At 35.7% G+C, this 576,716-nt stretch overlaps 1 protein-coding gene across 2 annotated transcripts; it reads left to right on the forward strand.

Annotated features, from left to right (window-relative positions):
- Positions 1 to 3,400: 3,400 nt before the first annotated feature.
- LOC145694232 (uncharacterized) lies at positions 3,401 to 334,855 on the forward strand. 2 transcript variants are annotated; one of them, XM_081770334.1, is made up of 6 exons: positions 3,401 to 3,453; positions 75,788 to 75,889; positions 158,504 to 158,648; positions 317,823 to 317,840; positions 323,560 to 323,628; positions 334,701 to 334,855. In XM_081770334.1, exons 2-6 carry the CDS (start codon positions 75,842 to 75,844, stop codon positions 334,763 to 334,765), a joined length of 345 nt encoding a protein of 114 aa, XP_081626460.1. In that variant the 5' UTR covers positions 3,401 to 3,453; positions 75,788 to 75,841; the 3' UTR covers positions 334,766 to 334,855. The 2 variants fall into 2 exon arrangements, with proteins under 2 accessions (XP_081626460.1, XP_081626462.1); XM_081770336.1 differs by having other exon boundaries at positions 3,405 to 3,453; positions 75,785 to 75,889.
- Positions 334,856 to 576,716: the final 241,861 nt, after the last annotated feature.

Consider the following 576,716-nt stretch of genomic DNA (forward strand, 5'->3'; position numbering starts at 1 on the left):
AGTTAAAATTTTGTACTTAATTCCTTTTAATGTCAAACTACTCAGTTTTTATGATTACGTCAAAAGATCCTATATAAAGGGTATTGTACTTCTGTGGGTATTGCAAATTTCAAGAGGTGAAAAAAACGTTTTGTCAGAAAAGAATTCTTGCTTTCTTTCCAAAACTATTATATAGAGGTTTTTAATTAACTTTAGTACTAACTTTGTAATAACTCCTCAATGTGTTTTATTTTAATAAGTAAAACCTATTTCTGTTTTCCACTGTTTTAATCTTAATTTCTATAATAGATTTCTACTTACATCTAAATTCCACTTTCAATTAATGAATTGCACTACGAACCCCCTAACAATTTAGCCTAAATAATAAAAGTAATGAAGTTAGTCTAGTTTGGGAATTATTAAATAATAATAAACATTTATGCTGAAATTAGTCTCTCGCAAAATATCTATCATTGCAAAATTTCCGTAAGGAATACAACGAAGAATAGCGTCCTAGAAAAATATAAGTTGGTTCTCTTGTATAATTCCGCATGCGTCATGTCCATGAGATCGATTGCAATCTAAAATTATTGACCTATTTTGTAAGAATTATACGTGTAGGTTGGCAAATAAACTTTTAGAATAACTGGTTACGTGAAATGAAATCGTTCTTCACAATACTGATTCGCCTGTATATCTTTTCTCTTCCGTCCAGAACTCTTATGTTAAAAATGAAAGCAATTGACAAACAGTTTTGTTCCCATAGTACAATTACCATCTTTAATTGTTGAACAAACTTTGTTCCTTGATATACAAAACATCCATCATGTGTTCTCATGTCTTGTTAGTGAGAGCCTAGTGTTTATAAAAATGAATTCTTTCAGTTTTATGTCCTACGGTATGCTTGCTAGGCTAAAGGAGACGATGATAGTGAGAAATGAATGAAATGGTGGAATGAAGGAGGTGGGAAGAAACAAGGAGAACCCCGATAAAACCCATGCTCATTGTGTTTGTCCACCACAAGTAGGATGGGATTGAACGAGGGGCCCAAGCACCAGAAGTGAACGGTTTACCACTGAGCCCTACAGAATTCCACTAATGATTATCATTAATTTTTCGAATTCGTTTTTTGCCTAATATTTAATGGAGAACTAAATGTAATCTAATGCTACCATTATAAATTTCAGATATGATATATAGCACAGTTTGCACTGAAACAATTTTTTTAGGTATTAGGAGAGTATTTATTTTACCAACACATATTTTTATGGTGAAATAAATTACAAGTATGGTCTTATTAGACCCCAATATTGAGAAACAAGAATTCGATAATGAAAATATGATAGTAACATCTAATCCATTTACTGGGATGGTAATCATGGTTCATCCTTTTACATATTTTTCACTTTATTTTATCTTCTTGGTTCAGTAGAATAGGCTTAAATTATCTTTCACATTTAGACAGAGATTAATTAACTTACATTGAACCGAATTTATATGTCCCACTTACCTAGGAAATGGCGTGTTTCTGCCACCGGTTCAATTCCATTTGCAGGAGACCTATACAGATTATTCTCCAGCACAGGAGTTTCTATTACAGGAAACTGTGTTGCAAGTGGACCATAGATATTGCATACCCACCTCTTTGCAGATTTTCCACAGGCTGGAGATGGTGTGGAATCGACGATTTGACAGACAACGCTTCAGGAGTCCGAGAGCAGAGTAGTTTGTTGAGCTGGCATCATGAGTCTGAAGGGAATTGCCGTAATTCAAGTTTCCAGTTTCACACCTATAGAATTCCAGCTATGTTTTCTTCATGTGACTGGGTGCCTTGACTTGGTGGAGTTCAAGACGGTTCTCGTCTTCTCCGTACAATGCTGGGATTGTATACTGGTATATATAAGTTAAGACATGACTCTGATAGTATCCAGCATTGAATTTGACGTTTCACTCCACTTTTCGGAGACATAGTGTGTCCCTATATGAGAAATCTGCCGCAATCATGAAATGTTTTGGAAGACATTTTGCGCACTGGCGAAAAGATGTGCTTATGTGCTTGGCGTCATTAGGACTGTATGTAATGGCAGAAAATTTACCACAGCCTCTAAGAAGAGAAAAATCTTCCGCGGATATAGAACTCATCAGGGTATAAAAAACTTCCGCGGATTACCTTCATACAAAGACCAGCAGCTCCATTTTCGCAGAGCCATATAGCGTTCGCACTGTTCTTGCGAACGACCATAAGCGTAAAACACTATAAATGGCCCAGTCAATTATCGCCTGTGATGTGCACAGGCTGAGTGTAAGGATTTTCGGTGGTTACCATATGCCGACCTACAAGCAATGCCGACCTACAAGCAATGCCGACCTTGTAATCCCCTTCACAGAAAGCCGATTTCTAGCTCCTTGAGTCGGTCTGGACCGTATAATACGGTTCACAGTGGTACGATGTACATGAAAATTACACACTTAACGCATTCCTCGATCCGCGACGCCGTTAATTTAACGTCAGAGAGGGTCACAATGAATCCTTCCTAGAATGTCTTCAGTGTCAACATCATCCGACTACCCTCGACCACACTGCTTTACTACGTCACTAACGAGATACTATAATTTGATTCGTGAGAATTTCACGATCATGGGTTGTGCATGCGCGGTATACTTGTGCATTTCTTTGAGCTTAATATAAATGAATCAACCTATGTATTTGGTAAAACTATGGAAGGTGAGGATAATGTAATCTAAAGAATATAAATACCATAAGAACAGTTTAAGTTTAGCCATAGATTAGCATAGACTTATATTTAAATAAAGCTAATATGTCATTCCATTGTAACGACAAAAATGGGCTGATTATAGTTTCAACAAAGAAATTTTATACATGCTGGACCAGAAAATAATAAATTATTGATGTGACTTCTCATATAGCTACTATAACAATTAAATTTAACATCCTGAAGATGCTGTTGGCACCCTTCTCTATTCAGTGTTACAAATAAAAGGCATCACTATCAGAAATAAAATTATAATGCTCATGTTATTTATCAGTCTGGCACGTATACTATCAGTAAATAGTTATCTTCTTGTTTTGATTCACCTTCTTTTACCAAGTATTGTTTACTACATGTTGTGCAACTACATGACTCGAGAAAATTAAAATACGAAACAAGTTTTCATAACAGCAATGTTTAGATTACTTTTTAATATTGCATTTCCATCAAGAACTCTTTTAAGTCCAAAAACTCATTTGCCAACAAGAGTTTCAACCTCACTCATAATGATAATTTCCTTCCTCTTTAGTAATAAAATGAAATTCAATCTAAACGTAGGTGTCGAATGCGTCGTAAAAAATAAAACTTCAATAGAGCATTAAACTGAAAAAGAAAAATATACTGTATAATGGATTGGTATAATAAAGTGAATCTTCTGTGCAAATTCCACAGCATTGCACATTTTCAAGGAGGAAGATTTAAGGTGAGTCTTTACAAGAAGTGGAAGATATTTATCTTATACTTCTTATCTACTTATGCACAGGAATCCAAGAAACAAGAAGTGAATCTTAGGTGTAATTGTGCATTTAAAATATATATTATTTCTTAATAGTTATATTTTCTTATTCTTTCAATCAATATAATATTGCAGGTACGCATACTTGCGAAAGTAGTAAAATTGGGATCTGGTCAATTTTTTTTTCAATGCTAACTACCTATAAAATTCTGGTAGGAGGGTAGATAAATGTGCCCTCGGATTTTAGGTTCAAAATTAATCACAACGTCTTCCTCAGGTACCAAATAGTGTTTCCTGAAAATCTCAGATCGCGGAAACTTCAAAAAGATGCCCAAAATTAGTATAGAGTTTATCAGATATGGGCAGGGAAGATAAACGGGCCCTCGGATTTACGGTTCAAAATTGATCACGTCTTCCTTAGTTCCCAAATGGGGTGACCAATTTTGAACCGAAAAACCGAAGGCCCGTTTATCTTCCCTGCCCATATATGGTAAATTATATAGTAATTTTGGACACATTTTTGAAGTTTCCGCGGTCTGCAATTTTCAGGATACACTATTTGGGACGTAAGGAAGACGCTGTGATAAATTTTGAACCTAAAATCCTAAGGCCCGTTTATCTTCCCTGCCCATATCTGGTAAATTCTATATTAATTTTGGGCACCTTTTTGAAGTTTCCGCAGTCTGAAATTTTTAGGGAACCCCATTTGGGACATAAGGAAGCCGTTGTGACCAATTTTGAACCGTAAATCCGAAGGCCCATTTATCTTCCCTGCCTATATCTGGTAAATTCTATGCTATTTTTGGACACCTTTTTGAAGTTTCCGCGGTCTCAAATTTTCAGGAAACACTATTTGGTACCTAAGGAAGACGTTGTGATCAATTGTGGACCGAAAATCCGAGGGCCCGTTTAGTTTCCCTCCTACCAAAATTCTTTATCAACACTTTTATATTTACGTAAAGGCCCGTAAAATGCATTTCTATTATTTTATCACGCCAGATCAAGGAAACTATTATTTGATATAATTCATATGGTTACTTTTAAAAATTGTAGGTTAAGATAACGTATATTTACTATTTTAAACGGCTTAGAGTTCACACTTGGTAGTTAATAAAATATATGGTTTTTATATTATTTAAGGTTTCCGTGATCTGGCTTCTTTAACAGTGATTTTGGTTGCACAATTTTGATTAACATAGGTATGAATAATTTCATTTCTAACCAAACTTCCCCGTTTAGAAAACTTGTATCCATCATATCATAACTAAGCATCGCACGTTTAATCACAATTTTATCTCTTCTAAAATTTGAAACATACAAATATTTTTTAGATACGAACATAAATCAATGCCACAGATTTAACATTTTAGATACTGGTAATTTTCAGTACTTAATTGATAATGTATAGAATATATGCGGCGCATTTTTTTAGAAATAAAGTAACAAACATAATATGATTTGTTAACCCTCTGATAAACCTTAATATCAGTAATATTTTTCACCTGATGTATATCGTGTTTTCTTTAGTTAAGGAAAATACTCTCCTGTTTATGTGACTTCTGGCTTAGTACAGTAAACTTTAAAAGATCCGGAAGATATATTAACTCAAATTGTTATTCACTGGTAGTAAACCTGAAACAATGTATATAAACATCCTTGTCAGATGTAATGTAACACCGTTTAATTAAATTTCGGAAAATCAGTTTAAAAGATAAATAACTTCTAAAGGTTGCATGTTTAAAGAAACCTAATCATAATCAATACACAGTACTTAGCATGTTAAGAGTCACACGTAATTTAATTTTACGCACACAGATAAGTTTTGTTCTCCAATAAATTTATAATTGGAATGTTTGATTTTCTGTCAATCATAGGTTCAGTTTTCGAAGATAATACCAGAAAAGTAATATCCGTCATTTGATCACAACCTCAAATTTAAACTGCACAAATTTCTAATAGTGTTTCGATAAAATTATATCCTTTTAGGAAATAGTCTATAACCAGTGGTGGTCTATAACCTAACCAACCTCATCCGACTGACACGGTGATCCATTTGAAATCTTGGCGTGTTCATTCTGTCTGTGCAAATTACTTTATACCCGGAAGAGGTTAAATCAGTGCTGGATGTTCTGATAGATAAATCTTCGGAAAAGACTAGAAAATGGTAACCTCTTTGGCTATTTGAAAACTAAATTTTATTTATACTAGTTTGACACAAAATTTGTTTCCATCCTATAATTCAATATATTTTATTCATGTTGAAATTTGAAACATGCTACATCTATGAGGAACATAAACTTTTCCTTTCGAGCGTTTGTAATATTTCATTACGATACAGTTTAGACTTTTAATATAGAGTATCTAACTCTAACTAACTAACTCTATGGCCTATGGAACCCGGAGGTTCAGTGCCGCGTTTACAAAAGCTCTCCACTGACTTCTATCCTTAGCTAATTGCATTCAGTTTCTAAATATAGATTATCTTTGATAGAAATTTAGCAGTAAAATAGAATTCTTCAATTTTCCCTTTCTTTCTTTCTCTTTTCTTTGTTTCGTTTTCGTTTTTATTTTTATTATTTTCTTTAAGTTTGCATTAGTAGTCTGAAATTGAGGATATGACCAACGGTATCTACTGGGGTTTTTAGAATGTATTTTGGATCAGTACGTCAAATGAACATTATCGGATATGCAATCGATCCACATTGAAACCAAGAATGTATGATACACGTTTGACATTATCCTTGACATGTCTCGTAGTTCTACAGTTCTACTTAAAATTTAGTATGTTATCCATTATAAAAGTGACATAACGAATGCTTAAAGCATCCTCTATATATTTGAATAGTTGTGAAAAAATATTTAAAAACATACATTATTTCTATATTATTGTTTTGAAATGGTAACCTTTTTGGTTATTTGAAAACAAAATTTTATTTATACTAGTTTGACACAGAATTTGTTTCCATTCTATTATTCAATTTATTTTCTTCATGTTGAAATTTGAAACATGCTACTTCTATGAGGAACATAAACTTTTCCTTTCGAACATTTGTAACTTTTTACTGCGATACAGCTTGGATTTTTAAGATAGAGTATTTGTAATAGAAATTTAGCAGTAAAGAAAAACTCTTCAATTTTCTCTCTCTTTCTTGCTTTTTCTCTTCTCTTTTCGTTTCGTTTTTTTGTTTTTTTTTAAGTTTGCATTAGTAGTCTGAAATAGAGAATATGACCAACGCTATCTACTTGGTCTATTAGAATGTATTTTGGATCAGTACAACCCAATGGACCAACAAACACTACCGAATTTGCAATCGAACCACGCAGAAACAAACTAAGTGTGTTAAACTTTTGACATTATCCTAGATATAACTCGGAGATCTACAGTTCAACTGGAAATTGAGTATGCTATATATTATGAAAGTTACATAATGAATGTTTAAAGCATATTCTATATATTTGAATAGTTGTGAAAAAATATGTAAAAAAAATTCTATATTACTGTTGGATTTCTGGAAATGGAACTTTATAATGTTAGGTTCTTTTCTTAGGACGTTTGAATTCCACAGCTTTATCTGTTCCCTCTTATCTTTTTCTTCTTCTCTAATCTCTCTCTCTCTCTCACTCTCTCTCTCTCTCATTTCGGAATCTCTGTGTAATAAATATCCATTGCTTTCAATTTTTCATTGTGTGTGTTTCAGTTTCTCCCTACATCAACTTATGAAGCTTGTTTTGTCTCGGTTTTGTTATTTCATTTTATCGTAACTAATACTTGTGTAGTATGAAATTAGAATTGTGCTCATGTTGTTAGCTTATTTTAGTATAGGAGAGAAGGAAGGAGGAGAGATAGGGGATCTGTTTACCTGACACGATTATAATATAAGAAGATGTCTATTGGGTGGCGTAACTGCACGGCGTTGTTTGTCGTAATTTTTTGATGTGGAGTGTACACCTAACGCCGTGCAGCTAGACCACCCAATACACACCTTCTTATCCCATAATCGTGTCTGGTAAAGAGACCCTCTTTCTCTCTTTTCCTTTCTTCTCTCCATTACTAAAATTAGTTAACAACATGAACGCAATTCTAATTTCAAACTACATATGCCCTAGTATCGATAAAATGAAATAACAAAACCGAGACGAAACAAGATTCATAAGTTGATGTAGGGAGAAACTGAAACACACACACAATGAAAAATTGAAACAATGGATGTACATTACATAGAGATTTAGAAATGAGGCAGAGAGAGAAGGCGAGAGAAGAACAAAAACAAAAGGGGGAACAGATAAAAATGTGGAATTTGAACTTAGTAAGAAAACAACCTAACATTATAAAATTCCGCTATCATAAATCCAACACCAATATAGAAATAACGTTTTTTAAATATTTTTTTCACAACTATTCGAATATATAGAGAGAGGATGCTTGAAACATTCATTAAGTCACTTTCAAAAAGGATAGCATACTCTATTTCCAGTAGAACTGTACATCTCACAGACACATCTAAGAAAATTGGGAGGCCCGGGTTCGATTCCAGGCAGGAGCTCATGTGGTTCGGATTCCACGTTAATCAGTAGGTCCACGTCTCATATAGCCTCGCTGCTGAACGGGACGTTAAACTCAAATCAACTCAACTCAACATCTAAGATAATGTCAACAGTTTAACACATGCTTTGTTTTCACGTGGTTCGGTTGTAAATACGGTAGTGTTCATTGGACGTACTGATATAAACCACATTCTAATAAACGCAGTAGGTAACGTAGGTCATATCTTCGATTACAGACTTCTAATGCAAAGTGAACAAAAAAAAATGAAAAGAAAGAGAAAGAAAGAAAGAAAGATAAAATTGAATGAGTGCTATTTTACTGGTAAATTTTTATCAGAAATGTCCTATATTAAAAATCCAAACCGTATATTATGAAAAGTTAAAAATGTTCAAATGGAAAATTGGATGTTCCTTATAGATGTAGCAATCCTTGCATGTTTCAAATTTCAACGTGAATAAATCACATTGAATTATAGGATGGAAACAAATTTGTGTCGTGCTAGTATAAGTAAAATTTTGTTTTCAAATAAGCAAAGAGGTTGCCATTTTCTAGTCTTTTCCGAAGATTTATCTGTTCCGAACATCCAGAATCACTTTCATCTCTTGCGGATATAAGGTTGTAATTTGCACAGATAGAATGAACACGCTAGAGCTCAAATGGATCATAGTGTCAGTCGGATGATGTTGGATAGCTTATGGAACACCACTTGGTGGAGAATTCAAAGCCGTAGTGACAGTATTTCTTCAAAGCCGTAGTAAAGCCAAAGCAGTAGCCGGTAAATCGGTTGAGACTCGGTAACCCAGATGACAAAAAGATATTTTGCTTATTCCTGTGCGTTTAAACAGTATTTCTTTCAAAGATGACCAGGACTGGATATGTTATCCCCAGAGCACAAAAACTCGACGCTGAAGTTGCCAATTGATTACATTTTCCAGACCAGGTCTATCGGTCTCTTGCTCCGTTTTAACTTTGGAACAGGCAGGGCGTTGGTAGGCATTGCTGCATGTCAAAAGTTATATTTTTCATTTCTGGGTAGTGTTTGGATTGGTCCTTGTGTCTAGCTTTAGCTTTGTATACCATTTCAGCTTGTCTATGATGTTCGCCTAGTTGCGATTTTAAAAGCTCTAGCTTTATTATCGGTTGCTTTAATGTACAATAACAACCTGTCGCACCATTGACACGTATCAACATATGGTTTCTTGATTCTCAAATTCATTTTCTGAAATTCTCTTTCGTAAAGGACTCGACTCACAGGAGATGCTTTGCGTGTTTTTTTGTTCTCGTTGTATAGCTCCGAAATGGTGAAATGCGATGGCAAGTATCTTCTGTCTGAATCTTTTCGTGCGTAGTGGCTCTCATATGTTGGAACAGCCTGTAAATATTTTCGAATTTCACCATCTGTTCGTCTGATTTTGCATGAACAGGCTTGTGTACAGCTCTTGCCTCCGGATCAGCTATGCCTGTAATACTGGACCGTTTTTTTTGAATTACGGTTTCAATAAACTCTTTTCTTTCGCTAAACTCTTTTGTTTCGCCAAAATACCTACATCCACATGATATGAAACCGTAATTTGACGGAAGTGTTGCTTCTCCACGTCCAGCTGTCTAATCCTTATTGTTTTTTGTCCCTAATATCCATTGAACTAGCTAGATAAGCAATTCTTCAACTAAAATTTCCCATATTCCAGTAATTTTCAAACATTACTTTACAAAAATCAGGAGAACAAAAAGAACGACATTTTTTCCTACATAAAGACAAAGGCTCAGATTTCCGAGCAGCTTGCCTGTTGATGAAATGTATTCTTGCCCTGTGTTTCTATTAATCTTTCTCTCTTTACGCAGTTTCCTGGTATCATCTTTTATACTTCTTACTTTTTTCTTACCTCTAGTGGTCCGTGATCTGTCAAATATTTCTTCTATTTTATTTACACATCCACTTCCATTCCTCTGGTTTGAGGTGCATGAGGCTTACGTGTCTGAGGGATCTTCGATGTCAGTTTCTTCAAACATGATTACTTCCTTGGCATGAACTGTATTATCAGTTTCAACTTGTATGTCATCAGATGTTCTCGTATAGGTTATTTTGGCCGAAAACACCTGCTTCTCTTCCTTCCCCAGTTTCTTCTTTCCTTTTAGTTCTCGTCACAGGAGTACACTCAGTAGAACTAACAACTGCTGTTACAATAATTTGGATCCTTCGTTGAATTATTCAAGTCAAAAACTGTCTTCCATTCCGCAGGAACTGCCGGGTCATCACAGGAATCTGAAAATATAAAACAGAAATTATTTTTTGAATGTGATGGGCCAGCAAGAAACCAGCATCAAATTTCCAGCAACTCGATACGAAGTTCTTGAAATTTAGTCAAAATACATAATGTATCACTAGAAGCTCAATAGCTCCAGTGATAATTTTTTCCTGTATATTATGCTGGATCAGCAACAGATTGTGGTGACTGTGTCAAACACACACGCATATTATATTCCTGGATTCTTTGTTGGTCCAGCAATATTTTTAAGTCTGTACTTAAAAGTATTACGCCATAGACAAGAGGAATGAGATACAAAATACCATAGAATAGGGCAACTTGAAATGTAAAACTGATTTCGGTGTCCTAATATTGATTTAACTAACTCAATCTTACCTAACCTAACCCGTTCTCACCTCACCGTTTCCCATCTTTTTCTTTTCCGATAGTGTGCTGTGTAAATGATTTCAAGAATCTAATAATATTACCTTAACACAATATACTTTTATAATTTTTTGCTATTTAAAACCATTTCTATTTCAAACCATTTCAGAGATAAGAAACACGTAGCTAGTAACAGTTATATAGCTTAAAATGACGTATTTTTACACATAGAAATTATTCTGTATTAAGTCTGCTAGGAAAACTACAAAAGCTTATTTTTTTGAACACTGTAAAATTTATATATTACAGAATATTAAAATATAATTATTTAAATACCATTATTTATTATAATCAACAACTTTATTATAATTCAAAATTATTCGACATTCAACTAAAATAACAACAGGCATAAATGAGGAATGGAACAATAATTGCTAACAGAATAACAGAAAAATATAATAATTTGAATAAAATTTTAACAATTGCATTAAATAAATTTACGAAACAATTAAGAGAAAATAATTAACTCAACAGGAAACATATTTCGATAGTCGAACCAAAGGAAGGGGTAGAACACCACCTATCAACGGGATCATATTTAGTGTTACTGTCTTATTTTCTACGCCATCCAATGATATTACACCTTATTTGTATAGTATGTCGTCCAGTTGTATAAATGTTCAGTGTTGGCCTTTGTGTTAGAGAAGAAATACCTCATCTAGGTCTTTTCCATGTGGTAAGGTGCCAAGAACCGACGATACGTTGCCATGTTGGATAGCAATAGATATGGTTGAATTAGGAAAGATGTTGAACGAATATCTCCAGTTACGATAGAAATGCGTCTGCCTACTTCTCTAATAAAATCAAGGCTTGCAGATCCCCAAGCACCACTAGTCTCGATGGCAATTGGAGCAAAAATAAATTTATCAAGGAAGTTGTTCTATTTCCTTTTCTTTTCTACTTCTCTATGACTAGCAACAGCTTCCAGCATTCATAACAGCTAACGGGAAACTTGAATGGGCAAATGTATCTGAACGCGTAAAGTCCCATACTACTGATTTGCCTTTCAACGAAGGAACTAATGGCAATCAGGTCGTTTACCATCTGAACGACAACATCCTGAAGGTTCACGTATTGAAGCAATTCCAGCTGTGGTAAGGGCTCGTAAAATGATATCATTCACAGAGGAATGTCTAGCGTGTCTACCCATACTCTTCATGCATGAAAGGCCATGCAGGCCACGTTCGTTAATTGATCCCCGCAAGCTGGACAGCGATGTAGCTCACAAATATCTGCACCTAATCTTAAGGCGACAGAGATTCGAAATGCCTCAGTACTCATATGAAGACCTAATGCTGGGGACGGTATTGCATTCCACCAAGACCCAGCATGTAGGGATGAGGCAGCACGAATCCTGGCTTTATCCTCTGGAGCAATAACTGACTGTAAGAGAAGTTCATGAAAATGCGCTGCAATTGGTGTGTACCAAGATGCTTAAGAACCTATTTGATAATTTCTGGAAGATCAGTATCAGTTAATTTTTTCCATTTGGTAGAGCTTTCTTGAACTGTACCATCTGGGTCTAGGTGATAACCTTGAGGAAGAAAAGCCTCGACTAAACGAAGAGATCCGTGGTAGGACGCTGAAAAGGAAGGAATCGCCATATCTACGGATCGCCGAATATCAAGACCCCCTAATCTCGCAGACAAGGATGCTTGAATCCAAGATTCGTCGCTTAGAGAGCAGTTTAAAATTGACACCAGACCCATTTTAAGGATATGATCATATTTATCCGGTAGTAGAGTCTCATTCCAAGATAAAGAATTTTAAATTATTGTGATAAGTTTTGCAACAGCATTTTCAAACTTTCGCCGAGTTTACAGAAAAAAGATATCCTCCTGTTCCTTACCAGAGGGTAGCGTTCCCAAAACTGATGCAACGTTATCTCTTTGTACTACCATACTGATGCGTTGTAAGAGAAAAGAGGTTGCTCTAGCGTCTCCTGGCGATAAATAAATGCGGTGACCGACTTCTTTTATAAAGCTAAGGCCTTCGGGACCCCATGAACAACCTGATTTATTGGCTATAGCGACAAAATGATATTTGTCAAGTAAATTGCTGTACTTCTTGCGTTTTTCTGTTTCGCGGCAAGCAGCCACGTTGCCAGCTTGTGCTGAGGAAGAATGTAGATTTGAAAGGGCGAAGGTGTCGGAACAAGTAAAATCCTATAGAACTGCTTCACTTTCTTCCACGGTATTCGGGTCATACTATCTGGCCTCTTGCCGTCTGCACTGCTGCATCCCGACTGTCCACATATAGAAGGAACGCCTACTGAAATTAGTACCCTCATGATAATGTCGTTGACGCTGGATTGGCGTGAGTGTCTGTCCGCACTAATGGCACAGGAGAGTCCATGAAGGCCCTTCTTGTTTATGACACTTCTACAAGCAGGACATCTCTTGTTGCTCGCGAACATCTGCTCCCAAACACAGTGCTCTGGCAATTCGAAAACTGTAATCGGGAATATATAATCCTAAAGAAGGTGACTGGATAGCATGGAGCCAAGCGCCTGCTTCTTGAGATGATGTAGGTAGGAATCTAGCCTTATCTTATGAGTTATCGGATGACTGTAGAGCTGAAAAGTGGTGATTTATAAGAGGATCGTCCCAAGAGGATTGTAGTCCTATCTTATCAAGATCAGGGGGATCTGATTCCACTATAGATGACCACTTAGCAATGCTATCGTTGACATCCGAATCCGATACTAGGCTAAGATCTTGTTTGAGAATAGTCTCGATCAATGGCTTAGCGCCATAGAATGAAGACAGAAAGGATGAAATAGCCAGATCCATGGCGCGACCAATGCCGAGACCTCCGTGGTTAACAGAAAGGGACGCCTGCAACCAAGGGTTATTGTTGAGTGAACAATTCAGGATAGATTCTAGACCTGTTTTCAAGGTGTTGTCATAGCATTCCAGTAGATCAGAATCCCGCCAAGAAGGAGCACAGCGAAGAAAGTATAATAGCCTTGGCATGGACAATGAGGCACGTAGTAGGTAAAAGTCAGAGTGAGCTGAAATCAAGGAAAGACGTGTAAAGAAGAATTCTAATTTAGAAATTTTGTCTTTTAACATTGTTCGTCTTGCATCATTAGATAATAAGCTGGCGTCATCTGTCGAAATTCTTTGAATCCCAGGCACTGCTTCGTCAAACAGCATGAAGAGGATATTAGACTGCTCATTGGAGACTCCGAGAAAGCTGGCCTCAGATTTGGAGAAATTCATTTGCAATCCAATCTCCTTAGTGCATCTACAGATCATTTCTGATGTCTCTAGCACTGTTTCCTTGTCTCCAGCTATAGTCCCGTCAACCAAATACCATATATTCAGTTCCGTATTGATACTGTTAACGGTAAATCGTAAAGTTAGTGCGAACAAACCAGGGCCAAGAGGGTCGCCTTGTTGTTTGCGAATAGCATTGATGGACGTATCGATAAATTGATGGAAAACTGTTTTTACTTGTATCAGCATAGAGTCACGATTCAACTCGTTAAATGCGTTTCTGAAGTATATTTTCAGAAACACTTTCTCCTGCTGGTGTGGAAAAGAGTAGTACATACGAGCAGCGTGGACTGCTGCTTCTGCTCCATGTGGGACGCAAATTGCTAGTTGGTGTGGGGATAGAAAATGTGTTAGAGGTTCCCTAATTCTATGGCAAATGATTTTGGCTGATAATCTCCTCCACACATTGCCTATTGCGATAGGACGAATGCCGCCACTTTTCTTCCTCAAAGCTATTAGTGATGCTCCAAAGAAAATAGGTCTAATTTCCATGTGCACATCACTGGAAATAACCAGGTAGAGAAAATCGCAGATGGAGTTAGTCAGATGGTCTTTAGTTTTGGGAGAGTAGGAGTTTCTTTAATATTGAAGGATGGTGACTGTCCATACCTCGTTATGACCCGGAAGGAGATGATTTAAGTGCCTTCGTAAACTCGTCAGCAGATACTCTAGGCGCTACAACGCTGGGCTCAACGAGATCGGGAGGTTCAAAAGGGTGGCTGTGAGCCGGATGTTTCTCTTTTAATGCTTCTAATACAGATACATTTGGAGAAGCTAAAGTATCATCTGAGATGAGAAGCCGTACTGCGTTGCGGACATCACCATCTACTAATTTGTTCTCGACATTCTTAATGTTAAAACTGGAATTTACTGGTCGTCGAGCTTTGAAGGATTTCTTACTGTGATTAGGAAGGGCACCGCAACGAGAATCAGACCAACATCGCACTCTTTGTTTAACCCATGATGTTAAATTATTCACTTTGTCAGCTTTTGATGGCACGCACAATGTAACATAAGGAAAAAAGAAGAGATCCATCCAAGCTTCTGCGTCGTTTGTACGTACAAGCTGTTGCAATACCTCGCACAGAGAGTCTGCTACTCTAGCTATAACCCATCGAGGTACCCTGCGGAACATTGGAGTAGAAGACTTTAATCTTGCTAGAAGCTTATTTCATTTAGAGATCAAAATTTTTCTTGGGTGATCGACATTATTAGTGGATCATTGAGACTTCCGTAAAGCGACCATGATTTCGTTTTATTGATATCATAATGGCACCTGCTATTGTGAATTGCTAGGCCTTTTAAACTAACACACAATTTGTTACAAAGCTTACAGGTAGTCAGGGTATTTCTTATATACTAACTTCAAACACTTATATACGACGCTTCTACTGTAAGAAAAGGAATGTGGCCTTGTGGACAATGTTGACGATGATACCTTGGCAGTCAAACCTGTTAAATTTCTTTCAAGCATTTCAATTTTGTAAGTTTGAAAAATTAGGTATTTTTCTCACGTGCTTACTGTTGTTTGTTCTCAATAACACATTCTTCTCCATTCCAATTAGTTGAGGTGCTAGTGTATAAAAATTGAAAATTGTGATAAGAACATAAGTATTAATAATGTTTAAGGTTACACAACGAAGTTGTCGAGGAGGTATCGTCTAAAAGCAAAAAAAAAAAAAAAAAATCAAGGTGGCGGCCATATTTCAAAATAGCTGCGCGGTTACAGTTTCTCTGTTATACGTCGCCGGAATGTTAGGTTAGGTCGATTTTTAGGTTTGGTGGTCAAAGATTTTAATTTTTGTCTTAAAAACGTGTTAGGAAGTATATATATATATATATATATATATATATATATATATATATATATATATATATATATATATATATTTACATCAGCTAATGCTTATGACAACAAATACAATTCGAAGCTTTCTAGCACCCACTGGAAAACGTGAAGTATATCAATATTTATTTGCATATATTGTTATTGTAGACTGTTCCCATAATTCCCACCGACTTCGATTTTACAAAATTTGAGAAATAAATTTCACTTTTTATTTAGTGGTCAATTTGAAGGCATTTTGTTATACTACCATTAAGAAACCCATATACATCATATTACGAGTCAATCATTGTGGAACAATCTCATGTGTGACACGCAGCAGTGGTACCAATCTTTGAAGGTTTCATTTACAACTTTTTTCCTTTTTCTTTTTTAACTGATTTTGTGAGTAATGATGCATTCAGTATAAAGGTACAACAAGATATTCTTTCTCTCACTCACTCTCTCTCTCTCTCTCTATCTCTCTCTCTGTTGGTGTGTGTTTTTGTTTCTACTTTCCGGCGTAAGCGTGTGGATACTACCAGGTATACTTTCGTGTGTACATATGTTAGTGTGTGTGTGTGTGGCGCCGGTATATGAAATATTAATTGGGATCGCTTAGTGGAACTTATCGATATTAGTATGTACATACGAACGGCTGTTACTTCACACGATAACTTTGGACGAATGCGAGTTTTTAAATTCTGCTTTTTGCAATAAATAAGTGGAGTGATTCCTCTCGAGGGAGTTCCCCTAAATGGTAGCCCCCACCACGTCCAATTGAATCACAAATTGCCGCAATCGTTTCCACATTGTTTGTACAGAAATATGCAGGCCAAATTTTCGTTTGTACACTATTAGGGACGCCGCCAGAACGAAAACAAAGTGGGAGGGCTGTGTACATGGAAGCCCCCTTCCATGCCTAATTCAATCACAAATTGTCGCAATCCTACGTACGTCGTTTGTACAGAAATGTGCAGGTAAAATTTTCGTTTGTAGACAATTAGGGGTACCGCCAGAACGAAAACAAAGTGGGGGCTGTCTAAGTGGTAGCCACCCACCATGTCAAATTTAAACAGAAATTTTCGCAATCGTTTCTACATTGTTTGTACAGAAATGTGCAGGCAAAATTTTCGTTTGCACACAATTAGGGGCGCTGCCAGAACGAAAACAAGGTGGGGGCTGTTTTAATGATAGCCTCCACCATGTCCAATTCAATCACAAATTATATCAATCGTTTGTACACCGTTTGTTCGGAAATTTGCAAGCCAAATTCTCCTTTCTACAAAATTAGGGGCGCCGCCAGAACAGAAAAAAATGGGGGCTGTCTAAGTGGTAGCCCCCCACCATGTCCAATTCAAGCACAAATTTTCGCAATCGTTTGTACGTCGTTTGTGCAGAAGTGTGCAGGCGAAATGTTTGTTTGTACACAGTTAGGGACGCCGCCAGAACGAAAACAAAGTGGGGGCTGTCTAAGTGGTAGCCACCCACCATGTCAAATTTAAACACAAATTTTCGCAATCGTTTCTACATTGTTTGTACAGAAACGGGCAGGCGAAATGTTTGTTTGTACACAATTAAGGGCGCCGCCAGAACGAAAACAAAGTGGGGTGTGTCTAAATGGTAGCCCCCGACCATGTCCAATTCAGTCACAAATAGTCGCATTCGTCTGTACGTCGTTTTTACAGAAATATGCAGGCGAAATTTTCGTTTGTACACTATTAGGGACGCCGCCAGAACGAAAAAAATTGGGGGCTGTCTAAGTGGCAGCCCCCAACCAACATGTCCTATTCAATCACAAATTATCGCAATTGTTTGTATATCGTTTGTACAGAATTGTGCAGGTGAAAATTTTTTTTGTACACAATTAGAGGCGCCGCCAGAACAGAAAAAATGGGGACTGTCTAAGTGGTAGCCACCCAAAATGTCCAATTCAAGCACAAATTTTCACAATCGTTTGTACTTCGTTTGTACAGAAATATGCAGGCGAAATGTTTATTTGTATACAATTAGGGGCGCCGCCAGAACGAAAACAAAGTGGGAGGGCTGTGTACATGGAAGCCCCCTTCCATGCCTAATTCAATCACAAATTGTCGCAATCCTACGTACGTCGTTTGTACAGAAATGTGCAGGTAAAATTTTCGTTTGTAGACAATTAGGGGCACCGCCAGAACGAAAACAAAGTGGGGGCTGTCTAAGTGGTAGCCACCCACCATGTCAAATTAAAACAGAAATTTTCGCAATCGTTTCTACATTGTTTGTACAGAAATGTGCAGGCAAAATTTTCGTTTGCACACAATTAGGGGCGCTGCCAGAACGAAAACAAGGTGGGGGCTGTTTTAATGATAGCCTCCACCATGTCCAATTCAATCACAAATTATATCAATCGTTTGCACACCGTTTGTTCGGAAATTTGCAAGCCAAATTCTCCTTTCTACACAATTAGGGGCGCCGCCAGAACAGAAAAAAATGGGGGCTGTCTAAGTGGTAGCCCCCCACCATGTCCAATTCAAGCACAAATTTTCGCAATCGTTTGTACGTCGTTTGTGCAGAAGTGTGCAGGCGAAATGTTTGTTTGTACACAGTTAGGGACGCCGCCACAACGAAAACAAAGTGGGGGCTGTCTAAGTGGTAGCCACCCACCATGTCAAATTTAAACACAAATTTTCGCAATCGTTTCTACATTGTTTGTACAGAAACGGGCAGGCGAAATGTTTGTTTGTACACAATTAAGGGCGCCGCCAGAACGAAAACAAAGTGGGGTGTGTCTAAATGGTAGCCCCCGACCATGTCCAATTCAGTCACAAATAGTCGCATTCGTCTGTACGTCGTTTTTACAGAAATATGCAGCCGAAATGTTTGTTTGTACACAATTAGGGACGCCGCCAGAACGAAAACAAATTAGGGTGCCTTCTAAGTAATACCCCCACCATGTCCAATTGATTCACAAAGTGTCGCAATCGTTTGTACGTCGTTTGTACAGAAATGTGCAGGCGAAATGTTTGTTTGTACACAATTATGGGCGCCGCCAGAACGAAAACAATGTGCGGGCTCTCTAAGTGGTAGCTTCCCATCAACATGTCCAATTGAATCACAAATTGTCGCAATCGTTTGTACTTCGTTTGTACAGAAATGTGCAGGCAAAATATTTGTTTGTACACAATTAGGGGCGCCACCAGAACAGAAAAAAATGGGGGCTGTATAAGTGGTAGCCCCCACCATGTCCAATTGAATCACAAATTGTCGTAATCGTTTGTACTTCGTTTGTACAGAAATGTGCAGGCTAAATTTTTGTTTGTACATAATTAAGGGCGCCGCCAGAACGAAAATAAAATGTGGGACTGTCTAACTGGTAGCCCCCCACCAACATGTCCAATTCAATCACAAATTGTCGCAATCGTTTGTACTTTGTTTGTACAGAAATGCGCAGGCGAAATGTTTGTTTGTACACAATTAGAGGCGCCGCCAGAACGGAAAAAAATGGGGGCTGTCTAAATGGTAGCCCCCCAGCATGTCCAATTCAAGCACAAATTTTCGCAATCGTTTGTACGTCGTTTGTGCAGAAGTGTGCAGGCGAAATGTTTGATTGTACACAGTTAGGGACGCCGCCAGAACGAAAACAATGTGGGGGCTGTCTAAGTGGTAGCCCCTTTCACCATGTCCAATTCAACCACAAATTGTCGCAGTCGTTTGTACTTCGTTTGTACAGAAACGGGCAGGCGAAATGTTTGTTTGTACACAATTAGGGGCGCCGCCAGAACGGAAACAAAGTGGGGGATCTCTAAATGGTAGCTTCCCATCAACTTGTCCATTTGAATCACAAATTGTCGCAATCGTTTGTACGTCGTTTGTTCAGAAATGTGCAGGCAAAATTTTCGTTTGTACACAATTAGGGGCGTCGCCAGAACGAAAACAAAGTGGGAGCTGTCTAAGTGGTAGCTTTCCACCAATATGTCCAATTGAATCACAAACTGTCGTAATCGTTTGTACTTCCTTTGTACGGAATGTGCAGGAGAAATGTTAATTTGAACACAATTAAAGGGGCCGCCAGAACGAAAACAAAGTGGGGTGTGTAAGTGGTTGCCCTCGAGCATGTCCAATTCAATCACAAATAGTCGCATTCGTCTGTACGTCGTTTTTACAGAGATATGCAGGCGAAATGTTTGTTCTTACACAATTAGGGATGCCGCCAGAACGAAAACCAAGTAGGGTGCTTTCTAAGTAATACCCCCCACCATGTCCAATTGAATCACAAATTGTCGCAATCGTTTGTACGTCGTTTGTACAGAAATGTGCAGGCGAAATGTTTGTTTGTACACAATTAAAGGCGCCGCCAAAACGAAAACAATATGCGGGCTCTCTATGTGGTAGCTTCCCACCAACATGTCCAATTGAATCACAAATTGTCGCAATCGTTTGTACTTCGTTTGTACAGAAATGTGCAGGCAAAATGTTTGTTTGTACACAATTAAAGGCGCCGCCAGAACGAAAACAAAGTGGGGGCTTCTAAATGGTAGCCCTCGACCATGTCCAATTCAATCACAAATTGTCGCAATCGTTTGTACATCTTTTTTACAGAAATGTGCAGGCGAAATTTTCTTTTGTACATAATTAATGGCGCCGCCAGAACAAGAACAAACTGGGTGCTGTCTAAGTGCTAGCCCCCCACCATGTCCAATTGAAGCAAAAATTGTCGCAATTCTTTCTACATCGTTTATACAAAAATGTGCAGGCGAAATGTTTGAACAAAATTAGGGGAGGCCGCCAGAACGAAAACAAAGTTGGGGCTGTCTAAGTGGTACCCCCCCATGTCCAATTGAATCACAAATTGTCGCAATCATTTGTACTTCGTTTGTGCAGAAATGTGCAGGCAAAATTTTCGTTTGTGCACAATTAGGGGCGCCGTTAAAATAGAAAAAATGGGGTCTGTCTAAGTGGTAGCTCCCCACCATGTCCAATTCAATCACAAGTTGTCGCTTTCGTTTGTGCATTGTTTGTACAGAAATGTGCAGGCGAAATGTTTCTTTGAACAAAATTATGGGCGCCGCCAGAACAAAAACCCAGTGGAGGTTGTCTAAGTGGTAGCCCCCCACCATGTCCAATTGAATCACAAATTGTCGTAAACGTTTGTACTTCGTTTGTACAGAAAAGTGCAGGCTAAATTTTTGTTTGTACATAATTAAGGGCGCCGCCAGAACGAAAATCAAATGTGGGACTGTCTAACTGGTAGCCCCCCACCAACATGTCCAATTCAATCACAAATTGTCGCAATCGTTTGTACTTTGTACAGAAATGCACAGGCGAAATTCTCGTTTGTACACAATTAGGGGCGCCGCCAGAACGGAAAAAAATGGGGGCTGTCTAAGTGGTAGCCCCCACCATGTCCAATTCAAGCACAAATTTTCGCAATCGTTTGTACGTCGTTTGTGCAGAAGTGTGCAGGCGAAATGTTTGTTTGTTCACAGTTAGGGACGCCGCCAGAAGGAAAACAATGTGGGGGGCTGTCTAAGTGGTAGCCCCTCACCATGTCCAATTCAACCACAAATTGTCGCAATCGTTTGTACGTCGTTTGTTCAGAAATGTGCAGGCAAAATTTTCGTTTGAACGCAATTAGGGGCGTCGCCTGAACGAAAATAAAGTGGGAGCTGTCTAAGTGGTAGCTTCCCACCAATATGTCCAACTGAATCACAAACTGTTGTAATCGTTTGTACTTCCTTTGTACGGAATGTGCAGGAGAAATGTTTGTTTGTACACAATTAAAGGCGCCGCCAGAACGAAAACAAAGTGGGGTGTGTCTAAGTGGTAGCCCCCGACCATGTCCAATTCAATCACAAATAGTCGCATTCGTCTGTTCGTCGTTTTTACAGAAATATGCAGGCGAAATATTTGTTTGTTTACAATTAGGGACGCCGCCAGAACGAAAACAAAGTACGGTGCTTTCTAAGTAATACCCCCTCCACCATGTCCAATTGAATCACAAATTGTCACAATCGTTTGTACGTCGTTTGTACAGAAATGTGCAGGCGAAATGTTTGTTTGTACACAATTAGTGGCGCCGCCAGAACGAAAACAATGTGTTGGCTCTCTAAGTGGTAGCTTCCCACTAACATGTCCAATTGAATCACAAATTGTCGCAATCGTTTGTACTTCGTTTGTACAGAAATGTGCAGGCAAAATGTTTGTTTGTACACAATTAAAGGCGCCGCCAGAACGAAAACAAAGTGGGGGCTTCTAAATGGTAGCCCTCGACCATGTCCAATTCAATCACAAATTGTCGCAATCGTTTGTACATCGTTTTTACAGAAATGTGCAGGCGAAATTTTCTTTTGTACATAATTAATGGCGCCGCCAGAACGAAAACAAAGTGGGGCTGTCTAAATGGTAGCCCTCACCATATCCAATTCAATCACAAATTATATCAATCGCCTGTACATGATTTGCAGATAAATGTGCAGGCAAAATTTTCGTTTGTACACTATGAGTTGCGCCGCCAGAACGAAAACAATGTGGGGGACTGTATAAATGGTAGAAACATTAAAAAAAGTGTCACATTTATGGAGTATTTTTCTAACAGAACTTTGTTCACACTATTGTGTGGTTTGGTATGTTCACACTATGGTGTGATTCACAATATTGATGTTATTCTAACGATGATGGAATTAAATGTTTTTCTTCTTTGTTTTGTTTATATTTATATTTATACTTACAGTCATTATTGCTGAGTTAGTTTATTAAACTCGGCTCTTATTATTAAACTTATTCATTATTTCTTACGTGAGCTGAATCCTTATGAGAAAAATTTATTTTTTTCTTTCTATCTTGCGCAGAAACCGTTATTCTCATCTCGTACAGGAAATTGATGAGTGAAAGATATAACAAATTCAGAAAGTAGACTGTTAAAGGGAAAATTATAAACCGGTATTTTGTTTTATTTGATCATCTTCATTAAGCTCATTTTGCAGAAACTATAGAATGCATGGTGAAGTATTTTGGTGCATTCAGCATTCTGATTTACGAGTAGAGTTGCTAACTGGCCGGTATTTGCTGTGATTTTGATTAAGGCCGCTGACCGGTACAAACTTCTTATTTGTCCCCTTCTAACCGGTATTTTGCAATCTGCAATCTAGAATATAACATTGAACATCGAAATTTTTCATCACGGCCTTTACAAACACAAATTTCCGTTGCATTATACATTATCGATATTTTTTTTAATGTATGGCAGTTTTTTTATTTATTTAACATAAGAAATTTTATAACACTTATATTTTATTGTAAAAGAATTTTACATTTATTGAGAGTAGAAAATTACTTTTTAAAGCAATTTCCTTTTTTTGCAGTGTAAGTTTATAGAGTAAATTTCATTTTATGAATCAACTATTGTTACATAAAGATAAATATCCAGTATTATTCATCTGTTTCGATAATTTTAAACAAGTGGCAATTGCTGGTAAATACAATAACGATCAATACAGTCTTGAGTTTCTGATTTGTACAGAGAATTTTGAGGGTGTGCCGGTAATTTTGTTTTCCTGAGTTGGCAACCTATTTACGAGGTTTTGTTTCAACTCTGCTACGTAGTGGCTCCGTACTGACGCTCCGCATGTAAATAATTATGTAAGGCTACCATACGCCCCGGTTTCTTAAAATTTGTCCCGGTGTGCAGAAATTTTAATTCTTGTCCTGTTTTTTTCTTTATTATTATTATTATTATTATTATTATTATTATTATTATTAGTTACATATCAAAATTTCTGAAAAGATAATAAAATCGACGTATTCCTTTTGCTTTCAATTCCGACAATACTATAGGAACAATTTCATTCTAATCTTTATTATTATTCCAAACGCTGCTTCCCCGGATATAACATGCAATGTTTAAATCCTCCTAAGTAGCACTCTTATCACTAAAAGTAAGAATGTATACTTCGAGGTGGCAACAAATTCTTGTGACGTTGCAGACCAGCCCCGAAAACACTTTTTTTTTTTTTTGCTTCAGAAAAACAATTATGCGAATTGCTTTCTTTTAGTTCGCATTTTAGGTTAACAAAAACAAATCAGTCTATTGAAATTTGGAGACAACTTCATAAATCTGGATTTTTTTTTTCTTTATAGACATGTAGAGCATGTAAAGGTGGTATGTGTAATAATATTGAAAATATAATTTTTGCCTAAATATTGTATGTTCACTGATTGCGTTTATATTGTACAACAGCTTCTAGCTTCTATAATAATTTTTAGCACTGTTGATTAAGTATGGACTATATTAATACATTATTTTAAGTTGTATAACTAGTGCGATACTGTAGTAGAATTCGAAAGATAAAATTAATACAAAATGCAATATTTACTACTAATTTGTAAGATGTCCCGTTTTTTCTGTATTCAAAAAGTATGGTCGTCTTAAAGTATGCTAAACCATACAAAATAAATTGTACTGTAAATTGTACCCCTCTGATAGTGCTCTCAAACGGGTCGGGTCGGGTTGTCGGGTCTGGTCAGTCGGGTTAGCTCGTGTCGGGACACTCGGGTCGGGTCGTCACATTCTTCACTTATTTTCCATACGGAATACTATAAGGAGCTTTGTTGTAGAATTCAATTCGAAGTTGGTGAATGAATGATAATTGTGACTAATTGAAGGTGAAATAGTAATAAAATTTTAATTTAACCCTATATTAACTAATTGGCATTGTAATTGTAATTAATATTACTACTGACTTTTTTCCTTTCTGCGTTTTTATGTCAAGTTAAATGTCACATTAAGTGAAATTGAAAGGAAATATCTAGTTAACGTCCCACGTTACGCACCAACGCTAAGAGAGACAGTGATGATGAGAAATAATTGAAGTGGTTGAATGAAGAAAGTGGGAGGAAATGGGAGAACAACGAGAAAACCCATGCACACGGTCTTTGTCCACCAGAAAACTTACTTGGTACGAGCTGGAATCAATACCCATGGACCTTCGGGTCAAACATCTGCCTTTGGGCAGGATACATTATTATTATTATTATTATTATTATTATTATTATTATTATTATTATTATTATTATTATTATTATTATTATTATTATTATTATTATAACTTTAAGAGTGCCCAAGAAAGTTCCGCCGCCTTTTCACCAACACCTTCGAACATTGGTATGTAACCTAAGACGTACCTGGAATATCAAAAATAGTCTCCATCAGCCTCGACGACCTTTTGCCGACGTTCTGGAAGGCTATGGATTCCATCGCAGTCGAACTTGGTGGGACGTGAAGTGAAGAAGGTATCAAGTGCATATTGAACCTCTACTAGCGATTTGAATTGGCGTTCTCCAAGGTGATTGTCCAAGGAATGGAACAGGTGATAATCGGACGGTACAATGTCCGTGGAGTATGGCGGATCCAATAGTGTTTTCCATTCAAGGCGTAGAATGGTGTACAGGGTCATTTTAGCCACGTGGGGCTTAGCGTTGCCTTGTAACAGGAGGACCCCTTTGCGATTCAGAACTGCTGGATTCAGACAGTACACAATGACAGTACACAGTTGCATTGATGATCTGACCTGTTGGTAGCAGTTCCCGATGGACGATGCCTCGAGCAGTCCACAAAATGCACAGGGGAACCTTATTCTGGTGTAGTGCTGGCTTGGGCTGTTTTTGAACCGGTTCATGGGATGCTAACTAACAATCACGGCGCCGTGGAGCTTCGTACAGGACCCACTTCCCATCACATGTCAACACCCTGTCCAGAAATTGCTCCTTCCTCAGACGAGACACCAAAGAAACACAGGTGTCTGCTCGCGTTGCTTTCTGGCTCCAAGTCAAATCATGTAGGACCCATCAGCCCAAGTTACACTGCGTCCCAAGTTGATGGTGATGGTGCCGAATGGTTTCTCCACTCACACTGAAATGTCGTACCAGTTCCTACATGTCTGTCTTCGCCTCAATTGCTGCCTGAAGATCTTTATTTTGAACATCTGTTTGTCTTCCGGCACGTGGTGCGTCTTCGAGTGTTTCGTCACCGTCCTTAAACCGTCATACCACTGCACTCTCCGCGTAATCACGACACCCTCACCAAAGGCCTGTCATATCTTCCGCCCCGCGGAGCAGCAATTTGAACTCGTACAGCAAACAAGCCCTTATGACGAAGGTCCCATGTGAAGGCCCCATGTTCAGTCAGTCCTTACGCACGTTCACGGTGTATCTGAACAGCCACAACCATGTAGTATGTTTTATATACTTACTAGTGTTGCTCACGAGACCAGGTTTGGGGCATTCTCGTCTCGAAAATGTGTCGTGAAGGTAGTCTCGTCTCGAAAAGTGCATATGTTTCTATTGAAGAGCTCTGTCTCATCTCGTACCCCTTCATGAAAATTCCGTCTCGTCTCGTCTCGTCCAACAACTGACCTTCGCCTTATATCCATTCGCATTCAACTCACGGTGTGAGGGCCAATTGAACACAGACCTCCACAAAGAGACAGAACTTTCTTGGTCACCTTCAGATTATTATTATTATTATTATTATTATTATTATTATTATTATTATTATTATTATTATTATTATTATTATTATTATTATTATTATTATTATTATTACTGCGGTAGTGATTTGACTTTCTCCGCAATAAAATACTTGTTAATTTTATATAACGTTGCAAATATCTTCTAGATAAATTAATCAAGAAAAAAATAAAAGGTAATTCCCTACAGAATGATATTTCAGTGCAATTAGTTCCTTATGATTCTATCAGACAGCAACACTGTTTTTAAATAGAAAAATCGGAATTTTAACGTGATGAAATTTTTGTTTGTTACACAACAAAAAATATTAAAAGAAGTTCTATATACATTCCTTACTAGAAAATAATGTTGTCTTCAGAATTTTTATTCTTTTAGTCTTCAGAACTTGTCTTCAGAACTCAATCAAATTTTATTTTGACTTTCGAAGTTGATTGCCTAAATTTTAACCTTGGAAATTTGGATGTGGAGTAAAATAAAGAAGGTTAGCAGGGTAGAGAGGAAAACGAATTAGGAAATGCTGAAAAAATGCAAGAGACGAGAGCAATATTAGACGATATAAGGAAGCGAAAAAATGGACCGATCACAAGTTTCGATCTTGCTAAGGGATTGCATTCTGAGAGATGTAGTAAAGGGAGTATAATCAGGAGAGCGAGAGTGTGTAAGAAGGTTGCAATTGATAGATTGTAATAAGGAGGGTGGTACTTTATGTTGGGTTGCGAGGCAGATATTAGCGGGAAATCGCAAAAATGGAAGCTTCTTACCTAGTTCACGGAAACTGGCCTGTCATTAATGGCAGAACACTGAGGAGGAGGAGGAGGATAATTATACTACAAATAAAAAAAGCCGAAACAATGGTTTATGCATAAGAATTGGTCAGCATTTTTTTCTGGTTGGAGTTTTGTAAGGTTCTAGCTCTCTCAAACTGGTTAGATTGTAAGGTCAGGTCACTCGGGTCGGTTGTCGGGTTAGGTCACCTCGGGTCGGTTCACTTTGGTCACTTTTGGTCGGGCCAATCGGGTCAGCTCGGGTCGGGTCAGTCAATTCGTGTCACGGGTGAGGTCGGGTCGGTCTTCAACACATATAATTTCCACGAAAATTACAATATACCACGGTTTATACCTCATTGGACTTCCAATAAAACATTTTCAATGATGTGTACACCATGTCACCATTGGGGGGCGCGGTGGCTCAGTGGTAGAGCGTTCACCTCTGGTGCTTGGGGTCCCGGGTTCGATCCCAGCCCCCGCCAAGTGAACTTTGTGGTGGACAAACACCGTGCTCGTGGGTTTTCTCGGGGTTCTCCCGTTTCCTCCCACTTTCTTCATTCCACCATTTCACTCATCTCTCATTATCACCGTCTCCTTTAGCCTAATCGGCATAACCGTGGGACGTAAAACTCAAAGATTTCATTTCATTTCATTTCATGTCACCATTTTTGTATGAGGGAATTTCTAGAGGGATTTTGTGTGTATTTGATGGAGTGTAGATTCCTGTGTGTGTGTGTGTGTATGTGTGATACCTTACAGGATACAAGATGTCGAGGAAGTGTGTAAATAAACCGGACAATTTCTGTTATGTATGTGGGGAGCTGATATTTAAATCACAACGTTTATGTTTTACTCCACTTATGAGGAAGTGTTATCAGTTATATTTTGGTTGCTGTGTAGGAGACCAGGGTAAGAACTGGGTTCCTCACTACATTTGTTGTACTTGCATGAAACGTCTGACTGGGTGGGCAAATGGTGGACGAAACATGAACTTCGCAGTACCGATGATCTGGAGGGAACCAAAAGATCATTCTTCAGACTGCTACTTTTGTATGACACAGATAAAAGAAACAAGCAGTAAATCTAACCACACAGTACAGTGGCTGGCCAGTACCCTAATTTGCCATCAGCAATTAGGCCAGTTCCAAACAGTGCAGAATTACCTGTACCAGTACCTCCTCCTCATCTTACGGTAAATGAGGATTACGTACTTGAGGCAACTATTGAAGTTCCAAATGAAGAAGATGATCCTACTTATGTAGGAAGCACATCTACATCGGATCCCCATCTGATAACTCCGGGTGAACTAAATGACCTCGTACGGGATTTAAAACTCTCCAAGACACAGACAGAACTTCTTGATTCTAAACTTAAGGCTGGAATCTGCTCCATCGTGACACTAAAGTGTGTATTTTTCGAAACCTTCATACAGAGTTTCAAAACTATTATTCTCAAGAAAATGATTTAGTGTATTGTAATAATGTCTGTGCTGTGATGGATATACTTGGACATGAACATATAAGTACAGAGTGGAGATTGCTTATTGACTCTTCGAAAACTATTTTTAAGGCTGTCCTTTTGCACAATGGCAACAAATTTCCTTCAGTGCCTTTGGCTTATGCAACTAATATGAAGGAAACCTATGAAAACATCGAAATAGTGTTAGAAAAAAATCAGTATGAGAAATACAAGTGGACAGTTTGCTGTGATTTACAAGTCATTTCTTTGTTAATGGGTTTGCAGCTCTGTTATACAAAATATTGTTGCTTCCTCCGAATGAGAAAGCAGGAACAAAGCGGAACATTACATCAAGAAGGAATGGCCAAAGCATGTATTAACTCCTGGACAGAAGAATGCTGTTTATTCCTCACTGGTAATCCCTGATTAGATAATTCTACCTCCTCTTCACATAAAGTTGGGGCTCTTAAAAAAATTTGTTAGGGCAATGGACAAAAGTAATGCAGGATCTTGTTACCTCAAAGAAAAAATTCTTCGGGTTAGTGACGCTAGAGATTTTTGTAGACCCCCAAATAAGATGTTTGATTCGTGACCAAAAATTTGAGGATCTCTTAACTCTGGTTGAGAAAGCAGCTTGGTGTCCATTTAAATGTTTAACAGAGAATTTTTTAGGAAACAAGAAAGCCCCAAATTACCGTGAAATTGTGAGTGATTTCCGGCAATCATTCAATGAAATGGGTTGCAACATGTCCCTTAAAGTTCACTTTCTAGACTCCCACCTGCATTTCTTTCCTTAAAACCTTGGTGCTTTTAGTGATGAGTAGGGGGAACATTTTCATCAGGACATTTCCTCCATGGAAAAGAGATACCAGTGACAGTGGAGTTCAAAAATGCTAGCTGATTACCGTTGGACACTTAAAAGAGATGTTCCAGAAACCAAACACAGAAAAAAATGAAATGAAATCTTTAAGTTTTACGTCCCACGGTTATGCCGGTGAGGCTAAAGGAGACGGTGATAATGAGAGACGAATGAAAATGGTGGAATGAAGAAAGTGGGGGGAAACAGGAGAAACCCAAGAAAACCCACGAGCACGGTGTTTGTCCACCACAAAATTCACTTGGTGGGAGCTGGGATCGAACCCGGGACCCCAAGCACCAGAGGTGAACGCTCTACCACTGAGCCACCGCGCGCCCCGAACCAAACACAGAAGAAAGTCGACAACTAAAACATATTAGTTGAGGTAAGTAAGTGTCCATTTATTAAGGAGATACCACTCACTTCGTTTGTATTATTTATTAAGTAGATATAAAATTGTGACACGGTATGTACATCATTGAAAATATGTTTTATTTCAAATCCAATAAGATAGGTATAAACCGTGCTTATATTGTAATTTTCGTGGAAGTTATATGTGATTTTATCTGCACTAATGAATATTGTAAAATGAACAGTACACATAGCATATTTTTTATATAAATATGTTTATTTCTCTAGATAGAATAATGCTATTCTTATGAAACTTAGAGGGCGTACTAAGTAAGTATTAATCAAGCTAACATACAATATAATTTGTCCGTTTATATACCTAAGGTACCCAAGCTGCAAGTATGAAAATGGTTTAAAAAAAGAAAAAAGAAAAAGAAAATAAATTTGAGGGGAAATTTTCCGAAAACACCTCTGTCACGGGAAAACTGAGGGTGATCGAGAAAAACTGATTGCAGGTTCGAATTCTACGTGAAAACTTCTATTGGAATCAGGCATTTACTTCCGTATGCCAGAGAAAAAGAATTTTTTTTTCGACTAGTGTAATAGGTACCATTTTCAAACTCAGCAACCATTTTTCAAACCGGTTAACGTTGATCGCAGATATTAAAAATACTCACATCCGTATATTATTTATAAGTACAAACGAAAATTTTACCTGCAGATTTCTGCACAAACGATGTATAAACGATCGCGACAATGTGTGGTTCAATCGAACATGTTGGGGCTAGCACTTAGACAACTCCCCCTTTTTTCGTTCTGTCCACGCACCTGATAGCGTAGAAAAAAACTTTCGCCTGCGCATTACTGCTCAAACGATGTACAAACAATTGAGATAATTTTCTTTTGAATCGGACGTAAGGAGGTACTACCAATTAGGCAGCTTATACTTTGTTATCGTTTTGGCGCGTCCGCAATTGTGTACAAACGAAACTTTTGCCTGCAAATTTCTGTACAAAACCGTACAAACAAGTGCGACAGTTTGTGGTTGAATTCGACATGGTGGGAGGGCTATCAATTAGAGAGCCCATAGTTTGTTATCGTTTTTGCGGGGCCACATTTATGTGCAAACCAAAATTTCAGCTGCACAATTATGTACAAAGGCGTAAAAACAAGTGCGACAGTTTGTGGTTGAATTGAACATGGTGTGAAGGCTACCATTTAGACAGCCCCCCCTTTCTTTTCGTTCTGGCGGCGCCCCTAATTGTGTACGAACGAAACTCTCCCCTGCACATTTCTGTATAACTATATTCAAACGATTGCGAAAATTTGTGCTTAAATTGGACATGGTGGGGGGCTACCATTTAGACAGCCCCCACTTTGTTTTCGTTCTGGCGTCGCCCCTAATTGTCTACAAACGAAAATTTCGCCTGCATATTTCTGTACAAACGATGTACAAACGATTGCGACAATTTGTGATTGAATTGAACGTGGTGATTGGGCTATCACTTAGAAAGCCCCCCCACTTTGTTTTCGCCTTTGCGGCGCCCCAAATTATGTACAAACGAAAATTTCGCATGCACATTTCTGTACAAACGATGTAGAAACGATTGTGACAATTTGTGATTGAATTGAAAATGGGGGGGCTACCATTTAGACATCCCTCACATTGTTTTCGTTCTGGCGGCACCCCTAATTGTGTAGAAACGAAAATCTCGCCTGCACATTTCTGTACAAACGAAGTACAAACGATTGCGACAATTTGTGCTTGAATTGGACATGGTGGAGGCTATCACTTAGGCAGCCCCCACTTTGTTTTCGTTCCGGCGGCGCCGATAATTGTGTACAAACGAAAATTTAGCCTTCACATTTCTGTAGAAACGATGTAGAAACGATTGCGACAATTTGTGACTGAATTGGACATGGTACGGGGTATCACTTAGACAGCCCCCACATTGTTTTCGTTCTGGCGGCGCCCTTAATTATGTACAAACAAAAATTTCTCCTGCGCATTACTGTACAAACGATGTAGAAACGATTGCGACAATTTTTGCTTGAATTGGACATGGTGAAGAGCTACCATTTAGACCGTTCCCCCTTTGTTTTCATTCTGGCGGCGCCCCTAATTGTGTACAAACAAAAATTTGGCCTGCACATTTATGTACAAACGATGTAGAAACGAATGCGACAATTTGTGATTGAATTGGACATGGTTGGGGGCTACCACTTAGACAGCCCCCACATTGTTTTCGTTCTGACGGCGCCATTAATTGCGTACAAACGAAAATCTCGCCGGCACAGTTCTGTACAAACGATGTAGGAACGATTGCGACAATTTGTGATTGAATTGGACATGGTAGAGGGGATACCATTTGGACAGGCCCCACGTTGATTTCGCCTGCACATTTGTGTACAAACGATTGAGACCATTTCCGATTGAGTCTGATAAGGGGGGGGCTGTCTAAATGGACGTCTCCTTTTCACCTCAACTGTAATTAAATTCTTCCTCGAAAAAATCTGTAATCAACACTGTCAGTAGCTACGTCCTCGACTAATATACCTTTAGAAGTACAGGTTTATTTTCGTATATTTTTCAACAGTTAACCAATTTAAAACTATCGCAAACAAGAATATGTAGTCAACTTGTTAAATACTTCGCTTCGCAGGAACCCGTTCAGCGCGTGCAACAAGCAAAAACAACATGTTTGGCGTCTCACAAATGACAAAAAAAAAAAAAGAAAGAAAAGCAAAAGCAGCACGGCAGTGCCTTATCGCAGTCAGAGCTGACAACATAGTTTCGGTCGTCACATACGCCAATGGACCTACAAGCGGTGTACAAGAGTTATACAGTTACAATATGCGTTGTGCCACAGTAGCGCTACAGGCGGAATGTGCACGAACTACAAATGAATATGGTTCTTACAAGTATCAGTCACTGCTGAACCCTCTTTACATTCTACACATCCTTTTTTCTCCCACTTCTTGACCTTCACAAGCAGAAGTACCTGGCTTTCCGAGTTCACAACCATAAACTGTTTGTGTACAGAGTACGTTTTCAGTTCTTCGAATGACGCTGCGCGCGAAGAACAGGGGTGATGATCGGGCTACCGAATACGGCAGTCAGAAACACCCGGTTCCAATAATAAATGTAAAATACAAATATAGAGCCTTGACAATGCCGTGAGAGTGAATATATATATATATATATATATATATATATATATATATATATATATATATATATATATATATATATATATATATATATATATATATTTGCTTTGCGCTAAGGAATCGTCTTGATCACAAGTGGAGAATTTTATATTTCTGGTTCCTTTATAAAATAGTAAACTCATTGTAAGAAATGCAACACCCAACTAATCCTTGTTTTTACTTATTTATTTTAAGATTTGAGTACGTGAAGGTGGCAATCGAAAATGGCAAAGCCTCTCCGATTAGTTCCTGCATTTAAAAAAACTAAAAATGTTGATTGGACAAAGTGTATACTGTGTCAAAAGATATCTGATGAATATTTGGTATGTCCTCCTAATAACCCTAATGCATCTTTTGGTAACACTGGATACGCAACGCTTGCGAACAATATAGAAAACTTTCACTCTGTTTGTGCCATATGGATATAACGATTTGATGAAGATAACTGTGGAGTGGAAAAAATTTAAGACTACAAGCTAAATGGCACAGAAATGCGCATTAAATAATAAATGTGCAATGTTCGACAGAGTAAAGAAACGGAAGCTTCATGAAGGTGGCAAAGAGTGTATATCATTATCGCATGAGCGTAAACACCGATCTTCTACTTCGAAAGAGGATGGTGTTGGTTCTGCGACCAGCAAGGATCAATTGTTTAATGTAACCACGTTATAAGTAGATGAAAAGGTGAGGAAATGTGCCATTGAACAGAGAAATAGTGTTCTACTAATGATGCAAAGTGCTCATTGATATGATTGCTCTAGATGCAAAGTGCCTAGCAGGATGGTATTATAAGTCTCGGAGTAGTCAATCGACATAAACTTGCAATGTTCATTTATGTGAAGGAGTAGCTTTTGCAGTTAGTTAATTTCATGGAGGAAAGAATGAAGGCTTCAGATGAAACGCAACCAGTTTTCAAGATGAGTGTCCTGACAAAAATGTACAACTTGAGACTAATGGAACTACTAGGAACGAATGAGAAAATACCAGATGTACACACCTCAAGATAACGACAGAGGATTTTTGCACATTTTCCATATATGACGGCACAAATATTTGGCAGAGAGTATACAGAGATATAAAAATGTTGGTGATAACATGTTGGAATCTTGTAAAAACGATCAAAATTAACACGCCCCTGGTTTGTTGCGAGTTGCTAAAATAGTAAGGAAGAACAGGCTATAACAAAAGAGCGCATTCAATGATGATTTAGATGCCGAATCCCAACGTAAATTTGTTCCTCGCTCCCTACTTGCCTTTGTGAATATGCTTTTGTATGGATCCAACATTGAAGACAATGAAGTTGTTACACAGACATTTTTAAAAATGTCGCCATTGCTTTGTTTTAATACACAATCAAGAAAACAAACTGGAAAGATATTGACGCATGAAACTGATAGAGAAAATCCGCTGCCAGTTTACATGGGTCTTTTAATATTTGGAAAAACACGAAAACAAGAGATAGTGGAAAAGCTACATTCACTTGGACTTTCAATATCCTACACTCGTGTGCTGAAACTCTCAACACCGATGTGTCAACTTGTAAATGTCTGGTACCAAGAAGAAGAGGTATTGTGTCCGTCAAAACTACTTAAAAATATATTCAAAATTGGTGCATACGATAACATAGACCACAATGCTAGTAGTACAACCTCGGAGAGTTCCTTTCATGGGACAAGTATATCAATATTTTGAAATCCGACACCTGAATGTTTAGGAACAGTAAGGCCTACACAAGATATACAGTATAAGTAACTTCAAAAATCGAAGTGTGCCTAGTCTTCCGGACGAGTTTGCTTTGGTGGAACCAGCAATCCTTAAGTTAAAAGAACCCACTATTCCAACTTGTTCTGATGTTGCCATGCTGACACCCACTGCTACGAATTAGAAAAAAAGAACGAATTACATGCTAAAACATGTCATCAGCCAGGATACTGTCATTGGACTTGCATCGTGGGCTGCCTTCCATGCTTGTAGACAAAGAGCTTTAATTGATCTTGTTCCAGGAATATCATCACCTTTACCATTATTCTACGGAGATTTATCAATAGCTATGATCAAGCATGCGAAGAACGTAGTAAAACGAGTTACATAATTTCTTAACGGAAATCAAAATTCTTGTCATGGTATTGGATCAACCATCATTTGCGTTATCAAAAGTAACTCAGTGGAACTATCCAGGCATGTATGGTGAAGAAAAGTTCATGCTGATGTTTCGTACCTTCCACATCGAACAAGCCTTTCTCAGAGTCTTGGGTCAGTAGATGTCAGGAAGTGGATGGAGCGCTTCACTTTCCAGCGCTGATATTGCATCTTCAAGCGCTGCAGAAAGCTATCTCAAAGTAACCCAAATAAAGAAAGCCAGAGGAATTGACTAAGTGACTGCACCACCATTTGTTGCAAGATGCTTACCACCAGTCTGGTTCCGAGCTTGAATTTGACATACGGTGTGAAGAGCGAGCTGCAGACAGTGTCATGTTCAAATAGTGGTTGACTAGTCTTGATATAGAAATCCTATTGCTTCTCTTTGTTCGCTCAATTAGAGAAGGCAACTACTTTTCGTATCGTGACTGCTTAGAAGACATGATCCCTTGTTTTTTGTCCTGGAACATCATAACTATGCCCGTTGGCTACCGGTCCATCTAAAACACCTTTTTGATACAGAGCCTCAACTACCAGACATACATCGCTCGTTTTCTTCTTGACGGTTTCTGATAAGAAAATCAAACAGAATCTTTTCAGCAATCAGCATAGACCAAGCACATGAACAAAATAACGTAATAGTGAAAGGTGATTGTGATGTAGTCAGAGCCGAAGCTAGAGGGGGGCGAGCGGGGCGGTCGCCCCGGGCGCAGATAGCAAGGGGGCGCCGAAGAGCAAGAAGAAAGAAAAGGTGTCGGAAAAGAGTAAACGACGCGGCGCCCCTTAAAAGAATTGGCGCCCTATTAAATCAATATTGTTGTCAGTTTGCAAAGAAATACATTTGTTAAAAATTTTCTTGCTCGCTCCGCTCGCAATCCATCATTTTCAATAAGAGTCACAACAAGTTTTTACTTATTACTTGAACGTAGTTATTATATACGATTTGTTAATGACGATATAAGTACAGGGTGTTGAGTAATGAATAGTGTACGCAGGAGCGTTTTCAAAATCGGAAAAGGACAAAGTCTCAAATATCTGTTCAGCATTGTGATGGTGATGAGTTTGCTTAGTTAATCACGCGTTTCTACCCAATTTGATTAATCACGATGATCAGAATGAAAGTATGAAAATGAGAGGAGTGTAGAGACATACGGAATTTTCTGTTTGCGCAGGAATATTAAAATTAAGGTAAATAAGGGGAATGATAACATACTCGAGATCAGAGTAGGGGCTAAAAGAGTCAGAACTTAAGCCAATGTATTTCGTCTTTTTCAAAGACTAGTTTTTTTATTCCGTTGACATATGAAATGCCTCCAATTTGAAGGAATTTATTGGCATTATCTCTCCATCAACTAGTTGAATCGCCAGGGTATGTTTTAAGTCCATACGTATTCAGTTATGCTATGTTTTATTTATCAACATAGCTACAAAACATAAACCTGAATTTCCGTTATATTTCACAAAATATTTTTTTAAAATAAAAGAACTAACTAACAAACTCAACGGCCTATAGAAACCGGAGATTCAATGCTGTATTCATAAAACCTCTCCAATGACTTTCGTTCTTACCCAACTGAATCTATTTTCTACTCTGTATTCCTATTTCTGCGAAATTCATCTTAATATTGTCTTTTCATTTGCGTCTAGGACTTCCCAATGGACGTTTTCCGATTGAATTTCCAGTTAAAACTTTGAAAACGTTCCTATTTTCATTCATTCTTGCTATAACTACCTGGTGACCCTAACAATGTTTGGTAAAGGGTGTAAATTATGCAGTTTCTCGTTATGAAGTTTTCGCTATGCCCGATTGCCGTTCCTCTTGGGTCCGAATATTCGTCTCAGGATTTTATTCTCAAATACTTTCAGTTTGCGTTCTTCTCTTCAAGTAATTATGTTTCGCAACAATACAGAGCAACAGGCATGATTTTCGTTCTATATACTTTGAGCTTCAAATCCCTCGACAGAATTAGCGACGAGAAAATATTTTGAAATGAATAATAACATGAATTCTATGCTTTCAGTCGACTTTAATTTGTTCGTGGATATGATCTTGGTCTGCTAACATTGATCCTAGGTACTTGAAGGTATCCACTTTATCGAAAATATTATTTGATACTTTGACGCATCCATAATTTGCCGTATTACGATCCCAGTGAACTTCCGTGTATTTAATTCCTTCTGTATTTACCTCTAAAACTGCAAGAATTTAATAATGTCTCTGCATATATTTCAGTTGTTTTCCTGTAGCCTGCTTTAGGCTCTGGTTGCTATCTTTGATTTTCCTTCTAGCGTATTCCAGAAAAAAGTTGAATAATAATGTTGGCAACGCATCTCCTTGTTTGAGACCATTCTCGACGAGGAAACTCATGGACAAGAATTTTCCTACTTATACTTTAGGTCAGGATTCCTTTAAACACATTAATTAATCTAACTAGCATTTTCGGTATTCCAAATTCTGCAAGAATATTGAATAATATTTATCTTTTAATGGAATCGTAAGTCTTTCTAAAATCAATAAAAATTGATGTACCGGGGTATTGTATTCCCATTTCTTTTCGGGTATTTTTCGAATGGTAAATATCTGGTCCATATTGATTGGTTTCGTCTAAATCCACACTGACAATCTTCAATAATTTCATCCGAATATGGGATCAATCTTGCTAATAAAATGTTTGAGAGGATTTTAAAGGATGTTGACGCAAGACAAATGCCTCGATAATTATTACAGTCCGCTATGTTGCATTTTTTGTGAATTGGAACAATGATTTATTCTTTCCACTCTTGTGCCAATTCTCCCTTGTTCCAGATAAGGATAATAAGTTTGTGTATCTTGTTCCACATTTTCCCCCTCTAGTTAAAATTAACTTAGGCGGAATTTTGTCTACACCCGGAGATTTGTGTTTCTTTAATTTCTTTATAGCAATTTCTACTTCTGTTCGGCTAGGCTCTGAAATTCATAGTTCTGCTGTGCATTTCCCTTTCCTCACGAACATTAAGGCACGTTGTCACGTTAGAAGAACTTGTAGCTGTCATAAAAAGAATCTTGAAATCCGATCTTTTTATTTACTCTTTACACATTACAACTCCTTGAAAGCAAGAAAGGGATCACCTCCATGCAGCACTGCACTCTAGTGGGCAAACATCGAACCTCCTCATTAAAAACGTGTATTTTGGCGCACTCCGCCTCCCTGTCCAAAAGAATCCGTTGTTTCGGAAGCGGCGAAACTCTTTTTTCCTTTATGTCAGCGGGAGGGCGATAGTAGGTAGCAAGCAAGACATCCCAGAAAGTTGCACATTGTTCAACTCCGTGCAAGATGGAAAAAAATGTGTGTCCCTTTCAAGACTAGGTTGACATGGTAAAATATGGTAGGGTTTCAAGATCTTTTTAATGACAGCTACAAGTTCTTCTAACGTGTCAACACGGTCTTAGTTTTTGGCTGCGTGTTCAGCAAATCGTCGAAGAAATCTTTGCATCTATTCAAGATGCTAGCTGTATCTGTAAGAATTGTTCCGTCATCTCTCTTTATATACGCGCGAGGTTGATACCCTTTCTTAAATTCGTTAATCTCCTTATACATGTCTCGATTTTTTATTTTACTATTATCTTCAAGTCCATTAATTTAAGCTCTCAAAACATCGCGTTTCTCTCTTCTAAGCATTTGAGATTCCCGTCTAATGTCAGTGAAATTTAGTTTAGTTATATCGTTCGGATTTTGTAGCCAACGCAGTTTCGCCTATTTTCCCATCTCCGTTAGTTTGGTGCAAGGTGCATTCCAGATCGAACCATGATTTCTTCCTACGTATTTCTGCGTGCTCCATTTTTTCTCTTGCCGAAATTTTAATGCTGTCCCAAATTTGAACCCAGTATTCTCAATATTAGTGCTCTCAAAATTTTCTACATAAGAGAATCTATTACACTTCAATCTGGTATTCCTCTCTTGCCTAGTTCTCTTCTAATTTCTTTAAACTAAACCTCTCTTTATTCAAAGATAATCTCTCTCTCTTGTTATCGCTGCTACCAGATAGTGATCAGTGTCACACTTAGGTCCTCTGAACGAGCGCACATCATTTATACTGGAGTGATTTCTTCTATTTAGTGAAACTGTGTTCTTCCGTCTGGCGAGGTCTATTTGTATTTATGAACGTCGCGATGTGATAATTTTGAGCTCTTCTCGATAAGGTTTTTGGATATTCCAAAGTTCACGAAACTAAACGCCGTTGCATTACTTTTCTTATGCAGATTTTCTTTCCTTATAACCGGTTTGAAAATATCCTGTCGCCCTATCTTTGCATTAAAATTCTCTAACAGAATTTTCATATAGTATCGCGGAACTTGGTAGAATACCCATGACACTTCTCAAAAGTGTCTTTTATATCGTCATCCTTATCTTCTGTTGGGACATGTACATTTAAAATAATATCACACCACCGACCCTTAAGAGTAATAAAAGAAAGTCTATCATTAATAAATTCAACTCGTTTAATTACTGATATTAAAATAATCGAAATTAGGTGGTCACATACAGAATAAATTTACAAAAGTTTGTAATTATTACTGGAAATTAATGCTGTCATTCGAACATTTTAAAAGCACATTGTTTCTAATGTATTAAAATTTCATTTCTTATCGATAGTATGAAACGTTACAAATAGTTGTACTATAAATTTCCATAATTGATCTCCAAGTGGATCTGTATACCAACCAGAGATAGTTTTCTCAAGTTTAACAAAAAGTCCAAAATCCACCTCTTGGAAACAGCTCTTATTTGTAAAAAAAAATATATATATATACATAATGGTCTCTTCTGCACTGAGAAAAAAAATGTAGGTGGCATACTTAAAAACGTAGGTTACATTCGTAATTCCTGTAGTTTCTGGACTTAACGTACAAACGTATATAACATCCTGCAGCAAACGTATAACTGAAAAAGTATGTATTATACGTACTGTCTGCATAAGTGCAATGACGTCATTCGTGTGACGTCATCTGCAGTAACAAGTATATACGGAGGTGATATCTAGCTTTGTGACGTCAGGATCGTATGCAGCATGTCGGTTAATAATGACGACACTCACTGACTATCAGGATGGAGCATAATTTCAAGAAGTATGCAATATACGTTCTGTACATATGTTTCTTGCGTTCAATCCCGAGACAGCATCTATATTGTACTTGTGCCCCGTACGTACGACTAGATACAATATACGTATTGTACGTATGTATTATACAGATTTTCCTTATGTCGCACACAGCTTGTCCCGATACAGCATACAGAATATCCGTATGCACCATACAGAGTGCACATATGTAGCTTATAGACTGTCTGCATGCAGCATATAGATTATACGTATGTCGCGTACAGGTTGGCCATATGTAATGTATGGATTGGATGTATGTAGCTTATAAATTGTCCATATGAAATATACGGATTTTACCTGTATCGCATACGTATTGCCTTGTTGTAATATATGGATTGGACATATTCAGGATTCAGATTGTACGTATAGTACACCATTATTGAAGTGCTGAAACATACTGCAAAATGCATGATACATTCTTACTGTAATGTTGTCGCATATTGTTTTTCTCTGTATGGAAACAAAAATAGTTTAAAATATGGTTGATCTCCTTTGTGCCAATAATAATAAAATTAACAATACTACACTTTTCAAATCTTAGTTTGGAGCAGTGAAACTGTCCAAAGAAATGTATTTACCTGCAGGGTGTCCTGTAAGTTTGGGCTTCCTGCTCATTCGTTGGAAAGCTACTGCAAAGCCAAGTGTTGAAAAGTGACACAAGCGTTAATTTTAAAATTATGGGCACAAAGAAGGTTAACCATATGTTAAACTATTTTCGTTTTCATACAGAGTAAATCAATATGTGATATATTACTGTAAGAATTTATCATATGGTTTGCAGTTAGTTAGTTGCAGCACTTCAATAATAATGCAAAATGCACAGCCATATACAATCCTATATTCAAACTCAAACAAGATTTACGTACAATCACTTATTAAGCTGTTATCATCCATTGCTTGTACGATATAAAGATTATTTTACCTCATTCTTTTCCTTAATAGTATCTTCTTCTAAAGTGCAGTTCTTACCACAAGAGGCCTGAATAGAATTTTCCAGAAATAACTTCTCTGTACATTTTAATTTTAACAGATATGTTTTTTTTTAATTTCGCAATAATTAAAAGTATGCTGACAGCCGAAAACGTGTTCGCTCACAAGATGATTCCTACTCAGTACTCGACATTAAAAATGCAACACCAAGAAGGAGGCTGGGTAGCTGCACCAAAGTTCCCAGGCAGATACCTAATAGTAAGTGCAGAATATTCTTAAACGTCCGCTGTATTCGCTGTGACAACGTGGTGACAGCGGAGGCATTGTGCAGCCATCGACTAAACATATTTATCCTTCCCTGCTCTAGACATTCTGCAAATTTGGACTTTCCGGGATGCATCCTTCTTAGTGCAACATTTTAAGCAACGAGCAGTTTAACAGTCTCATACATTGCTTAAAGAAAGAGCAGTGATTCTCAGAATTAATCAGAAGATATATATATATACAATAATTTAAAACGGTTATTTCAATCTTTGCAATTCAGAGCACGAAAAGAAGTATAGCTAAAGGAACACTGATTTTAGCCAGATAGTAACTAGTAAACTCAATCACACTCAGTACCATTAGTTGCTTGGTGTTATCCGTAAGTCAGAGATCATGGTATCTCATTTCGTGTAGATTTTTGCATTTGTTTAATGCTAAAAATGTATTTTATCGCTAATTGAACCCAGTACCATATATATACCGACAGGACGTACCTTAGTCACAAGGTAACATGAGTGAAACACTAAACTATTCGATTGACACCTGCGCCCTTGTCAACCCTAGAGAAAGTTACAAAGTGATTAAGTAAATACGGAACATAGTTCATACAAAGTATAGCGATGTATGAAGTCTCCGTTTCATATGACTTGGATAAAGGATACATCTGAAATATCAACAAAGAAATATATAATGATTTCTCTGGATAATTTGGATTAGTCCAGAATTCGAACACATACGTTGTTAAGTCCAACGTTTTTTTTGTGTTTTTTTTTACTTCTTTCTTCGGATTCCCAATAAAGTTGACTACTAAAAAGCTGAGTTATAGATTCTATATTAAAACAACACCTTCGCTAGACATGTTCAGTATACACATTGTCTTACATACAGAATAATACATTAGTTCTTAATGCATGTATGAAATAATAGTGCTTCGTATAGAATTTTACTTCATCCAATCGTAATAGCACAAAGGTCAAAAATATTGCGAGGGATAATGTTCTTATTACAGAGAAAAAGAGTTTAAATGACTTAACACTAACAAACATTTTCTTTAAACAGAGATAATATTTTATTCTAATTTATGGAAGAAAGAAATAATTTGTAGTACAGTATATTTATTAGGGTTATATATTCGTACAAAAGAATGTAAATACAATTGGGTCTGTCTTCAGAAAGGACGTACTTTTAGCCACAACCTACACTGCTTCTTTTCATTGTCTTCCAAGCAGAATCCTGGTTTTGTTTTGATGCACGAAATACCTGAAACAAAAATCAGAAAATATTTAAAATATTAAATTCAGTGTGCTTAACTTGGTTGTACTTAACAATACAAAGTATCTTAACATTTTTGAGATTAAATGGACAAAATCTGTTCGGTCAGGTATGGACTTTTGGGTTGCACGTAGAAAAACTATGAAGTGTTTATTGATGCTGAACAACAACTCAAAATGTATTACTATTCAAAAGTAAGTGGGTACCCCAATGGTGTTCGAGGTACCATGAGGTACCTAATGTCTGTATTTTTTAGATATGTGGAAATGTATGTCTCTAAAATATAGGGAACTGACATTTGTTTACCGAAAACCTCAACTCGGTAAGCCTTAGGGATATTGAGATATGGGAAAATAAAGAGCGACACCATAGAAGTGTGGGGTTTGCGTACTAGGTGGTGCAGTTTTGGAAACGTAATTACGAGGGCTTACAACAACCTCAAAAGTAGTTTCAATTAAATACACTACACACACGCCCTGATGGGGGTTTTCGGGTACCATGATATTCGCAGAACTCTCATTTCTAAATATTCTAAAATATGTTTTAACGTTTTAAAGAACGTTAGAGGTGTATGTTTACCGAAACCGCAAGTCGGTACGCCTAACAGTTACCGAAATATGGTGAAATAAAAAGCGACACCATAGGTACGTGGAGCTTGCATATTAGACAGTACAATTTAGAAAATTAATTAAAATATGACTATCAAGATATTGTCAAATAAAGGGAGGATCCATACAGTTATGGGGTTTTGGTGTTAGGTGGTAAAATTTCCGAAACCGGTCATGGAAAGTTAATAAGCATCAGTAGCAAGTTCATCTTAAAATAATTAGGTATTTCCATGGAGTTTAAGAACATCATGGGGTCTACCAAGATTAAATTTTAAAAGTTTTGGAAAATATATTTTGACATTTGTAAAGACTATTAGAAATATGTATTTACCTAAAACTTCCAGCTAGTACATCTAGCAGCTAGAGAGACACCATACAATAAAAGCGTATTAGATCTTGAAATTTCAGAAAACAATTATTGATCCTAACAAAAGTTAAATAAGATGGTACTTATATGGGTTAAGTGAGTACCTCAGACTCGTCAGTACAATTTCGATCGAAAGATTAATTCAGCTCTAAATTTTCTTTGGACAACTCAAAGCGGGCTCTGAAATAAAGTGAACATTTTTTGTCAATATCTAATATAGCAAGCGAGATATAAGGAATTATGTATTTTATGACGTCGTAAAAATAGAGACCCACATGGATTTGTACTTTTGAGTATTTGCTGTAAGAAGAAGAAATTTCAGAAAACAACCGTATATAACTTAATAGACAATTAAATGGGCGAGGGCACGGTGGATTAGTGGTAGAGTGCTTACCTCCGGTGTATTGGGTTCTTGGTTCGATCCACGGCCAAGTCAGTTTGTAGTGGACATCGTATTCGTGGGTTTTCTCGGGGTACTCTCTTTCCTCCCACCTTTGCATTCCATCAATTCTGTCAACAACATTCACTTGCTTTAATCATAATCTCCCTGAAACTAAAATGCATAATCGTGGGTAGCTACACTGAAATATTTCCTTTTATTTAATTTTAAAATTAAATAGGGAGTTAAGTATGATCGTATTTCTATGGGTTAAGTGAATACTCCAATAGTTTCTGCAAAAGAAAAGATTAGTTAAATACCCTACCACTAAGCTACTGTGTCCCCGCCCACTGAATTGTCTATTAAGGTATATACAGTAGTTTTCTGATTTTTTCTTATAGGAAAGACCCAAAAGTACAAATCCATAAAGATCTCTATTTTTGCGTCATAAAATAAATAATTCCTTATATCTTAGTTACTATCTTAGACATTGACAGCGAATTTTCATTCTTTTGCACAGCTCGATGAACCCTTGGAATTGCCTGAAGAAAACCTAGGACTGAACTAATCTTTCGATCGAAATTGTACTGAGGTACTGATTTAACCCATAGAAGTACCATCTTATTTAATTTTGTTGCGACCAATAATTGTTTCCGAAATTTCAAGATCTCATAAGGTTTTATCTCACAGTGTTTCTCCAGATGTTAGATGTACTAGCTGGAAGTTTTGGGTAAATACATATTTCAAATACTGTTTACAAATGTCAGATTATATTTTCTAAAGCTTTTAAAATTTAATTTTGGTAGACTCCATGATGTTCTAACACCCTATGAAGATATCTAATTACTTTAAGATGAAATTGCTACTGGTGTTTATTAACTTTCCATGACCGATTTCGGAAATTTTAGCATCTAACACGAAAACCCCTTAACTGTGTTGGTCCTCCCTTTATTTGACAACATCTTGATAGCCGTTAGTCATATTTTAATTCAATTTCCGAATTGTAGCGTCAAGTATGCAAGCCCCACATACCTATAGTTTATTCCCCCCCCAAAAAAAACAGTTCTTTACATTTTAGAGACATGTATTTCCATATATCTAAAATGCAGAAATTAGGTACCGCCTTGGAACCCCATTGGAGTACTCACTTACTTTTGCATAGCAAGGTAAAAACGCCAGTGGTTCTCACTTTAAGTTTGAAAACATACTATTTTGTCTCTTCTCTGAGCATCGTGAATCTGTCGGAGCTGTACCATAGTTGGAAAGACTCACTGATCCTTCCTATAATGACCATGTAGTCAGAATTCAAAAAGGAGTAGCCGTTGAAGGAAAAACAATATTTTAAAATCCTTGCACCAGTAGTCGTCACCTTAAAATCAAAATGTTCCAGTAGTAGTCAGGATTTTCTACCAGTGTTCGTCACTCAAATAACTTGACATAATTTATTCAAAAACGCACTGTGTATCAGTTTAGGGTTAAGAATACAATATAAAGTAGTAAGCTTAATAACTTTGCATTACTTTTAGCACTCAAGAAAGAAAATAAAAACGTTTTTACATACTTTTTGAAGCAATTTCAGAAAGAAAAATGTTAACTAAATTCAAAAGTTAACTGCATATCACTTCCACGTTGAGAGTACAATATTAAATACTATGTTTAATAACTATACGTCACTTTAAACTCTCAAGAATGAACATAAACGTTTGTACATACATTTTAAAAACAATCTGAGAAACAAAATAAGTTAACTGAAATCAATATTTAATTATACATCACCTTAAGCTTAAGAATACACTATAAAATGCTGAGATTAATAAAAAATGAAATCTTTATGTTAAACGTCCCAGGGTTATGCCGGTTAGGATAAAAAGACGGTGATAATGAGAAATGAGTGAAATGGTGGAATGAAGAAAGTGGGAGGAAACGGGAGAACCCCGAGAAAACCCACGAGCAAGGTGTTTGTCCACCACAAAGTCCACACGGCGCGAGTTGGGATCGAACCAGGGACACCAAGCACTGGAGGTGAACGCTCTACCACTGAGCCACCGCGCCCCCTGAGATTAATAACAATGCATTACTGAAGAATGAAAACAAAAATGTTTTAGCTACCTATATTGTATTTACATGTTATTTCTCATTAACATTTTTTTTTGATAACTCATGATCAAGTCTAGGGATGCGCAAGAGAAAAGATTTGAGGTTGTCTCCTCTCGAAAAGGTGCCACGAAAGTTATGTCTCGTCTCGAAAACTGGATCCGTTTCTATTGGAAGAGCCCTATCTTGTCTCGAATTTCGTAACTAAAATTCTGTCTCGTCTTGTCTCGTGCGCATCCCTAATCAGGTCCATAGCCAAAAACTTCATTTCGGAGGGGGTTTGGGATATCCGAATTTAGATATAGATAATCGATATCGACAAACTATTGAAACTTGTTCGAAATATCGAAAAATACAGCAATATCGAAATATAAACAATATCAAAAATCGAAAATATAGAAATATGAAAGAGATAAAAAAAAATATGGATATATCGAACAAAAATGGATATATGATCTTGGAATACGATTTGGTGGAATAATGAGGGAGAAAAATAATCATTGATTAAATATTAAATTAAAGAAATAAGAGCCTGACGCTCAAATACTTATCTATCCGGCACCCATCTTGATCCCCATAAAATATCATGAAGTGCTTTATTGATTCTAAACCCAATAATAGTAATAGTAATTTAACAATAAACACAGAATATATAATTTACGCACCTTGAAATGTAGAAATTAATGATTGTAATCCCCAGCTTTCCAACAGACCTTTGATTTCTCCAAATGAAGATTCGGATATCTTGTTTCTTCTCAAGCAATAATGGGTTACAATAATCAGTTGCAGTCCAAAGCCAAGTCACTAAGTTAAGCATAAATATAAAAGAATTCATTAGTTAGATGCATACAAAATCCTACGCATGTAAATCCGAATCTACTAGTATTAAATTGTAAATTTAAACAAACTAAATTATACTACAGTTATAGTGATATCAAACATACATTAAATAAGGTATACAGGGTGTCTCAAAAGTCCCCTGACATAGGGTAACTCTGTTATTATCAGAGTTACAACAGAATGTAGGAGGGAAAAGCATATCCAATTATGATGTTTTCAATCTAAAGTGAAGGAATTTTTAAAATCGGATGACCCGTTTGCGCTGTACACTCTCTATGCGCCCAATGTGAAGTGAAAATGCAACGTTGCCATTTACCTGGATCCACAACAGAAGTGAGTGAAGTTACTGTCTTTTACGCTAACATGTCGATGGCCAGCCCCCGTTTCAAACAGTAACTTCATTCACTTATGTTGTGGGTCCAGGTAAATGACAACGTTGCATTTTCATTTAAAATTGGGTGCATAAAGTGTATACAGCACAAACATCTTGTCCGATTTTTTTTAAAAAGTGTTCACTTTAGATTGAAAACGTCATATTTCGAGATGTTTTTCCTCTTGCCTTTTGTTGTAACTGATAATAACAGAGTTACCCTATGTCAGGGAACGCTTGAGACATCCTGTATACAGCATAAGAAGTTCCTTTCTAAATTCTACACGGATGTGGTTTCATTGAATGTGAGGTGGATAATACACATTAGGCCTTTTGGGAGTACGTCACACGGACGACCGTAATTTTGTGTTCAAAATTTTTATGAACTGGTGGGATATGTGATACATATCGTCGACAGCGTCACAAAGTGTCGTATCTCAAAAAAATCGAAAATTGAGATATTTTACTATGTAGTTGCATACACTGACTTCTACAATTTCCCAAAGCGACACATCTGTAATGTGCGTTGTTTTGACGGTGGTGATGACGTCACTGTGTCGTATCTTGAGATGAAGCATATAAATCATTTTCACAAACAGTCGTATCTTGAATTACGACAGTTTGTGAGCAACAGATCTTTCGCAACTGGACAGATACGCCTATATTCAAAGCAGTTTGTTTATATATATAAAGTGGCCCAAAAGTAGGTATACAGTCCCGTACTGATAAACTCATTAGTTTTTATACCATTTCTTATTGTTATCCATCAGGTAGACTTAGTTTCTTTATCATTTGTTCCTAATGTACTTTTACTTATATCTTAAGCTCGGAAGAGCCGAAGCAAATAAACTTATAAGCTAGAATGTTATACTTGATCAATGCGGGGCTGTATACATATATATTTACACGGCATGGGGCGTCCTCAGGTTGCGGATCGACATGACATGACATTTTTGAGTTTTACGTCCCACGCTTATGTCGGTTAGGCTAAAGGAGACGGTGATTATGAGAAATAAATGAAATGATGGAATGAAGAAAGTGGGAGGAAACGGAAGAACCCCGAGGAAACCCACGCACACGCTATTTGTCCACCACAAAGTTCAGTTGGCGGGAGCAGATTTGGAACCCGCGACACCATGAACCAGAAGTGAACGCTCTACCACTGAACCACCGCGGCCCCAGGTTGCGGATCGAGGAGAAGGCCTTTAGATATAGAGGTTAGCTGTGAAGATACTGAATAAGCAGTCGCGGGCAAACAAGGAGTGGCCCTCCAGCTTGGGGGTTTGGGTGAGCCTAACAAACTCATCCTGTAATAGAAAAAAAGACACTTTTTCAGAAACAATCACAGAAGCCTCGGACCAAGACTGATAACTTGGCACGACATCAGCAAAAGAAAATGGATATGAGATTTGGAACATGGAATATTAGAATTCTTTATAGGGAGGCGCGTTAAAATCCGTAATGAATGAGTTGGAGAAATACAGGATGGACCTAGTAGGAGTTCAGGTTGGTTGCTATGATGGGGTATGCGGTGCAAACACGTAAGAACATCAGTGAAATTTCTCTCCGATTCTTTGAATCTAGGCATGGACAAAATGAGGGAGATTCAGTCCACGGTGCTATAAGCACATTTATTAAGCACTGTGGCAGTAATTTTGTACCCTTGCAACTTGAACCGATTGTTAAACTGGCAAGGAAAAAGAACCCATATACCGTTCATTGTATTGACAGAAGCGATGTATGAGATTAGATCTCTGTCCCAATATCTTTGTATTCTGTCAGTTAGACGTGACGAAAATGGAGATCCAATCAATCTGATGAAAATGCGCGAAGTGAAAGTGAACAAAGACTATCCAAACTGCATTCAGTTTAAGACAAGTCATTTTGAGGACACTTACATAACTATTTCCCTGAAAAGAACGCAAATTGAATCTACCAGATAGAAGTTCCTACTTTGCATACTTGTCAAAAATTATCGCTCCAGAGAAGTACGAGGACTCGTTTTGATTGATTGATTTTTAACGTCCCTTTCAGCAGCGAGGCTACATGAGACGTGGACCTACTGATTAATGTGGGATCCGAACCACATAAGCTTCCGCCGGGAATCGAACCCGGGTCTCCCACGCCTACGAGGACTCGTTATCATTGTGTCCGGGCCCAACTCCAATCATTCGAAACCCTGAACATGTTCAATTTTACAGAAACTTACCACATTAGCCATCCTTCTCAAGTGCAATATCAAAGCATGCAATTTACAAATTACTTTGCAAGATTTTATATTCTGGCAACGACAACGTGATAGCATTATTTTATGTTATGGTTAGTATGCTCTTAATATTGTGTTTAGTGTGTGTTCTCAGGAATTTCGTTTTACCCTCAAGAATCTCAGAAAGCATTTGTTAAATTATTTTGTGTAATAAACACGAGGTTTTTCAATAAAAGTGCAATATATTCCGATTGTTCATCTATTAATATAGTTCTCAGTATAAAAAATATGCGTCGTATCTTTCATACAAGAGAGGATTACCATCGTCACAAACTGTCGTATCTTTTTCCCGCCAAATTTTCCACAAGCTTTTACAGGCAAATTCCATAAAACTTTATCCACTGATTTCCTATGCTTTAAGTTATAACTTGGTAAATTTTCTCTCCTTTCGGTAAAATAGATTTTGAGTTATGGCTGTTCAAAATTGTGTGAAAACCTAAAAATCGCTCTCCTGAAAAGTTTAGAAAACTGAGATACGACAGTTTGTGACGCTGTCGACGATATGGCCACGGGCTAGAATTTTCTCAGTATGTCAAATATGCAATCAGATTTCATGCAGCTTAATTTGGTGAAAAGCTATTGCCAATTGAACGTTACATTTACCTCTTTCTTGCAGATGTTGAACCATGCCGTTAGCACGTGAGGAATGGATCGAAATAATCAAACTGTGGGGCGGGAGGAGTATATGTGCAGTGGTTGCCGATTGCAGAGTCATCCACAATGTGACTCTGTGTCACATGATTCAGTGTCACAGTAATTAACTAAATTTGAGAAGACGGTCACATTCGTGAACATACATCGTAGCGGTTTAAACTCGCGGGACCTTGTTCCTTCCCCATTTTGAACCGGTACATGAAAATGCCATTTTCTCCATGTTTGCCTGCGCCGATTTTGAAAATTCCTTCACTAATCGATTTCTCTCGTCGAGTACAAGAATCAGTTAAAATCTCACGGGCCCTTTATTTTTCCCCATTTTGAACCGGTACATGAAAGTGCGATTTTTTTCATGCTTGCCTGCGCCGATTTTGAAAATTCCTTCACTAATCGATTTCTCTCGTCGAGTACTAGAAGAATCAGTTAAAATCTCGCGGGCCCTTTATTCTTCCCCATTTTGAACCGGTACATGAAAGTGCAATTTTTTTTCATGCTTGCCTGCGCCGATTTTGAAAATTCCTTTACTAGTCGATTTCTCTCGACGAGTACTACAAGAATCAGTTAAAATCTCGCGGTCCTTTTTTCTTCCCCATTTTGAACCGGTACCTGAAAATGCGATTTTCTTCATGTTTGCCTGTGCCGATTTTGAAAATTCCTTCACTAGTCGATTTCCCTCGTTGAGTACTACAAGAACCAGTTAAAATCTCGCGGTCGTTTTTTCTTCCCCATTTTGAACCGGTACATGAAAATGCGATTTTCTTCATGTTTGCCTGTGCCGATTTTGAAAATTCCTTCACTAGTCGATTTCTCTCGTTGAATACTACAAGAACCAGTTAAAATCTCGCGGTCGTTTCTTCTTCCCCATTTTGAACCGTTACATGAAAATATGATTTTCTGCATGTTTACCTGCGCCGGTTTTGAAAATTCTTTCAGTAATCTATTTCTGTCGTTGAGTACTACAAGGATCAGTTAAAATATCGCGGGCCCTTTTTTCTTCCCCAGCCAATATTTTTGTATATTTTGAATGTATTCAAGTATGGAACAAAAGTATTATATAATTCCCTTAGTAGGCTTCTCAACTTAATATTTTTCAACTTAAATTTTATTTATTTTAATTATTTATTTTCTTGTGACTCAATATTTAATTGCAATCATTCATTGGGGAGAAGGGTGGCCATTCTCAAATTTATAAATATAGTATTCTTAAAATTTATGTGGTCTCGTACTATTAGTTTCTTCCACTAGACCTGGAAATTGCAAAATTAATACATGGAAAACCTGGAAAATTCAGGGAAATTGAGTTCCATATTTATTTATGAATACTGCTATTTACAATTTTTTTCGAATAGGGAGAACTGTACGAAAGGGTGTTTTGAGAATGGTATAACAGTAGGTTTCTGGGAGTGTTGTTCGAAATGAAATCTTTGTTTTACGTCCCACTATTATGCTGGCTAGGCTAAAGATGACGGGGTGTTGTTCGGTGGGGGTCAGTGTTGCCAATTTTGGGTAAAGTCGCTAAATAAGGGGAATTCGACCTCAACGATAGCGTAGGGTGACCATAAAATTTTCAGTTAAAAACGGGACAGGTTCTTGCAACCCTAGACTTTTAGATCTACCTTTATTCTTATCAGTGGCTTGATATCAGAGTTCCCCCTCTCTCTCTTCGTTACAGAGCGGGTACTTATGAAAAAGGAAAGACACGTTGAAGTTTGTTTAACACACAACCAACTGCTAAAACCTCTGCTGCCTTTCGAGCAGTACTGTGAACTATAGAGTATGTTTAATATAGGGAATTTCAGTTCAATTTTTGCCGCTTTGTTATTATTAATTATTAATACTTTAAAAGGAGTAAAGGTACTGGGTTTGTTATTTACTTCTTTCATTTACATAAAACGGGACGAATACTACTTTCTTCCATCTACTGACGGGACGGCCGGGACACGCCACTAAAACGGGACTGTCCCGGTCAAAACGGGACGTATGGTCCCCTACGATAGCGACAAAAAATATTTTTTTCCGATTGGAGACTTTTTTGGGTGATTTTTAAATGACGATTTACCTACTTACACATTTAGCGACTTTTTGCTGCAAACAAAATGTTCATCTGTAGAGAAGCATTATTAGTTCAAAACAGTTTTTACGTTCTTTTTTTCTGTTTGTTTGTGTTAATCAGCGCAAGTGATGAAGAGTTTGGAAATACAGCGTACTCACTACCACACAATCCTGCATTGTTATGTTACCCTTGCCCTCTAACGAAGAACAACGACAAACTTGATGTCCTTTAGTTCGCAGAGTTTCCGTTGAGAGACACACGCAATACATCATTACCGATAGCAACAAGATTAGCTATAGATGCGTGAATAAAGGCGAAGAAGGTGTTTGTTATATTTGTCCTTTGGGGTCTTTTAATTATTCTGCACTTTTTCTTTTACAAAAAATTGCTTAACGTAAGTACTGTAGTGTTAATTATTTCGGAACTATTTTGACCACAACATGAACAAAAATACCCGAAACAACCTGAAATGATCCCTGAATTAAAGGATTGGTTGCGCCCTGTTTACAAAGATGTGAATAGAACCAGCGGCGCAAATCTGTCTTCAACATTGGGGGGTGGGGGGAAGGGTAAGACCGTTACCATACTTTTTTTGGCGATGTCCAAAATACTTATGAAGTGGAAAAACAATGTTGTGGAGGATCAGAGTTGTCTTCAGCGTTAGGAGGCTGCAGATTTGAGGCTTATTCTGGGGGACATCTATTTTATCTCACGTTCCTTTGTAGCAATCGGACAAAAATCATCAAATTTCTCCCAAAAAACACATTTCAAATCGGATTATTTGGGAGAAGTCCCCTTCAGTTCCAAGATTGGAGGGAACATGTATCCGTCATCCCCCCCGGGATTTGCGCCAGTGAGTAGAACATAGTGTTTAGTTTACATCTACAACTTTAACAATGCTTATAGACAATGAATATCTCGATTATTTCTTATAGCGACTTTTCACCCAAAATTGGAGTCGTCACCTCTCGTTTCGCAAACTTATTGCCAACATTTTAGAAACTGGTTGCGGGGAGAGCTACAATGGATGATTCAAGTTATTTCGTCGCTTCCGCTATGAACCTAAGTACAAGATTCCAAAAGTAACATTTTTTTGTTCCAAACAATATGTCTGCTGGGTGAAAGCATGGACTGGAATGTGTTGCCTTTCCTACCTTATGAAATGAAATGAAATCTTTAAGTTTTACGTCCCACGATTATGCCGGTTAGGCTAAAGGAGACGGTGATTATGAGAAATGAATGAAGAAAGTGGGAGGAAACGGGAAAACCGCGAGAAAACCCACGCACACGGTGTTTGTCCACCAGAAAGTTCACTTGGCGGGGGCTGGGATCGAACCCGGGACCCCAAGCACCAGAGGTGAACGCTCTACCACTGAGCCACCGCGGCCCTAAAAGTGAGAGGAGACTGGAGGAGTGAAGAGAGAGAGAGAGAAGAAAACGCTCGCACTTTTACACTTCAAGGTAAATTAAGTCTTATTTATTTTTTCTGTCCCCCTGCTCCCCCTCCCCTAAGTTCTACTGTCAAAGTAAATAGCTAAAAACACTCCCAGGCCAGAACCGCATCTACGTTGGAAATTTGATTGAGATCGGTCGGTCGGTGCAAGAGATTGAGAAGAAATGAAATGAAACCTTTGAGTTTTACGTCCCACACTTATGCCGGTTAGGCTAAGGGAGACGCTGATGATGAGCAATGTATTAAATGGTGGAATGAAGAAAGTGGGAGGAAACGGGAGAACCCCGAGAAAACCCATGCACACGGTGTTTGTCCACCACAAGGTTCACTTGGCGGGGCTGGGATCGAACCCGGGACCCCAAGCACCAGAGGTGAACGCTCTACCACTGAGCCACCGCGGCCCCCGGCCGGGAATCGAACCCGGGTGTCCCACGCTAAAGGCGTGTTCACTAACCACTTAGCCATGAGGGAGCTCATTTGTAAGGCAGTGTAACAAAAAAAACGCACACTGGATGTTTGCGCAACTAAGGATCAAAACATTCTCAATGGAGTATGAGAAATAGTAAACGTCAATCAATGTGTGCTTTTGCTTATTCATTACTTCGTTAATACTTAATTCCTTCTATAAATAGTGAAACAATACTATGAAGAAACACTAATTAAACTAATAACAATTACGTTGTATTTCTTACCACACCACGAAAGTAATATACCGTTTTTACCACCCATAGAATTTGAACCTAGTACTATACTGCATTAGTCACGCCGTAACGAAAGCTGAAATTCAAACACCTGGCATTCGTAACTGTTGAAGCTGTGTTGTAGCTACCTGTATATCACGCGGCCTGCGTTGATACTCCTCAACATAAATACGTCACAGCCAAAAGCCAGGAAACATCACAAACAGAAGACAGGGGCACAAGCAGTGCCTGACACTTCACGAACTCAAACCCACCAAGACTCAACTCAACATGACCTTCAATTACGTTCTAGAAACCAAACCAATGCTAAGGCACAAACTCACCAACTTCCTATATGAAAACACAAGAAAAAAATCTAACTTTTTGGTTCTAAAGTGATGACATAACAATAATACTAAAAAGGTTTTAATTCTCAGTAACCCAAACATTAATTAACTAGGGAACATAACAAAGCAAAAATAAATAAATAAAAATAAAAATTAATTAAATTAAAAAATAAAAACCTGACAAGTAAGCTCTCCCTGACTACTTTTTTTTTAATTTCAGTGAGGCTGTAAAATATGTCAATATCTTCGTAATATATATATATATTTCATTGTAAACAAGTTCTTTAAACAAAAGAAAGCTCTGAGAGCGCTTACCTCTGACGCGTTAGGTCCCTAGTTCGATTCCTGCTCCCGACAAATAGGCTTTTGGTGAACACTGTAGGTGTGGTTATTCTTAAGACTTTCCACCATTATCATGTATCTCATCGTCACCTTCTCTCTTACATTGATGTACAATCATGGGGCGTTAAACTAAAAGCAAAAAAAAAAAAAATCTTGCAAATATCCTAGTAAAAATGAGTTTTCTAAACTACACAAGTGGCCCCGCGTAGCATAGTCGCTAACGCTCTCGCCTTCGGTGCGAACGGTCCCGGGTTCGATCCCGGTGGGGGAAATCGGTCGTAAAAGTATTAAAAGATTTTAAGTCCAGCCATCCTGAATGAGGTTTCCTTGGCTTTTCCTCATTCACAGCAGGCAAATGCCGGAGTGGTACCTAACATATAGGTCCCAGGCCGTTTTCTTCCTTCCCCAATCCATTCTTCCCTTCCTTTCCCCGGATAGTGTGATCACCGAGGGAAGTCATCCCTCATATGTGACGGGCTAACAAGGCCATTGATGCCGAAAGCCCAGAAATCTAAATCTTCACTACACAAGGGAATTTTCGCGCTGAAAACGGTTTATTAGCAATTATGTTAAGCAGCCCTGTAGTAAATCTGCACCAAGTAATAAATCGTCACATATAAAACGGAATGAATAAACACACAACATTCATTTTGCTACCTTGAAACGTAAAATGTTTCAAAACATTAATATTCAAAGATTTCTCAAAATTCAGATTCACCCATTCCATTCTCCTCAATCATTAACGAGTTACAATAGTAAGAATTGTATTCATAAACTACATTACTTACTTAGTACTATATTAAAGCAAGTTACACTAAAAGAATATATAATTAATGGAATATTTAACTAAAGTAATAGTTAACTAGTGTACTTACCCAGGCATTTGTTTCCTTCCTCTCTTCTTTTCCGTTTGTAAACAACCTCGTTTCGCAAGCAAAAGACGGTAGTTCAATGACGTCAGCCATGGCGAAAGAAAGAGTGTCTATAGGCGGCCTGGATCTCGCACACAGATGGACGTATATAACATATAGCTGAAGTATTTAACATACGTATACGTATGTAAAATACGGAAGATTGTTAGATGCCAGACATCCTGCAGCGACATGATGTAATATCTAAGCGGGTAAAAGGCAGTACCTATGTAGTATATGGATAAAGTACGGTCCGTACAGATTTCCTTAGTAAACATAACGAATCCTTGTATTTGTACAATATACCGCTGTCCGGATAATGCATTTTTCTCAGTGTGGATGTTGCAATTCAATTGTCTATCCAAGCAGCTTGATAAAAAATCAACATAGCGTAACAACGAAAGCCGCTTCTGTTTGACCTATATGCAAAAAAAAAAAAATGCTTAGAGGTGCCGGTGGGGGTGCCGAATTCTACTTCGCCCCGGGCGCCGGAATCTCTAGCTACGGCTCTGGATGTAGTAGAGCTGACGCAGAATCCATCGGCAGTAAGACGTTGGATGGTTGCCCTGCCAGAAATCTGTCAGTTAATACAGGAATTTGAGAGTGGCATTCGGCTAAAATATGAAGTAAACAATCAACGGCATCAACAGTCATATCTGAGCACTACCAGTCATATCAAGTAAAATATATCGCTAAGGTTCAAGCAATTAACGAGACATTAACAGAGTTGGGAAATCCATTTTTAGAAGATGAAGATAATATTGTTATTGACAACAGAATTATCGTAGAAAAGCAAGTGAATGCATCAGTTTATTCAGCACAGTCGACTAATACTAAGATATTCCATAGTTTCATCGAGGAAACATTAGTAAAACAGTCTACGATAATATTTCAACCTTTGAAGAAGAACAAGATATCCCTGTTTAGCACTCCTGTGAAGGACGCTAACAAACACAATAGCATACTTAAGACTTTAAAAACGTATGTTAAACTGTTTTCTAGACTATAGTTATACAGAATAGTCAGCTGGATATGAAGAATTTTTTCAGTACGAAAACCAATCATTTCCGCCTGCATTTTCAAGAACTAAATTTACAGGTTTCCTGACTATCGTATTGCAAAATCACACAATCTGTTACACATCTATCCGCTGTAGAACAATGCTGGCACACACTCGTTGAAGTAAGGAGCACATAATGCAATTTTATTTATATGCACCAGCAGCATTTGAATACACTCTTGCTCACACCATGAGACGAGTTGGTTTGGGCTTCATTAACGTTTTGGTATGCATCAGAACCACCCCCAATCTTTGTTGAAAGCGGAACTATGATGCATCTTCTTAGACGTGTTGCACATTTAATTGAAGAATCAATTAAGAATAAATAAAACAAGATTTACTTTTGTGCTCAGAACCTTTTCAACCAAAACTATAATATCCTTTTGAGGGTGCTGCGTCGACCAGATAAGAGTTACCCATCAAAATATTAGGGATAAAATCGATCGCTAATAGGCAGCGAGCTATGGGGAACTATAATCTACAAAAACCTCCTAAGTATGATACACATACAGAAAACATTCACCACTGCATACAACCTCATCCAAGCCATTTTATTGCCACACCTTCATCATCAACTCTATTGACAGAATCTGTACTTTCTCCCCATTTTAATAGTTTACAACACACACACACACACACACACACACATATATATATATATATATATATATATATATATATATATATATATACAGGTTGTAAATTCAAATAAATTCAAATATGTTGGTCGCCATTATCTCTCACGTAGCACGTAGAAATTATGCGAGCCCACCTCCCACGGTGTTTGGTTAGACAAAGAAAGAAATTACATCAGGCCATAAAATTTCAAAACCACACAATCAGATTCAGGATAATCAATTTTGAATGGGACAATTCATATACATGTTAAAAAAAAATATCTTACCTTAAGACCACCTTTGTGTAATGCTCTCTCTCTGCACTGAAGTACCAGTTGATTGCAGTTTTCGAATCAAAGTCTTCATCTAAAGGGCAATTGATTGAAACTGTCAACAAATCATCCAGTGTGTCAGTCTCCAGTGAATTCCTTTAAGCAATCTAAACCTTGTTGAAATTGCTGAAGCCTATCTCACATGAAGCAATATTTACAGATAAAACTGCACAAAATTTGACAATTGTATGCAAATTTGGGAATCTCGTACTGAAGTTTTCGTTTTTGAGTTGGAAAGGAGGGGTGAATTACCACGTTGTGAAGACTTCAATTTCCGTGTTGGCTGTAAAGACCACATTCCGTATTTTCTCTCATTCAGTGACAATTATTTTCGTGCGAAAACAAACTGCGTAGCCCTGTGAATTAGTGGTGAGTTTAGGCAGTAACCATTCCTGCTGAACACTGGTCGCCAGCTCTAAATTTCTATTCGCCAATGGCGATGGGCATTTTGCGCCCTGACGTTTTACGCTTGGGATCCTAATTTGTAATTTTTAATCCTATTTGTATGTTTACATTTCGAAATGAATAAAAATAATTCCAGAAGAAATTTTACAAATTTTCAAAATATGCTCTACACTAAACGGTGCAAAAATCGCTAAAACAAATATGGGAAACACCTTTATGCTTTTTGGTCCTTCAGTTGCATAAAATGTTACGTATCAAGGAATCCAGATTTCTCGTACACTAGAATCAGTATATAATTCGTTGAACTACGTGTGAGCTATTTGTCCCACCGTTCAAAGAGTACCAGTTATCAAGAAAACAGTTTATGACGTTTAACATGTAGTCGTAATAAACATATCATCGTCTCATATCTCGCGTCTAATCATTTTAAGTGTCATATTGTGTGGACGGTTAACTGATTAAAACATTCACACCAATTGTCTTGCAAGGTGTATTTCATTAACGTGACTTCAAAGAAGAGCCTGTTTGAATTGGGACAGAGAACATCGTACATGGACACACAAGCAATGGAACCATGTTCTGATCACAGCTGGAACCTGGCTTAGCATCACTTGATGTTGTCGATATGTACTCGGTTGAATGGAGCTTGTAACAGTGTTCCACGTTTTCTATTGTGTGCCTTTTCTCATATCTTTCTTAGTTGGAGAACAGATTAAAATGAAATCTTTCAGTTTTACGTCCCACGCGTATGCCGGTTAGGCTAAAGAAGACGGTGATAATGAGAAATGAATGAAATGGTTTAATGAAGAAAGTGGGAGAAAACGTAAGAACCCCGAGCAAACCAACGCACACTATGTGTATCCACTACAAAGTTCACTTGGCGCGATCTGGATCGTTCTAGGGACCGCGAGCACCAGATGTGAATATTCTAGCACTGAGTCACCACGGCTCTCTTTCTCAGTTGGTTCCAAACAGTAATTCTACCTCCCATCAACATATGTCTCACCTTCACTTTGTGTAATGAATACATTATTCCTAAGTTTTGCACATAAGCTTTTGTAAATAAAACATTTACAGAACAAATAGTAATTATAAATATTTCCGTTTTTGGACCACGACAAATAAGCCCTTGCCAAATGAGGAGTGTATCGAAATCACTCTATAATTACTGGCATGATATTTGCTGCAACCTAAAAACGGTCCGTCCTTGGCAAACCACTTTGTCTTGTCACAATAATGGCAAAACGAAAATAATGTGAGCACTACCTCCATACAGTGGCGTCTCGTGACATAATTTTTCGGTAGTTCACAGTTCTTCGAAAATTCTATTGTAGAATTCTTTCAGTATTCTAAATGACAAAAACTATTTAAAGAATCAATGAATGGTATATATAAGAAGTACCATTCGTAAACAAATTTCATTCGTAACATTTCGTTCGTATATGAAATCGCTTTTGATGTTCTGGGCAAACAACTTTTCAATCATTCTTCTCAAGTTTAGTTTTATCATTTTTTTTCTGTTGATACTCTAGCTAATGCACTGAAACTATTTTGAGCTACGGTACTCCTTTAAATATTTTTATGTTCTTTAACATGGTAAAGCAACTTTCAGTTTCTGAAGTCAGCGTATGGTTATTTACTATGACATTTCACGAATTTTGTTGTATGCCATTCTCATTCTAAGACTAATCATCATTTTCACAATATACTAAATGAAACCTTCATTAGATTATCTATTTGAATTGCCATGTACGCTCTTTTGCGAACGGTTAACATTGTACACGAAACACGCAATGTATCAAATTATTATCATAGTTGCAAAGTCACGTTTAATTAACGATTTGTCCATGTACTTTTGCAAGACACTTCATACTTTTTATTTTGTATTACGTTCTCTGTTAGAGGTTAATGTATATAAGACGAGATTTACACTTTAAATAGGAGATCATTGTAATGTGTTTGATGCTCTCGCACCTGGAATTGTACTCGGGGCCACTCCGCCAAGATCATAAACTAATCGCTATACAAATGAGAATCACAAAACACTTCATGATTTTAACCAAACCACGGAAAACACCAGAGCTACTAGAAACTGTAGACTCCTAATGCAGATATACAGCATATTCCAACGCCCCAAAATGTGATGCAATCAATCAAAAGTGAGCGTATGTCACTTCCTTTCCTACAAAATTATTATGAAACCTAAGAGAAATGATAATGCGAACGAATCGTGGTAGAATGTTTGACGCATTTGCCAGGCGCACAGACAGAAAATTTTATTAGAGTCCAACGTTTGGGAGGTCCACTACTATAAGACATTACATTTATATACGATTGATCCAATGTAATTGTACAGCCGAGAAATAGTATCTAATTGTTACATTCTGTCATATATATTCTAGAAAACACAGATTTAAAAAAAGACAAGAAAGAGTATATTTGAAATGTAACATCAAATCTTGAGGTTACATCAGTCATTTCTCTAGTAAACAATATGAAAGTGTAGAAGCGAATGTCGAGTAAAGAAGTTTTGAGGGGAGATTCGAACCCGATAATTTCTCTGTGTGGGTGTGACCCTGGTGCTCACACCAGTTAAATTCAGCTTAATTATAATGTGTCTATTATAGTTCTCATACTTCTTTACTTTTCCAATCAGATATCCCAAATATATTACACAATTCAGATCCACTGCTAATTCCCTTCGTATAAGACCTGAGAAAAGTAAAACAATGATTATTTCATTTCTTAATCTATCAGTCAGCGATTATTTTAAATTTACTTCAAAATTTCGACACAATTTAGTTTTCACCTCCAGATGATACTAACTTTGGCCAATTAAGTTCTAACTTCTTTCTAAACTTCCACAATCCGCCAGTGCTCTAGTAGATATACAGTAGTTTGGAATCACTTAACAGATTCCTCTACAAAATAGGGCTATGATAAGACTTTTCTTAGAAGAAATCTTTCGGAAAATGCTTACATATCCAACAGGCCTTGGATTAACTAGTATTAAGAAAGTATTTCTAGAAAACCTAACACTACAAACCTATCAAGAGTGTATCAACATGCACGGCAATGCATGGCAGCCAAGTTCCGCGAAGAAAATGAAAACTGGCCTGCACAGCCGTAAGCATATTATACACGAACAAGAGTTTTGGGTAAAATCACCGATTTCAAGGCGTTGTAAAAACGATTCTATTAAGGGAATAAACATGAAATTTAGAATGTAAGGAGATATCCCACAGGTGTACTCATACGCCAAATCTCACATTCCTACCTTCAACCATATTTGAGTACTGGACCCCCAAAATATGCAGTTTTCAGGCTCACTGACTCACTGACTAACTCATTAAATTGATTAGGTACTTCCCAATGAGAAGGAAACCTGAAACTTTGCATAAAGGTACCCTATAACTACCTCAGTATGGAAAAAGTCCCAAATCTAAGGAATGTCCTATGGAAAATTTTTTACGAGCAAAAAACTGTCCTTAGCAAGGAAAAAACCGTTTCACTCACTCACTCAACAAATTGATTATTTACTTCCCAATGAGATAGAAATCTGAAACTTTGCATAAAGGTACCCTATAACTCCCTGAGTATGCAAAAGGTCCGAAATCTGAAGAGTGTGCTATGGGAAATTTTTATAGGAAAAAACTGTCCTTAGCCAAAAAAAAAATCGTTTCACTCACTCACTCATCAAATTGATTAGGTACTTCCCAATGGGATAGAAACTTCAAACTTTGCATAAAGGTACCCTACAATAACTTGAGTATGGAAAAAGTCCGAAATCTGAGGAATGTCCAATGGGAATTTTTTATGGACAAAAAACTGTCCTTAGCCAAGCAAGAAATCGATTCACTCACTGACTCATCAAATTGATTAGGTATTTCCCAATGAGATAGAAACCTGAAACTTTGCATAAAGGTACCCTACAATAACTTGAGTATGGAAAAAGTCCGAAATCTGAGGAATGTGCTATAGGAAATTTTTATAGGCAAAAAACTGTCCTTAGCCAGGAAAAAAATCGTTTCACTCACTCACTCATCAAATTGTTTCGGTACTTCCCAATGAGATAGAAACTTGAAAATTTGCATAAAGGTACCCTATAACGACGTGAGTATGGAGAAAGTCCGAAATCTGAGGAATGTCCTATGGGAAATTTTTTATGGACAAAAAACTGTCCTTAGCCAAGCAAGAAATCAATTCACTCACTCACTCATCAAATTGATTAGGTACTTCCCAATGAGAAGGAAACCTGAAACTTTGCATAAAGGTACCCTATAACTACCTGAGTACGGAAAAGTCCGAAATTTGAGAAATGTGCCATAGAAAATCTTTTATGGGCAAAAAACTGTCCTTAGCCAGGAAAAAAATCGTTTCATTCACTCACTCATCAAATTGATTAGGTACTTCCCAATGGGATAGAAACTGGAAACTTTGCATAAAGGTACCCTGCAATAACTTGAGTATGGAAAAAGTCCGTAATCTGAGGAATGTTCTATGGGAAATTTTTTATGGACAAAAAACTGTCCTTAGCCAAGCAAGAAATCGATTCACTCACTCACTCATCAAATTGATTAGGTACTTCCCAATGAGATAGAAACCTGAAACTTTGCATAAAGGTACCCTATAACGACCTGAGTATGGAGAAAATCCGAAATCTGAGAAATGTCCTACGGGAAATCTTTTATGGGCAAAAAACTCTCCTTAGCCAGGAAAAAATCGTTTCACTCACTCACTCATCAAATTGATTAGGTACTGCCCAATTAGATAGAAACTTAAAAATTTGCAAAAAGGTACCTTATAATGACCTAAGTATGGAAAAGGTTCAAAATCTGAGGAATGTACTATGATATATTTTTATGGGCAAAAGACTCTCCTTAGCCAGGAAAAAAATCGTTTCACTCACTCACTCATCAAATTGATTAGGTACTTCCCAATGAGATAGAAACTTGAAACTTTGCATAAAAGTACCCTACAATAACTTGAGTATAGAAAAAGTCCGAAATCTGAGGAATGTGCTATGGGAATTTTTTGTGGGCAAAAAACTGTCCTTAGCCAAGCAAGAAATCGATTCACTCACTCACTCACCAAATTGATTAGGTACTTCCCAACTAGATAGAAACCTGAAACTTTGCATAAACGTACTCTGTAACGACTTGAGTATGGAAAAGGTCCGAAATCTGAGGAATGTACTATGGGAATTTTTTTATGAGCAAAAAATATCCTTAGCCAGGAAAATAATCGTTTCACTCACTCACTCATCAAATTGATTAGGAACTTTCTAATGAGACAGAGACGTGAAACTCTGCACAATGGGACATTATAATGACCTGAGTATGGAAAAAGTGCGAAATTTAAGGAATGTACAATGGGAAAGTTTTAATAAGCAAACAACTGTCCTTAGCCAAGCAAGAAATCGTTTCACTCACTCACTTATCAAGTTAATTAGGTACTTCCCAATGGGATAAAGAAGTGAAACTCTGCGTGAAGGTACATTATAATGACTTGAATATGGAAAATTCCGAAATGTGAGGAATGTGCTATGGGAGTTATTTATGCGCGAAAAACTCTCCTTAGTCAAACACAAATCGGTTTATTCCCTCCCTCATCAAATTGATTAGATACTTCCCAATGAGATAGATACGTGAAACTTTGCATAGAGGTACCCTATAATGGCTTGAGCATAGAAAAATTCCGAAATTTGTGGCATGTGTTATAAGAATTTTTTTTATTGGCGAAAAACTGTTCTTACCCAAGTTTAAATCGTTTCATTCTCTCAATCATCAAATTGATTAAATACTTCCCAATGAGGTATAGACGTGAAACTTTGCATAGAAGCACCCTGTAATCACTAGAGTACAGAAAAAGTCCGAAATGTGATTAATGTGCAATGGTAATTTTTTATGGGCGAGAAACTGTGCTTAGCCAAACATAAATATGTTCGTCCTCTCACTCATCAAAGTGATTAGGTACTTCCCAATGAGATATAAACATGAAATTCTTTATAAAGGTACTTCATAGTGGCTTAAGTGTGAAAAAAATCCGAAATGTGAGGAATGTGCTATTGAAAATTTTTCATGGGCGAGAAATTGTCCTTAGCAAAGCACGGTTCATATTGTCACTCATCACATTGATTTGTTAGTTTCCAATGATAATTACGTGAAGCTGTGCATAAAGGTACCTTATAATGACTTGAGTGTGAAAAAAGTCTTAAATGTGATTAATGTGCAATGGAAATTTTTTTATGGGTGAAAAATTATTTTTAGCCAAGCAGATATAGGTTCATTCATTCACTCGTCACATTGATTAAGTACTTGTTTATGAAATATAGACGTAAAAGTCTATATATTGGTACCTTATAATGACTTGAGAATGGAAAAGGTTTGAAATTTAAGTAATGTATTAAAGGAAATTTTTTATGGGTGAAAACCGTCCGTAGCCAGGAAAAAAATCGTTTCACTCACTCACTCATCAAATTGATTAGGTACTTCCCAATGGGATAGAAACTGGAAAGTTTGCATAAAGGTACCCTACAATAACTTGAGTATGGAAAAAGTCCGAAATCTGAGAAATGTGCTATGGGAAATTTTTTATGAACAAAAAACTGTCCTTAGCCAAGCAAGAAATCGATTCACTCACTCACTCATCATATTGATTAGGTACTTCCCAATGAGATAAAAACTTGAAACTTTGCATAAAAGTATCCTACAATAACTTGAGTATGGAAAAGGTCCAAAATCTGAGGAATGTGCTATGGGAAATTTTTAAAGGCAAAAAACTGTCCTTAGCCAGGAAAAAAAATCGTTTCATCACTCACTCATCAAATTGATTAGGTACTTCCCAATGAGATAGAAACCTGAAACTTTGCATAAAGGTGCCCTATAACGACCTGAGTATGGAGAAAATCCGAAATCTGAGGAATGTCCTACGGGAAATCTTTTATGGGCAAAAAAACTCTCCTTAGCCAGGAAAAAAAACGTTTCACACACACATTCATCAAATTGATTAGGTACTTCCCAATGAGATAGAAACTTGAAACTTTGCATAAAGGTACCCTACAATACTTAAGTATGGAAAAGATCCGAAATCTGAGGAATGTCCTATGAGAAATTTTTATGCACAAACATCTGTCCTTAGCCAGGCAAGAAATCGATTCACTCACTCACTCATCAAATAGATTAGGTACTTCCCAATTAGATAGAAACTTGAAAATTTGCATAAAGGTACCTTATAATGACCTAAGTATGGAAAAGGTTCGAAATCTGAGGAATGTACTATGATATATTTTTATGGGCAAAAGACTGTCCTTGGCGAGGAAAAAATCGTTTCACTCACTCACTCATCAAATTGATTAGGTACTTCCCAATGAGATAGAAACTTGAAACTTTGCATAAAAGTACCCTACAATAACTTGAGTATAGAAAAAGTCCGAAATTTGAGGAATGTGCTATGGGAACTTTTTATGGGCAAAAAACTGTCCTTAGCCAAGCAAGAAATCGATTCACTCACTCACTCATCAAATTGATTAGGTACTTCCCAACTAGATAGAAACCTGAAACTTTGCATAAACGTACTCTGTAACGACTTGAGTATGGAAAAGATACGAAATCTGTAGAATGTTCTATGGGAAATCTTTTGTGGGCAAAAAACTGTCCTTAGCCAGGAAAAAAATCGTTTCACCCAGTCACTCATCAAATTGATTAGGTACTTCCTAATGAGATAGAAACCTGAAGCTTTGCATAAAGGTACCCTATAACGACTTGAGTATGGGAAAAGTCCGAAATCTGAGGAATGTACTATGGGAAATTTTTTATGAGCAAAAAATGTCCTTAGCAAGGAAAATAATCGTTTCACTCATCAAATTGATTAGGAACTTCCTAATAAGACAGAGACGTGAAACTCTGCACAATGGTACATTATAATGACCTGAGTATGGAAAAAGTGCGAAATTTAAGGAATGTACAATGGGAAAGTTTTAATAAGCAAACAACTGTCCTTAGCCAAGCAAGAAATCGTTTCACTCACTCACTTATCAAGTTAATTAGGTACTTCCCAATGGGATAAAGACGTGAAACTGCGTAAAGGTACATTATAATGACTTGAATATGGATAAAGTCCGAAATGTGAGGAATGTGCTATGGGAGTTATTTATGCGCGAAAAACTCTCCTTAGTCAAACACAAATCGGTTTATTCCCTCCCTCATCAAATTGATTAGATACTTCCCAATGAGATAGAAACGTGAAACTTTGCATAGAGGTACCCTATAATGGCTTGAGCATAGAAAAATTCCGAAATTTGTGGCATGTGTTATAAGAATTTTTTTTATTGGCGAAAAACTGTTCTTAGCCAAGTAGAAATCGTTTCAGTCTCTCAATCATCAAATTGATTAAGTACTTCCCAATGAGGTATAGACGTGAAACTTTGCATAGAAGCACCCTATAATGGCTAGAGTACAGAAAAAGTCCGAAATGTGATTAATGTGCTATGGTAATTTTTTATGGACGAGAAACTGTGCTTAGCCAAACATAAATATGTTCGTCCTCTCACTCATCAAAGTGATTAGGTACTTCCCAATGAGATATAAACATGAAATTCTTTATAAAGGTACTTTATAATGGCTTAAGTGTGAAAAAAAGTCCGAAATGTGAGGAATGTGCTATTGGAAATTTTTCATGGGCGAGAAATTGTCCTTAGCAAAGCACGGTTCATTCAGTCACTCATCACATTGATTTGTTAGTTTCCAATGATAATTACGTGAAGCTGTGCATAAAGGTACCTTATAATGACTTGAGTGTGAAAAAAGTCTTAAATGTGATTAATGTGCAATGGAAATTTTTTTATGGGTGAAAAATTATTTTTAGCCAAGCAGATATAGGTTCATTCATTCACTCGTCACATTGATTAAGTATTTGTTTATGAAATATAGACGTAAAAGTCTATATATTGGTACCTTATAATGACTTGAGTATGGAAAAGGTTTGAAATTTAAGTAATGTACTAAAGGAAATTTTTTATGGGTGAAAACTGTCCGTAGCCAAGCAGAAATCGGTTCACACACTGATTGACTCATTCATAGCATTAATTAGGTACTTCCCAATGAGATAGAAGGATGAATCTCTGCATAAAGATACCTTATAATGATTTGAGTAAGGAAAATGTCCGAAATTTAAGGAAGTGCTATGGAAAAATTTTAAGGGTGAAAACTGTCCTTAGTCAAGCAGAAATCGGTTCATTCACTCGCTCATCACATTGATTTTGTATTTCCAATGAGATAAGTCGTGAAACTCTGCATAAAGGTATCTTATAATGACATTGAGTATGGAAAAAGTCCGAAACGTGACGAATGTGCTTTGGGAAATTTTTTATAGACAAAAAAATGTACGTAGCCATTAGGTACTTCCCAATGAGATGAAGATGTGAATGTCTACACGAAGGTAGCTTATAATGGCTTAAATATTAAAAATATCTGAAATTTAAGGAATGTGCTATGGAATTTTCTATGGGCGAAATATTGACCTTACTCAAACAGAGATCGGTTCATTTACTTTCTCATCATTGATTAGGTGCTTCCAAATGAGATAGAGGATTGAAACTCTGCATAATGGTACCTACCTTATGTAATGACCTGTGTAAGTAAAGGTTCCAAATTTAAGGAATGTACTATGGGAATTTTTATGGGCGAAAAACTGTCCATAGCCATTAGGTACGTCTTAATGAGATAAAGATGCGAAACTCTCCATAAAGGTACACGATAACGGATTGAAAATGAAATTTGAGGATTTTGTTACGGAATATTTTCATTGGCTAAAAAACTGTCCTTACAATCAGAAATCGGGAACGATTCCGTTATTGAACACATCATGTGCATAGTGATAATGTTGTCAATCGTCTGAGTGGTCGAGTTGGTGAACTCCTCGCTGGTGTATTGGCTACCACGTGCGCCTTTGGTGTATGGGGTCCTGGGTTCGATTCCCGGTGGAAGAGCCTTTGGAATCTTAACTCTCCTCGATGTTTCTGTATTCGTGTCCCTGTCGTTCTAGGTTAATAGAAAAATGAGCTAAGGTCACTGAGAAAAATCCGTTATCCGGATAGCAGTATAGTGTACAAATATACGGGATCCTATGTTTACTACAGAAATCAATACTTAACATACGTTATCCATATGCTACATACGTACTGCCCTCTTTCCCGCTTAGATGTTACACAATGTCGTTGCAGGATGTCTGACATCTAAGAGTCTTCCGTACATTACGTACGTCAGTTATGTGAGATCCTGACCGCCTACATACAGTCTTTTCGTTAATTTGGAAAGTACTTTTATTCGGAACACTTATACGGAAAGTATGTTTAAAATATACTTTTTCAGTTATACGTTAAGTGTACGTTAAGCCAAAAAACTACAGGATTTACACATGTAACAAAAGTCTTTACGTACTCCACATACAGTTTTTCTCAGTGTGCAAGTAAAATAAGTGAAAGCTAGTAATAAGTAGTTAAGCAAGTTAATGAGGCACGTTCTGTGAATCAGTTAACTTTTAAAACCGTGGGCTAAGACACGTACATACTGCCGTAAATTTCGTGGTTGGAAACCCAGACAAGGAAAGCCAATATTTTGTCTTTTTTCGGTGAATATTTTTCCTTTATTGCAGTCATTGGTATTAAATAGATATTGAAATTAATTTGATAAGTAAGATAATGTAGAGGTGAGAATGTTTAAAATTAATGAAGTTTTCGAAGAAATGAGAAATCCAATTGTTCGAATTTATGTCACTAGGAACAAAATGTAACCGATTTCGTAAATATATTGGTACCAGAGTTATATTATAGTTATCACAGTCGTTATGTAAAAATGTTCTTGATACTTCGTGTCTCTATCTGTGAACAGTGTGAGAATCTATTACGTATGAACCTTTTCATCAACAGTGAATTTCGTGCCTTTGCTCTTCATATTTCCTGAATTTGCCCTTCGGGGGTTCGCCCCCACACCCTCGCCTTTGCTCGGCCTACTTCCTCACACCTCTTAAGCTTATAATTCCCGAATTTCAAGTTTCTTTTCCTATTTCAACTATCTAAATGATAAGATTTTGTATTCCAGGAAAACGCCTATTTAAATAACATGGTGATTTCTTCATCTTCCTTTAGACTCCTTAAAAATTAAAAATATTCAATTTTAGCAATTTTCCTGTTGGTTAGTTCCGGGAGGCTACAATCGTGCCAAATTTCATCATTCTAACCCTGCCGGAAGTGCCTAAACATTTTTGGGGTGTAGAAGACGTCCGATATAAATAAAATGGAAAAGGTCTTTCTGTTCCCCATAAAACCACTTTAAATTTTGATATTTTCATTTTTACTGACTTACTTAGGTAGTACTAACGAAAACGTTGAAGCATACCAAATTTCACGTTTGTATTCCAATTTCAAGTACCTAAAATATGAGATTATGAGTAAAAAAAAAAAAAAAAGCCTATTTTAATAGCTTGGGGAATTTCTTCATCTCCCCTTTAGACTCCCTAAAAATTAAAAATATTCACTTTTGGCAATTTTTCTGTCGGTTAGTTCCGAAAAACTACAATCACGTCAAATTTAATCATTGTAGCCCTACAGGAAGTGTCGTATAATTTTGGGGTGTAAAAGGTGTCCCATATAATTACGTACCATGGGAAAGATTTCTCAGTTCCCCATAAAACCACTCTAAAGTTGGAATTGTTTATTTTTACTGATTTACTTAGGTAATACTAATGAAAACGTACAAGCATACCGAATTTCAATTTTTTATTCCAATTCCAAGTTTCTAAAACATGAGATTATATGTCCAAAAAAAAAAAAGACCCATTTAAATAACATGAGAAAATTCTTCATCCCCCTTCATCATTTCAACTTTCCACGTCAACCGGAAGCACCCCTTTAATTTATGCCAGTTCATGTAGCTTTATATACAGTTAGGATATGTTGGTGGCAAATATTATTAAGTTTACAAGCTATTTGAAAGGTGTATGTCATTGGAAGGAAAACCCGAGGCAGTATGAAACTGCGCAACATGCGCGTCATGTATTGAACTCCGTAATTTCGCAATGTGAAAACGTAGAGAACAACTAGGTATATTGAAACACCAGCGATGTCTAGTGATGTAGCAGCGAGGATTCAGCATCAAGGGTTTTGGGGCCTGTTGATACTCTTCGTATTTAGGGAATGAAAAATGAGACGTTAGCGATCGTGATTTTGTAGTTCGGGTAAATGAATTGGAATCTCGTTTGGACATAACGCTCTGACAGATATTTGATAGAATAAATCCTCTCTAGTGGCTAGCATGTGCGCCTTTCTTGTACAGGTCTTGGGTTCGATTCCCGGTGGGAGAGCCCTTGGGAATTAATGTTGTATGTGACACATTATGACTCCTTTAAAATGTACAATTTTAAATTTAAATCCAGCAATATGCCACAATTGAGAATTCCGATATACGACATTGACATGGTGAACTACAAAAAGAAGTGAAATATGAACAAAAACACCAGAGGTGCAAAAAGTGCAGCCAAGTTCGTCAGCCTCAAAAAGTATTGAGATGAGGATGGATGAGCCAAGTTCCTTGACCACTGCATCTGAAAGGAACACTGGAACTTGGCGCGAGGTGTCAAGGAAAATGATGTTAAGGAACCTTAGGGATAGTGGTAGTGGGTGTGGTGAGATTGGGACCACCATCAACCTTAGGAATATCAACTTTGCTAATGCGCTAAGGCACATATACAATATACTGCAGTAAAATTGGTGGTTCGAAACCCAGACAAGGAAAACTTATATTTCTCCACAAAGTGTCAAAGTAAATGATGTTAACGAGCCTTAGGGGTGGTGTTTGTGAGCGTGGTGGATTTGGGGGGTCACCACTAGCCTTAGGACTAAAAATGTTCCGGCCGTGAAACTAGGAACAGACATCTTAATGTATTCGAATATGTTAGACACCTCGCGCCAAGTTCCAGTGTTCCTTTCAGATGCAGTGGTCAAGGGACTTGGCTCATCCATCCTCATCTCAATACTTTTTGAGGCTGACGAACTTGGCTGCATTTTTTGCACCTCTGGTGTTTTTGTTCATATACAAGAGTATATGGAATATATCCTCCTAATTTCTTTATAGGTTAGTATAACTTTAGTTGAGACATGTAATGGAGGTATAAGGACGGAGGGATATAATCTATAGTTTTGAAAACGGTCGAGTGTATATCTACCAAAAATTCTAGCAGTATATAGCTAATGAAAATTGGTTTGGGTACAAAACCTAGCGGCCAGAACCTCGCGGCGACAACCTCGCGGACCAAAACCTCGCCTCCCAAAACCTCGCGGCCCAAAATCTCGCCAGGCCGAAACCTCGCCTGGTCAAAACCTCGCCGCCCAAAACCTCGCGGGACAAAATCTCGCCGGGCCAAAACCCCGCCTGGCCAAAATCTCGCCGCCCAAAACGTCGCGGGGCCAAAATCTCGCCGGGCCGAAACCTCGCGCCCCAAAATATCGCCATACCCAAAATCTCGCCTGACCAAAATGTAAATGTTCCAACAGATGATAAAGATGACGGTATAAAAGACGCTGTTTCAGAAGAAGTATCACGGGTATTTGACCAAGACCCGCGATACCATATGAAAATTCTATTTCTGTATTAGGGGATTTCAATGTGAAGGTAGGGCGACAGGATGTTTTTAAACTGGTTATAGGGAAAGAAAGTCTGCATAAGGAAAGTAATGACAACTAACGAGGTTGGTTTCGTGAACTTTGGAACACCCAAAAACTTAAAAATTTAACAAAAATCTAATAATATTTATGAAAGTATGAAATAATATATGCGTTTTTACGACGTCCCTTGATGTCCTATAGGTTAAAGGAGACGTAGATGACCAGGATGAAGGAAATGATCGAACAAAGAAAGTGGGAGGAAACGGGAATAACCCAAGAAAGCCCACGCACACGATGTTTTGTATCTTCTTCTTCTTCTTCTTCTTCTTCTTATTATTATTATTATTATTATTATTATTATTATTATTATTATTATTATTATTATTATTATTTGTAATGTGGAATTGCATATTAAGAAACACATTGGGTAAATTTTAAAGAAAAGTTTCATTCGCGGCGAGGTTTTGGCCCGGCGAAATTTTGGGTGGCGAGGTTTTGGCCCGGCGAGATTTTGGGCGGCGAGGTTTTGGCCCGGCGAGATTTTGTCCCGCGAAGTTTTGGCTCGGCGAGATTTTGTCCCGCGAGGTTTTGGGCGGCGAGGTTTTGGCCACGCGAGGTTTTGGCCCGGCGAGATTTTGGGGTGCGATGTTTCGGCCGCGAGATTTTGTCCGTATCCCATGGAAATTATGGACAAGAAATAATAAATACTAGCAAACACATTTATAAGTCAATCGGTATACCACCACACAACACAGTTTCAGTTTTGGCACTTCGAAATACATTGAAAGAATAATCTTTCTTTGCATAAAGTGCTATCTCGGAAGTAAGATCCGCCCCCTCCAAAGAAAAGACGTTTCTGCGTTTTATAGAAGCGTTTCGGCTGAACGTAGGTTAGTACAAATACCAATATTTGTTTTTCTTCTCTATTTTACATGTATTAAAGATGGATGTTGAAAAAATCAGTTCCAAAATTTCCTTCAGGTTCCCACACTACAGATTTTACCATTGTAGCAATGTTACGAAGTATAATATGGTTTGAATAGCTATTCCCTTTTCTTACGAACATTTAGTTTATTTAGGTAAAACCGTATCCTAAAGAGAAATCAGGGATTATACTTATTTAAGAAAGTCTTGATAATAAATCGAAATTTAATTTTGTTCAGCGTTAAGTTAAGAATTTCTAGGGAAGGGCTCTAAATCTCTATTCTCTTATCTCTATTCTCTTTGGTACGATCTCGGAAAGAAACGTCTTATTGCGGGAAATGAGTGAACAACAGCTCTGAACGGTGCTCGTTCAAATGTTGATTTGAATGTCAGGATACCGCAGTTCCTCCCCTCAGCTGCCCGCGTTTCACAACACACAGAGAAGTCTATTACGATCGCAGCCTTGTTGGGAACGTGGTGTGATGATGCAATGCAATTACGCAAAGGGTGAAGCAAGTAAAGAGTAGAAACGAAACAAAAATATTGCGTCACGCTTAAATTTTATGAAGTGTGAAGTAAGATTTTTAGGAATTTCGCAACATCAAATGGAAGTGTTATATTCACAATTTAAAAATTCAGCACCGGGAATACAACTTATCACAACCTCGTCAGCCTTTCTACTTGGTGCAGCCCTTTCACCTGAGGCAACACGTAATTTGTTAGTAGATTTAGCGTATCCTTCATTTTTAGCGACGTTCTATGGCTCCCGACATACCATTGAGATACTCTCCAACTGAATGAGCCTCACATAGAATATATAAATGAACTACACAATATTCGAACTATGGCAGCAGACATCGGACTACACTTAAATTTTATGAAGTGTGTAGTAGGATTTTTAGGAATTTCGCAAGATCAAACGGAAGTGTTATATTCACAATTTAAAACTTCAGCACCGGGAATACAACTTATCACAACCTCGTCAGCCTTTCTACTGGGTGCAGCCCTTTCACCTGAAGCAACACGTAATTTCTTAGTCAAGAAAACTAAAAAAATAGATCCTTTCTTGTCACGTCTGGTCCTAGTCTCAGCACATTCAGCTTTTTATCTCCTTCGTGCGTCGTTCTCCATACCAAGAATAATGTTTTTTTTTTTTTTTTACGCTGTTCTACTTCTTAGCGTGAAGTCGATTTACTAGAGAAGTTTGACACCGTTCTGAAATGTGGACTGGAATCGTTACTCAACTGTAACCTAAATAGCAACGCATGGATACAGGCCTCCCTTCCAGTTGATTCTGGAGGTCTTGGTATTCGTCGGGCTATCGATTTGGCGTATCCTTCATTTTTAGCGTCGTTCTATGGATTCCGGCATACCATTGAGATACTCCTCAACCAACTGAATGAGCCTCACATAGAATCTGATGTCCAAGACTGCATATCTGACTGGTCTAACCTAGTTGGTTTAAGCCCTACTGAAATAACGGCCTGAAGCTCGCAATCAATTTGGGACAAGCCAATCATCAAATTATATCAATCATTGTGTTATTACAAGAAGCATACTGTCAAGAGGATAAGGCTAGACTTCTCGCCTTCTCATCATCAATTTCAGGCGCTTGGCTACAGGCATTACCTACACACCCTAGGATTGCACCTTCCGAACGAAAGTTTTCATATTGCAGTTGCACTTCGCCTAGGAGTAGACATCTGTGAATCACACAACTGCTCTAAATGTGCTGCATCAGTCAAGCAGAATGGTCTACACGGTCTGTCTTCTATAAGTAGCTCCGGAAGACATGTGAGTGTGAATGACATTATCTGGAGAGCACTCACATCGGCTGAAGTTCCATCGTTCGTGAGCCTGTCGGGTGTAACAGATCTGATGGCAAAAGACCAGATGGCATGACGCAGGTACCATGGAAGAGGGGAAGGATTCTTCTCTGGGATTTCACCTGCTCTGACACTTTCTCGTCATTTAATCTCAGTATTTCTTTATTTCGAGAAGGAGCTATTGCAGCCCACAGAGAATGCGAGAAAAGAAGAAAATATAAAGATCTGTTCGATAGATACATGTTCGTCCCTGTAGCCATTGAATCGAGCGACATTTGGGGCCTCGAAGAGCTCAGTTTCATCAAAGAAGTAGGCCAACGTATTACACACCTTACTGGTGACAAGCGGACTACTACTTTTCTGATACAACGTATCAGCATAGCAGTACAGCGGGGAATAGTGGCTTCCATTTTAGGTACATTACCTCCTGGAAAATTATTAGAAGTTTTCCTTTTATAACTGACTGTTCAGAATTTACTGTTTATCTTTCTGTAAAAAAGATAGCACATTACTTTTTACATTCTTAATAATACTTTTAATTAAATAAATTAAATTAACAATAATAGAAAAACAACAATTTAGTAATTTGAAATATTACATATTACATATATTGATCATCAAACAGCACACGATATTTGGTGGTTTACGTGGTCTTGCGAACTGCACAAGGTGACGTCACTGCATCTATAGCGCATGTCCTAGCTGTTTGAGAATCGGAGAAATAATTATTGTACTTATTGTATTTTAATATTTGTTTTCCTTAAAACATGTAACTGCATTTTTGAAAAGAGTTTAGACTTAGTTGTACAATAACAAGTAAAAATGTTATGTTCTCAATATGTATATCTTTATATTTCTGATTCACGATTTTATTTTCAGCAGTGCCTTCCCAGAATTAAACATTATCGGCACTTAATTTAATTCTTAAGTATAACGATGAAGTCAGGAATTTTGAAGATCCTCCTATCTCTTTTACTCCTACAGGTAATTGTAATTCATATTGAGTACTATAAATTAAATTAAATTTTAATTCACAAAAAAGTGCACATACACACGTATATGTATTCAGTTGTTAGCCAACGCTTTGAAAAACTGTAAAAAATGATTCCTCACATCAAAATATGTGGAAAAATTGTTGAACTTTGGGAAGAATTACACATGGTCAACAAGCAAAGGTTCTCCAAAACCCGGCACAGGTGGTCTATAGTACACCTATCTTCACACTCGATTGCAGGAATTTACACTTACTGTGTTAAAAATCAATGTATCAATAATGTGCAATAAATGCACTATGGCTTACCTATAGGACACAAGAGATTCCCAAACCTCTTAGGGCGTAAACCTTTGTGCGAAGTAAACAATAAGGAAGCCAAAGTACCTCTGAATACACAATGTATTAGCGAAAAGTCAATAACGTAAACATTTGAAGCGAACTGTGCATGGTTGCACAGCAGCACGTGGGACAACAATTTGATGATTTCACAGTGAATTTCCTTTCTTTCCTTTGGTCGCACCAGACAGATCTACATCTGCAAACACACCTGCTTATTTACGTAATCAACATGAAAATTTCCCTAGTGCACGTGTGACCATGTGAAGTAATAAGAAATTAGACAGGTTATATTGCTGGTTAGGTTTGATCATCAGAGTGTGAATGTCAAATACGGATCAAATTGGATCAATACCGAAATTTACAACACAAAAAGCTTATCATAGAAAAGCACAAAGTCACGTATAGGGACACTAAATTCAATTTACAATGTTAGCATTCTTTCCTACAACTCTCTGAGAAATGAAAAATGTGATTACCAAGCAAAGAGCGAAAAGAAATTCGTAAGTAAATTGAGTACACTCATATTACGGACGTATTCCACAGTGCACAATAGGTAAATGGCATCAGTCTTTACCCTGTAATCAAGGAATCAAGAACTCGACTTCACCATGAAATCTTGTATGTGGGTATGGTACGTTTGTTTGCATGAGTCTTACAAGATGTAACAAAATTGAAAAATATTTCTGCGTCAGTAATAGGGGTTCGATGCTTAGTTTCATTCATTTCTGTGACTCCTATGACAGTCACATTTGGTATAATTATTATAGCAAGAGAAGGAGTTGCTTAATGCCTTCACTTTTAAATCTCTATTAGAGTGTTGGCTAAGTAGTTATTTTACTTTCTTTCTTTGTATAGAGATCCCTATGTATAAGGTAAATTATGCCCTTCATTTCGAATCACGTATCTGCATAAGAATCAAACATCAGACTACCTGATTAAAGGCACGGAATATTATTCATTCTGAACTGTGTGATAGCATCCACGAATAGCGTGAACTTAATTTACATATATTTTCCCTCTGTACTAATGATAATCTTCTTCGTTCATATAACGCAATGCGGAAGTAGATTAATTTGTTCATTGTTTATTTACTATCATTCTTTCTCAGCTCCAAGCCTATCTAGAACGTGAATTTAGAGTAGTGTTTCCCAACCGATATGCCGCGGCACACTGGTGTGCCGCGAATTGGCCACTGGTGTGCCGCAAGGAAATCAAAACAAAATCATTAATTCTATAGCAACCAAATTACAAGACATAGGAAACATGTACATTTGCATTTCACATTACTATGAACCTCTACAAAAGAAACAATTACTGTAAGTTTAATACATTATTATACAGGGTGATTACAATTAAAGTTCCAGTTTCAAAATTCTGTATAAAACGAACCACTGATTAGAATGACTTCAAATTTGAGCTGAATGTGCTACTTGAAGAAGGGGAAACGGTATGGCACAAGAAAAAAGTTCCAATTTTTGTTTCAAGTTGATTGAAGAAGATCGCCCACGCCTTGAGTATGTCGTCTGTGGGGAGCAATTGTCCAATGAAACAATGGTACCAAGGAAGTTAAAACGTAATTTTCATACTAAGCATGTCAATTTAAAAGAGAAACCGTTGGAGTAATTTAAAAGAATCTTGTTCCAGGAAGCCCTCAATGTCAAAATTTTCACAAAACAAGTTAGTAATTCTGATAAAGCACAAGAAGCTAGCTATGCTGTGAGTAAAATGGTTGCTAAAAAGATGAATCCCCATACAACAGCTGAGTTTGTAATGTTACCTGCATGTTCCGAAATTCTAAAACTAATGTTTGGGGAAGACACCGAAAAACACGTAAAGACAATTCCCATGTCAAACAATACTATTAGTGCAATATTATTAGTCAGGGATGCTAATAAGCAACAAAATTTTACCAGCCCAAGAAAAAAAGCTACTAGCCCACATCCCACAATAGATATCATTTACTTACCTTCGGTATGATATTAAATACTCGCCCGCACCAATGAACCCCGGGCGAGTGGTTATTTGCATTCCTGTATTAGTTATTCAATACATAGTTAATAATATTGAATCTCAAACTATAGAATTACTCCACCAGGTTGAGTTTTTTCTATGCAGTTGGACGAGTCAACTGACGACACAAATCAAGGACATTTGTCAGATTCATTCATGACAAAAGCATTATTGAACAGTTTTTATTTTGTAAAGCGCCCTCCCAAACGACTAAGGGATAAGATATATTTGATTTAGTAAGTAATTATTTTGATGCAACAGGTTTGTCATGGAAATCTTGTTTGAGTATTTGCACTGATGACGCTCCCTCTATGACAGGTTCTGTAAAGGGATTTTTGGCTTTAGCAAAGCAAAAGAATATGGAAATAATATTTACACATCATTTTCTCCATAGAGAAACACTTGTTTCATGTTCATTGTTCCTGAACCTGCAGAAGTGTTAAATCAAGTGGTGAAAATTGTTAATTACATAAAAGCAAATTCTCTTAAAGCAGATCTATGTTCTGCAATGGGTTTTGAAAACATTCAGTTGCTTAATTACTCAGAATCAAAGTGGTTGTCTCGTGGTAACATATTGTCAAGATTTTGTGCTCTTAAAGAACAACTCCTACTCTTTCTGTAGAAGAAAGTTAATATGCCGATTTCCTTGATAATGATTCTTGGTGCAATAAAGTCGCTTTTCTTGCCGACACATTCCAAACATTGAATGCGCTAAACAAAGGTATGCAGGGAGGAAACGAAAATATCCTAACCTCAAGTGGCAAAGTTTGCTCATTTAAGGAGAAACTCTCACTTTGTGAGGAGAGAATTAGAAAACAAAACAAATGTGACATGTTTGAATTTACAAGGTGCTGTAAAGTTGACATAATCCTCATTTCAGACACATTGTCTAAACCAGTGATCGAGCTTTCTTCTCTGTGAGATCAGTAATCACAGGAAAAATTACCACGGAATTTTATATTTATATATAATAATAATAATATCTATGGGTCTGCCGCGAGAATTTAAGTTACACCCGTAGTGTGCCGCAAGTTGAAAAAGGTTGGGAAACGCTGATCTAGAGCTTAACGATTGATTTCAATCCCATGAACTACCAGCATTAATCGAAACCAGACGAGCTTCAAAGACGATCTCTCGCTATAATCATACAGCTACAAGAGAGGTCGTAGGGATTAAGAGTGAGAGTATGTGTGTGTTCCCAATGTAGGTTGTATTTGTTATTTCCAGAGACTTCGTGTACTCTTCCTTGCACTGTAAATAACGGTATTAATCCGATCTCTTCCATGTCTGATCATCACACTCTGACCATTCAACCTCATCATCAACACTATTATACTTACATTATCAATATATTTTATTATATCAATATTATATCACTATTATATCAATACAATTAACACTACTTATAATTCGACCATACTTATGATGGGATATGTTGTGTTTGATACGAAAACGAACAGTTGTTTTTCCAAGTTAGACCAGTGTGACTGACCGAAAACAAGGAAATCCTTAGTCAGAATCATTAAGCAATCTTATCTATTATCGTTATGCAACCACACACAGTGGGAACAAACTAATTCCTATTTTGTCTTTCAGTGTGGTATCGTCTTCCTACAAAAGCGTTCCGTTTTTTGATCCCTCAAGTCTTGCGTTATGTTAACTTATGACCTGCCTCTACGTATCAGTTCAATGTGTATTTTGGAGTTCAATGTGCATTTTGTGAATTTTGTAATGACCCTATTGCTCATTGCTTAAAAATCAATTTCTGGACTCCGTAGGCGTATCTTCTACTCGGTCATCGAGCACCAGGTCCATGATTTCTCACGATCGAAACACAAGTACAAATGTATTCCTCGCTAACTTGCACAGCTCTAGCTCCGATACCATACATCTTTTTCGTTTTCCTCCTTCTTATTTTCTTCTCAGGAATTACCTCCTACTGATTGTCGGTGTAGCTCAGGGAAGGGAACTTACGGCCCTTCGAATCATGAAGTGCAGCCCTTTTGGTCTGTCCCGGAAAATACTATATTATAAGCAGTTTTACGTATTTTCATTTATGCTCACGATTACAAATCTAGGAAACTGATCTAGGAAATTAGGAAGTTACTAGTTAGGAAGTTGCTCATTGTGTTTGAACACATTTTTCATTCAAAGTATTGACAAGAATGAGAGTAAATTAATCATATTATCAAATGACTTCTCACGACAAAGTAAAACAACTGTCGAATATTTCATGGTTTTATGAACTCCTGATAGATGGACAGAACAGTAGAGGGGTTTAAGGAAAAGAGGTTGTAATCTGACGGAGTCCACATTAAGATAGAAATTTTCCTTTTCCTACGACCTATGAAATATTCATCGACGCAACAAACCTTGTAGTAAATCGGAAGAAGATGAGGAATTGGGAAAATAGTTTAGAGGAGTGTCCATACAATCTCAAATATTTCTAACTTGAAATTTCAAGTTAGTCGAAGAAAACACACACCGTTGTGGAGAAAACATACACACTATCTACCAAAACAAGAATTCCGCGAAACACACTTAACTACACATACTTCCATTCAAAATATACTTCGGGACCGCGGTGGCTCAGTGGTAGAGCGTTCATCTCCACTGCTTGGGGTCCCTGGTTCGATCCCAGCTCGCGACGTGCGCACTTTGCGATGGACAAACACGTGGTCGTGAGTTTTCTCGGGATCGTCATGTTTCCTCCCACTCTCTTCATATCACCATTTCTCATAATCACCGTCTCCTTTAGCCTAACCTCCTTTAACCGGACGTTAAACTCAAAGATTTCATTTCATTTCATTTTTTAATATACTTCAGTTAAATTTTTAGCTAATACTAATCTTTACGATATTAATGGCTAAAGGCACTCATAGCTATATTCACCATCTGTAGTAAACTGATTTTACTGACAATCTTATATTCAATCTTCTTTATCCACGACATTGAATCTTCTTTGTCTTTATCATTCATCTGTCTGTTATAGACAGATGTAAAGTTACATATATATACACATATATAGATATAGAAGGATATTATGTGTGCTATATATTGATGCAGCAATTAGGAATAATAGACTGAGCTATCATAATCCCTATGGTAATTCCACACAAAGTAACTTATACGAGCTCTCATTTCTAAAACATGTTATTATTTTTGAAATCAGACACATGAAAACTTGAACATCACAACACACCTTCAATAAATTTCAGTACATGGACACTTTTGAAAAGAAAAACCAGTTCACTCACACATATACACTCAGTCATAAAATTTTGTTTTCGATGTGTGTTGTCAGCTATCGCTAGTGTGAATATCTGTCGTGAGGAGATCAAACCACGTACCGCCACCGCCAGTCAGGAACAACAGTCCACAGTTTGTCGCTCGATGCAAAGCAGAAGAAGAATCCGACAAATTTGTCAGAGGAATACGAACCACATGAAATATCATTGTGGGCACACAAGTGAACTAAACGCAACGAAGTCCATGTGTGTGGGGTGTGTCATGAGAGCTAGAGAGGCAGCGATAAGGTAGGATCAGACTGATTTATCTTTCTGTAATAATGCAAGACGTTTACTGTGAAGTGATTACTGGAACCATTCATAGATTGCCCATCGATGAAGTTATATTCTTCATTGATAGCATATTGGCATAAAGTAATTCGTTAAGAAAAATTGAACAGCAAGAACTAGCATCCCTACTTTAAAGATTTATATATATCTATATCTATATCTATTTCTATATCTATATATCCAGGACCGGATTTCCCAATAGGCCCGGTAGGCCCGGGCCTATGGGCGCAAGCTTTCAGGGGCGCAAGGCCGAGAGAAAAGAATAAAAAATATATCTAGAAATAAAAATAAATAGCCATAACTTAACATACTTTTTGAATTGATTTTAAAAAATCAGGCTAATAAAGCATTCTGATTTTGAAGTTCATTGGAACAAATAATTGTTGATAAAGTTAAAGATAAAATTGCATCGTGGAGTGGTGTTTAAGCAATTAACATATAGGCCTGATATAATTTTTTAATACAGGTTTTTAGGAAAGTAACTTTAACCAGACTAGGGGGCGGAAAAAATTATTGGGCCTAGGGGCGCCAAAATGCTAAACCCGGCCCTGTATACATCTATATATATATATATCTATATATATATATCTATATCTATCTATTTATCTATGTATCTCTCTCCCTCACTCTCTCTCTCTCTCTCTCTCTCTCTCTCTCTCTCTCTCTATATATATATATATATATATATATATATATATATATATATATAGTTTTGTTTCAACATAGGCTTTCTTTGTAAATTTGTCGTCCTAGATCTGTTTCCCGACGGCCTGTAGGATTCAACTGAATATGTAAATTAAAGTAATATTGATACGTCTGGTAACCTTAGTTGCATAATCTAATCAGGAGTTCTTCATATAGTCAAATTATGATATACGGTATATGTATACGTATAAAAAAAACAGTCATTTTTTGGTACGCCTTGTATCTCGGTTGAGGAAAATATTCTGTGTATTTATTTCTTATTGCCAAGTTCATATTCTATATTTTATACTATTGTTGAACAAAAAGGAAATACATTGATCCAAGTGTTCGCCAAGTTGAAATTAGGCTAAATTAATATATTTGTACAAGTCAATAGACAACGAACACCAATGTCCATATATTCAAGAATGTAATCATAAGAGTTTAAAAAGAAGCTTGGTAGGAGAACACTGTCTGATAGGTCGTTATTGCTATTTACATAGAACCAAGTGCCAAGATGAATCCGGCATGGTACTATGTTCGGATACATATATAGAGAGATGTACGTGTTGTGATTGTTGAAAAGACTGAGTGTGCATATAATGTTTGCTCCAAAATTTTCGTTTCATCAGGTGATATATCTCGCGTTTGTGAATTGTATATGTGTAGGCTGAAAAAGGGAAGCTCCCGGAGGAGTGCTTTTTTCACAAACTATATCTTTTAGTATTGAGGTGTCTTTGTAATTTAAACTTTGGTTCTGTGATATACCTTCTTTCCAATCCGTTATAAAATCCGTTAAATTGTTATTCTTAAACAGATTTAAAATTTTCTATAGTTTAAGTGATTAAAATTATTTTTTGATCAACAATGGTGGATGGAGTCTGTTTGCGAACATAACAATCCAGTATTGTATTTGTGCAGCGTGGCGGCTGACCAACAGAGGCTTGGTCAAAGTTATGATTACTTAAATCATTTAATATCCAATAATGCTTCCTGCCAGGAGAGACACAATGTGGAGGAAGTTTTTGACATTGGATGCGTGTCAGTTACAAACAAACATGAATTAAATAATTTTTCATACGATGAAAAATATGTTTCCTGCCCTCATTGTGAAAAATATCTGGCCAATTACAGATGACTTGTAATCCACATTATCAAAAATCACCAAACTCTCCATAAGAGAAATAAGCCTTCCATACCAAAACAAAAGTGATCTCTAAATTATAATCCTTCTTCATCAAACGGAATTGAATGTAATAATCACAACGAAAAACATTTGATTTCCGACTTTTGCAATCTAATAGTCGAACTAAAATCAGTTCCTTTGCTAAGAAGAGTGCCAAGAGGTGCTCGGTCATCTGCAGCTAACACTCTCTATGATGTCATCCGTCGTATTGTAAACAGAAACGACCTAGACGCATGCATGGATCTGTTTTTATTTTCGTATGCACTACTCAATGTTCCGTCCCAATCAGACCAAGTTAAAAACTTAACGACCTGGGTCAAGCAACAAGTTTGCGAACGAGATGATTCACACCGAGATGCGTTACCCCCATGATTATTCAAAAAAGAAGTACAAACGCAAATCTTAACAATCTTCTGACTCAACATCCTTTAGCACCAAAAGAGTCGGAAACAAACTCAACGAGATATAAGAGGTTCAGCCAGATTACTAATATCTGAAGATATCATCGCCACACCTAATGCATCTGTTTTAGAAGCACTTAAGGAGAAGCACCCTTAAGATTCAGACACCTTTTCATTAAAAGACCCTCCTAAAGATCACCCTAATATACCAAGAGTTTCACTTTCTGAATTACGATACCCTGTAATATCCTTCCCATCTGGATCAGCTGGAGGTATTGAAGGTCTCCGTCCTTCTATTCTTAAGGATCTACTTTTATATCATGAGCTAAATTCAAAAGATTATAGAATTACTTCATTTAATCCTTTCAGGTAATATACCTCAGGAAACAAGACCTATCTTTTTTGGAGCATCACTTATTGCGCTTAATAAGGAGAGTGGTGAAATTCGACCAATTGCAGTGGGGAGCATTTGAGAAGGATATCAGCAAAAGCTATATGTTCCAGAATTAAAGAATCCGTCGTTTCCTTTACCTTCACCAATTGGGAGTTTCCGTCCCAAAATGGAGCCGAAGCCGCAGCACATGCAACTCGCATTTACTTTTCTGCTCCCCACTCGACAAAAGGCTTTTCTGAAATTAGACTTCCGTGATGCTTTTTATGAACTGAACCGAGACGCAGTGCTACTTACAATTAAAAATAATTCTTCATCGATTTATCACTATGTATTTCAATGTTATGTGCAACCGAGTAACCTATTTCTAGGTGATAAGATTATATTCTCGCAACATGGAGTACAACAAACTGATCCCCCTTTGTTCGCCATGAGAATTCAGTTCATTGTGTCTAGGATTAACACCGAATTAAATATCTGGTACTTAGATGATGGCACTATAGCAGGAGATCCTGACACAGTAATAAGTGTGCTACACAATATTCGAACTATGACAGCAGACATCGGACTACACTTAAATTTTATGAAGTGTGAAGTAGGATTTTTAGAATTTCGCTAGATCAAATGGAAGTGTTATATTCACAATTTAAAAATTCAGCACCAGGATACAATTTATCAAAACCTCTTGAGGCTTTCTATTTGGTGCAGTTCTTTCACCTGAGGCAACACGTAATTTGTTAGTCGAGAAAACTAAAAAATAGATCTTTTCTTGTCACGTCTGTCCCTAGTCTCAGCACATTCAGCTTTTTATCTCCTTCGTGCGTCGTTCTCCATACCGAGAATAATCTATTTTCTACGCTGTTGTACTTCTTGGCGTGAAGTCGATTTACTAGAGAAGTTTGACGCCGTTCTGAAATGTGGTCTCCAATCATTACTCAACTGTAACCTAAAAAGCAACGAATGGATACAAGCCTTCCTTCCAGTTGATTCTGGAGGTCTTGGTATTCGTCGGGCTATCGATTTGGCGTATCCTTCATTTTTAGCGTCGTTCTATGGATTCCGGCATACCATTGAGATACTCCTCAACCAACTGAATGAGCTTCACATAGAATCTGATGTCCAAGACTGCATACCTTACTGGTCTAACCTAGTTGGTTTAAGTCCTCCTGAATTAACAGGCTGAAGTTTGCAATAAGTTTGGGACAATCCAATCATCAAATTATATCAATCATTGTGTTATTACAAGAAGCAGACAGTCAAGAGGATAAGGTTAGATTTCTCGCCTCCTCAGCACCAATATCAGGTGCTTGGCTACAGGCTTTACCTTCACACACACTAGGACTTCACCTTCCAAACGAAAGTTTTCATATTACAGTTGCACTTCGCCTAGGAGTAGACATCTGTGAATCACACAACTGCTCTAAATGTGCTGCATCAATCAAGCAGAATGGTTTACACGGTCTGTCTTGTAGAAGTAGCTCCGGAAGACATGTGAGGCATTCGAGTGTGAATGACATTATCTGGAGAGCACTCACATCGGCTGAAATTGCATCCGTTCGTGAACCTGCAGGATGTAATAGATCTGATGGCAAAAGATCAGATGTAATGACGCTGGTACTATGGAAGAGAGAAAGGATTCTTGTCTAGGATTTCACCTGCTCTGACACTTTCTCGTCATCTAATCTCACTATTTCTTTATTTCGAGAAGGAGCTATTGCAGCCCACAGAGAATGCGAAAAAAGAAGAAAATATAAAGATCTGCTCGATAGATACATGGTCGTGCCTGTAGCCATTGAATCGATCGGCACTGGGGGTTTCGAACGGCTCAATTTCATCGAAGAAGTAGGCCAACGTATTGCACACCTTACTGGTGACAAGCGGGCTACTACTTTTCTGATACAAGTATCAGCATAGCAGTTCAGCGGGGAATAGTGGCTTCCATTTTAGGTGCATTACCTCCTGACAAATTATTAGAACAAGTTTTCCTTTTATAACTAATCGTTCAGAATTTGCTGTTTTTCAGAATTTGAACGTGATTTTTATGCCATTGTTTTTCAAATATTTTAAGATATGTAAAGACAGATTTTCATTCAAACAAATAAATAAATAAATAAATAAAATTGTATATCAATATTTAATATTATGAACATATACACCAATTAACATCTTATGAAGATAACGTTACGTTATTGTATTTGTTACTTGTTTTAATTTTAACCCTAGGAACACCAGGGGGGACCTCGAAGACCAACAAATTATTTTTGTTACATTTTCTAAGATTTCTAATTGCATTAAAAATCTGAAAAAAATTGATATTGGCAAGCTTGACCTCATTAATCAAAAAATGTACTTGCTTAGTTTTTAGTGTTTTGTTTCTTTCTATTTATAAATAAAGAAAGTGTTAAGGCCTCAGAGCCCCCCCCCCGTTGGTAATAGAAAGGGGCTATTCACCGCATACACTAACTGTTATATTCCAGTGTTTTAGCTACTTATTTTACTTTCCTTTGAAACAATTTTGGAGTTACAACATGCTGGGTCACTCTGAGCTATTATTCTGGTGCGGTGTTGCCAACTGCACATTATAAAAATTAGTATATATATATTTTTTCTGATTATTTTTTGGCACCAAAATATTTTATTTTCTATTAGTTTATTCCTTCAAAGCTGCTACACACACACACACACACACACATATATATATATATATATATGTATATATATATATATATATATATATATATATATATATATATATATATATATATATTATATATATATATATATATATATAAAAGAGAGAATCAAGTTTCAATAGTTTCAATAGTGTAGGAAAGGAACTATGCCTTGCAGTGAATCCCTTGTAATATTCATGATGCTTTTAAAAGCCGCGTTTGTACACATTCTACACTGTACTAAGTTGCTATTGATGTGTTTGATGGTTTTTCTACAGAAACAAATAAAATAAATAGGTCATAGTTACTGCCATAAATAAAAAATGGTAACTTAAACAATTACACACATATAGTTACAACACTGTACTTAGAAACCTAGTAGTAATAGGAAATAATAATATATGATGTCTTAGACACCGTAAGTTGATATCAGAGAAGATAAATTATTTTTCGTGAGAAATGATGAGCTTTAAGCTCTGGGCCTCAGAGACACGGTTGGTGTTCCATGTAACCCAAAAATACCTTGGTGTTCCTAGCGCTAATAAATAAGTACCTACTCTGTATACATTTATGTTACAAAAATAACATTTTTGTAATTTAATAGATTTAATACCACATCTCTTATAAGGCAACAGACAATATTATATTGGGCTACATGTATCACCATATGAAATCGGGTATTAAAACATTCTATATATAGAGAGATAATATTGGAATCAGGCTCAGCAAAGCCGCAATTAACTGATCATCCTGATCTTTCTGACCAATAGAGAGATCAGGCTTCATGCGTATGAACGATCACAATTGAAGGCCATACTTCAACACCACAACATGGATCAACATGGAAAACTACCATAATTATATAGTGTTAGCAAAGTTAATCAATTCAGCCGTTATTGCATTATTTATTGTGTCTAAGTAATAATAATATTATGTGTGTGCATGTCTGTTTTTATATTGGTCTATTTTCTGTAGCTGATATAATTTGGAAATGTAAGATGAGATAATGATTTTGCTCATATTTGCGTATATAACGACTTTGTTCGTATTTACGTATATGTATGTGTTTTGTACTTATATTGCTTTATTTTATATGTAATCCTAAAAATGTAGATTCAAGCTAAAAATGTATTTACATTGAGTGATAGTTGGAAGAGACAAGAAGCCAGTAGCTGGTTCAATTTCATTTTTTTTTATTAGCTATCCAGTTTTCTGAACTTCTCAGCAACTTCTCGTTCAAAATCATGACTTATTTCACTTATTTCATTTTATTCATTTATTTTCATTTAATTTGTCCATTCTAATCCTCAATACTTAAATTCAAAATTTTACGTGACCATATATATCTTTTGAGTATCATGAATCATAAAAATTGGTCAATACAAAATTTTTTAATTAATTATTGATCGGTATTTTGGAACATAAAATTGTTGTGTACTTAATAAAGTAAACTAAAAGTCTTTAGAACACGATATGGACATCAATGTCGTTGCTCCTTATATATCAATTACAAAAATTTGTTGTTCTGTAAAGTTATTCAAGCCATAGGTCAAGAAAGAGGAAAAGTGTAAATTAATTTAACTAAATTAATTTTTATTACGCTAAGGTCTCATGCCTTAATCTTAAATATTTGTTTAACAAATTCAAAACTTCTGGTTAATTATCGTTATATTTCATTTGTTTTTAAACCATTTTTAAAAATTTTCTTTCTATTTTTATAATTAAAGCTTCTATTTTTACTGTTAATCCTAATTTGTAAGCATTTTCTTTCACGAACAAATTGTTATCTCCCTGACCTTGGTAATAAGTTGTTCTCAAAAGGGTTTGACAGGCTAATATGTCATGAAATGTAGGCAATTTTCGGAGACTTGGATCGGAGTCTCCAACATTGGTGCGCACAAAATAAATTGTGGCAGCCGGAACCCGGAACACGAATCCAACACCTCACTCGTGTAACTATGGACAATGTATCTATGACCCTTTATGGACAGTCTTGCGGACTCTAATTCTTTTTAAACAAACTCCTTACTCGCTATACGGGAAAATGTGTATATCATTATATTTGACTTATTTCTGTTCGTAAACATGGAATCTTAATTTATACTTCATATGATATTATTGAAACATTGTTAGTTTGTATAGAGACACTCCATATTATTTCAATTCGGATGGCTTCATTACGAATCCATCTATCGTCAGGAAGAAAATATTGCAGGAGAAACATTATTATTTGTTTTTAGCGTTAGTAGTCGCTTCAGATTATCGTACAATCTCATAGGAATAGGTCCAAATCTAGGAATATACAAAATTATAAATAATAGATACTTCGATTCCAAATCTGTTCCATAATATTCCTCATTTCTCATTGAATGAAGTTTGTTAAATGTAATATTCTCAAAATATTTCGAATCAGACGCTTTTAATTAACTTATAAATATTCAGGTTCAAAATTTAAATTTAAGTTTCTTGAATGCAATAAGCTATTTTATATCTTATATTTGAAATTTAAGAATATTTTTATAAAATATTTCTAACTTGACGATACTACTGTAAAAAAAATGAACTTATTATTTCTATAACATTCATAATATAAACATTATAATATTAATACTTTCTAGAATGCTTTCGCCAAAAGCAGCCTACCAAACAAACATGCATATTATACTTACCACTAAATATATATCTTAAAATTATAAAGAAAATGGATACTCGATACAAATTTATAGATCAGCATTTTATTCTAAACATTGTCATTTCATTCTAGAATGTTATAGTTTAGTTTTAAAGACAAGAGACTTCTTACAATAATTTAGGGTACCTCTCTTATACGAAATTAGAACAGTGCTTTGAATCTGGAATTTTCTAACCACAAACGGATCATTTCCGAGATCGCTCAAACATTTCGCGAAGTCTTATTCTACAGATTTCACATGATATCTTGATATAGCCTAATCTAATATTTTAATAGTAAATGGTTTTCTTCATTTTACATTTAAGTTTGCATCTTCTCTCCAAACTCTTCTACATGTTGATAATAGCAAATTTCCAAATTTCAACTGCTGAAATGCCACCATAATCAGAATTGGAAAATTCAGCGTTTCACATTCGCATATAGCCTATTCACAATAGGCTGTTATTCATGGGTTATATTCTTCCATTGTTTTTGTTCGTGTGAATAATATGCTATCATGAAGGACTTTAAAGCTTTTGTAGATCATTGCGAGCCGTTTAATGTCTAATAATAACGGATAAATATTATATAAATTATTTAATCTTGAAACGAAACAAGGTCATAGAGCATTCTGCCGCAAAAATTGATGCATCACCTCCTGAAATTGCTTCTCGATACCCCACTCATAAAGTATTTAATTAATTTTTTTGACTACTGTAATTGAATTATTATTTCTGTTTTTCTAGATCTCGGCTACAGTTATCAACTCCTGCGAGTATATAATGAAATTCTCGGTAGTTCGTAATAGGTGGATCTGGACACAGGTGCAGTGGACATATAATCCCTTTGAAAATTTGGAAAACAAAAAGCCAGCCTTTATCTGCTTGAAGTCTTTAACTTTCTGATCACTATTTACATACTTCTTAATGTTTTCTACTATCTTTTGTTGCATAAATATTTTCATTATTTGCTTAGAATTCTAATCATTTAAGAATATTCCACCAAAATATTATCATGATTATTTTACAACCTTTGCCAAAAATAAGTTCCAGGACAAAGGTCGTAAAAAGTACGAAATTACTCTTATCAAGTGATAATCCTACATTGAATCAAAGCATTCTCCTTAGCTATCTATACATAATTGCCAACGTTTTTGGTGCTCTTGCAAGCAGGCAGGGACATCTTCAACTGCGATGCTTGTAAGCTCATTTGTCTCAGCCCGTTGGATGTCTGCGACATGTTGAAGCTTTCCTGTAAGTCACTTTTCCACTCGCGGAAACAAGAAAAAAATCACAGGGTGAGAAGTCGCGCGATTATGGCGGTTGTGGGATGGCAATAACAGAATGTGTGGCCAGATACTCGTTAACAGATAAAGCAGTATAGTGTCTTGCATTGTCATGCAGTAAGAACCAGTCTTGAGAATGCCACAAATCAGGGCTGCGAAGTTCTTGTCGCAAACGTTTCAAGACTTGTATAATAAAGAACTAGAATAATTTCTATTCTTCGGTGGTATGCATGTGTGAAGAATTGTTAATTTGTATCATTCCTTCCAGGTGCTTAAATTTTTTGTCAGTCAGTTTATTATTATTATTATTATTATTATTATTATTATTATTATTATTATTATTATTATTATTATTATTATTATTATTATTATTATTATTAGATTATAAGTGCAGCATTAAGAATTCAATGCTCTATCTCAAATCGCAGAAGGGTTTAGACAAATGGTAGGTGTGACCAACAAACTCGAATGAAGGGGCGTGAAGTATGCACAGTTTGGGAAGGGGGCGCAAGATAAACTAGATTATTAACTACTATAGTAGATCAATGAGAAAGAGTTAAATTTTAATTAATCCCGAAGTTGTACTTTTTCCAATACAAAAATAATATTTTAAAGGTACTGCACCTTGAATTTACTTTACTCTCTTCAAATGGAGTACGCAAAATCAAATCAAACATACCAGGGAGATACAGTATTAACACACTGCTAACATAACTGCTAAAAGTAAAATTGCGTTAAGAATCATACGGTATATTGACAACTGAGATCATACTCTGCAAACAAATTCCATATTTAGTCTAAATTTTTCAAATAGGTTCATAACGTTAATCTTTTCTATTAATCGTATGTATTTTTGTAACAAAACATTTCCGCAAAATCTGTAGGTAGTTCGTTAATTTTAAGACACATGTTTGAATGGCGATATGGAAAGTTTTCGTGCATTAACCATGGTTCATTAATTTCTCTTATTAAAGTTCTAGGTGTTATAGGGCGCGTTTTTTAATAACCAAAAATACCGATTATTCAGGTAATGCTCAACTTTTAAACATTAAAGTTTAAGACTCCTAATAGCATTATACTTTTTGTTAGCTGCTTGTCGGTACATTTTTGTCACTATCCGTCCTATGCCTTCATTTTCAAACATAATTTTGGTAAAATTTAATTTCATAAGCAAAAGACGAAATGAAAATCATATTTCGTTTCCCTAGTTAATTATCCTACCGTGATGCCTTAAACTGATCATTTATTTTCTCTCTCTAAAACCATGAAGATGATGGCATATGGCTGGATCGAAAAAGTGTTATCGTGAATATCAAAATCACGTAGTTCGAAAAAGTTGTGTAGTAGTAAGAAAATAAAAATTAAAACTACGTCATACTAAATACCTATATATTTTCTTCACTTGGTTCTGAGGTGTCGTTTTTTTTCCTTCTTTAAATGACCAAAAATACCGGTTATTGAATCAACACTTTTTCTGAACACTAAGTGTTCCTGCTTATAATAGCATGAAATTATTATATTTTTAGTTGTTTAAGAGTGGTAAAATATTTTTAAAATTACTGCGTTATATTTAGATTTTGGAAAGATGGGCCAAAGTTAGTGAGATTGAGAAGTTCGATTTTTTGTTTTGTAAACTGAGGCACATTTTAATTGAAATATACACAAGGCCATTTTATCTCTTTTCCTTATATTCAAATTTGAAATTATGACAACTTTAGTTTCCAATACTTCTCAAAATTATTTTTGCTAAAACAACCCAGAATTGATCACGTAGGCTGCAATTCGTGCTATATCCACGAGCTAGCTCCCCATCCATAATACGTTATAATTTCACTATAATCAATCAAGTGTGTCATCTTCGAACTGAATTGTTAATCTAATTTAGGCATCAAAGATTGTAATGTTGACCTAATATATACATCTCTCATATCTTGTCTACTTTCCCAGCAAACTCTGTCTCAGGCTTAACAAATCTTTGCATTTTAGTGTGAAGAGAAGGTTTATAAATTCAAACTCAGAGTTATTTTGAATACCTGATAAAATATTTTCTGTTGTCACGCTTTCCATCATTCACGGGGATGAAAGTTTACATTTTATCCAGTCAAACAGCTCAATCTTGTTTTTCTCTTCAATAGGTAGTAAGGAAGGCATAGTAATGCTAACAGATTTCCGCTTCGTCTGTTGATTCCTACTTTCTAGTATTCAAGTGTAACCCAAATTTGTATATGTTTTCTTTAACCATAACTATCGCTGATTGGTGACGTGATCTCAGGATGACAGCATAATGCATTTGTCTTACTAGACTGATAGGTAGTGGATGTGTGCATGGGTTTTGCAAGTATTTATTTTTCAAACTAGTCCTACGGATAAACTGAAGATACTTTCCACTTACATTGTGAAGAGTATGCTGCAGTCTGGTTTGATGGTTGTTACACAATTCAGCATTGCTCTGCCAAGTATGGCGTTCTATTACCACCAAGGAATGGAAGTAGGGATTTAAATGCTAGGCGGAGAGGTTAAAGGTTACCGCTCAGTGGAAACGATAAAAAGCGAGTCTTTGAGGTTTTCTAAACAAAGACGAATATGTCCCAGAAGTTCAAAGAAATAATTGATTGAAAATTTAGGGAAAACGTTCTCTTACATCATCCTATGATCACGTTATTTGCGATAATTGCGTCTGAGATACAAAGCATACGAAAACTGAGTTATAGGATAATTCTGAAAGCTAGGAACGAACAGGCGAAGGGAAAATATTTTAAAACTTTTATCCTTCCCCCCAATTCATTTTGTTGCTAAGGAATTTATTGAACTAAATGTTAGCTATTATTCCCTTAAATTATAGAAAGCTTGACAACATAAATATTTTATTGTTTACGGTAAATAAAACAATAAGTTTGATTTTATAAATTCGTTTGCACATAAACGTTTGCAAAGAGTTGTACACATTTGTAACATAGTCAACCAAAACAGTATACTGGAAGATAACGGAGTTTATTTACTATATAAGAGCAATATTACATCTTGATGTCTAAAATTGACCGGAAATCAGATTTCATTATGACACTCTTCGGTCATAAGATGAAACAATATAATTTAATAGCTCACTGATTGCTGTGGTTAGCGTACACGGCTTCAGTGTTGGAGACATATGATTGATTCCCGGCAGCAGCTCATGAATTTTGCGTTCCATATTATACTGTAGGTTCCCTCTGTGCTGAAATATAAGCTAAACTTCAAACCTTTAACATAATTTATCATACTCTGAATGAAGTAGCATCCCGTGCCAAGATTTTTCCCTAGTTCACAGTCGTATGTATATAATTTCTATTATCGGTTAGTACTCTATATTTTAAGCTTCTGTGTTCTAAAAGAGCAAAACAAAATGATAAAAATCAATGAATGTTACCATTCTTGTACATAAAAAGGAGTACGATTCATATCATACTCTCTATTTCATGTATATATGAAATCAATTCTGCTCTTCTGGACAGCCAAGGTGTCAATAACTCTTTTGAAGTCTAGTCTTGACTATTATTTTCTATATTGATACTGTGTAAGTAATGCATTGACTAGGGATGTGTTTGACCTCGAAAGGTCAGAGCCGTAAGTAAATGTGCTTACAAGCAACGTACAGAACAAAGCACGATCAGATCCGACTCAAACTTCGCCCAGAGAACATATAATAGAAAAGAAGAAAAAATGCCAAACTAGAGCTGCCCCCATCCAGAAACACCGGAGATATCCTCCGCAACATAACGCACCACGCGACAATATGATATAAGGTAAACGTCGCAAGATACCCGTTTATGTCGGAAACGGAAAGGATGGGCAGCACCAGGATATCAAGATATTTGATATAACACTGACTTGGCGGCCATCTTGAAAGCCGCCATCTTGGATATAGCGTAACGTATTGAAATGAGAAGCGGGGTGTATGATATATCAATGTAAGGTAAAATGCCAAAGGGAAACCAATGATGTAACCGCGAAAAACATATGTGTAATGGTATGGACGGGACGAAGTGTAGAAGACTCATGCAAAACAAACGTGTATTCGAAGGGCAGAATAATAGGGCAAGACTCCACGATAAATGGCACGCGACTAGTAACTGCAGCAGTGTCTGTGCATAGAAGTGCATCCGCCTTGACACATTATGCCTTCCGAGGATATTGGGATTCCGTTTGGAACAGTGAAAACCACAATTGCAACCCGCGATACGATCACTCGTTTGGGGACTACATAATCTACAAAGGACTACCTCTTATGGAACAGCAATTCGGTACCTCACTCCGGACTGTAGGATATATCATCTTGGATTGGTGATCAAAAGCGCGACCTACCTGGGATTGAAGCCTACTCCTGGACACAGTTTTGTACGTTTTTTGTTCAATTTTCTTGTTGTTTCCTGTGAACAAGACACATTTCGGCCCACGTTTGTTTAAACAACACTATCTGAAAAAAAGTGCGTACAGATGGGAAAGGCCAGCCCTGTTCTAGCTTACATTTTTTTACGAATGTATATTTTCCTTTGCACGGTTTGCTACACTGTTTCACGACGGTCCCAAACAGTCACAATATCAGAGAAAGGCACCAATATCCTGAAAGGCATAATCTGTCAAGTCGGATGCACTTCCATGCACAGACACTGTTGCAGTTACTTGTCGCGTACCGTTTATCGTGGGGTCTTGCCCTATTATTCTGCCCTTCGAATACACGTTTGTTTTATCCCGAGTATTCTACACTTCGTCCCGTCCATACCAATACACATATGTTTTTCGCAGTTACATCATTGGTTTTCCTTTCGCATTTTACCTTACATTGATATATCATACACCCCGCTTCTCATTTCAATACCTTACGCTATATCCAAGATGGCGGCTTTCAAGATGGCCGCCAAGTCAGTGTTATATCAAATATCTTGATATCCTGGTGCTGCCCATCCTTTCCGTTTCCAACATAAACTGGTATCTTGCGATGTTTACCTTATATCATTTGTCGCGTGATGCGTTATGTTGCGGAGCATATCTCCGGTGTTTCTGGATGGGGGCAGCTCCAATTTGTCATTTTTCTTCTTTTCTATTATGTGTTCTCTGGGCGAAGTTTGAGTCGGATCTGATCGTGCCTTGTTCTGTACATTGCTTGTTAGAATATAAATAGCTCAACTTTAAAACTGTGATGCGAGCCATTCACATTCAAAATTCTGCGTGTTGTCGCGTTTTAGTGATCATGTATATAGGGTTTAAAAGTGGAAACAAAGAAACAAAATAGCGATATAATGGGACGAAAAGCACATATATATTCATCGTGATCTATAATATATTTATCTCTGCTTAAAATATTTAAGCTACACATACTTGATGGGATTTCATGGAAGTGGTCAGAGGAAAGTAGAATAAAACAATATTAGTATCTGACTAAAGAAACTTTTTCACACTGAACAACACTTCTCTATTCAAGATATCAAATAACACACTTATTACTTTTACAAATAAAGATCATAACCTGCCTTTTGCTAAGCATATCGTAAGAAAGACATAATTCAGTGTAGAAAGCCGATTGTATAGCACAGAATGATGTCTGGTGGCGAAATGGTCATCATTTCTTGTCGTAACTTTACTTGTTTTATAAAATCAAGGATCATTCACAGGTAGAGCTTATGTTGTCTAAGAAAGTACACATCACGGGGTTCACAATATATTGTTCTCTTCGCAAAAGTTTTATCTAACAGATTAAGATATTTATGGTCTTACCAGGAATTAAGCAGCAACAGGATCATCGCATCGTCACGTACTTGCTCATCAAGGACTGTAGTTAAAAAATATTTATATGCTCTTTCTTCCTTTTACCACTTTTGTTTACCTCCATATGAATGTTTCGTGGACATGTTTCTTCAAGTTTCTTTGAAATACTTGGGCCGAAAAGTGCTTGTGGCTATTGAAAACAAATATAGAGCTTGCTAGTTAATTTTCCACTCCTTGATAAAGCCTCATCAACACTATGGTTCTGTGTAAATCTATGTGTAGATTGCAAGACGCCATTTGTAATTTTGTGAGGGGGGGGGGCAGTGTAGAAAAAGAAGACATTTCATAATTAAATTGAATTTGGTCGTTGTTCCAACATCTTTTTTTCTCCACATTCCTATTCGTTACGTATTTCTTTACGTTCTCCACAAACCCTTTTGTCCTTACGGCGAATACCATGAACTTATTTTATGTCCTTACGTAGTATTGTGCCTGGAAGAAATGCCACATTCAGCCTTAAGTTTCTGATAAAAGTAATGAAAGCTGTGAAGTTATATACGTTAACATTCTTAAACGCTTCTAGTGGCATCATTTGCAAATGCCAATAGAATTTAATAGCATAACGAAAAGCTCTTGCACTATTAAATTATGACATTATAAATCTCTGAAGTGAGTTAGAACTCGGCCTTGCTACTCATATAATCTAATATCATGTTTCAATTTGATTTACTATCAATGCACTTATAGTGCCTTCTAAGTTTGCTATAGTAGTTGAATCCCCTATTGTAATAGCGTTCATAATTATTCTACAGTATGTTGTCATCAATGTTTTGTAATGTACTACCTCTCGACATTTTGATTCGGGATGGTTCGCACTCACTTTCAGTTAAAGGTTTCTGTTACTCTGGAGATGAATGTATTGTACTGCTGGACGAGCCAAATCAGGTACAGGCCCTGCCAGTCATTCAAATTCGCTATACCAGGGTGTCTATCGATCACGAAAGTCACGAAATCAGAAAACGGCCATGAAAGTCACGAAATTTAGCTTTTGGGTCACGATTTTTTATCTCCAAAAATGTAAGTAGTGGCTGGGAAATTCTATTCTATAAAACGTCAAAATTCACCCCTTAAAATGTCTGTGGTCCGGTTTAGACGCTACCAAATCGCAAGCAAATCATGCTTCTATCGCACGCATGAACATTCGGCGCAAATTCGACCCAATTTGCTCCTGAGATTTTTCTTCAGCTGGCGTCATCGAGCAGTGGTGATGCAAATCGCATCACATCACCGGAAACACCTACACACCTAACCAGTTTATTCAGCTGCCACGAAAAATTAACCATATAGTAGAAGTCAACAAATAAAACAGGATATTTCAAGCAGATACATTTTAATATTGCAGTGTATGATAGAAGGTAAGTACGTAAAAATTACTAGTTTTTAAGGTGTAGTAGTGATAATAAAGGTGACGGTGTAGTGAAGTGAAATAGTGAAGTTCTTCTATTGTGTAAATGTTAATATTTGTGTTGGGTGTGACATTTCAGTGTATAGCTTTTTGTAAATTATGTGCTAATAAAGAGGAAGAATTACTAAAATCGGGTGAAAGACATGGGATGCTGAATCTAAGAACACGATGAGGGGGCATATTTTTCTATAGAGAAGATATTGTATTTTGCGGCAGTGTGGTGCCTTCTGAAATGTTACAAAGTAAGCATCGTGTAGGTTGGTTATAGGTTGCATAATAATTGTGCTACCTTAAATTAGGACAGTATGTACCAAACCTCGTTTATTCTTACTACTCCTAATCACTAGTACTGCTGCATTTTGGAAGGGGGGGAGAATGAAATTATCTATAGAAATCGTGGCGGGTCTAAACGAAAAAAAGCCTATTTTAATTTTGGTGAGCAAGTACTCAAGTAAGTACTGTGATGTATTTGTTACTATTTGGTATCATCTTTGCGTGTTACGGTCTGCGTACAAGTCTTCTATTTAAAGATTATCGCTCGCATAACTTGATTTTATTACTTGTAACGTAGCCTTAATATAGTTGACCACTTTCTATTATTTCCAGTCGTTTATGTTGGGCAGTACCCGAAGTATATTTAATGGTTACGATAGTGTGACCCTCCACGTGCGTTATATACGAAATGTAATTAGTAGAAAAGTGTTGCGAGCTGCATTTCCGCAACTCGAGACATTGGATTTCGAAATCGATGCTAATGAGATGTACGAACTTACTTTAGCAAATGATACGTTCTTGGTATCTTTGTATATTTTCGCAACAGACCCGGTAATATAGTACAAGGGTGCATATCAGTGGATGATTGTATTTTCATGTTCCTAATAAATTGCGTAAACAAATCCGTGGTTTGGAAGAGTACGGACATATTCTGTAAAGGTAATAAATATAGTGTCGTATAACCGTATAAGAATCATAGTTGATAATGTGTTGTATTACATAAGAAGGGGTTTACGTATTATTATCACATTATATGTAAATATGAATAACGATAAACGGCACTATAGTTTACTGGAAGGGGAGCATTATAGCCTGTTTCGGACAAGAATAGAACTACGAACAAATAGAATTGTAAAGAGAAATATTAAGGTGAGAATGGAGCATATGTTAACAAAGAAGTGAGCCTATAGCGAAGTTTATCAAAATATAAATAAATGGAAATTTTGTGTTTATATTGTATGACAAATGACTAAATTACAAGTATTAGTCTGCATTACAAATTCTTAAACACGTTTAAGAAAGTAGCCCAAGTAATTTAGCATAAGTTTACTTTATTGCGAGGAATTGGGGGTTATACTAACGTGGATGGTTGTAAACATCAATGCGCCATATTGAAATAAATGGCATGCGAAATGCACAATAATTTAGTTTATTTCGGGAAATTGGATGCGAAAAAGTAATGTTAAAATGAAATATAGGTTATTTTAATGAGAGAAGAAGATTTAACTATCAGAAATGATCATAGTTGAGCTTTTAAATTGATTGTTAGTGAAAGTATGCTGTTCAACTCACTAAATGGAGTGAGTGTAGTGTGTACAAGGAAAAGATCGTGAGGTGTGGAACGTAAATTCGGAGGATACAATAAAGTACGATTTTCTGTTAAATAATATTTCTTTGGCCCAAACTGACTAAAAAAATTAAAATTTAATCATTTTCGGCACTGTTAAGAAAATGGATTCTCCGAATTAAACAGGTAATATAAAAGAAGTTTAAATAAATATGGGGTAGACGTTAGAAGCATGTTTTGGCGCCAACTTGTGAAAAGGGTTCGGGATAATTTATTCTGGTTAAATTTGAGACAATTGTTAACCTATTGAACTATATTAGTTGATGATTTGAATTTATTGTTATTGATGGAATTAAATGTTATAATTTTCACGTAAATTTCAACTCCGCTACGTCATACGGATTCCAGAATATCATGGGGAAAAAGCATGTCTTAACTTTCCTGTCCGTGCAATAAGCGTATTGCTATTATTGTCCTGAGTATAATGAACCATTACATTACCAATATAATCTTAAGTAATGCATTGTCAATATGGTCCTAAGAATTGAATCAGAATTAGGTAGTGTGAATGATTGCAAAATCCTTTATGTAAATATTATCAATCACTGATTAGCATTGAACTAACAATTCGAATTGGCTACCTTAAAAAAATAGATCGGTTAATAAAATGGCATAATCATGATCTCATTTGCTATCCATAATTCGTGTTGAAACTTTGATTGGGTACATGTCAGGAACCTGTACTTCATTTGAGTTGAGTTGATTTTAGTTTAGCGTCCCTTTCAGCAGCGAGGCTATATGAGACGTGGACCTACTGATTAACGTGGAATCTGAACCACATGAGCTCCCGCCGGGAATCGAACCCGGGTCTCCCACGCCAAAGGCGCGTACGCTAACCGCTTAGCCACGGAGAAGCTCTGTACTTCATTTGAATGAAATATAATTATTACTATTACTTCCTTAGAGAATGCCTGATTCTAGGTACCAAAGATGGTCCTCGTTGTTGATCAGTGCATATATATATATATATATATATATATATATATATAGGGTGGTTCAGTAATGTTCGATAGCCCTGAATAAAACGGAAACAAGAAGAGATAATAGCAGAAATGTGGTGGATCTAGATACTTGTGGAACGGGGACGTCTTTTGAGATACGACACGATGTTACCAGCTCAACAGTGTTGCCAGCACAGTACAAAGTTGTATTTTTTAAATGGAACATATAGGAGTTTATGCCATCAAAAGAATTAGTACAGAAGGTGAATACAAACAAGCGAAACCCACCTGTCAGTGTTGCAAAATAAGGAAGTTATAAAGCTTCAAAGATCAAGAAATTAAAGTGTCCGTAGAGCAAAACTAGCAAAAAGACAAGAGAAATACACCGTAATACTACGGAATGAAAAGAGGTAACCGAAACAGTAAACCAGAGAACGCAGAGCATCCAGTGAGTGACAGGGTTGCCACAGCAAAGGGGGCAAAAATAGAAAATGTTGCAGTTGCCATAGGAGGAAAAGTGCCCATACGACGTAATGCTGGAAACACCAAAGAAAGTCTATTAAGGTCCAAGAATCCTAATAGCGTTTGTTCGAAAGCCATATCTCTAACCGTTCCCGAGATACACCAAAGGTGTGCGGGGTTTGAAACACTGCATAATAATTCCCTCGCCCTCCAAACTACAGGAACGAGTAATGAAAATGATACACCCAACAAAGTGTAAGAACTACACAGGTCTAATCGTCAAATAGAAGGCAATGATACCTTTATGTTTACAAGAACATATGGTGAAGTGTGGGATTTTCGCCGTAACTCGCATGGGACACGGAGATATCATTGTCACGCAACGTCCGTGACAATATACACATTATGGTACACAAACCAGATCAGCTGTTCTTGTGATGTAATTGTTAACGATTCGGGCTACGACATAAGTCGTTGGTTCGATCCCATTCAGGGCTACTGTGTTGTTTTCCTTGCAAACATAACTGCCACTAAGGCAACTAGATTACGAGAAAAGTACGGTAAATGACTAAATAGAAGGTACTTCATTGTAGCAGATTTCAAAGTGTTGACCATTGGCGTCTAAATACATTCTTAGACGTCGAGTGAGAGATTGGGTTGCTGCAATGGTGTGTTCTCAGGGAATGGCGTCGCAGGCACTTTCAATGCGCTGTCTCATATACTGAGGTGTGGTTGGCGGTTCCCTATATACAATACTTTTGAGATATCCCCACAGATAAAAGTCCATGTGGTCGGATGTGGCGTGCGTGCAGGCCAATGGATAGGACCACCCTGTCGAATCCAACGTCCAGGAAACGTGGCATCTAAGTGTCTCCGATTTACTCTTGCATTATGTGGAGGACAGCCATCGTGTTGAAACCACACCTGGTGGCGTTGAGCAAGAGGAACATCTTCCAACAACACTGGAGGTGCGTTAGAGAGGAAATCATAATATCGGGCGCCGGTGAGATGCCCCTCAAAGAAGTACGGGAAATTATCCTTCCATTGAATATTCCACACCACACATTTACGGACCATGGTCGTTGATAAACTTGCTGGCGCAATTAATGTGGATTGGTAGGCGCCCAGTAGTGCATGTTATGTCTATTTATTACACCGTGATTCGTCACTGAATCCTCATCTGAAAACATAACACGCAAAAAAAAAGTCAGGATTCCTAGCAACCTGCTGAAGTCCCCATTCAGAAAATTCCACGCGTACTATAAAATCAGTAGGCACTAGTTCCTGATGGAGCAACACATGGTATGGGTGGTAAAAACGACGAGATAAAATCCGCAATACACTGGTGTGACTAATACCTCTTTCTCGACCAATGTCTCGCGAACTTGCGTGAGAGTTCACAGTAATTGTTGCTACGACATTGATTTCAACATCCTCACCAATTGCAGGTCGTAGACGTTGATTTGTATGACCAGTATCAACACGTCCTGTTTGCCGCAAACGGTCAGAAAGTGCAGAGAAAACCCGTCTATTGCGATGATGTCAATGCGGACATCTTTCTGCGTACACTCTCGCTGCTTCTGATGTATTTTGTCTGCACCCTCCATACATTAATAGCATATCTACATATTCATGACAACGTTGCACCATACGCACCTACCCCACTTAATGCGTACTTCCACACTTCCTGCGTTGTGTCGTTGTTACAGCAGTACCGAGTGTATGAGATCTTACTCGAATCGAACGATTTTAACAAGAACTTCCTGAGCTCGTTGGGTTACCACAAAGTTGCAAGGGAGACAGGCTGTTTGCCATTACAACAAAGCATGCGAATAACGAAACTGCCTTGTGCCGTTACAATATTTCGCGTATCATTTGTTTACAGCCTACATATTGCTCTTCATATGCTAGTTTCTTATTTCTAATAAATAAAACCACCAGTAACATAATTACTACTACTACTACTATTACTATGAAGAAGAAGACGAAGAAAACGAAAGAGAAAGAAAACGAATACAAATACAATTAATAATAATAATAATAATAATAATAATAATAATAATAATAATAATAATAATAATAATAATAATAATAATAATAATAATAATAATAATAATAATAACACCATGGTCATCACAATCATACAAGACTGTTCCCTAGAGTAGGACTTTGGTTACAGATGGACATCGGAAACAGAAGAATGTTACATTTGGGAATGTGAGTAATGAAAATGAAACCATCCCCTGAACTTCAGTAGCGTATTAAACATGTCAGCATCACCGTTTTCATTGAATACTTCATGTTGTTAACGCGATTTCTCACTGAAACTGTGTTAAATAATAACGGGTGTAACTTTGAACATCGACTGGTACCGGTATGTACAATCACCAGCAAAAGAATAGGGACTATAGTACTATAATTCTGGGGTCCCTATTCTTTTGCTGCCACTGTACGAGGTAGATTTTACGTCATTTCTCTTGCCTTTTTCTAACACTGATTCACAAATTTATTGGTAGTATTAGTATGGTCAGTACACTCTATCCAGACAGTATGACAGCTTGGCAAGGTTGGCAGTCACTTTCTTTCAGCTTGTCAGACTTCATGTTGTGAGAACCATCAACAAGCATGCTACAAGCGTGTTGAAACATCATTATTGATGATTGTTGTAACTGGCCTATTCCAGCGTTCAGCAAAATTTATTATTATTATTATTATTATTATTATTATTATTATTATTATTATTATTATTATTATTATTATTATTATTATTATTTATTCAAAACCATGGTTCACTGCTACAACCATGTAATTATTATTCTTTGTAGACTTTGGAATTCTTATGTGTGCAACCGACCACATCCTAACACGAGGCCAAGAAACGTTACTAAAACGTTTCATAGTAAATCGCCTCTATCTAATGTAATTACAGTGCTTGTTGAAAGAACAAACACAGTAGCCCTGAATGGGATCGAACCAACAACCTATGTCGTAGCCCGAATCTTTAACCACTACATCAAAAGAACAGCTGATCTGGTTTGTGTACCATAATGTGTATATTGTCACGGGCGTTGCGTGACAATGATATCTCCGTGTCCCATGCGAGTTACGGCGAAAATCCCACACTTCATCATATGTTCTTGTAAACATAAAGATATCATTGCCTTCTATTTGACGATTAGACCTGCGTAGTTCTTACATTTTGTTGGGCGTGTCATTTCATTACTAGTTCCTGTAGTTTGGAGGGCGAGGGAATTATTATCCAGTGTTTCAAACTCCGCACACATTTGGTGTATCTCGGGAACGGTTAGAGATATGGCTTTCGAACAAACGCTATTAGGATTCTTGAACCTTATATAGATTTTCTATGGTGTTTGCATCATTACGTCATATGGGCACTTTTCCTCCTATGGCAACTGCAACACTTTCAATTTTTCGCCCGTTGCTGTGGCAACCCTCTTACTCACTGGATGCTGTGTGTTCTCTGGTTACTTCTTTTCATTCCGTAGTATTTTTTTTCTTGCCTTTTTCCTAGTTTTGCTCTACGGACACTTTAATTTCTTGATCTTTGAAGCTTTATAACTTCCTTATTTGGCAACACTGACAGGTGCGGTTTCGCTTGTAGGTATTTGAAAAATACAACTTTGTACTGTGCTGGCAACACTGTTGAGCTGGTAACATTGTGTGGTAACTCAAAAAACGTCCCCCTTCCACAAGTATCTGGATCCACCACATTCTTGCTAATATCTCTTCTTGTTTCCGATTTATTCAGGGGTGTCCAACATTACTGAACCACCCTGTATATATATAGCATCATGTTAGATTTTCATCTTTATCATTAGATAAGATGGCTATGATGTGTAGGCTAGGTTGAATATATAGTTAGTAGGTTAAATTAGTTGTAGTATCATTATTAATATATTGGTCAATGTATTTATAAAAATATTAACTATTGACCCAATGTCAAGACATGGATCTACGAAAGAGAATGTTCAAATTGATTGTTGTGTGAATTATTTACAAGGGAATGAATAGTACAGAGAGTGCCAAAAGTAATGTTTAGTCAGCGAGAGAGTGCGAATCATTGGAGTTTTCGGGTGCTCGGAAATTAGTATGTAGGCTATATATGTGTGGGTGAGTGGTAATTTTTAGTGATGGTATCGAGACGAGACGAGACGAGACTTTATACAGTCTCGGTTTCGTCTCGGTTGATAAGTAGCGGTCTCGATCTCGATCTCGTCTCGAGTCAAAAATCGATGTCTCGGTCTCGTCTTGGTCAACAGATGCCTGTCTCGATCTCGGTCTCGGTCTCGAAGGCCAAGTCTCGGTCTCGTCTCGAAAGTCTCGAAATATATAGTGTGAAATTAAAATTGTGAAACTATTATTATCGTACAGTCCGTCGTTTCCGCTTCTTATTTTTTGCCTTCATTCTTGACTTAGAATTATGGTATGATATACGTACCTATTCGTAGCTAATTTGCTAGCGCTAATGCTTTCCATGTGTGTGTTCCAGGTTCAATCATCAGTGGGTGTAACATACTCGGGATAAAACCCTAATAGTAACTCACTTTTCTAACCCTAATAGTAACACAATTTCACTTTCAGCAATAGACTTTGTCTCAAATAGCTTCAGTACTGCCTATAGAATTAAAGTCTATTAAATTAACTCCAGTACTATACAGTAGTTTATTTCCTTCCTTTGAATCAGAATTGTTCAATACCTCTCAACGGATAACGCAACACATAGCAGCACGAATGTATTTAATCGTACCGAAATTGAAATTTTACAATTTCTCAGTTATTATTCAAAAGACTCTGCTTTGATTGTCATTTTAAAACAGAATATAACGTTCATTATCTTAACAAATAGAGTTAATTATTACTACCATATATTTTGTTTCAAATTGATCAATTGCTTAATTACCGTTTCACATCTCAATGTTTAATTGACACTTTTAACAGGCACTTCCTTAACCTTATGGTGGAGCTACGGCACTCATCTTTGCTATCTGTGGTCTCGGGTTGGATCACCAAACAAGTTAGATTCAAAGTCTTATGTTTCGTATAGTTCGCGTTTCACTTTAAGTACATTCTGTTTCTTACATAAGTTCATAAGGTAGTATTGTATTAAATAAGCATATATCCTGTGCCGTAACATAGATTAAGCTTATTTCTGAGCTCTCAGCGGTGCATGTGGTCTTTATTCGAGAAAACTAATCGTGCGTTCATTATGTTGAAAATTTATATTGATTGAAAATTACTTGAGAAAAACATGGACAAATATATTATATAAGTATATAGGCAATTCGAGCTATCTGTATCTATTTTCTCTCTCTTACCAAAACGAGTGATTCTTAACTTTCTAGTTTTCTTTTCTATTAATTTTCGTTGTCTTGCTGCAATATGAAGAGTCAAAAATATTTTTTTTTCGCTGTACGAATTTCGTTAAATTTTGGATCCGTTTTTACCCTACCTTACCCAGTAAAGTTATATATATATATATATATATATATATATATATATATATATATATATATATATATATATATATAAGGGCGGATCCAAGGGGGGCTACAGGGGCTATAGCCCCCCCCTTGACCCTCAGGTATACACTGGATAAAATGGAACTTCAATCCTGTTTTACACTGGATAAAGCGGCAAACTATGATTTAGCCCCTCCCTTGGTCATATCGTGGATCCGCCACTGTATATAGATAGATAGATAGATAGATAGATAGATAGATATAGATATAGATAGATATGAACTTAAGAGGTAGACTATGCTGTCACTTTTTGTCGAAATTGGTTTAACAATACTTTTCAAATAGACTATGTTCTTTCTAGTGGTGTAATAATATAAGTCTAAGAGCATCCTATTAGTTTGTAACTATTTAGTATAGTTTGAAAAACAGTACTATAGGTCTTACTTAAGGAACCGGTTTTTCGCTTCTCGTGTAAAATTACGAAATTATAACTCGGTTTCGTTTACCTCTGAGGTCCAGATATAATAAAATCATAATCAACCATTATCAACCCAGTGCTGGATGTAGTAAGAATTTTACTATCTTATCCCTCCTTCAAAACTGTTGAATGCATACTTGAATATTAATTAGGAGTGGGTTCTGAGCATGTAATATGTACCAAGAAAAATAATTGTAGGCTTGACAATTTTACAAGAAAATTTTTTGCCTCTGGATTCTTACAGCGTCTATGAATAATACATTTTTATCGTTTACCCAACTAATATGGGAGCCATTTGTGTTTGACAACACACGCTGATTGTTGAATTTGTATGGCTTTAAGTTAACTTGTATTATTGAGATCTGGTAAAACCTAGGTTGATGAAACAAAAACAATTTTATTTAAGAAAGAGAGTCCATCTTACGTCAGTTGAATATTTACTGAAACTTTTATCCAAAACATTCCAAATCCATTCAAGCAGTTGACATCGAAATCGACAAATTGCAATTTTCGAGGGCATGTAACTCAAAGAAGGAATGCTATCCGAGGCTTAATCATTTGGAAGATGTAGCTGATTACATACTTATATGAGTAACAAAAAGTAAACATTGAGAATCAACTCCTTTACAAATTACAATGCTTCAAACACAAAAATAAAAATGTGAAAATTTTGACACCATATATGTGTTGGAACAAAGTTCTAAAATCTAAAAATTTAACAGATAAACACTCTTCATGTAGTATACTAGTGAGCACATATCATGTTTGAAATTTATCTACAAGCAACGTTTTAGCAATTCAAAAATCAGACTAAAACGTATAGTTGCATGAGGACAGCAAGATGAGACATAGTCAAATAAATGCTAGAGTTGGACAGGGTCTATAAGTTAACTATCGATTGTTCTTGTTAAGTATGAAGTGAATTTGATTTTTAAAATAGAATTTGATGTTTAAATAACCACATTAATATCCAATATTTAACAAGGTAGTATTTTGATGTTTATACCGACATAAATATGATACAAAACTAATATCTCCTTTATTTCTACATTGCTACTAAGAGTATAATAAAATTGTTTTATTCGTCTCAATGATTTTTATCATATCCCAAGAATTGTGATGTCGGTAGGGTCATCAATTGTTATTATTTACCTATTCATAATTACAACATTGATTAGATCGCTTTACCAAAATTCAAGTGTAGAAAAGAATATCAAAATTATAGTGATAATCGAATAACTAACTAACTAACTAACCAACTCTATGGCCTATGGAACCCGGAGGTTCAGTGCCGCGTTCACAAAGGCTCTCCACTGACTTCTATCCTTAGCTAATTGCATCCAGTTTCTACTTTGTATTCCTATCTCTGCGAGATCCATCTTAATATTGTCCTCCCATCTGCGCCTAGGTCTTCCTAATGGTCGTTTTCCTATGGGTCTACCAGTCAAGACTTTGAAAGCGTTTCTACTTTCTTCCATTCTAGCTACATGACCTGTCCACCTAAGCCTCCTAGACTTGACGACCCTAACAATGTTGGGTAAACCGTATAAACTATGTAGTTCCTCGTTATGAAGCTTCCGCCATTCCCCATTCTCGTTCCTCTTGGGTCCGAATATTCTTCTCAGGATCCTGTTCTCAAATACTTTCAGTCTATGTTCTTCTCTCAGAGTAAGCGACCATGTTTCACAACCATACAGAACAACAGGCATGATTATCGTTTTATATATTTTAAGCTTCAAATTCCTCGACAGAATTCGCGACTACAAGAGATTTTGAACCGAATAGTAACACGAATTCCCTGCTTTTAGTCGACATTTAATTTCTTCGTGAATATGATTTTCGTATTGAATATGTTAATATTGATCCTAAATATTTGAAAGTATCCACTTTATCAAAAGCATTATTTAATATTTTAACTCCTCCACAATTTGCCGTATTACGGTCCCGACCCACTTCCATGTATTTAGTTTTCTCTGCATTTACTTCTAAACCCATGTCCCTGCAAGCGTTTAATAAGATCTCTGCATTTATTTCTACTGTTCTCCTATCATCCCCTATTAAATTTACATCATCAGCATATGCCATAACCTGGTGAATTCCGTTCAACTCTAGGCCCTGGTTGCTATCTTTGATTTTTCTTATGGCGTATTCCAGCACAAAGTTAAATAATAATGGCGACAACGCATCTCCTTGTTTCAGGCCATTTTCGACGTGGAAGCTCGTGGACAAAAAATTTCCTACCCGGACTTTACTTTGGGATTCACTTAAACATATCTTAATTAATCTAATTAGCTTTCTCGGTATTCCAAGTTCTGTAAGAACGTTGTATAATGTTTCTCTCCTAACCGAGTCGTAAGCCTTTCTAAAATCAATAAATAGTTGATGTACCGGGGTATTGTATTCCCACTTCTTTTCGAGTATTTGGCGAATGGTAAATATTTGGTCGATAGGTGATCGATTTCGTCTAAATCCGCACTGATAATCTCCAATAATTTCATCTGCGTATTTGGTCAATCTTGCTAACAGTGATAATCGAATACCTGTATTTAATTCTTTTAACAGCACAAGATCGGCCACTTGAAAACATTCGAAAACGTCATACATTTTCCTTCGTCTTAAAAATTAAATAATTTTGCGAGAGCAAGTAATGATCAATTTCATACCATTGGTTAGAAAATGTAACGTTCAATTTTGTCACGACTTTCTAAATGGAATTAATTTAACACCTATAAAAGATGAAGAAATCATTAAACGCCAGAGCAGCAAAATCATTTTCATAATAGTAATTTGTGTGACAATTGTTGATACAAAGAGTTTTCGTGATTACGACCCTGTGTCAGAGTGGCAACATAGGTGCTTCGTTTCTTCACAATATGCAGTTTATTAAATTCAGTCCCTTATTAAAGCTGTATGTACAAAATACACTTCACAACAGAAACTCTATCATGTAAGTACATATATTAGCGGTGACTGACAGAAGTGAATGACATTAATGACGGACAAAAAGGATTTACCATACCAGAAGACCAGAGACTGGTTTTATTCGCTATGAGGAAATTGGACTTCACAGGACTAATCTTCCAACAAACTAAATACCTTAGTACACAGCAGTTACTGTTACAACATATAACATTACTTTCAAATTAAGTGAAGAAATATTAAAATTTATTAATAAATAAAAATCACAGTAGAACCACAAATAGGATGCAACAGTGACAAATATTTTAAGCAGTATACCAATAATTTTATATGAAACAAACTAACTAGCTCTCTGGCCTATGGAATCTGAAGTCTAAATAGAGCGTTCACCAAAGCTCTCCGCTGATTTTATCATTCAACTGCATCCAGTTTGTGCTTTGCGTTCCTATTACATCCATCTTAATATTGTCCTCCCGTCTGCGCCTAGGTCTTCTTAATAGTCGTTTCGATTGAATTTTTAGTTATTTTTCAAAACGAAATGAAATTTTTAAGTTTTACGACCCACATTTATGCCGGTTAGGCTAAAGGAGGCAGTGATGATGAGAAATGAATGAAATGGTGGAATGAAGAATGTGGGAATAAACGGGAGAAACCTGAGAAAACGCACACACACGGTGTTTGTCCACCACAGAGCTCACTTGGCGCTAGCTAGGATCGAACCAAGGACCCCATGCAGCAGAGGTAAACGCTCAACCACTGAGCCACCGTAACACCATAAAACCTTTGAAAACGCTATTACTTTCTTTCATTCAAATAACATTACTTGGCTACATGAGTCTTCTAGACTAGACGACCCTGAAATATTAGGTAAACTGTATAAACATGAAATTCCTCATTATGAAATTTTGCCATTCTCCATTGCTGTTCCTCTTGACTGAGAATATTCGTCTTCGAATTTTATTTTCAAATACTTTCAGTCTGCGTTCTTCCCTCACAGTAAGCGATAAGATATCACAATTATACAATACAACAAGCAGGATTATTGTTTTGTATTGGAAGCTTGAAATTTCTCGATATAACTCAAAAAGACAAAACATGTTGAACTAAATAACAAAACGAATTCTATGCTTTCAGCCAATATTAAATTTATTCGCGAATATGGTTTTGATCGGTTAAATCTGATACTAGATAGTTGAAAGCATCCACTTCGCTCAAAGTGTTATTTAAGATTTAGATATACACATAATTTGAAGTATTGTGATCCCGCCGAATGTCTTCTCTGTATTTACTTCTAAACCCATGTCGCTCCAAACGTTTAACAAAAGTTGTGCATAATTTATATTGTTCTCTTATTATCTCCTATCAGAATTACATTATCAACATACGCCATAAACTAGCAAGGTCATTCAGCTCTTCGCCTGGTTGCTTTTTATAGTCTTTCACATAGAGTACTTCAAAAGAAAGGTAAATAATAATGATGTCAACGTATCTCCATATTTCAAGGGCATTCTCCGTGAAAGCTGGTGGACAAGTATTTTACTACTCAGATTTCGGGTTAGTTGTTTTTCAGTTTTCAAAATTGTGAAGTAAGTTTGTATACACTACTCCAAAAGTGCATTACCACCTGCAATTCTTCTTTTCCTGCAATAGCAGACAACCCAAAACGCTCGGCGGTTGGATTAGTTGCAAATTCGAAAGGCGTTGGACTAAACCTCAATTTTGTCATAAATATATCAGTGTGGCAAATTGCAAATAAGAGATTAAAACAAATAGTTAAGAATGACAATTTTATTATTGTAACGGAGTTGGATGCCATCAAAAGTTACAAAATGACTTACTTAAGCAGTTCAAACAAGATGAATGGTAAGAAGCAGATATAAGAAGAAAGCATTTCTCTCTTTCCCCCACCCACACAAAAAAAGAAACTCATAAAAAGAAAAAGTTATATAATATAAAAGTTTCATATAAAAGCCTAACAGCATAAAAACAAATAGCTAAACGAAACCAAAAGGAGACACACACAGAATAAAGGACCCAGTAGCGTAGCAGACTTGCGGCCCTCCCATGCAAAATAAAGAGATGGGACCCTAGTTGTAAACCCCATTGTTATAGTAATAGTAATAGTAATAATAATAATAATAATAATAATAATAATAATAATAATAATTATTATTATTATTATTATTATTATTATTATTATTAAAAAGTAGTTTCCTTTTCAAAATCTCTGACTCTGGCTAATATCGTGAATGCATATAGCGATCATCTGTTCACGTTTTGTCAATGAGTGGTCCCAAAGGCTAAAAGAGGTGGAAATCTCCAAGAGAGAGAAACAAAAAACTTGGTAAATTCTAGTTCAAATTTCGAAGCACTTGCTTTCGCACGTGATTTTTTGTTTCTTTTTTCATGGAACAGAAAAGTTCTGGCGCCTAAGAAATTATATCATATATTACAAATTTGCAAGTGGATGTATTTACAATGCAATTTGTGGTAATAAAGATATTATGATTAGAAAACAAAATTAAAAGCTAAGTTTAATTTCTTCATCCATCGCAAGTCCCTGACACCTCGCCACCCTCCCCCTCCCCCGAATATCGATATCAAAAATTTAGAATGATATATTCATGTCCATGTATTTGCGATATCGAATGTTGATATATGATAATATAGATATCGACGATAGCGATATATCGACATATCACAGGCCCAGTTGCGAGAAGTGATGCTTGAAATATACTGCAATCAACAACCAAATTCTAAATAAGTTCTTCATTTCCGTATCCAATGTTGACGGGGAAGGGTGTGAACCCGAATAGACATTTTAAGAAAAAAATGTTAAGATAAAAGTTGGTTTTCCGTTTCCCCTTGAATACAAAACTATTAACAGAAAACTATTACTGTAATTTACCTGTTACTTCTGTTTCTGATTGTCATCACAAGTCAGCGACAGTAGTACTTTACATAGTATACCAATACACTGTATAACTTTTCACAACAAAGCAAGCCGGAAGATGAATTCCTGTGATATTAAAGTAGAATGTTCTACAAAGTAGTCATAATTCATTGGCCATATTTCTATCAGTGCTTTGGTAAAGACTAAGAGCTACAAGACTAACAGAACTAGAAATTCGAGATTTCATTTCTTTTTTCTCTCAGACTAAAATACTTTTGCATTTTCCTGAGATTTTCATTTTCTTAATATGTCCCCTATCCTGGGCTAACTCTGGCTACCGCGGTTTCGAGATAATCGGTAAACGAAAGAGTAAAGTTTGTCGACTGTCAACCCTCGACAGTTTGTGGAAAGAAATTTCACAGTTCATGTTTTTATTTCTTCGTTACAAAAACACTTCTAGTTGACTCTATTCATGATCAATTACTGATCTTAAACATTTACAATTTTTGAAAAATGAATAATTATTTTTAAGTCGTTACAGTTCAGTAAAATACAGTAGTAGATGGAAGTGAATGAAAATATTGTTTGTTTGTTGAGATGTGCAAACTGAATATGAAAAATAAGTGTTTATTCACCCATACTCTTGTCCAGAGGCGGATCTACGATGGACTTCTGGGAGCTCGGTGGTTTGTAATATTGCTACTTAGAGCAACTTTTACGAGTTCCAAACTCTGGAATGGGTTTTATCTATATATAAAATAAGAAAGATTCCCATTCTGGGGCGCAATTGCCCTGATCGCTCCCTGGATTAGCCCCTCCTCTTATGTAGCAGATTTTGAAGATATTTAGTTCGTATCTGCTCCTGACAATGCTGATCCCGCTTTCTAGCGACGGGCAGATGCAAAGACGAGCCAGTTTTATTTGAAACTTGACTCGACTCGAAAAAGATTCTCCAATTGAAGTACAGTAACTTACTGTACCTTACATTTTACCACAATAACTTTGTTTCTGTTATGTATTTTTTGGGGTGTTCATAAGAGAAGGAATTTACAAGTAACACATTCGAAAGCTAAAAATCCAATTTTGATGAAATTTGGCAGATAGATGCTACACACAAAATAATTGAATAGATGTTTTTGATTTTGTGCGGAAAAACGGTTTTAGGGGCAAAAAGCCAACACAAAATTTTGAATGTTGACACCTTAATAGCAGTAACAAGTTAACCGAAGGGAATGAAATTGTGCACAGATCTTTTGACGTAAAATGAACGTACACGGGTTTCGTATATTCCTGGAATAAGCGGTTGGGTGGAGCACGGACCCCTCTAAACCTTTGATCATGAAATATGAAAAGGGCTAGTAACAGAATGTTAGATGTGTATAAACGCATGAAGAATTGCAACGAAAGATCCGTATCGAAAATTCGGAAAGAAATAAACGGATACGGTATTTTTTTATTTTCTGCGGAAAAAACGCATTTAGGAGACGAAAGTCCTTCACCCAAAATTTCGAAATTTGACGCCCGAAAGCAAAAAGAAGTAAACCGAAGTGAGTGTAATTCTGGATATTGGAGACGTAAAATGAAGGAATACCGGATTCGTATTTCTCTGGAGAAAACGGTTGGGTAGGACACGGACCTTTCCAAAACTTTGATCATGAAATATAAAAAGTGCTAGTAACAGTATGTCAGATAAGTGTAAAGGACATGAGAATTGCTGGGAAACTGTGTATACACATTATGCAAAAAAAAAAAAAACAAGTGAAAACGGGTTTTTATTTTCTGCGGAAAAACATTTTTAGGAAACAAAACCTCCCACCAAAAATTTTGAAATTTGATGCCCGAAAGGCAAGAAGAAGTGAACCGAAGTGAATGGAATTGTTCACAGATATTGCAGACGTAAAAAGAAGGAATACGGGTTGCGTGTTTTCCCGGATGAAACGAGTGGGGCACGGACCCCTCCAAACCTTTGATCACTACCTATCAAAAGTGCTAATAACAGTATGTTAGATGCGTGTAAAGGACATGAAGAATAGCAACCGAACTTTGTGAATGCACAACACGCAAAAAATAAACGAAACGTTTTTTTATTTTCTGCGGAGACACAATTTTAGGGGCAATTGCTCCCACCCAAAATTTGGATTTTGACGCCCCAAAGCCTGTAAGAAGTGACACGAAGTGAATGAATTTGTGCACGGTTATTCCACACGTAGAATGAAGAAATACGGGAATCGTATTTTCCTAAAAAAAAAAAAAAGTTTGAGTGGAGCGCGGACCCCCTCCGAACCTTTGATCACGAAATATCAAAAGTGCTATAGACAACACGCAAAAAATATAGGAATACGGGTTTTTTATTTTCTGCGGAAAAACGGATTTTGGGACTAAAACCCCCACCCAAAGTTTTGAAATTTGACGCCCGAAAGCCAAAGGAATTGATCCGAAGTAAATGAAATTGTGCGCAGTGAAGGAATACAGGTTTCGAATTTTCCTGGAAAAAACGGTTGGGTGGAGCACGGTCCCCTCCAAACCTTTGATCACCAAATATTAAAATTCCTACTAACAGGATGTCAGATGTATGTAAAGGACATGAAGGATTACCACGGAAATTTCTGTATGGCCAATGCGCAAATATAAACGAATACGGTATTTTTTATTTTCTGAGGAAAAAGGCTTTAGGAGACAAAAGCCCTTCACCCAAAAGTTTGAAATTTAACGCCCGAAAGGCAAAAAGTGTACCGAAGTGAACGAAATTGTTCACAGATATTGCAGACGCAAAATGAAATATACAGGTTTCGTATTTTTTTTTTTGAAAAACGGTTGGGTGGAGCACGGACCTCTAAAGCATTTGATCACGAAATATCAAAAGTGATAGTAACAGTATGTCAGATATGCGTAAAGCTCATGAAGAATTGCAACCAACGTTTGTGTATGGAAACTATACAAAAAGATAAACGAATACTGTTTTTTACTTTCAGCGGAAAAACTGTTTTTGGGGCAAAAGCTGCCAACCAAAGTTTTGAAAGTTGACGCCCGAAAAGCAAAAAGAAGTGAGCCGATATGAATGAAATTGTGCACAGTGACAGTAGAAGGGTTTCGTATTTTAGTGGTAAAAAAGATTGGGTGGGACACTGTCGCTTCCAAACCTTCGATCATGAAATATGAAAAGTGCTAGTAACAGTAGGTCAGATGTGTGTAAAGGATATGAAAACTTGCAGCGTAACTTTGTATATGGACAATACGCAAAAAAGCGAAAACGTGTTTTTATTTTCTGAGGAAAAACGGTTTAAGTGGCAAAAGCCCCCACCGAAAATTTTTAAATTGACGCCCGAAAGGCAAAAAGAAGTGAATGAAATTGTGCACACATATTGCGGATGTAAAATGAAGGCATACGGGATTCGTATTTTCTTGAGAAAAAAAACGGTTTGGGGGGGGGGGGCACGGACCCCAAGAAGTCTTTGATCACGAAATATCAAAAATGAGAGTAAGAGTATGCCAGATGTGTGTGAAGGACACGAAGAATTGCTACAAAACTTTTTGTATGAACAATACGCAAAAAATATACGAATATGGGTGTTTTTATTTTCTGCGGAGAAACCGTTTGAGTGGGGCAAAAGCCGCCACCCAAAATTTTGAAAGTTGAAGCCAGAAAGGCAACAAGTGAACCGAAGTGAATGAAATTGTTCACTGATATTGTAGACATAAAATCAGGGAATGCGAAATTCGTATTTTCCTGGAAGTTCATTTACCAAAGTCTGGTTTCCTGTTTTGGATCTATTCCGGAGTTTAAAGGAAGTAATACAAGATAACACATTATAGGAGTGAAAGTGTGACATTGCTCCGTACAATCCGTAATGTACGGGATTCTAAATCCAAAGATTGTTAGTTCAAATCCTGTTATGGGATATTTTTGAAAACGCATTGTGCCGCTACTTTGAGTTTTTTGAGTTATTCTTCGTTACTTTTGCTGAAGTCACATTTAATAAAATAATAATAATAATAATAATAATAATAATAATTATTATTATTATTATACCTGTCATTACTATTATTCGCATAGGACAAAACAATCCTCTTTATTGTTTTTATTATTCACTCACTTAGATTTCATATAAAACACAAATGGTCAAATGGGTTACATTTGTATGGTTTTGTCTCATTCGTTATCTATACGTCTAGCCAATTCTCCAGTTTTACAGTATCGCTGTATCCATCGTTGAGCAGTTCTTGCAAAGCTGTAGCTAGGGGACTTGAGCTGGATGGTTACTCCGGGCGCTAATACGAAAAGCGCGAGTAACGAGAGAAGAAAAGTGTTGGAAATGAGTAAACGACGCGTCCCTCCAGAAAGATATTGGCGCCCTATTAAATCAATATTGTTGTCAATTTGCAAAGAAATAGTTTTATTAAAAATTTTCCTGCTCGTTTTGCTCGAAACCCAAACGTTAAGTCACAATAAGTTTTTGCTTTTTATTTAAAGAAAGTAATTATATATGATCGGTTAATGACGATATGATATACAAGGTGCCGTGTAATTTTTATATTGTACGCAGGAGCATTGTCAAAATCAGAAACGGTCAAAGTTTGAAAGACATGTTTGGCGCCTACATCGTGATGATTTTACTTAGTTAATCATACTTCTCTACCCTATCGGACTAATCACGACGGTGAGAATGGAAATATGGAAATGAGAGGAGTGAAGAGATATACGTAAGCTTCTATTTGCGCGGGAATGTTAGAATTGAATGTGAACAAGGTGAATGATAACATTTCCGAACCTGAAGCAGCTGTAGAAGAGGACCCTGAGGCATCACAATCACGGACGTACCCAGCGGCGAGTCGTGGGGTTCAAACCCTCCGAAATTTTGAATTTTGTGTGCATTTAGCCTAATTTTGACGGTAATTTAAGGAATTTTAAGTTGAGTTTGGACCCTCACATTCAGTTTGGACCCCCGAAAAAAATTTCTGCCTACCTATTGGTCACAACTTATCGAATTTCGTCTTTTCGAAAGACTGGTAACTACTAGTGATTTTTTTATTCCACTGGTATATGAAATGTTTCCAATCTGAATGAATATATTGGGATCATTTTTCCAACAACTACTTGTCTCACCAGGATTTTTTGTGCATATGTATCTAGTTGTGTGATATTTTATCTATCTACATACATACAAAACATACACATAGGTGTGTATATGAGTGTTAGTGTATTTTTATTATGTTAATTAACAGTAACTAAGCTTAAATTCAGAACTTTCATAAAAAGTTTCATTCATTAAGAAGAAATTAGTATAATTTCAATCATATGCAGTAGCCAAATTATATTTTGGATTTTAATTACAAACATTAAACGTATTGTTCATCTTCACTGATCAATATTGAGAAATACCCAAAGAAGGTTCCTCCTGAGTTTCCGTTACCTTTCACAAAATATTTGTTATCGTAAAAGAATCCAAATCAAAATATTTCTCTGGTCACATACAGAAAAAAATTACAGAAGTTTACAATTATTTCTAAAAAATTAATGGTGCACCCATTTCGAACATTTTAAAAGACCATAGTTTTAATATATTGAAATTTCATTTTTTATCGATAGTACGAAATGTTGTAAATAGTTTAAACAGGGTGGAGAAAATTCCATTAAAATTCTCCTGCAGTAGTTAAACCGTGTTAGTCATGGAATTGGTGCACACTGGTAGTGGCGTTGGAAAGTTCCGGGTCTCGTGAGCACACTGGTGATGTAAGAAATCGGGTCCCGGCCATGAGGTCCCACAAACGGGGTTCCAAAATTTTGAGTACGGGTCATTTCTATACGCTTATTAAACATGGAATTGATTCACGAAGGTGCTGGCGTTATGAAGGTTCGGGTCGTTTGAGCACAGCGGTAATGTCTGAAATCGGGCCAATGCCTCGAAACCCCAGAAATGGGCCTCCGAAATTTTGCGCTCAGGTTCATTCTACTTCTCTTTTAATCATGAAGTTGTTGGATGCAGATGGTGGCGTTGGAAAGCTCTGGACCCTTTTCGCACATAGGTGATGTCAAAGATGGAACCCGGGACCTGAGGCCCAGAAATGAGGTCCAAGTATATGGGCTCTATCTTCCTATTAAACACGGAGTTTTATACTACGGTAGAGACGTTTGAAATGTCAGGGTCGATTGAGGACAGTAGTAATGTCAGAAATCAGGCCTTGGATTCGAAGCCCTGGAAATGGGATCCCGAAATTTTGGGTTTGGGTCTCCTATATTCGTCTATGAAACAAGGTGTTTCTGGAAGCAGGTGGTGGTGTTGAAGATGTCTTGGTCCCTTATTCATTGCGGTGATGTCAGAAATCAGATCTGGGTCCCAAACGTTTGGGTTGTGATGTAGAACTTTGCTGTGGTTCAATCTCAGTATTTGATTGCGCGAGATAAAACCATCAATACGGCTATAAATATTGTACTATCTTGCGGAACCAGGTATTGAGATTGAGCCAATTCGGGACCTCATTTCTGGAGCTTTGAGGCCAGGAACGGATTTTGGACATTAACCCTGAGCTCAAATAATAAGGATCTTTCCAATGTTACCATCCGCGTTCAAAAACCCCATGTTAAAAGGGGAAAAGAAAGGACCCGCGTTTAAAACTTCGGGACCCCGTTTCTTGGGGTTAAGACAAGGGATCGATTTCTGATATCACAATTGTGCTCAACAGATCATAACCTTCCAAACGTGACCAACCCCGTCCAACAAGTCATGTTTAATAGAGAAATTGAAGGGTCCCGTGTGCATAACGTCAGGACCCCATTCCTCGAGCTTCGTGTCCTGGGCCTGATTTCTGACATTACTACTCCACTGAGGGGACCCGCACTTTTCCAACGCTATCACTCGCGTCCACCAACTCCATGTGTAACATGGACCCTCTATCGTAGGAGAATCGGCTCCAAGCTTTTTTCATAATTATTTTCCAAATGGATTTTTATACAAGGTAGTTTTGTCAAGTAAACAGAAGATCTAAAATAATCATCTTGAGAGCGGCTCCTATTTGTTAAGGAATGCATAACAATCGCTTTTGGCTGTTGCAATGGTCTGTCAAAGCAGCTTGGTAAAAAAATCAGCGTAGCATAACAATAAAAAGATGTTTCTCTTATATATTAAAAATAAAAGCACAGAAAGGAAACGTAAAAGTTTGGTAATGTGAGTGTTGGGGACGCCAAATTTTACTTCGCTCCGGGCAACGAAATTTCTAGCTAGGGCTCTGAGTTCCAACACTTATCGGTCTTTCAGAGTCTTATTCCTTACCTAAAAAAACGTAGTTTGATTAACCTGTTATATCAAAACGCTTGGAAAGAATCTGTGAGTGTAACTTATTGACAGCTATGCAATATACTGAAAGAATTCCACTCTTCAGTTTAGCAACAAAGTTGCTCTTAGGCGAAATATCACGTGGCTCTCCACTTTAGTGTGTCTTGTAAATCGTAACATTGTGTTTAAAGGCAAACAGAAACAAGGTCAGTTGTTTAGTTCTTCGTAGAACAACTGATAAGACGTTTGTCTTTTATATAAATAATTTTTGCCAGATTCCCGTTTGGAGCCTTTTTACATTATACATGATAAAACAACATATCCAGATGCAAAGAAGCGCACAGAAATTTTAAAGTGAGAAAACATCTTTATTATTCAGGCGCTTTATTATTATTATTATTATTATTATTATTATTATTATTATTATTATTATTATTATTATTATTATTATTATTATTATTTATTATTATTATTATTATTATTATTATTATTTTTATTATTATTATTATTTACCAGAATTAGTAGAAAATTCTCTATGTTGATAAAAATCGTAATTTGGCTCTTATTAAAAGTAATATGACTGGGTCTAGGGACACAAGAGAGGGGATATTATTGCCAGATTTAAAAATGAGAACTTTGTTCAACAATCACTACGTATTAAATAAACAAATGTATTGATTGCACCTTTTTAAAAGAAAAATTAGTATAATTATTAAAAAAGTGCATTCATTGAAAAACCCTGGGGTAGTAAGCGCACCCTCTTAAATTCAATTGAGGGCGTTTGGAACCAAATTCAAGTAAAGCTAACATGTGGGAGAGCCGAGTTCGATTTCCCGTGGGATCTCATGCGATTCGGAACCCACGTTAATCTGTAGGTCCACGTGTCATATAGTCTCGCTCTTGAAAGGGACGTTAAACTCAAAATCAACTCAACTCAAGTAAAGTTAAAAGAATGATAAAGTTTTCAACTGTTTTGGAGTATGGAATTCTACGTTAAATGAAATTACATATCTGATAATGGAAGCATCGTCAGAAATACAGTACCCAATAGAGGAAATATTTCGTGGAGAATTTCTGTCATAATAAATAAACGTATTGCAAGTTGTTGAAAAAGGTGCATAATGCAGAAATGCTATTTTATCGCCTGTGAACTTGCGGCTTACTGAAGCGCAGGTTGTGACCACACATATTCGCCTTTTTGATCATCATAAAATAAAGGACCAGTTCATATTTCTTAACATTCACAGAATGCACGATCAAGCACTAAACATATTAAAAATTACTACGTAATAATTAATGAGTGACTGCATTTTTTTAAAGCTCATGGTATAATATAAATTGTTACCCATGTAGTGTGTGCTAATGTTTACAAAGATGGATTTCTTTAAAAAGAAAAAGATCGAAAGGATTACTGTTGTCTCGAACTGCCGCGTAGAAGACGTGTGATTTATTAACCTGTCTCCCAATCCACTTTTTTCCTAAAGTTAACTGTTGCAACGAACGTGCCTTACTAACTTGTTTATCTAATATTAGTACGTTTCTACTTACTTTTACTCGCTTTTTACTTGTTTAGCTTGATTTTCCAGTAACCTAGAACGACTGGCACACGCGCACAAAACATCGAGTACGGTTAAATTTCGAAAGTTCTCCCTCAAGGAATCGAACCCGGGACTCCGTATACCAAAGGCCCACGTGCCAGCCGCTAGATCAGCGGGGAGGACACCCATTAGGCCACATAGTAAGGTTATGCTCTTTATACTTTTTTATGCTGTCTAAAGTATAGGCTAATCTTCAATTCATATTGCCGATTTGGGTTTTTTAACGAGAATTGTTATATTGCAACTTAAATTGGATGTAGAAGGCCGCTGTGGCTCAGTGGTAGAGCGTTCACTTCTGGTGCATGGGGTCCTTGGTTTGATACTAACTCGCGCCAAGTGTACTTTTTGGTGGATAAACACCGTGTGCGTGGGTTTTCTCGGGGGTACTCCCGTTTCCTTCACATTCTTCATTCCACCATTTTCTTCATTTCTCATTATCACTGTCTCCTTTAGCCTAGCCAGCATGAACATGTGACATAAAACTTAAAGATTTCATTTAATTTAATTTGGATGTAAAATCCTTAGTTAATTAGCGTATAAGGATTTTGCAGTACTATGTTGGTAGGAGATGAAAGTTGCTATTGATTTCTATTTTTCGCTTATTTCATCTTCATTTCATCTAACTTCTTTCTCCCAAGAACGCTTAAAGAAAACATTATACGTAACCAAACAAAGTTCTTGCGGAAAAATATGTTACAGTATAAGAGCGATTTTTCTTTTTAACACAGTTGTACCTCGAAGATCTAAAATAGTCCCCATCAGCGACGAAATTCTGCCAACGTTCTGGAAGGAAATGGATTCTTTCACGGTAGAACTTTGTGGCCCGTGAAACGAAGAAGGTATCAAGTGCATTTTGCACCTCTATTAAAGATTTGAACTGGCGTCCTCTAGGGTGATTGTACAAGGAAAAGTCCTACTAGGTTAATTATAATGTATTTCGGATCAGTACGTTTAATGAACACTACCGAATTTGCAACCGAACCACGCTGAAAGAAAGGGAGGAAACGTTAACCTTTTGGCATGATCCTAGATGTGTCTCGGAACTTACAGTGTCACTGTAAATTATTTAATTTGACCACAAAGGTTACTATTCATTTTGAAAGTGACTTAATGAATCTTTCAAGTATTTTCTATATATTCCAATAGTTCCGAAAAATATTTTAAAAAATAAACGTTACTTCCATAGTACTCATGACTTCTGGAAACGAAACTTTATAATGTTAAGTTCCTTTAATTCGTCAAATATTTTTATCCGTGGTCACTTTTCTTTCTCTTCTTCTGTCTCCTTTTCTCTCTCCGTCTCACTTCTGTACCTCTAACAGATATCTATTCGTTTTAATTTTTCATAGAGAAGTGTTTAAGTTTCTCCCTACCGTAATTATGAATCTCGTCTCGTCTCATTTTTATTCTTTCACTTCATTGATACTACTACATGTATATTTTGAACTTAGAATTGTGCTGACGTTTTTGTTGATTTTAATACGGGAGAAAGGAAACGAGAAGAGAGAGGGGTGATCTTTTTACCAGACATTATTATTGGATAAGAAGGGGTATATTGGATGGTCGAGCTGCACGGCGTTAACTGTCACACAATGTTTTTGGTGTGTATAAGTTCAATAATTCACCATGAATAGAATCAACCACAAGTGTTATTGTAATGAAGAAATAAGAAACATGAAATATGAAATCTCTTTTAACAAACTGTTGAGATCTGAGAGTCGACGAACTTTACACTTTCGGGTACTGACTACCTTGAAACCCCAGTAGCCACAACTATCCCGAGTTAGGGAGCTTATATTTAAAAGAATGACATTCTCAGCAAAATGCAAAGGTCTTTTAGTCTGAGAGAAAAAATGGAATGAAATCTTTCATTTCTAGTTCTGTTACTCTTGTAGACCTGACTCTGTGGCAAAAGCATTGATAGAAATAAGGACAATGAATTACAAATATTTTGTAGAACATTTCACTCTAATATCACAAGAGTTTTATCTTCCGGTTTGCTTAGCTCTGAAAAAATATAGAGTATATTGCTATACTATGTAAAGTACCTGTACTGTCGCTGATTTGTGATGACAGTCAGAAATAGAAGTAAAAGGTAAATTATAGTAACGGTTTTCTATTAATAGCTTTCTATAAATGAGGAAGCATATCTAGTTTTATTTTAACCAACTTTTTGCCTTAAAATGCTTGTCCATGTTCATCCTATTCCACTTCAACCTTGAGAACTTAAATGGAAGAACATAATTAGATTTTGATTCTAGTATATATCAGGCATAATTTCTCGGATCTAGCCCTGTATGATATGTCGATATATCGATATAGTCGATATCGATATTAACACATATCAACGTTCGATATCGTAAAAATATCGACATCAATATATCATCATCCTAAATTCTCGATATCGATCTTCGGAAAGGCGAGGTACACGGAGCCCATAAGAATTGCGATAGATGAAGAAATAAAACTTAATTTTTACGGTAATGTCTTCTAATGACAATTGAAGATTTTGGTGCAGAATATCGTCGTCTAAAAATTGAAAGTGTAAAGAAGATGTTCTCACAAAGGGTTCTCTTCATCCGATTTCTTTCAACTTTGGCACACATATACTAGACCGAAAATAAATAGACAGATATTTTTTGTTTCTTTCGTAAAATAGGTTAAGGGGACAAAGAGTCTCTTTTCAAAACGGGATCACCTTGATTAAAAGGACCACATTGAAGAAACAAAACTCTGCCGGTGATTTCAAAGTAGAAAATATGGGTTTTGTCGTTTTTGCGAGAAAAGGGTTGCAGAGTCAATGTTCCTTCGAAATGCCAAAGACCCCACACAATCCTGACGAAAATTGGATTTCGGTGGAACTACTTGAAACCGTGGTATGTTGTAGATATGGTGTTCCTGAGAAGAAGTCTCAATGGTCACAGCCATAAATCACTGACCGTTTGGCAACTACAGGGCCACATATTTGCAAACAGCAGAAGGTAACGTTATTTTGGATTTCGGTGGAATTGCTTGAAACCTGATATGTTGTAGATATTGTGATAGTGAGAGAGAGACTCATATGCATAACCATTAGGTACTGTCCGTTTGGCCACTACAGGATCACTTTTTTAAAAGAGCTTAAGGTAACTCTATTCTGGATTTCGGTGGAATTACTTGAAACCTGATACGTTATAGATATTGTGATTGTAAGAGAGAGACTCCGTTTGCAGAATCATTAATGACTGACCGTTTGACCACTACAGGATCACTTTTTAAAAGAGCTGAAGGTAACGGTATTCTGGATTTCGGTGGAATTGCTTCAAACACTGATACGTTCTAGATACTTTAGTCCTGAAAAAAGTCTCAACAGGCGCAGCCGCGAATGAATGACTATTTGGCCACTGGAGGGCCACTTTATTAATTAGAACAGAAGGTAACGATACTCTGGATTTCGGTGCAATTGCTTGAAACAGTGACATGTTGTAAATATTGTGATGCTGAGACAAAATCTCAATGGATACAACCACCCATCATCGGTACCTACAAGCCACTTTTTTTAAAAACGGCAGAAAACAAGGATACTCTGTAATTTTGATAGACTTGTATGGAACCTTGAAAAGTTGTATCCCACAACCCGGAAAAGAGATGGGGAGAGTAGCGACCAAACTCATTTAAGAATAGACAACATTCAGATATTTATTTCCCGGGACAAAGGAAAACCCTGGAAAGCCCTAGATAATTTCTCTCAGGATAATGACATCTACAACATATCACAGTTCCATTCGTTTACACCGAAATCAAAATATCGTTATACCAAGATTTTTTTAAAAAAGCAGGAACTGTAGTGGCCAAACGCTCATAATTCGATCATTGTGTCCATTAAGACTTTACTCATGATGAAATCATCAACATATCTTAGTTTTGCTCAACCTTACCGAAATTCAGAAATCGTTATACTCGGTTGTTTTCATGAAAGTATCCCTGTAGTGACCAAACGATTAATGATTTGTGGGTGTCCACTGATATTTATTCTCAGGATGACAATATCTACAACACATCACGGCTTCTGTCATTTTCACCGAAACTAGAATATCGCTATTTTCTACTCGGCTGCTTTCAAAAAGGATGTTTCGTAGTGACCAAACGGTCAGTGATTTGTTGTTGTGTCGATTAAGACAAGACCTTTTCTCACAATCACAATATCTACAACATATAACAATTTCAGTCATTTTACCGAAATCCAGGCGATCAACATTTTCGGTCACTTTTCAAATGTGGCCTCGTAGTGGTCAGACGGTCAGTGATTATTGGTTGTGCTCATTAAGATCTTTTCTCAGAATCACAGTATCTACAACATATCACAGTTTCAGTCATTTTTACCGAAATCCAGAACAATATCATCTTCGATTACTTTCACAACTGTGGCCTCGTAGTGGCCAAACGGTCAGTGATTAGTAGCTTTGCGCATTAAGACCTTTTCTCAGAATCTATATATCTACAACATATCACGGTTTGAAGCAATTGCAATGCAATTCAAAATAATGTTAAGTTCTGCTGTTTGCAAAAATGTGGTTCTGTAGTACCAAACTTTCAGTGGTTGGTGGGTGTGCTTATTGAGACTCTCTCAGGATCACTACATCTACAACATATCACAGTTTGTCATTTTCATTGGAATTCAGGATATCACTATCTTTGGCTGTTTTCAAAAAAGTGGGCTATAGTGCCCAAGAAATCAGTGATTGTTGATTATGCCCATTAAGACTTTTTTCGGAATAACGGTATCTACAACATCACGAGTTTTGCCATTTTGTCCGAAATCTGGAATGTAGTTTTCTTCGGCATTTGTTTCAAAAAGTGGCCTCGTGGTGGCGAAACGGCCAATGATTTGTGTCTGTGCCCATTGAGACTTTTTCTCAGGAACATTATATCTACAACATAACGCGGTCTCAAGCTATTCCACCAAAATCCAATTTCCGTAAAGATTGTGCGGGTTGCTTTGTCATTTCCAAGAGCATTGCCTCTACAAAACTTTTCTCCCAAAAACGACAAACGCCTCATTTTGTAGTTTGAAGTCATCTTTACATCGACAGAGTTTTGTTTCTTTAATGTGGTCCTTTTAAATCAAGAGGGACTTTTTGTTGAAGAGGAACCCTTTAAATCCTCAACCTGTTCTCTCAAAGAAACAAAAAACACTTGTGCATTTATTTTCGGTCTAGTGTATGTGTGCCATGTTTCAAGAAAATCGGATGAAGAGAATCCCTTGTGAAGCTATCTCATTTATACTTTCATTTTGGATTTGACGGTTGTTTGCCCCAAAGTCTTCAATTTCCTTATGATCTCAAATTGAATTGTAAGTAAATGCACTTGCAAATTTGCAATATTATATACTGTAATTTCTGAGCCGATAAAATTTTTTCACCGAAAAACAAGAAAGCACCTGTGAAAAGCAATTCTTCGAACTTTCTCCTAGAATTTATCATAACAAAGCTCTTGTTTCTCTCTCAGAGATTTGCATCCCTTTTGGCTTTAAGGGCCACTCATTGACAAAAGATGCACACATGACCGCTATATGCAGACACGCTCTGATGTAGGGTCAGAGATTTGGAAAGTAAACGATGTTATAATAATAATAATAATAATAATAATAATAATAATAATAATAATAATTATTATTATTATTATTATTATTATTATTATTATTATTAATAATATTCTTAGAACTATTAGGTTTACAACTAGTGTTACATTTCTTTATCTTGCATGAGAGGCCCGCTAGTCAGCAAAGCCACTGGTGTTCCTTATTCTGTGTTTCTCTCTCTTTCTGAATCGTGTGGATGTTTGTTTTTAGGCTGTTAGGCTTCTGTATTAACTCTTTACATTATGTAACCTTTTTCTTTTTTTACGAGATTTTCTTTTGGAAAAAGGAAAGAAACTGCTTTCCTCGTATGTCTGTTTGTTGTTTGCCTTGTTTGAACTGCTTGAGTAAGGTCATTTTGTAATTTTTATGTCATCCATTGCCCTCATAATAATAAAATGGTAAGTCTTAACAATTTATTTTATTTTCTTATTTGCAGTTTGCCATACTGATATATTTGTAACAAAATTGAGGTTTGGTCCAATGCCTTTAGAATTCGAAACCATCCCAACCGCCGAGCATTTTGTGTTGCCTACTATTGCAGGAAAGGGAGAATTGCAGGTGGTAATGCACTTTTGGAATCGTATATACAATGTTTCTTTCGTGACAGAATAGTGAACCTTTCTGAATTTGTAAATAATTGATGCCCCCATGTGTTGTATACTCATTTCTTTCAAGTATTTATCGAATGGTAAATATCTGGTAGGTTGTTGATAGATTTCGCCTAAATTCGACTGATAATCTCCAATAATTACATCTGCGTATGAGAGCAATGTTGCTAATACAATATTTGAGTGCATTTTATGGGATGTTAATAGCGGAAAAATGCGTTGAAAATAATCAGTTTTGTTACCTTTGTTATGAATTGCAAGAATGATTGGTTATTTATCACTCTTGGGACAATTCCTCTCTGTTCCTGATAAGGTGAATAAGCTTGTGTGTCTTGTTGCACAAGTTTTCCTCTCCAGCTAAAATTTGCTTAGCCGGAATTTTGTCTACATCCGGAGATGTGTATTTTCTTTTTATTTCTTTATAGGTATTTTAATTCTATTACATAAAAAAAGAACAATGAAAATTTACAATAACTTCCAAAATTACAATGAGAGATATTGACAAAAAGAAATAGATTCTATGTCAATTGATATTATATAACAAATTATAAGTGGAGAAACTACTTTCAGATATAAAACTCATTGAAAGTGAAATTAGAACTACAACATTATTTTCAACAAACAAATCACAATCTATCTATATAACTACCAGACAAACTAATACACTTTTCTTTAGACTGATGCTACAGATTCTGCTTTCTTCAGGTTGTCTTCAGGTTCTCCTTATGCCAGGTTAAAGTGTTCTATCTAAGGGAAAAGATTTCTTCAAGCTTATGGGAAGAAAAGAAGAAACACAAAATACTGACAGCATTGCCTTTTGGTATGGCTATGCTTATACGTTGCAGTAAAAATTGATAGCTTCTAGGGTCTCCTGTTTTTGCTATCAGACTTGCTCCTAGTTCTTTCAAAAAATCAATTGCTTCTTTGCTGAAGACGCCTGCTTTTTTCGGTAGCAAAGGCTATAAAATGATGGTCTTCTTTAAGTTTAGAGTATTTTGAGTTTTTGCGTGAACAAGTCGCTGTGGATTGTAGATAAGATGGAGCAAACGTATCCACACATGTGACATCCCAGAATAATCTTAGACCCTTTTTCCACGGAATTACTGTTATTCCGTCTGGCCGTTTACCATAGTTCCTGAACATTCCTGGAGGTTCTAATATACTCGGAAAGTCGATGCTTGCAAGATTTTTTTTTTATTATGTTGTTTAATTCGCTATGACGTGCAAATCTTCCTCCACTTTTGTTGCAGCTCAAGGCATGAAGACCTTTCTTGTCCATCTTGTTGTTGCAGGTGCAAATAAATTCATGGCAAATATTCAGGCCTAAGCGCAATCCTATGCAGATTTTGAAAAAGTTGTCATTCAAGAATGTCCCTATGTTCATAGATGGTGTTGACTGTAGCCATGCTTCTGATTCCTTCTCTTAAAGCTTTGATGCGAGCACTTTCAATGTTGTTTTCAGCGACTATTTCGTGTTCGATTACCTCGTTTAGAATATTTTGATCCCATTGTTTCTGTGACTCTTGTAAAACCGAGGTTTTTCCATCGTAAATGCCTTTCCAAATTTCCAAAGCCTCTACCAAATGGCTTATTCCCACTTCGTCAACTAGATAATTTATAATTTTGGAAACGAGTGGCAACGCTCCGTGGCAAGAGGAAATAAAGGCATGAAGGCATAGGTCTGAAGCCTTTCTTATGCCTAAACCACCAACTCTTATGGGAAGGCTTGCTTGAGTCCATTGCGTTTCGTTGATATTGAAGTTTACTGTTAATTGTAACACTTTCTTCAGTATGTGATCCATTTGTAGAAGTCTGGAAGGATTGACCCATGTTGGAACTGTTCGGAGAAAGTAGGTTTGTTTAGGAATGCCGAAGCAATTTTTGAGCAAAAAGAAAGCAATGTGGGCTGGTAAACTTTCTAATCGGAATGATATTCTTTTGAGGTCATTCAGATGTTTCTCGAAATGGTATTCGATTCCTTCTTCGTGTAGTGGTGAACCCAGCAATGAGATCTCATTATTTTTCACCATTCGTATTCCTGATAATATGTTTGAAAATTCAGATGCAATTTTAGGGTCGCTTTTTTCCGAATTGAAGAAAAGTTCACATTGTTGTGGGTTTATTTGTAGACCTATTTTCTCTGAATTTGTAATCAACTTCTTTATATCTTCCAACACGGTTTGTGGTGATCCTCCAAGAGTTCCGTCATCAAGGTAGAAGACATTTAGCTCTGAAGAAACAGAAAGGGCAATTGGATGTATTGCTAGACTAAATAACATCGGGCCTGCTGGATCTCCTTGCTGAACTCCTACACATGAGGATATTTTCCTTTCTTTGTAAAATAACGTTGATGGATATGCATAGCTTTGCCAAAAATATGAATAATATCGAGGAATGATTTGTTTAATTTCCTTTAAAATGATGTCTCGTTCAACTGAGTTAAAGGCATTTTTGTAATCGATTTTTAGAATGACCTTCTTCGAATTTTTATTTGCATGTATAAATGTTCGAGCAGTGCCGGCCGGTGGATTGTGGTTTCGGGTGTTGCAGTACGAGCGATAAGAGACAGAAGATATAAAGTTGACTCATTAACTAATCAGCATAACTTTATATGCAAATGCTGTGTGACATGTTAAATTAAATAAAATTCTGTTTTTAAAAATAAAAGATGCAGAACATTTTATCCGATTAATCACCTTAATTAATTAGTAAGTTCATTCTTCTCTCTTTGATTGGAGCAAATCTGTCTAATACATGCTGGTTGAACTCTGGTATTCTTATTGTCAGGTCTTTTTCGATGGAAAGCATAACCAATGGTGATAACCTTTCTTGAGACATTCAATTCCTTGAAAGTGTCAATTCTTTCTCAAGTGGAAAAAAACTTTTCGTCTTTTGCTGACGCCATAGGTACTGTTCATATTAATTTCAAAGCTTTGCAGATTTACTAAATATTTTTTCTAGATTATTGCGAACGATTCATTCTAGCAAACTCAGTCCTTGACAGTGATCCGAATTCCTCTTCAGCGTTGACTGAAGAGAGTTTGTAGCAGAGATTAGTGTTATAAAAAAATGTACATTGAACACACTTTATTCACAGTTTATCCAGGAAAATTTAAAATAAATTGAGGAAATGTATCTGGTGCAAACAACACTACTGCATAAGATATCCTGTAAATTTAAACTGGATTTTTTTTCGAGCACTCTCCTGAATTGCCCTTTGCTTGTTTTGTCTAAGCCTTAATTGCAAATTTTCCTCAGTTGAAAGCTGGTCAATGTTTTTGTAAGTTATTTACAGAAGTCATGGTATGCAATTCATTCAGAATTTGTAGGTTATTTACAGAATTAAAGCACACACAATAAAATTAAACCTAATAATTAAAAACCTAAACAGCTGATACAAAATAGGTACTCGTATATGAATTCCAAATGTCACATATTCATACATCAACACACACACATGTGCGTAAAAGAAAAATACTACATTCCAAATCATCCGTCTTGCTTGTTACGCAATGCACGATGAACACAATATACTTCCGCATGAGGCGAAACAATGCCTACCAATGTGATATGTTATGGAAAGGAAACCTCGAAACCCGCCAGATGAAGGATCAGCATGTAACAGAAGCCCCCCCCAAAAAAATCAAAGAACATCAAAACAAACAGCACTGCCAGTTCTACACCCAGAAATGTTAACTGGGAGGGGTCCAAAGTATTTGAGGGAGGTCCAATACGTCTACATAATATGGAACCTGTCTTATACTGCACCGGAAAAGACGATAAGTAATTCTTACTTACTGTCACCTATATTTTTAGAAAAAATGATAGAACGATTATTTTTATAAGAAAAGAAGAGTACATGATGAGGCGTAAAATAAAAAAAATAGCCTATATCAATCGTTTCTGTGTTAGAAAAGTATAGTTTATTAAGAAAGTCTACAAATGTTAGTCAAGTTTCAAAATTTTTGGGAGGTCCGGACCCGGTGGACCACCTCGTGGCTACGCCCCTGAGCATTGCTAATTAGTCCCAAATTCAATGTGGCGTTCCCCACCATAAAGTTTTATCAAGAGTATAAAATATATTTATTTTATAAAAGAAATACGTGTATACTAAAATAATATCCACAGAGAAGGGGGGATTCTACATACTGACTTATTAATATTTGATTCACAAATTACTGTAGAAGAAGCCTTCATTATCAATATAAGCTAAGAATTAACTTGTAAATTGGGTCTACTTTCATTTGTTTTCTCCTCTACTAGATATTTTCTTTCTCATTTTGTAATTTTACAATCACTTTTTTTAATTGTCATTATATTGATTTGCTTCAGTATGGTCCCGTAATTTAAAAATATGAATGCATAAAAACAAATTCCTTTTGTTAATTGCTAGTGAAAGAAAATTCAGAAATCTTATTTAGAGTAAAAAACCTTTTCGTTCACTGGAAATCGTGCTGTGTTGCAGAAGCAGTGCAACGACCAGTCCCTTTAACTTCTGAGATAGGGAAAAGGAGACTTAACATTTGCTCCAATTCCCGCGCTGAAGGAATCTGGTCGTTGCATGCTCGCTGCAACACAATGTAAATTAGAGACTCTATGACGGATTATTTTTCGCTTTTTAAAATGGATTGACGGAACGGACAGTTACAGAAGTAAAAAAAATAAGTTATTTAAAGTGTATATATGCAAGTATTAAAAAGTATTTTTTTCTGTTCTTTACTACTATTGATAATAATATTTTTTTCTTGAAATACTTTGTTCGTTGCGCAACGCTGCAACACTTACATTAGCCGCCACTGTGTTCGAGTGGCGTGAATGATAGCTACACTGCCTTTTGGTGTTGCAAATCCCAGTTGATGAGGCTGTAGATACTGAGAACATTGATTGTAGACTGAGGACACTACTAACTTTGATGCCAAACTTGTGAAAACACTGCCGATGGCAATAGGTCTGATTCCTCCGTCCTTCTTCTTTAGGGCACAAAGGTTAGCTCCAAACAGGTATGGACACACCTCTTGATTTACTCTTACATTAAGAATGAGATTCATCAATTTCGTGATCTGACTCAAAAGAAAAAATCCTGCTTCACCGGCAGATCTCGAGATTAAGTCTTTAAGATGTTGAGAGGAAATCCCATCTATCCCAGACACTGAGCCGGACGCAAAATAATTTATGGCTTTCTGAACCATTTCTTCATTTACGTATAGAGATGAATCTTGATTAGATGGGGGGTTCGGCATTTCAAGGGCTCTAGATGAAGTCGGGTGCTTGTTCACCAGGCAGTGAAATGTTTCTTCATTGGAAGGTGCTAACGTATCATCAGAAGTTAATAATCTTAAGGCACCTCTTGTATCAAAGTCTGATATTTTAGATATTACCCTTTTAGCCAAATCAAACTTTGGTTTCGGCCTGTTGGCTGTAACAGGATGTATTACTATTTTTGTCCGGTTAAATTCAAAAATATACGGTTGTGCAGTGTGCGTACACTTTCTCTCTGAACATTAATATTTGGCCACCTTTTAAGAAAATAATTTTAAAAAACCACTCCGTTTATTCAAAATCTGTATTTGTGATAACTTTTTTCTGAGGTTTCTGTAATGTATAACCCTCAGGTTAATACTCTTTGTTGAAATCATTAACTTACATGTCTCTATTAAATTTGCTTTTACTACTATCTTCAAGATAATAATATTACTATTATCTTCAGATTTTAACTTTCAAAAAATCACTTTCCTTTGATCTAAAAGTTTCTAAAATGTCCAATCTGATGTCAACGAAATGCTATGTAGTTTCATCGTTCTGCTTTTGTAGCCAAGGGAATGCGGCGTAGGATCGACACTGCGTACGATCGGAACTGCGTAGGATCAAAAAATTCAGCTCAAAACCTGTTTCGATCCTACGCAGTTTCGATCGTACGCAGTGTCGATCCTACGCAGTTTTGGTCCTACGCAGTTGCCCTGAAATAATTTAAGTTTTAATCATGCGCTCAAAAAATATATTTTTTCTCTCTCTTTAATTTGTTTAACCTGTGCAGCTATAAATTAGGGTTATATTCATGGATTCCACACGACCTAAACTGCGTAGGATCGAAACTGCGTACGATCGAAACTGCGTAGGTCGAAACTGCGTACGATCGAAACTGCGTACGATCGAAACTGCGTAGAATCGAAACTGCGTAGAATCCAAACTGCATAGGATCCACAATGCAGGTAGGATGGACAAGTTACAGGCGTATGGATTGAGAATCAATTATGATTTGTAATGATGACTATGTCAGAAGTGTAATACTAACTTTGAAACAGCTTCGACGGAATATAATGTAAAATAGTTATGTAATATGAAGAATTTAAAGTAATGAAGAATATGATGTATGATGAATATTGAAGGATAAGAATAATAATAATGTTTAACGAATATTTGGATTGTAAAGATATTATTTCGTAAAGGCTGTCAGAAAGTTAGAGAAACAAAAGTCAGATAAAGATTCATATGCTGTTCTGTGTGTACTTGTCTGCGTAATATGAATGAAAATTTATATGATTTTATGTACAGCTTAACGACCTAATCACCAGTTATTCATATGTATGTCAACAACGTTACAATATTGTACTTCGCTTTGGGAATTTCTCATTTGTACGCTGAACCTCAAATCGATTTATAATTGGAACACGTACCCGTGGGAGTAGGAGCATTTCAATTGTTCCATTACATTTCACAAAAATATTTTTAACCGTAAAAGATTCGAAATTAAACTACTATTCAAATAGAGAATAAAATTACGAAAGTTTACGAAAGTTTTGTATCAGATCTCCTGAAGCATGTTCATGCAACCACTAATTTAAACAGAAACCAGTACCAGTTTCTCTCTTCGATCAACCAGAGAAACCAGTACTACCTGCTGAGATAAAAGCATATCTCACACACGACACAAATCATAAAGCAAACTCAGAAGTTTGTTTCTCACTAAAAGCAGCACTCTTCTTTCTCAAGCTCATACATGCATTTTAGTTGCAGCAAAGAAAGAAATTGGTGACAAAGAATCATTCCCGGATACTATCCGGTGGCTACTTCCCGGTTTGCTCAAGAAACACAAGTTAAGAGACATTGAGCAAAATATTCATAGATACAATGATTATATTAGTTACTAATTTTAACATCGTGATCAATATTCCTAACATTCTTATCAATATTCACTGGGCTAAACACAGACACAATTTTCGATGACGACAGTTTTTCTTTATTAGGAACTGAGGGAGCTTCTCTAAACATCGTTGTTTTTCCTTTCCTAAACACTTCGGCACGCTACACATGTATCAATGATGGACATGATAATGCAGGAGAGTGTGGAAGGGCAGGAATTTTAATCTTCACCTAAGACTGTATGCTGTCTATCGAGATAACATGTAGCACGGATGTTCATTTATCTAAGTTACTAGAGTTGTCAGCGGCTTCATTATCTTGTCTCCTTGTAGCTGACACAGCTAATGGTAATGGATCAGTAGCTGTGACAAATTGGGGAAAATTCTTGTCACCTTTTGATATAAGACCTTTTTCTGGTGTGGGTCGCTCCTAAATCAAGGGAATGGGAATAGTTAATGTGAACAGTGACGTATCTTATGAAGCAGGGTGCTAACAAGGTGTAGTTGCGATTCTCCGCGCTAAGAGTTCCATCATCTTAAATTTTTCGATTAATACAGTCGATGTCACCAGAGCCTTAATTTTCCGAGGCCAGCTACTGGTTTCGTGATTTGGAGCCAAATATTAAAAACAGACTGCAGCATACAGTACATATCGCGAGAACCACAGTCATTTACCATAAATTGGGAAGGAACATGTTTCCGTTTGCGATAGAGAATTTATTACTTCATAGGTCAATTTATCATCAGCAGTATTTGCCATATCAGTTTACTATATTCAAGAATAAATTGAAATGAAATCTGGAATTTTCTTGTTACTTGTATTAGCTATGTGAATACCTAGATCATCTGCAGCATTGACTAACTTTGAAGCTACAATTTTGCCATCTAATGAATGTGGTCAGTAGGAGATTAGCCACTTAATTCTATGAGTATACAATGTCAGTTATTGAAGAGAAAGAAAGGATAATCTAACCATAACTACCGAAATAGCCAGTGTCATTTAAACTGCTCAAAATGACATGTGACAACATTCTTTACACCTCACAACGCAGATGCATAGATCGGAAGAGGAGAGTATTTTAAGAGAGTGACAAGTGAAATGCAGGAAAAATTTTTCTCTCTTCCTGGCGTCAGTAGAGTACAACATATATGTCCTCAGGATATCCGGTCTGATAAGACTGATTTATCAATGTATTTCCGGTATTGGTATACACTATGTTATAGAGACCCTATGTTTTGATATCAATGTTTTCCGGATGTTGATAATGATAAACGTTAATTGGATGTAGTGGAAGGGGGTGAGTGGTATGTTGTTGATAAGTAGAAAATGATAAATAAGAACAGGATGTAGTAGAAGAAGGGTCAGTATCATATAAATGATAATAATAAAGATAAGTTCCGGAAAACGCTACGCAACGCGTGGGCGTACGTGGACGTTTATGCGAATGTTTGATGGCACGTACACATGATTACAATTCTAGGAATTTGTATTGTTGATAAGAAGTGATTGATTATTGTGTAGAATATACTTGGGAAAATATTAAAATTTGATAGGAAGCTTGTTTAATCAATGGACACCATTTTGTTTGACGTAAACGCATAAATACTCGGTGTTAGGACCATGTTGTATGTATTTCGGTATGGCTCCTGTACGAAAGCTAGTGTTTGACGACGATGAAGAAACTATGCTTTCTTTGCCATTGCCGCGGAAGAAATCGAAAACTGAATCCCCGTTGAAGTCTAACAGTTTGGACTCTGTAGAAGTTGTATATTTATCATCTTCTGATTACGAGAGCGGAGAATTAATGGAAAAGAAAGAAACGAGTGTAGATGTAGTATACCTGTCATCTTCGGATGAAGAAGAAGATGCATCATCAATGAAACAGATATCGAAGAATTATTTTCACGGACACCACCTTCATCTCCATCGTTATTATCGAGGACATCACGATTTTGGCGATTGAATTGCTGTTGTAGTAATTATAAAGTGGATGTGAAGTGCATTGTGAAATCGATTAAAGGGTGGGAGACAGACAAAATTTTAATTTGCAGTTCTTGTACTGAAGGGTTGGAATCAAATGGCACATGACTGTTTGTTTATGTCAAGAGAAGAATTAGAAGAAAGAGTAGTGACGATTTTAATGGATGTTCATATTGATGAAATTTTTTATACGTATGCGAAATCACACGTAATTGGCATTTGTACACAAGAAATTTTCTATGAGACTTATTTTGACTTACTTCAAGAAAGAGACGAAAAATTTATGAGTGAATTGATTGATATTTTTGAAAATAAAGACAAAAAGAAAGCATATGCAAAGTGATTGTGTAAATGTGCATGTACACTTTAGTGAGTGGATAACAATTTGAAAGACATGATAAAACCAAATGTGAAGTGACTGTGTAAATACTTACAAAATGATTTGTTATATTAGTGGATATTTGTGATATAATATTGCAGTTTTTGTTGTTTTACTCTTTAAGCCAATTGTACGGAATCCTGAGAACATTGACGATTATGTATTGCAGTATTTATCCAATGAAATAACTCTTATTGATTTGTTTGAAGAAAGACATAGTGAAATTTCAAGTATATACGAAACACTGAATTTGTTGGACAAATTATTCCATTTTATTGGAACGTAAACATGTGCTAATGAATACATTATTGACATACAAGATTTTTAAGATTTCAAATTATGAATTTATTATTTGTGAATTTTGTTTAACTGCATTGATTAACAAAATTACCAGTAGAATATAATTTACTACCGTTATTAAATTCGTGTAATATCATTATACTGTATCACATATACGTCACCTTTTATATGAAGTTTGTAAACAAGATGCAACCTTTTATTGCAAAGGGGCATTTTACACATTGCATGCGAACGTATTTAATGATCGTTTTATGAACATAATATTAAACTTGAGAAAAATCAGAATGTGCATTTCGTAATGCACAACAATTATGTTTTTGGTGGACAGCATTAACATTGCTTTTATAACCTTGTAATATTTTGCAGATTAATGTTTGTAAAATACTTTTGTTTTTAAATGATGATGTATATAAAGAAATAAACCTTATATTTTAGAAAATTATGTTGTTATTTTTTCATCAATTATATATATAGAAAAAATAATAATAGGTAAAATGATGATAAGTAATACATGATATATAATCACTTTCTTATGCATTTACATATATTACTTGTTGTGTAGTATTGTTTATATATATATATGCATTATTTTACATTTTAAGAAAACGAGAAAAAAAGACACGTGCAAAATATTTTTAAAAAGAAGAAACACAGACTGTACGTAGTATTTGAACTTGAAATATCCGCTAGAGTGAGAACGTAAAATACATGTTTTTGTAGTAGGGGAAGCAGTTGTAAGGAAAAGAAAGACATTGCGTGTTATTTGTTGAGAATATTTTGTTGTTTGAAGATGAGCATTAGTAAAAGTATGAATTGTGCGTGTGAGAAATTAAGTATTGACATTAATTGTATTAAAAAAGCTTTAATTAGCTGGATACCAAACAAATTATTGCTATGCAAACAATGCTTTGATAATTTAAGAAATGACACTATTCATACGTGTATTTTGAAAAGTAAACATGTGTTGGACTTGGAAGCTTTTAGTATTTTATCAAAAGATGAAACGTGCAAGGAAATCATAAAAATATATAAGGAATCACATAATATTTATAGTAAAAAGGATTATATTCTTTTGCAGTATAATTTTTATATACTTTATGAAGGCATTATATCTTATATGTTAATGTACGATTGTGATTTTGCAAGAGAAATATTATTACATAAAGATTTTTTACACGGAGCGTATACGATTACAAATAATTAATTAATTTTTGCATGTTTTGTAGAACAGTATATGCGTGTTGTTGAACGCATGCGCCTATATTAAAATTATACGCATGCGCAGTCGGTTTTATATTGTAAGAACATTACTTAAGTAGAACAGTATTTTGAAAATGTGTAGTAGACGAGTATTTGCTTGTGAGTGTATTTCCTGGAGAGAACATGAAAAGAAACGTATTTTAATACAATCATCTGATTTAAAGAAACTGAAAATATTACATTCTAATCATGAAGTAATTCAACCGTTTAGAAGATGTTATAGATATGATGATGAAATTTGTTTTGAAAAAGTGTATCCTAATTTACATATTGAAATTTCTGAATTAGACAAAGTGAACTGTAAATGCAATCGTTTTAAAGTAAGTGAACTGTGCATAAAGGAACTGTTTGAGAATTATAAAGTAAAAGAACTAATACTTTGTATTACTTGTTCACTAAGGATTTCAGATGAAGTTGATTTACGCAGATTAACATATGAGAATAGATTGAAACGAACTGTTTGGGAATTTTTAATTAAGAAGACAACTCGTTACATAGTGTTTGAACTTTATTTAGCGAAACATTTATTGAATGAAAGTTATGAAAAGAACAGAACTCTTTTAAATAGATTTAAGTTATCATACGAATCACTTACGTTTTCTGATACTTATATTTCCCAGTTAGTGGAACTGTTTTTAAACAAAAAATAAAAATGCCTACAGGAAACAGACCGTGTGTGTATAATTGTAGTTCTTTTTTTGTGAATGAACAGTGCGTGTTGGAATGTATTTCAAGATGGAAGCCAAACTATAAACTTGTATGTGAAGGTTGTTTCGAAAACTCCCGTATTACAGACTACCATGATTGTATTACTGGGGACTATGAAATGATGTGCTTTAATGCATGGCGTGTTATGGTACGAGGGGATACTTTTGATGAACTGTATGAAATTTTTTCATCATATCACGATATTGAAATAGATGATTGGACTTTTATTTATGTATTATATAATATTTTATTAAACAAAAATTATGTTGATTTAATCACAGAGCTTTTCTTAGAAAAAGATTTTACTTATAATTTTTATAATTTTTAATTTGTTTCATGTGTTAGTGAAATAAGTAAACGAAGTGAAAGTTATAAATTGTAAATACATTTATATTGTATAATATTTATTGGTCATTTTTTTATTTAGTATAATAAACTTATTTACCTTTGTATGAATTTAAATATGTAAAGTTATAGTAGAATATAACCTTTTTATATTTTTTCATATTATATACTTTATTATTATAATTTTATTTATGATATATAATCATTTTTGTATATTATCTGAAAAAAATGGTTTTGCTAATAAAATATTATTTGGTTAAAATTATTTTTTTTGTTATTATTTACCTTTAACATATAATTTTGTACGCTGATGCACATAGTTTGTAACCTAGATGTTTTGAAAATATTTTAAAGTAATAGAACACTCGTAGAATGTGATTATTTATAGGATCGCTTCTTATAGAAGCTCTGAACAATCTTTGATTGTGATTATTTATGGGATCGCTTCTGAAGAAGCTCTGAAGAAGAACTTGTAAATAAATCGCTTCTTATAGAAGCTTTGAACAATCTTTGATTGTGATCGAATAAAATTATATGTTTCGAATTTTAGTTGGTTCGTTTGCATAGGAAACTCTGAAAACGTTTTTAAAGAACACTCCGAGGAACTATGTTCCGAAATTATAAATAAGTCCTTTTCTATGAAAAGTCGTAAGAACACTTACAGTGTGAACCTACAAATAGTTGAATTGCTTCCAATATTTTATATTCTCCTTTTCTATTTTTCACGGATCGTTTGTTATATTTTACATTCTCCTTTCCTATGAAAAGTCGTAAGAACACTTACAGTGAGAACCTACAAATAGTTGGATCGCTTGTTATGCAATTGTTTAGAGTTCGCTTCTTATAGAAGCTCAGCTTATTTATTTAACTTCTTGTAATGATTACTCGAACAATCGTAGATTGTGAACCGACAAATAGTTGGATTCCTTCTATTTTTTATTCTTCTTTTCTATTTTCACGGATCGTTTGTTACACAAACTCTTAAGAACACTTACAGTGTGAATTTTAATTGGATCGTATGCATGGCATACTCTGAACAATCTTTGATTGTGATTATTTATAGGATCGCTTCTATAGAAGCTCATAAAGAGAAACTACGTTTCGAACTTTTAAATAAGTCGCTTCTTATAGAAGCTCTGAACAATCTTTGATTGTGATTATTTATAGGATCGCTTCTGAAGAAGCTCCGTTTATTTATTAGATTGCTTCTTATATTTTATATTCTCTTTTTCTATTTTTCACGGATCGTTTGTTACACAAACTCTTAAGAACACTTACATTGTGAATTTTAATTGAATTGCTTTTTATAGGAATTTTAGTTGGATCGTTTTACTACGTAAACTCCTAAGAATAGCGCTTGCATTAATGTATGCTGTCTATAAGAAAATTGCCTGCTGGTAATGTATGCTATATGTTTAATACCCAGTATTGCATATTGTAAGCAAGATGTTGCAAATTACTGTTAATTTTGCAGAAAAGGAAAAATACCCACGCGTGAGCACTACTGTGCCGTGGCACGCCATGTAAAATTTCCGCGCAGCCGAATGGCTTTCGCGACCGGGGCCCGCTTTGCGCGTACCGTTATTTTGCGCTTTTTACGCGCTGGAACTATAAACGGGTTTATGGGAGAAAATTGCACGCAAAACGGGAATATTTATTTTTTTGTATATACAAAAAGTATATATTTTACATATGCCAACAGTATACTGACATTGAAATATTTTCCGCATTAGTATATGTATGTAATGTGCGAAATATCATATAAGTGAAAGCGTTTATATTATTGATCTATACCATTGATATGACCTTTTTTTAATGTTACTTATACGCGTTATTTATAATTTTGATGACATGTTTTATTTTCGGCGATATTATTTTAAATATACAAATGAACACATATATTTAAATACGTTTATATTTACCAGTTACATTATTATAAAATAAGTATTGTGTGAAGTATTTTACTTCTGTTGGTTTTATACTGAAAAGAAATATTTTTACTTTGGAATTTTTATTCATTTTGCTTTTGCCCGTTTCATATACGTAGACTTTATAATGACTGTATGTTTCATTATTTACTATAGAAATATGATCTTTATATTACAGTTTGACTTTCATTCTTCATATGAGTAAAATAGTTAAGAGGTAACCCTAGAACTTCCAGTAGACCCCAAGGCTATGTTTTACAGCACACAGTCGAAATAAACGTTAAACGGTTACTTTTACTGTTTTTTATTTAAATGGAAATAATCTTTGAAGAAAACAAAGACGAAAGTGAAATTTCGTAATTTTTTAGTGGTTTCATCAGTTTTCTGTATTGACAAGTTGCTCGTATGGATTTTGAAAAGACAGTGAGTACTTCCCTTAGATGATAACAATAAATCAGAATGTTTTTCTTGGAAGACGTATAATCATATTACTAAATTAAAGCAAGTTCCTAAAGTAACTGGTTTTCAACTTTAAAAGGAGGTATTTTATAAAATTATATATAGAATTATCAAAATTATTTTGGGATTGCCATTTACAAAATGATGATGTTAATTGTACTGTTTGAAAATTTTACGTATTTAAGCGAGGCGTCCCTGCTAAAAAGCACGTTAATGCGAGTTATCCGTGCTGGTTTACCTATGATATAATTAAAAAATCAAACGGAAATCTTACCATTGTAAAAAGTGTAAAGAGGGACCTAAATAATATTGCATACCATCGTGAAGAGTTTTGGAACTACGAAAAGAAATTAAATCAGAAATTTCGAGAGCGTACAAGGCATTTATTTCACATTTTGAATTTAATGTAGAAAAAGACCCACGATAGTTATGGTATTTTATTAAAAGTAAAACCAAGCGTCTTTCGTCAGATTTTCTAACATGTAATGGTAACGAGTTAAAACGTAAGAAAGAAATGTTTCAGGCATTCGCGCATTATTTTTTAAGTCAGTATATATTAGTGTACCCGCTAAATACGACACGAATTATTTAATAACAAATAATTCGGAATGTAGTATATTAAACACCTTTCATATAAAGGAAATACAATTAGAAGAAATTGAGCAGACTGTTAAAGCGCTGAAACCCAAAACATCTTGTACCATAAATGACATTCCACCGTATGTGGTGAAGACTGTTTACATATATTGAAACATTCACTTTACATTATCTTTAATATGTGCATTAAAACCAATATATTTTCGAATAAATGGAAAGGTCTCATTTGCCCTATTCCTAAATCTGGAAACAGGAATCAGATAGAGAATTTCAGACCCGTAGGCATCCTATCTTCCTTTGCAAAAGTTCTTGAAAACATCATACAAGAGAATTTTAAACCATGTAAAGCCTGTTATATCTAAACATCAACACTGATTTTTAAGGAATAAATTCACAACAACCATTCTACTAATAATAACATAGTAAGAAAGTTAGATGAAGACGGTCAAGTGGACATCATTTATACGGATTTCAGTAAGGCTTTCGATAGAGTTGAACATAACGCGCTACTACAGAAATTGGTATCTTTTAATTTTTTTTCCTAAACGAGCAATAGAGCACTTTGCTTCCTGCTTGTGCAATCGAGAGCAAACTGTTTTTTACAAGACATATATTATCACAAAATTTGCCACATTATCAGGTGTTTCTTAAGTATTCCATTTAAGTCCGCTATTATTTTTTCTTGTAATTAATGAAAATTTTTCAATCTATGTTAAAAAACTTTTACTTTTTCTTGTTTGCCGATGATTTCAAATTATATTCAAAAATATGCACAATAGATGACTGCACGCAACTCGAGGAGGATTTACAGGGTATGCTAAAAACAAACTTTCATTGAATATGTCTAAATGCAAGTCTTTATTGTTCTCAAGGAAAGAAAATCCCATCAATCATCTGTATATAATTAATGGTATATCTTTGTGTAAACCAAATTCAGTTAAAGATTTAGGAGTAATTGACTTTTTCCCATCACATTGATGCAATCTTTGACGCTGCATTCAGAAACTTTGGTTTTATCTATAGAATGGGTTAAGAGTTTACAAACGAGTCAACATTCATTAAACTTTATAATTTGTATGTAAGGTCCCGATTAGAATATGCGTGCGCTATTTGGACACCGAATGTAAATAAATACTTACAAGCAATAGAAAAACATACAATTTTTAAAAATGCTTACGTAAAAGAAAACAGCTTTCTATCCCAAACAGATTCCCTACGTGGACTTAGTAAGGAGTTTAAATTTCCTAACATTGACGAAAGATGTTTGATTTACTGTTTTATATAAAGTATTAAATAATAAAATTGAATGCTACTCACGAAAATATATTTGAGCGTTCCAACAGGTAAAAAAAGACCAGGGAATACTGGTATATTTTTCTGTGAAAGGACATGAACAAATATTCTCAGTTAATTTCTGCTGTGGAGAATGTGTGACTCCTATAATGAATTAAGTCATAAAACTGATGTATTAGATATATTCACTATGTCAAAATATGTATTTAGAAACAGGATTATGAACGAGAACCTGACAATAGAAGTGATTTGATTAATTGTACGGGTAAAAGTATATATGACACTATAATTAGGCATTAATCCTGTTGTGTTGTTTTCTAAATAAATGAATAAATAAGAAAGTTGTAGTGATAATGGTTGAGATGGCAGCAGGAGACATTTGTCAACGAAGTAAATTAGGTAATAAAGAATGTTTCAGCGAGTAATAAAATTAGACATGTTCAACTACATACAGAGATTCTAAGCAAAATGTCAAGTAAAAACTTTATTCTTTGCAGCTAGAGAATGTGACTCGAAATCATTTGCATTTATATTGCAGGTTTGGCCTCCGTTGCTGAAATTAATATAACAAACACAAAGGAACGGTGGAAGAAAAAGGATTAAACTGAACTAAAGAAAGTTGTAGCTATGTTCTTACTTATTGGTGTCGATAATGGAATTGCTCAAATGAGCGTCCAAGATAATAAGTAGTAATAAATTTTAAATTTCGATGTAATGCAGCCGAAAAAACGTAGAAAAAATACATTGCAAACTGGAAAATAATAGAATTAAAATTTAGGCTATATATGATAGTACAATAAAGCATGCCTCGAAGATGCAAATAAACACGAGGAAAAGGTCAAAAAATTGAGAAAGATAAAAAAAATGGTCAAGGAAGAAATTAAAAAACAGTGACCGTAATATTACGTGCGTCACAAGTGCAAAAGTTGTACAGGATTTGGTTTCAAGGCGCCTGACAGTTGTTACCATATGATGGAGAATTGGCATTAGATTTCACGATTTTTAAGGAAAGAAAGAAATTTACAACCATGTTTGGATTTCAAAACTATGTTATAATAGTATCTTTTTGTCACCTAAAGTTGTAACTCTTCTTAGTAATTTTTTCTCATATCTCAAATCTCAGAAGATTATAATGGAAAGAAAGAAAAAAGTGGATTCCAATAATCAAATGGTTTAACATTTTAGCTTGCAGAGAATGACCCATAGTCATATTCTACGATATTCTAGATGTAAGACCATTGAGTGCTTATATATTATGGACTTTATTTACTTGCTGCCTTTAAGGACCAACTTGGAAAAGATGGCTTTCAATATGAAGACATTTGTGACATTCCATTTACTCGTAGGAATACAGCCAAGGATAATGATCACAAAACAAGTCCAAAGAAAATATGTGATAGAGAAAAAACATAAACTACAAAAGATGCAAAAACTACGTTTCAAATTCAGTTATAGTCCTCGGGTTCAATGGACCCCGGTGGTCAGTATTATTTTCCGGGATTCTAAGGCTTAATACAATTGTTTTAACACTTGTAAAATATTCTAATGTTTTACCTTAACCTTAACAATGGAAAGGCAATCGGAACATAGCATGCAAATTCATTAAAAATACAGGAAACAAAGAATTGTTCTCACTATGTAATGAAATATATAAAATAGGACTTTCTAAAAACGATCATAATACCGATGGATAAGAAATCAAAAGCAAATACATACGAGGACTATTAGTCTCATCTTTTATGCAGCTAAAATTCTTCTTCAAATACTAAACAGAAGGTTATATGAAACAACAAATAAAGAAGTTCAGGAGGGGTTCAGAAGAGGCAAGGGCACAAAACATGCAATTAGATTATTAAGGGAATTGGTGAAAGAGATTTATAGAAAAAGGGAAAGAGGTGTATGTTATATTTATTGATCTAGAAAAGGTTTTTTAACCGCATAAATTGGAAATTGTTGTTGGGAGTTCTAACAAAGATAGGCTTGGAATGGAAGACTCATAACAAACTTAAACATGAACCAACAAGTAAGTGTTAGAATATGGGAAAAACTGATGGTAGAGACTGCAATCGAAGTGGAGTTCAACAATTATGATATTTATTAAGTATCTAGAAGAAATAGTGAAAAAGAGCCTATATGATGATGACGGCATTTCAATAGATTTGCAGACAATATGAGGCTTCTTGTAAAATCTTAATAGAAAAATATCAATAAAATGTTTTAAAAATGAGAAAAGGGTTTTGAAAAATATGGAATGAAAATAAATGTTATAGAGCCATGGTGATTGTAACCAAGGGATCTGTGTCAAATGTAAAATTAGGAAAGGAGAAAATAGAACAAATAAATAGTTTTCGATATCAGGGTAGTATTCTTAGTAATAAGATAAAGTGCAAACATGAATAAAAGCAAGGATAGCAATGCCGAAAAAAGCCTTTAGGAGTAAGAAAAAGACTGTTTTTGTGGGACCTTCAATAAAGAGTTGATAAAGTTTCGTCAAACTGTAGGGGTCAAAAACGTAAACATTACGTAAAGGTGATAAAAATCGCCTGGAATCCTTTCAAATGTGAGTGTAGAAAAGAATGGAAAGAATTAGTTGGGTTAAGCGGAAAAGTGGTGGGCGAGGAAAGTACACTTTTAGATATTATTAGGAAAAGAAACTTGTTGGAACATTGCCTAAGAAGAGATATGAAGATTAGTTTTCTTTACAGTTATAAATAAATCGTCAGCGGTTTCATTAATCACTAACTAAATATAAGAATCTCCTATGTCATTTCGTATTCTGAATATTACTTCTTCATATGGGGGCTAACATAATGGAATCTCTTAAAAGTTGGATTTTCTATAGCCGCATAAAAGTGATTGATCTTCCCTCATTTGGCGCAAAATAGAATCTAACGTTCAATTAGACCATTTTTAGGCACAGGTGCTAGTGCTTTAATTTATTATGATACCTTCATATATGATTTTAGTTTCCATTTTCAGCTAAGGAAAACAATAGGATTTTTACTTAAAATTCAATGTCTACATAGACATTCTATAATAAATTGTCCCTCGAAATATACTTTATGGCTTACTAAAGTTAATAAATGATCACATTCTCTGACTGAATGTATCACATATTATTCCAACAGTAATTTTCTAGATGTAAAATACCTTATGAATGAATGGTTGGAACATGTCTTTACTCGCTCTGGATTTTAGGTAACACTTGTATTCCAATCTCTGCGAGATTCAACCGTTTGCGCCTAGGTCTTCCTAATAGTTGTTTTCATTTAAAATCATTTCATCCTATGTACATGACCTGCTCACCTGAGCCTCCTAGACCCTAAAATTGATTACTAAACCATATATATTATATAGTTCCTTGTTTCTTTCCCTCAAAGTAAGCGTACATATTTTAGGGGAAAAAACGCATAATTTTAAGCCTGAAATTTCTTAACAAGAGATTTTCAATCGGTTAGTAACCAAAATTCTCTGCTTTGTTAGTTAACATTTAAAACCGTGCACTTTTCCTACATTTGTATTACTTATTCTGTTCATTACTATTAAGACTTTAATTTGCTAATCACATATCTTTAAATTATTATTTCATTAATGCAGGGGTGCACTAAATAATTAATAAAGTGGATATTTCTGCTATTTGGGGATCCCTCATTTAATTTCCACGGCAATTACTTAGTGATTTCTTCCAATGTGATTTCAATTTTATAGATAATTTTACCAATAATTAATATGTCCGTTGATTTTCCTCTTTACTTATTTTTCATTACCAATAATTTGTCTTAAATAGTGAATTGCTAATCTAATTAAACTAACTAAGTAACCTTATTTCTTATGGAACCTGAGGTTCACAAGAAAGCTCTCTATTCACATCTATCCTTAGCCAATTGCATCTACTTTGTACTACGACATCCATCTTAATATTGTCCTCCCATTTCCGGCTATATTTTCTCTTTTACTCGTTAAAAATTTGAAAATTATTTCCATCCTACCGCTACATAATTCCGCCATTTTCCATTTTGATCCAAATATATGTTTAACAAGTACTACAGTGGTTCCGCGTAATGTACTTGCTAACGTTGTCGCTATGCTGCAAGCGGTTTCCATTCCCGGTGGTCATAAAAATTAGATCAGCTTTTTCACGCTATCTAACTTAAATACAGTTTTCCGTGCTCAGGCAAATGTCGAGACAATACATAATGTGTACGTCCCTTCCATTTCCCCGGACTCATCAAAAAACGTCATCCCTCAAACGTAACAGTTTAAATAGACATAATCTAAATCCTAACTAGTTCTCACCTCATCCAAACTGTTTATCTGTAATATACATTTGCGCAACCTGTGAAAGCTTCTCAAGTTATTGTTGAGATTTTAAAAATTTTATCATTAACAGATTTTAGTTTGTTTCAGAAATCCTCATTCTTCTTTACACCAAAATTTATTCAAATAAATAGATTCAGCCGTTCTTTCATAAAGAACAAAATAATTTAAAGTAATTTACTCACAAGTTTCACTGATTCTTCAATCACATGATCATCATTCATTCGTTTGCATGAATCTTTAAAATTACAGTGAAACCCCATCAAAAATTACACTGAAACCCTGTCAAAAATTACACTGAAACCCTGTCAAAAATTATATTGAAACCCTGTCAAAAGTTACACTGAAACCCTGTCAAACGTTACGCTGAAATCCTGTCAAAAATTACACTGAAACCCTGTCAAAAGCTACGCTGAAATCCTGTCAAAAATTACACTGAAATACTGTCAAAATTGTAGTGAAATCATGTCAGAAATTTTGCTAAGATATTATTTTAGTAAAAACCTAACAACACAATTCTTGTAACTTATATTTCAAAAGTAATAATAAGATTAGAATACTTTTAATGTAAAACCAATGTCAAATTCGTTTCAATCCCACAACTCTTGGAAAAAATCAGGTAAAAGTATGCAGTCACCTAAAAGAAATATTCAAGTTAAACCAGATGTTTCCTAGAACGCCCAAATTTAGATCATTATTTTACTTTTCATTTTTCTAAACCATTTGAATACAATACCTTAGGTGCTACAAAATCCAATGTCACAGCCTTATAGTTGTCTTTTTAAAAACAACGAGCAAACAATCACAAAGAGGGAAAAATAATCGCTATGGGTCACCCTTCAAATGTGCTTTGAAAATCACAAACACCTTTAAAGTTAAAAAATGAGAAACCATTGTCAAACACAACAAGAAATCTTTACGGTCAGCAACAAATATCCAATACTAATCGAAAGAACAAGGAATAATTATAAAATAAAACACTAAATTATAACTAAAGCCATATTCGAAGATTTTCTTTTTTTTCTTTTTATTATTTTTAATCTCCTTTTGTGGTGTTCTTTCTTTTTTACATGATTTAAGTTTTCTTTTTTAATCTATTCTTTTCCCAATAATAAGTAATTTCATTGCTACTTTATTTTCTAATGGGAAGAGCGCCCACAATTTCTCTTCTTCTTCTTTATCCTTATCTTCTGTTTTTCTTCTTCTGTTGATTTCTTCCTCTTCTTTTTCCCTTCTTTTTATATTTTTTCTTTTTTCATTCGAAACTTGTAATAAAAGACAATCCAATTCTTCAAAGGAAGATATAATGTCCAAAGATGATGTTGGTTTTCCCTCTGCCATCCTATAAAAACAAAACATACAGATATTATAATTAACAAATATTTTCAAATCTATAAAACTAATAAATTAGGTACTCAATGTAACGTATATTCTCATGCCTAACTAATAAAAATAAAAGAGTCAAATTCACTTTCCGCTTAGCAGAAAAAAAAGTTAACTTCTCCTTTTTCTCTTATTGTTACTAATGGTATTCCTCTAATAAATAAGCAATAGTTTTAAGCAAAATACCGTTCCACTAAATATTGCAAGTGTATATAATATTTTCTAACACCCGAGTTCGATTCCCGGTGGTCATTTCAATTTTACGTCTACCCCACTTCATAGTTGGTTTCACGGTCCGTGCTATGTTGCATACATTACTGATTACTGCAAACATCTACCTTCTATACCTTTCTATCAACTTGTCCCTTACATATATAATCTTATTGTTTTCCTTCAGGTGCGCGCAATAAAGCTTTTGTTCACTAATTGCTTTGTATCAACCATGCACAACTCCTCGAGGTCGGTCAAAAGCGCCATAAGCGCATTACGTAAAAGTACTACTGTTTTCTAACCTTGTTCGTTTATTTTTATATGTTGCTACCTTCTCTGTAAATTTACTGATATTTCTAAATGATAAATCAACGTAACACATGAATGGCAACCCACTTTGTGCCGTAAACAACTTGTGGATTTTCTTTTTATAAAAATTAGGACAATTTCAAGATTATTATTATTATTATTATTATTATTATTATTATTATTATTATTATTATTATTATTATTATTACGATTAAAGTATTTTAGCCGGCAGCACCTTCCTTCATTTATGTTCAACTCCGTGTAGCGCTATTGCCTTTAGTGTATGCGGTCTTTCATTCAACTCCCGGTGCGCTTAAAACATTTAACCCTTTCAGACCTGGTGGTCACATTTGTGTACATTAAGTTTTAAGCTTAATATAATTACTCTGGATGATTCTAAATGGCTGGGTTTTTATGTCAGAATTCTTTGAACTTTTCTAAATCACTTTCCACTATTTCTGTGGTGTTTTAGTCTGTTGTCAGGAAGCAATGCACATTTCTTGTAGACTACTTGCAGGAGCTGTCACAATGGACAAAGCTCACCCACGTAGGCTGTTTTATTCTTGGCGAAACCAGCTATTTGCAATAAATTATCCTTTTGTTTTAGTGATGTATTTTGAGTTTCTAAACTATATAGATCACAATGATGTGTTCGATTAATCCCATTTTTATTTTACATACGTATTTCAGCCCTAATGCACGCAAAATGTTTCGTCCATAATTCTCTAAATATGACATCCGCAAACGAATTGGCGGTTGTATTTCATTTGTTAAGTCATAAAGAATAATAATTCAAAATAACAATAACACCGGAGAGTAAACAAAAAATCAGGTCTGAAAGGGTTAAAAAACTTTTTTGCAAACCACCCGCCCTAAATGAGGGTTTTCTCATCAACACTAGGTAAAAGCCAAAATATTCCAAGTCCCGCTCTTCGTTCATTTTAACCTAACTTAGTATCCATAATTGAAAAAACTCTACATACTAATTTATATGGCTTTACCCAATTCCCTTTGCCTACTATCATTCCATTTACCGTCTTGCATTACTAAACTAAATTATATTTTCCAATTTAGCAGTTTTCTCTTAAGTTTCTCCACTTTTATTATTATAAAAATGGCATGCAGTCTCTCTCAACTTCCACATATTTATTTATTTAAACATCTCCATTTAAAACACAACACTTCAAAGTTAGTGCATCTATTTCTCATACCAAAAAATTTCCTAAAATTGGTGCTAAGAATTTTAAGTTCATTTCCCTACGTAAACTTTTCTTCGTTCACATTACGTAAATAAATAGTGGTCCTATCTAAAGCGCGACCAAATATAAATCCTAAATTCCATACTAATTAAGTACTATACAGTAAAAATAATTCACAATAATACATTATTTCTACGTAAAATTACTATTTCTTTTGCTCTAATGCATAAGTCCCTAGTTCATTTTTTAATAGGTATACAAACAGTGTGTGCGTGGGTTTCCTTCCACTTTATTCAAAGGCAAAGCTAAAAAACTATTTGCTTTAGCCTACCCTCAAAATTAACTTGTAAAAAACAAGCCATTCCCCTTCCCACCCACAACGCAGCGCTATTCTCATGTCCGGACGTTATATAACTTAGTGTGAGGCTTACTTATAATTAGTCAAAACAAATTAGGTAAGGTATATTTCCCTTTTTCTGTTATTTCCAAGGGTCCTTTTTAAAAGAAAAGCATTAAACTGCTAATGTATATACAAACATTAGCAAGAAATAATAATAATTATTAATTCAGTATTACCTTCCTCCTATATATTGCCTAAGTAGGTTTTAAATGAACAGATGATATTTTTATTAACTACTAAATCCATAATTAGTTTAAAATATACAATTACTATTAGGATATTACACTAGTGTTACCCCCACACAAGTCATTATATCATATACTCAATAATAAATATAATTTATATGTTCCCCTTCGTAAATCAACTCGCTACATCAAATAAACACATGAAACTTCCAAACAATTTTAATAGGATACTCAAACTTCAAAGTAACAGCGCTATATTAAACGCAATTGTATTAAATCTAATTTTACACAATAGAGTTTTGTGTTTCTTTTCCAATCAATACGTTTCTCCAATAGAATAATAGCGCTTATTATTCTATTCCTGTAATATTTAATTAGTGTTCTATTACATTGCTCATATTTTACAAAAAATATTTACTTTATCTAAGTTACGAAAAATAACAATTAGCATCCCTTTCTTAATTGTATGCAAATATAAGTTCCCCCCAATGGGTGGGTTTCAATGCTGTTTTCTACTTTTCCATACCTTTAAGTTTCTAAACTAATTAACACAATAGCAAACAAGTTTGCTACCAGCTCCCTCCTTTTCTATTATAAATTAATACTTGTACAATGCAGGTCAAAACCCAAACCATTTGTCACTCCCCCTCTGCTTTTTTCTTCCCATTCAAAATACAAAACTTTACCCCTAAGTTAACAATATATATATGTACCTACGTTTTACAAATTTCCAGTTTTGTTCCACTAAGCAAAAAATACTCTTCCTAAAAAAGAAAAAAAATAACATAAAATTAGTATGCCCACAAAACGCGCTCTGCATCTATTTTCTGCATTCATATCATCTAATGTGCCATCTACTGCATATACTACGCGCTCTGCGTCTATTTTCCACATCCATACAATCTAATGTATACTATGTACACGATAGCAGTCGCTAACATCAACAATGTGGAAGCTATTCCATTTAGTACGCGCTTTGCGTCTATTTTCTACAACTTTAGGGGCTTTCAGCTAATGCTGTATCTTTCATACCGCCGCTGTGCGTTCACACGTAATATTATATATGGCAACACTTCATGTCGCTCTCACCCGCTATACAACTAAGTTACATATCCATAAGTATGATTATATAGACCATCCCTTAATGCCATTCTCAACCATCATATTTACTAAATGCCATGCATCTATTTTGCATTTTAGTACGCTATATACGCCATCCGTTCATGCTGTTGTCACCCATTTCATGTACTAATTCCTATCCATCTATTTTTGCCCTTCCGTACGCTATATACATCATCAATTAATACCGCTGTCACCCAACACGTTAACTAATCCATTATACATGTATTTTCCGTTTTCCATACACTATATACATCATCACTTCATGTCGCTATTACTCACTACCAATACTACTCATTATGCTCCTATACGCAGTATAGTATACTTTTCACAATGTCATAATCATTTATTGCCATTAATATTTACTGTACATAAAACTTGGCAATTTGCGGCTTTGCATGCCATAGGCGGCCATTTCCACAAATATCTCTTACGCACGCTTCACCATAATACGCTACCGTGAAAACCATATACGCAATGCCCGCGTTTTTCATCGCACCGCATCGCAAAATAGGCGGGTCGCATATACTTCGTCACAAAAATGGTGGTCACGCAAAACAAATGAAGTTCCGTACACAAAATCGTTCACAAAAGTATATTCCGCATACATATAAAATCAGTCTACTATAAATCAAGTAAATTCCTATGTTCTTTCATTCAAAACATGTACAGTTTCTACTATACATTAGTATCAGTTACCGTAACGTAAAGTGTGTTAAGCCAACAATGTGATCTGCCATATGAACATTAGGTAAGTAAACTGTTTCTTGTTTTATTCCATTCACAATATATAAATGCATTCTTATGTTCTTACTATTCATAAGCTCGGACCAACACAACAATATACTAACTTAAATTTCATCATTCTCTGCAATAATTCAGTGCTAAAGCATTCATCTCTGGTGCTTGGGGTTCCCCAATTATTTCAACATTTTTCATGACAAACATTAAGTTTGGATTTATTTTTTTTATAAATTGTGGCAAACAAACACCGTATGCGTGCAATTTCCTCGGGTTCTTCCGTTTCCTTCCACTTTCTATATACCTTTCTTTACAAGTTTCATAAAACCATTACTGCAAAAATTAGCGTCTCCTTTTACCTCACCGGCATAACCATAAAACGTAAAACTTAAACACAATAAAAACGTTACATAGTTCTCTAAATATTCCCCTTCTCCTCCCACATATTCATTCCGCCCATCATCTTTCAGTTACTTTAATCATACGTCTCCCGTTAAACTCAAAACTCACATTTCGCAAATGTACCATACTTTGTATGCCAAAACAGTCTCTTTTTTCCCTACATATTTAAATAAGGCAATGTCATTTAAAACTTGTGTATTTATACACCATTTATTCATTCAAAAACAAAAAAATCTTTATGTTCGCCATTGCTTGTTATAATTACTCTGCTAAAAGAAAAACAAAATGGTGGAAAACCAACAATGGCCAAGCTATCTTAATCGCCGCTCCACCCATTAAAGTCAACCCTTCTGTCAATGTTTTCAACACCTTCTGTAAGATAGCAATGTCTTCAACTCCGCCTCCTGTCAATTTTCAAGACCTCTGCAAGATACCACTGTTTTCAGTCCCGCCTCCTGTCATTCAACAGCTACTGATAGTTAACAAGACTTCAGCCATTTTAAAATCAAGCAAAGTCTGTTCATTATTTTTGTAATTCTGTTTTAAAACAAATAAGAAAATAAAATTCATTTCTTTTCTTTTTCAAATGAAACATCCTATATAAACTAAGTTTAAAGCGCTTGGCTTCAAACCCCAGCACCAAAATAAACATGCGTTGTGGCTAGCGTACGCATCTTTACCGTGGCAAAGCCGGGTTCCATTCCCCGCAGCGGTTACCGTACGCATCTTTGCCATGGCAAAGCCGGGTTCCATTCCCGGTGGTGGCTAGCATACGCGTCTTTGCCGTGGCAAAGCCGGGTTCCATTCCCGGCGGCATCTTATGTCTTTCAAATTGTTAATATAAACATTACAAGCCAAGTTTTGTAAGCATATACAACAATATAGCTTCGGTACCAATAAGGGACGCTATTCTACAATTATATATATATATCTAATAACAGGGCATTTATCTCATCTTATATTTTTAATATTCAATTCATATAAATAAATAAAATTCCTTACCTTCAATAATAAATCCAACCGTTCCAATCAAATTACACCATCTACAAACAACTTAGCACTTAAAAGCACAACATTAAAAACGTGTAAGACAATAGACTTTATTTATAAATCAGTTTTTGCTTCTTATCCACAAAAGGAGGAGGGATTTTTCTTCCCCCCACATATCTCATCCCACGTCCATGCAAACGAAATCAATATCTCTATGCTTATTATCCAAAACTTCCCTTTTGCCCACGCAAAAGGAGGGAGATCATTCTATTTCTCACTATCAAATCCACATTTTTCAGGAAGTCTGCTCCAATTAAAACAAGATGATACACGTATCATTACTTCCTTTGATATTCTAATCAAACACACAAGTTACGTGACTCAGAGCATATATTGCTTTCCCCTAACTAACAAATTATACGTGACTTTATTCATATCTTAGATTCAGTTTCCGCTACAAAAGGGGAGAAAAGAAATCATATCACAGCCTCTTCCGCTCTAATTAAAATTATCATAAAAGATTTTTCAAAGTATCAAACTTTCTTCCGCTCCAATTAAAAATTATCGACTCACAAAATTAATCATTCTTGATAATTTTTATCACTTCCGGGTCTAATCTCCCCCAGTGCTATTCAAGGGAACACACAGTGATAATTTCCACTGTATACTATAGGTTTTAATATGGGAATTAAAGTCTTATCAAAGAGGAAGTCCTGAGGACATATATGTTGTACTCTACTGGCGTCTGTTTTCTTCCCTACTTGACAAATGTTATATTGCTTTATTTCATGAATATTTTTCCTTCAACCTTCAGAAAAACAAAAACTACTGCTTTTGTAAAAGTTCGTTTTCTTTCAAGCCCTACACGGAAACATAACTGCGGAAATTTTCTGAAAGTGTTGCTATTTTAACTACTAGCTTCTCATTTTAGATAGTGTATATTTACAACGAAGAGGTGTGCATGTGCACCGGCTCACCCCCTACATCCGGACCTATTCCTATATGTGGTAGTTAGAACATCCTGTGAGCAATTTCTTGAATTTAGTTATCTTTACTTCTACAAAATTATTCCACGAACACTAGAAATCTGTGTTCTCTGTCTGTTTTAATACCTTTCATAAGCATAGTACCTTTATCCCTTTTGAAAATCTACCCTATCATAAACATCGAAGTTTTCAGACAACGAAAATTAATAATTTGATACTATGTCATTGATCTTAGAAAATAAACAACAATAAATTAACATCAGGCCAGTCATGCTTTTTGTAATTGATTTTAAATATTGACAGTATTGGGAGAAGTGGTTGTTAAATACTGAAGGTCTTGGATTTTACTTTATCTCTTCTGTCTAAAGCACAAAAGAGGCAAGTGGAGCAACCTTGCTGAACGTTATGTCGTTATCTTTCTGTTGATTCTCCTTGACAGTTCCATGTTGCCATTAGAAATTTGCGTGAAATTACAAATGGTTTAAGTAACTGTCTATTCTCAGAGAACAAAAGCACTTTGCTGGCGCCAACAGAAGCGTTCAGCATCTTCAGGTTTCCTTCAGACACAACATTGCACGATACAATGAAACAGAGTACAATGCATGACTAAAGTAAATTGACCGAAAAGCCGCAAACAGTATTATCTACTATATTGGTTGGGTCGTAGTAAGCTGAATCCTACGCTATTTATTAATTCCAAACACTGTACGCTACTGTAAAGTAAATTACTCTTACAACTATCTCTTTTATCATATTTACAAGAAACCTTATCATTCGAGAAGCATTTCTTTAAGGAACACTTATATAGACACTCATTTTTGAACTGCTATGTCACTTTTATGGGGGAAGGGTGGTTTCCACATATGCGCTAGTGATTTTCCATTGTAACTTAAACACACTGATTTAAATGAGATTAAATATTTTACCACATTCTCTCGGTATACACTTATATCATGACGTCTACGAAGTTCTTCTCATTCTTAGAATACTTTCTTGCGCGCGATAATTTTAAATGATTTTTTGGATAATCCATATATGTTGAACTTTCTTCCCCATAAGTTCTATTATTCATCTCGAGTATTTCCTATTTTCTCGCTTTCGAATGTTGGTAAACTTTGAAAGAAGTTTTTTGAATTACAAACTACCACAAATCTTACATAATCTTTCACTTAATCGAGACACGTAAGCGACAATTCATGACCAATTTGAACCAATTTCCCATTTTAAGTGTTATATGTTAAAGAAAGTAGCTAACGATTATGGTGTTGACAGCAGTTTAAGAAAGTACAAATAGTGGGAAACTCTTGTCTAGAAAATGTGTAATTCATTTCTACTCAATATGAATAACGCAAAAATAATTCACCTATAGTGTGTTCTAAAATATGCTAAAATACTATACATTATTTTTTATCAAAGTGATATTATTTTCAGTCGGATATACGCCGAAAACTTTCTGGTTTCTTTAAACCAACTGACAAAACAAGCGACAAGGTTAAAACTGATCGGTGTTCAAGAACTATCATTGGCAACTATCCTATATTATAACATATTACATCTTTAACTATTTAGTATTATAAAATGTTTTCTCCATTCACATGCTATTCATTTTACATTATGTTAGTCTACTATTAGGTAATAAAGCATTTGCCTATTTTGTAGGTATTTTACTACTATTCATTTCAAGTAGAAGCTGACCGTGGCGTATTGTTATCGCATCCTTCATCACGTGCTTATTACCGCCAATATTACCCTCAAAGATATTATAACGATTTCTTCTATGATGCAGCAAAGAGTACAACTCCAGGTATTTACGTAATTTTACTTATTCTGATATATAGTAAAACCCTAATTAATATTGAAAGAATGTAATAGAGTATTTTATATACACAACTGATATCTTAAATCTGTTATTTGATATTGGTATCTGTTTTAGGTTATGTAGCTTAATTAGAGTCCGTTTAAATTTCTAATACAATCCTGAACACACAGAAACTGTAGTGTCATGTCACTACTAATATTGAAAAATCGAGTATATTGGAAAAGCTGGGGAAGTTGAAAACACTACATTGTCTGGTAGTGTAGCATACTCTTTATGCGAAAGAACACTGAGGTGCGGAAATCTATCAACTATGTATCCCATAACGCTTGAGATCAAATTTATATTCATATGCTAAAAAGATGTTAGAAATCTTCCAGTACGGCAACACATTCCTCCTGTTTGCGTAATGATACAGGAAAAACAGAAATATTTCATTACTTTAAGGAATGCAGTACTATGTTTCATGCTTTGCAAAAGTTACATATTTCATTTACTACTTATTTTTTCACTTCGTGTTAGTTATACAATTTGAAATAAATTGTTGGTATCAGTGTGAGTGTTAATGTATTCTAATTGTAAACAATGAAGCCAACAGCGCATTTAGAGATGGATGGATTTGTGAACATACCAGCAAATTTCAAATTCCGCGTTAATTTATATAAGTTTCTTAAAAGGGATATATTGGAATAGTGAACCGAGGGAAAGTTGATAATGAAATTTCTAACGGTAGCTACTGATTCACTGTTCGAAGCATTTAATTCCAATGTTATTACTGGTAGTTGGTAGTTGGAGAACAAAGTAGTTAGTTGGTCGTTGCAGAAATTTATGTTGTGATTTTTTTTAGAAATAAAGTGTTTTTCGATCAAAACCAAAATAAAAGTAAAAATCTTAAACAACAAAGAGGGTTACTAAGAAGCTTCTTTTATAGACATGACTCACAGATAACTACAGTTCCTGGGAAAGTCATACGTTTAAACTGGTTTTTGGTCTTGGTACTCAATGTCTCATCCCTAGTTTGAATCCCTGTAGCGGATGATTTTGCTTGTTCCAAACTTCCAAGACTTTTGCTTTACTGTTTTTGTGGTTATGTATCTATTTCCTAACCAAAAATGAAAAAAGCCACACATGAATACTATGTTATTATTTCTCAACGTAATTCCTCCTTTTTAGCTGGTAAACAAAAATAAATAGAACGCTTGAAATGCAAGTTTTGAGGAATAAATAGAACCTCAAAACAGAAATTTCCCGGTAGAGAATTTTGAGCTTCAAAATATTAAATAAATCGCCTGAAGAGAATATTACAGGAATTTTATTCACAATTAGCATTGAAAAAGAGATTTCATAATTATGTTTCTGGTTGTAACTACAAAATAAATATGAACTTTTCATGAGATATTGAATTTCAAAGTTTTCTCGAAAAGAAAAAAATATTAGAGTTATACCGCTTCATATCCAAGATCCCTACATTTTTCAAAGCACTAAATCTGGTAAGTGAAAATTTTTCTTCTTTGGAGTTTCATGTTAAGGATGTCTTTTTGGTCTGCCCAACGATCCTCTAATACTGTGTGTCATGATTAGATCTAAACTTATCTTTAGACAAACAGGAAACTCCGTTCGGCTTAATCATTAGAAAAATAAAGGTTTGCAGGGATTTTATTATTGAGTCTTTTATGACAGTCAAAGTTGCGTTTACATCTCCTTGATGTTAGATATTTTGAATGTTCCTAAAATCAAATAAGGAATTATTGATATTCCGTATTTCACTAAGAGTATACCTATGAGACAGTACGTGCCGTTTACAACTTCACCCTGTCTGTTTGTTGTATACAAAGTTTCAGAGATTATGCTATAGTCCTCTATATAAAATATGAATATATATGTGGAAAAATAAATTATAAATAAAAGTAAGACAATGAATATAAAAATGTGTATATAAAGGATCTTAGTTATAATATTTTTTTATATACTTATACGCTAAATGTTACCGGGAATACCTTTTACGTGTTAACATCATTATTTTATTTTACTTGTAGTTAGAAAAAAAAGAAAGAAGAGTTGTACGAAACAGTATGACTATAGACATATGGTTGCTTTATTGAACATAACTGCAGTTGTGTAAGTATCTAGATAAAACATTTATATGAGAATTATGCAGACCAGAAGAAACTTGACTAAAACGAATATAAAGAAACTTCTGGCCTCTCTGTAGTTTGAATTTATCAGAACGATTTCAGACAACTTTGTACGCTAACCTCACTTGCTTTCCATTCAAGCGCCTTGAAACTTCCCAATTACTCCAATCTGGTCACCATAGTTACTCCTGGCAGATAGCCAGCTACAAGAATGTCCCCAGAGTTCCATAGTCCCGTCAATCGGCTCACCCCCATCGGCACCACATAAAATACTCAGGCAGTAAACCGAACAAAGAGTTTCCACTGCTTTGAAGCCTATTTTGTCTCAGGGTTAAGTTGATGGATGTAAATCTCATCCTGACTCGCTTATCTTTAATAAACCTGGTTCTTCCTTCATTATAAAACAATGGTGTATTTACAAGCACCCGTCTCGTAGGCATTCTTCCAGCAAATGTTATTCAACAGAAATAAATAAAATATGATGGGGTGCTTCAGGATACTATGTGTTCAAAGATGTGCAATGCGGAAAAGTGTCATATAATCTCAATTTGACTTAGCTGCCAAGGGTCTTGAGCATTCAGGAATTCGGGAACCAGCCTGACCTATATTTTCCATATGCTCACCACTTCGCCAGAGACAGTTGTAACCTCTCATATAAAATTCCACTAATTATTAAAATACAAAAAGGGGTTGATTTCCGATCCTTCAACAACATATATGGATAGTTTCAATGTTATAAGAGCCAGAATTGTAGAAAATGAACCACTGCGAGAAGTTTATCCTCAGTAAACATCTGATCCTTCTCAAAGATGCAATCAATTTCTTATAATCACATGTTAAGGCGCACGATTCTTAAAAGTTTGGCACGTATCAATATGTAGTCTTTAGGAGCCATTTCTTCTCGTAGTGGCGCTCTTTTTCGTTCGTTGTTCCTCCATTTAATCTAATGACAATGCCATCCTATTGATATGTCGACCATTTGGTGCTACCGAATTGCACAGTCAATAATGTGCATGTGAGTTCCTTATTCAACATGATAACATTATTTTCTGCCTATTTTAACTTCCCATATCAATGATAATGATATTGAACCGAATACCTTGATAAGTTAGAAGGTAGAGTAATATAATAAAATATTTCAGTTTTCTTCCAGAACCTTTTTATTATAAAATTCCTGTTATATACAATATAGCACAAAGTCATTATAAGTGTGGTCGAAGACCAATAGAAAGTTCACTAAGCAGTTTGGGTAAAACAAGTGTATCAAGGTCAGGCAGCCACGGGAGGTATTCCAATAGAGCTCGGAAGTGATGAGTGGAAGTGTGAACGAATTCTTAGTGTTCCATCCAAGCAAAGAGATGTTGGTGTCTGCAGCGATCTAAGCAAGCTAGACTGGCAGGAAAATAACAGAGCCCCAACCATGCTAGGTTGTTGCGGTTACAATTGTCTCAGAGCTTCTAGCATGCTAAAAGAATGGTTGAGTTCTCACAAAAGTCCAGAGAAGCTAGGTAGGCGAGATAGGCTTACATCAGAGTTCCGGGGAAGATAAGAGAATGGGTTGTGTTAGAGCTCTCAGAGCTCCAGAGGGAAATTGAATAGACGAAACTGATGTCGAGTGAGACATTACACACAGTTTAATACTTTCTCCTGGCAGCGATGACGTTAGTGTTCCTCTTCTGCCATCTGACTTGATGATGACGATGATGTCTGTCATCGTAGTAGTCGTAGTTTCTTGTAGTAGTCGTAGAAGAAAAGCGTATGATGTTGTTTACCAAATATAAGCCCGTGTTGGAGTTTACCAACCTAGACCAATTGAAGATTATTAACCTCATGCCAATTTAGAAAATAAGCTAGAGGATCATTTTTGAATATTGGCACTGGTGATGAGGTATCAATCCACTTACGCACTTTAGATGCACACACTGATAAACACTAACACTGTATAAGAAAGGATGTTTATAACAGGAAAATGTGAGTCCCCTGACTAAGGAAGGATCTGTAACTCATTTCAAGGGAGACATTTTCAGCTTTAGCGTATATAATTAACATAAATACACTAATCAAACGGACAGTAACAAAGTGTTTGTCGGTGGTGATCACACATCAGTGTTGTTGTTACTATGAAATGTATGTAATAGAATTGCGTAGAAATATCAACTTTTGGACGAGTGTACACTTTTTGATTCGCAATTCATACTGGAAGAAAGAAATATGTAACACATGGCCTGATTTTCTGAACATTACGTATATATAGAGCATGGCGTCTTGGAAAATCATGTAAGTCATCAAGGAAGTAAATAGGTGATGTTTCTGTACATATTTAGATTGTTGACTTCATGTGGAAAGAAAAAAATGCGAGGATTGTAGTTTTGTTCGTTGGATTGGGCAGTATGAAGCTTGGAAGGAAATTATAATTGGAAATGAAGTATCCGTTTTAGTGCTTTTAATGGTAAGTATGTGTTTGTTAATATCTTATTAGTAGTAGTGAAAAGTGACTACATTTACTTAGTTCTATAAAGAAGCGTGTTGATACTTAGTTCTATAAAGAAGCGTGTTGATAAGTAATGCTAGAGTTGAATTGTATTCACCAGGTCATGACGTATGCTGAGATTGTAAATTAAATAGAATATGACAGGAGAACAATAAAAATAAATCCAGAGGTCTTATTAAACATTTTCAGGAAGATGGGTTTAGAAGTAAATGCAGAGAAAATTAAATACATGGAAATTCGTCGAGATCGTAAAATGGCATATTATGAATGCGTTGAAATATCAAATAACACTTTTCATAAAGCGGATACTTTAAAATTATTTCTGATTGTAACACTGACTGTGGAATGTAGATCAAACGAAAGGACAACAGTCTCTTGCATGAGTTGATAGTTAAAACAAGAATAAAGAGGATTGAATAACATTGATATAGAAACCAGCAAGAGCAATGAGTACTTACGGACTTTTTGTGAAGTGTACATTTTGACTTTTCACGCCTTCTACTGATAGCGACATTCTTCACCAGTGCTGCTGTTGGTGATAAGACAGCGATTCACAACTAGAAAAAAGAAACGAGCTTAAGAGCCATGATTGGACTAACCGTTCATCCTAGTTTATTTTACTTCACAACACCGAATTTGTAATTGAAGATGTGAAGAAAACACCCACTAGAGTATTACATCGTTCCTTTCTACTTTGATCTCCTTCTGCTCAAAAACACAAAACGCGATCCTGTTGTGTGTAATAGTATTTGCTGATCAAGGGTAAGGGACCCCCGTATGTTTTACAGGGCTCGCATCTGGTTCCGGGTTCGGAATTTGTGAGGGGGAGATAGGGCGACCTTGTGCCAAGTTCGCTACCGGTACTTGAACTGGCGTACGACAGTGAGAGGCAAGCAGGGTCAACAACCTACCAGCGGAGGTGAGGCTTCGGCTATCCTCCGAAATGGGCGACTAACTCGTGCCATTGGATCCGGAAGAGTACGTATGACCTCGTCACGTCCTGAGTGAGGTAGGTAGTTTTTGACTGCCGCCTCTACCAGCGGAGGTGAGGCTTCGACTATCCACTGAAATGGGCAACTACGCCGTGACTTTGGGTCCGGGAGAAAGACTACGTGGTACCTCAACACGTATGAAAGAGTGGGTAGTTTGTGCGTCCAAAGTGTGGGAGGATCCAATGCCTTACGGAAGGATAATGTAGGTACTGCCCTGAAAGAGCATGTGGCGGGTGCTCTTGCGTCTGGGATGGGATACCTAGTATCATAACGCACACTCGTACTTCAGGAGCGCTGAGGAAGTGGGTCCTCCTTTGTTCCAGGTCATTTCTGGGTGCAGAAGCCACGACCCTACTAGGGGAGCCGCCGCTCCCAGATGGTCATTGTCTACATGAGCCATTGGGTCTCGTAATGTACGGTATACCTGTGCCGTAATTAGAGGTAGTTATGTATTGTTTGAACGGCCCTACGGAGAAAGGATGTGTCAATTGTAATGGTGTTTTATACGTACCATTGGGCTTGGACAAGTAGCATTGCCACGTGTACGTGGTACTCAAACACGTTAAATGTAGGTAGCCCCGTATTCTTTCGGTGGGCCTACTAGGGGAGACACGCTCCCAAACGACAACGTCTGCCTTGAGCAAGCGATCTACATTGTGCGGCATTGTACCTACCGGGGGGCATTGTCGTATTCCTGCCTGCTGGGGACCGAACGAAGGTGTGGGAGGGCCAATTCCAGGAATCTGTTTAACGGCACTGATCCTAGGGAAGGGAGGAAACTCTGCAGAATATGGGCCGGCACCAAACTCAAGTGGTGACTTAACACGTACTATTGGGTCCGGGATGAAATATAGGAGTATCTCGACGTATGCGTGGTAGCTCTACATGAAAGGCAGTTCCCAGTTGAACGATAGAAGTAGGCAGGACCGGGATTCAGCAAACCCCCTGGGGCATTGCCTGGGACTAATGATTTGGGCTGGACTCTGCCGGGCTGTGGTCGTACCGTGTGATTCGGTAGCTCATGCGGGTCAATCCCAGGAATCTGGGTAACGATGAGCATGGGCGGGAGGTGAGCTCGTCTTATAACGCTCGAGCGCCATGCCTGCAGAACATGGTAGGACTGGCTCGCTAGCAGTCTGCCTCCACCAGTACGTTAACTAATAGGCACTCAGGACTTCGTCTGGCCACGCAGTGGGCGTGTCCCAGTCCCTCAGAGAATTGTGGTTACATCGCTTAGGTGAGTCAGGATTAGGGGACAAATCCTGACAGCGCACTACTTGCACGAGAAATAGTGTCCAGTATCGAGCAACTACGGGCGGGATGGAAAGAACGGAGCCCGTCCATTAAAGAGACCGATCGGTCGCGGGCATGGTCTCCATGCATGCAAATAAGTGTAGAAGTAGTAGACCACTAGCATCAACGTATTCTCAAGTTTCAATTTTTTATCCAGGCCCATTGGAGATATAGAACAGTGAATCATGGCGAATTAGCAGAATTCCCCAAATTTACGATTGTTTTTCAGGCCTTTGGTAGCAGCTAAAGATCTGCGAATTTTTGTATATAAACGTATGACCCAGGACTATGCGCACACATAGTCCTCGACATCGCATTCTTCCTAATTTAGACCTCTACATCGCATTGTTCCTCTTCCCACACATGTCTTCAATGTCTAAAACTGTTGCTACTATAGGCTCTGATTTCATCCCTTTCAAGCGGTTTTAGGCAAAAAAAAAAAAATGTTAAGACTACATAGTCTTAGCACTGTACAAGTTGGAGACGCCCAGTAATTTTCATTTTGGTAGGACCAACTCATGTGGAGATATCGAATAATCAGTAAACGCCTCAAATCGGAAAAAAAGTAAATGGGCGGCAAGTGCAGGGTCGCTACGGTATGTTTTAAAAATCCAATGATCATGGTTTTGAAGTACCCTGCTATAGGATAACCATTCATGAAAAAATTAGATTTTTTGCAGGTGGTCGAATGTCAAATGTTGCATCACTTTAAATGTATTGACGAAAATGAGCCGGAACATATTTTATATTATACCTTCGACAAGAAATTTCTCACTGGATTCTGATGTAATGCCGCCGGTAGTCCTGGTGGCACAGAACCTAGTGAGTATTTCAGCAGAGATGTGTTTTCTCTTGTCATCCATTGCAAAAGATCCTAAGATGTCAAATTGCCAAGTGCAATAATTGAATTGAGTGGTATAGCAGTCCGTACTGGAGCTTTCCAAATATTTTCTTGTTTGGTTGACAGTGAATGCAAGTCTCAGCACTGATTCATAAACCTTGTAAATTCTAAGTGAGGAGGTGTAGTATGTCTATGTATCAATTCAAACTATAGTATTTTTAGTGGAAATTGACCGGTTTGTCAAATTGTATCTTGTGAGTATAGACTCTAAAATAACCAATGTTTTGACTTTAGTAGAAGAATTAAAGTCTATATTTATTTAATAAGTTGTGCACAGTAGAGTTTGTGCTCTGGTATATCCAGGCTAGAGTCAGTAAGTTTAATATGGAATAATGTAGCTTTTGTCTTCAATTTATCAATAACTTTTTCTGCTATAAATGGCATTTGCTGATCGTCGTTTTCCATCATCTGATCTTCCTTGGGCCGGAGACTAATTTTTTGTCAATTGTCCTCTACATAAGCTATTGGAGAATTTTTCGCTGAGGATACATGGCGAGATGATGGATTTGAATCTAATAAAGTAAGATTGTTCATTAGAATTTTTGTCAATTCATCGAATCATCATCCAGTAAGTAGTGCATGTAATTACGAAATAATAGACAATGATTCATCATTTTTTTTCTTCCTTAATATTAAGAGATGGAAAGATATGCGTTTTAGGAGGGATAATAATTTTACCAGTAGTAAATACGTCTGCCGAGATGCGCTGCCGTATGGAATTAAGACTTTCTTTAAAATTCTTCAAGTCTCGTGCCTTCTGCAGGAAAAGGTTTCAATACTTTTCAATATACTCTCAATGTGTTACATTGTATGTCAATTTTAGAGATGCCTCTCCGAATAATGGCATGAAGTTAACGTGTTCCAAAATTCTAAACTTATAAAAAGGTAGTTTTTCCATTCTTAAATTTAATTAGGGCTGTATACTTTAACTTAATGATTGCATTACAAATTCCTCTAATTAGTGGAGAATGATAGTTTAGAATTTCGCGTTAGATCGTTCTTCGGCCATAAAGTTAATACAGAGCCTGTATCTATAGTTACTGGTAAACTACCTGTGTCTACTATCGCGTTAATAAGTAGTTCATTTTCTTCTGTATTTAAGTTTAAGCATTCTTGTCTGTTATTTTATGTGCTATCAATAAAGAATGAGTGATAACTTCCAGTCTGTTTCTATTATTAACTAATGCTGTTGTGTTAATGTCTTGGCATTCCATAATTTGATGCATTGTGGCACCATTTTCCGTTTGGTGACCCGAAGAACAGTTTTTTTTTTTTTGAGCACGACTACAGTTTTGCTTTTTATTACTGAAAGCAGTGGCTAACTTCGTGACTTTTCTTGACACATGTTTCACATACTGACAGTTTCTCGTGTTTAAAGTTTCTGTTGTAGGTATTATTTTTGTTCGAATTATTATTGAATCATTATTACTTCCATTCCTATTTTATTCCGCTATTCCAATTTCTTTGTTGACCATTAGTTCGGCCGTTAGTTTTTATTCTAAATTGTGGCTACCTCATGGCATTTTGTGTTAATAAGAAGAAGAGTTCTGCCATTTGTTGGTAGTCCTGATAATATCTGCGAATTATTTGTAGATAAGTGGGAGGAAATTATGATGATTTTACTTGCTGTGGGAGCAGGTTTGTTTCACTTTGAAGAACACAATGTAGAGAAAGTGCGGAAGGCAACATTTGCGTAATTGGGTAGTTTTTGGAAGTTTGCCAATTTGAAGGATGATTGGTATGGTTGTTGACAATAAATAAAAAGTAACTAGTAAAATGCCCATGTCGTAAACGTCGCTAACACTTTTTTTTCATACTCGGAAAGTGAACTTGCCAGATAAGACAAAATGCACTAAATGCATAAATAATGTAAATTTCCGTAAAGTTTTATGATATGTACTGTCAAAACGGTGAGTACAAAGATATATATTAAATTATATCAAACAAAATTATTAACAGCCCTATTAATACCGACTATTAGAAACATTAAAGGTGAAAAGTATATGACATTCTATAGCAGCGTTTCCCAACCGGTGTGCCGCGGCACAGTGGTGTGCAGCGAATGGGTCGCTGGTGTGCCGCGAGGAAATCGGAACAAAATTATTAATTCTATAGCAATCAAATTGCAAGACATACAGAAAAAGGTATATTTGTATTTCAAATTACTACTATGAATCTAAAATTTAAAGTTTCATACTGTGTTACTTTTCTGTAGAACATTTTTCTGTACATTTCTAATTTTGAAAAAAAAAAAAAGGATTTGTTATCATTGTTATGACCATTATTGCTTCTTTATTGTTGCAGACTATTTCCTAACTTGAAATTTTAAAATATTATTCAATCCTTCCGGCAAAGTAAACATGCATACGAATTACCTATATTTGTGTTTTAAAAGTAAAAGAGATTCGTTTGTTTGTTCGTTATTTAGTGATCCTCCTTCTTAATGAAAGGTTGGATACAGTTTTCGAAAAAAAAGTGTATTTTTAACAACTTGAGCCCTATATCTGATTGTAATTGTTTTCTATTTTTAAATTAAAATGAAAAATAAGCATAATGATTTACCACGGGGAAAAAACAGTGGTCTAGCTTTCTTCTCTGTGAGAAGGATGTCAGTAATCAGAAAAAAATACTACAGTATTTTATATTTTCAAATAATAATAATAATAATAATAATAATAATAATAATAATAATAATAATATGTGTGCCGCGAGAATTCAAGTTACCCTGAAGTGTGCCGCAAGTTGAGAAAGGTTGGGAAACGCTGTTCTATAGTGACAAACAAAATAAAGACGGGATTCGCGTTATAGGATATGGTAGCTATTTCCTACAGGGGAATTTTTAGAACTTTTTCACTGTAAACCTAATAGTTGAACAACCAACATGACAGTGCAAACATGCTCTAAAACATGACATGGCAGGATATCAATGCATTCGGACAGTGGCGGCGCTACAGGGGAAAAGGAGACCGCCACCCTCATACCTTTTTCTTACCCCCTCATCATCTCCCGTATTTTTGTTTACAACCAGTGATAACATTAATAATAATATGTAGTCCAAGTGTGTTTGCCTCGCCTCTCCAATTTTTTCCAGCTCTTGTCCATCTTCTATTACGAGCCTAGCGCCACTACTGCATTTGGAGCAAGAATGTATTAGTAGTTGAGCATCAATCACTGAGAGAGAGAACCACGAGATAAATAGGCAGAAATTCCATTCACATTAAGTTTTAAGAGATACGAACTAAAGCGAAGGAAAACAAAACAACAATATGCATCATACAGAACAGAAAAATCATGCAAAACGAACCCAAAAAGAGAAAAAAAGAAAGAGGGAAAGAGAAAAGCAAATGGCATGAAAGTAACTGAAATTTTAATGCTCCAGGATAAACAGTGTGCGTCTTTCCATTCTGCACGCTCTCTCTGCTGTTGTTTTTTCTTCAATTTATGAAATAAATATCTTTCAGTAGAAATCGGGAACATTATTTACAATGCTTAATTCTTTGAAAACATAACTATAAATCCGGGCTGGAAACCGACACAAAAACCTTTAGAATCTCCTCACACACTGTCTACTTACAACGGAAGGACTAGAAGTGGTACACAGGTAACTGCGTTTTTTATATATCATTGCAAGGGCGACAACGCCACAACAGTGGAAAGAATGAATCATTGTTCCCATTCACAAGAAAGGCGACAAAACTGATTGTAATAATTATCGAGGCATTTCTCTTCTGTCAACATCATATAAAATCTTTCCAATATTCTATTAGCAAGATTGACCCCATACGCAGATGAAATTATTGGAGATTATCAGTGCGGATTTAGACGAAATCGATCAACTGTTGACCAAATATTTACTATTCGCCAAATACTCGAAAGAAAGTGGGAATACAATACCTCGGTACATCAACTATTTATTTATTTTAGAAAGGCGTACGACTCAGTTAGGAGAGAAACATTATACAACGTTCTTACAGAACTTGGAATTTCGAGAAAGCTAATTAAATTAATTAAGATAGGTTTAAATTAATCCCAAAGTAAAGTCCGGGTAGGAACATTTTTGTCCACGAGCTTTCACGTCGAAAATGGCCTGAAACAAGAAGATGCATTGTCGCCATTATTATTTAACTTTGTGCTGGAATACGCTATAAGGAAAATGAAACATAGCAACCAGGTCTTAGAGTTGAACGATATTCACCAGGTTATGGCATATGCTGATGATGTAAATTTAATAGGGGATGCTAGGAGAACAATCGAAAGAAATGCAAAGATATTAAACGCTTCCAGGGGCATGGGTTTAGAAGTAAATGCAGAGAAAACTAAATACGTGGAAGTGCGTCGGTATCGTAATACGGCTAATTATGGATGCAGTAAAATATTAAATAATGGATCTTTAAAATATTTAGGATCAATATTAACAAACGAAAATCACATTCACGAAGAAATTAAATGTCGACGGAAAGCAGGGAATTCATGTTACTATTCGGTTCAAAATCTCTTGTCGTCGCGTATTCTGTCGAGGAATACGAAGCTTAAAATATGTAAAACGATAATCATGCCTGTTGTTCTGTATGGTTGCGAAACATGGTCGCTTACTCTGAAGGAAGAACATAGACTGAAAGTATTTGAGAACAAGATCCTGAGACGAACATTCGGACCCAGAAGAACTGGAATGGGGAATGGCGGAAACTTCATAACGAGGAAGTACATAATTTATACGGTTAACCCAACATTGTGAGGATCGTCAAGTCTAGGAGGCTTAGGTGGGCAGGTCATGTAGCTAGAATGGAAGGAAGTAGAAACGCTTTCAAAGCTTTAACTGGAAATCCAACCGGAAAACGACAATTAGAAAGACCTAGGCGCAGGTGGGAGGACATATAGCCCAGTCAAAATAGGTTTTGTGTCGGAACAAACTCCAGGAGAGCTGAATTTTTTCCTGTTGATAGACTATGATGAGGCATGTAATTTTCCAAAAGTCCCCGGTTCTCCCCCTTGTGATTTCCCCCAGCCCCCCTTAAAGGTAAATTTGCCGTCTCAGAAAATTAGCCATAACTCCGAAACCAGTGGTGCAAATGCTTCACAATTTTTTTTTAATTTTCTTTGTGTAATGATAAGCTACAAAAAAGGTGTCTTTCATTTTCCTCGAGAAATGTATAGTTTCGTGGCAATTGTGTCTTAAAGAGAAAACAACAGTTTTTTGGCGGGAAAAATTCCCTTTCATTTTTTTTCTGCGAGGTAAAGTAAAAAAATGTTTCAAATGAAAGTTTTAGATCGAAGTCTAAGCTTTAAAACGAGGTATGGATTGTCACGGTACGTAAAGCCAGAGTTGAGTCATCTAGCTTTGAACCTCATAAGAATATGCTTCAAGCCTCGTAGGAATAAGATCAGAAAATGCCAGTTTTGTTTCGGGGGGACTATTCCCTACCCTCAAATTGGGCCCACCATTATCCACCACCTATGGATCTGCCGTGTCCCGGACTGGCAACAACCGGCAGCTTTCTTGTATTATAAGTTTGTTTTAACATCTATACTTTTAAATAAATTCATAACAAGAACAGCATCACTGCCCATCCACCCACCACTATAACCTAAGAATACTGTGTGCAATGTTTTCTAATATTGATTTTAAAATGAAGCCAGATTATTTGTGTAATTGATCTTCAAAATCTTCATTGTATTGAGGTACATTGTTGCATGATAACCCATTACAGTGCTACACATAGCTAAATAAGTAAAGTCAGGTATTCCGCAGCGACAATAATCTCCACACGTTGCCTTGGAAGAGCATGAAATTATTGCTAGGAGGTCATCAGGAGCAAAAGGTTTCATACTTAGTATCAGTCTTAAGACTCTTCTTTTTCCAAAACTTTATTTGATATATTCATGTTTCCAACCCCAATCGGTAGGATTAAGTTTGTTCCCTAACCACAATTGCACCTGTAAGTACACTCTGAACAGGTGCTGACGACACGCTTCTGAGGTCGGTGGTAATTTAGCTAAATCAAAATTTGACTTCAAAGAAGCTTTTGCAGTTGGTCTTGTAAATCTGAAATAACGAGCTTCGTTTAAAGTTGAATATTTACTTAGCCCGTACATTGAAAGAACAAACTTTTCTCTATTCTCGATAAGAGTATCTTTTGATGCATCTTGTTGCAGGAAACATTATGCCTCACATTTTGTCTCTGTTTTTTGTTTTTTTAATTAATTCAACTGCTTTTGTTTTCCCAATTCTAAAAAATGACGAAGTTGTATCACAGCCAGAAATAGCATGGACAAAAAGGAGAAGTTTGTCTATATTTTTGTTAGATCTTTTCAATTTATCGATATCAAAACGAGTGCTTGACGGTTTCTTTCCTCCAACATCTTTTCGAAAGAAAATGGGTCTCTTCTCTGGTGCTAATGCAACTAGCAATATTAAAATGTCCGTGTTATTTCCAGCAACAATCACTCTGGAAAAGGTATCAAGTTTGTCAATTCCAGTTCTTACAATTTCAGTATCAGCATCTTCTTCAGCTATAACTGCTGCTAATCCAACCTTTTCCAACTCTTTACATGTGCATTCAATCAATTTCTTTTTGTTCTTTCTGTTAGAAAGGAAAGGCTCTTTTTATACGACACATTTAGTATTTTCGTAGAAATGTATTTCGCGTGAGGAATATTTCAGTGTCCTTCTTTGGTGTTCTTCATCTTTCGTAGTCGCCTCTTCTGGATAACCATCGAACACCACCGTACAATTATTTCCATACTTGGACAGTACAAATGAGCAATAGTTCCTAACAATATCTCCATATGTAGCATCCTTAGGCCATCGATAACTACCCCAACATCTTCTAAGCATGCTTGCTCAACGATTCCTTCTGAAAATGCTTTAACTATAGACGATTTAGTTCCTTTCCGAAGATAAGTATCATCAAAAATCGATGGAGGTATAGAAGACAATTCATATTCCAAATAAGTTTTCAGTTTATTGGGGCTGTCACATACACATAAAATTCTATTAAAAAGCTGTTGTAGGTTTATGTTCACTTTTAATGATCGAACCGATACAGACTTATCACTGGCTTGAGTAATTACCATATCTTTTCTTTTCAATTTTATCTCTCCAAAACATTTACCTTTCATTTTTTCCATAGCTGCCAAACCCACTCCATAAGCTTTGTCACTGTTAACACTATCATTTGACACAAAGCCGGAATGTAAAGACACGAGATCCCCTGAAAGCTTGGTAAAAGGGTTGTGCTGTCTCAGCCAAAATGTAAATTTCTCAATATCCTTGTTATCTCTTTCTTTCCTTGATTCCCGCAGTTCAACACGCTGTTCAGGAAAATTTAAGGCTGTTCCTGCCAATTTATCTAAGGCTTCCTGTATTTTTAAACAGTAGGGTGTTCCATGAATCCATTTTGACAAAGTACTATCTGTTATTCCTCTTCCATGCGTCACACCTCCCACCGCTTTCATTGGACGCATTAGGCATTGTTCTATTATCATGTCTGTCCAAGTTCCTGACCAATATTTCCCATTCCTGCGAACGGTAAAATAACCTTGCTTAGTAAATAAATCGTATTCTTCTTTTGATAGTTTAGATTCGAGTTTCAACATATGCTGAGCATATAAATGCACGGATTTAGTGTAGGACAAGTGGCCTGCAGCATGGAAGTATGGAAGCATGTCTACTACTGTACTCAAGTGCATGTTCCAGTGGCCAGTTCTTTCTGCAAATATACATCTATGCACTTAATTAGATTTAGCCAAAGCTTTGCTGTCCTGCTAGATTATTTTCCCTCTTCAAAATTGGTTTCAATGTTTAAAACAGTTTCTGTAACTTCATCATCCAGGTTAATTTGCTCGAAATCCAGTTCCTTGTCAATAAGCTCCTGACATATGTTTTCTAATTTCTTACAGTTCTCTTCAATCTTTGGATATTCTTCTCTCATTACCGTAATGAGAGACGCTTCAGTTAAATAATAAGCTCTTATTCCTCTAGAATATGCATGCCCACTTAACATGTGATTAACAGTTGCTGAATCATAAACAGTTTCCCATAGATTTTGTAAGCCCCTTCCTTCCATTATGCGGCCCACTGATCTCATATAAGACATTAAAAGGTGAAATCAACCTAACCTAAGAATAACCTTTGATAAGTCACTATTAGGATCTGACCTTTCTACGATTTCTGTTGCTTTCAGATACAATGGTTGGTCAAAAGTAGCAATGCAAGATTGATTTCTTTTTCTACATTGATCTGCAGCAAAAGATAAAGCAGAATAGATGGTAGACATATTATTTGGGTCTAAGTTTGTAAATGGTACTGTCATAACACATGTAGATTCAGAAGAATGCTTGGTGCTTCAAATAATGTTCATAAGCCCATTCCACCCAGGTTGCTTCTTTATACCTCCCATCCAAATTAAGTTTATCGGGTAAAATATTGTACATAACTCTTCTGTGCTCTTACTCAGATTTCTAAGCTCACTGTACTATTTCGTCGGATTACACCAGCACTGAGGCTCGCTGACCCGGTGGAGCACATTTTTGTTATTTTTTCGTTATGTGTCAAATAAATACTATCATAATATATCTCGTTTTAAAGCTTAGACTTCGATCTAAAACTTTCATTTGAAAGATTTTTTTACTTTACCTCGCAGAAAAAAAATTAAAGGGATTTTTTCCCGCCAAAAAACTGTTGTTTTCTCTTTAAGACACAGTTGCCACAAAACTATACATTTCTCGAGAAAAATAAAAGACACCTTTTCTGTAGCTTAACATTAGACAAAGAAATTTAAAAAATTGCGAAACATTTGCTCCACTGATTTTGGAGTTACGGATAATTTTCTGAGAGACGGCAAATTCACCTTTAAGGGGGGCTAGGGGGAAAGCACAAGAGGGAGAACCGGGGACTTTTGGGAAATCACATGTCTCATTATAGTCTATCAACAGGAAAAAAATCAGCTCTTCGGGAATTTTTTCCGACATCTAGCTTATTTTTACCTTCATTGACTGGGCTAATAACTAAGATTGATCGCGCAGAGATAGGAATAGAAAGTAGAAACTGGATCCAATTGGTTAAGGAAAGAAGTCAGTGGAGAGCTTTTGTGAACGCAACATTGAACCTCCGGGTTCCATAGGCCATAAAGCTAGTTACTTAGTTTTGGAAGGATGACACCGAGTACACCACACATATGAAATATCTCGCTTGAATGGCTGTGTAGGGGACGTGGCTACTATTTTAAGATCAGAACAAGTCACATTCCGAAACATGAGAAAACGTGGACAAAATAGGAATCTATGATATGTAATTGCTTTGAGACGTGGTATATATATATATATATATATATATATATATATATATATATATATATATATATATATATATATATATATATATATTAAAAGAAGATGAACACGAGGCTCCAATATGGCGGATAAAAATTATATTAAAAAACAAGCTATGTAATTGTAATTGAGTATATAGAGATATTCGAGTTCGCTATCTGAATCGGATACAAAAGATGTAAAATTCAAAATGGCGGATCCAAGATGGGGGACAAAATGCGAAACACTGCTATGAAAGTCAAAGTGGGTAAATAGATGTTTTCGTGGTCGCGTAGTACGAATCCAATGGTAAAATTTCAAAATTCACATGACGGATCTAATACGGTGGAAAAAGTGCAAAATGGAATAGGACCGATCCAATATGGCAGTACGAGATTATTGCACATGTAGTAACAAAATACGTATATTACGTAACGGGGCAAGTATGGGCAGGACTAGTCTCGATCTAGCTTCGAATTGGAGACCGAGATGTGCTTTTCCAAATCGAGATGAGACAGAAACGGAGCCCAGGCTTGTCTCAATACCATCCCTACTCATGATAGGTTTGCGGAAACTCACTCGCCCCACCCGTATTAATATGAAGCTGAATGATGGTCAAATAAATTCCGTAGAGGGAAATTCATCTCAGAAAATGATGCAATTAGTAGAGAGAAAATAATTTCTATGGTAGGGATGAATTCCGGTACGAAATGATTTATGAAATACCGTGATGCTGTTTTCGATACTGACAACATTCATGTAATTTATGAGAACATGGATGCTTCCGAACAATCGCAGGCGTTTGAAAATGCTTTCATACCTTTCAGCTATGCACATCGTGTCGTGCAGGCGCAGAAGGACTACTCCAGTGGTCATCTTTTACCATCAGAGCACGTTTTCCGAAAATAAAATGGCGCACGTAGATGTCAAAACTTTGTTCACAAACAACGAATAGAGCGTGAAAAGTATTCGTCGCTGATCAAATGCAGATTGCAACAGTTCATTCTAACACGACAGTTGGAGATATTAGTTATCGAACAAACTATTCGACGGTAGGCCTTTTGTCAGACAAAGCTTATTGGTCTGACGGGATTTAAAGCATCACATATTTCGACTCAAACATTTAAGAAACGGTTTCCTATCATCATCCAGACGAATCTGTGTTTTCACATCTACAAAACAACACACCGTCGATCAGGTCATCGAATTTCATCTCGATTTTGTGGATACTATTTAAACAAATTTTGGTCCAAATCAGATTTTGAATATCGACAATCCAGGTTTAATTATACCTTACTATCGAACCACACATTATCGTACACAAGTTAAAAATAACAACAGCATTAGTTCCGCATTTGAATACTCGCACGCACATGTATAGTCTGTCAGGAAAGTAAATGTTCACTCCTTTTTTGAGTATGGCATTCCTGTGCTCCAGCCATGGAGAATATGATAATTAAATCAATCAAATGTTTACTGGGGGGCAAGAAGAAAAGTCCAATCTGAAGAAGACATTGGAGAAGGGAACAAGTTGTGAATAGGAATAGTGCATAGTGTAAATAAAGGACGACACCGAAAGAGAAAGCCAGAAACAGCTGCTAAATGGAAAAAAAGAGTGAAAATTGTCGAAGTTGAAACATAAAATACAAATACCAGCAAATACGCCGACAAATAAATGTCTACCGAGCAATGATCTTCGTCTAGTGGCTACAGTGCTGGCTTTCAAATGCGAAGGACGTCAGTTCGATACCCCTGCAAGGAGATTTTTTAAAAATTTTTGTTAATAATGCATATAGCTCATGAGAGATGGTAAAAAAGGTTGTTATTGGTAATGTTTAATACTGTTAATACTTTTTGTCATTGCGTATTGCTTTTTTCTTGTTTTTATTTTGAAAGAGAAGAATACCCAACAAATGCCACCAAAATTCCTCTTATTTTGAAAGTAAAGAATAAAAATTTGCACTGCAATTAGTAAAGAATAAAAATTAAACGTTAGGACGTAGCTGCAAAAAGTAAAAAAAAAAAAAAATTGGAACAATCTCTACGCGCCTTAAACCTATCGAACACGATTTCTACGTTGAGTACTGGGAGGCTTGTGTTTAGGTTATGCTGGTCAATACGTTTTGAAAAGAGGCCTGGTTTAGCTCAGATGCAACACGGGTGCGAGGCACTTTTGCCGATCATCACCCTCTGAGCGAAAAAACACTTTTAGCTCGAAGGTTTTACTCTCTGTGTGTATCTATCTATCTATCTGTATATATATAACGCTTTTCGTGAACGCCATAACCCATAATTTTCAGAAGATTGAGACCAAACTTGGCACAAACATTAATAGTTAAAATATCTTGAACAAGTTCGTTAGCCAAAATAATCAGCTGAAAATGTTCAAAATGGGTATTCTTAAAAAGTTCCCTTCAAACTCTTAAAAAATTCCAAAGGGAAAAAATCGCCCTAAAATGGGTATTCCAATGTTTGAGTGACTTTTCCTCTTATTTATTTTTATTTATTTATTGAACAATTTCCCAGATACAGCATAACTTTGCCATTTTACACAGGGACATGCTAACAAAAAAAAGAAAAAAATAAGACAACAATAACAACAACATAGAAAAAACAGAGTGTAAAAGTAAAACTATTCCGTCAAAGCTCGTTTAATTGCTCTTTCAAACACTGGGTAGCTCGAAAAAATGTCCACATCAGTTGTTACTTGATTATAACTGTTTGGTATTCTATAAAAAAGAGACCTCTGTATAACAGCCAACCTAGGACGGGCAAGATGGAATAGGTGGGTATTCCGAGTGTTGCGGGAAGGGACACGTAAGGATAGTTCCTGAAGTAATATTTCCGATCTTAAGGTTCCATTAACTATTTTATGTAGATATTTCAGGTCAGAGATAATTCTGCGTACTTCAGGAGTCTGAATATTAAGATGTCGCAAGAGCTCCTTCTTAGATAATATTCGAAGTGCAGGAGCACGAAAACGGACTATAGCAATGAAGAAATTGAGAACAGAATCAAGTCTGGAGAGATGTGTAGGTGCTGCCATGGCCCATATGGGAGAACAGTATTCGATCTTGGGCGCTATTAAAGTCTTATAAAAAGTTGCTAATGAAGAAACAGTGCGTAGTTTGGTGAATCGATAAAGAAGTCCCAACATGCGCATTGAATTCTTTAGTATTGAGGAGATGTGGTCAGAGAAGGTGAGTTTTGAATCAAAGATGACACCAAGATCGTTATGACTAGCAGAATGTGTGATAGTGGAATCGTTGATATGGTATGTGGAGGGAACAGGAGACTTTTTCAAAGTAATAGTAATACTGTCACATTTCTTACTGTTGAGTTTCAAGTGCCACATTTCACACCAGCCTGTAAGGTAATTTATGTCTTCCTGTAGAGCAATTGTGTCATGGAGACACGATATTTCTCTGTATAACTTACAATCGTCAGCAAAAAGCAGAAGGCCACTAGGTTGAGCTGATAAGTGCGTGTAGAGATCATCCATATACAGGACAAACAGTAGAGGCCCAAGTACACTCCCCTGAGGCATCCCTGAGATCACGGGTTGGGGGTTAGAAGTCGCCCCTGAAAGAACAACTCTCTGTTTACGGTCCTTCAAGTAGTTTGTGATTAGAGAGAGAAATTTGCCATGTACATTAAATCTATTGGAGAGTTTATGAAGAAGATGAATGTGACTGACATAATCAAAGGCCTTGGAGAGATCAAAGTAGATAACATCTAATTGAGTATTGTTATTCATACATTTGATTGCACAGGAAAGAAGAGTACTTAAGTTTGAGAGACTTGAGCTTTTCGGTAGAAAGCCGTGCTGAGAACTATGGATGTAAGGTGAGGTGAATTTAAGTAGCCTGTCTTTAATTATTTTTTCGCAGATAATTGATATTACAGAAAGAAGAGATATTGGCCTATAGGAGGATACATGATCTATAAGTCCTGATTTATATATTGGGGTCACGTGAGCTAGTTTCCAACTGGTGGGATAATACCCTTCCTTGAAGCATCTATTGAATAAGATAGATAGAGGAACCGCAATAACTGAAGCAGTTTTGTTGAGAAAGAGAGGACTAATTTTATCAGGTCCAAGTGATCTATGTGGAGATAACGATAGCAAGAGAGCCAGAACTTCGCCCGGGGTGGTAGATAGAATGGATAAAGTGTCCGAACAGATGGGGTGGAGAGGAGGGAGAGGGGTTGTAGAGGAAAGGGAAGTAAATGTTTAGTAGAAGTAGTTATTGAAGAGGTCTGGTCTTTGATCATCACTCGCTTCAGTATTTTCATCTTGAATTGTTGCCGGTATGCCCGGAGATTTTGTTCTAGATTTAATTACAGACCAAAAGACTTTAGGGTTACTAACAGTAAAATCACCAATTGAGTCCATGTATTCAAAATATTTACGCCGCTGTACCTTCTTGGCAAGACTTCTAATTCTAGCAAAGTTTTTGTATGTGTAGTCACTCGGATGTGATTTCCATAGAGTCACTGAAACATTTGTATGCAGGGACTTATCCTCTTTTATTGAAATTTGGAATCGACTAATCACCTAAAGAAGGTTCAGGCCCTTTCGCTACGGACAGGCTCTTTTTTTGTAGGGGGCATCTTCCTATCGGAAGAAGACGATTGTTAGTGATGATGTGAAGTTACACATTGAAAGTGAAATAACTTGTGAAACGTGTTATTTAGAAGAATAATATAATAAATGTGCTTTCCTCTAACACAGAGAACTGTAAATGATGTATTTCGAGTTTTGGGAACGTGTTTGGTGAGGAGTGTTATTTGAATTGCTTTTTAGTAACACATTGCATTGCAATTAGTGGTAGGATACGCTAGTTGTAAGTAAAATTATATATATATATATATATATATATATATATATATATATATATATATATATATATATATATATATATATATATAGGTTGCGGCAGAAATAGTTAGACGATGTAAGATGAACATAGAAAACGTAACCCGATAGATAACGTGCTCATTGCTGTTTTGTTTTGTAAAGTGGTTTAAAGCATTGTGTATGCATGTAGGTTTGTTCAACTGTTCGGTGCGCATGCGCAGTATTGGAAGAATTACGTAAGCCTTCCGTCATAGCCATGGAGCGTTGGTCGGACGAACATCGCGCTTTCGCAGTAGAGAGTTTCTTCAGGAACAAAGACTCTGAAACAATTACGCAGTGTAAGTTTCGGAGTCATTTTAACATTGGCAGAAATGGACAAGTACAGGCAAGACAAACTATTCTTAATTGGGTGAAAAAGTTCGGAGTTTCTTCTGTAAGATCAAAGAAATTTCCAGGTCGTCGACTTTCAGTGAGAATACCTGGCAACACAGAAAGGGTTCAAGAAGCATTAATTAGAAGTCCAAAGCGTTCAGCTCGTCGGCATGCTGTGTCACTTGCCATGTCAGATAGGAGTGTGCGGCAAATATTACACCAGGACCTACACTTCCACCCATTCAAAATTCAGATGACTTACGAGTTGCTTCCTGAGGATTTTAATACTCGCGTACAATTTTGCAATACGCTGTTGAAAATGGTTAATGAGTACCCAAACTTTCTGCAGAGGTTAATCATGTCCGACGAGGCTTATTTTCACATTGATGGGTATGTAAATAAGCAGAATTTCTGTTACTGGGCACCCAGAAATCCAAGGTTGTTGCATGAAGTGCCCCTTCATAGCCCTAAAGTAACAGTATGGTGTGGTGTTAATTTTGATGGGATTATTGGACCATACTTTTTCAACAACGAGGATGGTAACACTGTAACTGTCACGTGTGCTCAGTATGTGGACATGTTCGAAAACTTTCTATTCCCAGAACTGCGACGGCATCGCCTTAGACAGATGTGGTTCCAACAAGACGGGGCCACGTCACACACAGCAATTGCATCGATCACCATTCTTGGAAGGATGTTTCCAGGACGGGTTATGTCTCGTCGCGGCAATATTCCTTGGCCTGCACGCTCGCCAGACCTATCGACATGTGACTTCTTCGTATGGGGTTATTTGAAGCAAGAAATGTATGCAACAGAACCTGCAACATTATAGGATTTGCTTGAATCCATTCAACATGCAATCCACCAAACCCCGTTATACATGATTCAACGAGCTGTAAGTGCTGTGAGGCGACGTGCAGAGATCTGTTTGAATAACTGTGGTGCACACCTCAATGACATAATTTTCAAGACGTAGTTGCGATATGTAATGCTTTTGTATGTACATTCTGTACATGTAAAACTTTTGTTCATAAAAGGTCATTAAAATATTTAATTTGCAAAAAACATCGTCTAACTATTTCTGCCACATGCTGTATATATATTAGCATGACCATTAGGAAGACCTAGGCGCAGATGGGAGGATAATATTAAGATGGATCTCGCAGAGATAGGAATACGAAGTAGAAACTGGATGCAATTAGCTAAGGATAGAAGTCAGTGGAGAGCTTTTGTCAACGCGGCACTGAACCTCCGGGTTCCATAGGCCATAGAGTTTTATATATATATATATATATATATATATATATATATATATATATATATATATATATATATATATATATATATATATATATATATATATATCGGGTGTCAAAAAATTCCACCGACAAACTTCGGTAGATAAATCCTCTCATACGAAGAAACAAAAAAGCTCAGTAAACATGGGTCCGGAAACGCGTTGTTTCGGAGATATAAGGCGCCGAAACCGTGGGAAATGAATCTTCAAAGGCGTGTATTTCAGAAACTATTCAACGTAGAGCGTGCGGTTTGAAAACTCACAAGCGAAGTCATACCTGCTCTGGTTAAACATGCATGTTTCATAATCTTGCAATGCCTGCGGAAGGGAATTCCCCAAAGAAGCATACATAGGGATTCCCGGATAATCTGCCGAGTGAAGATGGCTCGAAAGGGGTATGAATGGACGACTTCCTCACCTGTTAACAGTACTTCCTTGTACCAAGACGATAACTCAAACGGATACAAAATAGTGTACACTTGTATATCTGCTGTGTGTGGTTGCATAACCGCCACATACGGATGGTGCCCAATAACGAAGTTCGGAATATGAAGTACTGTGAATATGCAGTCGAAGGTTCGTAGTTAGGCACGTGCGGTGTTGCTACAGCATAACCCATAAAGCAGAGTGATTGAGAGCTGTTGAAACTAGATTCAAACGCGCTATCAAAATGTACATTAATTATCGTGGACAAATGTATGTTAACATATGCAGCATTATGGAGTATAGTAATAACATACGTAAGAAGCAGCTGACAAATGACCTCCTGGGAACGGCGATAATATGATTCGCATATTAGTGGCATAGTTGGTGGCGTGCAATGCTGTAAAGCATAACCTCCAGTCACAAATAAAATACACAAAGCACAAAGACAGAAGAAGACGAGTCAATCAGGAAATGGTGTTTGTAATTCACTTGTACCTTACAACGTCACGAAATCTACTAAAAATGTGAACCATTGACTTCAATGCACAAGAGATAGCGTCGAAGCACTTCGTCTCGCACACGAGGGAAAACGTCGTGGTTAACACGAATTCTTGCGGAAGCCTCGACAATGCGGCCCACAAGGTCCAATTCATTCTCCACTGGTGTCTGGTAGACCAACTCCTTCATGTGTCCCCATAGGTAAAAGTCCATAGGTGTCATATCCGGTGATCTAGGAGGCCATGCTACAGGACCACCATGCCCGATCCATCGATTTCCAAAGATATCAGAAAGTACATTTTGAACACACCTCGTCGATGGAGTGGAGCTCCGTCATGCTAGAACCACATTTGTCGCCAGACTCCAAGGGGGCATTTTCGAGCAGTTCCGGGAGTACCCCTGAAAGAAACACACTGTAAGTATGCATGTTCAGTCGTGGAGGTAATACATAAGGTCCTACTAAGACATTATCCACTATACCGGCCCACACATTCACTGTGAATCGTTTTTGTTGACCTCGGCGAAACATTGCATGCGAATTGTTTGCTGCCCACACATGCCTATTATGAGCATTGTAACATCCGTCACGAGTAAAACTACTCTCATCCGTGAAGAACACATGCCGCCCGAACTGCGGATTCTCCACACACTGCCGCAGGTATCATCGGACAAATCGCACACGTTTGGGATAGTCTGTAGGACGCAAAACTTGCACTCTTTGAGGATGATATGGATAGAGATGTTTTTCATGTAAGACGTTCCACACTTGCTGGTGCTGAACATGCAACACATGTCCAACGGCCCGCGTGCTTGTTGAGGGATTTTGTTCAAATTGGTCCAACACATTCTCTTCGAATGCTGGTGTTCTCACTGTTCGTGGTCTTCCTGCATCAGGCCGGTGAATATGTAAGGAACCTGATTCTCGCAGCTGCCGATCAATTGAAGTAAATGTAGCGTGATGGGAGCACCGTCATTTTGGAAAACGTTCTCTATATAGTCTTTGTGCCTCCCTTGCATTTCCCAAAGCTACACCATATGCCAGATAAATATCACTTAATTCTGCCCAAGTAAACTCCATTTCATACTACGGTGTTTTATAAAACACAGACAGTAAGCACTGCACTCAAGCACAGTCGCTTCCAGAATACACGTCAGTCTTCGGTAGACTAGTTTCTTTAGGTGCTCGTCTGTCATATGGCTGAGAGTCGAATCCCACTGACATCATGACTCTGTTGCTAATGTTTATTTTATCTCTTCTATCGTATTTTTGTTCCTATAAACAGTTTTGAACGTAAGAAAAATGCTATGTACTGTCATTTCAAGGACAATATCTTTTTGTTGAATATTCTGGACTCAGTTAAAATTATCGTGTGAAACTGAAATACCTCTTACATGTTTTAAGATTTAAAGAAGACCAGAAACCAATTTTCTTACACACAGTAAAATGATAATCAATGTTGCTTTTCAGAGTTCGACTGCGTGTGCATTTGAATGCAGCCTAAATCTGTTTACATTATGAGAGTTAATTACATCCGAAGACTAAAGTTCAGACACAAATGCAGGCGATCTTGCCGCCAGAGCGTTTATAGATGTACCATCTTGGCATTCGACTTGTGAAACTGAAGAAAGCCACTTAGAATTGTTGAACAAAGAGTGTCGGGCGAATCTAGGCTGGCGTCGGGGGGCTTGGTCCCCCAATTTTGCTGCGTTACTAGAAAATCACTAATGTCATAAATACTAAAACGTAGTTGTCACAATTATCGCTATCACACTTTACTACAAGCATAATTCGCAATAAAGCAAAAAGAGAAATTCTTTGGTTGGATTATTTAAAGTGCGAGTGACTTCAGCCGAAGCAGTACCTCTCAGCTGCACCTGTTAACCCCCACAAAAATAAACTATTCCGCCTCTTCCATTTAACATTACCCGTTTCTTTCAAACACTGATTGAATTATTCAGGTAGAAATAAAATTTTATTTTCAATTCAAGACATTTAATAATTATTGAGACTTCTATATACAAAAATTCCAATCAAAACTTTTCGTTGAAAATTAACTAAATATATCTCTTGAATTTAATAAATTAAGGAAATTATCACAGATAAAAAAAATGGAAAATGGTCGTAACTCTGGATTGAAGCAAGCTTAATATCATCAAATCTTTAATTACAATGGCTTCTTGAAAAACAATACAGACTGCTCTAGAAGGAATAAAGTATAATTTTTTGTGAGTCCAATTATAATTCTTCGTAATCTATAATTTTAATCACCCGGAAAATGAGATTGATGATTTGACTCTAATCGGTTTTAGTTTATTTTAATTTACATTTTACTTATTTCAACCAGACAGCAATCTATTACGTTTACTTTTATAATACTATTAACGCAATTGGGTAATGAGTGAGATGAAATTCTACCAAAACTTACTCTACCACTACTCTACTCAACCGTAACCAGTAATATTAACTACTCTGTAATACTCACCAGATTCAAATATCTAATACAAAAACATTCTTACGCCTTTATCCAGAGACTCCACATCACCACCATGGATTGGAATTTGACTTTCTCTACTTAAAAACCAACTGCCATACAAAAACGAATGAGTCCCAATTTTCCCCAACAATATTAATTGCAAAATTTAACGATTTAATTACAAGCTCATTCTAGAATCAGAAAGTTAATTGGATTTAAAAAGAAATATATTTGAAACTTTAAGCTAGGAAGTATAGCTACAGTTCAGAGCTCTCCCTTTATAATTTACTTCAAACTTCCGGATTTTAATTACTTAATTTTACTGCAATAGAATATTATACACTTTAAATTCAGGTATTAATTCAAACCATTTTATAAAGATCAATTAATTCTTGAAATTATAAGTTTTATAACCTGCACTAGATTGAGTATTACTACAATAATTCAACACAATTTTATCAATTCTAAACAAAATTACTACTGTTTAAAGTTAAATTTATGATAGTCAAACAGGTTATCTACTGTAGTTAGTTAAGTGACAAAGCGACATAACTATCTGTTTTAACCGAATTTTACAAGCTTGTTTTAGTTTGGTCAAAGGCTCTGAACTTCCCTCCCGAGTACTCCAATTAGGCACAATTCTCCTACAAAAATTAAATTACCAGCTAATTTTAGTGTATTTAACTCACATATTAAATGGATATTCACTACTAAATTTTTATTCCTATCTTTTTTTTAAACCTACTAATGTAGTAAGAACATTGAATGACAGCCTTTTTTTTACTTTCAGTCACGAATTATTTAAGCTAGGAAACCAACCCATCTGATTTAAGCATATTAAAGACAATTAACCTCCGATTTAGTATCAAAATTAATATTATAGATTCCGTAATAGAAACTTTTTAACTCGTAAAGTCAAATCCCTTTAAACTCAATATCACACAATTCGCACTAGAGGCACAAATCCAGCCGAGAAGACAACTTCACTGCTATGTTTTTCCATGCGTAATGACTCAGCCGTCGCTCGCCCGCATGAACGAAGCCTGGTAGGGAGGGAAGACTCCGCCCACCCACCAAGGCCAGATCAGCGCAACCGACAACTATGTCATCACGCGTACACCTCATTGCCTCCAGAGCAGTTGTTTACAACACACCTTTACTTCGAAGAAACAACTCAGCAAAAGAAGCTATTTTCACAATCTTAAAAAGTAAAAAAATAACATTTTTAAATTTTCATTTAAACGACCATTTCAATGTAACTTGAATCTCCTTAGATTTTTCATTATTTTCCATTTCTGTTTCTTTTATTATTTTAAGTCCATGATTTATTGCATTTCATTTTCTTTCTTTTTTTAAACTTGGAACGTGCACACGTTACAAATCTCGAAGCCTCAGAAAATATAAAAATTCACATAAAAAATTTTTATATTCTATATTCCATTCTTTAAGTCCTTTTCCGTTGAGATTTCAACATCACAGATGTAATTCGCTGCAGCTTTTTTGTCCTGGAAATCTTCGCCAATATTCACCATAACAAACATGGATCATGCCTCAATACCAACTTCTTACATTTTATCGATTTGGACAACTTTACTGTGATAAACCCTCTAGTGAAACCTGAAATATACAAAAGCTATCAGATCTTATATAAAACAGTAATTCTTCCTGAAATGAAGAGTTCAATTTAGATTATCCATTTACATAATTGAATTGCAAGAGTCCTTACATTACAAACTATAATGTTACCATGACAATGAAAATGAAAATGATAATGTAAACTTAATCTAATATTTAACCTAACTTAACCTATCCCTAAACTAATTCTAATACTACCTTACCACTAATTCTTGCCAATTCAACTATCCTTCAATGATATGGTTTTGAAGTGTCCAAATTCAGTTTCATATTACAATTCAAATTAATTTAAGCAACTTATACATTCCCAATATTTTTTAATATCTGCTACATGTGCTCTTTTCACATTTTGCTCATTTCCTACTTCTTCTAATAACACAGAGTTATAAGTCAAAAATTTAACTATAGTGAAAGGTCCAATCCACGTATAACATAAACTTTTAGTTATTTTATCCTTTAGTGATGAATTTTCATGATTTTTTACCAAAACTTTATCTCCTAATTGTAAACTTACTTCCCTTCTTTGATTTTCAAATATTTTTTTCTTTTTTCCCAATAATTTTTCATGTTAAGCATGGCTCTTTTCCATAACTCTTCAGACTTTTCTCCTTGCAAATCAGCATTACAAATTTGCCATTTTATTTCCAACGGACTATTTAAAGATCTACCTAAATACAATTCTGAAGGGACTGATCTCATTCCCTCGTGCTGAGATAGATTCAAATTAAATTGCAACTCTTTTATAGCCGAACGACACTTATTTTGCTGTTCTGCAAAGTAGGATTTAAGCCCGTATTTCAACGTTTTGATATATTTTTCAGCTACGTTTGCTTCAGGGTGATATGGGCTTAATTTAATACGTTTAGCCCCAACACTAAACAAAAATTTCCTAAAGTAATCAGAGGAGAATACAGAAGCGTTATCACTCGACAAACTTTCAATAAATCCAAATTTAGTAAAAAGATCATATAGTTTATCACAAATATTCCTAGAAGATAAACGTCTCAGCTTTTCAAGCATACAAAAACGAGTTGCATTATCTAGAACTATTAGTACATATGAAAAACCATCACTCAACGGCAAGGGCCCTATGATATCCACCATCTAATTAGCATTAGGTCTCTCAACTACCTGCGATCCTAATCTACCCATTTTTCTCTGATTTGAGGGTTTGGCCTTTTGACACTCAGGGCAGCTTTTAACATACTCTTTCACGTAGTCAACTAGCCCTTCCCATGTAAACTTTTTCATTATTTTATGCAAAGTTCTATAAATTCCCGAATGTCCACCTGTTAGATATTCAAGGTGATAATATTCCACTATGTTCTTCCTTAGATCTTTAGGGACAACAATTTTTAATTCATTTACCCTGGCCTTAGTTCTTTTTAACAAAAATCCCTTTTTTATTTCAAAATTCGGAATTTCTCTACCTTCTTCAATTTGATCTATTATATTCTTAAGTTCAGGATCCTTTCTTTGCAATTCTGCCAATGGTTCACTAATAACGGGCAATTTCCATAAATTCACCATAACAAGATGTTCCTTATTTTCCCTATCACTAAGATCGCATTTAATTTCATAATTCATAACATCATAGGTCCTAGAAAGGAAATCAGCTATTTTATTATCAGTAGTTCTAATATGATGAATTTTAAAGCTAAACTGAGATAACTGTTCTATTAATGAGCCATATTTAAGAAGCCTTCTAGAATTATTAATAACCCAAGTAAGCGCTCTGTTATTAGTGTATATGTCAAATTCCTTAAATAAATAATGTTTAAACCTAACAATGGTTTTAACTTAGCTCAAAAACTCTATTTCATAAATAGATCTGTGACGATCTGCTTCACTTAATTTCCGGGAATAAAACCCAACAGGTCTGATCTCTCCTGTTTCATCAACTTGTGACACTACCCCTCCAAGACCGACACTACACCCATCTACATGGACTAAGAACCGCTTATTTAGGTCTGGTGTTTTTAATATCACATGTTCACTAAACATTTTCTTAATTTCCTCAAAGGCCTTATTTTGCTCCTCACCCTATTCAAATTTTTTTGTTGTAGATCTCAGTTCAGAAATCGGAGCAATTAATTCTTGAAAACCTGGTATGAAACGAGCATAAAAATTTAACATTCCGCAAAATTTTTAAACAGCCTTCCTAGTTTTGGGAGGTGGAAGTTTTTTAATAGCTTCAACTCTTTTAGGATTCATACAGACATTATCCTTATCAACTATAAACCCCAGATACTTAATTCTCTTTTTTAAAAAGAAAGACTTATCTGGAGAAATAGTAAGACCATTTTCCCTAAGTCTCTCCAACACCATTCTTATAGCTCTCTCATGCTCCTTACGAGTTTTATTTGCTATCAATATGTCATCAAAATAACAAAATACCCCATACTGTTCAAGATCTCCTAGCACCTCCTTCATGCATTTAGCTAAAATGCTTAAACCTATCTTAATACCAGCTGGTAATTTTTTATATTGATAAATACCTATAGGGGTCACTATAGTGGTTAATTATCTACTTTTTTCGTCCACCTGCAACTGGAAATAAGCTTTCTTTAAATCAAAGGAGCTTATAAAAGGGCATCCAGATAAATTACCTATGCACTCTTCCATATGTGGAGTCGGAAAAACATAGTCAGCCAACAAACTATTTAATTTTACATAATTCGCTACAAGCCTATATGAACCATCCTTGTTCTTAACTATAAAACAAGAACTCCCATAACTAGAATGATAACATTCAACTAAAACATCTTGTTCAACTAAATCCTTAATAACATCTTCAAAAATTTTTCTCTTTTCTCTAGGAATTGGAAACGGCTTATCATTAAAGTATTTCTGTTCTCTAAGATACAAATGACATTTATAATTTTTTAAGCATCCAACCCGATTATTAATCACATCTTTATACTCCTCCTTTATCGATCTAACAAAAGACTCCGAGTCAGGATCCAACCAATAATCATCATTTTCTATAACTTCCAAATTTTCTTCCTTTTTCTTCATTTCCTTGTTTTCAATACCTTCGGATTGAATTTCTTCACCTTGGATGACTATATCACTTGAACTATCCATCCCTAACTGTCTTTTCAAATTCTGAAACCTTCGTACAAACTCTTCTTCAAATGACTCAGTCCAATTATTATCGGCTTCATTACACGGATCTTCACGCTTGATCTCATCTTTTCTATTACGGTCTCCAGTCTTACCACAAACTTCCGAAATATCATTGGAATTTAAATTTGAATTAAGTCCGCCACACTGATCAATAGAATTATTAGTTTGTTCTGTTAAAATATATTCATTAATTCCCGATGAGTATTGCTCTTCCTCTTCCCAAAAAATATCGCACTGCAAACCAACCTCCCTAGTTTCAGCTAACAATTTACACTGTACTGCTGCATCAATCAGTTCAGAACTGCCATGAACATAAACTGCCTGTTTAGATGGTAAGTTTTTAAAGTCTGACTCAAGCGGCGATGTCCCAGATATTCCTTCACACCCAGTACCTTTATTTGATGACGAGGTATCGTGATTATCAATCAAATAAATCCACACCGGATTAACAACCTGTTCATTGCCGGATGACAACTCAACCTTAGATTTATTAATAATTTCTCGAACCACCTCATTACTCCGCAAGGGAACATACCTCTTCAATTCAAGAAATCTCAGCATATGGTTACCAATGTCCAAGACAGCCTTCGAACGTTGTAAAAATGGAGTGCCTAAAATAATGTCACATGGTAGACCACTAACCACCACCAGATAAATTTCGAATTTAAGACCTCCCATTCGTAACGGCATAGTAACTTCCATAGGTTGGGATACACTTTGACCCATCATAGAATTAAATTTGACTGGTTCAATATCTTTCCGCTTAATTATAAAGTTTCCTAATTTATTAACCAAGTCTGAGGACACCAAACACAAACTAGCTCCACTGTCGACACAAACAGCAACTAAATTACGTTCAATATCACCCAATACAAAAGCTGGTGAGGCATTCGAATCACTTGAAGGAATTTTCAAAGTCCGACCACCGATTGAATCACTAACCGGATCTTTCGAAGATCGATAATTATTTCCACCATTACTAACACGCTTTTCATTACCATTATAATGTTTATCCAGTGTATTATTCACATACTTGAAGTCTTTATTTCCCCTTTCAGAAAAATATTTTTTCCCAACTGTATCATGCCTTCCAAAATTCTTACCATCATTACGAAAACACGTATTATTCTTTCCCTCATGCTTAACAGCATTAATATTATTACAATTGCTGGGATTATATTTAGATCTACCATTATATGTAGCCTTAGCATTTCTGGACATAGTGGGTTGAATATTAATAGCAGCAAAAGGTCTAGCATTTTTATTTTTAATAGCACTAAGCTCAGCAAATTCCTTTTTAGATGCCTTATACCGATCGAAATTATCAACTAATTGTCTCATTTCTTCAATTGATCTCGGCATTATGTATCCAAAACACTTGAACCTATACTCCGGGTTCATACCATGACATAAAATTTGAATAATTTCCGTTTCAGAATGTCCTACTTCTAAAACCTTGGCAGCATTAAACACTCTATCAATATAATCCAATATGCCTTCATTTGCTTGCATTATCTTATAAACTCGGGTATTCACCAAATGACTACGTAATATCATAGAAATAAACTTGAAAACCAGACGATGTCTTAATTCAATCCAAGACAGTTGACTACTAATGCCATGCATAATTTCTGTATATAAGCGACCAGTAGTTTAAACTGAAACAGCATATAGCAGCATTCTCAACGGAAAATTATAATGAAAAATGAGATCATTAATCATTAATAAAAGTTCGAAAACTTGAAAACCATTTGAGCCGTCAATGACGCTGAAACGAGCCAGTCTTTTATCAACAATTTTACTTATTTGATTAAAAATGTACTTATCTATATACATATTCATTGATTCAGAAGAGTTTCCAACCCTAACATTATTTTGATAATCATTTACTTGATTACAATTTAAACATCTTAACTGAGATGTTTTCTTAGTTTCACCTAAATTTCCATATTTACCTTTAATATAATATTTTTTCTTCAAATTATTTTCCATCCCAGAATCAATTTCGTTCTGATGACCCAAAAGATTAGAATATGTTAAAGGGCTACCTCCTATATTTCGCACACCTTCTTTATTACATGCCAAACAAGGACAAGTTTCGGCTTTTTCCCCTTTTATTTTCAAAGTTTCAGCTTCATTCAAATTTCCGGACCAAAATTCTAAGTACTTATTAACTGACCCCATATTATTCATATTTGGCATTCGATTCAAAAATTCCCTAGGACTATTACGTTGTTCCAGCTTACTAGCTTCGGTTTTCTCAAGTTTTACCTTATCACACACAAAAGAATCTGGCATCCTATTTCCTGACAGCAACACTTACCACTCTACTAGGCTCATTCAAGTCTATTCTAGATCTTAATTCTGTATCGCTAATTTTGGAATCAGATAAAGCAACCGATATTTCTTGAACATCTCTAGGTTCAATTTTATTTGGTCTTTGCTTAAGTTTTTCTACAAAGTTAGGTTGAACTAAATATTTACGATCTTCAGACGTACCATGACGAATAGTATTTAATTTTCCTAAAATTGCATCATTATTATCCTCATGAATCCTTAACTCCGAAAATTTCATGCTTCTGAATTCACTTATATCAGTTGGTCTATTAGTAGTTACGCCAGAAGTCGAACCGCTCGTTTGACCTCGTACAGTACTCGGATATACCAATTCATACGAAGTTTCCGCCATATTTCGCAAAAACCCTTCGCTTTCATTAAATTCTAAAGGATTCAATGCGCTACTATTAGAACTTGATGATGATTCTACCCTATAAGCATTAATTCGTGCTATCACTTCATCGTCAGGTAATTGCCTTAAACATGGATCATTAATATCTCTTATTTCAACCACCGAATATTCAGGAATATCTTCTAGACTCATATAAGCCGTACCTTCCGATAAATCTGAGTATGACATGTTGATCGCAAAAGGCAAATATAACAAACAAATATAGAAATTATACAAAATAAGGTTCATTGAAATATGACAAATTTAAGAAATCTACACCAAAACCACTACTATATGATCTACTCTCAAAAGTAAACAACCCACTACACATCCAAATTCTTATAATTCATATAAACAATGCATAAATACACATAAATTACAAATCATAAGTTTCCAAAAGGTTTGTGAAATTCTTTATTAAACACAATTTATTCTTTCGATGTTGGATAGCATTAGCTGAATGGTGTCACTCAACAACAACCTTTAAATAATCCAATTGTATCTTAATACGATTACGATATTATAAAATCTGAATTTGGGTGCTGTTTTTTTTTTAAGAATGCACGCACTCACTAAGGATCGTATGCTAATACTCCAAAACCAGTCATTAAAGTTTTCCGCAAATTAAATCTAATTTCTTCACTTTCAGGATTTAAGTCAATTTCACACTGACTACTCAATTTATTACAGCTGTTCTGTGTAACTGAATAGCATTACTATTAACCTATTAAATTACTGAAATAATCAAAGTTGCATTTAAATAGCTTTAATAACACCTCAAACTCAAGTTCGAATAACATTGACCTAAACATGTATTAAATGCAACCTATAAACGATGTCAATCCTCATTTATACTAGTCAAATTCAAACATTATTTTAATTTTTCTCTCTAAGGACATCCAACATTACGGAACTAACAAAACTTAATTATTTTAATTACTTTACTTGAGAAATTTAAATTTACTAAATTCTTGAAAACAAATCTACTAATTTCAACCAGCATTTAATTCTCTAAACTCCCCGTCCAATTAATAATTCCTTCAACAAAAATGTTAAGGGAGTGATTACGCATGGAAAAACTTTTTGTCACAATTATCGCTATCACACTTTACTACAACCATAATTCGCAATAAAGCAAAAAGAGAAATTCTTTGGTTGGATTATTTAAAGTGCGAGTGACTTCAGCCGAAGCAGTACCTCTCAGCTGCACCTGTAAACCCCCACAAAAATAAAATATTCCGCCTCTTAGATTTAACATTACCCGTTTCTTTCAAACACTGATTGAATTATTCAGGTAGAAATAAAATTTTATTTTCAATTCAAGACTTTTAATAATTATTGAGACTTCTATATACAAAAATTCCAATCAAAACTTTTCGTTGAAAATTAACTAAATATATCTCTTGAATTTAATAAATTAAGGAAATTATCACAGATAAAAAAAATGGAAAATGGTCGTAACTCTGGATTGAAGCAAGCTTAATATCATCAAATCTTTAATTACAATAGCTTCTTGAAAAACAATACAGACTGCTCTAGAAGGAATAAAGTATAATTTTTTGTGAGTCCAATTTTAATTCTTCGTAATCTATAATTTTAATCACCCGGAAAATGAGATTGATGATTTGACTCTAATCGGTTTTAGTTTATTTTAATTTATATTTTACTTATTTCAACCAGACAGCAATCTATTATGTTTACTTTTATAATATTATTAACGCAATTGGGTAATGAGTGTGATGAAATTCTACCAAAACTTACTCTACCACTACTCTACTCAACCGTAACCAGTAATATTAAATACTCTGTAATACTCACCAGATTCAAATATCTAATATAAAAACATTCTTACGCCTTTATCCAGAGACTCCACATCACCACCATGGATTGGAATTTGACTTTCTCTACTTAAAAACCAACTGCCATACAAAAATGAATGAGTCCCAATTTTCCCCAACAATATTAATTGCAAAATTTAACGATTTAGTTACAAGCTCATTCTAGAATCAGAAAGTTAATTGGATTTAAAAAAAAATATATTTGAAACTTTAAGCTAGGAAGTATAGCTACAGTTCAGAGCTCTCCCTTTATAATTTACTTCAAACTTCCGGATTTTAATTACTTAATTTTACTGCAATAGAATATTATACACTTTAAATTCAGGTATTAATTCAAACCATTTTATAAAGATCAATTAATTCTTGAAAATTATAAGTTTTATAACCTGCATTAGATTGAGTATTACTACAATAATTCAACACAATTTTATCAATTCTAAACAAAATTACTACTGTTTAAAGTTAAATTTATGATAGTCAAACAGGTTATCTACTGTAGTTAGTTAAGTGACAAAGCGACATAACTATCTGTTTTAACCGAATTTTACAAGCTTGTTTTAGTTTGGTCAAAGGCTCTGAACTCCCCTCCCGAGTACTCCAATTAGGCACAATTCTCCTACAAAAATTAAATTACCAGCTAATTTTAGTGTATTTAACTCACATATTAAATGGATATTCACTACTAAATTTTTATTCCTATCTTTTTTTTTAAACCTACTAATGTAGTAAGAACATTGAATCACAGCCTTTTTTTTTTACTTTCAGTCACGAATTATTTAAGCTAGGAAACTAATCCATCTGATTTAAGCATATTAAAGACAATTAACCTCCGATTTAGTATCAAAATTAATATTATAGATTCCGTAATAGAAACTTTTTAACTCGTAAAGTCAAATCCCTTTAAACTCAATATCACACAATTCGCACTAGAGGCACAAATCCAGCCGAGAAGACAACTTCACTGCTATGTTTTTCCATGCGTAATGACTCAGCCGTCGCTCGCCCGCATGAACGAAGCCTGGTAGAGAGGGAAGACTCCGCCCACCCACCAAGGCCAGATCAGCGCAACCGACAACTATGTCATCACGCGTACACCTCATTGCCTCCAGAGCAGTTGTTTACAACACACCTTTACTTCGAAGAAACAACTCAGCAAAAGAAGCTATTTTCACAATCTTAAAAAGTAAAAAAAAATAACATTTTTAAATTTTCATTTAAACTACCATTTCAATGTAACTTGAATGTCCTTAGATTTTTCATTATTTTCCATTTCTGTTTCTTTTATTATTTTAAGTCCATGAATTATTGCATTTCATTTTCTTTCTTTTTTTTAAAACTTGAACGTGCACACGTTACATAGTCCAAATTACGTATTTTACATAGCAAAATACTGACACCCCCTCCCCCTCCAGTTTTTACTTTCAAGATCGGCTCTTGAACACTAGGATCGTACCCGGTTCTCTTTACACTTAATTTACTCTGGTGTGCTAAATTGGAATAGGCGTATAGATTTGAGGCTCTAGCAGTTGCATTGTAAGCAAAAATAAACATGAGAAGAGTATGACTTATGATTATTATTTTGTAATAACGTCCCCGCCTTATAGACCTAAAAAAATGGACACGAAGACAATCTTGATGTAACTTTAAATGGAGGAATAAAGACAAGGTATAAAATATGAAGATGGTATTGTTCTGTTTACATATTTTGGAATCCGTTAACACGAGCGGCTTGGGTACCCGAAGCGAAAACGAAACCGTAGCAGGACTTACATTTAATTTAACGAGCTAAACCAATTCATTAAGATATCACATTCGCGCACTACAGTATCATTCAATTGTACGTTTATAACAATTGTTTATTGTCTGATTGTTTATTTGTTAAGATGTTCAACGTCCCTTTCCGGCAGCGGCGCTATATGGAGACGGGACCTAAAGTTTCAACCTATTAAACCTATTAAGATAATGCATATGATTTCAAATCACAAATCTCTTATACATTTACTCAGATTATTCATATAATGTACGTAATATTGGGTCGCGTTCATTAGTGACATTCACTCAGTTCACTAGACATAACGATATTTCTAGCCATTGCTAATCATTACTCATATCTGAAAATGTGCTGACTGTATTCGCTATCGTGCTATTTTAGGTTTTCCTTTGCATTAAGTATTTTCACAATTTCAATCACTCTACTTCGTGTGTTATACTGTAGCAACACCGCACGTGCCTAACTACGAACCTTCGACTGCATATTCACAGTACTTCATATTCCGAACGTCGTTATTGGGCACCATCCGTATGTGGCGGTTATGCAACCACACACAGCAGATATACAAGTGTACACCATTTTATATCCGTTTGAGTTATCGTCTTGGTACAAGGAAGTACTGTTAACAGGTAAGTCGTCCATTCATACCCCTTTCGAGCCATCTTCACTCGGCAGATTATCCGGGAATCCCTATGTATGCTCCTTTGGGGAATCCCTTCTGCAGGCATTGCAAGATTATGAAACATGCATGTTTAACCAGAGCAGGTATGACTTCGCTTGTGAGGTTTCAAACCGCACCCTCTACGTTGAATAGTTTCTGAAATATACGCCTTTGAAGATTCATTTCCCACGGTTTCGGCGCCTTATATCTCCAAAACAACGCGTTTCCGGACCCATGTTTACTGAGCTTTTTTGTTTCTTCGTATGAGAGGATTTACCTCCCGAAGTTTGTGGGTGGAATTTTTTGACATCCTATATATATATATATATATATATATATATATATATATATATATATATATATATACATATATATATATATATATATATGTGTGTGTGTGTGTGTATATATATATATATATTGTCATTGAAAAAAAGTTACGTTATTCCTTCCATTTAATATTTTCAATGATTAAATTTCATTGCTATATTTAAGTATCAATTTTAATATTCTATAAAAATAACAACAATGAAACGAAATATATATATTACGAAAATGTATTTTTTGTTGCAACGCAATATCTTCCTCAATTCTTGATCAAACGTAGTGATTGAAATGCCACATCTTACAGGCGAAATATTAACAATTTATATCGAGAGAACGGGAAATGGTAGAGTGATGGGAGCAAAGTTAGACACTATGCACTCATAGTACTCAGAAAAATATGCGATTTCAATGCAAAAGGAATAAAGGGTCATTGTCATGGAGAGTCATGGGTCCACGGCAGAGACCTCTTTGGGGAAAATACCAATAACTTATATCGAAAGAACAGGAGGTGATTGTGGAATGGGACCAACGTTGGACAACGTGGACCCATAACGCGCATCGAAAAAAATATGGAAGTTGCGCCTGCCAGCCTTACTTATTTCCACATGATAATATAAAATTATATTGTGCGAAATATACGCAGGAGTTAACTAGTAATATTTATTATTATTATTGTTGTTATTATCAACAACGTCTTTTCATTACGTGTGCATGTTTAAATAAAACCAAAGAGAAGATCCATCATTCGTACAAAGAATAAGAATACACCGTTACTTTAACTCTGAAGGACGACGAAAAATACGAAGAGTGACTCCCTGTAGCAAATTCTCTCAAATGGATAAAAAATCAAGCGAAGACAGATTCGAACTCGGGTGGCCGGCGCAAAAAGCCAGTGCTTTGTCCACTCACCCACTGTGTCGTTACTGCATTACCAGCTATCACTTCCGTGGGTTGTATACTATGATCACCCGTTCCTTCTTTGCTGGAAGTCGACAATGTTCTTACTTGTAGTAGTTAAACCTTCATGCTATGTAATACATGAGGTATTTACACCTAGTAGAGACCTGCATGGTCCGGGCTTGGGCGGGCCGACACTGTTATTTCTTTGGGCCGGACCGGGCTGGGTCCCATTAATTGCAATTCTTTAATAATTATTGACTTTCGTTAAACGATAATTTGAATAAAGGCAAACATTGAAGAAGTGTGCCCATGAAAAATGTTACAAAATGAAACTTTTAAAATTTATCGGACTCGGGCCGAAAATCTTTAAAAAAATTTCAGGCCCGGGCTCGGCTGGGCCTAGGTACATTCGGGCTGGATTGGGCTCGGGCTGAAATATTCGGCCCATGCAGGTCTCTAACACTTAGATGTTCTCCGATTAATATAATAAAAGAGTCATGCTGGGAATAAGAAACAGAACATTGCTTGGACAAAACGGAAACTATTGGCATCAGAAGAAATATTTATCTGCAAGCATGCGTAGTAACGTAATTCTAAATAGGTACTGTTTAGTTCACTAAACGAAGAAAGTCTTAAAGAAAGCAAATATGTCGCGTGAACGAGATCGACCAGAGTTGACAGGCGGAACCAGATGTGTAGTAATACAACAACTTTGGTTAAAATGATAATTCGTTCAGTATCCTGTAATAGATCGTATCAGAACTTTACAGGAGAGCAGTGAAAGACTTATTAACCCTATCATGTGGAAAGCTTTACTAAACCGATCATATAGACACAAATATACTTAACTGTGAGTGCTAAAACTCAAAAGCCGTTTAAACATTCAGTAGTTTCCAGGGTTGTATATTCACTAAAAGATAAGACACAATAGAATTCTTCATACCTCAGCTTCCAGTAGCTAGATACATGCAATTTCTGGTTAGATAATGAAACTGGTGTCGGATTTTAATACATGACGTATTGCAGTATACAAAAATGCTTTGCATTGCTTATTTGTCTGTAGACGGCTATTAGTTTAATGTTCTAAAAAGTTGTGTGTAAACTAGGGATGGCCAATACCGGAAGTTTTACTTTCCGGACTCCCGAGAATAAAACTGGTCACATTCCGGAATTCGCAAAATTCCGAAAGTCGGAAATATCCGATTTTATAAAAATTCCGGAATTCGGAAAAAATCTGGAATTTAAACATTTCTGAATGAGTAAACATTCCTACATTCGGGAAAATACGGAATTTTTCCGAATTCCGGTATTTTTCTGAATTCCGGAACTTTCTAAATTTCAGATTCTCTTCGATTATCGGAATGTTTCTGAGTACCGGAATTTTACCGAATTCCATAATTTTTGGAAATCCGGAAAGTAAAATTTACGCTAACGGAATTCGAAAAGAATCCGAATCATATCGTGGCGAACATAAGTATTTGACCAGGTATTGCCGACTGCTTTGCAACAAATGCACAATATGAGAATTACATCTGTTATATCTGTAGTTTCGTGTGCAGAAGAAACAAACTTGTGAACCAAAGATTTAAGAACAACACAAGTTATTAATATAAACTTTGCAGAGGAATAATATATCATAAAGAAATCACTTATATCATCATAAAGAAATATGAAAGACGTTTTGAAACGAAGAAATATAACATATAACTTTGCAAGCAGATGCCAAGAATCCTAACGTATACAGACTAAAGACATCGTTTGCCGCGTAGTAGTAGCATGTCAACCTCACTACGAGCCCACTTTTCACCTCTACCCCTAACTGTCTATAATTATGAATCCACCACTGGCCATTACACTTTAACACAGAAGGATAGCACAAAGTGAGATTGGGTAGGCGCATAGGCTTTTATGACATTTAAAATCATAAAAAACTTTCATATAAAAACTTTCAATCTAAAAAAGCTTACATCTAAAACTTCATATCTTCTAACTTATAATGTCCCCATGGCAGAGAAGCTATCCCATTCTTTAAAACACATCTCTTATCATCCACACAACTTAAAGCTAACTTATTTACTTCTATACTGTAGAAATCGTGTTTATAACTTCTAATCAAATTCATCTTTCTATAATATTCTTTTTCGTTGAACAAGCAGTCTTTATAATCGTTAAATGACAGTTCTTTACTTACAACATTTTTCTTAACTCCTTTTGCTTTCTTACAACATTTATCTTTTTCGAACCTGATTGAATACATTTTTGATCTTAAACCAACAAATTCTTCTATGATTGTTCCTTTAAGTTCATCTTTCATCTTACCAAGTATTTTCTTATTGACTTGTGGTATCTTATATCTGTTATCTTTAGAGTAATCACTCGTGTCGAAGTATTCAATATAATTTTTCATGTCCTCGTACACATCTTCTGTTTGAATATGATATATATCACTATCGGTATCTGTATAACATACTTCTATTTTGTCTTGGTATTTTGGCTTCATCACATTTTAATGGAAATCGTACATTAAATATTTCGATAAATCTAAAATTGACATACCTACATAAATTGGTTTGTTAAATTGCACTTTAATCTTGTTGATGTGAACTGCTACTAAATTTTTCGTAAAAACTGTAGTACTTTTATAATTTGGTTTTGCTACAAGCTTCTCGTATTTTTTCTCATCACTTACAAGTTTAATATTAACTCTCTTTCTAATATTCTCCATAGTCTTCCTAAATACTGAATTATTCATGAGCTTATTGAAGTCTTTTTCAAAATCATTTGTCGCTTTTGTTCTCATCTGTGTGTTTAAATCAATATATTTCTTTAACCAATCTGATTCTTCGAACTCTATTACTCGATGTTTTTTCCTAAGTTTCAATCCAAATGAAAGACATTGTTTTAGGTTTCGATAGTGAATTACATATTTCTCTTTGTCATATAGGGTTCTTAATAGATTTGATTGTTTTGAACCAGGCGGACATTTGTTTTTAGGAGCTAGTGGATAGTCTTTATGATAGTTATGTAATTCTTTTGGATATTCAAGATCAACTTCTAATATGTAACCAGTATCAGAATTATCAGTTATACTTGTAAAATCTATTTGTCTTTTCTCATCTTCACTTAACCATCTAAATCCTTTATACAGTAGATATTGACTCATAGCCCACCCATACAAGTTATTGGCATCTAGATACATTATGTAAGAATCTTCTTTATTCTTATCGTAATCTTCCATATACTTATTGTTTGCTTTTACATATCTTTTTGAGCATTGACTAATTCCACCTATTATACCTTTCTCTACCATTAATACCAAATCATAATATGTTAATAATTCTAATTCTATATTTGTCATCTTTAACATTGCATCCCAAGCTAAACCTGGTGCTGTCATATACCAAGCAGGATCAAGGTCATAAGCTTTAAGACATGGATCCTGAAATTTTCGAATATATCTGCTAACAATAATACATCCGTTTTTAAGTATAAGTCATGGTATTGTCTCAGATTCTTAATGTCGAATGTTTCCCATACTTTCTTTGCATGTTCATAATCTTCATCACTTATATGTGTGTTCATAAGCTTGTTGAAGAATGCTTCCTTTAGCGGTAATCTTCTTTCTCTAAACCTATTATAATTGTTAACATAATCATATGGTTAAACACCTTTTCTTATTACAAGTTGAAACTGTTCTTGATTAGGATAAAAGTGTTGGGTATGTATAATTTGTCCAGGTTTCAAGTTCGATGACAATTTTTCTAAACTAGAAGCCATAAATCTAAATGAATCTACAAATTTCAATTTAATAGCTCCAACCTTTTTACTGAATAATATGTATCTTTCTTCATTATTAGGTATTAGATCAATTTCTTCTTTATTACATCCAAGCTCTTTTATAAACAAGTGAGAGTCATATCCTGTCAAGTTATGTATGATCACTGGTACAAACTTTGGTTCTTTAACTTTTAAATTGCAGTTATTACATAGAGGAGCTACAAATTTTCCTGTTGTATGATCATGAAGCTTAACTTTATGATTTTCTTTAGTATACTTCTGCTTACAGTAATAACAACATTTAGATTTATTGAACTCTTTTCTCTGACTTTCTGTTAATGGCAATTCGTTATTTTGTTTTTATATATTTGATATGTGTTTGGCTTCTTTTGTTAACAGTCTTATAAATTTTTTAGCAGCGTTCTTACCTCTATACAAAACAGGATTGGTTTAACTTCCATCGCTCCTTACTACATAATAACAAAATCCAAATGGCTTATGTTGTTGATATTTCTTCGTATATCATTCGTTATCTGGATAACATTCTTCACAACTCATAACTTTATGTAACAAGCATTCAAAATCAGCATAAATCACAAATTGCATTTTTATTGTGTATTGGTACTTTTTAAATTCAACGTATTTACCTTCTTCAGGCATCATTATTTTTACTGGCTCATTTGACGAACAATCTTGCTCATGTTTATTTATAGCGTCTTCGGAGTAAAAGTATAACAAACATCTATCACATAAATATTTTCGAGCTCTCCATTTAGTTATTTGGCTACTTACTAATCTATTTAGGTCTTTAATTCAACAATAATGTGTTTTAACTTGGTCTTCATTTTGTTCTTTTATATATACTAAATTGACATGATTTTCTTTCTTGTTTTTTGTGTGATGTAGTATATAGATTGAATAGTCTTTATCATACGCATAGACATTTATAGAACTCATCCATTCTTGTTCTTAATCTTTGTTTCATCTTAGTTATTTCTTCTTTTAAATTACTTGATTGATACATTTCATGGTTTTTAGTGTTAAATTAGAAGTTTTGAGTTTCTTCGCCTTTCTTATATGTACAACTTATATAAAGATTAGCTTTCAATGAACTATGTTTACTTAATCTGTAATCTGTTTAATATAGCTTTTCATGTTGAAGTGATATATTATTCTAGAGAATCATGTTCTTTGTAATCTGTTTTGAATTTCCATGTTTCTAATCTTGATTTCTTTGTCGTTTCTTTGAGCTTTACATCAATTGGTACTGATTCAGGTTTTACTTTGGTTCTTCAAATACTTCTTGTTTAAATAGGAATATATTTCTAATCTGTCTTCTGTTTCGTTCATCGTCATGTTGTTTAAGAAGGTTTATTAGTTCTGCTTGTCGTAATCGGGAATATCTTTTGATTCCCTTCTCTTTACATTGTCGTCTTAACTCTACTACAGTAAATTTACTATAATTACTCTTCTTTTATTATATAGAAAATCAACGTTCACTCTTTAATTTTTTTCTTTCACCAGATTATTTCTAATCATTTTTGTACTATTTTTATTTTCATGTGTCCTAATACAACACTTAACATTGTACACTCCTTCCATTGTCTACGTATTACGTGTTGTATTGGAACATGGCTTTCATGGGAATAACCCATCAAAATTACATATACGCATTTTAAATCTTAATCATTTTTGTAAACTTACTCATCGTCATTATCATCACTAGCATATTCATACTCATCATCACTATTCAAATCAGATGTTTTTTTGTTGTGTGATTAATAATTCTTTTTCCTTTAACATTATTTGCTTCTCTATTAACATAGCTTGCTTCTCTAGTAGTGTTGCTAAGAGTTTAAGATCTTGATAAATTAGTTTAAGTCTATCATGTAATAAATCAAAATGTTTCTCCATATTTATTATATAGAAAATCTTTAATCACTACAAATTAAGTTTTTACATAGGATTAGATATTAACTGATCATATAAACAATCAATTTCTTTAACCAAATCTTCTTCTGATAAGAATGTCCAAAACTCATTACCCTTATCTTTACGAATATCTAGTTCTTGCTGCATTAGGTTGAATAGCTTAATACTGTTAGGATCTCTAAACTTTTCGTATATTATTACATGATTAGGATATTTTTCTTCTGCTTCATTAAGAGGTTTATATAGGGTTCTCTTTTGACATCTGATTGCGTAATAAGGGAAAGGATCATTAGGTTTGATCTTCTTATATATGATTATACAATTACCTTTGGAATTATCGTCTGTATATGGTGCTGCTATTTCCTTTAAGCTCTCGTTTCGAATTCTCAATCTTTCCATTGTTTGATCTATTTCTTCTACTCTTCTTTGTAACTCTTCTTGGTCTTCTTGAATCTGTTTAAAACTAGAAACGAAATAGTCTTCAATGATTACAGAACATTTTTCGTAAAAGTCACGTGATATCCAAAAAGCAATAGCTAGGAAAATTCTTTTCTATACATATGTGCCAGAAATTAATAAATCTTTCTCGTTTGTCCCTTTTGGTTCTATATAATACGTTAAATTTAGCCTCCTACAATTAGAGGAAGCTAATTTTTCATTGTAGTATTCCAATAATTCTTTAGAATCTTTATTTTTCAGCCAGTTATCAAACCTCTTACCACCACTCTGACATAACTTAGTAGCATTGAAGTAGCCTGTATTCTTTTCTATAATCAGTTTAAAATTACCAAAAATACCATACCAATAATTGTCTTTAATCTGTTCGTAGCAAATATCGTTTAAACTAAGAGAAATATCAATAGTACTCATATTTATTATATAGAAAATCTTTAATCACTACAAATTAAGTTTTTACATAGGATTAGATATTAACTGATCATATAAACAATCTATACTGTTAATCAATTCTTCTTCTGATAGTGATGTCCGTCTAAGCGCCCTGAAACGAGGTTCTTCATAAACAAAATCATCATATTAAACAGTCTAAGCGCCCTGAAACGAGGATCTTCATAAACAAAATCATCATATTAAATCATTATAACTCAAACACACAATCCCTTACTAGATACTTCACGGAATTCTGGGAATCGGTCTTCTCATCATAATACCTTATTAGCTCTTTAGATTGTTTATTTTTTAACCATTTATAAAATTTCTTTCCTCGTTGTTTCTTCATCTCCTTCTGTTATTCGATAAGTACAACGCTGGAGCACTTTTGCTCCGACGCTTTTTTCTGTTGTATTACTATTTTTTTCATTTTAGATAACCATTGTGATATATCTAGAATCAATTCTTTACAAACATACGCTCCTCTTATTTCATTCCATATTTCTCCTTTGCCGCCTGCTACTTTTTTGATAATTTCTACATTCGGAATTCTAGCACTGGAAAAATAAGAAATTAACTCTTTAGATTGTTTATTTTCTAACCATTTATAAAATTTCTTCCCTCGTTGTTTCTTTATCTCCTCCTTTTATTAGATATGTAGAGCAACAGAGCAAAAGTGCTCCAGTGTTCTTTTCCGTTGTGCTGTTATAAGAGAACACATCGACTCAGAAGATAAGAAAAACTTTAAAGAGATTTTATTCATGGTTTTAACGGGTAAAAGAGATTTTACCCGTCGTTTTAACGGGTAAAAATTTAAACATCCATGGTGAAGAGTAACGAATTGTTCTCCTTATCTCATTCAAACTAACCTTTTATGGTTATTATTCCTTTAAAGACAACATTTATATTTACATTACAACATTACCCTTATCTATTCAGCTGTTATCTGAATCATCAAATCCTAGCCATTTATTTATTTATTTATTTAACGGCAGAGCTAAGGCTATGTTTGCCTTTTCTTACATTCAACCAACTCAAATGTATACAAGTTATACGTATTACCATTGACGTCAAATCCATAAAAATACATTACAATTACTACATTAATGCATATGTTCCTAAACACACATATACCCCTGCTCCCTTACATACACCCTCCCCCATACCCTCACACTATTTATCATAAAAACAAGAAAACTATACATACAGCATACACAGAACGATATGTATACCTTACATACCCCGCTCCCCCATACCTCCCCACAAACCTAGTATTATAGATACATACCTCAAGTTTCTGTTTACATTTGGTTGCTACTGCTCAGCTTTATGAAAAAAAACATCATTCCCGAGATTGGTGTACATTGGCTAAGGCTATCAGATATTGCTTCAAATTTCTTTCGAATGTCCCAATTGAGGGTGAATTCCTTACATCTGGTGGAAGTCTCTTCCATTCTCTAATAAAAGAGATTGTGAATGAATTAGCCATTTGATTCGTATTATGACGAGGTATCGACAGCAGTGTTGATCTGCTAGAGCGAGTATCACGATTGTGGCTATCTCTAACATACTGTAGTTTATTATGAAGATATATAGGCACACCAAATGTCAAAACTTTAAATAAAATTGTCATTGATTGGTATATGTAGCGAGCTTGGATATCTAGCCAGCCCAATTCATTAAAAAATGGCGTCAAGTGATCTGAACGTTTAAGATTGAAAACAAACCGAACGCATGCACTCTGAACGCTCTGTAACTTTCTTAGCGCTTCTTTATTTATGTTGCCATAAGCTCCAATGCAATAATCAACATGTCATAGTACGAGGCTTTGTACTATAGATGCGTTAATTGGATACGGCAACGTATTTTTCAAACGGTATATAGAGTGCAATGCACCAAACGCCTTTTTACATACATGATATGCCTGATTTCGTAGTTGTAATGTTCCAAACTGATAAAAGTGGTAAACAAACAGCAGACGCAAGTAAGTTCGATCATTGTAAGGTAAAGAATATCTATCTTAAAAATTGAAGGAATGAGGTATTTCCAAAAAAACATGAAACTTAGATATTGGTAACAAGGATTATTTTAAGATGTACGAAGATTATACTGCATTTAAGAGAATAACATGTGGTAATTCCGAAATGTACTATGATCCTAAATAGTTTATAGAAAATAGACCAATGTATGTGATTGACTGTAGTAAGGGGAAGAATGTATCGGCAAATGAGAGAACAAACATAATTTAGTAGACTTTGCAGAAGCTGTTGCTGATAATACTATATGCTATGCGATTTTAATTGGGCAAAAGAACCTTACATATGATCCTAAGAACGAGAAAGTAGTAGAAGAGTTTTAGATAGTTAAATGTATTTTTTGTAATGTTTATGGAGGTTTTCCATAAACGTTATTCTAAAATTAACCAAAATGATTAAAAAGTTTTTGTTTAAGATTAAAATTGAAGAGTGATCATTGATTTTCTATATAATAAATACGATGGCGAGTCATATTGAGCTTTTAAATAAACTTGAAAGTCTTGAGCAAAAGCAAGTTATTGGATTAAGAGAATTAGAATTAGATACACAATATAAGATTGTGAAAATGGAAAGGATTAAAACTAAGTTTGGAAAGAGAATTTTAGTTGAATGCGAAGAGTTAAGGTATTCCTTCCACCTAGATTCACAAAACGCTTAACAGATAAAATGATTGATGAGGTCATTAAAGACGGATTAAAAATCAAATACACTGGTCTAAAGATAATTATCCAGCTGTTGAGTTCTGTATGTAAATTTCAAACGAGGAGCGGTTTTATGAATTTTTCATAAAACGAACATTTTCCTTATAACAAATAAGAAGCTATGGCTAATTATTTGAATAAGAAAAATGACGTTAAACCACTGAGACTCCTTCGCATAGATGAGCTAGAAAAAGGTAAACCGTACAAGATAACATTATGGAAATTGATTCAAACACAGCGTTATGGTCAAAGAGTTTTAGTACATTTAGATGAGAAATATAAGACGTTATTACCACAGAGATAGAATGACGATACTGAGCAAGTGTTGAAAGACATGAAAAAGTATAAGCTGTTTGTTAAGTATGAGGGTTTGAAAGATTTAGATACTGGTTATAAAATACATCAGTTGTACTTTAGAAATGAATCCAAAAAATAACAAAAATGATTTAAAATATTTTCAGAAGTAAGAAAATGGAGTGGTTGTTATGGATCCCCCCAAAAATTTCATTCTTACTAATAATTTCAATGTAGTTGTGAAAATTGTGCAAACCGAAGTCCAAGTAGTTTTTGATATTAACGGCTGTCTATTCAGCTTGAACTACGATCAGTAGACAGAGTTTAAGAAATCATTTTTTCCCATAGAGAACGAAGTTAGCAGAAGATTCCATTATCAATATCCGAACTTGTAACTTTAAGTATGTTCTAAGTGTATAAGTGTTTTTATAGTTTCAAGACTATAAAAACTAAGACCTTTAGACATACAGAACGCAATGCCATTTGAATTTTAAAGACACATGCATAAATAAGAGATTTATTTGAGTTTTTTGTAACTATATCCTTAGAGTTATGCAACCTACAAGACATTCAGTATATACTAAATTTATTTCTCTATTGATTGCCGTTCGAATTTTGAAAATCGGTTAATAAACAACGGAGATATAACGAATTTAAAAAATAGCACCCCCAATACGCCATTAATCACAGGGTTGGTTATCGTTTCCAAAAAAATTATCACGTTTACCTTATTTGGTGGTAGCTTGTAGGTAATAGTTTCAAAGCTTAATTCGTAATTTTGACAATTCTGGAAAAACATGTTAAAAAGAATTAGTTTCCAACCCTGTTTTGAGAATTTTTTGTCTTACAACTTAGGATTTAGTTCTAATATTCTGATATCACTGAGCGTTGATGGGAAGGAAAGAGAGAAAGAGACCTAAGAGATACTTCTTAGTGGATTCAATGACGTCATGTATTGCGTTGTCTCCTCCAAGGAGACTACGTCAGATACAGCGCCCTCTCGCGGTTGCTAGCTAAAAGTTCTGTTAAGCTATATATATATATATATATATATATATATATATATATATATATATATATATATATATATGTATGTATGTATGTATGTATGTTAGCGTGAGGAGAAGGAAAAGAAAATCGGATTGCATGTCACGCTTCAAAAAAGAATGAAGGAGAATGATCGTAAATCTCGTGTACATGTATGTTATTGCTTCTCTCAACTGAAACTTGCTTGTAAACTGAATGCATGTGTGCGTGTGTAAAATGAGAGCTAAAGTGAACATACATATATACCTGTAACAGCAGTATGCAATATACTAAGCTTTAAGCTTTTATAATTCAGTTATTTCTGAAGCGATTTGTACCAAACAAAAACTATTTTATCAATCAAAGACAGCACTATAGTTTATAAATTTTTGATGTAAGTTTTTTATGATTTTAAATGTCATAAAAGCCTGTACGTCTACTCAATCTCACTTTGCGCTATCCTTCTGTGTTAAAGTGTAATGGCCAGTGGTGGATTCATAATTTTAGGCAGTTAGGGGTAGAGGGGAAAAGTGGGCTCGTAGTGAGGTTGACATGCTACTCGTAGTAATCGCGGTTCAGTGGTCAAAGTGCTTGGCCAGTAATCTTTAGAATCTACGTCGGGCAATTTGTTTTTTACTTTAATATTTTTGATGGCGATTGATCGGCGATGACATACGTTTTATTATATTCAGATATTTGAATACTCGTGTGCTTGAATACTTGAACTATAAAATCTTCAGGAATACTAATAGTAATAATAATTATTGTTATCTCGTAGAAGATCAAAAGCTAGGACCAAATTATCACTCAGGTCATTCCATTAGAAGCAGAAACATGACATTTATAGAGAATATTTCGGTTTTGTTTAATGTTGCTCACGAGAAGACGAATTTCTCATATCGTCTCTAAAACAAAAAAATAACATGAGAATTAACATTTTACATTCGAAACGGGACAAGGCTAACTCAAATTATCGTCTCGCTTTGGAGATGAAAATCGAGACGAGACGGAAAGTATCGTAAACATTTCTCGTCTTGTCTCGATTCTCGAAATTGTGTATGTCCATTCTTCAAGTAACAATTACTCTGTAGACTGAATCTTATAAATTATTTTGTTACTTTGCGTTTCAGAGTTCATTGAATTACGGTCTGCGGAGGTATTTTTGTAACAAACCTTTTATAATTAACTCTGCGTATCCTAAAAATTAGTTTATTATATTTTTTACTGTTTCTTGATATTCAGTTATTCTTATTACAGTTATTTTCCTTGAAACATACAGTAGAATACTTTCTGCATGAAACTTCAGTGGAACGCTTTAGTTTAAAATTTGGGTAGTTGCAGAGGCGTGCCTTGAAGGTACGGAACCACATCCCCGAAATCCCTACTTTTAAGTGTTTTGCCAAATTATAGGATAATCTTAAAACTTTTATTATTATTATTATTATTATTATTATTATTATTATTATTATTATTACTGAAGTGCTTTGAATTGAATGTTTCACCTTTTTCCATCCAGCTCCTGCCTAGTAGGCATTGTGCTGGACAAACAACATGTGTGTAGGTTTTCTGTGTTCTGTTTCCTCCCATTTTCTTTATTCCAAAATTTCTTTCATTCTCATCATCGACGGTTTCTGTAGCTTAACCGGCATAACCATTTCTTAAAAACAAATTTTCTTAGAGCTCTTGTGAGTTCAATAGCCCTACTTTCTACATAAAATTTGCCTGGAAACATTCCGTTTTTACCTTTGGGTAGTTGTAGGGACGTATGCAAAGAGCATGTTCTGATGATTCTGACACTTCTATCCAATCCCGACAATTTTGTAACATTTGCTTAACGCTAGGGACGATTTTATGGATTTTAATACAATCGGTCCTCATACGGAATTTATCTTCTATATGATTATTATTATTATTATTATTATTATTATTATTATTATTATTATTACTGACTATTTGAGACTTCAATATTAGGTGCTATTAAAATGCAAATAAGCATGCTCAAGTTAAAAAATGAAAGGAATTTTTGAACCCTCTTTAAGAATGAATTCCCTTATAAAAGACACTTTGAAAGGAAAAGAAGTGGAGAAAGATTTCAGCCCCGGGGCAATACGACAACCGGATCTTCAAATGCCTTAACAGAAACTGAGTAGAATTTGTCTTCATCGCGGTACATAGTAACGCATTCTCTTTGGGTAAAATACTTTGAATTATGAAGGCGTTATATTCATATTTTAACAAAATATGCATACAAGTATAAAAAAGAATAGTTCCTATTTACAAATTTAGTTCAGCAAATATATGGAACGTGTTAGAAATGGCAAACGAAAATATTATTATTATCCTAGTAAAAATGGAAGAACTTAGCAACAATTCCACAATGAAACAATGATATTTCAGACACATTTATGACTCAAACTTTATATATTCATGAATTGTTTGCTAAACACCTTAGTTTTCAGAGAGTACGAATCAAGATTGTACACTGTGACGTCATGTTATTAATATTTGCCCCGTCAAGGAAGTCGTTTAAATTCTAACTTTTAAGAACGAGAGAAATTGACTATTTTTCATGTTAGTATACGTCAGAAATATCAACATTGTAAATGATATTTATTTCTTAATTTCCTCACAGGGAATCGATTCGCGGACCCCTAAGTTACGAAATGAATGCTCAAGCCACTACCCTAAGACTGCTCTCTTAAGTAAGAAGCAATAAACAGTCGTCTATGTAGCAAATTGTACACATTTAGGATTCCAATAATTTATTAACGGTGAAACACTGATTTCGGCCATGATAAAATACTATAGTCCAGAGAATTCAAATTTAAATTAAAAATGACTTACAAACACGCAAGAACATGAAGGAGAAAGTGGTCTTAAGAGTAATTCGAATCCTAACGTGGAGTCAGCCCACTGTTTTTTTTCTGATTCACCGAAAGTATCTCCGTAACTTATCTCTATTATATTCGGTTATTCTCGATTTACAGTTATTTCCAGTAACCTTGAACGAAAGGGACACGAACACAGATACATCGAGGACATTTAATATTTGAAAGGCTTTCCCACCAGGAATCGAAACTGAGACCCCGACTACTAAACTATCTGATGGGTGGGATAAGTCGTTCGTACCCAAGGCAATTAAGCTTGAGATGGACAAGATCGTGCTCGTGGGTTTTCTCGGGACACTTCCACTTTCTCATTCCACCAATTCGTCCATCATGAGTCAATTGGTTTAATCATAGTCTTCTCAACCTAACAAGCATAATCATCGGACATTAAACGTAAAGATTACATATTCAAGCTGTTAACCGAAATAAATCCGAACCGAAAAATAGTTAAAATTTCTTTTTCTTATTAACGTGTTTTCACCAAAAAAAAAAAAAAAAAAAAAACATGGGGAATCGTAATTCCATTCAAAAGTGAAACAGCATACTCATAATACCTTAACCTAAAACGAAACCATTTCATATCGTTTGGAACTTTTCCAAAAGATATACAGATATTCTGAAAGGTGGCAATATAGTGGCCGTTTTCAAACAAAAATGAAGCAAATTACTGTTCATTTTCTGAATTAAATGGACACATACTCTTTGCAACCCCGAATCAGTTAACCGAGTGGATTACGATGAAACTTGACCCACCACCCATCGTAATCCACTCTGACCCACGACCCACCATGGCCATCCACCCATGGTGACCCACTCTGACCCACCACCCACCATGAACCACTGACTCACACAAACACATTGTCATCAACTCTGACACATAATGCACGGTCTCTTCTCTACCGACTAAAGAGTTTATACTTATAATAAAACCAGGTTGTCAATTCTAACTAATGGGAGTTTGAATTCGCATCGTCCATTGCTCAAGCACCGCTCTGTTACAATAAAGATGGATCGGACCTATGAATTTCAATATTCTTCGTCTAATTATTTCTTTGTTCAATTATCAATACCTTTCATTGGAAAAATGGATGAAATTTTTAAAGTCCCAAATCAAGGTAAGTAAACCAAAGTGCAGAAGCTTATATTACAAATTTTGTGTCTATTTTTCGCATAACTTTATGTGTTAATTGTCCTGTGCTCTAAACGCTCCATATAATAAACAAGCTTGAGCAATTATTATAATAGAAAGCACATGGTAAGCATATAGGTCTATGGATATATGATACGAAGCACTGTATTGTTTGTTTGTCAAATACAAGTAATATCGATCGCTTTCGATTATTTTTTACAAACTAACCCACTAGCAGTTTACCATATGTAGAAAGTGCCACCCATCCCCATAAAGGAGAATTTTAAACATGCTTGAAGACGTTCTGTTCAGTTTCAATAAAGATTTTATATACTGAATTTCAGCTCCGTAAGTTTAACAGCTTGTGAGATACTCATTTTTTAGCAAAAATTCGTATCTCCACTATCCCTTAGGAAATTGTTATAATGAAACCAATATGGTAACATCCCAGTTTGAATTAATGCCTCATTATATACCAAACTTCATTTTATTTGACTGTCATTTAGCCGTAATGTTTAGGCACACATAGTTACATTCATTTTTTTATATAATACTAGCGAAGATCAAAAGAAAACCTTAAAAGTTTATTATAAATTTCAAATGTGTTGCTATTGGCAATATTGTTTCTAACAGTATTCTCTTTCTTCAGTAGGTGGTAGAAGAGTCTAGTCAAAAAAGCACCACTACAGGGGCAGTTTCAAGATGGTCACACCACTTTCCACATGCACCTCATTAGAACAACGTTCGGTGATCCGGTTTTTGAGTAATGAAGGTGCGAAAGTAATTGAAATTCATCGCAGAATGGCAGCAAGGTATGGTGATTCGTGTTTATAATTGCAGCAAGTATACGAGTGGTGTAGGAAGTTTAAAAGTGGCGTAACATCTGTGGAGGATTATCCTTGACCGGGACAGGCTCGCCGCGTAGTGACCGACTACAACATTGGGTTAGTGGAATAGCTTGTAAAGGACAACAGGCGTATTGCCCTGAACGAAATCGCAACAATAATAAAGATTAGCTTTGGTTCAGCTCAACACATTGTGCATAATATTCAGCATTTCAATAACGTATCAGGAAGATGGGACCCAAGTTGTTAAGCATGCTGAATTGAAATATCGTCGCGTCGACGCTTGTGAAGGACTGTTACGTCGTTTCAACGCCGAGAGTGATGCATTTCTGGACAGGATTGTTACAGGCAATGAGACCTGGGTTCACTAACAACAACCAGAAACAAAGAAAGCGAGCAAGGAATGGCGGCAAAGCTTTTCGCCGAAACAAAAAAAATCCACACTCAACCATCACCAGGAAAGACCATGCTCGCTCTCTTCTGGGATTCTAGTGAAATAATTTTTGAATAGTACATGGAAAAAGGAGTAACAGCAACCAGTGCCTCGTATTCAAACATGCTGAAAAATCAACTTCGCCCTGCAATCAGGCGTAAACGGCGAGGACTTTTGTACTCAAAAGTACTCCTACAGCATGGCAACGCCCGACGGCATACTGCCAGTTTGACCGTTGAGACTATCAATGACATCAAATTTGAGTGCGGTCGGGCGTTGCCGCCCTATTCACCCTATTCACCAGACCTTGCCCCCGTGACTTTCATTTGTTCGGACCACTCAAAGAAGCGATGGACGGCAAGCATTTCAATAGTGATGAAAAGGTGAAAAATGAGGTGCACGAGTGGCTACAATCTCTATCAAAAGAATTCTTCCACCGAGGTATCCATATACTTCGGAAACGGTGGAGTATTTGCATTGAACGTCAACGGGATTACGTTGAAAAATAAAAGATAAGATTTCCTTTTCATTGTTACATTCTAACATTTATAACACTTTTAAGGTTTTCATTTGATCCTCCCATGCTGATTCAAAAATGTATTTTTTCCAGTAGTTAGCTGATATAAAAACTGACAGGCTGTGTGTTTCGAAAGCCAAGTAGTAGTATAAGTCCTATTGCTCTTATTACAAATACAAATATAAATATACAAAAATACCTCATGGTTTATTTTTTCATTTGGACATGCTCATCTCAGGTAAGTAAACAGAAGCAAATATAAAACGGAGGCCTTGAAAGCAAAACGTAGACAATTCCACCAGTGTTCAAAAGCATATTTTTAAATCACGTCGACCCTACACATAGGAGCTAAATACGTGGTTCTGGTGAGTTGAAGTTATCAGTTTCTGCCACGTACCATGAATATAACAGAAATTATATGACTGTTACTTGTGGTCTTTGTTGGCTACCTTACTAGCGCAATGAGCAAGTAATTATAATTGCTTTTGGTGTAGGTTCAAACCCGGGCAAGGAATTCTTTATAAAAAATAATACTCAAAAAAGTGATTTACTTACCTTACGTGTTCAGTTTTGCTAGACGATTTTACTGTATAAGTAGTAGTAGTAGTAGTAGTAAGAGTAGGAGTAGTAGTAGGAATGGGTTAGAAGCCCCGCAGGACTCGTTTTGTTCCACCTTGACTGCGTTGAATCATATAAATTTAACCTCAACGGCTTCTTCAATGTTCTTCTTCTTCAACTCTAACAAAGTGACAATTTTCTTCTATTGCTACTATAATATACAGTACGTACACCAGAAGGTTTGGACATTCGCAAACTACAACCAATCAGAAACGTGTTTTAGTTTCTATGGCTACGGTCGAGCTTGAAGAAAAATATGCTGTTCAGAAGATGCTGTCTACAGTGCAGTTAGGAGAGTTGGTCGGTGGGTCAGAGTAGATCATGATTCGTGGTGGGTTGCAGTGAGTCACGGTGGGTGGTGGGTCGAAGTAGGTTACGATGGGTGCTGGGTTGCAGTGGGCCATGCTGTTAACCCACTAACCCACTCAGAGAACTCGATCCACTTGACCCACTTACCCACTCAACTCCTCCAACTATTGTGGAAGCTGTCTAGTATCTAAATTGTAGTTGTTATTATTGTCTCGTGAAATCAACTGACATTATGTAGTTCACATTTGGAAATAAAACCACGATAGTCCGCTCTTTCCGCCCACACACACACACACACAGACACACACACACACACACACATATATATATATATATATATATATATATATATATATATATATATATATATATATATATATGCACTATGGCCCTAAATTCGTTGTACGAAAGCAGAGGAGTGATTCCTGAGAGAAAAATAAACAAAAAAGTTCCAATAAACATCGGGCGAAAACCACGTCATTTACGTGTTATAGGCTGCCGAAAGTGTGGGAAAACAAACTTTAAAGTTAAATATTTCACAAACTATTGAGCATAGACGTGATGCTGCATGATATCGCCAAAGGATCCTAACCTGCTCTATACAAATTTGCAGTTTTCAGATTTGTGCACTGGTGGCGCAAAGGATTTCCCAAAGAACGTTAGGCATTCCCGGAGATTTTATGACGTAAATTGAGTAGACAGGAGCATGTAAATGACGCCTCATTGTCTAGAAATTATACTACGCGGCAGACGAGTAATCACACATGCAGATTTAAAGATGACGGATGAGGTAATAATCACTGTGTGTGGTTGCATACGTCCTCACAAAGTACTAGTAAAAACGGTTTACAAGGACTCACTAGAAACGTCACGTCAGTACAAGGTAAAACATACGTACAACATAAGCCGATAAGTAACATAAAGTAAAGAAATTCCGATTTCTGACCTTGTCATATTAATAGTATAGCAATGCTTTTGAGAACGCTTCCAATTTTACTACTGCAGGAATTGAACAAAAACTACTATTAAAAGACAAATAAAGAACGCGTAATAATAATAATAATAATAATAATAATAATACACCTAACTTTCTGAGCATATTCATTTTGATCAGTATATCACATAAATGCGACTACCATACGTTCTTTTTCTTTCAATCTATCTAAACTGACGGGCGTGAAACAAAACATTAGTTCCACTTGCGATATTTGTTGTAACAGAGGCTGATTTTTCTGGTCCCAAATCGTATAAAGGGACTGCATATCGAAGAGGGTTGTAGGGAGCAAGGTACAGAGAAGAGTCTTTGTTGAAATTAAATGAGGATGGTAGTCAGGACTGTCAGTACAAAAGGTGTTCAAAGTTTCGACCCGCCACTTCAAAGCAAAGATTTCAGCAGCGGCGAAGGAGCCGGCGGACGCGCTCATACACTCCTGGCGTTTCCCTAATGCTCCAGGCAGCACCAAAAATTCGAGCAACCAAATCCTGCTCTGATTGTACACTCGTCATATAGACTAGTTGTTTCATATGGCCCCAGAAAAAGAAATCTAAGGGGTTAAGGTGTGGTGAGCAAAGTGGCCAAGGCACTGGTCCTTCTCCGCCGATCTATTTGTTCGGAAAGAATGCGTTGATAAAATTTTGCATATCCGCAGCGAAATGTGCTTTAGCACCGTCGTGCATAAGCCACATGTTTCGACGAACAGCCAGTGGCAGAATCTCTAATAGTCCAGGCAGAACCTCTTCCAAAAATACGCGATACTCCCACCTTGGTCAAGCCTTGTGGTAATAGGTACGCTTCGATGAATATCAACGATTCCTACCCACACATTCACAGAACACCGTTCCTGATGGGCAAGAGTTGACATTCCGTTTGGGTTTGTCTCCGATCACAAATGTTGATTGTGAGTATTGAATACTTCATCACGGAAAAATATTGCTTCATCTGTGTAGATAACACAAAACATTAAGCGGGGTGTATTAACATGCCGTTCGTGTAGCTACTGGTCAAACTAATCAACGCGGAATCCGAACTACATGAGATCCCACCGAGAATCGAACGCGGGAGCTAAGCAAGCACCCACAGTGATTATTACCTTATCCACCATCTTTCAATCTGCGTGTATGAGTACTGTTCTGCCACGTAGTATCATTTCTAGACAATGAGACGTCATTTACATGCTCTTGTTCACTCAATTTAAGTCATAAAAGGTCCCGGAATCCCTAACGTCGTTTGGGAAATCTTTTGCGCCACCAGTGCACAAATCTGAAAACTGCAAATTTGGATAGAGCAGGTTAGGATCCTTTGACGATATCATGCCGCATCACGTCTACACTCAATAGTTTGTGAAATATTTAACTCTAAAGTTTGTTTTCCCACGCTTTCGGCAGCCTATGACACGTAAAAGACGCGGTTTTCGCCCTATGTTTATTGGAACCTTTTGGTTTGTTTTTCTCTCAGGAATCACTCCTCTGCTTTTCTAAAACGAATTTAGCGCCATACTGTATATATATGGCGGTAATGGACTCGACTGAGAAACTAGAAGAGGTGATTCCTCAGATCAAAATTAGTCAAAAGTTCCTATGGACCTGTGGGAAAATTTGCATAGTTTGAGAACTATGTCTGTCCGAAATCGCGAAAAGAACAAATTTTAAGAGGCCCTATTTTGAATTCGAGAAACAGTGTAGTAGCTGTTTCTATCTGCGTAAAGGAAGTCATGCCTACACAATCCAAAAATGCATATTTCATTAAAATTCAGTGGGTGTGATGAATATTTCCTTCAGAGTGAAATTCCCAGATATGCCGTCAACCAATTTTGAGACATGCTCTGACCTTATGATTGGTTCAAAGTAGGCAAACGATATGCCTTGGCAGCCGTAATACGGAATCATTTGTCGCGCCGTCGGAAGTGATAAGAATCGTCAACACCACGGTCTCTCGTACTCGGAGAAAAGAATGTTGCAATTTTTTCTTTCACGCTTATAAGTGAAGAAAACATGAAATAAACCGTGATAAAATACATTGCTTCACACCGAATTCCAAACGGAAAAAACGTGGAGCTGCAGGTTCCTAACACTTCCGACTTCCCTCCGAAGCACTGGATGTCGACTGTTGTCAAGACTTACCTCCTGTCTACTTTGGACCCTCCTTGAAATCAAGGTATATCGGAAAACTCTATTGAGAGGATATTTGAAAATTATGCCCTGCACGGAATACTCTGTACACTCATTGAAAATTGATGTAATATAATTTCTTTTGATTGTCTACGCTGATAAAGACAATCATCAACAGTTTCTAAAATTCGAAATAGAGCGTGTTGACATTTAGCTTTTTCGCGACTGCAACAGCCCTAGCTCTAAAACTATGCACTCTTCAGACATAGGTCCATATGAATTTTTTCCATATGAATGATGTGAGGAATCAACTTTTACAATTTGTCGATATAGTTCATATCTATATCTATATCTATCTATATATATATATATATATCGGGTGTTGCAAAATAAATGTTACAACTCTTGGGAGATGACTCCTACCTCTGAGACAAGAAAAAAAGGTCTCTTCAACTTTCGGCTATCGGACATAGTTTCGGATCTACAAGGTGCCGAAAGCGTGGGAAAATGACATTCGGACGCCAATAGTTCGGAAACTGTCCAACGTAAAGAGGGCGGATAAAAAATTCACTGAAGAAGTCACACCTGCGTATTGAATTTTGCATGTTTCACCATCCTATCATGCACGCGCAAGGGATTCCCCAATGGAACGTAGGGAGTCCCGGATAATCTGCCAAATGAAATTTGGTCTAAATGGATATGAATTGATAGGGTTTCTACCAGGTAACAATAATTCGTTTGTATTAAGTCGATATCTGGAACAAATATGACATGGCGGACACCTTCATACCCATTGTTTGCGGTTGCATAATCGCCAGGTACGCATGCTTGTCAACAGTGACGAGTATTAAGTATTAAGTGTATTAAATGTATGTTCTGAGTATTAAGTGTAGCGAATTTGTACTTAAATGCTCTAGAAAGACTTTTGGCGTGTCGTTAGAGCACAACAGATGAAGCGGGGTGATTCACTTGTGTGGGAATACTTAACGAAAAATGTCCAGAAATGCCCTCGTTCTCAATAAACGTGAGTTCAAAGCGTCTGAAATGTAAGGATTAGCGTCAAGAACATGAGAGCCATTGCCAATTCACTAATAATATTCTCTCAAACCGATGTAATATGATGTGCAATGTTGCATACCGATAAGGATGAAACAACCGAGGCCAATTTGAAATTGTGCAAGGGGACTCACAAAGAAACTGGGTAAACTAAATGAATGTCACTAGTGGCATCGCATGATTGATATTGAAATGTGTCCAATGTGTGTGTTGATATCGACGTTTAGCTAATGTACAAATGTCAATATACCCCACTATTGCGTGAACACCGTCTCACGTGCGAAAAATAGGAGAATAACTACTCGGGTCTTGAATCTAAGGACGTAGGCTCCCAGTAAGATTGGAAACTGCGAGCAGGAAGCGAAAGCAAGCGCTCTAGCCTTGAGGCTTCGAGGTAGCCTCACTTCCTCACTTTCTCTGTATTCATTTCTTTGAGGAGTGGGGGCGCGGTGGCTCAGTGGTAGAGCGTTCACCTCTGGTGCCTCGGGTCCCGGGTTCGATCCCAGCCCCCGCCAAGTGAACTTTGTGGTGGACAAACACCGTGCTCGTGGGTTTTCTCGGGGTTCTCCCGTTTCCTCCCACTTTCTTCATTCCACCATTTCACTCATCTCTCATTATCACCGTCTCCTTTAGCCTAATCGGCATAACCGTGGGACGTAAAACTCAAAGATTTCATTTCATTTCATTTTCTTTGAGGAGTACCCGCTTTGTTTGGCAAGCGATGTTGTACAGCCACCTGACATGTTTGTGTGTTTCATTTTGTTATTCCTATTGCAGAGTTGTAAACAATCAGAGCTTTAAGACGTTTTTTTCTATTTTTCATGTGGCTTTATTTTCCGTATGTATGGTATTCCAGCAGTAGTGTTACATGTGCCAAATTCGTTCGTTTTCGTCTTTGTCTTCGCGTGTGCACCGTGTGTAAGATACGAATTTCTCTAGGTACTTCCCTATATTTCGAGTACGCCAAATGTCCCAGAAGACGTGGGACATGTTACAAGTTTGTTATTTTCACGCTCTATCAGAATTTTGATAATTGATTTAGAGATTTCTTTCCATATGTGTCGACTGTGGGACAATTTCCCAAACAAAGAGGGACATTGAAACAATCGTGTTCTAGTTACGTTCTACCAAAAAGTGCACCAGATGTAATAGCAGAATGTACAACGTTATTTACCTAGTTTTAGCACTTGGAACGATATCCCAGCGGTAGTGGGACATGTTGACATTTGTCCATTAGCTACATGTTGATATCAACACACACATTGGACACATTTCAATATCGATCATGCGATCCCACTAGTGACATTCATTTAGTTTACCCAGTTTCTTTGTGAGTCCCCTTGCACAATTTCAACTTTGCCTCAGTTGTTGCATCCTTATCGGTATGCAACCGGGCAGACCATATTGCATCGGATTGATGGAATATTATTAGTGAATTGGCAATGGCTCTCATGTCCTTGATGCTATTCCTTATATTTCCGACGCTTTGAACTCACGTTTACTTAATATCAGTGCATTTCTGGACATTTTTCGTTAAGTGTTTTAACACACGTGAATCACCCTGCTTTATTTGTTGTGCTCTACCGACACTCCAGATGTCTTACTAGAGCATTTGAGTACAAATTCACTACACTTAATACTCAGAACGTCATAGTTGCATTTAGACCCTATGCAACCACACACAACGGGCATGAAGGTCAAATCACTGGCTTTTCGCGCCGGCCACCGGTGTTCGAATCTGTCTTGGCTTCACTTTTTATCCATTTCAGATAATGTATTGTTTCTTTTCGCTACAGGTAGTCACTCTTTCCTTACTTTTCGTCGTCCTTTACAGTTAAAATAACTGTCTTTGCTTATTCTTTGTACGAATGACGGATCTTCTCTTTAGTTTCATTTCAAACAAGCACACGTAATGAAAAGACGCTGTTCATAATAACAATAATAACAATATTAAATATTACTAGTTAACTCCTGCTTATATTTCGCATAACATAATTTTGTATTATCATATAGAAATATGTAAGACTGGCAGGTGCCCCTTTCCCATATTTTTTCGATGCGCGTTATGGATCCAAGCTGTCCAACTTTGGTCCCATCCCACTATCACCTGTTCTCTCCATATAAGCTATTGACATTTTCCGTGACTCCCCATGAGAATGCCTCTTCGTTCATTTTGCATTGAAATCGCTTATTTTTCTGAGTACTATGAGTGCATACTGTCTAACGTTTTTTCCATCACTCTACCATTTCCCGTTCTCTCGATATAAATTGTTAATATTTCGCTTGTAAGATATGGCGTTTCAATCATTACGCTTGATCATGAATTGGGGAAGATATTGCGTTGCGATAAACGACATATTTTCATTATATATATATAAAAAAATTTATTACTTTACTTACCACTAATGTTTCCTACCGCTATTTGCAGTGCAATGTGTTACTAAAAAGCAGATCAAATAACACATTTCGCCGTACACGCTCTCAAACTCTAAATACATCATTCACAGTTTTCTGTGTTAAGGGAAAGCACATTTACTATATTATTCTTTCAAATGATACGTCTCACAAGTTACTTCACTTTCAATGTGTAACTTCATATCATGACTAACAATCGTCTTGTTCCGATAGGAAAATATCCCCCCTACAAAGAAAGAAAGAGCCTGACCGTAGCGGAAGTACCTGAATCTTCTTTAGGTGATCAATCAATTCAAATATTTCAATAAAAAGGATAAGTCCCTGCATACAAGTATTTCAGTAAAAGTGGAAATGTCACTCTAACATTGTGTATACACATTTTAGGGCGAGTTTTATTTTCCCTTGGAACTTTTTAAGAGTTTGAAGGGCCGCCATTTACAACATTCTCAGCTGATTATTCTGGCTAACGACCTCGTTCAAGATACTTCAACAATTAATTTTTGTGCCAATTTTGGTCTCAATCCGCTGAAAATTACGATGGTTAGGGCATTCACAAAAGGCGTTATATATATATATATATATATATATATATATATATATATATATATATATATATATATATATACATATAGATAGATAGACACACACAGAGAGTAGAACCTCGAACTGAAAGTATTTTTTGGTTCAGAGGCTGATGATCGTCAAAAGTGCCTCGCACCCGTGTTGTGTCAGAGCTAAACCAGGCCTCTTTCCAAAACGTATTGACCAGCATAACATAAACACAAGCCTCCCAGTACTCAACGTAGAAATCGTAATCGAGAGGTTTAAGGTACGTAGAGACTGTGTTTTTAATTGCCATGAGTATGGGTACAAACCCCTCCACTTCCATTTTTTTTACATTTTGCAGCTACGTCGGAACGTTCAATTTTTATTCTTTACTAATTCTAAATGGCGTTTACATTCAAAATTAGCGGAAGTTTGAAGGAGTTGGTTCGGATATTCTTCTCTTTCGAAATAAAGACAAGAATAAAAGCAATACGCAAAGACAAAAATTATGATCAGTATTGAACATTACCAATAATAATTGCTACGACAGATTAAATACGACTTCTTTTACCATCTCTCATGAGCTGTATGCATTATTGAAAAAAAATAAAAATCTCCTTGCAGGGGATTCGAACTGTCTTCCTTTCCATTTGTAAGCCAGCACGTACACAAAACAATTACTTCCAATTTTATTAATTCCAGTAGGGCCTACCAAGTAAACAGAAATACTGGATATGAAATTCTATATTTTATAATAGTCTTGCAGAAAATATAGAAAAAAATCAATATTTCTATTTGGAACAGGGGGACCATACACGCAAGTTGCGCCCATGAGATTTGTTTTGCGGAGGAGGGGGCAGAAATTTACATTGAAAATGCCAAAATCGCACGTTTAATTATAAGAATTTTATTTTTAAGAATGCCAAATGCGAAGGAGAACGAATGTATTCTCTTTGGATTGAAAGAATAACATTATGGCTGAAGGTAGAAGTGAACAGAGAAATGCATGCAACCAATCAGAGGCGGAGCCAGGAGGTCTGGAACCTCCGGATATTGGCACAAGTTTTTGAAATAAGGCCCAAGGGTAGAAAGATACTGAAGAGACCTCGCGATCGAGGTCGAGGTCTCACACTCGATACTGGCACCAACACATGGATTCAAATGGAAATGTACATGCGCGTACGCTACATTGCGACCTAGAGGTCGACCGCGAGGGTGAATCAGTGGTCGCGATGATAAACAACCCAGTTTGATTATACATCGATATTCAGCGGAAGCACCGCTGTGGCTCATGTTCTCTCTGGTTCTCCATGAAGCATTTCAAGGAATAAAGTCTTCATTTGTTTAAAATTTCGTCTGCAGAGGATTCTGTATGTCTATACTCGACAGGTTTTGCTGCACTGTTAAATGTGATTATGAAAGACATATTAATAGAACTAGTGAGGAATATTCGAGCAATATGGGATAAGAAACACAAAAACATCATAATAGACACGTTTCAAATAGAGAATGGAAGATAACGGCAACTGAAATATGAATGTCGGGTAAGTTATTCATATTTATTTGAGAATTACACTATTGCTTATTACGAAAACAAAGAAGCTACTGTTCATTATATATATGCTTAAAAACTCCACTCCTTTCCCCCAATTCCGAGATTAATAAAAAAGAGTTTCTTGTAAATTCGTTACTGATATAAGGTAAAGAAATACTTCTAAAGATAGGCCCATATCCATAGGGAGAAAATGTCGTATAATGGAATTGCAGTGACGAAACTTCATTTGCTACAGTTAATACCGCCTCCAAACCGAAACCTGAAGACATACCTGTTTTTTTCAAGGACCTGGAGGAATGGCCACCCCTGGCCCAGGAGGGGAACCGCAATTATTAAGTTGCCAAAGCCAGCCATGAGTTTAACTTCTTTCCCCTCCAGAAAATCGGTAAACAAAACATTGGTAACTACTGTGTCAGTTAAGATTTATTTGGAAGAACCGTCTGCTAAAAACTACTACCAAATAATCAGACATAAAACATAGCTAATATTCAAAAATGCCAGAAACATGTAATACTTGTGAAACATAAGACAGAGAGAGAAAGAGAGAGATTTAGTCCTGCACATAATAGTGCCCCTCGGTTATAATTTTAAACAAAGGAACAGTTTTCATCTCATCTTCCTGCTCTTCCTAAAACAGAAAGTGGCACTACGAACTTATCTGTTTCTCTGTGTGTTTGTGACTGTCGATCACTGACATACGTAGTTCATGCTCGATTGTTTCATTCTGAGAAATTCACTTGAAGGAAAGAAACATTTGTTTCCAAACGCAAAAGAAGTAACGCAAACTAGGTACGTTACTTAAAAATTTGTAACGCGTTACCCTTACAGTTACTTTGGAAAAATGTAGCCAGTTACTTGCGTTACGTTACTTCCCAAGACTAGTCACAAGCTTACTTGCCTTGGGAATGAACCAGGCAACCCACCCATCAGATAGTTCAGTAGGCGGGGTCTCAGTTTCGATTCTCGGTGTGAGAGCCTTTGAAATATTAAATCTCCTCGATATATCTGTTTCGTGTCCCTGTCGTTCAAGGTTAGCAGTTATTTTCAGTAACTGTACGCACCTGTTCACAAAAAGCTGGAAACTTCTTCAGAAATTAAGCCTACATCCGTGACAATTTACGCGGATCTATACACAGGGAATTGCATATTCCCGCCGTTCCTTGTATAGACATGAGCTACAAATCGTACTGTCATCCGAACGATGTGAAAATGTACAAAAAAAATCAAACTACCTTTTTTGATTAATATTGATTGCACATCTCATGCACAGTTCCAATATGCAAAATCAACCATTATCGTAGGCAGAAATTGTTGAAAACGACAGAAAATGTATATTTAAACATCCAAGTAAGAACCTGTGCTGGAGCAATTCTATTATCAATATTATAATACAAGCGGGTTTTACTGCTACTGACATTTCTGAAACGAAGAGGGACGGTTCGAGCTTCCCTGCGGAAAGTAAATTTTTCTTCGTTTTTTTTAAATATTTGAGAACTTTTTTATAAATATAGATTTCTACTGTGAAGTGATTGGAAACACATTATCCGACAAACTGTCTCTTTTCAAATCAGTGTCCCATTTATAGCCCAGCATGTCCATAATTCAAATACGAAAACGCTAAAAATGAGAAATGTGAACACAGTTGAATACCTAAAACCACACGGTCCAAAATAAAATTATCCATATATATATATGTCGGCGGCTTTGCTAACTCCATTCTTGGAAATGTGAACATTCCTAGATATTTCATTCACTTTACAATATTTTATTTGAATAAACATAAAATTTGGTGGACTCAAGCCCACAAATCCCCTAAAATACACACACACACACACACACACAAATATATATATATATATATATATATATATATATATATATATATATATATATATATATGCTTGTATTTTTTTGCATCACAAAACCTTAGGGTACCTGATAATCTGGATTCTTATAAAACCAATTTGAACAATTGTTTAGAAAATATGTACTGCTTAAAATCGGATTAAATCGCAATGCCAGTAATCTGTAATATCTTACGTTTTTATTTATTTATAATGAATTTGTACTTGTTTTATACTCTATTGCATGAATATTAGCTGCTACATAAGAAACAATTATCTATAATTCAATTTAAGTAGGAAATCGATATAGTTATTATAAGAAGAAGCTTGTGAAAATGAAGTGTATAGTAATGGTTATATCTGAAAGAGATGTTGCGTAATGGTGTAGTTGGTTACCCCACCAGCTTTGGAATACTGGGCTCTTCAAACTGTCCATCCTTAGGGATGCACAGAGTCGAGTCGAGACAGAATTTTCCTGAGAAAATTCAAGTCGAGACACAGCTTTTCCAATAGAAAAATATACATTTTTCGAGTCGAGACATTAGTTTTACAGCATATTGTCGAGATGAGACGACCTCAAATCTTGCCTCGCGCATCCCTATCCTTCTACCTACATATAATCAATTTTGGATACGAATATTCAATTTCTTTTAACGATAATTGTAATCTACGATACAGATTGAAGTAAGATATTGGCTTGAACTGCTTTATTACCCACTTAACCTTCGTATACTGCAATTATATTTAAGTTTTTTTATAAGTAATTATTATTGTAAGAATGTAAACACTGAAGAATATATATTACCACACAATGAGAAAGAACTCAATGCTCGCAGTAATTAAAAAATTGGTTGCATATTTATTTAATATTCACTGTCTTGAAATCTAAAGAATCTTTATTAGAAAGAAAGCAAGAGAACCGTTTTGTTAATTGGGACAAATTATAAGAGATTGAGGAATGTGTATGTGATCGAACAGAATATATGCAACTAAATGGAATGGCATGTGGAACTGAACTTGAAAGAGGATAATATGTTTAAATGAAAAATTATTGAAAACAGTGGTTAACAGCAGTAGTCATACTTACAGCAGATGAGTGAAATCTCCTTCCCCCCAAAAAGTTCAACAATTCTGAAACATAAAGGGGTCACATTTTCTTCGTTTCCTGACAAAATTAAAAAATGGATCGACGTACGATCGACTGACTAGACATCACGTGAGTGAAATTTATATAGGAAGTTTCGATACAGTGTTCACCGGAGTGACGCAGACGTGGTGTTGAAGCTTCTGGTAGGTCCTATTTAGTAATGAATTTTAGGTCAGTGAGATCTCTTTATACGTATCAGAAAGCTCTTTAACTCCATACTAAAGGCGTGTCGTATGATTTATTGAAACCGTCAGGTATCCGGACAACCATGAGCCCAATACCTTTTGCTTCACTGCTCACAAGTTTAACTTGAAATAAATTCTTACTTTTCCACGGAGAAACAAACTGCTTGAATGCTCATTTTATTATGAGTGAAATGTACAATTCTGCAAGTAATAAAAATTTTCATGCGTCCGACATTCGATCAATGGTCCTTTGCCTCAGCAGTTCGACACATAGACAACTAGACTAATTGTCGTTGTGTAACAGCTTGGAGGAAAATCGGTTTCAATTGCACGAAGGAAATTGAGGGCATAGGTTATAGCTTGATGGAAACAAATACCATGTGCCCCCAAGTTCGTAGTGTCACTTGCTGTTTTTGGAAGATGAAGACAGCCTTAGGGAAATCACCTGTACTGATTGGAAGCACCTGGAAGATTTTGTCGTTGATTTGGCAGATCCAAATCAATACATTCAGTGAGTGAACTAGGAGTGCAATTATACCAATGCTCTATTTTACTTTGATTGGTGCTGTTTTTATAAACATCGATAACGAAAGTATTTTACAGTTCGAACATTTGAAAAAATACTTTTTTCTTAAGAGCTGACGATGATGGTGGACAAAATTTAAAAGTAAACAGTCTGAACTGCCAAGGCGGAAAATATTTATCAACAACTAGGTTGCCACAATTAACGATTTATAGTAAGGGGTTAATATGAATAAACTCTGTTCTCATGTGCAGGCCTACTTTATTACTAGAAAATATTTTGCTGATGGTATGTAATATATGAGTTCTTTCATATCACTTTGCTTATGCTAGAGTCCCGTTGAAACTAGTTTTAGTTAGAGTTTGAAACTAGCTTTAAAAAGCATGTATCGATTTTAGAGTTGCTGGCAGGCTTTGATCATTCCCAGTTCATGTGTTGTCATTTTATTAGTTGTAGTGTAATGTTTCTCTAAATTCTGTATTTTTACGTTTACATAACAACATTGTTATTATTATATAATTAGTTTAGCAGAATAATAATAAGCAACAATTTTTTCTAAGGCATAGGGATGAGCACGAGTCAAGCTAAAACTCTACTCGACTCGAATTCAAATTGAGTTTCGAGTCAAGTCAAAGGTAATAACCTCGAGTCGAGTTCCGAACCGATTCAGTTTTTCGCGTCGAGTTCAGTCGAGTTTGATAAATGGTTCCTTAGTTTCAACTCGTCTTGAAATCATGGCCTGATTACACTGCAAAACGAAAGACATGAGTAATGTAAGCTAAACAGTAATATGGAATACTTTTAGTGTCGCTCACGAGAGGGGACACTGCTCGCATCTCGTCTCGTCTCGAAAGCGAAACCACAACAGATTTTTCATAGGGAGCTCAGCTCGGCTCGGCTCAAGTGATAGAATGGCTCGAGCCGGCTCGAGTGGTAGAGCGTGCTTGGGGTCCCGGGTTCGATCCCAGCCCCCGCCAATTGAACTTTGTGGTGGACAAACACCGTGTGCGTGGGTTTCCTCGGTGTTCTCCTGTTTCCTCCCGCTTTCTTCATTCCACCATTTCATTCATTATTCATCAACACCGTCTCCTTTAGTCTAACCGGCATAACCGTGGGACGTAAAACCAGATTTCATTTTTTATGTTTATTAAAATAAAATATTGTAAAGTGAATGAAATATCTTCCTGTATGTTCACATTTCCAAGAATGAAGTTAGCAAAGCCCCCTGAAATATATCTATGAATAATTTTCATTTTGTACGTGTGGTTTTAGATATTGAACTGTGATCACATTTCTCATTTTTAGCGTTTTCGTATATGAATTATGGACATGGTGGGCTAGTAAATGGGACAGGGATTTGAAAAATGACAGTTTGTCGGATAGTGTGTTTCCAATCACTTCGCAGTTGAAATTAATACTTATAAAAAATTTCTGATATATATAAAAAAGGAAGAAAAGTTTAATTTCCGCAGGGAGGCTGGAACCGTCACTCTTCGTTTCTGAAATGTCAGTAGCAGTACCAAACCCGCTTGACCACAGACGCAACTTACAAGAGCTTGTATTATAATATTGATAATAGAATCGCTCCAGCACAGGTTTCTACTTGGATGTTTAAATATACATTTTCTGTCGTTTTCATCAATTTCTGCTTAAGATAATGGTTGATTTTGCATATTGAAACTGTGCATGAGATGTGCAATCAATATTAATCTAAAAACAGTAGCTTGATTTTGTTTTTACATTTTCACATCGTTCGGATGACAATACGATTGGTAGCTAGTGTCTATATAAAGAACGGCGGGAACATGCAATTCCCTGTGTATAGATGTGCGTAAATTGCGACGGATGTAGGCTTAGTTTCTGAACGAGTTTCCAGCTTTTTGTGAACAGGTGCTTACACTTATTTCCAGTAACCTTCAACGACAGGGACACGAACACAGATACATCGAGGACATTTAATATTTCAAAGGTTCTCCCACCGAGAATCGAAACTGAGACCCCGCCTACCGAACTATCTGATGAGTGGGTTGCCTGATTCGTTCCCATTCAAGTAAGCTTGTGACCAGTCTTGGAAGTAACATAACGCAAGTAACTGGCTACATTTCTTTAAAGTAACTGTAAGGGTAACGCGTTACAAATTTTTAAGTAACGTACCTAGTTTGCGTTACTTTTTTCGCGTTTGGAAACAAATGTTTCTTTCTTTTAAGTGAATTTCTCAGAATGAAACAATCGAGCATGAACTACGTATTCAGTGATCGACAGTCACAAACACACAGAGAAACAGATAAGTTCGTAGTGCCATTTGCTGTTTTTGGAAGAGCAGGGAGATGAGATGGAAAGTGTTCCTTTGTTTAAAATTATAACCGAAGGGCACTATTATGTGCAGGACTAATTCTCTCTCTCTCTCTCTCTCTCTCTCTCTGTCTCTCTCTTTCTCTTATATGTTTCAAATATATTACACGTTTCTGGCATTTTTGAATATTAGCTATGTTTTATGTCTGACTATTTGGTAGTAGTTTTTAGCAGACGGTTCTTCCAAATGAATCTTAAATAACACTGTAGTAACCAATGTTTTGTTTACTGATTTTTCTGGAGGGGAAAGAACTTAAACTCATGGCTAGCTTTTGGCAACTTAAAAGTTGAGGCCCCCCTCCTGAGCCAGGCGTGGCCATTCCTCCAGGTCCTTGAAAAAAACAGGTATGTCTTCAGGTTTCGGTTTGGAGGCGGTATTAACTGTAGCAAATGAAGTTTCGTCACTGCAATTCCATTATACGACATTTTCTCCCTATGGATATGTGCCTGTCTTTACAGGTATTTCTTTACCTTATATCAGTAACGAATTTACAAGAAACCCCTTTTTATTAATCTCGGAATTGGGGGAAAGGGGTGGAGTTTTTAAGCATATATATATATAATTAACAGTAGGTTCTTTTTTTCCTAATAAGCTACAGTGTAATTCTGAAATAAATATGAATAACTTAGCCGAAATTCACATTTCACTGGCGATTTTCTTCCATTCTCTATTTAAAACGTGTCTATTATGATGTTTTTGTGTTTTTTATCCCATATTGCTGGAACATTCTTCACTAGTTTTATTAATATGTCTTTCATAATCACCTTTAACAGTGCAGCAAAACCTGTCGAGTATAGACATACAGAATCCTCTGCAGACGAAATTTTAAACAAATGAAGACTTTATTCCTTGAAGTGCTTCAAGGAGAACCAAAGAGAACATGAGCCATAGCGGTGCTTCTGCTTAACATCAATGTAAAAACAAAGTGGGTTGTTTATCGTCGCGACCACTGATTCACCCTCGCGGTCGACCTCTAGGTCGCAATGTAGCGTACTCGCATGTGCATATCCATTTGAATCCATGTGTTGGTGCCAGTATCGAGAGTGAGACCTCGACCTCGATCGCGAGGTCTCTTCAGTATCTTTCTACCCTTGGGCCTTATTTCAACAACTTGTTCAAATGTCCGGAAGTTCCAGACCTCCTGGTTCCGCCACTGATTTGTAGCTTGCATTTCTCTGTTCACTTCTACCTTCAGCCATAATTTTATTCTTTCAATCCAAAGAGAATACATTCGTTCTCCTTCGCATTTGGCATTCTTAAAAATAAAATTCTTATAATTAAACGTGCGATTTTGGCATTTTCAATGTAAATTTCTGCCCCCTCCTCCGCAAAACAAATCTCATGGGCGCAACTTGTGTGTATGGTCCCCCTGTTCCAAATAGAAATATTGATTTCTTTCTATATTTTCTGCAAGACTATTATAAAATATAGAATTTCATATCCAGTATTTCTGTTTACTTGGTAGGCCCTACTGGAATTAATAAAATTGGAAGTAATTGTTTTGTGTACGTATAATTGTGCAGAACAGCCATAGATAAATATTTTGTGCTGCTATATATAAATGTATGAAAATTGTTAGGAAAGTTTCTAGAGGGTGGAAAATATTCTTCCCAGGCTGGGACAACAGTAATTAAGTTAGTGCCAGGGAAAGGAAAACTAGAGACGGGGAATTTCCTTAGCTTTCCCCCTTACAAAAACGTTTTGTAACTAACAAACGTTCTGTGTCTGATGTATGACTATCTAGCGTTCAGTGTGGCTCCGTGGAAGAGTGAGTAGAGTCGTTGCTCAGTAATGATATGTTCCATGGTTCGAGTCCTGCTCAGAGCAATCCAATCTTTTCATTATTTGTTTCCCATATTTGAAGATGTTTCTCCCCCTCCGTAATCATCTGGCACTCTGAGTTCTTCACTTGAATTCAACGATAGGTAGTGGGATGCTCTCAGGTATGGGTGAGCTTTCACATGTCTACTTACCAAATCAAAATTTTCGACAAAATATGGATGCTATCCGATCATTTTATCTCAAATTCTAAATTTGCGCATGTAACTGTATCTCTCTTTCGTCATATTTGCATCTCTCGTTCTCCAATGTCATCAGCTATGGCATGAGATGGCTTGGGAGCAAAACTTGAGATCATAAAAGTGCCGTCCCAATGGGTTCACTCTCACTGACCATTTAATTAAATGTATGTGTTTTCACAGTGAAGGAGGGGGGTAACCGCTCTTCCTACCCGTCTGAAGTGACAGAATATTTATTCAGACTGAAAAGTCATTTCAGATCAAAGGACAGAAAGAGTGTTCATTCCAACAGCAACAGGATTGGACTTTAAGTTTTTGTTTCAATTTATCTCCACAAATAGGACAAATATCAAGCAATATGTTTTCCATAAGAAGTATACGTCTAAGATTCATTTCATTTGGAAAAATGATGCTGTAGACAGTAGTGGGAATTTCCCCCAAGTGTACGGGAATTTTCAGTGCCTGGCGATTATGCCACCCGTCTCCTTTGAAAGTTAATTCGGTTGCAATACTTCCCGGCAAATGCTTCGGACTCAACTGGTGGAGCACTTTACTCGTAAACCTCCATATGGCTGTACCATCGAGAAGTGTCCCTCGCTGTATAATATAATTCCAAATGGTTGTTTGGCCCCGAAAGTTTAACGAATACAAAAGGAAATGAATGATACATTTAGTAGTTGGAAGAACAACGTATCCTTGTTGTATTGTAGGATTGGTTATTGATGTTTTTTTATTTATATCTGAATAAAATAAGCATATTATGTTTACAGAATATGTTAGAATAGAAAAGGAAAATTTGATCAACTGCGTTAACTTGCATTCATTTATGTTTAAATTTGCATAATTTGAAAACATTTTTTGGTTCTTAGGAGATAGGAAAATATACGATGGTACGAGGTACTTATTTCTGTTGTGGCTTGTTTGAGCATGGTGGCAGGAGGTGGAGTTGGTGAACTTGTATAGAGAGTCTCCAGCAAATGAAAAGCGAGAAGAGGAGAATGATTTGGAACTTTTCATTCCGATCAGAAACTTGTAGGAAGCAATAATAAAAGGAAAAGGGAGTGCTTAGGTAAGAACAAGGAACGAATAAAAATTTGTTACCCATTGCTTCAAAGAGGTTCTTCTTGGATAAGGAAAGGCTTTTTAACTGGCCTGTCCCCTGCTACCTAGCTTCTCTTATGAACCTGGAGTACGGTTTATTGCAGAAGGCAATAAAGTCTTTAACTAATATGAATCTTCCGTCTTCCTTTAACAGACAATCTTTAACAAGAATTCTTTAGCATATTTTGCGTATACAGGTATAATTTTTATATTCAGATTAAGTAATGAATTATTCATGAATATTGATTAATTGGCAATGAAAGGATTACAAAGAATTATTTTTTCGTGTTTATCATTTATGTTAGAGGTATATTATGATATGTATAGTATACGGTAATACATGTTGTACATACCTATATATTTCGAATATTGTAGTAGGAAACAGACGTTACTCTAAGAAAAGTAGTTTTTGCATTTATATAGTGTTTTCACTGCATGATGAGAGATTTTAGCGTACAGTATCATGTTTTCAATGATGTTTGGTTATAATCGTGTACGACACTCACTTGAATCACGAACTAGGTGTGTATACATGTAGTTTCTCTCAATATACGTATGTATGGACGTTCTTTTGATATCTGGAGAGAAATATATGTACTATGTTGCATGCATGTACATATGTACATCTGTATGCATTGTGTGTTGCATAACCTAACCTGGAATGTAATGTTGGGTTGCAAAGCCGTACCTTTTGGTTTGTTTTCTAGGCTAAGATACTGTGACTCTTTATGCATGTAAGTCTTTTATACATTCCCTGAATACAATGTTCGGCTGCGTAACCTAGTTTTTGTTGTACTGTTGCGTTGCAAAAACACACCTTTCGGTTTTATTTTAGGTTTATATATTGTGACTATGCAAGCGAGTGTTTTAACTATGACTCAAATGTAATCTTAGGTTGCATAACTTCTTTGTTGCAATGTTGGGTTACATAACCTTAACTTTTTGTTTGTATTATAAGCTTATATACTGTGACTCTTTATGTAAGTTTTTTATTATCCTTTGAATGTAATGTTGGTTTGCATAACTTCTTTAGTGGAATGTTTGGTTGCATAACTTCTACCCTTTCGTTCGTATTGTAAGGTTGAATATAATTCACTTTACATGTATGTGAATGTTTGAACCTTACTTTGAATATAACGTTCGGTCGTATAACTTCTTCTTTGGGTGTAATGATGGGTCTTACCTTTTTGATTGTAATATTGACTTCTATATTGTGAATTTGTACGTATGTAATTGTTTAACAATGCCTTCTTCTATTGTTGGGATCTATAGTGTGACTTTTGCTTATGTAACTGTTTGTTAGTTATGTCCTAATTGTATTTTAAGCACATAAGATATCAATGTATTATAATTCATTTACTTATTTATATCTTTTTAATTGGAGTCTTCTAATAAAAATAGTCATACTACCACTTCCTTATTAAGACGGTTCATCCTGAAGACATACGACGTTTCAATTTTAACATTGTTTATACCTTGTGTTAATTTATTCTAGGAACAGCGTAACAAAGAATTATAAATACGTATAAATAACCTTATATAAAGCAAACGTATTCTTCCTTAATCTTATATAGAATACACATACTTCTTAATATGATACCAATTGAATATATATAGGTACAGGAAAAACAGTGTAAATTGTAACGATTTCATCGAGTTGTTCTTTGTTTAAACACATTTTTAAATTGTTTCATTTTTGTATTACAATATTTTGTTTTCAATAACGGTATATATACTTCTATAATCATCATATTTACAATATTTTTAATAAAATATTTAATATATTTACAATATTTATAAAATAATTTATTTCCATATTTACATTATATGTACATAGGGGAAATGCGAACTTATGGGTGTTGCAAAATCATTTATGACTGTATCTGAGGATATTATGACTATATTATGACTGTATGAGGATACTATTTTACTATTTACATATTTACTTACACACTTACGTATATATGCAATACTAATCATTCAAGACACTTAATACTTTGGTAACCGTATGTCCTATAGTTAGCGGTACTGTCACAATTTAATTGTCGTCCTTTATTTACAATTTTTAGTGTCAAACCTGGATACGATAACCAATCCTGGCTTTCGTACAATTCTCCGGGGGTTGTTTAACTGTTCTTATGTCAACTTTATCCCGCACTACTTGATAAAAATGATAAAAAATTAATCTCTTGTCGCTTACGATGATTTAAATTTATTCCTTTAATTTTAAATACATAATCTACTTTCTCCGCTTCAACTTCTTTTAAATGATAGGCATAATGTTTTTGGCTCTGATCCTATAAATCCATTAATTTCCCATCCCTCGGGTACTTCGTTAATTAGTTCACCGAGGTAGAAACCCAAGGAAAGTAAAGGTTTTTCATTACGTCGATGAATAAACATGATAATATAGGTGTCGCAGTACAGTACACAAACAAACTGTACAGCGATTAATGCCTCGTAAAGTTTTAGACGTGTCAATCAGGTATTGAACGATAGAAGGACAACATTTGAAAACTTCCATGGTTTGTTTTTGTGAATGTTCTTATACGTTATAATAAGATGTTGCTCTAAAATAGGTAATACATTTTGTACCTGATATTGTGGTGCCCATAGATAACTCAAAAGTGTTTCTGGAGTATATACAATTAAAGATTGCGAAAAATCCGTTCGTTGTTCTCATTTTCCGTACAGCGAATTGAGGAGAACTTGTAACACATGCAGCAATGTACTTTTCCTATACAAAAGGATGCGTATTGTCTTTCCAAAAGTGTTATTCTTGGAATGGGTAGGGTATATAAATAGGTATATAAATAAATAGAAAAACTATCCTGAATGTTTGTTACACCAGGTAAAGGATTTCCGTGTCAATGCTAAAGTTGACATTGAAATCAACATGATATACAATTGATAATGAAAAGAAGTTCCAAAATAAGCTACTGTCTTATTACCAAAATGTCGTCTACGAAAACAATCGTTTACCTCGATACTACAATGTAATTTATTCTGGAATAAATGCCCCAAAGAAAGTTTTCATTTTATGTACTGAAGGACACTATGTATTAATTACAAACATTACTGTTATTGTAAATATTGTTTGGAAGGTTATCATCATACACATTGATTATCATAGACTTTTCATGGGATTAATGCTTTGCCAAACATAAAATGGTATTTGTTCTGGAAGACACGGAGAATCTCTGTCCAATGAGGCGGTATGATTGGTTTGTGTGGAAGTAAGTCTGAACATGAATGTGGTGAATGTTATTGTAAAACGTGCTATACGTATGTAAACGATAACCATATTTGTTTTGTTCAAACTGCTATGGTACAGCATGTAGATACCATTCCGTACATCAGCTTTGGTGTAGAAACGATCATGCTTCCTAAAATGTACAGGGAAAATAAGAACATAACGTGAATTTCGTAGATTGTATTCATGCCGGGTAGAAGTCGAAGGACCCGAAGCTTGACGATACAAACTTTTATCTGAGATAAAAATGGGTCCCATTCATATGATATCCAGTACATTGATAGATTTGTTAATCATGTATTAATAACCCCACCAGTGTTTAAAAAATCATTGTACTTTCCCATAATGGCAGCAATTATGATATGCAGTTCTGTACTTAAACTTTGATAATGAGCTATCATTTTAACACCTGAAGTAGTAATGTCAGGGCAAAAATTTTTGAAATGCGTTTAGGACAAAAGATTTATTTCCATGATACGTATTTTAATATGAGAGTTGTCAAAGCTCCCAACGACATTAGGCCTTTATGTAAATTTGCAAAGGGAGGTTTCCCATATTTGTTTAATATATTAAACCAAAATTCTGTAGGCAAAATTCAAGACCTTATTTATTTTGGACCTATTTCACGGAGCGCCAAATATCGGAACTAGCTTATCGCCTGGGACGAAGAACGTATTTTAAATGGCGAGCTGTAAAACCTGAAAAAGGAAATGATAAAATATTTTACAAATAATGTCAAAATTTTTGCATAGCCTGTCCTTAAATTTTCAAACTTAATAGAGGACAAAACCAATGGTAACCAATGTTTTATTGTAACGCTAACTATTGCTAGTTTAGCAATACTGACGTACCGTACCTTATATTTACCCAAAGAATTTTTTCCAATTATTCCACACTATGGGTACGACCACCGTGATCTCAAAGCCTAAAGGCAATGTACTCGTTACGATACTTCAAACGTACTACGGGTAATGGAAATCTTCATTCCGCGAATGCATTGGAAAAACAATTTGAAAGGTGAAGTCGATGGATTTGAAAGTAAAACAAATACAGTTTACGAATTTCACGGGTGTTACTACAACGTACGTCTGAACTGTTACGCTACACTTCGTCCAGTGTCCTAAATTCCACTTCTAAGCAAGGTACATCGCTACAAGACCGGTAAGAAAAACCACCACAAAAATAGCCTTTTTAAAAAATAAATCTTAATGTCGTTGACATGTGGAATTACCAATGAGACCACCTGGTGTAAAACGAGAACAAACTACATGAATTTACTCAAACACAGTGTAATCATGTCGATCTCCTAGTACCTAAGAATAGTTCTCATGCGGGGGGTACCGTTTTCAATGCATTGTACGAATGAACCAGCACCAAATTTACTTTATCACCAAATAAATAATTTTATTATTATTTAACATATTTTCAAATATTACGAAAAAATTGAATCTCGGAGCTTAGGTCTGGCTTTTTACGCCACGAAATGTTTATTGGCTTATTGATCGTTGAAGCAGAACTTTCTGTTGTTATACCGATATACATATCATCGTCCGCATTATTTAGCACATGCTAATTTACAAATTCAAATACCAAATGAATATGTATTTGAGGATCATCAATTCCATTTGTGAACATACGTTCAAATGTAACTTCGTTTCCTGTAAGTCCAAAATAAGTATAATATTTGGTTGTAGTATTAACAATACGAAAGTATTTTTCCGTTCCAGCACCGTATATGTTAGGTTCTGAAACATAACTAGTGCTAGGACTTGGAAAGTTTATACAATCTCCCATGAACACGCTAAAGTCATCTGTAGTAAAACCGTTAGTTTTTCCTTCAGACACAAGTTTCTTAACTTTTCAAAGGCTAAGTTCATCATATTATCATGATAAAAGAAGCCTACGTGTTATAAACCAATAACGTCTTTCGTATTCTTAATAGTCTTAAAAACAACATTAGGACTGAAACTAGAGTGTATGAATAATTCATACTATACATTTCCATATGTTTCAGTGTTACCATCACACCTATACCATGGCTTCCCACGTAAATAAAACTTCGTTTGGATTTTTGCTTCTTGTGCTGACAGCAGGGTGCAGATCACAAATTGTCCTTCCATTGTATTAGTGTTGCACAAAATACGAAATTGCAGTTTCAATTAATGTTTCTTAAAACTTAGTAGATATTACACAACGGCAAATATTACACTTATAGTAGACAACGGTGTTCTATAAATTAATAATGTTATTTACCGTGGATACATATATAGTTATTCCGTAGTCCTTCAATTGACAAAGTTGCGTAACTAAACTTTTACGATACGATATACTATGTGTTCACCGAAGATACACTTTTGAGGATCATTTTACAGTTGCCGATAACTATAAATCACAATGTCCCGTATCCTTATCAGTTCACCAAATATACACTTAATACTTTACTCTTTCTAAGTAGCACAACTTCATTAATCCACAAGATTTCCCGAAAATTCAGTTACAACCTTATCAGCAGTTTCACCACTACTTGTTGGTAAGTTAACCTTACTTTTTCAGTTTACCGACAATGCACTAAAAAGCTTATTAGCATTTGCACTAATACTTGCCGGTAACTCTAATAATAAAACTTTCCGTACCTTTTTTCATTTCAGCATAAATGCACTACTACTTGCTGACAACTATAAAGTTCAAGCATATTTCAGTTCACCGACGATATATATCTAAGTTTATCGGTAAATCCTTCACTACTTCCCACAAATTCTAATTTATAAACTACCGTAATGATATTTTCTTCAGGCTATTTACAGCAGACAGCGTACAACCAGGAAACGTCTTCACCTTTTCGCTGATTCTTCAATACTAAATTAGAAATAACGTATTGCTTTTTATTAACACAGAAAATTGGAAATTCCAAAAATTCTATACAATTCCAAGAACTACACACGAAGTATCCCGAAGATTGCCGAACCTTACCGAAGATAAAAATAAGAGTTTATCGACATTTCGTGTAAATGTTTTGGTAAATGTAACTTCCAAACACTTGTAACTTTACAGATCAGCAAAGATAAACCTGGTAGTTAATTCTTAGATGTACATTTACTTTGTATTAATTGTAACTTAGGAAACTTCGTAACGACACTGTCTAAAATAATTGCAGTAACATCAACACACAGAGCACAACGAGGAACGTCTTCACTTTAACAATGCTAATTCGATACGGCGCGTCGCGATTTGCTATGCGAAATGTTCACTTGTCAAAATGTAATCTCGTACCCAGATACACTTAGTTTGTAGCCTCGCACTCAGATGCTTTGGAAACTAAGTGAAAGTATTTTTTATAAATTAGTAACAGAAATATTACGAAGTGCGTTAACTATATTACATTGTACCAAACAAACTAATTTCATGAACATTCCAGAACGTTACACAATATGTTGCAGCACTTTAAATGAAACATATATTGTAATCATTTAACAGACAAACTTATCAATATAGTAAGTAAATACATACCAATATTAGTTCCTTTGCTTCATCAGAAGCTCTGCTTATGTATGCTGTCGGTTGTTACACGAACTCCGAGGACCTATGTTCCAAAAATACTAAAAGTTGTGATCCAATGAAATTATACGGATCCATCACATTAAAATTCATATAGAAATTCAAAGTAACATAGTTGCAAACTTTTAAATAATTGGAAATATTGAAATTGACAAAACATAAGTTTGAGACATAAAGAATTATTTTTCTTAACATGACGTTCGATGAGTGTGAACTTCAAATAATTCGTTTCCTATAGAAACTAAAGTAGCATAGTTCCAAACTGTAAATAATGCGAAATACTAATTGACAAAATATAAGTTTCAAATATAAGATTATTTCTTCTAATACAAAACTCGTAGAGTGTGAACTTACTAGAAATTCATAATGAAACTCTTTGATAGTAAAAAGCAGAAGTAAAATTTTAAAACACATGTTGCATCCCGAAATTCAAAAGGAAAATAAAACGTGCTACTTTAAAACTAAAATGTAAATGCAGAAAAAATTGCAAAAACACAGTGTTTCAATCGAAATGCGGAAAAACGAAAAGCACAAGTTACGAAATAAAAAATGTAAAACTGAAGATAGACAGGCAAGAGCAAAATTTTTGAAACACAATTGTGCAAAAAGAGATTAAGAGTGCAAGTTACGAAAGCAAAATGTAAAATTGAAAATATAAAATGCAGAAAAACAATTTTGAAAACACAATGTTCCAATTCAAAATGCAGAAAGTAAAAAATAAACAATGCAGAAAGAAATTCTAAACTACAGGTAAACAAATAAAAAAGCAAAACTGAAAATGAAAAATGTAGAAACCAAATCTAAAAACGCAATGTTGCTATCGAAAATTTAAACTGGAAATTAAAAATATAAGTTGCAAAACTGAAAAAGTAATTTTCAAAATAAACAAATGTAAAACTGAAAACAAAAATGCAGAAACAAAATTTCAAAAGAAACTTGCAATCGAAATTGCAAAAACAAACATTAAAAGTAAAAGTTACGGAAGAAAAATGTAAACCTCAAAATACAGAATGCAGAAAGAAAATTAAAACTACAAGTTTAAAATTAAAATGCATAACTAAAAATAAGAATTGTATTAACAAATTAAAAATAATAAACTGAAAAATGAAAATACAGAAACAAAATTAAAAGCAATGTTGCAATCTAATATGCAGAAAGTAGAAATGAAAATGGAAAAAATGAAAAATGAAAAAAATGAAATGAAATTTTGAGTTTTACGTCCCACGGTTATGCCGGTTAGGCTAAAGGAGACGGTGATAATGAGTAATGAATGAAATGGTGGAATGAAGAAAGTGGGAGGAAACGGGAGAACCCCGAGAAACCCCACGCACACGGTGTTTGTCCACCACAAAGTTCACTTGGCGGGAGCAGGGTTTGAACCCGAGACCCCTAGCACCAGAGGTGAACGCTCTACCACTTTTTTTTAAATTTATTGAACTGTAATAACTAGTACATTGCAAACACTGATGTTACATTACATGAGACCAGTATACTATGGAATCTTACAAGATCACTTTGAGGAAATTAGCAAACACAGATGTTTCATGCAGATTGATCATAGGAAAAGTCTGATGAGCATATTTTAAGTATAAATAATATTCCTCCACTGTACACTTCGGCGTAGAGGACATAGTATAATAGATAGTATGCCCGATAAGCCAATTAACGGCATTGAGTTTTGTATTGGGGTACCACACGTAGTCCGGAAAGGCAAGTATACGGCGGTCAAAATAGTTAGCTGGTTTACGACAGATCACTGCAAGTAAGCCACATAAAGAGGTCCAGATGTGAGTCGTATCAGTGCACTCAGACACACGATGCAAAAGAGTATCCAGTCGACCGCAGTGCACACAATTAGGAGATTCAGAACGATGAATAGTATGAAGTCGTTCATTGGTAGGGTGTAGGTCAGGAATAAAGTACAACCAAACACTACGAATGTCCGAAGATAAAATTTTGTTGTGCACATTTCGCCAGATCACATGCCAGTCATAGGTGGGAAACTTATGACAAATTCGGGGTACAGAAGGACACATAACACTGTTGATTAAAGCACCATACAACATTTTAGTGGACATGGTGCAAGCCTCGGGTAATGGTGGGACATATGCCCATGCGGAAATGAGTTCCCGCACATATGCAGGGCAATGAGGAAAAAAGCGAATGTATGGCGGATTATTTTCAGTTAATGAAACAGTCCAGCACGATATCCATTGCGATGTGTGTGAGTCAGAATCAAGAAATAACTTCAATCCATTACGCATATAAAGAGCTTTGCATTTTTGTCTCACATTAGTAACTTGTAATCCGCCTGTAAAATATGAGCAATAGGTAACATTTCGTGGGAGTCGAAAATAAAATCCACTCCACAGAAACCATCCTATGAGAGAGTCAATCTTCCTTGCGTAACACTCAGGCAGAGGAAAGATCTGAGCTACATACCACACTTTAGAAAGAATGTAAGTATTAACAAACCAGGTGCGTTTGATCAAATTCAAGCTCCGACCTTTATTCTCTGCACTAAGTAGGCGTAAGCTCTGAAGAATAGGGCCCCAAATTATGTCTGTCATCACGTCAGTTCGAACTGTAAAGGTAATACCAAGTATTTTGACGTGGTCATTTATCAGATACTGGTGGTCAATAGAAAAGGGTGACGTGACCATGGAAGCATTATATAACAATAACGTCGATTTATTCACATTGATTTTTTCACCACTCACCTGCACGAAAGTCTGTAGACACTGTTCAATATGCGCAAACTGTTCATTCGTAGTGAAAAGGAGTGTCACATCATCAGCAAAAGCTTGAACATTGATATTTTGAAAATCATGATTCACTGATGAGGTGATCGACATTAGATGGTAGAACAGAGGTTCAAGCGCCAAACTAAATAAATATACAGATAAAGCACATCCTTGTCTTACTCCACGACTTATGGAAAAGGGAGCCGTAAGGTGGCCATTTATTTGCACACGGGAAGTGGCTGAAGAGTACAGTGCACGAAGCAAGTCAATAAATGAATCAGGAAACTTGTAGGCTCGTAGAACAGCGTAGAGATAGTCGTGGGATAAAAAGTCAAAAGCATTTTGGAAGTCCACTGATAATAAACATGCAGGTATGCGCTTAAATTTAAAATATTCAGAGATGTCACGGATCTTGTTAAGAGCAGAAAACACATTCTTGGTGGGATGAATTGCTGCCTGAAAATCACTAATAATCCCGTGACAAACAAGTTTCAAGCGTCGTGCTAAAGCTTTAGAGAAAAGTTTCATGTCAGTATTAAGTAACGTTATAGGACGGTAGTTCTGTATGGTCACCGGACAGTTCGTTTTAGGTATGAGAACAATGACACCTTGATTATCAATGAAATTGCGATGCCTTAAGAGCTCATTAAAAAGGTGGCATAACTCCGCTCCAACAATATCCCAATAGGAGACATAGAATTCATAAATTAGTCCATCTGGACCGGGACTCTTGCGGTCTTTACATGTACTCAACGCTTCTCGGACTTCCATCGGAGTAATGTCCGCCATTAATTGTTGGTGTACGTCGGGAGACAGTTGGGGCATTGTCTCCGGGAAATATGTCTCTAGTGCAGTAGCATTGATTAAACCATTACGATATAAAGAAGAAAAATGTTCATACACATGAGTCCTAAGATCATTAAGATCCTTAACTTCGCCAGCACCATCCACCGTAATAGCTTCAATGTAGTTCTGTTGACGTCGCTTCTGCGATTGAATATAGTGGTAAAAGGAGATGCGTTCAGATTTACAAAATGAGGCAGATGTGGAAGCCGTCTGATATCGTTCAAGAGCCCGAAGTTGTATGCGTGTAATCTGCGCTTTAACCCTATGAATATGACTGAGATTTTGAGGGCTGCTGGGTTGAGACCAGAGATCGTTTAATACAGCGTAGTAATATTCTAATGTCTGATGAGTCTCGCGCTTAATTTCTTTTCCGTACCATTGGAAAAAACGTTTTATATTGGGTTTAACGTAAGAAGTCCACCATTCAGAAATAGTTGAAAAGTAACGTCGTTGACGTACCCAAAATTGCCAACGTTGAAGAAAATCATTCCTAATGGTAGCTGGATGGAGAAGTTGAGCATTTAATTTCCAGTAACTTCTACCATGCGTATGCGAGACACCGGTCGGAATTTTAAGAACACAATAAACCGCTGCATGGTCGCTAAATGATACTGGACATATGTCCGTTTCAATTATATTTGAACAATGAGAAGAGGTTATGTACCACCTATCTAACCTGGACATCATATGACTATTCTTAAAAGTAAATTTAGGCACAGTCCAATGATTCCACCACACATCCCTGAGCCGCAACTGTTGGATAAGGCGGTTAAAAGTGACACTTGGGTGGAAGATGCCAGTGGTATCGATTTTTCGTTCCAGTACATTAAAGTCACCAGCCAGAATAATAGGATCACAATTATCTGGTAAAATCTGCACAATTTCCTCGTTATAAAAATGATCACGAGAACGCCTGTTAACTGTTCCAGAAATACCATAAACGTTCACAATATTAAATCCATCACAAAATAAACTAATACCACGGCCAGAGGGAAGTCGGTTAATGCGTTCTACGACAATACCCTTTTTGATTAAGATAGCAGTACCCCGATTGTTGGGTCCGATATTCACAATTGCATTGTACATTGGCAGAAAGTCAAAACATTCAAAGCGGACCTCTTGCAGAAGAATGATGTCGTAACCACTTTGCATAACAAAAGTTTTTAAACTATTTTGTTTCGCTGGATGGTGAATGCCAGCAATATTAATTGTACATAGACGGCGCACGTTAGGTCTAGTAGGAGACGGAGAACCTGCCATCAAGTTAATAAATACATAAAATAAAAAAAGCAATCTGAAAAAATAACACCAAAAACTGGATAAGTTGTGCAAAAATACACCTCACTACAGAGGGGGGAGAGGAGAAATATTGCATCCAACTGAAACACAATCTCCACCACTCTCCCTGAAGTTTGAAAAGAAAGAAAAATAAAAACATAAATAGAAACAATCCGGTAAACATCACGTGAGAACTGTACTGCAGGGGAAGCAGAAAATAAAATATATGGCATAAGAACCCAAAGGCACGTGAACGGTGTTGACGAGAAGCTATACACAAGAACTTACGAAGCAGTAGGCTCTCTTTCACCACTGTGCTCACGAGACTCGCGTGTAGCAGAGAAGTTGTTGCAAACCATGTCAGAATCAAGGTCACCACAGCCGCTATGTGTTTCCGGGTCACTCACACTATCTTGGATTGCTTGGCTAACACTGTCTGTTTTATTTGAGAGCACTTTTCGTTTTTTACGTAACGATCGCCGTAGTTGATTTCCATGAGCATTAGTAAAGGGCAAAGTAGATTCGGATGCATTTTCAAGAGTTGAGGCTGATTTCTTAGTAAGCTGAACAAGAGAGGGAGACAATGGGACATCATCCTGCGACGTTGCCAGATTGGGCGGGGCAGTTTGTAGCACTGAGTTGGTCGAGGGGCACTGAATTGGGTCAACACAATCTTGTAAGGCCGTAGTACTTGGCTCAGGTTCTGTTATGACATCATGACATAAAGTAGGAAATTCTGTAGTATCATGCACCAAAGGAGGGGGAGCTCGAGACACATCACGAACACTCGTGGAAACACTGGGCCGTAAAGAAGGAGACAGTGAGTTTAACGTGTAATGCGGGGTTTTCGGGAGATTACCAGTGGATAAAGCTGTCATACGAAGGTCACCCTGTTTGGGCTGAGGACGAGGTAACTCACGAGGTGGTACCTTGCATTGGGAAACAAGATGATCCGTACTCAAACATCGGAAACAAGTATGAAGCTGTCCAGGATACACAATTGAAGCCTTATAACCCATGAAGTGGAGTTTAGAGGGTATATGTTACCCCAATTCTATATAAACTGCGCGAACTCCATTCAACACAGGGTATTTTAAGTGAGTGCCCCACTTTTCATGTACTATTTGCTTAATCTCACCATATTCACGCAAGGTATCACGCACTACATCATCACTAAGTTCACAGGGTAATTCAAAAATACGGACTTTAGTATAGTTAGTAGTAGCATCCAATATATTCACCACAGAGGAAACACCAGTCGAATGACGGAAGGGAACAGAGTCTGGCAAAGTACGTAAAGCTTGTTCAAAATTCAGAGCTGTATCCAGTTTAACATATACACAGAAGTCTTCGTTGTGTAATTGAATTGCAATAACTTTGTTCATCAGATCGGAAAAATTTTCACTTAACCATATGTGTATTACAGCCGGTGACGGTCGTAATTGTCTGAAATTCTTGTCAAACTCAAATTTTAACGTATTTTGTCGAATGGTATTCATAGCGTAGTACTACTTGACACAATTTCCAGTAATTAACACCACTATACAGTCCTAAGCACAGGACAAAAAAAACTAAAGAAAAAAACAAAGGAAACGCAGGATATGCTTTCACGGAGCGTTCAAAAACACCTCCACACACCATGAGAATTCACGGTGAACTGCGTCCACTGAGCCACCGCGGCCCCTAAAATGAAAATGGAATCACAGAGTATAAACGAAACATTGTGTAGTAGTACAGACCGTACTTCCACCAGCATTATTTTAATGACATGGTGTTACAACCCATTTTGGGGAGTTATTAAATCGTTATCGAAGTTTGGGAATTCCAAATATCCGGATAGGATTATAATGTTTAAAGAGTATGTGAATTGCTTTCTTCAATTAAAGCATTAGTGTTACCGATTTCCTGATTGGTGTTAGACTAAAGAAGACAACGAAAAATATATTGATGACTATTTTATCCACGAACGAATTCAGTTAACGGAAAGTTACATTCAATCGATTTTGGTCTGAGGTATATTTCCAGAATATTCCTCAATTTGCTACATAGAAAATGGGGACAAGGAACAGATTTACCGCAATCTGTAATTGTAGATACTCCAGAAAAAGTTTTGAGTTATCTACGGGCACCATAATATGAGCTACAAACTGCTCATGTCATTCTACTGCTCAAACTTCCCAACAACACCTCATTGTAACGTATAGAAACTTTGAAAACAAGACAAACCATGCAAGTTTTCAAATGTTTTTCTTGCAGCATTCACAATCTCATGGGCACGTCAAAAATTTTCGAGGTATTAACAGCTGTAAAGCCTCTTCGTATATTGTACTGCGACACCGATATCATGCTTATTCAGCGACGCAATGAGAAACCTCCACTTTCCTTGGGCTCCTACGTGGGTGACCTAATTCACGAAGGTCCCGAGGATGGGAAATTAACGAACTTATAGGATCAGTGCCAAATATCCCTATCGTTTAAAAGAATTTGAAGCGAGGAAAGTTGCTTTGTATTTAAAATTACATTATGTTTTAAACTTTAAATCATTATACGCGACAAGAAATTAATTATGACTTTTTTTTATCAACTAGTTAGGGATAAAGTTGACAAAAATTTTTGAACAACCCAGGGAGGATTGTACGAAAGCCAGAGTTTTTTCATCTTATCCAGGTCTGAAACTAAAACACTGAGTATGGGACACTGCCATGCTATTACCAAGGTATTAAGTGTGTTGAATGATTAGTATTGCATATATAAGGTTATAAGTAAATATGTAATAGTAAAATTTGTAAAAGGTAACATTGTGTCTAACATAATCATAATTTCTTCACATACGTTCATAAATTTTTCACAACACCCGTCAGTTGGCATTTCTCCTACTTATATATAATGTCAATATGGAAATAAGCTATTTAAAGAATATTATAAGTTTAGTAAATATATTATATAAAGGATATTGTAAGTATTATAATTATAGAAATATATATACCGTTATTGAAAATAAAATATTGCAAGCTACATTAATACAAAAATAAATTATTTAAATATTGTATTTGAACAACGAACAACTCGATATAGTCGTTACAATTTACCCTATTACGTTTTATTCCTATACTTATATACATCCAATAGTTATATTAAGAAGTATGTCTATACTATATAAGATAAATGAAGAATACGAATGCTTCATATAAGGTTGTTTATACGTATTTATACTTTATGTTACGCAGTTCCCACAATAAATTAACAAAAGTTGTGAACCATGTTAAAACGTCATAATATCTTGTGTAGAATGAATCCTCTTTATAAGTAAGTCTTCTTATCAACGTTTTTATTAGAAGACCAACTAAATAGATAAGTAAATGAATTAAACTACATTGGCATATCTGCTTAAAATGCAACTAGGACATGACTAACAAGCACATACGTAGAAGTCAAAACATATATCCCAACAATACAAACAAGGCATGGTAAAACACTTACATACTTACAAAGTCACAATATAGAAGCCAACATTACAAAAGAAGGTAAGGTTATGTAACCCATCATTACATCAATGAAGAGGTTATGCAATCCAACATTCATCCAAGACATGGTCAAAACATGTACATGCATAGTCAAAATATATCAGCCCAGAATGCTAACCAAGAGGTACTGTTATGCAACCCAACATTACAAACATCAAAATATGTTATGCAACCCAACATTACTTTCAAAGTAAGGTTATGCAGCACACAGAGCACGATATGCTTGCAACATGGTACATATAATTCTGTCCACATATCAAAAGAGCATGCATACACACGTCCATTGACAAAAACTACTCGTATAGACATCTAATTTGTGATTCAGCTGATTAACGTACACGATTATAACCAAACAATTGAAAAGCTGTATGCTAAAATCCCGAATCGTCCACTGAGAACAGAAAACAAATGCAGAAGATACATTTCTTAGGGTTGCGTCTGTTTCCGCCCACAATATCCGATATATGTATATACAATATGTACTAATGTATATTATACATATCACAATATACCTCCAACATAAACGTTAAACACGAAAAAATCATTCCTTGTAACCCTTTCATTACCAATTATTCAATGTTGATGAATAATTAAATATTAATCTAATTATTAAAATTAAACTAACATTCAAATTATGTTAAAAGAATCTTGATAAAGATTGTCTCCAAAAGGATAAAGACTCAAGTTAGGTAAAGACTGTATTGCCCTCTGCAATAAATCGTATCTCAGGTAAAAAAAAAAAAAAACAAAAAAAAGGTTATATCTTCCCTAGCTTCAGGTAGCAGGGTCATGAAACAAGCTGGTTGACAGGCGACAGGCCAGTTAGGAAAGGTTCCTGTACCCAAGAAGGACCTCCTTCAAGCAATGGGAAACAAATTATCATTCGTTCGTCGTTCTTACCTAAGCACTCCCCTTTCCTTTTATTATTGCTTCCTACAAGTTTCTGGGCGAAATAAAATGTTATAAAACAATTTTCCGCCTGTCGTTTTCTATTACCTGGAGTCTTTCTATACAAGTTAAAAAACTCCATCTTCTGCCTCCAAGCTCAAACAAGGTACAACAGAAATAAATACCTCTTACAATGGTATATTTTCCTATTTCCTAAGAATTAAAAATGATTATAATTCATGCAAATTCAAACTTAAATGAATAGAAATTAATATAATTGATCAGATTTTCTTCTATTTTATCAATATGTTCTCTGGATATAATATGCATATTTCATTCAGCTATCAATAAAAACATCAATAAGCATTACTACAATATTACAAGGATACATTGTTCTTCCAAGTACTACATGTCTCCCTCCCTTCTTTCGTGATCCTTAAACTTTCGGGGCCAAACAAGCATGCCAAATTATATTCTACATATCATTTTCTATTTCCTATTCCCTACAAAGAGTAGTGTCCTCCACATTCCATTCGTATCCATTAAAACCGTCGGCGCCAAGCAATCATGTAATCTCATTCTTTCTTTTTCTACCCAACAAAGGACTGTATACATGTTTTCACAACCCCAACTACCTGGAGTGCTTCGAATTAGGCTTTCCGGTTTAATCATTTATGGAAATAGAACGAAATTATAACGGTTACCAAGAAGCGGTCTTAAGTAAATCATTCTACCTCTAAAGATTACATATCGCTACTGCCTACAATATTCTACCGAAATCGTAAATATATATTTACTAATACATCCCGTTCCAATACTGATTTACGTAGAGCAAAAACGCTAAATATATCAAGAAGTGTTTTTCTGTTATCGATTCGACGTCCCAAAACTAGGTTCCTTCTACTCCGTTGAAGCTTTGTTCAAACCAGAAGTGGTTACAATTAGCCATTTTCGGTTTAAAGATTCATCGCCACACACACTGGAAAGAACAACACATAGCGAAAACGTGTTTTTATCAAACAATTCAGCATCTCAATGCTACACAGCATAGTTATTGTCGAAACTGTACCAAAACAAAAAGTGGTTCCATTTAACTATTACTTCCGATTTCAATATTTTTTCTATGGACCAAAAAATTGGAAATACATAGATACCGAATTTCTCAATGAAATGAAGGTACGAAGGCAATTTTCCTTACTTTCAGCAGAACTCCAATTTCAATTTAAATATATATAACTCCCGTTTTTATTTAAACATACATAACCATAAAATGAAGACCTTAATCGTTAGCTACAAACTGCTTTCCGCAATCGATTGACAGTTTCAAGACAATTGATATACAATATACCGAAACAACCCTAAACTCTCTACCAAAACCAGAAGTGATTTAAATTTACTATTACGGCAAGTTTCCATACAGGTTTCTATAAAATTATAAGAAATAGGAAGATATGTTTTTTACAAGCAGTTCTGTTGCACAAGAATATATTCATGTATTCCGCCAATCATCTATTCAAATTGTAAATGATTTAAATTACCCATGTCTGGTTTCAGTTAATCGCTATAGAATGAAAACGGCAAGAGAGCGGGTAATATTTTTCTACAAAGAATTCAACTTATAAAAATAACACTTAGTGATGTGAGGTAGAAAATTTGTACGCTTCTTTTCAAATTATTGAGCCATTAAAATGCCAACTTCGTTAAATAAAAATCCATTTATTTATTTTTTTGTTGTCCTGACACCGACATTCCAAAACCCTATTATTTAAAACATATATAACATATGAATATGTTTTCATGTCAATATTATAATTAATATATTTCTTTTTTTCTTCTTCGATTTACATAGTCAGCCTAGTACATATTTTAAAATATCTTACGCCCTAATAAAATAAGAATTTACAAGTAGTAAAATTATACAAATATACAACGTACTGTTGTATATTATGGTGCTCGAAGGACCTTTCTTTTTATTTATTTACTCAATAAAAAGAAAAAGAATTCTGGACCGTTTACCTTTACATGTTAGTCATTCGAATTTTCAAATGTACCTCGTATACTTAAAAATTACAATTCATATAAATATACATATATATCATATTTAATTTTATAAGAATATTATTATCATATTTATTTTAAATTTTATCATCGTCTTCATTTATTTATACGTTTCAACGACGATAAGGCACATTTTAAATTTGATTTGCGAGTTATTTGATGAGTCCATTAAATGCTTGTCACAATTTAATAATTATTTACTGAGGCGTCATGAAGAATGTTTTGAAAAAGATGTATGTGATATCGTATAGTTGTTCTTTGAACGTAAAATAATCGGATATAAGATATAGTTAAACAAATTATAGATGAAGATATAAATATGATAATAATCAGAACATAACATAATAATTAACGTCTCCTTCACATAAAAAATACGAATAACAAACGAAATCATAATGATATTTCAAGTGAAATAAAGCAAAAATCCATTGAGTACGGTTTTCTCAGACGCCGTAACTTTAATTTAAGTTACATGACGAACGAATTCATTTAAGTTGCATTGAAAGTCATGAACAGAAATACGGTATTGTGCATTATTTACTTCTACAATTCTTCGTTTCTTACTTTGAGAATTTTTCCCATCTATGAGATTTCTACGAAGTCCCCATCGAACGAAATTAGATCTAACGCTTACATGCTTCTTAGGTGTACGTAATCGTACTATGCTAGGATTAGGTTGATTTACACAATCGCTATTACTGTTACTACTAAGGTTCGGTTCGGTTATCTTACCGGTAAAATTAGGCTCGGTTGTCATTCGTTTTACTGGTGGCGAGATGTCGTGTCTGTACCTATTCTTTCTACAATATTCACGGTAATCTGTCCTACCACAGTTTATATTCCTATTGTAATTAGGCTCGGTTACATTACCGTAACTCGCAATTTGGTTTCGATTAAGGTTCGTTTGGTTCAGGTTATTACTGTATTGCACGATCTATGGATTTTCAAAATTTTGCAATATTACACTTGCATGATGGAAACAAACGCACTGCACCACGTTCTGTGAAAACATCATCGGAGTGTCTACTAACATCATTTTGATCTTTTCGTTGAATGTACAATTTGACAGACTCAACTCAATCGGTTAATCACTACAAACATTGGTGGGAACACACGTTTTCTTTCTGAATTTCATGAATACTGAAATCAACTTTCTTCCTGCTACATGAACCAAAGTCGTGTACATATCATTAAATGATTCTATTACCATTACTTCATCTTCAGGATTAGTATCATGACATGATATATACTCAACATGATACTGTGAGTTCAAGTAATCAATAGCATTCACTAGACGAAAATGATCATAACTCTTCGCGCATTGATACATGCCAAAATCATCATTACACGCAGCATCCATAAGACAATCAAAAATATTCGACTTAAAACTAAAAGTTAGGATAGTCTGTTCCAACCAATACGGCAGTATGCTTTTGTGAAAACTCAATAAATTTCACTAGTGTAAATTGAAAATTTCCTTTCTCCATTGTTTCTATAATGTCTACAGAGTCTTGAACTTCGCTGAATCTCTGTACTATGTTGCCCATTTCTTTATCATAACGCTCGAACCTAACTGTAATTTGCTGATTCATTTGAGTTAATTGTTGTTGTATTTGGTCCCATTTGCCATCGTTACATTGCTACAATTGCTCGAACTTTTCGTCAAAATTTGAGCTTGATCCCGAGTTTGATCCTTAATCTGTTGATTCATTTTTTGGTATAATTTTTCAAACTGTTCACCACTTCGTCGAGCTTGTCCCTTAATTTGTTCCGATATTCACTTTAAAACATCCATTATGTTTTCTGGAAAATCATATCTGTATGTATATTTTGGCTATCCGTAGCACTCATGACAACTCGAGATATTATCTTGCCACTTCTTAAGATGGTACAGCGGTGGACACTTCTAAATGGTACAGCCATATGGAGATTTACGGCTAAGGTGTACCATTTAGAAGTGTCCACCGCTGTACAATTAATGTTGGTACCTAGGCTGAATGTTGTTCGTTTTTACTTTACTTCTCACGATACAACCTATTCTCGGTGTTTCGGCACCAATTTTTATAACAATTCACTTATAAATTATTAAGCAATTAAAATGCCAACTTCGTTGAATAAAAATCCATTTATTTATTTTTTTGTTGTCCTGACAACGACATTCCAAAATCCTATAATCCTATTATTTAAAACATATATAACATATGAATATCTTTTTATATCAATATTATGATCAATATATTTCTTTTCTTCATCTTCGAATTACATAATCAGCCTAGTACATATTTTAAAATATCTTACGCCCTAATAAAATAAGGATTTACAAGTAGTAAAATTATACAAATATACAACGTACTTTGTAAAATTTTCCGCTATGTTTTTCCGGAAAATTTTCCGTTCTAAACAAAATCAGTATTCAAGTAACAATTCTTCAGCACTCATAAAAATGGTTGGATTCATGTATAGAAATGTTAAAAAGTGAAAGATCGTTTAAAGAATCTGAAAATTTTCATGGCTCAAACAATTTTCCGTACTATGTAGGAACAGTTATACAATTTTTCATGAATCGAAATATTTTCTGTCTTATATGGAAAAATTGAAGACCTGTTTATGATTCCAAAAATTTTCATCATTTTGAAGCAAAAAGTAGAACAACTTTTTGTGATTCGAAAAGTTTCATTGATCTGTAGCAACAAGTGAAAGGAATTTTCATAGTCGGAAAATTTTCATCACGACGTAGAAACAAGTGGAGAAAACTTTTCATAATCCGGACAATTTTGGATATTGTGTATAGTGATGTTAGGTGGAAAATTTTCCACTATATTTAACTGCACATAGAGCTAAAAAAAATTCAATTTCTGTAGAGGAAAGTTAGTCACCAACAAATTATAATTTTCCAATTAGCTTTCAGGAACCGGACTCTCTTATTTGAAATTTCAATTTATTAAAAGTCATGAATATTTTCCGATTCATAAAACAATACTCCACTTATTCCTACACCGTAGTTTAGCCGTAGAATTTATTGGTAATAAACATTATCTTAAAATGTTTCATGAAGTGAAATCTAACGATTCTTCATTTCAAGAATGTTTCAAAACTTCAATGCGTTCTTTCCTCAGAATTCACCTTTGATCTTACAGTATTAGATTTCGTCAGTTTAATACTCATAAGACGGTTTTCTCATAGCTTTACTACTTTTATTGATTTACATACTGCAACTTTTATAAGTAAGTAGATATAATATAAAGTGCCTACTGTAAATTTTTGACTACCAAAAATTCGAATGTAAGTAACTCATAAAAGCAAATACTGATCATTTTCTGGAAATAAACATCCATTTATTCATATATTCATTCAGAACAGAAATTGAAATATAACTAATAACGAAGGTGATTTGTGTAGTTGTTCTTCCAATAGAATAATAAAAGAAACAAAAATCTGCACTATTAGCGCTGCGTTCTACAAGCAACAAGTAATTTCATTTTGATTTGCAAAATAAAAAACATAATTCTTATATATATATATATATATATATATATATATATATATATATATATATATATATATATATAGATAGATAGATAGATAGATAGATAGATAGATAGATAGATAGATAGATATAGATATAGATATAGATATATATAGATATAGATATATAGATATATAAATATATATACACTTGCTATATCGAATCGTCATAATTTCAAAACATTTCCATACACAATAATGGTAGTTTTACAATAGAAATATCGGCTGTAAGATATTCAAATATTGAAATTATGATTTACGAGTGTTAAACACAATAAAATATTTTTTCCTATTTTCTGTTACAAAAATAATCTTCATAGGGAACTTTTATGTAGTTATTTCATTATATAGGCAGGCCTACATGTGAAGAAATAGTGGAATTTTTTGTTTCTGAAATTGGTAAATTCACAAAGGTTTCTCTTCAATTTCTTGTTACATTTTAAATATTTGAATGGGATATTTGTTCTCTAATAATTCGATGTATGTTCCCTGCACTTTACATACATACATACACACACACACACAGAGAGAGAGAGAGAGAGAGAGAGAGAGAGAGAGCGACAGACAGAGAGAGAGAGAGAGACAGAGACAGAGAGAGAGAGAGAGAGAGAGAGAGAGCGACAGACAGAGAGAGAGAGAGAGACAGAGACAGAGAGAGAGAGAGAGAGAGAGAGAAACACTGTATATTTTTACTTTCCAAGTTAAAATATTCGAAAATTTTCGGGTTTCCCAAAACTAATTGCAAAATGATAGTTTGTTGCTGTCTAACTGTCCTCTACAGGAATTGAATTTTGTAGCTGAATGTGCAGTTTAATATAGTGGAAAAATTTCCACCAAACATCGCTATGCATAATATCCAAAATTCTCCGGTTTGTGAAAAGTTTTCTCCACTTGTTTCTACGTCGTGATGAAAATTTTCCGATCTATGAAAATTCTTTCACTTGTTTCTACACATCAATAAAACTTTCCGATTCACAAAAAGTTGTTTTACTTTTAGCTCCAAAATGATGAAAATTTTTGGAATCATAAAAAGGTCTTCAATTTTTCCATACAAGACAGAAAATATTTCGATTCATGAAAAATTGTTTAAGTTGTTCCTACATAAAACTGAAAATTGTGAGCCATGAAAATTTTCAGATTCTTTAAACAATCTTTCACTTTTTAATATTTCTATACATGATTTCAATTAATTCTACAAATACTGAGGAACTGTTACTTGATCACTGATATTTATTAAGAACGGAAAGTTTTCCGGAAAATATAGAAGAAAATTTTTCACCTCACATCACGGCTAAACAAAGATGTAGAAATAAGTGGAGTATGTTTTTATGAACCGGAAAGGAAAATTTTCATCACTGTACAAGACAGACGATTTTTCGATTCATGAAAAATTGTTTCACTTGTTCCTACATATTACTGAAAATTGTTTGAGCTATGAAAATTTTCAGATTCTTTCAGCAATTTTTCACTTTTTAACATTTCTATACATGAATTCAATCAATTTTATGAATACTAAGAAATTGTTACTTGATCACTGATATTTGTTAAGAACAGAAAATTTTCGGAAAAAATATAGAAGAAAATTTTCCACCTCACATCATGGCTAAACAACGTTGTAGGAATAAGTGGTGTATGTTTTTATGAATCGGAAAATTTTCATCACTGAACATACTATAATTAATTACAACAGTTACCAAAACCGGAAATGTTTCAATTTGCTATCAATTAGGGTTTCAATTGATTTTTACAGCTTATCTAGATACAATAATAACAAGACAGATGGCGAGAGACAATTTTATGGAAACAATTCAGCGTCTCAAGGCAATGTATAATGACTTTCCACAACATTGTATTAAATGCAGAGACGGCTCAAATTTACTATTACTTCCGTTTTCCGTATTGATTTTCATAGAATAAAATCGGTACAAACTATCAGTATGTGCCCTTTTGGATTAATTCAGAGTCCTTCCACTGAAACTCTAATCAAAGCGGACGTGATTAAAATGCTGTGGGTTCATGCAAGAACCTGATATCTTACAACTAAAACATTGTGAAATAAAGAGCTTCAAAAGTGCATTACCACCTGCAATTCTTCTTTTCCTGCAACAGCAGGCAACTCAAAAAGCTCGGCGGTTGGGTTGGTTGCAAATTCGAAAGGCGTTGGACTAAACCTCAATTTTGTCACAAATATATCAGTGTGGCAAACTGCAAATAAGAGAATAAAACACATTGTTAAGAATGACAATTTTATTATTGTGACGGAGTTGGATGACGTCAAAAGTTACAAAATGACCTATTAAAGCAGTTCAAACAAGATGAATGGTAAGAAACAGATATAAGAAGAAAGCATTTCTCCCTTTTCCTCACCCCACCCGAAAAAGAAACTCATAAAAAGAAAAAGTTTTATAATATAAAGGTTTCATATAAAAGCCTAACAGCACAAAAACAAATAGCTAAACGAAACAAAAAAAAGACAAACACAGAATAGGGGACACCAGTGGCGTACCAGACTTGCGGCCCTCCCATGCAAGATAAAGAGATGGGACCCTAGTTGCAAACCCCATTGTTATAATAATAATAATAATATTAATAATATTATTATTATTAAAAAGTAGTTTCCTTTTCAAAATCTCTGACTTTGCCTAAGAGCATGAATGCATATAGTGATCATGTGTGCACGTTTTGTCAATGAGCAGTCCGAAAGGCCAAAACGGGTGGAAATCTCCAACAGAGAGAAATAAAAAAACATTCTTATGGTAAATTCTAGTTCAAAGTTCGAATCACTTGCTTTTGCACGTGATTCTTTGTTTCTTTTTTCAGGGAACAGAAAAGTTCTGACACCTAAGAAATTATACCATACAATATTGCAAATTTGCAAGTGGATGTATTTACATTGCAATTTGTGGTAATAAAGATATTATGATTAGAAAACAATATTGTAAGAGGTAAGTTTAATTTCTTCATTCATCGCAAGTTTTAGGGTCCCCTTATACCGTGCCTCTACCCCCGCATATCGTTAAGGAAAATTCAGAATGATATATTCATGTCCATATATTCGCGATATCGAATGTTGATATATGATAATATAGATATCGTCGATAGTGATATATCGACATATCACAGGCCCAGGTCCGAGAAGTGATGCTTGAAATATACTGGAATCAACAATCAAATTCTAAATAAGTTCTCCATTTCCGTATTTAATGTTGAGAGGGAAGGGTGTGAACCCGATTAGAAATTTTAGGAAAAAAAAATGTTAAGATAAAAGAAGGTTTTCCGTTTACCCTTGAATACAAAACTATTAACAGAAAACTATTACTGTAATTTACCTGTTACTTCTGTTTCTGATTGTTTCTGGCGAAAAGCATAGAAGTGGATCCCTGGGGTTTTCCATATAAATTAATTATGCAAAAGATTAATCCTACAACATTATGTACAATTAAAAACGCAGATGGAACGTATACATAAACAAGAGAAGAAACATTAGACAAATTAATGCAGACATTTTTTCCTAAGGATACGATAGAAGATGATACATTGGGACAGACGCATCTAAGAAGAAATCATGGAAAAGAAGCAACAGTAGTAGATGTGGACGACTCCGAATTGGTAATAAATGATGAAGTAGAAAAAATATAAACAAACTAAAAACAGGTAAGGCCCCAAGTCTTGATGAAATAACTAATGAAATATATAAAAGGAATAAAGATATATGGGTCCCTTACTTAACAAGACTAGAATAAAGTCTAGGGTGGTGATGAAGTTCTACTTATTGCTCAGTGCCGTGCCGTGGAAAATTAGTACCCGGGACGAGAGTATACGACGGCGCCCCTGTACATGTGAGTGACGTCGACAGACCAGCCGTGAAGCGCCACGATGTTTGGCGGGAAGCGTAAGAATTTTTTCAAAAATAAACCCTGCTTTTCATTGGTTTTGAGCACTTTTTATTATTTTTTCTTCCATTTTATATATGTGCACGCGATGTGGACTTGTAGTTCACAGTCTCTATCCTTTGTTAGCTGCCAGTCTTGATGGGCTTATAAACGACGATGGATTGTTGGAGGTGAAGTGTTCAAGTTCAGCTCGTGATTATACTCCAACAGAAGCGGCTACAAAATTGAAGAAGTTTTACTTACACATAGACTATCTCACCAAGGAGCTGAAACTAGAAAGTAACCATAATTATTACTATCCAATTCAGGGACAGTTACGAGTGACAGGTTGACAGTGGTGTGACTTCGCTGTTTGGACACCAAAGGGTCTATCCATTGAACGTATTCGAAGAGATGATCATTTTTTGAATCAAGTGTTTCCAAAATTACAACCATTTTATATGTGTTTTATTTTACCAGAGTTGGTGGATCCTCGAGTAAGATGAAGTCAGAAGATACAATTTCGTGATAGGAGGGATAATCTCAAATCTTAGAAGGAAACGTCGTAGTAGACTAAAATACACCCATGTAACTATGGGAAACTCATGCATTCTGCTGTGCATTTCTTCATATTTCTTTTCTCTTTTTTCTTTCTTTCTTTTTTCTTTCTTTCTTTCTTTCTTTCTTTCTTTTTTTTAACAAATTACAGTATACTCGTCTGCCTCAAATAAGATTTTAAAAGGTGAAAAATAAACAAAATAAAATTTTACAATTCTTTAAAAAGTTATATCTAAATTTTCCACCACGGAATAGTTTACATTAAAAAAAGAAGCTGGTAGGCAATATTTAATTTAATAATATTTGAATATCACATGTAGAAACGTAAGAAGTACTGTAAAATGGTAAGACTTTTGAACAATATTTTCATTTGAGAAACAAGTGAGTTTCCTTTCAAAGTGAAAAACTACAATAAGTAGCTTCCAAACTATGGGAATTCAATAATAAAACTGGAAGTGGTACAACTTTTGTTTTCAATAGAATGATCCTGGTGTTCTCGTTTGACAGAATCCTGTTTCGCAGATAGGGATTCCAACTGGTTTTCCACGTACAGTTTTGCCATGTTTCGAAGAACAGAAAATACGCAAGGAGTGTACATTCCCGCTGCGCAGAATGAGAGAGGTAGGTTTTTGAAAAATATGTACTGCACCTGAAGCACTCCGATATTTTTATTATACGCTGAGAAATGCCGATACTTGTAATACATGTTGAGAAATTGATCCCTCGTTTGGAAATTGATTCCATGGAAGCAAACATCATGAGTGAAAGATTTTTGCTCATTAATGACAGACAAAGGAAAACTCTATTCCGAGTCGCACCTCTTTCTTAGATTTACATTCGATTTGTTTTTCTTTCACGCGAAAGACGAGGAAATTGAGGTGAATTACTCGTCGATATTTAGCTGCTAGGACACTTCTTCAGAACGGGAATGGGTAAACTCTACAACGCTGTACACTGATTCTGCAAAACACCAAGTAACCAGAGTGATAAGATAAAAGATAGAACCTGTTCCTCCGACTCTGTATCCATATCAAATTACAATTACTTACCCGCTATCTTGCACTTCCGGTTTGAGTAAAAGAATATGCGTGAAAGTCGAATAAACTATTGGGACGTGGAATCGGTTTTAGCTATTTTACCGTTTCTGTTCTATAGCGATGAAATGGGAAACTGTAAACGGCAATTTCTAAAACTTCTGGTTGAATAGAGTTTAACTTCGGAGAACCTATTCTTGCGACAATGAGTATATTCGAAAAAAAAAAACTGCTTCTTTCCGTTTTTTTATTATGACGACCAATATTGAAGCCGGAAGAGGTTATTTATTTATTTATTTATTTGTTTGTTTTTACCTTTACAATTTGAGCCGAGGGTTAATGGAGAAGTTGATACCTACTGCTGCGATACTGAATCAAAAGCAAAAATAAACTGCTTGACGTTGTCTCGTAACAAGTTTTGCTATTTAGTCAATAGAAAACGGAAGAAATTGATAATATTTTACTATTTCTGGTTGTAGTAGGGAGCAGTAGTTCTTTCAGAAAAAATGTTCCGGTGGGCACTTCTGGTACTATTTTTATTTATTATTATATTATAGACGTATTATTTTGGTCTCGTCCGAAGGGCAATCTCAAAGTTCCGGGAGGGCAGTGTCCCCCATAAAACATGTCTGGAAGAAATACTGGTAGGGAGATGCGAGTGAAATTTTATGTTTTCTTGAGACGAAGAATCAATTCCACAAAACCGCTTCTTGCTATGTATCACCTTTTCTATTCTATTGCAATCAAATTTGAAATCGGAAATTGTTAATTTCTATCACTTCCGGTTTGAATAGAGAATGAACAAAGAAGTTGAAACCTGTTCCTGAGACACTGACTCAATTCCAAGAAACCGCTTATTGATATTTCTTACGGTTCTTGCTCTGATACCTGTTGACAGATGGACGGATATTCATTTTATAATACCCATGCTTACACATAGCATAATTCGGAAGTGTAAAACGTATTTTCGGTTCGGAGGTGGGTGTGGCTTCGAAGACATTTGAGCGAGGGGACATGAATAATTCAAACAAGGCCTCCGAAACGTTATTATTTTAAAGGTGAGCAGATTTTTAAAATAATAATAATACATTTTTGTATGTTCTCTACTCTTCACTATTTACCTGTTGAATGAAGAAATGATAAAAGAAAAAGGGATTTTCAGATTGTCATAGACGTGAAAAATGAGTAAATGTACTAAACTTCATCAGAACAAACACATGGCAGACAGTGTCTTGACCAGCTTCTCCTAAAAACAGCCCAATAGCTGTGACATCCCTCGACAAAGAAGGACGTTTCATTCACATACAGGCCCATGCAACTTCTGTGAACTCCCACTGTTTGCAAGCTATGAACAGAACATCTCAATAACAGTAAAATACAATTTGTTCAAAACATGTCAAACAACGGTTTGCACACACTAGCATCATATCATATTTTACTTGATGGTAAGAGCGAAGAACGACTCCTATATAACCTGTGTCCATTTTCATACTGTTTTCATATTATTGAATGTGTCCATGTCCCATAATGAGGTAATCGAAATTCCATGTGGATCCTGCACCCAGCAGTATCCAGGATTTTGTGTGTGTGGGTCCTTAGTACCGGAAATACACAAAAATAACCAAAATAAATACATAGAAACAATTACAAATATCAAAGTACATAATGGGAGCTAAATATGTCTGTGTAATTTGACATCTATTGGTAAATTACTGACTGAGCTACCGTGTCCAGCGTTTTCAACAATGATGTTCTCACGACCAAGGGCGCCCATTTTGTGGTTTCCAAGGGGGGCAAGAAAAAGCGACATTTTAAATATAGTTTCAAATTTTCCTTAACTATTCTAAAAATTCTATCGGGTTTTCGATATTTCGGGGTACAATATCCTCTAGAGGGTGCAAGCGTCACACCTTGCTCCCCCTGATGGGCGCCTCTCCTCGCAACAATCGAAACAATTAAGAAATCAAAATATAGCACGGATAATGTACTAGATGTTGTATTAGTACACATGTCTGCGTGATTTGAGACCTGTTGGTGAATTACAGACCGATATATCGTGTCCAGCGTTTTCAACAATGGAGTGCTAACAACAATGGAAATAATTACTAAAATCAAAATTTGAAAAAATAATGCACTAAATATCTTATTAGTAAATACGTCAGCGTGATTTGACATCCATCGGTGAACTACTAACCCACATATAGTGTCCAGCGTTTTCAACAATGGAGTGCTCACAACAATAAAAATAATTAGGAAATCAAAATTTTCCGCGGATAATGCACTAGATGATGTATTAGTGCATATGTCTGCGTGACTTGAGATCTTTTGGTGAATTACTGTCTGATATAACTTGTCCAGCGTTTTCAACAATAAAGTTCTCACAACAATGGAAACAATTAGCAAATCAAAATTCTGCACGGGTAATGCACTAGGTGTTGTATTAGAACATATGTCTGCGTGATTTGACATCCATTGGTGAATAACTGACTTGAGATGTCGTGTACCGCGTTTTCAACAATGAATGGTTGTAAGAATGGAAATAATGACTAACTCAAAATTTTGCACGGATAATGCACTAAATGACGTATTCGTGCATACGTCTGCGTGATTTGAGATCCAATGGTGAATTACTGAAGGAGATATCGTGCCCAGCGTTTTCTACAATGGAGTGCTCACAACAATGGAAATAACTAGAAAATAAAAGTTTTGTACGGAAAATGCACTAGATGATGTATTCGTGCACACGTCTGCGTGATTTGAGATCCATTGCTGAATTACAGACCGAGATATCGTGCCCAGCGTTTTCAACAATGAAGTGCTCACAACAATGGAAATAATTAGGAAATCAAAATTTTGCACGGAAAATGCACTAGATGATATATTCGTACATACGTCTGCGTGATTTGAGATCCATTGGTGAATTACTGGTCGAGATATCGTGACCAGCGTTTTCAACAATAGAGTCCTCACAACAATGGAAATAATTACAAAAATCAAAATTCTGCACGGATAATGTACTAAATATTGTATTCGAACAGATGTCTGCGTGATTTGAGATCCATTGGTGAATTACTGACTGAGATATCGTGACCAGTGTTTTCAACAACGGAGTGCTTACAACAATGGAAATAATTAAGAAATCAAAATTTCACGGAAAATGCACTAGATGATGTATTCGTGTCTACGTCCGCGTGATTTGAGATCCACCGGTGAATTACTGACCGAGATGACGTGCCCAGCGTTTTCAACAATGGAGAGCTCACAAGAATGGAAATAATAAGGAAATCAAGATTTTTGCACGGAAAATGCACTAGATGATGTATTCGAGCATACGTCTGCGTGATTTGAGATCCATTGGTGAATTACTGACCGAGATATCGTGCCCAGCGTTTTCAAAAATGGAGTGCTGACAACAAAAAAAAAAAGTTAGGAAATCAAAATTTTGCACGGAGAATGCACTAGATGATGTATTCGTGCATACGACTGAGTGATTTGAGATCCATTTGTGAATTACAGACCGAGATATCGTGCGCAGCGATTTCAACAATGGAGTGCTGTTCACAATCGAAATACCTAGGAAATCAAAGTTTTGCACGGAAAATGCACTAGACGATGTATTCGTGCATACGTATGCGTGACTTGAGAACATTGGTGAATTACTGACCGAGATATCGTGCCCAGCGTTTTCAACAATGGAGTGCTCACAACAATGGAAATAATAAGGAAATCAAAATTTTGCACTAGATAATGCACTAGACGATGTATTAATGCATACGTCTGCGTGATTTGGGATATATTGGTGAATTAGTGACCAAGTTATCGTGTATAGCGTTTTCAAAAATGGAGTGCTGACAACAATAAAAAAAATTAGGAAATCAAAATTTTGCACGGAAAATGCACTAGATGATGTATTCGTGCATACGACTGAGTGATTTGAGATCCATTTGTGAATTACAGACCGAGATATCGTGCGCAGCGTTTTCAACAATGGAGTGCTCATCACAATCGAAATACCTAGGAAATCAAAATTTTGCACGGATTATGCACTAGATATTGTACCAGTATATACGTCTGCGTGATTTGAGATCAATTGGAGAATTACTCACTGAGATATCGTGTTTAGCATTTTCAACAGTGAATGGTCGTAACAATGGAAATAATGACTAAAACAAAAATTTGCATGGATAATGCACTAAATGCTGTGTTAGTGCATACATCTGCGTAATTTGAAATCTGTTTGTGAATTTCTGACTAATATATCGTGCCCAGCGTTTTAAACAATGGAGTTCTCACAACAATAGAAATAATTACAAAAATCAAAATTCTGCACGGATGATGCACTAAATATTCTATTAGTACAGAAGTCTGCGTGATTTCACAACCATTGGTAAATTACTGACCTAGATATCGTGCCCAGCGTTTTCAGCAATAAAGTGCTCACAACAATGGAAATAATTAGGAAATCAAAATTTTGCACTAGATAATGCACTAGACGATGTATTAATGCATACGTCTGCGTGATTTGGGATATATTGGTGAATTAGTGACCAAGTTATCGTGTATAGCGTTTTCAACAATGGAGTGCTCACAACAATCGAAATACCTAAGAAATCAAAGTTTTGCACGGAAAATGCACCAGACGATGTATTCGTGCATACGTATGCGTGACTTGAGACCCATTGGTGAATTACAGACCCAGATATCGTCCCCATCGTTTTCAACAATGGAGTGCTCACAACAATGGAAATAATTCGGAAATAAAAGATTGCACAGAAAATGCACTAGATGATGTATTCGTGCATACGTCCGCGTGATTTGAGATCCATTGCTCAATTACTGACCGAGATATCGTGCCAAGCGTTCTCAACAATGGAGTGCTCACAAGAATGGAAATAATTAGGAAATCAAATTTTGCACTGAAAATGCAGTAAATGATGTATTCGTGCAAACATCTGCGTGATTTGAGATCCATTGGTGAATTACTGACCGAGATATCGTGCCCAGCGTTTTCAACAACGGAGTGCTTACAACAATGGAAATAATTAGGAAATCAAAATTTAGCACTGATAATGCAGTAGACGATACATAACTGCATACGTCTGCGTGATTTGAGATCCATTGGTGAATTACTATCCGAGATATCGTGACAAGAGTTTTCAACAATGGAGTGCTCACAACAATGGAAATAATTAAGAAAATAAAAATTTTGCACGGATAATGCACTACATATTGTACTAGTATACACGTCTGCGTGGTTTCAGATCCATTGGAGAATTACTGACCGAGATATCGTGTTCCGCGTTTTCAATAATGAATGGTCGTAACAATGGAAATAATTAAAAAATCTAAAATCTGCACATATAATGTACTAAATATTCTATTGGTACAGAAGTCTGCGTGATTTCAGATCAATTGGTGAATTACTGACAGAGATATCGTGCAAACAGCGTTTTAAGCAATGCAGCGCTCACAACAATGGAAATAATAAGGAAATCAAAATTTAGCACTCATAATGCACTAGATAATGTATTAGTGCATACGTCTGCCTGATTTGAAATCCATAGGTGAATTAGTGACCGAGATATCGTGCCCAGCGTTATGAAATATGGAGTACCCACAACATTGGAAATAATTAAGAAATCAAAATTTTGCACGGAAAATGCACTAGATGATGTATTCGTGCATACGTCTGCGTGATTTGGGATCCATTGGTGAAAAACTGCCCGAGATATCGTGACCAGCGTTTTCAACAATGGAGTGCTAACAACAATGGAAATAATAACAAAAATCAAAATTCTGCACTAATAACGCGCTAAATATTCTGTTAGTACAGAAGTCTGCGTGATATCACAACCATTGGTGAATTACTGACCGAGATATCGTGCCCTGCGCTTTCAGCAATAGAGTGCTCACTACAATGGAAATAATTAGGAAATCAAAATTTAGCACTGATAATGCAGTAGATGATATATTAGTGCATACGTCTGCGTGGTTTAAGATCCATTTGTGAATTAGTGACCGAGATATCGTGAACAGCGTTTTCAACAATTGAGTGCTCACAACAATGGAAATAATTAGGAAATCAAAATTTTGCGCGGAAAAATGCACTAGGTGATGTATTCGTGCATACTTCTGCGTGATTTGAAATCCATTGGTGAACTATTGAAAGAGATATCGTGACCAGCGTTCTCATCAATGGAGTGCTCACAATGGAAATAATTAAAAAAATCAAAATTCTGCACGGATAATGCACTAAATATTGTATTCCAACAGACGTCTGAGTGATTTCACATCCATTGGTGAATTACTCACCGAGATATCGTGCCAAGGGTTTTCAGCAACGGAGTGCTTACAACAATGGAAATAATTACGAAATCAAACTATCAAGAAAAATGCAGTAGATGATGTATTCGTGCATACGTCGGCGTGATTTGAGATCCATTGGTGAATTACTGACCGAGATATCGTGCCCAGCGTTTTAAACAATAGAGTGTTCACAACAATGGAAATAATTCGGAAATCAAAATTTTGCACGGAAGTTGCACCTGACGATGTATTCGTGCATACGTCTGCGTGATTTGAGATCCATTGGTGAATTACTGACAAAGATATCGCGCCCAGCGATTTCAAGAATGGAGTACTCACAACAATGGAAATAATTACAAAAATGAAAATTCTGCACATATAATGAACTAAATATTCTATTAGTACAATAGTCTCCGTGATTTCACATCCATTGGTGAATTAGTGACCGAGATATCGTGCCCAACGTTTTTAATAATGGACTTCTCACAACAATGGTAATAATTAGGAAATCAAAATTTTCCACGGAAAATGCACTACATGATGTATTCGTGCATACGTCTGCGTGATTTGAGATCCATTGGTGAATTACTGACCAAGATATCGCGCCAGGCGTTTTCAACAATGGAGTGCTAACAATAAAAATAATTAGGAAATCAAAATTTTGCACGGAAAATGCACTTGATGATGCATTCGTGCATACGACAGCGTGATCTGAGATCCACTGGTGAATTACTGACCAAAATATCGTGCCCAGAGTTTTCAACATTGGAGTGCTCACAACAATCGAAATAATTGGGAAATCAAAGTTTTGCACGGATAATGCACTAGATATTGTACTAGTATACACGACTGCGTGATTTGAGATCCATTGGTGAATTACTGACTGATATATCGTGTACAGCGTTTTCAACAATGGAATTCACACAACAATGGAAATAATTACAAAAATCGAAATTCTGCACATATAATGCACCAAATATTCTATTAGTACAGTAGTCTGCGTGATTTCACATCCATTGGTGAATTAGTGACCGAGATATCGTGCCCAGCGTTTTCTAAAATGGAGTGATCACAACAATGGAAATAATTACGAAATCAAAATTTTGCACGGATAATGCACTAAATATTTTGCTCCAAGAGATGTCTGCGTGATTTGAGATCCATTTGTGAATTACTGACCGAGATATCGTGCCCAGCGTTTCAAAGAATGGAGTGCTCACTACAATCGAAATAATTCGGAAATCAAAATTTTGCACGGAAAATGGACTAGGTGATGTATTCGTGCATACGTCTGCGTGATTTGAGATCCATTGTTGAATTACTGACCGAGATATCGTGCCCAGCGTTTTCAACAATGGAGTGCTCACAACAAAGGAAATAATTGAAAAAAATCAAAATTCTGCACGGATAATGCACTAAATATAGTATTCGAACAGATGTCTGCGTGATTTGAGATCCATTGGTGAATTACTGACCGAGATATCGTGACCAGTGTTTTCAACAATGGAGTGCTTACAACAATTTAAATAATTAGGAAATCAAAATTTCACGGAAAATGCACTAGATGATGTATTCGTGCCTACGTCCGCGTGATTTGAGATCCATTGGTGAATTACTGACCGAGATATCGTGCCCAGCGTTTTCAACAATGGAGTGCTCACAAGAATGGAAATAATTCGGAAGTCAAAATTTTGCTCGGAAAATGCACCAGATGATATATTCGTGCATACGTCTGCGTGATCTGAAACCCATTGGTGAATTACTGATCGAGATATCGTGCCCAGCGTTTTCAATAATGGACTGCTCACAACAATGGAAATAATAAGGAAATCAAGATTTTTGCACGGAAAATGCACTAATGGTGTATTCGTGCATACGTCTGCGTGATTTGAGATCCATTGGTGAATTACTGACCAAGATATCGTGCCCAGCGTTTTCAACAATGGAGTGCTGACAACAATAAAAAAAGTTAGGAAATCAAAATTTTGCACAGAGAATACACTAGATGATGTATTCGTGCATACGACTGCGTGATTTGAGATCGATTTGTGAATTACAGACCAAGATATTGTGCCCAGCGTTTTCAACAATGGAGTGCTCATAACAATCGAAATACCTAGGAAATCAAAGTTTTGCAGGGAAAATGCACTAGACGATGTATTCGTGCATACGTATGCGTGACTTGAGAACATTGGTGAATTACTGACCGAGATATCGTGCCCAGCGTCTTCAACAATGGTGCTGACAACAATAAAAATAATTAGGAAATCAAAACTTTGCACGGAAAATGCACTAGATGATGCATTCGTGCATACGACTGCGTGATATGAGATACACTGGTTAATTACTGACCGAGATATTGTGCCCAGAGTTTTCAACAATGGAGTGCTCACAACAATCGAAATAATTAGGAAATCAAAATTTTGCACGGAAATTGCACTAGATGCTGTATTAGTGCATACGTCTGCGTGTTTTGAGATCCATTGGTGAATTACTGCCCGAGATATCGTGACCAGCGTTTTCAACAATGGAGTGCTCACAACAATGGAAATAATTACAAAAATCAAAATTCTGCACGGATAATGCACTAAATATTGTATTCCAACAGACATCTGCGTGATTTCACATCCATTGGTGAATTACTGACCGAGATATCGTGGCCAGTGATTTCAACAACGGAGTGCTTATAACAATGGAAATAATTAGGAAATCAAAATTTTGCACGGAAAATGCACAAGATGATGTATTCGTGCATACGTCTGCGTGATTTGAGATACATTGGTGAAATACTGACCAAGATATCGTGCCCAGCGGTTTCAACAATGATGCTGACAACGATAAAGGTAATTAGGAAATCAAAACTTTGCACGGAAAATGCATTAGATGATGGATTCGTGCATAGACTGCGTGATTTGAGATCCACTGGTGAATTACTGACCAAGATATTGTGCCCAGAGTTTTCAACAATGGAGTGCTCACAACAATCGAAATAATTAGGAAATCAAAATTTTGCACGGAAAATGCACTAGATGCTGTAGTAGTGCATACGTCTGCGTGATTTGAGATCCATTGGTGAATTACTGCCCCAGATATCGTGACCAGCGTTTTCAACAATGGAGTGCAAACAACAATGGAAATAATTACAAAAATCGAAATTCTGCACTAATAACGCACTAAATATTCTATTAGTACCGAAGTCTGCGTGGCTTCGCATCCATTGGTGAATTACTGACCGAGATATCGTGCCCTGCGAATTCAGCAATAGAGTGCTCACAACAATGGAAATAATTAGGAAATCAAAATTTAGCACTGATAATGCAGTAGATAATGTATTACTGCATACGTCTGCGTGATTTGAGATCCCTTTGTGAATTAGTGACCGAGATATCGTGCCCAGCCTTTTCAACAATTGAGTGCTCACAACAATGGAAATAATTAGGAAATCAAAATTTTGCGCGGAAAAGGGCACTAGGTGATGTATTCGTGCATACGTCTGCGTGATTTGAGATACATTGGTGAACTATTGACCGAGATATTGTGACCAGCGTTCACAACAATGGAGTGCGCATAACAATGGAAATAATTACAAAAATCAAAATTCTGCACGGATAATGCACTAAATACTGTATTCAAACAGACGTCTGCGTTACTTCACATCCATTCGTGAATTACTAACCGAGATATCGTGCCCAGCGTTTTCAGCAACGGAGTGCTTACAACAATGGAAATAATTAAGAAATCGAAATATCAAGGAAAATGCAGTAGAGGATGTTTTCGTGCATACGTCGGGGTGATTTGAGATCGATTGGTGAATTACTGACCGAGATATCGTGCCCAGCGTTTTCAACAACGGAGTGCTCACAACAATGGAAATAATTAATAAAAAATTCAAAATTCTGCACGGATAATGCACTAAATATTGTATTCGAACAAATGTCTGCGTGATTTGAGATCCATTGGTGAATTACTGATCGAGATATCGTGACCAGTGTTTTCAACAACGGAGTGCTTAGAACAGTGGAAATAATTAGGAAATCAAAATTTGGCACGGAAAATGCACTAGATGATGTATTCGTGCATACGTCTGCGTGATTTGAGATCCATTGGTGAATTACTGACCAAGATATCGTGCCCAGCGTTTTCAACAATGGAGTGCTGACAACAATAAAAAAAGTTAGGAAATCAAAATTTTGCACGGAGAATACACTAGATGATGTTTTCGTGCATACGACTGCGTGATTTGAGACCCATTTGTGAATTACTGACCGAGATATCGTGCCTAGCGTTTTCAACAATGGAGTGCTCACAACAATGGAAATAATTAGGAAATCAAAATTTTGCACGGAAAATGCACTAGATCATGCATTCGTGCATACGACTGCGTTATTTCACATCCATTCGTGAATTACTAACCGAGATATCGTGCCCAGCGTTTTCAGCAACGGAGTGCTTACAACAATGGAAATAATTAAGAAATAAAAATTCAGCACTGATAATGCAGTAGATAATGTATTACTGCATACGTCTGCGTGATTTGAGATCCATTTGTTAATTAGTGACCGAGATATCGTGCGCAGCGCTTTCAATAATGGACTGCTCACAACAATAGAAATAATAAGGAAATCAAGATTTTTGCACGCAAAATGCACTAGATGATGTATTCGTGCAAACGAATGCGTGACTTGAGAACATTGGTGAATTACTGACCGAGATATCATGCCCAGCGTTTTCAACAATGGTGCTGACAGCAATAAAAATAATTAGGAAATCAAAACTTTGCACGGAAAATGCACTAGATCATGCATTCGTGCATACGACTGCGTGATTTGAGATCCACTGGTGAATTACTGACCGAGATATTGTCCCCAGAGTTTTCTACAATGGAGTGCTCACAACAATCGAAATAATTAGGAAATCAAATTTTTGCACGGAAAATGCACTAGATTCTCTATTAGTGCATACGTTTGCGTGATTTGAGATCCATTGGTGAATTACTGCCCGAGATATCGTGCCCTGCGAATTCAGCAATAGAGTGCTCACAACAATGGAAATAATTAGGAAATAAAAATTCAGCACTGATAATGCAGTAGATAATGTATTACTGCATACGTCTGCGTGATTTGAGATCCATTTGTTAATTAGTGACCGAGATATCGTGCGCAGCGTTTTTAACAATTGAGTGCTCACAACAATGGAAATAATTAGGAAATCAAAATTTTGCGCGGAAAAAGGCACTAGGTGATATATTCGTGAATACGTCTGCGTGATTTGAGATCCATTGGTGAATTACTGACTGAGATATCGTGCCCAGCGTTTTCAATAATGGACTGCTCACAACAATGGAAATAATTAGGAAATCAAAATTTTCACGGAAAATGCACTAGATGATGCATTCGTGCATACGTCTACGTGATTTGAGATTCATTGTTGAATTACTGACCAAGATATCGCGCCCAGCGTTTTCAAATATGGAGTGCTGACAACAATAAAAATAATTAGGAAATCAAAATATGAAGGAAAATGCAGTGGATGATGTATTCGTCCATACGTCTACTTTATTTGAGATCCATTGGTGAATTACTGACCGAGATATCGTGCCCAGAGTTTTCAACAATGGAGTTCTCACAAAAATGGAAATAATTAAGAAATCAAAAATTTGCACGGATAATGCACTAGATATTGTACTAGTATACACGTCTGCATGATTTGTGATCCATTGGAGATTTACTCACTGAGATATCGTGTTCCGCGTTTTCAAAAATGAATGGTCGTAACAATGGAAATAATTACTAATTCAAAAATTTGCATGGATAATGCACTAGATGCCGTATTAGTGCATACGTCTGCGTAATTTGAGATCTGTTGGTGAATTACTGACTGATATATAGTGTCCAGCGTTTTCAACAATGGAGTTCTCACAACAATGGAAATAATTACAAAAATCAAAATTCTGCACCTATAATGCACTAAATATCTATCAGTACATAAGTTTGCGTGTTTTCACATCCATTGGTGAATTACTGACCGACATATCGTGCACAGCGTTTTCAGCAATGGAGTGCCCACCACAATGGAAATAATTAGAAAATCAAAATTTTGCACGGAAAATGCACTAGATGATGTATTCATGCATACGTCTGCGTTATTTGAGATCCATAGGTGTATTACTGCTCGAGATATCGTGACCAGCGTTTTCGTCAATGGAGTGTTCACAACAATGGAAATAATTACAAAAATCAAAATTCTGCACTGAAAGTGCACTAAATATTCTATTAGTACAGATGTCTGCGTGATTTCACATCCATTGGTGAATTACTGACCGAGATATCGTGCCCTGCCCTTTCAGCAATAGAGCGCTCACAACAATGGAAATAATTAGGAAATCAAAATTTAGCACTGATACTGCAGTAGACGATTTATTAGTACATACGTCTGCGTGATTTGAGAGCCATTTGTGAATTAGTGACCGAGATATCGTGCCCAGCGTTTTCGACAGTGGAGTGCTCATAACAATCGAAATAATAAGGAAATCAAAATTTTGCGCGGAGAAAGGCACTAAGTGATGTATTCGTGCATACGTCTGCGTGATTTAAGATCCATTGGTGAACTACTGACTGAGATATCGTGACCAGCGTTTTCAACAATGGAGTGCTCACAACAATGGAAATAATTACAAAAATCAAAATTCTGCACGATTAATGCACTAAATATTGTATTCCAACAGACGTCTGCGTTATTTGAGATCCATTGGTGAATTACTGACCGAGATATCGTGAACAGCGTTTTCAACAACGGAGTGCTTACAACAATGGAAATAACCACGAAATCAAAATATGAAAAAAAAATGCAGTAGTCGATGTATTCGTCCATACGTCTGCTTTATTTGAGATCCATTGGTGAATTACTGACCTTGATATCGTCCCCAGCGTTTTCAACAATGGAGTGTTCACAACAATGGAAATAATTCGGAAATCAAAAATTTGCACGGAATATGCACTTGATGATGTATTCGTTCATACGTCTGCGTGATTTGAGATCCATTGGTGAATTATTGACCGAGGTATCGTTCCCAGCGTTTTTAACAATGGAGTGCTCACAACAATCGATATAAATAGAAAATCAAAATTTGGCACGGAAAATGCACTAGATGATGTATTCGTGCATACGTCTGCGTGATTTGAGATCCATTGGTGAATTACTAACCAAGATATCGTGCCCAGCGTTTTCAACAATGGAGTGCTGACAACAATAAAAATAAATAGGAAATCAAAACTTTGCACGCAAAATCCACTAGATGATGCATTCGTGCATACAACAGCGTGATTTGAGATCCACTGGTGAATTACTGACCGAGATATCGTGCCCAGAGTTTTCAACAATGGAGTGCTCAGAACAATCGATATAAATAGAAAATCAAAATTTGGCACGGAAAATGCACTATATGATGTATTCCGGAATACGTCGGCGTGATTTGAGATCCATTGGTGAATTACTGACGGAGATATCGTGCCCAGCGTTTTCAACATAGGAGTTCTCACAACAATGGAAATAATTACAAAAATCAAAATTCTGCACGGATAATGCACTAAATATTGTACTCCAACAGACGTCTGCGTGATTTCCCATACATTGGTGAATTACTGACCGAGATATCGTGCACAGCGTTTTCAGCAATGGAGTGCTCGCAACAATGGAAATAATTAGGAAATCAAAATTTACACTGATAATGCACTAGATGATGTATTAGAGCAACGTCTGCCTGATTTGAGATTCATTGGTGAATTAGTGACCGAGCTATCGAGTCCAGCGTTCTCAACAATGGAGTGCCCACAACAATGGAAATAATTAGGAAATCAAAATTTTGCACGGATAATGCACTAAATATTGTATTCCAACGGACGTCTGCGTGATTTCACATCCATTGGTGAATTACTGATCGAAATATCGTGCCCAGCGTTTTCAACAACGGAGAGCTTACAACAATGAAATTAATTACGAAATCAAAATATCAACGAAAATCCAGTAGATGATGTACTCGTGCATACGTCTGCGCGATTTGATATCCATTGGTGAATTACTGACCGAGATATCGTGCCCAGCGTTTTCAACAACGGAAAGCTCACAACAATCGAAATAATTAGGAAATCAAAATTTTGCACGGAAAATGGACTAGGTGATGTATTCGTGCATACGTCTGCGTGATCTGAGATCCATTGGTGAGTCACTGACCGAGATATCGTGCCCAGCGTTTTCAACAATGGAGTGCTCACAACAATGGAAATAATTACAAAAATCAAAATTCTGCACGGATAATGCACTAAATATTGTATTCCAACAGACGTCTGCGTGATTTCACATCCATTGGTGAATTACTGACCGAGATATCGTGCCCAGTGTTTTCAACAACGGAGTGCTTACAACAATGGAAATAATTACGAAATGGAAATATGAAGGAAAATGCACTAGATGATGTATTCGTGCATACGTCTGCGTGATTTGAGATCCATTCGTGAATTACTGACCAAGATATCGTGCCCAGCGTTTTCAACAATGGAGTGCTGAGAACAATAAAGATAATTAGGAAATCAAAATTCTGCACGGAAAATGCACTAGATGATGTATTCGTGCATACTACTGCGTGATTTGAGATCAATTGGTGAATTACTGACCGAGATATCGTGCCCAGCGTTTTCAACAATGGAGTGCTCATAACAATCGAAATAAATGGGAAATCAAAATTTTGCACGGAAAATGCACTAGATGATGTATTCGTGCTTACGTCTGCGTGATTTGAGATCCATTGGTGAATTACTTACCGAGATATCTTCCCAGAGTTTTCAGCAATGGAGAGCTCACAACAATGGAAATAATTAGGAAATCAAAATTTTGCACGGATTATGCACTAGATATTGTACTAGTATATATGTCTGCGTGATTTGAGATCAATTGGAGAATTACTCACTGAGATATTGTGTTAGCATTTTCAACAGTGAATGGTCGTAACAATGGAAATAATGAGTAAGTCAAAAATTTGCATGGATAATGCACTAAATGCTGTATTAGTGCATACGTCTGCGTAATTTGAAATCTGTTGGTGAATTACTGACTAATATATCGTGCCCAGCGTTTTCAACAATGGAGTTCTCACAACAATGGAAATAATTACAAAAATCAAAATTCTGCACGGATGATGCACTAAATATTCTATTAGTACAGAAGTACTAATAGACCATTCACAACCATTGGTGAATTACTGACCGAGATAACGTGCCCACAGTTTTCAGCAATGGAGTTCTCACAACAATGGAAATAATTAGGAAATCAAAATTTAGCACTGATAATGCACTAGACGATGTATTAGTGCATACGTCTGCGTGACTTGGGATCAATTTGTGAATTAGTGACCGAGTTATGTTGCCTAGCGTTTTGAACAATGAAGTGCTCACAACAATCGAAATAATTAGTAAATCAAAATTTTGCACGGAAAATGCACTAGATGATGTAGTCGTGGATATGACTGCGTGATTTGAGATCCATTGGTCAATTACTGACCGAGATATTGTGCCCAGCGCTTTCAACAATGGAGTGCTCACAACAATGGAAATAATTAGGAAATAAAAATTTTGCTTGGAAAATGCACTAGATGATGTATTCGTACATACGTCAGCGTGATTTGATATCCATTGGTGAATTACTGATCGAGATATCGTGCCCAGCGTTTTGAACAATGGAGTTCTCACAACAATGAAAATAATTACAAAAATCAAAATTCTGCACCTATAATGCACTAAATATCTATCAGTACATAAGTTTGCGTGTTTTCACATCCATTGGTGAATTACTGACCGACATATCGTGCACAGCGTTTTCAGCAATGGAGTGCCCACCACAATGGAAATAATTAGGAAATCAAAATTTTGCACGGAAAATGCACTAGATGATGTATTCATGCATACGTCTGCGTCATTTGAGATCCATAGGTGTATTACTGCTCGAGATATCGTGACCAGCGTTTTCATCAATGGAGTGTTCACAACAATGGAAATAATTACAAAAATCAAAATTCTGCACTGAAGGTGCACTAAATATTCTATTAGTACAGATGTCTGCGTGATTTCACATCCATTGGTGAATTACTGACCGAGATATCGTGCCCTGCCCTTTCAGCAATAGAGCGCTCACAACAATGGAAATAATTAGGAAATCAAAATTTAGCACTGATACTGCAGTAGACGATTTATTAGTACATACGTCTGCGTGATTTGAGAGCCATTTGTGAATTAGTGACCGAGATATCGTGCCCAGCGTTTTCGACAGTGGAGTGCTCATAACAATCGAAATAATAAGGAAATCAAAATTTTGCGCGGAGAAAGGCACTAAGTGATGTATTCGTGCATACGTCTGCGTGATTTAAGATCCATTGGTGAACTACTGACTGAGATATCGTGACCAGCGTTTTCAACAATGGAGTGCTCACAACAATGGAAATAATTACAAAAATCAAAATTCTGCACGATTAATGCACTAAATATTGTATTCCAACAGACGTCTGCGTTATTTGAGATCCATTGGTGAATTACTGACCGAGATATCGTGAACAGCGTTTTCAACAACGGAGTGCTTACAACAATGGAAATAACCACGAAATCAAAATATGAAAAAAAATGCAGTAGACGATGTATTCGTCCATACGTCTGCTTTATTTGAGATCCATTGGTGAATTACTGACCGAGATATCGTCCCCAGCGTTTTCAACAATGGAGTGTTCACAACAATGGAAATAATTCGGAAATCAAAATTTTGCACGGAATATGCACTTGATGATGTATTCGTTCATACGTCTGCGTGATTTGAGATCCATTGGTGAATTATTGACCGAGGTATCGTGCCCAGCGTTTTTAACAATGGAGTGCTCACAACAATCGATATAAATAGAAAATCAAAATTTGGCACGGAAAATGCACTAGATGATGTATTCGTGCATACGTCTGCGTGATTTGAGATCCATTGGTGAATTACTAACCAAGATATCGTGCCCAGCGTTTTCAACAATGGAGTGCTGACAACAATAAAAATAAATAGGAAATCGAAACTTTGCACGCAAAATCCACTAGATGATGCATTCGTGCATACAACAGCGTGATTTGAGATCCACTGGTGAATTACTGACCGAGATATCGTGCCCAGAGTTTTCAACAATGGAGTGCTCAGAACAATCGATATAAATAGAAAATCAAAATTTGGCACGGAAAATGCACTATATGATGTATTCCGGAATACCTCGGCGTGATTTGAGATCCATTGGTGAATTACTGACCGAGATATCGTGCCCAGCGTTTTCAACAACGGAATGCTCACAACAATCGAAATAATTAGGAAATCAAAATTTTGCACGGAAAATGGACTAGGTGATGTATTCGTGCATACGTCTGCGTGATCTGAGATCCATTGGTGAGTCACTGACCGAGATATCGTGCCCAGCGTTTTCAACAATGGAGTGCTCACAACAATGGAAATAATTACAAAAATCAAAATTCTGCACGGATAATGCACTAAATATTGTATTCCAACAGACGTCTGCGTGATTTCACATCCATTGGTGAATTACTGACCGAGATATCGTGCCCAGTGTTTTCAACAACGGAGTGCTTACAACAATGGAAATAATTACGAAATGGAAATATGAAGGAAAATGCACTAGATGATGTATTCGTGCATACGTCTGCGTGATTTGAGATCCATTCGTGAATTACTGACCAAGATATCGTGCCCAGCGTTTTCAACAATGGAGTGCTGAGAACAATAAAGATAATTAGGAAATCAAAATTTTCTGCACGGAAAATGCACTAGATGATGTATTCGTGCATACTACTGCGTGATTTGAGATCAATTGGTGAATTACTGACCGAGATATCGTGCCCAGCGTTTTCAACAATGGAGTGCTCATAACAATCGAAATAAATGGGAAATCAAAATTTTGCACGGAAAATGCACTAGATGATGTATTCGTGCTTACGTCTGCGTGATTTGAGATCCATTGGTGAATTACTTACCGAAATATCTTCCCAGCGTTTTCAGCAATGGAGAGCTCACAACAATGGAAATAATTAGGAAATCAAAATTTTGCACGGATTATGCACTAGATATTGTACTAGTATATATGTCTGCGTGATTTGAGATCAATTGGAGAATTACTCACTGAGATATTGCGTTTAGCATTTTCAACAGTGAATGGTCGTAACAATGGAAATAATGAGTAAGTCAAAAATTTGCATGGATAATGCACTAAATGCTGTATTAGTGCATACGTCTGCGTAATTTGAAATCTGTTGGTGAATTACTGACTAATATATCGTGCCCAGCGTTTTCAACAATGGAGTTCTCACAACAATGGAAATAATTACAAAAATCAAAATTCTGCACGGATGATGCACTAAATATTCTATTAGTACAGAAGTACTAATAGACCATTCACAACCATTGGTGAATTACTGACCGAGATAACGTGCCCAAAGTTTTCAGCAATGGAGTTCTCACAACAATGGAAATAATTAGGAAATCAAAATTTAGCACTGATAATGCACTAGACGATGTATTAGTGCATACGTCTGCGTGACTTGGGATCAATTTGTGAATTAGTGTCCGAGTTATGTTGCCTAGCGTTTTGAACAATGAAGTGCTCACAACAATCGAAATAATTAGTAAATCAAAATTTTGCACGGAAAATGCACTAGATGATGTAGTCGTGGATATGTCTGCGTGATTTGAGATCCATTGGTCAATTACTGACCGAGATATTGTGCCCAGCGCTTTCAACAATGGAGTGCTCACAACAATGGAAATAATTAGGAAATAAAAATTTTGCTCGGAAAATGCACTAGATGATGTATTCGTACATACGTCAGCGTGATTTGATATCCATTGGTGAATTACTGATCGAGATATCGTGCCCAGCGTTTTGAACAATGGAGTTCTCACAACAATTTAAATAATTACAAAAATCAAAATTCTGCACTTATAATGCACTAAATATTCTATTAGTACAGTAGTCTGCGTGATTTCACAACCATTGATGAATTGCTGACCGAGATATCGTGCCCAGCGTTTTCAACAATGGAGTGCTCACAATAATGGAAATAATTAGGAAATCAAAATTTAGCACTGATAATGCACTAGATGATGTAATAGTACAGAAGTCTGCGAGATTTCACAACCATTGGTGAATTACTGACCGAGATATCGTGCCCAAAGTTTTCAGAAATGGAGTTCTCACAACAATGGAAATAATTAGGAAATCAAAATTTAGCACTGATAATGCACTAGATGATGTATTAATGCATACGTCTGCGTGACTTGCGATCCGTTGGTGAATTAGTGACCGAGTTATCGTGCCTAGCGTTTTGAACAATGGAGTGCTCACAACAATCGAAATAATTAGTAAATCAAAATTTTGCACGGAAAATGCACTAGATGATGTAGTCGTGGATATGTCTGCGCGATTTGAGATCCATTGGTCAATTACTGACCGAGATATTGTGCCCAGCGCTTTCAAAAATTGAGTGCTCACAACAATGGAAATAATTAGGAAATAAAAATTTTGCTCGGAAAATGCACTGGATGATGCATTCGTGCATACGTCTGCGTGATTTGATATCCATTGGTGAATTACTGACCGAGATATCGTGCCCAGCGTTTTCAACAATGGAGTTCTCACAACAATGGAAATAATTACAAAAATCAAAATTCTGCACTTATAATGCACTAAATGTTCTATTAGTACAGTAGTCTGCGTGATTTCACATCCATTGATGAATTACTGACCGAGATATCGTGCCCAGCGTTTTCAACAATGAAGTGCTCACAACAATGGAAATAATTAGGAAATCAAAATTTAGCACTGATAATGCACTAGATGATGTAATAGTGCATATGTCTGCGTGATTTGAGATCCATTGGTGAATTACTGACCGAGATATCGTGCCCGGCGTTTTCAACAATGGATTGCTCACAACAATTGAAATAGTTACGAAATCAAAGATTGCACGGAAAATGCACTAGATGATATATTTGTGCATACATCTGTGTGATTTGAGATCCATTGGTGAATTACTGACCCAGATATCGCGCCCAGCGTTTTCAAATATGGAGTGCTGACAACAATAAAAATAATTATGAAATCAAAATATGAAGGAAAATGCAGTAGATGATGTATTCGTCCATACGTCTGGTTTATTTGAGATCCATTGGTGAATTACTGACCGAGATATCGTGCCCAGCGTTTTCAATAATGGAGTGTTCACAACAATGGAAAAAATTCGGAAATCAAAATTTTGCACGGAAAATGCACCTGACGATGTATTCGTGCATACGTCTGCGTGATTTGAGATCCATTGGTGAATTACTGACCGAGATATTGTGCCCAGCGTTTTCAATAATGGACTGCTCACAACAATGGAAATAATTAGGAAATCAAAATTCTGCACGGAAAATGCACTGGATGATGCATTCGTGCATACGTCTGCGTGATTTGAGATCCATATGTGAATTACTGACCAAGATATCGCGCCCAGCGTTTTCAGCAACGGAGTGCTTACAACAATGGAAATAATTACGAAATTAAAATATCAAGGAAAATGCAGTAGATGATGTATTCGTGCATACGTCGAGGTGATTTGAGATCGATTGGTGAATTACTGACCGAGATATCGTGCCCAGCGTTTTCAATAATGGACTGCTCACAAAAATGAAAATAATTAGGAAATCAAAATTTTGCACGGAAAATGACCTAGTTGATGCATTCGTGCATACGTCTGCGTGATTTGAGATCCATTGGTGAATTACTGACCAAGATATCGCGCCCAGCGTTTTCAACAATAGAGTGCTGACAACAATAAAAATAATTAAGAAATCAAAACTTTGCACGGAAAATGCACTAGATGATGCATTCGTGCATACGAATGCGTGATTTGAGATCCAGTGGTGAATTACTGACCGAGATATCGTGCCCAGAGTTTTCAACAATGGAGTTCTCACAAAAATGGAAATAATTAGGAAATCAAAAATTTCCACGGATAATGCACTAGATATTGTACTAGTATACACGTCTGCATGATTTGTGATCCATTGGAGAATTACTCACTGAGATATTGTGTTCCGCGTTTTCAAAAATGAATGGTCGTAACAATGGAAATAATTACTAATTCAAAAATTTGCATGTATAATGCACTAGGTGCCGTATTATTGCATACGTCTGCGTAATTTGAGATCTGTTGGTGAATTACTGACTGATATATCGTGTCCAGCGTTTTCAACAATGGAGTTCTCACAACAATGGAAATAATTACAAAAATCAAAATTCTGCACCTATAATGGACTAAATATCTATCAGTACATAAGTTTGCGTGTTTTCACATCCATTGGTGAATTACTGACCGACATATCGTGCACAGCGTTTTCAGCAATGGAGTGCCCACAACAATGGAAATAATTAGGAACTCAAAATTTTGCACGGAAAATGCACTAGATGATGTATTCATGCATACGTCTGCGTCATTTGAGAACCATAGGTGTATTACTGCTCGAGATATCGTGACCAGCGTTTTCAACAATGGAGTGTTCACAACAATGGAAATAATTACAAAAATCAAAATTCTGCACTGATAGTGCACTTAATATTCTATTAGTACAGATGTCTGCGTGATTTCACATCCATTGGTGAATTACTGACCGAGATATCGTGCCCTGCCCTTTCAGCAATAGAGCGCTCACAACAATGGAAATAATTAGGAAATCAAAATTTTGCACGGAATATGCAACTGATGATGTATTCGTTCATACGTCCGCGTGATTTGAGATCCATTTGTGAATTATTGACCGAGGTATCGTGCCCAGCGTTTTTAACAATGGAGTGCTCACAACAATCGATATAAATAGAAAATCAAAATTTGGCACGGAAAATGCAGTAGATGATGTATTCGTGCATACGTCTGCGTGATTTGAGATCCATTGGTGAATTACTGACCAAGATATCGTGCCCAGCGTTTTCAACAATTGAGTGCTGACAACAATAAAAATAAATAAGAAATCAAAACTTTGCACGGAAAATCCACTAGATGATGCATTCGTGCATACAACAGCGTGATTTGAAATCCACTGGTGAATTACTGACCGAGATATCGTGCCCAGAGTTTTCAACAATGGAGTGCTCAGAACAATCGATATAAATAGAAAATCAAAATTTGGCACGGAAAATGCACTATATGATGTATTCCGGCATACGTCGGCGTGATTTGAGATCTATTGGTGAATTACTGACGGAGATATCGTGCCCAGCGTTTTCAACAATGGAGTGCTCCCAACAAGGAAATAATTAGGAAAACAAAATTTTGCACAAATAATGCACTACATATTGTACTAGTTTACACGTCTACGTGATTTGAGACCCATTGGAGAATTACTGACTGACATATCGTGTTCCGCGTTTTCAACAATGAATGGTCGTAACAATGGAAATAATGACTAAATCAAAAATTTGCATGGATAATGCACTAGATGCTGTATTGGTGCATACGTCTGCGTAATTTGAGATCTCTTGGTGAATTACTGACAGATATTTCGTGTCCTGCGTTTTCAACATTGGAGTTCTCACAACAATGGAAATAATTACAAAAATCAAAATTCTGCACGGATAATGCACTAAATATTGTACTCCAACAGACGTCTGCGTGATTTCCCATACATTGGTGAATTACTGACCGAGATATCGTGCACAGCGTTTTCAGCAATGGAGTGCTCGCAACAATGGAAATAATTAGGAAATCAAAATTTACACTGATAATGCACTACATGATGTATTAGAGCAACGTCTGCGTGATTTGAGATTCATTGGTGAATTAGTGACCGAGCTATCGAGTGCAGCGTTTTCAACAATGGAGTGCCCACAACAATGGAAATAATTAGGAAATCAAAATTTTGCACGGATAATGCACTAAATATTGTATTCCAACGGACGTTGCGTGATTTCACATCCATTGGTGAATTACTGACCGAGATATCGTGCACAGCGTTTTCAGCAATGGAGTGCTCGCAACAATGGAAATAATTAGGAAATCAAAATTTACACTGATAATGCACTAGATGATGTATTAGAGCAACGTCTGCGTGATTTGAGATTCATTGGTGAATTAGTGACCGAGCTATCGAGTCCAGCGTTTTCAACAATGGAGTGCCCACAACAATGAAAATAATTAGGAAATCAAAATTTTGCACGGATAATGCACTAAATATTGTATTCCAACGGACGTCTGCGTGATTTCACATACATTGGTGAATTACTGATCGAAATATCGTGCCCAGCGTTTTCAACAACGGAGAGCTTACAACAATGAAATTAATTACGAAATCAAAATATCAACGGAAATCCAGTAGATGATGTACTCGTGCATACGTCTGCGTGATTTGAGATCCATTGGTGAATTACTGACCGAGATATCGTGCCCAGCGTTTTCAACAGCGGAATGCTCACAACAATCGAAATAATTAGGAAATCAAAATTTTGCACGGAAAATGGACTAGGTGATGTATTCGTGCATACGTCTGCGTGATCTGAGATCCATTGGTGAGTCACTGACCGAGATATCGTGCCCAGCGTTTTCAACAGTGGAGTGCTCGCAACAATGGAAATAATTACAAAAATCAAAATTCTGCACGGATAATGCACTAAATATTGTATTCCAAAAGACGTCTGCGTGATTTCACATCCATTGGTAAATTACTGACCGAGATATCGTGCCCAGCGTTTTCAAAAATGGAGTGCTGACAACAATAAAGATAATTAGGAAATCTAAATTCTGCACGGAAAATGCACTAGATGATGTATTCGTGCATACTACTGCGTGATTTGAGATCAATTGGTGAATTACTGACCGAGATATCGTGCCCAGCGTTTTCAACAATGGAGTGCTCATAACAATCGAAATAAATGGGAAATCAAAATTTTGCACGGAAAATGCACTAGATGATGTATTCGTGCATACGTCTGCGTGATTTGAGATCAATTGGAGAATTACTCACTGAGATATTGTGTTTAGCATTTTCAACAGTGAATGGTCGTAACAATTTAAATAATGAGTAAATCAAAAATTTGCATGGATAATGCACTAAATGCTGTATTAGTGCATACGTCTGCGTAATTTGAAATCTGTTGGTGAATTACTGACTAATATATCGTGCCCAGCGTTTTCAACAATGGAGTTCTCACAACAATGGAAATAATTACAAAAATCAAAATTCTGCACGGATGATGCACTAAATATTCTATTAGTACAGAAGTACTAATAGACCATTCACAACCATTGGTGAATTACTGACCGAGATAACGTGCCCAACGTTTTCAGCAATGGAGTTCTCACAACAATGGAAATAATTAGGAAATCAAAATTTAGCACTGATAATGCACTAGACGATGTATTAGTGCATACGTCTGCGTGACTTGGGATCCATTTGTGAATTAGTGACGGAGTTATGTTGCCTAGCGTTTTGAACAATGAAGTGCTCACAACAATCGAAATAATTAGTAAATCAAAATTTTGCACGGAAAATGCACTAGATGATGTAGTCGTGGATATGTCTGCGTGATTTGAGATCCATTGGTCAATTACTGACCGAGATATTGTGCCCAGCGCTTTCAACAATGGAGTGCTCACAACAATGGAAATAATTAGGAAATAAAAATTTTGCTCGGAAAATGCACTAGATGATGTATTCGTACATACGTCAGCGTGATTTGATATCCATTGGTGAAATACTGATCGAGATATCGTGCCCAAAGTTTTCAGAAGTGGAGTTCTCACAACAATGGAAATAATTAGGAAATCAAAATTTAGCACTGATAATGCACTAGATGATGTATTAATGCATACGTCTGCGTGACTTGCGATCCGTTGGTGAATTAGTGACCGAGTTATCGTGCCTAGCGTTTTGAACAATGGAGTGCTCACAACAATCGAAATAATTACTAAATCAAAATTTTGCACGGAAAATGCACTAGATGATGTAGTCGTGGATATGTCTGCGCGATTTGAGATCCATTGGTCAATTACTGACCGAGATATTGTGCCCAGCGCTTTCAAAAATGGAGTGCTCACAACAATGGAAATAATTAGGAAATAAAAATTTTGCTCGGAAAATGCACTGTATGATGCATTCGTGCATACGTCTGCGTGATTTGATATCCATTGGTCAATTACTGACCGAGATATTGTGCCCAGCGCTTTCAAAAATGGAGTGCTCACAACAATGGAAATAATTAGGAAATAAAAATTTTGCTCGGAAAATGCACTGGATGATGCATTCGTGCATACGTCTGCGTGATCTGAGATCCATTGGTGAGTCACTGACCGAGATATCGTGCCCAGCGTTTTCAACAGTGGAGTGCTCACAAGAATGGAAATAATTACAAAAATCAAAATTCTGCACGGATAATGCACTAAATATTGTATTCCAACAGACGTCTGCGTGATTTCACATCCATTGGTAAATTACTGACCGAGATATCGTGCCCAGTTTTTTCAACAACGGAGTGCTTACAACAATGGAAATAATTACGAAATGGAAATATGAAGGAAAATGCACTAGATGATGTATTCGTTCATACGTCTGCGTGATTTGAGATCCATTCGTGAATTACTGACCAAGATATCGTGCCCAGCGTTTTCAAGAATGGAGTGCTGACAACAATAAAGATAATTAGGAAATCAAAATTCTGCACGGAAAATGCACTAGATGATGTATTCGTGCATACTACTGCTAGATTTGAGATCAATTGGTGAATTACTGACCGAGATATCGTGCCCAGCGATTTCAACAATGGAGTGCTCATAACAATCGAAATAAATGGGAAATCAAAATTTTGCACGGAAAATGCACTAGATGATGTATTCGTGCATACGTCTGCGTGATTTGAGATCCATTGGTGAATTACTTACCGAGATATCTTCCCAGCGTTTTCAGCAATGGAGAGCTCACAACAATGGAAATAATTAGGAAATCAAAATTTTGCACGGATTATGCACTAGATATTGTACTAGTATATACGTCTGCGTGATTTGAGATAAATTGGAGAATTACTCACTGAGATATTGTGTTTAGCATTTTCAACAGTGAATGGTCGTAACAATTTAAATAATGAGTAAATCAAAAATTTGCATGGATAATGCACTAAATGCTGTATTAGTGCATACGTCTGCGTAATTTGAAATCTGTTGGTGAATTACTGACTAATATATCGTGCCCAGCGTTTTCAACAATGGAGTTCTCACAACAATGGAAATAATTACAAAAATCAAAATTCTGCACGGATGATGCACTAAATATTCTTTAGTACAGAAGTACTAATAGACCATTCACAACCATTGGTGAATTACTGACCGAGATAACGTGCCCAAAGTTTTCAGCAATGGAGTTCTCACAACAATGGAAATAATTAGGAAATCAAAATTTAGCACTGAAAATACACTAGACGATGTATTAGTGCATACGTCTGCGTGACTTGGGATCCATTTGTGAATTAGTGACCGAGTTATGTTGCCTAGCGTTTTGAACAATGAAGTGCTCACAACAATCGAAATAATTAGTAAATCAAAATTTTGCACGGAAAATCCACTAGATATTGTAGTCGTGGATATGTCTGCGTGATTTGAGATCCATTGGTCAATTACTGACCGAGATATTGTGCCCAGCGCTTTCAACAATGGAGTGCTCACAACAATGGAAATAATTAGGAAATAAAAATTTTGCTCGGAAAATGCACTAGATGATGTATTCGTACATACGTCAGCGTGATTTGATATCCATTGGTGAATTACTGATCGAGATATCGTGCCCAAAGTTTTCAGAAATGGAGTTCTCACAACAATGGAAATAATTAGGAAATCAAAATTTAGCACTGAAAATACACTAGACGATGTATTAATGCATACGTCTGCGTGACTTGCGATCCGTTGGTGAATTAGTGACCGAGTTATCGTGCCTAGCGTTTTGAACAATGGAGTGCTCACAACAATCGAAATAATTAGGAAATAAAAATTTTGCTCGGAAAATGCACTAGATGATGTAGTCGTGGATATGTCTGCGCGATTTGAGATCCATTGGTCAATTACTGACCGAGATATTGTGCCCAGCGCTTTCAAAAATGGAGTGCTCACAACAATGGAAATAATTAAGAAATAAAAATTTTGCTCGGAAAATGCACTGGATGATGCATTCGTGCATACGTCTGCGTGATTTGATATCCATTGGTGAATTACTGACCGAGATATCGTGCCCAGCGTTTTGAACAATGGAGTTCTCACAACAATGGAAATAATTACAAAAATCAAAATTCTGCACTTATAATGCACTAAATGTTCTATTAGTACAGTAGTCTGCGTGATTTCACATCCATTGATGAATTGCTGACCGAGATATCGTGCCCAGCGTTTTCAACAATGGAGTGCTCACAACAATGGAAATAATTAGGAAATCAAAATTTAGCACTGATAATGCACTAGATGATGTAATAGTGCATATGTCTGCGTGATTTGAGATCCATTGGTGAATTACTGACCGAGATATCGTGCCCAGCGTTTTCAACAATGGATTGCTCACAACAATTGAAATAATTACGAAATCAAAGATTGCACGGAAAATGTACTAGATGATGTATTTGTGCATACGTCTGTTTGATTTGAGATCCATTGGTGAATTACTGACCGAGATATCATTCCCAGCGTTTTCAACAATGGAGTGCTCACAACAATGAAAATAATTAGGAAATCAAAATTTTACACGGAAAATGCACTAGGTGATGTATTCGTGCATACGTCTGCATGATTTGAGATCCATTGGTGAATTACTGGCCGAGATATCGTGCCCAGCCTTTTCAATAATAGAGTTCTCACAACAATTGAAATAATTAGGAAATCAAAATTCTGCACGGATAATGCACTAGACATTGTAGTAGTATATACGTTTGCGTTATATGAGATCCGTAGGTGAATTACTGACTGAGATATCGTGTTCCGCGTTTTCAACACTGAATGGCTGTAACAATGGAAATAATGAATAAATTAAAATTTTGCACTAGATAATGTTGAGCTACGATAATGTTCTAAGTTTGGTTTTATTTTTGCTCTAAATAATGTAGTTATTGTGTTTCAATCTTTTTTTATTTTGTAATATACTTGTATTGGCCGAGAGTTGCGCCATCTGATGGCTCAGCTTCAAACTACTTAGAAGTATTGAGGAACGTTAATTATTTACTAAAAGATCTAAATTCATACATCTGAAATGAAAACAAGAAAAATTAATATCATTAAACTAATAGTGTCATTAATAAGATTTGCAACATTGATAAATAGTTGGATGTATGATGTACGGCAGTGAGCAAAGACTGAAAAAAGAAAAAAATTCAATCATTTGTGTGTCGTTCGTTGCTCGTCTACATAAACAGGTGGTCGAAAATGCAGCGATTATCTTATCAAAATTAATAAAGAAAAACGTGTTATCTGCTGTTTGCTGAACAGTTAAAAGCTAGAAGTTAAAATGAGTTTAAAAACAATGCGTAATTCTCTTTTCATTTTTTTCCGGGAGTCATCGAAGCTGAAAGCAAAAGGGAAGAAAAATGAATACATCTTTATTACCTAACAGTTGAAGAAAAGATTAAAGGAAATACGTCGCTTCCCTGTAAGAAAAATTTGTATCAACTTACAATATTTTGGTTACCCTTTTTTTCTTTTCCTATGCTTACTATTTCTGCTTTGATAATTACGGTTTGTTCGTCTATTCCTACAGCGGTTACCTCTATGTACAAATCTATGCTTATTGTTGTCACACAAGTTGCGGTTCCTGTCTCGTTTGTGGTAACTCAAATTACGTGGCCGTGATTAACGACTCCTTTTGTGTCTGTTATTCTTTCGTGTGCGATATTGGTTCTGATTCCCTTTAAATTTTATATTCTTTAACATATGGTCTTGGTGTCTTTGCTTACTGCAATAACTATAACTTCGTTTACGTTTTTTCTCTCTGTGGTTTGTGGTAGTTGTGTTTGTGCGCTTACGACCTCTGTCGTCTACAATCATATGTTCGTAATTTTGACTATTACTACTATTAGGTATGTTATTAGATTGTGAATAAATAAAATCATTGTCAGATTTGTTACGAGGTTGGTTTAGAATACCTGTCTCTGGTTGGAATTCAGATTTCTGCGTTTCCTTTTTATTAGGAGTGTTAGTCTCTAGCTCAGGTACCAATTCCGATGTTTTGCTTACACTAGGAATATCAGTCACTAACTGAGGCTCAAATTCCGGTGTTTCGTATCCAGTAGGAACATCTGACTGCAACTGGGGTTCACATTCCGGTGTTTTGTTTTCAGCATTTTCCGTTTGCAGACTATTTTCACGAAACACGTCCCGTAAAGCGTCTATCTTCTGACCTAATTCACTTTTTACCTCAGCAAAAGTCTCTTTAAAATCGGCTTTTTGTTCGAATCTAGCAAAACTCTCATCATACACCTTTTCTAATCTATCAATAAGCTTTTTAAGCTCAGCACGACTCTCTTTCATTTCTTTCTCTAATCTGTCAAAATTCTTTTTAAAAAGTAAACTTATCTACTAAGATATCTACTCCCTGTGCCATCTTGGACAAAAATAAACTTAAAATGCACGATTAGAATAAAATGAACTATCACAAAAACCTATGATTAAAATCACCTGAAAGAGAAGTTTTTTTTTTAACCCTGATACCGAGCTGAAAGAGAAATGGTATATTAAAATATTAATCTTATATGTATATTCGAGCACCAACGGTCTCGATTCGGGTCGGTAGTTCGGGCGTCATTTATTTGTAACCATTTCAATTCGAGGTCTCTTTTCGGGCGGACGTTTATCTCTAACCAATCCCTGTAATCTGGTTGCTGTTCCTGGTTCGTGGTCCTACTAATAAGTATTCTCCTGAGACTGGAACTTACCTGGACAGGACGATGAAGGACCTCTCCAAGAAGAGATACAAATTGTTCCCAAAAGCTCGTCGGTCTCAATGATGAGATGAGCATTAGGCGCCGAGAGGTTCGGGTGTGTCCTCTCGAAAACCTCACGGACAATCACACGGTCATCCAGACCATAACGCACACAAACATCACTCACACAAACAACGAAAACACACTAGATTAAATAACACTATACTTATTTATTAGAACACCATTATATAAAAAACAACGAAGAGGAAGTAACAACACTGAACACAGAATATGTATAATAATTTTCGTCACTAAAATCACACTTTGCCGTTCTAATGCGATGTAGCCCTTTATATATATATATATGATTATAATTCAGATTTCACTGCGGATGCTTCTCTTACACCATCGACGCACTTGGGGGATTAGCACTGGAGAAAAGTTGCCTGGACAATCCCACGAGGAATCCAGTTGCTGCGCCAAACAATCCTGAAGCGTCAAGATGAGTTTTCAGCAAACTAAAAAGAGAAAGTAGAATGCTGATGTTGGAGGGCGCGTGTATAAATGTTTAAACGCAAAAGGTTTGTGAACCTGGGACATCACTGGTTGGGGCTAGCCGTAAGAAAACGTCCTTCACCGGCTAATAGCTTGTGCCCCTTAACACAAAATAATACTTGATTTCCAACGCAACGTGCGTGGTGGCTGCATACAGCACCGGAGTCAAACTCCCTGAGCACCAAAGCTCAATGTACGGGCTGCAATGGTTGATTGAAGAGTGTTGGCAATTCAAACCAAAAATCACTCAGTTAACTCACCTGTGTGCACATGCAAACAGAATACGGAAAATAATTTATATTAATTTTAGTCAACTGCCCACAATGGACGAGACACTGCGATAACTCGGGCGTGAGAAAGTACAGATAAGGGACTGGAAAGCAACGCAATTGGTGCCACTATGGTCACTTGAATACCTGTTCTGGTCTAGTCTGCTCTAATCTATTGCAATGTTTCATAAGCGATTAAAGAAAATATTTAATTCTGTTCCCAATAACTATAGAATATAAACTGTGCATATAATAAGTCAGGGAGAAACACTGAAATGGTTCGTCACTAACTGAAATGTTCTCAACAAAAGCAATGTTTTAAATATATATATGAAAAAATAATGAAAGACTGTGTGGGAAAGAAGCAATTCCCACCGAAGAAAGAACTTATATGCGTCGCAGAATAAAGTACTAATCGAAAATAAATAATCTCTGTCTTTGCGAAATATACAGAGTTTCCACAAAAAATCCTTCTATAACCTGGTAGCGGTTATAGGGTCCTGACGTTATGGGCTCGGGTCCGTTTTATTCACCTATTAAACATGAAGTTCTTGGACGGAGTTGGAGGCGTTTCAAAGGTTTTGACCTGTTGAGCACAATTGTGATGTCAGAAATCGATCCCTAGCCTTGAACCCAAAGAAACATGGTCCCGAAGTTTTAAACGCGGGTCCTTTCTATTCCCCTTTTAAACATGAGGTTGATGGACGCGGATGGTAACATTGGAAGATCCTAGTCGTTTGAGCACATGGTAATGTCCGAAATCGGTTACTGGCTTCAAAGCTCCAAAAATCAGGTTCCGAATTGGCTTAATCTCAATACCTGGCTGCGCAAGATAGACCAATATTTATAGCTATATGGATGGTTTTATGTCGGGTAATAAAATACTGAGATTGAACCACAGGAACTTTTACATCACAACCCAAATGTCTGGGACCGGATCCGATTTTTGACATCACCGGAATGCTCAACGGACCAAGACCTCTCCAATGATTAAAGCAAGTATATGATAATAGAAGAATTGGTTGAAAGAAATGTGGGGGGAAACGGGAGTACCCTGAGAAAACCCACGGATACGACCTTGTTAACCACAAACTTACAAGGCCGAGAATCGAATCAATAAAGACCCCATGCACCAGAAGAAGAACTCTACAACTGAGGTACCGCGCCCAATGATTAAGGCGTCAATGATAATAGGTGGATTAGTGGAATCGAAAATTGGGAAGAAGCGGGAGTACCCTCAGAAAACCCACGGACACGATCTTGTCCACACAAAAATTACTTGGCCCACCAAGCGAACAGCTATACCACTGAGCCATCGCGCCCAATGGTTAAAGCAAGACTGGTAATGATAATAGAGAAATTGCTGGAATGAAAAGTGGGAAGAAGCGGGAGTACCCTGGGGAAACCCACGGATACAATCTTGTCTACCACAAACTTACTCGGCCCACCAAAGGAACCGCTCTACCACTGAACCACTGCGCCCAATGCTTGAAGCAAGAAAATTATAATAGAAGAATTGCTGGAATGAAATGTGGGAGGAAGCAGGAGCACCCTGACAAACCTCACGGATACGATCTTGTCCACCACAAACTCACTCGGCCGTGCATCGAAACAATCAGGACCCCACGCAGCAGAGAAAGCAGTCTATCATTGACCCACCGCGCCCAATGATTAAAGCAAGCCAATGATAATAGACGAATTGGTAAAATGAAGAGTGGGATGAAGCATGAGTACCCTCAGAAAACTCACTGATGCAATCTTGTCAACCATACTACTTACTCGACCAGGGATCGAAGCTATAAGGAACCCGCGCACCAGAGGAAGCGCTCTAACACTGAGCCACCGCGCCCAATGATTACAGAAAGTCAATAATAATAGAGGAATTGGTGGAATGAAAAGCGGGAAGAAGCTGGAGAACCCTGAGAAAACCCACGGTAACCATCCTGCCCACCACAAATTTACTTGGCCCAGCAGAGGAAGCGCTCTGCCACTGAGCCACCGGCCCCAATGAATGAAGCAAGACAATGATAATGGAGGAATTGGTGGAATGAAATGTGGGAGGAAGCGGGAGTACCCTGAGGAAACCCACGATCTTGTCGACCACAAATTTATTATGCCGGGGAACCAAACAGTAAGGACCCGATGCACCAGCAGAAGGGCTCTACTATTAAGGTACTGCGCCCAATCATTAAAACGTCAACGATAACAAAGGAATTGATGGAATGAAAGTGGGAACCAGCGAGAGTACTTTGAGGAATACGCAGATACGATCTTGTCCACCACAAATTTAGTTGGCCGGGGATAAACAATAACCACCCCACGCACCAGAAGAAGCGCTCTACCGCTGAGCAACCTTTCCGAATGAATAAGTCAGGTGGGTGGTAATAGAGGAATTGCTGGAATGGAAAGTGGAAAGAGGCGGGAGCACGCTCAAAAAACCCACGCATACGACCTTGTCCACCACAAACTTACTCGGGGCATCCAAACAGTAAGGACCCCGCGCACCAAAGCAAGCGCTCTACCACGGAGCCACCGTGCCCAGTGATTAAGCAAGTCAACGATAACAGAATAATCGGTGGAATGAAGACTGGAAAGAAGCGCTTGTACCCTGGGAAAACCTACGGACACGATCTTGTCCACCACGAACTTACTTGGTCCACCAGAGGAAGCGCTGTATAACTGAGCCAGCGCGCCCAATGGTTAAAGCAAGTCAATAAGAATAGAGGAATTGGTGGAATGAAAAGTGGGCAGAAGCGGGAGCACCTTGTGAAAACCCAGGGATACAATCATGTCCAAGACACAACTTACTTGTCTGGGCTCGAAACAATAAGGACCCCACGAACGAGAGGAAGTGCTCTATATTGAGACACCGCGCCCAGTGATTAATGCTAGTCAACGATAATAGGGGAATTGGTGGAATAAAAAGTTGGAAGAAGCGGGAGTGCCCTCAGAAAACCCACGGGTACGATCTTGTCCACCGCAAATTTACTTGGCCGCAGATCGAAAGAAAAAGGAACCCACGCACCAGATTAAACGCTCTACTACTGAGCATGCGCGAGCAATGATTAAGGCAAGTCAATGACAATAGAATCGGTGCAGTGAAAAGTGCGAAGAAGCGGAAGTACCCTGAAAAAATCCACGGAAACAATCTTGTTTACCACAGAACTAACTGGCTTGGGTTGAAACAATAAGGACCCCACGCTCAAGAGGAAACGCTCTATCACTGATCAACCGCGCTCAATGGTTAAAGCAAGTCACTGATAAAGGGGAATTTCAGGAATGAAAAGTGGGAAGAAGCGGAGAATCCTGAGAAAACCCACGGATACAATCTTGTCCACCACAAACTTTCTTGGACCACCAGAGGAAGCGTTCTACTACTGACCCATCGCTCCCAATGATTGAAGGAAGACAATCATAATAGAAGAATTGGTGGAATGAAATGTGGGAGAAGCGGGTGTACCCTGAGAAAACCCACGGATACGATCTTGTCAATACAAACTTACTTGGCCCGGGATCGAAATAATATGGACCCCACCCACCAGCAGAAGAGGTCTACCATTGAGCCACCGCGCCCCACAACAAGAACAAGAAAATTGGAAGTAACTAGGAAACATTTTTAAAAGAAATATTTTTCAAAGGTAAAGACCAGTGCCCGATGATCGTGTTTTAATAACTCCATGAGCAGAGAAGACTGATATGTCCCTCTTCTATATGGTGTTTGTAAAACCATATACGTTTTCCGGATATTATCTTTTATAAGGCATCCGGATGTAATCAGTTATCCGAATGTTCTATTATCCGGATATTATCCGTTATGTTAATTTTATAAATTATCCGGATAAATCCATTATCCGGATATTATCCGGCATCCGGATATAATTATATCAGGATATTATAAGTTACCCGACATCCGGATATCATCCGTTATCCGGATCTTATCCGTCATCCGTTTTGTTAAACGTCATCCAGATATTGCAAATCCGGATATGTTTCTGTCCGATATCAGAATAAAAAATTATCCAGATGTGACCATCCCTAATCAACATCGTCAGGAGCAGACACGAACTAAATACCTTCAAAGTCGGCTATACAAGAACAGGGGCGGGTCCAGGGGGCAATCAAGGCGATTGCCCCCCGAAATGGGAATCTTTCTCATTTTATATATAAATGAAATCCATTCCAGAGTTTGGAGCTGTTACAAATAGCTCTAAGTAGGAGTATATTACAAACAACCGAGCCCCCAGAAGTCCATCGTAGATCCGCCTCTGGACAAGAGTATGGGAAACACTTATTATTTACATTCAGTTTACACTTCTCAACAAATAAACAATAATTTCATTCACTCTACTATTGCATTCTACTGAACTGCAACGACTTTTTATGTTTAAAAATAATTATTCATTTTTCAATGATTGTAAATGTTAATAAGTTCAGTAATTCACCATGAATAGAGTCAACTAGAAGTGTTTTTTTCTTACGAAGAAATAACAAAATGAACTGTGAAATATCTTTTCACAAACTGTCGAGGGTTGAGAGTCGACAAACGTGACTCTTTTGTTTAGGGATTACCTCTAAACCGCGGTAGCCAGAATTAGCTCAGGATAGGGGACTTATTAAGAAAATGAAAATCTCAGGAAAATGCAGTAGTCTTTTAGTCTGAGAAAAAAGGAAGAAAGCTCTAATTTCTAGTTCTGTTTGTCTTCTAGCTCTTAGTCCGTACCAAAGTACTGATAGAAACATGGCCAATGAATTATGACTATTTTGTAGAATATTCCACTTTAATATCACAGAAAATTCATCTTCCGGCTTGCTTGGTTGTGAAAAGTTATAGAGTGTATTTTTATGCAATGTAGAGTATGTGTACTGTTGCTGATTTGTGATAACAATCAGAAACAGAAGTAAAAGGTAAATTACAATAATAGTTTTCTGTTAATAGTTTTGTATTCAATTGTAAACGGAAAACCTACTTTTATCTTAACACTTTTTTTTCCTAAAATTTCTATTCGGGTTCACACCCTTCCCCCTCAACATTAAATACGGAAATGGAGAACTTATTTAGAATTTGATTGTTGATTCCAGTATATTTCAAGCATCACTTTTCGGACCTGGGCCTGTGATATGTCGATATATCGCTATTGTCAATATCTATATTATCATATATCAACATTCGATATCGCGAATATATGGACATAAATATATCATTCTAAATTTTCAATATCGATATACGCCATAACCTGCAGTATTATATCAAAACCAGAAGTGGTTGGATTTACTAATGCATGTGGATTCAGATTTTCGTAGAGCAGAAACTGTAAAAGTGTGGAGAAACGTCTTCTTGCGATCGATTTAGTATCCTAAGAATAGGTTCTATCTTTTTCCATAACCCTCTATTCAAATCGTAAGTGGTTCAAATTAAGAATATTTGACTTCAACACTCATCTCCCTAGAAGAAAAAGAGTAAGAGATGACAAGTGTTTAGTCCTAACTTGTTTATTTAAATTGTTTAGTTTTGTTTAAAGATGTTTGTTCAATGTAACTTGTTAGCTGTAGAAGAAGAAGAAGAAAGGGTAGTTGCTTGTTGAATTTGTGTATAGCAGCAGTGTGTGTGTGAGTGAACGCGTAGTCTATAGCTGAATCATCGTAGTGTTCAATGTGCATTTTATTTAACTAGGGAATTGTAAGAAATATTAACAATATTATTAAACCGAATTATTAAAGAACGAACCAGCGTTTGTGTGATACAGTCCATCATAAAGATTTGGTCCTCCGGGTCGGTTGTTAATACGTGTTTATGTGTTTATGTGACCTACGTGCTAAGACTTGTGTGTTAACAAAAAAAAAACTGTGTGGGCGACAATGGAAGCGTACAATTCCCGAAAGCGTGTTTTAAAAGGAAAGGTCACTCGTGCTGAAAACTGCATAAACAATATCACAGAACAGGAAGATATTAGTGTAGTTCAAGTCTACAAAAACAAAGTGAGTGAACTATCACGTGAAACAAATGAGCTTTTGTTGCTAGCCAGTAACTTGTGTGCCGAAGAAGAAATTTATTTGGTGCAAGAAGAAGAGCTTGCTGCTATTGAAGATAGACTTACAAAGCTTAACGTGAAATTAGTGGAAGTGCAGGGTAAAATATCTCACGCCTCTTCTAGTGATGTGAATAATCAAAAAAACACAACAGAAATTCGACTTCCAAAATTGCAGTTGCCATGCTTTAGCGGGAACTTAAATGATTGGCTTTCGTTTCGTGATTTGTTTATCGCAGCAGTGCATAATAATGAAGAATTGACGGGTGCACAAAAACTTCAGTACTTAAAAACTAGTCTGCAAGGTGAAGCAGCAACACTTGTTCAATCAATACAAATAACTGACGATATCTATAAAGAAGCTTGGGACCTGTTAAATTTAAGGTATCAAAATAAACGAGAATTACTCACGTCTATCTTGCGGCGGTTTGTAAGTCAAGGTCAAGTGCAGCAAGAATCAGCTGGCGCGTTGCGTCGGTTGTTGGATACAAGTGTTGAGTGTGTGCGATCGTTATCAGTGTTGGACATAAAAATAAACGAATGGGATCCTTTGCTTATATTTCATATAACAGAGAAGCTAGACAGTGGAACAAAAAGATAGTGGGAACTTTCATTATCAGACAGTGAACTACCAACATTTGACCAATTGGTGAAATTCATAGATCATAGGTGTCGTGCATTAGCAAGTAGCACTTCCAATGCAAAATCAACCCCACCTAGTGAGTCAAACAAGAGTAATAAAAAAGCAACAATAGCGCACCATGCTTCAGCTCAATTTTCGTGTTGCCAGTGCAAAAGCAAAAATCATCCTTTGCATAAATGTGATGACTTTCTTTCGCTGTCAGTTGACGAACGTCATTCTTTAGTGAAAAACAAAGCATTGTGCTTTAATTGCTTAAATCTAATCATAAACTGTCGAGTTGCAAATCAGCATCGTGTCGTGAGTGTGGCAAACGTCATCATACTTTACTTCATTTTTCAAATAAACAGAACTCAGGCGTTTCAGTGGGGACTCATTTTTCAAGTGAAACTAATGTGCAACATGCAGTGTTATTACAAACTGCAGTAGTGATGGTGAAGGATTCATATGGTAATTTACAACCTGTGAGGGCCTTGTTAGATTCAGCCAGTGAAAAAAGCTTTGTGTCAGAAAACTGCTCACAACGGCTTGGTTTACAAAAACAGCCTGTGTATGTACATGTTTCGGGGCTAAGTTCCAGTAATGTTGCTCGGGCAAAAGGTGTTGTTAATATTGTGTTTACATCAAGTTATGGTGTTAAATCAGAATTTTCTATAGAAGCGTTAGTATTGCCAAAGGTAACAGGTATGTTACCAAAACGGTATATTCATAAAAACAAGCAGTGGTCGCATGTTAACAAGTTAACATTAGCAGATCCGAATTTTAATGTTCCTGACAGAATTGATCTGTTATTGGGTGCAGATATTTGCCCTCAATTGCTATTGGTGGGTGTGTGTAGTGGTGTTAATGGTTCTCCCGTAGCAGTGAATACCAAATTAGGATGGGTGTTGTTTGGTTCTATTGGCGACGATGAAGTGCGACGTAAAGAATTCACAGCGTCAACATATCATATCCAGTGCAACAGTGAAAGAATTTTGCAACAGTTTTGGGAATTGGAAGATATTCCTACACAAAATATAATGTCGTCAGAAGAAAAACAGTGTGAAATTTATTTCAAGAAGACCCATCAAAGAGATGAGACAGGTAGGTTTCATGTGCAGTTACCGTTTCGAGACAACAGTGCAAGACTTGGTGAGTCACGTGAAGTGGCAATTAAACGCCTTAAGCAAGTAGAAAGTCGTTTGAAGAAGAGGCCTAAGATGCGTCAATTATATGTAGATTTTATGCATGAGTATGAGGTACTTGGGCATATGGAGATTATTCCAGAGAGTGAAATACTGAAACCAAACAGTGAAGTGTGTTATTTACCTCATCACGCAGTGTTGAAAGATTCCAGTCCTACAACAAAACTGAGAGTAGTTTCTGATGGTAGTTGTAAAACTTCATCTAATGTGTCATTGAATGATAAGTTACTTGTCGGACCTAGGTTGCAGTGTGACATAATTCCATTACTTGTGGGTTTTAGACAACATAATGTGGCACTGACTGCTGATATTGAGAAAATGTATAGACATGTGAGAATCCAACCAGAACATAGAGACTTCCAGCGAATTGTGTGGCGTGAGAAACCTAATCTTCCGATCAAAGATTACAGGCTTGTGACGGTAACTTATGGTACAGCTTCAGCACCGTATTTAGCGGTGAAAAGTTTGCAGCAATTAGCGAAATATGAAGAAGGATCATTTCCTATTGCAGCGGCTGTAGTGATGAAAGACTTTTTTGTTGATGACTTAATCAGTGGTGCCAACTCAGTTAGTGAAGCAATTCAGTTACAAGAACAACTTAGTGCATTATTGCAGAAAAGAGGTTTTGAACTGAGAAAATGTGCATCCAACAGTCCCAACGTTTTAGACTCCGTACCCTCTCATTTGAAACAAGCGACAAGTAGTTTAGACTTTGATAGTAGTAATTCAGTGAAAACGTTAGGAATTCAGTGGTATCCATCAAATGATGTATTTTCGTATAATGTCAATCTTGTGTCAGTTAAGTCAGTTATAACTAAGCGTAACATTTTATCAGAAAGTGCAAAGGTGTTCGATCCATTAGGTTTGATTTCTCCAACTACTATTATTGAGAAAATATTATTGCAAGATATTTGGAAACTAAATTTAGAATGGGACAGTCCAGTTCCTGAATGGATTTTGAGAAAATGGAAGAATTACTACTCAGAGCTTTCTTTATTGAAAAACATCAAAATCAACAGGTGTATCAGTATCACTCAAGCTACGAGAAGAGAGTTAATAGGATTCTGTGATTCTTCCGAAAAGGCCTATTGTGGAGTGGTGTATATGAGGTCTGTATCTCAAGACGGCCAAGTGAGTGTGAACATTGTTACGGGAAAAACGAAGGTTGCTCCAATCAAACAAGTGTCCTTGCCCCGATTAGAGCTCTGTGGTGCCTTGCTATTAGCTAAAATGATGAATCTCATATTAAATTCATTATGTTTGGAAGTGCATGATGTAATTGCCTATTCTGACTCTACTGTTGTGTTATCGTGGCTGAATTCGGATTCAAGCAGATGGAAAGTGTTTGTCGCGAATCGTGTAGCAAAGATTCAAACTCTTTTGCCACCAGTGAATTGGCTCAAAGTGGATTCAAAGAATAATTCAGCAGACTGTGGTTCTCGAGGTTTATTAACTTCTGCCTTACTTGCACACCACTTATGGTTCTCAGGCCCAGAGTGGCTCAAAAACCCCATTCTCCCAGAGTGTAATGAATATACAGTGGATTCAAAGTTAGTCAACCAAGAGGAAAGAAAACATATAGTTTGTATGCATGTTCATGTTGATACCTCCATTATTGACAATTGTTCATCGTTGGTGAAACTTGAGCGAACTGTTGCATATTATAAGCGCTTTAGTAATAATTGTCGTTTGTCGCAAGGAAACAAGCACACAGGTCCACTTACAGTAACAGAACTTTTCCATTTACATATTGTTTCAATTTTTACAGTTCTTTCAAATATTACCAATTCATCTTTGTGTGTATCTTGAACTAGATCGTTCATGGGTGGGGGCTATGTTTAGTCCTAACTTGTTTATTTAAATTGTTTAGTTTTGTTTAAAGATGTTTGTTCAATGTAACTTGTTAGCTGTAGAAGAAGAAGAAGAAGAAAGGGTAGTTGCTTGTTGAAACTGTATAGCAGCAGTGTGTGTGTGAGTGAGCGCGTAGTCTATAGCTGCATCATCGTAGTGTTCAATGTGCATTTTATTTAACTAGGGAATTGTAAGAAATATTAACAATATTATTAAACCGAATTATTAAAGAACGAACCAGCGTTTGTGTGATACAGTCCATCAACAAGCAATGTCTTTTTGATATGAATTCAGCGTCCGAGGAACAGGTTCTATATTTAATGTTGTTACTTTATTACACTTAGTATCTATGTATGTATTACTTCGAATCTGAGTACTGAATTCTCATCATTTGAAATCCTGGTTTCATAGTGTGAAACTATAGTCAGTTGTTTAACTATAAGACTTAAGACCTACAAGATGATCGAAAATTACCACGCAGTGACTGAACTATTTGGGGCTTACGTGGAAATTATTCCATGTATGGTTTCTAGATTAATTGATATTTTTCACATCTTTATCTCTAAAACTTATGAGCTGCAAGACTGATAAGTTTGTTCATTGGAAGTTTGGCATCCCTTACAGCAAGGGGAGTGTATGAGACATAAATCTACACCTTAACTTCGGTATCCTGAACCAAATGGGTCCCACTAGTAATCAATCTTTCTAGGATTGATTCCGTAAAAGTTACACTTCTTTGCAATCTCGCGCGAGTATTCCCAAATAGAATATGAAGTTCCAGAATGCATACTGTCTTTACACTCTGTAAGAACACTAGGTTTTCATCATATTCTAGTTAAATAGTGAATACAGTTCAACATGCTGAAAGATCTAATAATAAATATGGAATTATTATTTCTTCTTTAGAGATGAAACTCATTTCAAGAACGCTTTGGTAGCATTGCCTTCCTCCCGCGCGCGGCGCACCGATCAGTCCTAATTCACTAAACAAGTATTGTTGTCTTCTACACCTGAAAAGGCATCCACGCTTGTCGTATTTTGTTTCAAAAAAGAAAACATATAATTATATTTCTACACGTAAACAGTAACTTATTTCTGAACAAAAGTAAAAGTAATCATGAAACATAAACATAATCCCAATAAAGAAATCAATAGGAAATCTAATTCTGACCTTTAATACGCGCTTCTCATTCACTCATTCAGTGTGTTATTTTTTCTATGGTTTAATAAGTGTCAGCAAAAATGCCCAAAACTAGAAACCCTTTTAAAGTTACCAGAATAATTACTTGCCAAACCAGGATATATGAATCAGGAAGAATGGAGAATTTGTGAATCCCTTATTCTCAGATTGCATTGGGACCCAGCAATGCTTTAAATTTCAAGATATACTAGTAAGACATTAAAATGGTTCAAACATTCAAGAGAATTTAAAAGTTCCTACACGGCCTAAAATGAAACGCAGTTTAACTTTTTATTTTAATGTCCCATGTTTACGCCATTTAGGCCAGATAAGACGATTGACCAGTGATTGTAAAATTAACTATTTGTATTGTCCCGCGGGGAATTAATCGCATGCACCAGACTCAAATGTGCTAGTCACGAGGATAAAAAGGAGAGGTGCGTGGCCTAAATATTTAAAGTAAATATTAATATTAAAAATAGCTGTATTCACAATCATTTTAATAAGAGCGTGGTCTAGTTGAAATGGTTGCTTAACATTTACATCTTAAATAACGGTTACGGGAAAATATGTTCATTTTTTACTTAAAACGGGACATTTATGCCCTTGTTTGAGAATGAACGAAAAAGGACAATAATTAGAATGAGGCACCTAGTCAGTTCTGGTTCTTCAGATTTGACTACCGATTGAAACGGTGATATTATTGGTCGTGCTGATATTGGTGGGTAGTAGCCTTACATTGCTAGAAAGTTTGGTCCTGATCGTAGAAGTGTGATTAAGTGGGTGAATCGGTAAAGTCGTTGCTTAATTTTTACTCACGTTAACTGTATTCTGGGGATCACTGAAAATATATATGTGCTATTTACTACAAAGCTATATATATATATATATATATATATATATATATATATATATATATATATATATATATATATATATATATATATATGTTGCAAAATGAGTGTTACATCTCTTGGGAGGTGACTCCCGCCACTGACACAAGAAAAAACTTATCTTGAACTTTCGGCTATCGGACATAGTTTCGGATCGACAAGGTCAAGAAAGCGTGGGAAAATGATTTTCGGACACCAATAGTTTGGAAACTATTCAACGTACAGAGGGCGGGTAAAAAAATCACTGAAGAAGTCATACCTGCTGTATTGAATTTTGCATGTTTCACAATCATATCATGCACGCGCAAGGGATTCCCCAAAGGAACGTAGGGAGTCCCGGATAATCTGTCAAATGAAAATTGGTCTAAATGGATATAAATTGATAGAGTTTCTACCAGGTAACAATAATTCGTTTGTATTTAGTCGATATCTTGAACAAATACAAAATGGCGGACACCTTCATGCCCGTTGTGTGTGGTTCCATAATCGCCAGTACGGATGCTGGCGAGTATTAAGTGTAGCGAATTTGTACTCAAATGCTCTAGAAAGACATTTGGAGTGTCGGCAGAGCACAACAGATGGATCAGGGTGATTCACGTGTGAAAAAGGCCCAGAAATGCACTCACTCTCAGTAAATAGGAGTTCAAACCGTCGGAAATGTAAAGAATGCATCAAAAACATGAAAGCCATTGACAATTCACCAATAATATTCCCTCAAAAAGATGCAATATGTTGTGCAATTTTACATATGAATAAGGATACAGCAACTGAGACCACGCTGAAATTGTGCAAGAGGACTCACAAAGAAACTGGGTAAACTAAATGAATGTCACTAGTGGGATCGCATGATCGATATTGAAATGTGGCCAATGTGTGTATTGATATCGACATGTAGCTACTGGACAAATGTCAACATGTCCCACTACTGCTCGGACTACTAAAAGACGCACAGAGGAATATTTGTACCAAAAGCCTGGCCAAAATTATTTACTGTCTCTTTAAAAGTTTCTGAAAAAGTATGTATATTAACGTGTGATGTAGATTTTTTCCGTGTTGAAGGGTGTATTACATTGTTAATACGTGTTAATTGATTATATATATATATATATATATATATATATATATATATATATATATATATATATATATATATGGGGGGGGGGTATTTCATTGGTGAATCACCCTTAACTTCTTGACAAACTTTAACTCGATGGATCAAAATCGTATCATTGATTTTCAGTTATCAAATAAAATTATTGCCTTAATATTATTTCAATAATGAAACTTCGAAGTTTTCAGGTTATTGGAAAGCCTAAAAGACAGTATTTTCAATATTTCATCAAAATCCTATTATTCTTGTCACTATTGTATCAAAGAACTTGGATAGGATTTTATTCCATTTTATTCTCTTTTTTTCGATATATTCTTGCAACACTAAACTATAGTTATTTGAAAAGCCTGGGAGAAGTTTCATTAAAATCAAGCAAGTTTTACGAGCGTTGGTGAAAGAGATGGAAGCAAAAAGACACATTTGTTGGTACAGTCAGTTGGCAAACACTTTCTACTTTTGTTCAAATTGCGTGTATATTTAGTTTCGAATGTCAGCTTATTTGTGTATTTTTAATGAAAAAATCTAGAACACCCTTACTTTCGATTAGAATCATAAAAGTACTAGTAGCCTTAAATAACTGTCTTAGGAAATATAAAAATCTACCAGAATGAAACCGGTTTTGGCAAAATGTTGTATATTGTAATGATATATTGTCTTTGGAAGCTGTATTGTTTGCGAAAAGCTGTCTAGCGATAAACGCTGAAACCGGTCATGGCTAATTTGAGTCCCTTCTAGTTGGAACAGGGGATAGCACAAAATACAGGAGATTTTCCTGGGACGCTGAATTGATCTTAAAAACATCATCTCCATATCTCCTACTTTTTGGTCTGTGAAAATAAGTATTGGAGGTATTCTAAGTATTTGAGTCACTTTCTGTTTTTAATGGAATGTTTCCAATAATTATGTTATGATGTCTAGAATCACCGAATCGTTTGAAAAAATACCTTCTGCTCTATGTTACTGTTTCTCGTTCTATGAGGATAAACGTTCAAACAGAATATGACTAATTTTAGTAACTACTGCTTTGAACAAAGCCTCACTCTAGAAGAGAGAACCTACGTCTCAGACGCTGAACTGATTGCAGAAAGCTATTCCTTGATATCTCTTATTGTATTTACTCTACGGAAGTCAGTATTGGAACCGGAATTACCAGCAAATTTGAACAGTTTCCGGTTTCCGCAGAATTAAGTGGATAGTAGCAATATGTTGTGTTGAGAGGATGACTCGTTTGCCGAAACCCGTTTCTCGCTATTTGGTATGGTTTTCGTTACATAGCGATGAAAATTCAAACAGATATTTAAAACAAAAATAGTAGTTAATCTTAATCACAGCCGGTTTCAGTAAATTTTTGAAATTGTCATTATATGTTGTTCTTAGACAATGAAGTATTAGCAGAAACCACTTTCAGCTAACTGTTACGGTTATCTGTCCTATTCATAAACGTTGAAACTAGAAATGGGGAATTCGATCCAATTCCAATTTGAGTAGATCGTTAACAGAGGAAATGAAAATTTATTCTTTCAACACAAAATTAATTGCAAAAAACCGAATCGCGAAACGATTTACTGTTTCTATTTTATGGAAATAAGTATTGAAACCGGAAGTAACAGTTAATATGAACTCTTTTTAGTGATTTTGCGGATGACGTTGATATGTCGCCCTTGTATGCTGAAGTATTTGCATAAAACAGTTTATTCCAGCATGTTGCGGTTTCCAGCCACGCGCTAAACATTTGAGGTCGGAAATGGCTGATATGAACCATTTCCGACTTGAATATACAGCTAATGAAAGAAACGGATAACATTCTTTGGACGCTGAATCACTTCCAGAACACCACCTTTTGATATCACGTACTGTCTTTTCTCTGATATTTGTAGACAGACAGACGGAAAAGGCCGTTCAATAAAATTTCCTACACCTAGACACATCATAGTTTGGAAGCACATGTTACATCTTTTGTTACATAAACAGTAATAAAATTGAGATATCAAAGCGACTTCTCTGTATACTTCAAAAAGTTAGCTGTGATATTATACTAGACTCAGAAACAGTTGTTTCATGGCACCTGTGGTTTAACAGATTTGTGTGGATTTAGGTAAAATCAATATAAATTTTCCTATTTTACTTAGGGATATCAAAGCATAGGTCATTTATTTATCAACGTCAGGGAGTTATGGGAACTTCTAACTCCATGGAAAGGCATTTATTAGTCTTTAAAGACCAATACAGAAAATTAATTACACCCTTGCTGACACACTGAGTATCTGAACACCAAACTTGACTACTACGATACAACAGAACATTATCTTCACTTGACTGTTTATGTCCAGAAAACTCATGTCTGTAACACTTAGTGAAAGGCTTATCTGGATGGAAGACACACGTAGTAACTTTCTGTGCCAAACGAAAAACAACGTATTGCTGTGTAAAGAACGTGCTATGGGGTTGTTCCATCTGTTCTGCGTACATGACCTTACCTAACAACGCTAATCCATGGTCACTAAAAATGCATGAAATAAATTATCAATAATGATTATGAACAGAGAGAAATATAATGTGAAAGAAGAAAATGAAAGTGTAAGCAAACAGAACCGAATCTGACTTTACCTAACCTATCGTAAAACATGGTCAGTAATCTAAGGCAGGAAAAATAGAAAAAGCAATTGATAATAATAAATATGATCATATAGAGATATACTTTTTAACAAGAATTCCCCTCTTAGCACTTGTTCCCCTGACGTTTTACTCCGGACGCTGAATCATTAAGTACCAGGCCACCAAGGTAACATTATAAGTGTCGGTTCGTCTGCTGTTTTTAAAGTGCGAACAAGGAAAATTGGAGCAATATAGCATGGGAGTCTGTCAATTGGTTCCAAAACATCTGCGTATTATGCACAGCCAAATGAATTCAAGAACATTTCCAAATCCGGAACAGTAATCCACATGGTTGAAAGAAAGAGACAAATGTGTGAACATATACCACTGCGCGTGACCTTACCTTACCTCCTCTAATCCGTGGTCAGGAACTTATGACAATCTACGAAAAATGCAGGAAAACAATTATTAGTTACAAATATGAACATATTGGAAAAACTCATACTACCTGAGATTTGAACCCGCTTTCTTCCATTCAACAAACCGACACTTTACCGAATAATCTAGGAGAGAGCTCGAAAATCGCATTTTCTGTGCTTTACTTAGGGTGCGCCTGTGTATGTAACAACACTACCAGATGTCATTCAAAAACTATTACTCGTTTCCTAGATTATCGAAATAAATCTCTTAATTCTCGTGTAATCAGAGATGTATGTTGATGCAGCAAAAAGTTCTAAACATTGAAAATTAATTGTTGGTTGATCTACAGATGAACTGCTTTTTATAAACAAGGACAGGGTGAGTCATTGACTCCTAAAGTCTGTAAATGAAATTCAAACTTCAAATAGTACCGGGGTTTTCACTGACACCTTTTATTTTAATGGCTGATTTAACATTATATGTGTCATGGTCTGCGTAGCTAAGAGACTATCAATGTGAGAGACTATCGATGTGAAGTTCTTTTTATTCAATTCCCAGCCTAGATTTATAGTTATTTTTAAGGAATCAACCATTGTAAACGATGTTCACGATTTCTACTGAAAGTGCCCTATGAAGAGAGAAAATCTCATGGCAGAGACAGGGCAACAGGATAAGATGCATAAAGTTTATATCTAAGTGTTAAAATTTTATTTATATCCACCTTTCTTGTTTCCCTTTTTATGAAGTTCTTTCCTCCTTTTGATTCGCTTTCAATTCTAGATATTTCCGCATGATGCATATTATTTTCCTTTCCTTTGCCTTAATTCTTATATCTTTGTAGTTAGTGTGAAAAGAATTTAAACCTATCTATCTCTTGGTCTTATCTCTGTGTGATTATCAACTATTAATTCTTTCTTGCTCCAAATGTCCTTTCTTGACATATTTTGGGTATGTCTCTAGTATCATGTTGGTTGTTCAATTATCAGATGTACAGTGAAGCAATTCTGAAATAATTCTCCTCGAGAAAAGAGCTATCATTTGTGGTAATTCTAACCTCTGCTTAATTTCGTATCACATTGTAGGTGCTAAAATCAATGAGTTGCGCATATTACAGTTTAAAGTAGGAGTGAATAACATTCATTTCAACAAGCATGATTGTTGCATTTGTCAACTTTTCTCTGGTAAAATATTTTTATTCTGTTTCGGAAATTTGGGCAAAAACTATATTGGTTAAACTTTGAAATAGAACATCAGGTTTAATGTATGTATCATCGTGGCTTCATAAGACAGTTACTGCAAGTCATTACAAACTTATGGGACTGAAAGGAGGGAGAGAGATACAAAGTAGAAAAGTTCGAGATAATTGCCAAAATGTTTTCAATATTTACAAAAAGTTTAATGTGAAAATTCTTTCTTATAGCACAAGTAGTTTTTATGTTGAACGAACACCGTGTGCTCGTATTTTCCAGAAGTTTTTCAATTTTATTCCACTTTCATCATTTCACCATTTCTTCCATTAATTATTATTACCGTCTCTTTAGCCTACACATCATTTTCGTCGGACGTAAAGATTTTCTTTGTTATAGCTGACATTACAAATTTTTATAATACTATTTCTTTATCAACGCAACAGTCACATGGCCAATTAAAGTGTTGAAATATTTTAAATCATTTTATAACACTAGTCTTTTAGTGTTTACAAGACATTGTACACTACGCACCCAAAAAATAGCGACATATCTCCGTGCAGCTAGGCCATCAACTATACACGTCCTCATTCTATAATCGTGTCTGGTAAAGAGATCCCGCTCTCTCTCCTCCTTTCTTCTCTCCTATACTAAAAGAAGTTAACAACATGAGCGCAATTCTAATTTCAAACTACACTCATTACTATCGATAAAATAAAAAACTAAACCCAAGACAAAACAAGATGCATAAGCTGATGTAGGGAGAAACTGAAACACATACAATAAAAAAGTAAAACCAATGCATATCTATTACACATACAGATTCAGAAATGAGCAAGATAGGGAGAAGGGGAGAGAAGAAGAAAAGGAACAGGGAGAACAGGTCAAAATATGGAATTTAAACGTTGTAAGAAAATAACCTAACATTATAAAGTTCCGTTTCCAGAAATCTCACAGTAATATAGAAATAACATTCGTTTTTACATATTCTTCATGACTATTCGAATATATAAAGGATGCTAGAAACATTTATTGTCACTTTGAAAAAGGATTGCATACTCAATTTCCAGTAGAACTGTAGATCTCCGAGACACATCTAGGGTATATTCGGTTCACGAATATAACAATCAAGAATTGTGTTTGCGCGGCGTAGCGGCTGACCAGCAGAGGCTTGATCAAAGTTATGATGACGTAAATCATCTAATCATCAGTGATTGCTGCCAAGAGAGTCACAATATAGAGGAAGTTTCTGACATTGGAAACGTGTCAGTTACAAACAATGATGAATTAGATAATTTTTCATACGATGAAAAATATATATCCTGCCCTCATTGTGAAAAGAAACTGACCAATCAAAGAGGACTTGTTATCCACATTAGGAAAAGTCACCAAACTCTCCGTAAAAAAAAAAGTAAGCCTTCCATATCGAAACATAAGTCATCTCTAAATTATAATCCTTCATGAAATCGAATTGAATGCGATAATCACAACGAAAAACATCTGATCTCCGACTTTTGCAACCTAATAGCCGAACTAAAATCCTCCGTTCCTTTACTAAGAAGAGTCTCAAGAGGTGCTCGGTCATCTGTAGCTACCTCTCTCTATGACGTAATCCGTCGTATTGTAAACAGAAACGACCTAGACGCATGGATGGATCTGTTATTATTCCCGTATTCAGTACTCAATGTTCCGTCACAATCCGATCAAATTAACAACTTAACGACTTGGGACAAGCAACGAGTTTGCGAATGGGATGATTCTCACTAAGATGCATTACCCCATGGTTATTCCAAAAAATACAAACGAAAATCTCAACATTCTTCTGACTCAACATCCTTTAACACCAAAACAGTCGAACACAAACACAACGATGGAGACATACGAGGTGCAGTCAGATTACTAATTTCTGAAGATATCATCGCCACACCTAATGCATCTGTTTTAGAAGCACTTAAGGAGAAGCACCCTTCACATTCAGACACCTTTTCATTCCCAGACCCTCCTAAAGATCACCCTAATATACCAAGAGTTTCAGTTTCTGAATTACGATACGCTGTAAAATCCTTCCCATCTGAATCAGCTGGAGGTATTGATGGTCTCCGTCCCTCGATTCTTAAGAATCTACCTTTACATCATGAGTCAGATTCAAAAGAAAGATTAACTACGATGATTCTAGAATTACTTCATTTAATCCTTTCAGGTAATATAATTCAGGAAGTAAGACCAATCTTTTTTGGAGCATCAGTTATTGCGCTTAATAAGAAGAGCGGTTGAATTCGACCAATTGCAGTGGGGAACATTTGGAGAAGAATATCAGCAAAAGTTATATGTTCCAGAATTAAAGAATCCGTCGTAAGTTTCCTTTACCCTCACCAATTGGGTGTACGCGTTCCCAATGGAGCCGAAGCCGCAGCACATGCAGTTCGCGTTTACTTTTCTACTCCGCATTCACGACAAAAGGCTTTTCTGAAATTAGACTTTCGTAACGCTTTTAATGAACTGAACCGAGACGCTATGCTACTCACAGTTAAAACTAATTTTCCATCGATTTATCATTATGTATATCAATATTATGCGCAACCAAGTAACCTATTTCTAGGTAATAAGGTTATACTCTCGCAACGTGGAGTACAACAAGGCGATCCTCTAGGTCCGCTTTGTTCGCCATGACAATTCAGTCCATAGTGTCTAAGATTAACACTGAATTAAATATCTGGTACTTAGATGATGGCACTATAGCAGGAGATCCTCACACTGTTGTAACTGAACTACACAATATTCGAACAATGGCAGCAGGCATCGGACTACACTTAAATTGTATGAAGTGTGAAGTAGGATTTTTAGAATTTTGCAAAATCAAATAGAAGTGTTATATTCATAATTTACAAATTCAGCACCGGCAATACAACTTATCACAACCTCGTCAGCGTTTCTACTTGGTGCAGCCCTTTCACTTGAGGCAACACGTAATTTGTTAGTCGAGAAAACTAAAAATTTAGATTTTTTCTTGTCACGTCTGGCCCTAGTCTCCGCACATTCAGCTTTTTATCTCCTTCGTGTGTCGTTCTCCATACCAAGAATAATCTATTTTTTACGCTGATCTACTTCTTGGCGTGAAGTAAATTTACTAAAGAAGTTTGACACCGTTCTGAGATGTGGTCTGGAATCGTTACTCAACTGTAACCTAAATAGCAACGCATGGATACAGGCCTCCCTTCTAGTTGATTCTGCAGGTCTTGGTATTTGTCGGGCTGTCGATTTGGCGTATCCTTCATTTCTAGCGCCGTTGTATAGCTCCCGGCACACCATTGAGATACTCCTCAACGCAACTGAATGAGCCTCACATAGAATCTGATGTCCAAGACTGCATATCTGACTGGTCTAACCTAGTTGGTTTAAGCCCTCCTGAAATAACGGGCAGAAGTTCGCAATCAATTTGGGACAAGCCAATCATCAAATTACATCAATCACTGTTATTACAAGAAGCAGACAGTCAAGAGGATAAGGCTAGACTTCTCGCTTTCTCATCAGCATTTTCAGGTGCTTGGCTACAGGCATTACCTTCACACACCCTAGGACTGCACCTTCCAAACGAAAGTTTTCGAATTGCAGTTGCACTTCGCCTAGGAGTAGCCATCTGTGAATCACACAATTGCTCTAAATGTGCTGCATCAGTCAAGCAGAATGGTTTACATGGTCTGTCTTGTATAAGTAGCTCCGGAAGACATGTGAGGCATTCGAACGTGAATGACATTATCTGGAGAGCACTCACATCGGCGGAAGTTCCATCTGTTCGTGAACCTGTGGGGTGTAACAGATCTGATGGCAAAAGACGAGATGGCATGACGCTGGTACCATGGAAGAGGGGAAGGATTCTTCTCTGGGATTTCACCTGCTCTGACACTTTCTCGTCATCTAATCTCACTCTTTCTTCATCTCGAGAAGGAGCTATTGCAGCCCGCAGAGAATGCGAGAAAAGAAGAAAATATAAAGATCTGCTCAATAGATACATGTTCGTGCCCGTAGCCATTGAATCGAGCGGCATTTGGGCCTCGAAGGGCTCAATTCCATCAAAGAAGTAGGCCAACGTATAGCACACTTTACTGGTGACAAGCCGGCTACTACTTTTCTGATACAACGTATCAACATAGCAGTTAAGCGAAGAAATGTGGCTTCCATTTTAGGTACATTACCTCCTGAAAAATTATTAGAAGAATTTTTTCTTTTATAACTAGCTGTTCAGAATTTGCTGTTTATCAGTCTGTATAAAAAATGTCAAATATGTTCCAATTTATAGATAAAAAACATTATATTTGAATTGTAATTTATATGAATGCAGTGTAATTATGTAATTTCGGTTAATAAATTCCAATCTAGGGTAATGTCAAGAGGGTAATGCTTTGTTTCCGCGTGGTTTGGCTGCAAATTCGGTAGTGTTCATTGGACGTACTGATCCAAAATATATTCTAATAAACTCAGTAGGGTGCGGAGGTCATATCGTTCATTCCAGACTACTAATGTAAACTGAACTAAAAAGAAACAAAGAGAAAAAGAAGAAAGAAAGAAGAAAAATAGAATTTGTGATATTTTACTGCTAAATTTCTGTGAGAAGTAACCTACATTAAAAGTCCAAACTATATCACAATGAAAAGTTCATGAATGAAATGTTCACGAGGAAAATTGGATGTCCCTTATTGATGTGGAATGGGGGACACCTGTGTCATAATAGAGACATTTTACGAATGTTGGTTGGGAAAGGGCAAGGGAATTACCAGGACATTCAAAAAATTTGATGATCTGTGTTATAACTTTTCGTGTTATCGTTCTCAGAAAGAAAAACTACATTATTTGTTAAACAAAGTTTGGGTACGGAATCGGTGTTGTAGTGGTAAAGTGCTGGACTTCCAAAGTAAAATCTCGGTTCGATTCCCCTTCAGGTACTGAGGTATTCGATTCCGTATCATTTTCTCGCGTAAAATAATAGCTACAAACAGAGATTCATCTTCTGTTGGAGAACTTACAAGGCAGTAATCGCGAGAATTCGAATAAACAGTGTGTGCGTTCTTCATCACACACTGTAATGATAAAAAGTTTCATTTTTATATTCGCCTCTCTCTCTTCCTTGACGTTCCTTATCCTGTCATTTCATCTTTCACTTATCCTCTCCTCTCAGCAACATGGACTTCATGTCCATATGCGTGTTTCGAAGTTGAAACGGAGCAAGAGCCCGATCGACCTGCTCTGGTAAATTCAATTAACTGGGACTTTCTGCGTCGGGTATTTCCTGCTCTCGGGATAACATCTCCAGTGCTGGTCATTTTTGAAAGATATATTGTTTAAACGCAAAGGTATAAGTAAAATCTCTTCCTTATTCTCTGGGTTACCGGGTCTCACTGTCAGTCGAATTACCACGTTACTTTGGGTTTGAATCCTCGACCCAGTGGTGGTCCATAGGCTAAGCAATATCATCCGACTCACACGATGATCCGTTGGAGCTCAAGCGTGTTTTTTCTATCTATGCAAATTATAACCTTAAATCCGGAATAGACGAAATCGAAACTGGATGTTCAGAACAGATAAACCTTCGGAAAAGACTAGAAAATGCCCCCCTTCCTCCTCTTTGGAAATTTAAAAACAAAATTTGATTTATATTAGTTCGACACAAAATATGTTTCCATCCTATAACTCTATGTGTTTTATTCACGTTGAAATTTGAAACATGCAAGGTCTGCTACATCTATAAGTGAAAATGAATTTACCTTTTGAATATTTGTAACTTTTCATTATGATACAGTTTGGACTTTTAATATAGGGTATTTCTGATAGAAAATTAGCATTAAAATAGCACTCATTCTATTTTTCTTCCTTTCTTTCTTTCTTTTATTTCGTTTTTTGTTTGTTTGTTATGTTTTCTTTAATTTGTATTACTGGTCTGGAATCGACGATGTGACGTACGTTACCTACTGGATTTTAGAGTGTATTTTGGATGAATACGTTCAATGAACACCACTGGATTTGCAACCGAATCACGCGGAGGGAAGTATGAGTGTTGAACTTTCAACATTATCCTAGATACATATGTCTCGGAGATCTACAGTTCTACTAGATACTGAGTATGCTATCCTTTCTCAAAGTGACAATAAATGTTTCAAGCATCTTCTATATATTCGAATAGTCCTGAAAAATATATAAAAATAAAGGTCATTTCTATATTACTGTTGGATTTCTGGAAACGGAACTTTATAATGTTAGGTTCTTTTCTTACTACATTTAAATTAAATATATTATTATATATTATCTATTCTCCCTTTTCGTTCTCTTCTTCTCTCCTCTTCTCTCTCTCTCTCTCTCTCTCTCTCTCTCTCTCTCTATCTGCCTCATTTCTGAACCTGTGAAATAGATATGCTTTGGTTTAACTTCTTTATTGTGTGTGTTTCAGTTTCTCCCTACATCAACTTATGAATCTTGTTTCGTCTCGGTTTTATTATTTTGTTTCATCGATACTAATTCAAGTGTAGTTTCAAATTAGAATTGCACTCATGTTGTTAGCTTATTTTAGTATGGGAGAGAAGAAACGAGGAGACAGAGGGAATATCTTTAACAGAAACGATTATGGGATAAGGAGATGTATATTTGTTACCCTAGCTGCACAGCGTTATCTATCGCAAGCTTTTAGATGCGGAGTGTACATATATCAATTTTATCATGTTATAGAAACAACATATTGTTCAGATTGGTGACTTCTGAATTATGATGGTACGAAAGCTTTTTGGAATAAAAGAGACCTGTATTATTCGTTCTAGTTCTAACTGAAGGAAATTGGAAGTATAATGAAGATATAAAGTTTGAACGGCCGAATTCATTTTCAACTATTTCTTGGAGGAATAGCAGATCGGCAATATTACACCTTTATGTTAATGAGTAACTATTAAAAATGTCTACCTGTTTTTATGTGAGGGATAAATTCTAGTTATTTTGTACATAAAATAACGTAAATTTTGATTCGGCTTTTCCAATTTGTGAAAGACTTTTGTTATCAGGGGTTCCAAATTAGGATAGCATATTCCAACTTCTTGCGTACATATTAATAATATATTTTCAAGAGTGTTGCAATAATTCTGTGTGATTTTGTGTTAATATTCCAAAATTATTTTTACATTCTGATTCTCTATCTGAGATTTTGCATATACACAGATGCTACCGAACTACTAGAAGTTTAAGTTAAATTGATTAAACTGATTCAGATATAAGCTACGAAAAGGTATCAACTAATCAATGTCGTTCTTCTGTAGGCTTTCCGTTGATTATTTTACGTTTTATTTTTATCTCGTAGAATATATTTATTTCCTTACTATTATTTTACTAATTAAATGGCCAGATTTCTCAGTTTCCAATGCTGGGTGACAAAGGTAGTCTAAATGTGTTAATTTGGGAATTATATATTTTATATAGGTATAATTCAATACGTGTTCCTCTTTGAAAATTTGAAGTTGGCCCCTGGGCCCCCTTGAAGGAGGGCCCTGGGGGTCACCAGAACAACACCATGTGATGTGCCCAATGACATTTTCCTTTCTCAGTCTTTGTTTCATCTTTTTATTCTCAGCCGTTTCGGATTTATAAGCACTGGACGTTTTATCTGAAACACGCTGTATATATATATATATATATATATATATATATATATATATATATATATATATATATATATATATATATATATTTGAGCCTAAATATTTCTTTTTTTTCTACTCTGTGACTAATACTTGTATGATGAGCAATATTATGCAATGGCTGTAAAATCCATTCTTGCGAGCTGCATGTCAAAGTGAATCGTAAATACTATATAGCCAGTAACTAGCGCAATAAAAATGAGCACTGAACTCTATGGAAGTCACTATTTAAAGTGCCTAGTTAACTATTCCAAATGATTAAAGGGGTATTTAATAAGATGTTCTTAAATTTTGTTTTAATCAATAAATGGACCATAGTATAGTTCACAATGTAGTATTAAATACATACTTGCACCAAACCTAACCTAACCTTTAAAATGGTAGGCCTATAGGTATTTATCACCGTTTCAGATAATAGCCTCTTCATACGCCTTTCTTAACCCATGACGACTTGACTTAATCATATTTACTTGTATTAAAAATATTGAATTTTATTCCACAGTTGAAACACTTTGTATAAGGGTCTCTTAACGTCACTAAAACGCCCTGAACAAAACCCAAACAGATGGATTAAGAAATATACGCTTCACTGACGGATAAGAAACCGCAATATTCCTTGTATTTGCAAGGTAATTCTTAAAGTACTAATTTGTGGGCTCTGTTCTTATTAAGACTTTTGATCATCAAGACATTATCTATAGAATACCAAACCGAATAAATTTGACCGGAATCCATTTTTATAAGATATCTGCGGGATCGCTTCTAGTTTTACTAATGAATACTACAGAAATAATGCAAAACTGTATAAGAAAAATACAAAAATATCAAATAATTTTAATTATTTGGAATATTTTCTTTCTTTCCAGGAGCAAGAGCAGGAGAATGTAAGAATATTTCTATTCTCTCTAGCACACTTGAACTCACACTTTACTAACTTTATCAATTTTATTGCTTTGTGTACTACGACATATTCACTTAATGAGCTTTGTCTTAACTTTCGCTCTCTTATTAAAAAACAGGACTGTTGGCAAGGAATACTTTATTTATTTCACTATTACATGTTAAATTTTCATATGGCCACAGTCAATTTGAACAACTGCATACTAACAGGAACCAGCGTATTCCGTTCAGTAATTAATTTTTACTTTTGTAATATCGTCGCCATTATTTTTCAAATAAATTCCAACTGTAATTTCCAAAACATATACGGACTAACAAAAATTTAAAAGAACTTACCTTAAATTATGTGGCCAATTCTAAGCAGTGGTTTGTGTTAAAATGGGATACACGGAATAAATATGCAAGACATAAGATGTAGAGACAGTAGTTATATATCTGCAGTTTCAGATAGAGTGCATGCATTTGATAATTACATCAGTTAGCATTTTCTACATTCCATTTGAATGAATAGAAACTTATGTCTTACAAGAGAAGTATGAATGAGCTCATATCGAAACCTACCGTAACATTTCACTCAGACGAAGGAAGTCCCACAGAAAGAACACATACAAAAAAGCAGCTGTGTTTTAGAAGTGGAATTAACCAAAATGGCAGATTGAAATGTCGGGTATCCATGTCGACAATTGCACAATACGTTCAGTACTATCCCTTGTAAACGGCCTGTTAATAATAAAAAATCAATAATAACAATGTGGGTACATACTATACCTATGGGGAAGTCGTATGGTAAGGTGAACCTTGAAAGCAGCCATCTTGAAATCCACCATCTTGAATTCAGGTCAAGTTTTGTAAATAGGAATAGGACAATAAGATACATGATTTTGGGCTAGAATTTAAGCAGAAAAACAATGATACCAATAGTTTTAAGATACGTGCAATTGGTAAAAAGTTACAGGCGAATTTATTGTGTATGTCTCCATGTGCACAACTCCCGAATGAAGCAGCTGTCCAAAAATAAGTTGTCGCTGTTGAAATGTAACTCCTACTTGATAGTTCCACTATACATTTCAATGAGAGACGAAAGAAAAGCAGAAATGAGACAGATTACAGGAAAACTGCACATACAGCATTTAATATAACGATTTTGTTATAAGCGATTTTGGCTAAATTTTCGTATTATCTGGTCTATCTCCGCTCCTATTCAACCAATTTGGGCCAAATTTGCAGATTAATCTCCTACAAGTGTGTAGCTTTGCTCAACAACATTTGGAACAAATTGGGAAAATATAGAGTGTGTTTCCTATATTTTTGTATTTTACAAATTGTTGGGCAGTTGCTTCATTCGGGAGTTGTTCACATGGAAACATACACAATAAATATGACTGTAACTTTTTACCAAATGCACGTATCTTAAAACTATTGGTACCATTGTTTTCTTGCTTAAATTCTAGCCCAAAATCATATATCATATTGCCCTATTCCTATTTACAAAACTTGACCTGAATTCAAGATGGCGTATTTCCAGATGGCTGCTGTCAAGGTTCACCCTACCATATGACTTTCCCTTAGGTATAGTAAGTACCCACATTGTTATTATTGACTTTTTATTATTAACAGGAAGTTTACAAGAGTGGTACTGAACGTATTGTGCAATTGTCGACATGGATACGCGACATTTCTATCTGCCATTTTGGTTAATTCCACTTCGAAAACGCAGGTGTTTTTTTGTGTGTGTGGTCTTTCTGTGGGACTTCCTTCCTCTGAGTGAAATGTTACGGTAAATTTCGATATGAGCTCATTCATACTTCCCTCGTTAGTAGGGAAGTACATGAAGTGGAACGCGGGGATCTGCATGTGTTATATATCGTTGGAAAGGTCACACCGAGTATGCTGCACATGTGAAATATCTCGCTTGAATGGGGCCTGTAGGGGGCGTGGCGGCCATTTAAAGATCAGAACAAGGCCAGCCCCGTAACACCAGAAAACTTGGATAAAACAAGAAGCTATGACGTAATTGTTTCGAGACGTGTATATATAGGTTTGAAAGGTAGCTGAATACGAATCTGACATCAAATGTTTACAAATCAAAGTGCCGAATCCAACATGGCGGACACAAATTACAAAGAAACATGCTATGAATCTGAAATCGGGCATATGGAGCTATTCAACGTCGCTGTGTACGAATCGGATGCTAAAAGTGTAAAATTCAATATGGCGGACAAAATGTAAAACACTGCTGGAACTGAAAGCAGGTAGGTAGAGGTTTTCGTGCTCGCGGTACACGAATTCAGTGTTAAAAGTGCAAAATGCAGTATGACTCATCTAATATGGTGGACAAAAGGTGCAAAAGTACAGAATGGACGTATGAGTATAGAGACGAGCCGGGGCTCCGCCTCAATCTCATCTCGATTTGAAAAAACACACAATATCGAAATTACTCTCGGTATCAGTACCATCGCTACTACGGAGAGTGGACATTTATCATATATATTGTTCACAAGTGTACACGACATAATGTGAAACCGGAAAGAGAGTTATTGAAGTATAACGATATTTTAATTGCTTACTTTTCACTGTCACTCGAAAACTCAGGTTCAGAAACAATTTTAACACCTTTCTTATCTGGTCAAACTGTAAAATTTATGTTGGTGTTTTCTGCTACTTATCTATCTGAATGATTTTTTTTTCATATTATGTAGCTACAGGTAAAAAGGTTCCTAAATTAATTAAATGTTGAAAATTTAACACGCAAAGTAAGTAAATAGAAACAAAACATTAAAAATCTATAATTAGTTAAATAATCAGTATTTAATCTGAAATGTAAACGTAAATTCTTTGATATTTCTTCTTTACATTAATTGCTGACTGAAGTACAAAAAGAAAAAGAAATTTAGTCTTAAAATTATGTTGATTTTTAATAATTGATATATGTTAATAAGAAGTCCATTAAGTAGATTCAAATAATGGTTGGGTTTTAAACTCAAATAGTCAAATGAATGTTATCCATTGGTTGATAATTTGGTAGAATCACCATTTTTCAACGGTTACTAATACGTCTCTGATGTCCGCTTTGCAGCAGTAATTTAAACCATTCAATGCTTTAGCGATAAGCAACCAAACGGCCGACCTTCTTTCAAGTAAACCATTCAAACTAACTCTTGGACATACGCTGAATATTGGTTGGGTGAATCCAATAGCGGAATTTTGTATGTAAACTAACAGAAAACATTTGTGTTTTGAAATCAATGTTTCTTATTACCATAAACTTCTTGTGCCCTAAAGTTGCTTTAGCCACGAGAAGTCAAATCAACCAGAAGGAAACGTTTGATTGAATATTTTGGTTACCTAAGAATATACAGTTCGCGGGGAAAGTATTGACGCGACGGAAGTGAAAGCTAGAACCACAAATAAAAAGACACCGAACACATAACAAAATAAAAGTTAGAATACATATGGGATAGTCAGTATTTTGTTGGACTTCCTTTCGTCTCCTTGCATGCTTTCACTAGCTCTGCAACAGTCAAGACAGTTTGGAGGGTAACAAGTGGCTAATTGTCCTAAACCTCCCTGATGGCAGCTTCCAGCGGAGACAATGTAGAGATGTCCATACTCTGTAAACGTCTCTTCAGGACCGACCATAGGTTCTCTATGATGTTTAAACCTGGACTATACCCTGGCCAATCTTCAAAATATAAGACACAAGCATATTTAAGCCAAAATACCACACTTGTGGCTGTATGACAATTAGCTCATATTGCATAAAAAAGACGCTCCATTTTTTTGCAAAGGACGATTCCAATACATCGTTTAATAGATCAAAGTAGAAAAACTGATTTATAGTCTAGTTTCTAGAGAGAGTAACTAACTCTCGTACACCACCATAACTAAAGGAACCCAAGACCACGATAGAGGCAGGGTGTTTTACAGATGGACATGTGTGCTGAGGAAGGGTGGAATCGTCAACAGGAAGACAGTACATTCGCTGGCAGTCACTGCCACTATCGAGAAACGTGGCTTCATTAGTCCACAACACTTTTTTTCAGTCATTAACAGTCCAAACATCATTTTTGTTTGTTACAGAAAGCCAGTCTTTTCTTACGATGATCCTCTGTAAGAAGACGTTTCCGGAAGCTCTGTAACTTCGTAGCCCTAAGTTGTCATGAATTTTCTCCTCCACCATCCGTAGGGACACATTACCAAGCAATACAGGATTGTTTTCTTTCAATTCCCTAGCTGTTAAGGAAGCTTGCTTATGCAGCTACCTTTTCATGATCTTTAGCGTTCTTTGAGACACTTTCCTAGACCTACCAGACCCCGTAGTTTTGGACGGGGCATTGTGACTTCTCCTTCCTCTTTAAAACGTTTCACCAAATGCTCTACTGTTCTCAGCTTCAGACCCGTTTGCCTCAATACATCTTTGATTTTTTACCAGCTTTAAACAGGGCAATCACCGCCTCAGTTTCACCAGGCATCAGAACGCAGTAAGGCATCTTGTCAGAAAGAAATGAGATCGCAACACACATAGAGCAGCATCAAAATTACATGAAATACCAAGAGCACGTGCACACTCCAAGTAATCCTGTCGACCCACCAGAGCAAATTGAAACTTGTTACTCTACAGCAAGTAACACAACAAGCGGGTGTTTCCTGCCATCGAACGACAATACTTTACGCGGTGTCATTAAGGAAGTACGTGGATGGTGTGTAAAAACGCGAACAATATTGACACTAAGCTTTAGGCGTCAATACTTTCCGCACGCACTGTACATATGCATAATAAAATAAAAACAAATAATGTGCTCATTTAATGCTCATTTATTAGTTGATCTCGGTATATTTTAATAACCAATCGATTGAATACATTCAAAGAACAGCCTAAGTTTTAGTATTCATGTATTTGTTTAGTATAAAGATTAAAATTGTGTTACTTAGTTACACAATAGGTCAATACGGGTATAATTTTGCCCCTGACATTAATGAGTATTTTTTCTGCAACAACTTTGACCAATGGTAATTTCAACATTTTCTATATTAAGTGCAATGTTACGTCTGCGGAAAAAGTTGAGAAACTCTGCTATAGATGAAAGTGTCGCATTATGACTTATGACATGCATCGAAGAGTGATATCAGTGTGCTACGAAGAGTGGTAAAATTCTCTGAGACGGTGTTGTGATAGTAAGCCCAGATCACTGATGGCCGCAAATTTGCCTATTCTTTTCCTGATGTTATAATAGCTGTACCAATTTCAAAGCTCTAAGCAACACAAATATTTATAACGTCAACCATCTTTTTTACGAATTTTAGTACAAGTTGTAAACATCTATCATGTCTATTTAAGATGCAGGAATTCCCACTAACCATACAACCAATATTCAGAGGATTGATTTAGTGTCTTATTAATTTTCAATTAGAATACTATTATTATTTGAAAACTAACCTAACTCATTACTTTCTGCTCAGCTTTTATGTATATATATCTTACATCCACAATACTGTTTTTGCAATTTATACCTATGTCTGTATGAAGTATTTACTGCATCACAATGCTGCTAATATTAATACATGCTAATAGCATAATGCTTTGATTGTTTTCAGCTTCATCCATGTTACACATAAGATAAAAAGTAGTTTTAAAGTAGTTTTGTTTTCGAATATTTCTAGGTGAAATGAATATTAAATTGGTGAATTTAATTTTTATTTAAGCTGCAGCGACCACTTCATCTGCACCGGCTGCTAGAGCAGGAGCAACAACACCGGCAGCAACAACTCCAAGTAAGTACAGTATTTTGAATATAATTAAAATGTAACTAACATTAAAACTACAAAGAAATAGAAGAATATTTAAATTAGCTTACATGTATACTTTTCATTTAGATTAAAATATCTGGTACTTTTCATTTATCATCGAGTCAAGAAGAAACCAGTGCACACGAAAGTGAGTAACAGGTAAGGCACTTTTGTCGGTAAGTGAAGAACTTATTTAAAATGTAAGAATACCTATTCATAATCCAAATAAAATTTGTATAGTGATTTTCTAAAACAAAATATTTACCTTAAGAAATAGTAACCCATAAAAGGTATACAGCAAATAAAAACAGTTAAAACCCTACACATTTCGAAATCTTGAAAGTAATTTGTAAACAAGCTAACTTCAAAGACTATTTCTTAACCAAAAGAATATTGATGCAAATGTCTGTCCCTATTCTTTCTTCTTGGGCTATTTTTCGTAGATCTAGGATGTTTATTTTGTAATTGATTAATGACTGTAATGTCGTAATCTGTACATAGAGATGAATATCTCAAATTATTTATTTTTTAAAGGTCTTCGAATGGTCGGAAATGGCGTATCATTAAAATAAAGAAAATAGTTATCCAATTTATGCACTTGTTAAAAAGGGAATCATTGAAAGCCGAATAGGAAACTATATATGTCTTTTCTTATATTATAAAAATGTAATACGGAATTAGCGGCGAAGTGAATAATTTTGTCAAATAGTAGAAAAGGAGAAATAATCTTCAAAATTCATGATTGTAATAATAAATAATTGAGTTACAATCAGAAATAAAGAAGACAATACAGTTCCTCAGATCACGGTTTACATATTATTAAAATAAGTAGCCTACATGTGAGGAAAGTAAATAAAATATCATTACCTTCATTTGCTAATTTCTACACAAAAGCAACCTCCAAGGGACATAATTTTCAGGTAGGTCATACACCAGATACAGGCATATATATATGACGATGGCAGAATAAAATGTCACCACTGTTACCCTTTAGCAAAATCTCAACATAAGAAATAAAATCATCATGGTTTCTCAACATCTAGAATATTAATGATTATGCTGTTCGAAGCCTATATAAGGCGTCCGAATTTTGAGATGCATAATGTGGGATCTTTGTGTGTTATTTTAAGAGAGAATACAAAACATAACATCTTTAAGAGCTCACACGGGACGGTCCCACAAGTTCTCACTCAAATCTGATTGAAACATAGCACATCTAATAGAGCATCATGAGAAATGAAAGTGAACAAAATTCAAGGTGCTATGGACCAGAAGGATAGGAGCTATGAGGTTTCAAAATTTGAATATCTAAAAATTATATCATGGAATTAAGTAAGTTTAAAGTATCTTGAAAACCGTTAAAGCAACCAAAACAAAAGTTGCACAATATAATAAGAACAAAATTACATATCGCAAACCAAAAACAATGTTGCCATAGGTGAAGCAGCGTTGCCATCTGAATATAAAATATTTTGTTTCAAATAGCACCATATACTAGTGTACACAGATTTAAAATGCACTATTATCACTAACCATAACAATGAAGTATAGTGGTACAGTGTTGCACACTGTTGGAACTACGTGTGCCTTAAACGTTCAATGCAGAAGTCTGATACGTGGCGACGGATGGTAATAAAGGAATGCATTAGAAAAAGTGAGGGTTTTCTAATACGTCTGTAGCAACGGTGAATAGGAACATAATTCGCGTAAACTAAATGATACTTGCGAGGAAAGAAAGAAGTGTTTTCTACTTCTGTAAATTGGTTCTCCAGGCTGTATTATCAATATTTGGAAGAGAGCTTTCTTGGTTTATGTCTTTTGTATTAAGTGGCATGTTCTTTTACTTCCTCTCCTACGAATAATATGATTATGTCACCGTACAATGTAATATTTTCATTATTTACATTGGAAATTGTTTATTTTATTATTACCTCATTCCCTTTTTAGTCGGTCCGAATAGCCGTGTGGCCTAGAAGGCTAGGCAACCGACATATTACGAATCGCGGGTTCCAATTCCACCTCTCACATGTTTTTGTTATACGTTTCACTTTACATTTCATTATTATCTTTCTCTTTAATACTGATTAAGATTTTACTTTACGCTGCAGGTGCTGTCCTATACAGGTTCCCAGGTGACACAGGATGTAAAACGGGCATCAGTAAATTTCGTTCTTCAATTGCATGTATATTTTGTGACACTGCTGACTTTTTGCCATGTTATACTATCGGTGAACTAAATTCATAGTATGAGACCCAGATTCCTTCATTACCATCTGTTGCCATACATTGTATATTTTCAGCACACGTAGCTCCAACAATGTGCAACACTTTACCACTACATTTCATTGTTATGTTTAATAATAATAGAGCATTTTAAATCTGTGCACACATGTATATGGTGGTATTTGAAATAAAATATTTTTATATTGAGATGGCAACACTGCTTCACCTATGGTAACACTGTTTCCGATTTTCAATACAGCGTTTTGTTCTCATTATATTGAGCAACTTTTGTTTTGAATGATTTAAAGGTTTCCAAGATATTTACTTCAAACGAACATAATTCCATGATATAATTTTTTGGATATTCAAATTTTGAAACCACATTTGTTCATTTCATTTCTTATGATGCCGTATCAGTTGTGCTATAAGGCAATGAGATTTTACCGACAACTTGTGGGAATTTCTCGTCTCAGAAATATAAAAGATAAAGCTGCAACCGAGAAAAAAATAGATAGAATGTGCTAATTATATTTTCCTATTCTCTGATCTTATTTCGGTGTGATAAATAAACCCTAATTTCAGTTGTATGATTATCTTACAAAGGTACTCTTAGGTTGAGCTACTCGTCTTCCACAAAACGTTAAATGTTCAAATACTGCTGAAGGAAATGAATCAATCTTCAAGAGAATTATTTTGAAAAAAGTAGTAAAACTTTCAAATTTCATAAATATAAAAATTATAAACGTATAAGTGTGCTATTATATAAAACTGAAGTATATTTTTTGCTCCTTTTTAAATCACAGATTTTAGTAATCCACCAAAACAATTCCTTCGTGTTGCATCCAATAGGAACAGTTCTTGACGCTTGCAGTTCTGGCCCAGTAGACAAGGCTTCTGATCTTACGCTTCTGAACTTCATAACGTGAATCCACTTAAAGGTTTTCCTATGCACTGCAAATACTTTATCTTAGAAAATTATATATTAATGCTAGCAAGTCATTGTTCCTTTTAATATTAGCCACTCATTTTGCATAATTGTCTTTTCCTGTTAATTATGGAGTTGAGTTGTTTACAATCAGCAAATTTAAGAAGTAATAATTACTATTTACCAAACTGGCGGAATACTATTGAAATATTTCTTTCTATTTATCTTTGAAACATTTCGCCTGCAGACCATGCTAAGGCGGAAAAGTAAGGAAAATTGCATAATAACCTGTGATGTAGCGACCTAAACATTAGGTCTGCGGTATTGAAACTCATATTTGCAAGTCACAGAAATATATATCAGTAAAATTAGCACATAATAGATTTTTAAAAATTGATTCTACACTTCATTTCAGCATTGATCTTTATAAATGATGTAGAGGGAAATATAAAAAAGTAGATAACAGATATTTTTTCTTCATATGATAGACAACTCTGGTACAAATATATATATATATATATATATAAAGTCTCTTTAGTTCAAAGATAAATGAACTTGAACTTTAAAATATTAAAACCTTTACAACACTTTTAGGGCTGGCGCAAATAGTTATCCTACTATTACACCTTTAATTTAAGAAAGTGAACATATATTACAAAATATTGATAAACAAGTGAAATTTTTTCAAAGAATGGTGTACGAAACCTAGCAGTGATAAGCACATGGCATTGCCAACCTATATATCGAGCTGTGAAAGAGAAATCAAGTAATAAGATTGCTCTTAGTAGTAAGGAAATAAGTAAAATCTGTTTATATATTTAGTGGCAGAACGAACGAATAAGGTGATATCTTTTGTTTACAAATTCGCACAGTTCTTTTCAACGTTTTTCTTGAGTAATACAAAGTTTAAATTGAAAGACTCAAAAAAAGTCGTTGGTATATATTACATGATATTTGTATGAATATTCTTAACTGTAACTACTGGCATTTTGTTTCATAAGTAATACTGGGGATAACATCCAAGAGCACTTTCCCTGTACAATCCAGAAAGTACACTTATATTAACGCACACTGAAGATCAGTTCAGGAATGGCTACGTTATATTCCATTTGGTACAACGGAGTTTTGGGTCTGTATCTATAATCAATGTAAGTTTTCGACAGACATGCATTCTATCGCATACCTTTCGTATAATACGTAGGGCATATGCGAAACAATGTCGTGTGAATTAGGAACATCTGACTATCTACTGACCTAACTGTCTACTTGGCTTTATCACATAGTGTCTGATGAAGCCAGGTGGATAGTTGGCGAAACTGTTACACGTTAATAACTTTTACAATAAACATGTTATATTACACAGCAGGCAGTTTAAATCGGATTTACGTCTACCAAAGCCAATTTTGCACAATGGAAAATATTAGCGAAATGAAAATGAGTCGACTTACGACACAAGTATTCATGCTCAATTCTATGAAATGCTTTAGGATAACCCTTTGACAAATAAACACTGTATGATGATTACATTTGGACTCTAATACTCTATAAAATCTCGAATGAAAAAAATATTCAAGAATGTAACAGGTTTGACTATTAACATCTTGGAATTAATTTATTGTATTTTCCAATATAAATTTTCATAAAGACAACGTGACAAAGTATTAATAAAAAAACTTGAAGACAAAGAAGATGATGCATCGGAAATCAACAATCTTCGCTGGAATGTACGTATTTCGATAATAACAGTCATACCTAAATTTTCAGGTCCTATTACGCAGCGTTGAAATATATACGCCTTTCTAGTATCATTAAACTCAAAAGTCGTGTATTTTTTACCTTTGGGGTGCAATCATAGTTGAAAATAACTAGAGTTTATGTCAATAGTCGAAATACAAGATTTGTCTCTAAGTACATGTAAAATGTCTTCTGTGGACTGGAACGGAATGCTCAAATATTGCGTAAATTTATTACAAGCCCGTAAATTCAGAACTAGGCGGAACTCCGAAGTATTTTACTTCTTCACTATGAGAAGTGGCGAGGAATAGAAACTGTCACTAGTCTCTTTAACAATATTTGCGTCTAAAAGTTTTTTAATTTGTAAATCAATTTGCGGTCTTACTGCCAATGTAATGGGAGGTGATCTCTGATCAAAAGAGGCTCCTTTATCTATCCTTATCTTATGTACATAACCAAGAAAGTAGCCTATGTCTGTTGGTGTATAAGAAAATACATCCCTGTATCTAAAAAGTACATCATCTAGAGCTTTTCTCTGTTGACTCGTCAAATTTGGATTCATGTCAAATAACTTAACATCAAAAAGTGACTTGGTCTCTTCTAGCCTACTCTGAATTTCTTCTTCAGTTCTATAAAATGTTTCGTCATTTTGTTCACCTTTTTGGTAATCATCCTGTAAATCTACTTCTTGAACCTTCTCTTCAACATATGCAATTTGAGTGTTCCTTACTAACGTTACCATCCTAATAGTAGGATTTGATATTAATAAAGTGAAATTATTCTTTGGTACTTTAGTAGGCAACGTTTGTAGTCAATATTTGTGCAGCAAATTTTTTAATGGAGAGATAAAAAAATTCATTATTCTTTTGTCGATTGTTGACATTAATTGGTAAAAAGAAATGTGGCCTGGCTTGTATGGTAACCTTTTGAGTTGTAAAAACATCAGCCGACTTGTACTGTTTTATTGTATGCATAGCGCTAGCAGATAATTTTCCCGAGTATCAACTACAATTGGATACTGCAGAGGCCGTGGCTTCTTGTATACCGACAACATGTTTTTGCCTAAGTCAATTTTGGTCTGTAATCCGATTTAGAATGTCTTCATCGAATAAAGGCAAAAAATCTTCATACTCTAATATTCTAAAATAATGAGAAAATGTTGAGTCAATCCTGAACCTAATTAAAGCTATATAGCGTGAATTTACGACGGAATACTCCATTCCTCTTAGATTAGTGCTAAAAGGAATGAATTTTGTGTTTGAAGGAAGCCAATTTTCAGGCCATAGACTCAATGAACTGCCAGTGTCAATGATTACAGGATATTATTCTTTATTAATTGTTACATTAATTAATAATTTATTTTCCTAATTTAACATTTTAATGTTCTACCTTCTATCTGATAACGGAGCCACTGCATAAAGAGATGTATTTACCAATTTTTGTTGTTCACTCCTTTCCTGATTTTCGGCCCTCAGAACATGTTCTTGAGAGGGTTTGTCCTGGGATCCCCCTAGGCGTTTCCCTGCTGATGTTCTTATAGCATGTACTGGAAGAATGAACTTTTTTATAGCATGTGCCGCATACTGTAACTGTTTCGGACCTAGGATTACTATTATTAGTTTTGTTATTATTAGAATTGCTTTTCTTCCCATTTCTATTCTGATTGTTGCGGTGACCTCTCCTAAACTTTGAATTCTTTATAGCATTTTGAGCTACCAGAAGACATAATTCAGCTATTTGATTTGCAAATTTAGTGAAGTCTAATGAATTATTTGTGCTAGAATTACTAGATGTGCTAGGCGCTGGGGGTTCGGGAGGGGGATTCGGATTAGAATTTGGGGGAGGGATTTGGAGGTAACTGACTTTGTGATGCACCCTGTAGCTGTGGTGCTAAAGGTGTAGGAAAGACTGGGGTCGGTTGTTGGTAGTGATTCCAATTAGGTGTTGGGTTACATAATGGATAAGTCAGTTGTTGATGTACAGGGAAGGAAGCGCCAGTGATTGCTGATGAGTGTCAATGGCTGACTGGTGAATTATGATTATAGAATGAATATTGCCTGTTGTAATTCCACGTAATCACGTTTCTTCATTAAGTCATTTGCTTTCTCCAGATTATGTAAATGTGTTTGTAAGGCGTGAACAGTTGTAAATGTTTCTAAATCTATCGTTTGCAAAACGTTTTTCTTTAAACCTTTATTTTATTTTAAACTTTTATTTTATAAATCCGAAATGGCTGAGAATAAAAAGATGAAACAAAAACTGAGATTGGAAAATGTCATAGGGCACATCACATGGTGTTGTTGTGGAGACCCCCAGGGCCCTCTTTCAAGGGGGCCCAGGGGCCAACTCCAAATTTTCAAATCGGAACACGTATTGAATCATACCTCATTCAATAGTACTTGAAAAACGAAACATCTTTTGTAGGAAACAATTTTCGATTTGGGCCACCGTTTTCAAAATGGCCGCAAAAAGTGGGTCCTGTATCAGATAAAACGTCCAGTGCTTATAGGCCTAAATCAGAAACGGCTGAGAATAGAGAGATGAAACAAAAACTGAGATAGAAACGATGATAAAGCATATCAAGTGGTGTTGTTGTGGTGACCCTCAGGAAACTCCTTGAAGGGGGCCCAGGTGCCAACTTCAAATTGATACAGGACTTTTTGCGGCCATTTTGAAAACGGTGCCCCAAATCGAAAATTGTTTCATACAAAAGTTGTTTCGTATTTCAAGGACTATTGAATGAGGTATGATTCAATACATGTTCCTATTTGAAAATTTGAAGTTGGCCCATGGGCCCCCTTGAAGGAGGGCCCTGGGGGTCACCACAACAACACCATGTGATGCACCCTATGACATTTTCCTATCTCAGTTTTTGTTTCATCGTTTTATTCTCAGCCGTTTCGGATTTATAAGCACTGGACATTTTATGTGAAACACCCTATATATATATATATATATATATATATATATATATAAACTGTGGTGAACTATACCGACAAACTGTAAGAGGTGATTCCTTACATCAAAATAACACAAGAAGTTCATATGGACCTGTGGGGAAAAGTGCATAGTTTCAGAGCTAGGGCTGTCCAAAGCGCATAAAAGTCAAATTTTAACAGGCTCTATTTCGAGTTCCAAAACTCTGGATGATGTTTCTTATCAGCGTAAAGCAAGTCACGCATACATAATCCAATAATGCCTATTTCATGCATATTTAGTTAATTTTCAGTGAGTGTACAGAGCATTTCATACAAGGTGAAATTCCCAGACATGCCATCAACCGAATTTTGAGATATGCTTTGGCTTTATGATTGGTCCAAAGTAGGCAGGCGATAAGCCTTGATGGCAGTAAATACAAAATCCTTTGGAGCGACGTCAGAAGTGCTAAGGATCGTCAGCAGCAGGGTTTTTCGTACTCGGGAAAACGCATGCTGCAATGTTTTCTTTCACGATTATGAGTGAAGAGAACGTGAAATTTACCGTGACAAAATACCTCGCATCACACATTTTTCCGAACACAGAAAAACATGGAGCTGTCAGTTCCTAACACATCCGATTTCGCTCCGAAGAATTGGATGTCCATCGTTGTTAAGGCTTACCTTCTGCCTACTTTGAACCCTCTTGAACTCAGGGTATATCTGAAAACTCTATTGAGAGCATATATGAGAATTACACACTGTAGGGAATACCCTTTATACCTATAGAAAATTAACGAAATATGCACATTTTGATTGTGTATGCCTGGCTTCCTTTACATTGATAAGGACCACCATTCACAGTTTCTGGAATTTGAAATAAGGCCTTTTAAAATTTGGCTTTTTCGCGATTTTGGCCAGCCCTAGCTCTGATATTGTGCTCTTTTCCCCAAACGTCCATATGAAGTTTTTCTCTTATTTTGATGTGAGGAATCACATCTTACAGTTTGTCGGTATAGTTCATTACATTTACATATGAAATTTGTTATCTTCGTATAAATATAATCCTAATTTCTAACCTTTGAGTATTAAAATTAGAACAACACGAAGATGAAAGGAATACAACATTAAGTAGAATCACTTCCTGTGTAAACAATAAGCTTATCTCTGTCATATGATGGAAACATTCATGGTATGCTGCTTTATCAGCGAAATGAAGTAATTAAAATTTACCGATGCTATATGAGAACTATACACATGTAATCGTACGCGGAAACAAAATAGAAGAAAGTAAGATAGATAGATAGATAGATAGATTGATTGATTGATATATTGATTGATTGATGTAGAACACAGATAGGAGGGATCTGTTGGAATGTAACTTCCTTTCCTTGGTTGAGACTTCAAGGGGAAAGTTCATCGCTAATGTTTATGATTTCAGCTAAATTCACATTGTTGTAAGTAGAATCAGTAGTATCAAAGATTAGTGAATAAGGATGCGTTAAGGAAGCATTATTAGATTGTGAGTGAATATTAGTTGATTTGATGACAAAGATGTAATGAGATTCACTCAATAGTGTTCAAATATTGTAATTAAGGGATGTGAAAGCAGGTTGAGAGACGAAAGATTAATTGGAAGAGGGCATGGCAGAGTCTAAGGTCTTACGTTTAAACCATACATCGTCTTGATTCGTCTAGGTTTAATCGTCTTGATCTTTTTGGATAGTTTCGTCGATATTTAAAAAAATGAGTAGATTTTCATTTGTCTCTGTAAATGGAATGAAAAACATAAAACAAATATATATACTTGAATATAAGAATTAGCAGCTAAGGTAAACATAACGTTATGTCACATTTTGTAACTTTCAAAAAAATTGGACAAGAAGGTTCACCATCATTCCTGTGCAATTCAATGGCACACAGCAAACAAGCATGTTTTGCCATTTGCAGATAAATGTCCAGAATTAACTTACCTAAAAGTTTTTCTATGATTTCATAACAACTCGTTCTAGCTAATAACTTAATTTACCACAAGCGGAGCTTACCGTTATATTCCCCTGAATATCTCAAATATTGATCTACTATAGGTAATATGTTCAATATCTTAATAAGAGGAATTCAACTTAAAAGTCTAGCTAATGAAGTACTCGTAAAACTGTTCTAGTAAAATATCGTAAATAGGTGCTTTTTCAGCTATTTGTATACGTAGTTTATTCGTTAAAACCCTTTTCTAGAAAATCATGGGTAATTAGAAACCTGTAATACTAAATTACCAACTAAAATTTGTGTGAAACCCATACCTTTCTCATAAATATACACAAGAATTGTAGATAACCATAACTAGTTGCAGTAAATTTTCTTCTCCCGTAATTATTAGAATCATGAAACATTTAAAAAGAATATGCGTACCAATTTTTACCCTTAGGGTACGTATTTAAATCAGAATGAAATTACAGAGACCAAAATAAATCCAAACTATACATGTTTAAATAAATATATACTTAAATAACTTCTCTCACACACACAACACACAGATACACACATAATTTTTAAAACTTCCTTGTTTCCGCAACATTATGAACAACAATTATGGAAGTAAATTATTACGTAGATTACCTCCTCGGAAAACGAATTTTCACTGTCACATTTACTATCACATTTCTATTGTAACATTTGACATGATATAATTTTCAAATTGATGTTAATGAAAAGTTTAAATAGCTACCTAACCTAACATGTGGTACTCCATTTTCTGTGTATATACGAGTGAAAATGGCATATGGATATTCATTAAGTGTGTGTTAGGAGAATAACAACCAAACTTTAATCACCAGAAGCACAAACAAGCAAATTATTTTCATTTAATATGTACGTAAAATGTGAGCTTCTTCTTAACCGTAGACTTGTTTGTTAAATACTTTGAATGGAACATTAGTATACAACAATTTATTTAATCTTTTAAGAATGCTTGGGAACTATATATAAAAGAAAGAAATATAAACTAACTTCATATATACATTCTAAACATAGCTATTTTACACTCGTGGCTCTAATCGACTAACATTTTTCTTAATAAATGCATCACTAGCATATTTCTATTATAACATTTCTTTAAACAGAAAAGTTTATTATAGTGCTTTAAACAAAACAAATAACTGATGTTTCTAAATATGACTCAAAAATGTAGAGCCATAATGTATGATACTAATTCATATAACTGTTAAGTATGAAATTCAATAATTAGTATTTAAAATTTTCAGCACCTGGCCAAAGGAGTGGATATGGATACCCATACCAAATGTCTTTCAGTGAGTACATTAAATAAATTAAAATAACGGATGGTGTATGAAAAAAGTCATAAAAGCGATATGGAGCTTCAAGTAAAAGTTTTATAAACCTAAACCCTTTGTAAAAATTTTGTACTGGATACTTTAAATGGTTGGATGAAATGTTAAATAAAAATTAAATTTGTGCAAGTTTAAACATTGAGTTTTTAATTCTAGATCATTATTGAAGTTATGCTTACTAACCTAATTATATTACTAAAAAATATACTAAATCATAATTAAAATCCCATACTTAATCATATCTTTCGATATATTATAAATCACAATGTTAATATATTTTAATTATATAAGGTAAAATAATATATTTTGCTTAATAAATTTTCTTCTCGAAAGTTCCATTTTCTAGTCCAAATATTGGATGTGTGTAAAAGTTCTACCCTTTTTAGTGTCCACATTAAAGTGCAAGCAACAGAAACTGTTAGTTACCCACAATTGTACATCACCGTACATTTGTGAATGACCTCTTGTCATCTTGCTGATAGGAGATGAATCCACGAATCCAAATGCCCTAAAGGTTGGCGTCGAATAACTGTTTACATAGTAGCTACTGATGAATTCTTTTACATGGTGAATATAAGGTTTCACAGTATTCTTCAATTAGTTAACCGTATACTATCAAAACTTTCAGTCATCTAAGATTTTCCGCTCGAGTTCTGTAAATTACTCACCTGCTACATTCCACTTCATACTCCACTTCTTTATGCCAGTCACAATATATAGCCAAAAGGGATCATATATGTACCGAAATACATATATATCGCACTTAGCAATTTCAAATTATGCTGAAGTCAATAATAGAATCTTGTAAAATTCTGTTCTTTGTTATGTTTTTCATGCATTGTCCTGTGTACTTGTAAGATGGCTACTAATTTCATAATTTTTGTTACTGCCTATTCCTTATTCTTTGCCATGCCTTGTGCGGTAAACACAGCCGAATACATACATTTGTTAGCATTGACAGCAGTGTCGAACTGGACAGGGTGGTGGGGCGGGGATCTCCGCCTCCACTCACCCACTTATGGCGCCCTTTTGTTACAATAAAATAGGCTTAGTTGTATTGAATTCTAGAAACTTTTAGTTAATATTTCCATTACTGTCTTTATAATAAAAATTATATTACAGAGTTATTGCAGGTTTGCGTACATTGTTTAAAGGCTATATATAAGCTATCAAGTCAATGTGCTCTTTTCGCTCAGCACTGCCAGACATCCTAGGTGTTATGCTGCGATTTGGTCTGATCTATGTTTGTCACAAGTGTCCTTTTGACTGTTGTATGGCTCATTCTCTCGTTGCATTGTTTGACTGCAGGGCCGTGCTGGGGGAAGAGCGGGGCGACGGGCCCGGGCGCCGAAGTAAGGGGGCGAAAAAATCGAAAGAAAAAGGGGCAAAAGAATGGGGAAAATACTTGGAATATATGTATGGGAGCGCCGTCGTATACTCTCGCTCCGGGCGCTGATTTTGCACGGCACGGCATTATTTGACTGTGATAGTGACGTAGTGACTCAACATAGGCGGTTCCTGTGCGTTCCGTAAAAACTTGCTGTATTCTGTAAGAACGAAGATTCTGGTTATGATATCAAGAAGAACAGTTTAATAATCAGTGAACTTCAGGAAATAACTACATCCAGAGACTTTGATGGAAATACTAAGACCACAGTAAGAAGTTTACGAGACAAATGGTTAAAATTCGAAACTCTTAATGACAGCAGCTCCTTACACAGAGCTTTTTGAGCTTACCGTACCAACTTCGAACTACTTCGTTCCTAAACGTGAACTACTTAGCGGCATGGGAAATAGTCCAAACCTTTGCAACAAGTTTTAAGTCACTCAAAGATAAATTTTCTCAGTTGTATGGAAACGTTAAAATGTTTTCGGAAAATTTTAACAGGAATTTGAAGAAAACCAACTTCATCTTGGTGTAGATGCCAATTTTGCAACGACAAGAATTCGGCGAAAAACGCACTGCTTTGATGCAAACTGCTCTGATGAAGACTCGTCTTTGCAAGAAGGCCATTGTAAGGAGTTCTAAGAGGAAACTTTCTACAGAATTTGTGAACTGCTTTTACAAGGGTTGAGGAGAGAACTGCTCCAAATAAACATTTAAAGAAAGATTGTGTCTGTTTGGATCCAAGGAGATTTGAAGAAATAAAGATAAGTGGATTATCAGATGTACAATGATGGATCTATACGGTAAAAACTGGGGGCAGCCAGAACCCAGAATATGGTAGGTATATCCTAAGTTTATAATTTTTCATAGTCCCTGCAGAAGTTTCCATCTGAACTTTCTCTTGATGAATATTGGCTAGATTGGGCATTGACATTGTGGACCGTAAGTATTGTTTTACACATTGCATAACAGACAAACTGCAACTAAAACTATATTTAATGTTTCAAAAATTTTCCAAGAAAGAATACAAGGCAACGCTTAGGGCCTACTGTAAATTTTCAAAAATATATAAGTAATAGTTTCAATTATTTTTGTCACTCAAAAAACTAGGGGCCTAGGCATAACCAGAATAAGTGCTAAATCCTCCACTGCAGATGGAGCCCTGAAGACGTTAGTAGTAAATATAGGCATATGTAAAGAAACCCTGTCACACAAACGCAAACAATTTGGCACCCATTACAAAGATTACTTTAAGAATCTGAAGGCTACAAGTGACTTCAGTCGTTCAGTACCCAGCTTATTCTGGAAATGAAAACGAATGGAATGAAAACAAACCGGAAGATCTGAGTCCTCTCCGTTGTAAACAGGGTTACATACTCTGTATATTTATACTCTTGTAATAACTGACTTAAATCTGCACTTATATGCCATTTATATTGTGTGTACAAATATGTTATGACTCTTCAAACTACCCAGGTAATGTGCGAACGCTTGCTTATTCTCTAAGTTGAAGATCACTAAATCAAAATAAGGTCAATTTGGTGCAAAGCCTACTGGAAAACTTAATGCTCCTTAATACTAAATATGACAAGAATTTTCCTGAGAATTACGATGTCACTAAAGCGAGATAGTAGGAAGCTCAAGAGATCTTAACGATTACTAAAGCTGTGAAATTTAATATATTCAGAATTGTACATAATGGTACGTTTTCCCCTCTATTTGTGCTGGAATAGGCGCGGTACTTCTAATTTATTCATCTTACATTTACATTTTTTGTTGGTTGTTATTCTAATTTTATTCTGTGCTGTACAACATTTAGAGTAATTCGTCCTAGTCGTTTAGTGTGTAACTGTATATGCTTAATGCTGTGAATAAATTAAAAACAGGAGCGGCTTTAGGATTTTAATTTTGGGTAGGCCCATTCTCTCGCTTGTGGATACATATACACATTTGATTGTTTAATGACAGTACGAAATTACTTTTACAGTAGTGATTGATGTTATTTGTTAAATAATTATCTATAATTAATATAAATAGTGGAAACTATGTTTACTCTTTATCGTATCTTTTACCGTTTATATATTTTTCCAAATTTTTGGGTGGGCTCGTGCCTACCCGGCCTACCCGCTAAGGCCGTCACTGATTAGAAAGGCATTTTAGAAGCAAAAATGTTTACATTAATTTGTCTCTGAGGCGCCCCTGTAAGATTCCATCTCCGTCTAGCTCTGACAGCTCCTGTCCGACACTGATTGACAGTTATGCTCTGTCCATGAATTTACGAATCAATGATGGCAAGTACTCTAAATGCTTCCTACACTTTGGGAATGAGTTGAGTTGGTTTTGAGCTTAACGCCCCTTTCAGCAGCGAGGTTATATGAGATGGGAAGTGAAATCCGAACCACATAAGCTCCCACCAGGAGTGGAACTCGGGTAACTCACACCCACTTACTGAATGCTACGGTACAGTATTGCTTTAAGGGAATTTTTAAAAAATAAACAACAACGATATATTCCTAATCAATCTTGATTACTTGTACAAGCTATTCTGTCTTCCAAGTTTGGTTCTTTACTCACAAGATCAGAATGCTAACACTTTGTCCAAATACGTAATCAAGGATAGGGTATACAATTTAGAGTATCATATATGAGGTCAGTACATCAATCAGTTAAGGACAGTTTTTTCAAAACTCGATAGAGAAATTTTTGCAAAACGGATGTAAGCGTTCTTCTTGTATGTTTTTGTGCTATCAAAGGAGCTGTCAAATCAGAATTGACAAATATCAAATGTGCCATGTGTATAGCACATGCTGAACGTTTTGACAGAACTCAAAAGAAGTTATGTATCGTGGCGGACATAATTCTTTGGCCAGCTAATGGCGACTGCATTTAAACAAATGCAGAGTGCGAGAATTAAATCAGTCATATCTGTAGTTTCGTGTGGAGAAGAAACAAACTTATGAACCAAAGGTTTAAGAACAACTCATGTTATTAATATAAACTTTGATGAAGATTATTAACTTATATCATCATGAAAGAAATACGAAAGACTTTTTGAAACGAAGAAAAAATACATATAGCTTTGCAAGCGGAGGCAAAGAAACCTAACGTAACCAGACTAAAGACGAATCATTTACAGCGTAGTGATCGTGGTGCACTGGGCAAGGCGCGTGGCCAGTAATATGGAGGTTCTTGGATCGAATCCAAGTAGGGCAATTTTTTTACTTTAGGAATTTTGATGGTGATTGATCGGCGATGACACACGTTTTATTATATTCAAATATTTGAATACTCGGATGTTTCAATACTTGAACTATCAAATCTTCAGGAGTAATAATAGTGATAACAATAATTATCTCGTAGAAGATTAAAAAAATTAGAAATTTATTATTGCTCAGGTCACACCATTACAAGTAGAAATGTGATATTAGGCAAAAAATACTTCGGTTTTGTTTAAAGTTGCCCATGAGGAATTTCTCATCTCGAATCTAAGACAAACCAAACAAAATCGTGATGAGATTTAACATTTTACATTCGAGACGGGACAAGGCTAACTCAAATTATCGTCTCGCTTTGGAGATGAGAATCGAGACGAGATGAAAAATAATCGATTCTCGAAATAGTGTATGCCATCTCTAAGTAACGATTGCTCTGTAGACTGAATCTTATACGTTGTTTTGTTACTTAGTATTTCAGAGCTTACTGAATTATGGTCTGTGTATATATTTTTATAGCAAAGCTTTTGAAATTACTCTATTCTACAAGTTAGTTTATTATATGCCTTACAGTTCAATGATATTCAGTTATTGTTATTACAGTTATTTTCCTTAAAACGTTCAGTAGAATATTTTCTACATGAAACTTTCGTGGGAAGCTTTCGTTTAAATTTGGGTAGTTGCAGAGATATCCCTTGAACTCCTTCCCCGAAATCCCTACGTTTAAATAAGTTTTACCAAATTTTAAGGCAACTTTAAAACTTTTGATACCATTATTATTATTATTATTATTATTATTATTATTATTATTATTATTATTATTATTATTATTATTATTATTATTATTACTGAAACGTTGTTAATTTAATGGTTCACCTTGTACCACCCAGCTCCCGCCAGGTGCGTGAAGTTGGCCCACCACTTGTCATCAAAACTAATCAAATTTCGTTCATAGTTAGTGCTGCTTTCTGCCGCAAAAGTTTTCGTTACTGCCGCTAAATTTCACAAATAGTGCAGCTTCAAAATGGGTCGAGCCAACTTCAAGCAGCCCGCCACTTATCGCCAAACTTCACCAAGTTTCGTCCGTCGTTAGTGCTACGTTAGTGCTGTTTCCAGCCGTAAAAATTTTCGTTAGTGCTGCTAAACTTCGCGAACTAGAGCAACTTCAAAATGGTTCCGGCCAACTCACACAGCCCGCCACTTGTCACCAAACTTCACCAAATTTTGACCAACGTTAGTGCTGTTTTCTGTCGTAAAGATGTACTCTCATGTCCAAAATGATTGTCGCATATCTATAACTGTCTTCTTGTAAGAATATAATTTGATAATGATTTTGCAGGATACTTTTAATACTGATACTATGTGTATAATCGGGAAATGTATATTTGTAGTAAATTTCATGGGAAAAGAATTATAAATACGAAAATTAGAATGAGTAAAACAAAACGTTGCTAAATGGACAAGAAAGTTTACGGTTGTTTTATTGTTTTTACTTACTGCTCTTTTAACATGAAATTTCCCACATACATGTCTTTGCTGATTATGCACATGCTTCTGTTATAAGAAATACCGGGCGAATTCGTTATCAAATTATATTCCTAAAACAACATATTTATAGATATGCGAAAATAATTTTGGACATGAGTGTACGTTATTTCTGCTAAACTTCAAGGATAACAGCAACTTCAAAATGGCGTCAGCGTGTAATTGGCCCGCCACTTGTAACAGAAATCCAACAAATTTTGACCATCGTTAGTGCTACGTTAGTGCTGTTTCTGCAATAATAATTTTCGTTAGTGCTGCTTAACTTCACCAAATATAACAAGATCAAAATGGATGCGGCCAACTTCACGCAGCCCGCTACTTCTCACCAGACTTTACCAAATCTCATCCATGGTTAGTGTTACGTTAGTGCTGTTTTCTGCGTATAGATTTTCGTTTGTGCTGCTAAACGTCACGACTTATAACAAGATCGAAATTTATCCGGTCAACTTCACCCAGCCCGCCACTTCTCGCCAAACTTCACGAAGTTTCGTCCATCGTTAATGCTATGTTAGTGCTGTGTTCTGCCGTAAAGATTTTCGTTAGTACTGCTAAACATAAAAAATTGCAGCATCTTTAAAATGGCGTCAACGTGAAGTAGGTCTGCCGCTTGTCAAAGAAATTCACCAGATTTTGACGATTTTTAGTGCTACATTAGTGCTGTTTTCTGCCTAAGAATTTTCATTATAGCTGCTAAACTTCACGAAATATATCAAGATCAAAATGGATCAGGCCAACTTCATCCAGCTCGCCACTTTTTGTCAAACTTCACCAAATTTTAACAATCGTTACTGCTACGTTATTGCTGTTTTCTGTCGTAAAGATTTTCGTTACTGCTGCTAAACAACAAGAATTAGAACAACTTCAAAATCGGTTCGGCCAACTTCAAGCAGCCCGCCACTTGTCGCCAAACTTCACCAAATTTCGTTCATCGGTAGTGCTACGGTACTGCTGTTTTCTGCCGTAAAAATTTTCGTTAGTTCTACTAAACTTCAAGAATTACAGGAACTTCAGAATGGCGTCAACATGAACTTGGCTCGATACTTGTCAGGGAAATTCACCAAATTCTGACCATCGTTAGTGCTGTTTTCTCCCATAAGAATTTTCGTTAGTGCTGCTAAACTTCACGAAATATAGCAAGGTCAAAATAGGTCAGGCCAACTTCACGCAGCAAGCCATTTGTCTCCAACTTCACCAAATTTCGTCCAACGTTAGTGCTGACGTAAATATTTTCCTTAGTGCTGTTAAACTTCATGAAATAGAGCAATTTCTCAATAGCGCCAGCGTGAAGTTGGCCCACCACTTGTCATGGAAATTCACCGAATTTTGATCATCGTTAGTGCTGTTTCCTGCCGTAAAAATTTCGTTAGTGCGCCTAAACTTCACGAATTAGAGCAACTTGAAAATGGCGTTAGCGTCAATGTGGCCCACCGCATGTCAGAAAAATTCACCACATTTTGACCATTGTTAATGCTACGTTAGTGCTGTCTTCTGCCAAAAGAATTCTCGTTAGTGCTGCAAAACTTCACGAACTCTAACAAGATCAAAATGGGTCCGACCAACTTCACGCAGGAAGCCACTTGTCTCCAAACTTCACCAAATTTCGTCCAACTTTACTGTTACGTCAGTGGTGTTTCCTGACCTAAAAATTTTCATAATGGTGCTAAACTTAAAGAATAAGAGCATTTTTAAAATGGCGCCTGCGTGAAGTTGGCCCGCGGCTTGTCAAAGAAATTCACCAGATTTTGACCATCGTTAGTGCTGTTTCCTGTTGCAAAAAATTTTTGTTAATGCTGCTGAACTTCACAAACTAAAGCAAAATTAAAATAGATCCGGCCAACTTCACGCAACTCGTCACTTGTCACCAAACTTTCCCAAATTTCATCCATCGTTAGTTGTACGTTAGTGCTGTTTTCTGCCGTGAGAAATTTCATTAGTGCTGCTAAACTTCACGAACTAGAGCAAATTCAAAATGGGTCCTGCCAACTTCACACAGTGCGTCACTTGTCACCAAACTTCATTAAATTTCGTCCAATGTTAGTGCTACGTTAGTGCTTTTTTCTGCCGTAAAAATTTTCATTAGTTCTGCTTCAAAATGACCTCAGCGTGAAGTTGGGCCGCCACTTGTCAGAAAAATTCACCAAATTTTGACCATCGTTAGTGCTACGTTAGTGCTGCTTTCTGCCATAAATACTTTCGTTATTGCTGCTAAACTTAAGTACAGGAAATTAAACTTTTAAAAGAGTTGTATTTTGGGATGGCATAAAGTGGGGAGTTCATAAGTTTTGTACTGAATACTATTGAATGTAGAGTCTGCAGAAATATCCAGAGCTTTCATGCTACTGGCACAATAGATTTATAGGGTTCCGAAAGTTGAAGTTTTTGATTTTGATGCTATTTTTTGGGCGTAATATCTCAGAAGGGCAAAGTGGTAAAAGTTACTGCTTAGGCCACAAAGTAATTCTGTAGTTAAATTAACTATTTTAATAAAATCATGACTAATAATACATGCAGAAAAATTGAAGACGTTTTAAAAATGTGAAGAAAATACCTACGTGATTATGGTCATAGCTCGGGAAAGTCAAATGATTGGACATGTTTCATGCTAGACTTCAAAAACTACGCATGATTCAGATGTTAGGCCAGTGTTTGTTTGTATTCAGTTGTGCAAAAGCTTGCGAGTGTCGTTTGATCCATCTTTCTTGTTCCATGATCATTGTCACGTCTATATGGTTATGGGGTTAGCTCCCCCTTGCACCCACGACATCCATTGTCGAACTGGACTGCAGTATTAAGGCACTTAATGTATCAGGAAAGTACGATTGAAATCCAATTTCAGTTACGGAAGTCGTGTTCACAAGATTGCGTTATATAGGATAGGTAGACGTAAAGCAACTTTGTTAACATTTTAACTTCCGTAACTGGGATTGGATTTCAATGACACTTTGCTGATACATTGAGTGCCTTAATACCGCGGTTCAGTTAGACGATGACTGTCGTGGGTGCAAGGGGGCTAACCGTCTCTATATATAGACGTGGCAATGATCATGGAACTAGAAAGACGGATCAAACGCCACTCGCAAGCTTTTGCACAACTGAACGCAGACGAAGACGGCCTAATTGCTGAATCATGCGTAGTTCTTGAGGTCTAACATGAAACATACCCAAACAAATTTTTCCGGGCTACGACCATCGTCACGTACGTACTTTCTTCGCGTTTTTACCATGTCCTCACTTTTTCTCCAGGTAATATCAGTACTGATTTTTTTACAATAGTTTATTCACATAAAAAGTTACTTAGTGGCCTAAGCAGCAATTTTTAACACTTTGCCCTCCTGAGATATTACCCCAAAAATGGCATCAAAAGGACGAACTTCAACTTTCGGACCCCGGACTTTGGTGCCAGTACTATCATAGCTGTGAATATTTCTGCACACTCTTTACATGCAATAGTATTTAGCACAAAACTTCCCCACTTTATGCCATTCCAAAATACAGCCTCTTTAAAAGTTTAATTTTCTATACTTTTCCTGGTGATTTCATATATTAGTTTGGAACCCACTCTAAAAATGGTATTGTGATATTCAACCATAATTATGGTTGAATGTAACTATACGGTTTTGTTAATATAGCGCCAGCAAGAATTATGACTCGGAGTACAATATTATATTGTTAAAAAAACTAGCTGGGTCAACAATAATTATGGTTGTCCTAGACATATTTATGATATCAAATATCAACAACTATGCCAATTATTGTACTTGCAACTATACAGCTGCCATATAGTTGGAAATACTATATGGTATGGTCATCGGAACTATCCAAAAATGTATTGTGCTTGTCCCTACAACACAATATATGTTGTGACACCAACTTGTATAGTTGTTGTAACCATACTCGAAGTGCTAAAATAGTTGGTGTGACGTGTCCTGATGCTTTCACGACTATACTTTATGGTCAATATAAGTATCTGTGTTGTTAGTAAGACTATATTGTTGTGCTGCGCTTACCATAAATATTGTTGCCCAAGATATGTGGTATTGTTATCACAGCCATAATTTTATGCTGTCTGTACTATGTATATCATGTTAATAACTATACCAGTATTGCTAAGGCAACAATACTGGTATGGTTAGGGCCATACTTTTATTGTTGCCCTAACAATACTGGTATAGTTGCCCTAACGATACTGTTATGTTGTCTTAGCAATACGGGTATAGTGAGTGCTGCCATACTGTGAGTGTTACACCCGTCGAAAAAAACTACGAACTTCATGCAATTTTGGCTAAGAAAATTATCTAACTTGGTAGACAGTGTTGTTTAATTTTGAAGACGGAAATATTTACGCGTGGGCATATGTGGGTTCTGATATTTACTGTTGAATCGCTTCCCAACAGTAAAGACAAAACCAGACAACGCTGTCTACCAAGCCGGATAGTTTTCTCAGCCAAAATTGCATGACGTCCTGAGGTTTTTTTTTTTTTTTTTCGACGGGGTTATATTGCATGGAATTCTCATTATGTAACGTGTTTTACGGAATGATGTTGACACACACAAAACTATGCACAAGTATTAGTCTAGTTTAATGATAGTTAGCATTTTAGATGCAATCTTGTGCAGCAGCTCTCAGACTACAACGGCACCAATATTGCATATAGGCAGATTGTATCTAAAATGGTAACGATCCACGGTGGTATGTGTCGTCATCCTGTTCCTTAAATGTAGTCCACAGTACGGCAACAGTCACTATAACAGCACTGGAATTGGTACAACGAACAGCAGAAGTAAAACTATACAGCAGCACCTGTAAGAATAATGTGCAGACTAAATGAGTTGATAGAATGCATATTTAATAATCTTATGAACCTTCCAACGTCACATAAGCAATCGTTTTATTAATTTATTCCTATAGGTTTTGATGATTTCTTTATTATCATCCGTAACTCACTGGTAGAGAGCTCACTTCTAGAGCGACGGGTTCCTGGTTTGATCCCAACTCACATGAAGTGGGATTTTATTGGATAAACACTATGTACGTGTCCTTCCACGTGATTTCACCATTTTCTCACACCTGATTCATTCCACCATGTCGTTCATTATCATAGTTTCCATTTGCCTTGAAGCATAATCGTGTGACGTTAAACAAAGAAGTGACTTTTAATGAATATTTACATTCACGAATTCACATAATGGTAAATTTTTCAGTCGTTAGAAAGAAGAAACGCTATTATATTTCATTATCAGAAACCACAACTAAGGATTTATAACTTGAATGAACCGCTTGAAGTGTATAACTTCGACGTCACACAATACGTGACTTTCTGTTTACGTCCTTGTATATAGTATATAGCCCTACATTCCTAAACTATATGTAAAATTACATGGCTTACCAGCAAATATTAAAGTTGAAAGTGCAACAGCGATTTTTAAACAAGAAAATCATTGTACAATAATATAATCGAACAACAGACTGAAAATTTAAAAATTTAAAAGTGGGAGCAACTGCTATTATAGCAATTCGAACTCAAAAAGCGTTTAGAATATGGACTCAGCATTTAAAAGAATTGATTCTTCACCTACGTATTATTTTGCTGTAAATGTGAACAGAGGGCCACGAACGCGGAAGTTCATCAATCATTCAAATTCTTTACTGAACTTTTAAAATCAGTGTTTTTTTCTTACCAAAAAAGTGAAAAAATACCATTGTGAGACGAAACTTGCTGATGATAAGAACTTGTCAAAATGTATATGATTAAATTAATACAAAACGTGCTTAATTGAAATTCAAAGAAAGCATTTCCTTATAAGCTATATAGTCAAATTACACTTACCTTCTTTTCTTCATTTTTTTATTTTTGTTTTGGTTTTGCACTCATGCGTTTTATTTTTGGTTAATAGCCCATTAAAAGATCCATACTACCTATAGTCCGCGTCATCCGAACTGGCGTGTGGCATCAGCCAATAAGCTCGCAGTGTGCTGTTACCAAGCCTTCAGGGAGGAATCTAATCAGTCATAATTGTCCACAAATATGAACAAAAGTAATTATGAATGATTGGATTCCTCCTTGAAGGTTGGTAACAGCACACTGCGAGCTTATTGGCTGATGCCACACGCCAATTCCGGTGACGCGGACTATAGTATTATAGACTTCGTTTAGTGAAATACCAATACTAATAATATTGGGCGTTACAAAGTGGATGGATGTTAAAGATCTTTTGTGATTATTATAGCGATTGTAGATAAGTATAATAGAGTTTTTACATGATAATGAAAAAATAACTTATTTTAGAAGATACCAATCCCTCTATAGGTACGAATTCAAGTACATTCAAGGGATAAGAAAAGTAGACGACTAGACCGGGAGACTTGGTTGTTATCGGAGACCTGGGTTCGAGTCTCGAACCAGTTATTTAATATTTTTCACACTTTGAATATGATGGAATTTACACTCTGCATGGTAAGTCAGAGACCCTGGTTGGATTCCTGTCATAATATGTTGTAAGATAACTTAGATTAAGCAAACTGGGACCCCCAGAGGAAGTTAACAGAAATCTCGTAGTAACGATTTTTTTTTAAAAAGTCGTCTCGTGTATACTATATATATATATATATATATATATAAGAGTAGGCAAATATGAAGTTTTTAAGATACTTTGAATGAAAATTACTACAATCCATCAGAGGTCATTAAATAAAATATCATGAGGAAAGTTTGTCTTTAGTATACATCAACTTTACAAACAATGATTTTTTATATATCGTAATTCCTAGTTCTTTTCCAATAGTAAGTAATGGCTAATGAGCGCACAAACCAGACTATCAGAATTCATTTAATTGTAGTTATTCCTTCATAACAAACACAATATACTTTATATTAAATTATAACTTAATATAAGTAATATATACATTGTATATCCAAAATATCTTTGTCTTGACACAAAGTAATTTTTGTAATAAGGATTTATATACAATTATCTTTGTACAGGGTGCAATTAATTCAGGGATAAAAATTTGTGAGAAAATTCATCTCTTTAAAATAAAAGTCCATATCGACCTGTGGTCTAGTAGGTTGCCGAAAACGTTAAAAAAGGAACTTTAAAGGTCAATACCTCCATTACTATGGGACCGACCGTAGTTGTGTCAAGACATCATTTGGGAACTAGTATGTGCCCTATCCAAACATCCATTTTTGAGAGTCTTGCGGAACTTGGACATCAATTTTTATAGAAGCAGTTTGGAAATACTCAGAAAATTTGAAGTATACACCAACTGTCTCTATAAAAATTGATACGCAAGTGCAGCAGGAATCTGAAATATGGATATGTGAATAAGGTGCATATCAGTTCTTAAGTGATGTCTTGAACGACTACCATCGTTCCCATAGTAGTGGAGCGATGAACCTTCAAATTTAATTGTTTCGTGTTTTTGGAGCCTATATCTCCGAAACTGTGCACTCTTGACCAAAGGTTCACATGAACTTTGTTTTTAATTCTGATATGGGGAATCACTTCCCCACATTTGTACCTGTTAATACATTTACATCCTGTATAAGTTATTATTCCCTTGTTTCATTTAAAATAATCTTTATTCCATAATTTTAATAAACACAAGCTGCTAAACTAAATCTTCATGATACATTATTTCTAAATTAGATATGAAGGTTGATCTTAAGAATACGTCTAAACACAGACTTATTGAAGTACAAAAATAAATAACTTAGAACTTTGCTTACATTTTACGTTCACAGATAGGATAGTTACAGCAAGTACCACAAAATGTAATTAAATACAATGTTCAGAGCCAAATTAACATTTGAAGCAACCTATTGAACAGAACGTTGAAATCACTTCAACTATCATTTATAAACAGAACTGGTATTCATATATTATACGCGTTTGAAGGCTGTTCACGTTTTCAATGCAATGTACTCAAAGGAAAGCGAACAGGCCTGGATGTTTTTGCAGAAATTCGTGTACGAAATTGAAACTGTATGGGACATACATTTCACTGCCATTAATGCATTCATATCCGAAATGATGTCCTAAATGACCAGTATTTATGATAGATGTAGTTTTCTTTAACAATTTATACTAGTAATAACACCATCCCTATATTAATAATATCACTTTTCTTGTGCAAGTTAGCTTTCAAATCACCTAAATCTCTTTTTCTCCACTTTCGTTTTTTCACAAGTTGTTGATCTATGGCAAATATCGACTGAGAAAAATACTGCTTTCGTGATTTTCTAAATATTAAGTCGTAAAATGTTTCTCACCATAACCTCGTTGGAAATGTTCCAAAACCCGTTGCTTCAGCTCTGACTTATGAATTGGTGTACACGTTGTTCCAAATTTTAATGAAGAAACTTATGAAGGATCAACCTTTCATAGATTTTGATGTAGAAGTTTATGAAAGAACAGTTTGAAATGACGTCATGCAGTTTTTTTTTTTAATCAAACTTCAATAGCAGGCCAGATGTACAAGAGTGCATTTTCAGAAAATTGTTAATTACATAAGGAACTTTTTGGTTGTGCATAGATGGATACTCTGGAGGAAAGTGTATTAGAAAAACTGTAGCCTTTACATTTACCCTTTGCAAATATTCTCATCTTCTCTCTATGTCTTTCCAACTAAGGCAGCAACTCATCTATAGCGTGAAACCAAATATACTAAATAAGAAATTATCGATAAATTGTAAACGAAGTCAAAACCAATCTTAAAGCTGTAAACTCATAGACACATACGCAAACACACACAAACATATATATATATATATATATATATATATATATATATATATATATATATATATATATATATATATATATATTTAAAGTGTTAATAAACAGGCGATTTCTCACATTAAAGTAAGTAAAATGTTCATATGGACTTGTGGTCGAAAGAGCATAGTTCCGGAGTTATAAGCTACCGAAAACGCGAAAAAAATAACTTCAAAGTTCCACACCTCCACTCCTATGGAGCATATTTCAATCGAATCCAGACATTACATAGTGACTAGTACGTACCTTATCCGAATATCTGTTTCAGAATCCTCCGATACTTGTGCGACAATTTTTAGAGAAGCAGTTTCGGACTAGTTAAAATTTTATGAGTACTCCCAAACTGCCTGTCTAAAAGTCGTTATGCAACAACTGGAGAATCCTGAAACATGGATATTTGGATAGAGCAATTACTAGTCGAGCTATGGTCCTTTAAAGTCAATTTTGTCACTTCTTCGGCAGCCTATAACTCCGAAACTATGCACTTTTAACCGCAGATTCATTTTTTTTTTTTAAATTTTAATGTGAGGAATCACTTGTTACAGTTCGTGGTCTAGTTCTTCACAATTTGTACAATATATATATATATATATATATATATATATATGTTGCGTCATTTATAAACTCCAATGATTACAACGGGAAAACGAAAAGAGAGAGGGAGAGAAGCGAAACTTCGCACGATGCAACTAGAGGGAGGAGGACACATTCATCTGAATTAGTCATCAACATCCAGTGAACAATGGGGTCAAGCCCATATAAAATTAGTCTCTTTTTTCAAAGAGCGCTACATTAGGTTGTTACAAATTTAAAATCTGAATTTAAAGAGAAAATAAACAATGTCAAACTTATTGTTCAGTGTTGCAAACCAACAATTCTACAGTATAGCAAACATGTAAAAGTAACCAAATTTGAAAGCTTTTACAAAAGTAATACCGCAAGTAAGACAGACGGGGCAAGGCATATCGAATGTACCTTTTGGTCAAATACTACCATCAAGAATTGACGTATTTGAAAAAAATAGGAACAAAATATAACAAACAGAAAATTTGACTTTTCAAAAGCTTTATTTTGGAAAGTTTAATATACAACTATCACATTTAATTACGTAGATCGTTTCCGAAGAACATTAAAATCATAATGCCTTTACTGTTCCTTGATATCTCAAACCGTTTGGGAGATAATTTTCGAGAAAAGCATTTTGAAATAGTTCAATTTTCATTGTTACAATTTTGTACGTATCTAGGTGCAATATGTCAAGTATTGATGGTACTATTTGACACGAAGGTACATTCGATAAGCTTGCCCCGTGTTATTTCTATTGTAGAAGCTTTCCAAATTTTTTCTTCTTTTCATGAAAATGAAATCTTTAAATTTTACGTCCCACGTTTATGCCGGTTAGGCTAAAGAAGACGGTGATGATGACAAATGAATGAAATGGTGGAATGAATAAAGTGGGAGGAAACGGAAGAACCCCGAGAAAACCCACGAGCATGATGTTTGTTCACCACAAAGTCCAAACGGTTCGAGGTGGGAGCGAACCAGGGACCCCAAACACCGGAGGTGAATGCTCTACCACTCAGCCACCGCGCCCCCTTTTTCTTTTCATGTTTGGGAAACTAAGATCGTTAGTTTCCACCACTGAACATCAATTGTGGTATTGTTTGTTTTCTCTTTAAACGTAGATTTGCAATTTGTAATAAGATGGTATGCAATTTGCTTTTTGAAAAACCTAACTTTATATTACAGTAGCAAGACTGTTCTCCGAGTGTTGATGAATAATATGTGTGTACCCTTATCTTCTAGTTGCTTCGTGCACGGTAACGCTTATCTCACTCTTTTGGTTTTCCGTTTCAAGGTTGAATATTATAAATGACTCACCTTATATATATGTACTAGCAATTAAAAAAGTAACCGTGCAATTGTAATTAGTCATATTAGATTTGTTCTTGCTGTTATTTATAATTCGTGACAAACTGTAAACAATTTTTGAATAGTGTCTTATAATTTCTTAAGTTACCTATTGGTGGGATCTGTTGTATGTACAAACAAGTAGTAGTGCCACGTGTACACCACGTGAAAGAGTTTGGTTTGTATGCCGTAATACTTTTTTCAATATTACAATCGGAAGTTATTGTAGATTTCTACCTCTCCTAGTTTTCGTATAGATTAGAAATATAAAATACTAATGACACCTTGAATTGATTGCAGAAAGCCGCTTCCTGCCATCTATTACCGTCTCAATTCTATAGCGATCAACGTTAAAACCGGAAGTGGTTGCTCTTTGCAACTTTCGGTTTGAATACGGTTTCAAGATAAAAGATGGGTTTTTATTCTTGCAATACTAAATCGATTGTGTAAACCTGCTCCTCGACATACCTAAGTGTTTGCTCTACGTAGATCAATATTTAAACCGAAAGTAGCAAATTTCTCCCACCTCCGGTTATAGTAAGGAAGTGCAGTTAAGGATGTTGTATTTTAGTTATTAAAATACTCACCTCCTAGTGTTCCTAACTTCACCGATATTTCGGAATCACTCTCAGGATTCCTTCAACGGGGCTCTGTGGCTCGTTATTATGAATATAAGACCACATGGTCCATTTTTTTAGAACAGTAAAATAAAAGTTTTTCTCAAGTTTTATGTCAAATAAGGAGTAACTAATTGGTCGTACACGCCAGTAATATTACTATGTACATTTATTGAAATAAAAATATTAACTCATTACTTACACTATTTCATAGTGATAAAATTAGATGATACCATCCTCTATCGCTGGGGTTCCTGTATTGGAAGCCAAGTTTTGTAACGATAATGTTATTGTCTCGGGCGCTGAGTTTTGCAACGATTGAAAATTACTAACAATGAAAGAAAAGTTTCTGCTCGGGCTGCCAAATAGAATTACTGCGTCATATTACGAATAAGAAGATCTTACGTATTCGGGCGACGAGGAATATGAAACGTATTGTTTTCGGAATTCGATTCCTTATCTCTAATTTGCATATTTAATCTGAACGAGAATGAATAATTAAGGCACTCACGAATGAGCCTAATGTGCATCAGAAAAATGAATATCTGACTTTGTACTTGAAAAGTGAATGGTATTGATGAGCGGCAACTCATCTGCTTATTATACAAATAAAATAAAAAAAATGAATGAGAGTTTGGAAAATTGAAGTTGACTCCACGGGGCTCGAACTTCAGTTCTCCAAGGAAAAAATACAGTTTTGCAAAGATGGTTTTGAATCAAAAAAATTGATATCTACAACGAAAGATGACCTAAGTCTAATCGATCCTGTTTTCCCCCATACCGATGTCTCCAAGACGTTAGGAAAACAGGTGCGTAGTTAATAGTAAAGTGATTTAAACATGCGGAGCAAAAATCTCACAAGCTGCAAAGTTGAAAGAAAGATTTTTCGCTGAAGAAGAAATTTTTTTAAATTAACCAAAAATCCGAGCCCTAATGTTAAAATTGTTTTAATTTTAAGAAGTACATTAAAATCCTGGCTCTAATGTAGACTCCCAAGTGTTTCCGTTTTCAAAATCTTGGCTCTAATTATTCATCTGGTGATCATTTTCCATATAATGTTCTGGTGGACAGTGTGGTCCCTGGTTTCAAGTATGTGGTCATTTTGAGCTTTCTTATTTACCACGTGAGGCATGGTTTATAATAATATCGTGTTATTTAATTTGACCATCAGCTGCAAGAATCCATTTTCCCAAAGTACTGGCTTCCTTAGGTGACACGCCAATATCTTTTAATACACTCCTCAGCGTTCTGGACTACAGGGAAGGCTGACATCAGAGTTCAGAGGATTTTCTAAAGGTAGAGCTCCTCCTTATGCGAGGGCAAGACCATGGCTCGCACTTGAGATTTCATTATCCGGCTGTACTTTCACATCTTCTATATAACATCGTAATATTCTGTGCACCATATTCTGAGGGCAAAGTTTCATATCAACTTGGTGGCTGCTCGCAGCTCAGAGCTTATCTACTCTCTGCTCGGCGCGTTCTTCGCAGATATCATCACCAAGGTGAAGGGGTGCGTTGAGTCTCCTGGTTCAAACGAAAAACTCCCTTCAGAGCTCAATTCGGGAATTTCTCTCAACCAATGGCTCGCTATCTATACATATATACGTATACATCTCTAGGCGCTTTCACATGTATTTCAAAATTGTGTCTCTTAGGCCGGTTTCAATATAGAATGTCGCACTTTCGCGGATATCTTTGTCCATCTGTCCTTTTCATTCATATTTACCTCACTTCGCAATATAGTCATCGGATTCAGGAATACGCTGGTAAATAACAATTTTTCTTTAGTATTATGGTGTCTATACTTCATCTTCTATTAAGATGCCAGATTTATTCCAAAGGGGTGTGCCATTCTACAAGTTTCTCGTCTGCTGTTCCTGCGGTACGTTCTCTATGCAGTTATTGGATTTTTTCTTCTTCGAATTCAAGTTCTTCCGATGTACAATCATTGTGGTACTTTGTTTAAATTTATTCCATGCCGTCATAATTCAAGATAGGTTGCTTTCTAGATGCTCTCTCTCTCTCTGACCATCATCTCGAACCCTGCGCCACTTACTAAGTTCTAATATGCCAACATCATGGTGAACTGAATGGTAGCGAAGCTAATACCATTCAGGTAGTCTTCAGTGCTTTTAGGTCTGTCTAGTGAGCTGTAACATAGCAAACTTTTTTCCTTCTGGCCAGTTGTCATCGGACATGTCTTGACATTTAACTCTCTTGACCGTACCCATCCTTATACAATATGGTCTATTTTGACCTTTCAGATATGTATAGTCTTTGGTATTCTTGCCTTTATCATGTGGGTTTAACCAGGTTAGACTGAAGTCGTCTTCCAAGTTTTCATCACTTTCTTTCCTGCTGAATACGGACTTTACCTGACGACCGTAGTAATTATTTGAGTTACCTGGATCCCAGGGATAACTTTGATGCTGGATTGACCCTTCCTTCGTGTATTCGAATCTTCCCTTAGCATCAGCACTGGAAATGTCTTGCTCTCAGTATAAGGACGCTTCCTTGTGAAGTCTGTACTGGTATTTTCCTCTTCTGTATAAATAATTGCGTTCTCGTTCTTGACGTCCTTCATAGGAGTTCTGCACCTTGACGTACTTCTCGAGTCTTGGTTTGACTCTTATTTTCCCTGGAATTGTCCTTCCGCGCAGTTTATGCTTGACCTTGTGAGTCTTCAAGTTATTCGAACTAGTTGCAGGGTTGTCCATTGGAGAATGGGACTCCTCAATCTCCTGACTCGAATCCTGACGGGTTTGGTGATTTAATGCTTGCAGCTGTTGTAGCTTACTGTTGGCTTCTGGCACTGTCTGTGCAGATGGAGAATCGATTTCGATAATTTTTTTCACCCGCTGCAGGCTTTCTCTAATCTCTTTCGTTTGTTCTTCTATCTTTATTGTCAAATTTTCCTCTAGCTTCTTAGTTTGCTCCTGTATTTCCTTTCTGAACTTTCCTGGTTCTTCTGAATTCTTTTGCATCTGTTCCGTTTGGCCAGCTTGTGCCGTGAAACGTTCTTCTGTCTCCTGCAACTGCCTGTGCTGCAGCTCTCTCTGCTCCTCCAGACTTTGGGAGATGGTGCGCTTGAAGTCTTCCAGCGCTTCCGTGTTTGACTCCTCGTGTTCGTCCAGCCTCCTGGCTTGCTTCTGTAGTTTCCTCGAGAGGTGTACTGCCAAATGGTCTTCTTTTTCCATGAGCTTGTCAAGTTATCTATCTTGTTCTTCTCGCTCTTCTGCCAAATGGTCTTGTTTTTCCATGAGCTTGTCAAGTTTTCTATCTTGTTCTTCTCTATTCTTCCTCTGTTCTTCTCTAAATTCTTCGTTTTTCTTGTTTTCTTCTTTTTGTTGTTTCATGAACTCATCAAGTCGTTGGTTTCGCTCCTCCTCTTTCCGGCCCCATTCTGCAAACCACTTTTGTATCGTTGATAGAAGAGATTCCTGAAAATCGCCATTAGTGCTGTTCGGTCCGTGATACTGTTGAATGTTGTCTCTACTTCCTTGAGTGACATCAATTTCCGTAACTGGACTTGCATCCCTCTGGTCACCACATTCGGGACAATTTCGTGCCTCATCCGTGGAATCCAAATCCTGTTTCCATAGGTCACGTCCACACGTGCGACAACGTTGTGCTTCTTCCATTGCAGACATCCTGTTTCTGGGTCGTTGCCTCAAGGTAGATGGCCTCAACTGTGGCATCTGCATGTAGACTTAAATAACTGGATTGTCAGAATGATTCTTATAAAAATAAAATTTGTCTAAAATTAATTCTAATTATCTGACCTATGCTGACAATCACTCTAAATTTCGTACTCTAAGTTCATCTTAATACGCAAAAATATTACTATCTCATTAATGTAGCATGCCAAACTACTTTAGCACCACACATTTTCCACAACAACTTAGTTCATTCTATTTTTTAAATATATTTACATGTATATTTATGTGTATATACAAATAGTGTATTAATTAAAATATCTAAAACACAATAATATGTAAGTAATAAAATGCATGTGTAAATATAAGTATTAAATCTGACCTATTCTAAACATATATCTATATATGAATATACAATTATATTAATACTAATGTTATTCACTAGAAACAAACTTAGCTAAATTTGTGAATCAAAATGCCAAAAATTTGCATGTTAACTTATATTAGTCGCTTACCTGATGCATTACCTTTTTGTTTTCTTCTTTCCTTCTTTCCTTGTCTTTTTATAAACAAACAAAATGGTGTATCTCCTTTCTCTTCCAATCAAACAAACCAACAAACATTTGTTGTTGTACAATTATTATTATTATTATTATTATTATTATTATTATTATTATTATTATTATTATTATTATTATTATTATTATTATTATTACGCATGTGCTGAAATGAAATAAAATTGGATGCGAGGGGGAGTAGAACGCTTAATTGTTACGTACGGGTAATCTCGAAATAATGATTCTTTGAATACAAAGTTACCTAATTTCGTATCACGCTTCCCATTTTTAAGTTTAGTATTATGGAATAGACTCGATTACTGTTTTCGTTCGCTGTTCGAAATTTACTATGTATGCCTCTCCAAACTAAATTTCCTACTTTTTTTAAAACGCTTATTACGCATTTCGGTCCTGAAATAAAATTAACTACGCATATTGGTCCTTCAAGTAAGATTAACTACGCATTCGAGTCCCTGTCCGGGCGCCATTTCTTGTATCGCTGGGGTTCCTTTATTGGAATGCTATCCTTATTGGTAATGCTAATGTTATTGTCTCGGGCGCTGAGTTTTGCAACGATTTAAAATTACTAACAATGAAAGGAAAGTTTCTGCTCGGGCTGCCAAATAGAATTACTGCGTCATATTACGAATAAGCAGATCTTACGTATTCGGGCGACGTGGAATATGAAACGTATTATTTTCGGAATTCGATTCCTTATCTCTAATTTGCATATTTAATCTGAACGAGAATGAATAATTAAGGCACTCACGGATGAGCTTAATATGCATCAGAAAAATGAATACCTGACCTTGTACTTGAAAAGTGAATGGTATTGATGAGCGGCAACTCATCTGCCTATTATACAAATAAAATAAAGAAAATGAATGAGAGTTTGGAGAATTGAAGTTGACTCCACGGGGCTCGAACTTCGGTTCTCCAAGGTAAAAATACAGTTTTGCAAAGATGGTTTTGAATTTAAAAAAATTGATATCTACAACGAAAGATGACCTAAGTCTAATCGATCCTGTTTTCCCCCATAACGGTGTCTCCAAGGCGCTAGGAAAACAGGTGCGTAGTTAATAGTTAAGTGATTTAAACATGCGGAACAAAAATCTCACAAGCTGCAAAGCTGAAAGGAAGATTTTTTCGCTAATGGCTTGTTCAGTTGGCTACACTGACTATCACCTTGTCACCGAAGTGTGTGGAGATAGCAAAAATAGTTTAAAAGCATCAAACAAGGATACTTTTATTTAAAGTTAAAAAATGAGTTAATTTAAATAAAAATTTCTGATGGTCAATATAACCGTGTCTCAAATTTTTCTGTTCAGGGTAATTTGAAATAACTTCTAGGTATGCTAATACCAGTTAAAGAAATAGACATATCTTTGAAATGACAACCACACAAATCCTTTGGTTCTAACGTCAAATAGACTTTTAATAAATTTAACGAGAAATAAGGTTATATCTACAAAAATCAACAAGAAAGTAAATTTGGATTTACAAAAAGTGAACTAATTGACTTTACTGAAAATGAATCAGACTTTTGACTGTTTTGATCAAATAATATGAGTTTTCTTAACACTTTCTTCACTGTACAACGTAATATTCAAGTTATTCAATCTTGACTGTAAAATTTAGCAACAATCTATTTCTACTCAACTAAACTGACAATATTCTAAACTTTATAATTACCATGACGTAGTTATACAAACAAAATTTTTTATTAAACTGAAGATTAATTAACAAAATGACTCATTGTTTTCCCCCTAGACATAAACGACTATTAAATAATTCACCCAGTAAGTATTAGTTATTACCTCTTTTTAGCAAGAAAAGAAATGGAAATAAGTTTAATAATCGGATTGCGGAATGAAAGAATTAATGGCTTAGGTTGCTTGCAAGACTTACTGGAGAAATAGTTTAGAAGCGATAGTATGCTTTTGAGAAAATTTAGTGCACTGTTTCTAATGAACTCTAACGAATTTTCAATATAAAAAGATTTGCATAAACAAGACATAACTTTGTATACATACTATATCAGTTGGAAACTAATGCAATTCAAAATAAAAATCGTTACACCACACTAACTACACAAATATTTTATATTCAAATACACTACACAAATATATATAGTACTACGACTATTATAGCTTGGCCAATTGATCAAAATAATTATATTGTCGACACTTTTTGATTTTCTCACTGATTCCTTCTTTTGCGAATAAACATTTCTCCATAGCTATGGACCCCATCTACGTTCGTTGCTCAGATAGGTACCTCCGAAGGGATTTGCTCGAGTATCTTAAGTTGTTTACCTTATTTCTGAGACTCTAACGATATTACGGGATAAGAATATTTACACTTATTTGTCTGAAACTTACTCTACATAGCACGTCTTTCGAAGTTCTATATTCATTGTTTCTTTTAAGAATGACTATAATAAAAATTGACAAGTTATAATAAAATGGTATTAAGTCTGTTTACCGCTCTGACACATATTTCCCTAACACAACCTATACAAATGTTAAAATTTGAACAACTAGACTTTGACGCTAAATCATGGTTTACTCAAGACAGAAATTACATTACATGCACACATTTTAAACGCGATTTATGTTTAAAAGAGAAATAATCCATACTTGATATAAGTAAATATTGGATTGCATATAAATGATTATAATGACGGCTTCAAGGATCTAAATATTGACACATGACGATTACAAATAAATGCATGATTGAAGGTCAAATCAAGGTATACAAATTTCACTTGTAAAATAATCAAAACTTTATGGTACTTATTCAAGAATGAAATTAATAATTCCTATATCAGTGAATTAATTTTGGAAATGCAACCAAGGCATTAGGCTATTTGTTTACTTCTTTTTAAAAAAATAAAGAAATGCTCTTAATGTTTACGGATAGTTTCGTATGAATAAACAATGTCCCGAAGTTTCTAGGAAAATGTGAGTATGGAGATCAGGAATCACGGAAATATTGGCCTCTGTCCTTCCTCAATAAAGAAAATAACAGAATACTTTGTCCTACCTTAATAAGTCTCTCCGCTTATATTTCAACACTTCAGAAGAAAACTGCACTGTACTTAACTGACCGTCACAATGTTTCCTAATGTCCCTTCTCAGACCCCGCGGTAGCGTCCCCCGCTGTCTTCTGGATTCAACTCCCGGAGAAGAGGTCCTCGTTTGTCTGAAGCGTCTGGGTCTTCCTGTGGCAGAGCATCTGTCTCGACTACCGGGCCTCGAACTCGTGTCTCTGTCCCTCTCCATCTCCATGTTGTTGGGAAGCAACGATGCGTTACTTATCAACTGTTTATCCATCTGCACGTAAATTTCAACAAACTCGCACAGTTTATATATCCGCCACCATCGCACTACTTTTCCTCTCTTTTCACTGAATACAGGAAGTCAACGTATATAGATCGATCACAGACTCACTTACTTCATATCACTATATACGTAGCGTCACCGTAAGATGATAAGAATAATATCACTATGTTAACGTTTTAAATATTTACATAAATAATCTTGTAATGACTATGTTGCTGTGGATAACGCGTGGTTTGGGTAGCTGGCTGCTTAAAGGTTCTTTAGCTTGTCATGTCGCGTGTTAGTGATGTTTGCGCGATGAAGTGTCGATTTAGAGTACCTCTCTTCCGTGTAGGCGTTCTCCCAGCTTTCTTTTTGTTTTTTTAAAAATAAATACACGCTTCATTCTTCTCTTTATGAATTTTGAATTTCGAATTCTGATTCGGCGCTTGAAGTTCGTGACACCATTTCCCAAAAATCGGTTGATAGCTTGGCCTGGGTTCCTAGCGTCTCTTTTGGGTTAGTACGTGATGTTAAAGAGTTTCATAAGCACTTGCGAAGATTATAGATAAAACATTTTGGTTCCTGTGTGTCTGTGACGTGATATTTGCGATATCGAGGTAATTAGGTAGTGCGACAGTGTGGCTGGAGTAACAATAGCAATTCCATTACCGTTGACTGGCGAGGTAGAAAGGTGGGTGGTCTCTTAGTGCTTTTGCCGTGTTATGTTTTTTTTTTTTCTGAAAAGCAGAGAAACTTTTTTGCCTAGGACAAATGAAAGAGGTTCCCTTGGCTGCGAAATGAAACAAAATAAAATTTTCCTTGACTTTTTTAAAATAAATTGAATTTATATATAAATATGTTTTAATTTGAATATATGAACAATTAATTGAGTGTGTGAGCGTAATTGTCACAATCCCAGTCCTTATCCAAATCCCATCTATCCGTAGTAAACCTAGAATTTTTTGTTCAGATGAAACAGGGTTGAAATACAATTGTTTCCACGTTCGTGATTTTTCGGTGCAATACTTTCACGTCTTGTACGTGGTGATGTGTTTTTTGCTGGTGTCTTGAGAAATCCGAAATAGCCTCTTTGCCCTCACGTAATTTCCTAAGAGGTTCCTTCAACCTAGTTCTAACGTTTTTTTAGTCTTACATATATACGTTGCTGCACACTAGCACAATAGACCAGATATGCCGCGAATAGTGAATTTACCCACGAAATCATGACATGACAAGAATATATTGGAGCAATTTCACAATTCTAAGGATGTCTAGCTCCCTCTTCTTACGTTTCAAGGCCTGGAAACTCACTTACTGTACAAATTTGTAAATTCACATATGAAAATAAATGATCTTATTTTTACCTTTACGTGGAGTCTTTGTTTGCTTTCGTATTTTGTAGGTCTTTACGTTCCAGCCGTCTTTCTTCTTCGCAGCTGACGTCACTGCAGGAAAATGATTTCCCAATAAAGTAAAAAGTACTGTGTTTCTTGTATCTGGAAGAAAAGAGTAAGCATTCAGCATCCCTTTGCAACTTAAGAAAATAACATTCATTATCGTTCTCAATATTAGAACGATATCATTATCATTATTAGAGTTTTTAGATAATAATGGAAAAAGTAACTTATATTAGAACAGACCAATCCCCCTATAGGCACGAATTCAAGTACATTCATGGGTTAAGAAAAGTAGACCACTAGGCCGAGAGACTTGGTTGTTCTCGGAGACCTGGGTTCGAGTCTCGAACCAGTTATTTAATATTTATCACACTTTGCATGGTGATATGATATGATGGAATTCGCACTTTGCATGGTAAGTCAGAGACCCTGGTTGGATTCCTGTCATAATATGTTGTAAGATAACTCAGATTAAGCAAACTGGAACCCCCAGAGGAAGTTAACAAAATCTCGTAGTAATGAAAATTAAAAAAGAAACAACGGCTTGCTAATCCACGCTATTAGATACATTCTAAATAAAAATTATATACTGCTGCTGGAATAATAAACATTTCTGATCAGTGTATATACACTTATTTATTAAAAACTAAATTGACTTAACGTTGTCTTCATCAAACACTAACTGAAAGAGATCTTCAGAGCATAGACATTTATATTATAGAAACCGTTACAGTGTATTTTAGTTTTAATAAATAAGTGTATATACTCTGGTCAGAAATGTTAATTGTTCCTTCAGTGAGTTCCAGAATCATGAAGGATGGAGATACTGCTCTTGATGGCGCAAAGTGTAGTTTTATTTTAAAATATTTTGATATTTCAAAAGAAATGGAATCTGAGTTTTACGTTTCATGGATATGCGTACAGACTAAAGCAGACATCGATTACGAAAACGAATGAAGGGGAGGAATAAAGAAAGTGGAGGGAAAGAGAATAACCATGAGAAAACCTCCACACACAGTGTTAGTCCACCACAAAGTTCAATAGGCGCGTACTGGTATCGCAAAAAGGGCCCCACGTACCACAGATGAACGCTCTAATACTGATCAACCGTAGTCCCTTTTTGAAATTTTAAGAATGTCCTTTAACAAGAAAGAAAAGAAAAACAAGAAGAGTAGAAGCGACAGAAAGTTATTTACGAAGATACCACAGAGGGTAGAAATAATTTCAAATACAACTAAACTGATGTGTCCTTGGCATAAAGAGAAACAAACTTTTTCCTAGGCTTCTGAGTAGGAGGTGAAGAAATCGAACTATGTATCGATAAATAACATTAAATTCAAATAAGCTACAATAAAAGAAAAAACTGAGCATTGGTGGTTCTCGAGGGAAGTCAACATGTTAAAAATAAACGATTTATTGGTATAAGCTAAGGAAGTTGATTGACATTTCATTGTTAGCGTATTATAGAAAGATTAGTAAGATACAGTGAATTTTCTTCTTTAGACGGTAGTGATAAAATGGTAATTCTTTCCGATGTGACTTCCCTCAAGAGCCGCTACTGGAGCCGCCGACTTACCCAAATGACGCAGCAAATGGTAATTAACACTATTGTACCATGCACACTGAAATAAATCAGTTTGTATTCCTGCAATTCTGCTATTACAACAATATAATACATTTATTTGCTGTAAACGAAGCAAAGGCAAACACATTCTCCGTATAGGGAAAAAATATCAACACTAACCTGAATTAAGATTTTCTCTTTTCAGTACTGTTGTTAAATATAGTGTCTCTGGCAGACTTCTTGGTTTCTTTACCAAAATCTCCTCCAGTTTTGTGCTCAGGTTTGGCCACTTCTCTAAGAGACGTAATACTTTGTATTTATGTGTGAAATCAATCTCAATCAGAAAAATGAAGGAGTAAATAAATATACTTCTTTCATGAACCATCGTTTTTCATAGCAAAACATATAAATTTCAGTGGGCTAGGTAACAAATAGACTTCGAATAGTGGTGCATTTTCCATGTTTGTTATGCAAATGCATATTTATCGTATTTTATGAGACACTGCATAAGGAGCGTCATTTCATATTTTGCTTGGGGGGGGGCAAGACACCTTGATGTTAGTAAAATTTCTCGTTTCTCACTGATTTACTACTATTCTATTGATAAAATCTATATACATCTCAAACTCAGGGGAGGGACCGCGGTGGCTCAGTGGTAGAGCGATCGATCCCAGCCCCTGGGTTCGATCCCAGCCCCCGCCAAGTGAACTTTGTGGTGGACAAACACCGTGAGCGTGGGTTTTCTCGGGGTTCTCCCGTTTCCTCCCACTTTCTTCATTCCACCATTTCATTCATTACTCATCTTCACCGTCCCCTTTAGCCTAACCGGCATAACCGTGGGACGTAAAACTCAAAGATTTCATTTTTCATTTTTTCAAACTCAGGGGAGGCAAATGCCCCTCCCTGTCCCCCCCTAAATGACGCCCCTGCACTGAATATTTTACAGCATCTGTTTTTGGGTAGTGGGTAGTGTCCCCGCACCTTGGTCTCCAAAACTGACCACAAAGGCTCAATGATATTGAGGTCTCGCGATTGCCGAGGGCATGGTAGATGTGAAACTTCACCTTCGTGCTCAGCAAACCAGTCCTGGACGATGTGAACTGTACGAACAGGGGCTTTGCCGTCTTCAAATAATGTATTACTATTTGGGAACAAAAGTTTGCACCGTGGCATGTAGCTAATCACTGAACATGGTTACGTAGGCACAGAGTCCAAAATCATGAAATCGAAGTTGGAAGGGGGAGCCTGGAGAAAGAAAAAAGCTCTTCGCACTTTTGCAGTGCAAGGTTTCGAAACTAAAACTACACGTACTTGGGCATTCAAAAATGTAAAACTATGCAATATTAGGTGTTATACCGCTGAACACTAGTTTACCGATTAATTACGTATGAAATGAAATCATTACGTTTTACATTCCATGGTTACGCCAGTTAGGCTAAAGGAGACTATGCAGTGGCGGATCTAGGCTAGGGCCGGGGGTTCTAGGCTCCCCAGTTTTGTAAATGACAAAAATAATCGAGGCTATTATTTATATATATTTCAAAGTTTATAGTACTCATGATATACCTATCATAGTCTGGTGTCTGGTTGCCTCCCCCAGTTTTTATCTTCTAGATTCGCCACTGAGACTGTGATGATGAGAAATGAGTGGAATAGTGGAAGGAAACGGGATGTCGGGGCCGTGGTGGGAGGCGATCAAAACTTTTACGGCCACTTGTGAGGGAGTCCCACCACAGGTCACGAACATAAAAAGAGATTATTAGCGACGCTCCTCTACCGAAGGTGCCGGAATCAAACTAAAAGAATAATTAATAAATGACCACGGAGAGGTCTTGAGAATATCACTTACTTGAAGAGTTGCCTGACCTTTAAAATGAAATGGAGGTGAGCAGTCTCTTGGCTCAACAATTAAATATTAAGTTAAGGAGGAGGTCCGTCCTGTTCGAACAAGGGCCGACCAACAAGGCTGTCGGCAGGGAGGTTCCATCAAGAGAGAGGGACAGAATAATTTGAGTGCCTACGTATTGTAACTATACGGTTTGGCTCAGTCAATTTTTAAGAAGAAATTTTTAACTTTTCAAATGAACCTCGCTTAATAGTGCTTCCAAGAATTTTTCTCTCAGCCAACAAACGAATGTGCATATATGTTTGTGCGTCTCAATTGCCACGGAGATCGCAGACTTCCCCTCTCCTTCCCATAAAAGGAACTAAAATTCAGCACAATGGACAAACGTCGTCTCAAAACATTCCTGTCTATGGGCTGTCATAGCTATTTTTAGCTCTTGACATCACCAAACTGCGTAGCGAACCGATTCTTTTGCCTAGCAACCAGACGAGACGGAAAGAAAAGGTGCTTTAGTCTGACTTACGTACACGGGGAAGCAACCACGAACGAATTAGCTGGTACAAACATACAACAAAAATGAAGTATTTGTTACATACGTTAAGTAAACTTCTACTTAGAAACTAGAACGAACTATCAAAATGAACAAGCGACGTTGAATAATATTGTAAACAAGTACAAATAAAGTGATTTTGGTAGTATGGAATTGGAGAACGGCATGCAGTTCAATTCGCCTTAAAGAAGATGAGAAGAAACCAACCCGCAACCTTCTGGACATACCCTCAGGAGCCGCCAATGGCAATTCCTTTTCAATTGTCACAGTGAGTAAACAGTGCTAGTGAATAACAAAATCAACCATGTGACGAAATATAACGAGTAATTCGTGTCTACCGCGACATCCGCGTTTTTCGTATTAAATGGGCCTACATTATTGGTTATTAAAAGTGAAGTGCCACTGTTTATGTATTATATGTTCATAAAGTTTTAGTGTTGTGAATTAAAAGTAAAGATAGAAATTCGAGTATCCTTTCAACATAATAATCATGGTTTAAATTTACATATGTTTATTTTAAGAAATAATCTAATTAATTTTCTTTGCAGCACGAGTGATTAGCGCCTATGCAACTTAGTAATACATACATTAATAAATTGCATTAGCGCTATAGAATACAATTAGAGTTAACTTTGTGCCGGTTTCCCGTAACGTTCTGACCGAACTCTGAACCTGTTGTCCGACGGCTATATGGTCAGTTGCAATGGTCGATCAAACCCACTAGATAATGCTAAAGAAGACATTCGAGCGGTGGAGAATCGAACCCCAGACCATAGTAAATGCGTAAGCCCATTTTGGGACCGTAGGACACGAACCACGTACAGTAACAAAAGGGTTTATCCCGATAGGGAGTGAGACGTACCTGGATCGAACCCAGTACTGTTATATATGAAAACAGACAGGGATAGACGAGAATCGAACCCAGGACTGTAATGTATGGCTTTCCTTTGTGGGAACGTACCAGGACTCGAACCCTGATACTGTCAAATATGGCTTTCCCGAACAGGGACCAATAAGGTTCGAACCCAGTACTGTCAAATATGGCGCCCGATATCACAGGAACGTTCGGTAAAACCGCATAAAAGCAGCGTTAATTGTATTTTATTGATTAGGTAAATTGTAGTGCCTTATTAGTGCTATTTAATTTTGTTGTTCTGGCATTAGTAAATTAATCATCATGTCCGTAAATAGAGAAATAATTCCTGTCTTGCATGAAATGCGAAAAATATGGAAAGAAACAGAGTACTTGATAGTAGAAAGTCAGTTCAGATATAGAAAAGAACCTTTTACATTGTTAGAAGTCGAAAATGTTTTAAAAGTAGATCAGGAAGTTTGCAAAATTCGTAAAAGAGCTAAACAAGAAATTGCAAAATCTCTTTTGAAAAGGAACATAGAATATAGGGCTGAAATTGAAGATAAAATTGTTGCTAAAATGCATGAAATACGCAAATCTGATTTCTATCGAAAGGTCAAAGATGAATGTATTTTTGAATCAGAATTTATTTCCTTGTCAGACATTAAAGGTAAATTGAAAGTTCACTATGAAAATTCAGACATTGTACGTACTGCTAAAGAAAGGTTAGCTGAAAAAATATATAAAAGATATTCAAAGCAATACAATGTTAGTTGTAACAGGGATTCCAGCGATAATCAGAAAATAAATTGTCAAGTTGTACCACCAAAACGGGTTAGGTTTGCTGATCCTCTCGAAACTGCAACTTTTGCGCATCCTTCTGTGAAAATTAATGAGTTAAAAAATTTTCAAGATCATGAGAATAGTAAAAGTAAAACAATACCATTAAAAATAGAACTTGCTGAAAGTAATTTAGAATTTGTTGAACGTGAGTTTGAAGGTATTTTGTGGGACTTTGCCCCCGTAGCTCAGAAAGCATACGCACGAACAGTGAAAAATGAGTGTGTTGAAACTTGTACTATTTTGCCATGTGTTAGGTCTCAGTCACCACCTATTGTAGTAAATCAAGCCAATATTGAATTTTTTGACAATGAATTTGAACAGGTTGAAGAAATGTCTGAGAGTGAATTAAAGGTAGAAAATGAAAGCATTTCTGTTGTCAGTCACGTTAACATTGAGTTAGGCCAAGCCAAAGAGTTTGTTTTGTCTCTGTCAAATAGTTTTGTAGGAAGAAAAAAGAAGAACAACCCAGCTGTCTTGCAAACCCTACCAACCAAGTCGATCACGTTTAGCGTAGCTCTGTGTGTGAGCGAGCGATCAGCTGTTCCAGCTGTCATTTGTTTGTTTTGTAAAGGAACAAAAAAATGCATTCATGGATGCAATGCGTGCTTCACTACAGAAAGGTTTATTAGAGTTGTAATAAATTGTGTTGAGGATGAAGGCAAAAGCGGCCTGCCCACGCAGTCTTGTAGTGTATGTTTATTAGAGGAAAATCGCCTCTATGGCACCTTGCTAACCAGTAAATTAGAATGCGTTCCGTTTCTCAAAACTTGTTTATTTTTTGTGTCTGTTAGGGTTGTAGAGATTTGTCAAGAGAATAGTAGTTCTTTAAGCTGTGAGTTGAAAGTTAAAAGTATACAGATAGGACAAATGAATTATGTCACCTTTTGCATAGTTACTTGCACTTTAATTGTGTATTTAGAATATAGTAGAAACGGCTTTACGCCAGGTAGGCCTAATGGTAATGAACATAACTCAATAACGTGGGAAAAGAAACTAAAAACCTGTCAAGAATATTTTAGTAAATTACGAAATGTTGTTTGTCAAAGGGCAAGAAAATATAGTTTACAGGTTCAATGTGGCAAAAGGCACCGGCAACATAAAAAGAAAGTACGTAAAGTCATACGGAAATTAAAAAGAGTTAAATGTATGCTGTATTGTTTTTCAAAATTTTCCAAGTATGTTCGTAAATGTTCTTCCAGAAATAAATGTAACAGTCGCGTTAATGTTCAGACAAGTAATCGTAAATGTCAAGTTGTGTTGTCGCAGCACGGGGATCCAAATTTTGAATCAAATCACACTAGTAATTTAGCGATCCATGGCGTAGTAAATAGGTCAGGTGCTGACCATTCATCACCTACAAACAAACATCACGAACCTTTTCAGGAAGAATGTGGTAATCGGGTGAATAAATTTTTTACGTCTAAGCGATCTGAAAGTGAACGTAACAGTAAAATTAAATGTCAATCACCAACTATTGTCAGTGATGTGCCATCAGCTGATCGCAACGTCATAACAATAGCTAAGCATACAGGTAAATGGAAAAACCTAGTGAATCAAAAAATGCAATTTAGGATATACTTTGAATACCGTAAAACTGGTGCACAGCGAAAATTATCACAAAAGAAAAGTAATTGCAACTCAAAAAGTGATAAATTAGTCAATTTCTTGTGCTATGCAACAGTCATACATATTGAGAAACCATTCATGCTATTTGTTTATTGGCAAATGAAACCTTTGAAAATTGTTTTTGTGTTGAAAAAGCCTCGAGTAGGTGTAGGATAAACGAAACTTTGTTAAGCCGGACTGCTTGTACTGTATGAAACCGACACTTGCAATGGTTTTAATATTTCAACAAAAAAAAATAAATCTTGATATTTGAAATATATGTGGTACGAAATTACTTGTAATAGCATATTTTTTCGTTAAGGCGTTCACAACAAAATCTTAGTTTTCGAATTATAGAAATATAGTGTTTCTTTCGAAGTGCAAGAGTAAATTTGCGTAGTGAAAATTCTCAAATACAGTGAAAGGAAATAAGTTTAAATGGTGAAGACGTAGAAAATCTATACAAAATATTTTATTACAGTGTTGCAATTTTACAAAATTAAAATGTTTTGAACCACGAATTTAAATATTTTGGTAAGAAATCTTTTGGTAATAAAACCTGAATAAGCATACTTTAAATTAACGAATTAAAGATTTCAATTTTAAACAACAACCATGCGTCAATTAATAGTAATGTATACTTACGATGTGTTGTATCAATTTATTTGTTTTAACCAATCAGTATGCCTCTGGGATTAGTAATCAGCTGAGGATACTTGAATTTTGGTGTGGTGAGTTATTGTAGTAGTATGGTTTTACACTTGTACCCACCTTCAGGCGCGTTGTTAAGTTAAAAAGAATATATAATGAGACATCTTACTATAAATCAGTACCAAGTAAGTTGTGTACATGTTAATTGTTAGCAACTATTGTTGCATTCACTTTGTAGTAATTTTTTCGTTGAATACGAAAACATTTCAAGTAGTACTTGAAGACATTGAAGCAAAGGTTCCTCCAATATTATGGGTTACTCATATTATGTAATGCCCGGAGTAGGCAATTTTCTTATTAGTCCCTTCTATATTATTTTTGAACTTTACCCAAATATCCTATCTTTTCACTTTGCTTCGGGGATGGAAATAAATGATATTTTGTTGTGGGTAGGTATCTTCGAAATTTCGGAGGGCAGACACTTTGAAAAGTGTAATGGTTTGACAAACCATCCACTGCTCAGTCCATTCTTGGTTAATATTTAACCGGAATGTAATAAATGTAAATATTATGATATTGAGTGCTGTTGTAGATTTAAGTAAAAATTTTCATACTGTAACCAATATTTTAAAAATATTTACGTGTGCTGATACTTGAATTTAATTTGTGTGCTATATATTTGATTTATAGTAGCAATGAGAATTGAAATAAGAATACTACTAATAATAATATTGATAAATGAAAGCAGATATACAGTCATTGTATTAGTTTTCAAGAATATTAGAAGTTGTTTTCAATGAAAGTAAATATTGAAAATGAATGGTTTTCGATAATAGTTAGATAATTAATTCAAGGTACATTTAAGAGTATAAGGCACTACATTAGTAAATATTTTAGGTTACAATGATTATTTAATATACTTGTAACGTTTTGTGTTTAATGGTAAACAATGCCAGTGATTAATTACTCCAATTATTAAACATGTTATTTTAAAGGAAAATAACAATAATTTTGTTCATGTTTTGATGTGTTTGAAATTGTGGCACTTAAATATTTTGAACTAACAGATAATAAGATAATGAAAGACATTGATAAACTTTATTGAAATTATGGCCCAACCGTAATCCGAATTTCGTTTCGTATGGCCCACGTGTTCGTTACCGTATTTCCGAAAGGACTTTGAAAATTTTTCGTTATATCGTCACGAGAAGAGTTAAGTGATGTTAACCCTTTGAAGACCAATGGATGAAATTTGGTGACACTAGTGAAGTGATCAGTGTTGCAGGGTTCTATTTGTTTTTTCTCTCTCCCTCAAAACAAATGTCCTGCCGAGCGTCAATGTAACTATACGGTTTGGCTCAGTCAATTTTTAAGAAGAAATTTTTAACTTTTCAAATGAACCTCGCTTAATAGTGCTTCCAAGAATTTTTCTCTCAGCCAACAAACGAATGTGCATATATGTTTGTGCGTCTCAATTGCCACGGAGATCGCAGACTTCCCCTCTCCTTCCCATAAAAGGAACTAAAATTCAGCACAATGGACAAACGTCGTCTCAAAACATTCCTGTCTATGGGCTGTCATAGCTATTTTTAGCTCTTGACATCACCAAACTGCGTAGCGAACCGATTCTTTTGCCTAGCAACCAGACGAGACGGAAAGAAAAGGTGCTTTAGTCTGACTTACGTACACGGGGAAGCAACCACGAACGAATTAGCTGGTACAAACATACAACAAAAATGAAGTATTTGTTACATACGTTAAGTAAACTTCTACTTAGAAACTAGAACGAACTATCAAAATGAACAAGCGACGTTGAATAATATTGTAAACAAGTACAAATAAAGTGATTTTGGTAGTATGGAATTGGAGAACGGCATGCAGTTCAATTCGCCTTAAAGAAGATGAGAAGAAACCAACCCGCAACCTTCTGGACATACCCTCAGGAGCCGCCAATGGCAATTTCTTTTCAATTGTCACAGTGAGTAAACAGTGCTAGTGAATAACAAAATCAACCATGTGACGAAATATAACGAGTAATTCGTGTCTACCGCGACATCCGCGTTTTTCGTATTAAATGGGCCTACATTATTGGTTATTAAAAGTGAAGTGCCACTGTTTATGTATTATATGTTCATAAAGTTTTAGTGTTGTGAATTAAAAGTAAAGATAGAAATTCGAGTATCCTTTCAACATAATAATCATGGTTTAAATTTACATATGTTTATTTTAAGAAATAATCTAATTAATTTTCTTTGCAGCACGAGTGATTAGCGCCTATGCAACTTAGTAATACATACATTAATAAATTGCATTAGCGCTATAGAATACAATTAGAGTTAACTTTGTGCCGGTTTCCCGTAACGTTCTGACCGAACTCTGAACCTGTTGTCCGACGGCTATATGGTCAGTTGCAATGGTCGATCAAACCCACTAGATAATGCTAAAGAAGACATTCGAGCGGTGGAGAATCGAACCCCAGACCATAGTAAATGCGTAAGCCCATTTTGGGACCGTAGGACACGAACCACGTACAGTAACAAAAGGGTTTATCCCGATAGGGAGTGAGACGTACCTGGATCGAACCCAGTACTGTTATATATGAAAACAGACAGGGATAGACGAGAATCGAACCCAGGACTGTAATGTATGGCTTTCCTTTGTGGGAACGTACCAGGACTCGAACCCTGATACTGTCAAATATGGCTTTCCCGAACAGGGACCAATAAGGTTCGAACCCAGTACTGTCAAAGTATGACAAAGACAAAACCAACTAATCACAAAGTTCAAAGCCCGAGTATAACGAGATTATAATGGAGCCTGATTTACGAGTGTCCCGCAGGTAAGTGATAGCGCATTGGGGAAGTGGCGGTTCCAAAGGGATTCACTAGTTAACGTGAAGTCCACAATAAAAAAGAGATTAATTAGCACACCAAAATAATAGACAACTAGTACTCCTGCAAAGAGATAAATACTTGTAGCGGAACCGCAACTTAAGAATGAGGCAACTTTTACACAACAATGAATTAAGTTAAAGGTAATACAATGTAAACAAGATTATTAACAATTAATGGGCCTCAAATATGTAAATTTACAAGACAGGGCGATTCTTGGCTATACTTAATTAATCAAAAGATATTTTCGTTTCATTAGAGACTTAGATACTTTAGCCTAGTAACAATTTAATCGATAAAACAATAACATGAGGGAGATAGTTATCGCTAACAACCTTAGTAGTAGAATCACTTTGTAAAAACACAAACATCGACATCAGATATTGGGTGCACGGAAGTAGACGTGATTCTGAGGTGATGCAGGGAATCAAGATGCACAGTTAGGATCACCAAAAACAATTTAATTCACTCACCTCGCAATTAACACCTACGGAGATTGAAGAGTTCCAAGTGGCCTCTGGAGATGTCGTCGAGTCGGGTATAAGTCCAGTTGAGCTTAGCGTGGTAAGATGTTCACTGCGACCAAGAATTCCCAGAAGGCGTCTGTATTGGTTCGAGCGGTAAAACCAACAGGAGCTATCACTTCCTACGGATTGCGAAGTCCTATCTCCAATCGGAATTCCACGTGCGAATGCAGAGATGGTACTGGAATCGCAGAGCACACAGGATGGTGACGTACACTCAACTTCTCAAATAACAGAAGGTGAAGTACTCAGTCCTCGAAAGGCGTGACTGGCGTAGGTAGTTCACGTAAGAACAAGATAACAAGAGATGTTCATAAAAATAGACTTCGACGAACGGCTTCTTCGGAGGTACTTTCTGAGAGAATATTAGAGTAGGTGAGGTAGTACTTTGAGAACTTTAGATAGGCGTGTATGACTGGAACGCCGAATTAGAAATAGTATGAGTTTTATTGAATGTTGCTTTTGTACAGCACAGAATAGTTGATTACCAATAAGTTGTTATACAGCAGAGGTAACGTTAGATAACGCCTAAGTCCAGTGGCGTATGCGTGAAATTTGAGGGTCAGAATATGAGCAGGGTTAAAAGAGAAATAAGGGCAGTTCAATGAGGAAATAGAAATGTGACTGCCTGCATGTATGTAGTAGTAGCAAACTTGCTATAATCAGAGTTTAGCACAATATCAAAGTTCTTGCTTATAGCACACACACGAAATGAATGCAGAGATGGTCCTTGGTAGGAGAACGTAGATGACGGAGTTCTACAAAACACAGTGTAATAACACTAGTTCCTACAATCACTAAGTTCTCTCTGTGACTAACAAAGTCAGAGAAGAAACACAAAGTCCGGCGGGCGAAGGGTAGAAGCCTGAGCCCGAGAAGTGGGCCGGATCCCCCGGTGACGAGCGCGAGGCTCGTGCCTCCGTGTTAACGCAGCAATTCTTCCCCGTCGAAGACGATGGATTTTCCCCCAGAGAACAGGTTGTAGAGCTATTTTGTATTCAGGGAGTTTTCCCACACGTTACATACGTCAGTGTATAACAGGATGGTGTCTTTCTAAAAGGGAGGACACTCGTGCGCAATAAAATTAGTCATTGCGTTTAGATTAATTGCTGATTATGTAAACGACTATTTAGGGTGTTAGCTAGAATAGTCACGCATGCGCGTTATTATAACCAGTATAAGGCTTTAGCGTCATCTAGTACATAATATCCAAATTAAAAGTTAAAGGTTAATTTGATAATACAAAGAAAATCAGGCGTTATCAGGTTTTTACAGGTTTCTTAATAATATCACAGTGATACCAAAAATACAAGTGTTCACTAGACACTTATTTTACAGTGTCAAAATAGACATATTTAGTATTCTTGAATTGTCAACTTCAGCGCGAAAAAGTTAGTTATATGTCTAGCACGTTTTTGAAAACATCTGGGCTTAAACAGAGAACAATGAAAATATTCAGAAAATAACATCAGACTCTCAGATAAGACACAAGGGTTGGAAATCCCCTTGCACGTGCAGCGGTTCGAAGGTAATAGGTTACCAATTCAAATCTGTTTCTCAAGATGCAAAGAGGGTAAAAAAAGATATGAGGTTCCTTTTACGAGACAAACAGCTAACTTTAAATATTTGTCTGGCTTAGTTATTCCACAGAAAGAAGAGAAATTTAAAGAAAGAAATTTAGCACTGAATAATACCTGCATTAATTGGATGATAATAAAGTAATTAAACGGTTTTTAAATAAGAATGATGAATTAATAACAATAAGAAAAGCAAAACTTAGTTCCGCTCAAAGGCGCGGCCATGTCGGCCGCTACAGGGAGAACCCCGAAAAAACTCACGCACAGAGCTTTGTCCACCAAAAAGTGAACATGGCGCGAGTTGAGATCGAAGCAGGTACTCAATGCACCAGAAGTGAACGATCTACCATGCCACTGCTCCCTCCTTAATTACATATGAAATACACGTTAGTTAAGTATGAATTACTGTAATTATTCGTTTAATACATATTGCAAAGTAGAGAACATTTTATTTGTGCAATAAAAAGTAATATAAAATTGGCACTACTAAAACTGACACAGGATTACACAGGAAGCCACAACAAAAGAATATGGACAACCACCAACGAACTTATCTCAAAACTCACACCAACACAACGAACTATTAAAAAACAAGTAACGCGCACCGAAATTTAGATTTTAATGGCTGAATTAATACCCGGATTTAATAAATTTAATGTAATTTCAGATTATTGTTTAGGACAGAACTTCCTTACCCACTGGAGACAATTTTCGTTCACTGAAAACACACTGACTTTTATAACATCACAGAAGTACGCAAAAAGAAAGTTCAGTAAAATGCGTAAACTTAAATCGAAATTATGAAACAATAGCAAACAACGTTCATTTTGATTTGAAACCGATTTTAGTTAGCAATTGTCCATGTAACATGAAGTTACATTCACCCATATCGAACATCATAATCTTACGAAAAAAAAAAAAAAAACTCTCATCATTTTTCATCATTCCGAAAAACTTCTGTATGGTTATTTTAGCAAGCTACATGTATGACATATTATAACTACATGTCATTCATGCATTCAACAGAGTTAGGTGCTAAAATTTAATTTAATAACACCTCGTTGGCTCATGAATTTACATGCTCATAGTACTAAGTCCACATATTCAAATACATACAAAAATATTGCAAAGCAAACGTCAACCTAAATACATTCTGTGGTTGGAGACTTCCAACCACTAACTACTTATAAAACAATAAATATAATCATTCATTAGGGTTACACTAATTGCTAGTAGTCAGCTCTTAGATATTCCTACTCTTAATGACCTATTCTCAACTGGATGTGAATATTATTGGACTCAACTGGATATTTAAAAAAAAAAAATGAAATCTAAGTCTTTTTCGTTCCACGGTTATGCGTATATAGACCACGTTTATGAGAATGAATGAAGTAGTAGAATGAAGAAAGTGGAAGGAAACGGGAGAACCCCGAGGAAACCCACACACACAGTGTTAGTCCACCACAAAGTTTAATGGGCGTAAGTTGGTATCGGAACAAGGGCCCCGCGTACCAGAAGTGAACGCTCTACTACTGATCAACGGTAGATCCTTTTTAATAATTTAAGTATGACCTTTAACAAGAAAGAGAAAAAAACAAGAAGAGTAGCAGGTACAGAAAGTTACGTACGAAGATACCACAGAGAGTAGAAATAATTTCAAATACAACTAAACCGATGTGTCCTTAGTATAAAGAGAAACAAATTTTTCCTAGGCTTCTGAGTAGGAGGTAAAGAAATCGAACTTTCTATCGATAAATAACATTAAGTTCAAATAAGCTACAATAAAAGAACCAACTGAGCACTGGTGGTTCTCGAAGAAAGTCACAATATTAAAAATAAACGTTTTATTGGTATAAGCTAAGGAAGTTGATAGACATTTCATTTTTAATGTATTAGGCAAAGATTAGCATGGTACATTAAGTGTTCTTCTATTAGACGGTAGTGATAAAATGGTAATTCTTTCCGATGTGACTTCCCTCAAGAGCCGCCACTGGAGTTTTAAATTCTTCTTGTATGTGTAAGTCCACTATCCTCGTTTACGCGTTATCCCCATCGCTGACGCGCCTGCTCCCTACGGATGCATCCCTCGCTACTGCTCAGGCTATACTGCTACCCTCCTGTCCTGAAACGGTTAAATAACATTCCTGCCTTTTAGTAGCCACCTAGCATAAATTGGTTCATCTTTTATTCGCTGTAGTTTTTATGTCATATGTGCCACTATATTTATACTGAGCCCTCCTGAAGTCATCTGCGTTCAGGGGTATAGCCTGAAGAAACAGGCAAATTTTGTTTTCCGTCCAGAAAACTAAAACACTGTTTATTTAGCCTTTTCTGTTTTTTTTTTCTTTTTCTTCATATACATTATGTACCATATATTTTTAATTATGCGTAACCAAGAAATATTGCCAGGAACAAACGTTATACTTTTGTACATAACTATTTCAATTTAGGCTCTTGTACACAGAATATATCTACACAATGTTCTAGAACGCATGTCCACCTATATGGATTAGTACAGTGAAACCTGTCAACTTGGCCACCTGCTTATCTTGGCCTAGTTCGTCTTGAACCTGCATTTTCCCATAAGACATTCGTTACTTACTACTCTATAAGTTGGCCACCTGTGTATCTTGGAAGTTGGCCACACTGAAGCAATGTTTACCCTATGATGATAATGATAAATTTACCTGCGTATCTTGGCCACGAAAAATACAATTTTGTTATTTTTCTTAACTCTTTCGAATTCCCATATGAGAGGCAGATGTTCTGTACTTGTGACTAAAGAAGCATAGATTCGCACGATTTGTTCTTGGAGGTCAATGGCCACAACACTACCCTCATAAAAGGGTGGTGAAGAAAGACGTGAATAAGAAAAACCACGTACAGGAATTGACCATTGACCCACCAAACCACATCGTCATCAACTCTGACACATGTTTCATGACCTTTACTGACTAAAGAGTTTACACTTGTAATACAACCAGGTTGTGAAATTTTAACTAATCGGAATTTGAATTTTTACCGTCAATCTCTCAAGCACCGTTCTGTTATATAAAGATGGATCTGACATTTACGATATAAAATGGTAAATTGTTTGTCATGGGTAAAATTACGATGAATGTCAATTAAATTATCATCCTCTATTTATTTTCTTGTTGAATTATCGATACTTTTCAGCGGAAAAACGGATGACAATTTTAAAGTCTCAAATCAGGGTAAGTAGACCAACGTACCGAAGCTTACATTACAAATTTTATGTATGTGTTTTCTCACAAGTTTATGGGTTGATTGCCCTATGCTCTAAACGCTCCGTATAATAAACAAGCTTCAGCAATTATTATAGTATAAAGCGCATAGTAAGCAGGGGAGGATCCAGGGTGCAATGGCCTCTCGGAATATAAAACTTTCTCATTTTATATACAAATAAACCCAGAGGTCGGAGCTCGTTAAAGTAGCTCTAAGTATCAGTATTACAATTCACCGCTCCCGCATAAGTGCGTCCTGGATTCCCCCCTGATCGTAAGCAATACATTGTTTGTGTCTTAACTAATATCGATCGTTCTCGATTATTTTTACAAACTAACCCACTATCAATTTATCATATATAGAAAGTGCAGCTCCTCCCCATAAACGATAAGTTTAAAAAATTCTAGGAGACGTTCTGTTCATTTTCAATAAAGAGTTAATATACTGAATTTCAGCTCCGTAAGTTGAACGACTTTTAAGACACTCAATTTTTTTCGCAAAAATTCGGATCCCACTATACCTTGTGATATTATTATAATGAAAGCAAGTTATTATATAATAACATCCAAATTTGAATTAAGGCCTAACTTTATACCAAAAGTCATTTCATTTTACTGCAATTTGGCCGTAATGATTAGCCACACACATTTTGTTCATTTTTTTAAATATAATAAATTGTATATTACTGTGATTCAAAAATGTATTTTTTTGCAGTTAGCTCCTCTAAAAACTCATAGTCTCGAAAGCCAAGTAGTAGTATAAGTCCTATTGATATTATTACAATTACAAGTATCAATATCCAAAAATGCCTCAAGTTCTTTTTTCACCTAAGAGATACTCATCTCAGGTAAGTAAACAGAAACAAATTAAAGAGAAATGGAGGCCTTGGAAGTAAAACGTAGACAAATTCTATAATATATTTTAGGAATATATTATATAACGTTCAGGAATATATTTTTAAATCACGCTAAACCCTACTCATAGGAGGTAAATACGCGGATCTGCTTATTTGCAGTTATCAGTTTCTCCCCACGTAGCATATATGAATACAGCAGAAGTCAAATGTCTGTCACTGGCGGTCTTCGTGGCCGTGCATACTAGCGCAATGTTTTAGTAATTATAATTGGTTTTGGCGTGGGTTCAAATCGGGCCAAGGATATTTTTCGATTTTTATATAAAAAAAATAATACCCAAAAAGTGATTTACTTATGTTACGTGTGCAGTTTTGCTATACGATTCCACTGTATACGAAGAATAATAACAAAAAGTAGTAGTAGTAGTAGGAACGGATTGGAAGCCTCGCAGGGCTCGTTTCCTTCCACCTTGACTGCCATGATATAAATTTAACCTCAACTGCTTCTTCAATCTACAACAAAGTGACAAGTGAGAATTTTCTTCTATTAAAACTATAATACATACATCAGAAGGTTTGGACGAGGTCCGCAACCAGCCACAGAGGTTTACAGGGGCCATGAATATGTTAAACAAGTTATTAAAGTTAGGGTTAAACAAGTAATTAAAAATTCTTTTAGACATATCTAAATTGTGATTTCTGTGTTGAAGTTATGAACTTCCACGACAAATTTAGGGGTCCAGGCCCCATAGCCCCCTCAGGTTGCGGGCCTGCTTTGGACAATCGCAAACTGCAACCAATCACAAACGTGTTTTTAGTTTCTATGGCTAGGGTCGTGTGTTAAAAGAAACATCCTGTTCAGAAGCTGCTGTCTACAATGCAGTGAGCAGAGTGTGTCGGTGCGTCGTGGGTCGCAGTGGGACATAGTGAGTGGTGGATGGCAGTGGGTCATGGTGGGTGGTGGGTTGCAGTGGGTCATGGTGGGTGGTGAGTCGCAGTCGGTCACATGCCGTTGACAAACGAGCCACTGACACTGAGAAAACATGACCCACTTGACTCACAGACCCACCAGCTCACTGACCCACTCCAAGTTGATTGGCACTTTTAAGAATATCCGTACATATTTTGGAAAAGTTCCAAACGATATATCATGGTTTCGTTTTAAGTTAAGGTATTATGACTGCTGTTTCACTTTTGAATGGAATTACGATTCCCAATTTTTTTCTCTTATATTTTTTGTGAAAACACGTTAATGAGCAATAGAAAACACAACTGTTTGTCGATTCGGATTGGAACAGCTTGAAAATGAAGTTTTTACGTTTAATATCGAGCGATTAGGCCTGTTAGGCTAAGGAATACTATGATTGAAGCAAGTGAACTATGATGGATGAATTGGTGAAATGAGAAAGTGGGAATGTTCCGAGAAATCCTAGGAGCACCATGTTGTAGTATCAAGCTTACTTGCCTTGGGAACGAACTAGGCACTCCACTCATCAGACAGTACAGTAGGCGGGGTCTCAGTTTCAATTCCCGGTGGGTGAGACTTTGAAATATTAAATGTTCTCGATATATGTGTTCGTGTCCCTGTCATTCAAGGTTACCGGAAAAAACTGAACAACGAGAACAACCGAATATAATAGATAAGATACGGAGATACTTTCGGTCTTTTTAAAAATTTAAACCTGAATTCTCTGGACTAGAGTATTTTATAATGACCGAAATCAGTGTTGCATCGTTAATAAAATATTGGAATCGTAAACGTTTGCAATTTGCTATAGACGAGCGTCTCTTGAATTTTACTTAAAAGAGCAGTCTTAGGGTAGTGGCTTCCGCATTCGTTTCCTGGGTTAGGGGTCCGTTGTTCGATTCCCTCCGAGGATATTCAGAAAACTTCATAAATTAGAATGTTGATATTTCTGTTGTATAATAACATGAAAAATAGTCAATTTCTCCCGTTCTTACAAGTAAGAGCAGAAACGACTTCCTTCACACGGGAAAAACTAACAACATGACGTCCCAATCTACAATCTCGATTCCTATTGTCTGAAAACTTCGCGTGTTTTGCAAACAATTCATCCATACAAACGGGTCATCCTTCAAGTCTAGTATGAGTCATAAATCTGTTTGAAACGTCATTGTGGAATTGTTACTAAGTTCTTCCACTCTTACTAGAAATAATAATAATAACATTTTCGTTCGGAATTTTCAAGACGTTCCATATATTCGTTCAACCAAAACTGGGAAATAGGAACTATTTTTTTATTTGTTTGTATATTTTGTTAAAATATCAATATAGGCATATATAATCCAATGTCTTTTACCCAAAGAAACATTGTTACTATGTATCGTGTAGAGGACAAATCCTACTTAGTTTCTTTTTAGGCATCCGAAGGTTCGATTTTCATATTGTCCAGTTGCTGACACCTTCTTTTTCTCCCTCTTTTCCTTCCAACGTATCTCTTGTAATGCAATTCATCCTTATAGAGGGTCCTAAAATTTCCTTTTCATTTTTTTAATTTCAGTATACTTATTTACATTGGAATGAAACGTGATATTGAGGTCTCAAACATTCAGTAATAATAATAATAATAATAATAATAATAATAATAATAATAACAGTAATAATAATATAGAAGACACATTCCATATGAGGACACATTGTAATAAAATGCGTAAAACCGTACCTACCCTTAGGCAAAAGTATCAAAATTGTCTGGATTGGAGAGAAGTGTCAGGACCATCAGGACATTCCCTACAACTAGCTAAATGTTAAACGGAAAGTTTCTAGGAAAATTTCATGTAGAATGTAGGGATACTGAACTCTCAAGAGCCGTAAGAAAATTTGTTTTTAAGTAATGGTTATGGCGGTTAAGCTACAGAAGACATCGATGATGAGAATGAAAGAAATTTTGGAATAATGTCGGGGCCGGTCGTCGGGACCGCTGCTAGGAGGCGATGAAAACTTTTACGGCCACTTGTGAGCGAGTTCCACCACAGGTCACGAACATAAGAAGAGATTATTAGCGACCCTATCTCTACCGAAGGTTGCCGGAATCAAACTAAAAGAATAATTAATAAATGACCACGAAAGCTCTCGAGAATATCACTGACTTAGAGAGTTGCCTGACATTTAAAATGTAATGGAGCTTAGCAGTCTCTGGGCTCAACAGTTAATTATTCAGGTAACGAAGAGGTCCGTCCTGTTCAAACAAGGTCCGACCAACAAGGCTGTCGGCAGGATGATTTGATAGAGAGAGGAACAGGATAATTTGAGTGCCTACGTATGACAACAACAACATCAACTAATCACAAAGTTCAAAGCACGAGTTTAACGAGATTATAAGTGAGCCTGGATTCACGAATGTAGGGCTGGTAATTGAAAGCACTTTGGGGGAGTGGCGGCTCCAAACGGGATCAATAGTTAACGTGAGGACCACACAACCACGAGATTAATTAGCACACCAAAAAATTAGACAATTAGGACTCGTGCAAACAATAAATATTTGTAGTGGGACGACATCTTAATAATGATTCACTTATTATACAACAATTAATTAAGTTAAAGCTAATATAATGTAAACAAGATTATCAAAACAATTAATGGACTTCAGATATGTAAACTTCACAAGACAAGGTCAGGCTTGGCTATACTTATTTAATCAAAAGAAATATCTTTTCATTAGAGACTTAGATAATTTAGCCTTCTACAATTTCATCGATAAAACAATAAAATGGAAAAGATAGTTATTGCTAACAACCTTAGTTGTAGAATCACTTTAGAAAAACACAAACAGTGGAATCGGATATTGGGTGCACAGAAGTAGACGTGATTCTGAGTCGATACGTGAATCAAGATGCACTATGAAGATCACCGAAACAATTTAAATCACTCACCTCGCAATTAAAAACCTACGGAGATGGAAGAGTTCCAAGTGGCCTCTGGAGATGTCGTCGAGTCGTGTATATGTCCCGTTGAGCTTAGCGTGGCAAGAACATGTTCACTGCGACCAAGACTTCCTAGAAGGCGTCTATATTGGTTCGAGCGGTAAAACAAACAAGATGCTATCACTTCCTACGGAGAACGAAGTCCTTTCTCCAATCGGAATTCCCACGGGCGAATGCAGAGATGGTACTGGAGTCGCAGAGCACACAGGAGGGTGATGGTTCACCCAACTTCCCAATCAACAGAAGGTGAAGCACTCCTTGATGGGCGTGACTGGCGTAGTGGTTCACGTAAGATCAAGATAACAAGAGATATGTTCGTAATAATAGACTTGGACGAACGGCTTCTTCGGAGGTAATTTCTGAGAGAATATTAGAGTAGGTGAGGTAGTACTTTGAGAATTTTAGATAGGCGTTGTAAATGACTAGAACGCTGAGTTAGAAGTAGTATGAGTTTTATTGAATGTTGCTTTTGTACAGCACAGAAGAGTTGATAAGCTATAAGTTGTTATACAACAGAGGTTACGTTAGATGACGTCTAAGTCCAGTGGCTTATGCGTGAAATTTGAGGGGGTCAGAATATGACCAAGCTTAAAAGAGAGATAAGGGCAGTTCCATCAAGACATCGAAATGTGACTGCCGACATGTAGTAGTATCAACCTTATTAGAAACGAAGTTTAGCACAATAACAAAGTACTTGCAGTCCTGCACACACGAAATAAATACAGAGATGGTCCGTGGTAGGAGAACGGAGATAACGGAGTTCTCAACTAACACAGTGTAATAACACACTCTGATAATGAACTAAGTTCTACTTTCTATGACTCCAACAAAGTCAGAGATGAAACGCAAGTCCGGCGGGCGAAAGGGTAGAACCCTGAACCCGAGGAAAAGTGTGCCGCAGCCCTCCGCGACGAACACGAGGCTCGTGCCTCGAAGACGGCACAGTAACTTCCTCGTCGAAGACGATACATTTCCCCCAGAGAACAGGTTGTAGAGCTATTTTGTATTCAGTGAGTTTTTTCACACGTTACGTACGTAGGAGTATAATAGGGTGGTGTCTTTCCAAAACAGAAGACACTCGTGTGTAACAAAATTAGTCTTTGCTTTTAGATTGCATACTGATTATCTAAACGACTATTTAGGGTGTTAACTAGAATAGTCACGCATGCGTATTATTATAAACAGTATAAGGCTTTAGCGTCGTCTAGTACATAATATCCAAATTAAAAGTCAAAGGTTAATTTGATAATACAAAGAAAATAAGGCTTTATCAGTTTTTACAAGTTTCTTAATAGTTTCACAGTGATCCCAAAAATACAAATGTTCACTAGACACTTATTTTATATAGTGTCAAAATAGACATATTTAGCATTTTTGAATTGTCAACTTCAGCGCCAAAGTGTTAGTTATATGTCTAGCATGTTTTTGAAAACATCTGGCCTTAAACAGAGAACAATGAAAGTATTCAGATAATAACATCAGACTCTCAGATAAGACGTAAGGGTTGGATATTCTCTTGCACGTGCTGCGAATCGAAGGTTATAATTTACCAACTCAGGTCTGTTTCTCAAGATGCAAAGAGATGAGAAAAAGATATGAGTTTCCTCTTACGAGACAACAGCTAACTTTAAGTATTCGTCTTGCTTAGTTACACCACAGAAAGAACAAAAATATAAAGAAAGAAATTTAACATTGAAAGTACCTGCAGCAATTAGATGACAATAAAGCAACTAAACGGTTTTTAAATGCTAATTATGAATTAATAACAATAATAATAGCAAAAACTAGATCGGCCAGAAGGCGCCACAGGTCGTCCGCTACATTCTTCCCGCGTAAAATAAAAAATAGACGAGGGAATTGAGGAATATTTCTTTAAGTAGCAGTATTGTTTTTTAAACTTTAGAGTTGGCAACATTGTTTTTAAACTTTAGAGTTGGCAACACTGCTTAATGCTCATACATATATATGTGCAATTAAAATTTCTTAGTACTAGTTTGCAACACTTACTAATATAATTTTTTAAGTAAAGTTCATAAAGATAAAACATTTTTGTTGCTTATAAAAGCAAGTATTATTTTATTCACAATTATAGCTAAATAATGGAAGTATTTAAACCCATAAAAGTAAAACCCATTGAAATAATTATGTAGTATTAGGTAACACTATAATTAAAATAATATGACAAAGTAGTTACATCAATAGTACAGAAGTACTGGTTAAAGCAAAGTTCAAAACAAGTATCAGGTTTCAGTGTTAACGATCGGAAGGTCTGATTAACTAAGAAATTTATAACAGTAACCTAGTTTTTTTACTGTATGCTATTAAACAATTACTCGTTTAAGAGGCACACTTATGATTATAGGTATAGAAATGCAAACTTTATATACAAATGGAAGCCTAAGATTATTACTTTTGGTTAGTTCGTCTGGTAAATATTATCTTAGTTTTACGCATGCATATAATCGCGGTGGGTAACTGAACTTCCACACGCTCCAATTAGATTTTTGTTAAATCAAAAGTTTAACTAATTTATTTTATTGGTTACAAAGAAGTTATATATTGAATTAGAACTGAGTGAGTGCCTTAATGATATAGGATGACTCGAAAAGTTTCTTGTGTAGAATAGAATAACACAAAAGTTTAAAGAACATTTTTACGAGCATAGAGAGTAATCTTTGAACAGAAAGATTAACTATGCGTCGGTGGAAAATATAAGTGGTTGTTATTATTTTCCAATTATCCAATTATCAATTAGTCAATACTAGTAAAAATATACTTCATGTTACGGATTGCTACTACGTCTTAATTAAGTACTAAATTTTTGAACAAAGATAAGGTTTAAACCTGGTATCACACACGAGGTTGTCAATTCCTATAATCAACTTGCGGGTAATTACGCTTTACTGATTAGTGCCATATGAGTTTTTAATCAAACATTTATCAAACAATAATCAATTAGCAGAATGGACCATGTTGTGGTAGTCCAAATGTCAAGGTGTTTAAAGGTCATCATGGACACCATAGTCAATAATAAACATTCATTAAGGATTTTAAACTTGATCTCAATTACAATAGCGCCTCAAATATAATAACTCAACTTGATAGATGGCTGAATCACAAAATTTATCATAATACGATAGTCACGAGACTTGCTAAATATATAGAATTAAATTCAATAACGTTTGTCTTAAACAAGAACGATAATCGTAATTTATCATATGAATGAGCTAGTTTTACCACCAAACATAAGCGTATATCAGATTGTAATTTCTTTTTCCAATACATTCAAATGTCAAGTTCAGCCTTCAAATAGGACTAATAGTAACTTTTTAGAGTATGAACACAACTGAGGCTGATTCACAATTATCAGTTAATAATTTACTGAATATATTTAGAAATAACACATTTAGCATTTATCTACTCAATTAAGATATTTAAATGGACACAGCATTGTAAAATTTAAGTACACATGAACTTTAATTTTTATTATTTACCTTGTTTAATATACGACTCTTGTCGTCAGAGTATTAGGAGTATTAGGAGATTCCTTAGAGATTTTCTAGGATGAAAGTAATTAACCACGAGTGTAGGCAATAGGCGTAATTCGTCAAAATCTCACAATTAATATTGGTATTATTAATTATTATTAACATTATCAACATTCTTACATTATTAGCAGGAATAAATGAAATACAGAGCTAATTTCCAAACTCACATTTATCCTTAGGAATGACTTGTGTTTTCTAATGCCCGAATTTACTAACACTTTTAACACATTTACTTAAAAATGATTGCGCTCTCATCTTCAGGGGTAGTGCAAATTCTCAGTTAACATTTCTCATAATATCCGAAATGATTAAGCAACACTAATTCATTTTAAGTTTTTAAGCATTAATTAATTAATCAAAAAAATATCGTTCCATTAGAGACTTAGATAATTTAGCCTTGTAACAGTTTAATCGATAAAACAATAAAATGGAAGAGATAGGTATTGCAAACAACCTTAGTTGTAGAATCACTCTAGAAAAACACAAGCAGTAAAATCGGATATTGGGTGCACAGAAGTAGACATGATTCTGAGTCGATACGTGGATTCAAGATGCAATATGAAGATCACCGAAACAATTTAAATCACTCATCTCGCAATTAAACACCTACGGAGATGGAAGAGTTCCAAGTGGCCTCTGGAGATGTCGTCGAGTCGTGTATATGTCCCGTTGAGCTTAGCGTGGCAAGAACATGTTCACTGCGATCACGACTTCCTAGAAGACGTCTATATTGGTTTGAGGGGTAAAACCAACAAGATGCTATCACTTCCTACGGAGAGCGAAGTCCCTTCTCCAATCGGAATTCCCACGGGCGAATGCAGAGATGGTACTGGAGTCGCAGAGCACACAGGAGGGTGATGGTTCACCCAACTTCCCAATCAACAGAAGGTGAAGCACTCCTTGATGGGCGTGACTGGCGTAGTGGTTCACGTAAGAACAACATAACAAGAGAGATGTTCGTAATAATAGACTTGGACGAACGGCTTCTTCGGAGGTAATTTCTGAGAGAATATTAGAGTAGGTAAGGTAGTACTTTGAGAACTTTAGATAGGCGTTGTAAATGACTGGAACGCTGAGTTAGAAGTAGTATGAGTTTTATTGAATGTTGCTTTTGTACAGCACAGAAGAGTTGATAAGCTATAAGTTGTTATACAACAGAGGTTACGTTAGATAACGCCTAAGTCCAGTGGCTTATGCGTGAAATTTGAGGGGGTCAGAATATGACCAAGGTTACAAGAGAGATAAGGGCAGTTCCATGAAGACATCGAAATGTGACTGCCGACATGTAGTAGTAGCAAACTTATTAGAAACAAAGTTCAGCACAGTTCAGCACTTATTGGAAACAAAGTTCTTACAGTCTTGCACACACGAAATAAAACCAGAGATGGTCCGTGGTAGGAGAACGGAGATAACGGAGTTCTCAACTAACACAGTGTAATAACACACTCTGCTAAAGCACTAACTTCTCTCTATGACTCTAACAAAGTCAGAGAAGAAACGCAAGTGCGGCGGGCCAAAGGGCAGAACCCTGATCCCGAGAAAAAGTGAGCCGCAGCCCTCCGCGACGAACACGAGGCTCGTGCCTTGAAGACGGCACAGTTACTTCCCTGTGGAAGACGATAGATTTCCCCCAGAGAACAGGTTGTAGAGCTATTTTGTATTCAGTGAGTTTTTTCACACGTTACGTACGTAGGAGTATAATAGGGTGGTGTCCTTCCAAAACAGAAGACACTCGTGTGTAACAAAATTAGTCTTTGCGTTTAGATTGCATACTGATTATCTAAACGACTATTTAGGGTGTTAACTAGAATAGTCACGCATGCGTGTTATTATAAACAGTATAAGGCTTTAGCGTCGTCTAGTACATAATATCCAAATTAAAAGTCAAAGGTTAATTTGATAATACAAAGAAAATAAGGCTTTATCAGGTTTTTACAAGTTTCTTAATAGTTTCACAGTGATACCAAAAATACAAATATTCACTAGACACTTATTTTATATAGTGTCAAAATAGACATGTTTAGCATTTTTGAATTGTCAACTTCAGCGCCAAAGTGTTAGTTATATGTCTAGCATGTTTTTGAAAACATCTGGCCTTAAACAGAGAACAATGAAAGTATTCAGATAATAACATCAGACTCTCAGATAAGACGTAAGGGTTGGATATTCCCTTGCACGTGCTGCGAATCGAAGGTTATAATTTACCAACTCAGGTCTGTTTCTCAAGATGCAAAGAGATGAGAAAAAGATATGAGTTTCCTCTTACGAGACAACAGCTAACTTTAAGTATTCGTCTTGCTTAGTTACACCACAGAAAGAACAAAAATATAAAGAAAGAAATTTAACATTGAAAGTACCTGCAGCAATTAGATGATAATAAAGCTACTAAACGGTTTTTACATGCTAATTATGAATTAATAACATTAATAAAAGCAAAAACTAGATCGGCCAGAAGGCGCCACAGGTCGTCCGCTACATTCTTCCCGCGTAAAATAAAAAATAGACGAGGGAATTGAGGAATATTTCTTTAAGTAGCAGTATTGTTTTTTAAACTTTAGAGTTGGCAACATTGTTTTTAAACTTTAGAGTTGGCAACACTGCTTAATACTCATACATAGATATATGCAATTAAAATTTCTTAGTACTAGTTTGCAACACTTACTAATATAATTTTTTAAGTAAAGTTCATAGAGATAAAACATTTTTGTTGCTTATAAAAGCTAGTATTATTTTATTCACAATTATAGCTAAATAATGGAAGTACTTAAACCCATAAAAGTAAAACCCATTGAAATAATTATGTAGTATTAGGTAACACTACAATTAAAATAATATGACAAAGTAGTTACATCAATAGTACAGAAGTACTGGTTAAAGCAAAGTTCAAAACAAGTATCGGGTTTCAGCGTTAACGATCGGAAGGTCTGATTAACTAAGGAATTTATAACAGTAACCTAGTTTTCTTACTGCATGCTATTAAACAATTACTCGTTTAAGAGGCACACTTATGATTATAGGTATAGAAATGCAAACTTTATATACAAATGGAAGCCTAAGATTATTACTTTTGGTTAGTTCGTCTGGTAAATATTATCTTAGTTTTACGCATGCATATAATCGCGGTGGGTAACTGAACTTCCACACGCTCCAATTAGATTTTTGTTAAATCAAAAGTTTAACTAATTTATTTTATTGGTTACAAAGAAGTTATATATGGAATTAGAACTGAGTGAGTTCCTTAACGATATAGGATGACTCGAAAAGTTTCTTGTGTAGAATAGGATAACACAAAAGTTTAAAGATCATTTTTACGAGCATAGAGAGTAATCTTTGAACAGAAAGATTAACTATGCGTCGGTGGAAAATATAAGTGGTTGTTATTACTTTGGAATTATCCAATTATCAATTAGTCATAGTAGTAAAAATATACTTCATGTTACGGATTGCTACTACGTCTTAATTAAGTACTAAATTTTTGAACAAAGATAAGGTTTAAACCTGGTATCACACATGAGGTTCTCAATTCCTGTAATCAACTTGCGGGTAATTACGCTTTACTGATTAGTGCCATATGAGTTTTTAATCAAACATTTATCAAACAATAATCAATTAGCAGAATGGACCATCTTGTGGTAGTCCAAATGTCAAGGTGTCTAAAGGTCATCATGGACACCATAGTCAATAATAAACATTCATTAAGGATTTTAAACTTGATCTCAATTACAAAAGCGCCTCAAATATAATAACTCAACTTGATAGATGGCTGAATCACAAAATTTATCATAATACGATAGTCACGAGACTTGCTAAATATATAGAATGAAATTCAATAACGTTTGTCTTAAACAAGAACGATAATCGTAATTTATCATATGAATGAGCTAGTTTTACCACCAAACATAAGAGTATATCAGATTGTAATTTCTTTTTCCAATACATTCAAATGTCAAGTTCAGCCTTCAAATAGGACTAATAGTAACCTTTTAGAGTATGAACACAACTTAGGCAGATTCACAATTATCAGTTAATAATTTACTGAATATATTTAGAAATAACACATTTAGCATTTATCTACTCAATTAAGATATTTAAATGGACACAGCATTGTAACATTTAAGTACACATGAACTTTAATTTTTATTATTTACCTTGTTTAATATACGACTCTTGTCGTCAGAGTATTAGGAGTATAGGAGGTTCCTTAGAGATTTTCTAGGATGAAAGTAATTAACCACGAGTGTAGGCAATAGGCGTAATTCGTCAAAATCTCACAATTAATATTGGTATTATTAATTATTATTAACATTATCAACATTCTTACATCATTAGCAGGAATAAATGAAATACAGAGCTAATTTCCAAACTGACATTTATCCTTAGGAATGACTTGTGTTTTCTAATGCCCGAATTTACTAACACTTTTAACACATTTACTTAAAAATAATTGCGCTCTCATCTTCAGGGGTAGTGCAAATTTACAGTTAACATTTCTCATAATATCCGAAATGATTAAGCAACACTAATTCATTTTAAGTTTTTAAGCATTAATTAATTAATCAAATAATATCGTTCCATTAGAGACTTAGATAATTTAGCCTTGTAACAGTTTAATCGATAAAACAATAAAATGGAAGAGATAGTTATTGCTAACAACCTTAGTTGTAGAATCACTCTAGAAAAACACAAGCAGTAAAATCGGATATTGGGTGCACAGAAGTAGACATGATTCTGAGTCGATACGTGGATTCAAGATGCAATATGAAGATCACCGAAACAATTTAAATCACTCACCTCGCAATTAAACACCTACGGAGATGGAAGAGTTCCAAGTGGACTCTGGAGATGTCGTCGAGTCGTGTATATGTCCCGTTGAGCTTAGCGTGGCAAGAACATGTTCACTGCTATCAAGACTTCCTAGAAGGTGGTCTATATTGGTTTGAGCGGTAAAACCAACAAGATGAGCGAAGTCCTTTCTCCAATCGGAATTCCCACGGGCGAATGCAGAGATGGTACTGGAGTCGCCGAGCACACAGGAGGGTGATGGTTCACCCAACTTCCCAATCAACAGAAGGTGAAGCACTCCTTGATGGGCGTGACTGGCGTAGTGGTTCACGTAAGAACAACATAACAAGAGAGATGTTCGTAATAATAGACTTGGACGAACGGTTTCTTCGGAGGTAATTTCTGAGTGAATATTAGAGTAGGTAAGGTAGTACTTTGAGAACTTTAGATAGGCGTTGTAAATGACTGGAACGCTGAGTTAGAAGTAGTATGAGTTTTATTGAATGTTGCTTTTGTACAGCACAGAAGAGTTGATAAGCTATAAGTTGTTATACAACAGAGGTTACGTTAGATAACGCCTAAGTCCAGTGGCTTATGCGTGAAATTTGAGGGGGTCAGAATATGACCAAGATTACAAGAGAGATAAGGGCAGTTCCATGAAGACATCGAAATGTGACTGCCGACATGTAGTAGTAGCAAACTTATTAGAAACAAAGTTCAGCACAGTTCAGCACATATTAGAAACAAAGTTCTTACAGTCTTGCACACACGAAATAAAACCAGAGATGGTCCGTGGTAGGAGAACGGAGATAACGGAGTTCTCAACTAACACAGTGTAATAACACACTCTGCTAAAGCACTAACTTCTTCTCTCTATGACTCTAACAAAGTCAGAGAAGAAACGCAAGTGCTGCGGGCGAAAGGGCAGAACCCTGAACCCGAGGAAAAGTGTGCCGCAGCCCTCCGCGACGAACACGAGGCTCGTGCCTCGAAGACGGCACAGTAACTTCCTCGTCGAAGACGATACATTTCCCCCAGAGAACAGGTTGTAGAGCTATTTTGTATTCAGTGAGTTTTTTCACACGTTACGTACGTAGAAGTATAATAGGGTGGTGTCTTTCCAAAACAGAAGACACTCGTGTGTAACAAAATTAGTCTTTGCGTTTAGATTGCATACTGATTATCTAAACGACTATTTAGGGTGATAACTAGAATAGTCACGCATGCGTATTATTATAAACAGTATAAGGCTTTAGCGTCGTCTAGTACATAATATCCAAATTAAAAGTCAGAGGTTAATTTGATAATACAAAGAAAATCAGGCTTTTTCAGGTTTTTACAAGTTGCTTAATAGTTTCACAGTGATACCAAAAATACAAATGTTCACTAGACACTTATTTTATATAGTGTCAAAATAGACATATTTAGCATTATTGAATTGTCAACTTCAGCGCCAAAGTGTTAGTTATATGTCTAGCATGTTTTTGAAAACATCTGGCCTTAAACAGAGAACAATGAAAGTATTCAGATAATAACATCAGACTCTCAGATAAGACGTAAGGTTGGATATTCCCTTGCACGTGCTGCGAATCGAAGGTTATAATTTGCCAACTCAGGTCTGTTTCTCAAGATGCAAAGAGATGAGAAAAAGATATGAGTTTCCTCTTACGAGACAACAGCTAACTTTAAGTATTCGTCTTGCTTAGTTACACCACAGAAAGAACAAAAATATAAAGAAAGAAATTTAACATTGAAAGTACCTGCAGCAATTAGATGACAATAAAGCAACTAAACGGTTTTTACATGCTAATTATGAATTAATAACATTAATAAAAGCAAAAACTAGATCGGCCAGAAGGCGCCACAGGTCGTCCGCTACATTCTTCCCGCGTAAAATAAAAAATAGACGAGGGAATTGAAGAATATTTCTTTAAGTAGCAGTATTGTTTTTTAAACTTTAGAGTTGGCAACATTGTTTTTAAACTTTAGAGTTGGCAACACTGCTTAATACTCATACATAGATATATGCAATTAAAATTTCTTAGTACTAGTTTGCAACACTTACTAATATAATTTTTTAAGTAAAGTTCATAAAGATAAAACATTTTTGTTGCTTATAAAAGCAAGTATTATTTTATTCACAATTATAGCTAAATAATGGAAGTATTTAAACCCATAAAAGTAAAACCCATTGAAATAATTATGTAGTATTAGGTAACACTATAATTAAAATAATATGACAAAGTAGTTACATCAATAGTACAGAAGTACTGGTTAAAGCAAAGTTCAAAACAAGTATCAGGTTTCAGTGTTAACGATCGGAAGGTCTGATTAACTAAGGAATTTATAAGAGTAACCTAAGTTTTTTACTGCATGCTATTAAACAATTACTCGTTTAAGAGGCACAATTATGATTATAGGTATAGAAATGCAAACTTTATATACAAATGGAAGTTTAAGATTATTACTTTTGGTTAGTTCGTCTGGTAAATATTATCTTAGTTTTACGCATGCATATAATCGCGGTGGGTAACTGAACTTCCACACGCTCCAATTAGATTTTTGTTAAATCAAATGTTTAACTAATTTATTTTATTGGTTACAAAGAAGTTATATATTGAATTAGAACTGAGTGAGTGCCTTAACGATATAGGATGACTCGAAAAGTTTCTTGTGTAGAATAGAATAACACAAAAGTTTAAAGAACATTTTTACGAGCATAGAGAGTAATCTTTGAACAGAAAGATTAACTATGCGTCGGTGGAAAATATAAGTGGTTGTTATTATTTTCCAATTATCCAATTATCAATTAGTCATACTAGTAAAAATATACTTCATGTTACGGATTGCTACTACGTCTTAATGAAGTACTAAATTTTTGAACAAAGGTAAGGCTTAAACCAGGTATCACACATGAGGTTGTCAATTCCTATAATCAACCTGCGGGTAATTACGCTTTACTGCTTAGTGCCATATGAGTTTTTAATCAAACATTTATCAAACAATAATCAATTAGCAGAATGGACCATCTTGTGGTAGTCCAAATGTCAAGGTGTCTAAAGGTCATCATGGACACCATAGTCAATAATAAACATTCATTAAGGATTTTAAACTTGATCTCAATTACAATAGCGCCTCAAATATAATAACTCAACTTGATAGATGGCTGAATCACAAAATTTATCATAATACGATAGTCACGAAACTTGCTAAATATATAGAATTAAATTCAATAACGTTTGTCTTAAACAAGAACGATAATCTAATTTATCATATGAATGAGCTAGTTTTGCCACCAAACATAAGAGTATATCAGATTGTAATTTCTTTTTCCAATACATTCAAATGTCAAGTTCAGCCTTCAAATAGCACTAATAGTAACCTTTTAGAGTATGAACACAACTGAGGCAGATTCACAATTATCAGTTAATAATTTACTGAATATATTTAGAAATAACACATTTAGCATTTACCTACTCAATTAAGATATTTAAATGGACACAGCATTGTAAAATTTAAGTACACATGAACTTTAATTTTTATTATTTACCTTGTTTAATATACGACTCTTGTCGTCAGAGTATTAGGAGTATAGGAGGTTCCTTAGAGATTTTCTAGGATGAAGGTAATTAACCACGAGTGTAGGCAATAGGCGTAATTCGTCAACATCTCAAATTAATATTGGTATTATTAATTATTATTAACATTATCAACATTCTTACATTATTAGCAGGAATAAATGAAATACAGAGCTAATTTCCAAACTGACATTTATCCTTAGGAATGACTTGTGTTTTCTAATGCCCGAATTTACTAACACTTTTAACACATTTACTTAAAAATAATTGCGCTCTCATCTTCAGGGGTAGTGCAAATTTACAGTTAACATTTCTCATAATATCCGAAATGATTAAGCAACACTAATTCATTTTAAGTTTTTAAGCATTAATTAATTAATCAAAAAAATATCGTTCCATTAGAGACTTAGATAATTTAGCCTTGTAACAGTTTAATCGATAAAACAATAAAATGGAAGAAATAGTTATTGCTAACAACCTTAGTTGTAGAATCACTCTATAAAAACACAAGCAGTAAAATCGGATATTGGGTGCACAGAAGTAGACATGATTCTGAGTCGATACGTGGATTCAAGATGCAATATGAAGATCACCGAAACAATTTAAATCACTCACCTCGCAATTAAACACCTACGGAGATGGAAGAGTTCCAAGTGGCCTCTGGAGATGTCGTCGAGTCGTGTATATGTCCCGTTGAGCTTAGCGTGGCAAGAAAATGTTCACTGCGATCAAGACTTCCTAGAAGGCGTCTATATTGGTTTGAGCGGTAAAACCAACAAGATGCTATCACTTCCTACGGAGAGCGAAGTCCTTTCTCCAATCGGAATTCCCACGGGCGAATGCAGAGATGGTACTGGAGTCGCAGAGCACACAGGAGGGTGATGGTTCACCCAACTTCCCAATCAACAGAAGGTGAAGCACTCCTTGATGGGCGTGACTGGCGTAGTGGTTCACGTAAGAACAAGATAACAAGAGAGATGTTCGTAATAATAGACTTGGACGAACGGTTTCTTCGGAGGTAATTTCTGAGAGAATATTAGAATAGGTAAGGTAGTACTTTGAGAACTTTAGATAGGCGTTGTTAATGACTGGAACGCTGAGTTAGAAGTAGTATGAGTTTTATTGAATGTTGCTTTTGTACAGCACAGAAGAGTTGATAAGCTATAAATTGTTATACAACAGAGGTTACGTTAGATAACGCCTAAGTCCAGTGGCTTGTGCGTGAAACTTGAGGTGGTCAGAATATGACCAAGGTTACAAGAGAGATAAGGGCAGTTCCATGAAGACATCGAAATGTGACTGCCGACATGTAGTAGTAGCAAACTTATTAGAAACAAAGTTCAGCACAGTTCAGCACTTATTGGAAACAAAGTTCTTACAGTCTTGCACACACGAAATAAAACCAGAGATGGTCCGTAGTAGGAGAACGGAGATAACGGAGTTCTCAACTAACACAGTGTAATAACACACTCTGCTAAAGCACTAACTTCTTCTCTCTATGACTCTAACAAAGTCAGAGAAGAAACGCAAGTGCGGCGGGCGAAGAGGCAGAAGCCTGAGCCCGAGGAAAAGTGTGCCGGAGCCCTCAGCAACGAGCATTAGGCTCGTGCCTTGAAGACGGCACAGTTACTTCCCTGTGGAAGACGATAGATTTCCCCCAGAGAACAGGTTGTAGAGCTATTTTGTATTCAAGGAGTTTTTTCGCACGTTACGTACGTGGGAGTATAATAGGGTGGTGTCCTTCCAAAACAGAAGACACTCGTGTGTAACAAAATTAGTCTTTGCGTTTAGATTGGATACTGATTATCTAAACGACTATTTAGGGTGTTAACTAGAATAGTCACGCATGCATATTATTATAAACAGTATAAGGCTTTAGCGTCATCTAGTAAATAATATTCAAATTAAAAGTCAAAGGTTAATTTGATAATACAAAGAAAATCAGGCTTTGTCAGGTTTTTACAGGTTTCTTAATAGTTTCACAGTGATACCAAAAATACAAGTGTTCACTAGACACTTATTTTATACAGTGTCAAAATAGACATATTTAGTATTTTTGAATTGTCAACTTCAGCGCCGAAACGTTAGTTATATGTCTAGCGTGTTTTTGAAGACATCTGGGCTTAAACAGAGAACAATGAAGGTATTCAGAAAATAACATCAGACTCTCAGATAAGACGTAAGGGTTGGATATTCCCTTGCACGTGCTGCGAATCGAAGGTTATAATTTACTAACTCAGATCTGTTTCTCAAGATGCAAAGAGATGAGAAAAAGATATGAATTTCCTCTTACGAGACGACAGCTAACTTCTAGTATTGTCTGGCTTAGTTACTTCACAGAAAGAACAAAAATATAAATAAAAGAAATTTAACATTGAATAATACCTGCAGTAATTAAATGACAATTAAGCAATTAAACGGTTTTTAAATACTAATTATGAATTAATAACAATAATAAAAGCTAAAAATTAGATCGGGCAGAATGCGCCACAGGTCGGCCGCTGCATGGTTATGCCGGCTAAGCTACAGAAGACGTCGATGATGAGAGTGAAAGAAATATTGCAATAAAGAAAGTGGGAGGAAGCGGAATCCGGCGAAAACCTACACACACGGTATTTATTCGACACAATGTCCGCTAGGCGGGAGCTGAGTGGAACACGGTAAAACATTAAATAATAATAATAATAATAATAATAATAATAATAATAATAATAATAATAATAATAATAATAATAATAATACGTTTACGATACTTTTTCTCTCGTCTCGATTCTCATTTCCAAAGCGAGACGATAATTTGAGTTAGCCTTGTACCTTCTCGAGTGAAATACTTTAAGTCTCATCCCTGCTTTGTTTGGTTTGTTTTAGAATCGAGATGAGAAATTCCTCATGGGCAACATTAAACAAAACCGAAATATTTTTTGCCTAATATCACGTTTCTGCTTGTAATGGTATGACTTGATCGATAATAAGTTTCTAATTTTTAATCTTCTACGAGATAATTATTACACTATGTGACAGCCATTTTGTAACTGCGGTGCCAATATGTGTTCTTTACTAATTCCGATGCGCTGAATCCAAATTCGTAACGCAAAATTTTCCAGCACGTACCATTTTCGAGTCACGCATGACGTCACTTTCGGTGCTATGTTGCGGCCGAAAAAACATTTTATATATATTGCTGGCAACACTACTGAACTAAAGAAAAAGAAAAACATGTGGGGTATGTCAGTCGGCTAAATCTTTACCCGTGATAAATAAACCGGTAGGAGTTTTTCGTGATTGTTCTCTTATTTGCCTTTTTTCGCGGTGAAAGTATAGTTGCTGCAGTTCATCCACTTTACGTAGTTGTATTGAACAGCGTGTTGTGAATAGAATATTTAATGAGTACATTTGTGAAGGCTCTGGATAAAAAAAGCATTACTTTCAAGTAATTAAGGGAAAAAGCCCCCAACTTAAGTGAAGCAAATGTTGCAGCAGGGATTTTTACCGGCCCTCAGATAGGGAAATTACTTCATGACCCATGTTTTGAAAATGAAATGAACCATTTTGAAGTCACTGCGTGGAGTGTATTTGCTGCGTTATGTGACGCTTTCCTAGGGAAATACAGCAGTCCTAAGTACAGTTGGTCGATGATTTAATAGCAACCTATCAAGTTCTAGGCTGTCGCATGTCACTGAAGCTACATTTCCTTGATTCTCACTTCTAATTTTCCCTTCAAACTTGTGTGAAGTGAGTGATGAACACGTAGAGCGATTCCACCAAGAAATTTCCCAAATGGAACGCCGGTACCAAGGCACATGAAATGCTTCATTGATGGGCGACTACTGTTGGTTTTTCTGTAAGGAGTCCGACCCTAAATCACTTAAAAGATCTTCAGGGGTTTATTTCCAGCTGTAACAAGTAAGTGCCTTGTTAAACTAATTTCTCTAGTGTGTCCTCGCAGTTTCGGTGCAGGAAAGAATGATTTACTTCTTTACTATCCCAATACATGTTGCGCTGTATATAGTGACCCTATATGGGATAAGGAAGCTGGCCATATTCTGTAACTCAGAAATGTTTCTTGGTAGAAAATTTCTAAATACACCATTGAATTCAGCAACCCCAAATTAGTAAAAAACATATACTTTTATTCCAGTTACAAAAAAAAGTTTCAATTTGTTGCATAGTGTTATGATTATTACTATTATTATTCCTGAAGATTTGATAGTTCAAGTATTGAAACATCGGAGTATTCAAATATTTGAATATAATAAAATGTGTGCTATCCCCGATCAATTACCATCAAAATTCCTAAAGTAAAAAAAAAATGCTTCGACGTGGATTTAATCGAAGCTCCTCCACTGGCCACATGCCTTGACCACTGCACCACGGTCACTACGCTGTGAATAATTCGTCTTTAGTCTGGCTACGTTAGGTTTCTTTGCCTCCGCTTGCAAAGTTGTATGTTATTTTTCTTCGCTTCAAAAAGTCTTTCGTATTTCTTTTATGATGATATAAGTTAGTAGTCTCCGGCAAAGTTTATGTTAATAAAATGAGTTGTTCTTAAACCTTTGGTTCAAAGTCTGTTTCTTCTCCTGATGAAACTACAGATATGACAGATTTCATTCTCATACTCTGCGTTTATTTCAAAGCAAAATGAAATGAAATGAAATCATTAAGTTTTACGTCCCACGGTTATGCCGGTTAGGCTAATGAGTAATGAATGATAATGAGTAATGAATGAAATGGTGGAATGAAGAGTGGGAGGAAACGGGAGAACCCCGTGGAAACCAAGGCACACGGTGTTTGTCCACCACAAAGTTCACTTGGCGGGGGCTGGGATCGAACCCGGGACCCCAAGCACCAGAGGTGAACGCTCTACCACTGAGCCACCGCGGCCCTATTTCAAAGCAGTCGCCATTACCTGGTGAAAGACTTAGGTCCGCCGCGATAGAATAAGAAAAATGCATTAAAAAAAAGATATTTTCTGCTCTATCGAGTTTTGGAAAAACGCTCGTCAAATGTGCCCTGCAAATCAGGTAGGACTTTTTCTCACATTCAGCAAATATTAATAATATAAAGCAGCAATAAGTTTTCTTAAGACTTTATTCATTTGTATTACGTTAAAGTCACAAAAATTTATATATATATATATATATATATATATATATATATATATATATATATATATATATATATATATATATATATATATATATATATATATATACAGTGAAACCTGTGTTCAGCGGAATCGAACGGGACTCGCAAAAATTTCCGTTAAAGACAAGTTTCCGCTTAATGGAGATAGACCTTTCCGTTAAAAAAAATATATGCTTATAACGGACATAATGAGAAAATATATTGATGTACGCAACTTGTTCAATTACGGTACTTTTTCCTTCTACGGATTAATACCCAAAAAACTTTAAATAAACACAAAATATACTGTGCACACTTTCCTTTATTTTTCCCAATAGTCAAGCAGGATTTTTTGCATACATTGCTACTACTTGGCTGCGGTATACTTCAGGACACAAAAAAGCTTTCTTTGGAATTTTGAAAGTCCTCTGAACTCTTTCCTCCTTGTTTTCACGACACGTGATGGAGATATATAACTTCTGCTTTACCTCAATTCCTTTTTTCCAGAACTTTGTTTTGTCAGTTTTCTTTTCATTTTTGTTGGCTGTCGCTAGTTGCTACACAAGCGGAACAGAAGTACGCCTACAAAGAAGACTGACAGCTGACATGCTACGTAGGAGTAGCGAAAAACTGTGGGAGCTGAATATGAGTAGTGATTGACGAAGGTCAACACGGCCCATAAAGATTTAACAAAAGAACGAAGTATTTATCGCAGACAGTATATGTTTACCCTCTCACAGGATGTTTAAAAATTTTCTAAGCGATGTAGTCTGACACTCAGAATTTTCCGTTGAAGTTTTATTTTGCTTTCCGTTGTCCGCATAACAGAGTTTCCGCTTGATGAAGGGACTTTTACATGTCTTTTACTCCAAAATCCATGGGACCATGAAATATTTCCCTTTAAGACAGTTTTCCGTTTAATAAAGGGTCCGTTGAAGGCAGGTTTTACTGTATATATATATATATATATATATATTTAATTCAGGATAAAATACAATTCTATTGTATATGAAATATTATTGTTATTTAGTTGAAGTTGCGAAAGAGAAAAGAAAACATAACAGTAATGCAGATGCAATGCAAAGGAAGAAATAGTACCTAAAATAATAAGGGAAAATCAATTTGCAAAACAGCTGATGCGTTACATTGTTTATTTTTGTCTACACGGTAATTTAGTAGGATATTTCAAATATGCAGTGTAAATTGTAAATAAGTTCACATTTTATACATATTTCACGTTTTTTAAAATAATTTCATATAATTATTAAATTCTACCTATTCCAGTTTGAATATTACACAGAATAAAATTTTCAAATCTGTAGTTCTTTGTTGATAATATACATAAAATATTTTACATAGTAGTACAGATGAAAAATCTAATGCGTCGAATGTAGCCATTTTAGGAGAATTTACTAATAATAAGAAACCGGTACTTTAAACCGGTACTCACATAACATACGAAATAAGAAAAAGAATAATAAGCATTAAATAATATATCATACTAAGGGATATGTCTATATTGACCCCGTGAAACAGATCGTCCATCGAACAGCCAATATAATTGGGAAACTTCGAAAACTTGTCGGGGTTCGTAACAGGTATTTGAAACAATAATACAAAGTTTATGTTTATACGATAACAACACTACATGAAGAAATAACAATACATATATATCACACTAAACACACGTACATAATCGAAATGAATTGCCATTCATATCTATGTCTTCCTTCTTTCTCTAGCTATGGCCGTATTCATTTTACCACTCAATGAATTCTTTGTCTTGCGTCCGACGATTATGTCGGCTAGGCTGAAAGAGAAGGTGGTGATGATGAAAAGTGAATGAAATGGTAGATTGAAGAAAATATAACGAAACGAAAGAACCCTTTAAAACACACACACTGTGTTTATTCAGCAGGGAGTTCACTTGTCTTGAGCGGGGATCGAACCAGGGGTTCGACTCTCCATTGGTGAACGCTTTACCACTGAGCAACCGAGCACCCATATTGCCACTCACTTGCTCGTACTGTGCATATGAGATAGTTACAACTTCAGGTATAAAACTGAGTGGAAAATCAATTTTTCTTGGATTACTTTCTTTATATGGGATGTCGTGTTATATTGCACTCAACCTAAGATATGTGAAAGCTGTCTTCCATGACAAGTATCGTATATGATAAAAATATGAAACATTTATTCTCTATACTTTTACCAAAAACAACAATGCCACTTTTTGATACAAGATATCTATGTGTATGAGACAGGAGGAGAAAAATATTGATTACATTTCTGCCGTGATCATGGTATGTACTAAAGATAGAGTGACATAGCCAAGCGCTAATTTAAAACTTCGTTTTTATATTATGAGTTATTAGCACTAAAAGAAAGCAATACTCAAAGATTCATTATCAAAAATTGGAATTGGACAAAAGTTAATAAAAAGGCTAATGATTTATTATCTTTAGTTAGAATTGATAATCAAAATTTTGTCACTGTATAGAAGACCACTTTGAACCGTGTGTTCATAAACCTAGAGAGAACCTTCTCACATTATCTACATTCCGCAAAAGTTAAAATTTCAAGTCATCTCAGGTAGTTGAACTCTTTCAAGTTTCTTTCAGGTATAACTATCCAATCGAAATAATCATCTTTAATCCAAGCATAGAAATACACGAGGGTTGTTTGAAAGGATAAAAATAGTGTTTGTATAACGTTTGTCGAATACCAAATTTCATCATATTTCTGGATAAGTACATTTCTCATTAAATTCAGATTCCCTCCTTACAGTTTTGATGTAGAAACGCCAATGCAATCGTCCATCAGAAGCACCTCAAACAACGTCAATATAGTGAACTTCAATATTGACCTACAGTAAACGATGTGCTAACGTAAGACTCAAAATTTGCAGTTTGATGAGCTCCAAGTACTTACAGAAGTTATTACACATCAAGTTAATTTGTCACACAGTTCAATTCGTACAATTTTCATCGAGAGTATCCATTTTAAAACCACTTGAATCCTAAATCTCACGAGACCAATAGTTGCGATCTCGTTTCATAAGTTCCGAGTTTACTATATCACCTAAAATGGAAAATTCAACGCGGTAAAAGTTTTCTCTATCATTGGGACTGACTAGGTTTACACATTTATGATATGTACTTGTTTCTACAACTGTACACTTACAACCGTGTAACTTCTCACCTTTTAAAGGCCAATGGTCCAATATTGGAACATGTTTTTAATTTTGTAGAACGTAAGTAATATCAACTAGAGACTATAAAAAATGAATGTGTAGGTAAGAAGAGATAAAAAATAAATAAAATCAATTGAAATGTAATACAATTTTTAATTAGTAAATGACTTATGCATTTCAGATTTAGGTAAAATTTTAAATTTTCGTACAACCTTGTATTATGTATTTTTTATTAAAAGCCTATTAGTACAAAATGTTTAATTTCTAGTAATTAGTGCTTCCAAGTCCTTTTAAAAGGCTGACAATATATGATTGCCCAATCGTTTATATATTAGTAATTACATGCTATTTTACAATGTTCCAATTTTGGAACATTGGCATTTAACGTATAATGTCTTATTTATTCTGGAACTTCAAACATTATTTCTATTATTGTTCATATTCTGTTATTTACGCTTGGTACGAACATTTTAGTTGTACAAATCACACTAGGATAACATATAAATCTGTAGAATACAAATATTACCGATATTCCATTTGTCAAAATAAGGTATTTATCCGTATTACGTTTTCTCGTTATATATGTCATATCAAAGATTCTATAATTTTCTTGCTTTTCTTTTACTGGAAAACCTTTTAATTTTGGTTATCTGCAAGTACTCACTGCTACGAATACTTACTATTTCGAGGAATTCGAAGGGCAAAAATAGAAAAGATGCTCTATCCTCGGTACTTATAAAACTACAAAGAGAGAATGGTAAGTGTATTTCTTAGGTAGACTTCTTGCTGGATACAGACCGCGTGTGAGAAGTGGGTGGTGGTAGAATTTATTCGAAAATGTTCTACATATCGCTGTGGTTGGAAGTTGGTTGCTTCATAAAGATGTTTGTATCAACGATATCAGTAGTATGACACACCTGGCGCTTGAAAGAGAGGGAACATTATATCTTCATCAGAAACAAAAAAATACCCTCAAGACCAAAACCAAGAAAGTACTTCTCCAGAGAACTATAGATTTCTAGCAACCATTATTTGATGACGGGTAATCAAAGACAGTGTGCTTTCTGCAAGAAAAAACACCTCTAAATTTTGCAAAGAATGTGCTAACATACCACATGAGGAAGTCTTTCCTCTATATCATGATGAACTGGAATAAAGTTTGTAGAGGATGTTTACGGATCACAGCAACAGAAATACCTGACTTTTATACTATCTTACCGTGCGTATTATCACAAATATTTTACGTGCATTTTGTATTCATCTTTGACATTAATCCTGTCTAATCCATTATTGTAATCCTGCATAATGAAATTTATATTATTACATTGCAACCATATGTATAGGTCTAATAAATATAAATTATATTATTTGAAAAATGCTATAATAACTGATAGAATTACTTAAGTTGGAGGCTTGATATTAATTATGACAATATTTGTAATGTTTATTAGGAATTAGTAGATAAAAAATATATTCCAAATAAATAAACTAGAAGTTTTCAAAGTACCAGGGAATATATACTGTAACAGGCCAATGTTCCAATTTTGGAACCTACTCAAAAACTATCTTCCAATCATCGGCCGCTTTTTTCCTTTATGGAGGGTTAATAATACATCCAAAACAGTAACACATGCAAGAATGAGCTGAAAATAACAACTGGAACATAATTTGGCCTGTAAAAGGTTAACAAAATTTATTTCTAAAGCATAGACCTTCCGGCACCCGCCAAGCATAAATATTTCGAGATTCTCGTAATCATTTTACAGTAAATTATTTTCATACACAACCATATCATTTGACACAATATACCGCCTCTATGGGGCAGGTAGTAACACACATGTGGTTTGGTAGTGACAAGATTTATGAAACATTGACATTAGTATATACCACTGTAATACACTATTTATTGCAAGAAAATCTGCTTGATCCAAATAAGAATGTAAACCAGTGAATACTTTCAAAAGAACACCCCAACAAAGTAGGTTGAATGTTGACTTTTAACCCTTTTAAATTATGGCTTTTTTGAGGTATTTTGTAGACTCTCACTCAATCATCTATTGCGTCAAGGCTGTTTATCGTAGGATCATGGCTCGTACCCCGCTTTGTTTCTAGTAAACCAGTGTTTCCAACTGTGTACGTAAAATTTCCCTAAAGTGCACCAAATACGGGAAATTTTTGCTCAAAGTGGGAAAAGGTATTTTCTTTTTTTAAAAAATCCCACTTTTATCCCGAATATCTCCCTTTTGGTATAGGATACGATCATGCGAATGCTACAAAAAAACATTTCTTTATGGTGAAGATAATAAGATACAAAGATTGGCCCTGCAACGAACAGTTTTGATGCTACAGCCGATTTACATATTTTACCTTGATAATACATTTTAGTAAATTTCTATACTATCATCATCATCATCAAGACTGTTCATTGTGGGAACATGAATTGTACCTCGTTTTCTTTACCACGAACCAGTCTTTCAAACGGTACCACTCGCATGTCTCTGGCGTGTACCATAGTGAAGAAAATTTGCGTAAAAGGTAATTTTTCTCAAAAATCCTTTTTCCTTGATTTGGAGCACCTCTGGCCGGCCCTTATATCAACCCACAGAGCCACAAAAAATCTCAAACAAACTAAATACTATGTGTAATAACTGTACGAAGTTTTAATGTTATATCTTGAAAAATATTGGAAAAAATATTGCCCTATGAGCAAACAGTATCAGCTTTCCCCTATGTGAGCAATGGATAACCCATTTTTAAATTAAAATTTGCTGACTCATCCCTAATTATCGTAGAGATATGGTTGATATATCGTTTTGTTTGGCCAAAACCAGTCTTTTAAACGGTACCACTCGCATTTCTCAAGCATGTACCACTCTGGAGAAAATTCGCGAAAAACAGAAATCTTTGTCAAAAAAACTCATTTTTCCCCATTTTCGGCCCCGCTGGCCGGCTCCATGTTAGAGACATGCGAGCGGTACCGTTTGAAAGACTGGCTCATGTCAGATAAAGCGAGGTACGTATCATGACTTTAGAATAAATAGTGATAATACTGTAGATACTTTACTAAAGTAATTGACTAAAAATGTGTAAAAAATAAAAAATAAAGAAAACGAAATTTTTGACACACGTCAGTAGTATAGGTAGGTTACTTCTAGCCCACTTTCCCCTTCCCAGTACTTTGACCAATATTATTTAACACAGACGGGTAGTGCAAATACAATTCTAAAGTGAGATTGGGCAGGGTGCTTTGCGCACAGGCTTTTATAACATTTAAAATCATAAAAAAAACTCTCGAATTACCTACAATAGAATCCTATGCAAAATATATTTACTGGTTTTTAATCCCCAGTTGATAAGCTTTCATTTGACACTTGAGTCATTAAAATCGGTTAAAAATTAACTTTAAAATTCAATGAGAAGGAATGTATAATAAATATAGCATTTACTGAAAGAGATGATCTGTCACTGATTCATTTGAACGATTCCAGTACGAGTGCTGGAACACCCTAACACGAGATCATAAGAAATTGGTTAAATAAATATGTTTTTAAAAAATCAGAGTTTATTTCAGGAAATTGCCATGACAGGAATCCAGGATCCATCTGAGAGGTCGGCGCTGATGTTTCTTGTTGTTGTTTACCCCCAGATGGATCCTAGGATTTTTTGTTCAATTTTTATGTGCCTTCCTTCCTTCCTTTGAGATCTGTAAGTGCACTTGTGGCTTTCCATTCAGCCAACGTTGTCCCTATCTGAATACGAGTCACAACATTCACCCACAATGCTCACAATGTTATTGTTCCCATCCTACCCCTGGCGCCTGATTTTCCCTTTCCCTTTTATTCTTGCTGTTTCCAAAGTAACAGAGACGCCCAGCCACATCCCCACTTATGTCAGAGGTGAGGACACTGTAGCCATCTGTGATGGAAGACAGCAGTATAGCTCAATTCAATATACATTGAGAAATTACAAATTTATACCCCGGCCGCAGATATAAATTCGCAAGCCCTCGGCAAGGATTTAAACCTACGATGTCAGTTACAAACCACAAGCTTTACGGAACCGCGCGCTAACGAATTGAGCTACTGGCTAGCGCTCTATAATGGAGAGAAAATTCACTCTCTTATTCACAAAAGAAGAAACTGATGCATAAAGACAGAGCCATCTGTTAGATAAGCGTTTAACTATTTGAAGAGTTTGGCAACAGCAAGAGCCATCTATCAGCAAACTCTTAAACTAAATGATATATAACGCCATCGAAACTGATGCATAAAGACAGCCATCTCTTAGAGAAGCGTATAACTATTTGAAGTTTGGTAACAGCAAGAGCCAAATATTAGCAAAGTGATAAACTAAGATCATACGTAACCCCATCTATTGAGTAAGTGAGCAACTGATTAAATATGTTCACCTAGCCGGCAAATTGAAAAAAAATATGAAAATTGTGGATATCTTGGTTCCTATAAGAGATAAAGGGCTGATATTTAATTTTTGGCAATTAGTATTTGGCCGGGTTATAAATGCTGTCAACACATAAAATTAAAAAATCACTAAATCTAGTAACAAATTTTATCCTAAGTTTGCAACACTGCAAAATCATAAAATTGGGATATTTGAAAAATAAAAAATACTAACATAATCTACATAAAATTCTAAACTTTTTTAAAGAATAACATTTTCCCGAAAACTCAAAGATAAACTAAGTAAAAATTCCCGAAATTTTGAACTTGTTATAACCGCCAAACATTCATCGGTTTTAAAAACTCAAACGAAGATCAATAGAGAAATAAATTTACTATCTTTTGAAGGTCTTGTAGGTTGCATAACTCTAGCGATATTATTACAAAACCTCAAAAACCTCTCTTATTTATATGTGGGTCTTTAAAATTCAAATGACATTCAAAAGTATTACTGCTTTTCCTTATGCATTTCGATTGTCTAATTCTCAGCTTTTATGAGTTTATAACCATAAAAGCGCTTAAAGTATATTTAAATTTGCAAGTTTGGATACTGGTAATGGAATCTTCTGCTAACTTCGTTCTCTATGGGAGACAATGATTTCATAAACTCAGTCTATTGGTCATAGTTCAAGCTGAATAAACAACCATTTAGTTCGAAAACTATTTGCGTTTTCTCTCGCACATTTTTCACAATTACATTGACATTATTAGCAAGAATGAATTTCTTTGTGGTTCCATACTAACTACTCAATTTATTACTTATAAAAATTTTTAAATCATTTTTGTTACTTTTTAGATTATTCTTGAAGAACAGTTGGAGCATTTCATAACCATTAGAAAGATCGTTCATTCCATCATACCTCATAAACAGTTTCTTAGTTTTCATCTCTTTTAAAACTTGATCAGTATCTTCATTATACCTCTGGGGTAATATGGTTTTGTATTTTTCATTTAAATGTACTAATACTCTTTCACCAGTGTATTTTGTTGGTATCAATTTCCATAAGGTTATTTCGTATGATTTTCCTTCCTCCGGATCTTGCAAATTCCTTCCTCCGGTCTCATTTCTAGAATTACGAAAGTGGATATTCTGGACTTTATAATGACCAAAATAGCTTGAATCTCTTTCTTGATTATCATTGCTATCAGTTTGGAAAAATGCAGTCAGGAAATTAGGCATATCAAATTCACTTGAGTTAAATTGTGGGGTTAGATCGAATTCCAAATATTTGACTGGAACTGATTTCTGTAAACATTGATATGTGTTTAAGGAAATATTAATTTTACCCTCTTTTAACATGTTAGTTCTTAGCAAGGCAGCATATTTAGGTTCATAATTAACAACAGGCATTCTCAACTCCATATTTGTAATCTTAACTTTACCTGGATGTGGTTTATCATTCTTATATGTTCCATCCTCCTTGTTTTCCTAATAACAAATGCATTATCACCTGAACCACTTCTTTTAAGTGTATTTAAGTATATTTCCATCCTCCTTTCCGCATAATATCTTTATAATCAGAACAAAATTGTGGTAAAAGTCTTAGTAAAAATAGTATTTCTTCATCTGTTCTTCGCCATGTAATTTCTTTGCATCCACATTCATCATAATGATTTGCTTCTGGTTTTGAAATCGTACATGTGTTTACAGCTGTCGAAGTTAAACCAGGATAATCTATAATATCCAATATCTGTCCATGCTTACTAACTTGTATTTGAGAAAACAGATGTGGGAAGAAGTTTTTAATAGTCTAATAGTTTGATCAGTAGTATATTCTCAATCAGCATCTCTACCTCTAATTTCAAAAGCTACATAAATATCAGCAGAATAAGGATGAACAAACCCATCCACAACATCTATATCAAACTCAATAGATCTGTTAGCTTTATTCAAATTTTCGATTGTCTTTTGACTAGATTTAAATTATTGTGATTCATATTACTCTATTTTATCCATATTTATTATAAAGAAAAAATATTTTTATCATTTTGTGGATCACTTCCAGCAACAGAACCAAGAGCACCTATTAAATGGAGAATGGTTGGAATTGTAAATATAAAACCTCCATAATGAACTTTATTATCATTTACCTTTATTTCTTAGTTTAATTTCTTAACTTGAGGTATAGAAAGAGTTAAACGCATTTTCTACCTTCTTTCATCTTTTTGACTTTATCATTTAACTGTTTCTTGGTTAAAATGTGATCAATATTTAATTGTTTATGTTCCTCGTTAGGAATTGTAAATGTAAAACTACACTACTTCATACTTATATATTTATTATAAAGTTAAAAAGAAACTTTTATGGCAAAATCCATAAAATTAAACGCAATACTTATAAACCTAAACCAAACCTTAGTTTTGCATTCATAGTCAAAGCAGTTTCTAAAGCTGGTAATCGTTCTGTTATCAAGTTTGCATCTTTAGCAAAAGCTCTTTCCCATGCTTTATTTTCTAATTCTTTGTCTGCAATATCTCTAGAAGCTGTATCTTTATTATCTCTGTAGTAAATATCATGTTTTCTAGAAGCTTCATCTAGTGGGTTAATACCTTTATCACCTCTTTCTAACCTTTCCTGTAGCTTCGTAAAGGTCCATAAAATTCGTAGCTTGGAATATGTAATTCTGGCATTCCCTTTATGTTTAAAATCTTATTCATTAATCCCTTTGCATACTTCTCATTATTCTAAAACTTTGGTGGCAACGTATACAATATCTTTATCAAATAGCTTATACCCTTCGGATCATTAGGAATAAATTCTGAGAGTTTAGAATTAATCATATCCATTATGCGCACTTTCTCATTACAAAAGTTATCATTTCCAGCTTTTTCTTCTCCATCTATAACCATTAACCTATCTATCAATTTTCTCACATCACCCATCCATATATATTCTTTAGGTAATTCGATGTATATTTTTATTCCTTCTTCAGACTTTGGTGTTTTCTTTCTTGGCGGTGTTGTTTCTAGTGTTGGGTTTATATATTCGTCCCAAGTGGGTTTAATAAGTTCAAGATAGTTTTACCTGCTAGACCTTTGTTTTCTTCTACTTGGACTGCTATCTTGAAATGCGACATTAGAGTCAATAACTATTTGTGTATATTTTTGTAAATCATCTTCAACATAATTTGTTGGATTGCTTCTTGTTAACAGTTCCCATAAGCCTTCTGTTCCTGTATAATGTCGATTGTTTATTATTAAATCATCGCCATTTATTTTAACTTCTGCGTCTCCCATCATATTTATTATCTTCCCATCCTTATTATATTCTTGTATTCCAAAAAACTTATCGTCTCTTGTTGTATAATATCATGTAGCAAATTTACCAAATTGTGTTCCTTTTTCAATTGGTTCTATACCTTCTACTTATCTTTAATTTGCTTTCTCACATGTTTAGTCACAGGTGAATCATCATCACCTACTGAACTATCGTAACTTGTTCTTGGAGCTGTTTCAAATAAATCAGAATCTATTCTTGCACTTTTATTTACAACTGGAACTAACTCTTGAATTAGATTTTTATTTTGTTCTGCTACTTTTGTTATATTTTGTCCTAAGCCTTCATTGCATCTCAGGCTGTTCTTGTTCTTTATATTTCTCATATTTACCTCAATTAGCCCGTTTAATTTCCTTAAATCTTTTCAAAAGTTCTTCTTTTAACTTTATATATTTCTTAGCTTCAGCAGCATCTAACTGACTCATTTATTATATAAAGAAAAAATAAAAACTTAACACAACACATCGTAACGTAACCTATCGTAACACAACATACACGTTTATCTACGTTCACTTACGTTCATCTACGTTTAGGTACGTTTCATCCACGTTCAAGGACGTTCGTTTGAGTTGGTTCAAGTTTAGGATTCAATCGGTTTTGAATTGATTTGACTTTACAATGAGATAGTATATTCGAGGTTCGTTAATAAAAACTGTGTGAGGATGTATGTTTAACAAGGGAGGCGCTTCATTTCCCTTTGATTCACTATACTATAAAAAAGTTTTTAATTTTATTTCTATATTTACTATTATTCGTTTTCCTAGTCATATCTATTGTTAAGAAACCATCCTCTTCTTCCCAACACTTATTGCAGAGTGATTGTAACTTTTCAAACAACATATCAGATCCAACAAATTCATCATATATGTGTTTTAAATTTGTGTTATCCTTCCTAAAGATGCAAGGAAAATTTAAGTTGTCTCTTATTAGCTGTTTTGGTACTTTAGCATATGTTTGTCGAAGATAGAAACAGTTCAAACCTTTATGACGACCTCGAGTAACCTATTCTCTAACATGGTTTTGTTGTTCTAAAATGAAATCATCAAACACTACCACAGAATTGTTCTTATAGTCATCTAAGGGAATAATCTCTTCGTTCTTTCCTTTTACTATTGCAATTGTGTTACTAATATCTCGTTCTATGTCTTGGAATAGGTGTATTAACTGTTGATATTTAGGCTGATGTAGACTTTTAGAATAGATATAAACATTTGTATATTTAAGCCAATCTGGTGCTAGTAGAAAGTTATCAATTATTAGTGTTGTTTTACCACAATCACTAGGTCCTAGAATTAAATATCTTATATCAACAGATAACAACTTATCATTCTCCTTCTTTTTTACAGTTTGGTCTGATAACCTTACTTGTATATCCCATTTATTCATTTCAATTTTTATTATATAATAAATGGAAGTATTTAATTTAAATGGTTATTCATCTCTATTAAACATGTTTTTGCATTACCCATTTGAAAACAACTTAGAAATAGCTCTAGCAGAATTTTACACAATATACTTAACTCCAAATATTACAGAAAGAAATAGTAAATCAATATTTTGTACTAGCTTTCCTGACTATCCTGAACTTTAAAACCAACTCATAATTCAACCTGGTCAATATAATTAAAAAGAATTAGAAGAATATATTAAATCAAATATTCCATACTCCACCGATTCTTTTAAAAATATTAAATTTACTGAGCACAGAGAGAAAAAAAGAGTTAAAATATTTAATGGGAAATATAACATTATCTTAGATACCATTAATAACGTATTAGTTTTTAGTAAGAAGAACTTGGCCGAAAACATAGAACATGTCGGAGATAAGATTCCAAAGTTTCATCCATTCGATACTATAAATATTCACTGTGATTTAGCAGAAGGTATGATTTTAAAACATAATGATACAATTCATAAAGAAACAGATTTAATTGCTACGTTTAGAACAAATGCAGAATTTGGAGAACCAATTATATACGAGCCTAGAGAAAAGATATTTTCCCCATACACTACAACAAATTTAATAATTTCAAAGTTTCAATTCGAGATGAGAATGGTGATTCGATTGATTTTGGTCGAGCTCGTACAACTGTTCTTCTCGCTGTTAAATAGATATAAATTTTGTATATAATAAATATGTATATCTTTGGTAATGTTAAAAGTGGAGTAAGTGGTATTAATATTAGTGAAGATAAATTAAAACTATTAGAGAATTTAAATAATGTTGTTAACGTAAAACAACTTCGATCATTAGACGCCGGTATCAATAGTCATAAAAAACGATAGAAAACGATTTGAAAATGTGTTAAAAACGTTACAAGAGACATATCACGAAAGATGCGATTGATGCTAAAATGTATCCTACACAAGAAGACTTTCAATGTTAAAGAAAGACACCAAAAAATTAATAATGCAGAATGAAACTATACCTCTATTATGTCGATTGAGAGCTAAAAACATTAAGCAGCCAATCTTTAGAATATTTAGTCTCTCTAATGGCCACAAATTTCTCTGTAGTTATAAAATAATGCATATGGAGTTAAGCTTTGATAAATATTTCCTAGGTATATATTTGGGCGATACTTTAATTCGAGAGTTACTTTTTAGCTTTAACAAAAACGATATAATTACTATGAAAGCACATATATATTCTGCTATGGAGAAGGACAATATTGTTTGTTGTAATGTACATAGAAAGAGACATTTCGTAAAAAACATTTCTTATAGAATAAATATGGATATTTTGGTAACATTAAAAGTAAGGAAAGGAGTAAGACGCTATTACAAACGTTTGTTAGGAAAGAAGAGCTTAGGGAATATAAAAGAAAAATAGAAGAAATTTTTACATCTAATTATACATCCTGGGTTGATTTTAAGAATTAAAGATTGGTTAATGTATCTCATGCTATCGATAAACAAGATGCTGTAACATTAGAACAGCTTGAATCAGCAAAAGAAGAGTTTAATATACTTACGCAAAAAGAAACTGTAGAATTACCATGTTGATTGGCAGAAGATGATGTTGGGAAACCAGTCTTTTTTGTATATAATTTAGCTGCTCGTCGAGAAAACTAAAAATTTAGATTTTTTCTTGTCACGTCTGGCCCTAGTCTCCGCACATTCAGCTTTTTATCTCCTTCGTGTGTCGTTCTCCATACCAAGAATAATCTATTTTTTACGCTGATCTACTTCTTGGCGTGAAGTAAATTTACTAAAGAAGTTTGACACCGTTCTGAGATGTGGTCTGGAATCGTTACTCAACTGTAACCTAAATAGCAACGCATGGATACAGGCCTCCCTTCCAGTTGATTCTGCAGGTCTTGGTATTTGTCGGGCTGTCGATTTGGCGTATCCTTCATTTCTAGCGTCGTTGTATAGCTCCCGGCACACCATTGAGATACTCCTCAACGCAACTGAATGAGCCTCACATAGAATCTGATGTCCAAGACTGCATATCTGACTGGTCTAACCTAGTTGGTTTAAGCCCTCCTGAAATAACGGGCAGAAGTTCGCAATCAATTTGGGACAAGCCAATCATCAAATTACATCAATCACTGTTATTACAAGAAGCAGACAGTCAAGAGGATAAGGCTAGACTTCTCGCCTTCTGATCAGCAATTTCAGGTGCTTGGCTACAGGCATTACCTTCACACACCCTAGGACTGCACCTTCCAAACGAAAGTTTTCGAATTGCAGTTGCACTTCGAATAGGAGTAGATATCTGTGAATCATACAACTGCTCTAAATGTGGTGCGTCAGTTAGGCAGAATGGTCTACACAGTCTGTCTTGTATAAGTAGCTCCGGAAGACATGTGAGGCATTCGAACGTGAATGACATTATCTGGAGAGCACTCACATCAGCGGAAGTTCCGTCTGTTCGTGAACCTGTGGAGTGTAACAGATCTGATGGCAAAAGATCAGATGGCATGATGCTGGTACCATGGAAGAGGGGAAGGATTCTTCTCTGGGATTTCATCTGCTCTGACACTTTCGCGTCATCTAATCTCACTCTTTCTTCATCTCGAGAAGGAGCTATTGCAGCCCGCAGAGAATGCGAGAAAAGAAGAAAATATAAAGATCTGCTCAATAGATACATGTTCGTGCCCGTAGCCATTGAATCGAGCGGCCTTTTGGGCCTCGAAGGGCTCAATTTCATCAAAGAAGTAGGCCAACGAATTGCACACCTTATTGGTGACAAGCGGGCTACTACTTTTCTGATACAACGTATCAGCGTGGCGGTTCAGCGAGGAAATGTGGCTTCCATTTTAGTTACATTACCTCCTGGAAAATTATTAAAAGAAGTTTTTCTTTTATAACTAACTGTTCAGAATTTGCTGTTTACCAGTCTTTTAAAAAATGTCAAATATGTTCCAATTTATAGATAAAAAATATTCTATTTAAATTGTAATTTATATGAATGCAGTGTAATTATATCATTTCGGATAATAAATTATTTCTTCTATATATTTATAAAATTAAAAAAAAAAATTAAAACAAAAAATTTAGCTGCCGCCTACAACTTTCTAATAAGATTTGCAGACGATATGGCGCTTCTTGCAGAATCTGAAAAGAAAATCAATAAAGTGTTAGAAAAAATGAGAAAGGGCTTTGAAGAATATGGGATGAAAATAAGTGTTAGAAAGACAAAAGCCATGGCGATTGGAACGAAGGGGTCTGTGTCAAATATAAAAGTAGGAGGGGAGAATAGAACAAGAATAGAGGGGAGAATAGAGAATAGACAAATAGAACAAGTGAATAGTTTTCGATACCTGGGTAGTATTCTTAGTAATGACATGAACTGCGAACGTGAAATAAAAGCAAGGATAGGAATGGCGAAATAAGCCTTTAGGAGGAAGAAAGGTCTGTTTTGTGGGACCTTGAATACAGAGTTGAGAGAAAGACTCATAAAGTGCTTCGTGTGGAGTGTTGTACTGTATGGGACGGAAACGTGGACATTACGTAAAGGTGACGAAAATCGACCGGAAGCCTTCAAAATGTGGGTGTGGAGAAGAATGGAAAGAATTACTTGGGTCGAGCGGAAGACGAATGAGAGAGTGTTAGAAATGGTGGGTGAGAAAAGAACACTTTTAGATAGTATTAGGAAGAGGAAGAGAAACCGGTTGGGACATTGAATAAGAAGAGATTGTATCATGAGGGATGTCCTGGAGGGTATGGTGGCGAGAAAGAGAGGGAGGGGGCGAAGGAGACTACAATTAATGGATGATATTAAAACAGAAAGATCATACGCGAAGACGAAGAGGTTAGCGGAGGACCGTGGAGCATGGAAGCTTCTCAGCTGCGGCAAGTGACCTGCCAATAAAGGCGGAATACCTATGATGATGACGATGATGATGATGATACAAAGTTCTTCATAGAGGTAGGTGAATGCATATAGAATAGAGTCTCTATTTATATCTCATAGACATATTTTTAAATGACGCTCTAGTTGAAAGTTTTCCATTACACTTTAATGTAAATGATCAGTTAACAATTAGGCCATCCAAAGATTCGAATCTAAAGCATGGCAAATTATTATTGCTTATTATGTATATAGAACGAGAAGATGAAGATGAAAACGAAGCAAGTGATGATGATAATATTAGGAGTGTAGTATTAGGTAATGGTGAATTTTAAATTTCTATATAATAAACAGGATGTATTGTGTTAACTGTAAGAAATCAACAGATACCAATAAAAATATCATTAGAATAGAACAAACAAAGAGTGGAAGATATATTAGGAATGGTATTTGTTCTGTATGTGGTGTTACTAAATCTCAATTCTTTAAAAAGAAAGATTGACTAGAAGAAGGTAAAGGTATTAGAGAAGACATTATAGAACAAATTCACAAACCTTCCAGAAAGAATTATCGTAGGTGAAGTGTTATTGTTAAGATGATATATGGCAAGCAGGTCTTGTAGAAATGAATAGTGGAGTATTAAAAGGTGTTTCTAACAAGGGACATCACCCAATTGTCCGGCTCCGATTTCAATGAAATTTTTCTAGCTGATAGAGCAGCGTTTCCCAACCTTTTTTAACTTGCGGCACACTACAGGTGTAACTTGAATTCTCGCGGCACACCCATATATATATATATATATATATATATATATATATATATATATATATATATATATATATATATATATACATATATATATATAATTACCGTGGTATTTTAATGTGATTACTAATTTCCTTCTTACAGAGAAGAAAACTCGATCACTGATTTTCCCCCGTGCGAAATCATTATACTTATTTTTCATTCTAATTTTAAAATAGAAAACAATAGCAATGAAATATAGGACTCGGGTTTTTAAAAATCCACTTTCTCTTTCAAAAACTGTATCTAAGCTCTAACTAAAAGGGAAGATCACTAAATAACGAACAAATAAACAAATCTCCTATACTTTTAAAACACAAATGTAGGTAATTTGTATGCATGCTTGCTTTGTTGAATTTATTGAATGATATGTTAAAATTTCAAGTCTGCAACAATAAAGAAGTAATAATGGTCATGACAATGATAAATACGTTTTTCAACATTAAAAATGTACAAAAAAGTAACACAATATGAAATTTAAAATTGTAGATTTATAGTAGAGGTTCATAGTAATGTGAAAAATAAATATACATTTTCCCCTGTCTTGCAATTTGGTTCGTATAGAATTAATAATTTGTTTCGATTTTTTCGCGGCACACCAGCGGCCCATTCGCGGCACACCAGTGTGCCGCGGCACACCGGTTGGGAAACGCTGTGATAGAGGATATATATGTATTATTTGTGATGACAGAAATTTTTGCCATGGTGCATGTTTTCCATTTTTTATAATTTTTAAGAGGTGTGATGTTATTATTAGAAATTACTGTAGAAGTTCCTTACTGCCCTTTGTAAACGGTGTGTTAATGAAAAAACAACCATGTAGATATATATGAAGCCTAGGGAGAAGTCGTATGGTAGGTATGACCTTGACGACAGCCATCTTAAAATCCGCCATTTTGAACTTAGGTCAAGTTTTTTTTTTTAAATAGGAATAGTGTAATATGATACATAATTTCGGGCTAGAATTTAACCAGGAAGACAATGAGATGCACCCATTTGAGGAAAAGTTACAGGCATTTAATTGTTCACTTACTACTTGCGTAAGTCCCTTACCTCCGCGTCTAACCTGCGTATTAATGGTAATAAGTGGATAAAAGCTTCGGTAATACATATTATGTCCAGAGGGAAGTGATACGGTAAGGGTATCCTTGACGGCAGCCATCTTGAAATCCGTCATTTTGAATTAAAGTGAAGTTTGAGAAATGAAAACCATAGCATGTGACACCTCATTTTAAAATCAAATTTTCCCAAAAAGCCAATGGTATGCTTATTTTTGTTTTATGGTTAACCCTTATGAATTTAGGACTGCTTCTAAGGTGCACCAAACGTCCATTATTCGATCTTTCAAATTGGCAACACTCCTGATTTTCACCACATTTTTAAGTTTCCAACTGGCACTTTGCAATTGTTGCCATAACTCATGTTTTCTAAATTTATTACATTTTTAAGAGTTGCGATTTGTCAGTTCGTGAATAGTGTTGGGATAAGCATCCAGCAATCTTTCTGAATTTTGAAGCTTTGCAATGTAATTATTTATTTTAAACGAGAATACATGAATAACCTATGGACCTATGTGACGTAAAAAAAATACAAAAGAAATTATAAGAAATTGGTGTTATACGAACACAAAATTATCAGGAAATGTAGCCTACATGTTGCGCAAACGACAAACAATAAAATATTTTTAATAAATACAACTTTAAAAGAACAGTAGCAATGATAGAAAATATCCCAGAGGCATAATATGACTGTTCTAAAAATATTGTTTGCACCATGAACACAATATGAAAACGGGTAACTTGTTTATAAAGAGGTGTAACTTAATAGAGTTCCCGATTGAAACTGATTATAAATCTCACAAACATGAACCATCGACAACAATCGCTAGAAAACGATTGACTTTTTTGTATGACTAGCTAAAAAATGCCATAGAAAATAAATAAATATACAATATAGAAATACAGTAGAGCGTGGGTGTTCGGAAAACTGGTTTGTTGGGATAATCGAACTGTACATGTTTATTTGCCATGCGCGGAGCGGCACGCCTCAACTCTAAGCTGGCGCAGCTGTTGCTGTGAACAGCTTTGATACTGCCGCTACTTCTACAGCCAATGCCAAACCGACAGAAGTGTGCTGATTGTTGAAACACAGCGACTGGCGGCTTGGCCTGTCAACAGCGCCTTATGAAGTCCCCATTAGAAGCAATGTTCCGCCAGCAGTGGCTCAGTGCAGCGACTACTGTGGGAAACTTGGTTTGGGAGTGAGGAGGATGGTGGACGGTAGGGTGCGAGAGTAACAGGTGCGAGCGAGTTCACAGTTCGGTTAAGCGGTCGTTCGGTTGACCGACGTTCGGATAATCGACGCTCTACTGTAAATATAAAATAAAACAAAAGACCATTGATATACACAACAATCATATTTCGTTTTCTTCTTTGAAGTGAATTTTCAATTGATTTCTCGTCTCATCTACTATCCATTACAAGCTACGTTTTCAGTATTACCTGCAAGGTTGGAGTTGTTTCGTTTCGTTGTGCGATGATTCATGTGAGTAAACGAGGTTTTGAAGGACAGGTATAGGAAACAAATAATTACATGGCAAGTCTTCAAAATTCAGAAAGATTGTTGGATGCTTATCCCAACACTATTCACGAACTGACAAATCGCAACCCTTAAAACATGTAATAAATTTAGAAAACTTGAGCCATGGCAACAATTGCAAAGTGCCAGTTGGAATCTTAAAACATGCGGTGAAAATTAGGAGTGTTGCCAATTTGAAAGATCGAATAATGAACGTTTAGTGCACATTAGAAGCAGTCCTAAATTCATACTAGTTAACTATAGAACAAAAATATGCATATCTTTGGCTTTTCGGGAAAATTTGCTATTAAAATGAGGTGTTACATACCATAGTTTCCATTTTTCAAACCTCACTTTAATTCAAAATGGCGGATTTCAAGACGGCTGCCGTCAAGGTCATACCTACCATACGACTTCTCCCTAGGCCTTATATGTATCTACATGGTTGTTTTTTCTTTAACACACCGTTTACAAATGCTAGTAAGGGACTTCTGCAGTAATATCTAATAACGACATCACAACTCTTAAAAATTTTATAAAAAAATAGCAAACATGCACCATGGCAAAAATTTCTGTCATCACAAATAATGAATACACGTCCTCTAACCGAAGGGATCTTAGCAGATGTCTGCAAACTTTTCTAACCAATAAAGTCAGGGTTGACAGTAAACAAAAACAAATCGTACATAAAAACGAATTCAATCATGGACGGTGTCTTTCCGCTTTCACATAAAATCATTAAGCGGCTCATTTCATTGACAGATCATACGTCTATCAGATACATGATAATAGCGTAGGCTCTAATGAACTAAGAGTTCAAAAGTATTAAGAAATTATATATAACAAAAACGATTCTCTTAACGGAACTATTGACTCACTTAGGGTACATAGCTGTAAACCCTAGTAAATAGACAAAATCAAAATTCTTACCCCTATCTGGGTATCAATGTGCGTTCAAAAGCATAACACGTAGAATAGATCATACTTCTAGACAATAGAAAAGCAGATATATATATATTAATATCTTTCGTCAGTCTATTTTTATATCTCCGTAGCGCAGTCTCAGAATTAAAAGACTTACTTCAAACTAAGACCACTTATCTGTCGCATATACGAGTATCATGTGAGCTCGATAATGCATGAACTAGAAAGGTTCATACAATTGGAGCCATAACTTATATATACTTATTAATATTTCTTCGTGAATCTCATTCCATATCTCCGGTGGTTCCCCTTCGAAATAAAAACTAATCAACTTATTTCAAGGACAGAGCGCATATCTACCATATATGAGTAGCAAAGTGCGCTCGATAGTGCATCAAGTAGAAAGGGTCATAGAATAGTAGCCATAATTTACATATATTTATTAACATTTCTTCCTGAATCAAATTCTATATCTCCGGTGACCCCCTTTAATTAAAAAGTAAACGGCGTATTTCACAGACAGAGAACATATCTACCAATGATGTGAGTATCAAAGTGCTCTCGATAGTGCATCAGGTAGAAAGAGTCATAGAATCTTAGCCATAATTTACATATATTTATTAACATTTCTTCGTGAATTTCATTCTATATCTCCCGTGACACCCCTTCGAATTAAGCACTAATACACTTACTTCAAGGACAGTGCCTCTATCTACCAATGATATGAGTATCAAAGTGCGCTCGATAGTGCATCAGGTAGAAAGAGTCATAGTATCGTAGCCATAATTTACATATATTTATTAACACTTCCTCGTTAATCTCAATCTATATCTTCGATAACCCTCCTTTTACTTAAAAAGTAAACAGCGTATTTCGAGGAGAGAGCGCATATCGAGCATATATATGAGTATCAAAGTGCGCTCGATAATGCATCATGTAGAAAAGGTCATAGAATCGCAGCCATAAATTACATATATTTATTAACATTTTTTCGTGAATCTCATACTATATCTCCTGTGACCCCCTTTGAATTAAAATTTAAACTGCGTATTGCAAGGACAGAGCGCATATCTACCGTATATATGAGTATCAAAGTGTGCTTGATAGTGCATGAGGTAGAAATGGTCACAGAATAGTAGCCAATCAATTCAAGTATGTTTATTAACATTTCTTCGTGAATCTCATTCTATATCTGCGGTGACCCCGCTTTCAATTAAAAAGTAAACGGCGCATTTCAAGGACAGGGCGATTGTCTACCGTATATATGAGTATCAAAGTGTGTTTGATAACGCATCAAGTAGAAATGGTCATAGAATAGTAGCCAATCAATTCAATTATATTTATTAACATTAATTCGTGAATCTCGTTCTATACCTCCTTTGACCTTACTTGAATTTAAAAGTAAACGGCGTATTTGAAGGACAGAGCGAATATCTACCACATATATGAGTATCAAACTGCGCTCGATAGAGCATGAGGTAGAAAGGGTCATAGAATCTTAGCCATAATTTTCATATATTTATTAACATTTCTTCGTTAATCTCATTCTATATCTCCGGTGACTCCCCTCAAATTAAGAGCTAATAGACTTACTTCAAGGACAGAAGGCATATCTACCATATATGTAAGTATCAAAGTGCGCTCGATAAAGCATTAGGTAGAAAGGGTCATAGAATCCTAGCCATAATTTACATATATTTATTAAGACTTCTTCGTGAATCTCATTCTATATCTCCGGTGACCCCTTTTTAATTAAAAAGCAAACGGCGTGTTTCACAGACAGAGCGCATATCTAACACATATATGAGTATCAAAGTGCGTTCGCTAGTGCATCAGGTAGAAAGAGCCATAGAATCGTAGCCATAATTTACATATATTTATAAACATTTCTTCGTGAATCTCATTCTATATCACCGGTGACCCCGCTTTCAACTAAAAAGTAAACGGCGCATTTCAAGGACAGGGCGATTGTCTACCGTATATATCAGTATCAAAGTGTGCTTCATAATGCATCAGGTAGAAATGGTCATAGAATAGTAGCCAATCAATTCAATTATATTTATTAACATTAATTCGTGAATCTCATTCTATATCTCCTGTGACCCCCTTTTGAATTAAAATTTAAACTGCGTATTGCAAGGACAGAGCGCATATCTACCGTATATATGAGTATCAAAGTGTGCTTGATAGTGCATGAGGTAGAAATGGTCACAGACTAGTAGCCAATCAATTCAAGTATGTTTATTAACATTTCTTCGTTAATTTCATTCTATATCTCCGGTGACCCTCCTTCAAATTCAGAACTAATAGACTTACTTCATGGACAGAGAGCATATCTACCATATATGTAAGTATCAAAGTGCGCTCGATAGTGCATCCGGTAGAAAGGGTCATAGAATTCTAGCCATAATTTACATATATTCATTTACATTTCTTCCTGAATCTCATTCTATATCTCCAGTGACCCCGTTTAATTAAAAAGCAGACGCCGTGTTTCATAGACAGAGCGCTTATCTAACACATATATGAGCATCAAAGTGCGTTCGATAGTGCATCAGCTAGAAAGAGTCATGGAATCGTAGCCATAATTTACATATATTTATTTACATTTCTTCGTGAATCTCATTCTATATCTCCGGTGACCCCCTTCGAAATAAGAACTAATAAACTTTTTTGAAACACAGAGAGCAAATCTACCAATGATGTGAGTATCAAAGTGCGCTCGATAGTGCATCAGGTAGAAAGAGTCATAAAATCTTAGCCATAATTTACATATATTTATTATCATTTCTTCGTGAATCTCATTCTATATATCCGGTGAAATTCCTCTGAATTAAGAAGTAATAGACTTACTTCAACGACAGAGCGCAAATCTGCCAATGATATGAGTGTCAAAGTGTGCTCGATAGTGCATCAAGTAGAAAGGGTGATAGAATCGTAGCCATACTACATATATTTATTAACATTTCTTCGTTAATATCATTCTATATCTCCGTTGACCTCCCTTCAAATTAAGAACTAATAAACTTACTTCAAGGACAGAGCACATATCTGCCAATGATATGAGTATCAAAGTGCTCCCGATAGTGCATCAAGTAGAAAGGGTGATCGAATCGTAGCCATAATTTACATATATTTATTAAGATTTCTTCGTGAATCTCGTTCTATATCTCCCGTGGCACCCCTTCGAATTAAGCACTAATACACTTACTTCAAGGACAGTGCCCCTATCTACCAACGAAATTAGTATCAAAGTGCGCTCGATAGTGCATCAGGTAGAAAAAGTCATAGAATCGTAGCCATAATTTACATATATTTATTAACATTTCTTCGTTAATCTCATTGTATATCTTCGGTGACCCCCCTTTTACTTAAAAAGTACATAGCATATTTCGAGGAGAGAGCGCATATCGAGCATATATATGAGTATCAAAGTGCGCTCAATAGTGCATCATGTAGAAAAGGTCATAGAATCGCAGCCATAAATTACATATATTTATTAACATTTCTTCGTGAATCTCATTCTATATCTCCTGTGACCGCCCTTTGAATTAAAATTTAAACTGCGTATTGCAAGGACAGAGCGCATATGTACCGTATATATGAGTATCAAAGTGTGCTTGATAGTGCATTAGTTAGAAATGGTCACAGAATAGTAGCCAATCAATTCAAGTATGTTTATACCATTTCTTCATGAATCTCATTCTATATCTCCTGTGACCGCCCTTTGAATTAAAATTTAAACTGCGTATTGCAAGGACAGAGCGCATATCTACCGTATATATGAGTATCAAAGTGCGCTCAATAGTGCGTCATGTAGAAAAGGTCATAGAATCGCAGCCATAAATTACATATATTTATTATCATTTCTTCGTGAATCTCATTCTATATATCCGGTGAAATTCCTCTGAATTAAGAAGTAATAGACTTACTTCAACGACAGAGCGCAAATCTGCCAATGATATGAGTGTCAAAGTGTGCTCGATAGTGCATCAAGTAGAAAGGGTGATAGAATCGTAGCCATACTACATATATTTATTAACATTTCTTCGTTAATATCATTCTATATCTCCGTTGACCTCCCTTCAAATTAAGAACTAATAAACTTACTTCAAGGACAGAGCACATATCTGCCAATGATATGAGTATCAAAGTGCTCCCGATAGTGCATCAAGTAGAAAGGGTGATCGAATCGTAGCCATAATTTACATATATTTATTAAGATTTCTTCGTGAATCTCGTTCTATATCTCCCGTGGCACCCCTTCGAATTAAGCACTAATACACTTACTTCAAGGACAGTGCCCCTATCTACCAACGAAATTAGTATCAAAGTGCGCTCGATAGTGCATCAGGTAGAAAAAGTCATAGAATCGTAGCCATAATTTACATATATTTATTAACATTTCTTCGTTAATCTCATTGTATATCTTCGGTGACCCCCCTTTTACTTAAAAAGTACATAGCATATTTCGAGGAGAGAGCGCATATCGAGCATATATATGAGTATCAAAGTGCGCTCAATAGTGCATCATGTAGTAAAGGTCATAGAATCGCAGCCATAAATTACATATATTTATTAACATTTCTTCGTGAATCTCATTCTATATCTCCTGTGACCGCCCTTTGAATTAAAATTTAAACTGCGTATTGCAAGGACAGAGCGCATATCTACCATATATGTAAGTATCAAAGTGCGCTCGATAGTGCATCAGGTAGAAAGGGTCATAGGACCCTAGCCATAATTTACATATATTTATTAACATTTCTTCCTGAATCTCATTCTATATCTCCGGTGACCCGCTTTAATTAAAAAGTAAACGGCGTATTTCACAGACAGAGCGCATATTTAACACATATATGAGTATCAAAGTGCGTTCGATAGTGCATCACGTAGAAAGAGTCATAGAATCGTAGCCATAATTTACATATATTTATTTACATTTCTTCGTGAATCTTATTCTATATCTCCGGTGACCCCCTTCGAAATAAGAACTAATAAACTTATTTGAAATACAGAGAGCAAATCTACCAATGATGTGAGTATCAAAGTGCGCTCGATAGTGCATCAGGTAGAAAGAGTCAAAGAATCTTAGCCATAATTTACATATATTTATTAACATTTCTTCGTAAATCTCATTCTATATCTTCCGTGACATCACATCGAATTAAGCGCTAATACACTTACTTCAAGGACAGTGCCCCTATCTACCAATGATATCAGTACCAAAGTGCGCTCGATAGTGCATCAAGTAGAAACGGCGATAGAATCGTAGCCATAATTTACATATATTTATTAAGATTTCTTCGTGGCTCTCATTCTATATCTCCGGTCACTCCCTTTTGAATTAAAAATTAATAGACTTATTTGAAGGACAGAGCGAAAATCTACCAATGATGTGAGTATCAAAGTGCGCTCGATGGTGCATCAGGTAGAAAGAGTCATAGAATCTTAGCCATTATTTACATATATTTATTATCATATCTTCGTGAATCTCATTCTATATATCCGGCGACCTTCCTCTGAATTAAGAGGTAATAGACTTACTTCAACGACAGAGCGCAAATCTGCCAATGATATGAGTGTCAAAGTGTGCTCGATAGTGCATCAAGTAGAAAGGGTGATAGAATCGTAGCCATATTACATATATTTATTAACATTTCTTCGTGAATCTCATTCTATATCTCCGGTGACCCCGCTTTCAATTAAAAAGTATACTGCGCATTTCAAGGACAGGGCGATTGTCTACCGCATATATGAGTATCAAAGTGTGTTTGATAATGCATCAGGTATAAATGGTCATAGAATAGTAGCCTATCAATTCAATTATATTTATTAACATTAATTCGTGAATCTCATTCTATATCTCCTTTGACCTTACCTTGAATTTAAAAGTAAACGGCGTATTTGAAGGACAGAGTGCATATCTACCACATATATGAGTATCAAACTGCGCTCGATAGAGCATCAGGTAGAAAGGGTCATAGAATCGTAGCCATAATTTCCATATATTTATTGACATTTCTTCGTTAATATCATTCTATATCTCCGGTGACCTCCCTTCAAATTAAGAACTAATAAACTTACTTCAAGGACAGAGCGCATATCTGCCAATGATATGAGTATCAAAGTGCTCCCGATAGTGCATCAAGTAGAAAGGGTGATCGAATCGTAGCCATAATTTACATATATGTATTAACATTTCTTCGTTAATCTCATTCTATATCTTCGGTGACCCCCCTTTTACTTAAAAAGTAAAAGCATATTTCGAGGAGAGAGCGCATATCGAGCATATATGTATCATATGAGTATCAAAGTGTATATGAGTATCAATGATCATATGAGTATCAATGGTCATAGAATAGTAGCCTATCAATTCAATTATATTTATTAACATTAATTCGTGAATCTCATTCTATATCTCCTTTGACCTTACCTTGAATTTAAAAGTAGACGGCGTATTTGAAGGACAGAGTGCATATCTACCACATATATGAGTATCAAACTGCGCTCGATAGAGCATTAGGTAGAAAGGGTCATAGAATCGTAGCCATAATTTCCATATATTTATTAACATTTCTTCGTTAATATCATTCTATATCTCCTGTGACCCCCCTTTGAATTAAAATTTAAACTGCGTATTGCAAGGACAGAGCACATATCTACCGTATATATGAGTATCAAAGTGTGCTTGATAGTGCATTAGGTAGAAATGGTCACAGAATAGTAGCCAATCAATTCAAATATGTTTATACCATTTCTTCGTGAATCTCATTTTATATATCCGGTGACCCCCCTTCGAATTAAGAACTAATAAACTTATTTGAAGGACAGAGGGCATATTTACCATATATGTAAGTATCAAAGTGCGCTCGATAGTGCATCACGTAGAAAGGGTCATAGAATCCTAGCCATAATTTACATATATTTATTAACATTTCTTCGTGAATCTCATTCTATATCTCCGTCGACCCCGCTTTCAATTAAAAAGTAAACGGCGCATTTCAAGGACAGGGCGATTGTCTACCGTATATACGAGTATCAAAGTGTGCTTGATAATGCATCAGGTAGAAATGGTCATAGAATAGTAGCCAATCAATTCAATTATATTTATTAACATTAATTCGTGAATCTCATTCTATATCCCGTGTAACGTGGGTTCCTGTCACCGCGGCATGGCGCGTCCTCAGGTTGCGGATCGAGGAGAAGGCCTCTAGATATAGAGGTTAGCTGCGAATATACTGAATAAGCAGTCGCGGACAGACGAGTAGGAGTGGTCCTCCAGCTTGGGGGTTTGGGTAAGGCTAACACCCTCATCCTATAAAAAAAGGTACTTGTTCAGAAACATTCACAAAAGCCTCGGACAGGGACTGATAACTTGGCACGACATCAGCAAAAGAAAATGGACATGAGATTTGGAACATGGAATATTAGAAGTCTTTATAAGACAGGCGCGTTAAAATCTGTAACGAGTGAGTTAGAGAAATACTTGATGGACTTAGTAGGAGTTCAGGAAGTTAGGTGGGAAGGAAATGGATATGAGAATTCCGGATATTTTACGTTCTTTTACGGGGAAGGAAATAAAAATCACCAGTTAGGAACAGGGTTTTTCGTTCACAAACGAATATTACCAGCAATTAAACGGATTGAATTGGTTACTGACAGACTTTCTTTTATTACTCTTAAGGGACGGTGGTGTGATATTATTGTTTTAAATGTACATGCTCCAACTGAAGATAAGGGTGACGATATAAAAGATAGTTTTTACGAAGAAGTGGAACGGATATTTGACCAACTCCCGCGATACCATATGAAGATTCTATTAGGGGATTTCAATGCGAAGGTAGGACGAGAGGATATTTTCAAACCGATTATAGGGAACGAAAGTTTGCATAAGGAAAGTAATGACAACGGTGTTAGACTCGTGAACTTTGCAACATCCAAAAACCTAATCGTGAAGAGTACAAAATTTCCACATCGCGACGTTCATAAATACACCTGGACATCACCAGACGAAAAAACACATAATCAAATTGATCACGTTTTAGTAGATAGAAGAAGACAATCTAGCATAATTGACGTCCGGTCGTTTAGTGGGGATGATTGTGACACTGATCACTGCCTGGTACTAGCGATAATACGGGAGAGATTATCGTTGAATAAAGGTAATATTCAATGTCCGAAAACGGAGAGATTTAATTTAAAGAAATTAGAGGAGAGCCAGGTAAGTGAGGAATACCAGATTGAAGTTTCGAATAGATTCGCGGTTTTAGAAGACTCGGAGTGCACTAGTGTTGAGGATACTTGGATTGAAATTAGAGATAGCATTAAAAGTTCAGCAATAGAAAAATTGGGACACGCGGAAATACGTAGGAACAAACCATGGTTCGACCAAGAATGCATTAAACTAGCAGAGAAGAGAAAACAGGCAAAATTACGGTGGCTACAAAATCCGAATGAAACAACTACACAAAATTTCGCAGATATCAAGCGGGAAACTTCCAAAACTTTTAGAACAAAGAAACGGGATTTTTTGAAAGCTAAAATTAAGGAACTTGAAGATAATAGTAAAAATAAAAATATTCGGGACATGTATAAGGGGATCAGCGAATTTAAGAAAGGCTATCAACCTCGTGCTTATATATTAAAGAAATCTGACAGAACAGTTCTCACCGATACGGATAGCCTCTTAAATAGATGGAAAGATTTCTTTGACGATTTGCTGAACACGCAGCCAAAAACTAATGTGCGTGGAGAAAAGGAGATACACACCGCAGAACCGTATATTCCAGAACCCAACCGAATAGAAGTGGAAGCCGCTATAAAGAAATTGAAGAAACACAAATCTCCGGGTGTAGATGAAATTCCGGCTGAGTTAATTTTAGCTGGAGGCGAAAAATTGTGGAACAAGATACACAAACTCATTCTCCTTATCTGGAACAAGGAAGAATTGCCACAAGAGTGGAAAGAATCAATCATTGTTCCAATTTACAAGAAAGGCGACAAAACTGGCTGTAATAATTATCGAGGCACTTCTCTTCTGTCAACATCCTATAAAATCCTCTCAAATATTCTGTTAGCAAGATTGACCCCATACGCAGATGAAATTATTGGAGATTATCAGTGCGGATTTAGACGAAATCGATCAACTATCGACGAAATATTTACCATTCGCCAAATACTCAAAAAGAAGTGGGAATACAATACCCCGGTACATCAACTATTTATTGATTTTAGAAAGGCTTACGACTTGGTTAGGAGAGAAACATTATACAACGTTCTTACAGAACTTGGAATACCGAGAAAGCTAATTAGATTAATTAAGATATGTTTAAGTGAATCCCAAAGTAAAGTCCGGGTAGGAAAATTTTTTTTCACGAGCTTCCACGTCGAAAATGGCCTGAAACAAGGAGATGCGTTGTCGCCATTATTATTTAACTTTGTGCTGGAATACGCCATAAGGAAAATCACAGATAGCAACCAGGGCCTAGAGTTGAACGGCATTCACCAGGTTATGGCATATGCTGATGATGTAAATTTAATAGGGGATGATAGGAGAACAGTAGAAATAAATGCAGAGATCTTATTAAACGCTTGCAGGGACATGGGTTTAGAAGTAAATGCAGAGAAAACTAAATATATGGAAGTGCGTCGGGACCGTAATACGGCAAATTGTGGAGGCGTTAAAATATTAAATAATGCTTTTGATAAAGTGGATACTTTCAAATATTTAGGATCAATATTAACAAACGAAAATCATATTCACGAAGAAATTAAATGTCGACTAAAAGCAGGGAATTCGTGTTACTATTCGGTTCAAAATCTCTTGTCGTCGCGAATTCTGTCGAGGAATTTGGAGCTTAAAATATATAAAACGATAATCATGCCTGTTGTTCTATATGGTTGTGAAACATGGTCGCTTACTCTGAGGGAAGAACATAGACTGAAAGTATTTGAGAACAGGATCCTGAGAAGAATATTCGAACCCAAGAGGAACGAGAATGGGGAATGGCGGAAGCTTCTTAACGAGGAACTACATAGTTTATACGGTTTACCCAACATTGTTAGGGTCGTCAAGTATAGGAGGCTTAGGTGGGCAGGTCATGTAGCTAGAATGGAAGAAAATAGAAACGCTTTCAAAGTCTTGACTGGTAGACCCATAGGAAAACGACCATTAGGAAGACCTAGGCGCAGATGGGAGGACAATATTAAGATGGATCTCGCAGAGATAAGAATACAAAGTAGAAACTGGATGCAATTAGCTAAGGATAGAAGTCAGTGGAGAGCTTTTGTGACCGCGGCACTGAACCTCCGGGTTCCATAGGCCATAGAGTTTTTTTAGTTTTTTTCATTCTATATCTCCTGTGACCCCCCTTTGAATTAAAATTTAAACTGCGTATTGCAAGGACAGAGCGCATATCTACCGTATATATGAGTATCAAGGCAAGCTTGATACTGCATGAGGTAGAAATGGTCACAGAATAGTAGCCAATCAATTCAAGTATGTTTATTAACATTTCTTCCTGAATCTCATTTTATATCTCCGGTGACCCCCCTTCGAATTAAAAACTAATAAACTTATTTGAAGGACAGAGGGCATATCTACCATATACGTAAGTATCAAAGTGCGCTCGATAGTGCATCACGTAGAAAGGGTCATAGAATCCTAGCCATAATTTACATATATTTATTAACATTTCTTCCTGAATCTCATTCTATATCTCCGGTGACCCCTTTAATTAAAAAGTAAACGGCGTATTTCACAGACAGAGAGCATATCTACCAATGTTGTGAGTATCAAAGTGTGCTCGATAGTGCATCAGGTAGAAAGAGTCATAGAATCTTAGCCATAATTTACATATATTTATTAACATTTCTTCGTTAATCTCATTCTATATCTCCCGTGACACCCCTTCGAATTAAGAACTAATACACTTACTTCAAGGACAGTGCCCCTATCTACCAATGATATCAGTATCAAAGTGCACTCGATAATGCATCAAGTAGAAAGGGTGATAGAATCGTAGCCATAATTTACATATATTTATTAAGATTTCTTCGTGACTCTCATTCTATATCTCCCGTCACCCCCTTTTGAATTAAAAATTAATAGACTTATTTCAAGGACAGAGCGAATATCTACCACATAGATGAGTATCAAAGTGCGCTCAATAGTGCATATGGTAGAAAGGGTCATAGAATCTTAGCCATAATTTACATATATTTATTATCATTTCTTCGTGAATCTCATTCTATATATCCTGTGACCTTTCTCTGAATTAAGAAGTAATAGACTTACTTCAACGACAGAGCGCATATCTGCCTATGATATGAGTGTCAGAGTGTGCTCGATAGTGCATCAAGTAGAAAGGGTGATAGAATCGTAGCCATATTACATATATTTATTAACATTTCTTCGTGAATCTCATTCTATATCTCCGGTGACCCCGCTTTCAATTAAAAAGTAAACGGCGCATTTTAAGGACAGGGCGATTGTCTACCATATATATGAGTATCAAAGTGTGTTTGACAATGCATCAGGTAGAAATGGTCATAGAATATTAGCCAATCAATTCAATTATATTCATTAACATTAATTCGTGAATGTCATTCTATATCTCCTTTGACCTTACTTTGAATTTAAAAGTAAACGGCGTATTTGAAGGACAGAGCGTATATCTGCCACATATATGAGTATCAAACTGCGCTCGATAGAGCATCAGGTAGAAAGGGTCATAGAATCGTAGCCATAATTTCCATATATTTATTGACATTTCTTCGTTAATCTCATTCCATATCTCCGGTGACCTCCCTTCAAAGTAAGAACTAATAGACTTACTTCAAGGACAGAGCGCATATCTGCCAATGATATGAGTATCAAAGTGCTCCCGATAGTGCACCAAGTAGAAAGGGTGATCGAATCGTAGCCATAATTTACATATATTTATTAAGATTTCTTCGTGAATCTCATTCTATATCTCCCGTGACACCCCTTCGAATTAAGCACTAATACACTTACTACAAGGACAGTGCCCTATCTACAAATGATATCAGTATCAAAGTGCGCTCGATAGTGCATCAGATAGAAAAAGTAATAGAATCGTAGCCATAATTTACATATATTTATTAACATTTCTTCGTTAATCTCATTCTACATCTTCGGTGACCCCCCTTTTACTTAAAAAGTAAATAGCATATTTCGGGAAGAGAGCGCATATCGAGCATATATATGAGTATCAAAGTGCGCTCAATAGTGCATCATGTAGAAAAGGTCATAGAACTGCAGCCATAAATTACATATATTTATTAACATTTCCTCGTGAATCTCATTCTATATCTCCTGTGACCCCCCTTTGAATTAAAATTTAAACTGCGTATTGCAAGCACAGAGCGCATATCTACCGTATATATGAGTATCAAAGTGTGCTTGATAGTGCATTGGTAGGAATGGTCACAGAATAGTAGCCAATCAATTCAAGTATGTTTATTACCATTTCTTCGTGAATCTCATTTTATATCTCCGGTGACCTCCCTTCAAATTAAGAACTAATAAACTTACTTCAAGGACAGAGCGCATATCTGCCAATGATATGAGTATCAAAGTGCTCCCGATAGTGCATCAAGTAGAAAGGGTGATCGAATCGTAGCCATAATTTACATATATGTATTAACATTTCTTCGTTAATCTCATTCTATATCTTCGGTGACCCCCCTTTTACTTAAAAAGTAAAAGCATATTTCGAGGAGAGAGCGCATATCGAGCATATATGTATCATATGAGTATCAAAGTGTATATGAGTATCAATGATCATATGAGTATCAATGGTCATAGAATAGTAGCCTATCAATTCAATTATATTTATTAACATTAATTCGTGAATCTCATTCTATATCTCCTTTGACCTTACCTTGAATTTAAAAGTAGACGGCGTATTTGAAGGACAGAGTGCATATCTACCACATATATGAGTATCAAACTGCGCTCGATAGAGCATCAGGTAGAAAGGGTCATAGAATCGTAGCCATAATTTCCATATATTTATTAACATTTCTTCGTTAATATCATTCTATATCTCCTGTGACCCCCCTTTGAATTAAAATTTAAACTGCGTATTGCAAGGACAGAGCACATATCTACCGTATATATGAGTATCAAAGTGTGCTTGATAGTGCATTAGGTAGAAATGGTCACAGAATAGTAGCCAATCAATTCAAATATGTTTATACCATTTCTTCGTGAATCTCATTTTATATATCCGGTGACCCCCCTTCGAATTAAGAACTAATAAACTTATTTGAAGGACAGAGGGCATATTTACCATATATGTAAGTATCAAAGTGCGCTCGATAGTGCATCAGGTAGAAAAAGTCATAGAATCGTAGCCATAATTTACATATATTTATTAACATTTCTTCGTTAATCTCATTGTATATCTTCGGTGACCCCCCTTTTACTTAAAAAGTACATAGCATATTTCGAGGAGAGAGCGCATATCGAGCATATATATGAGTATCAAAGTGCGCTCAATAGTGCATCATGTAGTAAAGGTCATAGAATCGCAGCCATAAATTACATATATTTATTAACATTTCTTCGTGAATCTCATTCTATATCTCCTGTGACCGCCCTTTGAATTAAAATTTAAACTGCGTATTGCAAGGACAGAGCGCATATCTACCATATATGTAAGTATCAAAGTGCGCTCGATAGTGCATCAGGTAGAAAGGGTCATAGGACCCTAGCCATAATTTACATATATTTATTAACATTTCTTCCTGAATCTCATTCTATATCTCCGGTGACCCCCTTTAATTAAAAAGTAAACGGCGTATTTCACAGACAGAGCGCATATTTAACACATATATGAGTATCAAAGTGCGTTCGATAGTGCATCACGTAGAAAGAGTCATAGAATCGTAGCCATAATTTACATATATTTATTTACATTTCTTCGTGAATCTTATTCTATATCTCCGGTGACCCCCTTCGAAATAAGAACTAATAAACTTATTTGAAATACAGAGAGCAAATCTACCAATGATGTGAGTATCAAAGTGCGCTCGATAGTGCATCAGGTAGAAAGAGTCAAAGAATCTTAGCCATAATTTACATATATTTATTAACATTTCTTCGTAAATCTCATTCTATATCTTCCGTGACATCACATCGAATTAAGCGCTAATACACTTACTTCAAGGACAGTGCCCCTATCTACCAATGATATCAGTACCAAAGTGCGCTCGATAGTGCATCAAGTAGAAACGGCGATAGAATCGTAGCCATAATTTACATATATTTATTAAGATTTCTTCGTGGCTCTCATTCTATATCTCCGGTCACTCCCTTTTGAATTAAAAATTAATAGACTTATTTGAAGGACAGAGCGAAAATCTACCAATGATGTGAGTATCAAAGTGCGCTCGATGGTGCATCAGGTAGAAAGAGTCATAGAATCTTAGCCATTATTTACATATATTTATTATCATATCTTCGTGAATCTCATTCTATATATCCGGCGACCTTCCTCTGAATTAAGAGGTAATAGACTTACTTCAACGACAGAGCGCAAATCTGCCAATGATATGAGTGTCAAAGTGTGCTCGATAGTGCATCAAGTAGAAAGGGTGATAGAATCGTAGCCATATTACATATATTTATTAACATTTCTTCGTGAATCTCATTCTATATCTCCGGTGACCCCGCTTTCAATTAAAAAGTATACTGCGCATTTCAAGGACAGGGCGATTGTCTACCGCATATATGAGTATCAAAGTGTGTTTGATAATGCATCAGGTATAAATGGTCATAGAATAGTAGCCTATCAATTCAATTATATTTATTAACATTAATTCGTGAATCTCATTCTATATCTCCTTTGACCTTACCTTGAATTTAAAAGTAAACGGCGTATTTGAAGGACAGAGTGCATATCTACCACATATATGAGTATCAAACTGCGCTCGATAGAGCATCAGGTAGAAAGGGTCATAGAATCGTAGCCATAATTTCCATATATTTATTGACATTTCTTCGTTAATATCATTCTATATCTCCGGTGACCTCCCTTCAAATTAAGAACTAATAAACTTACTTCAAGGACAGAGCGCATATCTGCCAATGATATGAGTATCAAAGTGCTCCCGATAGTGCATCAAGTAGAAAGGGTGATCGAATCGTAGCCATAATTTACATATATGTATTAACATTTCTTCGTTAATCTCATTCTATATCTTCGGTGACCCCCCTTTTACTTAAAAAGTAAAAGCATATTTCGAGGAGAGAGCGCATATCGAGCATATATGTATCATATGAGTATCAAAGTGTATATGAGTATCAATGATCATATGAGTATCAATGGTCATAGAATAGTAGCCTATCAATTCAATTATATTTATTAACATTAATTCGTGAATCTCATTCTATATCTCCTTTGACCTTACCTTGAATTTAAAAGTAGACGGCGTATTTGAAGGACAGAGTGCATATCTACCACATATATGAGTATCAAACTGCGCTCGATAGAGCATTAGGTAGAAAGGGTCATAGAATCGTAGCCATAATTTCCATATATTTATTAACATTTCTTCGTTAATATCATTCTATATCTCCTGTGACCCCCCTTTGAATTAAAATTTAAACTGCGTATTGCAAGGACAGAGCACATATCTACCGTATATATGAGTATCAAAGTGTGCTTGATAGTGCATTAGGTAGAAATGGTCACAGAATAGTAGCCAATCAATTCAAATATGTTTATACCATTTCTTCGTGAATCTCATTTTATATATCCGGTGACCCCCCTTCGAATTAAGAACTAATAAACTTATTTGAAGGACAGAGGGCATATTTACCATATATGTAAGTATCAAAGTGCGCTCGATAGTGCATCACGTAGAAAGGGTCATAGAATCCTAGCCATAATTTACATATATTTATTAACATTTCTTCGTGAATCTCATTCTATATCTCCGTCGACCCCGCTTTCAATTAAAAAGTAAACGGCGCATTTCAAGGACAGGGCGATTGTCTACCGTATATACGAGTATCAAAGTGTGCTTGATAATGCATCAGGTAGAAATGGTCATAGAATAGTAGCCAATCAATTCAATTATATTTATTAACATTAATTCGTGAATCTCATTCTATATCCCGTGTAACGTGGGTTCCTGTCACCGCGGCATGGCGCGTCCTCAGGTTGCGGATCGAGGAGAAGGCCTCTAGATATAGAGGTTAGCTGCGAATATACTGAATAAGCAGTCGCGGACAGACGAGTAGGAGTGGTCCTCCAGCTTGGGGGTTTGGGTAAGGCTAACACCCTCATCCTATAAAAAAAGGTACTTGTTCAGAAACATTCACAAAAGCCTCGGACAGGGACTGATAACTTGGCACGACATCAGCAAAAGAAAATGGACATGAGATTTGGAACATGGAATATTAGAAGTCTTTATAAGACAGGCGCGTTAAAATCTGTAACGAGTGAGTTAGAGAAATACTTGATGGACTTAGTAGGAGTTCAGGAAGTTAGGTGGGAAGGAAATGGATATGAGAATTCCGGATATTTTACGTTCTTTTACGGGGAAGGAAATAAAAATCACCAGTTAGGAACAGGGTTTTTCGTTCACAAACGAATATTACCAGCAATTAAACGGATTGAATTGGTTACTGACAGACTTTCTTTTATTACTCTTAAGGGACGGTGGTGTGATATTATTGTTTTAAATGTACATGCTCCAACTGAAGATAAGGGTGACGATATAAAAGATAGTTTTTACGAAGAAGTGGAACGGATATTTGACCAACTCCCGCGATACCATATGAAGATTCTATTAGGGGATTTCAATGCGAAGGTAGGACGAGAGGATATTTTCAAACCGATTATAGGGAACGAAAGTTTGCATAAGGAAAGTAATGACAACGGTGTTAGACTCGTGAACTTTGCAACATCCAAAAACCTAATCGTGAAGAGTACAAAATTTCCACATCGCGACGTTCATAAATACACCTGGACATCACCAGACGAAAAAACACATAATCAAATTGATCACGTTTTAGTAGATAGAAGAAGACAATCTAGCATAATTGACGTCCGGTCGTTTAGTGGGGATGATTGTGACACTGATCACTGCCTGGTACTAGCGATAATACGGGAGAGATTATCGTTGAATAAAGGTAATATTCAATGTCCGAAAACGGAGAGATTTAATTTAAAGAAATTAGAGGAGAGCCAGGTAAGTGAGGAATACCAGATTGAAGTTTCGAATAGATTCGCGGTTTTAGAAGACTCGGAGTGCACTAGTGTTGAGGATACTTGGATTGAAATTAGAGATAGCATTAAAAGTTCAGCAATAGAAAAATTGGGACACGCGGAAATACGTAGGAACAAACCATGGTTCGACCAAGAATGCATTAAACTAGCAGAGAAGAGAAAACAGGCAAAATTACGGTGGCTACAAAATCCGAATGAAACAACTACACAAAATTTCGCAGATATCAAGCGGGAAACTTCCAAAACTTTTAGAACAAAGAAACGGGATTTTTTGAAAGCTAAAATTAAGGAACTTGAAGATAATAGTAAAAATAAAAATATTCGGGACATGTATAAGGGGATCAGCGAATTTAAGAAAGGCTATCAACCTCGTGCTTATATATTAAAGAAATCTGACAGAACAGTTCTCACCGATACGGATAGCCTCTTAAATAGATGGAAAGATTTCTTTGACGATTTGCTGAACACGCAGCCAAAAACTAATGTGCGTGGAGAAAAGGAGATACACACCGCAGAACCGTATATTCCAGAACCCAACCGAATAGAAGTGGAAGCCGCTATAAAGAAATTGAAGAAACACAAATCTCCGGGTGTAGATGAAATTCCGGCTGAGTTAATTTTAGCTGGAGGCGAAAAATTGTGGAACAAGATACACAAACTCATTCTCCTTATCTGGAACAAGGAAGAATTGCCACAAGAGTGGAAAGAATCAATCATTGTTCCAATTTACAAGAAAGGCGACAAAACTGGCTGTAATAATTATCGAGGCACTTCTCTTCTGTCAACATCCTATAAAATCCTCTCAAATATTCTGTTAGCAAGATTGACCCCATACGCAGATGAAATTATTGGAGATTATCAGTGCGGATTTAGACGAAATCGATCAACTATCGACGAAATATTTACCATTCGCCAAATACTCAAAAAGAAGTGGGAATACAATACCCCGGTACATCAACTATTTATTGATTTTAGAAAGGCTTACGACTTGGTTAGGAGAGAAACATTATACAACGTTCTTACAGAACTTGGAATACCGAGAAAGCTAATTAGATTAATTAAGATATGTTTAAGTGAATCCCAAAGTAAAGTCCGGGTAGGAAAATTTTTTTTCACGAGCTTCCACGTCGAAAATGGCCTGAAACAAGGAGATGCGTTGTCGCCATTATTATTTAACTTTGTGCTGGAATACGCCATAAGGAAAATCACAGATAGCAACCAGGGCCTAGAGTTGAACGGCATTCACCAGGTTATGGCATATGCTGATGATGTAAATTTAATAGGGGATGATAGGAGAACAGTAGAAATAAATGCAGAGATCTTATTAAACGCTTGCAGGGACATGGGTTTAGAAGTAAATGCAGAGAAAACTAAATATATGGAAGTGCGTCGGGACCGTAATACGGCAAATTGTGGAGGCGTTAAAATATTAAATAATGCTTTTGATAAAGTGGATACTTTCAAATATTTAGGATCAATATTAACAAACGAAAATCATATTCACGAAGAAATTAAATGTCGACTAAAAGCAGGGAATTCGTGTTACTATTCGGTTCAAAATCTCTTGTCGTCGCGAATTCTGTCGAGGAATTTGGAGCTTAAAATATATAAAACGATAATCATGCCTGTTGTTCTATATGGTTGTGAAACATGGTCGCTTACTCTGAGGGAAGAACATAGACTGAAAGTATTTGAGAACAGGATCCTGAGAAGAATATTCGAACCCAAGAGGAACGAGAATGGGGAATGGCGGAAGCTTCTTAACGAGGAACTACATAGTTTATACGGTTTACCCAACATTGTTAGGGTCGTCAAGTATAGGAGGCTTAGGTGGGCAGGTCATGTAGCTAGAATGGAAGAAAATAGAAACGCTTTCAAAGTCTTGACTGGTAGACCCATAGGAAAACGACCATTAGGAAGACCTAGGCGCAGATGGGAGGACAATATTAAGATGGATCTCGCAGAGATAAGAATACAAAGTAGAAACTGGATGCAATTAGCTAAGGATAGAAGTCAGTGGAGAGCTTTTGTGACCGCGGCACTGAACCTCCGGGTTCCATAGGCCATAGAGTTTTTTTAGTTTTTTTCATTCTATATCTCCTGTGACCCCCCTTTGAATTAAAATTTAAACTGCGTATTGCAAGGACAGAGCGCATATCTACCGTATATATGAGTATCAAGGCAAGCTTGATACTGCATGAGGTAGAAATGGTCACAGAATAGTAGCCAATCAATTCAAGTATGTTTATTAACATTTCTTCCTGAATCTCATTTTATATCTCCGGTGACCCCCCTTCGAATTAAAAACTAATAAACTTATTTGAAGGACAGAGGGCATATCTACCATATACGTAAGTATCAAAGTGCGCTCCATAGTGCATCAGGTAGAAAGGGTCATAGAATCCTAGCCATAATTTACATATATTTATTAACATTTCTTCCTGAATCTCATTCTATATCTCCGGTGACCCCTTTAATTAAAAAGTAAACGGCGTATTTCACAGACAGAGAGCATATCTACCAATGTTGTGAGTATCAAAGTGTGCTCGATAGTGCATCAGGTAGAAAGAGTCATAGAATCTTAGCCATAATTTACATATATTTATTAACATTTCTTCGTTAATCTCATTCTATATCTCCCGTGACACCCCTTCGAATTAAGAACTAATACACTTACTTCAAGGACAGTGCCCCTATCTACCAATGATATCAGTATCAAAGTGCACTCGATAATGCATCAAGTAGAAAGGGTGATAGAATCGTAGCCATAATTTACATATATTTATTAAGATTTCTTCGTGACTCTCATTCTATATCTCCCGTCACCCCCTTTTGAATTAAAAATTAATAGACTTATTTCAAGGACAGAGCGAATATCTACCACATAGATGAGTATCAAAGTGCGCTCAATAGTGCATATGGTAGAAAGGGTCATAGAATCTTAGCCATAATTTACATATATTTATTATCATTTCTTCGTGAATCTCATTCTATATATCCTGTGACCTTTCTCTGAATTAAGAAGTAATAGACTTATTTCAACGACAGAGCGCATATCTGCCTATGATATGAGTGTCAGAGTGTGCTCGATAGTGCATCAAGTAGAAAGGGTGATAGAATCGTAGCCATATTACATATATTTATTAACATTTCTTCGTGAATCTCATTCTATATCTCCGGTGACCCCGCTTTCAATTAAAAAGTAAACGGCGCATTTTAAGGACAGGGCGATTGTCTACCATATATATGAGTATCAAAGTGTGTTTGACAATGCATCAGGTAGAAATGGTCATAGAATAGTAGCCAATCAATTCAATTATATTCACTAACATTAATTCGTGAATGTCATTCTATATCTCCTTTGACCTTACTTTGAATTTAAAAGTAAACGGCGTATTTGAAGGACAGAGCGTATATCTGCCACATATATGAGTATCAAACTGCGCTCGATAGAGCATCAGGTAGAAAGGGTCATAGAATCGTAGCCATAATTTCCATATATTTATTGACATTTCTTCGTTAATCTCATTCCATATCTCCGGTGACCTCCCTTCAAAGTAAGAACTAATAGACTTACTTCAAGGACAGAGCGCATATCTGCCAATGATATGAGTATCAAAGTGCTCCCGATAGTGCACCAAGTAGAAAGGGTGATCGAATCGTAGCCATAATTTACATATATTTATTAAGATTTCTTCGTGAATCTCATTCTATATCTCCCGTGACACCCCTTCGAATTAAGCACTAATACACTTACTACAAGGACAGTGCCCTATCTACAAATGATATCAGTATCAAAGTGCGCTCGATAGTGCATCAGGTAGAAAAAGTAATAGAATCGTAGCCATAATTTACATATATTTATTAACATTTCTTCGTTAATCTCATTCTACATCTTCGGTGACCCCCCTTTTACTTAAAAAGTAAATAGCATATTTCGGGAAGAGAGGGCATATCGAGCATATATATGAGTATGAAAGTGCGCTCAATAGTGCATCATGTAGAAAAGGTCATAGAACTGCAGCCATAAATTACATATATTTATTAACATTTCCTCGTGAATCTCATTCTATATCTCCTGTGACCCCCCTTTGAATTAAAATTTAAACTGCGTATTGCAAGCACAGAGCGCATATCTACCGTATATATGAGTATCAAAGTGTGCTTGATAGTGCATTGGTAGGAATGGTCACAGAATAGTAGCCAATCAATTCAAGTATGTTTATTACCATTTCTTCGTGAATCTCATTTTATATCTCCGGTGACCCCCCTTCGAATTAAGAACTAATAAACTTATTTGAAGGACACAGGGCATATCTACCATATATGTAAGTATCAAACTGCGCTCGATAGTGCATCACGTAGAAAGGGTCATAGAATCCTAGCCATAATTTACATATATTTATTAACATTTCTTCCTGAATCTGATATTATATCTCCTGTGATTCTCTTTAATTAAAAAGTAAACGGCGTTTTTCACAGACAGAGCGCATATCTAGTACATATATGAGTATCAAACTGCGCTCGATAGAGCATCAGGTAGAAAGGGTCATAGAAACCTAGCCATAATTTACATATATTTATTAACATTTCTTCGTTAATCTCATTATATATCTCCGGTGACCCCCATTCAAATTAAGAACTAATAGACCTACTTCAAGGACAGACGGCATATGTACCATATATGTAAGTATCAAAATGCTCTCGATAGTGCATCAGGTAGAAAGAGTCATAGAATCCTAGCCATAGTTTACATATATTTATTAATATTTCTTCCTAAATCTCATTCTATATCACCGGTGACCCCCCTTTAATTAAAAGGGAAACGGCGTATTTCACAGACAGAACGCATATCTAACACATATATGAGTATCAAAGTGCGTCCCATAGTGCATCACGTAGAAAGAGTCATAGAATCGTAGCCATAATTTACATATATTTATTTACATTTCTTCGTGAATCTCCTTCTATATCTCCGGTGACCCCCTTCGAAATAAGAACTAATAAACTTATTTGAAAGACAGAGAGCACATCTACCAATGATGTGAGTATCAAAGTGCGCTCGTTAGTGCATCAGGTAGAAAGAGTCATAGAATCTTAGCCATAATTTACATATATTTATAAACATTTCTTCGTGAATCTCATTCTATATCTCCCGTGACACCCCTTCGAATTAAGAACTAATTCACTTACTTCAAGGACAGTGCCCCTATGTACCAATGATATGAGTATCATAGTGCGCTCGATAGTGCATCAAGTAGAAAGGGTGATAGATAGAATCGTAGCCATAATTTACATATATTTATTAAGATTTCTTCGTGACTCTCATTCTATATCTCCGGTGACCCCCTTTTGAATTTAAAATTAATAGACTTATTTGAAGGACAGAGCGAATATCTACCACATAGATGAGTATCAAAGTGCGCTCAATAGTGCATGAGGTATAAAGGGTCATAGAATCTTAGCCATAATTTACATATATTTATTATCATTTCTTCGTGAATCTCATTCTATATATCCGGTGACCCCGCTTTCAATTAAAAAGTAAACGGCGCAACCGTATATATGAGTATCAAAGTGTGCTTGATAATGCATCAGGTAGAAATGGTCACAGAATACAGTAGTAGCCAATCAATTCGATTATATTTATTAACATTAATTCGTGAATCTCATTCTTTATCTCCTTTGACCTTACTTTGAATTTAAAAGTAAACGGCGTATTTGAAGGACAGAGCGCATACCTACCACATATATGAGTATCAAACTGCGCTCGATAGAGCATCAGGTAGAAAGGGCCATAGAATCCTTGCCATAATTTACATATATTTATTAACATTTCTTCGTTAATCTCATTCTATATCTCCGGTGACCTCCCTTCAAATTAAGAACTAATAGACTTACTTCAAGGACAGAGCGCATATCTGCCAATGATATGAGTATCAAAGTGCTCCCGATAGTGCATCAAGTAGAAAGGGTGATCGAATCGTAGCCATAATTTACATATATTTATTAACATTTCTTCGTGAATATCATTCTATATCCCCGGTGACACCCCTTCGAATTAAGCATTAATACACTTACTTCAGGGACAGTGCCCCTATCTACCAACGAAATCAGTATCAAAGTGCGCTCGATAGTGCATCAGGTAGAAAAGGTCATAGAATCTTAGCCATAATTTACATATATTTATTAACATTTCTTCGTTAATCTCATTCTATATCTTCGGTGACCCCCTTTTACTTAAAAAGTAAATAGCATATTTCGAGGAGAGAGCGCATATCGAGCATATATATGAGTATCAAAGTGCGCTCAATAGTGCATCATGTAGAAAAGGCCATAGAATCGCAGCCATAAATTACATATATTTATTAACATTTCTTCGTGAATCTCATTCTAGGTGTATATCTCCTGTGACCCCCCTTTGAATTAAAATTTAAACTGCGTATTGCAAGGAGAGAGCGCATATCAACCGTATATATGAGTATCAAAGTGTGCTTGATAGTGCATGAGGTAGAAATGGTCACAGAATAGTAGCCAATCAATTCAAGTATGTTTATTAACATTTCTTCGTGAATCTCATTTTATATCTGCGGTAACCCCCCTTCGAATTAAGAACTGATAAACTTATTTCAAGGACAGAGCGTATATCTACCATATATATGAGTATCAAAGTGCTTTCAATAGTGCATTAGGTAGAAAGAGTCATAGAAGCGTAGCCATAATTTACATATATTTATTAACATTTTTTCGTGATTCTCATTCTATATCTCCGGTGACCCCCCCCCCTTTTAATTAAAAAGCAATCGGCGTATTTGAAGGACAGGGCGAATATCTACCGTATATATGAGTATCAAAGTGCGCTCGATAGTGCATCAAGTAGAAAGGGTGATAGAATCGTAGCCATAATTTACATGTATTTATTAAGATTTCTTCGTGACTCTCATTCTATATCTCCGGTGACCCTCTTTTGAATTAAAAATTAATAAACTTATTTGAAGGACAGAGCGAATATCTACCAATGATATGAGTATCAAAGTGCGCTGAATAGTGCATGAGGTAGAAAGGGTCATAGAATCTTAGCCATAATTTACATATATTTATTATCATTTCTTCGTGAATCTCATTCTATATATCCGGTGACCCCGCTTTCAATTAAAAAGTAAATGGCGCATTTCAAGGACACGGCGATTGTCTACCGTATATATGAGTATCAAAGTGTGCTTGATAATGCATCAGGTAGAAATGGTCACAGAATAGTAGCCAACAGAGTTGGAGTGGGTAAGTGGGTCTGTGGGTCAGTGGGTCAAATTTTCTGAGTGGGTCAGTGGGTCGTGGGTCAACAGCATGTGACCCACTGTGACCCACCACCCACCATGACCCACTGTGACCCACCACACACAGTGACCCACTGCGACCCACCACCCACCATGACCCACTCTGACCCACCACCCACCATGACCCACTGCGACCCACCACCCACCATGACCCACTGCGACCCAACGACTCAGTATGGTCTACCGACCCTCTCTGCTCACTGCATTGTAGACAGTATTTTCTGAAGACTGGTAAATTTGTCTCTGTTTTACTTTCAAGACCTTCATTTCCCTTCCTTTTCCACTTGTTTCTGGCTACCTACCTGAGGTGAGTATATCTAACCAAGTGAAAAAAGAACTTTATTTTTAATTGTAATAATAGCAATAGGACTTACACTACAACTTGGCTTTCGAGACCTGTGAGTTTTTAGAGCTAACTACTGGAAAAAAATACATTTTTTATTCACTGTAATATATAAAAAAATGCATGTAACTATGTGTGCCTGATCATCACGGTCAAATTGCCAAGTCAAATGAAATTACTTTTGGTATATAGTTCGGCCTTAATCCAAATTGGGATGTTATATTGCTTTTATTATAATGCATAATATCCTAAGAAGGTAGTGAGGAAACTAATTTTTGCGAAAAAAAAAATGAGTATCTCGCAACCCGTTAAACTTACGGAGCTGAAATTCAGTGTATTAACTCTTTATTGAAAATAAACAGAATGTGTCTTAGCATTTTTAAAATTCTCCTTTATGTGCGGGAGGGGCACTTTTCTAAATATGGAAAATTGGTAGTGAGTTGGTTTGTAAAAATTAGGGATGGGCATGAGCCAGTTCGAGCGAGTTTTCTTTGAAACTCGACTCGACTGGAAACACACATGTTTGAACTCGACTCGAGAACTCGGCTCGAAAAATTTCCTCCAACTCGACTCGAATTTGGTTCGAGTTTCGAGTTGAGCCACATCGAGCCTAATCGTGTGTGTAGTTCAAGTACTCTCTTTAAGTATTATACATACACAATACAATTATTATCAATGACACTACTACTACTACTACTACTACTACTACTTCTTCTTCTTCTTCTTCTTCTTCTTCTTATTATTATTATTATTATTATTATTATTATTATTGTTATTATTATTATTATTATTATTATTATTATTATTATTATTATTATTATTATTATTATTATTATTATTATTATTATTATTATTATTATTATTATTAATTTCAGCACGCAAAGTGTCACACATGTAAATATTTTCGTGAAAGCAGAGAAATGAACTTGTTTTTCCGATTGCCTTTGTAAATAGCTGTGCGATTCTTCCTGTTATTTGAGGAGTGTCTGTAAATTTTGACTACCATAGCTTTGCCCAAATAAATGACACACTGCCGCAGAAAAGTAATATTGTTCTTCTCCTATTTTTATTGCCTCCTATAAAAAAGGAAAGAGCTTAAAACTATTCAGTAAAGAAAAGTCTGAACCTCTGTAGGGAGGGACCTCTGATTACAGATTCCGTTTGGTGGTAACTTGTTTACTTGCAGAGCTGCAGGGCTGTAGAACAATAAACCACACGTGTTCAGTTGCAGTCCAGTCTAAATCTGTAAGAACGTTTGCCTCCAATGAATAAGATAAAAGAGAATTTCCGGCCATACAAAATATGAAGAAGCGAAGTCATCACTTTATTTACCATGATGTGTGTGGGGGGGGCGCGGTGGCTCAGTAGTAGAGCGTTCACCTCCGGTGCTTGGGGTCCCTAGTTCGATCACAGCTCGCGCCGTGTGGACTTTGTGGTGGACAAACACCGTGCTCGTGGGTTTTCTCTGGATTCTCCCGTTTCCTCACACTTTCTTCATTCCACCATTTCACTCATCTCTCATCATCACCGTCTCCTTTAGCCTAACCGGCAGAACCGTTGGACATAAAACTTAAAGATTTCATTTCGTTTTTACCATGATACGAGAGGATTTAGCGAACATCATGTTAATTGTCACTTCTGGTAAAATTAAGTTATTACGTGGACCGGATTGGTATTAAACCACAAGGGAAACTTGTTTGGTATGTGTCATTGTATCGAATTGCATAGGAATGATGAACTTTCTTTTCATACTTACTCAAAAGTCAGAAAATGTGGCATACAATTATGTTTCCACGAGCTGCCCATATTATACAAATAACAACATTGTTATCCGGAATAGGCTTTTTATAATATTGTTAATAATAATAATAATAATAATAATAATAATAATAATAATAATAATAATAATAATAATAATAATAATAATAATAATATGTAGAAACTAGATGACGATTGTTCTTCTCGCAAGAAATTCTAAATATGAGGAATTTAAAAATACCATAGGAAAATTATAAAGCTAAAGACAATATAGGAATATTATGTCTATATTAAAGAGTATTATGAAGATAATTTAAAGTTAAGTATGATTTCTTTTGTCACTAGAATTCTTTATAATGATTGATACTAACAGAAAAACAGACTAATAAACCAATATGTTAATACTGAAAAATTAGTAATTTCTCCACATAGCCTATGATAAGATATTCAGAAAAGTGATCAATTTTGAATTATCCCTTTTATTAATCATTCATAATGGGAGCCATTTCAACACAGCTATACACAGTCACATATATAAAGACAAGGAGATTTAATGTTGATAATTATGGTTGGAGGGGTTATTCGAGATATATATGATAAAATATTGGAAAATATGGTAAATTTCAATGGTAAACACCTCACCTAACCGAGACGGCAAAAACCGATGGCTCACCAGGGCCGAACCCATTCCGAACGAGTCGGCTCAGGCCATCGGCTCAATTGAGCCGAGCCGATGGCTCATTCCAACCGAGCCGGCTCGAGCTGTTTGCTCAGTTGAACCGAGCCGAGCCCGTTGACTTCACTACCCGGGTTGGGTTTCTGGTTAGGTTCAGAAATACGACCGTGCAGGTCTCATCCTTGATGGTAAAAACTACAGTATATACATATATTGGTGCTCACGACATTTGAGGCTGTCCTTTTATTTAAAAAAAAAATCTATTGTGCTCTCGTTATCGAGACGAGATGAGATACAAGCAGTGTCCCCTCTCGTGAGCAACACTAAAAGCAGTATTCCACAGTATTCCACAGTATTCCACAGTGAGCAGTATTCCACAGTACGGCTTACATTTCTCATGGCTTTCGCTTTACAGTGTAATCAGGCCATGATTTCAAATCGAGCTAAAACGAGCTAAACGAGCGAGCCATGTACCAAACTTGACTCGACTCGAAACTCGATCTCAAAAACAGTAACTCAGCTCGAAACTCGACTCGAGAAAACAACCTTTCACACGGCTCGAAACTCGACTCGAATTCGAGTCGAGTCGAGTTTCAGCTCGACTCGTGCCCACCTTTAGTAAAAATCATCGAAAATGATCGATGTTATTTAAGAAAAAAAATCAGAAACAAAAAATACAGTGCTTGGCTTCATATATCCATTGCTTTCTGTTATAATAATTGCTGAAGCTTATGTTTATTATATGGAGCGCTTACAGCACAGGGCAATCAACCCATAAAGTTGTGAGAAAAATAGGCATAAAATTTGTACTGTAAGCTTAATTACACGGAACTTTTAAGTTTGGATTGCACGCATAATTGTATGGAAAATTTTACACTGTTTTTCCTTTATGTTGGTCTACTTACTTTGATTTGGAACTTTGAAATTTCATCCTTTTTTCCACTGAAAAGTATTGATAATTCAACAAGGAAATAATTATATTATGATAATTTAATTGAAATTCATCGTAATTTGGCACATGGCAAACAGCAGTGTGGTAATTGAAGGGGAAGGAGGGAAATTCCCATTCACCTCTGAACACTTTCCAGGAACCTCGTTTCCTTTCGCTTTCTAGACGGGGGAGGAAACTTGGTAATGGTATCAAACTTTCATGTGTAACTACAAAAATTAAATTTATAAACAAATAAGAAATCATCAGTTTATCAGGCTTTAATTGATAATTTATTCATAAGATTCCCTATCAAAGGTGTGGTAGATGAAGTTTCTGTTCTACATGGGTCGACATTGCCAACTGACATGGTCGATATGGAAAAGATGTATGGTGATGGAGAGATGATACTTCTTGCTGAGTATTTCAAACCTGACCAAGAAAAATCGTTATCAGATTTGATTCTAACAAGTAGATTGTCAATGAGAAGTTGCAGAAATCGGGTAGAAGTATTATCAATTTCCACGACAGAGTGCAAATGGGGATTTCTCCTTATGAATTTACAGATGACATATTAGAAATAGACTAAGTGCTCAAACATTGTCTAACTTGTTGCTCATCAATGTTAATGACCCACCGCTAGACAAGCTCGAAATAGACGAGCTAGTTATTTCTTGGCTGAAGGATGGACATCATTCCGCTGCGGATGATTTACCACGAAAAAGTTACCAACAGGAAATAAATCCGATTTCAGATTTGTTTTAAGGTGGAAAATTACGAGTTACGGAAAATGTATACTTGTATTACTAATGGCTAATTACTTATGTTATTCAACTTTGTACCTAATTTTTAGTAAGTCTCTTGTTTGCTTTAGGTAAACTACTTTGAATAAATATTCATAATAATTGCAATTATGCATACTTGTAACTTATATTTAACGTGGTGTTTTAGTGATTACACAAATTACAATTATGAGCATGCTTTATGGAAATGCTCTCACATAGGGTACCAGACCACCTTTATACACTATGAAAAACTGATTTTTCAAGTTTTTTGTGAGAAAAATACTGTGAACTGAGAAACCATAACCTTTTCCATATAATACAGGGATATTTTCCTGCGAATAGAAGTTTCTTGGGGAATGCGTTCAGAAATTAACACTTGCAAGAATACTCTCTTAGTACAAGTATATTTTAGGCACACACTAATTTCCCCCCACCTCGAACTGCTTCAATTTCCTCACTGACAAACACTTTACCATTTTATACGGTAGAAAGGGTCATAGAATCCTTGCCATAATTTACATATATTTATTAACATTTCTTCGTTAATTTCATTCTATATCTCCGGTGACCTCCCTTCAAATTAAGAACTAATAGACTTACTTCAAGGACAGAGCCCATATCTGCCAATGATATGAGTATCAAAGTGCTCCCGATAGTGCATCAAGTAGAAAGGGTGATCGAATCGTAGCCATAATTTACATATATTTATTAACATTTCTTCGTGAATCTCATTCATATCTCCGGCGACCCTCCTTTCAATTAAAAAGTAAACGGCGTATTTTGAAGGACAGAGCTCATATCGACCATATATATGAGTATCGGAGTGCGCTCGATAGTGCATCAGGTAGAAAGGGTCATAGAATCGTAGCCATAATTTACATATATTTATTAAGATTTTCCCGTGCACCTCATCCTATATCTCCGGTGATCCCTCTTTGAATTAAAAAAGTAATGGGCGTATTTCAAGGAGAGAGTGCATATCTATCGTATATATGAATATCAAAGTGCGTTCGATAGTGCATCAGGTAGAAAGTGTCATAGAATAATAGCCGTAATTTACATATATTTATTAACATTTTTTCGTGAATCCAATTCTATATCTTCAGTGACCCCCTCAGAATTAAGAACTACATGACTTATTTTAGAGACAGAGCACATATCTATCACATATATGAGTATCAAGGTGCATCCGAAAGTGCAACACATAGAAAAAGTATAGAATCGTAGTCATAATTTGCGTATATGTATTAAGATTTCTTTGTCAATCTAGTTCTATTAGTTTAGTTCTTTTCGCAGTCGATTCTCCTCTCACTTTCTTCATTCCACCATTTGATTCATTTCTCATCATCTTCGTTTCCTTTAGTGTAACCCGCATAAGCGTGAAGATTTCCTTTCATTTTTACGTTTCGACCTACTCCAGAAGTAATGATTCATTCATTCAAATCGAGGCCTATTGTTTCACAATGTTGAATTATTTCAAATTCCTTGGTTTTCCAACTTGATTCATTTGTACACCCAATGATTTGATCTCCTCTGCACAGAACCCATTGATGTCAATAAATTGAATAAATCTGAGTTTTCGTATGGTTCTCCAGTGTGAGTCTTCCTTTTATTTAAAGTAGTGAAACTACAATCAGTAAAGAAGTTATTGCAAAGTTTTTTCCGGTTGGAAGGGAGATGGAAATAATTAGAAACGAACAGAAGGAAGCGTACAAGGAGAGATTGTCATATTTGGGGACATGTGTAGAAGATTCGTTTTTTCCTGACGTGTCGTGTCGTGAAAAATCAGCGCTTGGGGCGAGACTATACGACGGCACCCCCGTACATATGAGTGAGGTCGACAGACCAGCTGCGAAAGGTGAGAAAATTTTAAAAAATAAACCCTGCTTTTCCTTGATTTTGAGCACTTTTTAGTACTTTTCTCCTTTCACTTTATATATGTGCACATGTGTTTCATTCCTCTCTTTTTACTTTCCTTCTTTTCTTTTCTTTTTTTCTCCCGAATCGTGCGCCCCTTACTTCGGTGCCCGGATCCGTCGCCCCGCTTGCCCCTCCTTCGTCACCTTCAATAGTAATCTTTCACTTATATACTACTATTATATTGATAAATTCTATATAAATCTCTAACTCAGTAGGGATAAGTATTCTTCCCCGATCCCTCTAAATGACACCCTCTGAATCTCAGAAAGGTGTGTTTACTTTAACAATCGTAAAACACATTTACGTCTGTTACTTTCGATGTGAGAAATGGGATGTAGGCGCTCTATTTCAAATGATGCAAGAGCTGTACATTTTCAAGAAATGAAGTCTGCTGACATCAAAGATCATATAGAATGATCGAAAGATCTTCCCTATTTTTCCTTTCCTATCTCAATCTGTGCTAGTGCTACCTACTAATATATAATATAGTGCGAGAGTACAGTACCTACTAAAATACACACATTTTTTCAACAGTAGACAATTTCATGCTCTGCCAAACTCGGTCATAGCGTTAAGAAATACAGGTTTTATTGACTATTTGGTATTCTACCTTAGATGTTGCATGTTTAATATTTATATAGAATGAGTCTGCGTCATTTATATGTATATTGAGAGATCGGATTTCGTCTGCACGTGCACGGAAAGAAAAACAAATGATTGGGTGAAGTAATTTCTACATTTTGTGACTGAAATTTTGAGTTTCTCCGGGGGGAATGAATTTTCTTCGGGGGTATATTCCCCCGGGCCACCCCTGAATTCATCCCTGGTGAGGAGTGCGTGACGTGTGCTTTTTGTACATATAGGTCTGCATCTACTTAGGATGCAGGCGTAGGCCCACTAAAGAAATTCACTGTCCAGTCCCACCGGGAAATTTTTCCGGTTTCCCGCCTGGCCAGTACGGCCCTGGCTGAAACCGAAACAATTGCAACAGATTGATCTAAGGGGTGATTCTTACGAAACAGTAACCTTCTGCTTGGTAACAGCACAAGACTCTTAGAATAGTATTAAAAACAAATATTACGATAACTCTAAACCAGTATTTTCTCTTCTATCTAAAATCGTTTGATGCATTTTAATCCTTCCTCGCTCAAGTCCAGTGGTGGAACGTTTTTTACAGGAGCTACTGTTTTTTACAGGCAGCTTAATGAAAACTAAAATGTGGAAAAATAATAACTACATATCAAGATATTGTTTTCGCGTCTACCTACAAGTTGAATGAGAAAAAGGGTAAAATTTGACATGTACGGTAGTCGGGAAAAGGAGAAGAATTAAATAAATAGCAACAATAATAAAAAGAATGAGTACTTTTAAATAATATTTGTATTTACTTTGTCATAAACAGAAAGTTTTTAATATTACATTATCTGTTTATTACAAAATAATACAAATACTATTTAAAAAGTAGTAAATAAGGAATCAAGACAACATGATTAGTCATCAACTACCGTTGAGTTCATTTTTCTAATCCCTGCTTTAACTTAGATTTTTGGGTAATTCATATTCTGGTCACATTGTAATTCCTATGGATGGCAACGCTAAATATTCTTTTGTTGTCGTTGTGGTTGATTTCGGGCTTAACGTCCCGTTCAGCAGCGAGGCTATATGAGACGTGGGCCCTACTGATTAATGTGGAATCCGAACCAAATGATAAAAATTCTTTTGATTCGTATTTTCGGGTGTACCTACGTAAAATATCATTATCTATTATCGTGCTAAGTTACATTTCATAAGTTACATTTCTCTGTTTTTACTTATGAAAAACGGGCAAAATAAACATAGCGTGTGTATCATTTTTAGTAGTCTGACTACTTAAGTTAAAAACAGTAATTCACTCACTAAATTTCTGTTCTGAAATGATTGATTCCATGAAAAAAATCAAAGAAGGAAACTTTTTTGTGTAAAGTTTTATAAATATTTATTCCTAAAACTATTTCCTTTTAAAAAAATACACTGTAGGTAACTTTTGAGATAATTACAAAAACCTAGTATTCCTCTCTCCCTCTCAAAACCAGAAAACCCAAAGCTCAAATTAGGGATACTTTCCAAGATATGCTCAAGAAATCAAAGAAATACAGGTTAGTAGGATTTCTTTCGACATAAAAGTTTAATTTCACTGGGCTAACAGTAGTCACATTGTCGACATACGGTTGTATTCTAACCAATAGACCAGCAAAAGATACTTACGAAACAAATTACGGGAAGTAAATAATTATAGAAGATTATTACAATTTTAATACGAGAATAAGTCAACAGTACCAATCTGCTTGTTTTGCATTTCTGAAAAAATAGAACTTCAATATCTCTGTTTAAATTTAAAACTAAGCAACTATGAGAGTAATAAATAGTTATTTGACATAGAAACTGGGATGTAAGTCTTGTTTCTATGAACTTCCCAACTTGATGCATTATTAAGCGCATATTGATACTCATATACATAAAAGTATTTGCAAAAACTCAGTTGTGTTTCCTGACAGAGGTCACCGAAGATACAAGAAACAATTCGTCAAGAAATGTTCTTAAATTCCTGTAAAATATAAGGTTCTTACAACTTATTTCATAACTTAAGTTATTGACCAAGCCTGATATTCATGTACGCCATGCACTGGCATGTTGTACATGGAATAAGACACTCATTTTGTTGCTTGAGGGACTGTCAATTATACCTAGGTACAACATTAGCGTCATTATACAACACTAGTTCATAATGAAATAGATTCGAAACAGAATCTCAAATATCTGTATATTCTCATTAGAATTCCATGACATTTCTCACCTGAAGAAATTTCGAGCGCAATTAGATACTCATATATGTGGTAGACATGTGCTCTGTACTTAAAATAAGTATTTTCGTTCTTAATTTGGAGGGGGTCACCGGAGATATAGAATGAGAATCACGAAGAAATGTTAATAAATATATGTAAATTATGGCAACGATTCCATGACCATTTCTACCTGATGCACTATCGAGCGCACTTTGATACTCATATATATGGTTGATATGCGCTCTGTCCTTGTAATAAATCAATTAGATCTTAATTCGAAGGGCGGTCACCGGAGATATAGAATGAGTTTTACGAAGAGATGTTAAGAAATATAATTTAATTATGACTAGAAATTTATGACTCTTTCTACCTCATACACTGTCAAACGCACGTTGATACTCATATATATGGTAGATATGCGCTCAGTCCTTGAAATACGCCGTTTACTTTTTAATTCAAAAGGGCTCACCTCAGATATAAAATGAGATTCAGGAAGAAATGTTAATAAATATATGTAAATTATTGGAACGATTCTATGACCATTTCTAACTGATGCACTATCGAGCGCACTTTGATACTCATATATATAGTAGATATAGACTCTGTCCCTGAAATAAGTCTATTAGATCGTAATTCAAGAGTGTCACCGGAGTTATAGGATGAGATTCACCAAGAAATATTAATAAATACGTGTAAATTATGACTACCATTCTATGACTCTTTCTACCTGATGAACTATCGGCTGCACTTTGATACTCATATGTGTGGTAGATATGACCTCTGTCCTTGAAACAAGTCTATTAGTTCTTAAATCGATGGGGGGTCACCGGAGCTATAGAATGAGATTGAGGAAGAAATGTTAATAACTTAGTCTAAATTAGGGCTACGATTCTATGATTCGTTCTACCTGATGCAGCATCGAGCGCACTTTGGTACTCATATCATTAGTAGATATACGCTTTATCCTTCAAATAAGTCTATTAGTTGTTAATTCGAAGGGGGGTCACCGAAGATAAGGAAAGAGATTCACGAAGAAACTTTAATAACTGTATGTAAATTATAGCAACATTTCTATGACTCTTTCAACCTGATGCACTATCGAGCGCACTTTGATACTCATATATTTGGTAGATATGCGCTCTGTCCTTGATATACGCATTTTACTTTTTAATTCAAAGGGGGTCACCGGAGATATATAATGAGATTCACGAAGAAATGTTAACAAATATATGTAAATTATTGATAAGATTCTATGATTTTTTCTACCTGATACACTTTCGAGCGCACTTTGATACTCATATATATGGTAGATATAACTCTTGTCCTTGAAACACGCTGTTTATTTTTTAATTCAAAGGGGGTCACCGGAGACATAGAATGAGATTTACGAAGAGATGTTAACAAATATATTTAATAGTTGACTAGGAATCTATCACTCTTTCTACCTCATACACTGTCGAGCGCACTTTGATACTCATATATATGGTAGATATGTGCCCTGTTCTTGATGTAAGTCTATTAGTTCTTAATTCGAAGGGGGGTCTCCGGAGATATAGATTGAGATTGACAAAGAAATGTAATAAATATATGTAAATTATGGCTACGATTCTATGACTCTTTCTACTTGATGCATTATCGAGCGCACATTGATACTCATATATATGGTAGATATCGACTGTGTCCTTGAAACACGCCGTTTACTTTTTAATTAAAAGGGGGTCACGGGAGATATAGAATGAGATTCACGAAGAAATGTAAATAAATATACGTAAATTATGGCTGCGATTCCATGACCATTTCTACCTGATGCACTATAGAGCGCACTTTGATACTCATATATATGGTAGATATGGGCTCTGTCCTTGAAATACGCCGTTTTCTTTTTTAATTAGAGGGGGTCACCGGAGATATGGAATGAGATTTACGAAGAAATGTTAACAAAGATATTTAAATCATGACTAGTAATCTAAGACTCTTTCTACCAGATACACTGTCGAGGGAACTTTGATACTCCCATATATGATATATATGCGCTCTGTCCTTGAAATAAGTCTTTTAATTCTTAATTCGAAGGGGGTCACCGGAGATATAGAATGAGATTCACGAAGAAATGTTGATAACTATATATAAATTATTTCTACAATACTGTGACTGCTTCTACCTGATGCACTATCGAGCGGACTTTGATACTCATATATATGGTAAATATGAGATCCGTCCTTGAAATAAGTCTATTAGTTATTAATTCGAAAGCGGGTCACCGGAGATATACAACGAGATTCACGAAGAAATATTAATAACTATATGTATATTATAGCAACGATTCTATGTATCTTCCTACCTGATGCGCTATCGAGCGCAATTTGATACTCATATATATGGTAGATGTGCGCTCTGTTCTCGAAATACGCCGTTTATTTTTTGATTGAAAGTGGGCACCGGAGATATACAATGAGATTTACGAAGAGAAATTAACAAATATATTATATTATGACTAGGAATCTATGACTTTATCTACCTGATACACTTTTGAGCGCACTTTGATACTCATATATATCTTAGATATGTGCCCTGTCCTTGATGTAACTCTATTAGTTCTTAATTCGAAGGGGGTCACCGGCGATATAGATTCAGATTCACGAAGCAATGTAATAACTATATGTAAATTATAGCTTCGATTCTATGACTCTTTCTACCTGATGCATTATCGAGCGCACTTTCATATCGTATATATGGTAGACATACGCTCTGTCCTTGAAATACGCCGTTTACTTTTTAAGTCAAGAAGGGTCACGGGAGATATAGAATGAGATTCACAAAAAAATGTTAATAAATATATGTAAATTATGGCCACGATTCTATGACCATTTCTACCTGATGCACTATCGAGCGCACTTTGATACTCATATCATTAGCAAATATGCGCCTGTCCTTGAAATAAGTATATTAGTTCCTAATTCGAAAGAGAGTCACCGGAGTTATAGAATGAGATTCACGAAGAAATCTTAACAAATATATGTAAATTATGGTTACGATTCTATAACTTTTTCTACCTGATACACTATCGAGCGCACTTTGATGCTCTATATATTGTAGATATACGCCCTGTCTTTCAAATAAGCTTGTTACTTTTTAATTCGAAGATTGGTCATCGGAAATATACGATGAGATTGATGAAAAAATGTTAATAATTATATGTAAATTATGGTTACAATTCAATGACCCTTTCTAACTGATGCACTATCGAGCGCACTTTGATACTCATATATATGGTAGATTTGCGCCCTGTCCTTGTGATAAATCTATTAGATCTTAATTCGAAGGAGGGTCACCGGAGATATAGAATGAGATTCACGAAGAAATGTTAACAGATATATGTAAATTATCGTTACGATTCTATGACTCTTTCTACCTGATGCACTATCGAGCGCACTTTTATACTCATATATATGGTAGATATTTGGTTTCTCCTTGAAATATGCCGTTTACTTTTGAATGCAAATGGGGGTCAGCGGAGATATTGAATGGGATTTTCGAAGAGGTGTTAATAAATATATGTAAATTATTGCAACGATTCTATGACTTTTTCTACCTGATGCACTATCGAGCGCATTTTTATACATACATACATATATATATATATATGGTAGATATGGGCCCTGTCCTTCAAATACGCCCTTTAATTTTTAATTAAAACGGGGTTACCTTAGATATAGAATGAGAATAACGAAGAAAGGTTAATAAATATATGTAAATTATCCCTACGATTCTATGACTCTTTCTACTTGACGTACTATCCACCGCATTTTGATACTCATGTGTATGGTTCATATGTCTTCTGTCCTTGTAATAAATCAATTAGATCTTAATTCGAAGATGGATCACAGGATTTATAGGATGAGATTGACGAAGAAATGTAATAAATAGATGTAAATTATGGCTATGATTTTATGACTCTTTCTACCTGATGCACTATCGGGCGCACTTTGATACTCACATATGTGGTAGATATGCGCTTTGTCCTTGAAATACGCCGTTTAATTTTGAATTCAATGTTGGGTCACCGGAGATATGAAATGTGATATACGAAGAATTGTTAATTAATATATGTAAATTATGGCAACGATTCTTTAACTCTTTCTACCTGATGCTCTATCGGGAGCACTTTGGTACTCATATATGTGGTAGATATGCGCCCTATCCTTGAAACAAGTTTATTAGTTCTTAAATAGAATGGGGGTTACCGGAGTTATAGGAAGAGATTCACGAAGGAGTGTTAATAACAATATGTAACTTATGGCAAAGATTGTATGACTCTTTCTACCTGATGCACTATCGAGCGCATCTTGATACCGATATATATGGTAGATATGCGCTCTGTCCTTGAAATACGCAATCTACTAGTGAATTCAAAGGAGGGTCACCGGAGATGTGGAATGTGATTTACGAGGAAATGTTAATGAATATTTTAAATTATGGCAATTATTGTATGACTCTTTCTACCTGATGCACTACCGAGCGCACTTTGATACTCATATATGTGGTTGATATGCGCTCTGTCCTTGAAACAAGTCTATTAGTTCTTAAATTGAAGGGGGTCACCGGAGGAATAGAATGAGATTCACGAAGAAATGTTAATAAATATATGTAAAATATGGCTACGATTCTATGACCATTTCTACCTGATGCACTATCGAGCGCACTTTGATACTCATATATATGGTAGATATGTGTTTTTTCCTTGAGGTAAGTCTATTAGTTCTTAATTCAAAGAGGGTCACCGGAGATATAAGGTGAGATTCACGAAGACTAAATACGTCAATAAATATATATAAATTATGAACATGTCAATAAATGTATGTAAATTATGACTAGGATTTATGACTCTTTCTCCTCTGACGCACTATCCAGCGCACTTTGATACTTATATATATGTATGGTTGATGCTGATATTGATATTAAGATTTGTGAAGGAGTTTTTTCTGTCTATATGTAAGGTTATTCGGCTAAGTATTGTAAGGGAGTCAACAGTGATGTTTAGAATTGTTATTTTTGTTTTTTTAAATTATATTTCTAAATTTTCTGAACTGTCAGTCAATGACCCTACATTATTGTCATGTATCTGATAGACTAGTGATTAACTATGAAATAAGTCGCTTTATGATTTTATGTGAAAGCAGGAAGGCACTGCCCATGATTGAGTTCATTTGTTTTGGTGTTCTGTCAACACTGAATTTTTTGGTTAGAAATGTTTGCAGATATCTGCTAAGATTCCTTCGGTTGTCCTCTATCAGCTAGAAAAATTTCATTGAAATCTTTGCCGGACAATTGGGTGATGTCCTTTGTAAGTTAAAGTATTTGTTAACGATTATAGGTGTATTCTCGAATTATGCGTTTGCTGTTCCTGTTAAAGATAAGAGCGGCAAGAATGTTACAGAAGCATTTGAATCCATATTAAGAACGAGAAAACCTAGTAACTTAGAAACTGATCAAGGCAAAGAGTTTTACAATAAAGAATTTAAGAAGTTGATGGAGGAAAATAAGATTAATCATTACTCCACCTATAGTGGTAACAGAGCTTCTGTTGTTGAGAGATTCAATAGAACACTTAAACAAAACATGTGGAAGAAATGTACAAGACGAGGAAATTATAAATGGATAGAGATATTACCAACACTATTTAGCGAGTATAATAATCATATGCATAGAACAATTGGTTTAAAACCTAAAGAAGTTAATAAAAAGAATGAGCAAACAATATCAGATAAAGTGTATAAGAAAGAATATAAGCATGTTAAACCGAAGTATAAGATTGGTGATTATGTTCTTATAAGTAAATCGAAAGGGTTATTTGAGAAAGGATATACACCTAATTGTTCAACCGAAATATTTGTTATTAGCGAAGTTATTCCATCTAATCCACCTACGCATAGAATTAAAGATTTACAAGAAGATGTGCAAGGTACATTTTACAAACCAGAACTATTAAAGACGAAACATAAAGATGAATACTTGGTGGAAAAGGTGTTGAGAAAGAAAGGTGACAAAGTTTACGATAAATGGTTAGGATTTGATTATTCACATAATAGCTGGATAAGTAAAAGTAATGTTGTAGTGTAAATTTAAATATTGTCTTTTATGGAATAATAACCATAAAAGGTTAGTATGGATCAAAGTTTGGAGGAAATATGTTACGAACAGTTTGGTATGGAAAGTTACTACGATCTAGAAATGAGCGCTTCCTGTAATCATAGAAGCCGCTTTAAAAGGATTGATCGGTGGTTAGAAAATAAACAGTCAAAAAACTAATAAGGTACAGTGATGAGAAATCCGACTCCCGGAATTCTAGGAGTCGCTATTCCACATATCTATTAAAAGGACGAGACAAAGAAGCGACCTCAATCAAACATTAGACCGCTGATTTTTATCGGTCTGACTTAAATGAAAAACTAGCAAATTTCAGGTGTAGGGATTATCAAAAAATAACAAGTGGCACAGGAGAGCGAAATTTAAAAAATATTTTTTGTACAACAAAATGAGTGCCTTGGATAATTCTCTTAGTTTAAATGATATTTGTTACGAACAGATCAAAGATGACTATTGCTATGGCAAGTTTCGCGATTTCAGGTTCATTATAGACAAATCAACAGGATATTTCAATGCCACTAAGTTTTGTAAAGATGATGGAAAGAGGTTTGATAATTGGTTTCAAAATAAAAATCAAAAGAACTCATAGCGTACATTTCCAGAACCGGAATTCCAGGAGTAGAAATTATCAAGAAAGCAACTTACGAAACAAAACTTGCAGATAGCAACGAAAATAAAGTAAAAAAATTATTTTCTATACAATAAATATGGGTACTATGGATAGTTCTCTTAGTTTAAACGCTATTTGTTACGAACAGATTAAGGACAATTATTGGTATGATATTTTTGGAGATTTTAAACTGATTGTGGATAAGAGTACAGGATACTTCAATGCTACTAAGTTGTGTCAAAGAGGTGGTAAAAGGATTGATCACTGGTTAGAATATAAACATTAAAAAGAGTTATTAGATTACTACAACAAACTTCGAAGTTCCCAGGATTCCGGCCACTTCAGAAACTCATCTTGCACAGTAAAACTAGGTGTTAACGAAATAAACAATCTAATTTCAGGAACATATATGTATAAAAAGATGTTTCTCTCTATTGTTTTTTGCATATCACAAGACTTCTATGACAAGTGCTATGATCTTACAGAAAACTACTTCACACAAGACTATAGAAAATACCGAGAAGACATTGAAGAATTACAATCAAGAGTAGAAGAAATTGAAGAGTCAATGGGAAGAATAAGGATTCGAAACGAGGGATGAAAAGAAATACCAGCACCATATACAGACGATGATTCAAAAGATAATTATCGAATCATATACAAGAAGAACAAACTTAATGATCCTTTCTTTTATTATGCCATCAGATGTCAAAAGAAAAGTCTATACAAACCTCTTAATGAAGCTGAAGAAAAATATCCAGATCATGAGATAATATACGAAAAGTTTAGAGATCCTAACAGTATTAAATTATTCAACTTAGTACAACAAGAACTAGATATTTGTAAAGGTAAGGGTAATGAGTTTTTGACATAGCTATCAGAAGATATGGGTAAAGAAATTGATTGTTTATATGATCGGTTAATATCTAATCCCATGTAAAAACTTTTATGAATATTATTTCATAAAAGTTTAACATCAATCTTCTCTGTTGTTGGTTCCATTCTTCCTCAGAAAAAAACGGATTATCAAAATCAGGATTTTCTTCTGGATATTCATTGTTGTTACTATTGTTGTTATTGTTATTGTTGTTAAGTATAATAATTCTTCTACACAAAGGACAAGTGTTATTATTTCTTAACCAGGTAAGCATACACTGGAGACATGCTTACACGTCGTTTTACACAATTCAGTTTTGGTTTTTTTACATATTGGGCATTCTTCTGAGGTCTCTGTTAAACGCAAACCTGTTAAGAGTAATATTAGTTTGTATCTGAGGGAATCGTGAACATACTTATTTACTCTTAAGAATTTAAACATATCGATCTTGCCTCTGATTTTCATTAGAAAGTTTTCAGAGAACTTCCTATTCCAACAAGCACATTTTATCTTGTCTAATTCCAAACGTTTGCTTTCAAATTCGAGAATGAATTTTTCGCTTTTATCGTCTAAACTAACATGTGGCCAATAAACTTTATTTCGATATTTTCTTACGTGTGTTTCACCTAGCTGTGGTGTAATAGCTTGCTAATCAATAAGAAAATTAAATTCTCTCAAGAAGGCTGTTAGTTCTTTTCCTGTGATGCAGTAACTATTAGAAACTATATTCAAACTGAGTTTGTCTTTAAAGGTTTTTAGGAACTTAAGATTGAGCAAATCTCTTTTGCAACAGAGTATACCCCAATGTAAATATTCTCTAAATTATGTACAAACTTCAATAGTTCGTTTTAGCGAATACTCTCCCCAGTTATTTTTTTCACTGAACACAAAAGAATCAGCCTCTTCTTTAAACTCATTTAGAGAATCTTCAGTCATTTGCCGAGCATATTCATACGTGTAGTAATTCCAATTAGTAAGTTGTCTTGCATGTTCTTTTTGGTTTAATACGAATTCTGGTTTTAAATGGTGATAACATCTTGAACCCTACTTTGGTTCACACAATCTGTACCAGGGAAGTTTATCACTGTACTTATTAATAATGTCTTCGCGTTTAAGTAAGTCTTTCCTGTTTGATAATCTGATCCAATCAATGTGTTCTTCATAACGTTCAATAAAAGAAAGTGATAGTTTATGGGTAGATGTAACTGAACACCAATTTATCTTGTTTTTGAAGGTATGTAGAAAGTCATCAGGTAAATTCTTTATTTCTGAAATTTGTTTCCATTCTTCTAATTTTCGAGAATTAAGCACATCTATAACTATTGTTTTGGTTATTGGTGGTTGTTTTATCTTGTTCACTTGGTTGTTGTAAATTTGTGGTAGTTGTTGCTAAAGACTTATTTCTGTGCTCGTTGATTAAGGGTATTATTACTGCCTTCCTAAGCTTTGAATAACCACGTATTCCGTTCTCTTTGCAGCATTGTTTAAGTTGGGGGATAGTTTTCCTTTCCATAACCTCGTTTTTTATAATATTTTTAAAAACTATTATTTGATACTATATAATAATAATCAAGATTCTAAAGATCGCCTAACTAAGAACATTTGTGAGTTTCTTTCAAAGATTATATCAGGTAATGTTCCTAAAGAAGTAAGATTCATTTTCTTTGGGGCATCCTTAATAGCCATGACAAAGAAAAATGGCGGTATCAGACCCATTGCCATTGGGAATGTTTGGAGAAGACTTGCATCCAAGATTATCTGTGGGAGGATTAAACAACCACTACTCCAATTCCTTGCTCCACACCAACTTGGAGTAGGCCTTCAAAATGGTGTTGAAGCGGCAGCACATACAGCACGTATCTATTACTCATACCATCACCAGAAGCCCAAAGCTTTCTTAAAAATAGATTTTAGGAACGCATTCAATGAAATAGACAGATATGCAATGCTATCTATCGTCAAACAAAATTTTCCTTTCATATATCCCTATGTACACCAAAGCTATGCTGAAGCCAGTAATTTATATTATGGCACAGATATAATCTTATCAGAAAGAAGAGTCTAACAAGGTGATCCTTTAGGTCCAGCATTATTTGCCGTAACATTGCAGCCTATAGTCAATAATATCAAAACAGACTTAAATATCTGGTACCTCGATGATGGTGCAATGGCTGGAGATCCGGATACTGTATTAAATACATTGAAAATGATCAACACACAGGCAGCTACAATTGGTCTGCAACTAAATTTCTCGAAATGCGAAATCGGCTTTCTTGAAACTACAAATGAACAAAAGCACACACTGTTTTCGTCATACAACCAAGTAGCTCCAGGTATCCAATTAATGTCGCCACCAAACGCTTTCCTCCTTGGAGCTGTTCTATCAGCTAAATCAAGAAGAACTCTATTAACTGAGAAGATTAACCAGTTACACATGTATTTCTCACGTCTATCATCAATATCTGCTCATTCTGCCTTTTACTTACTAAGAACATCATTTTCCATCCCAAGATTATTATATTTCCTGCGATGTTCACCTTCATGGAAAGAAGAGGATTTATTAGAAAGATATGACAACAGTATAAAACCTGGTTTGGAGTCTATCCTAAATTGTGTCCTTGAGGATAGCACATGGCTTCAGGCATCTCTCTCAGTTAATCTTGGTGGATTAGGCATTCGAAGAGCCTTAGATTTGGCTATTCCCGCCTTCTTGGCATCATTCTACGGGTCTCAATGTCTAATAAAATCACTTCTCCAACAGAACAACAATCTCCACTGGGATTCTGACGTTCAAGATGATGAAAGGGTGATGAAAGGGCAACCAGCTTCCTAATTCAAAGAATAAGCATGGCGGTGCAGAGAGGTAATGTAGCTTCAATACTAGGAACCATACCTCCTGGTAAAGCACTGGAGGAGATTTTCTTACTTTAAAAACAAGAGTAATGTGTCCATATTGTCGTATACTAATTATTTTTCATTGTTATTCATTATTGTTTCAACTGCAAGAATGTAATTTTAATTTACAGCTGATGTATTTGGATGAAAGAAGTGTTTATAAAATTATCTTCCAAAAAATATTCATTTTTGCTCAATTTTCTATAACAAATATGGAAACACATTGTAATTTGATACAGAATAAACTTAACTTTATTCATCAAGATCTTAAACTCATAACAGCACTACTAGAAAAACAAATATTATTAAAAGAACAAGAAATGTTATTAAAAGAAAAAGAGAATGGAGTACTAGAAGGATATACACCAGAATCAAATTGGCATAGTGACAAAGAACTTGATCCTACAAATGATAGTGATAAAGATGATGAGGTAGATTTGAAAAAAGAGTAATAAAATGAATTAGTTTTCATCAGATCATTAGTAACTTTGATGGGTTATTTCCATGAAAGCCATGTCCTAATACAATATGCTAATAGACATTGAGATTTCCTACGTCACATGAATATTAGCTGTTGTATTAGATAACGAAAATGATTAAAATTGTTTTTTATAATTAAAACGAGAAAGTAATTATGAATGTAATTAAGCACACTGTAGTTAAATTGAAAAACTTATGTAAAGGAAAGGGGATAAAAGGTTATTCCCGATTAACAAAAACCAGAACTGATGGACCGTATGAAAAATAATGAAGATGAACAAAACAAATTAAACGTTAGGCAAACATCCGTCTCAAGAAGACATCTTTGAAAAACCAAAACGTAAGAGATTAGGTAGAAAGAGGGGTTTAAAACTGGTTCCATTTAAAGAAGAGGTATTTGAAGAATCAAGAGTAGAACCTGAATCAGTACCAATTGATGTAAAGCTCCGAGAAACGTCATTTAAATCAATATTAGAAACATGGAGATTCAAAACAGATTACAAAGAACAATATATCACTTCTTCTCACTGATCCTCTAGAACAATATATCACTTCAACATCAAAGGCCTTAATAAATGTACTAAACATCAGCTTACAAAAACATGGTTCGTTAAAGGTTAATCTTTTGACAGACTGTCAATATAACAAAGCTAAATAAATTCAAAACTTTTACCTCAACACTAGCAACAAAGAGGTATTCCAATCAACCAATCTAGAAGAGTTCATAAATGATGCTAAAGAAATATTATAATCAAGAATGGATGAGTTCCAGTCTAGAGGTTCTGGATGGGCTCTTACAAATATAAACTACTTAGAGTTAGCTGTTAGTAAATATGCACCGTATAGAGGATTATCATACATAGAACTACCAAAAGAAATTAAAAAGAAAAAGGCTGTTATTAACGTAAAGAACGAAGATGAGAAGTGTTTCTTGTATTCAATTGCTTCTGCATTACAACCTGTTGAAAGACATCCACAACGACCATCAAAGTACAAGTGTGTTCTGAAAGACTTGAAAGAAAAATTAAAAGGTATCGATTATCCTGTAAAACTAAATGACATCCCAAAACTTGATAGACGACTTGATATATCGTTTAACGTTTATACATATGATGAAGAAAAATATATGGTGTACGTTTTACGTCATACGGAAAACAAAAAAGACACCCATGTGAATTTATTAAATGTAAAAGAAAAATAAATAAAACACACCGTTGTTGGATTAAAGACCTAAGTAGATTAGTTAGCACCCAAATAACAAAAAAAGAGAGCTCGAAAATATTTTTGTAATCGATCTTTATTATACTTTTACTTGCAAAGTGTATTAGATAAACACGAAAAAGATTGTTCTACTCACGAAGCTGTTAAGATAGAAATGCCACCCGAAGATACATACGTTGAATTTCAAAACTATCAATATACGATGAAGATGCCATTTGTGATTTATGCTGATTTGGAATGTCTAGTGCATAAGGTTATGAGTTGCGAAGAATGTTATCCAGAAGATGAATCATACACACCAAAAAATATCAGCAGCATATGCCATCTGGATTCTGTTACTATATTGTAAAAAGTGATGGAAGTAAAATAGATCCTGTTGTGTATAGAGGTAAAGATGCAGCTGAGAAGTTCTTAAGAATGTTAAAGAAAGAAGCCAAACAAGTATCGAACATATATAGAAAAAATAATGGATTACCTTTAACACAAAAACAGTTAAAAGACTTCAACAAATCCAAACGTTGCCCTTACTGTAAAGTAAAATATACTCCAAAAAAACATCATGATCATATAACAGGTAAATTAGTAACAGCATTATGTAACAAAAGTTTGTACCAGTGATTATAAATCACTTATCAGGATATGACTCCCAATTGTTTATAAAAGAACTAGGATGTAATAAAGAGCAATTAGAATTAATACCTAATAACGAGCAACGTTACATATCATTCAATGAAAAGTTGGAACTATCAAATTAAAATTCGTAGATGCATTTAGATTTATGGCAATGTAGTTTAGAGAAATTATCATAAAACCTAACAAGAGAACCAATGACTCACACACAACAATTCTATCCTATCGAAAGGAAATTTAAACTTGTAATAATGAAAGGTAGTTACCGGTACGATTATGTTCGTGAGTGGAATAAGTTTATACAGAGACGATTACCACCAAAGGAAGCATTCTACAACAAGCTTACCAGCACACGTATAAGTGATGAGGATTATGGGCATGCGAAGAAAGTATAGAACATTTAAAGTTAATAATCTCGCAGAGTACCATGACCTATATCTAAAAACTGATGTGTTGTTATTAGCAGATGTGTTTGAGAACTTTAGAGAAATATGCCTTAAAGCTTATGGTCTTGATCCAGCTTGGTATATGACAGCACCAGGTTTAGCTTAGGATGCAATGTTAAAGACAACAACTATAAAACTAGAGTTACTAACAGATTACCATATGGTCTTGATGATAAAGAAAGAAAGAAGAGGTGGAATTTCACAATGTAGTAAAACATATGTAAAAGCAAACAACAAATATATGGAAGGTTACGATGGTAAAGAAGATTCTTACTTAATGTACTTGGATGCTACCAACTTGTATGGATAGGCAATGAATCAATATCTACCATATAAGGGAATTAGATGGTTAAGTGAAGACGAAATAAGAGAAACAGATTTTGAAAATTTTCTTGATATTTGTGAGAAAAGTTACATTTTAGAAGTTGATCTTGAAGACTCCTATCCTAAAGAATTACATGACTATCATAAAGACTACCCATTAGCACCTCAAAACATGTGCCCACCTGGTTCAAAACAATCAGAACTATTAACAACATTATACGAAAAAGAAAAATATGTAATTCACTATCGGAATCTAAAACAATGTCTATCACTGGGATTGAAACTTAAGAAAATTCATCGTGTAATAGAATTTGGACCATCAGATTGGTTAAAGAATTACATAGATTTAAACACAGAAATGAGAACTGGAGCAACAAAGGACTTTCAGTTTTTGGAAAGACTATGGAAATATTAGAAAGAAATGTAAACCTATAACAATAGAATGTGATCCAGCAAAAGTAGAAAAACTAATTGCTAAACCAAATTTTAAAGATAGAGTTATTTATTCTGAGAATCTATGCGCAATCATAATCAATAAAACAAAATTAACTTTCAATAAACCAATATATGTTGCAATGAGTACCTTAGATCTTTCAAAATATTTAATGTACAACTTCCATTATAATGTGATGAAAACAAAATACCAAGACAAATTAGAAGTATGTTATACACATACCGATAGGTATATATACCATATTCAAACAGAAGATGTGTACGAGGACATGAAAAATTATATTGATTACTTCGACACGAGTGATTACCCTAAAGATAACAGGTATAAGATACCACAAGTCAGTAAGAAAATACTTGGTAAGATGAAAGATAAACTTAAAGGAACAATCATAGAAGAATTTGTTGGTTTAAGAACAACAATGTATTCAATTAAGTTCGTAAAAGATGGATGTTGTAAAAAACCAAAAGGAGTTAAGAAAAATGTTATAAGTAAAGAACTTTCATTTAACGATTATAAAGAGTGTTTGTTCAACCAAAAAGAATATTATAAAAATATGAATTTACTCGGAAGTTATAAGCACCATTTGTACAGCATAGAAGGAAGTAAGTTAGCTTTAAGTTGTGTAGATGATAAGAGATGTGTTTTAAAGGATGTGATACATACCTTTCCATGGGAACATTATAAGTTAGAAGAGTTGTAGTTTTAAATGTAACTATTTTATGATTTTAAACATCATAAAAGTCTATGCGCAAAATATCCTGCCCAATCTCACTTTGGAGTTGTATTTGCACTAACCTTCTGTGTTGAATAATATTTGTCAAAGTACTGGGAGGCGGAAAGTGGGCTAGAAGTAACCTAGCTATATTACTTACGCCTGTTGACTCAAGAAACATGAGTCATACTTCATTTTATTCAGAGTAAGGCAGCCTTTCAAATGGTATCACTCAAATATCGCTATCGTGTACATGTAAAGAGAAAAATAGGGAAAAAAGAATTTTTCTTAAGAAAACCCTGTTTTCCATTTTGCACAAATTTCCCGTTTCTGGTACACGATAAAGAAATTTGAGTGGTACGTTTCGAAAGCCTTTTTCATAACAAAACTAACGAAGTGCAAACTATGATACTAGGGTAAATAGTAATGTGTCAGGGATTTTTTAAAAAAAAATCTCAAATATATCCTTTTTTAAAACCCATCGTCCATGTTTGTGACGTCACAGTCCCCAGACAGAGCACGCGAGGCTGCAAAATGCCCATAAAATATATTCTATCATGCTTCCATATTTGAATGAATGAAAAAAAAAACCCTAGTCTAAAAGGCTTTATTAGAGACTTATAAAGCAAATTCTGAAGGTCGACGCCATGGGACAGGTGTTGTGCCATCATAATTTAAAATGTTAAAAGAAAAACCAAATTCAACCACAATTTAGTGTAGAAGTTAAAATGTAGAATTTATAACGATTGTGTGAATAACATAGGTTTTAAAAAAACAATTACTCAAGGACATACTATTATAGAACCTTATGATCCAAAAATTCCGAATATACAGGCTGACTTTAGGCAAAATGACCGAGGCAAATGAGAATCTTAATTAAAGCAACAGACTGGCAATTAAGGTAAACATAATAGGGATCGTTACTTGCGCAGATATCATTAGCCTATTTTTTACAATCCAAGCATTGAACCCATTCATCTTTATATGCTAATTTGCTAAAAGATTTAAAAGACACTAAGTAGAAACAATAACCATCTCAGAAGATTCGGAGTCATCTAATATAGGATCTCTACTGCCTTGTTCTTTTCAACTGTCCGCAGTTCCAAACAGTCTTATAAACCCTTTAGTTTTAATTCTTTTCCTTTATTTAATTGCTCTTTTCTAAGCATCTCTTTCACTGAAGTTTTAGTTAGAATAGCTATCGGGTTTTACGGCCTTTATTATTATTTATTATTATTATTGCAAAGTCGAGACTTGGCTACATATTTTAATTTTATAAATTTTCTGATTGGATTCAAGTCTTATTGTTGAATAATTAACACACTCCACTCTAGGGGGTTTGGAGGAGGGAAATATTATCCTGTTGCTTTTCATTGGTTTACTTGAAGGCTACACCAAGCCTGGATACTACATTTAATCTTTCTATATCCACGGAAAGTATCCTAAAAGTTGTAATGATCATAAGAGAATAAGTGAAGAAGTAATGAGATTAATGAACTTTGCGTATTAACAACAATTCAAATATCAGGTTGTTAGAAAAGTCATGACATAATTCGCTAAAATAAGACAAATGATGGTTTGTAGATATACTAGAGTTATTCGGATCGTGCAATAGGTGGTCAGGAATATACAATATGTTAAGCGTTTTGTCTAATAGTAATGGTCTTTGTTTGGTTTGGTTTCACAGATTTGATCAGAGATGGCGTGGGACAAGGAAAACTTAACCCACCACTAACCGCGGCCCACTCTTACCCATGATCCACCATCCACTTTGGCTCACTCTGACCTACTACCTACCATGACCCACTCCGACCTACCACCCACCATGAACCACTGACCCACCAAAACACTGACACATGATCCACGTCCTCTTTTCTACCGACTAGTTTATACTTGTAATAAAACCAGGTTGTCAAATTCTAACAAATCGGAGTTTGAAGGTCTATGGTCAATCCCTCAAGCACCGCTCTGTTACGATAATGATGAATCTGACCTTTACGATACAAAATGATAAAGTGTTTGTTATGGGCATACTTACGATGAATTTCAATTAAATTATCATGGTCTAATTACTTCCTTCTTGAATTATCGATACTTATCAGTGGAAAAAGCGAATGAAATTTGAAACTCCCAAACCAAGGTACGTAGACCAACATACAGAAGCTTACATTACAAATTTTGTCTAATTTTCTCACAACTTGATGGGTTGATTGCCCTGTGCTCTAAGCGCTCCATATAATAAACAAGCTTTTAGCAATTATTATAAAGCGCATGGTAAGCATATATGGATATATGATGCAAAGAACTGAATTTTTGTTGAGTTTAGTTGAGTTGATTTTGAGTTTAACGTCCCTTTCACAGCGAGACTATATGAGAATGGACCTACCACATGCCGTAAATGTCGCCAACACCTAGTGGCCCACTTGCGGCTAAACGTCGATCGTTAATATAGTTACGAGTCGAAGGATTGCCGCTAGTGTCATACTGCCGGCAGGGGTTTGTCGAGTTGAAACAGATATCTGGCGTCGGGGTGTTGAAGTTACCACCGCATCGCAGCGAGGAATTCGTTTTGGTCCGCGCTCCTTCGATTCGTGGCGGAGAATCGCGAAGGGACCAACACGAACTATCGCCAGTCATGTGCATGCGGTTATTATTACATATTATTTTTTCCTGACGAATTGTTCCTAAAGTGAACTCAAGGGGTCAAGAATAACCTCTGCCTCCAGATCATGAAGTGAAAAATCGCGAGTGCGAGAATTGTATGAATTCCGATGGCAACTATCGTCGATCATTAGAAAGTGAGTATGGGAGAACTATGAAATAAAGTAAATACACAAGCGTCTTTTTGTTATAAAATTATATGTCGAACGAATTTTATCTTATCCCAAACAGTTATCGTCTCACATATACGGTTAAAAGAGCACGCTGATTGACCAAATTAGAACTCAGCAATTTATCTCAGCAATTTATCCCTTTACAAGCGCCGTTTCTTTCATCGCCTCCGTGACGAAGTCGGATGGACACCGGCCCAGTAACCATAAGATTGGTGGTTCGAGCCTCCTCCGGGGTACCTTTCTCGTACTTTTTTAAAATTGTTTTTTAGACTCACCTTAATGTAATCAAATCACACATATAAGCGATTTAATATATTTTCGGGGAGCAATTTTGTGGTTCGTTGGCGTTTTGTCGCCTCAGATGATGCTGTCTACAATTCAGTGAATAGACAGTGACGGTGGGTCAGAGTGCATCATAGTGAGTGGTGGGTCACGGCGGGTGGTGCGTTGCAGTGGTTGACGGTGAATGATGGGTCGCAGTGGGTCATATGCTGTTGACCCACGACTAACTAACCCACTCCAGCTATGGATTTGACACCACATAGAAAACGGAAGACCAAAAATTGCACGTTCACCATATTTTATTGTTGTACTTCAGGCAAGGGAAGAACGCGCGAATAGTGTTTCTGACTTTTACTGCCCCATGTTTCTGCGTTTTTGTTCCTCTTCTTAAAGAGTTAGAGGAATAACTGTGAAAGTGAGTAAAACGCGTAAAAATAGGAAACAAACTACTGAAAAAGGTTCGTTAAATTAATTAACTTAAAAACAATAATCCAGTGCCCGGAACCATCAGATTTCAATCAACATATGTATCTGTCCAATGCCGTGCCGTGAAAAATTAGGGCCCGAGGCGAGAGCTTGTGGCAGCGCCTACGTACATATAGTTGTCAATTTAAAGGTAACTTCTCTGGACTATTCTTTCTGCATAATATTTTACTATTTTATCATGGTTGAAATCAGGAAATTTCAGTATTATTACACTGGAATCGTAAAAGTATGTAATTACTGAATTCACTACAGCTCCATTATTTCCTTGTCTTAGAACAGTGATGTCTTAGAGTAGTGGCTTCAGCGTTAGTTTCGTAATGTTAGGGACGCGAGTTCGATTCCGCGTGTGGCAACTCAGTAAATTTTTACAATCTACAAAACTGTACTTTTGATGTATAGTAACATGAAAAATATTCAATTTCTCTGGGTCTAAGAGTAGAGACAACTTCCTTTACTGGTGAAACGCCAATAACACAAAATTACGTCATCTGTATCAATCTTCGTTACTCTCTGCCAAGTAACGTGTTTGGACAAGAATTGATGAACACATAAGGGCTAAAGACGTCCTTACTGCTGTAGCATGGACCAAAAACGAGTACCAAGGTATTATTCGTAGCTGTGCACAAATTGCTAATAGTGACAGAACTTATAATAGGAATCGCTAGTCACGGGAATGATCATACTTAAGATGTTACGTCTCCTTTCTACTTAACCCTCGAGAAGTCGCGCTGAAAAAGTAACGCGAGTAGTCGCGCGCGGTCAAAAGGACCGCACGAACATAATGTGTTGCAAATATCGTTTTAAACATTTTTCTTGTATTAGAAACGTAATTTTGTATATTTTCTGATTAAGAGGGATTAAATATGTATTATTATAAGTTTTACAGTAGTAACTATTAGTGGAACCTAATATTAGACATGTACTGTTCTCTTTTTTATTTCTTATTTGGAATAAAATGTTTTTTCGTTACATATTTCTTTAGATAGATAACTACGCACTGATTTTATTGAAAATTCTAATTGTGATGACGATCTTTTGTTTTTGTCAACTCTTTGGTTCGTCTAAAATTAGAAATGCAATAGTAAATTAGTAAAATAAATACTATATACGCATAACGATAAAACAAAGCTTAAAAGCGCATTTTACATTTAATTACAGCTTACTCGTAGCTAAGCGGTTAGCATACGCCCCTTTGGAACTTTCGGGTTCCATTCCCGGTGGAAGCTCATGTGGTTGGGATCCCACGTTAAGCAGTAGGTCTACGTCTTACATAGCCTTGATGCTGAAAGGGGCGCTAAATTGAAATCAAATCAAATTTACATTGAATTATTTTACGGTCCTATTATTTTGAAACTTCACCTATACAACACTACATTGAATTATTCTAGGTTGTATTCAAATTTACATTGTTTTACACTTCGTCGTGGCTTATTTCGGCCTCTGCTGCGCTGACTATATTCGGGGAATCGCTGGTCATTTCTGGGTTTAAGATCTTCAGACTGGCTAGCTGATTCCTCACTTCCACTTTCGTGTTCACTCACTTCTACATTATCTTTTTTGTTATGATCTTTTTCAGACAAAGCTTCCACGAGATCATCATGGCTGATTTATCTGAATAGTCCATTCCTAACATTTCGCTCCGTTCGTTTAAGCTGTTCATTTCTGATTTCCTCTTTTTACACACTTGAAATCAGTTTGTTAACTTTGTCAATCTCTCTTCCATCCATTACAATAATATTTATGTTTATAAAGCTTAAAACATCTCCAAATCAAAGGTCACGTGCAGAGCGAAACACTGAGAAAAAACATTACACGGTTAGTCGCGCGCAGTGGAAAGCACCGCAGAGTCACTAAACAATCACTAGTAGTTAAACTAAACAACGGATAAGGGAGTGATTGAGCAGGAATGTTCGGGAAGATGAGGGGTAAGATTAGGTAGAAGGTGGAGTCTGTCGGACAAACAGAGTGGGACACGATAAAAAATAATTTCCTTGTGGTGCTTTTGACCGCGGTGCGACTACTCGAGGGTTGAAAGAAGGGGGAAACAAAATGCATTACTGTTATGAGCTAACAAATCTTTATATTCCCTTTCTAGTCACGAAATGATAATTCTATCTGTAAATCCGTAAACGTAATAATATTATTGCGTTCATGTGTAAACCTAGGAAACATCTGACATACTCTATATCTTTTCTCTTCCTATAAATACCTTAGACTATGTTACTTTTTCTTTCCATTGTGGTAATAATAATAATAATAATAATAATAATAATAATAATAATATTAATAATAATAATAATAATAATAATAATAATAATAATAATAATAATAATAATAATAATAAAGGAATAACATATTTATAACACCAATTACATAAACATTATCTTCCCATTCAGAAAAATTACTAATTACCACGACGGGATTTGAACCCAGGTAGGTGCAATAAGAATTTCCTGCTTTCACAAATTTTTTTTCAAGAAACACCCCAACCGGGGTATTGTTCGCCACTGGCACTTCATGTGCTTTCGACGTATTCCAAACACTACAGGAACACGAACACAGAAATATTGACGACATTTAAAATTCCGACCTTGCTCTTCAGAGGAATTCGAACCCCCACTGGATTGCGCCTCAAGATCAGCATCATCACACGGGAGGGTCCCACAAGTTGCCGCTAAAATCTGATTGCCACATAGCACATCTGATAGAGCATCATGGGGAATGAACATGAGCAAAATCTAAGGTGCTATGGACCAGCAGGATAGGAGCTACGGGGATTCAAAATTTGAATATACAAAGAATTATATCATGGAATTGTGTACATTTAAAATTCATATCTTAAAAGCCGTTAAAGCAATCAAAACAAAAGTTGCACAATGTAATTAGAACAAAATGTCCTATCGAAAACCATTAACATTGTTGCCATAGGTGAAACAGTCTTGCCAACTCATCATAAAAATATTTTATTATAAATAGTAATATATACAATTGTGCACATATTTAAAATGCACTATTATCACTAAACCTAACAGTGAAGTGTAGTGTTGCACGCTATTGGAGCTACGTGTGCTGAAAATGCACAATGGAGAAGTCTGATATGTTGGAATAAAGGGTATTAAAAGAAAGCATTAGAAAAAATAAGGATTTTGCAATATACTTCTGTAGCCCCGATAAATAAGCAGACAACTCGCAAAACAAAACGATACATGGAAGGAAAGAAACACGAGTTTCATTAATTCTGTAAACTGGTTCTCCAGGTTATCTTATCAGTATTTAGAACAGTACTTTCTTGGTTTGTGTCTTTCGTGTTAAGTAACATATTCTTTTACTTCCTCCCCTACGTACCATATGATTATGTTTGTACACTGTAATATTACCATATTCACATTGGAAATATAATTATCTTGTTACTACTTCATTTCACTTTTAGTCGGACGGGATAGCGGTGTGGCGTAGAAAGCTAGAAAACCGACATATTAAGTATCGCGGGCTCAAATCCCGCCTCGAAAATGTTATTGTTGTACTTTTCACCTTAAATTTCATTGTAATATTTCTCTTTCATAGTGATTCGGATAGGACTTTACACTCCTATATAGCTTCGAAGCTAACACAGGACGTAAAAACGCATCACTCAATTTTGTTTTTAAAATGCATAAATATTTTGTGATACTGTTGACATTTTCCTATGTTGGACTATCTGTGTTATGCCTTTGAACAAAAATTTCCAGACTTCTCCATTGTTCAATTTTAGCACACGTAACTCCAATAGTGTGCAACAGTGTACAACTACATTTCACTGTTAGGTTTAGTGATAATAGTGCATTTTAAATTTGTGCACACTTGTATATGATGCTATTTATAATAAAATATTTTATGCTGAGTTGGCAAACACTGCTTCACATATGGTAACAATGTTAATGGTCTTCGATAGGGCATTTTGTTCTCATTATATTCTGCAAGTTTTGTTTTGATTACCTTAACGGTTTTGAAGATATTTACTTTAAATGTACATAATTCCATGATACAATTCTTTGTATATTCAAATTTTGAATCCCCATAGCTCCTATCCTGTTGGTCCATAGCACCTTAAATTTTGCTCATTTTCATTTCTCATGATGCTCTGTCAGATGTTCTATGTGGCAATGAGATTTTAGCGTCAACTTGTGGGACCCTCCCGTGTCAGGATCATGTGGCATCAATTTGCCACAAACTCCTCTTATGAATATAAGAAAATAAACTAGTAGTTATGAAACATAAACATAGAACTGTCTATTTCTACACGTGTTGATACAACTTAAAGAATGTGAAAATAATTTCTGACGTCTTTTCTTTGGAAATTAGAAGTTATGTAAGCGACGAAATGTAATGTAAATCGGAACCATCCCTGCAACTGATGACCAGCACCATAACTTCGATTCTATTCTGGGGGGCCTTTGGCGTGGGAGCCCTGGGTTCAATTCCCGGCGGGAGCTCATGTGGTTAGGATTCGACGTTAATCAGTAGATGCACGTCTCATATAACCTCGCTGCTGAACGGGAAGATAACTTCAAAATCAACTCAACTCTCTTCTGGGGGGCGGCAAGCATTAATAAGCTTATTTGGGCCCTAGAAAAAGGTGACTTCTAAGTATTGGGTCCCCTCTCTCCAACTTTCTCTTAATATTTATGGTCCCACCGGAGCATGTGGGCCCTCCTGCATGGCAAGGTGTGCGGTTCCGTTAGTTATTCACTGGGCCGATTCCATACATGGCAAAATTATTAAGGGACAATATTGATAAATTTCAAAATCATATGAATAAATATTACTCAAATAGGTCCACGACTCATTTTTGTTCTATTTACCTTTTGTGTCCTGTTTTGTTTATGTAATGTAGTGACCCTATTCCATGCTTCATTTCTAATTTCATGTTCGTATCGTATATTGAGTAAGAAAATTTTGTCTGAAAATGGGCAACCTCGAACGGCGGGGAGCTTCTCTGGGGGGGTGATTGCTCATCCTTACAAGTTATGGCTCTGCCGATGACGTAGGCTCAAGTTGAAGGACATTTGGTGATACTTTCTTCATTGAGCAACGTCTATGAACTTGTTTTTGAGTTAAACTAGGAAATCTCGAGTAAGTCATTAGCAAACTCACACAAGTTCCTTTCATTTTCTTATTTATATTTTTATTTATATTTTGTTTATGTTCGTTTTTTTTTTGTTATATTTGAGTATCTTGTTTATATTTTTCCATGAAACGATTCTAACAAGTTATTAGTTTTGAAGGAAGGTTAAGTGGCTCGGTAGGTGAGTGGTTAGCATATTGAACTTCTGTTCGGTACACCCGGGTTCGAATCCCGGCGAGGCTCAAACTTTTTCAAGTTTTCCTGTTTCAATTTCAATCTCAATGCATACTCAGTGTGATAAGCAAGATCTTCTCTTCCCTAGAAAGAAAAAGATGTTGAAATGACGAGAATTTGGGAACATCTCTCAGTGGAGGCAATCATTTACAAAGTTATTTCCAGTAGTTGTTCTAGATTTGATATTTAAGCTACTTTCTTTGAATATACAGTATATAATGAAAAAATACATTACATACACAGCAATATTGAGATTAACATATGACGTTCATTGGACAACACGCTCTGAACCAGAGAGATTGATCTCAGAATGGAGATATGTTTCGTGCGTCATCTATTCACAATTTTACTTGCATAAAGACTTAGCAGAGTGCTACCAACTAATGTCAGTGCCGAGAAAAGTTACGTGTAAGTTGCGTTGCATCTTTCTAGGCGTTCTCACAACTGCAAACGTACTGGGCCCCAAGTAATGGAACTAGACCACTTAGGGGGAATTACTTTTGTGGCTTGCTGTACATTTGCAATAGGAGTATTAAATAGCGAACGGTAGTTTGGGTTATTTGCTAGTTATAGAAGCAGAAAGAGAAAAGAAAAGATAATGAAATATTCTACTTAGGTTAGGCCGGTTAGGGTACAGGAGACTGTGATGATGAGAAATGAATGAAATTGTGGTATGAGGAAAGTTGAAAACCAATGAGCTCGGTGTTTGTCCACCACAAAGCCCACACTGCGCGAACAGGAATCCAACCAAGGACCCCAATCACCGGATGTGAACGCTCTAACACTTAACCACCGTGCCCCCCAGAAGAACAAAGTGACTACATAGCAAAGAAAACAACTAAAAGAAATGAACTGAGAGATTACCTGTGCCAGTTGGTCCTTTAATGTATTGTGTTACATATATTAACGACCGCTCCTACGCCCATGTGGTACAACCCAATGATGATACTCAGCTTCATTTTCACTTTATTAATAAAAAATATACAGTGTTGGGCAAATTTCAATTGAATTAACAATTAACAATTAATCTGTAAATGTAATTGTTAATTGCAATTAAAAATATTGAAGTAAGTAATGGTTAATTGTGAATTGCCGTTCAACATTAATAATGGAGAATCAATCGCAATTTTATCAATCGATTGAAAGTAATTGAAATAGAAAGCAACTGCAATTAAATTCAGTCGTTCAATTGCAATTGAAATAAATTGGCAATTAATTCAATTGCAATTGATTTCCACCACAATTACTTTCAATTGATTGATCAATTGCAATTGATTTTCACTGATTAATTTTCCACAATTTTAGATCAGAGAGGGCGTGGGGCAATCAAAACTATAGCCATGACCAATTCACTCACCACCCATTGTGACTCACGACCCACCGTGACCCACTCTGTCCCACTACACACCATGAACAACTCTCACCCACTGACACCCACAGACCCACCAAAACCCGTTGTCATTAACTCAGACCCATGATTCACGCCTTCTTCCCTACTTACTAAAGCGTTTAAACTTGTAATAAAACAAACCTATGAAATTATCACTCATCGGAATTTGAATTTCTACGATCAATCGATCAAGCACCGCTCTATTACAATAACGGTAGATCTTACTTCTAAAATAAATAAAATAAAGAGTTTGTTTGTGTCTGTCTGCCTATCTTTGTGCGGCCTGTGGACCAGACGAGTGGACCGAAAGTTTTAAAAATTTGGTCACGGGTAGCTTGGTCTAGGCTCCAGACCAAGAAGGAGAGATTTGTTTCTAATTTCGAACTAGGGGTTCTCAGAGGGACGTTTACCGGGGCCGGCCTGGGGACCAGACAATTTGACCGAGAGTTATCAAATTTTGTTCACGGATACCTTGGTCCAGGTCCCATACCCAGTCGAAGCGTTTTTGACAAAATTTCAACCAGGGCGACCCAGGTAGGCGTTTACCGGGACATGTAAAAGTAGTAGAAAGAAACCGATATTAGTGTCGATTTCATAGTTTTCGCGGTCGCTGAGATCAATGGTGAAACTCCGATCGCATTAACTTCCAAATTCACAATATTCGGCTGCGGGCCGGGGGTCGACCTGGGGGAGGGATACCGAAACTCAAAAGGAATCCAAAATAATCGATATTAATGTCAAATCCATAATTTTCGCGGTCGCTTAGATCAATGGTTGCATTACCATTAGAGATGACTTTCAAATTCATTCATCGTTGTATGCGGACCTTGGAATTCGAGACGTAAAAATAATCGAAAAGAACCGATATTAATGTCAAATTCCTAGTTTTCTGGGTCCCTGTGCTCAATGGTGAAATTCAACACTGCGTTTACTTTCACATTTAGCTCCCATCAAGTAAGGAACGGGGGCGTTACAAAGGGGATCACGAGACATGTAAAAATAATCTACAGTGACTGATATTAGTGTCAAAACCGTAGTTTTCGCGGTCACTGAGATTAATGGTGATACTTTCATTAGCGGTGATTTTCAAATTTAGCCACCACTGCATGCGGGCCGGGAGTCACCGGGGGTGGAGAATTGCGAGACATGTAAAAATAATGGAAATTGATCAATATTAGTGTCAAATGCATAGTTGTCGCTGTCGCTGAGATGATTGGTGATACTTCCACAGGCGTTCACTTCCAAATACAACCTCCATTGGCTGCGGGCCAGAGGCGTTGTCTTTTCAAAATTGAAAAAAATGTAATGAAATCTTTGAATTTTACATCCCATTGTTTTGCCGGTTAGGCTAAAGAAGACGGTGCTGATGAGAGATCAGTGAAATGGTGAAATGAAGAAAGTGGGAGCAAAAGGGATAACCCACGAGCACGGCGTTTGTCCACCACAAAGTCCACACGGCGCGAGCTGGGATCTAACCAGGGACCCCAAACACCGTAGTTGTTTTCAAAATTGGAACCAGAGAATCATAGGGGCTTTTACCGGGATATGTAAAAAGTAGTAGAAAAAGGCAGATGTTTGTGTCACATTCATAGTTACTGTCACAATAAACATGCCCCTTTGAGAAGGAAAAGAGTACGTAGCCCCTCCAATCCTTGGATTAACGATGATATACTCACGCTCATGGCTCTTCGAGACTCTGTCCACACACGTTACAGAGCGGCTTTAAAACAAAAATCAAAGTTCTCATTAATGCTGGAGGAATTTAGTAAATTAAGAAACCGTTGTAATCAAGAAGTTCCTAAGGCGAAAATCGAATTTGCTAGAAGTCTCCTGAGCCATACGACTCAACCACGAGAGCTTTGGCAAAACTGAAATTGCTTGATATTGGTGTCAAAGTCAAAATCGATAAACTTCCAGAACTTCATATAGACACCATAAATGAACAGCTATGCTATACACCAAATATCACACCAGATAAAATCAGTACTTTGAAGAATATTAAAAAAATAAGCGCTGTAAAAACTATATTTAACCTTCATCTCATCACTGCTCCGGAAGTCATGAAGGCAATAAACAAAATCAAATTACCTGCTTCAGGAGCTGACGACTTGGCAATCATTCTTATTAAAAAGTATTACCGTTCATTGTAGATGTCATTGTGCATATTTTTAATAGTTCCATCACAACCGGAGAATTTCCATTAATTTGGAAACTCTCTCACGCTCGCCCATTCCCTAAAACTACAAATCCACCAAAAGCAGAAGATCTCAGCCCTATTAGTATACTCCCTGCACTCTCCAAAGCGTTAGAGCATATAATACATGACCAATTAACTAAGTTCCTCGAAAAAAATAACATCTTAAATCCGTTTCAGTCAGGTTTCAGATCTCAGCACAGCACTTGCACTGCTCTAGTAAATATCACTGATGGTATTCGTGCCGCTATGGATGAACGCCAAATTACACTGTTATCCCTGCTAGACTTTTCTAAAGCTTTCCAAACTATAGTCCATGACATACTGATTGCCAAACCGTCTTCCTTCTACAACTTTTCCCAGTCAACTTTATCTTGGTTTAGCTTCTATTTATCAAATAGAAAACAAAAAGTTGTCACTAATAACACATGTTCCAATACGAAACCTGTCCCATGTGGAGTCCCGCAGGGTAGCGTCCTACGACCTCTTCTGTTTTCCTTATACATCAATGATTTACCTGAACACATCACCCACTGTAAATATCACTTATATGCAGATGATATACAATGCTATTTAACCACTAACCCCCTAAATTTAACCACCACGATTGATCACTTACACAGTGACATTGAAAGTATCTGCACATAGGCACGTAACAATGGACTGCAAGCAAATCCAACCAAATCAAAATTTATTACGCTTCGTTCTCGTAAACTACTCCCCACAATCAATATTACAAGCCTACCGAATGTTCTTGTAAACAACGTAGCCATTCCTGTAAGCGACAGCGTCAATAGCCTAGGACTCCAGATCGATAAATTCTTAAATTGGTCAGACCATAATAATAGAGTATGCAAGAAAGCTTACGGCTCCCTTCATTCTCTTCAGCGTTTAAAAAACCTTCTTCCGGAACCCATTAGAGTCCCTGCTTCAATCATTGGTAATCTCTCATTTAGATTATTGTGATGCAGCATATGTTGATTTAACCGAAGATCTGGCAAAACGTTTACAGCGCATTCAGAATGCCTGTGTTCGCTTCATATTTAATAAAAAGCGCTTCGACCACATCTCCCATTGTTATCAACAACTAAGATGGTGCAATCTAAGCACCCGCCGCCTCATTCATTCTCTAATTCTTTTATATAGAATAATTAATTGTAAAAAACCTACTTATCTATCCTCTAAATTTAAATTTCTCGCCGATACTCACCCATTAAATACCCGTTCTAAAGGAAACACAACACTCGTCGTTCAAACGCACAATTTCTTTTCCAAATCTTTCCCATTATTTGCCACCAAAGCTTGGAATGACACCCCTGAAAGCATCAGAAACTCTGGTTCAGTGTTGACTTTTAAACGTCGGCTTAAAGAATATCTTTCTAATAAAGGTCTTCAGTAATAATAATAATAATAAAAAAGTTACACACGAAACTATTCCTTGCGTTACCATGCAGTTGTTCGTTTTTCTTTCTTTTTCTCTCTTTGTATTTCTTCTTATTTTCTTTCTAATCCCTTCTGATACATGTGTATGAACGTATACATTATACACAATCACTTAAGTACGTGCATCATTCTATCTATATAGTCAATCATAGGAATGTATTTTATATGCTATATATAATCAAGATTGATTTCTTTGTTTCTCTTTATATAGTGTAAGATGTCTTCAGCATTGTCGCTTGTTTATTTTAGCGTTTTTTATATGTAATAGGTTTCATTTTCACTTTGCATGTGTTATTTTCTGTATTGTTTTGTATGTCAGTAACTCTTTAACGTACCTAAGTGTATATCCTTCTTATTCTCGTCGTAGAAAAAAGAAAAACCTCTACTATGAGATCCGACTGTACAAGAAAATGTAAATGGTTGAGTGAAAAAAGGTTAGGCCTTAACTCCGCCATTTTAAATAAGAAATAAATAAATAATAGTTTCCGCGGTATCGGCTGGGGTCCAAAGGAGATTTTTTCACAATTTGAACCAAGGGGTTCTCAGGGGGCGTTACCGGGACATGCAAAAGTAGTAAAAATTACCAATACTTGTGTCGAATCCATATTTATCTGAGTTACTCAGATGTATAGTGACACTCAAGATAGTGTTTACGTTAAAAATTCAACCCCATCGGTCTTTCCAATGAAAACATATGTACGCTGTTGGCTATATATTAACACAAAAAATATCCAAATTTAGAAATGTCTCTTAATTTTTTTCCGTTGTTCAGTTTGTTTACATTGATATTTTATCTGATCCGTGCGAAGAACGGGCATAACAGCTAGTACGAAATGGTAAAGTGTTTTCATGGACCAAATTACAAAGAACTCAATTATATAGATAATTATTATAATTATAATTTATAATTATTTCCTTTTTGAATCATAGATACTTTATAGTGGAAAAAGATTAGAATTTGAAAGTCCCAAATCAAGTTAAAGTAGACCAACGTATAGTAAAATAAGCATAAAATTTTCCATCTAATAAGCGTACCTTGCAAATTAAATTTTCCATGTAATTAAGCTTACAGTACAAATTTTATGTTTCTTTTTATGACAACTTGATTTCCTTGAGCTTTGAAAGCTAAAGACACGCTTCAACAATTATTATAATAGAAAGCAGTGGATATGTAATGCGAAGCGCTGTATTTTTGGTTTCTCAATTTGTTTCTCAACCAATATCGATCGTTTCAATTATTTTTTTTTTTTTTTTACAAAACAACCCACTACCAATTTCCCATACGTAGAAAGTGCCCGGTCGATAAAAATACAAAGGAGATTTTTAAAAAAATGCAAAAACACGTTCTGTTTATTTTTACTTCCATAAATAGATGTCGAGTTTCGTGTCGAACCGAGTTTGACAAAGCTTCCTCGTTCAGCTCGTTTTAACTCGTTTTGAAATCATGATCTGATTATAGTGGAAAGCGAAAGCCATTAGAATTGTAAGCAGTAAAGCGGTATACTTTAAATGGTACTCACGACAGGGTTGCATTTACGTAAGTACTTTTAGTGCATTTCGAGGGGTACTTTTAGTGCATCTCGTCGCGTCTCGATAGGGAAACGACTATAGAATTTTATATCGAGAAATGGTCAAATGTCGTGAGCACCGGCGTCATTAACTAGTTCCGCTACCAACAAATTTCGAGATGGTTCCTTTGCATCCTTTTGTGCCGTTTTGTGAATCTATTTCCTCGTTTTGTGTGTCAGGGGAAGTGGGCGAAAACGCACTAAACGTACAAAACGTACAAAACATGCACTAAACAATGCGAAAGAAAGGACTTCGAAATTAGATAGTGGAGGAACAGTGAGCCATTTAACTCCCACTTTAAAGGCCCGTTTAACTCACCTCGGGTAATGCATAACATGAGTAATAGGTTCAGAAAGCTCCTTTTTAAAATAAGAAGGCACTAAACGATGCGAAAGAAACGACCTACAAGTTTGATAGTGTCCGAACAGTGGGCCATTTTTGTAACACCTTGAAGGCCCATCTTGAGACACATCTGGTGACGCACAGAACGTGGAAATAGGAGCACTAAACGGCACAAAACAGGTACTAGTCAATACGAAAGGAAGGGCCTCGAAATTCGGTAGTGGCGGAGCAGTGAGTCATTTAATTCCCACTTTCAAAGCCCGTTTAACTTACTTCTGGTGACGCACAAGACCAGAAAGTAGGAGCAGAATACTTTTTAAAATATAGGCAATAAACGGTGTGAAAGAATCGACCTAGAAATTCGATAGTGGCGGAATAGTGGGTCATTTTCCTCATACTTTGAAGGCCCATTTTGACACACTTCTGGTGACGCAAAAATGTGGGAATAGGCTCACAAAGCGACAGAAAACAGGCACAAAAGATGCAAAACAAATTATCTCGAAATTCGTTGGTGGCAGAACAAGTTAATCTCGCCGTGAGCACCAATATAAATATATACTGTAGTTGTTACCATCAAGGTTGAAAACTGCACGGTCCAGTTTTTTAGCCCAAGCAGAAACCCAACCGGGATAGTGATGTTAACCGGCTCGGCTCGGTTTAACTGAACGAACAGCATAAGCTGGCTTGGTTGGTATGACCCATCGACTAGGCTCAATTGAGCCGATGTCTTGAGCCGGCTCGATTGGAACCAATGGCTCGACCCAGCTCCGTTGAAACGAGTCCATAGGCTGGGTTCGAGTCAGCTCATCTGAGCCGATGGCTCGAACCGGCTCGGTTGTTGTAAAAAATAAGCTCGCTTCGGTTCGGCTTCCTCACGTTTCTTTTAGTTTCTTTCAATTCGTGTTCAAGGTCTTTGAGTCCAACCTCGGAGTTCAATCAATTCTATTATTTTTAGAGCTGCGTTCGTGTATACCTGATTCAGTGTTGCATTCGCCATACTTCCAGGACATTGCACCATCCGATTGTCTCCTGTTAAATTTCTTGAATATTGAACTTAGAGGACGCCAGTACAAATCCATAGTAGTGTTCCAAAATGCACTTGATACCTTCGTCGCTTCACGGCCCACCATTTTCTACTACGACGGAATCCGTAGCCTTCCAGAACGTTGGCAGAATGTTGTCGAAGTTGATCGGCACTATGTTTGATCTTCAAGTACGTATTAGGTAACATTTCGATGTCTGAGAGTGGTGGTATAAAGCGATAGAACTTTCTTGGTTACCGTTATGTAAGAGTGACATAACATATTGGGAACTAATTCTAGAAATCAAATAATTTGTTCTGTTGTGCAAAGATTTCTTAAGGATATAGTTGGGGGGAAACTTTTAGAGAAAACGTTTTTCCGAATTCGATCTTGTAAGGAATCTATAACTAACAACACGTGACGCGCAACCAACTCTGAATGAAAATGAAAATAACAGGAAAACCATTAGATTTAGCTCAAAAAAAGAGAATCAAATTGTATAAGATAATTAGACAAATAAAATGAATAATTTTGATTACTCTAGCTATAGCGGCTACGGAGTTATAGTGAATAATACAAACGGCTGAAATCTTTGTTCTCCCCTTCCACTCTTATCTCGTGAGATGTTCCTTCAGGCATCCTACATTTTTGTGATCAGAGATGGATATATATTCAAAAAATATTGGATGCAAAATTGTTATATGATTTGCCTGAAATTTTAAGCCCCGATGTCTAACTATAAGCTAGCTCAACATAAACTAACTAGCAAGAAATCCTTAACCTCTTGACAGATATGGCATCAATTGATGCCATATATTTATCGGATAAATAGTCCGAATTTTTTCACGAAGAAGATTGTGAACTGAAGGTGAGTAAATAATATTCTGACGCACTTGTTTTTACTTACCTAGAGTTCGCACTCTTCTTCATGGAAGAAAATTCTGATTATTTTGCCGATAAATATCTGGCATCATTTGATGCTACATCCCTGAAGAGGTTAACCGAATAATCAACGTCATATATAACACTTCACAAGACCAATGAAAGCAACCTACAATACAGGACAAAATCATCAATAATATTTTGAGTGATAGCAATTCTAAACACCGCCACATTCAGGGCTTCTGGAGAGACACAAGCCGGAAGTGGTCTGTGTTCAGGAAACTAAGTAGATTCAGTCAAGTCGTCGGCTCCACATCAGCGGTCAGAATCACCAGCCGGGAACAGAGGACTTGGACTTCAGTTTTGAGTCGTGAGAGAGATAGTCTTACTCTCCTTATGTTGGAGAGTGAACCGACCATCATGTAGGCTACCTTGTGGTGCGGACGGCACTGTAGTGGTGGGATATGTATTGCAGGCTCGTGCCTTGTCGAGAGAAAGCGGCACTATCAGAACTCGCGGCGCTGATCAAATACTATGTTGACACAGAACGAGGTGCCCTAGTTGCGGACTGTAACACGTCTCTAGTCGTAACACTTAAGAAATTCTGGAGATTCGGAGTGTCGGTCTGTGGCACAGGAGAACCGCGGAGATGCACACAAGTAAGTGGCAGATAGGTAAGAACATACCACCCGATAAAATATGGTGTGCCGTCAGAGGACGGGGTGATTGAGAGCCAACTGCTGAGGCACGATCTCCTGCTGTTTCATCTCTATCCTATTGGAGCCCACATGGAAAACGTTTGTTTTGTTTGACCGCGAGAGGCGGAGAGACCCTAATATAGGAGAGACCCGCGGGAGGTTGTGGAGATCCATGCGCAACTCACTAGACACCTGCGAAAGCTGGATGTGTCGAAAGGATTGAAACAGCGAGGCTACCTTGTTGAGGAAGGCGATTAAAGGAAAACGCCTTGTTGAGAGACTCTTGAGACAGGGTGTGCTGCGGGCAGAAACACTCAAGGCAGAGCGACGGATACAACGCCAGGCGCGCCTCAGTATAAAAGAATCCTGCATGCGGAACAGAACGTGAACATGAAATTGGCGTTTACACGGATCAGGGAATGGAGTGGAATGAGACAGCTTCTGTTCTCAAGAAGCTCCGTCGTCGTAAAGCAGCTGGGGTCGATGGTATTCCCTGCGAGGTTTACATGATTGTATAAGAGGAACCTGAGCCCGTCTCAGATCTGAAGGAAAGCATACATTGCATACTTAACAAAGCTTTCATAGGACGCGAATTCCCTGGAGCGTGGAGGGACTGTGTAGTAGTCCCTATCTTCAAGAAGGACGATAAGCTCAACCCAAACAACTACAACACCATTGCACTTATCTATACCCCTGCTGAAAATTCTTGCCAAGGTACTGGCTGGGAGACTGTCAACAGTCTGTAGCCAGTATGTTCTGATGAGGTGACAACAGGCAGAATTCCTAGCTGGAGAAGATTACCCGGCGCTGGAGGCGTATCTTCTTGATAGTTGCGAAAGGAGGAAGGCGATGGGACGAGACACAGTCCACTGCTTCCTCGATTTTAGTAGGGCACACGATCTTGTGCCGAGGATGGTGGACCTTTTTTCACGAATGAACGGTAACACGTAGATGAGAGCACTTGTGGAGAATTCGGTGAGCAGGGATTTTAATGAGCATTGTATGAACAAAGTCCCCGCTGTTGTTTAACCTGTACATCAACGAAGTACTGGATGAGATCGAGCTGGTATTTGAACCGGGTTAGAGAACGGACGATGTGGCTTGATGTTGTCGGATGATATGGTTATTATCGCGGAGTCACGGGAGGATCTCGTCAGGAAATTTGTGTCCATCCAACGATGGATTAGTCAGAATGCCATGTACGTGAATCTTAGCATGTGTAGAATACTGGTGGTCTCAGGAAATGAAACTCTCGTAAGGCTGTTCAGTACCACGGGAGTTGATCCCAGTCGTAGAGAAGTATGTCTACGTGGGACTGGAGTTCCATAAAGAGTTTGAAGTTTATGAGATGGCTAGATATCCGGAGGTCGCTGAAACTCATGAAGATTGTGCGGAACATGCTGTATGATAAGGGAGCTGTTGATCTCCAACAGGATGCAGATTCTTCATGCTTGTCCCCAAATTACCTGAGTTAACTCTCATAACTTCGTTATGTATGAATTCATTCTTCTTCGTGCTTGTTTTCGAATTGTGCAACACAATCTGTCGCAAACTATGTACGTGAAGAATAGTGCATACTTATAATAACGTCTATCTTGACATTTTTTTCTCATTCCCCAGTTTTGTTTAATTATAGCACGTACAGCATTTCCCTACCAACATAGTTTGTTCAGGGAGATTTCTTCATTATTTATTGTAGTATTTTACGTAGTTACAACTATTGCTATTTTAATACAAATGTACAGTTAAATATCTGATTAGTTTATCCTTCCGTTGAATCTTTAGTTGTGTTCATTTGAATTAACATTTTTTTTGTCTTGATATTTCAAACTTATAGCTCATACTCTGTTCATATCCACAGCAACATTTACATGTTTTTTCAACTCTATAAAATATTAAATTACCACAATAATTTTACTAGTTCTATCCAATTATAGCTTAACAATTGTGTTAATAACTAAATACGGAAGAGTAAATGCTGTTTAAAGTTTAGAAACGCGTACACTTATTTTCAGAAACAATATATATTATATAAGAATATTCATTTCTTTGGAATCTGCAAAGCAAAGAGATTATATAAACTATATGCAAGTTAATACGCATCTCAAAATATTTCTAGCAATCATCGCTAAAGAGTATTAAGTAGTACTGCAACTTTTTCATTACATATAAACAGAGCATCAAATGTATTGTTCAACTTGGAGCAACCAAATCTATATTCTTAAAGAATGGTTACCACTAACTCGTAGACATCTGTTCTATGTAAAATGTGACTACTATTATAGTTGAGAATCAAACTAATCTCTTTAAGTGTCCCTCATCCTTCTAGAGCATTCTTGATGCTGCAACACATGTTACATATTTAACGCTGTAGCCGACACGGTTGTTCAGTGGTAAAGCCTTCACCTCAGGTGCCTGGGGTCTCGGGTTCAAACCCTGCTCCCGCCATGTGAACTTTGTGGTGGAGAAGAACCGTGTGCGAGTGTTTTCTAAGGTTCTCCCGTTTCCTCCCACTTCCTTCATTCCAGCATTTCATTCATTTCTCGCAATTACGGTCTCCTTTAGCCTAAGCGGTGTAATCGTTGGACGTAATACTCAAAGATTTTATCTCATTTCTATTGTAGAAAAAATAGCACACCATACTAATCTACGAAACGAAACGGAAATGTCGGATAAGAATATCAAGATAAATCTTACAAAATCAAGTGGCAACTGTTTGCTTATCAATATTTATAATACATATGCTAAGCATATACTCTTCCCTTTATGTACTACATTGCATTGTTGTCAATCTACTAGCAATACGGCAATGAATTCCTCTTCACTAATCCGAAATTACACTACAGCATGCAATTAACACTGGCATCACAGCAAGGTAATAGAACGTATAAACTTACAGACATTTTCATCTTATCTATAGCATACAATTTTGACTATTCCTTGAAAGTAAACTTTAATCATATCCCCTAAAACATTCCTTTTGCATCCAGAGTAGGGACTCCTCCCAATGGGGGGTGCCACTCGCTAAACTTCCAGTAACATCCCCGAGACTTCTGCTGTGATCCGAGTCTGAATAGGGAATTTTTTTTACAATTATTTTATGTTTTGTGCGAAGAAGTCCTATTTGAATATAGAACTCTCTAACGATTAAAAGAAGAACCTTATTCAAAGGATTTCTAATTGACCCCTTGCTCTGAAGAATATAAGTACATTATATTCCCTAATTTGACAGCACTAGCAACAAAACGTGTGCTCTTCCACTCGGTACTGCTTCAGTGCCGAATAGGATTATAACTTCAGATCGTTGTCGGCTCAATACGGAAAACGTTAATAATTTGATTAAGGTGTCGTTGGATGGACCTTGTTTACTTGATGTTTGGAGTGAAAATAAAAGTGTTGAGGCTGATTTTGAAAATTTTATGTTATTGCATACGAGGGCTGATTGAGAGGTCCTATACGAGTGGCATCTGTTCAGTTGCGCCAGGGGTGAATGAAAATAAATGAATTTGCGTTTCCAAGAACATTGAAGAACTTGGAGCAGTGATTTTTAATCTTTGTAAGACTGCGCCGCGGTTGAAAAGTATGCTTCTAACTATATTTCCAATACTTTTTTCATCATTAGGAACCCAGGAAGCATTTAACTCGACTATTAAACGAGCCCACATAAGGCTTTTGATACAATGTGTGAAAATGTGAAGAAACCTAATGACGGTTCAGAGGAGGGTTTGTCAAAATGACTTTCGTGAATATATGTCACTTTGGTTAAAAAAAAAAAAGTACAAAATTACATAGGTTATATATTTAAACGAATTAAATTACCTACAATATTTTAATAGATGTACAATATCTCATTTACCAATAAATGTTGTAATATATCGTGTTCAACTGACTGCTCACTCGTGAAAAGTTCTCATTTTAGGCAGAGCAAATAGAAATCTAAGAACGTCAAGAGAAGTGACAAATTTAGGACATCCGACGTTTCTGTCCATGCATACATTAATCAAGAAATCTACGACGAATTTTAGTTAAACATCAGTCAAGTGAATTAATATTATGATTTACTTTGATTGTAATGGGTATTCACACATAATAGAAAATAAAAGACAATTCAACATTTTGTATTCGTTAAATATGAAATGCAGTGGAAAGGTGTCGTCTTTTGGGTTACTGCAGAATTTTAGGATAACAGGAGAAAAGTAAAGATAATATGTTTTCTTAATGTCAAGCACCCACCAGTCCAAACATGTTCAACGTCCCCTGATTTTGAAATCCTAGCGGAATCCAGAGTAAATTTTGTAAAACTTTTCTTCAAAGAAAATAGGGTTAGTAACAAACAAGAATTGTTGTATTAAACTCCTGGCTAAATTACGCAATAAACTAAACAGTTGTCGGAAATTACTTCTCAAGGATACTTTTTTTTAATGTGCTTTGGTATTAGTGACCCTCATATAGGTGTTAAGCGTACGTTCCTATAAAAACACTTTCAAGTAAGTTTGTACTTCTCATATTCTTTTCGATGTAAATTGATGCATATAGTCGGCGATCTAAGATTTTCAATTCTCATTAAGAATCTTTTTCCGGCAATGTCGGTAGTAACTTTACTAGGTAGATACCTAGTACATTTTAATGTGAAAGAATACAGGCTTTACAACAAAATCAAGTGACAATGTAAATCACATATAGACGTGAAGCAAAGGTATCATTAAATTTCAGTGTGCATTCCATAAACAACATGAAATCGCTACACAAAAACAACTTTTTGTACTACTTATGATCAGAGCAAGGAATCTTAGCTCCCCTCGTTAAACATAGTAAACATACATACACAGTAAAGAACGCAAGATAATAATACTCAAACCCCTTGTGTTAAGAATACACTGAGAAATTCAAAGATGTCAGTAGTTGTAGAACGGTATACTCTACTATGCATGTATATCCAGAAAGCCAATTACAGTTGAGAAGTATTGTTCGAAGAGCACAACACTCTAAGGCTTGACTTGCTAACTTTTTGACCTGTTGACTGGTTATTGATCTCATGATATCAATATGCATTATTCCGACATTCACTATATGGTACAAATTCACTAAGTAATCTATAGATTTTAGGGAGGCCCTGGACATAGTATTTCGATTTAGTGCTGGACTAGAAACTGTAGAGACAATGATAAAGCTGGAATCAAGAAAAATGTGTAAAGTGTAGGAGATGTAAAATAACCAAAATACTTGTAAAGTACAAGAATGAGAAAGTGACAGAAAATCTGGATACTGAATTAGACATTTTCCATTATGAGATGTGCTGGTGTACATTATTTGATTTGAATATTTTAATATTCTTAAAGGGTACAAAGGCAGACAAAGTATAGTACATGCTAATGGTGGAATAAATACACAAAATCAAAATACGAAAGATACTTGATTACTTGGCAGAAACTGGTGAGTGAGATAACCATTCAAATTTCAACCAGCACACTTGAGAAGAGCAACGACCTGAGTCTTGACAATGTATTAAATCTACTAAAATTGGAACACTATTCTGAAAATTTGAATAAGGAATTAAAGTCAACAGTAGAAAAGAAAAATATTGACGTAAGAACAGTACAGGTTCATGGAGAAGTAGAACAAGAAAAAGAGTAGGTGCTGAACAACTACAAAGTGAGGCATATATTAGGAAGAGATTAACTAAAGTTGCGTTCAGAAGAGGGTGAAGACACATACAGTCACAACAAAATAACAGTAAAAGAAATATTGCAACAACATTCGAATCTAGTTTATATGAGGCTAAGATTTGTCGTATATTTAGCTGTTCGCATAATAACCAGGAGTATTATTTGTTCATTTACTGTGCGAGGAAAGACTTATTCCAGATGCAGTCCTTAGAAAACACTTTATTTACATCGAACTTATGATAGACGTGAAAGTCATTTGTTAAAATTTTCTCACACATATACCAAACAAAAAGTTTATAATGTACGTCTTCCTACACTAAAGAAAGCAACAAAGTTTAAACTATAATTTCAGGATAATTTCTTATCAACAGAACATTTGAAGGATCGGTTGTGAACACGAGGATAAAATAAATTTCCTTCATAATTCCAATTCTTCCTCTGACAGCATACACCGTGATACGTCTCTTACTGCTACATCTATTAAAACTAGAAGTTCTGGGAATTACCATTCTTAGTGACAATTGCTGATATATTCCAAGAACATAAGGAAAATGTAATTTACAGGTAGAAGTATGTTTAAGATCCGGTGAAGAACTACTCAAGTAAGAATATGATTCTCTTGGAGATGGACTTTTATTGTTTGGTGCAGTAATTATGATAATGTGAATACAACAAACGTCTAAAAAGAGCTAAAGCCTAGGAACGACCAGGAGCTTCCGAAGGAAAACGTACTTGATTTTGTAGAAAAAGGAAGAAAAGAACTTGTCAAGAAAAAAGTTGAATATACAACTGTAGTAAAACAGATGTGTCAAATATCCATTCATAATGCATACATGTAAGCGTGTAAGGTTGAAGTTCTATTCAGAGGAATCATGGGCAATGCTGATGTTTATCACGTGAGTTTTGGAAAGATTTATACTTGGGTTTTAGCACAAACACTAACAATATATAAGTGGTGAAAGTAATGAAACTACTGTACTATTAAATTAAGATGAGCAATTTGTAGATTTTAGTTAAAGATACTCTAGTTGAATATCAATACTTTTTCAGTATATATAACTTTTATAAGGTTGCTTTTTGTGACTAGATCCTATTTGACATTTAATTTACGAAAGTGTGCAATCTGGAAATCTGTAACAGTTAGTGACTACAAAGATAAAAACATACTCTGTGTTATTAATGTAGTTTTCTAGTATTGAAATCTGAATGAAATTCTTTTATAGATCACAAAAGTCCTGCAAACAAAACTTAATTTGCTTCTCTAACTTCAAACATATTGCTCGCAGATACCCAAACACTTTACTAGTAGAACGTTGCAACGTAATTCTCGCCCCCTCCAAAGCTCATGTGAGCCCCTCTAGTGTATTTATGAATATACAATATTTGGCATAATTTGAATGCAATTTGTGTTGACATCCTCATATATATACATCACCTACGCCTGAGTGCACCCCCCCCCCAAAAAAAAAATTACAGCGAAATCGCTGCCCGTGCTTTTGCTACACCAAAAACTATGTTTCGGTGTAACTACATCAAAACACTTTTGTGTTGAGACAGAAAACAATATAAAATTATTTTCAAACACTAACATTCTGCTTACACTACTACTTCATGGTAGCATATGTTTGGCAACAATTTCCCCTCTGTATTCTCAAAGTGTACAGCGTCTGACAACTTTTCATGGATGCTTTTGTGTACCTCTAGAAAGACCATCCCAAGAGTATTTCTAGGTACTCGTGCCTGGATGAAAATTCCACATTGTGTAGGATCGGAGCTGCATAGTGTAGTCTTGTAGCAAAGTGTTATGTCCCTTCTACCCTAAGTAGACACATACAGAATAATCCACGTTCATTCTACAATTATTATCCTTGGAAAGCGTTTATTAAATGAATTTTGTCTGCCAGGCAAAAGACTTATTGGGTTATGAATAACACAATAATATAGCAATGTTACTAGGTGCCTTCACGTAACATAACTTACTACTCTATTTCGGATAAATAACTAAATTTGCGATCCCGTATAATACTCTACAGTTCCATGTGCATCTTTTATAGTTAACATGCAAGGTTGTTAGTAAATTATTCTTGGTCTTCTGACTATTTAATTTTTCGTCCTAAAATGTATCTCTTACAAATTTCTTGACTATTTCCTTGTAATCTTTCATCTCTTCATCACTATAAACATGTAGCATTTTTGAGTCTGATATCAGAAGTTCCATCTTTTAACACTGAATATTGTAATGTAGCATTGAATTTCATGAGTTCAACTAACAATTGTTTGGTACAACTTCTGTAATGAGCAATAACTATAGTCTAACTACGTGGCGTATAAATTAATGCAATTTTTACAGTGGGCCACACTTGTACAGTGGGCCACAGAAATTCTTGATGTACGAAGTCCTTGAGTTAGGCAACCTAACTAACGCTCGCTCCAAGATTAATTACGCCTGGTAGAATACCTAGAACAGCAGCATGAAGTTGCCCTATCTGTTAAAAGAACAAATCGTAAAGAGTGTTTTTGTGCAGGAGTGAGGAGAAACGCTGACTGATGAACTGACTGAAAGAAGGGAGTCTTTGGATACTTGTACTCACAGTAAACAACACAATATCTGAAAAAAATATACGGACACCAGAGGCGCCGATGAGAAGATAACAGTCAGGGGACTGAAATAAAGTTATAATTACCTCAAATAAGGGATTATAAACCAGATCACTTACTTCAAATGAATATGCATATATGCCTATCAAATAATATACGGATAGATTATGCGGTATATAGATAGTAGGTTATTTTCTTAAGCAAGCACAAAGCCTTGCACTGAGTTTTGAAACGATTAACAATAGACCAATCTGCAAATCAATTAAAATATGGGTCGACCATTCTCTAATGAAAGTTTTGGGTGTCTAACAGGGCCTGAGCTCCTAGGTTCCGGCGCCACTAATTGATACGTAATATTACTTCGAAACAAGAAAGTTGTCCGATTTCATTATTTGTTAAATGACTTTTGAAATTGCTAAATATTGGAATGCAGTAATTTATTTGTAAATATTAAAAATGCAAAATTCGATGACAATGAAACGAGTTGGAGAGCCTATCCGTACTAAGCGTATTTACCCTTAGGTTGTAAACATAACTGAAGGTTCTTGATTTGAATAATATTTGTGAAAATTTACACATTGAGACACAAGGAAAAAAGGAGATTATAGTGCCAATAAACAACAATTTAACAATGCACGAAATTAACGGTTAATATAAAATTTAGAACCATTAACAGAATTAACTCTGTAACTCGTTTTCTCCATTCATTTTTATTCCTTTATTTTCAGGATTACATCATCACTGAATTTCTCCACGGGAGATTATCTTTCATTCAGTAACATCCAAGTGAAGCTCAACCTCGTAAAAGAAACAATTTAGAAAGCCGTAAATGGCGAAGGGGAGACTCGAACTCGGATCACCGGTTTAGAAAAACATAATGCTAACCAGTCACCTAAATCGTTACTTATTTGGGCGCGACTAAATAAAGAGCCTTTTCTGTTCGCTCAAAACAGTGGCTTGTTAATAGTCAAATTCAAAACATAGGAATATGTAATTGAGAACTCGGAGTGTATTGTATATCTGTATACACTAAATTATTAACATTTCAGATTTTTTAAAAACAAAATACAAAGCTCCTTGATTTTGAATGAAATACGGCGCGTATAATATACCTGTAAACAAACTAAAGACGAATCAATTACTGTTAAGTAATTGTGGTTCAGTGGTCAAGGCGCATGACGAGTAATCCGAAGGCAATCGACTCGGATCCACGAACGACTAGTACATTTTTCTTTTACTTTTAGGTGGCGATTGATCACCGATGGCACATGTCCTATTATCTTCAGATATTTGAATACTCAGATGTTTCAATACTTGAACTATCTAATCTTTAGGAATAATAATAATAATAATAATAAACTAATAATAATAATTTATCTAATTGAAGATTAAAAGGAGATTATTATCACTCAGGGCAGAACATTACAACCAGAAACGCGATATTTGGCAAGAATATTTCGGTTTAGTGTTGCCCACGAGAAGAGGAATTTCTCATCTCGTTTCTAAAACAAAACAAAGTAAATTGAGACGAGAATTTACATTTTACATTCGAGACCGGACAAGGCTAATTCAAATCATCGTCTCGGATTGGAGATGAGAGTTGAGACGAGACGAAAAGTATCCTAAACATTTCTCGTTTTATCTTGATTCTCGAAATAGTGTATGTCCATTCTTTAAGTAACAATTGCCTTCTAGACTGAATCTTATACGCTATTTTGTTACTTTGTATTTCGAGCTCATTGAATTTATTATGGTCTGTGTAGGTATGCATATCCTAAATGCTAGTTAATTATATGCCTTACTGTTCAGCGATATTCAGTTATTTTTATTGCAGTTATTTTCCTTAAACGTACAGTAGAATTCTTTCTACATGAAACTATAGTGGAAAGCTTTCGTTTAAAATTTTCGTAGTTGCAATGGTGTGTCTTGGAAGTCCGGCCAAACTCTCGAAATCCCTACTTGTCTGTAAGTTTTGTCTAATTTTAGGGCAACTTTAAAAATGTTATTATTATTATTATTATTATTATTATTATTATTATTATTATTATTATTATTATTATTATTATTATTATTATTATTATTATTACTGAAGATTTAAGACCTCAAAATTACGTCCTATTGTAGTGTAAATAGGCATATTGAACTTGATAGGGAAAGAAAAAGAAAGGATAAAAGGTACTTTCCACTGATTTGGGGAAAGAACGAGGTTGCAGAAAGAAGGTGTCAGCTCCTGGGCAATATTAATATCGAAACTTCGGATGCTTAAACAGAAACTAACTAGGATTTGTCTTCTCCCCGATACATAGTAAGACATTTTCTTTGGATAAAAGACTTTGGATTATGTATGCGTTTATTGATATTTTAACAAAATATACATACGAATATAAAAAAGAATAGTTCCTATTTACAAATGTCGGTTGAACGGATATATGGAACGTGTTGGAAATGGCGACTGAAAATATTATTATTTTTAGCAGCAGGAGTAATACTGTAGTTGAAGAAGTTCGGAATAATTGCTAGGAAACAATATCGTATCACACACATTTATGACCCATACTAGACCGTAAGTATGATCCTTATGTATTCGTGAATTGTATGCTAAGCATGTTACCTTCTTCTATAGAACGAATCAAGGTTGTAAACAGACATGTGACATCATATTGCTACTACGGTATTTCCTCTATGAAGAAAGCCGTTTCCGCTCTAACTTATAAGAATGAAAGAAATTGATTTTTTAAAATTTTATTTCACATCAGAAGTATGAATATTGTAGTTTGGTAAAAACAACTTACCGCAGCGGGAATCGAGCCCCGCACCCCTCCAATACGAAACGAATGCTCACGCCACTACGCTAAGACTGCTCTGCTAAGTAAGAGTCAAGAAACATTCGTGCATGTAGCAAATCGCACACGTTTACGATAACGACGAAACACACTGATTATGGTCATGATTAAATACTATAGTCGAGAGACTAAATTTAAATTACAAAACCAAAAATAGACATATAAACGGGTTTTAAGAGTAATTGTACCCGTTAATTGGAATCTGATGCCTCAGACCATTTTCTTTTCTGATTCACCGAAAGTATCTCCGTAACTTGTCTCTATTATACTTAGTAATACTTGTTTTACAGTTATTTTCAGTAACCTTGAACGACAGGGACACGAACACAGATACATCGAGGACATACAATTTCAAAGGATCACCCACCGGGAATCGAAACCGGAACCGCGAGCACTGAACAATCTGAGGCAGTGATGACGTGGGTCAATGAAAAACTTGACTCACCACCCACCGTTACCCACTACCCACCATGACCCACCACTGACCGTGACCCACTCTGACTCACTATCCAACATGGTCAACTCTGACCCACCCCGACCCACCTCATACTGTGACCCACTCTGACCCACCATCCATCGACTCACCACCCACCAAAGCACATCGTCATCAACTCTGACATGATCCACGGCCTTTTCTTACTGAATAAAGAGTTTATACTTGTAATAAAATCATCTTGTTAAATATTAAGTAATCGGAGTTTGAATTTGAGTTCGAATTGAGTTATTCTTACAAACCAACCCACTATCAATTTTGCATATATAGAAAGTGCCACCCCCATCATAGAGAAGAATTCTAAAAGTGCTATGTGACGTTCTGTTAATTTTCAATAAAGAGTTAATATACTGAATTTCAGCTCTGTAAGTTTAACGGCTTGTGAGATATTCAATTTGTTTCGCAAAAATTCGGATCCCCACTACCCCTTAAGATATTATAATGAAATGTTATGATAACATCCAACTTTGGATTAAGGCCTAACTATATACCGAAAGACATTTCATTTCATTTGACTTTTTAATTTGGCCGTGATGATCAGGCACACATAGTTATATCCATTTCTATATAAAAATATACGATTATATTATAGTGATTAAAAAAGGTATTTTTTCAGTACTTAGCTCCTCTTAAATCTAATAGGCTGTATGTCTTGAAACAGGCCCGTAGCCAGGATTTTGTGAAGGGTGTTCGTGACGTGAGCATGAGTACTATGCTCATCATACCAGGGACTCGAACATTGTCCAATGTTTTACTGGAACAAATATTGGTTCGTTTTACCAGGATTTCGTAACGAAGGGAGGAGGGGGCTGACATTAAATTCTGAAGGACCAGCAGCTCGATGAATTTAAACTACTTTACTATCAACATATATTAGTTTGCTAGGACAAAAAAATGAGGATATGCTAGTAGGTATTTTAATAACAAACTATGAAATCTCGAGTAAAATAATAAGAAAGCAAGATTTTACAATATTTACGTTTTTCCTCTCTTCATTCAAATATAATAATTTTCCTTACATTAAGACCTCAACTATTATAAAAATTACAAATTCACTATTTTAAAAAGTACATACCCAATAATATTTTGCAAAAATTTTACACCATGTGTGTCCCTTCCTCTGTTGAATCAAATGTTAACAAAAATTTCTTTTCACATAATTTTTTGTTATTATTATTCCGTCAACTACTGTTTGTCCCAAATGACAGGTTAAAGAAGCAATAGAAATTGTTTTTGAAGTAACATGTTTGATACTGCAATGATGCGATGACGAAAAATTATGAAAAAAATGTCCAAACTCTTACACAAAGGCACCGTGCTTTCGGAAGTTAGAAGTCTCCCTGACTAGTAGCAGAAATTCTGACAAATCAGTAACTTTTCTAGAAATTTCAAATTCCCTGACTTTTCCAGGACATCTCGCGCACCTCGCCACCATGTATTGCAAGTAATATAAATCTCCTCATAAGAAAGAGTAACCAAAAGATTCTTGCAGTTTTTTTTAAATTTTTTAACGCTAATTCTCTTTTTCCCATTTTATTTTGTTTCGTCCTTCCTTAATTTTTTCATTTCCAGTCTCGAAGAGGAGGGTCCGATGCCTGCTTGAAAACGAAGTAGTAGTATAAATCCTATTATTTTTATTGCAATTACAAATATCAATATTCAAACGGTTCCTACAGTTCATTTTTCACTTAGGGATACTCATCTGAGGTATGTAAAGTGAAACCAATAGAAAAGGAAGTGTAATGCAGGCCTTGAAATTATAACGTTGACAAATTCACTAGTGTTCAGAAGAATATTTTTAAATCACGCCTGATCCTACTCATAGGAGCTAAATTCGCAATTGTGGTTAGTTATCCGTTTTCGGCACGCAGCAGAAATATAGCAGAAATCCAAGCGTTGTTACTAGCAGTCGTGGTCGAGTGTACTAGCGCAATGGCCTAGTAATTATAATTGCTTTAGCTGAAGATTCAAACGCGAGCCAAGGAAAATTCTTTACATTTATATTTTATTTTTTAAATTTCCATAACACTTTTTCATTAAAATAAGATAAATGATACTCAAAAAAGTGATTTAATTACGATACGCGTGAAGTTTTGCTATACAAATCCATAGTATAAGCAGTAATAGTAGTAGTAGTAAGAGTAGTAGAAGTAGTAGGAACCGGTTAGAAGCCCCGCTTGACTCGTTTTGTTCCACTTTCTCTGCTATGATATTAATTTTCCTCAGTTGCTTCTTCAATTTTCTTCTTTAATTCCAATAAAGTGACAATTTTCTTTTATTACAATAATACACAATACATACACCAGAAGGTTTGGAGAATCGTAAACTGCAAAAAATCAGAAACGTGTATTTAGTTCCCATACGCTAAAGCGAAACAAATATTTCTTTTTTGTTTTCTTTTTCGTTTTCCGCGCAAAAACTGTTTTGAAAGTGCAAAAGCCCTACCAAGAATTGTGAAAGTTGATGCCCTAAAGACAAGAAGAGGGGACTGAAGTGAATGTAATTGTGCACAGATACTGTGTAAGAAGATGAGGGAATATGCGTTTCGTGTTTTCCTTTTAAAAAAAGTTTGGTGTGGCACAATCCCTTCCAAACGTTTGAGTACGAATTATCAAAAGTACTAATAACTATAACTAAGAAGTGCCAAAAGGGTATAGAGAATTGCAACGAAATTTTGTGTAGTGACAACATGCAAAAAGTAAGCGAACATGTGTTTTCATTTCGTGTAGAGAAGTAGTGTTGGGGCCAAGACTTCCTCCGAAAAAAGTAAATATAATCGTAGAAGTATAGGAAGGAGTGGATCGAAGGGAATGAAATTGTGTGTAGATATTGTATATGTAAGATAAGGCAATTCGTGTTCCCCAATTGTCCTCTTCCGATTTGCTTCAAATTTGACACACCAAGAGTAACCAGAAATCGACACGTGTTTTTGTTTATGGGGACAAATATCGTAAGGGATAAAGGCGCCCTCTGAAATACTATAAAATACGCCATACGTAGGAAACGGCAAATGTCAAAACACTGAACTTTTACCAATAGATGGATGACCTAAAAGTTAGAAACAATACAGCGAATTTCGCGTGTGTCCTGCTTCAACCCTTAAAAGTTCAAGTTGAAAAACTGAACATTGCGCACTCTAGCGTGGTACAAAAGAAAGACAAACGAGCAATTTCCATAGAAAGGAAAACACGTGACTATTTATTTTCCGTTTATTTTTGATTTGCCAAATTTGAAGCAAATCGGATGGGGACAATTGGGAAACACGAATTGCATTAATTTTACATATACATTATCTACACACAATTTCATTTGTTTCGATCCCTCCTTCCTGCACTTCTACGATAATATTTGCTTTTTAGGACGGGGACTTGGCCCCAACACTACTTCTCCACACACACACCCTAAAAGTACATGTTCTCTTACTCTTTGCGTATTACTTCTACAAAAGTTTCGTTGCAATTCTCCATATCATTTAGACACTTCTGCCGTTTAATTATTACCCCTTTCGCTAATTCGTAATCAAAGGTTTGGAAGGATTTGCGCCCCACCCAACTGTTTTTTTTTTTTGAAAATACGGAACACATATTCCCTCATTTTACCGTACGTATACAAAAGAAACAAATATTCGTTTCCTCTTTGCGTATTGGCTCTACACAAAGTTTCGTTGCAACTCTTCATGACCGTTAAGCACTTCTGACATACTGTTATTAAAATTTTGATATTTGATGATCAAAGATTTCGCGGAGTCCGTGCCCACCCAACAGCTTTTTCCAGGAAAATATGAAACACATATTCCCTTATTTCGGGTCTAGAATATCTGTGCACAGCTTCGTTCGCTTCGGTCCCTTTTTGATTTCCGGGTGTCAAATTTCAAACTTTAGTGTGTTTTCCCCCTAAAACCGATTTTTCCGCAGAACAAAACACGTATTCCTTTATTTTTTGAGTATTGTCCCTACACAAAGTATCGTGGCAACTCTTAATGTCCTTTAGACATTTCTGACATACTCTTATTAACACTTTTGATATTTCGTGATTTTTGCGTTTAATGTTCCACGATTATGCCTATTAGGTTAAGGAAGACCATGATTAAGGCAAGTGAATTATGATGGACGAATTAGTGGAAGGAGAAAGTGGGAAGAAATTGGAGTGTCCCGGGAAAATGCACGAGCAAAATGTTGTCCAGCTCAAGCTTACTTGCCTTCGGCACGAACCAAGTATCCCACCATCAGATAAGAGTTGGAGTGCGTCCGTGAGTCAATGGGTCAAGTGCGTCGAGTTTTCTCAGGGTGTCAATAGCTCGTCGGTCAATAGCAAATGACACACTGTGACCCACAATCCCCCATACCCACACTGATCTGCCGACCTACTCTACTTACTGCACTGTAGACAGTATCTTCTGAACAGTATATTTCTTTCGCTCTCCACCGTAGCCATTGGCATTAAATACACGTTTCTGATTGGTTGCAGTTTGCGATTGTCCAAACCTTCTGCGTTATATTATAGTAATAGAAGAAAATTATTACTTTGTTGGAATTAAAGAAGAAAATTGAAGAAGCAGCTGAGGTTAAATTAATATCATGGCAGTCAAAGTGGAACAAAACGAGTCCTGCAGGGCTTAAAACCCTTTCGTACTACTACTACTACTACTACTACTAATACAGCCTATACTATGAATTCGTGTAGCAAAATTGCACGCGTAAGTAAATCACTTTTTTGAGTATTATTTACCTCATTTTAAGCGTTATGAAAATGTAAAAAAAATAAAATATAAATGTACAGAAATTTCCTTGGTCCGGGTTCGAACCTTTACTAAAAGCAATTATAATTACTAGTTCATTGCGCTAGTACACTCGACCCCGAAGACCGCCAGTAACAGCGCCTGGATTTCTGCTACGTGGCGAGAAACGGATAACTAACCAGAATCGCGTATTTAGCTCCTATGAGTAGGGTCAAGCGTGATTTAAGAACATCCTTTTGAACACTGGTGAATTTGTGTATGTTTTACTTTCAAGACCTCCGTAACCCTTTCTTTTTCATTTGTTTCTGTTTACTTACCTCAGGTAAGTATCACTAAGTGAAAAAAGAACTGAAGGCATCTTCTGAATATTGATATTTGTAATTGCAATAATAGCAATAGGATTTATACTACTACTTGGCTTTCAAGACATACAGCCTGAGAGTTTTCAGGGGAGTTAACTACTGAAAAAATAAATTTTGGAATCACTATAATATATATGTATATTGATATATAAAAATGGATGTAACTGTTTGTGCCTGATCATCACGGCCAAATTGAAAAGTCAAATTAAATGACTTTTGGTATATAGTTAGGCCTTAATTCAAAGTGGGATGTTATCATATCACTTTCCTTATAATAATATCTTAAGGGGTAGTGGGGATCCGAATTTTTGCGGAACAAATTGAGTATCTCACAAGCCGTTAAACTTACAGAGCTGAAATTCAGTATATTAACTCTTTATTGAAAATGAACTGAACGTCGCATAGCATAAACATAAACGTCATAAACGAGAAATGTTTAAGATACTTTTCGTCACGTGTTAATTCTCATCTCTAAAACGAGACGATAATTTCAGTTAAGCTTGTCCCGTCTCGAATGTAAAATGTTAATTCTCGTCTCAATTTTCTTTGTTTTGTTTTTGAAACGAGATGAGAAATTTTTCTTCTCCTGGGCACTAAAAACAACCGAAATATTCTTGCCAAATATCACGTTTCTGGTTGTAATGTTCTGCGCTGAGTGATAACAAGCTCCTAGCTTTTAATCTTGTATAAGATAATAATAATTATTATTAGTTTTCTGTTAGTAGCACTTTTGTTATTCCTAAAGATTAGGTAGTTCAAGTATTGAAACATCTGAGTATTCAAATATCTGAAGATAATAGAACATGTCCCAAGCAGCACAAGATGTCCTAAGCATGTACCATTTAATTTCCCGGCTACTTTGTACGTACCCGACACTTGGCACATATTATATTCATGTGCTAAGTGTGTACGTCGGCTAGATATAGTCGTAGGTAGTGGTTACACCTAATTGATATTTGCAACTGTGTACTACAAATATAGCATTTATATAGCTGGCTCAGTTTCGCAATCTAACAGTCATTTGTTTTTATATCACTTGGGACATATATCTGTCATGCTCTAGATACGTCCTTTTGGTACATATTGTTTCAGATATCCTAACAGCACAAGATATGATAGGCATTCAGAATTTCGGTCTTCTAAATTCATCTCTCACATTTGATGCATTTGTTGCTCCTTTTTCTAAGCGATTGTGTACAAAAAGCAATAAATGCATCAATTTTATTAGAAGACAACTGTCGCCGATCATTTGAAAGTGTATATGGAAGAAGTAATGAAATAAAATAAATAGACACTCGTCAATTCCTTATAAAATTACATGGCGAGCAGACTTTATTTGATCCCAAACGGTTATAGTCGAATATATGCGTTTAAAGGAGCACTCTTATTATCCCAATGCAAAAGATTTTAATAATTTATACCTCTACCAGCGACGTTCTCTTTATTGCCTCCGTGGCCAAGTCGGAATAACACGCGACGAGTAATCCAAAGGTTCGTGGATCGCGCCCGTCCTAGAGTAGCCCTACTTTTTTTTTACTTCTTTAGAGTGTTGTTTAGACTCACCTTAATATAAACACATTACGCATATATGCGATTTAACATATTTTGGGGGAGTAATTTTTTGGTTCTTTCACGCTTACGACATGGGGAACATACCTAGGCACGTTCACTAGTTACATGTGAGGTATGTGTCTAGGCGCAGACATAGACTGTGACTACCACTTGCCATCCATGTGATTTGTTTCTCAGAAGTATATAAGGCACATACTGGACACATTCCCATGTACCTGAAGGAACATGGGAGGCATATGCCTATGTAATTGTGCTGTTAGGGATGCCATCGCTGATCAATCGCCACAGAAAATTCTAAAGTAAAAGAAAAATGAAAAATGTACTGGTCGTTCGTGGATCCGAGTTGATTACCTTCAGATTACTGGTCAAGCGCCTTGACCACTGAACCACAATTACTTCACAGTAATTGATTCGTATTTAGTTTGTTTGTATAATATACGCGCCGTATTTCATTCAAAATAAAAGAGTTTTGTATTTTGTTTTTAAAAAAATCTAAATGTTAATAATTTAGTGTATACAATGATATAACGCCCTCCGAGTTCTCAATTACATACTCCTGTGTTTGAATTTGACTATTAACAAGCCACTGTTTTGAGCGAACAGAAAAGGCCTTCTATTTAATCGTGCCCAAATAAGTAACGATTTAGGTGAATGGTTAGGATTGTGCTTTTCTAAACCGGTGATCCGAAATCGAGTCTCCCCCTCGCCATTTACAACTTTTTAAAATATTTCATTTACAAGGCTAAGCTCCAGTTGGATGCTGGTAAATGAAAGATAATCTTCAGTAGAGAAATCCAGTGATGATGTAATCCTGAAAATAAAGGAAGAAAAATGAATGGAGAAAACGAGTTACAGAGTAAATTCTGTTAATGGTTCTATATTTTACATTAAACGTTAATTTCATGCATTTTTAAATTGTTGTATTTGGCACTATATTCCCCTTTTCTTTCTTGTGTCTCAATGTGTAAATTTTCACAAATATTATTCAAATCAAGAACCTTCAGTTATATTTTCAACCTAAGGGTGAATACGCTTAGTACGGATAGGTTCTCCAACTCGTTTCAGTGTAATCGAATCTTGCATTTTAATATTTACAAACAAATTACTGCGTACCAATATTTAGCAGTTTTAAAAGTCATTTAACAAATAATGAAATCGGACAAGTTCTTGTTTCGAAGTAATATTACGTAGCAATTAGTGACATCGGAACCTAAGAGCTCAGGCCCTGTTTGACACCCAAAAATTTCCTTAGAGAGTGGATTCTTCCCCTGAATGATCCATTCATACCTTAATTTATTTGCAGGTAGGACTACTCTTAATAGTTTCAAAACTCAACGCAAGGCTTTGTGTTTACTTAAAAGAATAATCTACTATATATACCGCATAATCTATCCGTATATTATTTGATACGCATGTATGTATAGTCATTTGAAGTAAGTTAACTTGTTTATATAACCCCTCACTTGAGTTAATTATAAAATTATTTAAGTCCCCTGTCTGTTATCTTCTCATCAGCGCCTCTGGTGTTCGTATATTCTTTTCTGGTATTGTGCTGTTTACTGTGAGTGCAAGTATCCAAAGACTCCTTTTTGTCATTTCGTCAGCCAGCGTTTCGCTCCACTTCTGCACAAAAAAACTCTTTACGATGTGTGCTTTTGGCAGGTGGGGGCAACTTCACACTGCTGTGCTAACTACTCTACCAGGCGTAATTAATCTTGGAACGGACGGTAGGTGGGTTGCCTAAGTCACGGACTTTGTACATCAAGAATTTCTGTGGCCCACTGTACACCTATATATGTGAAATGTGTGGGTTGTCTTTCACAAGATAATTTTATGCCCTTGTTTCCGCGTAAATATTCCGTATTCCGCTTTTCCGGAAAACTTTCCGTCTTCAGCTTTTCCGGAAATTTTTCCGTCTTCCGTTTTGAATTTTCCGGTTTCCGGAAAATATATCTTCCGCTTTTCCGCAAAGTCCCGACATCCGTACTTCAGACACTATATATCTTTAACGGAAAATCAGAAATGGAGACTCAGCAGCTTTTAATGTATCCACCATGTTGCTCAGACTTGGTGCCGCCAGTCTATTCTTATACATACAGGGAGGCTCCTTTTAATCTTTAAATGGAAATATCTCGAAAACAGTTGAACATAAATGAACTGAACAAAAACTCAAATAGTAAATACCAGAGGCAAATCGAAAGGTGATGTCGCGGTGCGGCCAGGGTCGCCCTTCAAAGAGGCCCGGTGCTCAACCTTATAAATTTAAAAGGAAACATGGGGCGAGTGAAACCTCATTCGATAGATCTTCAAAAACTAAAAAGTGATGTGGCAAAAGAAATTTCATGTCTGTTACCATATTCAACATGCCCGCCAAGATATGTTACCTGCATGAGATTAACGTCCAGTATCACTAATATGAAAACGGTTGAACGTAAATGAACCTAACAAAACCTCAAATAGGAGAGCCATGGGACAAATCGAATGATGTTGTCGCATCGAAACTCGCCTTTCATGGGGCCCAGGCCAAACTCAGAAATTTTAAACGACATTATGGGTGAAGTGATACCTCGTTCGATAGATCTTCATACACTAAACAGCGTTGTGGCAAAAGTTCTTCATACAGGTCACCGTTTTCAAAATGGCAGCCAAGACATGGTGCCTGTATCAGATAAAACGTCCTGTAGATGTCTCTAATGGAGAAAAGTAGGTTAAATTCTTGTCAAATAGTACCTTCCATTTTGATTCCAGGCAATGATTTGTGGAAAAATCAATCAACTGAAATGCAAGAACAATATGTCGAACAATGCAATTTTAGAGCAACGTGTACAAACGTTGCTTTTGCTCAAAAGTCGTCTGTACAATGTTGGTTCATTACAGTACCAATCACTTGTACACCCAGACACAAAAGTAACTCCCCCCTAAGGCCTCTAATTCCAATACATGGGATCCAGGTAATTAACGTTGTGTGAACGCCTAGACAGATGCAACCCAACTTAGACGTAACTTTTCTCGGCACTGACCGTAGTTGCCAGCCCTGATCCAAATGTTAATGCAAGGAAAATTGTAAAGTAGGTGACTAACGAAATAGTTCTCCATTCTAAGATCAAGTCCAATGAACATTATATGTTCATCTCACTATTGCTGCGTATGTAATATATTTGTTCATTACATACTGTGTAATCAAAGAAAGAAAAACGCTCATCACATATGAATCAGAAAAGGTTTGAAAGTACCTCAAACTTTCAAATTTAGAACAACTGCTGGAAATAACTTTGTAAATGATTGCTTCCACTGAGAGACCTTCTCGAATTCTCCTCATTCCAAAATCTTCTTTCTGGAGGAGAGAAGATCTTGCTTATCACACTGAGTATGCATTGAAATCGAAATTGAAGCAAGAAAACTTGAAAAAGCTTCACCTTGGCAAGGACTCGAACCCGGGTCCACCAAATAGAATTTCAATACGCTAAACACTCACCCACCGCACCATTTAAACTTCCAACCCTAACTAATACCTAGTTATAGTCTCGCTTTTCAATTCTATATATATGACATTTTAGGACGATTCCGTTCTTTCGTTTTACCCTTAAATATATCAGTAACTAATGATCAACAAAAGTTGCTTAATCCTCCAAATACTACTTTCACCTTACTGAATGGACACGCTTACCAATTATAAGTATCTGATAATTTAAGACGGTTCCGTTCTTTCATTTTATTGTTAAATATATTAGTAGACCTAACTATTAACAGGAATCTACTACAGCTTCGAGACACTCCTTTCGCCTTACTTAAAGTCCTCACTTTTCAATTGTATATATATGATAAATTACGGCAATTTCGTTCTTTCATTTGTTTCTTAAATATAACAGTAACCAAGGACCAACAAGATCTTCTTAAATACGCCAGTAACTAAGAATCAACAACAGTTTGCAGCATCTTCCAAATACTCCTTTCGCCTTAAAGAATTTTACTCCCTTTCTAAATGTAAATATTTGAAAATTTACGACAACTCTATTGTTTCACTTTATTCTTAAATATTTTAGTAACTAACTATCTGCAAGAGTCTGCTTCAGCTTCCACAGTGTTTTCGTCCTACTGACTGAGCTCACCTTTCAATTCTAAATATCAGACAATTAATGACTTTCCGTTCTCTAATTTTATTTTTAAATCTGCCAGTAACTAACGATCAGCAAGTCTCCTTAATCTTTCAAACAGTATTTTCGTTCTACTGTATGCATTCATTTTTCCAATTAAAATATCTCACTAAGACAATTCCGTTCTTTCATTTATTCTTACATAAGTCTTGAACTGACTATCAGCAACTGTCTGCTTCATTTCCCAAACAATCCCTTCGTCCTACTGAATGGGATTAATTTTCAATTGTAAATATATGAAAATTTCTACTCTTCCGTTCTATCACTTTCTTCTTTAATACGTCCGTAAGTAATAATCACTAAGAGTCTGCTTAATCTTCCAAACACACACTTCGCCTACTGAAAAGACTAATTTTTCAATTGTTAATATCTGACGATGTATCAGAATTTCACTCCTTCATTTTATACTTAAATGTGTAAGTAATTAACGATCTGTAAGAGTCTGTTGATTCTTCCACACTCCATTTGCTCTGCTGAATGAACTCACTTTTCAATTTAAATATCAGATAATTATGACAACTCTGTTCTTTTTTTAAAAAAAAATATGACAGTAAATAATCAATGACAAGAGTGTACAATATCTTCCAAGAACTGCTTTCGCCTAACTGAATTGCCTCTCTTCAACTGCAAATATCTGAAAATTTACTAGGTTTCCGTTCTTACATTATATTGAATGAACTCACTTTTCAATTGTAAATTAGACAAATAACGATATTTCCTTTCTTTCACTTGTCCTTAAATACGTTACTAACGACAATGATAGTCTATTTCATCCTACCAACTTTTCCTTCTCCCTACTGAATCGAACAACTTTTGAATTACAAATAACTAACAATTCACGACAATTCCGTTATTTCATTTATTCTTAAATAAGTCTTGAACTCTCTAACAGCAACTGTCTGCTTCATCTCCCAAACAATCCCTTCGTCCTACTGAATGGGATCAGTCTTCAATTGTAAATATATGAAAATTTCTACAACTCCGCTCTATCACTTTATTCTTTAATACGTCAGTAAGTAATAATCACCAAGAGTCTGCTTCATTTTCCGAACACTCACTTCGCTTACTGAAAAGACTTACTTTTCAATTGTTAATATCTGACGATGTGTCAGAATTTCACTCCGTTTTATTCCTAAATCTGTCAGTAACAAACGATTAGGAAGAGTCTATTTCAGCTTCAAATATTCCCTTCTAGTCGAGTCAAAATACGGTTTGACCTAGGCAAAATTGCAACCTTTAGTTTTACACCTGTATTTTGTTTAGGTGCCTCACCTGATGAAAATATCCAAAATCCGACTAAATCGGACCACGGGAACACCCCCCAAAACGGTTTTCAAAATGGCGGACCAAAGTTTTGGTAAAAATCGTAGACCTTTACGTTGGCGGCTTTAGTAGCCCTCTTAAATGACACAGAGACATGAATGATACCTCGTTGGATCGCTCACAGACCACAAATTGCAACAAAGTGACTTTTGTACCCATCATGCCCAACCCGTACAAGAAGAAGAAGAAGAAAGTCGACTTTTTTTTAAATTAATATTTCTTGAACCCTGGCAACACTGTACGTCCTCATACTCCGGCAGAAAAATTGCTACGCGTAGACCAGACATTGGTAACAATAATATAAAAAAATGAAGGACGTAGGTTCAACAGTAAGGGAGATAAAAATTCGGAACCGCTGACCAAGGAGGGTCACTTTGTATATTTTTTTACTGTGGTTTAACTTTTGTTTCCTAGATCTAGCATCCTCTCTAATTGTCACAGAGACATGAAGCATACCGCGTTGGAAAGCTTATGGAACCACCTTGCCAACGACGTATCGTTTGTGCCCCCTGTGCCCAACCTGTAGAAAAAGAAGAAGAAATCTTTAAAAATTGGGAAAATCTACACTTTTACCTTTCTTGGGCTCTGGCAAACCTGATAATAGTTCTACGCATGAAAGAATCTTGTTTCTTTCTTTAAATCAAAGGTCGCTTTAATATAAGCACTATACATAAAACAAAAATACTCTTAAGCAAAAGAATGGGAATAACGAAAGACTTCGGGAGGCAAATTACACATCTTCATCGTCATTGCCTACGCTAACACTGTCCTCACCATATTCATTTAAACAGTTAAAACATTTAGTTTCTTGGCATACGCCACAAGAAATAGCAAATAGAAGGTCATAGCATAATACAGTGTACAAGACAATTCGTTTTATAGAAACAGAACACCTATATATAAAGCAAAAGAATGGGAAGACGAAATACTTTGGGAGGCAAATTACACATCTACATCGTCATCGCCTACGCTAACACTGTCCTCACCATATTCATTTAAACAGTTAAAACATTCAGTTTCTTGGCACACACCACAAGCAATAGTACATGGAAGGGCATGCTTTCTGCAAGTACAATACGTTCTTGCACACCCGGTAGCACAGTTGCAATGAACAATGGTGAGCATATTCTATACCCATCTAACACGATGGTTGATGTGCCATATTTACTAACCGTATACTCAGCAAATGATGCAGCGATATTGTCGTACGAACTGCCTTTACACCATGGTAGTCTATGTAACAGAGATCCTCCGTCTAAGACATACAGAATATTGTCTGGCTCCGTTTCCTCAAACTGTGCGGTCTGCTGCTTGCTGAACTCTAGTATCGCATGGGCCAGTGGGGCTTTGTCTGCCTTACGCATCATGCTGGGTGACTCGAATAAAGCTGGTGGATAGGCACATAATTCATGAGCTAAAGTCTCCTCTAAAGATGTGCTGCCTGCATTAGCGACAACTAACAGTCTTTGAAACAAAAGATTCGAATCGACGGAAATATCGCTGCTGATTTTAACACTACTCGGGGATGCTAGAGTTTTGACTTTATCTGCACTTTTCCACTTCACAGTGAACAGGTCTTTGCCAGATAGTTTCTTCGCAAGCTCTTCTCCAACTGAAAATAAATTATGGACGTTGATAGAGGAATCCGCTGTGACGCCAGTGGCAATGTTTCTCAACGATTTGTCCTGCTGAATGGAATCACTTTCCATTTTAAAATACCTGACAATTTGGAGAATTCCGCACTTTCATCTCCATCTTAAATATGTCAGTAACTAACGATCCACAAGGGTCTGCTTCGTATTTCAGACACTCTTTTCTATCGTGTCCTTAACCGCCGCACTGTTCAATTGTAAAAATCTGGCAATTTCTCGACAATTCCATTCCTTCATTTTCATTTTTAAAACCGTAAGTAAATAATGATCACCAATAGTTTGCTTCTGTTTTCAAACACTCTATCGTCCTATTGCATAGACGCGATTTTAATTGTAAATATCTGATATCAACGACATTTCCGTTATTTCATTTTGTTCTTATATGTGTCGGAAACTAACAATCTGCAAGAATCTTCTCTAGGTTCTAAACAAACTTTTCGCTCTACCGAATAAGTTCGCTTTTGAATTGTAAATATGTGACAAATTACGACATTTCCTTCTTTCATTTTATTCGTAAATATGTTTCAACAAGGGATCACCAATGGTCTGCTTCAGCTTCCTAACAGTCCTTTCGCCTTTACTAAATCGATTTTCTTTTCAATTGTTAATTACTGAAAATTTACGACAATACGTTTCTTACATTCTATTCATAAATATGTCAGCAACTAACGATCAGCAAGAATCTGCTTCGTCTTCTAAACTCTCTTTTCGCTCTAATGCATGGAATCCCTCTTCAATATTAAATATCTGCCAAAATACGACAATTCCGTTCTTTCATTTTATTCTTATTTACTTCAGTAAGTAATGATCACCTAGAAATGAAATTAAATCTTTGAGTTTTACGTCCCACGGATATGCCGATTAGGCTAAGGGAGACGGTGATGATGAGTAATGAATGAAATGGTGGAATGAAGAAAGTGGGAGGAAACGGGAGATCCCCGAGAAAACCCACGCACACGGTGTTTGTCCACCACAAAGTTCACTTGGCGGGGCCTGGGATCGAACCCGAGACCACAAGAACAAGAGGTGAACGCTCTATTACTGAGCCACCACGGCCCCAATGATCACCTAGTGTCTGCTTTATCTTCCAAATACTCCTTTCGCTCTGATAAGTAGACTCACCTCCAAATGTAAATATCTTACAATGTACGATATTTCCGTTGTTTCATTTTCTTCATAAATATGTCAGTAACTAACGATTAGCAGGAGTTTCCTTCAGGTTAAATACACTCGTCTCCCATACTAAATAGAATTTGTTTTCAATTGTAAATATCTGACAAACTACGATAATTCTATTATATATTTTAATCTAAACTATTTCAGTGACTAACTATCATGAACAGTCTGCTTTATAAAACAAAACACAGCTTTCGCCTAGCCAATGGACTAACTTTACAATCTTAAATATTTGACAATTTACCTCTGATCCTATACTTCATTTCATTTTAAAATATGTCAGTAACCAAACGATTAGCAAGAGCCTGTTAAACTTCCAATCACTCACTTCGTTCTACTGAGGGGACTCAGCTTTCAATTGTAAATATCTGACTACGACAATTCAAAGCTTTCATTTTATTCTTATTTGTAACCCTTCAAGTAAAGATCAACTAGAGTCTGCTTCAGCTTGCACATGCCCATCGTCCTGGTGAGTGGAATCACTTTTCAATTCTAAATATTTGACAATTTACGACAACTCCGTTCTGGCATTTCATTCGGCAACTACCGATCAGCAAGAGACTACCTCAGCATCCAAACACTCCTTTGGTCCTACTGAAAAAATTTACATTTCAATTGTAAATATTTATTGCTTTTTTTTACTTTATTCTTTATTATGCCTTCAACTAGCGATCGGCAACAGTCTCCATCAGCTATCAACCATACCCTTCGCCTTAGTAAATGGACTAACTTTCAATACTACATATCTGATAATTTACGACAATTCCATTATTTGATTCTATTCTAAAATAGTTAACTAACGAAGGATCATCATCAGTCTGCTTTATATAGGAAAACACATTTTTCCCTACTCGATGGACTCACTTTTCTATTGTAAATATATGAGAATTTAGGACTGTTTCGTTCTTTCATTTTATTTTTAAGTATCTCAGTAACTAGCGATCAGCAAAAGTCTATTTCATATTCTAACCCCCCTTCCGCCCTACTGAATAATCTCGCTTCTCAGTTATAAATATGTGACAATCTACGACAATTGCGTTCTTTCGTTTTATTCTAAAATTTGTTAGTAACTAGCGATCAGCAAGAGTCGGCTTTATATATCATACACACCTTTCGCCCTACTCGATGGACACTCTTCATTCATTGATGTTCATCTTATAATTTACGACAATTACATTCTTTTATCTTTTTTCCTAAATACGTCAGTAAGTAATGATCTTCAAAAGTCTGCTTCATCTTCCAAGCAGTCCTTTCGCCGTGCTAAGTAGACTCGCTTTTCAATTGTAAATATCTGACAATTAACGACAATCCCCTTCTTTCAGTTTGTTCTTAAATATTTCAGTAACTAGCTATTAGCAATAATCTACTTCATCTTTGAAGCAGTCCGTTCACCATACTGAATGAACTCACTTTTCAATTGTAAGTATCCGACAATTTAAAATAGCGTTCTTTCATTTCATTCTTAAGTATGACTAAAACTACCGATCAGCAAAAGTCCACTTCAGCTTCCAAACATTCCTTTGGCCTTAGTGAATATATTCACATTTCAATTGTAAATATCTGATTAGTTAGGACAAATCCGTTATTCGTTTTATTCTTAAATAGTCAGTAACTAACGATCAATAACAGCCAGGTTCATCTTCCAAACACTCGGTACGTCTAACGGAATGCACTCACTTAACAATTGTAAATTAAGATCCGAAAATTCCGTTCTACCAGTTTATTCTTAAATATGTCAGTAACTAGCTACCAGCAAGACTCTGCTACAGCTTTCAAAAGCTTCTTTCGCCCCGCTTACTTTACTTATTTAACAATTGTAAATACGTGCCAATTTTCGACAATTCCATTCTTTCATTTAATTGTAAAATATATCGACTACTATCTATCTGCAAGTGTGTACTTCAGCTTCAAAACACCCCTTTGCCCATACTGATTAGACTCACATCTCAATTATAAACATCTGACAAGTTACGACAGTTCCATTATTTCATATTATCGTAAAACAGTACAGTAAATAACGAATATCAAGGGTCTGGTTTATATACCAAAACACACCTTTGGCCCTACCCCTAGAACCAACTTTTCAATTGTAAATATCTAGCTATTTACGTCTTTCCGCTCTCTCATTTTATTCTTAATTATGTTAGCAATTAACGATCTGCTAGAGTCTGCTTAATCTTTCAATCACTCCTGTTCTACTGAAGGGATTCACATTTCAATTGAAAATACAGTGAAACCTCTGAATAACGGACACCAATGGGACATGAATTTTTGTCCGTTATAGAGAGGTTCGGAAATTTAATTTCTCACAGTGATAATTGCATGCCGTAATATACAGTGAATTCATTATGTATGAGCGTACATACATAAAATTCAATATGAAAATACTCTATTTAGTACGTATTTGAATTACTGGGAGGGATGAAGGAGAAATTCGTTTTTGTTAAATAATATTGTTGCTGGGGATGTGTTAATATATTCGTATACCGGTACTGCAAAAATAAGGCGTGTACGCTAATTTTCTTAAATACATGTAATCACTCTGTAAGCATTTTTCATTTATTTCAAATTCTGAAAAAGTTCTCAAAAGATGCGTTAGGAACCAACTAATCGGCTAAACTCTTTTGTTTGGCGAGAACTGGCATAATTTCTCCTCTACAAGCGTAATAAAACTCATTAGCAAGTGTCCTCTGAGAATCATCGGTACGGTTGCGAAAAAAACATGTGTGTGTGTGTGCGTTTGTGTACTGGAGCGGTATCTTCGTTGGCGGAATGGAATACAAGGGATATGGGAGTGCATATGTTTATTAACCCAGCCCCAGTCACTAAGAATATCCTCTTAAAGACAGTAAAAAAGGAAGCTGGGAAAACTCCAACCCAGACTTGTTCCAGTATCGTCAGTAGAAGAAAAATGTTGTTGGTCCAAAAAAACGTAACAGAGGAAACATTGCTCGTTCAAAATGTTATTGTAAAACAAACATGTTTGCTTTGTTATCTATGAAACTGTCGGGAAAGATGCAAGGCCCAGAGGCAAAAGGACAAAATTTGTTAGGGAAGGGAAGATAGTTCGCATAGAATTCTTGGCCATACGATTGATCCTGCATGAGTGTTATCACGTATTGAAGGTTTTCTAAGATTTCCACTAGAAAGCAATTTATTGAAATCAGAAAAAAAATAATTTCAAGTTGAGTTTGAAGCTATTCTGTTTGATGGTTCACCAGGTCAGGACTCATGATAGATACGCTTGTGAGGAATAATATATCGCAGAACCGAGAATAACTCCTGTCTGTTATGAAGATGTTATTGAAGGTCTGGGGGGGAAGAAAAGGACTGTCCGCGTCCGTATCTGAGAGGGTTCGTAAAAGAGAGAGTTTTGTTCCATAAAGGAACATTTTTTTGAGGGACAAAAAATGTGTCTGTATTATAGAGCTGTCCGTTATTGAGAGGTGTCCGTTAAGGGAGGTTTCACTGTATCTGATTACGACCCTTCCGTTCTTTCGTTCATTCGTATATAAGTCTTGAACTAACGATCATCAAGAGACTGCTTCAGCTTCCAAACAGTAATTTTGCCCTGATGTATGGTATCACAATTTAATTGTAAAGATATGATAATTTACGTTTGTCCCGTTCATTAATTTTATTCCTAAATATGACAGTAACTAACGATCAACCAGAGTCTGCTTAATATTTGAAATACCCCTTTCGCGTTACTGAATGAACTCATTTAATAGTTGTAAATATCCGACAAATTACGACGATTACATTATTTCATTTCATTCTCAAACATCTCGGCAACTACCGATTACCAATACAATACTTCAGCATCCAAACACTCCTTTCGCCCTATTGAAGAGACTTGCTTTTGAATGGTAAATATCTGACAAATTACGACAACTCCGTTTTTTTCATTTTATTCTTAAATATGTCAGTAACTAACGATCAGCTAGAGTTTACTAAAGCTTTCAAACACTCCTTTTGCCCTATTGAATGAAATTACTTTTCACTTGAGAATTTTTGACAATTTGCGACAAGTACATTCTCCCATTTCATTCTTAAATGTGTCAGTAATTAACGATTAACAAGATTCTCCTTCATCTTTGAAACACGCCCTTCGTCATACTGAATGGTCTTACTTTTCAATTGTATATGACAATTTACGACAGTTCCGTTCTTTCATTCTTAAATATGTCGAGAACAACCGATCAGCAAGTGTCTACTTCAGCTTCCAAACACTCCCTTCCTTAGTAAATAGAATCGATTTCAATAGTAAATATTTGACAATTTACGACAATCCAGTTCTTTCATTTCATTGTTAAGTATATCAGCAACAACTTCTCAGCAAGAGTTTACTTCACCTTCCAAAAGCTCCTTTTACCCTACAGAAGAGAATCTCTTTACAATTGTAAATATCTGTGATTTTGGAACAATTTTATTCTTTCGTATGATTCTAAAATAGTTCGGTAACTAACGATCATCAAAATCTGCTTTATATACAAAGACAAAGATTTCGCCCTACTCAATCGACTAATTTTCAAATGTAAATATCTGAGTATTTACGTCTGTTCCGTTCAACCAAATAATTCTTAAATATGTTTGTAAGAAACGATCAGCAAGATTCTGCATAATGTTAAAAACACTCCTTTTGTTCTACTGAATGGATTCACTTTTCAATTGAAAATATCTCACTACGGCAATTCATCTATCATTTTATTCTTAAATAAGTCTTGAACTAAGGATCAGCAAGAGTCTAGTTCAGGTCCAAACATGTTTTCGCCCTACTGAATAGACATCCTTTTCAATAGTAAATGCAGTCAGTTTATGACAATTCCGTTCTTTCACTTTATACTTAAATTTGTCAGTAACCAGCGATCAGCAAGAGTACTGCAGGTTCGAAGTACGTCAATAACTGATGATCAGTAAGAGTCTGCTTCGTCTTCTAAAATCTCTTTTCGCCCTGCTTAATACACTTGCTTTTCAATTGTAAGTATCAGACAGTTTATATATCAAACACGACGGATCACAAAGAGGGTGCTACAGCTTCCTTAAGCTCCTCTCTGTGCACTGATTCGACTCACTATTCAATTTTTGATAATTGACAATTTACGACACATCCGGTCTCTTATTTTATTCTTAAACATATTAGTAACTAATGATCAGCTAAGTCTGCTAATTTTCCAAACCCTCCTTTTGTTGTACGAATGGATCCACTTTTGAATTGAAAATATCTGTCTGACAATTCCGTACTTTCATTTATTCTTTAATAAGTCTTGAACTATTGATCAGCAAGATACTGCTTAACCTTCCGAAGAATCCTTTCGCTCTGCTCAATGGGATCACTTTCAATTGTAAATATCTGACAATTTATAACAACTCCTATCTTTGAATTTTAAATATGGCAGTAACTAACGAAAAACCGCTACCGCATGTTGCAAACACTCCTTTCCCCCTACTGAATGATCCCACCTTTCAATTGTAATTTTTGGCAGTTCACGACAATTAAGCAGTTTCATTATATTCTCAAATATGTCTTTAACTAGAGATTAGCAAGTGTCTGCTTCACCTTTCCACACTCCTCAACCCTTTGAATGCACTAGCCTTATAGTTGTAAATATCTGACAATGTACGACAATCCGATCTTTCATTTTAATCTTAAATATGTCAACAACTAACGAACGTGATAATGTATCTCTGTTTCCCAACTCTCCTTTCGCTTTATCGGATATACTTTATTTTCAATTGTAAATATCTCACAAAACAAAAAATTCCATTCATACATATGTCTTTAACTGACGATCAGTGATAATCTCCTTCATCTTCCAACATACCTTTCGCCCTACTGAATAGACTCCCTTTTCAATTCTAGTTATCAGAAAGATTAAGAAAATTCCGTTCTATCAGTTTATACTTACATACGTGAGTAAGTAATGATCACCAATAGTCTGCTTCATCTTCCAAATACTCAATACGCTTATTGAACGGAATAACTTTTCAATTGTTAATATGTGACAAATTATGGCGATTTCATTCTTCCATTTTATTCTTAAATAAGTCAGTAACTAACATTCTGTAAGAGTCTGCTTGAGCTTCCACAGTCATTTCGAGTACCTGAGTAGACTCACTTTTCAGTTGTAAATATCTAACAATTTACGCCAATTCCTTTCTTTTTCTTGTACTTAAATATGTCAGTATCTAACGATAATGAGAGTCTGTTTCATATCCCAGCTCTTCTTTCGCCCTAATGAAACAGAGCAAGTTTTCAATTGTAAATTGCTAACAATTTACGACAATTCCGTTTTTCATTTTTCTAAAAGTATATATTTCAGTAACTAACCATCAGCTAGAGTCTGCTATATCTTCCAAGAGGCACGCTCGCCCTACTGAACGCACTCAATTTCATTTAAAAATATCACACAATTTACTACAATTCCGTTGTTTTATTTTATTCTTAAATATCTTGGTAGCTCATCATCAGCTAGCCTGCTTCATCATCCAAACTCTCCTTTCGCGCTACCGAATGGACTAATCTTACACTTGTAAACAGACGAATTACGATATATCCGTTCTTTCATTTTAAACTTTAATATCTCAGTAACTAACGATTAGCAAGAGTCTACTTCAGTTTCCCAATATGTAAGTAACTAACAATCAGCAAATGTCTCCTTTGTCTTCTACATTTTCCTTTCGCCCTACTGAATGCAGTCGCTTTTCAATTGCAAATATCAGAAAATTTACGACAAGTCCGTTTTTTCATTCTATTCACAAGCATGTCAGTAACTAACGATCAGCAAGAGCCTGCCTGGTCTTCAAAACTCTTTTCACCCAGCTGAATGGAGTCACTTTTCAAATGTAAATATCTAAGGACTTGCCACAATTCTGTTCTTTCATTTTATTCTTAAATATGTCAATATCTAACGATTAGTAAGAGACTGAATCATCTTTGGAACGCTCCCTTCGCAATGCTGAATGTCCTCACATTTCAATTGTAAGCATCTGACAATTTACGACAGTTCCGTTCTTTCATTTCATTCTTAAAAATGTCGACAACTACCGACCAGCAAGAGTCAACTTCAGCCTATAAAAAAACACTCGTTTCGCCCTACTGAATAGAATCTCATTTCAATTGTAAATATCTGACAATCTACGACAATTCCATTATTTCATTTTATTGTAAAATAGTTCAGCAACTAACGATCATCAACGGTATGCTATATAAACCAAAACACACCTTTCGTCCTACTCAATGGACTAATTTTAAATATCCAACAATTTCCATCTGTTGCGTTCTCTCGTTTTATTCACATATATTTCAGTAACTAAAGGTCAGCAAGAGTCTGTTTCAGCTTCGAATCACTTCTTTCCCTTACTTCATAACGGCAAGTTCATTTTTTAAATATCTGAATATTTACAACAATTACGTTATTTCATTTATAGTTATGTATGTCGGCAACTAACGATCAGCAAGGGTCTAGTTCAGGTTCCAAACACCTACGCCTTTTACCCTACTGAATACACTCGCTTTACAATTATTAATATCTGATAATTTACTAGATTTCCTTTTATTAGTAAATATGTCAGTAACTAACCATCAGCGAGACTCTTCTTCGTCTACAAAAATCTCTTTTCGCTCTACTCAATGCACTCACATTTCAATTATAAACATCACACGATTTAGGACACTTTTGTTCTTTCATTTTATTCTTAAATATGCCAGTAACTAACGACCAGCAGGGTCTGCTGAAAAAGCCAGTAACTAACAATCAGCAAGAGTCTGATTCGTCTCTAAAATTTCTTTTTGCCGTACTGAATGCGCTCACTTTTCAATTGTAGATATCTGACAAATTTCGCCAATTCCGTTATTTGATTTTATCCTTACATATGTTAGTAACTAACGAACAAGAAGAGCTAGGGTCATCTTCCAAACACTCCTATCTCCTTACTGAATGGACTCGGTTAACGATTGTAAATATTTTGCAAAATCTCGACAACTAGGTTTTTCATTCTGTTCTTAAATATCTCCGTAACACACGAGCAGCAAGACTCTGCTACAGCTTCCAAACACTCCCTTCGCCCTGATTAGTTTACTAACTTCTTATTTTAAATATTTGACAATTTTTGAGAATTTCCTACTTTCGTTTTATTCTTAAATATGTGTTGCATTAGCACCGACAAATTTCTGCATTACTGTCCAAGCAATCCTTTCGCCTCATTGAATGGATTCACTTTTCTTTTGTAAATATCTGACCATTGAAGACAATTCTTTTCTTTCATTTAATTCTGAAATATGTCGAAAACTGCGAATCAGCTAGAGTCTACTCCAGCTTTTGAACACCACTTTGGCCCTATTTAATAGACTCACATTTCAACTGTAAATATCTGACAAAACACGATAATTTCATTATTTCATATGATCCTAATATACTTCAGTTATTACGATCATCGACAGTATTTGAGTTAAATCATTTTATTCTTAAATATTTAACTAAGTATAACGGTCTGCTTTATATGCCAAAAAGAAACCTTTCGTCCTACTCAATGAACTAACTTTTCAATTATAAATATCTGACAATTTACGTCTCTCAGTTCTCTCATTTTATTCTTGAATATATAAGTAACTAACGATCAGCAAGATTTTACTTCAACTTACAAACTTTCCTTTCGACCAAGTGAATGGGATTACTTTTAATTGTGAATGACAAAAGAATAACGACAATTCCGTTTTTTTGTTTTATTCTCTAATATTTGTTCAAGCAACGATCGTAAAGACTCTGTTTCAGCTTCAAAACACTCCTTTCGGTTTACTGAAGCAACTCACTTTTCAATTTTTAATATCAGATTATTTTCGACAATTCCGTTCTTCCATTTCATTCTAAAATATGTCCACAACTACCTATCAGCAAGAGTCTACTTCTGCTTCCAAAAACCCATCGGCTCTGCTGAACAGAGTAACAATTCAATTGTAAACATCTGACAAATTACGAATATTCCATTATTTAACATTATCTTAAAATAGCCCAGTAACTAACGATCATCAAAAGTCTAGTTTATATACAGAAAACACACCCGTCGCCATACTCAATGAACTGAAATTACAATTTAAATATCTGACAATGTACGTCTTTCCCTTCTCTCATTTTATTCTTAAATATGTAAGTAACTAACGATCAAGAAGACAATGCTACAGCTTCCAAACGCTCATTTCGCATTGCTTAGTTTCCACACTTTCAATTCTAAGTATCTGACCATTTTGAGAATTTCGCTCTTTCATTTCATTCATAAATATGTTTTAAACTAGAGATCATCAACAGTCTCAATCAGCTTCCAAGCGTTCCTTTCGCCCTATTGAATGGACTCACTTTTCAATTGTAAATATGTCATAATTTACGACAATTTGGTTCTTTCATTTCAATCTTAAAAATGTCGGCAACTAGGGATCACCATGAGTCTACTTCAGCTTCCAAACACTTCTTTCGCGCAACTGAATAGACTTGCTTTTCAATTGTAGTTATTTGACAATTTACGAGAATTCCGCTCTTTCATATTATTCTAAATTTTGTCAGTGAATAAAGATCAGCAAGAGTCTGCTCTATATAACAAAAACACCTTTCGCTCTACTTAATGGACTCACTTTTCAATTGTAAATATCTGATAATTTACGACAATTCCATTCTTTCATTATATTCTGAAATATATGGAAAACTGCCGATCAGCAAGAGTATACTTCAACTTCCGAACTCTCCTTTCGCCCAAATAAAGAGACTCGCTTTTCAATAGCAAAAATCTGACTAATTACTAAATTCCGTTACTTCATTTTATTCTTAAGTATGTGAATAGCTAACGATCAACTAGAGCCCGCTTCATTCTCCATATACTCCTGTCACTTTCCTGAATGGGCACACTTACCAATTGTAAATATCTGACAATTTATGAAAATTAAGTTCTTTCAATTTATTCTTGAATATGTAATTAGATAATGATCAGTGAGAGTCTGCTTCATCTTCGAAACATTCCTTTCGCCCTTCTAACTAGATTCACTTTTCAAGTGTAAATATCTGACAATAAACGTCAATTCCATTCCTTCATTTTATTCTTATATATGTCAGTAACTAATGATCCACAAGAGTCTACTTCAGCTTCAAAACACTCTAATGGCCCTACCGAGTAGACTCACATTTCAATTGCAAGGTCCTCACCAATTACGACAATTCCAGTATTTCATATTAGCGTAAACTCTCCCTTCCCTTTACTGAGTAGACTCTTATTTAATGTTAAATATCTGAAAATTTACTACAATTGCGTTCCTCATTTTATTTTTAAATACGCCACTAACTAACGATCAACATAAGTCTGCTACATCTTAGAAAAATTCCTTTCTCCTAACTGAATGGACAATTACGTTCATTTATTATATTCGCAAATATGTCTTCAACTAGCGTTCAGCAAGAGTCTGCTTCACCTTCCAAGCACTCATCTCCCCCTTCCAATGCACTAACTATTTTATTGTAAATATCTCACAATTTAAGACAATTCCGTTATATCATTTTGCTCTTAAATATGAAGGAAGTAATCATCACCAAGAGTCTGCTTCATTTTCGAAACACTCCTTTTGCCGTACTGAATGCCTTCACATTTTAATCGTATATATCTGATAATTTAAGATAATTTCATTCTCTCATTTTATGCATAAAAATGTCAGTAACACACAATCAGCAACAGTCAACTTTAACTTCCATTCTCCTTTCGCCCTGCTAAGTGGACTCACTTTTTAATTGTAAATATTTGACGATTTACGACAACTCCGTTCTTTCATTTCTAAATATATTAGTAACTAACGATTAGCAAGAGTCTGCTACGTCATCCAAAGACTCCTTTCGCCTTACTGAATGGCCCATTTTTCAATTGTAAATACCTGACAATTTGCGACATTCTGTTCCTTGATTTTGTTCTTAAATACGTCACCAAGTAATGTTCAGCAAGAGTCTGCTTCATCTTCGAAACCCTCCTATCGTTGTACGGGATGGATTTTCTTTTCAATTGTAAATGACAGACAAATCAAGACAATTCTTTTCTTACACTTGTACATGAATAAGTCAGTAACTAATGATAATGATAGCCTATTTCATCCTGCCAACTCATCTTTTCCCCTACTGAATAGAAGAACTTTTCTGTTGTAAATAGCTAACAAATTACGATAATGGACGCAGTCACAACCAAAAGTTGTCAATCCTTTTATGAAATGTGGTTTAGTAGACTACAAATATCCTACGATACAGGTCTCCACCAGTATTAAATATTAAAGGAATCAGACTACATTAAGTCTTTAAAATGATTACCCCCCCTAGATGGGAGTGTGACTTTCGGGAGAGAAGTTGATAAGTCCATATTAGGAAGCAGATGTTATTAAGTGAAATTCGTTCCGCGTCTGATGGGGCCGCGGTGGCTCAGTGGTGGAGCGTTCACCTCTGGTGCTTGGGGTCCCGGGTTCGATCCCAGTCCCAGCCAAGTAAACTTTGTGGTGGACAAACACTGTGTGCTTGGGTTTTCTCGGGATTCTCCCGTTTCCTCTCTCTTTCTTTAGTCCACCATTTCATTCATTACTCATCATCACCGTCTCCTTCAGCCTAACCGACATAACGTGGGACGTAAAACTCAAAGATTTCATTTCATTTCATTTTCGTTCCGTGTCTGCTGTGCGAGTGTCGTTGCTGCTTTGGCGCCAGAGGGCTTGCTGCATAGTGAGAACATCAATACAGCCAAGAATGATTCGAGTGACGGTGTTACAATTCAATGTTTATCTGAAGATAGTGCGTTTGAATATTTACTTTCTGGTGATTTCAAATATGTATGGGAGTTACGTTCAACAAGTTGCATCTACACTGATTCTGAGGATGCATCTTCCGCATCAGCTGCAAGTGTAGATCCTGCGGAAAAAACTTATACCATGTTTATTCCGAAACCATGGTCTTCTGAATTGTCAAAAGCAACATCTGGTGAAATGAACACTCCCGTCCGTGGTAGGAAGACACGAAGAGCTCCAGAAAAATGGAAACGTAATGTGCGCGAGAAGTTGAAAGCTGGAAAAGCGTATATAGTGTACAGTGGGAGACTGTATTTTAAAGTGCGAAGGTTGGGTTATTCGCGAACTGATAAGAGAGGGAAGCGTCCGCCGAGACATATAAAGCCTAAGTGTGTGTGCCAAACTCTACGCGGTTTGATTGCAAACATTCTCACAAAGAAATGTCATTACTGCCACGCTAAATCACAGATTGCCCAATATCTACCTGCCGAACTCACCGTCGCTCAGTTGCATAAATATTTTAGAGAGCAAAATCCACATGTGCGTTACGATGTCAAAGTTTCGTTATTTAATGTATTTCAACGTGATTTTCATTTAAAATTAGGTCAACCAAGAAAAGATATTTGTGGTAACAGCACAGAAATGGATGAATAATGCAAGGTTGCTCGTACAGTGGAAAAAAAAAAACGAATAGTTGTCTTTTTAGCGAAGGCAGTGCATTATCATAAAGGCGAACACTTTTATACCTAGCTAAGGGAGGTGAAGGAAGCATCGCCGATCGACGCCTCCATAAAGTATTTGTTTTTTATTGTCAGAAAAAGCTTCCTCTCCCAGTAACTAATATTGGAAAATAATATTATAAAAGACAAATGTGGCTGCACAGTTATGCTGTATGGGATGTGGCTTCAATGATGCGACAATATTGATGTACTCGGAAACATTTAGGGGGCACTGTGACTCAGTGGTAGAGCGTTCACCTTCGGTGCTTGGGGTCCATATTTCGATACCAGCTCGCGCCGTGTGGACTTTGTGGTGAACAAACACTGTGCTCGTGGGTTTTCTCGGGGTTCTCCCGTTTCCTCCCACTTACTTCATTCACCCTTTCACTCATTTCTTATTACCACCGTCTCCTTTAGCCTAACCGGCATAAACGTGGGACGTTAAACTTACAGATTTCATTTCATTTTTTCGGAAACATTTAGTGGCAAAACATCAAGTGAATGAGCTGATTTTACTTTAGCGTCCCTTTCAGCACGAGGCTATATGAGACGTGGATCTACTGATTAAATTGGAATCGGAACCATATGAGCTCCCGCCGGAAATCGAACCCGAGCCTCCCACGCCATAGGCACGTACTCCAACCGCTTATTCACGAGGGAACATCAAGTGAAGTTGTGAACTGTATGAAATGGCATATTGATAATAGGGTGTTTGAGTAAGTCAGGGAACTATGTTTTTTTGAACAATTGTACAGCACAAGGGAAGAACTATATACGTTTGCGTTTTGGCTGCATCTTGCGCAGGTCGGTTTTTAGTGTGTTTATTTATACTTCCCCATTTCATTGCATTCTTTCATGCCCACTGACAGAATTTTAGGGTCCTTCGTGGCTAAACGGTTAGCGTACGCGCCTTTCGCATGGGAGACCCGGGTTCGATTCCCGGCGGGAGCTCATGTTGTTCAGATTCCACGTCTCATATAGCCTCGCTGCTGAAAGGGACGCTAAACTAAAATCAACTCAACTCAGAATTTTAGGGCATATTGAAAAGAAGAAGCGATCAGAAGATCAAGTCTTCGTCAATTCTACATCAGTTCAACTGATCAGACAAACTCTACGCAAATATCCTGTTAAGGGTGTGAATGTTAAACAGTCGTTCACTAATAATTTGGAACATGATGACGCTCCAGTTGTTGTCTTTGATTTCAAAGCATTCTTTAATGACATTTTCAACTAAAGTGTTTCTGAGTTTACTGGAATTCGTGGTGTATGTTTGAAAAGAGGCTGTACCTGAAGTTCGTCACAGAACGTCTTCAACTCTTTTTCGCCCGCAGTCGTTTTCTGAAACACGGGGTGCGATAGCAAGCCTTGCAAAATGCATATAACGGTGCTCCACAGACCTCAGATCAGATGCAGCTGGTTAAGAAAGGGAAATGTGATGATGTACAATTGCTGTTGGAAATGTGTATCTCTGTCAGAAGGAACTACATTTTACAACACAATTCTGTCTGCTACTGATGTCGATGATGATGTAGGGTGAATGTACAAGTCGTTGTTAGAATTGAAGTTCGTGCCTATGTCTCTACTACTTATCTATTCTTTATTGTGGCATCTGTGTTAACATTGAGGGTCAGAAGTTGTTAAGTACACTGACTTAACGATTTTTCATTCGTTTTTTAAGAAAAGCTGTTAAGACAAGGTTTCATATTTTGTTGCAAAGCGTTCTACGTACCATATACGCACCTGGCATTGTAACATAACGTCACACCTATCGAAATGAACCAGGATACAAAATTTCAGCTCATTGTATTCATATCTTGGTATTTCAACACAGTTCTATAAACTTCAAAGCGCGTTCATGTATAATCTAGAACCAATGACTTAGCAGCTTCTGATTCTCAGTACGTCAATTCCGTTATTTCATTTATTCTTAAATATGTCGCCAAATAACGATCACCAAGAGTTTCCTTCATTTTGCATAAAGTCCTTTCGCCCTGCAGAATGGACTAATTTTTCACTTGTAAATATCAGACAATTAACAATTCCGTCCTTTCATTTTCTTCTTATATATGAGAGTAACTAACGATCAGCAAACGTCTCCTTCAGGTTCCAAATATGTCAGTAACTACCGATCAGGAAAACTATGCCTTTTATTCTAAAAACTCTTTTCGCCCTACTGAGTACACTCGCTTTTGAATTTTAATATATGATAATTTTCGACAATTTTGTCCTATCATCTTCTTCGCAAATATGTCAGTAACTAACGATCAGCAACAGTCTGCTTCATCTTCCAACCACCCCTTTCGCCCAACTGATTGGACCCACTTTTGAATTATAAATATCTGAAAACTTTCGACAATACCACTCTTTCATTTTCTTCTTATATGTCTTCAACCAAGGTTCACCAAGAGTCTGCTTCAGCTTCAAACAGTCCTTTCGGTCTTTTATATTGGAGTCACTCTTCAATTGTAAATATCTGACAAATTACGACAGTTCCGTTATTTCATATTCTTATATATGTCAGTTACTAACGATCAGCAACAGTCTGCTTTATCTTCCAACCACCCCTTTCGCCCTGCTGATTGCACCCACTTCTTAATTGTAAATATCTGAAACCTTTCGACAATACCACTCTTTCATTCTCTTTTTATATGTCTTCAACCAAGGATCACCAAGAGTCTGCTTCAGCTTCCAAAAAGTCCTTTCGGCCTTTTATATTGGAGTCACTCTTCAGTTGTAAATATCTGACAAATTACGACAATTCCGTTATATCATATTATTCTTATATATGTCAGTTACTAACGATCAACATGAGTCTGCTTCATCGTTTAAAATCTGTTTTCACCCTACTAAATGGACTCACTCTTCAGTTGTAATTATTTGACAATTTACGACAATTCCGTTCTATCACCTTATTCTTAAATACCTCAGTAGGTAATGATCAAAAAGAGTCTGTCTTCCAAACACACAATTCGCCTACTGAATGGACTGACTTTACAATTGTTAATATCTGTTAATTTATGAAAATTTCAATCTCATTTTATTCTTAAATATGTAAGTAACTAACAAACAGCAAAAATATACTTCAGGTTCCAAATGTGTCTGTAACTAACGATCAGCAACACTCTGCTACGTCTTCTAAACATTCCTTGTCCCTACTGAATGAACTCAAATTCAATCGTAAATATTTTGCTGTTTACGACAATTCCGTTCTTTCTTTATATTCTAAAATATGCCATCAAGTAGCGTTCAGCAAGAGTCTGCTTCACATTCTAAATAGTCATCCCCCTATTAATAAACTAACTATCTAATTGTAAAAATCTTACAATTTACACAATTCCGTTGTTCCATTTTGTTCTTAAAGATCTCAGCAACTAACGATCAGCAAGAATCTGTTACGTCTTTCAAACACTACTTTCGCGCTACTAAATGGACGGAATTTCATTTGAAAATATCAGGCTATTTACGACAATGCCGTTCTTTCATTTTATTCTTAAATATGTAGGAACTAATGATAAGTTAGTTTGCTTTCTCTTCAATTCTCTCTCTTGGATGAACTTTGTGGTGGACAAACACCGTGTGCGTGGGTTTTCTCAGGGTTCTCCCGTTTCCTCCCACATTATTCATTCCACCATTTCATTCATCTCTCATTATCACCGTCCCCTTTAGCCTAACCGGCATAACCATGGGACGTAAAACTCAAAAATTTCATTTCATTTTTTCTCTCTCTTGGATCTACTGAATAGTCAAATTTTCAATTGTAAACATCATAATATTTTCGACTCATTTTCAATTGTTAATATTTGACAATTTACGAGAATTCCGTTTTTTCATTCTAATCACAAGTATATTAGTAACTAACGATCATCTAGAGTATGCCACGTCTTCAAAAAATTTTTCGCCATTCTGAATGGAGTCACTTTTCAACTCTAAATATCTGGCAAATTAACACAATTCCGTTCTTTCAGTTTATTGTTAAATATCTGAGTATCTAAGATTAGCAATAGACTAATTTTGTTCAGCTTCCAAATACTCCTTTGGCCCTATATACTGGAATCACTCATCAATTATACATATCTAACAAAATACGACAATACTCTTATTTTATTTTATTCTTAAATATGTCAATAACAAACCATCAACAAAAGTTTACTTCATCTTCCGAACATTCCTTTCACCCTACTGAGTGTACTCACTTTTCGATTCCAAATATCTGACAATTTTCGAAAATTTCATTTTCTCATTTTATGCTTAAATATGTCAACAACAAACGTCCAGCATGACTGCTTAAATATGACAGTAACTAACGATCAACAAGAGTCTGTTTCGTCTTCTAAGATCTCTTTTCGCCCTACTGAATGCATTCAATTTTCAATTGCATATTTCTAACAAAATACGGCATTCCGTTTTTTTATTTTATTCTTAAATATGTCAGTAACTAACGATCAATACGAGCCAACTTCATCTTCCAATCACTCTTCCGCCTTACTGAATGCAGTAACTTAACAATTGAAAATATCTGACAATTACAACTATTCCGTTCTTTCATTTCATTCTAAAATATGTCGGCAACTACAGATCAGCAAGAGTCTATTTCAGCTTCCAAACACCCCTTTAGCTTTACTAAATTGACTCACTTTTCAATTGTAAACATCTCACTAATTACGACAATTCCATTGTTTCATATTGTTCTGAAATAGTTCAGTAACTATCGATCATTAAGAGTCGATCATGGACTAACTTTACAATTTTAAAAATGTGACAATTTACGACTTTTCCGTTCATTCGTTTTATCCCTTTATATGTCAGTAACTAAAGATCAACAAGAACATGCTTCGTCTTCCAAACACTACTTCCGCCTTACTGAATGGACTCACGAATTGTAAATATCTGACAAATTACGACAATTCCATTATTTCATTTCATTCTTAAATATGAAGGCAACTACAGATTAGAAAAAGTTTGCTTCAGCTCACAAGCCATCCTTTCGTGCTACTGAATGCACTTCTTTTCAATTTTAAACATCTGTCAAATTTGCGACAATTCCGTTTATCATTTTATTCTTAAATATATCCTCAACCAAAGATCACCAAGAGTCTGTCTCAGCTTGCAAACACTTCGTTCGGCTTACCGAATGGACTCTCTTTTCAGCTTTAATATTTGACAATTTACGACAATTCCGTTCCTTCATTTTATTCACCAGTATGTCAATAACTAACGATCAGCAAGAGCCTGCCTGGTCTTCAAAACTCATTTCGCCCTGCTGAATGGAGTCACTTTTCAAACGTTAATATCTGACGAGTTAACTCAATTCCGTTCTTTCATTTTGTTCTTAAATACGTCTATATCTAACGATTACCAAGAGTCTAATTACTTTAGCTTCCAAGCTCTCCTTTGGCCAAATATATTGGAACCACTCTACAATTATAAATATGTAACAAAATACAAAAATTATGATATTTTATTTTATTCTTAAATACATCGGTCACTAACCATCAACAAGAGTGTGCTTCAACTTCCAAACTCAACTTTCGCCTGCTCAGTCAAATTACTTTTCAATTGAAAGTATCTGAAAATTTTAGAGAATATTGTTCTTTCATTTTATTCCTAAATATATCTTCAACTAGGGATAGGCAAGAGTCTGCATCATCTTCCTGGCACTCTTTTCGCCCCATTGAATGGACTCACTTTTTAATTGTAAATTTGTTATAATTAACGAAATTCTGCTTTTTTAATTTCATTCTTAAATATGTCGGCAACTACGAATTAGCAAAACTCTACTCCAGCTTCGAAACACTCCTTTCGCCCAACTAAATAGTCTCGTTTTTCAGTTGTAGATATTTGAGATTTTAGGACGATTCCGTTCTTTCGTTTTATCCTTAAATATATCAGTGACTAATGATCAACAAAAGTCTGCTTAATCCTCCAAATACTCCTTTCACCTGACTGAATGGACACGCTTACCAATTATAAGTATCTGATAAGTTAAGACGGTTCCGTTCTTTCATTTTATTGTTAAATATATTAGTAACTATTAACAGGAATCTACTACAGCTTCGAGACACTCCTTTCGTCTTACTTAAAGTCCTCAATTTTCAATTGTATATATATGTTAAATTACGGCAATTTCGTTCTTTCATTTATTTCTTAAATATAACAGTAACCAAGGACCAACAAGACTCTTCTTAAATATGCCAGTAACTAAGAATCAACAACAGTCTGCTACATCTTCCAATACTCCTTTCGCCTTACAGAATTTTACCCCCTTTCTAATTGTAAATATTTGACAATTCACGACAATTCTATTGTTTCACTTTATTCTTAAATATTTTAGTAACTAACTATCTGCAAGAGTCTGCTTCAGCTTCCACACTGTTTTCTTCCTACTGACTGAGCTCCATTTTCAATTCCAAATATCGAACATTTAATGATTTTCCGTTCTCTAATTTTATTTTTAAATCTGCCAGTAACTAACGATCAGCAAGTCTCCTTAATCTTCCAAAGAGTATTTTCGTTCTACTGTATACATTCATTTTTTAAATAAAAATATCTGACTATGACAATTCCGTTCTTTCATTTATTCTTAAATAAGTCTTGAACTCACTATCAGCAACTGTCTGTTTCATTTCCCAAACAATCCCTTCGTCCTACTGAATGGGATCAATTTTCAATTGTTAGCATATGACAATTTCTACAATTCCGTTCTATCACTTTATTCTTTAATACGTCAGTAAGTAATAATCACCGAGAGTCTGCTTCATCTTCCAAACACTCACTTCGCCTACTGAAATGACTCACTTTTAAATTGTTAATATCTGACGATGTATCAATATTTCACCCTTCATTTTATTCTTAAATATGTCAGTAACTAACGATCTGAAAGAGTTTGCTTATTCTGCCACACTCCATTCGCTCTGCTGAATGAAGTCACTTTTCAATTTAAATATCAGATAATTTCGTATATTATGTAATGCATTGATTCTTTGTACATCATTTTGTATATTTCGGTTAACTTTTCATCTATGACAGGTTGAGGATATTTCTTTTAATGTTTTGCATGTCTAACTTATTTTATGTTCTTTGGTTTGTCATTTAATTTACATTTTTATATTATGTATGTCCGTTTATAAATTTCCTTAAGTAGAAGATCGGACAAATCAGACTCTACGAATATGGAATTAATCTGTCATATGTGTTTTGGGAGCTTTGGAAACGCAAACTTCACGCTGACCAATTGGAAAGCCCCCATGCAATAACTTATTTTTATGAATTAATGAATAGTTATTGTCTTTGTTTGAAATGTGCCTGTTTCACGTTTCAGAAAATACTTGTAAAATGCTAGACGAATTTCGATACTGTAAATTTGATTACTTTCTTTCCAAATTGTTTACGTGGAAACTTAAATAATATCAAATAATTATGACAACTCCTTTCTTTCTATTTTAAATATGTCAGTAACTAACCAATAACGAGAGTATACTACATCTTCCTAAAATCCTTTCACCTTACTGAATTGCCGCACTACAACCGCAAATATCTGACAACTTATTAAGATTCCGTTCTTACATTATATTCTTAAGTAAGTCACTAAGTAGTGATAACGAAGAGTCTGGTTAATCTTCGAAACACTAATATGGTTCTACCGAGTGGACTCACTTTTCAATTGTAAATTACAGACAAATAACAACATTTCCTTTCTTTCGCCTGTCCTTAAATACGTGACTAACTAACGATAGTGATATATTTCATCCTACCAACTCTTTTTTTTTTTTTTTTTTTTTTTTGCTCTACTGAATGGAACAAGTTTTGAATCGTAAATATCTAACAATTTACGACAATTCTGTTATTTCATTTTATTTTTAAAGATGTCGGAAAACATTGATCAAATATAGTTTGCTTCAGTTTGCAAACACGCCTTTCCCCCTTCCGAATTAAATAATTTTTCGCTAGTAAATTTCACAGAATTTACAAAAATTGCGTGGTTTCATTTTATCTTTAAATATGTTAGTAACTAACGATCAGCAAAAGTGTAGTGTAGGTTCCAAATACGTCAATAACTAACCCTCAGCAAGATTCTTCTTCGTGTTCTAAAATATCTTTTCGCCCTACTGAATACATTCGCTTGTCAATTGTAAATATCAGGCAATTTACTACAATTCCTTTTTTTCATTTCATTCTTAAATATGTTAAAGACGAAGGATCATAAAGAGTCCGGAACAGCTTCCAAGCACTCCTTCCTGCCTACTGGATCGATTCACTTATCAATTGTTGATAGTTGACAATTTACAACTCCGCTCTTTCAATTTACTCATAAATATTTCAGTAACTAACGATAAGCAAGTGTCTGCTCCGTCATCTATAATCTATTTTCCCCTTACTGAAAAAACATAACATACAATTGTAAATATGTGACAAATTTCGATAATTTCGTTCTTACATTTTATTTCTAAATATGTCATTAACTAACCATCAGCAACGGTCTAAATACTCCTGCTTCCAAGCAATCCTTTACCATATATACTGGAATCACTCTTCAACTGTAAATATCTGTAAAATTACGAGAATACAGTTATTTTATTTTATTCTTGAATATGTCAATAACTAAAGATCAACAAGAGCCTGCTTCATTTTGCAAACACTCCTTCAGCCTTACTGAATGGACACTTACAAATTGTAAATATCTGACAAATTACGAGAATTCCGTTCTTTCATTTTATTCTTAAATATGTCATTAACTAACGCCCAGCAAGATTCTGCTTCAACTACTAACACCCCTTCGCTCTGCTGAGAGGATTCACTTTTCACTTTTAAATATCTTAGAATTTCTGCGTTATTTTATTCTTAATTACGATTTAAACTAGCGATTGCAAACAGTTTGTATCAGCTTCCAAACAAACCTTTTCCCTCTGTGAATGGACTGTTTCCAATTCTAAGTATATGATAATTAACGACAATACCGTTCTATCATTTCATTGTTACATATGTCAGTAACTAAAGGTCATGAGAATCTATTTCAGCTTCCTAAATCTCCTTTCGCTTTACTTAATAGACCCTTTTTTTCAATTGAAAATATCTGAAAATTTACGATAAGTTCCTTCGTTTTAGTTTTAAATGTGCCAGTAACTAAAGATCTACAAAAGCCTCCTAAATTTTATAAAATCTCCTTTCGCCTTAGTGAGAGGTCTTAGTTTTCAATTGTGAAAATCTGACAATTTAAGACAATTCCGTTCTATCATTCTATTCTTAGAAACGTCAGGAAGTAATCACCGAAAGTCTGCTTCATTTTCCAAACACTCCCATTCTTCTACTGAATGCCCTCACTTGTCAATTGTTTATATCTGACAATTTAATACAAATTCATTCTATCATTTGAATCATAAAAATTTCAGGAACATACTTCAGCTTCGATTCTCCTACGCCCTTCTATCTGGACTCAGTTTTCAATTGCAAATATCTGATAATTTGCGAAAACTCCGTTCTTCCATTTTAATTTAAAATATGTAGTTAACTAACGATTATCAAGAGTCTCTTACATCCTCCAAACACTCCATTCGCCTTACTCAATGGTCTCACTTCTCAATTATAAATAACTGACAATTTACGACAATACCGTTCTTTCATTTCATCCTTTTAGTTATGGCAGTAACTAACAATCAGCTAAAGACTGCTTCATATTCTAACTCTCTTTACTCACTACTAAACGATCTCACTTTTCAATTGTAATCATCTGATAATTTTTAACAACTTCTTTCTTTCATTTTAAAATAAATTATTAACAAACGATTAGCAAGAGTCCCCTACGTCTTCCAAAGACTCCTTTCGCCTTACAGAATTTACAACTTTTCAATTGTAAATATCACAATTTGCGACAATTCCGTTCAAAGCTATTCCATTCAATAGGGCGAAAGGAGTGTTTGGGAGCCTTACTAGAGCTAACAAATTACATAAATCCCGTTATTCATTTTATTCTTAAATATGACAGTAACTAAAGATAAGCGTGAGTCTGCTTAATCTTCGAAACACTCCTTTCATCCTAGTGAATGGATGCAATTTTCAATTGTAAAACAGAGAGAATTTATTCAACTAGCGTTCAGAAAGATTCAGCTTCACCTTCCAAACACTCCACTCCCTCTGTGAATTCACTAACTATTTAATTGTAAATATCTGACAATTTACCACAATTCCTTTCTTTCATTTTAGTCTTAAATAAGTCAGTAACTAACAATCAGCAAGTCTGCTAAATCTTCCAAACAATCCCTTCCTTCCACTAAATGGATTGACTTTTCAATTGAAATGAGACACCATTTAGGACAATGTCGTTCCTTGATTTTATTCTTAAATATGTCAGGAATTAACGAACATCAAGAGTCTGCCTTATTTACCAAAAAAACTCTTTTCGTCCTACCCAATGGACTAACTTTTCAAGTTTAGATATCTGACAATTTACGTCTTTCCGTTCAAACATTTTATCCTTAAGTTTTCAGCAACTAACGATCAGCAACAGCCTGCTTATTCTTCCAAACTCTCCTTTCGCCCAAGTGAATAGAATCATTTTTAAATAGTGAATTACATACAATTAACGACAATTCCCTTCCTTCATTTTATTCTTCAATATATCTTCAACCAGGGATCTACAAGAGCCTCCTTCAACTTCCGAACTCTCCTTTTGGGCCTATTGAATGTACTCCCTTTTTAATTGTTAATATCTGACAATTTTCGACAATTCCGTTCTTTCATTCTTTCCACAAATTTATCAGTAACTAACATTGAGCAACACGCTGCTTGGTCTTATAAAACTCTGTTCGCCCTGCTGAACGGTGTCACTTTTCACCTTAAAAAGGCGATATTCACGACAATTCCGTTCTTTCATTTTATTCCTAAATATGTCAGTTAATCTTCCAATCACTCGTTTCGTTCTACTGAATGAATATAAAATGTTTAACTTTAAAGTCCCACGTTTATGCCAGTTAGGCTATAGGAGACGGTGATAATGAGAAATGAGTAAAACGGTGGAATGAAGAAAGTGGGAGGAAACGGGAGAACCCCGAGAGAACCCATGATCATGGTGTTTGTCCACCACAAAGTCCGCACGGCGCGGGCTGGGATCGAACAAGAGACCCAAAGCACCGGAGGTGAACATTGTACTACTGGGCCACCGCGCACCCCATTCTACTGAATGAATACACTTTTCAATTGAAGATATGTTTTTACCACAATTCCGTTATTTCATAAATAAGTCTTGAACTAAGGACCATCGAGCGTCTGCTTCTCCTTCCAAATACTCCCTTCGCTTTGCTAAATGGGATCACTTTCAATTGTAAACATAAGAAACGGAGTAACTTAATGGAGTAACTTAACAATTGTACATATCTCGTAAATTACGACAATATCGTATTTAATTTTATTTTTAAATATATCGGCAAGTAACGATCAGTAAGAGTTTGCTTCATCTTGTAAACATTCATTTCGCCCTACCGAATGGACTAATATTTCACTTGTAAATATCGGACAATTAACGACAATACCGCTCAGTCATTTTATTTTTAAATATGAGAGTAGCTGACGATGAGCAGGAGTCTACATCAGGTGAAAAGTATCAGCCATTAACGGTCTGCAAGAGTCTGCTTCATCTTCTGAGATCTCTTTACGCCCTACTGAATTCACTCTCTTTTTACTTGTAAATATCCGACAAATTATTGCAATTCCTTTATTTCATTATATTCTTAAATATGTCACTAACTAACGATCAACAAGAGCAAACTTCATCTTCCAAACACTTCTTTTGCCTTACTGAATGGAGTAAATTGTAAATATCTGTAATTGAAGGGCTTAGTGGAAAAGGGGCGTATCCCACATTTTAATGTTTTCGAGAAACAGAAGGTTTTGCGTTGCAACTGACAAAAGTTTTACTATGAAAGAAAAGTACGTAATTACAACCACATATATTAGAGGAAGGTCTGATATGTTTCAGGAAAAATCATCATGCATCTTTAAGAAGAAATAAACATAAGATATGGACATGATCATGGTTGCCAAACCAATACGAGCTTTCTATATTAACGGATCAAAATGAAAGTTCCAATACGTGAATATGTATGTAACGTACAGAATAACACAAGAGAGTAGACCATGTTCGTCTCTGCAAATAACGTTTACGTACTCTACTCAGTGAGAAAGAAATCCACATATGTTCGTGTAGCCACGCAAATAACATGTTTTAGAGAACAAAAATATTTCCTTTGTACGGCAGCACCTTAATATATTAGAACCGTACACACTATAAACACGACACTGCAGACGAGTATCATACACATTATACTGCACAATAAACCCAGGGCTATTACCCAGGGCACAGTACTCACGTCCCTGAAGAGACACTTCACACTAACACTCGAGATCGCTACTGTCAATATCCTTTACCCGTACGTAGTTCCTGTCGCCATTATTGCATTTTAGAGATCTGTAAAATTCGTGGTGTACTGGTGGAATGTAGTTTAACATGCTCATTGGATTATCATACTTAGCTTCTGAATAGGTCTTCGTTCAGGAAAACCATATCTTGCAGAGAGCACGGTTGTCTTCTTCCTCGCTGCAAACGTAGAGTACTCAAAGGCTCACATGTGGAGTATGCATATTTCACCTGGACTACTTGGCTGCCTTTCATAAATTTCATGCCAGTCGCTGCTCGCATATTGAAGACTTTCCCATCATCTGTTTTCTTGCTAAATATCAGAACATAACGCAACGCTGATACAACCTTCATGACTCTTGTTGTCATTTCGATGACTTGAAATGGCTTCTTTTTAAGCTCTGTCTTTATCAGAGTGACTTGTGCGGGGGTGTACACAGATTGCTTTCCTCTTCGCTCTCTCAATGATACCGAAATCAGCATCGCAGGGCAGGAATATATGACCAAGAACCAAAAACTATGTTCTATTGTCTGGAGGTAGGTGACATTTAACAAATACAGTCAGAGTCCTATAATAAGCGAATATTTATTTTGCCCAACGCACGAATCACTGTACACTAGTACGTCTGTTGCGAATATCTCTGGTAGGTGCATCATCACTCGAAGAATACAGCTTGCAATTTCATCACTATCACAAGAAGCAACAGATTCTGACCAGACACACATAACAGCAGAATCATCATGACAGAAATGGAACCCGAAACAATATGTCCACAACTGCCGCAAATAGAAAACAGTTCGCGTGCTTATCATCGGTGTTGGAAGTGCTTGATTCAGATCCATAACAGCAACTATGGTGTTGCTGTTAATGTATTTGCATTTCTATTTTGCATTTCTCAAAGATTGGTATGCTACTTCGGCTTTATGAATATGTATATGATATTCAGGTGCTCTAGGTTCTATGTGTAGCATCGAATCACAAGTTTTACAAGTGTCGGTGCTTGACATTTTAAATGTGATGTTAAATTCATTATTGAACAAATGTCGATATGTATGTAATTTCACTGGACCGACTTTGCTTTGTTCACATTGTTCTACATAAAAATCGTACATTTGTTGTAAAGAATGCACCGAAACTACAGCATGTATATATGAGCGTTCAGGGTTTGCAGCATGTATATATGAGCGTTCAGGGGAACAGTATCTTGGAAACGACCTAAAGTGATTCCTGATAATATCTAGTTTTTCTTCCGAAATAGCATGGCGGCAGTGTTGATGTTTACCTGGACAGTCCTCTTTGGGAAAAAGCAACGGTTTCGCAGGTATATCTTTCGTATGTGTTCTCTGATCACCGCGGGCGGTACGCAATCTACGTTCAGTGATACCATGGGTATTGCAGAATGTTTGCTTGGCATACATTAACTTTCATTCCAGATGAGAGACGAAGAACATAATAAAAAGTATTGGCGCACCCGAAGACATTCACATTTTTCCTGTCTTTAATGTACACATGTTCACATTCTGACCACCTCATTAGCCTAAATAGATAGGCATTTTGCGTGTTGAAATCTTGCATGTTGTAAAACGAAATTAAAATATTATCTTTGGTTTCAGAATCGATATCCTTCAAATAGCCTCTCTACACCGCTCAGTTTTACAATACCTAACATCACTTCGTATTTTATCCGGTACTTCCTTACCTATGGGGCCAATGTAAATCTTCCCTGTGTTGCTATTAAGCTTACATTCATTATCCTTCCATTTGTCATCGTTTCGTGGTTTAACAGGCGAATTTCCCAGACTGGAATTACTTTCAACGTCCTGCTTAGCGGCCATTATTACTTTCAACAGCAATGTGTATCAGCGGTCACGCTTGGCCGATTTCTAGACTGATAACCAATGACAGATACTGTTATATCACCACAAACTTACAATATTATAGATAGAAGCGGGATACGTCATTTTTCCACTAACGAGTTGCAGCTGAAAGGGGATACGTCATTTTTCCACTAACATTTTTGATACAAAATTTTCTTAATTTTCGTCCTACGCTTATGGGATCCATACTATACGGAGTTGAATCCTAACATTTCTGCTCAATATACCAGATAGTTCCCTGTATCCAAATTTGTAGATATCCCGATTTTCCAAATTTTGTGGGATACGCCCCTTTTCCACTAAGCCCCTCAATTGTAAATATCTCACAAATTACAAAAATTCCCTTAATTAAGTTTATTCTTAAGTATGACAGCAATTAACGATCAACAAGAGCAAGCTTCATGTCCCAAACACTCCATTCGGCTTACTGGATCAAATCACTTAACAATTGTAAATTTCTCACAAATTACGACCGTTCCGTTCTTTCATTTGATTCTAAAATATGTGACAATTACAGATCAGCAAGAGTTTATTTCAGCTTCCAAACACCCCTTTAGCCGTACTGTATAGACTCACATTTCAATTGTAAACATCTGACATATTACGACAATTATATTATTTCATATTATTCCAAAACAGTTAATAACTATCGATCACGAAGTACATGCTTTCTAAACCAAAAATACACATTTCACCCTACTCAATGGGCTCACTTTTAATTTTTAAATTTCTGATTATTTACGACAGTTCAGTTAACAATTTAGATCGTCAATAGCTAATAATTTACGACAATTCTGTTATTTCATTTTATTCTTAAATGTGACCAGCAAGACTCTGCATAATCTTTCAAACACTATTTCGCTATGTTAGATAGACTCACTTTTCAAATGTAAATAACTTACAATGTACGAATTTCCGTTCTTCCATATTGTTCTTAAATACGTCAGTAACTAACTATCTGGAAGAGTTTACTTGGGCTTCCAAACACTCCTTCGCCCTACTGAAAAGAATAACTTTTCACTTGTAAGTATCAGACAAATTATGACAATTCCGCTCTTTCAATTCATTCCTAAGTATGTCGACAATTTTCGATCAGCAAGAGTCTACCTCAGCTTCCAAGCACTCCTTTGACCTTACCGAGTAGACCCACAATTCTATTGTAAGGATCTGACAAATTAAAACAATTCCATTATTTCATATTATACTAAAATTCTTCAGTGACGATCAACAAGAGTATGCTTATCTTCTCCTTGGCGCTGCTCAATGGACTAACTTCTCAATTACAGATATCTGCCAATTCACATCTTTCTGTTCTTTCTTTTTATTCTTAATTAGGTTAGTAACTAACGATTAACAAGAATCTGCTTCATCTTTGAAACACTTCCTTCGCCATACTGAATGTCGTCACATTTCAGTTGTAAGCATGTAATAATTTACGGCAGTTCTGTTCTTTCGTTTCATTGTTAAATTTGTCGACAACTACCGGTCAGGAAAACTCTACTTCAGCTTCCAAACACTAGTTTTGCCCTTCTGAAGAGAATCTATTTTCATAGGAAAATATCTGACAATCTACGACAATTCCATTATTTCATTTTATTGTAAAATAGTTCAGTCACTAACGATCATCAGTGGTCTGCTATATAAACCAAAAACACATTTCGCCCTATTATTTTTGAATTTTAAATATCCGACAATTTCCATCTGTTGCGTTTTGACATTTTATTCTTTAATATGTCAGTAACTAAAGATGAGCAAGAGTCTGCTTCAGATTCCAATCACTCCTTTCCCTTACTTCATAGACGCGAGTTCCTTTTTTAAATATCTGAATAATCACGACAATTTCGTTATTTAATTTTATTCTTATGAATGTCCGCAACTAACGATCAGCAAGGATGTAGGTCAGGTTCCAAACACTCCTTTCGCCCTACTCTATAGACTCGCTTTTCAATTCTTAATATCTGACAATTTAACACAATTCCTTTCTTTCAATTTATAAAAAAAAAAGTCTGTAACAAACCATCAATGAGAGTCTCCTTCGTCTCCTAAAATCTTTTTTTTTTTTTGACCTACTGAAGGCACTCACTTTTAAATTGTAAATATCACACAATTTACGACAATTACGTTCTTTCATTTTATTCTTAAATATGTCAGTAATTAACGATCAGCACGACTCTGCTGTAATATGCCAGTTACTAACGATCAGAAGGGCCATCTTCCAAACACTTTTTCCGCCTTACTGATTGGAGTAACTTTACAATTGTAAATATCTGGCAAATTACGACAATGCTGTTATTTAATTTTCCTTTTAAATATATCGGCAAGTAACGATCAGTAAGAGTTTGCTTCATTTGGTAAACACTAATTTCGCCCTACCGAGTGGACTAATTTTTAACTTGTAAATATCGGACAATTAACGACAGTACCGTTCAGTCATTTCATTCTTAAATATGATGATAGCTGACGATCAGCAAGAGTACATCAGGAGCAAAAATATCAGTAACTAGCGATCAACAAGAGCTAAGTTCATCTTCGAAAGACTTCTTTTGCCTTAGGGAATGGAGTAAATTGTAAATATCTGTTAATTGTAAATATCTGACAAATTTCGACAATTCCCTTAATTAAGTTTATTCTTAAATATGTCAGCAATTAACGAACAACAAGAGCCAGCTTCATCTTCCAAACAATCCTTTCGCCTTACTGAAAGGAGAGACTTAATTGTTAATATCTGACAAATTTCGACAGTTGCGTTCTTTCATTCTAATTTTAAATATGTCAGTAGCTTACAACTGCTACAGGGTTCAAACACTCCCTTCACCCTGCTCAGTTTACTGACATATTAATTGTAAGTATCTGACAATTTTCGATAATTTCGATCTTTCATTTTATTCTTCAGTATTTTACTCTTAAGTATTCATACAATAGCGATAGCCAGCATTCTGTATCAACTTCTAAGGACTCGTTTCCCCATATTGAATGGACTCACTCTTCAATTTTATATATCCAAAATTTTAATATAATTCTGATCTCTCACCTCACTCTTAACTACGTTGACAGCTATGATTCAGCAAGAGACTACTTCAACTTCCAAACACCTCTTTGCCCTATTAAACAGGCTCATATTACAATCCTAAAAATTTGACCAATTGCTACAATTCCATTATTTCATATTATAATACAATAGCTCAGTAATTAACGAACATGAAGAGTCTGCATTATATTACTAAAATACACCTTTCGCCATACTGAAAGGACGAATTTTAAGTTGTCAAATATCTGACATTTTACGTATGTTCCATTCTCCCATTTTATCTTAAATAAGTCACTCGCTAACCATCAGCAAGAGTCTGCTTTATCTTTCAAACAATCCCTTCCTTCCACTAAATGGATACTCTTTTAATTGAAATGAGAGACAATTTAAAAAATTTTCTTCTTTCATTTTATTCTTAAATATGTCAGGAACTAACGTACATCAAGAGTCTGCCTGATTTACCAAAAACATTCATTTCGTTTTCCTCAATGTACTAAATTTTCAATTTTAGATATCTGCCAATTTACCGCTTTCCGTTCACTCATTTCAATCTTAAATCTTTCAGTAACTAAAGATCGGCAACAGTCAGCTTATTCTTCCAAACTCTCCTTTCGCCCAACTGAATGGAATCATTTTTCATAGTGAATGACATACAATTAACGACAATTCCGTTCCTTCTTTTTATTCTTAAATATAAATATATCAGGGATCTATTAAACAGGCTCATATTACAATCCTAAAAATTTGACAAATTGCTACAATTCCATTATTTCATATTATAATACAATAGCTTAGTAATTAACGAACATGAAGAGTCTGCTTTATATTACTAAAATACGCCTTTCGCCCTACTCAAAACACTAATTTTAAGTTGGAAATACCTGACATTTTACGTGTGTTCCATTCTCCCATTTTATCTTAAAGAAGTCAGTTACTAACCATCAGCAGAAATCTGCTTTATCTTTCAAACAATCCCTTCGTTCCACTAAATGAATTATCTTTTAATTGAAGTGAGAGACAATTTACAACAGCTTCGTTCTTTCATTTTATTCTTAAATATGTCAGGAACTAACGAACATCAAGAGTCTGCCTGATTTACCAAAATCACTCATTTCGTCCTACTCAAAAGACTAATTTTTCAATTTCAGATATCTGAAAATTTACGTCTTTCCGTTCACTCATTTTATTCTTAAATCTTTCAGTAACTAAAGATCAGCAACAGTCAGCTTATTCTTCCAAACTCTCCTTTCGCCCAACTGAATGGAATTATTTTTCATAGTGAATGACATACAATTAACGGCAATTCCGTTCCTTCATTTTATTCTTAAATATAAATATATCAGGGATCTACAAGAGTCTCTTTCAGCTTCCGAACTCTGCTTTCGGGCCTACTGAAAGTACTCTTTTTTTCAATTGTTAATATCTGACAATTTTGGACAATTCCCTTCTTTCATTATCTTCACAAATATATCAGTAACTAACATTGAGCGACAGTCTGCTTGGTGTTCTAAAACTGCAGTTCGTTCTACTGAATGGTGTCATTTTTCACCTGTAAAAACCGACAATTCACGACAATTCCGTTTTTCCATTTTATTCCTAAATGTGTCAGTTAATCTCTCACACACTCCTTTCGTTCTACTGAATGAATACATTTTTCAATTGAAAATATCTCTTTACCAAAATTCCGTTATTTCATTTATTCATAAATGAGTCTACTACTAAGGATCATCGAGAGTCTGCTTCTCCTTCCCAATACTCCCTTCGCCCTGCTCAATGGGATCACTTTCAATTGTAAACAAAAGACAATTTACAATTGTCCCGTTCATTAATTTTATTCCTAAATATGTAAACAACAAACGATCAACAGGAGCTTGTTTCATATTCGAAACACTCCTTTAGTAAGCTGAATTGACTCACTTACCAATCGTAAATATTCGACAAATTACGACAATTCCATTATTTTATTTCATTTTCAAATTTCTCGGAAACTGCCGAGTAGCAAGAGTTTAATTCAGTTCCATACATTTCTTTCGCAATACTGAAGAGATTTGCTTTTGAGTTGTTAATATCTGACAAATTACTACTCCGTAATTTCATTTTATTCCAAACACTCCGTTCGCTTTATTGAATAGACACCCTTACCAATTGTGAATATGTCAATTTACACAAGAACTTCTGTCTTTTTTTCTAAATATGTAATTATCTCACGATCAGCGAGTGTATGTTTAATGTTCGAAACACTACTTTCTCCCTGCTGTATAGACTCACTTTTCAATCCTAAATATCTGACAACGAACGACAATTCCGTTCTTTCATTTCATTGTTAAATATCTCAGCAACTACTTATCAGCAGGAGTTGACTTCACTTGAAAAAACTCCTTTTACGCTACTGAAAAGACTCGTTTTTCAGTTGTAAATATCTGACTATTTATGTCTCTTCCGTTTACTCAATTAATTCTTAAATATCTCACTAACAAACAATCAGCAAGATTCTGCATAATCTTAAAAACACTCCTTTCGTCTTACTGATGGCATTCACTTTTCAATTCAAAATATCTGAGTACGGCAATTCACTTCTATAATTTTATTCTTAAATATGTCTTGAGCTAACGATCAGCAAGACTCTCGTTCAGGTCCAAACATTTTCTTCGCCCTACTGAATAGACTTCCTTTTAAATAGTAAATGTCAGTTTGCGACAATTCCGTTATTTCAATTTATACTTAATTGTCAGTAACTAGCGATCAGCAAGTGTCTACTGCACGTTCGAAATACGTCAGTAACTAACGATCAGCAAGAGTCTGCTTCGTTTCTAAAATCTCTATTCGCCCTGCGTAATACACTAGCTTTTCAATTCTAAATGTCAGACAGTGTATATATCAAACACGACGGATCACAAAGAGGGTGCTGCAGCTTCCTTAAACTCATCTCTCCGCACTGAATCGACTCACTATTCAATTTTTGATAATTGAAAATTTACGACACATCCAGTCTCTCGTTTTAATCTTAAATATGTTAGTAACTAACGATCAGCAAGTGTCTGCCTAATCTTCCACCCATTCCCTTCATTGTACGAATGGATTTACTTTTTAATTGTAAATATCTGACCGACAATTCCGTTCTTTCATTTTATTCTTAAATATGTCAATAACTAACGAAGCTGACAATGTATCTCAGCTTCCAAACTCTCCTTTCGCTTTATCGGATATACTCTATTTTCAATTGTAAACTTACAAAACAAAACAATTCCATTCTTAAATATGTCTCTTACTAACGATCAGTAAAATCTGCTTCATCTACCAACGTTCCATTCCCCTACTGAATAGACTCCCCTTCCACCTGTAGTTATCAGACAATTTAAGAGAATTACGTTCTAGTAGTTTATTCTTAAATACGTGAGTAAGTAATGATCACCAAGGTTCTGCCTCATCTTCCAAGCACTCCCTACGCCTATTGAACATACTTACTTCTCAATAGTTAATACCTGACAAATTATGGCGATTTCATTCTTTCATTTTATTCTTAACTACCTCGGTTACTAACTATCAGGAAGAGTGTACTTCAGATTCCAAATATGTAAGTAACTAACGATCAGCAAAATCTGCTTCGTCTTCTAAATTCTCCTTTCGCCCTACTGAATAGAGTTGCTTTTCTATTGCAAATATCAGACAATTTACGAAAATTCCGTTCTTTCATTTTATTCTTAAATAAGACGGTTACTAACTAACAGCAACAGGCTGGTTCATCCTCCGACCACCCCTTTCACTCTACTGATCGGACTCACTTTTCAGTTGTTAATATTTGAAAATTTACGACAATTTCGTTCTTTCCATCTGTTCATAAGTATGTCAGTAAATAACGATCATCAAAAGCCTGCCTCGTCTTCAAAACTCTTATTGCCCTGGCTTCAATTTTAAATTGTAAATATCAATCACTTTTCAATTGTAAATATCTAACAATGTACGGCAATTTCGTTCTCTCAGTTTAACCTTAAATGTGTAACTAACGATAGGAGGACTTTGCAACGGCTTCTAAACACTCCTTTCGCACTATTGAATGGAATAACTTTTCAATTGAAAATCTCTGACAATTTACGACAATTCTGTTCTTTCATTTTATTCTTAAAAAGATTAGAGAGTATCTGCTTAATCTCTTAGACATTCTCTTCGCTATACTGAATGACCTCACTTTTCAATACTCAAAATCTGACAAATTACGGCAATTCCTTTCTTTCATTTATTCTTAAATATGTCAGTAAATAACGGCCAGCCAGACTCTGCTACAGGTTCCATACACCCTTTCAGCCTGCTTAGTTTACTCACTTTTCAATTGTTAATATCTGACAATGTTCGAGAATTTCGTTCTGCCATTTTATACTTAAGTATGCCCTCAACTAGCGCTCATCAACATTCTTCATCAGCATAGAGTAACTTTTTTGGCTTTACTGAATGAACTCACTTTTCAATTGTAAATATCTAACAATTTACGAGTTTCCATTCTCTCAACTTCTTATTAACTAAAGATCGGCAAAACTCTGTTTAATCTTCCAAACACTCCTTTTCTGCAGTTCTACTGAATGGATTCACTCTCAATTTTCAATTCATAATATTTGACTGCGACATTCCATTCATTCATTTAAACTTAAATAAGTCTTGAGCTAACGTTCAGGAAGAGTCTGCTTAATCTTCGTAATACTCCTATCGCCCTGAGTGGGATCATTTTACAACTGCAAATTACTAACTATTAACAACAACTCCGCTCTTTGATTTTATTCCGAAGTATGTAATTAACTAAGGATCACCAACACTCTGATACATCTTACAAACACTTCTTTCCCCTTACTGAATGAACTTAATTTTCAACTGTAACTTTTGACAGTTTACGACAATTAGGTTCCTTCATTACATTTTGAAATATGTCTTCAACTAGGGGTCACCAAGAGTCTGCTTCACCTTCTCAACACTCATTTCGCCCTGTTGCGTTAACTCACTTTTCAATGGTAAACATCTGACAATTTTTGTGAATTGCGTTGTTTCAGTTTATTCTTAACATGTCTTCTTCTAGGGATCAACGTCACCACCAGCTTCAAAGAACTATGGCCCTACAGAAGAAACCTGCTTTTCAATAGTAAATATTTGAGAAATTACTACAGTTCCGTTATTTAATTCAAAGCTTAAATATGTCAATACATAACGATAAACATGTGTGTGCTTCATACTCTAAACACTCCTGTCGCTTTACTGAATGGACATACATACCAATTGTAAATATCAGACAATTTACGAAAATTTCGTTCTATCATTTTATTCTTAAATATTGTAATTAACTAACGATCAGCGAGAGTCTGCTTTGTCTCCCAAACATTCGTCTCAGCTTTCTACGTAGACTCACTTTTCAATTGTAAACATTGACAACGAACGTTAATTCCTTTCTTTCATTTTATTCCTAACATATGTCAGTAACTAAGGATCAACAAAAGTCTATTCAGCCTCAAAACACCCCTTTCGACCTAATAATGGCCTCAATTTTCTATTCTAAATATCTGACAATTTATGACAATTCCATTTTTCTTATTGTATTCAAAAATACATCAGTAAGTAATTATCTCCAAAAGTCGGCATCAACTTATAAACACTCCTTCCGCCCTCCTAAGTATACTCACTTTACAATTGTAAATATCTGAAAATGATCGACAATCCCGTTTCTTCATTTTATTTTTAAACATGTCAGTAACTAACTATCAGCTAGAGTTTACTTCCACTTGCAAACACTAGTTTCGCCCTATTGAATGGAAAAACTTTCATCTTGAAAATCTCTGTCAATTTACGACAGTTCCGTTCTTTTACTTTATTCTTAACTATGTCAGTAATTAACGGTTAGCAAGAATCTGGTTCCTCTTTAATATAGTCCCTTCGGCATAATGAGTGACCTCATTTTCAATTGTAAATCTCTGACAAATTACGACTATTTCGTTTTTTTATTTCGTTCTTAAATATGTCGACAACTTCCGCTCAGCAAGAGTTTACTTCAGCTTCTAAACACTGTTTTGGCCCTATTGATTAGACTTGCATTTCAGTAGTAAATACCTCAGATATTAGGACAATCCGTCCTCTCATTTTATTCTTAAATATGTCTGTAACTAACGACCAGCAAGACTCTGCTAGAGCTTCCAAACACTCCTTTCGCCCTGCATACTTTACTCACTTTTAATTGTAAATAATTGACAACTTTCGACAATTTCGTTCTTTTACTTTATCCTTAAGTATTCCTTCAACTGCAGACACCCAATAGTCTTCATCGGCATTCAGCTCACCTTTCACCTAAGTGAATCGTTTCACTTTCATATTGTACATATCTGATTACCTACGACAATTCCAGTATATTATTTTATTCTAAATTAGTTCAGTAACGGACGATCATAAAGAGTCTGCTTTATGTAAAAAAAAAAAAAAAAAAAAAAAAAAAAAAAAAAAAAACACCTTTCACCCTAATTAATGGTCTCACTATTAGATTGAAAACACCTGAAAATTTACGACAATTGCGTTCTTACATTCTATACAGAAATACGTCAGTAACTAACGATCAGCAAGAGACTGCTTCGTCTTTTAAAACTCTCCTCGACCTGCTGAATAGAGTCAATTTTCTACTGTAAATATCTAACAATTTAGGTCACTTCGGTTATTTCATTTTATTCCCAAATATATCCGTAACTAACGATTAGGAAGCGTCTAATTTTTTCAGCTTCCAAACACTCTTTTGAAATATATATAGGAACCACTTCTAAATTTTAAATACCTGGAAAAATACAACAATTCTGCTATTTTATTTTATTGTTAAATATATCAGCAACTAACCATAAACAAGCGCGTGCTTCATGTCCCAAACACTCCATTCGACTTACTCAATTTACTCAAGTAACAATTGCAAATATCTGACAAATTACGACAATTCCGTTCTTTCATTTCATTCTAAAATATGTCTGGAACTACCTATCAGGAAGAGTCTATTTCACCATTTAGCCCTACTGAATAGACTCACATTTCAATTGTAAACATCTGACAAATTACGAAATTCCTTTATTTTATACTAAGTATTCTAAAATATTTCAGTAACTATCAATTATAATTATCAAGAGTATGATTTATAAAACAAAAACACACCTTTCACCCTACTCTATGGACTCACTTTTTAATTGTAATATCTGAGAATTTACGAAAATTCCGTTCTTTCATTTTACAAACGACCAGCAAGAGTGTGCTTTAGCTTGTAAACACTCCTTTCGCTGTGCTAAGTGGACACACTTTTCAATTATAATATCTGAGGATTGTGTTTTTTCTTTTACAATATTCTCAAATATGTCTTCAACTAGCGATAACCAAAACTCTGCTTAAGCTTTCAAGCACACATTACGTCTTAGCGAATGGACTCACTTTTCAATTCTACATATCTGACAATTTACGACAAACCCATTCGCTTGTTTTACTCTAAAATGTTCAGTAACTAACAATCAGCAGGAGTCTGCTTTATGTACCAATCATACCTTTCACCCTATTCAATGGACTCACTTTTCAATTGTATCTGTCCATTTTAGAGAATTTCGTTCTCTCATTTTATTCTTATATATGTATTCAAGTAAGGATCGGCAAGAGTTTGCATCAGAACCAAGTACTCCTTTTGCCCTATTCACTGGAGACACTTTTTAATTGTTTACATTTGATAATTTACGAAAATTCCGTTTTTTAATATCATTCCTATATTTGATGGCAACTACCAATCAGCAAGGGCCTGTTCCAGCAAGGATCTACTCCATTCCCAAAATTGAATAGTGTAGCTTCTCAATTGTAGATATCTCTAGATTTAGGACAATTCCGTTCTTTCATTTTATCCTTAATTATGTCAGTAACTAACGATCATCAAGGGTTTCGTACTTCTTCCAAGCACTTGTTTCGCCCTATTGAAATCAATAAGTTTTCAATAGAAAATATCTGACACTTCCATTTTCATTTTGTTCTTATATAATGATCACCAAGTAATGTAATGATCACCAAGAGTCTGCTTCATCTTCGAAAAGCTCCTATTGTTCCACGGAATGGACTCACTTTCCAGTTGCAAATGACAACGATAATGATAGGCTATTTCATGTTTCCAACCCTTCTCTTGCCCTACTGAGTGGAACAACTTTTTGAATCGTAAATACCTAACGATTTTCGACCATTCCATTATATCATTTATTCTTAAATATGTCAGTAACAAGCGACCAGCATGACTCTGCTTAAATATGAGAGTAACTAACGATCAGCAAGAGTCTGCTTCGCCGTGTAAGATCTCTTTTTGCTGTACTGAATACACTCACTTTTGAATGTTAAATATGTGACACATTACGACAATCCTATTCTTTCATTTTATTCTTTAATACGTCATTAAATAATAATCTTCAAAAGTCTGCTACATCTCCCAAACACTCCTTTCGCAATGTTAAGTAGACTCATTTTCAATTCTAAATACCGGACAATGAACGACATTTAAGTTCTACCATTTTATTCGTAAACATGCCAGTAACTAACGCAAAACAAGGGCCATCTTCCAAACACTTTTTCCGCTTTACTGAATGGAGTAGCTTAACAATTGTACATGTCTGGCAAATTACGACAATACCGTTATTTAATTTTATTTTTAAATATATCAGCAAGTAACGATCAGTAAGAGTTTGCTTCATCTTGTAAACATTCATTTCGCCCTACCGAATGTACTAATTGTTCAGTTATATATATCGGACAATTAACGACAATACCGTTCAGTAATTTTATTCTTAAATATGACAGTAGCAGACGATCAGCAAGAGTCTACATCAGGTGCAAAAATATCAGTAACTAACAGTCAGCAAAAGTCTGCTTCATCTTCTAAGATCTCTTTACGCCCTATTGAATTCACTCTCCTTTCATTTGTAAATATCTGACAAATTACCGCAATTCCTTTATTTCATTATATTCTTAAATATGTCACTAACTATTAACAAGAGAAAATTTCATCTTCCAAACATTTCTCTTGCCTTACTGAATGCAGTAAATTGTAAATATCTGTTAATTGTAAATATTTGACAAATTACGACAATTCTCTTAATTAAGTTTGTTCTTAAATATGTCAGCAATTAACGATGAACAAGAGCAACGTTCATGTCCCAAACACTCCATTCGACTTACTGAATCGACTCACTTAACAATTGTAAATATCTCACAAATTACGACCGTTCCGTTCTTTCACTTCATTCTAAAATATGTCGACAATTACAGATCAGCAAGAGTTTATTTCAGCTTCCAAACACCTCTTTAGCCGTACTGAATAGACTCACATTTCAATTGTAAACATCTGAAAAATTACGACAATTTCATTATTTGATATTATTATAAAATAGTTAATAACTATCGATCATGTAGAACATGCTTTCTTAAAGAAAAACACCTTTTACCCTTCTCAAAGGTCTCATTTTTAATTTGTAAATTTCTGACTATTCCCGACAATTCAGCTCTTTGATTTTATTCTTAAATGTGACCAGCAAGACTATTCATAATCTTTCAAACACTATTTCGCGCTGTTAGATAGAGTCACTTTTCAAAAGTAATTAACTTACAATGTACAAATTTCTGTTCTTCCATATTGTTCTTAAATACGTCAGTAACTAACTATCAGGAAGAGTTTACTTGAGCTTCCGAACACTCCTTCGTCCTACTGAAAAGAATAACTTTTCACTTATAAGTATCACACAAATTATGATAATTCCATTCTTTCAATTCATTGCTAAGTATTTCGACAACTTTCGATCAGCAAGAATCTACTTCAGCTTCCAAGCAGTCCATTGGCCCTACCGAGTAGACTTGCAAATCAATTGTAAGGATCTGACAAATTAAAAATTTTCCATTATTTCTTATTATAGTAAAATTGTCCAGTAAGTGACGATCATCAAAAATATGCTTATACACTAAAAACGCACCTTTCGCCCTGCGCAATGGACTAACTTCACAATTGCAGATATCTGCCTTTCTGTTCCTTCTGTTTACTGTTAAATATGTTAGTAACTAACGATCAGGAAGCGTCTGCTTCATCCTCCAAACATTCCTTTCGCCTTGCTAAATAGATTCATTTTTCAACTGTAAATATCTTACAATGTACGGCAATTCCGTTTACCAAATTATTCTTAAATACCTTAGTAACTAACGAACAGCAAGAGTTTACTTCGGCTTGCAAATACTCGTCTCGCCCTGTTGTATGCAATCACTTTTCCCTTGAAAATGTCTGACAGTTTACGACAATTCCGTTCTTTCATTTTAGTCTGAAATATCCCAGTAACTAACGATTAGCAAGAGTCTGCTTAATCTTTGAAGCACTCTCTTCGACATATTGAAAGTCCTCACAATTCAATTGTAAGCATCTAATAATTTACGACAGTTCCGTTCTTTCGTTTCATTGGTAAATACGTTGACAACTAGCGATCAGCAAGAGTCCACTTCAGCTTCGAAACACTATTTTTGCCCTTGTGAATAGAATCGCTTTACATAGGAAAATATCTTACAAACTAGAACAATTCCATTATTTCATTTTATTGTAAAATAGTTCAGTAACTAACGATCATCATCGGTCTGCTATACAAACCAAAAACACACATTTCGCCCTACTAATTTTTTAATTTAAATTATCCGACAATTTCCATCTGTTGCGTTCTCACATTTTATTCTTAAATATGTCAGTAACTAAAGATGAGCAAGTGTCTGTTTCAGATTCCAATCATTCCTTTCCGTTCCTTCATACGCGACTTCCTTTTTTAAATATCTTAAAATTAAAACAATTTCGTTATTTCATTCTATTCTTATGTATGTCGGCAACTAACGATCAGCAAGGATGTGCTTCAGGCTCCAAACACTCCTTTCACGCTACTGAACAGACTCGCTTTCCAATTGTTAATATCTGAAAATTTAACACAATTCCTTTCTTTCAACTTATAAATAAATAAGTCAGTATCTAACCATCACTGAGACTCTCTTTCATCCACAAAAATCTCTTTTCGACCTAGTGAATACACTAACTTTATAACTGTAAATATCACACAATTTACGACAATTTTGTTCTTTCCTCTTATTCGTAAATATGTCAGTAACTAACGACCAGCTGGGCTCTGCTGTAATAAGCCAGTAACTAACGATCAGCAAGAATCTGTTTCGCCTTCTAAAACTCTTTCTGCCCTACTGAAAGCACTCACTTTTCAATTGTGAATACCTGACAAAGTTCGGCAATTCCCTTATTTGATTTTATTCTTATATATGTTAGTAACTAACGGACAACAATAGGTATCGTCGTCTTCCAAACACTCATTTCTCCTTATTGAGTGGACAAGCTTATGCATTGTAAACATCTTACAAAATTTCGACAAATCGGTTCTTTTATTCTGTTCCTAAATATGTCAGTTACTAACGTCCAGCAAGACTTTGCCACAGCTTTCAAACACACCTTTCGCTATGCTTAGTTCCATATCTTCTTATTTTAAATATCTGACAATTTTCAAGAATTTCGTTCTTTCATTTTATTCTTAAGTATGTGTTACATTAGCATCGCCAATATTCTGTATCACTTTCCAAGCAATCCTTTCGTCTCATAGAATATTCTCACTTTTCTTTTGCAAATATTTGAAAACTGATGACAATTCTGTTCTTTCATTTCATTCTCAACAAATCAGCTAGAGTCTACTCCAGCTTCCGCACACCTCTTTGGTCCAATTAAATAGACTCATATGACAATTCCATTATTTCATATGATCCTAATATATTTCAGATATTACGATCATCGAGAGCCTGCTTTAGATACCAAAAACATACCTTTCACCCTAATCAATAGACTAACTTTTAATAGCAAATATCTGAGAATTTACATCTTTGCGTTCACTCATTTTATTCTTAAATTTTTTACTAACTAACGATCAGCAGGAGTTTACTAAATCTTCCAAACACTCCTCACGTTTTGCTGAATGGAATCACTTTTCAATTGAAAATGAGAGAATTTGCGACAATTCCGTTCTTCCATTTCATTCTAAAATAAATCACTAACGATTAGCTGGAGTCTGCTTGATCTGACTAACACTTCTTTCGTTCTACTGAATGAAATCACATTTCAACTGAGAATGGGAGACAATTTCGTTCTTTCATTTTACTCTTACATATGTCAGTAACTAACAATCATTAAGGTTATGCTTTATATGTCAAAAACACACCTTCGCCCAGCTCAATGGACTAATTTTCAATTGTAAATATCTGACATTATACTTCCTTCCATTCCTTCATTTTATTCTTACATATATCAGTAACTAACGATCAGCAAGAGTCTACTTCATCTTACAAACTTTCCTTTCGACAAACTGAATGCAATACCTTTTAATTGTGATTGACAAAGTATTAACGACAATTCCGTTCTTTCGTTTTATTCTCTAATATGTGTTCAAGCAACGATCGTAAAGAGTCCGTTTCAACTTCAAAACACTCCTTTCGGTTTACTGAAGCGACTCATTTTTCAATTTTTAATATCAGACAATTTTCGACAATTCCGTTCTTTGATTTCATTCTGAAATATGTGGACATCTAACGACCAGCAAGAGTCTACTTCTGCTTCCAAAAACGCTTCGGCTCTACTGAAAAGACTCATATTTCAGTTTAAACACCTGACAAATTACGATAATTCCATTATTTTACATTTTCTTAAAATAGTTCAGTAACTAAAGATCAAGAAGTGTCTGCTATATATACCAAAAACACACTGTCGCCCTACTCAATGGATTAGCATTTCAATTGTATAATTCTGACAATGTAAATTTTTCCGTTCTCTCATTCTATTCTTAAATAAATAACTAACAACCAGGAAGACTCAACTACAGCTTTTGAGCTCTCCTTTCGCATTGCTTAGTTTACACATTTTTCAATTCTAAGCATCTGACAATTTTGAGAATTTCGCTCTTTTATTTTAGTCATAAATATGTCTTCAATTAGGGATCAGCAACAGTATCCATCAGCTTCCAAGCATCAGCCTATTGAATGGACTCACTTTTCAGTGGCAAATATGTGATAATTTACGACAATTAAGTTCTTTAATTTCAATCTTAAATATGTCGGCAACTAGCGATCAGCATGAGTCTACTTCAGCTTCCAAACACTTCTTTCGTTGAACTGAGTACACCTGCTTTTCAATTGTAGTTATTTGACAATTTAAGAGAATTCCGCTCTTTCATATTATTCTAAAAGTTGTCAGTAACTAAAGATCAGCAAGACTCTGCTCTATATACCAAACATACTTTTGCTACACTCAATGAACTCACTTTTCATTTGCAAAAATCTGATAATTTACGATATTCCATTCTTTCATTATATTCTGAAAGATGTAGCAAACTACCCATCACAAAGAGTATAATACAACTTCCGAACACTCCTTTTGCCCTACTGAAAAGACTCGCTTCTCAATAGTAAAAATCTGACTAATTACCACAATTCCGTTATTACATTTTATTCTTAAGTATGTCAAAGTTAACGATCAACAAGACCCTGCTTCATGCTCCATACACGACTGTCCCTTTACTGAATTGGCACACTTACAAATTGAAAATATCTGACACTTTACGAAAATTAAGTTCTTTCAATTTATTCTTAAATATGTAATTAACTAACGATCAGTGAAAGTATCCGTCGTCTTCCAAAAATTCATTTCGCCCTTCCAAGTAGACTCACTTTTCAATTTTAAATATCTTACAATTACCAAAACTCCGTTCTTGCATTTTATTTTTAAATATGTCACTAACTAACGATTAACAAGATTCTGTTACATCTTTAAAACATTCCATTCGCCTTACTCAATGGTCTCACATTTCAATTGTAAATAACTGAAAATGTTAGTGTTCATTCTTTTTACAATATCAGTAACTAACGATCAGCAAGACACTGCTTCATATTCTAAACTCTCTTTACTTCCATCTGAACGAATTAACTTTTCAATTGTAAATATCTGACAATTTGCAACAACTCTGCTCTTACTTAGTAAGTAATGTTCAGCAAGAGTCTGCTTCATCTTCGAAACCTTTTTATCGTTGTACGGGATGGACTTTTGACTTGTAAATGACAGGGAAATTAAGACAATTCCTTTCTGTCACTTGTAAATATATAAGTCAGTAACTAATGATAATGATTCTGCCAACTATTCTTTTCCCCTACTGAACAGAAGAACTTTTCTCTTTTAAATAGCTAATAAATTACGATAATTACACACTCTCAATATGTTTGGTAACTCACGATCAGGAAGAGCCTGCTTCCGCATCTAAAATATGTTTTCACTCTACTGAACGGACACTTTTTTCAATGTTAAATATCTGAGAAATTACGACAATTCCATTATTTAATTTTATTTTTAAATATGTAGGTAATTAACGATCAGCAAGAGTCTACTTCAGCTTGCGAACACTCCTTTCGTCCTACGGAATGGACTAATTATTCTTTTGTAAATATCACTTAATTTACGACAATTCTGCTCTTTCTTTTCATTCTTAAAAATGTCAGTAACTAACAACCAGCAAGACTGCTTCAGCTACCAACATTCTTTCCGCTTTATAATTGTAAATATAATTACAATTGTAATTCTAAGTTCCGTTCCTAAATTTTAGATTCTTCAATTTTAAATATGTCAGTAACTAACGATTACCAAGTCTCTGCTGCAGCTTCCAAACACCCCTTTCGACCGAATTAGTAACTTTCCCTTGAAAATATCTAACAATTTTCGTGAATTTCATTCTGTCATTTAATTCTTAAGTGTGCCTTCAACTGGCGATTCCCAACAGTCTCCGTCGGCATCTCAGCACTCCTATGGCCTTAGTGAATGCACTCACCTATCAATTCTAAATATATGAAAATTTACGACAATTCCCTTCTATCACTTCGTTCTAAAGTTGGTCCACAACAACTAACTAGCAATAGTGTACTTCAACTTCTAAACACTCCTTTGGCCCTAATGAATACACTCACATTTCAAATGTAAATATTCGACAAATTACGGGAATACCATTAATTGATATTATCCAAAAGAGTTCAGAATTTAACGATGGTCAAGAGTCTGTTAAATACTAAAATACACTTTTAGCCTTATTGAATGGAATAATTTTAATTTAAAAAATTAGACAATTTATCTCTTTTGCCCCTTATCATTTATATTTAAATATGTCAGTAACAAACGATCAGCGTGGGTTAGCTTAATCTTTCAAATATTCCTTTCGTTCTACTGAATAGATTTACTTCTCAATTGAAAATATCCGAGTACGACAATTCAGTTTGTTTATAGTATTGTTTAATATGTCAGTAACTAACCATTAGCAAAATTCTGCTTTATAAATAAATTAGTCCATTCGCTATATTGAAAGACCTCAATTTTTAATACTAAATAAGTGACAATTTATGGCAATTTTGTTCTTTCATTTCATTCTTGAATATGTCGACAACTACCGATCAGCAAGAGTCTACTTCAGCTTCCAATCACTCCTTTGGCCATGCTGAATAGACTCATATTTCAATAATAAATATTAAAGTAATAAGAATTTCGTTATTTTATTTTATTCTTAAATTCATCAGTTTATAACAATCAACAAGAGCCAGCTACATCTTCCAGACACTACTTTCACCTTACTGAATGCACTCACCTAACAATTGTTAATATCTTACAAACTACGACAAATCCGTTATTTCATTTTATTTTTAAATATGTCAGTAACTAACGAACAACAAGACTCTGCTCAGCTTCCAAACACTCCTTTCCCTCTGCTGAGGGGACTCACTTTTCAATTATAAATATATGACAATTGTTTTTTTCTTTATTTATTTTAAATTATGCCTTCAAAGCCAATCGCCATCACTCTCCATCAGCATCCAAGCACTCCTTTCGCTTTAGTGAGTGATTTCATTATTCAATTCTATATATCTGACAATTTACGCTTTCCGTTCTTTAATTTTGTCCTAAAAATGACACTAACTAACGATCAGCAAGAGTGTGCTTCAGTATTCAAACACTCCGGTCGCCTTACTGAATGGACTCAATTACTAATTGTTAATGTGTGAAAAATTACGACAATTCTATTATTTCATTTCATTCTTAAGTATGTCAGTAACGTACGATCATCAAAAGTGTGCTTTGTATACCAGAAAACACCTTACGCCCTACTGAATCTCCTTACTTTTCGATAGTAAATATCTGACAATTTACGACCTTTCGTTCTTTCATTTTATTCTTAAATATGCCTGTAACAAGCTATTCAATAAGATTCTAGTTACTAAGGTTTCCAAATACCACTTTCGCTCTCTATGTTGGAATCAATTTTCAATTTTAAATGCCTGATGAATAACGACAAGTCCGTTTATTTATTTTATTATTATTATTTTTTTTTTTTTTTGTATATGTCACTAACTGCCGCCAGCAAAAGTCTGCTTACTCTTTCAAAATCTCTATTCATCCTACTGAATACACGCGATTTCATTTTTAAATATCTGATAGTTTAGGACAATCCCGCTCTTTGATTATAATCACAAATACGTGAGTAAGTCGCCATCAACAAGACTGTTTTCGCCCTGCTAAATGGAGTCACTCTTGAAATGCAAATGTCGCGATTTTCGACAATTCCGTTTTTTTCCTTTTCATTTTGTTCTTAAACATGTAGACAACTACCGATTATCAATAGTCTCCTTCAGCTTCCAAACATCCCCGTTCCCCTACTAAAGAAACTCATATTTCGATTTAGACTGTTAATATCTGAATAATTACGACTGTTCAATTATTTCATTTTATTCTTTTAAATATCAGTAACTAACGATCAGAAAGAGATCGCTTAATTTAGCAAACATTCCTTTCGCCTTACTGAATGGACTCTCTTACCAATTGTAAATATGTGATAAATAACGACGATTCCGTTCTTTCATTATATTTCTAAATATGTCAGTAACTAACGACCAGCTGGACTTTGCTTAAGCTTCTAACTCTCCTTTAACCGTGCTGAGTTGATTCACTTTTCACTTTTAAATATCTCAGAATTGTTTTTCCATTTTCTTCTTCATTATGATTAAAACTAGCCATTGCCAGCAGTTTGCATCAACTTCCAATCTCACCTTAGTGAATGGTCTTATTTTTAATTCTAAATATCTGATAATTTACGAAAATTCCGTTATTTCATTTTATTGTCTACTATGTCGTCAAATACAGATTACCAAGAGTTTACTACATATTGCAAGCACTCCTTTCTCCTACAGAATACACTCGCTTTACAATTGTATAAATCAGACGATTTCCTACAATTCCATTTTATCATAATATTCTAAATTAGTTCAGTAACTATAGATCATCAAGTGTTTATTTATTTACCAAAAACCCAACCTTTCGCCCTACTCAAAGGACTAATTTTTCAATTGTAAATATCTGACATTTTACGTTTGTTCCATTCTCTCATTTTATCCTTCTATATGTCAGCAGCTAATAATCAACAAATGTGTACTTCAGCTTCCACACACTACTTTCGCCCTCTTGAACAGACTCGTTTTCAAGTTATAAATATCTGACAATTTACAACCATTCCATTCGTTGATGTTATTCTTAATTATGTCATGAACCAACGATCCGGAAACGTCTTCAACATACCAACAATCCTTTCGCTTTCTAAAAAGGCTCTCCTCAAACGTAATTACCTGCCAATCAACGAGAATTCCGTTATTTTATTTTGAACTTTAAATTTCAGTAACTAACGATGAAGAAGCTGCTTCATTTTAGAAACACTTTTCTCGCCTTACTTAATGGACTCACTTTCAATTGTAAATGTCTGAGAATAAAGACAACTTTGTTCCATCAATTTATTCCTAAATATATCGGTAACCTATGATCAGCAAGATTCTACTTCAGCTGAAAAACACTCCAATCCTTCTAATGAATGGACTCACATTTCAGTAAATTTGCGACAATAACGTTTTTCTTTTCATTCTTAGATCTGTCAGTAATTAACGACCATGAGAGTGTATTTCAGCTTCCAAGCTCTCCTTTCGCTTTACTGAATAGACTCTTTTTCAATTGTTAATATCTGACGATGTGTCAGAATTTCACTCCTCCATTTTATTCTTAAATATGTCAATAACTAACGGTCTGTAAGAGTCTGCTTAATCTTCGACACACCATTCGCTCAGCTGAACGAACTCATTTTTCAATTTAAATTACAGACAATTATTTAACACCGTTCTTTCTATTTTTAAATATATCAGTAACTAGCCAATAACAAGTCTAATATATCTTCCAAAAACTCCTTTCGCCATACTGACTCGCAGCACTTCATCTGCAAATCTCTGAAAATTTACTAAGAATTCGTTCTTATATTATATCCTTAAATACATCACTAAGTAATGATAAGGAAGAGTCTGCTTGATCTTCGAAACACTAATATGGTACTACCGAATGGACTCACTTTTCAATTGTAAGTGACAGACAAATTACGACAATTCCGTTCTTTCACTTGTACTTAACACTTCAGGAATAATGATAGTCTATTTCATCTTCCCAACTCTTCTTTCATTAAACTGAATAGAACAACTTTTCAATTGTAAATACCTCACAATTTCCAACAATTCCGTTCTTTCATTATATCCTTAAATATGTCAGTAACTAACGATCAGCAAAACTCTACTTCAGGTTCCAAGCTCTCGTTTCGAACCACTGATTCAACTCTTTTCAGTTGTAAATATGTGAAAATTTACGACTATTGCGTATATTCAATTTTTTCTTAAACATGTCTTCAATCAAAGTTTAGCAAGAGTCTGCTACATTTTAGAAACACTCCTTTCTGCCTACAGAGTCGAGTCACTTTTCAATTTTTGATAACTGACAATTTAAGACAATTCTGGTCTTTCATTTTATTCTAAATACGTCAGTTACTAACAATTTGCAAAAGTCTTCATCAGCTTCCAAGCACCACTTTGGCCCTACTGAATAGACTCACATTTCATTTGTATACATCTGCAAAATTAGGACAGTTCCAATATTTCATATTATCCTAAAATAGTAAGTAAATATCGATCATTAACTCTGATTTCTATTCGAAAAGACACCTTTCGCCCTACTCATGGGACTGATTTTTCAATTGTAAATATCTCAATATTTACGTCTTTCCGTTCTCTCATTTTATTCTTAAATATGTTAGTAACTAACGATCAGCAAGAGTTGCTTAACCGTCCAAACACATATTTCATTCTACTGTATGGATTCACTTTTAAATTGAAAGTATCTGCCCGACAATTCCGTTCTTTCATTTATTCTTCAATAAGTCTTGAACTAACGATCAGCAAGTAACTGCTTAAATATCTGAACATTCCTTTCGCCCTGCTGAATGGAATCACTTTTCAGTTGCATATATCTGACAATTTACAATAACTCCGTTCTTTCCTTTTCAAATGTCAGGTACTAACGAGAGCAACAGTCTTTTTCATCTTGCAAACACTTCTTTTACTGAATGAATTCATTTTTGAATTGTAATTTTCACAGTTTATGAAAATTAAGTTGTTTCATTATGTTCTCCAATATGTCTTCAAGTAGCGCTCAGCAAGTCTTCATCTTCCAAACACTCCTTTCGCTCTACTCAATGGACAAACTTTTCTATTGCAAACACGTGACAACTTACGACTGTTCTGACAACTTACTAGAATTCCATTATTTCATAATTTTCTAAAATAGGTTAGTAATTAACGATCATAAACAGTGTGCTATATATATATATCAAAAATTACCTATCGCCCTACTTACCGGAATAACTTTTCGTTTGTAAACAACTGTCATTTCACGTCTTTTCCATTCTCCCATTTTGCTCTAAAATATGTCAGTAAAGAACCATCGGACAGTGTCTGCTTAATTTTTCAAACACTCCTTTCGTTCTACTGAATCGATTCACTTTTCAATTGAAGATATCTTACTTCGATAATTGCGTTCTTTCATTTTATTCTTAATTAAGTCTTGAACTAAACATCAGCAAGAGTCTCCTAAAGCTTTGTAATACTCCTTTCACCCTGCTCTACAGACGCGATTTCAATTGTAAATATCTGATAATTTACGACAGTTCCGTTCTCTCACTTCATTCTAAGATATGGCGACAACGACCGATCAGCAAGTCTACTTCAGCTTCCACACACTCCTTTCGTCATACTGAATAGAATCGCATTTCAATTGTAAATATCTGTGAATCTACAGAATTCCATTATTTCATTTTATTCTAAAATAGTTCACTAACTAACAATTAGCAAAGGTCTGGTAAGTCTTACAAACACACATATCCCCTTACAGAATGAACTCATCTTTTATAATTTTTGATAATTTTTACGACAATTAAGTTCTTTCACGTTATTTTTAATTATATCTTAATTTAGGGTCCAACAATAATCTGCCTCAGCTTCCAAGCACTCCTTTCACCCTATTGACTGGACTCACTTTTCAATTGTAAATATCTGATAATTTACGACAATTCCGTTCTTACATTACATTCTGAAATATGTGGAAACTACTGATCAAGCAAAAGTGCGCTTCAACTTGCAAACACTCCATTCGTACTACTGAAGAGACTCGCTTTTCAATAGTAAATATCTGACAAATTGTGACAATACCGTTATAATTCATTTTATTCTTAAACATGTCAGTATCTAACGAGCAACAATAGCCATCTTCATCTTCCAAACACTTCCTTCGCCTTACTGAAAGAACTGACTTAATTGTTAATTAGACAAATTTCAACAGTTGTGTCCTTTCATTAAATTTTAAATATGTCAGTAGCTTACAACTAGAAGACGCTGCTACAGGCTCCAAACACACCATTCACCCTGCTTAGTTTACTGACATATTAATTGTAAATATCTGACAATTTTCGATAATTTCCATCTTTCATTTTATTCTTAAGTATTCATACAATAGCGATAGCCAACAGTCCAAATATCCAACAAATTATTACAATTCTGATCTCTCACCTCATTCTTAACTACGTTGACAGCTATGATTCTGCAAGAGTCTACTTCAGATTCCAAACACCCCTTTGGCCCTATTATATAGGCTCATATTACAATCCTAAAAATTTGAACAATTGCGACAATTCCATTATTTCATATTATAATAGAATAGTTCAGTAACTAACGAACATGAAGAGTCTGCTTTATATTCCTCAAATACACCTTTCGCCCTATTCAAAACACTAATTTTAAGTTGGAAATACCTGACATTTTACGTGTGTTCCATTCTCCCATTTTATCTTAAATAAGTCAGTTACTAACCATCAGCAGGAATCTGCTTTATCTTTCAAACAATCCCTTCCTTCCACTAAATGGATTATCTTTTAATTGAAGTGAGAGACAATTTACAACAGCTTCGTTCTTTCATTTTATTCTTAAATATGTCAGGAACTAACGAACATCAAGAGTCTGCCTGATTTACCAAAAACACTCATTTCGTCCTACTCAAAGGACTAATTTTTCAATTTCAGATATCTGAAAATTTACGTCTTTCCGTTCACTCATTTTATTCTTAAATCTTTCAGTAACTAAAGATCAGCAACAGTCTGCTTATTCTTCCAAAGTCTTCTTTCGCCCAACTGAATGGAATCATTTTTAAATAATGAATGACATACAATTAACATCAAATCCGTTCCTTAATTTTATTCCTAAATATAAACATATCAGGGATATACAAGAGTCTCCTTAAGCTTCCGAACTCTCCTTTTGGCACTACTGAATGTTCTCTTTTTTCCGATGGTTAATATATGACAATTTTCGAATATTCTGTTCTTTCATTCTTTTCACAAATATATCAGTAACTAACATTGAGCAACAGTCTGTTTGTTGTTCTAAAACTGCAGTTCGTTCTACTGAATGGTGTCACTTTTCACCTGCAAAAAGTCGATAATTCACGACAATTCCGTTTTTTCATTTTATTTCTAAATGTGTCAGTAATCTTCCAAACACGCTTTTCGTTGTACTAAATGAATACACTTTTCAATTGAAAATATATTTTTACCACAATTCCGTTATTTCATTTGTTCATAAATGAGTCTACTACTAAGAATCATCGAGAGTCTGCTTCTCCTTCCAAATACTCCCTTCGCCCTGTTCATGGGATAACTTTCAATTGTAAACATAAGACAATTTACAATTGTCCCGTTCATTAATTTTATTCCTAAATATGTAAACAACAAACGATCAACAGGAGCTTGTTTCATATTCGAAACACCTCTTTCGTCTTTCTCAATTGACTCACTTACCAATTTTAAGTATTGGTCAAATACGGAGATTCCATTATTTCATTTCTTTCTCAAATTTTTCGGCAACTGCCGATTAGCAAGAGTTTCATTCAGCTTCCCAACACTCCTTTCGCAATACTGAAGACACTTGCTTTATAATAGTAAGTATGTGACACGTTACGACTCCGCAATTTCATTTTACTCCAAACACTCCTTTCGCATTATTGAATAGACACCCTTACCAATTGTGAACATCTGACAATTAACCATAATTACCTTGTGTCTTTTTTTCTAAATATGTAATTATCTCACGATCAGCGAGAGTATGTTTAATGTTCGAAACACTACTTTCTCCCTGCTGTATAGACTCACTTTTCAATCCTAAATATCTGACAACGAACGACAATTCCGTTCTTTCATTTCATTGTTAAATATCTCAGCAACTACTTATCAGCAAGAGTTTACTTCAACTTCAAAAAACTCCTTTTACTCTTCTAAAAAGACTCGCTTTTCAATTGTAATTATCTGTAATTTTAGAACAATTTCATCATTTCATATGATTCTAAAATAGTTCACCAACTAACAATCATCAAAATCTGCTTTGTATACAAAGATAAACTTTTCGCCCTACTCAATCGACTAATTTTCAATTGTATTTATCTGACTATTTATGTCTGTTTCGTTTACTCAATTAATTCTTAAATATGTAACTAACAAACGATCAGCAAGATTCTACATAGTCTTGAAACACTCCTTTCATTCTACTGATTGCATTCACTTTTCAATTCAAAATATCTGATTACGGCAATTCACTTCCATCATTTTATTCCTAAATATGTCTTGAGCTAACGATCAGCAAGACTCTCGTTCAGGTCCAAACATTTTATTCGCCCTACTGGATAGACTTCCTTTTAAATAGTGCAAGCTGTCAGTTTACGACAATTCCGTTCTTTTAATTTATACTTAAATATGTCAGTAACTAGCGATCAGCAAGTGTCTACTGCATGTTCGAAATACGTCAGTAACTAACGATCAGCAAGAGTCTGCTTCGTCTTCTAAAATCTCTTTTCGCCCTGCGTAATACACTCGCTTTTCAATTATAAGTATCAGACAGTGTATATATCAAATACGACGGACCACAAAGAGGGTGCTACAGCTTCCTTAAACTCCTCTCTGAGCACTGAATCGACACACTATTCAATTTTTGATAATTGAAATTGACAACACATCCGGTCTCTCATTCTTAAATATGTTAGTAACTAACGATCAGCAAGAGTCTGCCTAATCTTCCAACCACTCCTTTCATTGTACGAATGGACTCGCTTTTGAATTGATAATATCTGACCGAGAAATCCGTCCTTTCATTCATTATTCAATAAGTCTGGAACTAGCGATCAACAAAATACTTCTTAACCTTCCAGAGATTCCTTCCGCTCTGCTGAATAGTTTCACTTTTCAATTGTAAAAATCTGACAATTTACAACAACTCCTTTCTTTCAATTTTAAATATGTTAGTAACTAACGTAAAAACAGCCTGCCACAAGTTCCAAACACTCCTTTCCCCCTACTGAATGAACCCACTTTCAATTGTAATTCTTGACAGTTTACGTCAATTATTTGGTTGTATTATATTTTCAAATGTGTCTTCAACTAGAGATTAGCAAAAGTCTGCTTCAAATTCCCACACTCCTCAATAGGGTGGAGTGAAAAATGTCATTTTTCTTTTTTCGGAAACGGGTACCCTTCTATGACTGTGTATGAGACCTAGTAACAATTCTGTAAAATATTTAATTTTTACGACGTGATCTTGAGTCTGCGCATTTGGTTTAAAGTTTGAACATTTTTGATTTTTTTTTTTACATTTTTACAAAATTTTTAAGAACTTGAAACAAAAAAAAATCCCTGACGGGTAGTCACTAAATAGTAGAACAAGGCCTTAAATATAGACAGGATTTTTAAAAACATTTTAAGATGGTGGTTTCAGTCTGCGCATTAGACCTAAATATTGCCAAATTGTCCGAAATTTCCGATATTTTTAACGTTTTATAATTTCTGATATCCACTTATGATGTTATCAAAACTTGTTTATATAGCTTTCGTTAATCAACTTTGCATTGTGCAACTCTTCGCTAGTTCCTATTAAACTACCCAGGACTCACCATGGGGAGGTGGTTGCACTTCGAGTCCCACCCATGCCCTCCCAACCACCCAACCACGAGAGCATGTCTTACATCTGTAAGAAAAGTCTTCAACATGTAAATTCTTTCTTTGTGACATATATTGGACGGATATTTCTATCAAACATTCTAGTTTTAATTAAGCTTTCTCTTTTCTTTTTATCACAGACCAATTTTGAGGAAGCAGTGACTTCTTTGACCGCTTGAGTGTGTGATGGGAGTTCAAAAAGAGTGAACTCAGAAGCTATGTTTACACTCTCGGTTTCCAGTAACCTTTGCAAATCCTGATTTTTCAAATGCATTGTGAGAGGTGGTTCTGTTACTTCCACTCATTCCAGTCAATCATATCGACATACTCTGATGCTTCAAAATTTATTTTCGAGATTTCAAACCTTCTTAGTGGTTTAATGGCTTGTTCTCTAGCTCGAGCCTTGATGATACGTCTTAAAGCCAGTTTCTTTATATGGTCTCTCTTATCAACTAACATAGCTATGAGCATGTTTTCATGGTGAGCAAAGTATCCATTGTTTTGGATACATTTGAGTATAATTTTCCGATTTTCCTCAGATAGATAAGTGCAACTCTTTATAGTTTCCCACAAGTTTTGAGCTACATTATAAACTTTTGGATTACACTTGATCCTGAACCAGCTAGGAAAGCTAGGAGCATAAACTTTCACGATGAAGGCTGCCAACTCTTTTAGTGTTTGCGATGGAGTTTTTGTAGCTACGTATAATCTTAAAATTCTATTAGCTGTAGTCAACCATCTCGCAAGGGAAAGCTTTCCTGGACTTCTGTTTTCTAATTCTTGAGATACTTTTCCACTCGAAACAGCTTTACAAATGTCATAAAGGTATTGCTGGTCAGTACTAAAACCTTTTTCATCACCACGATCGATAATATCAGTTGTAAACTCTATGGGCTCAAACTGAACTATTTTCAATGTATGACACGTTGCCAAACTTTGACCGACAGGTCCAACAAATCCTTTTGGTCCGCTAGTAGGTCCATCGAGCTCTTCCACTAAATGCCGTAATGGAAGTTCATTTGTATGCAATTGGCAAATAACCCACTGCAAAGGTCTACCAAGTTTCTCTTCTAGCGAGCGAATTACACCATTATATTTTCCTGCGTTTGTAGGGCATCCATCACAACCAATGCAAACTATTTCCGACATCGTAAGATTGTGCTCAGAAAAGTAATTGACGATAGAATTAGCAATGTCAATGGCTTTCCCAGACAATGGAACTGTAACCGATGAATCTCGATTTAGGCTCCTCTATGTGAAATGTGATCTTCTTTAACAGTTGTTCTGTGCATTTTCCCATCGTCTGTCTTGTGAATACGAAGGGTATCGTCAATTCTATCGTCAAAGTATAAGGTCTGTATTTCTACCTTTGTTTCCTTATTTAGATCTTCATGCCGAGATTTGATTCGCTCGCGTCTTACTTCACTCCTCTCTATCACAACGTCATTTATAACATTATCGAAAGAATGAGTGGACTGTACATCGTGTAAAAGAGCAGAGGCTAAAGCTGCTGCTGCGCGATCAGGTACGCCATACCTATCTCATACTTGGGAAAACGGTGGTATTTTTTAGCCTAGTTTGAGTATTTATGGTAGTAGCTGGGAAAGGGCCGGGAACTGGTTCCTCTAAAACAACCTCCACATCTTCTGGAACACAACCTATTTTTTGAAGTGGGACATTTAAGTCCATAGCGTCCTCATTGTTGCTATACAAGCCAATTTCGTATCCTTCACAACGTTTCTTTCACAATCTTTCTTCTTCTATCATTTTCCTTGCTATTTTCTTTTTATTTCCTGATCTCACTTTAATATCAACATGTCCAATCGCCATTTTCCGAACAGTTCTTTGATCGGTCAAGAATTTGCGTTCAAGTATTGGAACCTTCTTAGTGGGATCACATGTAAAAAGTTGAAAATCTTTACATTTACATGCACTAACATCAAACAATGCCTCAACTCTGTTGTAAAAGTCGGCTAGTTTTTTTCTGAAACTGTCCTTATCTTTGCCTCATTTGTATGATGTTTTGAGTGCTTAAACTAAATCAACCTCTTTTTTAATAAATCTCTAATAGCTTTAGGAATTATGCATGGGATCGAAGCTTTTTCCCACAAGAAGTTTAACTTGTCAACAACAATCTTGGACACTTCTAAGAAACTAGGGTTTTTGCCATTTTGCTTATTTTTTTCATTGTTCCAAACATAAATATAGTATTTTAACACATCTCTGCGGGTAGGAAGCAAAGCGTCGCCCATATCTTGACCATTACCTATAATAGGATGAGGTAAATCCTTGCCACGAGTCCTAGGGAACGTCATAACGCAGTGATAAACACACAAAGCACAGTAACACACAGTACTAGAATACTGAACTAGAACAGGAAAATATATAATTCAACGACTAGATATAATACACCCCTATCACACTCGCTGTCAAAACACGACTAATGCAGTCAGAGAGGAAAGAGGGAGGGAGTCTCAAGCCGCCACTTGTCTGTCTTGCCAAGGCCAACGCTCCCGGAGGAAGCGCTGCAAGCTGATTTACACCAGGTTAACGTTACTACACCTACACAACACAGTTAACATGTCTTTCTAGTTTTGTGGAAAAGCTTATCAAAAGCTTGGATACTGATTATAAGAACATGACCTGATCATACATATATGCTATTTTAAAATATTACTGATTATATAAATAATAGTAATTATTGGAAATTTCGGACAATTTGGCGATTTTTAGGCCCAATGCGCAGACTGAAACCACCACCTTAAAATGTTTTTAAAAATCCTATCTATATTTAAGGCCTTGTTCTACTATTTAGTGACTACCCGTCAGGGGTTTTTTTTGTTTTTTTTGTTTCAAGTTCTTAAAAATTTTTTGTAGAAACGTAAAAAAATTCAAAAATTTTCAAGCTTTAAGCCAAATGCGCAGACTCAAGATGACGTCGTAAAAATTAAATATTTTACAGAATTGTTACTAGGTCTCATACACAGTCATTGAAGGGTACCCGTTTCCGAAAAAAGAAAAATGACTTTTTTCACTCCACCCTACTCCTCAATCCTTTGAATGCACTCACGTTTTACTTGTAAATATCTGACACTTTACGAAAATTCCATTTTTTCATTTCATTCTTGAATATGTCAGTAACTAACGAACGGATCATGTATCTCTGCTTCCAAACTCTCCTTTCGCTTTATTGATATACTATTTTCAATTGTAAATATGTTACAAAACAAAACAATTATATTCTTAAATATGTCTCTAACTAACGATCAGTAAAATCTGCTTCATCTACTAACATCCCTTTCGCCCTACTGAATAGACTCCCTTTCCAATTGTAGTTATCAGACAATTTAAGAAAATCCCGTGCTATTAGTTTATTCTTAAATACGTGAGTAATGAATGATCACCAAGGTTCTGCTTCATCTTCCAAACACTCCCTACGCCTATAGAACATACTAACTTTACAATTGCTAATATATCTAACAAATTATGGCGATTTCATTCTTTCATTTTATTCTTATATATCTCAGTAACTAACGATCAGGAAGAGTGTACTTCAGATTCCAAATATGTAACTAACTAACGACCAGCAGAATCTGCTTCGTCTTCTAAATTCTCCTTTCGCCCTATTGAATAAAAGTCGCTTTTGTATTGTAATTATTAGACAATTTACGACAATTCCGTTCTTTCATTGTATTCAAAAATACGTCAGTAAGTAATTATCTCCAAAATTCGGCATCATCTTATCCTTTCACCCTCCTAAGTATACTTGATTTACAACTGTAAATATATGACAATGATACAGAATCCCGTTCTTTCATTTTATTTTTAAACATGTCAGTAACTAACGATCTGGAAGAGTGTACTTCAGATTCCAAATACGTAAGTAACTAACGACCAGCAGAATCTGCTTCGTCTTCTAAATTCTTCTTTCGCCCTACTGAATAGAGCCGCTTTTCTGTTGTAAATATTAGAATTATTGTAAATATTTACGACAATTCCGTTCTGTCATTTTATTCTTAAATATGACGGTTACTTACGAACAGCAACAGGCTGGTTCATCATTCTAGCACCCCTTTCACTCTACTGATCGGACTCACTTTTCTGTTGTTAATATTTCAAAATTTAAGACAATTCCGTTCTTTACATCTGTTCACAAGTATGTCAGTAACTAACGATCATCACGAGCCTGTCTCGTCTTCAAAACTCATATCGCCCTGGCGAATGGAGTCACTTTTCAACTGTAAATATCTGAGATTTTACCACATTTCCGTTCTTTTATTTTATTCTTAAATATGGCAACATCTAACTATTAGGAACAGTCTTAATTTCTTCAGCTGCAAAGCTCTCCTTTCAGCTTATATACTGGAATCACTTTTCAATTAAAAATATATCAGTAACTAGCCATTTACAAGAGTCTGCTTCAACTTCCAAAGTCAACTTTGGCACTGCTGAATGGAATCACCTTTCAATTGCAAGTATCTGACTATTTCGATTATTTCGTTCTTTCACTTTATACTTAAATATGTCTTCAACCAGAGATCGACATGAGTCTGAATCAACTTCTAAGCATTCGTTTCGCCCTATTGAATTATCTCTATTTTTAATTGTAAATATAAGATAATGTACGAGAATTCCATTCTTTCATTTAATAATTTAATATATAAGTAAGTAACGATCAACAAGAGTCAGCTTAATTCTATAAAGACTCCTTTCTCTTTAAAGAACGGATACTCTTACCGATTATAAGTGTGTGACAATTTACGATATTTTCGTTCTTTTATTTCATTCTTAAATGTTTAATAAGTAACGGTCAGCAACAGCAGATTCATCTTCGAAACCCTCCACTCGCCATGCTTAGTACACAGTTTTCAATCGTAAATATCTGAGTAAGAACGATATTTCTGTTCTTTCATTTTATGCTTAACTAGGTTAGTAACTATCAACAAAAGTCTAGTTGAGCTTCGAAACACTCCTTTCGTCATACTGAATGGCCACACTTTTCTATTGTAAATATCTGATAATTTGCAACAATTCCCTTCTTTCATCTTATTCTTAAATACGCTAATAAGTAATAATCTTCAAAAGTCAGCTTAATCTTCCATTCAACCCTTTCGCCCTGCTAAGTAGACTCACTTTTCAATTGAGAATATCAGACAATGAACGGCAAATCCGTTCTTTCATTTTATTCCTAAATATGTATTCAACTTGATATCAACAGCGGTCTGCATCATTTTCAAAGTTCTACCTTTCGCCCAATTAAATGGACTCGCTTTTCAATTGCAAATATCTGACGGTTTACTACAATTACGTTCTTACATTTCATTCTTAAATACGTCAGTAAGTAATGATCATGAAGAGTCTGCTTCATATTCGAAACACTAATATGGTACTACTGAAAGGACACACTTTTCAATTTTAAATGACAGACAAATTTCCACAGGTTCTTTATTTCATTTTTTCTTCAATACATCAGTAACTAACATTAATGATATTCTATTTCATTATACCAAATCTTCTTTCGCCGTACTGAATGGAGAACTTTTGAACTGTAAATAGCTAACAATTTAGTAGATTTCTATTATATTATTTTATATATAAATATGTCGGCAAACTATGATCAAGAAGACCTTCATTTTGCAAAATTGCAAAAGACCTTCATTGGCAAAATGTCCTTCATTTTGCAAACACGCCTTTCGCCCTACCGAATTAATTAATTTTTCACTTGTAATTATCACACAATATACAAACATTTCGTTCTTTCCTTTTATTATTAAGTATCTAAGTATATATCGATGAGCAAGAGCGCACTGCAGATTCCAAATACGCAAATAACTAACGATCAGCAAGAGACTGCTTCATCTTGTTAAATCTCTCTTCGCCATGCTGAATACACTCGCTTTTCAATTATAAAAATCAGACAATTTACAGCAATTGCGTTCTTCTCAATTTATTCTTAAATATGTCAGTAACTAACAACCAGCATGACTCGCCTTAAATATGACAGTAAGTAACGATCAGCTAGAGTCTGCTTCGTATTCTAAGATTTGTTTTAGCGGCGCTCAAAGGAGCCACTTTTCAACTGTAAATATCTGACAACTTACAATTCCCTTCTTCATTTTATTCTTAAATATGTAAGCACCTAACCAGCAACAACTCTGCTTCAACTTTGAAACACTTTCGCAATGATGAGTAGACTCACTTTCAATTGTAAGTAACTGATAATTTTCGAGAATTTTGTTCCTTCATTTTATCCCTAAATATGTTTTCAACTAGCGATCGGCAAAAATTAAGCATCAGCTTCCAAGCACTCCTTTCGCCCCATTGAATAGACTAATTGGAAATATGTGATAATTTAAGACAATCCCATTCTTTCATTTTATCCTTAAATATGTTAGTAACTAACGATCAACAATAGTCTGCATAATCCTCCCAAGACTCCTTTCTCTTTACTGAATACAAAGGATTGCTAATTATAAGTCTCTGACAGTTTACAACACTTTTACATTTTATAATTAAATATGTAATAAGTATCAATCAGCGAGAATAGCTTCATCTTCCAAACATTCCACTCGCCCTGCTAACTTGAATCACTTTTCAATTGTAAATATTTGACAATTTACGGGTTTCCATTCTCTCAACTTCTTCTTAACTAAATGTCGACAAAAGTCTGCTTAATCTTCGAAACACTCCTTTTCTGCAGTTCTACTTATTGGATTCACTTTTCAATTTTCAATCCAAAATATTTGACTACGACATTCCGTTCATTCATTTATACTTGAATAAGTCTTGACCTAACGATCAGGAAGAGTCTGCTTAATCTTCGTAATACTCCTATCGCCCTACTGAATGGGATCACTTTTCAATTGCAAATTGCTTACTATTTACAACAACTCCGCTCTTTGATTTTATTCCAAAGTATGTCAGTAACTAAGGATCAGCAACATTCTGATACATCTTCATTCCCCCTACTGAATGAACTCACTTTTCAACTGTAACTTTTGACAGTTTACGAGAACTACGTTGTTCCATTACATTCTAAAATATGTCTTCAACTTGGGATCACCAAGAGTCTGCATCATCTTCCTAACACTTCTTTCGTCCTCTTGCGTGAACTCACTTTTCAATGGTAAATATTTGACAATTTTTGCGAATTGCGTTCTTTCATTTTATTCTTAAACATGTCTTCTTGTACGGATCAACAACAGTCACCACCAGCTTCAAAGAACTCTGGCCCTACAGGGGAGATCGCATTTCAATAGTAAATATTTGAGAAATTACTACAATTGCGTTATTTAATTTAATGCTTAAATATGTCAATACATAACGATAAACATGTGTCTACTTCATACTCTAAACACTCCTGTCACTTTACTGAATAGACATACATACCAATTGTAAATATCAGGCAATTTACGAAAATTTCATTCTGCTTTATTTCCCAAACATTCCTTTCAGCTTTCTACGTAGACTCACTTTTCAATTGGAAACATATGACAACGAACGTTAATTCCTCTCTTTCATTTTATTCCTAATACTTGTTAGTAACTAACGATCAACAAAAGTCTATTCAGCCTCAAAACACCCCTTTCGACCTAATAATGGCCTCAATTTTTTATTCTAAATATCTGACAATTTATGACAATTCCATTCTTTCATTATATTCAAAAATACGTCAGTAAGTAATTATCTCCAAATGTTGGCATCACTTATAAACACTCCTTTCGCCCTCCTAAGTATACTCACTTTAAAATTGTAAATATCTGACAATGATCCAAAATCCCGTTCTTTTATTTTTTTAATTATATCAGTAACTGTCAGCAAGAGTTTACTTCCAACTTCCAAACACTAGTTTCGCCCTATTGAATGGAAAAACTTTCATCCTGAAAATGTCTGTCAATTTACGACACTTCCGTTCTTTTACTTTATTCTTAAATATGTCACTAACTAGCGGTTAGCAGGAATTTGGTTCATCTTTGATACAGTCCCTTCACTTTTCAATTGTAAATCTCTGATAAATTACGACTATTTCGTCTTTTCGTTCGTAAATATGTCGACAACTTCCGCTCGGCAAGAGTTTACTTCAGCTTCTTAACACTGTTTTGGCCCTATTGATTAGACTTGCATTTCAATAGTAAATATCTCAGATATTACGACAATCCGTCCTCTCATTTTATTCTTAAATATGTCTGTAACTAACGACCAGCAAGAATCTGCTAGAGCTTCCAAACACTCCTTTCGCCCTGCATACTTTACTCACTTTTAATTGTAAATATGTGACAACTTTCGAGAATTTCGTCCTTTCACTTTATTCTTAAGTATGCCTTCAACTGCAGACACCTAACAGTCTTCATCAGCTTTCAAGCTCACCTTTCACCTTAGTGAATCGTTTCACTTTAAATTTCTACATATCTGATTACTTACGACTATTCCAGTATTTCATTTTATTTTAAATTAGTTCAGTAACGGACGATCATAAAGAGTCTGCTTTATATAATAAAACACACTATTCACCCTACTCAATGGTCTCACTATTCGATAGAAAATACTGAAAATTTACGACAATTCCGTTCTTTCATTCTATACAGAAATACGTCAGTAACTAACGATCAGCAAGAGACTGCTCGTCTTCTAAAACTCTCCTCGCCCTGCTCAAAGGAGTCAATTTTCTACTATAAATATCTGACAATTTAAGTCACTTCGGTTATTTCATTTTATTCCCAAATATATCCGTAACTAACGATTAGCAAGCGTGTAACTTTTCACCTTTCAAACACTCCTTTGGCCTATATATAGGAATCACTTTCGAATTTTAAATACCTGAAAAAATACAGCATTTCCGTTATTTTATTTTATTCTTAAATATATCAGCAGCTAACGATCAACAAGCGCAAGCTTCAAGTCCCAAACAGTCCTCTCGACTTACTGAATTTACTCAAATAACAATTGTAAATATTTGACAAATTACGACAATTCCGTTCTTTCATTTCATTCTAAAATATGTCGGCAACTCCCT

This window comes from Thermobia domestica, chromosome 9, assembly GCF_964235325.1.
Source record: "Thermobia domestica chromosome 9, izTheDome1.hap1.1, whole genome shotgun sequence".
In the NCBI taxonomy this organism is placed as follows: domain Eukaryota; kingdom Metazoa; phylum Arthropoda; class Insecta; order Zygentoma; family Lepismatidae; genus Thermobia; species Thermobia domestica.

Excerpts from the sequence above, each read along its gene's own strand:
- LOC145694232 (XM_081770334.1), top strand. The coding sequence starts at position 75,842 with ATGAAGTCAGGAATTTTGAAGATCCTCCTATCTCTTTTACTCCTACAG. Across the intron at positions 75,890-158,503 it reads TATCTCTTTTACTCCTACAG|GTATTTTACTACTATTCATT; the intron begins GTAATTGTAATT and ends CCTATTTTGTAG. Across the intron at positions 323,629-334,700 it reads ACCGGCAGCAACAACTCCAA|CACCTGGCCAAAGGAGTGGA; the intron begins GTAAGTACAGTA and ends TAAAATTTTCAG.